The sequence below is a fragment of the Anser anser genome (genome assembly GCF_964211835.1).
Source record: "Anser anser genome assembly, chromosome: 4".
NCBI classification, from domain to species: Eukaryota; Metazoa; Chordata; class Aves; order Anseriformes; family Anatidae; genus Anser; species Anser anser.
This window is the reverse complement of record NC_139724.1, coordinates 49,214,984-49,662,140: the sequence shown is the minus strand read 5'-3', so window position 1 is coordinate 49,662,140 and position 447,157 is coordinate 49,214,984. Positions and strand designations below refer to the sequence as shown.

The window sequence follows — 447,157 nt, the reverse complement described above, 5'->3', positions numbered from 1 at the left end:
CTGCTTAAGGACCCTAGATTAGATCATGTCCTAATTAGCAGTTACCTGCTGAACTGCGGAAGTTCTTAGAAGATATTGGCAAGCAGCTGTTTGGAATTAACACAAGGAAGTACTCAGGGCAGGACTCATTTTACATCCTAGACTGCTTCAAGTATGGGTAAATGGAAGCTGATGTTCAGCCTTTAATAAGTTCTCTTCAGTCAAGAAAAAAAGCCAAACTCCATTCTGTGAAAACTCAAGTCACTGCTTCCATTGATATCCTCCATCTTTAACTCAAGATTTTAAAAAACATTCCCCAAGACTCTGAAGGTAACAGTTAGTATCCTCAGCATGCAGAGTTGTAAAAAGTGAATTGAAGTCCTAGGAGCAATGATCTTACTTTTATGGGGATGATAGCATAAAGGTACTGTTTCTGATGCTTTTTTTAAAAGCTGCTGAAATAATTCATACCCAAAGAAAAAGCATATCTGTATGCTCACAAGAGAAAGCACAGAGAGTTGATTAAAAAAAAAAAACCACAAACCAGCAGAAACCCCACACCTGAAGTTCCCGCAGAGCTTAAGTACTTCTACAGTTGGGTTGCAGTCCCAATCCCTATTTCAGATCTAAGTATGTGCATTTGAAACAAAATCTTCAGAACTGTGCAACTGCTCGCTGCAGGATCAGAGAGACCTGATGCCTCTAGTTTCATTTTCTGTAATTACATTTCCCTACCCCTTAAGCATCTGCTGTTGTCCTTTTGCAGAAGCATCTTAGGTCTTGACAGGACACAACAGCTAAGCCTCTTACTCATCTAAATCTCATCAGGATACACAAAATCAGTATTACAGCCAGAATCACAAAGCTTACCCCCTCAAACAAAACATGAGACGCCTTCCAAGTTAGAACAGTCACCCAGGTTATAAGCAAATTAATCCCTTCTCTACTGGGAAAAAGGGACAAAACTCAAGTTTTCCCTTAGAAGGGTGCTTTAACTACCATGGGCATTTAGAAGGTCTATAGGAGGGGAAAATCCTTCCCTTTTAGGGCTATTTCAATTTGTTTCCTTAAATGACTGCAACAGGGGTTAGATCATCACAAGGCTGCAGCTGATTATGACTTCGAAATATCAGTTCAATTGTAGTGTGAATTCTCAAGGATTTAACTCTGGAAGAGTATGCCCCGAGTGTAAAGATCTTAAAACTTGAAGACAGAAGACTTCTCATTCCCTATGGAAGGTAAAATTCAGAAGTTCCTGAAGAAGGAATTAAGATACATTTGCATGGAACTCAGTAGAAGAACCAACAATAACAGCTTCTCTCTCCCCCTCCCTCTTTCTGATGACAGATGTCATCACAAGTAGGATGATATCTTCATAGAAAAACAGCAAACATGTTGCCAAACCACAACAGATACTTGAGAATATCAAGTCTGAGTCTTTTCAAGGACTGAGTTTTTCATGGAAAGGATTAAGTTGTCACTTACGGGAACTCAGAGCTTCTACAAAATGCCAGAATTCCACCCAGCAGAGGACAGTAGGTTGAAGCATCTGCTGAACAGATGTTGACCAACATATGGAAGAAGATGGACTGGTAGCCCCAACAAGTAGTCATAATGAAGTATGGTCTGATGCAAGGAGGAGGAGGATGAAAAAGAGGGGGGGGGAAAAGGGATAATGAAACCAAATAAAACTTAGTGGTGTCAGGGAAAAGCTAGCCCACTTTGCCAAGCACATTGTATAGCTCCATGCTGATAAAAAGAAGTTTTCCTAGCTGACAGATTAGGAAGCTCTTGATACGTGGAACCAACACTCACACAAACAGATTTAATTAAGAAATTTTTCAAGATGCCAAGTTCCAGAGAAGTTCTATTTTGATTGGACAGTGACTATATTTGTCTTAATACAGCACAGCTCCACGGCCCTGATTTCCCATTATATCAATTTCTAATTATCTAAACATCTAGTACATGGTTGCTTCCTAGCTACAAGTTCATACTCAGCCTGTTTTAAAAACTGTTTCCAATACAAGACATTCTTTCACCAAACCATTCTTTACCAAAACATAAGTCTTCAACTGGAAGTATAAAGGCTTCACCTACTTCTTCCTGTCTTTCTCCTGCCTGGTGAGCTTGCCACAACCTCACAGGCGTGTCTGACTACACTTGAACTACACTCATAGTATCACTAATGCAATTATACTTTCAAATTCATGGTGAAATACTTTTTATAGACCTTTATTGACTGCAACCGCTTTCATGAATAGCAGCCACAAAAGTGTATCTTCAATAAGAATCAAGGCTCAAATCTCACGGGACATTTTATTTTACTTTCTTTTGGGTAAAGGCCTTCAAAAAGTGTTAGCGTTAAACATTTTGCAGCTTTTTTAATTGTAGAAAAGCACTAAATGACAAGGTTATGGAGAGATTTCAGTAACATAATCAAGTGGTATGGGTACAGTTATCCTTACAATTATCCTTTAAAAGATACCTCATGTCTACTCACTAACTGGAACAACCTTTTTCCCATGCTTCCAGTGCAGAGTGGCAAACAATACCAGAAGAATAAAGAAGGACTTCCAGAATTCAAAACATTATGTACCAAGTATAGCATGGTATATGTCTTCAAGATATAGACTAAAAGACCTGTGCCAACATTCATAGAATATCCCGAGTTGGAAGGGACCCATACGGATCATCAAGTCCAACTCCTGGCACCGCACAGGTCTGCCCAAAAGTTTAGACCATGTGACTAAGTGCACAGTCCAGTCTCTTCTTAAATTCAGACAGGCTTGGTGCAGTGACTACTTCACTGGGGAGCCTGCTCCAGTGTGCGACCACCCTCTCGGTGAAGAACCTCTTCCTGATGTCCAGCCTAAACTTCCCCTGCCTCAGCTTCACACCGTTCCCACGGGTCCTGTCACTGGTGATAACGGAGAATAGGTCACCTGCCCCTCCACTCCCCCTCACAAGGAAGTTGTAGACTGCGATGAGGCCTCCTCTTCTCCAGGCTGAACAGGCCCAGTGACCTCAGCCACTCCTCCTGTGTCTTCCCCTCTAGGCCCTTCACCATCTTCGTCGCCCTCCTCTGGACACTCTCCAACAGTTTAATGTCCTTGTTGTACTGTGGTGCCCAGAACTGCACACAGGACTCGAGGTGAGGCCGCACCAGCGCAGAGTAGAGCGGGACAATCACTTCCCTCGACCGACTAGCAATGCTCTGCTTGATGCACCCCAGGACACGGTTGCCCCTCCTGGCTGCCAGGGCACACTGCTGGCTCAGATTCAACTTGCTGTCAACTACAACCCCCAAATCCCTCTCTGCAGGGCTGCTCTCCAGTATCTCGTCCCATCCCAACTGCATGAAGTGACAAAGTCTGATCCACAACCTAACACCTGAGAAAATCCCAACTTATGAGGCCTCTTAAAAATTTTTCCTCCTCATTCTCAATTTTATATCATTCCCAATGGCACCTTCTATCATCAGGTTTGTGGAATAGCTATTAGTCAGTAGTACTTACTCTTAATGCAGCATGTATTAATCACAGTAACTTTGCTTTTTTGTTGCTGTTCTTTGAAGTTCTTACATTTTTTCCCCAATTCCAGAGGTAGAGCTTACACGAGCACAGGACAGTGCCAGCCATCTGACACTTCCTCATCTGTTCTCATCGCATTTTTTATTTTGTTAAAAATTCATGGGAATATAGAACAGCTAGAAGCCACATCTTCCAGCATACTACGGAATACTCATTTCAAAATTAAAGGTCCCTGCAAGGGAAAAAAATCTTCCACTAGATTGGTCATTTTCCTGTAAAAAAAAAAAAATCCTGTCATCTGCATTCCTAAGATCACAGTAATACAAAGATTAAGCTTTTAAGGTTGTTAACATACTGCAGCAGAGAAAGGGAGGATCCTCTTTCTTCTATTACACAAATGAAGTAGTATTCCCAAATACCAACCCAGAACTTTACTCACACAATAAAGACAAAATTTATCCTGGATAGAAGCCCACATTAAAACTGATCCAGCAGATTCTGGTTTGCCTGTAATATCTCAAGCCTTGTGTGTCAGAAGAGACAGAGTCAGAGGACCTGACTAGCAAGCTTGTGAAATACCCATCTGTTTAACTGTAATTTCAGCTTTCAAATTTCGTGAAATGAAGAATTCCTATTTCAAGCCACCTTAATTAAGCACAGTAGCTACAAAAGCAGGACACCAGCAACAAACTTTTCTGACTGATAATCAGTCTGCAAGAGGTACTACAAGCAGAAAGAGATTACGTACGTACCACTTAACATCACAAAGTGCCTACAACCTTGATCTAGGTTAAACAACTGCCCCGATAGAAGCTTCCCAGAATAGAAGCACATGGAAAATTAAAGTGATTTTTAGTTTCTGATAAAGTTAAAATATTACAAACTTTTAGCTTTTATTGAAAATTAAATATATTAGCAAAAGCAAGATTTAAGAAATATTTTACAAATCATTTACATACAAGAAAGCCAGTATCAGACATATTCACAAATATGCAAACCTTTAATTACAAAAAGTACCTATTGGCAGCATGATGCTTACCTTGCCACTGCAGTGTGCTCTACTGTTGATATAAGGCATAGAACTCACATTTGCACCAACTAAAAAAGTTCAAATAAAACTTTAAGCTTTTAAATCCTGGATGCACAATCCCCAATACACACACGCGCACACTCTAAGATTTCTTCTTGTAAGCTCTATAAACTAAGTGTGTGCTCTGGAAGAACAGCCAGCCTGAAAAGCCCAGTAGAAATGTAACTGGTACTAGCATTTAATTTTCAGTTCTTCTTTAACATGTACAGGCCTAGGTATGTAAACCATATTCACAGTTTAAGTATTTTTAGACAGAAGTACCTTTTTTTTTTTTTGCATTTGTTCCTTAAAATTGGCTCTCAGTTCAGCATACAGTTCATAATGTCACTTGTTTTGTGATGCTTACATTTACAAGATAACTTAAAAGTCTGTGCCATGTTCATAGTCAAGATAAATCATCAAGAGTAGTAATATCCAACAGTGACATTCAATACTATATTTCAAATATTTGTGCAAACAGCAAAAGAACAGTTCTATGAGGCAAACTTATTTGCAAAACCTTTAATACCTCTTCAATGTTGTAAACTTGGACTGTCAGCCTTAAGTCCTGCACTTACCACAGCTTTAAAAAGTCAGTGGCTAAAATTATCAAGTCTCAAAAATGTTCTCCTCTACATAGTGCAAATTGTAACATAGATAATGTGAAAAACATATCTAGCTGGATTGACTTTGTGCAATCATGAGTGGTCTTCTCTCATAGTTGAAGAAAGTGTGCATTCAAAGAACCACGTGGGTTCAGGAAGCTGGGAGGGCAGGAAGGAGAGAGAAAAAGCAGTTCCGTTACACTTCTCAAACCAGTGCTAGATGTGCAAAGGCAGCAAAAATTCCAGCTGCAACTACAACCAGAATGGAGTATCTTTTCAGGAAGACCCAGGCGGTTAGTCACTTGGACTGGTCTCTAGAAAAATAGGTGAGTATATGCTGGATTTTTATCAGACGGTCTTTTAAAGACATCATAGAGAGAACTGACAGCTGATATCTGGGGTCTACTGGGAGAACAGCTAGAAGCCACCAACACCAAGCAGGGCCATTGGGCATTGCCTATAAAAAAAAAAAATTAGTTACTGAGGAACAATGTAGTATAGATGACTAATATGACAAGGAGACATAAAAGAAAGTTGTCAGTCTTGTTTAAAGTTCGATACCAACTAGAGAATTACAAATGCGTAAGATCAAGAGGGTTCTGAATGGATCTCTTCTGATCTATCCTCAACTTGGAAGTCAAACAAAGTACACTTAAGCTAAGGTTCATAAAGCAATGGGTTATTTTTAAGACAAAGGAAGCTCAGAGATTCCTCAGGAAAAGATAGCTAAATATAGGACAGTCACATAATAACAAACCTCTGTAACGCAAACTAAATCCATTACTTGCCGTGCTATTCTTGAAGATTGAGTATTCTTGATGCCTAGCACATTCATTGTACTTATCTTTACTGTATTTAAAGGACTCTTCTATCACTGCCCCATTCCACTCTCATCTCATTACCTCCTAAACAGAGCAGGACAACTTCATCTGTTTCTTCTAAGTTTATAAAACGTATTTTGTAACTTTTCCCTGTACTTCATTCAATTTCCTACATCAAACCTGAGCTGTCATGCCCAGGACACAACACTCCTCTCAATAGAGGCCATGTCACACTGCATAGCAGATTTATCTCAATAGACTTGCAAAAACAGTCTTTGTAGTGGTACACTCCAGAATGACATACGACATTCCTCCCTTTCTTCTCTATCACACAGTTGACACTTAAGTCTCAAGTACGTACCCTCAGCCTTGCTGTCCAGATAGTTATCCTAGTGCACTTAGTCTTCTTTCTTACACAATGTTTTAAACCTTTTTCTAAAAAAAAGGTGTTCTAAAGTAACTTTTGAATTAATACACTGGCCTCCGAAGCATCTACAGTCCTCCCAGATCAGTCAGTATGGTCTCAAAGATACGTAGCAGATAGGTGATGGCTTTCTCCAGCCTCCACTCTTTCAGGATCTCTCTGCCCTTCACCAATTGCTTACAATAACCAACCAGATGGCTGCAGCTAGTTTCTTAGACTTAAAGTAAGCATTTGTCAAGTCATCAGAGCTGCAGCAGTGTACAGCACTAGTTCAGAAAGGAAGAAAGTGTTATTTATGATTACCTTTTTATCACAGATTACTGCCTACACACATCACAGGAAAGGAAATACTGAACGATTTACCATTTTTTTTCATTTGAATTCTAACTGCTTTATACAAACCAACAGTTTAAAGTGTTACTGGAACTTAGTGTTCTCAGGTTAGTAGTTTTATCTACAGAGCAGCATATCATCCTTTCTTGAAAAAAAAGGTTTATTAGTGACAGAATTGCCTTCTGTTGCTCTTCGTAAGAGAAACAAGACGTAGCCCAACTTCCTTTCAAATTGAGAAAAAAAAGTCTTTTCCTTTTCATATTTAGCAGTTGATAATTTTAATGTTGTTCCCCTACCCCCTGCTATAGTAAAGACTTAATTGATATTAAATGTCTCACCTGTATATTTTCCTCCCGGTCAGGCATTGGCCCAAAGTGCTGAAGAATTTGAGTGCGGAATTTGTTTCTTAAGTTTTGGAACCAATTACAGGCCTGATTGTAAACAAAATTATGAAGTTCTCTCAGTTTCTTTAGTTCCTTTTCATCAACAACCTAGTGGAGGAACATTAACATTATTACATATAAAGAATCACTACAGTTCTTAAACTAGCATAAACAAACTTATTTGATTTCAACTCTATTTAAGTCATTAGTTACATTTCTTGCATTCTCCTAAGCCTTGATTCCTAATGGCTGAATAGTAAAAAAAAAAAAAGTCCTGTGATATTTAAAAAGAGTTACAGCTTCATGAACTGTTGTTCTAATAGAAAGCACAGTATTTATTATTTCATAATAATGAAGGACTAAGCTGGCTTCCATTTCTTCTACATGCTGGCACTGTATCCTCCAGGCAATCTATGGACCTAAAAAATTGACAGAGCCCTCAAAACAAATGAAGTAAAATTAAGATACTAGCTAATAGTAGAAATATTTGGACAGCGTTCTGGATACCTTAACATCTTCCAAATACTCAATGTCTGCAGTACAATAACCATCTTTCATCCCTCTCCGTAAAACTCGAAATCTCTTTCCACCAACAGTATCGACAACAGACCGTCCATCAGGTAGAAAGTGAACATTCCTAATTTGCAGCATGCATCCATAATCTGCAAAACTAGAAAACAGACCTCGTCAGTAAGTTAACTACACACTTTTACGAGGACACTTGATTAGAAAAAGACAGAAGAAGCTTGGTATCAGAACGCAGACCTACCCATTTTGAGAATCACTTATACACATCCCAAACTGTTTAGTCCCAGTTTCCATACTTCTGCGAATCATTAGTCGATATCTTGGCTCAAACACATGTAGAGGGCAAGGCACAGTAGGATATGCCATAGTGCAAACAAACATTGGAACATTCTTGGTCAAGCTTCAAAAGAATAACAAGAAATACGTGGCTTAAAATCTAATCAATGAACTGTTCCATGACAATACTTTTTTTTTGCAGTATGTATTTGAGGTCATAAAGCACTTATTACAAACTTTAATAATAACCACATAACAATTTTCATAAGCAGTAAGAACAGTGACTGAACATCTACACACTGATTTGAATACGTAATGGACAGTAAGCCTCACAGTAGTCTAGTTAGTGAGCTAAGTTATTTAAGTCAGTGAATATAGGGCTTCTCTTTGAGGACAGGGTGGGGTTTTTTTTTTGTTTCCCTTTTTGGTTTAGTTTGAGCCCTATAAACCATGACAGAAAGCCATTATGCCCTTAGATGCACTGTTTTCCTTATGCTAAAAAGATGCGGCAGTATCTACATAGTAACTAGGTCACCATTTAGACCATGTTCGATGATACAACCTGGCATATGATTTTTACCCTTGCAATGTCTCAGCAAGGCCTGGCTGAAAAAAATCCATTTTCTTCAAGCTGTTTTGTGAAGTATACACAGTTGATACAAATAAGGTAACATTAGCAGGTTTTCAATTTCACTACCTTTCAGACTATAAAAATGTAATTCTGTAATTTGTATAAACCAGTTTTGGTTTTCCAACACACATATCTACAATACATGATTCTTTATATATCTAAAGAACTCTACTACAGATAAACAGCAAGATAAAAAAGACTTATTTTCATCATACCTTTCTTTATACTATTAATCTCTATCGTGAACTGCTTTGAAAGAAATTCACGTATCTGAGACTCTGGAGGCAACTCAAGAGGACAGTTCCATTAACAGCAGCAAAGCTAAAACTGAAGTTCCACAAAAGTGCACTCAGAAACAGGCAAACATTTTGTAGAGGGCTTAAGAGCCTCAAGTTACTACTAAGAGTGAATTTATACATTGCTACTCTCAAAGCATGAATTTATTTCCACAGTATTAAAACAATGCTTATTTGCTGAAATACTTAAGATGTCTTTATATTCCTTCATATATCCATAACATGCCATTATTAATATCCACAAATAAGATGTTTCTAAAATGGATTTCAATACTAATCTCTCAAGTTTTCTAGATAGGAGACAGAAAGCTTACTTTGAGTGTTCAGCAGTTTCTTCAGCATGAATTCTTTTTCTCTCATATAATTCATCAGACAAATATTTCATTATTAATTCCTCAAGCAGTTCTGTGATGCAGTATTTTCTGCTTGCCAGGTACTGTAAGGAAAGAAATAATCATATGTATTAGGAGAAGAGTTGAGAAAATTCAGCTTTTATTTAACACCAAGATACAAGAGATGTGTCACAAATGACATCTTAGAGCTCAAGTTCTTATTTCTTAGCATCTAAAATTACTCTATTTGAAAATTCTCTTTTAGTTCTCACAACTTTAGTATCTGATTCTGTTTATACTTCTATACTTAACACATACAGAATTGACTGTCTAGATTATACTGCCATATAAATAAGGAAAGTGTACAGAAATCACAGGCAAGCCTTACTGAATAGTTACCCAAGTTTACAAACACTCAGGATGTAATTATACCAATAAAGTAGGTGATCATAGAAACATAAAACCTTTTAGGTCCTGAGACAAACCTAGTCAACTTGTATTATGTTTGCATGAAGTTTTTTTCTTTGCAGCAGCAAGTCATAACCCAAATGAATCCAAGTTGTTGTATTTAAGCAGCCTTTAAAATGATCAAGTGTTTGTCTATAGGAGCTCTACTGAGAAACAGTACCTCTTTCAAACTCTCCTTACAGAGCGGACACTGAGGAGCATGGTCCAAGCACCGTTGCAAGCAACCTTTGCAAAAAGTGTGCCCACAAGGGGTTGTCACTGGCTCAAAGAACAGCCTGAAAAAAAGTTATTAAAAGTTAGATACCATGCCAAGTTTTTGTCTTGCTACAAAAAAGAGTCAGTGATCAACTTCTAATTTTTAAAACTAATACTAAAGCAGAGAAAATTAATCCTACGGCTCCTTGCATTTTTTTCCCCTATAATGCAGTTTGTTTACCTCTACCACCACACCCCCAGTGTCTTTGTACATTCTGATCAATCTGAGCAGATTTCAGCTCTAAATATTTAAACATTTATTCTAATACAAAGATTTTGATCTTACTACTGAGGTTCAGAATACACAAATTAAGTGATACTTTAAAGAGCTAAGTTGCTTTAAAAGCAGTTTCTATTCTATTTCCATTCTATTAACATAGCCATGGACAATTTACTACATACAACATGCTTTAAGATTCTTATTCTGAAAACCAGGACAACTCAATAAGAACTCTCAAATACATCAACTACAACTACATCTACATTCTACAGTCATTTCCTAGACAAATCTGAGACACACAGGCAATATTCCTAAGCCTTAGTTTTCCCACAGCAAAACAAACTAGCTTTATTGTTTAAAAAACAACAAAAAAACAACACCCTAATATTTAGCTACAAAAGATCCTCTCCTGTTTGAGTTACCAGTTAACACCACCAAATCTAATTTAAAAGACAATCTGATAAATTGATGATGTACTATACAATGCTACAGCAAGTAACAGATTAAAATAAGTATTTAACTGCTGGGATATAGGAAGGCTGAAAATTACTTTTAACTAGCATTAGAACTCATTACAACCTATAAATACCTCAGTTTTACACATGTGCAAAAGTTACGTGGCCAAACACCTATAATAGAAATAATGAACCAGAGAGATAAATCTTACCTCATACATAGAGAACACTCAAAATCCGATACATCAATCAAATTCCCTGGAATTGTTCCATAAGCCAGTGTCGTATCCCTTTTTGTACTTTCTAAGGAACAGCAAGACAAAAATACTCCTTTCAAAGAAAGGCACAGGAGAGCAAATACTTAAAAAGTTTAAAACTAAATGATTGTTTACCTCCTTGCTTTTTGTGCTTGTTTCTTCCATCTTCACATACAACCGTATCCTGTTCTGAAAAGGAAAGCTTCCTTTTCAACAAAGCACCTTTTTCTTGGCCAGAGAGAAGGGGTTCAGAAGATACTCTCTTTAAGACATCTTCCTTGGTGAGGTCTTTTGGTGAGTTAAGAGCATGGGCAGATTGTGCCCGATTTAGGCTTCCACTGACAGGCTCCAGTACTTCTGACCCTCCTAAACTCTACAAAAGACAAATGAACTGTACTTAAAGCAAAACACAAATCCAGGTACACAAGATGTGAACATGCAAAGGTTCCCACAGTTAGTTCATCAGTTAGCTAGAGGAATTTGGTAAGCCAAGAGAGTACACAAATTTGCTTAGCATGAACAACTTAGTCTTGATTTGCTTCAAAGAGAACAATTGTATTTTTTATGTTTTTAAATTTATTTTATTATTTAAGTTACTAATATCAATTCTCAGTACTTTCTAATTGGTAGTTCACCGTAATGAGATGTCTAACATTCAAAATGAAAACACATTAGTCCCAAATCACAATTCTTCAAATTTAGCCAGTTACAGAAAGGCAGCATTTAGACTGGAGGAGAAGTATGCCAAATAGGATATGAGAATGTCAGATGTTTGTGTATTAGCCAAAGAAGAAAAACTATCCCACAGTTTTTGTTACCTGCTCAGGACAAAGTTGCAAATTGCAGTGAGACTCAGCCACCTCAGAACCAAGTATAAAAGGTTTATTTCGAATATGTGGTGAATTCCAAGCAGACTCCTTCAGACTCTCCCCTAACTTCTCAGGTGACAGCACATCACACAGTGTCTAGAAAACAAACAGCCGAGTGTTCATAACACTGTAAAAAGAATCTGGGTATAGTTTTATTATAAGCCTAAATACCAAAACCAAGAATTCAATCTATATGAAGTTATCCCCACAAATAGGGCTTTATTTAAGCAATAATTGAGAAAGAACAATTGAGAATAAGCAGAAACCTACAAATCTGTATAACTGAGCAGAATTTATCTAGAAATCATTTCTGCTAGAAGTGATCTCTTCAAACAGTTAGACATTACACTGAAAAAGCTGTATGATGAAGATAATTTTTTATTACTGAAAATTTACCTAGAATTTTTTCCACTAGAAGTGACTTCTTCAGAGTTAGCCGTTATCAATTCAGCATCACATAGCTTTTTCAATGTGTTTTTTTTATTATTGAAGAAAAACTGTTGTGATAGGGATGTGAAAGAGTTCAATTTACAATATTCATGTTGCTGTTTGCTTTCCAGTCATCTAGGTTTTCATTTAGCATCTACTTCAGAAGCATAAATACTTTGAGACATGTTCTTTTTAAAACCTGTAGATTAGCACTCTCTGGGACAGCATGATACGTCTTGACAGGAAGCAATCAAAGTATCTGTCACTTGAACCATCTCTGTATGCGTTAAAGATTTTTAGGTGGTCAATGTCTAACATAATGGGAACTTTATGAAGTAATCAAGACAGAGGTAGTAATCCAATTTGATAGATCAAGTTACCCTTTCTACTTCGAGCTTGGCTGGAAGAAAATCCTCATCAAGGGCTAAGCACTGTAGAAACAGTTGTAAGGCATCACCTACAAAGCCAGAGTCATGCAGCACTTTTCCTTTCCGGAAGTAGACCTGAGAAACAGATAACATGAAAACACCTCTAGTGAGTATGTAGAACCGTAGTATTCATCTTACAGACATTACAACCAAGTTAGAGTTAGAGCCCTCCATGATAAAAGAATGCACCTCTTCAGCAAACTTGAGCTGTGCACAGCATGTATGATCTATACACCTTGTTTAACCTAATTCCCTATGCTGAAAATAACCATGAGGTAAGTTGGTGTTAGTCTCCTTCCAGTTATTTTCTTTTGGCTTACACGAAAGGTTAAAATCCAGACCAGTACTGAAATTACACAATGCCTTAATTTCACCCTTCTGTGAGGGTGAAGAGGGGCACACGTATCATGGTAAAGCAGTTTTCAGAGGACACCCTTTTCGCCCTCAGTTTCATTAAAAGTCTTATGGTTCTAGCCCGTGGGAAAAAACTACAAACAAAACAATCCACACAACCATGCATCCCTTACACGCATTTTAATATATTCTTGATTGAAAACAATGCACTTTTGGAATTGTTTCCTCCAACTTTAATTTATTCTTGAACACTAGATAGCAGCCAGGAAAAATATATATTTTTTTTTTTAACTGGGGTGGGAGGAGGAAAAAAAGAAAGACTACAGAATTTTGATGAATCTATAACAATATGGTGTTGGAACTTAGAAGTCCCTTATACAACACATCTCAATTTAAAGAAGCTGTGTTTGCAGTAATATAAACACAAGTTCAGTAAAACAGCAAAATCTAGTTTATACGCTAGATTTTAAATAATGGACCAGAAGATTGAACTGGAAAAATACACCACCACCACAAAAAACACTGAATACATTTTCTGTGTATTGATTGCCAGTATTAAGGAGTAGTCTGTTAAACAAGGCTGTCAGATGGGGTGTGCATCTTTTTTGATAGATTTGGTCAGATTCATTAAAATAGATCCTGAAGACAGAAAGTATGCTAATCCTCCTCTTACAGATAAATTCATCATCCTACAGAGACGAGAGTTGTTGGAACAGCTATCAAAACAAGCTCAGTTAAGCAAAGTTTCTTTCCAAACATATATAAAGAGAACTACCAGCAACATTGAGAAACAAAGACAAAAGTGCTCTCTGAATTTGCAGCAGCCACACCATTGCTGAACATAGGAGAGATCAAGACAGAAGCAGTTATCTGTCCTCCCAGGTGCAGGAAGATCTTGCTGCCCTGCTGTGCTCAAAGTTCAGACGGTGTTGCAGTAATGTTACTGCAATAAGCTGTAACAGTTCTGAAAGCCAGTGACCCCTCAGCTGCCTGCAGTGTTTGCAAAGCTCAGTTTCCACTGAGTTTCTCTGAGCTTTTCCAAAAAAACTTTCCCAGCTAAAAGAGCAAATTATTCTTCTAAAAAAAAAAAAAGGCAGCCGTTAAAGATTACATCACCACAAACTATTCCAATTCCAAGTACTGGAGCCAGTAAAAAATGGCCTCAAATGCTTATTTATTTTTTTTACTATTACAAATACTATTGCAAAAGGATTTATTGCTCACACTTTTTTTTTTTTGATTCTTTGGCAGCATTTGGGAAAGAAAGCTGTGCTGCCCTATTCACACAGCAAAATGTTTTACCAATGAAACTCAAAAAAAAAGTCGACTTAACAGAGCCAAAGATCCTAGTCCTGACTGGCAACAATGCTCACTCAGCTCACTCACATGATGTTCAAGTAACAGATAACGCTTAAAATGCTCTCAATTTGGACAATGGTCAAAGTATAAACACTTCGGGGGAGCTTTAAGAGGACTAGCCTTCACATAGTATAAGAAATTTCAAATGCCAATTACATCAGTGAACCAAATGTATAGGCATTAGTTCTGGTTTTAAGCAATTAAATCTGACAGCACAATTTCAGCCAGCCACGCAGTCACATGATATTCAGCTAAAGTTTGTAAAAAATTTTAAAGATTTTCTTAAGAGAACACACAGAAGTGTTGTTCTAACAAGTAACTGTAAACAGCACAGAAGTTCTTCACAATACATGCCAAGAAGTCAGTTCCGCTCCGTTTAACCCTGCATCCAGAATCACTATCTCATGTTGTGAGAGGAAATAAAAATACCCAAAGATTTTGATGAAGGCTAAATTAACTGTTCTAATTGGATTCTTCAGCCTACTCTAACCTGCAGTGCTCACCCATAGCCAGTCTCATATAAATAACTTCTTAAAGATACCTTTTAGCACTTTGCATGTCCAATGAGGTAAGACAAGGAAATCAAGTGTTTAAGGCATCTGATCTCAGTTCTTAATTTGATGCAAGTATAATGCAGAACACATTGATTTTATAGATAAACAGATTTTGAAAAATAAGTTTATATCAACATACCTCTGGCCAACTTGGCATTTTAGAAATAACAAAATTTAGATCTTCTATGGCTGTTTTATACTCTTGGAGGCCAGCATATGACTCAGCTCTATAAATTCTTAGCATCAGGTTACTGGAATCTGAAAACAAAATTAAGTAGCATTTTTATTAATTTGTATTTTTTTAATTAGATGTTCTTATAGCGGTATGTCTAAACCACACTACTTGAAAATAATACACTTCTGTAAATTTTAAAATACCTGGAGTAGATTTCCTCCCACCTTCCTCCCAGTATTCGGTTAAAAAAGATAAAAGCAGCAATAATTCCAAGCTTACACCTTTCAAGATAAAGATTAACTTTTGAACCCTCTAATGCATCATGCAGCAACAAGAAAATACGTTTTAAAGAGACCTACCACTGATACTGAAAACAAAATATTGCTCAGTACTGCTGTGACAACAGAAGTAGAGGACTACGTAGATTTTAGTTTCACAGTACACCCATTCAAAAACACCAAATCTGAGATTTTTACAAGTGCAGTAAATTCCAAGGATTAAAAAGTCTAAGTAATATGAAGTTTGCTTTCAAATGTTCAAGTGTTTATTTAGCCTGTCCTTTGTTTTTGTAGCATCCACCCACTACCAGCTACAGCTAGAGAGAGTCCTAGCACATCCACGATGGTACCATCTAGTACCAGAAGTACTCTTTATCCCCTCGTGGAATGCAGAGATGGCTGCTACCAGAAAGCCAGTAGCACCAGCTGGCAGCCCTGTTGTAAGAAGCTGTACTAGAAAAACCTCTACAAAGGGAAAACATTAGCGCATTCAGTAAAAACAAGTTCTTGTCTCCAAAATACAGCACTTTGGACTCCCAGTAGAGCAACCTCTGAATCAGAAGCATACCCATCTCAGTGCCATTTAACCTGTGATTTTCATAATGCAACTAATTGCAGTCATTACTTGGAAAAGTGCCAGTACATCACTTTGTTGTTGACTTTTTTAAATACACCTGTGCTTTTCACTGAAAGAAATAAACAAGTTAAACATTGGTCTATTGTAAACAACTCTCAAATTAAGTTCTCTAAGCTTGCTTCAACAAGATCTTGGAGGGATGTGGAGGAATCATTTCAATTCAATATTCTACCTCGGTCTACTCTAAATGCCTTGTTTACATTTGCATAATTTCCAGCATTAGCTTGTTTTACATTCAAATCTGCTTCAGCAGAAAGCCAGACCTCTCAAAGTACCAACTGCTTTGTGTTTAGGCAATACTACAGGTAGAAGACCTTAACAGAAAATAAAAGGTTAGGGAAATCAAAACTGACAAGGGCTTTCATGGCTGTAACTGAAGCTCTTTCTGATTTGGTTACATTTTGAGTTGACAGTTTCCCTTCAAAAGCAAATATTCCCACATCTCCTTTTCTATTTTAGACATTTAACAGAAGTCTGTGAAACTGTCTTTATCTAACTTAAATGTGGAATTCTGCAAGTGTAAGACCTCTAACATCTGCTTTCCTGGGGCTTTGAGTTTTGTCACTACTACAGCCCAGTAAGGCAGGAGCTCAGATCACTTCAGACAGTTCTTTGCTGTATTTCACTCTTCGGTGTCCAGCAGAATCAATATCAATCCAAATTCTTTTCCTTGTGGGCAGCAGCGAGTGTGGGTCTTTGTCCTCTAATAAGCCACCTGTATGCACATGATCAGAGGGAGCTCATCTTTTTCAGACTTTCAAATGTAAAACAATGACCTGAGGAACTCCAAGCTTCTTTTCTAGGGTTGGTGGTGACAGGTAGTTTGGAGACAAAGATGTGTGTTCAAGTCTAGAGCAGGTGGTCAGTTTGTTTGTTTTTCAAAGAGGAAAGTATGGTTTCAATGGAACTGGTACAAAACAAAGAGCTAAACCAAGCAGCTTAATTAGGACCCCAACTTCTGACTGCATTGTGCTGCTACACCAAAACTGCCAATGAATCACAAAATCATTGAATATCCCGAGCAGGAAGGAGGACTCAAGGACCATCGAGTCCAACTCCTGGCTCCACACAGGACCACCCAAAAATCAGACCATGTGTCTGAGAGCATTGTCCAAACACTTCTTGAATTCTGGCAGGCTCGGTGCTCTGACCACTGCTCTGGGGAGCCTGACCCAGTGCCTGAATGATCAATACAGATTACAAACTGTCTCTATTTTCAAGACAGGAAGACCTAAATTTACATATTTAATTTAGTAGCATGAATTTAATTCCTGGGTTTTGTAATTATGCTAACTCTGTTTTGCAATGTTTCAGAACACATTTTGATGTTTGCCACCTAGCAGGAGGATGTAAAACTGTTTCAATTCCTTAGACCCGAGGCTAAACAAAGCAGAAGTAATTTGTGCTTGAATTTTCAATTTTAACAACCTGTTACATTATAAATACTGAAATCACTCACTTCTAGCACATTCAAAGAGAAATGATTTTAATAAAAAAAGATACTGAATACTTTCAGTGCAGAACCGTGTGTACCAGATATCATTAACTGGAAACTGTACAAAGATTTATACAAAAAGCACTTAGTATGCTTTTATTTTTTTTAATGTACTTTCAAAGCATCTGCTCCTGGCTACTGTCAGCATGAGCATACCAACAAATGAAGCATCCCTGGTATGGTCCTGCATGCTTTTTACCTGGTGCTTAAAAATACAAAGTTTTATAAAAAACACCCATGTAGTCCACACATCTCTTCTGTACCAGTGTGCAGAAAAACTGTATGGCACAATATTTATGAAGGCAGTAATACAGGGTCATTCTGATCATCAGGGGTTGGAACATAAGAGAAGAGGCTGAGATAACTGCTCTCATTTAACGAGAAAACACCAAGAGCATCAGGAGAACCTTACGGCCTTCCAGAATCCAAGAAGAAGCTACCCAGAAGACAGACACAGACTCCTTCCTGAAGTGCTCAGGGAACCAAGAGACAGTGGTTATAAACTGAAACAAGCGTAGTTCTGCCTTTAAATAAGTAGAAAATTAATCACTATGAGGGCAATTAACCTTTGAACAGGTTGCCCTGAAAAGCAGCAGAATCTTCATCCTTGTAGGTTTTTATTACCCAGCTGGACAAAAACCTTAAGCAAACTGCTCTGAGCTCATTGTTTATTCTGCTTTGAACAGAAGACTGGTCAGCAGACTTCCTCAGGCCCCCTCCAGCAAGGGGGGGGGGGGGGGGGTCTGATTGCACCCAACCATCTATCAACCATCTATCAGCCGCGTGTTTCCGGATTAAAGACATGCTGTACTTGGATTTTAATTCAACAGACTTCCTTTAAATAAGCTATTTCATTCCAACCCCTGTGAGGTACGTATTGTCCATGTGAATGTTAACATTCCTCGCGTCTTTCAAAATTAACTTCTACACCATGACAAACAGCAGTAATTTCTTTCACATTTCTCAAGAAGTGTGAGAAAGTTATGAAGAAATGCTGTTTGAGTAAAGGTTTAGCATCAAATGCTTTATTCAGGGCATTAGGTCTATGTTTATCACAATTTTTAATTCTGTATCTGCACTAGTAAGAAAAGAAAGAGATGAACTAGCAGTGAGGAAGCTGAAACAGAGCGATAACGATTTTGAATAAGAGTACATTTCTTACGCTGTGTCTTCTTCACCTCTTGAGTGCTTGCAAAATCTCTCATTCTGGAGGAAAGCAGAAACTGTACCAGCAGCTATTAACCACTTCTCTACCGGCCTGAAACCACCTCCAATCTGTAGCTGCGAGTCAGCCCTCTAAATTCACATTTCATGTGTCTCTGCCCTCTGATTCATGAAGCTCTTTACTAACGTTACCAGAATGCTTTGGATATAGTTGGAATGTCGCTCGTTCTCAGGACTGGAAGGACAGGAAATAGTTACATAAAAGAGCTTAAATAGAGCTTCTAGCACACGCACTGGATTTAAGTAATAGTTATGGATAAGCATCACAGCTCGTAACTATCCTCAGATCTTAGAGCCATTCTGAAAACCAGACTTTAAGATGTATCTTCACAATAAAAAAGTAATCAAAATTCTTTTATCGTAGCTATACAAAGTCCTATGGTGTTGCTAAATGCACAAAAGATTAACTAGAGCCTAGAGAATCAGTGTTAGTTATTAATGTTGTCTTTTATTTTTTCAAAAACGGGTCTCGAACCATTAATGAGGGATCGCTGTAAGCATTTGTGACTAATACTGGAGTCCTTGGTTTGTATTCTGAGCTCTATTTCTTTATGTCCTGCACGAGTCAGTGCTGTTCTTCAGAATACACAGAGGAAACACAAGTCCTCCTCTGACAGTTCTGATATTTAAAACAGATGGGACTCTGTTTGGTCACATCTATCCCCACACCCTACGCTTTGCCAGCACTCTGGCCACTAACGCGAGACCGAAGATCATAGCTGAGCGCACCCAAGTGAACAGAGGAGGCTCCCAAAAGGCAGAACGGCCCGGAGATGTCACCCTACCGCGCGCAAACAGCTTATTCAGGAGCTAGACCCGAGAGCCGGATCGGAAGGATTAGACTTACACAAGCTTTCTCGCCCCGTCCCCCCACCCGGCAGCCGACCGGGGCACCACCACCACCACCCCGCGTCCCGCTGCGGGCACCGGGGCGGGCGGCGGGGGGGGGCCGGTGCCGCCGATCTCCGCTCCCGCAGGTGGTGCCGAGCCGCGCCCGCGTGATGTCAGCCCGTTACACAACGCGGCCCCTCCGCGCCCGCCCGTTATGCAACCGGCCCCCGGCACGCCTCGCCGAGCCCGGGGGGGCTCCGTTCGCCGAGGTGGGCCCCGGCCTTACCTGCCCGCAGCGCCTGCCCGGCGGCGCCCAGCGCCTCTCGGAAGCGGCCCTGCGCCAGCAGCTCCTCCAGGCGGCTGCCGGCCCTAGCCCTCTCGCACTCGGCCGGGAACCACTTCTCGGCCAGCTGGCTCAGCACCACGCTGGGCCGCGGCGGGGCACCGCCGCCCCCCGGCGCCAGCCGAGCCCGGCAGCGGCGGCAGCGCGCCCGCAGCTCCCTGCGCAGGCAGCGGCGGCAGTAGGTGTGCCCGCACGGCACCGTCACCGGCTCGCCCAGGAAGCGGCGGCAGCCGCAGCACCGCAGCGGCCCCTCGGCTGCCCCCGAGCCCTCCGGAGCGGCGGCGGCGCGGCCGCGGGCGAGCCCCAGGCGCAGGTGGTAGTTGAGCAGCAGGCACTCCAGCAGGCGGCCGCCCGGCGGGCCGAAGCACAGCGACGCCAAAGAGGCGCCCGCCGCCTCCTTCGGCCGGGTCGGCACCGCCTCGTCCTCCCCAGCCGGCCGCCCGCTGCCTCCCGGCTCCGGCGGCAGCGCCCCGGAGGAGCCCGCGGGAGCGGAGGTCGCCATGGGCTGCCCGGCTGCGCCGAGGGGGTGTGACTGTGGCGGCGCCCGGCCGGGCTCTGCGCACGGCGCCCGGCGGGGCGGGGCGGGGCGCTCACGTGCCCCACCTTCCTTTACATAAAGCGCCGCCGTCATGTGACCCTACCGACGCTTCCCTATTGGTGGAAAAGGGGGAGGGAGGGGTTAAAAGCGCCCCGCGCGCGCCCGCCCGCTTTGTGCTCGCTGTGAGGGCGGGGCTGGTGCCGCGCGGCCAGGGCGTGAGTCACGCGGGGGCGGGCTCGCGCGGGAAGGGCCCGGCCGGCGGTTGGGGAGCGCGCGCGCGGCCGTTAGCGCCCCTCAGCGCCCCGCCCCCCCCCCGCCTGCCCTGAGGGGAGCCCCGGGCTGAGGGAGGGAGCGGGAGCGCCGCGGGCTGGGCTCCTGCGGCGGTGCTGGAGGGGCACGGAGGGAGCTGAGCCGGGCAGGAAGGACCCGTGGGGACCGGGGACAGGGGGTTGGGGGGTCCTGGGGGCTCTGCCCGCAGCCCCCCGGCGGCTGCTGCTCGCGGTGGTCCCTTCTGGGCACGGGTGTTAGGTCTTGTTGTCAGGATAAAAGCCGCAGGGTTAAGAAAAAGTTATTTGCGCTTGGGGTTTGTGTGTTTCCGTCTTTAATTGAGTGTCGCTGCCTTATCGTGTAACGCCCCGGCGGGATGGGCGCTGATGCTCTCGTTTGCACCGCCGTGCTGTAACAGCCTGGCGGGGCAGCAAATGCCAGGCTTGCCAGGAGCAGAAAATAGTAAGTCCGGGGCTTTTGGGCATCTTCTTGGCCTAAACTAAGTCATCACTGCACTTTCGTGGGGAAATGATTAGCTTTTTCAATTATACATCTTTCTCTAAAGAAAGCTTGAAGTCCGTTGCATAACTGCTATGCATTTGCAGTAGCTATGATGGTTTCTTCTTTCTCTCCTCAATTTATGACAATCCTGTAATTAAAAAAAAATCTCAGACAGATGTTAACAGTTCCTCTAAAACCTCCCAGGCAAGACTTCCATATCAGGAGAAGGAATTGCGAAAGGAACAAAGCTATGTTTGTCTTCAGCTGTATTTCATGTGTTACAGGCTGGAGGAGGACACTGAGGGCTGTTAAGTCTAGTGGCAAAGATGCCACGACCACAAACAACCAAATGCATCTGGAATTACAGCCAGGCTTTTGTCTGAACTCATCCCCTCTAAAACCCATCCTTTGCATTTATAGTGCCTTTCAACTTCCTAAAGCCAAATGAAAAAGATGGTATTTGAACTATCGGGGGGAGCATGCAGACATGTTAAATGTGAAGAGATGAGTCTGAGTAATTATTCATTAAAAACAACATCAGTTAGGAAGTGACAGCTAAGGAAAGAGCAAAGTAAAAGAGGCTTGTAGCATGAGCTTGAACAGTGGTGGAATACGGTAAAATGGTTTGATTTGTTATGAATGGTTTCAGTAGGTTATAGATTCTATTTTAGGCATGACAAGTATGAGCTGACAAAGTACCAGGGAGACAAGCAGAGATTTTGGACAGAAGTAAAACTCAAATTATTGTGAGCCATCACCAAAAAGAGCAGTAGTTTGTTTTTCCTTTCAGATTAGATTACCCACAGAAAAGGAAATAAAAGCAGGATAATGTTCAGGGGGGTTGTGGAACTTCCTTGAAAAACTGGAGTTAGGATGATGAGATTGTCCTCTGCAGGAACAATTAAAAAGTAGAAACAAAACTCCTTTCCACCATTGCCATGTCCAATGAATCTCTTAAAAGCTCATGCTGAAGTTAACATTCATACTGATGATTCAAACAATATTGTCAGATGCAACCAGCTATTTCTTTCAGAATTCCAAGTGTACAGGAATAAAGTACTCATGGCTTTGCCAGCTGGGGTGTCTTGGAGCAGAAGAGTTGAGGTTTTTCCCATCATCCTTCATTTCAAAACAAAAACAGTGAAAGAAGAGAACTTTGATAGGGTGGATGACTGGTTGGATAGGGAGTCTGACATTTTATACTGTTCCCACCAGTTCTAGACATCTATCTTTAATTAGTACCTTTCTTCAGAGCTTGCTCTTTGTGTGAGCAGTGCTTACTGTCAATGTAAGCACCTACTGTCTGCTAATGCTTGTGACACGTGCTGTTCTCCACGTTCATAGCTGTCCTTGTTTCTCTTAGAAACTCAGGACTTCAAGCATCCAAAATACTGTAGGTTTAGACAATGTGTTTTTTTTGCTTATGTATGTTCTGTGTTGTTGTAGAAAGACACTGAAGCATTTCATTAGATTAAAGATAAAGACTTCAAATATGTTCTTAAATATGTCAGTGGTGTGCTGCAGGCATATGCAGGTAGGGAAACCTCTGGGTATCGAGTAATTTCAGAGCATGGCATGCTAGGGCTGGGCTCAAGATGTGTTAGGAGAAGTTCATAAGAAAGAATCCCGTATGTAAAATTAATCACTTTTGTAGCAGGAAATCCTTGAGACACGAGGCTCTGGAACCTGACAGATTGAGGACAAATTTGACTGTATGTTCACCTTGTCCTAATTTTTCAGACATTCATTTTTGATCACGGTTGGAAGCAGGATACTGGGCCTAGTTGGACCTTGGTATTGCCCAGTGTGGTCATTCTTTCATCTTTAAGCTATAGTTGTTTCATCAATCGTGGGTTTTGGTGCAGCACTTGACCCCAGCATATTTAACTAAACAAGAAAAAAATCAATTTTCTAATATTTCACTGTGTTACCATCGGGATATGATAGTTATGTAAGAGATTAGATAACACACACAGCTCCACCACTGCTTGATTATAAATAACACACACAGAAAAGTTTTTTACTGTTGTAGGGTCAGATAAACACTACATTAAAACACCACCACCACCAATCCCTGCAGTTGCACAGTTTGCCTGGGCCTTTCTAAGTAAGACTCCAGGGATCGTCCTTCCCCTTCTGTCTTTAGAGCAGTATTTTACAACTGCTTGGGCAAGTCTTGGGGGTCCTCATTCAGACAAAGCATCGTGACCTCTGTACGGTGAGGTATAAGTTCCTCATGCTTTTTAAGTTGGTGATCTGATGATTCTGTAAGCAATTCCTTGTACAAACAGTGTGCGCAACCCAATTAAACACAAATTGACAAGGAAATAGTGTTTCAAATTGTATTTGACCATGCTTCAGATAAATTATACAAAATTATCCTGATTCAGGATCTTCAGAAATAAACAGCAGTGTAAACAAAACGAAGCAAAAGCAATCCAGGCTGAGGGAACAGGGAGTGGCAGGCAGTGAACCTAAAAACTAATACCTGCATACTGGAAATCTGGAGCTAAGCCCCATTTTTATAGCCTCTCTTGGCACGCATCCCAAGGAAAAGCAGCTAACCCAAAGAAAGCAGTTATATTCTTTGAGAAATGCGTAATGGCTTTCTGGCTGTTTTCCCCTCTCTTTCTTTAAAGGTAGCTAGCAAGCTGTCCAGCTGTTGTTGCTTTTTTGCCAAGATACATGCAGCAAAGGGAAAATAAAATACGTTGGAGAAATATTAGATTAGGCAAATAATATTCGTACTTTATTTTTAAAACTTACTGTTCCTAAGAACTAAATGTTCTAAGAAACTATTAATGCCTTTTCTTAAGAAAAAGAAAAAAAAAGGTAAAGGGTATCTCAAACTATCTTTATAAAAACAAAAATCTTGAATGGCATGGCTTTTGAAGACCTTAGCCAGTGATGTTTGAGTCACTTCACTGTGGCTAAGGGGTAATGAAGCCTCAGAATCCACTTGGTTTTGTTTTGTTTCAGTTTATTCTTTGTGCTTGGTAGACTTTTGTGGGCTTTAGTGAGGTAGCTCCAGCAGGCAGACTTCCATTGGAAAAATGTTCAGCATCACTGCAGGAAAACAAATACACAAGCCTTTGTTTGGGTGATAGTGTTGGGCAGAAGTTGGTTTCGAACACTTTTTTAGGTATGAGGTGACACAAAGACTCGCAGCTTGGTCTCAAAAGTTAGCTAAGGTGAGCTGCACGGGGCTCGGCTGCTGCCGCTGTCTCTGGCATTTTTGTACAGTACTGCAGTGTGGGTTTGTCAAGGAACCTTAACTCCCTCTGAGGAAAGGAGCTGGGGGCTCTCAGTACAGCTGCAATAGGTCCCTTACTAAATTATTTAATCACATATGCGATTGTGAATATAGAAAAGCAACTACACGTAGGATGAGTGGTTAACTACATGTTAGAGAGATAAGGATCTCTATTTTATTTTATTCAAAATAAAAGGGAGTTAAAACATTAAAGGATCTAAAATACTTAACAGATAAAGACAAAGAGAGAAAGCTTGTTTCTTGGCAAAAGCCAAGAAAATACTTGCATACCCAAAGCGAGATGTAGGAAGAATTCAGGTGCCAAAGTCCAAAAAGGTGATATAAGAACTCTCCCACAGCTCCTGCCTAATTCAGAAGATGCTTAAAATCAGAAGACTCGAATTTACATCCCTGCAGTGTAAGGATTTTACTTCTGTGCACAGTGTGTGGCAGCTCGAGTAGTGTAGCACCTTTTTACCATCCAGCCCATTACAGGCTTCCAGTTGTGTCCAAGTGGCTCTGCTCTGTCAGTATTTTCAGGCCATGCCGAGCACACAATCGTACGCAGAGATCCTTAGTTTGGTGTACCTGAATGATGAGGAGGTCGAATAACCTTTACGTTAGCCAACCTTTTAGATTACTGACATGAATTGGAAGATTCAGTTTGATTCTGCCTAAGAATATTAAAAACCATCTCTCCAAGTAATTTCTCTTAAAGGGTGACTGCATGAGTTTAAATTGTCTTGGGAGCATGAATTAGAGATGAGGATGTCAGTCCTTGCTGAATGCCATATTCCTTGGGATAAATCGTGCACATCATTTCTGTCCCTACATATACTGAGTTCTTTCCTACACAGTAGCAACAGCTTTAACAGGAATGGAACAGTCATCTTTGTTTGCAGTAGCCCTGTCTCTTGTTGGGTAGGATCGCTTTTCTGCCACATACTGATCTGAATCTTTTTGGTTTAATGGGGGGCACAGAGCAACAATAGGTTGCTCTATGAGGTGTTTGTTTTCTCGCTTCCTTCTGTTACCCTGGCTATGATTTAACAGGATACAGCAAAACATTTCTTAGGCTGGTAGTTGGATCGTACTGTTGAGAGAGGACTCTGGGCTGTGAATTACAAGCACTCTGAGGCATCAGTGTCTTGGCCTAAGTTTCTAAGGATTTGTAACAATACTGCTGCATTTCCTGCAGACTAGCATTAGATGCTGTGATGCCTCAGGGTGGTACCAAACCTCATCATACATAACCGTGTAGCATAGCTGGGTGTTTCATGTGGCGTTCTAGATCCTTTGTTGGGAAGGGGAAACGGAAAAACAGTTTGCAGTCACATACTTTTTGTGTGCCAAGGTAACTCATTCCTTTGCTTGTACCAGCATTTAATGTATCCCCTTTGAAAATGATACGCAGTTGTCACACTTCATATAGCTGAACACATCAGTATTTAGATACGCTTATATATATATATTGATATCAACTGCTGTTAATGAGTGGGGTTCAGTAATCTGATGAATATACTTTGGAATTGTGAAAATACATTGTCCTGAAGACACCAATTTGAGTCACTCACTGCCCTGTTCTCCCATTTGTTGTTTTTTCCCATGTTTGATTATGTAAGGTAGCACATTCCAAAAGATAGCTGAATGTGCAGGACAAGACACTTCTAAATGTGATCAATAAGGTTTTTATTTTAAGCTTCTCCAGTTTAAAGAACTAATTTAGCTCCAGATGTGATATGAGTCATGTTTGTCTTCTCTTTAGGAAGAGAATCCTTGGACTGATGGGACTTCTTCCTTCTGCCATTGTTGCCCGGTAGGAGAGTCGCACAAAATCAACAGATTTACAAAATAGCTAAATATTCAGTGGAAAAGCTTATTTTTGTTCCTATTAATATACGTTGCAACGATTCAAATATCAATGCACTTATAACTTTAAATACTAAATTTAGAGAGATGCAGAGCATTGAATAATCAGTTATATTGATTCCTGAAGTTAAAGTGCTCTAACGAAGGACTGTAACTAAAGAATGAACAAAAGGCAGAGTAGTTAAAGTAGTACTAAAAATGGTTTTACATTAACAAAGGAATGCATTTAATAAAAATTGCTCACTAAGAGTTCAAGAAAAGCAAGTCAGACAGCATTTATTTTCAGTTTATCAGGGTGCTTCCTTTTAGGTGAAAGTTGCTGGCTAATGATTGTATTGCATATACTAAAGATTTTTTGTTTTCTGGATGTGAGGAGTTCACATCAAAGAAAAAGGACCAGAAGGTTATTTGCAAAAAGAATGTAGAGCAAAGCTGTAGATAATGATTAGGGTTTGTGTTCTGTGCTACAATTTGATACTTAAACAACAGTTTATTCTGGTATCTGTTTAAATACTCTCTAATATGTTCCTTGTTCTTTCTCTCTAATATCCTTTGGTATCAAGATGGATGTTTTGCATCCACTTATGATCATCGTCTGAGATAAATTATATTGCATATATTTATTTTTGAATATATTTTGTCAAATAGGAGAGTACTGTTTTAATTTCTAATGATTATTGCTGTTCATTCTTACACAATTAAAGAAAAAACAACTTATTCATTATATCATATTTGCATTAAAAATAAGCTAATATGGTAAAAAAATCTTAAAACAAAGGAAAAGGACAGAAGAAAGCTTGACATACTTGATATCCAGCCTCTAGAAAATAATCTTTCATTTTTGAGTAGTCAGTAATAAATATGGAATTAAACTCAGAGTTTGTCAGTTAAAACTGCTTCTAGGAAATTTTTAGATTATTGTATACTACTATATAAATCAGAAAATACTTTGCAATCTACTCACAGTTGTAAGTGGTGAAAAAACACATTTTTGATTTGTTACTACTGTACTCAGGCTGGAATGAGGTGTAATACTATCGACTTGGACTGTCAATACCTTTGCCTACAACCGGACAGTGTACATCGGTGCTGCTAGTACTGCATAAGTTATTGAGTTTCCAGGTGTTTAATGATAAAGCTACTGGTCTGAAAATTGAAAAGGAGTTGACACAGTTACAAAACTTGGATTTACTTATTCTTCTTAGATTAACTCTTTAGGATCAGAGGAGCAACTGCTCCTTACTAGATATTTGTCAAGCATAGAGATTTATAGAATTTGCATGTATATCTGCTTTTCCTTTATCTAATGAGTGCCCCTACTTCAGAGGTTTTGTAACACTGGGCAACTATTTCCAGTCAATGAGAACAGACAATATGTGAATCCTCTTCAAAGTCTATGAGCAGTGCTTGTTACTAAATGTAGTGTTATGTGAAGAAAATGAACTGGATGAAAAGGGATTACTTTGACCTTTATTATGGTGGCAGAAAACATTTATTCAATTAAATGGCCTAATTGGCAGCAATTTACCTCTTAACAGCAAGACGAATTTTGTAGTTTTTGGCTGTTTAATGTCCCCTTTCTACTTTGGCTTGTAGCCCTTTGCTATTACTTATGTCCTCCTTGCTTCTCGAAGATGAGTAGCATCACACAGCACATTGTGCACTGTAAGCTGGGTTATCACACCCACATCTTTTCAGCCTTTTCCTACAAGCACAATGCAGGGAAAGTGCACTTTTATATCACTTCTGCCAAAGACAGCTGGTGGCAGGTTTGAATTCAGAGATCATTAGTTTTTTTTCAGCAGAGTACTAGATCATAAAGGAGAGAAGTGCAGCAGTAAAAAGAATGAAGAGGTATATTACAGGTTTTCAAATGCCTAAAATTGAACAGGACTGGGATTTTTTTCCCTGCTCCCCTGCAGAAGTAAATTTCTGTTTTCTTTGACTGTGCACTTTTGCAATGTTTCTTTTGGATGGTTGATTTTATTTCCCATATATGAATGGAGAAAATGAGAGAAAGCAAGCAAGTTTTTTTTTTTAATAGGAATTTTAAAAGTTATATTCTTATTCTTCTAAAGTTTTGAGAGTCCAGTCATGAAAACTTGGATCATTTAAGTACTTCTAGTTGACACGTGGGAAGTTCAGATCAGTTTACACAGATAAGTACTGCCTGAATGAAAAATGATTTTCAGAATCATAAATTTTTCATCCTTGTGTATACAGATTTCAGAGGAGGTCCCACACTCTATCCAGGCAACAGTAATTAGCAGTAATGTGTCTATGCAAATGGTAATTAAGAAGGATCCTCAAATCCTTTTGAAAATGTTTGAATGCCAGTTAGTTACTTGGCTTAATATTTCATGGAATTAATTGTGTGTTAAAGTAACTGAATTAAAACAGTATCCCCAAGATGTGGATAGCTCTGTAATTTTGAATGAGTGATGAGATACACACTTGTTTTTCCTCTTGAAGCAATTTAAAACCAAATAGTACGTTATCTCTATGCAGCTCTTCCATCACTCAGTATTTCTAATGTACCTCTCCTAATATGGCATGCAAACAGGTTATCTTTGCTGTGGGTCATAAGAAGGGTAATATCTGGCTAATAGTATTTAATGTCTCTAACCCACGTAAATATTGTCATTCTGGTTTCATTAAATTAACTACATGTTTAATAGCAAATATATTCAGGTTTCAGTTATCTGAAAATAGCAAGGAAATTATCTGGAAAGAGCAAGGGCTTAGTTGGCCAAGTGGCATAGATATATCTCAGATAGTGATGGTTTAAACAAGTCAGTCTTCATAAGACTTAATCGTAGCACACTGGTGTTCTCTCTATTCCTTCAGAGGACCAGGATACACAGAGAATAAAAGAATTTTCCATCTCATTTAAAATGTACTATGGCTGATGCCTAGACAACAAGGAATCGACAATACATAAATATAGTACCGTAGCGATGAATGTAGGAACAGGATTGAGGTTTCAATCCTCCTGTAAAAACTGTTTTCAGTTAAAGCAGCTAAATACAGCCAAGTTCTCGCATTTGATCATCGTATTTGTTCCCTGTTCTACATTAGATTCTTTATTAGCGTATCAAAAAGCATGTTAAAATAGTTGTCTGAGCACTTAGGTAAATTATCATTGTTGTGTGTTTCATAAATGGATAAACTGAAGCTTGTAGAGATCAGCTGATTTTTATTTTTGATGCTACGCAGCAAATTTAGCAATAACACTTGATTCGAACTGCTGGCATATGCATTAAAAGGTAGAATCTCATGTCTGGCAGTGGAACTGTGCTGACACAGGACCTTACTGCATGCTCTGATTCCTCAGCTGAGGGAGAAAGTAAGCCAGCTGGGGCGGGTGTTGTTAGATCGCCTGAGTGCACTACCTCACGTCCAGTTCGTTCCTGTTCTTCACTGAAGAGGTGAAAACCTGACAGGCTGTTGTCATCATTTTCATTTGTGACACATTGCAGTGTCATCTCATTATGAAGTACTGGGTTGTGTTTTGCAGCTCTCAGTTGTGAAGATTTGATGTAGGGTTCATTCACTGTCAACTTTCATCATTCTTGTAGTATTTCTTCGTGCCACTGGTACTGCTTTAACACACCGATTCCCTGTCACAAATCTAAGCCAAAAGTCAACTATGTAGACTAGATGTAAGTACTAATTCTTAATTGTATAAATAAAAAGTGCAACATTTTCTTTATTTAAATATTTATTTTAAAATATTTTCTGAGGTGATGCCCTTATTACCTTCATAAAAATTGTGAGCAGAATACTCTGATATACACATACAGTACTGATGCCTAGGGCCTAACAGACTTTCAGAATTTGTAAGTTCTGCAGTATTAACAAAATTAATAGTCAGGTCACTAATTGATTCCAGGCGCAAAAGCAGCTTACACTGATTCTAGGGCTGATTATTATCTTAGGCAATATACCTAAATTAAGTAGACCATTCTGGTTATGTAAACCATAACACATCAGAATGAAAGGTTTCTGAAGAAGCTGTATGCTGATGTATAACAGTATATCAGAGTTGGCATGTCAAGGATAGTAAAATGTGAGCAAAGAAGAAGGCAGCCTGCTGTCTTTTATCTGGATGGCTTTCTCACTGAGAAAAAGCTTATGTTGTGAGAGAAATATCAGACATTTTAAGAGTGAAGTTTAGGTAGAATAAATCTTACTGGGAAGAGGGTGGAAACAAAAGGGAAGGATAGCTGTGTTTTATATTACATGATAAAAGGGATTCCTAAATATACTAGTGGGCCTGAGGCGTCCCTCTTCTCACTGAAATCACCTCTTTCCAGATGACAGAAAGCTGGCAAGTCACAGACATGGCTACTTTTCTGCTTGCTGGTGTCACCTGAAGCAAAATACAGGCTGTATTCAGATTGTACCAAAGCTCAGATTTCCCTGTGTCCACAGAGTTTTGGGAGCACAGTGGTACGTGGAAGGAATTTCTGATCCTTCCTCTCTTGCCTCAGAGGAATATGAATGATAACGTGCTGTAGTAAATCTGAAATAAGTCTCCAGTCTTTATAATGCTTCATTTTAAGCTGATGATAGATTTCCACAGATCTCAGTAGAAAGTCACAATGCTTTCATCAGTTCTTACTGCAAATCACAGTTTCTACCCAGAATGACTATTTTAAAAAATCTCGCTTCATGTAATAAATAATGACTACAGAATGATTGGTCATTGTTTTTAATAAGCATTTGTACAATGTCATTGTCTAGATTTAGTCAGTTGATTTGTTTGAAAATTTTGTTTTTCTGAACACTGGGTTTTACCATAGGTTCCACTGTTGTTTCTACTGCATGCTTCGTTCCTACAATTCCTATATAATTATAATAACTACTAAAATTAAAAAATTGTGAATTGTGAATATGTATATACACACCTGTGAACAAAGTATTTACAGCCCTTCTAAAAACAGTTTTGCATTAGCTTTTGTAAGGCTTGGTGTTTTCTGAAACAAGTAGAGATAGTTTTAAATAAAGAGTAATGCATATTACTGAATGAAAAAAAAAAAATACTACTTTTGTCTGTGTTCCTAATTGTCTGTAAAAGTGGTAGTGTGCTTTTCCGCATTCCAAAAAATTTCAATAGTTTATCTTCCCTGTGATCAACGTGCTGCGCGGGTCCTGTCTCAGAAAAAGTTAGCTCATTTTGGTCATTTGAGCTATTATGGGCTTTTCTTACATGTAAACAGCTCAATTAATCATTTCTACTGTCAAGCAGGAAGGATGTTCGCATGAGAGTGCCTTGCTGCACTTTTAGATAAAGGCAAGGCCACACAGGTGGTGTAATCGCTGGTACCAGTGGGAGCTGCCTGTTGCAGTGAGCTGGCTAAGCTTGTCCCGCAGCCAAGGCATACGTGCAGCACAGCACAGGCCTAAAGGCCAGGCTGCAGCACAGGGTAACTGCTCTGTGGATCGCCAACTCCTCACTGCACAATGGACGTCTGGTCAGGATCACTGCAGCTTAATACATGTTAAAGGAAATAAATAGATGTTTAAAACTGTTTATAACATGTTTGAGCTTCCCTCCAAAGAAATCAGCATTAGTTTCATTTGTAAGCCTTACTGTGCATGCCTGCATTTCTGCTTTACTCCATATTGCAAACTGCCAGCACCGCTCTATCAAATCATATGTATTACTTTGAGAAGCTGCTGTTATTTCTTCTATAGTAGAGACACTATGCTGTAGTGGAAATACAAAATTCTGCTTACACCTTGGAGTTAGGAGCAGGCCTTATGAAAAAGTCTCTGAAGATGTTCAAGAGCAGTTAAAATTGTGAAGCAAGTTTGTGATAGAAGTAAAATGATGGAAGGTGGCAGGTAGTGCTAAATGAAAATAGGAGGCTTTTTTTTTTCTTAAAGCAATATTCAAAGTCTTGATTTTTTTTGTTGTTGTGCTTTCATCCCAAATAGAATAAAAGGGTTTTTTTTTACTTTTGAAGTTTAATTTTTCCCCACTCAGTGGAGATGGATACAAATGGACACACACATGTATCCGTAAAATTAGATTTATTTTCTTTTTTTTTTTTAAACAATCATAGTTTGTTTTCATGTAAATTCATCTCTCAGCATTTTCCATTTTGGGTCAGTACCACATGGGAATTTTACAGGGGCTCTATGTGCCCATTCTGCTATACAGGCTGCATTCTCTGGCCAGAAATTACTTCCCACGATGCTGAGAAAAATTCACAGATCTCCAGGCAGATGTTTTCCTGCAGACTTGGCTCTTAGAAGGAATGGAGGTTTGAATTCCAATTTAAATTGGTAAATGTGCTGACATGGAGATACATTCAGTGTTTAATAAATTAGTTTGAAACAACGTTTCAGTTGAGATGAAGAAAACAAATTATAGTTTAAAATTGTTTAGTTTTCCCATTAGGAAACTGACATTTAACAAACTGCATTGTATGTCAAAAACTCTTTCAAGCAAGGAACTGAAGTCAGCTCTATTTTCATGAAACTGATGGTCTAAGATTTTAAGCAGTTTTCTAATTACTTCCTATCATACTTAATGCATCCCATAAGCAATATATGTTTGGATGTAAAAGAACTGCACTTTTAGGAAAATGAAGATAAAGACAAATACGGAGACTACTGCCAACGATTCAAATAATTTACTGTAAGTTCGATAGTAATGTTTTTAAAAACTGCATTTTTTTACTGATGGGATTTGGTTTTCAGTGGAATAGTGTCATTATTGAAAATTACAAAAAATAACTTAATAACAGGGAAAATCATTTTAGACCTTTCATTCCATCATGAATTTTAATAAGTAACTGCAGCTATACATTTCATTCCTTTTGGTCTGTTGTCAGAGTTTGAATTTCATGTGTACCACAGGATCGTTCCCCTTAAGTTGCATAATCCCCTTGGAAGGCAGCTGAGCTCTGGGTCACCAAAGCTTTGTTGGTGTGGACACGTCAGCCGTTAGGCACGAGTATAGAAACTTCTATAATCATGCAGAGGAGTGTACCTGTGGTTGTACTTGCTTTTAAGTGTTTGACTTTTGTCCTTACATGTTCCATCCTTTGGGAGCCTACAGTAGTGTTGTGTCGGGATCAAATGGAATGAGGTAGCAATTTTTGCTTTGTTTAGATCTTTTTGCTCTCCTCTTACCTCAGCTGGTATATCTGCACCAGTGCTAGAACAATGCAATGCCTGGTATAGCCACAAACTTCCAGTAGGTTTTAGACTAGAGAAATTGCCACTGAAGACTGTCTTTGGGCATAGGCAAAGTAAGCAGATGCCAAGGATATGTGTGAGCCTGCTAGGAGCAGTTGCTGTCACTTGGGTCATAACAACCCCATGCAGCAGTATAGGCTTGGGGAAAAGTGGCTGGAAAGCTGCCCAGCAGAAAAGGACCTTGGGGCTCTGGTCAGCAGGTGGCTGAACATGAGCCAGCAGTGGCCCAGGTGGTCAGGAAGGCCGACAGCATCCTGGCCTGCATCAGCAGTAGTGTGGCCAGCAGGACTGGGGAAGGGATTGTCCCCTTGTTCATGCACTGGTGAGACCGCACCTTGACTGCTGTGTTCAGTTTGGGGCCCATCACTACAAGAAAGATACTGAGTTGCTCGATTGTGTGCGGAGAAGAGCAATGAAGCTGGTGAAGGGAATAGAGGATGAATTATGAGGAGTGACTGAGGGAACTGGGGTTGTTCAGTCTGGAGAAGAGGAGGCTGAGGGGAGACGACCTTGCTCTCTACAGGTACCTGAAAGGAGGTTGCAGCAAAGTGAGTGTCAGTTTCTTTCCTCAGGTGACAAGTGATAGGACACAAGGAAACAACCCCAAGTTGTGCCAGCGGAGGTTTAGATTGGACATTAGGAAGAATTTCTTCATGGAGAGGGTCATCAAGCATTGAAACGGGCTGCCCAGGGCAGTGATGGAGTCCCCATCCCTGCAGGTATTTAAGAGAGCTGTGGACATTGCACTAAAGGACACGGTTTAGTGATGGGACTTGGTAGGTGAGGTTGGACTTGGTGATCTTGAAGGACTTTTCCAACCTAGACGATTCTGTGATCTGTGTTGGAGCTGCACGACTGTGTGCACCGTGCTGCCCCCTCCTCTTGCTGCTTTGCTAATGATAAGACAGGAAAGTGTTGGAGAGCACAAAACAATAGTTGCTAGAAGATTCGTCAGTGACTTCCCAGCCACTAATTTCATGCCCTCCTCTGTTTTCATCCTACTTAATGGATCATGCTGCTACACAAATAAAACTTTTTCTAAAAAATTTTCTCTTGCTTTCTGTGCATAGCTCACTTCCTCACCCAGCCTCCATCCCTTCTGTATGACAAGCCCTTTCTGGAACCTCAAAAGATATAGAGACAATCATGGTGTTTTTGAGAGAAAAAAAAAACTGCTTGCAGGATTAGTAGTAGGAAGTGCTTATGTAGGAGTATAGTAGGAATTTAAATTTGCTTTGACATGCTAGTGATTGATAGTGAATGATGTTTTGAATGATCTTCTGTACAGCTGAAGTAGAGTTACACTGGTGGGTTTGCAGCAGTGGAGATCTCCAGATATTCCCACAATGTATGTAACATCACTGCAAAAAAAGTGACAGGACAAGAGGCACAAACTGAAATACTTAAACATAAGAAAAATCTTTCACTTGCAAGGGTGGTCATACCCTGGGACAGGTTGCCCAGAGTGGTTGTGTAGTCTCCATCCTTGAAAATAATAAAAACCTGAGAGGGCATGGCCTTGAGCAACCTGATGTAGTTGACACTCCTTTGAGCAGGGGGAGGACCAAATACCTCCAGTGGTACCTTCCAATCTCAACAATTCTGTTGTTGTAAGAGGAGCATGCAGTAATCCTTTTTAAAGTGGAAGACTGCACACAAAGTAGTAATTCTGTAGTGTATTGTTCTGGCCTCCTGCAGTTTGTGGTTCAGAGCCTTCTTAATATAATCTGTTGTCACATTAGTGACCGTTAATTATTACAAAGGTTGTAAGTGTAAACTACACATGCAAAAAAACAGACACCAAAAATCATTACTAATAAATAGCTCCAGTTGTGTAGTCAGTAGATAGAACAATTTTGAGTACCGATGAGACAGATTTTGATTTCTTTGAAGTCTGTAGTTAAAACTTCCATTGACTTCAGGAGGGTACGGATTTGAACCATTTAATTTTATATCTGCTACAAAATATGAACTAAAGCAAATTGAATAGGCTAGTTGTATATTAAAGCATGTTATAAAAGCAAAATCTATGACAGTGGGAAGTTCATGTTACCGCTGCCTCCAAACATCAAGTATCTATCTCTGATCTGCTTTTTGCATGGTGTAGTAATTGCTGTGCACCAACTATGTGCATTACTCGCTGGCATGATGATCCATCTGTTTGGCAGGAAGGAAGAACTGTGAAGCTTCATTATTATTCTGTAGAAAGGCTTTTAAATGCGTAGAAGCAGCCTGGGAGTGCTCAGTTGAGGAATGGGCCCTCTTATATGACAAGCTGCACTTTGTACTTTGCTGTACAAATAAATTTCTTTTGATTTCTGATGTTTGGGAGTGGAAAATATTTTCTTGTTTGATAAATCAAACTTTTTGTTTCCAAAACAACCATTCAAATAATAGACTAAATATATTCGCTCACTAAAGGGATAGTTTCAAGAAAAGAAGATTAAAATTCTTGGAAAATCGGCAAGGCAGCTACAAGTGTCAGGTGATTGTATGGCCTTATGTAAGTGCAGTGTTTGGTGTCTAGCCAAATATTTCTAAAACTTATAGGGAACTTCTGTTCACATTCAGGCCAGCATAAATATTGAAAGCACTTCAAAAAATCAGAGAGCAGTGTTGGTCTCACTTTAGAGCTTCTTTTGGAAAAGAAAAAAGATCTGTATCAAAATAAATTTATTTACTGCAGGGAATTCTTATGTGGGATGATATGGTTAAAACAGGGGCTTGCGAGAAATGAGTTTTATTCCTGCCTTTCCTGTAGGCCTTTTATATCGTAAGGGACAAGCCGGTTTTGTGGCTCAGTTTGTCTTAACCATAACAAGTATATTGTGGTTATGTATGTTTGATATACAATACAGAATTGGAAGGGTGGTTAGTAGGTACATCTTGTATTTGCTGCACAGCTTGGAGATGTAGTGTATTAAAATAATTTTGTTTGCAAGTATCTCTGTTTTATGGAGAAAATCTCTTGGTGGAACTAACTGGGAAAAAGTCTCTGTAAATGTTTCTTTGTTTTTTTTTTTTTTTTTAATTTCTCCAGTGCCACTTTTTAAGTGAATTTATCTTAAATAGGACATTTATTTGTATGGTGTGGTAGATTTTTTTTTTAATGAGTAATAATCTCTCAAAGACTGTTTTTCTTCCAAGGTAGTATCTGAAATGAAAACTACATTCCATAATATTATTCTTGCTCATCCATTCTTTCTTACCTCCTGCATGTTGTTGTTTTTTTCCAGTTTATATCACATTTCTTTTTCATTTCAGGTTTGAAACTTTAAACTTGGTGAGATACATAACACTATTGAATTAATCTCTTTGACTCATGCAAATCTTCAGGTATTTAGAATTAGAAAAGCAAGATAATACGTTAGTAGAACATTGCTTGAAGTGCTGAAGAAACTTGGCTAAATGTGGTGAGTACTAATTAGGTGGAATTTTTCAGTCTGTCAGTCTTACAGATTATTCTGATCACATACTGAACATACACAAAATAAGAGACTGGATATAGTGAATTCAAGAATTGCTTTCAGAATGATCCTTGTTTCAAAAGAAATTCGTGAACTGATGTTCAAACAGAAGCATAAGATGTTTCCAGATGACAGTAGATTGAAAGATGTCACAGAGGTCTCAGGAAAGGAAGTCAGAGTAGGTGAGAATAGATTTGGAAATGTGTTAGCCTTAACTCAAAGTAAAAATTTGGACATCAGAGAAGTACTGGAATGCCTGCTAAGCTTCATTCACTGTCCTCACTAGGCTTTTAGCACTGTAGTTGCCCACTAGGCAGCATCAGGTGAATCACCATGAAAAACAAGCAAGACAGCTCTTCTTGAAGGAAAGAATACAGAATATGAACCCTTGCCGAGACAATCCAAAGCCATCTGTACATTTTTCTGATGAATGGTGTTATCATATTTTTTTTATGCCAAATGAGTAAGCTATTTTCACCACATGTCTACTCATGTCTACTCCAGCACATATTATATGGAAACTACTAAGCACAAATTTCAGGGTGATCTCTGCAATGTTAATTCATTCTGCCTGTTGGAAACCTATCCAGCAAGTTATGATTAGAGAGCTGATGCTGAAAGAAGTATAGGTCTTTGATGAAAGTCTGGGTCATCAAAACCCCACAGCTTTCCAGGAGCTTATAAAATGCAACTCTGTCCATCCCTGCCAAATTAGTAAGTATGTATTAGCAACCAGTATATCAATTACACGGAGATGTACAAGCTGAAAATGTATAAAAAAAAAAAAAAAAAAGAATGATGGCAAGTAGAAGAATGTTATGCAGGAGCATTTCAGAGAAGAATTTGAAGAGAATAAAGAGAAGAATTAAGATGTTGAGGTATATCCCTAGTGTTTTATGAAAACCTTACAGTACATCTAACCTGCTTTCAGTAAGGGAAATAACCTTATTTGTGTTGTGTTTAAATAATATGAATATGTATTCTATACTTGTAAGAAATCTTATATAATCTATAAAACATAAACATACTTTATCATAATAAAATAGTTATCATAGTTAAGCTATCCCTCAAAGAAGGCAAAGTAAATTAGCAAAGCTATTTTATCTAATTTAATATTAGCTTTGCTCATATGGGTAAAGCCTAGAGCTAGGTATTCTCAAAAAGCATTTGCTACCTCAGATGTAGCAGCTTGTAAGTTTTGGCTCACTGAGTGAGCTCCTTTGTGCAATGGCTTCCCATATAAAAAAGCCTATTCACAAATTTCCCTAAGGGCTGTAGAAAGCTAGAATGCATTATCCAGAAGTCCAAAGCCTCTGTGCAAAGGTACACTTTCTGGCCATTCTTGCTTATGCCTTGATAATGTGGTTTCAGTGGAATAATTTTAGTACTAGACCAATGGCTGTCAGAGAAGCTCTGTGGGAAGAGAATAATCACAGAAAAACTTCAGTTTTTCATGTCAAATAAATGAAAGCTGTTTATGGCAACAAAATATATATACAGTCACAGTTCACATTATAAGATGAGTACATGGTGGAAACAAAGTGAGATGTTTGGAAAGAGTCCTTCCTGATTTTTGTGCTGTTTAGCTGTTTCTTGCTGCTTTAGCACGTACTAAATGCTTTCAAAACCAGAAGATATCAAATGGCATTAGCATATTCCCTCTTCATAACACTGGTAAGAGCAACATTAAACAATTCTGCCTTTACAAAGTAATAAAAGTAAGATTTACCATGAAGAATACCTGTGTTTCAAAATGTATTTAAATTATATCACATATTACATAGAATGGTCCTGATAAAAAAGACCGATGAGTACCAGAGTTATTTCTGGCTTTAATAATTTTTGGATCATAAATCTCCCTATCTCAAAATATCTGAGGCACATTCCTTCAAATAAGAAATCTCCCTGTTCAACTCATACATTATTTGCTGTGAAGACTCCCATCGTACAGCTTTCAGCAATAGTGCAAAAGGACTTTCTGGAATTGTGTTGGTGTGACCTCAGTCTTTGAAGACATAGCTAGGACTTTGGTTATGCTTGTATCATATCAGTACATACTGGAAATTCTTGACTAAATTTTACACTTCATATTCATCTTGCATTTTGTATGTACCTTTCATCTCAAAATATAATTAGTAAATAATTTTTGAAGCACAGGAGGTTTTTTGCCCCCGTTCTTGGGTGGAAAACCTGCTCTATGGCCACAGTGTGACTTGTTAGGACAGGAAGAGCAATGTCTAATTGATATTCCAGTGCAATGCCTTGAGAGGCAAAAAATAAATCTTTACATGAGATTCAATTCTTCGCATTGCAATGGACATCTCTTCCAAAAACTCATTAAAACTTACGGAAATTGTTAGAGCAAGATTTTTTCATATGAAGAATGCTGCTTTCTGAAATAGTATTCTAATAGAAATATCACTCTGACGCTAATTGAGTAGAGGATCAGAGATTACCTCATGAATTACTTATGTCCCTTCCTGCCACACCTTTCTTCACATGCTTGGTCCTTTAGTTGGGTACACAGTCAACTAATGAAGTCTGGGAAAAATAAGTAAGAAAATAAGGAGATTACAAGTTGTAAAGTTAAAATGTATAAAAAGTTTGAACAATTTGAAATTTAATCACATTTACAACAAATAAAGCTAGCAGACTTTTATTATTTCAGACTCATAATGCAGTGATTTGTGTCTTGGGGTGGAGGAACTTTTTACAAATATTTCCTGATACTATCTGTCAAACTGTTGAATGATTTACTGAGTGGTTTCAGGGCTTGACTTTTGTACAGTTATTTAGTATTATTATGTCACTTTTTCAGCTGGAATTACCAAGAAAATTATTTCTCTTGGTATTTTTTTTGGAATCAGTAATCTTTTTATTTTTCTTTTCTTTTCTTTCTTTCTTTTTCTTTCTTTTTCTCTGTCTTTTTCTCTTTCTTTTTCTCTTTCTGTCTTTTTCTTTTCCTGATAACATTTGAATTCCATCCTGGTTATATAAATGCTTTATTTATTTATTTATTTAAGATCTTTAATCATTTTGACATCATCACAGTCTTTCACAGGAACAGCTATATTGTCAGTAGCAGTACTGTCTCAGTGTCATTCTTTGCCCTGTTAATGACAATGGCTCTGCCTTGCCAAAGGGGAACTACCTTTTTCTTTCAAATTGCCTAATTAAAAAATAATAATAAAATGAAATAAAATAAAATCAAAAAGTAAGATAAACTGGGAACAATTTGTTCAAATCCTGAAGTTTCTGTTTCCATTCCAAAGCTGAACAAATAATTGTGTGCTCTTTTCTTCCAGCTACATCAGGTGGTCTTGCAGAAATAGTACTTGTCCAACAAACCGTACCTTATTTACCTGTCAAGTGATTTGTGTTCACCAATGCTGTGGCATAACTAAAATATGGCTGAAAAAACGTGACTAAAAGAGCTAGTGGTTGCATAAGAGCTGGTTAGAATTCTCTGTTAAACTTGGAAGATGAGTGGGAGTTAGTATCTAGTAACTCTCTGCTATACAGTCATGGGGGACAGATGCCCCTTTTCAGGCCCAGCATCTCTACCAGTGCAAGGCACTGAGTTGGAGTTCAGCTTTTGAGTTTTAAATGTACCAGGATGAGGGTTGCAGTTTCCTTGAGAAACATCCCTTAGCCAAAGTCCAAAAACATATGAAAATAAATGTTTTTTCAGACTAAGAATTATTAATCTTATTTTTACTGAATTCTTCTTGTTATTTTCCTGCCTACAATTCTAAATGTTTTCTCTGCAAACATTTATGACCCTGCTAGTTGCTCAGACAGTTGAGTTCTGACAGCATATTTGATGTCCAAAAAGGTCAAAGGAAAAAGCATATTTCATTAGTATTCTGGTTTCACAAGTCATTTTCTGAAGTAATTTTGGTGAAAAAAATTTCAAACCAGAACCTTCTTGTGAGGCATCAAAAGCATCAATAAGAATTTATATTTGTAGTTTGTAACTTCTCCTGTCTACTGCTTTGTTGACTCAGAGTAGCTTTCAGAATTGGAGAACTGGATCTCAGCCATCATACTTACGTAAGAAAATAAAAAAAAAAAAAGCAATTTGTTGATTTTCATTCCTCTGACAGCCTAGATTATTCTAACGATAACCTTTGTAACCTTTTATTGAAAAGTGCTACACCGAAGAAAGTCTACTTGTTAATGAAGCTTAGTTTACTTGTACTGGAAATTTAAAAAGCAGCTGACTGCTTCTCAAGCCTGAATTGTGTTACAACACTGACAAAATTGATATACAGAAGTAAAAGAAAACAGAACAAATACATAAATAAGAAATCCTGAAACTCAGATTAATTAAATCGTGATACATGGTAACTTTGTTAATTCATCAGGAAAGAATGTTATTCTTTTTTAACTTCATGAGCACATGAGCCTGTTTCTCACATGCCTCTATAAATAAGTGTCTTTCCAGATGTTTTCTCTTTGTTGAAAATACTTTCGCTCCCCTCAGGGCATGCTACCCTACTAAATTAAACTGAATTTCCCTGCTTATTACAGAAAACACTTAGACTGCTGTGGGAGGCATACCGCATAGCAGGCATAACTTTTTAATATCAATTTTAAGAACTATTCACTTTTTATTTCAGTAGATCAGTGATGCTCTGTCTGATTAATCAAAAATGATCAGATAATTTAATTGGTAGTGATGTCTCTGTTAGTACCATAAGTTCCACTGACAGCTAAATGGTCTGGGTCTCTGAGGACAATTTCATTATTATTCTATTTAATTATTAATTATTTGCCCAGCTTATCCATACTTCCTATATCTGCAACTCCCATTTCTTTCATCTTGTGGTTCAGATTTACAATTCTTTGCTAATTTCAGATGTCATGTTGTCAACATTATCTCAGTCCATCTGTTAAAAACTGGACAATGTCTTCAACAGACAGAACAAATACAATCACAAAACTATTTCTGAAGAGGCTCTGTAAAGCTCTAAAGAGAGAACGGTGTATGAAATATAAGGAGTTACTGTGTAATTTAGAAAAAATCTAAATGACAATAAACTCTGATATACTTCCACATATAAAGCATATTTTAACCTGAGAGAATTCATTATTACTGTTTTTTATGGTGAAATACTGTGGTCACTTGGAAACTTAATAATTAGCAAAGAGTAATAACAGTTTTCATTTGGATGACCTGTTTGGTATGTGTGGAATTATTAGTAGTAAAATTTAGCTATGTTTAAGTTTAAATGTTCAAATCTGGGTCTGCTGACTACATTCATACCTGGAGAGTTAAATACTACAAACTTAAAATGTCTTTGCTATCCAGTTGGCCTGTACTGATGCTTGTGAAGTTAAGTAACTGTCACATCCTTTAAGTACAACTATCTTGCCTTGGCATAAGAAACATTCAACACATTTTGCATACACTATAAATTACTTTGGGCTCTTTCTAAAGAAATATGCTTTGGCAGAGTTTCCAAGATACACGCTTCCCTTATTAGTAGAACAGCTGAGGGAAATTAGGTACAAAACCACAAGATGTTATAAAGAGCTGTAAATACAGCTCTATATTTTATGATAGTGCCTGTGAAATCCTTTCTCAGGTGATACAGAGTGGACATGATGTAAGAACACATTAAAAAGCGGCAAAGGTCCTATAGAACCATAACAGGAGTCCTTTCCGGGCATTCCCTTGTGTAGCGGCCAAGGATGTAGCTGCCTTTTGCAAAGAACTGACCTAAAGTGCTGTGTTGTCATAGGGCATTCAGCTCCAGTATATGGTCTTAGTTTGAATCAGTCACCAACCGAGGGAAAGGAAGGGATGTTGGGCATATATTTAGTTGTGATAAATTATTAGTGTTCATGTGACACTGACATCCATCAGATACTTTGAAGGAATGCAATGCAGTGGTTCTGCTGTGAGGATATGTTTTGGTCAGCAAGTTTGCAGATGACACCAAGCTGAATGGTGCACAAGGAAGGGAAGCCATCCAAAGGGACCTGGCCAAGCTTGAGAAGTGGGCCCATGTGAACCTAATGAGGTTCAACAAGTCTAAGTGCAAGGTGCTGCACCTGGGTCGGGGCAACCCTGGACATGAGTATGATTCTATGTTAGATGAACCTGTGCTAATGCTGAGCGTGATTTGCACCATTTTAATCACGCCACTGAAGTATCCTGTAGGTAAGCCACATTACAACCTTACTGCTGTGGGCTGTGACTTGAACATTTTTCACATGTGAAAGAGTTTGCTTTCTGTTTCTATAGTAACTAACTGCTGACATTTTCACTAAGTGCTGTGCATAGGCTGAGGGTGTATGACTGTTATTATTATCTGCTTTATAAATTATGCCAGAAGGCAATGTAGTGTATAGTACCTAAATTAGCTTGAAATAAAACAGTTCATGATCTGGAGTGCTCCAGCTGTGGCAGCAGAGATGCTCAAGAGGTTTAATTCACCCCGTCAGAAATAAACTTTAGTATATGTAGAGAGATCATTGTGCGTTATAATTTAACTTTCTTGATCTGTTTACAGATAAACTAGAGTGGCTAAGTGGGCTATAATGCCCCCAGATCCCACCACTTCCCTGCATAGTAGACATGCCTTTTAGTTGGTGATCTAGTAACGGCAAGGAGAATTTGTATTCTCTTCAAAACTCGACTTCTAATTAAATTCTACCTTTGATGAACTGTTTCTGTTCAACTCATAAACATTCCTTTGCACATTACATATGTAGCACTAAATGTAATGACAGTTACATACAGTGAAGAATTACTCCATGACAGCATCTTATCTTACCTGTATTTGGAAGGCCAGAGGGCTTATGATTTAAATTCTGTGTCGCACAGAGTTTCTTAATAATGAATCTACAGAAATTGGTTTGGAAGAAAAGCTAAGTGTAAAAAGAAAATCAGAAAGTAAAATGATATTATATTTCCAAATATCATATTTAAAATCTTGCTGTCACTGTCTAGCTTGTGCCACTATGCCCCTTCCGTACCACCCAGCTGTGTGGGCTTAGGGGCTGTTGCAGCTGTTGATTTCCTTTTCATGATTTCTTTACTACCTCTTCCTTTGGGTCGGGACTAAAACATGAATGAACTCAGAGTAAAAAACGTGGGGGAATGACTGGTACTGTAATCAGTATTTCTCTGATGATATCTTTGCACCTTTTCAAGCGAAAGTAATTATGAAAAAAAATCTGTCTCTCCGTGTTTCTTGTCACCTTCTTGGTCACTATTTTACAACATGTGTTTTGCCATGATAACAGATTTCTTAACAGGCGATATTATGGATTGTGGCATAGCATGTTGTTGTAGAGCACTTTGTGCCTAAGTTAGGTTCCATACAGTTCCTTCTAGCATGTGCTGTGTATGTAGAGAAATGTCATGACCTAAACTATTCTGTTGCCTTGTAAGGAGGAAATAAGACTTCTTGTATTTTGCAATTCTGAAGTCAAAGTGGAATTCATGTTACATGACTTTTTAAATACAGTGGTTTTACAACTGTGGTTGACAGCTTGTTCTGATATTGGCGCTCCATAACACAAGTTAAATGGGTGTTTCAGAACCAGGGCAGTGTGTTCTATGTCACGCTGAAAGTGAAAAATGGAGCTCCAGACACTGGAAGTTCCCGCCAGACTGTACAGCTTGTATTAAATCATCCATCCCTTATCTTGATACTTTGCTGTAGTGGTGCTTTGCTCTGTTCTGCCCTGTGTAGGGACAGTTAACAAAGATTTGTCCTTGCAAGAGAAGGTAATTAGGCTAAACAGAATCATTCTGATTTATTACTGTAACATAAAGGCACTGTAGAATCTGCTAACAAAGCAGATGGGAGAAGAATCTACAGTTTCTCTAATCCGTTTATGTAATCTTCAGTTTTTCAGCTCTATTTTTATGTAAAAAGAGAGCACCTCATCGCCTGTGCATACAATGTGCATGCACGCAACTTTTCCTATGTGCATCATTTAGAATTTTTGAAGTGTCAGGATTCATTTACATCTCTAAATACATTAATTGTGAAATCCCTTCTGACTGTTTGAAATTGACCTACTCCTAAACACCCTCAATTAATGATGGTTGTTGGATAACTTTGTCATCATCATTGGTAAAACAGCAGATGACAAATGATCAGACAGGTATTGCAATATTCTGGCAGCAATTATTTGTTTAATTATTAAGTGAGAATCTAGGGTATGGGCTTGTAGTACATCAGCTGCTTAGCTGTAAAGCCTACTTGTACAGGTAAGCCTCGGTTAGTTTGTACCTCCTTACTGCCTGCAACTTCCTTAAATTCTGTTAAGTATAGGGTGAGAGTTGCATAACATATAACAGCTAGCCTTTTATAAAGTCATACTCTAGATTATGCAGAGATAACATTTTGGAGTTAAGATATCAAGCATTTGTCAAGCATTTTGTCTGTTTTTCAGTCTTGCCAAAACCCAGAGTATCAAAGTCACAGTTCTGGAAGGCTTGGAAAAGAAGCTGGATATGATTTTAAACCCTGCTGCCTTGCTGACAAGGCATAAGCATAAAGCAAATTGGCAAGATAACACATCTGCAAATTAGTGGGTTCTGGCTCCTCCCAAGTTTCAGCACCGTTCCTATCAGACCTGTAAAGCAAGCTGAAAGAATTACCTTCCTCTAGGCACTAGGCAGCAGTTTCCAAGTCGGATTGCTCCACAATGCCTGCAGAAACCTGGTGGGAACAGCAGATTGTATCTTGCCTGGGGATTGTAATCTGCTGCCTAAAAAGATGGTGGTGACAGTCTGTTCCCTATTAAAAATGCAGTAGTGCAGTATACAACTTATATAATTATCCACTGTGAGGACTGTAATACAGCTCTACAAAGTGTGTCCTTACTGATCTCTTTTTCATATAAGCAGGGACAATAGCTCTAGGGTTTATCTGAATACATCTGAAGAATAAACATTCTTTGGCTCATCAAGCTCACTTTTTCATTTACATTTGTACGTCAAATATGCAGGTTGAAAAGTGTCTGTTCTGGCAACTGATCTCCCTTGTACTAGGGATTGTACTGCCTTTCACTTGCAAAATCTATTCCTAGTCTTAATGGATATCAAGATATCCTTCATATTTGTTCCCTCTCATCAGGTATTTGTAAATCCATTGATGAGATCCCTCTGAGTCTTCTCCAGGCTGAACAGTCCCAGCTCTCCCAGCCTCTCCTCATACGAGAGATGCTCCAGTCCCCTAATCACCCTCGTTGCCCTGTGCTGGGCTCACTGCATTACACTGATGTCTGCCTTGTACTGGGGAGCCCAGAACTGGATACAGTACTGCAGGTGTGACCTCACTAGTGATGAGAGGAGGGGAAGGATTGCTTCTCTTGACCTGTGGACAATGCTCCTCATAATGCAGCCCAGTATGAAGCTGACCTTCTTTGCCACAAGAGTGCATTGCTGGTTGATGGTCAGCTTCTTGACCACTTGGACCCCAGGGGTCTTCTCTGCAGAACCACTTTCCACCTGGTTGGCCCCCAGTGTATACTGGTGTATGGGGTTATTCCTCTCCAGGTTCAGGGCTTTGCATTTCCCCTTGTTAAGGTCCCTCTGAAGGGCAGCACAACCACGAAGTGTATCAGCCACTCCTTCCAGTTTGATTTATCTGTGAGCTTGCTGGGCTGCACTCTATCACATCATCTAGGTCATTAATGAAGATGTTAAACAGAATTAGCCCCAGTATCAACCCGTGGGTTACACCACTAGTGACTTGCCTCCAATTGGACTTAGTACTGCTGATCACACCTCCACGCCTGGCCATTCCATCAATTTTCAGTCCATCTCACTGTGTAATTATGTAATCTTTACTTTGTCATCTCGTCTATGAGGATGTTACAGGGTGAGCTGTACTAAAGTCGAGGTAAACAGCATCAACTGCTCTCCCCTCATCCAGCAAGTTAGTCACCTCATTGTAGAAGTGTATCAGATTGGTTAAGCATCACTTCCCCTTCATAAATCCATGCTGATGTTACACATTCCTGGTTAATGCCTATTTATTTATTGTTTTGATGAAAAAATAATGAAATGCTGAAGATTGACACAAAACCAATGGCCTTCAAAAACTTTGTGTAGACTGCATAAAACTTTGTCCATCAAAATCATCTACTTTTCAGGATTGTGGATAGACCAACAAGAATGTGGGAGGCCATTTCTCTTTAGCAGGATATCTGCTTACCAGGAGTGGGTCTGGAGGACATGCTGGTGGTTATGTGTGGGCAGGTAAGATGTTGCCTACCAACCTAATCATGGGAGAGAGAGGAACTGAAAATCTGTCTGAGGATACCTCAAAGCAATGCCTGTTCTAATAGATAATTCTCATTTGCTTGTTAATCAAGGATGACAAAGTCATTACTGCTACTCTGTATTTTTTTCTGTCTTTCCCTCAAATGTCCATCTTCCTTCTCTTTTTAGGAGTGAGGAAGTCAGTACCTAGGTAGAAAGGCAACAGGGCAAAATGGGAATATGAGAATTTATAGATAATCCTGTTGCCTTTCATTGTCTTTATCTACTGAATGTACTCAGAGAAGTTGATTAGATGTGGCATATGTAAAATCAGAGGTCTAAGAGGAAAATTAAAGAACACTCTCAAAACCTTAGTGCTCTTGAGACCTAAGACTAGAAAAAAAAAAAAGACATTCATTATTAATACCGCACTATCAACAGTGTTGAACAGCCTGATTGCTGCACCTTTCAATTTTTGTTTATTTTTAGTCTTAAAATATTAATTATGATCAAAATTCAGTGTGATAGCCAAGATAGACAGAAAATCAATCTTCGCTTCTTGCCATGGCCTGAGAGAATGCTGGTAACAATTCCATTACACTGACTCTTCTGAGAACAAAGTCATCAAACTTCCTAATTCTTTCTTACTGTTCTTGGTTTAGCCTAGGCCACTGACAGTGTTTAAGTCCCTCCTTGCAGTTTATAGTTTGGCCAGTGAATTGGCCCATGTATTTTCAGAACTGGTTCTGAAAGTCCTTTATTGTTGTCATTATCTTTGTCCTGCCTTTTTTTTAAGTTGTTTAAGACTTGGCTCAATACTGCATTGACCCTCGTCCCCACCCCCCCCCCCCCAACTTTCTTTTTTCTTTTCTTTTTTTAAATTGTAAGCATTTTCCTGTTGTGTGAGGTTAATGTAAGTAATGCATATCATGTCTTCCACGAACAATTATTTCTTACTCTATTTCTTGCAAAGTGTCTACAGTTGGAGGTGGAGAGTTTATCAGCTGTGGTGAGGTTCTTTTTAGACAAATAAATAACTGAGAGCTGAAACCTCATCTGCTGTGAATATGGGTTTTCTCATGTCATGAGTTGCCTACGATTTTGAATGTGGGAGAGTGACTGGTAGTCTGAGGTCAGTCTCTGTGAAATTCAGTGCCTACCAGAAACTGCCTGAAACACGGAGTGTAATTTAACTGCTTTTTCTATTTGTGCTCAGTGCTGCTGTCTTTTAAGAGCGTTGGTGAGGAATATGCTACTGTCCAGCTAGACAATACCCAAAGTTTGTAGTGTGAAGGATCAGCACAAATTGTACTTTTTTTTTTCTTTTAATAAGTTTAATAAGTTCAGAACTAGCATAATATGCAGGCATTGCTTGCTGTTTCAGAAAGCCTAGCTAACTTTGCTTCAACACAGTCCTGAATGTTACAATTTACTGTTGTGACTACTACCATGCTTGCATACAAAATTTAATTTCCCTCTTAAGGAAACTTAGTATGTTTGGTTCACATGGGTAGTTTTTATTCTAGCAGTAGTGGACAGAGTCATTGCTTCATGATGATTGCACAAAAGGTGTTGCTTTAATTTTTCCTCTAGTGCCCACAAACGTAAGAGTAATTTTGGAAACCTCATCCTGGTTTAAAAGCAATCTCTGCTGATACTCACCTTGTACTAGTGCTTAGCATTTTGATTGTTCAACATCCTGCTAAAGCACCCACAGTATGTATGAATCTTTTAGGATATATTGTAGTCTTCCAACTGTAGAACATCCAGATTTCTAATCTCAGATTTGATGGATAGTTTCATTATCTGCTTTGGCTTGGTAGTGTTGGCACTTTTGTTTTTCTTTGGAAAGATTCTTCTCTCACAGCTCTATAATCGATTTTGATTTGTCATCTAAGTTATATTTTCCAAAGTGACATAGTTCTTACAGAACACCCTTCATGACTGAAGTAAAATGCAATGTAAATTTTGAGCTTCTGTTGGGTGCTTACACAAGCAGACTGCAATGTACCTGTTTTTTTACCTGTGTTTCTGGTATGGCAGGTCACTTGCTAAACAAAACCTTTAGCTGTAACTGTCTGTAATACTACGGGGATTATCTTGTTCTTCTATTTCTTTTGTTCGTTAAATGTTATAGCTTCCTTTCTGGATCCGTTTGTGCTTGTGCTCATTAAGGGAGGTGCTGTTTCTAGACATTCGATAATATTTTTCCTCTTGTATCTGAGCATCTTCAGAAGAAGGTGTTTCTTTATACAGTGACTTTGGAGAATCATGTTCCTATCTGTCTCTGGAGTACTAGATCATTTGGGAATTTTCTAATTGCTTATCCCTCAGCCCAATGTGCTGTCTTGTTTGTGTGAATACTTCTTTTCATCATCCCTTAATCACAGTGCAGGATTAGACTGTACAGGGCTGCTCAGGAACTATTTGCTGATTCACCTTTATTTTGCTTTGTGAGTAAGATTATGCCTTCTCAAAAATCACACTGCGGTGTGGCGTGACACTTACTTTTTTATTGAAAAGTAAGGCTTCTGGAATGGATTATGCCCTCTCATGCACATCCCATTAGATACACCAGGGTATTCCTTTGTTTCTTACTGTTGATCTAAACCAGGTGTAATCACTAGGATTTGCTTAACCAGCGTGATTGTCATTCAAGAAAGAGGTTAGCTAATGTGGCCATTTCTGTTGTTGCTGCCTTCAGCCAAAATGGCCACACTCTTTAAGGAACCAGGCTGATGCCTACTGCTGAGTCTGGCTTAACAGCATACCCCTGGTTACTGCTTGTTCTGTCCTTGACTCACTGTGGTGCTTTCCTTTCAGCATTCTGTGCTTTTAGCCTTGCTTTTCTTCTAGCACTGTTTAAATTGTTTGGCTGTTGGGGCTAAGTTGGAGCTCTGGTTTGCCTGTTTTTTTTCTCCGATTCCCTTTTGCCAGAAAGTTTCGTGGACCTCAGATCCTTATTTGATCTAATTTATAACACCAAATGAAGATGAGAGGCACAAGTCCCTGTAGTTAGAATGAATACAAGAGCATTTTTCCACCATTAATCAACTCTAATGTTCACTCTGAGCAGTGCACTATTAACAATTAATGTTTTTAATTTTTCATTTGGAAGCCTGATTGGTAAATTTCTTGGATTAAAATCACACATGATGAAAGAAAGAAAGGCAAAAGTAAGCCCAGTTACCATTCCTGCTCCCATCTGGGAGTTTTGGTCTCCCTCAAAGTGTGATTACCCAATTTATTCAGAATAACTCCAAAGGAACTAGGACTTTGCAAAGACAATATACAGATGGTGGAAAATGTATCTTTTTCACTGATATCACGACAAAGTTAGGAGGCTGTTTGCTCTCCTTTCTTGGAATCTGCCAATCTGCCATGGTCCCTGCTATTTTTATTATTATTTTTTGTCAAGGCAGCCCTGCCTTTGACACTGATAGAGTTAGGATTTTATCCCACATATTTCAGAAAAACATACTCTGCAAGTGCAGGTTGCCTTACTATTTGATTTTTTTCTTTGAAAACCTTTTCATTTAAATGAAAAAACAGATGCATAATTTGTTCAGCTGCTCAACCTTGTCATCAGGAACATGCTCCAGGGATAAGCAGGGCTTAGGAAAGGTCAAGGGGGAGCGTTTGTGCAAGAGCTACTTTTTAATATACTGGTGACGTTATCACAGCAAGATTCATTTCAGGCAGGAGCTAAGTGGGAGCTTGATACATCAGCTAATCTTTGACAGTAAGCTCCAATCTAAACTAAGTTGCTCAATCTTTTGAGGTTCAGTAATTTCTAGAACAGTATTTATTGCTTTTTGCAACGTTTGAGTAAATACACTAATAAAGATTTAGTAGAGGAAGTCCGGTATTCATAGTCTTTTTTTAAACCTCATGCAAATTGTAGTTGAACTACAATGTTAACTCTTAGTACCTTGACAGCTGCTTTATAAATATGCTTTCCTTGGCATAAGAACTTAAAATATAACATGTGTCAGTTATGCCTTGCATATTAACTGCTAACAAAGGATGTGACAGAATGGAACCTAGAGCATATCTGAATTAAATTTGGCATTGCTGCAGGAAGAAACCAGTTAATGTCCTTGCATAATGCTTATGTAATAGATTAAATTCTCTGCCTGATGATTCTGGTTGTCTCTGGTGGTATATAAAAAGCTTGCCACCTTGCTAGTACTCAATTAGCTCATTCACCACTAGTAAACTAGTTTTCCAGCTTATAGAAAGAAAGCACTTCCAATCTTCTAATTGGTTTATGCATATAATCTTTTCCACACCCTAACAAGTGCAAAAGTTGACTGGCTAACAGGATCAGAGAATAAAGTGAGGAGGGAAAACAACAACAACAACAAAAAACAACAAACAAACAAAAAAAAAACACAAGAAGAAACATCTAAAGTCAAGCTATATGAACAGCTCGTGTATTAATAGTACCATGTGTTATCCCTTCAGTTCTCTTTGTTCACTTGAGACGTCAGGTAAATCTTAATATAGATGAAAAGGGATCATAGTCACCTAATAAAAAAACCTGCTTGATCTTTTTGAGATGTACAGTTGCTTTCAAACTCTCAAACTAGTTTGGTGATGTATATTACATTAACATTCTATGTATGTTCTTTACAATGTTTTTAAGGGATGTAAATAGGCTTTAGTTATTACTTTTTATCAGTTTTTAATAGGAAGCTGAAAAATTTATAAAACGTAAATTAGAAATTTTGTTAAAGATGAAATTCTATCTTCAGAAAGCACATTTAGTGATACCATTGCAAAGTTCAGTTCAGGGTCAGTGAGCAATTATGCTCTGTAGCCTCTTTTATGTCATAGTTGATAGCCCTTTAGGATATTTATCTGTAAAACACACACACACAAAAACAAAACTCAAAAACCGCAAAATGATATTTTTCATAGACCTATTAAGCAGGGTTTCTTGAAACAGACATTCTTCAAGCCTTTAGCTGTGGTCATTGTCAGGACAGGGACAAAGGCAGTGCTGTGACTGTCTTAGTTGTGTGGGTCCTCTCAGGGTGCAAGCTGTGAATGTCAGAGGCAGAAGCAGTGTATCTGAGAAGAAATATCATCCTGAGATTGGATGTACAACGTTCCAGGCCTCAGCTGCTTCTCCAGCCTTACTTACTAGTTTTATGACAACAACAACAAAAATAGCAATGCCTCTTCTAGGGTTAACAAGGACTATGGTGATTCTCCGCTATAAATTTTGTTACGCAGCCCCTTCCCTGACTTCCCACCCATTAAGTGTCCTACCATTAATAAAGTTTGGCATCCTGAGTAACCTTGTGACTCGTCAATTTGGCATACTCTCTCAATTAATGAGTGTGTCAGACCAGGGCTGGCTGGCTTCTCCATGGTGGAAGGTGAGCCAGAAGCTGAGCATGGCCAGGTAGGTCCACAGTGATGAGGCAGGGCTGCGTGTCAGCGTCAGGACGTGACTCTACAGGGCTGATGGCCAGGCGCAGGCATGGCTATGATGCGGCAGGATCCATGGCTCATCTGGGAGACATATGCTTGTGACTCAGCTTAAAAGCATCTTTCATGGGAAAGGGCAGTCAGCCCTGGTGGAGGCCTCCCCACAGTGTGGTCTGGAGGGCCCTGTCCACCATTATGTGGTCATTTATATCCAATATTATGGAAAGGTTAAATATTCTCCTGCAGTGCAAAATGAATCATGAAGATTTCTTTAAGGTCACACACAACTCCATCTGATGCTTCTGCACAAAATATTGCAAACAGGATCGATCCTAAAACACATTCATCTTCCATAATGCTTGTCATAAGGAAGAGGTCAGATGGGATTTTACAAGCCTGTGTTCTGCCAAGCATTGTGAAGATCCCTCTAAACTGACAGAAAATTTGTCAGACTGCCAAATCCTCTTGTATTGTCATAGTTTCCTCTTGTACTGTCATACTTAATCTCTATTTATCATAGTTTAGCAGATATTCTGCTTTCATGAATATGTGGTGTAGTTTTTAATTTGAAAAAATGTTAAAATTGTACATTAAATTATATTTAAAGATTAATTGAAATCATTACTAGAAAAAGCAAAGTAAATTTCCAAGTTCATATGATGCAGACAATTCTGCGATGCTGTCATATGGTACAGTAAAGTATGACAAAAACTTTCTGTTTTTTAATTCTACATTATCATATCATTGTCATTTTCAGGCATTTGTTTGGATGGAAGTCAAAATAAAAAGACTGGACTTTCCTTCTTCTAGTGTCTATGCCCTGAAGAAAGGGATTGGCACCCCTGAAAATTTTTTTGACACTCCTGAGAAGGAAAGACTTAGAGAGTGCCATATTTATTGTTTGTGACAGACAGAGATTTGTTTGAAATTCTTTGTGGAATTGCAATGAGAAACTTCAAGGGAAGTCCAACATACTGCAGATAGAAACCAATAGAAAATTACGGTTTATTGGATCTTATGACAAGGTGGTTTTCTTCTTAAAAAGTACATATTTTAAAATTTAACTGCTTTCTTAATATTAACCAAGCTAAATAAAATATTTTCTTTGACTGAAGATTTCCTTGTAGCTGTAACAAGCTGCCATCAAACAGGCAAAGAAATCCATGAAATCTTTGCTTGATACTCAGTCTTTTAAATTGCCCCATGATAAAAAGGAGGCTTAGCAGTGAAACATTTCCTTCTGATCCTGTGCTTCCTCCATATCCTCCCCTCCTTGTTCTACCATACACAAATTCTAGAAAATGTGGTTCAAAACCACTGGATGGGGATGCAAAAGGGTCTATGGCACAGTCCCATGGAGATTTAAAAATCTAATCTCAAATTTCTGTAGGGCTAGCCATTATTAGATTTGTGGAGAGTAAGATAGGAAAGACCACAGTGAGGATTTTATCTATATGTCCTTCAGTATCGTGTAATTATACAGCTGTGTCCTTTTTTCCCACATTGCTGATAATTCCTTTAAGAAGATAATGCATCTGCCAGTACCAGCATGTACAGCGATTTGTGGATTAACATTTTTGTAGTCATGTTTTTTATCCATAGAAACACATGGATAAAAAAACATAGCTATAGAAACATATTCAAAAATACTTCTTAACCAATATAGTCTGCATTGTCCACACACAAAGCTGTAGCTCACCCAAATAGTTTTGTCGTTTTGATTCCTTTTGATTCCTGAATTTGAACTTCAACGATTTATTTCACATAGATTGTCACATTTCTCTGGCATTTGTGGAAGAATAGTAAAAAATGGTTACCGACACCTATGCCTTGCTCAAGAGCAGAATATTTGGACCAGCAGTGTCTGCTCCATTGCGCATACATTTCCATTTCTTTGTGTATCAGAAACTTAAGGATGAAAGATACCAACTTCCATCCAGATCGTTTTTACCACACCTAAACTTAAGAGGAACTCATTACTGTCTGTCATGAATTTTTGGTTCTTTCCCTCCTTCTCTTTCAGCTGCTAGTGTTAATTAGTTAACTGTCGTCTTAATGAGGTATTTGGAGACCTGTAAGGCCCTGTGCAGACTTGGTGTACTACAGCTAGAGAATCAGATCAAATGGATTACTTTTCCAAAGTAAATAGTTAAACCAATTTTCAGTTTAGCGCATATTTATGGCTTATCTTAGTTAACAGTAATTCTGTAGAGTTGACAGTGGATTAGTTTTCTACTATAACTATGGCAACAAGAATGGAGAAGATGAAAATTTCTTTTTAAGGTGTAATAGGCAAGAGTCTTTTTTTTTTTTTTTCCCCCTACTACTAATAACTCTTCAAAAGTCAGAACTATTAGCAATGTGTGATATCTGGAACATTTGGCAGTTTCATTACTATGAAATGTGTACTAGGGGAATCAGAAGATGATTAACAGGGGATGTTAAATGAGTTCGTGATTTGGAGAAATAGTCTACAAAACATTTGGTGAAACTGGTGTAGTGTAATCATAGAGGATGGCTCCTTGTTTTGTATGTGGTTGGAAAACAATGAAAACAATTAAATCAGTGCCAGCTTAAGCTTTTACAGCATGGAAGTAATTATGTTTTGATAGTAATTAGGAATGAAACATTCACAAATTCCATGTTATTTTAATAATAATTACAACAATGTGTATACAGTTCCCACCACATACAATTGAAAGGTCCATCTTCAAAAATAAAATTAGATTCCCACTGAATTGCTTCACTGAGGCTGATGAAACTTGAAGTGCTTTCCTTTATTTTTTCTCAAAATTAAAAGCTGTGTCATTTATCATGGTTCTGACCTCCTCTTTTAGCAACAGTTTTTCTCCTCTGAAATGTACATTCTGTATGAGCTGGGTCTCCTTCCCTGTGTGCTCTTCTGCCCCATGCACAGATACTCTGGAAGCTCTGGATCTGTTCTCCACCATGGCTGCAGGGGTCTTTTGGCCATCCAGTGATGCCTTGTTCACAGGTGACTCTGTTCAACTAACTGGCATGGAGGAGAAAGCCCAATGCCTAAAGTCAAGGGATCCCACTGTCTTGTAACAGCTATCTTTGAGGATTCCCTGTGCAGTCAGCCTTTGACATCTCATAGCATGAGTGTGACCTTTCCCAGAGCTCAGGGAAAAAGAGGACCCCTGAAGGTTTATCACTCATATCTGGTGCTATGGTGAAACTACTCCTTCTCACCAGGAAATTTTGCCAGAGAGATGATATTGCCACCAGGGCACCATTGCCACCAGGTCCCCAAAACTTCTGCTTTACTGCAGGAATTACAGAAGGGCTAACCAGTGATTAATCTGCTGAGCAGTATCAAGAGTCAAACAATATGGTTCTTTATCCTTATTCAGCGGAAGACGATCAGGGAAGTCCTGTGGGAAACTAACCTTCTGGAGAGAGCAAACTACCTCTTTTTGGCAGCTGAGCTTCTGTTCAGACTGTTTATGGTGTTGAAGGCTAGACAAGTCATCTGTGAGCACCCAACAGTGGGACAGAAGGACATTGTCATCTCCACAGTTTGGTGGAGCAGAGATGAGGGAGGCAAGGGGAGGCTTGCAGGCAGGCTTAGAGGCAGAAGCTAATTTAGCATCCCTGCAGAACTGGTAGTTGAGAAGAAGGTGGGGGATGCAGGTCTCTCACAGAAGATCCCACAGTCACAAGCAGAAGCAATTCTTGTGCCAAAAGTTTCTAGCCTCTTTGCAGTCTCTGGTTTTAGGATTCCTGGAATGAAAGTGTGCAATCTCAGCATGGGATCCTAGGGAACTGAACCTACTTGCTTCAGGATGTACAGTCAGGTGGAGGGCTGGGTCTCCAAACACAGTGTCCAAAGCCTAGCCAAAGCAGGTAGACCTCACTTCCTTTCTTCTCACAGTGTTCCTCCAAATAATGAGTGCAATAAAGCCCAGAACATGCTGCGCTCAACTTGTCTATGCTCTGTACTCCTGTCTTACCTCACTGCATTCACCTAGGTCTGCTGGGGATGGTTAGGTAGTCCTTTTTCAGTGTACCATGCAGGGGGATAGACTAAATAATTTTTTGAAGTCCATGCAAGGGCTACGTGTCTGTTGGCTTGCAGGCCTGGACCATAAAACAGCTGGGACTCTCATCTCTGACAGCCATTCTCTTTTGATGGCTGAATCCTTCCCTTGCTGCAAAATGGAACACATTTTTGTTAGCACTCTGACGTTTTCAAAATCAAAAGTCTGCACCTAACTAATTATTTTCCCTGTCTGTTAGCCTTGTAGCCAATGGTAAATCTGGAAAGGCTCACAGGTTATGCTTGTGGCTAAGCCACATTTCTGTTTTGAGGATTTTCCTTAAGATCTGGAGTAGCCTCTTTTGACTGGGAAGGCTTGAATAAGAATTAGGGGAATTATTCAAAATGGCGTTTGAGAAGAGGATCGATAGCTAAGACAGAGGGGGGATAACCATGCCATGTGTGAGGGAGGGAGCTTGGTCCTTGGGCTTTTTTGTTTTGCTGAACTTATCAGTAGGGTGCCTAGCAGTGACTACAGCATATGTTCAGGTAAGTAGCTTACAAATTAAGTTTTTGATATAATTGCTTGATTTTTAGTGTGTTGCAATTAATTTGTATTGCATATATAAGAAAATAGCTTTAATCACATTTGAAAATAAGTTAGTTTTAGATTCAGCAATTCAGATACTTATAGAAAGGCCAGGGCAGGTTTACAGTGCAAAGAAAATGTTCCTCTTAAACTTGCTAGTGATTAAAGGATTACAAATGCCTAGAAATGTATATAAATGACACACATTTCATGTCTGTTTCAGGCTTGTTCTAAATTAAAAGTGTATGTATATACATGTGTATGCATATAAGCGTTTCCTGGGTTTGAACAAGGAAATGCTTCATTTTGTGCTTTTTATGTACATATACTGAAACTATATATGCTATGTATGTATTTATGTATTTCACTAACACCATTAAATTTCAAATAATGGCTGCTGAATCTACTGAAGCAATAGAAATACTAGAAATTTGTTTGTTGCTCCAATTTCTCTGGAGCCTGCTGTCTCAGAAGGTCTCTCTCCATCTCTTATGGAGTAGTATTGAGTTGTGTATTTTGTTTGCAAGGTAAATAGCAACAGGATCGCTTCCATGCAATTAAAATACCTGTTGTGGAGGTGTGTCTGTTTTTTCTTGTGAGATGTTGCCTTGTAACTGAAAACATGCCTTTGGTGGTGTTACCCAGATTACTGGTGTTATGTGTTGGTTCCTGTTCATTGCGAGGTTAGTTTTCTTAGTGGAGGAAAAAAATATTGAAGCTTTCAGTTAATCAGCATGCACGATTACGCATCTTACGCGTTTCCTGCTGGAACCGCAGCAAGAGGATAGAATCATAGAGAAGGAGGGAACTTCATAACGAACCTTGGCACGTTTTAATTAAGCCAGCCACTCGGCAGCGGGAGTGATTGCTCACCGCCCCGAAGGTAGCCGGCCGGTTGCCGTGTAGGTGCTGCCGCCCGCTGGCGCTGTGAGGTGAGCGGCCATTTTCCCCGGGCCTCCTCACGCCGCCATGGGGCTGGGATCGGGGCCCAGGCGGCGCTGGGTGCCAGGGAGGCTGGGGATGTTTTCTGAAACTGTGCAGGAGCCAGGTGCAACTCGTCTGACAACAGCCGTGGGCTTGTCTGACAAGTGCTACGTTAACGATTATGGAGCTTTATTAAGTGTTTAGATCGATGCTTTCTCTTTTGTTGTTGTTGCAGTAGCAGCGTTTTTTGAGAGTGGTGTATATTTGGGCTGGTGATATTTCATTTGCAAAAGGCTTCTTATTCAAATCTGTCCACTTTAGCCATGTATAAATACAAAATGCCACTCCTCTGTATGAAAAGTCTATCAGTTAATGTATGCTTTGACGGTAGCAACGAGTCCACCCTATGGCACGACAATGCCAGGCAGATCTGAGATGGTTACCTCAGCATTTAGAGACCTTCTGCTGCCCTCCTATTTACCCAGCTGCCTCGGTCTCTCTCAACTCCAGAGCAAACAGATGAGCTTGAAAGCATGCGCTGAAGGTCAACGTGTTTTGAAACTGCAGTGAAAGTATTGCAAAATCCAGGCACATTGGTATGGAGCATTCTGCTGGAAGCTCCCATTGCTTGTAGACTAAGATTTGACTGGGCACTGGCCTCATTGCAGCACAGTGGCTCTTAGAAATGTTTTAGGCTTTAATTACTCTTTAGATTGTTTTATTAGGATGCAAGTGATTTAATACAAAGAAGCACATCTTTTTAATGCCAGCATGTATGCAAGCTTTGTGGCTTTTTACTGTTTATTATCAAACACATTTTAAATGTTTGTTTACTTTAAAAAGAAGTTATCTAGGCTAAGATACAGGCTATATACAAATACAAAGTATTAGATACTGTAATTATTAACAGCCAGGCTTTAATTAGCAGCCTTTAGCAATCTTCTAGTTATTGCTTTCAATGTTTCAGCTGTTGTGTCTTTATCAAATTTCACAGTCATATCCTCTACCTCAGATATGGGCTTCTGTTACAGGCATCCAGGACTCCCTCTTGTTATGTGAATTGTTATGGGAAGAGACAGATACGAAGATGAACGGTAGATTTTTCTGGAAACTAAGAAGGAATATTTCTATACAAGTAAAGCCTGGGAAATCTAATTCCCTGCAGGATGAGTCTGTTTTCTCTGAAGCTGTGATCTAATAAAGAGTAAAATGACAATAGAATACAATCCAGCATAGCTATCTGGGTGAGTGAATCCTTTTTTCTTGAAGGAGCTTGCTGTAAAAAGTAAGTTACTGTCCTTTATCTCCATTTCTGGAGGCTAACTAAAGCAGAGGTGAAGGCTAGCAGGTAAATTATTGAATTTTTCATTTAATGGAAATAACATTTTCAGTTTCTACTGAAATGAGCTTTTTGGCCTCATTTCAGTCTGTCAGGCAGAGTTTAAAATTTTCTCAGCATATGAGTAGGAGAGTCCAAGATGGAGCTGGGTGGGTGCTGACTTACTGCTCTCCACAATAAATGCTTCAGGTGCTGGGTGTAGTAATCCATTACATCTCGGTGCAAGAGATCAGAACTTTAGTACTCACACAGAGCGCCGCTGACACTGCTAGGACTTCTTGCACAGTTTTGGTGTGTCCTGACTCACGGGTGCAGAGTGGGGACAAGAGGGCTCTGCAGCCCCCAGCCCGAAGCACAGACATACAGGTGTGCACGCCTCAGCAGGCTGTTCTTCTTGGGCGGGGGGAAGGCGATCAGGAGCATCCTGTGTGTCGGGGGGGCCTTTCTGGGTATGGTGCTTTTGCAGATCGCACGGTGCAGGTAACAGATGCTGTGGTTGGAAGACAGAGGTTGAAACAACGCGTTTTGAATAAATGTAGTTGCTGCTGTTATTTAAAAAGCAGTGGAAGAAGCCGCTCACAAGGAGATAAGAGGCGGAAAACGAGCGAAAGAAATCCAAGCGCACAGACGCCAGCTGTGCCTAGTTCGCCGTGGGAAGCTGCGCTACTGCAATCCTGCCACGGCGTGGTGCTCAGGAAAGCTGCGAGCCGTGGGGTGGCTGCAGGGGGCTGCCGGGGACCGATAGCAGGCTGTGGACCGATTAAAAAAGCAAATGATTTGCTAGAAATAGAAGGAAAGGCTTCACTTTTCAATCATTCTGTCGCATGAGCTTTTTCCTACTCAGCAATAGATTATTCCATTACTTTACGTATCCTTGGGAAAAGGACACCCAGTGGCTACAGCACTAGCATGTTGTTTTTTCTCATGTTAATTCAATATAAACAGCAAATCAATAAATCTCGAGTCACAAGAGTGACTTTTAAAACGTATGGGATACAGGCTTGAGTGTTTCTGACATCTTTGTCACTTTATGATCTTATTTTTCTGTTTCTGCTTTCTCTTCTGCCTTTTGATAACCGTGACTTTTTCTGGATGTTGTTGTTTGCTTTCTGTCAGCCTAAGGATGTGGCTTTATGCCTGATTTTACTAGTGGCTGATCCAGATACTAGCCCTGGCCCCCTCCCAGCTGCACATTGCCACCTCCTTGCTGGCAATTACCACCCCAACGGCTTATTCTTAGCAGTTTTCTTGATTGCTCTACATTCTAAAATTTTGTACTTAAAAAAATCTATTTTATGATGGTGATTTTACCCTAAAAACTTTATGCTATTCATCTACTTTTAAATTTAGGGTAGTTGGACAGGTCTATTTTAGAGAGTGGTGAAATAAATAGTCATCCTGAGCAGAACTAAGATAATGGTAACTACAGCAGCAGCAGCTTCAAGGATTGCTTACATAATAATTGATAATTGGAGACATGGACATCTCTATTCCCTATATATGGCCCTATATGTTTCCTACATATGACATTTTTTTTGACCCATAACAATATTATATTCTAGCTCAAGGCTAAATTTTGGCAAAGGAACCTTCTAACTCTTTACAGGAGTTTGTTCACTCTCAGAAACGACATTTTTTCACTTGCCAGAAGCTGCCAACCATGCAGGACATTTAGTGGTGTCCCCCTCTCTGCACCTTGTGGGCTGGGTATTTGAATCATTTCTGTGTTTGCAGAAATGAGAGAGGCTTTCGAAGCACATCACAGTGCTGATGCACTGATACTGTCTTTCAGGAACAATGAGATATCTGTAGAACTTTTGCTGTTAGAAATCATAAAATCAAATTAATGATCCATATTACTAAATGATAAATAGATAGATATATTAGTGTCAGGATTAAGTACTTGTGAGCAGCGAATAACAAGGTACTCTTCAGTTTTGACTCAGATAATATTGACTGTGGTTAGTACAAAGTTTGGTTGAACCAATAGTTTAAATTACACCTTTTCTGGATATCTAGGTTGTCACTTTTGATATTATATGTACACCTGTGACACTTGAAGATGAGGATTTGTTGATAAGTAATTTTTCATAAAACTGGGGCTTTTCTTCAACTCCAACTTCAACCCCAAATTAAGAAGACCATGCAATGTTTCCTAAAACAAACATGTGCGTAAAGATTATGTACATTTTTTTTTTCTGAATTGTTCATTACAGAAACTAATTACATAATTTATTTTGTATTGCTCTCATAAAATAATAAAGAATTTTCTGAAACACTGAATATGATGGATTTTTTTTCTTTTTTCCCATTGTCTCCGAAATGAATTTATTACTTTTCTAAATATTTTTTTTTTAGCATGACTGAGCTCCTTTCCAGATAGCATAAAACATGCAGTCATTTAATATTTTTACTAAGGCTTTCCTTTTTCCTTGAGATGTATAAGCTTTAAATTTTTTCATTTAATGAAATCTTAGTTTTTTTGGATTGTCCAGTGTTATACAAGAGTTGATTTGGTGAGAGAACTGAGTAAGATGGAAATTGTCCTAGTATTTTAAATATAAAGGAAATAATTTGAATTCTCAACAGAAAGAATTAGTAAGAGTGTGCATGAATTTATCTTGGTTAATTAAAGTGTCAGACAAAAGTGCTGAAAATAACACATCTTTATGTTAAAAGCATGGTTTTTAACTATGGCTTCCTTTTTTTTTTTGGGGGGGGGGGGGGGAGGGTGGCGGGGCAGATAGGGGTGGAGAAGAAGAGCTGAAATTAGCCTAAAGTTGAAATTTCATAGAATTGTAGAATGGCTTGGGTTGGAAGGGACCTTAAAGATCACCTGGGACCTTAAAAATCATCTAACTCCAACCTCCCTGCCATGGGCAGGGATACTACCCGGTAGATCAGGTTGGCCAAGGCCCCATCCAGCCTAGCCTTGAACATCTCCAGGGATGGGGCATCCACAACTCTATTTCAGATAGCTGTGATTTCTGAAATTTGAATCTTAGCACAAGCTGCATGTTTCCCTGAATGTAACAAACATAATGGACCAGTGTGTTGCAACTGGGGAATAGGCAGTTCCCTCATTCTAAGATTCATCCATTTTATGATTTACATTTTTTCTCTTAATTGTATAACACAGGCAGAGACTATTTACAGCTTTGTAAAAAATGATTATTTTTTCCTTCTATGCATGCAACAAGTAGAATTTGAATATGGGCTGCTGGCATTCCATAATCAAAATTATCTGCTTTAGTTGGGGAAAATAAGCTTACCAGAAGACAGAAAAATAGGATATATCAAGAGCAGTTACGTGAGGTAGCGTTATATTCTTTCCATTCCTTGCCCTGTGCTTCTCTCTTAATATCCTTTATCCAACCTCATAAATTTTCTCAGAAAGAATAGTAGCAAAATTAGTCCACACAACAATTTATAACTTGTTTGTAGTTCTTACTTACTTTCCAGATCTTGACTGATGGATAACCAGAATGTTTGCTCGTTTGCATTAAATTCCCTCTGTCATTAAATTTCCCATTAAATTACACCACTATTCTGAACAAATTCTAGAAACCTGTATAGATTTCCAGAATTATTTCGTTCTTTTGAAAGCATGCTTACTGTAGGGTTGGAATATTGGGTCTGGGAATCCAAAAGGATATTACTGAGAAAATGAGAAGTCATTTAGAGGTCAGTCCAAGTATGGTTACTGGATCCTGTAAAACAGAAGGGCCTTTCTGGTAAAACTTGAGTTATGTATGAGATATATCTCATTGATTATCTTTCAGCCAGTAGACATTTCAATTTTATTGGTAGCATTACAGAGTAGTCTAACTACATTGTAAATTGCAAATGTAGTTTATCCACAGTTTTGTCTAAAGTTATTTGGCAGCTTTGTCTAAGCCAGAAATGCTACTGTGTTACCTATTTTCCAAGTATTTTATTTTTAATTTGTTCTTCTGACTTACTTTCTGTTTGATTTATACCAATTATTTAGCTACGAGAACGTGCAGGACCTTAAGATAGCTAAATAAAGCATGAAAATACTGAGTCATCTTTATCCAATCACTCACAAACGTATTACTGCCCAAAATAGCATGCGCTCATAGCTGCATTTGGTATTCAGCATGAAAGTCAGAAGAATTCAACTATCAGAACACCCGATAACAATTGATGCTAATTTTTATTGATTTCCAGACTTTTTTTCTTAAATATCGTTTGTGCTCTCCGTTTCAGAGCTCAGTAACATTGCTGTAACAGGACCAGGTTAGATTCTCGTCTGGTTGCCACTACAATATTCTGCAGTTGCTTAAGCACTAAAGCAGTTTCAGAATTTTCAGGCTTCTTTGATTGCCACAGAGAATAATATTTTGCTTCATGCTTTGCCATTTGGCAGCTTTTTCATATTAAATCCAAAATGGATCTAACCTGCTATGGGCTTTTGCCTTTCTCTTTTTTATTAAAAAAAATATATTTTTTGGTTGCTTTTTTTGTTTGTTTTTGTTGTTCTTTTAAGTGAATGAATTACTTATTCTATTCTATTCTATTTTCAGCCAATTATGTCACATATTGCGTAAGATCTATGCTCTCAGTTGTTTTATTATCAAGAGAAGCAAAATTGCTGTTGATCAAGCAATGGGAATTCTGTAAATGCTTTCTGAGTTTAATAATGATCCAAAAGTAATTCCAGTTGGTCTTTTGGCACTTGCTTTGGAATCCAGCCAGTATTTCAGAGCTTCAGTGACCAGAAGCAATTCAGCGCTGCAGGCCATTTTTAGGATTTAAAAATTGCTGTGGGTGGCTTGCTCATCTCTCTCTCAATATTCAGGGGATATACCATGTCCTGAACATTTTCCTACAATATCATAAAAACTAGAAACATCAATAGCAGCTTTTTAGCATTGATTAAAATTCATGTTGGTGGGCAGAGCAAAGGAAGGCTTTCTCTGCTAGATTAGAACTTCTACCAAAACATTTCTGGGACGTTCTGTCTTTCTGCAAATATACTTCCTATTAAAAATGATATTTCATCAGTAATTGCCTTGTCTACCCACTACTTGCGCTGCCCCCCAGGTAATTTGGCACTAGTAAGCTCTCCATCTTGAAGGCTACTGGAAGGAAGTACACATTGGATCGGGGCATGGTGCGTTTAAACCAATGAAATAAGCTAATGAAATATATCCGATGGGAAATGGCATGTGATAAAGCAAACATGTTTGTTGGAGATTATATTGGTCTTCCACTGAAATATAAACAAAATCTTGTCACAGGAATACTGATGTTATTGGTGCATCTTTATTTCCTGTTTCAATTAAATACAATTTCTGATAGTGACAGGAGCAATCCTTTTAGTTGAACACCTTTCTTGATGTACTGCTGTATTCATTTCCATTCAGCTCTTTCTAGGGAATGTATACAAATGCTGGCATAGTTAGGAGTAAAATCCTTATTATATTTACCCAGTCCTTTCAGGAGTCTGCGCCAAGGGACACTAAAAGAGGGGAGGAGCCTTTAGCAGTTCATTTACCTTCTCCAGGTTAGACACTTGGCTGCTTCTGGTGTTTTAAGAAAGGCAATCTTCATGGGCAACAGCTGAGATTTTTTTGAAGTTTGAAATGCAATATACATTGAAGTTGTTGTATTTTCTTTCTATAGTTCAGAGAGTATTTACTAGATCTAGAGCATAAGACGCCGGTTTTGGGTTCTACAGGTTGCAAATTTTGACACCATACCTGAGAGAATCAGAGCCATCAGCAATAAAAGGCAGGAGAGCACAGGGATGTGCCATTGTCTCCTGATTGCTTCCACTTCCTCCCAGGTTGGTCTTTTTTCACAGGAGACTTTGGGTTAGGCTGCACCAGAAGTGTGGGCTTGCGAAGAAAACCCAATAAGGAAAAAAAAAAAAGAAATATGTCTGGGATTCTCTTTTTAAGTTAAGCATTCCAGTAGGTCCATAGGCCCCAAGTTAACAGTGATGCACTGATTCAATTATCTGTAGTCACTAGTTGTCAGTTTCTTATTGAAGAGTCTTTCTGAGCAGACCAAGTGAAAATATTTATGATTCATACCTACCCTTTGTAATTACCGCTTGCAGCAATAGCAATCAATTGTTTTCTGTAGGCTTGGTACAGGAATTTGAAGACACCCATTTTGTCTTTTCTATCTCGCAGACTATACATGCATTTTGCCCCATATATATCTGAATGGAAAAGCTGTTTCATTTTTTCATATAGGTGGTAGTACAGCCCTTTGGTGAACATGCTGGTCATACACTTCAGTAAAATCATGGAGTGGTGTTCCTGTTGTTGCTCCGGCTACCGCTGGATTCATTACTCAGTGAGAATTAATCCACATTTATTCTCCAAATTGCTCTGTTGTTAAAAGCTGGAATCTTTCTATGCATAAAATTTCTATTTCCCCTTTCTATTTCCCAGCAAATTGGCTGAAGCAAGTAAATGGAATAAAAGGAGATGAAGGAAAAAATGTAGAAGTAATAAGAGGTTGTGTGTGAAATTGTAGATCCTCAAATTCATCATCTGTGCTTGACTTTTTTTTAGCTCAAGCCCAAGCATTAGATTGCATGGAACATTAGAAGGACAGTAATTATGGATATGGTATGAAGAAACCCAAAACTGAAATATCAGTAAGTGATTTGTAAACAGGGATGGAAGTTGTCCTCAGCTCTGCTATAACCAGCCTTGCTCTGTAAGAAAAAAACTTCAGAAAAAAGCTAATGAAGATGAATAGTAGTTAATGCTTTATTTATTTATTAATTTGTCTTTCATTTAAGGACATCCCAGTATTCCTGATAACTACAGACAGTAATCATTTTGTCAGCAAAACTGTCATAATGGTTTTAGAAACATGGAAGTGAACATTGTCGGGATTAAAAACATTAAAAGCATTCTGAAAAAAAGGATGTAATTAATAGTGAATTATTTTGATCATGAAAATATTTAGATGTAAATTGTGTTACAAGTAGATACCTGAGTCAATATATGTATTTGCTGTCTTGTACAGAACATCTGCAAACAAGCTGGCTTTCGGCCTCTTCGTGTGGAAAGCTGTGGCTCATTTCTTTCTGTTGAGTCTTTGTGCCTCTGACTGGTTTTGGTCATCTTATTTTCTGTTAGCATAGTTAAAATTAATTGATAGACTTGTTGCTTTACTAAGCTGCTATGCATATCGGTATCTTATACCTAAGTCTATTAAAGGAGTTAACATTGAGGGGCAACATTTACAAATTCCACATCAAACCAGTAGCAAGAAAGGTGAGGCTGAGTCAACTGACACAGAAATAGTTAAAATTTTCTAGCACGTTCATTCACGGTGAAGTTGATTTTGTTGCACTTAGAAATGACTTATATCATTTTTTCAGTTTTGGAATTGCAAATGTAGCCTCAATTCAGGTTTCTGCACTATCCTTCTATTGTTGACATGTTTACATAAAACTGAGCTAGCTCAGGAGCATATACAAAATATAGACATACCCAGAAAAGCAGAGCTGCTTCTGTTATTCTTGTTGAAATTATCCATAAAAGAAGCTTTTGTATTTTTATATATATATTATGTATTATGTTTTGCATTATTTTATAGAATATACTGAAAATAGCAATCAACAAAGCTATTCATTAAAGATGTTACAGAACTGCTTTTGCATTAATGAAAAGTTGAAGATAATCTCTTATAGCCAAAGTACATTTAAATATAGGTTCTCATTCACAAAATACACTATTCTCTGGTGAAAATAAGGTTCCTCTATATATTATATGCTTAACCTGGATGCAAAAAGCAAGAAAATAAAAGGCTGATGCATCAAACAGTATTAGCTATCCCTTATTTTAAGCAAAATTCTGGTCCATGCGGGTTGTCTCTGTCAGGAAAAACATGAAATCATGTTTGTTAAAGGCAATCCCCCCATTTATTGGCAAAGAATTAAGGGGGAAAAAAAAAAGCATACCTGTTTCCTTACTCACAAGAAGAAAAACTCATTCTTAAGCATACCAAGAATTTCAGTCAACACTTAAGTTAAAAAATGTCATTTCTTATGATAATTCTATGACAGCACAGTTTTAACAGAAATCTTTTTTTTTTTTTTTTGTGGGAAAACCCCCCAAAGGGTTCTTGCCCTTCTGTACAATTCCCCACCCTCTTTTTTTTTTTTTTAAGCTGTGTACATGGCTTGCAACGAAGATGCAGATAGGAATAAGCAGCTGGGGGCAGCAGAAACAAGGCAGGAATGGAATTGCAACCTGAATGCTTTTTATAAATGCATTGTGATGTTACTTTCCCCTTATACTTCTAAAGCTGCGTTCTTTTTTAATACCTTCCTCTCACTGAAGCAATATCCAGAAAAGGTCCCCTTAATTTAATGAGATTTTACATAACCTTCCTGTAATCTAAATTCCTCTTTTATTCAAGACCTATTCCTCTCTGCAAGAATTACCATTGCCTTTCACAGAAAATGCTGTTTCCCAGTAGAGATGACAGTCTTCCAGTACCTACTGTTCAGACTCATTGATCTGCCAGAACAGAGCATCTTTCATATCTCACTGTACCTGCAAAATCAAACTCATTCGTATTAGAGCAGGAAAAATCAGGCTTTGAATAGGTAACATGATGACAGATGTATAAAGATTAATATCTCTGGAAGAAAGCCTGTGTCCTCTAAGCCAAAAATAGTGAATATGGGGCTAATGGTGATTTCCATTAGACAGGACTGTTCACATCCATGTCAAAAAAAGTTCATCCTGGATCTGACTGGCTACATGTGGAGTACCTCTAGGCACATTTTTTTAATTTTTTTAATTTGTGCTTTTTCTACTGAAAATGTGTGCTGTCATGTAAGGGTTATGTTGTGGCTGCTAGTGTGACATTCGTAAGATGATACCAGGGTTATGTACTGCATGCAAGGAGTACGGAGTTTGAGGGTAGTAATGTTTGAGGTCTACTGAGGATGAGTCTGTTGGGATACTGTTGGAGGACTGTGAATGGAAGAAAGAGGCAGCCCTGGTGTCATCTTGTCCATAAAACATTTAGGTTAAAGTCCTTGGAAAAATATATCTCTGGACTGCATGCAGTCATTACCTTAGAGGAACTAGTTAATTTGCTCCAAATGAGACCCTAGGCAAAAGTCAGATGCATGCAGTATGAGTAATCAAGGGACAAGCTGAGAGCTTGTATCATTTGATGATTTAAATGAACCCCATGTATTGCTCTGATTATCTGGTATGCATGTATTTCAACTGTGAGAAATACCTCTAATCTTTTCTTAATCTGCGGGTGCAAGGGCTGATTAATAAAGAACACCTGACAAAATAACAGATAACTTCATGAAGACTAGGATATTAAAAATATGCTAAGGGAATATTCAGAAAAATCAAAAGCTTGTTTTCTTCATAATGCTGTTAGGCACTGAAAGTGAAACAATACATATTGCATTAAAGTATCTTACTGGCTTATTGCAGCATGAATAAAAAACAATCTGATTTGCAGCAAAGTTACTGAACTGCTGGCCTGTGAACTGTCCAACCTGAACAATGAATTTGTCTCAGGCCTGTATAACTTGGTATATCATGATACAGTATGGCAACTTGACATACTCATAATTATAGCCGAATCATATTAAGCTATGACAACATTCACTACCATATATAGTATGTATCTGTAGTAGAGTAGGAGAAAAATATTAAGTATAAGCATGAAAAAATCAGTTTTAACACAGCATTTTATTTCATAGGAAACATTGAGAGTACTCAGATTTGTTCTGAAATGGAATGAGGTCTGATTTTTGATGTGCCTTTGTTTCCTGTGAAGTGGAAATTTGAAGTGCTGATCAGCTCTATTTTTAGGGGAACTTTGTAACTGATTAGATCCCAGACTAATTACTGGATCTTGTTTTCAAAAATCCAGGAAAGGAAGCTGTCAATTTGAGTTCCTGAAATCAGTTTCTGTATGTGTAATGCTGTTTGTACATCTTTGTAGTCAATCTACTCTTAAGTCAATCATCTTAATGTATATGTAAATTTGTTTTTGTTGATTTTTGTTGATTTTTTCCCCAATCATAAATGTTCCATACATTGCTTTCTTCATTACTTTTCCACTTAGCATAATCTGTACGTGAGAAACCATGCTAAAACTGAAGTTCTTTTTGGAGTCAGAATCATGAGCTATTGGTTGGGTGTAGTGTTTTTAGATATCTGTGTAATGTACAAGCATATACACAACTAGCTGAAAATTATTCTGCTAAAACCTTCTGTCCTGAATGATTTACGTGATTAGCCTGCAATTTTCAAGGTTTGACCTTTCAGCTGCAGCTTAGATACTTATATTGACAAAGATTGTTAAAGATGTGACTGTGCAGTTTCCTTATTCTAGACAATGTCAGAAAGAGTTAGGAGATTCATGCTTACCTGCTTTCAAATTCGTATTAAATGAAATGTAAATCTAACAAATTTTCCAACTAGGATTTCAAATTATAATTTAACTTTTCTTCTAACATAAAATGATAACAGCACCTCAGTCTAGTAAAGTACAGGCATGAACATTTTTGCATTAGTTATAGGCTTACCTCTGCTAATTTTGTTATTGCTTGAAGGAGTAATAAGACACCCTCTCCCCCCTCCCCACCCCCCCAACAAAAAAAAAAAAGCTCTGTGTGAAATACATCCAATGGAAATGGAACTTGGAAATATTTACACAGTATTTTTTTTTTTTTATATATATGTATATAAAGCCAGTGTGCTGAGAATTTATTAGCTGTCACTTGTTGCCAGCAGAGGACACTTTTTTATCTCCCCCAAGCCAAATAGGCCAACTCTATGTCTTCATCCGACAAGCAAGCGATATGCCCAGACTCTAGAATTATCTATGGTAAAATGTTTTACTCAACAAAGACAGCCTAGTCAAAAAATCTGCTGGTTATTTGATCTCAAGATCCATGCTCTATATTTGTCCTCTGAAACCTTTTAGAGAACGTGTCAGTTGGTTAAAGACTTGGAAGTGCATCAAGTACATCCATTTTTCATACATAGTAAACTCTTGCCAGGAAAATTTAATAAAGTAATTTGGCTACTGCTGAAGCAGAAGAATGTTGGTTATGTTGGATGCACTCTGCATATCTAGCCAACATACAATGCTGGCAGCTGGTTCTTTTTCGAGATAAACGGATGATTTAGACTTAAATGTTTAAATGATCTATATGTGCATACATTTATGCAAAAAAAATAAAAAAATAACATGAGCAGCAGGGTGACATTCTAATTTTCTTGTTTATCTGCTTATCAATTTTAAGATATCATCACCCATTGATTAAAAAGAAACTGATCCCCATAATAACTTACAAGGTGTCTTAGAAGTTTTTTTATTTGCATTCCAATCATTCCAGATTTTCATCTGCAATGGCAGAACTGCATTATAGAAAATTCCTGTCACACAGAATTCTGTGGCAAATACTTTTCCACTAGATAATATTAACTCATAAGAACAAAAGCTTGTTCTGAAAGAGGATGGTTCTGCTGAATTGTTTTTGCTTTAGACCTCTTTAATTTTCAGTTTCTTTACAATATTACTGCTTTGAAAAGTGTTTTAATGTTAATTATAATGAAAAATGGTCAAGACTCAGAAGTACTGACAAAATTCTCAGTTTAAAATTTGGATTGACCTAATCTAATTGCCTATTATGGAGACTGGTAAAAAGAGGAAAGAGGGAGGGATTTTTTAATTTGACTTTTTTTTTTTTCCATTTTAGTTTGAAGATTTATTTTGGCGTCAAAAATACCTTAAGTATTGGCTTGAGGTTTCCAAGTGATCCAACAGAACTAACTATATACCTTGCTGGCCACTGAAACTGTCAATGAAAGTATTGCCATAGCCATTTTTCTCTTTTGGCCATTATTCTTGCATCTCCACAGTGGTAATTTGATTGAGGAATGCCATATGTGAATGTTTTCTATGAAGCCTTGTCATGATGGTCCAGTAGAATCATGGCACTTAGTACATGTAAGGGCCATGAACAATGTAGAGGTGAGGTATATGTTTAGACCTACAAAATTTTCATAGTTGTTGTAAGGGTTAGTCAGATCTTTAGGTGATATTAATGAACAGCTGCGTTGACTTCCTGGGAACATATTGGCTCTAAGTGAATATCTCAGAGGATAACAGTATTTTGAAATTCCATTGACCATTTTCATAAATAACTTATAAACAGCTTTTTCTGATCTAGCATAACTTTATTAAGGAAGCTGCATCAAAACTGAGATCAGATTTCAAATAATTTCTGGAATATATCAGCATGGGTATTTGTAGAATGGGAAATGAGGATTAGGAAATTGTATAGATATATGTGCATTGTCATTACAAGATAGGAATGTGCAAAGGTAGAAGGGTATTGTGATTTTCAAGTTTTTCTATGCTATGTCTATTATCGATAGCTATGAAAAAAAAAACACCACACAAATGGTGGTTTTGTATTTTTCCTTTTCCCTCTAGTGCAGGGATGAAAAGAGCCCAGATTAGAAGTCAAATGTTGTAAATTACATTTAGCTGATACAATAAATGGCAAATTAATGTCAGATGTCCAGAATTCACTAACATGTAATAATCTATGTATTTGTAATTCTCATATAGCAGTTTGTTTTTAAAAGTTGTGACAATGAAACTATTTTATCAAATCTAAGTGTGGTCTTTCAGGTAATTTGATGCATTTTTATGACCCTCTTTTTTCTTATTTGTGGTTCTCTATAAAAAGAATTTTGATATTATTACTGGAACTTCTAATCCATTCAAGTACATTTGATTTTTATTGTGTAATTTATTGATACAATCTTGAGATGCTTTAGATTGTAATCCTTGACATGCTAGAAAAGCAGGTCAACAAATATAAATCTTTTTTAAGGCAGGAAGATGAAAAAGATACCCAATCAAGGAAAAAACAAGTGAAATGGCCTTAGAGAAAGCTCCCTGGGAGAAGCTGCTGAGTCTCTGCTTTGTTAGGCTTTGTTTTCTTCTGTGTTTTTTGTTTTTTTCTTTCAATTAAATTTTGGCATACTAATAAGATAAAAGCCTTATTTAACATTTTACACCTGCAATCTTCACCAATTTTTGGTCAGATGATAACATTCATTTAGTGAAACGCCCAGTAGATTGTCAGGTTAGTTATTTAAGTGCTAACTTGGTAATATACAGATTATTAAAATATTTTCTTTCCAACGATCAAATAACCATGATATATTTAAGTAACCTTTAAACAGTTTGTCAAGCTGGCATTTTTAATTGCTCAGTGAGCAGCTGGATTGATATGGAAGCACACTGTGCAAGTTTTCAGAAAAGACTGATGTCATTGACATAATTTCTCACTCCTTCAATTGCTGGGATATGGTGAGCACAGTGAGGTGAGTACTTGTTTGAGCAGCTGCTGCCAATAACGTGCTTGTCTGAATGCTGTGCTAGCTGCTGGAAGTTCCGTAATCATATTACCACAGTATGTGCTTTTCTTTGGACAGAAGGAAGCTGGAAAGCCTTAAGCTGAGATCCACTAGTGTTCTATTTGCTCTTATGAACAGACTGTCTCTGGTTGGGCTACATTCAGTGTAGGAGCTATTCAGAAAGCAAAACCTGGCATGATATTTTCACCACATCCTTTCCAATCCAGGTTCAGAAATGGGTCTCGTTAATGTAGGAATTGTCCGTACAAGAGAAGTTCAGAGTTGCCTGTCCATGCTCTTTTTTTGTATGGAGGGAGAGCTTCCCTTTATGTGAAAGAGTAGCTGGAATGCATGGAGCTCTGCTTTGGGGTGAATGATGAGCCAGATGAGAGTTTATGGGTAAGGATTAAGGACAGAGCAACACGGGTGACAGTGTGGTGACTGGCTGCTAGAGAACACCTGATCAGGAAGAAGTAGATGAGGACCTTCTTTAGACAACTGGAAGGAGCTTCATGTTTGCAGGCCCTCTGATATCTACTGGAATTTTGTGATTCTGTAATAGTTTTGCTACTGAAGATGAGTAGCATACCAGTGTACAGTCACATGAGCTGTAAATGACTCTTATACACAGTAAGGTGTTTAAATATGGCTATTGTCTGCTTCACTGTTCTGGAACTATAACGCATTTTCTGACTCAGGCCTTTTGTCTAACACTCTCTGTTGGGAGACAAATTGTAACCAACTTCAAATGCAAAGTCTTCCAGAGCAGAGTTTGAATCCTTAGCTGCCTCAGGAGCCCCAGTCTCACCCATGATATTTCCAAGTTCTTGTTTAATTCTTAGAAGGGCAGTGTAGTAGTACATAAATTAATTTCTCAGCTACAACTGCTTTCCTCTCTAAGAACTGGAAAATATCAGAGAAAAAAAATCGAGTCTGATAACGCTCCTTTTGGATCTGTATGCAAATTTTTATTGGCAGGATTATTTCTTAATGGCAATTCTATAAAGTTTGATCAATGGAAAAAATACACTGCAAATACATATTCTCCCTTTCTTACAGAGGTAATGATAGTTCATGTGAGAGCTTAGTCCTCTTGTATGGTCCAGTCAAGAAAATCCAACAGGGATAGAAAGAAGCAAAATTAGAGGTGAAATTACTTGCCCTAATTTGTAGATCCAGATTCTCCCACTGAATGAAACTTTTCTTTCAAGTCAGTAGCTGTATCTGTTTTCATCTTTTTTTTTTTCTTTTTTTTTTTTTTCCAGCCATATCTTATGTGGGTAATTAAAACCAAGTGAAGTTTGTGGGTGAAGCTTTTAGGTATCTTTGGGAAAGGCATTGTTATAGAGGCCTGACTCTGCAAAACAGAAAAGATTTTCTGCAAAAAACAGGTATTACGTTCTAGAAATTATTGTCTTCCCTGCACAGCTTTCAGTTAACAGAGCATATCATTAACAATGTTATACAAATGTTTCATTAAAGAAAATAGAACTGCAAATGCAACCTTATTTTTTCTCTTTCGGAGAACTTGCTCATATTTCAGTTTTATTTTGATTTAAATGCTTTTCTTCAGAAGCATGTCAGATGGAATTAAACTAGTCACCAGCTCTATACACTTCACTTTGTGTTCGTAACACCTCAAGTTAAGCCAGCCTAGCATTTTTTTTTCATTCTATTCATTCGCAAAAACTGCTACATTCATAATTTATGGGAGAAGGCTGTTTCTCAAAGCGCAGCCAGTGAGAGGAAGTTTTACAGTGCGAAATGCTTCTGTAGTGATGTCAAAACATGAAATAACCTCAGAACTTCTGGCATAGATTAAATTTAAATATAACTCAGCATGACTGAAAATCTTCTCAGTGTCCTAGATTTGCACTTTAGGTTTCAATTTATACTAGGCGTGAGTAAGTGTTGTTAGCTGCATGAATAATGTATAATTTTTCTTCAGCTCAGCTCATTCCCTTCACATGTTTATTCATTTATGCTGTTTAAATGAACAGAAATACTCATATCAGTATTCAGTGGTATTCTGACAAGCTGCGGGATAGATCAGTTTCCTCAGGCTTAAAAAAAAACAAAAACAGAAATACTTACCCGGAGACCACCTTTTCAAATGATCTTTATATTTTTGTTGTCATCCACATTCAATGACAGAAGCCATCTTTCATACTGCTATATCATTAAAATAATTTTATTCAAGATAAACTTAGATATATATGTGTGTGTGTATTTATATAAAAATATATTTCTGGTGTCTTTACAACAGAACCCAGACATCCAGAGTTTGAGACCTAAGGGTGCATTTTTCCCTAAGGTACATAATCAGTTCACACCTTTTCAGAGCTCAGTGAGTCCATAAATAACCAACAGAAGGAGTAAACAAGGCTGGATTTTTCTAGTTTAAATGTTAAACAAGCTGCACAGCTCAGTTTGTGTTAGTTCTCAAAAATGAATTTGGGCAGAAAAACAGCTCTGTAAGTAAGTAGGTGGAGACTAATTTTATCGCTTCATGGGCTATTTATGTTTTAACATGTTTAAGTGTCACAAGCTTAGTTTTTATGTCAGTCATTCAGACTTGTACATAGGGTATTGCTGTCTGTATGTAGATAATCAGTATGTTTCTTTTATATGTTAAGGCTTAGTAATATTTAAGGTAACACATTTCTATTGTGCTGAAAGCATGAATTTCATCAGAAAAAGCTTCTTAAAGATATTTGTAGTAAGTATGTGCCACACAGCCATCAATTTCTGTATGGATTTTTCCCCAATTTCTCACAGTCATTAGTGTATTTCCCTCATCCCATCCCTCGTTGTGTTGTATGTTACACTTTTGGTACTTAGAACTGAGAAATGTCAATAACTTGCACACAGTCACACAAGAAAACCTGTGATAGAAAGGTGACTGAATTTGTACTACCTGAATTCAGGTTATCGCCTGGGGTCTATTGCCTGGATACCATAGTACTACCCACCAGTCTTATACCATGGTTGTGTCTTTGAAAATGATCTCTAAATTATGGCTTACTAGCCATTGGAGGCATTCAAATGAAAAAGAAGAGAAGAATCTGCTTCCTAGTTAAACTCATTCTCAGTTCCCACTTTCTATAACTGATATCCTACAACTACCTCACTGGTCAAGAATGCTGTGTTTTGTTTGTTTGTGTTTTAAAAAGTTTTAAAACTGAAAAGTTTTTAACTGGAAAGTTTTAAAATTTAACCCAGAATGAAAGTACAAAGAATTCTTTTATTTTCTGAAGGAAAATTTCTTTGAAATGACACAATTAACTTTTAATGGAACAACCCGGAACAATTTTTCTAAAGATAATTTCCTGATTAGCTTTATGTTCTCTCTCCATCTTCCTGAGACCCATGTAACTTTCTTTAATCAGTAATAGAAACAAACAGCCATTCCATATTTAAGAAATAGTAAGGCAACATGAACTAGAAAGGCAATGAGAACCCCAAGCTATTGGGAACTGTCAGTGTCTACCAGTGTAATAAGACTTCCCCAGAAATGAATAGATTTTCTATCAGTACTCAGGTTTTCCATTAACACAGGACAAGTAAAAATACTGGGAATTTTCACAGAAAAATGTATTTAACAGACAAAATGACATAATACAAAGCTATTTAAGGCTTATGTACAATTCAGAGAAATTACGCTAAAGAATAATAGATTCTGGAGCTAGAATCCCACTCAAAATTTTCCCTCTTTTCCCTATACTTTGGAAATAACTCATCAGAAGTCAATATTTTGCCACATGTGGATTACAGCAGAGCCATTGGGTGGCAGTAACTTCTAGTTACTCTTAGCCAGGGTTGGATCCAAAACAAATGTTCTTAGAAAAATCAGCTTCACTAAGCTGCCTACGTAAACTGCTCTATTTTCTGTTCTCGTTAGCAGATGCCAGAAGTATTTCGTTGCTCCTTCATCCACACACGTGCTGCCTTTCTATCAATGTTGGCTCATACTGCACAGAGTGTGGTGAAAAACAGCTGTGTGGGATAACTGACTGTATAATAAATGGAAATTAACTGATACTAAAACAGGAATGTTGGACAAGCAGATTCATGAAAACAAAGGAAGACTGGCTTTCATGAAATAGTAACTGAGTGAAAATACATCTATTTAGAAAAATGGTTCTCTTGAATATTTGATGTAAACTTACTGGAATGGAATTTCTTTATGCTAAATGAGGTGTGCAGCTATCCTCTTCTGTAGGGCTATAGCCTTATCTGTACTTTTAAGGCCAAGTTCCTTGACTCTCCAAATGTTTTAGTCACAAGAACATCTTTTTTTTTTTTTTTTTTTCATGAGAGCACCCACCTGATATTCTTTCAAGTATATTTAGTCCTTAATATGCCTTCCAGGGCTCATATATGTGTGGTGCTCATGATCTGCATTCATAAATGCTTTCACCTCGAATGTCCATTCTTCTAGCACCTACCTACCTCAGCTGTCCACACAGCATAGCTGAGAACACCTTTACATGCACCAGCACCCACATTCTTTTGTGTGTTGGTGCTTCCTTGTTACTGGGGAAGAACAGGAGCATGCAGCAGTGATATCCAGAGAGGAAAGAGACTGTGTCTGTATTCTATATGTATGATTTTTAACAGCTTTTGTAGACTGTAATGTATAAGGATGGTAACTCAAGCATGGCAGGAGCAGATGCAATTATGTCTTAGCAGTATTTAACTATGTGATACTTAAGAGAGAACAAATGAGATAACTGTGAGAAAACAATGATAATGACATTGAATAACTATAGCAATTTATGAAATGACTATGATAATGGCAGTGGATAGCTATAACAAACATTAGCAGCATTAGTAACGGAGCCATTAGCAGCGTAGTGTTGTGGTTATGGCAGCAAATCCACGAGTTTTCCCAATCCACTAAGGTCCGCAGTACCCCTCTCTTGGCCCTTAGAGCCCACACTCCTGGAACAAGGTTCCCAGGGATGCCCCACTTGGTAAGTTGAGAGGCCTGGGTGGCTGTTCCTCTCTGTAATAGCTGATTTTTAGATTCTGGGATCTTCAGATCCTTTTTTGCTCATCCCACCATGGTAGTCTTTAAGTTGTCTTTTTATCCCCCCTAGATGCTGTGGCATCAAAGAACATTCTGTTCTTTGCATTCTCAGAGGGTTTATTCATTATTTCTGTTGAGTCAATTCAATTTAAGAGAACTGGTCACTGTTTCCTTTGGTCAGCGTGTCCTCGTCCTGCAGCTGGTTCCCTGCAGTGCTGATTCCATAAAACCACTCCTTTGCCCTCATTCTACAGCTGTCTTAACTGCACTGTTATTCCAGTATTTTCCTCTATTTTATTAATGGTGTTAGATCAGTAATTTGTTAAATTGATTTATTTTAGTTCAGCAGTTCCTCTGTGGTTTTGCAGAAACACTAAGGTCTTGCAGTTGTGACCAACCATTTGGTTAGTTGTTGTCTTGCCTCAAGTGATGCCAAATATATTCATGTAGGGTTAGCAAAGTTACACCGAAGCCCATCTTAACTTTTAAGTTCACCATACTTTGCTGTGATCATTAGCGAAGTTGTACTGAGCCCTGTCTTGTTTCAGGGAAACCTGTCTCAGCTTGATTGTTCCCTGTTACCTGATATGTGTCCAAGAACCTCTCGTTGTTTCAAAGTTTTTCTGTTACATTCCTCAAAAATTTTGGGTAGGTAACAAGCTTGGACTCAGCATGGTGCAGAGGTCTTGCCAGAAACCCAGTAGCCTGGAACTTGCCACTCGTGGCATAAGTGGGTGTGATGGGTTGGCCCCAGCTTGCAGCCAGGCACCCACGTAGCCCCTCACTGCTCTCCCCCACCCCTAGCAGGGTGGGCTGAGAAAATAGAAAAAACAGGGACAAGAAAACTTGTTGATCCAAATAGAGACAGGGAAATCACTTATCAACTGCTGTCATGGGCAAAGCAGACTTGACATCAGGAATTTAACTTAATTTATTGCCAATTAAAACAGTCAGCATGAATTCTTTTCTCTGTGTGTCTAACCAGTATTTTCCTTACTGAGACGTGGCTTCTGCCTTTTGTTGTTTCACTGTGCATCTCTGAGAAAAGTCTGTCTGTCTTCACTGAAACACCCTAAAACACCTTCACTAAAACTACCTAATGGTAGTTGAGGACAGCGATGAGATCCCCCCTAACCTTCTTTTCTTGAAGCTGAACAGGCGCTGCTCTCTCTGCCTCTCCCTGTACGTCAAGCACTGCTGCCTGTACCTATTTTTGCTGGGCCTGTTGCCAGCGTTGCCAATGTCTTAACAACCAGGGATCCCCACTTGGGTGCATTACTTCAGGTGCTATCTCACAAGTGACAAATAGCAGAGGCTAATTAGTTCCCTCACTTGTTGGCTACACTATTAAGGCATAGTTATTTTATTACCGTTTATTGCTACAAGGGCACACTGCTCATTTCGATTCAACTTCTTGTCCACCAGGATCCCAAGTCTTTTACTGCAGAGCTGCTTTCTAGCCAGCTGACCCCCAGGCTGTACTACTGCATGAGATATTCCTCTCCAGGTGAGGAACTTCCCATTTTTCATTGTTCAGGCCCACGAGGTCCTGCCAGGCCATTTCTTCAGCCTGTCAAGATCCCTCTAAATAGCAGCCATAACTTTCAGCATATTGACTGCTCTCCTCACTTTCTCTTTCCAAACTGCTGCTTTTCTTTTTTTTTCTTTTTTTCTTTTTTTTTTTTTTCCTCCTTTGCCCATTTTCTACATTTTTGGAGAGGATGAGACATTAGCAACAGAGGGTCATTCAGTGTCAGCTGGACATTTTTCAGGGAACAGTCAAGGGTACTTCTAATTGACTGGTATAGACATAACCCCCAGTTGTGCAGTGAAGGAGAAGCAGACCTAGATAGCGCTCAGAGCTGCAATGCCAAACTGTAATTTAACTCTGAAAAAGCACATACATGTGGTGTTGCACATCACCTTCCATCCTCAGAGCTGCAATAGCTGAGGCTGTGCTCCATGTCAGGTATTGGGCTGTGGGCAAGCCTATAAGCTTCCAAGCCCCAGGAAGATGGCCCTTGTACTGTATTTACAGTGGTCATCGATGCTGTGGAAAATAAGGGAGCATTACTTTGATTGGCTGTGGTAAGTGAAGCCCCCTTCCAGGGAAAACTGGCTTGGGAGTGGGTCTTCTTGATGATCTTGGCGTATTTAGGCATATGAATTGGCCTGAAGGCTCTGATGTTTAAGACCCCAGACAAGATGTACCCAGATGGTATACTGCTTCACACAGCTCCACAGTGATGATCCTGGCAGTGCATTTACTGACACAAAGCTGTTTCTGCCATGGGTTCAGGTGAGTGGTATAAAAAGGTTTCAAGACATCCATCTGACCCACTTATGGGACAGGGCGGATATGTAAAAGTGAGTGTGCTGCAGCACAAGATGTACTGCCACCTCATCCCTCAGGACCATGCGATTGGCCGTATGCATTCAGATATTAATGGCCCAGTAGTGGTTATTCCTCAGCTGCAGAATGATAACGGACCCGCCAGTGAGTGCTGGTGATTAGGCCTCACAAGCACTACACCATGGCATTGGCCTGTACTGTGCTGGAGCTGGAGCCTGCCGTAAGAGGCTCGACAGTCCAGCCACCAGAGCATCCTCCAGAGCCCTGCAGAGGCACCACCACACCACCACCAGCCCAGATAAAGGAGCCTCATGTTCACACAGAAAATTAATAATGTAGTGAGATCACCACATATTATGTTATTAATTAATATAAACTTGTAAAGTATAAAATATCGTTATTGCAGTAATTATTATCATATAATCATAACTGACATATGTAAACAAACAGCATATTAATTATTTTAAGTTTATAAAATCTTTTAAATCTTATTATTTTTAAATCCAAACATTGCAGGTTTGCTAATCAGGGATAAGTGCAAGTTTCTGTTTTACTCCAATGAGGAAAAACATCTCAAAAATAATTTAGAAATGACACTACACTCTTCGGAGAATTACTTATTCATCAACCAATAATAAAAACTGCATTTCATCTTCTGAATGCCTAAAAAAGTGAAAGTGGTGTTTGCATAATATAGGAACTGGAAATCTATTGTGGAAATCAACTCGTAGTTTTGCAGCCACCAGTAGCGGTTATGTACTGCATTTGGTATACAGAAAATACTATAGATTCATAGATCTGTTGAGGAATGCAATTGATCGTATCATTCCTCTTAAAGACAAGAAGTGAGCTGACCAAAGTGAAAAATAACCTTACAAATAATAATAATAATGAAAAAACACCTTAAAGTTCAATGATCTGATTTGTCATATCAGTCCCAGAACAATTGTTCTGGTATAGAGATTTGGGCAATGTGAGGGGACCTTACGTTTGCATTGATAGAAAGAAAAAGGAATATGGATCCAGCTGGCATTTGTGGATTAATTTGTTAATTTATAATTGTGTAATGTTAAGGTTCTAATTCAGCCAAATACTCAAATGTTTTACTTTTTGCTAAAGTCAAATAGCAGTCACTTTGGGTTCATTTCACTGTTATGTATATAAATATCTTCCAAGTGTGCTCTTTATGTTTTGATGAAAATATTTTTAATGAACTGATTTTTATGCTGTCGTGCATTAGACAGAAAGACGGAACAGCATTGTGCCAAAGCAAAAATATGATTGAGCAGTTAATCTTTTTTAATCAAATTGAAGAATACCAAATGAACCAATATCACATAGGACAAAAAGAAAAAAAAAAGAAAAAGAAAAACAACAACAAAAGCAGCAAAAAAAACCGACAAGCTGTTTTACAAATGTTTCTGTTTTAATGAATGGTAGACTCTAGAGGAGTCTAGAGGAGCAGATGTTAATATTTTGCAGCTGTTTAATGTACCAGTAATAATTTGTAAACATTAGGTTATACCTTTCTTTCATCGACACTCATGAAGCATCTCTCATTTTTTAGCTTATACATTCTTCAGAAGAGGATGTGTTTGGTCCGTGCCTAGCACAAAAGGGCTCTTGATCTTAATTAGGCCCTTTGGCTTCTATGGCAATCTGATTTATTAGGGAACAATAGCCTACAAGGCTGTTAGGAATATCAGCACGGACATTTAAAAATGTCATTGATGTCAGTTAATGTTCAGTGTGGAAGACTATTATTAGTATGAAGTTAGAAACAAAAGTAGCAAGATGATATTAAGCTTATAAATTGCACTTTGCTTTGGTGGGCAAAGATTTGAATAACATCAAATTACAGCCTGGATTGTCCTGATAATGTATTTGTTAGCAACTAAGTAGAAGAGTGTGTGTGTCTAATGTCACTTCTGTTTATCCTTTTCATCACCAGTGACCTGCAAACTCCAAACATATAATCCTTTAGGGCATTCACATTTCAGAATGAAATAATTCTTGATGTACGGAGTCACAGTGATCTTCCTGAGATTTTTCAGCATTCTTTCACTGTCATAGTGGTAAAATTTCTTCTGGGGTTGAGAACGGTAATAATCTGCCTGGTAGTTATTATTAAAAGCAGAAAGCAAACTTTTGTACTTACTACCCCCTCTTCCAGTTTAGAGATTTAATGTGTCACTGTATAAAAATCATTTTCACTATAAAGTACATAATCACAATTTTTCTATGAAGAATTCTATGCTCAGGATGGCCAGGGTGATACATGTAGCAGGAAACTGAACAATGATATTGCTTATGCTTTTTTAGCATCTTCTGTATCACATACTTTCTTCTTTTGTGTCCAGAGTAAAGTGGAAGGAAATAAGATATTTTTGCAATTGCCAGATTGCTAATCGGGACTGACCTACATAGGTTGTGTAAGGTCCCCCATGAGCTCCCTGCTTGTTTACCACAGCTATTGCCCAGCATTCAGCTTTCAGCCAAGGATGGAGTCAACTGACCCAAGAAATTTTGATAGCAGGTATACTCAGGGTTGTTGTCATCTACTCTCCACTCTTTGAGGCTGCGTCTAGTGTTTTAGAAACTATTATTAAGACAAAGGCAAAATGTTGTCCTTCCACTGATGTGAGCAGCCAAATGCAGTGCTGTTAGGGTCTCATCCTGTGTGCTTTGTTTCTTGTTCTTTAGTAACAGGAAATCTCTAAGATCATTGGCACTGCAGCAGAAAATTCAATTTGAGATGGGCAGCACGGCACTCATAAAGATCAGAAAAAGGAAGCAGCTATATATTAATTAAAGGGTAATGATAATATGTAAGCAATAATGGTAAAAATATTGTTTTTAAATAACAGTTAATCAAATATTTTTTGTTTATGCATATGTCATGCTGCGTCCTTACTTGTCACACACAAGCTGTTGATTCTAAAACTGTGTCCCTTTTTTAAGGTCTTATCTACATTGAAATACTGTCAGTATTGTTTAAATTACTCCAGTGGGGCTATACAATGCTGTTTGTTAAATCAGGCTAAAAGATTACCTTACATAAAAATCTGCAAATCCTCCAACAACCTTCCCACCATTTTTCCAGATGGACAAAAAAAATCTCATATTGCTGACTTAACTTGCCAGGTAAGATACTTGAACATAACAGTGCAAAACACCATGGGATGTCCCCATAGGACAGAAATAACTGAACCTAAAATTATTTGTGCAAGACCTTAAAACAGGAAATCTGTTAACAGACTAGGCATATCTTAGGACTCAGGTGAAGGCATGCTCTGCAGTGTTGACATAACCACTATTCAAATCAGGGTAAACACATCGGGCTGAATTTCCTCATAGTTGGAGGAGTTTCTTTCATCTGCTTTTTTAGTGATCTTGATTTTGTGTCTCCTGGTGTGCTGTCCTTAATCCTTTTTTTTTTTTTCTTCTCCAATTTCCTTTCCAAGTTTTACTCACATCTCTTCTCCCTCAAATCTGCCCTGAAATACACTTGTCCAGGGATCAGTTCTTTTTGGGAGAACTCTTTCTGAGTGCTCTTTTTCAATAACTAATATTGTGTTTCATTTTGAAAACGTTCTTTTTCTTCCTTTTTTTTTTTTTTCCCAGCCTTTGACTATTCTCTTTTGTAAGGTGACATTGTATCATTTTAAGAGAATATGATGTAAATATATTGTACTACATGAAATAAGTGAGAAAGATCAGTTAATTGGCTGCACTTGTGGGTGAAGTGACAACACATCATTGTGCAGCCCTCTTTTCCTCCCCTCTGGCCCCTCTTTTACTTTCAAAAGTATGTGATATTGCCCCATGCCAGCGTAAATGCTATTCTGTGATAGGTGTAGCTTGTAAAGGTAGTGTACCTATTCAATAGGAACGTACTTCCATACTTAGACCTCTTCAGTGACAGCAAGCCAATACAATGAAGACTTAAATTTATGGCTAGGCATCTGCTTCCTGGTTTTAAAGCAGCACTGGGTTGTGCCATGTGGATCTCAGTACTTGATTTATTTGAACTAGCTTAATGAGGAATGCCCTGTGAAGGATAATTCCATACGTCTTGTCCTTGTTTTGTTAAATGCATCACCCAGGGGCATATTCAGAAGTCATGTCAATTTGATGATAAGGGATTGGATTTTTTTTCCTTAGTGCTCCAGATAAAACAGCTGTGAACATAGAGATGTTATTTCTAATGCAGGAAATAAAGAGGAATTTTGATGCTTATAATAAACTAACATAAAAGGAGTAAAATTTTGCTTAACTAGAGGTTTAGGTAGAATTTGTAACTGCAGGATTTGTATATCTGTTTAACATCGAAGGCTGTCTTGAAAATGGAAGATCTTATAATGACTTTCAACATAGTAAATGAGTTGTTTCTTGCTAAAATCAGAGCCCAACACCAATGGTATTAGCCTAGCACACACCTCAGCACAGCAGGCTAGCTTGGATGTTGTAGTGCTCACATACTCATGTGTTATGTTCCCGTTGGAACAATAGTAACTCTGAGAGTAAGTAACTTAAAGTGTTAACTCCGAGAATAAATCACTAAAAGTGCTATTTCATGCAGTCGTTTTTTCAGTGCACTCCAAGGTAATCTACACGGAAGAGTTACAACAGAAAGGTAAACTAAGCTGTGAAGGTTAACTTCCCAAGCAGATTGACATTTGGGACAGCTAAAACATAGCCTAAAACATTTCCCGTCTTTTCCCCATTGTGGAATTCATCCAGTGAGTTTTCTGATCTAATTAGCTTCCACAATACTTGTTCTTTAACATCAAATTTTAAGAAAAGTGAAAGAGGGGATTATTAATTATATTATTTCAAGTAGTTCTAACCATTATAAGTATTGATGTCATATCCTCAAATTTAATTCATAATAATTAGGCATGCTTTTCAGAATGTTGTCAGTATGTCACCAAGATTTACTTACCATTGTTTACAAACTAGTTTTATATCCTGAGAGATAAGCATAGTCCTTTCAAGGTGTTGTTTGAGACATCACATTAATATGATTAATGATAAAAGAGCTAATTAATTTTATGCATATTAGGGACATTGTAATTGTTGCCATCTCTTACATAAATTTATGTCAACATGATGGTTACAAAGGCGGTGTAGCAGGAAAGAGAAATGAGCTCTGTCCAAACTACTAGAGCTCATCTGAGCAATTAGATTAAAAAATAATGTATTCTTGCAGGTTCAGCTTTTCTTTTCATTCACGAGGAGAAGGAAAAGAGAAGACGCTTTAAGAGCAATGCTTTGTGTCTGAAGGATACCCGTGACATCCCGGCTTTTGCTAAGATCATTTAGGGGGATTACATGAGATATTTCCAGTGGAGCATTCAGTGGAGACCTGTCATTAGTCATTGACTTTTTGACTCTGAAACAGTAACTGCCAGGTGAATGCAATATTTCAGCTTACACAGAATGGTCCGAGTGTGGAATGATGAGACTAAATGCCAGGATCTCCTGAACACATACTTTTCTCAGCTGGGTGTTGAAAGGAACAATTAATGCGTGATACTTGCCTGGAAGAGGAAAAAATGCCTTCTGTGCCAAGTCTGATGTTTCCCATGACTGGAATGTTCTTGTTAAATACATTCCTTTAGCACCTCTTATTTTGGCTTTAAGAAGTTAATGTCTTTCTCCTGCCTGTATACTTAGAAAAAAAAAGGTGGTGATCCATTACTTGAAGAGTGATATCGGATGATAGTGTCTATAGATCAAGTCTAGTGAGTTCTTTTGAGGCTGTGTAGCAAGAATCAAGGTCACAGAAACACCGAGTTGCATCATTGGTTAACACTGACAATTTTTATGGCACAAAATGACAGTGCTGTTCAAGACTAATAGAGTCCCTTACAGGAGAGAAATAAAGAGAAGAAAAATAGTATATTTTTCAAATGCCTAAAACAAATGCACCGAAGTCCCTAGAAACTGCCTTTTTTGTCAGCAGAGTTTCCACCAACTGCCAATGTGTCTAATGAATGATTTTCTATTATGCACACCAAAGACTATGCTCCAGAGGTGTCCTTTTAATATTTATACAGAAATGAGTTCATTGTTTCCAAGGCAATTTCCTCTAAATCTCTGTTCAGTCTTCAGGGCCATGCCCTGTAGAATGCTTGGAAAACCTAGCAGCAAGTCTAAGTTCTCAGTGCCAGGAATCCTTTCTTGGGGAAAATCTGTCCTGCTTTAGGGAAAGATATAGTGCTCTCTTTTAGGGGTATAAAATGAGAAGAAAAAACAAGCAAACAAACAAACAAAAAGACACCAGATGTTGTAGGAATACAGAAAAAGTTCATTAAAATTTCTCAAGATAGAGAGAAACAATGTATTTTCACAGAATTGAATTTGAGAGGTGATACATTTATCTGTGAAGAGAAACAAACCATTCTGGATGAGGAAATTGAGATGTGAACTGAATTGGCAATTATTCCATGTCTGCTCAAGAATAAATAAATAAATAATGTATAAACATGCAATTAAAAAACTCCCTCCTGATTTGGGGCCAGTACTATGCTGCTCTCCAAAAGCTAATAGAATAACTGTTGTGGGAAGAGCACCAAGAAAGAAAGGACTGGCAAGTAGCCAGCTAACACATGTAGCATTTGTAGTGTTTGTGATGAAAGACTAAAACTGTCTTGTGGGCATTAATCCTAAAGCAGCTGTTACCTTGACAACTGCAGGTAATGGAAGGTTGTAGCGTTCATCTCTCCAAATTCACTTTTAACTACTAATAAAAAAATAGAACATCTTGTCTTTTAAATGGCTTAATGTAGCTTCCCAAAGATTTGCTCTTCAAGTGATTAATCTGTTTCTGTGAGTGACAGTTTTGCAAATACACTTCAGTTTGGGACACCTGACACGTAACAAGCTTGTAGGTTTTTCTCTGTGTTATGGACACATTCTGGCCATGCCTGCCTGGTCAGGTGTTTCATGGCATCTCCCATGCTGCATGGCAGTAATGTGACATGGCCATGCTGCCTGGGGTCCCGCTGGTAGAAGGCAACCTCAGCTAGCAGTGCAGTATTTGACAATGGCATAGTCATGTGAACAGTGCACCAAAAAGGATGTCACATTTTAAATTGCTCCTGTCTTGTACTCAGCAGTGGCTATTTCAATAACCTTTTTTACTGGCTATTGTAGGTCAGCATAGTCTGGCTGGTGAGCTGTTGCCTTTCCCTCAGAGGAGACAGCGAATAGCCATTTTGGCATTTCATGCTACCCTAAAAACTGACTGCTTCCTCCCATTCCTGCTGATCGCCCAGCCTGTGCAGGTTTCTGGCACTACTTGTGCAGGTGTGCAGCCTAACACAGGCTTGGATAACACCTTCATGCACCGTGAAAGAAGTCCCCAAATTGTAATTTGGGCCATGCCAATTGAGTAAATGTTTGTGCCTTACAAATGTTCTTGGTTGTTCTTAATGATGACAGGGCTTAAGTAAATATAATAGTAGAAGCTGATCCTTGAAGTAGTCTTCAATACTCCATGTTGGATTCCTGGGGAATTGAAGGTTAGCTATAATTTCCTACTGACATTGCAAACAAATATTTTCAGATATGTGGAAGTTTATAGTCAGTATATAGGCCCCTGAAAATGAACTGGACTTTCAAAGATCCTTAGGATTTCCGTGTGTTTTTTCAGTTCATTTGTTTACTGCAAAAGCAAAGGAAGCTTGGCAATAGACATTGGGTTTTGATAATGAACTCATAAAGGCAAGTTATACAAATAACCTTCTGGGCCTTTTAGTAGATGTTCCTTTGTGGAAAATATTTGTTAAATCATATATTTATTTCTATCACACTCTAATATATATTCTGATGTTTATCTTTTGTAGCAGAGGCGTTATGTTTTCATCAGATGTACATCCAGTTACTTAGCAATAGAATTCAATGTTTTCCATATTAATAGCATTGTTGGAAAGTGAGAACAGTCCTTTGACAGAGCTATTAAGGCAGCCCTGGAAGCTGCTGCTATTTTTATATATGAGAGATAAACAGAGAAAAGTTTAATATTGATACTGAGAGTTTTATTCTGATCCGTAGCACCTTATCTCTGGCTGCCGTGATATCTGGCATAGCCTCAGGGTATGAGCTCTACAGAGCTGTTCTCAGAATATTATGCAACCACTTGCTCAGTTCCGGTAATTCTGGCTTTTGTCCAGGATATATTAGCTTCTTAGGTTTTGTTGTATTTTGTGTGTGTATGTGCATGTATATTTAAATTTTTGTTGTAGAAAAACTTTGGCAATTCCCCTCTTTTTACCAACGTGAGAAAAATATTCAGGGTGTAGGCCTGTGAGATTAATAAAAAGCTCAAGTCTAATTCTTGGCAATGAAATGAAATTGTATAACTAAACACTACTGACATATTCACCAGTTTGCTTTGTTCCTCTAAGACTTTGTACAGCAGCAGAAAGGCTCTGATATCCTTTGTATATTTAATACCACAGCTGTTAATAGAAGAACACAATGCAGGGGGGTAGAGGGGGGGTATCCAAAATGACCAACCAAAAATCCAGCAATGTTTCAGGATGACCCTCAGAAGAATCAGCAGGGAAGCTGCTTCTCTCTGCCCTCCTCCTTCACTCAAGGGAGCATCTGCCTGCCACTCAGTAACTTTTACCTGGTCTTCCAGGTCTACTAGTGATCTGATTTGCTTTCTTTCCAGTAGATAGGATATTCTCACTAGATGGGTGATGCCAGCGTCTGTGGGGAGGAATAGAGAACCTGCACATATGCTGAATGTCAGCTTGAAGGCAAGTAGGACAGAAAACAGCAAGCTTTATCCTGTGTCATAGCAGGTGCTGACAAGGTTAATGCGTTACACACTGAGTTACACACAGTTATACACAATTAGTGATATTACATCACATCTTTAGATACAGAGCAACAGGGGTAAGATCTCTTCCTCTGCATTACAATCCAGTAGAATCTGTGTAACACTTAACAATTTCTTTTATAAGCAAAAGAATTGGGGAAGTAGTTACAGTATTCCCACTGGCCTTATTTCAAGATGGAAATAAAGAGAATTAGCATCACCTACTCTGTCAGGTCACTGCAGAAGGCTCTTTGGCACTCTAGCGAGAGCAGTTTGGTTGCCAGGAGACGATAAGTTAATTTTGGAAGGTAATGCCCTCTGAGCAAGTAATGCCATCGTTCTAGATCAGAGCAAAATCTAATGCTCTGTAGTCACAAGCTTGCCTTCTAAAAGGATTTGCCCCTCTGTCTTACTGGGAATAAGCAAAGTGTGCTGCTGAATTGTCTATTGCTAGCAAAATAAAATCCTGAACAGTAAAATCTTAGGGCATTGTTAAATACTCAGCATAAAATTAATGCTCCAGCAGGCTCATTGAGGTTAGGCCATCTGTTAACTATGCAGGTACATATGTCAAAAGACAGATTGCCAAAACTATGTCCCATGACCTTAAAATAAGAGGGAGACCAACAAAATGTTACAAGGACAAATTCAAGACAAGTCTTCAACTATGTGTGTAGCATTAATTTCACAATATGGGACATGGTAGCTAAAAGCTTTTGGGACACTAAATATTTACTGGTGCTGTTAAAATGACAGGCACATGGACTGCAATGGTCAACACATGATCAGCTCTGATGTTGAATGTTTTTGACTTACGTTTAAAAATTGCATAGAAAACATTTTGTAGGATGTATGTACTTCTTAGTTTGTCTGTAGACAAATTCTGTACCTTCTTACATGTTTTTAAGTATGAGTGGGAAAATTACATGATTTTATGATAGTCCTGAAAAGGAACAAAGTTGTTTGCCTGTGTGCATGTATTTCTTTTCCTTAATCACCTCTTATTACATTCTGTGCTATGATATGCAAAGTGGTAATAGAGGGAGATCTAGAGAAGATGTAAGTGATCACTTTTTTATAAGTACAGTGCTTTTCATCTGAAAGTTCACTGTAGACAGGAAGTACTCTTATGCAGATTTTACAGATGGGGAAACTGAGGCACAGACCAATTATCATGAGTTGACAAGTTACCTATCTCACAAGTGGCCTACTAATACAGCTCCCCTCCAGAGTATCAATCCACTGTTTCTACTGGCATTTTCTCCAGATGCTGGTGCATATATCAAATCCGAGATGTGGAAGGATTTCTGAAGTAAAAAGCCTTGCCACTTTCATGAGATGTAGAGAAGGGGAAGGATGAGGTTCAGTACCTCCTTGCTCTGCTCTGTTGAGCTATGCAATGTAGGAGAAGGAGACAGAAGAAGGAAAGAGCATGAGGATAATGGGAGAAAAGAATGGCAGGAAAAAAAAAAGGCAAAACAAAGATAAATAGAAACAGGAGAAGGGTTTTAAAAGGTAGAGAGGAAGAGACTATGAATTTGGGGGGTATTGGAACAAGCAAAAATTATCTTTTGAAATGGAACAGTAAGTCCAAAAACATTCTTTTTCTTGATTACCTGCAAGTGTTGCAGGAGAACAGAGACTAACTTCCTCCTCCTGCTTATCTGCATTCCATTTTTTTCCGTTTTATATATTGATGCTCTTAGCAAAAAACAATACCTTGTATTTCAGCCTTACTTTTAAGTTACCCCATTTTCTTAAAGTTTGCTAAAAGCCTAAGGCAACAAAATCTAAACCACAGTCTGCTTTTCATGTTATTCCTGCTTTTCTACAGTGTGACAAAGCTGCATATTTAAAAATACCTCTCAGAATATGTCTCTTCACCCAGCTACTTCACCCTTCTTTGTTAGTCTGCCCTGATACAATTTTTGTTCAAAATAAAATGGTTAGGGATTTCATTGGCAGTCTATAATTTCATATAATTTCATACTGTCTTTTCAGTCTGAAATGTGGGACAGAAATGGATCCATTGTTACTTGTAAATCAAAACATTATTAGCTGTGACAAGTTCATAAAGCAGTAGAAAAGCCTGAAATAAAATCCATAAGACTAAAAATCATCTTATCTATCTATTTATCTCTTTATTTATTTATTTAAATTCCAGCTATTGCTATTCTCTTCCAATGGGAAATCTTATAGAGTTTCTAGGGAAAACAAAACAAAACAAAACACACAAAACACACACACATACAGAAAAGAGTAGAATCAATAAGCCAATTTGGCAGAAAATCAGTGACCTTGGAGGTCACTGGACTAAATGGGAGTAAATTGGAAAAGTATTTTCATAACATAAAACTCAAAACGTAGTAGTAATTGTGGCAGTGATCATCTACAAATAAGAGTTTTCAGGTTGTCTGACTAAAGCCTAATAACATTGAATAGGAAAATGCAGGAAGGATGAGAGAAACAATGATGGCTGAAGGAGTCCTAATGTGCAGATCAGTGGAAACAGCATCCTGCATCAGCTACTATCTAAAGACCGTCAAAGGAGATGGTCTTCTAGGAAGAAAATCTCCTCCTCAAAAGCCATGCAAAGTGAACAATTGCCTAAAACAGACTATGGGACTTGCTGTGGGATGTAGGGGGAGAGAATGTATGGGTGACATGAAACATATGTTTTATGGCAATTGTAGGAATGTGTGAAACATCTTTGGGGTTGTTTAGGGTAAAGATTGAACGCGTGGGAAGGGAGTGCTCAAGGTGGGCTGCAGAAGAACAAATGTAGTAAATGGGAGGGAAAATGACATCTAATGGGACAGTCAAGTGGGCAGGTGCTCCGTAGGCATGTCTGACTGAGCCCTGGACTTGACCACCTCAGTCTGACCTAACTTCTCATCGATCTTACTGCGGACTGTCTCTTGTATGTGTGCGCTCTCTGTCCTGAGCCTGTGTGCACACACTAGGGAGCTGCATGCTGGACCAGCCAGCAAGTAGAAGGGGCCTGACTGCCAGCTGCTGGGGTGGCACCAGGACCAGCAGCTGGGGGAGACTGGGATCTGGGCCTCAGGAGATGCAGTCTGAGTGCCTCCAGCAGCAACCTCACATCTGGTGGGCTGGGATAGGAGACATCCCCTGCATCACGAAGCTTACTGGCTTCAGCTGCCTCTAGCAGCAACCACTACTGAATTGTTTTTGTTCCTACTGTGTTTCCTTAAGGGTAATAGACCACTCAATATTATCATCAGTGATACGCAAATCAATACTCATGAAACTAGCAGATATCACAATAATTAGTGTAAAACAGTATTAATTATTTTCTCAAGAGGGCTCTTCAAGAAAAATAAACATTTAATGCAACAAAACGCAAGATCATATAACTAGGCACAAACACTACTGACCTTCTCTAGACGATGACAGTGTGAAAAATAATAACACTTAAAAAGATGTAGTAGAAAAGCAATACAATGAATACTTCAATTCTGATGCTGTGGAAAAAAGACTACTAGTAGTTTTAGAGTAGTAAACTAGTGAGTAGGAATAGAGAGGTGATATGACTTCTGTGTGTGACATTTGTTACTTCCCACAAAGGAAAGAGGGATTTGAATTCTATGTAATGAGTCTTAGTCATGAACGCTTCTTCCTGAAGAGTAGTCATACTGGAGCACTTACATTCAGCCTTTCTTCTACCTACTTAATGTTGCTGAGTTATGTTATCTTAATATCCCGTTTCATCTGATCTACTGCACATACATTATTTTGTTTCTTTGCCACACATTTTTGCACATTTTCAAGTAGGTAAAGTCAACAACTCTGTCTGACAAGCAGGTAAAGCAATTGTAAACTGATAACAGAATTACAGTGTTTACACAGGGAAAAAGTAGTGAGGCCCCAGGGAAGAATTGCCAAAATTATTTGAAAATTAGAGAAAATGTCTTATAATAGAGTAATTAAGGAACTTAAAGTAACTGAAAGGTGACTTGATTATGGCACATAACTGCCAGGAAAATATCATCAGGTAGTAATACACTCTTCCAATCTAAAAAAAATAGCATCATAAAAGCCATGATCTATGAATGCAAACTAAGCAAAGCTGTAATCAGATGCACAATCACATTTCTACTAGCGTTGATGATAAACTGTTGGAACAATCTGGATGCTTCGTGAAGTATGAGACTTGTGAAACATGAGTAACTGGTCTTCCTAGAAAAGTAGAGACAGAATTATTTAGGTTGTGATTTACACAAAGGCAAGATCAGATTACTCCTTGTGGTGTCTTAAGACTATGTCAAAAAAGATTTCTAAGGGTGTTTTAAAGGTGAACTTACTTAGGAAAGCTGATAGAAGCTAAGCTTACATGAACCTCCAACAAGAGTTGATGACGGACTTAAAGGTAACTTACAAAGGATTTTGTTTTGAAATAGAGCTTGTCTCTTTTTTCTTTTTTTTTTTTTTTGGGTGGGGGGAGCTTTTAAATTGAGAATAGGGAATCACATGATAAGTGGTGTTACAAATTGTGCTCTGTATGAAACAATCTAATCCTAGGTTTCTGATACAGTCTCTTGGCTAGCACAGCTGTCATCAACTCTCACATTTGAACAGAAGCCCAGGGCTTGTGATACTATAACAAAATACTCATGATGTTCTGATGTTAAAGGGATATTAGCTAAACCGCTTCTTTCAGTTTTTCAGCTCTTTCCTTTCGACTCTAGTATCTCCATTATTTCTCCAACTGTTATGGACAAATCCAGCTGTCCGTGCCGTTCACAGAAAGCCAGTTTCTGAACCTCAAGTGCTGTAGATTTGCATTGCAGATGCAGTTTGCTTCTGCCAGATAATGACCCTTCCGAGCTAAAATAATTTTCAATCCTTACTTATATTTGATACAATTTCTACTACTGTTATTCAAAACATGTTTAGAAATATTGTTGATCTCAGTGTAAGGGTTGTGCAGTCTGAGAGAATTTTACCAAAATGTATCTTATTCTAATATACATTCTGTATATTAATCTATTTTAGAGAAATGTTGTAAACCTGACAAGTGTCAGGGAAGTCTCCAAATTCCAATCTGGTCATGGAACCATTAGTTTTATGCCAGCCAAGGACCTACGGTAGGGTAGGACTGAGTGATACCTCAGTTTAAATTGGCATTTGTCACCAACGCTTGCGGTGTCCGGAAGCATTCTATTCATTAAATTTCTCCTTGGAAGTCTGCTGAAAGTGAGCTCATTCGTTAAGCTGTTCACAAAAATCAAACATTATTCTGGGTTCTACTTGATGATTTTTGTATTTACAGGTATCATCAATATTATCACACATGAAAATTACAAACTTTCAGAGAAGCCTTGAGGATTTCAAGGATTTATGATGATTATCAAAGATTCTTAGGTACATCAATGAAAATAACTGAATCATTTTGCCAGTAAAGGAGCTGAAGACAATTAACTTTCTGTCAGCTGCAGTACAGAGAAACTGCTGTGCACTGGGTGTCTCTTGATAGTTTTTGTTATGGAATTCAGGGGCTTTTAAAGTGACAGCAGCTCAGCAATGTTTATTCATCTACAGTTCAGAACATGCATTTGTGTAAATTGTATTGGGTATTAAGGCAAAGGAAAAATACCTGTGGATCACACATAGAGACTTTTTCCCTCAGAAGGTAAATTCTTAATTAACCTCACAGATGGAATAGAAGCAGTGGAAGGTCTGACTCTAGCCCACTGGTCTCAGTGCAGTTCCTCCTGCTTTACAGTGGGATAGGTAGAGATTCAGGTGCTGTACGCACAGGAGCAATTCAAAGAAATCGAGACATTAGGCTTCATTTCTTCTCAGTACTTGGGGGCCTAAGGGAACCATGTGAGTATAACGAGAAGAAAGACCCTAGATAATTCTGAGGTGCTTGGATATCTCCATTCCAGAAGGTTTATTTGTTTTATTAAAGTAGATACAATATGTAATTTAGTTGATAATAGCGGCACTGAGCCCTGAAATTAAGCAGCAGGGCTAAGGGAGGGCTTTGAGGCAAAACATTTTTCACGCTTGTAAGTAGACATCAGAAACACCCTCTTCCTTTGAAATCTTTTAAGGATTGCCATCTAAAAGGGAATTTTATATAACTGTCTAGAATATTGGGTATTTTCAAAGCTCATGTGGGAGAATTGCAGTAATGTAAGAACCAGTAACTTTAAGATTCTTGTATTTGTAATTATTGTACAAGAATCACCTTTTCCCCTGAGCAGGCAGCAGTAATCATGATGCACCCTTTAGAAATAAATCAAAAGGTTTCTTAGTGAATATCACCTGCAGCAGTAGGTCTAATGATTCATTTTCACAATATTCTTACTGTCTTCTTGTAATATCATTTCTATTTTCCAGAACAGTGAAGATAAGTCATGGAGGAATTGTCCTCTAATCATGTGAACAGCCACTCACACAGCTGCTTAACAAGGATTTTAGCAGGAGGTGCTTATTCACTGTGACGTCTCACTCAATAAACAGGGATTCTGCAAAATGCACACACGTGAAAATCTTCGTGCACGTGGGTTGCTTCACTTGAACAGTGACTGTTATTCAACAGTTAGAGAGCCAAGATCACGACTGAAACTTTTTATTTCTTTAAAGTTGGTAGTTTTTTCCTCAGGGTGGGTAGTGGTGACTTCAGGAGTTTTGAACAGAGAGTACATCTAAACTTTCAAAGTTTAATTCTACTCCTTAATACCTCCAAGTACAAAAAGCAGCAAAGTACCTGTTGATCTATTTTGACTTTGGAATACAGTGTTTTTCGCTTTTCTCTGAGTGTGACCTTGTGTCCATATAGTAGGACTGCAATACGTTTATCAGGAGCGTAGAGTGATGTCTCAGAGAAGCAGTGGAAAGGAATTTGATGCTTCCTACCCACTTCTTGAATGAAGGCGTTCTGAAACCTACTATAGTGTTTCGTTTCAATCTGTGAGTTCCCTCCCTTTGACTGGGAGGCTTTTCTTGGATCAGTGGGAGGAAACACAGTACTGTGTGACATATACATTTCTGAGAGAGGTCGTGAGAGCCTACTATCTGTGTATGAATGTGTCTAGACAGAAGCTGAAATGGGACCTGAATCGCATAAGGTAGCCTGAGGCCTTTTTTTTTTTTTAAATCTATACATAAGAAACGTGTCAGTGACAGTAGGGAGTTGGGATGACATGATGCATTATAACTGACTGTTATTCATTGGCAGATTGGCTTGCTGTGTATCTGTGCAAGCACTTAAGCTGAGATAATTATCACAGGAATACAGCTGTTCTGCTTCGAGGTACAGCTCATCTGGAGCAGAGCAGATGCTTTCAGCTGGAGCAGAGCTTGAGCTGTGAGGTACAGCTGGATGCTAGCTGGCTCCATGCTAGTCAAACATCTTCTCAAAGCCAGGTATACTGGGAGGTGCAGCACAGAGACACAAAGATGTTTTTGAATGAGCTCAGCTTGGCTCCAGTGGAGACCCTGTTGCCCCTGGGTTTCTTTAAATTTTTAGAGACTGGAGAAAGTGCAGGTAAGGGACTAGGTGAGCACTGAGGCTCTAATACACAGCTGTTATATGTTTTCCTTGCTGCTTGTCTTGAGCATTGCCAAGTTTTCTTCAGGACTTTCACTAAACCTCTAGGGTATGTTATTAAAAACAAAAACAAACAAACAAAAAAACAAACAAAAAAAAACAACTGATAATAACCTGTTAGTAACTCCCAGCCAAATTCCAAAGGGAGAGAACCATAGGATTTCTTAAAATCAAAATAGTGCACAGAGAACAGGATGAAATATTGTAAAAAGCCTTTTGAATACTATAAAGAACTTTCAGATATAATCCACAGCCAGACTGGCATCTTTCCTGCTATGACATATTTTCATAAAAGAATTGAATTGTAGTCTTCATTGCTAGCAAGATTCCAGCAGATCATCAGTTGCCAGGAAACAGGAATGTATAGCTCATACCTGAGGTATGGTATAGATATTGAGACCTAGCTCCTCATAACCTTCTGTATTTATAGCTTTCTTTACCTCATCATTCTCTGAGTTTCAGAGGATTTGGGGGTACAGCCTGTTGAGACCCTTCCCCTCAGTTTCAGAAACAGTTGCTGTATTTATTTAGTAATTGAAGAGTTATATCAAGAAGAATTCATTCATGAAGAATTATATCAAGAAATTTTGGGTGTCCCTAAATAAGGCCATCCTGCTTGATGCTGGTATGCAAAGACATGAAATATTGCAATTAAAATCTTCCTCATTGCTTCACTCCTGTGAAAATATAGGCTATCAAGGAAAATTAGTCAGATTAGGAATTCTAACTGTTTTGGTTGAGACAAGGCAAGGAAAATATTGGCTTGAATGGCAGATGATAAATAAGTTACGATTTTCTCTTCTGTTTAAGGAAAAATAAAACATTACTCCCATTAGCCTGTCAGTTCCAGGTTAGTCTCATAGAAAGATTCAAGGACTTCCATTTCTTCTGCAGTTAATTACATATTTATGTTCAAATCTGTTGGAAATTAAGAAAAAAACTAAAAAGCAAAAGGATTTATCAGAAATGTCAGTTTCTGCTCAGAGCAGCTTCATCACAGTTCTTAGAATTAGATTACTCTCTTGCATGCCAAATCAATCAGGAAAGCTTGAACAAAAATTCAAAATGATTTTGAAAAGATTTTTCATTTGAATTAGCCAGCAAGATTCTTTAAATAGCAAACCCCACTCTATGGTTTTTCTGAACTTCTTTTCATGGAACCCAATTATGTTAGATTTAAATAGGCTTCATACAATAGCTTTCTACTTTTTGAAGTACTACCAGACCAGTCAGAAACAGACAGTATAATTAGCATTTCTTATTCCCTGGACACTTAGTAAGGCTGTTACTAACTTTGATAACATCATGGAGAATGACTCAGGTACAATGTTAGATAATTTTCCATTGTAATTATATGCATAATTTGTAGCATAAAATAAGGTAGATAATTAATGCTTTCTATTTGATTTAAATATTTTAATATTATTAACCCTTTCAAATACTGTTACAGAAATTACAAAAATTAGACTAAATTGTAGAACTCAAATGGCTGGATATCAATTGTAAAAAGGTGTATCTTTAGCTAAGAAGCTCTGGTCAACTTTAAGGAAGGGGAATTTTATGTAACAGGGCAAGACAAGAAATTTAGACTAATCCACTGGCAGAGAGTGGTGTGAAATCAAGACAATGTCAAATCAAGGCAATGTCCCTTAACAAATTGACTGGCTAAGAATACAGAGGGGTTGCTTCCTTGAAACAGATGTAGATGTCACAGTGCTCAGCATTGAAAGTCCCACTCTTTCAGACATTCATCTATCTGATGGCATTAATAGTCCAGCCTCTGCCAAAGCTCATACATATGGTGAGATTTAAGCACATGAGAATGGCATTTGTAGAAGATAGCACACATTAATTGTCTTCAGCTAGCCACTGGAGGATTTGAATTAAGGGTTGTGTGGTTTCAGAAAAAGATTCTACCTTTCCCCAGGAGTTAGTTCTCCAAATATGAACTATTTGGCACTTTATCTGCATGCAACTCCTGGAAAAGCCTAATTCCTTTAAAAAAATCAGAAATTTGGGGATTCAATAAAACTGATTTTCAGTGCTCTTCTTGGCCTAGGGAGCTGTAAAGAAAGTGTTGTGGATGTCTGTAGAGCCTTCTGAGACTCAGCACAAAGTTACCTAAATGAGGATTTAAGTGAGCTAACTCGTGTTGCATGTGGTATACCTCTAAATGTAGATCTCTTTGGTAAGTCAGTTAAGACCCCTGTATTGAAATTCCACTCAAGACGGTGAGCAAAGAGGTTAGATACTGATGTCAGAGCCATTATGGACTTGCAAATATATCAACAGGCAGGCAAGGCAAAAACAAATGACTTGGATCCCAACGGCAGTGACCGTTCCTGAAATTGCAGCTTTGTGCATTTGGGGTAGGAGGCAGAGGCTGAAAAAGCATCCTGAAACTGTAGAACAAGAGGTTATCCCTCGGAAACCATGAGAAGGAGGGGAAGTTAGAACAGTCAGAGCCTGAAACCAGGCATTTTTACTAACAACTGCAACTGAAATTTCTTCTGTTTCCAGAAATGTTTCTGAAAACTCCTAAAGAAGTGTGGGAACTTGCTAAAAGTTGCGAAAACTCACACACTGTTTTCTTGTTTTTCACTGATGCCTTTATATTTAATGAACATAGCTGCCTACGTTGAAATTACTCTTGCATTTTCAGATAGCTTTATAGGTGCTTTTTTTAGGTGCTTTTTTTTTTTATAGGTGCTTTTTTTAATCTTTCTCATTAAACTGCTTTGAACAATAATGACCAAAGAATGTGATATTTCCCCAGATACCTCTTCTTCATAAACAGAAAAATCTGTTGGTCACATTTTTTCCGTTCCAAAAAAAAAATGGGGTAAACTTGCTACACAAACAGTAATGACAGCAAAGACTGTCAGGTCAGGCAGAAGCATCCTTCTTATGGACTAGAAAAATAACCTCCTATGTCTAGCCGTTATGGTTGTTAGATCTTCTTATTTCAGATGGTCCTTGATAAGAAGTATATATGTACTGCCATAAGTTTTTCTTAAGGAGCAGAGCCAGCTCTTCTGGATCTTTAAGAAGGCATATTTTACAAAGGCATATATTTTATTTTATCTTAAGGTTCTAAAAGGATTTCTGTTGATCTGAGGGACGAATCAGTCAGAGATAACAAGGAGCGCCTTCATGTGTTACTATAAATGGTTTATGAACCTCAGGTTTTCATGGCACATTAAAAATTCATATGAACATTAAATTTAAAATGTAAGTATCTGAACTAGCTAAAAACACTTCTTAAAGCTTGTAAACAGGCAGATATATATCTCTATACCCAGCAAGGGAGACTTGGGACTTGTGTCCAGATCATCAGGTGTATTATATAGTCAACTCGGAGTCTAAATTTGGTCCTTGGATAAATACCTTGATCTCTCCTTTTAATCATCCAAAGACAGAACATGCCAGCAATTTATGTTCACTCTCAAATAGCTTGCTTTTGCCCAACTTACTTACACTAAATTTCTTCAGGCAGGTTTGGACTGGTAGCCAGTAACAAGTTACGTCAACTAGAAAGCACTACTCAATATTAGTGGTAGTGAAATTGGACTTTGCATTTCCTCTTTGCTATCTTCCAGGTTTTGAAAGAAGTATCACACAGTTGTCTTGCCCTTGATCATCTCTTTTAGTCAAATAACATTATTTTGGTGGGGCTATATTCCTCTTACCTGACCAGGCTGCTGAGTGTTATGCACGTGCTCCAGTTTAGTCCGGTAAATTAGCCTTTTAGCAGACAGCATTAGGTGATCCTGGAAGGCAAGTCGTCCCAACTTTTTTAGAACGGAACTAACTGCCTTGTGGAGCTGTCTGTCTGTCTGTTTCTTTATCTCTTTTCTGTCTATAAGACAACCATAAGTTGCTTTAGGTACCAAGTGAAGAGAGACGAATCCATGAGAGATATCTTTTTTTTTTTTTCACTGAGAAATAGAATGAGAATTTATAAAGTCCTTCTTTTGTATATTAACAAAATGTTGGTAATTAAACTGCTAGGGAAAGAATCTGCGAGTATTCTCTTAAAATTTCAGTAAGTTAAAGTTATTGACAATAGAACTAGACAGAGGGCTCCATTCATCGTTTAAAACTTCTATCAAGATGGCAAATCAAATATCTTTTGATATGTGCTTATTGGATTTAGTTTGCTGAAGTCACTTCTCTGAAGTTCCTGGAATGAGAAGGCTAATAAACTGAAATGCTTTGATGTTGCCAAAAGGAACAGCTCTTTAAGCATTAGCCTTGAGAATTTGTGTGGGATGGAATAAAAGACAAAGGGTTATATTTTCTTCATTGTATTTAAATTAGGAATTCTAGGGAGAGAGTCTTCCAATAAAGAGGTGTTACAGTTTTGAAAAGCTGAGAGAAAGAAAAATGAAAATATTTACAAACAAGGCTTTCTTACAAAAAAGAGAAAGCAGTAATTGATATATGTGTAATATAAATATATATGTTTCAAATGCTCTCTGACAGACTTTGTACAAAATGTCAAATATTCAAAGATTTTTAAATTATTTGTTTGCCTGATTCCAGGTGGTAAGGAGTTGCTCCTTGTTGCAGAATTTAGCATGATCATCACAAGTATGTGCATAGGTAGAAACGAATGCACCCAGTTCTGTAATATAATTTTATACTTCATGGCTTGTCCTTGGCTGCCTGCTGATTTAAGGCATCCTCTGCTGTGAAGGTACGACTTGTGTAAGAAGATGCAGACAGATGGCGGTGTCAGATATTGTGCCTTGGAGAAGGTGCTGTGGGTGTTACAGGACTGGTAGTTCTCCTCCTAGCTGATGAACTTGTGCTTTTCCTCTGTCGTCTTCCTCTCCATGGAGCCCTGTTATCTCTGGCAGGAGGCTTGGTTAGATATGAGCACTTTCACTTACTTTTCCTTTATGGAAGCAAGGGTAATCAGTGAAGCAACACAACAGTGGCATATTACTGGCCAAACAGTGACCAGGTGGATAAAACTTCCCAGCAGCTGAAATCAAAATTTGCTGGCTGTATCTTCCATTATGAAAATGTTATAAAGGCTACAGTGTTGATTAGAAGGGCATCTCCATGAGTGAAAATCTCGTCCCTATCTCTCCTTATCTTTCATATCCTACAAAATTGGCAGTCTTGATCTGAGAATGGCACTGCTCTCTGGCAATCAGTAATCACCTATCAGGATAATGGTCACTAAGAGCAGAAAATGTTGCATGAAGAATATGCCCACCATCCTCAAACAAGCATTTGTGTTTCAGACCAATAATATTCTCCCTGAGTGAAGCAATTACTTTCAAAACTTGCTACATCTTCTACTCAGAGCCCTGAAAATCCTCAGAAGTAAAACAGAAAACAGAAAACTCCTGGGGCGTGGAGGTGTAGTGAAGAAACCTGTTTCCATTTCCTTGTGACTATTCACCTCAGAAATAAGCTGCCTTCATTCAGACCAACCCATCAGTCATTTTTGATCATAGGATGATCCTATGATCTTGACAACTAGTCTCCTGAAAGGTTCGTTTGCACGCTCTTCCTCCACAAGAGACCCACTTTGTTGCAAGACTCCTGAATAAGGTCACCCAGGCTCGTGGAAAGGCTTTAGAATCTTTAGGATATGTTTAAGAGGGGTGACACACCAAACTTTCCAGTCGTAGTGTTGAATCCAGCTGCTACATCAAGTGGACAATTGGGCTGGGGTGTCCACTAAACTCATCTCCAGCATCAGTTATGAGATTGGGGTGCAAGGGCACAGCAAAATAGGCAAGGCAGAATCATGGGACTTTGACAGATGCTATACCCCTCCTACTAATCATGTGCTTCAGAGGTGGTTCAGATGCTTAGATGATGAGTACAGGTTGAGAATCTGTTTAGAACAGGAAAACAGTGAAATGAACAAGCAAGGCAGGTATAAAAAACAGAAACATTTTATTTCCAACAATACCAAACAGAAACTAGGCAAAATATCATGTCTCTGGGAGAAGAGCACTGATAATTTCTGATGAATATTTCCACTATTATAAATGAACAAAGGCTTTAAAGAAAACTGTGCAGTAATACAAGTGAACTAATAATGCTGCAGTAGAGATGGCTACAATTGTGTTAAAACCCAACAAAAAACACGCTTCCACAAGTATTTAAATTTATATGTATATATGTATATATATATGTTCAGTATATGTAGTATACTGAACAAAGCAAGTCAAGTTTCTAGTTGGGTGTAAGCATTTATTAAGGCAGTGGAAAAATCTCAATGGGCACCTTACATTAGTAGCATGTGCAAACTTGGGGATGGAGTCTGTTCTTGCAATTCTTACCCTGAATCAACAACAACAACAAAAAAAAAACACTTTTTTTTTTTTTCTGGAAAGGATAGGGCTCATAAATCTAAGCATTCCTATATTTTGTCATCTGATCTGTTTTCTGAACTCTAGCTGAATGAATCTGAGTAGATCTCATATTCACTAAAGAGATCTTAGACACTCAACTGAAGATAGTAAGGCTCAGTCCGGTGGTTTAGTCCGGTCTAAGTTTAGTGGTCTAACTTTAATGCCATTTGTGATGACCTTGTGGATCCTGCCAGGCACCCACGGGCTGCTGCTGTACAGTTCCTGCATTGTATTTTCCAGGCTTGTGGGGATATTTCAGGTACACAGGTCCCACTGTGTAGCCACCTACACAGAGATTTCTTAATCTGTGAGGAAATACTTGTAATGCAATTTGTGTAACTAAACATATCGTCAAACAGATGGCTTGGCATCATCAATATGTCTGATTTAGGGGGAACGGTATAGTTGTCCAAGTGTTAGAGCAGGGATGTGCTTATCAGGTTCTAAAAAACTTCACTGTGGGTGCAGAACTAGTGCACAGCCACACGGCAGGTATGACTGCCAGTAGTTAAACTGGTAGAAGCAAACCAAACACTTTTTGTGTAAGCATATCCGGAGGAGGTAAGTGTTGCATTCCGCTAGTAAGACAGTGATGAAATAGCTGTGAGGATAGTGAATGATACATGATCATAATGGTATACAAACAGAAACACACTTTCTATCTGTAGAAAAAAGGAAACTGGAATGTTCTTCTTGCTATGCTGTTCTTCTATGCACAAAGCAATGTCTTTAATCCACCTCCATTTTCTCCACCTGGCTTTCAGCTAACTCATTGCTTTCCGTAAGTGAGCAGCTTTCAGAGCTTTTCACCTCTCTTTAAGGCCATTAGCAATTGCCTCAGTAGTATCTGCTGCATCTGGAAAGAAAATTCTATTTTATAACAAGACTTACACGGCTTTAGTTTGTGTGGGGTGGGCATGCCTAAGCTCAAACTGAATCAGAGAAGTTACTGCTACTGGAAACAGGGCATAGGAATCTTTTCGAGTAAATGGGACCTAGCTCTACATCTACACTGGCAATGAAGAAAATAAATAAAATCAGGGACCTGGGCTCAACTACTATGCTCCAATTGTACAAACTGTTTAGCTGTTAGCATACTTTCTGCAATATTTTGGTGCATACTGGTTAGGATTTCATAGAATCATCATAGGATCGTTAGGGTTGGAATGTAGCATAGCAGACCACAGTCCTCTAACTTCTGTCCCTCCTGGTTACAGATCAGTCATTTCCCTTCAGATCTTTCTCACAATTCCTGTCAAAATATAGAGGTGCTAACCTAAAGCGTCCTAGTGCCCAAGAAAAATATTTTAAACATCGGTTTGGTTCAAAGATTTTTGGGGGACTACATTTTAACCACATCTTTCTTTTCCTCATGCCAGGTGCCTTTCTTGTCAATGGTCATTCTCTCCAGGCCTAGAAGCTCCAAGTGAGATCCACAGAGAATCATGTTAACTTCCCCTCCTGTCCGGTGGCATTGAGTGTGACAACATTTTGCTTCCAAAAGAGACATCTGAAAGTCCTTAGAAAGTGAGCTGTATGGGTAAGTATAAAATGGCTGACAATTTGAAAGCCTGTTAAAATTCTATTATGCATTTTGGGGGATCTTGCTGGTATTATGAACTAACAGAGACACGGGAAAGTGAACTTATAACTTTAGTAAAATAAAGAAGGTAAATTTTCAAGGTCCCTATCTAGATATAGACTGGGGTGTGTTATCATGGTGCTTACACATGGAATATACACACAGGAAGTTAACACAATACTTCTTTCCTAGCTGTCATGCAGTTTGGACAGAAGGGTCTAACTGGGGTGTGTTGTGTATATTTTCTGCTTCTTGATGATCAGAAGGAATTCAGTGAGACTAACCCCCCTACCACCACTGAAATACATTGATGTATGGGAAAACAGAGCCTAATGCACTGGGCTGAGATGAGCATTTTGGTTTCTTTGTTCCTGACAGTGATAGGATGGGAAGGATAGGAGTCCCAGTGAGTAAGAAGAAAAGAAAGAGGACTCGACACTTCCAGGAAAGTAGTTCTGCTGGGAGCTAAGGGCAGCAGAAGTAGCTAAGGTGTCTGTCATATTTGTAGTACTTCTGGTAGAGAGTTCAGTAGTGAAAGACAGTATTTAAGGCCCAGCGTATTATGAACACTGAAAAAGATGCACATGGTCTTTGTGTAATGGATCTTGGTGTACTGTGAACATTGGGATGCTGTGAAGATGACATCTTTCAGTAGCGTCCACTGTGTAGCTGCATGTTGCTACTACCAGCATGACATATTTGCTCTGGCTCTTCGTGGTGCATGATCCATTGCATGGAGGGGCTGATGGGATGTGCGCTCGTTCCTTGTTCTAAGAACACCTGAAGCTTTTGCACAGCTGTACAGATATTTGTAATGCTTTCATTGAGGTCTTCCCATTTCAGCATGTAAGCAGTGCCATAATCATGGGAGGAAAGCAGTACTTCCAGAAGTCTCTGCATAAGCACCAGTTCTGGGTTCTGGATGATACCTGGCTAGGCAGGCACAAACTGCTGCGGGCACTCCTCAACTCCAAAATTACATGAACCCAAAACAAATACTGTATGTCATCTCTGCTGGCAATAGATGTGCAGCTCTAGAAAACTAAATCAAGCCCTAAATGACTGTGGAACTGCACTGGAGATCAGGTCTGTTGTTATTGTAGACTTAAAATGACCAGTTTCAAAAGATAGATGCAGCACAATACAGTCAGCAATATCTACTGAGTGCACAGTGTAATCCTGCTAGAGTTAATTATGGTGTCTCCTTAAAACCTCAGTGATTTTAATACGTATTGGCTAAAATAATTCTGTAGAACAATTTCCAAATCCATCATGGATGAACTAGCATTTGTTAGTCATACGTGATATTTTCTTAAGGAGGAGAAAATCTGCTTTTCAAAACAATAGAACTATTCTTGAGTGCTTGTAAAAAAGCTATTTGCTTTTTGCAGACAGAATTTTCTTAAAATTGGCCCAGACAGAAGGTCTGTCTATCCCACAAAAATTTTCATAGTCTATGTAAAATCCTTCCAAATTTAGGAAAAGTCTTATATTCATATATGGATATCCAACCTTAAAGTTTATGTACAGTAAAAGAAAAGACAAATGAGTTCTGAGAAAAAAAAAGTGTAAGTCCTTCTTATATTGTTGCCTTGAATCTTGTTGCCATTGCATTAACATTAAGAGGCATGTTTGCAGCTTTTATCCATAAGATTCAAATGGTTGATAATGTAAGTTATTTAATTTCTATCAAAAAATTCTTATATTTTCCTGTTGGAGTGGCACCATGAAGACTGAAGAATTACATCCTAGGCAGTAAGGAGGCAAGTTCTTTTGCACACAGCAGCAGGGGATTACTTCATGTACCAGGCTGGAGTGGTGATCCATTGTGGCTAATATCATTCTCATAATCACCGCAATTTTCTAAATGAAGCAGAAGTAGTAATACAGCTACAGTTAGTGTGATGTCACAGACAACACAGAAAACCTGCTTTAGTTTAATCTTAGGAATTTGTTTGCCTTGTCTGGTCAGTTTTACCAAAGATTGTTTCATAATTTACACTAAACAACTCCAGTGTTTGCTACCAAATAATTTTTAAGACAAGCATCCACTGTTTGCTTTTTGCTTGGTGGATAGTAAAACAAGAACAGACAAATTAGGTAACTGATAAAACACCTTCTTTGTTCCCAGTGGTGTATTTGAACAATAACATTCCTCATAAATGCCATAGTGACAGCTTACCAGAAAAGACTTTATTTCTGTCCTGTATAATAGATGCTGGTTTTAAGCAACATTCAAAAACACTTGTTGATGGTTCTGTTTCTGCAGTGTTTCAATCTTCCTCAATATACTAAAACCACACGGCAGCTGAGCCACATACACGTATTTCCAAAATGCGAGCATCATGGGCCACACTGTATGTGAAATTGATAGCAGTCATTGTATCTTTCAAACCCAGTAACTCAGTTGTCAAAAGACCCAGATGTATTTTGTTCAAATTCTAACTAGATTTGTAATGCACCTGGTAACCTTTCAGAAACACAGAAATTTTACTTCTGCCAAAATGAGCATTAAGAATACTAATATAGGTCAAGCAGTTTGCTGTTGGTATGAGCAACAGCATAAGTAACCCATAATTTGCATCCAAAATGAAAAATGAGTAGCTGCCGTTGTATGATTTAAGACTCTCTAAATAAAAAAGAAAGTAATAAGGAAATACAAAAAAAAAAGGTTATTGAAAAGACAAAAAAAAGGAACATTACAGCTGAGTTGCTTTTCTTGCTTAGCTGTGATACTGAGACAAGAGAGCAACTGCGGAGGTGAGTGGAGTCTTACATAAAGCACTGGAAAACCTGCAAGTCCTGAGCAGAACAAAGATCCCCTAAATCTCTCTGTAAGCTTAATCAGCAGAGAATACAAAATCTGGTTTCCCGCATCTACTGGGATATCCAGTCAAAAGATTGGCAAGACCCTGTTAATTAAGGTTGTAGAGTAAAATTTGCCACCATACGTACCGTTTTTTTTCTCTGAATGGTGTTTACCCTTTGTTCTAGTCTGCTTAAGTTGTTTCTAGGCTGAAAAGCTAAAACAGTCTGGGATGGAGGTCAGCATCTAGAACATTAAGTTGAGTTCTGGGGCTTTTTCATGAACTTTTTCTGTGTTTGGGGACAAATAATTTGATCTCCTGTGACATGATGATTGTTAATATATTAATGCAGGAAGCAGAGTTTGTTTTCCAAAGAATAGTAGGAGCATTAGAGGCCTGCAACTTCCCTGACCCAGGAAAGGACAAGGATCTGCATCTACTACAGAAGTGCACTTTTCGCTCTCTGTTTGCCTTCTTTTACCTTTATTTTTCTCTGGAACTGAATTTCAGTTCATACTTGAACATTCAGTGAAGTGCATTTTTATTATATGCTTCAATTCAGATCAAAATGTCAAAACACTACAGGAAAGTAATCTTTATTCTTAGCCACACAAATGCAAATGCTTGAAAAGGCTGTCCTTGTGAAATGTCACTTTTTGCAGAGGCAAGGAATTTAAGCAGAGTGTTTTGTCTTGTAAAGAGACTGCCATTGAATAGTAATTAGTCCTTATAAGGTAAATAAATCCAACTCTTCTTCCCTGCCTGCCAAGTAGGATTTTATTGCTTCAGGATATTGGAATGCAGCTCAGTGTCTGACAACATGCCACCCCAACATCTATGGTGTGGGGACGTCAGCAGTCCTGAAACACTTGTGTTCATCTGTGTCCAGCATAGTTAGGCACAAAATTATTTCATGTTGTTTCTGATTGGCGTTGTTATTTTATTAACAAATTCTCTGTCCCTTTGATACCACACACACACATATATATACACAAAACAAAAACAAAGAGACAAAAAAACACCAGAAAACCCACCCAAACTTCTCAAACTTCTGCTGCTGAAAACTGACATTACAAAACAAGGGAGAGGAAGGATGATACCAAAACAAAATTCAACAAAAAACATGCATCGAAGCAGATGTTCTCAATATGATTGATAAAAAAATTTATTTTCTGTGTTCATTGTTCTTCCAAAATTTTGACTTAACTAGTTCTATAATTGGTTTAAGTCAAAGCTACAATATGTATGCAGTACAACTTATCGGTGCGTAGATTTTGCACATCCTTACTGTCACTTGGCAATGTTTTCAGCTGATATCAGCGTATTTGATCTATTTATGGATTTGAGGTCTGGAACTGTGCTTCCTGGAAAATACTTAGTAGGTCTTCTTGGGTAAGATAGGACACAGGAAGTGAGGAACTGGCACCTTAAGGAACACTGCATTGTTATGTGTATTTCTTGGATCTACTGTTGCCTTTCATATTAATTTTTTGATTAGTCTCTCTGTAACACCTTTGCAGTTGTATCTTACATCAGTCTCTGAATGTGAAACAAGAAAGGAAATTCTCTTGTGGTCAGTTCTGCTTGCTTTACCTCTTGCAACATCTATATTGAAATCACAAAGACTCGTGCTAGTAAGGTGAACATGAGCTGGCCTGTAAAGCTTGGTTATAATACTTAAGTATTAAATAATGGTACTTAGCACTTATGCAACTTAATGCTTGATAATCTTCAAAGCACTTTACAAATCTTAACTAGTTAATACCCACAGCAACTCTGTGTGGTACGTTATGAAGGCCACACATTGAAAATCTCCCACAATATGAGCTTGCCTGCATACTAAGTATATGTGAAAAAATATCTGCATAGTTATGTCCCTGAAGTCATGAGTGTTTAATTTTACTGGGCTGTAACACAGTTACATGCTCTGCTTTCAATAAATTAGTTCTGCTTTCTTATACTCTGCATTGTGACCCAGCACACAGTATTGCCACAAATTTAATGATATTATTATTATTAAAACTCCTGGAAGCAAACAAGCAGAGAGTCATAATTTTTATCCAAGATATCAAGTTTCTAGTGCTAATGATTGCAAAGAAAACTCACGGGAAAGGGCCAGGAAGCCTCTAAATACTGATGCTCTCAGGACAGTAAGTACCATTTCTGAAAATGTGAGTCTTGTGTTATCGGGATTGACTGGCAAACTTATGCTTATTTTAAAGCTTAAGGGAACTTAAGGCTTCAGAGACTCCTCTTCATTTAGGAAACAGTATACTTTACTAGAACAAATTTTCTTTTAATTTTCGTATGCAAGATAAAGAATATTGGATCGTTATTGCTTTAGTTTCTTTCAGGCCAAAAATTTCCAGTGAAGTGGAAATACTGCTTTTACTCCGCAGCAATAATGCTAACTTACTACATCTGATAATATCACAAATGCCATTGGTTCCAGTCTTCGTTAGATCTACTGGAAAACTCTTTTAAACAACATTACGATTTGAAGATAACATTATAATTTTGTGTGAAGGCCAAATACACCTGCCAAAGGTGTAAGTTATTAGCTTGTGGCTGCATGTCAAGTATCTCAATTAAAAGTAAGCCTCTGAAAAGTGAAAAGCCTTTGTAATGCCTAGCACAGAAAGGAAACAATGGCTTTCATTGTCAAGGCCTAATGGCAAGAGAGCCAGATATCAACTGATTATCAATATAGCTGTCAACTGACTATTTGTTGATATCAACATCTTGTCACAAATTAAAACAAAAGTTCAGCAATTTGTCAGGATGTCTACTGAGTCAATGTGACATTATTTATAAATACAGTGTGATCCTTCCCCTCAAAGACAGCAGGGAGCTGAATGCCTTCCTTTTGCTTTCATCTACAACTGTCTCTGTCTGTAAAGCTGGTAATTTGAGAGCTGGTACCTTGGAAGAAAGCAGTTCTATGATAATGTGTAGACTGACCTCAATTCCTTATTTTCCTTCTGCTCCAGCCTGTAAACTTTTATTTGTTTTCCACTCTGTTTCTTCCTCCCTCTGTTCTCCTTCCTTTTGTCTTCATTTCTTTTTCTGCCTTTGGAGAAAAATGACAAGTAACCTTTGAAGGAATAATTAGCAATCTCTGAGACCCCAAGTAAAAATTGTTGCCTGATTCTCTAGTAAAGTGCTTAACTAAGGGTAAGACTTTCAGGCAGATGAGGCAAAGAGACATTTCCACATGAGAGATGACAAGGGATGAGCAGAAAAGAGACCCTAGAAAGCAAAGGAATAAATGGATGGAACACAGGAGGAGGCCTAATTAGCCAGTCTCACATGCTTGCCACTACATATTTTCAAATGCTCCAAATGGAGCCTGGTGTTCTGCAGACAAGCTCATAATTAAGTACAGAGTTGCAATGCACATGCACAAGAGGTCTGAATTAAGGTTTTGTGGGTAGCCTTCTGGCTTTCCTGACCTTTGGCCACTTAATTTAGTGACCTAAATCTTTTTTAATATAGAAAAAAATGATTTTGATGAGATCTTGTAACTGTTTAGGGAGGAGGGGTTGTTAAGGAGTACAATTTCTTGTACAATTATAGATGCCTACTACTTCGAAGGAAAAAGTATTCTATTTTTATTCCGCATATATTTGTGTACTATGCTGAGTCCATAATACCTGTGTGCTTCTTTTTCTTTTTTTTTTTTCTTTTTTTTTTCCTAAAGTGCATTAAGCTACATGACTAACATCTAATTCAAATGCATCAGAAGCAGGAAGTCTGCCAGAGAGTCTATAGGACCAGCAGATAATCATGGTTTTAAAGAGTGCCCAGAAAAGATAAGATCCTGAGGGGAAAGGATGCATGAATTCACTATGGAGGAGTTTTAGGAAAGTCTACATCAGAATCTTTTTCTAAGAGGCAGTTTTTTTCAGACCGAAGAGGTTTTAAAACCAGTAAATAATTATGTCAATATATTACATGGACCAAATTGTATTCACACTTGAGGAATTTTTAGGAAACTTGGGCATGAATTTACTGGAGGTACTGAACTATGTGGCCTTTTCCTGAAATCAGCTGTGGTACCTGAAAGCAGAAATACAACAAATATGATGGCATCTTGCAAAAAGGGCCTCTGAGGGAACTGGGGAATGGCAGACCCTAATTTGTCCATACCAGTCAGTTTAGCTGACACTGCATTACAGGATAACATTAGCAGGCATGGAACAACAGGGTGCAAGTCAACACAATCTTTGTAAAGGACAGTCATGCCTTATAAATCAGTCAAAGCTCTTTGGAGGAGTTAAGTAGGTTAACTGTGATTTAGCTGATTGCCCTGACTGTTGAATATCTTAATAACAGAGACCATGAACTTAAAGGTTTCTCTGTGGCTTTGGTATATTGAATAGAATATTAGCTTCATATGTCTTCAGTGTAGTTTTTCTCAGCTTTTTCTTATACTCTTCAACTGCTAGTGTTGTTTTCTGGTTCAGGTGGGCTTGTCAAAATAAAATAATACTTCAGTGCCTTCGGTACTTGGTGTGGTGCTGCGCCATGTACCCTGCCTGTAAGAGTGGCTCATATTATTTTTGTGCTCCTCTCTCTATATTCATCCGTAACCTCTTATACAGAAATGATAAGTTCCCGGGACAGGTCTAGCTGTTTGCCTTGTAGTATTAAAACTATTGGGATGCTGGGCACGGGGCTGGATGTGGCTAAATATCTGAAAGTATGGAACCAACCTGCCATTTTTCAACTCCTGGAACAGGCGTCGGTGCCGGGAGAGACTCTCGGGATGGGAAAACCTTGAGGGCACTCGGAAAGGTTACCCCGAGCTTAACCTTTACCCCAGCAAGGGCTGATGGCTGTTATCCCCGGGCGGCTTCCCCCCGTCCCCACCTCCCTCTCCATCAGCACCACCCTCCTCTGTGCCTCTGCAGGAAGGCGCCTGGGAGATGAGACCGTAAAGAGAAGAGTTAATATCTGTTATGCCGGGGGAGGGCGGGGAAGGGGGAGCGGGGCCGTGCCGGGGGAGAGAACCGGGGCTCCCCCAAACCCCCCCGGCCCGGCCCGGCTCGGCCCGGCCCGGCCAAGCGCCGCCTCCGCGGCGGGATGCAGCCGCCGCCGCCCCGCGGGTGCAGGTAAGGAGCCGGTGTGTGTGGGGGGGATGCTCGGAGCACGGAGGGCAGCCCCCCCCCCTCCATCCCCACAGAGGCTGGCCTCGGGGTAGGAGAAAAGGGAGGATGAGGGGACCAAATAATAATAATAATAAAAAAAATATTAAAAAATAAATAAGAAAATAGCGCCCCGATTGCTGGCATCTCAGGTTTGGGGCGTTGAGGTGGTCCTCTTAAAACGCTGCCTGCCGAGCAGCTGGCCCACCCCGGGACGGAAGGGTTTCGAGATTTAACTTACCCCCCCTCATCCTCCATCCTCCCCATTTTAATTGAGTGGGGCCGTGGCTTGCAGTCAGTGCTAGGATCTAGCACGGCTGCTGGCGCTGAATTTGGCAGCAGCAGTTGGGAAGGGTAGTTTTCAGGAGACGTGCAGGGAATTTGCAACAGAAATAATAAGTTTCTCTGTGGTTGCCTGGTTAATTAAAAATGAAGTATGCACTGCGAATTGGCAAACAGTCCTAAGCAATGATCTCGAGCAATCCTGAGTCTTAATAGTTTATCGTATTCTCTTCTCCCATAATATTGGAAATACCTAAGCATTGCCTTTGTAAACCCACGAAGAGCCCTTAGTGTTGTTCACCGTTTAAAGAATGTTTGTAAAGGGATTTTCATCTGCACCGAATGCCAGTGGGAGCAGCCAGTGCTCCGGGAGTCAGGTCATCCGCTCCTTTTCTTGTGCAAAGAAAGCAGGAGCAGAATTATTCCAACAATACTGCTGCGTTGTTGTACAGCACGGCATGCCGTTCCCTGCTGGTACAGTTGTTCGGGTGATGTGTGCTTCTGGAGTTGATGATTTTGAGCAGAAACTTGAGAAAGAGAGAGGAAAAACATGGAGCAGTCTCTGCATCATCAACCAAAAAGGTCCTCTTGGGACTTTTTAATGCCCCGTAATGGAGCCCATGGGGGGATCGGGTTTCATTTTTGTAATTTATTTTCAGTCTAGTATATCGATATATTTATTTCAGTCATATATGCTATTTACAGAGCGCCTCTTTGAAGCAGTGCAATTTTATTTACTGTCTCCTTTCTCACATCATGATTTTGCAATGGATTGCACACAGATATTTCAGTGGTGCTGCTGCTGTGTAATTTATGGAGATGTGCATTTTGGGCAAATTAGATACATGTAGGTAGCTGCGGCTGTGCAGTTTATTGCCTCTGGCAAGGAGACCTTCAAAAGGATAAAATATTTTTGGATATATATATAATGCTAAACTGAACTGGTTGAGAAGAAAAAAATACAAATAACTCTTCCTCATTTTCAACATTTTTCTGAGATAAAACAAACATAAATCCACAAATGAGGTTATAAAGTCAGTTCGGAGTTTGAAATCAGCCCTGTGTGAAGGGACAGATGACAAACACTTCCCATGCAAACATTCTGGTTTGCAGGTATTCTGCCATCCGTTCTGGATGGATGAACCAGAAGAATATGGGACGGCACAAACAGCATAAGGCTCAGTCCTGCAAAAAGTTGCGTGCACATTCCTACCTTTAGCTATTATTAACAGGCTACCTGAGGTCAGTGAGATGATTTACAGTGCATGAGGTTAAGCAGATATCCGTGTCTGCAGTACCAGGACCTACATGGACACGTTTATAAGTAATGATAGATACAGAATAACCCAGTGTGGCTGAAAACCATGGCTGGAGGTCTGTATGGTTCTTTAATTTGTAAAGATTTAAGACACTGAAAAAGTCCTTCTGACTTTTATATGCTTATGGAATAATTTTCAATCATTTTTAAAATGAAAAATGAACTCCTTTTGTTTAGAAGTGCTTAACAGTGGAGACACTGGTTCTTCATAAAACTTAATGTATGTTCCTTCATAAAAGGAGATGGAAATATAAAATGAATTACTGGGGAAAAAAAAAAAAGAAGTCTAACTATTGAAAAAGAAAATTAATATTTGCACCATAACTTTATGTCATTGACTAAAATTCATGGACACAGAGTCCTGCCTGTTTTTTTTTTTCCGTTAAAGTTTCGACATAATACAATTGGGCTAAAGGCACTGTATATTTTGGTTTCTGTTTAGCTATTGAAAAATATTTCATTTTGAAGAAAACTTTGCATTCAGATCTGCATGTAATCATTTCAGAAAAATAAATTATTTATGGACCAAAGTTCTTGTAAGAAAATATTTCTAGTGGTGTTCTAGATGATGATTTTTGTAGATATTAACTCTTCTTCTCTGTCATAAAATAATTTCAAAAAAAATATGTTTTTAAGAAAAATAGGATCATTTGCATCTAGAAAGACAAATGATATTCAAATATTTTCCTAATGGAGAATTTTAGTATTGTGTATATGAAATTTCAGCACCCTCAGGGATCACCACAGTTTTTCCTTTCCATGCTGAATGGGAAAAAATTGCTTTGTGTAAATGCATTTTTTTACATTAGAATAGAAGGCTTAGAAATACCAAGCTCTGTAAAAAGGTATCACTCATACTGTAAGGCATTTAAAATGGAACAATCTTCCACAAAAACTCTGGTGATTTATGGAAATGAAGGATCTCATCTAAGGATTTTGCATGCTGGGATGTTAAGCCTTCACACTTCCCAGTCTCCTACAGCTTCTACTAGAAGAACCTGTGTCTGTGACACTGGCCAGACACCTTACGGGGGGTTACACCTTGACCTTACAGTAACAACAGAACACAAATTTTCTTCCTATGGGCCTACCTCTGAGTCCTGATAGGATTACTGTTCTATCTTCAGATGTCTTTGTCCACTACATAAGCACCCAAATACTATTAGATTGTGCTTAAGGTACTCTTTTATCTTGGAGCACTAGCCTTAAACTCATAAATGACACTTTTTCTTTTTCAAGAAAGCAAATATAAGCACATGACTTCCTAACAGTTAGAAAGAAAGAAAGAAAAAAAGCTAATCAGTCAGATTTTTGAGCACTGTAGAATAACAAAAGTGTGATGCTGTCTTTGCTCTCATTCTGATGGTCATCAATTAAAGCTAACTTAATACCTAAAGCTTTTTCTGCTATAAGAAACTATATATAGACAATGTAATGAATACTGAATACATTTGTTTACTGAATACAAATATGGATATTTTAAGATACGAAATCATATAGTCAGTTATAATTAGCGAGCAATAATCAGGAGTAATTTATTTAAAAAAAAATCAAGAGAATCCACTTAGTAGTTCTGTAATTACTGTAATTAATTAGGCAATATTTTATATTTAATTTTAGGATCAAAGGTAACCAACCATTGATGGCCTTAATTTGAGATCCTAGCTGGTAATGTGCTGCTTATCTTTCTGTCTCTAAGATACTAGGTTTCAGCAGAACAAGTATCTCCAAGTAATTGAATGTCTTAAATCAGTTTGTAAATTGTTTTAATTTGGGAGGCTTTGTGTGTAGCACCAAGTACAGTTTAAATACCAACAGTGATGAACATTATGGACAGGAAGAAATGGAGAATTATGCTGCATAAATTAAAACTAATCCATCTGGAAATACTACTCTAAATGCAAACCCAGAGTGTGCAGAAACAGAAGGAATTTAGAAGGCTATAATTCCAGAATTGTGGGATGACATTAGGAAATCAAATCTTTCTGTGAATGCAGTTTAGCATGAAGAATGGAAACATATGGATAGGATACAGAGAATGACAACAATACTCAGAAATGACCACCTAGATTGATTCATCAGGAAGAGTGAAAAGTATTAAATATTTAATGCCTGGTTAACTCCTGGTAAATAAGGGAGAGAAGACAAGATAACTGTTTACAAGTATTTGAGAGATACAGTGACCAGGAAGAGAAAATAGTTATATTTAAAGCTTAGAAGTAGTGTAGCATGACCGGGGGAGTGAGATACTGATGCAGAGCTCTTAGGAAACAAACAAACCAACTGTAACTCAAGAGGAAATTAGTTTAATATCTTTACTAATTTAGTTGGAAAAACAACCCCTGTGTTAAAGAGTAATAAACATTGTGAAGCATCCTTTCAGCCTTTCATTTTTGTTCTTCTACAGCAGTTAACTGAAATCTTGCTTATAACTTGAAAAATTCAAGTTTTATACTTGCAAATATCAGAAATTATAGACACACGGAGTCACAGAGCTAGATGTTGGGGCATTGTGTCTCTCCCCCAAAGCTGCATCTATTATATCAATGTATTTCCTGACAGGTCCTTAACTAACTTATGTTTTTAAGACCTCATTGATGGAGGCACCATGGCCCACCCAATTCAGAATCATTTCCAGTGAGTTTCAATCCTTTTATCTTATTTGTATTTTCCTTGCTGTAGTTTAAGCGCACTATATTTCATCTACCCTTTGTTGTGAAGAACAGATTATTCCCTTCCCTCTTTGAAATAGTCCTTCTTGTATGAGAAGATGGTTTTATGTTCTCCTTTGTTCTCTTTTGTTCTGAACAAACAATTTAAAGCGACTGTCTTCCCCAGAGGTTTAATTGATTTCTGATCTCTTAGGGATTTACAATGATCTCTGATCCTTGTTCTCTTCTGCAGTATTTCCGATGATTCCACATTGTTCTTGCTCAAAATTGGACATAATACTCAAAGTGATACATCAGCAGTGCTAAATGTAGTAGAAGGGTTATTTTATGTAACTTGCAAGTATCTGCCCTCTTTCTGTGTGTTCTGCGTGCTAGTATTTTTTTTCTTTTTCTTTTTTTTTTCTTTTTGCAACAGTATGTTGCAGAAAACACCATAACACTATTGCATGCATGGTGCTAAATCTGTGAAATGTCATAGTGCCTAGATCCACTTCTGTAGATCTGCTGCCAGTCTTTCCTTCCTGCCTCCCTTAGCCTTCGTTTTTGCAGTTGATTATTCTTATCTAAATGGAATACTTTGCTTTCATCTTTCTCAGTCTGTCAAAACACTTGAATTCTATCTAGTACTGTCACCCAATCCATTTGAACCCCCATCAGTTTGGTCCATCTGCAGATGGGATGCTACTCTAATCCACCATGCAAAGAAATTACTGAGCAGTATTCAAAACACACTCCTGAACAGATTTGCTCAGGGTATCCTTCCAGTGTAATATTGAATTGTTGGTAACTACACTCCAAATACTCTCTTCCAACCAGTATCAAAGTATACCGCAATTTAATCTAAACCAACTGTGCCTAATTTTTTTATGAGAATGTCATGAAACCAGGGACTTGCACCCATTGCTCACAGTCTCTCAAAACTAATTTCTGGTGGCTCCAAGACTGGCTAATCTGAGGTTGGTGCAATCAATTCCCTAGGTACTGTTTATTACGCTAGTTGTTTTCAAAACCCAGTTTTCAAAACCCCAAACTTGTTTTAGAAGCTCAAACCTATTCTTTTCCCATTCAAACCTAAGTTCTTTTCCCTTTGTCACTGTTGTTAACAGTATTAATTTATTGTCAATAATTGACCTGGAAAATGAAGATGAAGAATAAAGGATACTAAATACTTTGGCCTTCTTGGCATCCCTTATTATTAGATTTTTCATCCTGCTAAGTAGTAGACCAAATCTTTCCAGGTCCTCCTTTCTTTTCTAATGTCTGTACAGAGAACTTCTCATTACTCTTTGTCTTCTGTGACAGTTAGTTTCTCATTCTAGGCCTTAGCTTTTTCATTTTTTTCATATGTATGTTATTCAATACTCATTAATTTTCATTAATTTCCACATTTTGTATGATTTTGCTTGTATCTTTCATTATACTCATAAGACTAATGGACTCTTATTTCATGATCTTCATTCAAGTTGCCTTCTACCTCCACATTCACAATATTCCTTCCCATGTTTCAGACAATTCTGGGAGAAAAAATCCTTTTTATTGCTTCTTCATTTCGTGTAAGACAAAGTTACATAATTTGTCTTCAAGAACTGGTTGGATGTTAGGCTTTGTGGCTTTATGTTGGTCTTTTACAGTATTGGTCTTTTACTGTATTTTACAGTTTACAATATATACATTGATTAATAGACTTAAAAGTGTGCATTATACAAGTTACTTTATTGGTTGTTTGCAAAAATACTCTTCAGTCCAGTGTTTATTATCACAGGAGAGAGAACTGGTGTACTTCTGTTTCATAGACAGCCCTGGGCTGAGATATATCCACAAAGAAAGAAAGATTACAAGGCAATTTGCATTTACCTTCAAAATCAGTAAAAAAAAATACAAGCTCAGAACATCATACACTCTCCTGCAAAATTACAGTGAAGTGAAAATGCTTCCAAGTTTTGCTTTCCAAGCTGTAATTCTATTACCTCTCTTACCTCTGCTTTAACCTTCTACATGCTGTTCCCCTTACTGTGGTCTGTGCCTGCGGAAAAGCTGGAAGCAGTGCTTGGATTGTCCTAGGCAAGAGGGACTGTGTTCTCTCCAGCTGGGGAGTGGGTTGTGTGCTGATGTGCCCTGGAAGGTCTGAAGATACACATCAGTGCAAATATAGCAAAAGGGATTTGGGATCCCAGTAGGAATGCACCCCCCTGGCTGGAAGCTGGGGTATGCATTTTCCTGTGGTAGTAAAGATGAACAGACACTTAATGGGATTTTTGCATGAGTCTGCTCCTTCTTTCAGTGTTTTTAAATGGCAAAAGGTTCATGTTTGTGCATTGTCATCTCCACTGAATGTTACCTATCTACAGAATAGTTTATACTTAGTGAAATGAATCTGCTTATGATGCAACCTTTCAGCTATGTACATTATGACCCTAAATGCAAAAGTGCAAGGGGAATATTAAATGAATAACTGATCTAAGAATAAGATGTGCAGTGAACAGTGCTAAGTCTTGACTGGAGAATAAACTGTCAGAAAATAAATGTGATACTGAAAGGTTGTCATTTTCAGTAACCTGAGCTTGAACCATAAACTTTTCTTTAGTCCAAGATCCTGAAAGAACAGCCTGTATGCTTTCAATCTTTCATTAAGGCAAGATTCTGCCTATTTTTCAGTAAAAGAAAGTATAATGATAGTAACTTTATTTCAAATAATGATGTTATTTAAAATTCTAGGTTCACATTGAGCATTTTGAATAACAGTGACTCTTGGTAAGCTTGGCTCTTTGTTTTTCACTTCAGAGTTTGCCATATTTTACTGGAGCAATGCTTCTGAATTAGAGCTTTAGTTCAGCAAGGTTTTAGATATATTGTATGGACTTCCCCTTGCTCTCATTTCAGGTTGTGTATTTTTGTGGGATTGTTACAGTTCATGCATGGGTGAAATTAATTGCCAGATTTGTTATCCTTATGTAAGAAAACTCCTACTGTATCCTTTTGCTTAACTTGAATTGCAGCTAGTTTAACTATTCACAGCAGGATTCCTAATACTCTGTTTCATTATCCTTTATTTACTGGTAAAGTTTTTTTACATAATGATTCGCATCTGGAATCATACCCCTATTTGTTGCTTTTATTAATGAAATAGAGCACTGTCAACCAGAACAGATATTGTCAGTGTGATTTATAAATTTGTATTTGCTTGGAAAAAAAGCTATAGTTTATAGGTGACCATTACAGCTGTACACATAGCTACTTATTTTTAAGTGAAAAGACTGGTAGGTCTTAAGCAAACTGTAAGTAAACTAGAAGTATTGCTCACTGTATAGACTTTACATTGCTCCCTGTATGTTATCCCCATTCCATAGGTGAAGGTAGAGAAAGCAATAGGACTACCTCACTTTTTACCTAGCTGTTAGTATTGGCTATACTGGTTTTGGAAAGGGGTCTGAGGGTTTTGGTCAACAGCAGTTGAACACGAGCCAGCAGTGTGTCCCGGCATCCAGGAGGGCCAACCTACCCTGGGGTGCATCAGGCCCAGCACTGGCAGTCAGGAAAGGGAAGGGATTGTCCTGCTCTGCTCTGTGCTGGTGTGGCCTCTCCTTGAGCACTGTGTGCAGTTTGGGGCGCCACAGTATGAGGATATAAAACCATTAGAGAGTGTCCAAAGGAGGACTACAAAGATGCTGAAGGGTCTAGAGGGCAAGAAGTATGAGGAGCGGCTGAGGTCCCTTGGTTTGTTCAGCCCTGAGCAGAGGAGGCTGAGGGGAGGCCTCATGGCGGCCTCACGAGGGGAGCAGAGGGGCAGGCGCTGAGCTCTGCTCTCTGGGGACAGCAACAGGACCCGAGGGAACGGCATGGAGCTGGGACAGGGGAGGGTCAGGCTGGGTGTTAGGGAAAGGTTCTGCACCCGGAGGGTGGTTGGGCACTGGGACTGGCTGCCAAGGGCAGTGGTCATGACACTGAGCCTGCTGGAGTTCAAGAAGCATTTGGGCAGTGCTGTCAGACACATGGTCTGGTTTTTGTGTGGTCCTGTGTAGAACCAGGAGTTGGACTCAATGGTCCTTGTTGGTCCCTTCCACCTCATGATAATTTATGATTCTATGTTTCTATAGCTGCTGTTGTTATAGCTGGAGAGCAGGGTATTGTGGGACATAGACCTGGCCCTTGCGGTTATACTGTTCAATTCAAGACCAGTGATTAGATTATTACATCCATAGCTGAAGATGCATGTGTAACCAAGATTTATGTTGCTGTAGCAACATGAAGAGACACAACTGTGCTGAATTTCATAGATCTTTGAAGTAGGAAGTCTTCTAATTCAAAATGGGATTGAGAATTCCTGTTGGCATGTGAAGAATTTAACTAAGAGGAGCCCTCATTAAGAGACTGAAATCTTGCCTATCTGACTCTCAAGCTGAGTTGAGTAAGTTCCTGCTGCTCATCAAAGGGTTAGCGAAAACAGGCAGTTGCAAGAGAGAAGAGAAAAGGAAAGCCAATGGCTCAAATTAATCAAGGGCAATTGATTTGAAGAGAAATAGAAGTGATGCAGGGTTTGATGACTACTGTGAAAATCACAGGGTGCTTCCAAGAGGCTATTGACAAAAAGTTTGGAACATGTTCTGGGTATTGTAACTGGCCTGGCAGTAGAGGCAGTCGCAGGAGGAACTGAGCTTAGCCAGTTCAAGACTTCACAGTATTATGAATCAAACTAAAATAGTGGTGGTGACATGGTATGTGCTAAGGTACACAGAGGAAGATGTGAAAATCTTTGGTTTAAGTGGAACTTGAAGTGGATGAGGAGGGCTACAAGGGATTCAGAAGAAAGTAAGGTATAGAAAACTTAGGGTAGGCTGTGGTAGAGGCGGAGTTTTTGGACTGAACACTATCTCCTGCTTTTCAGCATTAGGGCACCCCTTGAATCTGGTAGCCAGCAACTGTTTTGACCTCTTTAGGCAAAGGTATTTAGTGCAGTCGGCCAAATCATGTCCAAAACTGGCAAAAAAATATGGCATGGAGGGGTGAGGGATGGGTGTACAGGGTGAGAATCCTGACTTTTTAACATTTTGGAAACTAGGATTATTAATTTTTGGCTGTTGTCATTTCAAGGTCACACAGTTAAATGCATTTCTTACTTCAGCCACAACAGGAAAAGTCCAAGCAACTCTTTTTTTTTTTTTTTTTTTAAAAAGCAGTACCCTTGAAAAGTTAATTATCTAAAAGGTTTCAAAATGTTAATGGCAAAAGATTAAATTAGATTCCCTTGGACTCAGGGAACTTTTAGTGAGATGTGTAGCTATAAAAATATATGGTAATAGAATCATAGAATCATAGAATGCTCTGGGTTGGAAGGGACCTTAAAGACAATCTAATTCCACCCCCCTGCCATGGGCAGGGATATCTTCCCCTAGACCAGGTTGCTCAAAGCCCCATCCAACCTGGCCTTGAGCACTTCCAGGAATGGAGCATCCACAGCTTCTCTGGGCAACCTGTGCCAGTGCCTCAACACCCTCTGAGTGAAGAATTTCTTCCTTATATCTAATGTAAACTTACCCTCTTTTAGTTTAAAGCCATTACCCCTTGCCCTGTCACTACTTGGCCTTGTAAAAAGTCCTTCAGCTTTCCTGCAGGCCCCCTTTAAGTACTGGAAGGCTGCTATAAGGTCTCCCCGGAGCCTTCTCTTTTCCAGTCTGAACAACCCCAAGCCCCTCAGCCTGACTTTATAGGAGAGGTGCTTTAGCCCTTTCATCATCTTCATGGACCTCTTCTGGACTTGCACCCAACAGGTCCACACCCTTCTTGTGCTGGGAGCCCCAGAACTGAATGCATCACTGCAGGAGGGGCCACACAAAAGCAGAGTAGAGAGGGACAATCCCCTCCCTCGCCCTACTGGCCACGCTTCTTTTGATGCAGCCCAGGATACAGCTGGCTTTCTGGGCTGCAAGCACACATGGCCGGCTCATTTTGAGCTTCTCATCAACCAGCACCCGCAGGTCTTTCTCCTCACGGTTGCTCTCAATCCATTCTCCTCCCAGCCTGTATTTGTGCTTGGGATTGCCCTGGCCCAAGTGCAGGACCTGGCACTTGGCCTTTATGTACCTCATGAGGTTCGCACAGGCCCACATCTCCAGCCTGTTCAGGTCCCCCTGGATGGCATCCCTTCCCTCCTGCATGTCAACTGCACCACACAGCTTGGTGTCATCAGCAAACTTGCTGAGTACTAACATGATGATACTAACATGAATTCATTTTACCTCCTGGGAAGCTGTAATTCTTTCTTTTCCAGTTTATTTTTTATTTTGCTTTTTTTTTTTTTTTAATGAGAAAGCAAAACAGTGATGGTTTGCTCCAAGAGTCAATGGACTGTAACCTATTTACTTTCAAACATTATTGTTAATATGCCACAGTTTCATGTGATGGAGTGGTGATCCATTTCCCTGCAAGATCAGCAATAATAACACTACAACTTTCATCCCATTATCTCACTTCATAGATCATCCACAACAAAGGCTTTTTGTTGTCTCATGAACGAACATAGGTGAACCAGGAAGCATTAAGAGGGAAGCGAATCCTGCTCTTCACTTGTTATCCAAACAGCTTGTTTGCAGGAGTCTCATGTTTCTTAAGCTGCTTCCCCATTTTAGGGACTTGTCAAGACTTGGTACAGTCACTGAACAGCAGGCTACCAATTCATGGTGCGCTCACTGCTCTGAGCCCTTGGATGGGAGCATAAGCTACCACACACACACACACAGAAAGAGAGGGAGAGAGAACTGAGCATGGGGAAAGTATGCCCTTCTTCTGCTCTTCTTCTCTTCTCTAGCTAATTGGACAGCTTCCAGGTAACGTAAGCAAGAACTGGAGCAGATGCTGAAGCAGTGGGATTTCTGGGCATCTTACATTTTCCTTACCTCCTTTGCAAAACAGACTTTCCCATTATCCTGGAAGTCACAATCCAGAATTTGGATGAACTGAATATTTTCTACAACTTATGTGCAACAGAGATTCTGTCTGATATTTTGTAAGGCAAAAGAGTTATAATTGCGGTTGAAAAATAGAGGTATTTTGTTTGGCTTACAAAGTTTCTGTTCAGTTCTAAGTTTCTGATGTTTTCAGTGACATCAGGCTTGTGTGAAACTTGTACAACTGCAGGCCAAGTCAGACTCCACAGATTTCTTGCCTTCTGTAAACGTTAAAATGAAGAGGTTTATTGCTAGGCCCTTTCCCTGCTGTGCTGCAAAGTAAGTCATGTCAATGTTATGGTTTTTGACTGGAAAGTCAAACTGGCAAGTCTAATTTTATCATGTGACTTAATTACTTGCAAAATACACATTCTCATGGGGAATGGAAATTGTAATAAAAGGGTAAATGAAAAATGAAATAATGTTCGGTTTTGTATACTACTATTACCCTAAGATTATAACTAGATTATTATCTTGATAATGTTTCTTGGTAATGTTATCTTGATAATGTTATTTTTGATAATGTCAATATATCAATTTCTTGATAATGTTGTCTTAATAGTGATTGTGTAGCTAAAAATAATAACCTCTAATGCAGTGTTGTGGATCTCTCACCTGTCCAGTATATAGCAGGAGACTCAGTACCAATCCCAGTGAATGAGAAAGTTAAAGGCAAAAACTTAATGGGTTTGTGATTCAGTAGAAAACAAAGCAAAAGTTCAGACTACATTGGAATTTAATAAAGACATTTTAGGAAAAGCGTAATACAATATTGTATCAATGGGAAACTTACCATTTTCTGTCAAGTCCAAATTGGCTTTTGTGTGTATGTAACATATCTAAATTAAGCTGCAGTTCAGACAGCTACTTCTGTAGCTGGCATAAACTGAAATTTCTGTAGCATTTGGAATTCAGTATGAATGGCTGAAAACATTCTCCATCACTTTGTTTTTGTTGTTGTTTTTGTTTTTGTTTTTTAACTGCAAAGTCTAAACAAACAACTTCAAGTGGAAGGATAAAAACACTTGGAAACACTAAACCACATAGTAATCAGTTGTGAAATATAAAATAGAGCAAGGAGCATACTGGATGACAAAGGAAAACAAATCATTTTTAGTCTTTGGAATTTCTACTTGCAAATAGAGAATTTCTGGGCAACAAATAGAGTATGTTTTGAGGTAGAGAAGAAATATAGCTGCAGGCATGAAACACCCAATCTGTTTTAAGGGTCAAATAAGAAAAAAAAACTGGGTTTTAGACTCTAAGAAATAGTTACCTGAAACTACTGCAAATAACCCATGCTATTTGACAACATAACTTGAAACGGCATTCTGAGAAAAGCTCTGATTGAGTAATTTATGGCATGTGATATCATTTCGAGTCTATATTTCAATAATATCTACTTCTCTTGTTCAGGCTGTCAGAGGTTTCCACCCCTCAGGATGACGCTGATAATGTCAGTGGGAATTTACTATTCTGTTACTGAATTTCATACACACACACACATATATATACACATATATATTGAGCTAGTAAAAGCTGAACTAATTATTCATAAAAGAAGACTGAATTGTGCCAGAAAAAAAAAATGAAAGTAGGGATTATGAAAAGGTTGAATATAAATGCTTTGAAGAGAGATATTCAAAGATGCTACAGCCAGAATGGACCATTGGGACTAATTCCCATTTTATAAATTAAAAAGATTGTGTTTGTTGGACAGGTGTTTAGAATGAAATGAAGATGGTGAAATCCTGATCTTTATTTTTATTTATTTTTTGTTGTTGTTATTGAAAAATGCAACCACCTCATTACATCTAGAGGGTAGATAAACCAAAAATAATTTAGTCTTGATGTAGGGACTTTGGTTTCAGGGTACAGGCTTTATTTCAAATAACATAATACTATTTTGTCTACCTATTCACCTTAGCCATAACTGAAAATTCTATTCTTAACTTCCTTTTCTTAATCATTCTCTTTTCCTGATGCATTCATGCTCTTTCTTGCACCAGATAAGCTCTTACTATGCTGGTGAAATTCCGTAGGAATATGCATGTTACTGAATAGTACATGCAGTCATGTAATGCTCTTCAAGACAGGAGATACATACAATTTTTTTTTTGACTTTCATGAAATAAAAACAGATTCTTTGATTAAAAAGCATTTTATAAATATGATGCCTATTAGATGGGTGTAATGATTTTATAAAAGTAAGCTTACAAGGTCATGAATTATGCATGTCTATAAAATGTAGTCTACAACAGTTTCTGTTTGGCTATATATAATATCTTTCTTCATTATGTTTTCAGGATGGAACATGAGGCTACCCAGCTAGAAAAGCAGCATGTGCACAGGGTGTATGAAAATACAGCTGCCTACTTTAATGATCTGCAGAGCAAAGCATGGCCTCGTGTTAGAAACTTTCTGTTGGAGCAAAAGCCTGGCAGTCTCATTGCTGACATAGGTAAGCCTCTCCCTGGGGTAGCATGAAATATTGTCTATAAACCTTATTAGTTTATACATTAATCATATGTATCCTCTAGAGCAAAAAATCTTCTAAATTTGTTTAGAGATTGTTTGAAAACTGTTTTTAAACAGTATTAGATGTCATATGTAATTTATTTTATTTCTTTGACAGTGTATTGGGCAGCGGTCTGTCATTCCCCTGGTGCACTTTTTTGAAAAGAATGCTGTTAATAGCTCAGTTATTTTATATTTCAGTTTCTTTAGATCTCTCAGTACTGCTGGTCTGCACAATTTGTTGCTTTTCATTTGTTCTAAAACTCTTACTATTAAGGCTTTAACTTCAGAGAAATATTCTGACATATTGGGTGTTAAAAAATTATATATATATATATACATATATGTTATATGAGAATCTCCCCATTATCCTAAGTGAGGTTTGGACACCAAAACCTCATTTTTCTGCTATGGCCTTGTCTTCTCTGCATGTTCAATTTATACCTTGATTTTCTGTTGCACTTGCAGGCATTGTAGGGGTTTCCAGGTCCTGGTGTGTTTGCTTTGTGTTTGTATTATGCATTCAGCCCTAAGCAGTGCATCATTGCAAACTGGGTGCTCCTTTGCATCATTGCATTTTCCCCACTGTTTAGACTAGTAAAATGTGTTTACACAGCATGGTGTACAGATGTACAAAATAAATTATGTTCCTGCCTTATCCTATCAGAGAAAAGCATCTCTGAAGATCTTATAGACCAAAATCAAAAGATAATATACAGTTTTGCTGTTGTCAAGTAGTTCTCAGAAAAACACTGGACTCCTATTATTTTGGATATGCATCTTTTATATTTCTGCACCATTTTCACAAATAATCCGAGGAAATATCCTGTGGCATCTACTCATTCAATAGTCATCTTAACATGGTATTTCTCAGCCAACATTTTTTGTCACCTCAATAAAAGTCATCTGGAGCTTTTCTGAAGTTCTTTGAGGCTTTAAAAGCAGATATCACAGTGGTTGCTGAAAGATCACTCCATTACTGTTTCAGATGAAATAATTTAAACACACGTGATGCATCTGGACAGAAGGTAAATGCTTACAGTTGCCAATAAAAATATTCCCATCAAGGCACACGAGGTACCTCCTTTTATGGGGTTTAATAAGACCTACAGGAATCTGACCGCAGTGTTTATTTTCAGTAGGCATTTTGGTGGGAGGGTTGCCTAGTGGCACCATATTTTTCAAAATGAGATGTTCAATTGATAATCTCTTTTTCTGTTTAATACCACCTTTTATTAAAATATTTTTGTTTGCTAGCTTTACATGAAGCATGATAATAGTAGCAGAAGAAAATAGCATTTTGTCTAATTGTCTTATTATTGTTCATTCATGAGAATAAATGGCAATGGTGTGGCGGTTGTTAACAGCTTCATGAAGGAATCCACCCTCCTGATGACTCATTTAAAAGTGAATCTCCTGCAAATGTAGATTTTTAGAGTACCAAGAGTGTTATCATTATTTGGCTTCATTCCAGAGAAGACCATGTACTTCAGAAAACTCACTGTGATTACAAAGCACTCCACCAAAAAACATGTATTAAGCAACTGAATCTTCTAAATTAATATACATTTGACTAAATGTGTTCCTTCTACGAACACAGTAACCGATAATACTTTATCCTAATTTTAAAGCTTACACTTTCTACCCAACATGAAGAGCTTCATGTTTTATTGCATATATTCCTTGATCTGTATTAATAATATTCATCTTTTCCATTTCTCTTAAGTGTCATTTCAAAGGGTAATGCTTGAGTTTTGCTTTAGAAAGATGCTCTTTTTTCAGCATGGAAGTGTTGTGCTGTTCTCCAGCAGTTCCTGTGCTGTCTCTCTAGATAATGGTGCACATTAACATCAACAACAGCAGCAGCGCTGCAAGAAGCAGTGATGTTTCTAAAGATAACTCCAGGCCTTTAAATTGAATTACCAATACTGAGATGGCTCTCTTTGCCAAGCTGCTACCCAGTTGCTTGGCTGTCAACTTTCAGAAATTATTCTTCACTACTGACCCATAACTGCAGTGAATGTTTCCTAATCTAATTTTGAAAAGTGCCTGTTATGCATACAGTATTGAAGAACACTCTGAAAGATTTCAATTTAGTATAGCACAGGCCCTTAGTAGACATACTTTTACGTAGAATACATTCTGTGACTGTTCATTACATTTACATGTGTTACAATGTGTCAGAACAAAGATAGAAAGAGAAAGTGCCTGCAACATGGCAGGAATTTTATGAATCAGTTATTTTCAAATCTGTATCTCAAGTTAAAATTTTCCTCCCTGCCTTGTGTCAGTGACAGCTGTGGTTTAGGATTTCTTGGAGAGAGATCCTTTCCTCTGCTATGCAGTCACAGAGACCTTGCTGGCTGTAGATCTTGGTGGGGTGGTTAACATGGCTTACGATGGCTTCAGAGTGAAGATCTGGGTCTGGGCCAATGCATCCTCTTCTCTAGTATTTCTCCCTGGAAGTGGGGACGTTCTGGAGAGGTACTGTGTGGGATTTAGCAGAGACTGGGGAGGAACTTGAAAGAGAGATCTATTGTAAGTCACTAAAAAGACAAAGCACCCTATCTTCAGGAAATCCTCTGAGCAGAAAGTAGTTGGAAGCTGGAAGGGTATTGAGGAAAAGGGTCATCAGACTTACCCCATCCTTACTCTTTATCAGGTACCCATTTTTACTCATTGTTTGAAACAGGTTACCAGGCTATATAAAGGCTCAGTATGCTGCTTGATACTGAGCATTGCTCTGAGATGTGCAATAATGGCTACAGAGGACCACTCCTTCCTCCTCCCGCCTGCACTTACCCTTCTTCCCCAAAGAACATAACCTGGTGTTGCACAGGGCTGTGCAATGAGTATTTTTACTGGTGATATTGGTACTGTTACGTTCCTAATAGTGTGAACATATAATAACAGTCCAAATGAGTCCTGCAGGAGATAGGCTAGTAGGAGCAAACACACATTTTGTTTTCCAGGAAGTCTTAGAACTAGGAAAGACAACCCACCCCCTGAACCATTTCCCATTGTTTTCAGTACTTTGAGAGGAATAGCTAGTGTACAGAACATACGACTTCTAATCTAGTAAAGAATATTCTTTTCTTTAGGTTGTGGAACCGGAAAGTATCTCAGTGTCAACAGTCAGGTGTATACTCTTGGCTGTGATTACTGTGGACCGTTGGTAGAAATTGCAAGGAAGAGAGGCGATGAAGTTCTGGTATGTGACAACCTTAACCTTCCCTTTAGGGACCAGTGCTTCAATGCAGTCATTTCCATTGGAGGTAAGACAACAAACATACATTCTGTCCCACAGCATATCCAAATTGTTTTTTTTTTCCATGGATCTTCATTTCAATTAAATTTGTTTTGAAAAAATTATCTGAGAAACGCAGCACATATTGCTGAAATGAATGTAGTAAAATTAAAAAAAAAATAGGTCCATTGCACAGATATGCTGTTGACCAGGGAAGTATGTGGATCATTTGTTTGTTTATATGTGGTCTTGTGCACCCTGTGGATAAAAGATTTCCTTCCAGTATGCATTTTAAACAAGTAACAACTAGTATAAACATGGCTGCTGGTAGTTTAAACACATTGCATGGTCAAGATAAACTTTGGGTTCCTCCTTAGGATCTGTTTTGACCAGCAAAAGCATTGAAAGGGAGAAAACTTGCTTTCTCTACAGAAGAGCTCAAAACTTATGTCAACTATTATGTATTAAGAACACAAATTTCTCTTAGACTAGACATGCAATAAGAATTTAGAAGTGTTCAAGTGCCTGTTTTCTGAGTGAAGAATCTCAGCATCTTGACTCCTCTGACCTATCTTGTTGAAAAAAATTGCTCATAATTTGAGAAGTAAAAACTGGAAAAGAATAGATGAAGAAGAATAGTTAGACTACTCAGTTACGGTCTACATTTTAAATTCAGTTCTTAACTTAAACTCCTTTCAGGCTGTTTGACTGTATCAGCAAAAATATAAAACATGAAAATTATTACTGGTAGCAATCAACGAACTACTCAATCTATGACCAAAATGTATCTTAAAATCTTTTTTTCACTGGTGAACAAAATTTTAAAGGGAGAAAAGGGTGGGTAATATGCAAGTGGTATTTATATAAAATTGCTTTCGTATTAACTAGTTAACCAGTGAACTCTATCCATATATTAGGTCCTGTAGCATAATTTCAGTTCTATTAGATCAGCTGACTTTCAAGGATAGCCTACCTATCTAATATTTAAATTAAATAAAAGGCCTGACACGAGCCAGCAGTGCACACTTGCAGTCTAGAAGGCCAACTGCATCCTGGGCTGCATCAACAGAGGAGTGGCCAGCAGGTCGAGGGAGGTGATGTCCCCCTCTGTTCTGCCCTTCTGAGGCCCCACCTGGTGTCCTCCATTCAGCTCTGGGGCTCCCAGCAAAAGAAAGATGTGGATCTGTTAGAGCGGGTCCAGAGGAGAGCTACAAGGATGATCAGAGGGCTGGAGCACCTCTACTATGAAGAAAGGCTGGGAGAGGTGGGGATGTTCAGCCTGGAGAAGAGAAGGCTCTGGGGAGATGTAATTTCAGCTTGCAGCTTTTCGGTACTTAAAGGGGACTTATAAAAAAGATGGAAAGCAACTTTTTGCTCGGTCAAATAATTCTTCACTCAGAGGGTGATGAGGAACTGGCACATGTTGCCAAGGGAAGCTGTGGATGCCCCATCCCTGGCAGTGTTCAAGGCCAGGTTAGATGAGGCCCTGGGCAACTTGATCTAGTGGGTGGCATCCCTTCCCATGGCAGGGGGGTTGGAACTGGATGATCTTTAAGGTCCCTTCCAACCCAAGCCATTCTATGATTCTATGATAAGATCAAAAGTTTGGCTGGTATTTTTGTACATTTAACAATAGTGGATTTTAATCCCTCTTGAACAGAGACATGGTATGTCTGTCTCCATCTAATTCTAAATGAAGTGGTTTTCATTCCATTCCAGAGCATGGCAAATATTTGTGTGCAGAATCAAATGCTCTTCTTGGCTTTGCTGGTATATTCCTGTTTATAGGATTTATATTTCTGTAGAAACACCAGAATGACTAAGTAATTTTAACCATGAAGAATATTTCACCCATTGAATTGTTTAGAGTTTGTACAGATTTTCTTGGTTGGTTAGCACTTCTTTCTGGTGAACTAAGCTCACATGCTTATGCTGTCAGTTTTGACACCAGTTTACAGGAGGTTCAGTGGTGTCATACAGCCTGCCTCCATTATGAGAGAAAATATCTGTTCCTTTCGCCCCATCTTGTTTAAGAAATGGAAATAGTTTTTGTTTTGTTTTGTGGTGGGTTTATTTTGGTTTGTTGGTTGGTTGTTTTTTCCAAAGTTCAAGAAAATATTGACAAGAATTAGGAGGAGCTGGAAAGAAACATTGACCATACAGACAGGGAAACTCTTCCCAGAGTTTTCTGTCTTGTGTTCTCAGATGCTTCTGAGGACCTAGTTAATATCAATTGCCAAGAAAGTTTTTTCCTGTCCTGTGGTAAAAACACTACATTTTTTTCCCCTTGGTAGCTTATCATTGTTTAGAATAAAGTCAAGGCTTGCTGGACAGTCTTTCATAACTGCTATGTTGAAATAACAATCTTTCAACAAGTAGAATTGGCTGCTGTCAAGCAGCACATATAAAAATAATTATTTTTCTTAATAAATTGAGAAGTCTTCAGCTAACAACATATACGATTATTATATGTTGCTATTTGGTTACATGGAATGTTCTGTGTGTAGAATGGGCTGGTTTCAAGTCCATCTGGATCAAATTATGGAATCAGTCCATCATTGATTCAAATCAAATTTAGTACTGATGATAGAGAGACCAACATGACCGACATGACCAATCTCAGTCCAAGTTAACATTTTTCAGAGTTCAGAGAGAAAGCAGCTGACTTAGCTATTCTTTGGTTTTTAAAATTGTTTCCTTCAGGTGAGTAGGAATCTGTAAATAGACTGGAAATCTTGAAACATAGCTTCATTCCACATCACAGTGAAATTTAAAAATGTGGAAATTATCTTGGAAAAAAAATTCAACTATAGTGATCAATGGTTTTATTTTGACTGACTTTTTTTTTTTTAATACCATAACATAACGTAAAGAAAAAATGCAAATCATGATTCTCAGATATGAAAATGTAGGCCAAGTCACTTTCTTCTCATTTTTTTCCTCCACAGTAAACATTCTATAAAGGCAACACCTTTCTAGAGAATTAATACACTGGAAAATATTTCTGTCTAATTTTTCTCACTAGTTCTTTTGAAAACTGACTGAAAGCTAGTTATTATTTTCTTTTATGGGTTATGAAGAAAACCAGTAACCTCCAGTTTATGTGCCTGACTTTCTCAAATCCGTACCTCGTGATGAGATGAATTTCCTCCTTTGGGATTTGCCTGTTTTTATCCGTTGAATGTAAATGTAAAAGAGAACATTCTGGGGTAAACTTGCACTGTGGTACCGATAAATTCTGCATTGTTGCTGACTTCAGTGGGTGAGAATCGTGATATGACTACTAAAGTGGTTAAACACATAGAGCAGGTTGAAGAAGAAAATGCTATTCCCATACTAATATTCAATACATGATGCCTTTCCTTTTTCATAGTGATCCATCATTTCTCAACTAAACAAAGAAGAATCAAAGCAATAAAGGAAATGGCAAGGGTATTGATGCCTGGAGGCCAGATGATGGTTTATGTTTGGGCTATGGAACAAAAGAATCGTCGCTTTGAGAAACAAGATGTATTTGTTCCCTGGAACAAGGCCTTGTGCTCACGGCATTTTTCAGAATCAAATCAATCTGGAGATAAGGGTGAGTTTGTGCATGCTGTGAAAAGCCAAGATATACACCCTGCAGAGCTAGTCATCTCTGATTGCAGCTACCAAACAACTCTGCAGCCAGAAACTAATTCAAAACATTCCCAAAATACGGACCATTGCTTATCCAGAGCCTGCTGCATGAAAATTTCGGAAGAAGAAAATAGATTTTACAGTGCTCTAGGAAGATCTTTCCGGTCATGGTTTTTCTCCAGATCTCTTGATGAATCAGCCATGAGGAAGCAAACTGAAAAACTGAAGCCTCCGAAGAATGAAGGAGAATGGACAAACAGTACCATGCCCATTCAGCATTCACGGCACTGCAGTTTGGACTTAGGTCACCATGGGGCACTGTTGAAAGAACAAAGTTTAGATGATGATGATGTGTTTGTAGAAAGCTCGCCTATCAAAAAGCCACCGTGGTCACCAGCCACAGATGCACTGAAGGATTTGAGTTTAAATGGAGGACACCAAAGCGTAGCTCAAAGCAAGAGTGAAGAAGCTGCTTTTATAAATGGTTCAGTGGAAGACAGGGACTTCAGCTGCATTTGTAATAAAGATGATACTGTTAAGACTACCACCAGCAAGTTTTTCAAAAGAACTTCAACAACTGATTCCACTGATTCTGCTTTGGATTCTGCAGTATCTGTTGGGGACCAAACTGTTGACGCATTGGATACAAAAGCCTTCATGCGTTATTATCATGTTTTCCGGGAAGGGGAGCTGTGCTCTCTGATAGAAGAGAATGTGCCTGAGCTTCTGATACTTTCTTCCTGCTATGACCATGGAAACTGGTGCATTATTGCAGAGAAAAGAGGAAAATAACTATAAACAGAACAAAACAGAATTCAATGACTGAGGATTTTAAGCTGCTCCTTGTGTTCCTGTGATTGTGCAATTTGATGTGGAATTTGAATCCCTTGTAGTCACGTGCCATCCGTTTCCTATCTATGTAACTATCTGATGCAAGGCTTGTATATAGGAATGTAAGTGGCAAATGATATTTATGTTTTGTTAAACTTTTATGAAGTTAAAAATGGAGAGTTTTATATTGCTTTTAGCAAATAATTGTGTTTTTAAATATACTTTTATATTGAAAAATAAAACTTTTTATAAGACAAGGAAAGGATCAGGGCATCTTTTATGAGAAATAGCCTCTTCGTAGGACATTTATGCTTTGTTCTTGGAATGCTTAAAACATGTCACATTACTCCCTGTTCTTAAAGTCCTATAAATAGAGACATAGGCACATTTTAAAACACACTTGACTGTATACTGCTTGAGTGCATGCTGCATAACTGGGAGCAAACATAGTCCCAGTGCTACTTAGTTTGGAGTAGAGTTGTTAATGGGCAAAAGCCATGTACAAATAAGCTCTTATTGCATGTTCTCTTATTTGTGGTTTGTATTTTGGAGCAGATGACAGAATGGATTTTGAACAATAATTTGGACTTTTGTTTTGAAAACAATTTAATTTGCGTATCAGATGCAGGTTAAGTTTTGCACGTTAGCTCTCACAAATACTTTATCTTAATTTCCTTTGCTGCAGGTCTTTGCTGGTTATTCATATATAGGAGTCAGAGGGATTAGTGAGAGTAGCAGTATTATGTAAAGGTTACAAAATATCAAATATTTGAGATACATATATCTTTTTGATAAGCCTGGGTAGCTAAGATAAATAGTACTTGATAAGATTAATAAAATCCCAGTGCACATCTGGTCAACTGTCATATTTGCTCTGCTCATTCACTGACATGAGAATACATACTCAATGGCATGTCAAATAATGTAGATAGGAAGAGGATACAAGTCAAGTTTGTATCTAAAATATAACATTTCCAGGCTATGTTGTGTAAGTAGATGGGTTTTGGATGGAATTTTGGATTGGATGGATTTTGGTAGATGGATTTATTTTTTTTTCAGTAGAAAATCCTAATGATACTGACTATTTTTAGATGTAGCTGCCGAGGAGTAATTACTGCATGGTAATGTATTATAGATTTATTTACTGGATTGTTGCCTGTAGAACAATCATTTTCGTCTTCCTCATAGCTTGGGATCCTTGTGCTTTATCCTTCCCAGGTCTCTACCAAGTGCCAGGGGCAAATCCTTGCATTCCCCACTGTCTTTTGACCACAAAAATGTGGTCAAAGAACTGTGTATTGGACACTTCTGAAATATTATTCCACTGTGTCTGAGCCTTACTTCAGAGCAGTGGCAATATTCCCTGCATCGCTGGGTCCAGCTGCTCCCTGTGCACAGCTCAGGGGCTGGTCCTGCTGCATCTTCAAGCTCCCGTTTTAGAAGCACAGTGTGAAAATGCCCATGCAGGCATATTGCAGAGTCAGTATGGGTTGTGCTCAGCTCCACACCTCATCTGCAACGTCCTCATGTCTGAACAGTGAGGTTTACCTCATTTGCTGGATATTTTTGGAGGAGATTGAGGATTTAGAAGCAAACTCAGTTGCCTCCAGATTAGATGTGGTAGGGGATATTCAGCACCCCTGGAATCTGGGCCATATGTAGGAAGGAGGTAGTTGCTGATCATCCTGCATCCAATTCTGAAAGTTTGTTCTTAAACTCCAACATGCAGAATCTCCATTCCAAGCATATATGAAAATTTCTATTGAAAATTATTAATCTAAACTGACAGGTTTATTTAACTGGGAGAACCAACATTAAATTTTGTTATCTGTACATCTACATTCTACCTGTATAGTATTGAGTATGTAAATAAGCAGGCTGATAAAATTTGGGGTAAATTAAGAAAAAAAAGGCTTCCATTCTCTTTATAACAGAGACGTTCTGTCCCTGTAAAAGGCTGACTCTATGTTTCAGGCTCTACTAAAAACTTCATGCTGTATCAGCTGTATGAATAAGACCTGTCACCTCAAAGCCACTAAGGTACTTTAAAATGCTTTTGTGTTTGTAGACTTTCCCTGCATAGTTTGGTTTGAGATTCTTGACTGGGGATAGTTTTCACAGTTATTTGTTTCTATATTTCCACTTCTCCTGTTCTGAGCTGATGTCACCAAATCATATTACATGAAAGTTTGGACTGTGTTGTCATAAATTCCTGGGTGGGGTGGGTGTAAACTGCTTTCTTTTTCTTTTTGCTGTTGGACTGGGTGATCTTTCTAAGTCCTTCTAACTGAACCGTTCTGTTCTGCTCTATTTGTAAATTTCCCGTTTTCCTCTGAGAATATATAGTCACCAAGTACCACAGTTTTTGAAGATAGGGAACAGGCAGCTGAGGTCATGAACCTCAGGTCTGCCCAGCAAGCACGTCAGGCCTTTATTCACATGTTCAGTCTCCCATCTACCCACAGAAGCCACCTGGCTCTGTAACAGCTTCATCATCTCATAAGAAACCAGAGTACATCACTCAGAGCATGGTGACTGTCTCTTCTGATGGGTTTCCCTTTTGATGAGACCCATCTTAAGCAAAATGTAATTCCCAGAAGAATCCATGCAATGCCAATCTTCAATAGCTTGCATACATCCTTAATGTCTTCAGAGAGGTGTGTATGCAATTGAAAAGTCTATAACAAATGAATGAATATATAAATAAAATCCAGCTGTCCCTACATGCTCAGCGGTGCCCAAACTACAGGATCTTACTGCTGTAAGGTAATGGGCAAACGTATTCTTGTATTTCTTGTCTGACTTATAGTCAAAATTCTCACCCTGTTTATGGCAATATCAAGCCCGATACTGACTTTAGTGGGCTAGGATTGCTCCTAAGCTGCTCATCTGCCCTTAAGTGGCACACGGAGATGTCTCGATTACATGAGAAGAGATGCCCTGTGTTTTGTTTTTTTTTACAATTTAATTTACCAATATTGCCATCAGTCTGAACTGGCTGAACAAAAGCTGCTACTATGTTAACTCTTATGCACTGTAATCCAAATGCGCAATTGCAATCAAAAGGGTGCAGTTGAACAGAGCTATTTCTGAAGGACTAATACAATTGCAACTTTTGATAAATGACATTTCACTTTTTTTTTTTTAATACATAAAATATTTATATTAGAAGTGCAGATGCTTTTTTTTTCCTCCTAATGGCAACTGATTTACTTTCTTCCCAGCTTGTGGTGTAGGAACTCGTAAAGCACAGGTGAGGTATGAAAGCTGTAAATATTCTAGCAGATTTTTTTTCTGGTACATATCGGTATACAAGTTACTTATGTGCACACTTTAAAATCATACCCAGTGAAGAGCTGTGTATGTTACACCAGCAGAACAGTTGTAGTGAACCACCTGGGTGGATTCTGAATAGGAATAATGGCTCTGACCCTGGGCCTCTCCCGAGTTGTGTCTCCGTCAAGACGCATTCGTGTCACCATTGGGCTGTATTAGTATCGACATTGTGTTGAACCTAGTGGTCTAGCCATTTTCTTGCTCAGCACTTTGACAGGATTTGTGGCTGTTTTAGTATTCCGGGAAAATGAAGTATGTCAGTGTTAAATATATGCAGTCGTATATCTATTTTGTGAGATCAGCATTTCTTATTCTTGAAGTATATTAATTCTGGCAGCTACCCGTGATTTTATCTTCTGACCTCCTTGTCAAAATCATGCATAGATACTGCTCTGTAATCAGCTCTTTGTCCGTACATGGAACCTATTATCTATTATTTGAAAGAAAATAAATCCTACTTGGTTAAAATGTTATTTCCTACAGAACTTCTGTGCTTTAAGATTAGTTAATAAATATATTAGCCACTGGAAACTCTGTGTCTGGGAAAGTTCTTGATGAATGTTAAATTTGAGCAGACTCTGTCAGTGCCATTTGCTCAGTAACAGGTAGACCACATGGGGCACAATGGGATTTGCTATGAAGCTAGGGACTCTGCCTTTGCTTTAGATGTTCATAGGCAGCCTAGCCGTAAATGTGCTCATTTGAACTAGGTAAATAAAGGTGATGAAATGTGATTTTCAGCCACTTCAGTACTATGCGTCATGCTGATGATAGAAAAGGGTGTACCTGATGGTCCGGCAGGGTTATCTGCTACAGAGCTGCACTTCCTGCCCTTCCGAACTATTTACTGTACTCCAGGACTGTGCTCTGGGGCATAAGATAACGCTGAAGTATTTCTTTGGGATTGTTTGCAGTCTTTTTACCCCAATTTAAATCAGAATAGAAAAATAATATAATCAAAATTATGCAATTTCCTGGTGAGGTTACAGCTATACTGAGTTAAAAGTGGTTTTACAGGTACTGTGATCATCAATTGTGCTTTTACAATTGCAGTGATCACTTATTGTACCGATATGTTTGTCATTCTAGTGACTAAGGACTTACTAGTAATTAAGCACTATCCAGGTAAGCAGTCATACACGCCTAGCAGTACAGAGCATGTAGCCTAACCGTGCTTAGCTTGTGGGAAAGTCGTGTGAGCACAGACTGGGCAATGGGATGGTAACAAATATAGTTTTAGTGGGATACAGAGTGGTGTCTTTGAAGAAAGAATGAGTGAAATCTGATGCAGTGTTGAGAAGGGCTAAGGAGAAAAAAGCAAAGATAGGAAGTAGACAGAGAAATGAAGGGGAATGGCAAAGGTGAGAGCAGTCACAGCAGAGAAGGCACAATCAGCACTGCTAGGTATTCCTCGGGTAAGCAGAGGTCGCTGTTTTGATTGATCTTACATTTCAGAGGGTCTGGTTGATATCTTCCTGCTGTCTTTACTCAAGAGCACATGCAGAAGAAGCAATGCACCAATGCACCTTTTTCCCACCACTTTGAGTTCAGTACTTGTGCACTGTCAAGGCTAGGCATTTGCAGAGGAAGATTGTTAGGGATAACAATTTTCCCTACCTTTTTATCTACATTGCAGCATGCTTTGTTTCAGTTCATTCACTATGACCTAGAGTAAACTATACCCCACAACATGGAGTTGCATTTATTTTACTCTTCTACCAATATATTTGCACTGGTACGAGCTTTTCTTTTAGAAATAAATATAAAGACAGATTAAAAAAGCATTAAGGCACAAAAAGGGACATAATTTCAGTTGTTGAGGGATACCAGCCTCTTGCTGTTATTACCTGTACAGTAACTGAAGCATATTATCCCAAGTAAAGAAAGGATTGCTCTGAGACTCCCCCTTAACAAAACAGGTATGTGTGTGCTGTAGAAGACTGACTGCTCCAGGCATCTTGGATAGTTAGATAATTTTCCAAATCTGCCACGAGTGAATCCCTAGATTCTCCGTTTGCTACTATGGTAGTAAATATACTTAGCATTCTGCATTCAGATGCATGTGATTGCACAGTTCCCCTTTGCTAAACTAGTAATCAAGGGCTCCACTATTCCTGTTTATTTCATTTCTATTTCTTTCTATCTCTAATTTCACTTACTTTCTTTGTTCTGAGCATTCCCTTCAAAGACTCTCCAGTTCAGCCTGCGTCTTTTCTATTCAGAGAGAGACAAACAAAAAACACAGCAGTAGCACCTCAGGATACCACAAATATGTATGTTTCATTTTTACCCTTAAATCTCCATTTATGATGACACTTTTAGGGTGCTCTCATACTTATGCCTCTGACAGTGGAAGACAAAAATGAGAAGATGACTCCTTAATGCCTCAAAGTGCTATAGCAAACCTTATTAACAGGGACTAATTTACAGGATTAAGGACAATTTACATCTCCAATAGTGCAACAAATGATGGTATCATCTACACATAATTCCCTCTTCCCCCTTTTCTTTTGTCAGCTGTAGTTTATCCATGATTGTCTTTGCTTGGGTACCTTCTGAGCTCTTTAGGTTATGCCTGCATCTTCAGTGTTGATTCTAGGCAAGCCTGCAGCACCTGCACCTGCTGCTTCTCCCAAAGCCACTCCTTCAGAGAAAAGTTCTCTTAAACAGAATCCAAATAATCTGTTTAAACAAGCAAACAAACAAAACATGGCAGGGGCGTTGGAACTAGATGATCTTTAAGGCCCCTTCCACCCCAAGCCATGCTATCATTTTATGATTCTATAAACCAAAAAATGAGCAGGAGGAGCTTCAGCAGTTGTGATCATGTCCTAACTGAAGCGGAAATGTGGGAGAAGGAAAGAAAATATGGATATTATGAGTGGTGCTCCTAGCTTTGAAAAGATTCTTGGATCTAAGTTCTTCACCCCATGTGTCACTGTTGACCAGGTGCAATACTCTGCTTTGAGGAGGGGTGTGTGGATGGGACCCCGACCGTGGGAGCTGTGAGATGGTATAAGGTTGCCCTCTTCTGTTGTGACAAGGTAGGTTGACTCCTGCAGAATATAAACTGCTTTCTACTCTTTGTACGGCATCTAAAATTCATTTCCCTGGAATATCAGAGTGCTCTATGACCCTCAGGCATTTTGAAGTTTTCATGAGTAAAAGAGATAAAGAAGGGGGACGTAAACAAGCAGATGATCTAGCTGAAAATATCTCTACCATATCAGTGTGCTAACAAAGACGTCTGTGTGCACAGTCAGATTGAAAACTGGTGTTTCCTCTTCCACAAGATAAAAATAAGAGTCATCCAGGGGAGTCTTTTGGGTGTTCTTTTCTGTGTCTCTTTCTGCGTCTTTATATAAGAGACTGTGTGCTACGTGTCAGAATTACTGAGAACAAATTGACCCATCACTACTTCGTTTCCTTACCATAGACTGACATTTAATTATGAACAATCTGGAGGGCAAAATAGTGTTTCCTTTGACAGGAGGAATTAACCACCTGGACAGAAGTGCTTTGTTGCAGAGAAAGCACAGCCTTTCAATACCGGGTTAAATCTCTGCTCAAAACGAGGGAAAACAGACAGTTTTGTGGATCACTGGCCAAAGCCACTTTCCAGCATACACAAGAGAATGCCAGAGGTAAGACGGTGAGAGCATTGATAGAGAGCAGGTCACCAGCATCTCCAGGCTGCTCTAAATGGATGCTTTAGTCAGTGGCATAGCCTGATGAGGGCATTGCCTATAGTGAGCAGTAGTGGCTCCCATCGGTATTAATAATGATCAAGAATGCTCACAGCCTCTTGGGATCTGGCCCTGTCTGTTTTAAGAAGATTGCGCCACCATTGGCCATTGTAACACTTTAAAGGTTACTTGAACTCCTAACGGTTTTAAATAAGAAACTGCTATTATGTTTTATTGTTTTATTGTTTATTTATTTAACTGTTTTATTCAAAAATACATGTATATGTAACATTTTGATACAACCTTTTTTCTGTTTTAATACATGCAGGGAAAAAAAAATATGTTTTACCTACTTTACAATGCAATGGAAACTAGTGCTTGGTGCAACTTTTGAAGGGCAAACTCATTTGATTATAAGGAAGAAAGGACGAAGGCATGGGTGTGAATGAACTACCAGCCAGGTCTTGTTTGGATGGGGTAGCAGGAAGGAAGGAGAGGGTCCTAGGAGAACCACATTATAACAGAAAACAAAAAAACTTTTTTTTTTTTTTGGCCAGTGTAGGGAAATGTCTGTATGCAACCTTGCATGTCCTCAGATTCACCTTTGCCTTTCAGTTCAGACAAAGAGTTTACAGGAAACATGAAGTGATTTAGTGCTGTGCAGAGAAGCCTTCCAAATATGAGCTGAATTTATAATTGACATATCTATGAAATATTAAACAAACCATTAGTGTCTCTGAGCAGGTTACTCACATGAGCACTTCAATCTGTGCCGGATCATGTCTCTGTGGTAACATATTAGGCTCTGGCTTATTGAGAGTAAAGAAGCATAAATGAGAGCTCACTGGAGACAGACCATCAAAAAACACATTTAAGTGGATAAATACCAAAAAGAGATTTAATACAGTGGTTATATAAACTGCTTTCACATTCCTACAACGAAGTTTGAAATAAAGAAAAAGTCATGTGCACGGATAGCCACTTGATAATAAATGTGAAGATTTCAGAGATGATTACAGACCGCTGTTGGATGGAGTAGTTGTATGGGGAGGTTGTGTCTCTGCGCACTTGGGTTGTTGCCTATGTAGAACAGGCTACAGGATGCCTACATGAAATCATGGGATGGAAGGAGGGTCAAGCAAGGGGGAGAGGCATGCACCTTCCCAAACACTATACAGATAGCTGACGGGGGGACATTTCAGGAGCTCTGGGACAGATGCAAAGAGTCTGCTGGTGCCCCTGCCTGGGAGCCCCAATGTGCTTGAGCTGGGCTGTCCACCAGTCCAGGATACTTAAGACTTCTTTCCAACCTGAGTGGAAAAACAAATAAACAAACAAGAAAACAATGGCATCTGTTAGCCTCAACCCACCAGGCACAGCTAGAGAGATGTCACTCTTGGTGAATGGCTCAGCTGTGAAACACTCACGGTCCCCTTCTCATTTCCTGAGGAACGAATTGGCGTGGTCCATAACTGAAACACATCCTTGCCAAGGGATATTCGATAGTCTGTGCTCCTCCGAGATGTCAGTTCACCAAAGAGCACATTGGTTAGCTTGCATTCACAGTATGAAAATCATTGCTGCAACCTCTCATCTCTACAGACCTGTTTTTTTTTTTTTTTTTTTTTTTTTCCTAAATACAAGCGGTAGAGAAAGGTAACATGCAGTGAAATACCAGCACACAGTCTGGAGTAAGTGGCAGCTGGTTTGCTCCCATCAGTTTGCATATACCAAAGCTGGCCTTCCCTGCATTGGCTGGGTGTGCACAGAGAATGTATGCCGTAACATTTTTCTGCTGAGGCCAAGGTCATTGCTAACAACATCATAGCAGTCTCCTGTGTTTGTGTGCCAGCTTCCCTTCAGAACAAGTGCAAAGGTCTGAATGAGTAAATCGGAAGGATTCAGAAATGGAATAGAGAAGATGGCAAAGCAAGAGAGAGGAATATTCCTAAGCGTGCTGGAGAATGTCACAAATGAGAAAAAAAAAAAAAAAACAACAAAAATGAAATAGAACTAGTTTTTGAAAAGTATTAAGGGAGAGGAATAAAAGTATGAATATGAAACATAAGGCAGTGTTTTTCTTGTATGAACCGGCCAAGAGTCTGTACAAGGAACCACAGGAAGTTTCTCAAGATTTTTTTATTTTTTATTTTTTAATTGAGAACTAAAAGCTCAACAAATAAATGTAGTTTCACTAAAGTCTAGACTAACGACACTACACCGCCTGAGGGGATTAAGTGGATAATCAAAAACATTTTGTGGTTTCTGCTGTTCCCAGAGACCAAAACTAGGGACAGAGGAAAATCAGAGGTCGTAAATGAGCCAAACTGAAAAAAACCTCAAAACCATGCAGAAAAAGATGACTTTCCCATATCCAGTTAGAGGCCAACTTGAAAGTAGCTAAGTATTATGAAAGACAGAATGCAAACACAGGATCTACAGCTGTGATCTGAAGTCCTTTCTTTTCCTTGTAGGAACATAAATACTCAGAAGCGTTTAATGCTCTTTTAAGCAACTATTAATTTTTTTAATATGTGACTCAATACAGCTCTTTGAATTTATTAAAATTGTACTTGGAAAACCAGAATGAGAATGTGAAGACTGATTCTATAATGTAATGTGATTATTTAACTATTTTGATAGGTAAAATTAGAAGTAAGATCTACATCACTGTGGCTGGAGAGCAGAAGCTTTTATGGGTAAATTAGTCTGGGATTTTTTGGTAGGAAAATTACCTTTTGGGTAGCACCGCCTTTAGCAGGCTTGGCTTATAAATCAGGTCTCAGGCCCTAGTTATATATTAAGATCTGACTATTCAGATCAATCGTTGTATTTTTTATATGTTGGTTTCCTCTAGATCATTGCTTCAAACCTAATATTCAGACCTTTGGGATTTAGGTGTGAACGACACTGTTGGTAGTATCAAGTTATATTCTCAATGAGTTACTGTAAAACCGAGTCTTCTCCAAAAATGACTTGTAAGATCACCTCTAAATGCACACATTGGCTGAGACAGAGGGACCAGCTCACAGGAACAGGGACTTTCTGGGTCAGGATCTGACAGTTTAGATGACATCAGAAATTGTGGGCAGAGGTGCTAGAAGAATGGATGTGCTGTTCTAAGGAAGCTCAAACCAAAGCCTCTCAGTGCCATGGAATTATATTTAGAGATTTTGTCTGCAAGAGAATCCCTACTGTTTAATTCTCCTCCAGCTGGACCTTGTAAAGTGATTTCTCAGCAAGGCCTGCGAAGCACAGCATTGCACCAATCAAATCTATTAGTCACAAGCACATATGGGTGATGGTACCTACATCAGGCTGTGGGAACTCTGCAGTCAGCTAAGCTATGTTTGGCATTTGTTTTGCGTTGCAAAATCCCTTCACAGATGCTGAACATTAGGCGACCACTGAGACAAGAGTCTAAAGCATGTACAAATCCTAACAACAAGGCAAAATTGTCTTCACATTCTTATCATTAGTTGGAGTAAATTATACCGTACAATTAACTTCTCTAAGGTCATTAAAAGTAAAAATTTAGGCAAAAAATACCTTTCATTTCTTAAATGTTTATGTATAAAACATTAATAAAGGAATCAATAATTCCAGTTTAGTAGAAAAAACAACTCCAGAAGACCGACAGTTTTGAGAATAAATTTATGTTTATTGGTTAGCACTTTAGGGGCTCTCAGAGCTATGTGTTACTGGTCTGCGCGCTCAGTACAAGGATGGGTTGTGCTGTGGTGTCATACCAGGCTCAGTCATTAATCAAAGTGCCTGTGTGTATTTTAAATGAATTGCTGTTGATTGTCCTGCCTGTGATTATACTGAATATCTGTATACGCTAATAAAATAAAGGTAAAATGCAGGTGGTAATGTTATTGTTTTCTACAATAATGGTAATATATACTGAGTCCATTTAAATACTACCTAGAATGTTCCACTCAGCAGAATACGAGAAAAGAAAGCTTCAGTTTTCCACTAGGTGTCAGTCAATCTATTTCTTTGGGTAAGTAAGGGCTGTCTGCAGACGAAAATTGAGAGCAAAATGTAGAAGTACTCCAAAAATAGTTATTTTTGTGAGCCACCAACCAGAAGTATTTTGAAAGACTGAGACTGAATAGATTATTTTTTTATTTTACTTGTGCCTCTGTGTTTTCTTATTTGCTTTACATTTTTCATTTAGCAGCAGTCAAGAGAAACCCCACAAACTCCAAGCCTGGTACAGTCCATCCATGAGCAAGCAGTTCTGGGAAACCAGAACGCAGGGAGGAAGAGCAGGAGCGGGCTGGCGTGGCCTGCAGAGTCTCCATTTTGTAATTTAATGTCAGTCCTGAGCCAGCAGCAGCAGGATCTGACCTCTTCACGGGGAGGATGCCTCAGCTACCGCTTGTTGCAATGGAAAGCCAACTCCAACAATTTTCAAGGGAGCTCAAAGCATCAAGCCTTTGAACTGCCACTGCATTAAAGAAAAGAGAGCACCCTTTAAGACAGTGCAAGGCATGGAAATGTTCTTGGGAGAGGTCTGAGAGTGCAGGAAGGGTGCAGCAGGATAAACCTAAAGCGATTGCCAAGGGGAGGAGAGACTCTGGTTCACTACCTTTCCCTCTGCCCCTCAGTTATTTAGTTACTTACCTAAGCTAAGTAGCTCTTGCCTACCCCTCCTTCAAGCCTTATGCTTTTGTTCCTTAGTCTGATGTGTTTCAAACCAAACCCTTATATTTTTTTCAGTCAAAAAGTTCTTAGAGCTTATTTACAAAGAGGTATTTTTTGTGGTACTGTGGGGCTGGAGGAAGTGGCTGATGCTCTCAAGATGAGCCAGGAGCACCCACGGGGGACATCATGCCTACGCTGCCATGTGTGGCTTCGCTTTTAAGAAAACTACAGGAACCCAAACTCAACAAAACTAGCTGATTGTGTTAAAGTTGTAAGTAAGCGATTAAAATAGTAACTCTACTAAAGAGTGATGTCTGGTGCTGGAATCTGTGCTGCTCTGAGGTTGTGCTCTCCTCCTGCTGTTCACAAACATCCACGATTTCTTCCCAGCTGACAGAAACCTTGGCTCTTATATATGGGACTAAAACTCAGGATCTCTGGCAGTCAGTTTTGTTTCACCGTTCAAATTCTCACCTCTGTGAAATCATTCCAGAAAGATATTTTTATTTATGAAGTTTTATTTATTTGCTATTTCTATGACACGTACCTCAGAGATTCGAGAACCCTCCTTTGTTTTCCTGTGTGTATCCAGCTCGTTCCCAAGAAACGGAGCAGCAACATACTTGTTTGAGAAGGAGGCATGAGGGAAGTGCTGGCTCCCACCGTTCGTCCCCGGTTCAGCAGATGGGAGCTGCACATTTCCATTTGCCTCTGTGGAGCTGTGTAAATAAAACTGTTTCCTATAGAGGTCTTCAAGGCAGCCACTTTCTCCTGTGGAGATGCTGTGATGGGAATGCTTGCTGGCTGTTCTCCTTCGATAGCTTTCTAGTAGCTTCCAGTGAGCCTCTGAAATGCCAAGTGGCTGAAAACCCATCCCATGCCTCTTCCTGTAGGGAATATTGGCCACAGGACAGAATTACCGATCCTTAATTACTGTGTCTGTACAGACAATGATCTGCCTGGAGACATAATCAGATAGAAAAAGACTCCGAAACAAATCTATAGAGTGAGTTATGTATTTATGTGAAGCCCTGGTGATGGTGCGGGCATGCCAGCACAAGTTATTAATGCTACTGTATTTTTATCATGTGAATATGACTGTGTCGTTAGTGAGCATCAGGATTTCTGGACATGGCCTCGCAGCTACACAAACAAGAAGTTATTTCAGCCAGCCGGTTGCATTTGACAGGGAATTTCATACTTGCAATTTGGTGGTGAAAGGAGCTCACTACACTTGAGGAGAAGGAGAAAGAAACAGTTTTCTCTGATTTTTTAGAACAACTGCACTGATTTGGTGTCTGTAATCCCCTGAGGAAGCCATGTCTCAGCTATAAATACCCTCTGAGCTAGTTCAGTGGGTTTATCTGGACTGGGATTAATTTATAGGTGTTGCATGTGACTCTCTCAAGGGGGTATATTTCTTATCCTCTGTGGAGCAGTGATGAGGAAAAATGACCAAGGGAGAGTTTGGGATATCTTTAATGAGCAGCTTCCTCCATCGTTATTCTGTCCTCCTCGGAGAGCCTGCAGCTGTCCCAGAGCTGACAGCCAGGGGACAGAGAGCCCCTTGGGGCAAAGTGTCACCTGGGAGCTGCGGGGAGGGCAGGAGATGAAGTAGCAGCCATGTTCCTTTGTCACTGAATGCATCCAGTTTTATATAATAAATCTTCTTAGTTAAATCCTGATAAAGCTGCCCCTGATTATCCGCAACCCCCATGCCATTGCAAAGCAGAAGGAAGGATCTGGTGATGGTAGATCGGCTTTTAGCTGAAGCCAGGCACCTGCTCAACTTGCTGATATGTCTTCTATGTTGGAAGAGAGCAGGGAAGTGGTGCAAAATGTGCAATCTGGGTGTGTACATATCCGTTCGATTAAAGAAAGTTAGAAATTGCTGTGAGGTTCTGAGAGTACAAGGTAAACTTAACATGGGGTCGGCTCTTGCAGAGTACTCAGAGGAGAGTTGCTGGTGCTAAATGTCCTATCATGTGTTTTTCCCCTCATTTTAAAGGCACTGGGACTGAATCCTAAGGTGCAGCATTATTAGTGCATACACAGGACTGTGTTAAATTTAGCTGTTGAAAAGCCTCAGAAAGGGATCAGTACTGTCACTGTTCTTCTGAAGTCACTGCAGGACCTTGATGGGTGTCTACCAAAAACACAGGATGAGCCAATTTGGACAGTCCATGCAATTGCCAAAAGAAAGATTATCTCCATCCATGAAGCTGTAGGTCCAGGCTTGTTCATGTTTACTGAGAAAGAAAGTAAATCTTTTCCCTCTGTCATAGCTGTATCATGGGAAATGTCAGACAAAAACATGTTTCTGAATGTCTAATTTATTTTTACCAGACACAGAAATGCCATGTTGAGTAGTGGCTGACTCCTCAGAGGATAAGTGGTCAAGTAAGGCTGCCTCATTTGCTTTCTCAAGCACTTCTGAAACACTTGGGCATGTGGTATCAGTGGGAAGCAGCTCTGGAGAAATGCTGTGCTGTTGTAGTTCATTCTCTGTGTACTTGCCCTCTTAAAACCTTATAAATGAATTGAGAACAATAGTTCTTTCCTGAGTGGGTCCCCGTTCACCAGGAGCAGCTGAATCATGGGATAGGGCACATCAGAAGCTAAAGGTTTTATTGCTTTTGGGCAAAAATTGTCAAATATCTTAGAACAGAAAAATACTTTCTAATGACCCTAAACTTGTGGGTGCCTTGTTTAGTAACTTAAATCTCTGTGCTTGAGAATAACTAGCAAGGCTTATATGTAATTTCTGATCAGGTTCTGATCGAGTTCTCCTCTTGTCCCAGCCAGGGAAACTTCTGGACAATTCCCCCTCTAGCAGAAACTCTTGCATTTCAGGGGAGAGGATGGCTGTGGGGAACTCGAGCTTTCCAAGAGGGTGATGACAGGCCCCTTACCTCCAAGTACTGCTAAACACAATCCAGTCTATAAGCAAATGAGGCCACCTAGACTGAGCTCTGTGAGTGTCTGTGGAAGGTTTTGCATCACACTGGGGCAGGAGAAGGGTGTGAGGTACCAAGGACTGAGCCTGGACCAGCTGCAGTGCTGGCTCTGCAAGGATCATCACAAACAGGCAAAGCACGTGAGCAGCAGGAAACTGTCCCAAAAAGAGAGCTCACAGGCTCTACAAGGACAAAAAGTGCCAAAGTAGAAAATAGCAGGGCTGTGGCAGCAAATGATTTCAGGAGCCATTGCTGTTCAGCTTTCTGCCTGCAGCTGCTATGTTTTACAGAGGTCAACTGGAGATTTTATTTTTATTTTTATTTTGTGTGTGTGTGTCATTTGAAAGCTTTGGGGGGTTGTTGGTGTTTTGTCAAGTGTACATCCCAAAATCACATAAAGCATGCTTGATCAACAGTTAAGGTAAAGAACAAAAATAGTATTTTTAGAGTGGTGAGCCCTAAGGAGCAGCACCCTAAGAAACATCTCCTTACAAAGATTGTCTTGCAGCCTATTCTGTTTAATGACTTGAAACAATTTCAGACAGTATGTACATTTTTTATCCTAGTTTACGATCCCCGGATCATGATAATAGGTATGAAATAGTAATCTGATTTTCTTAAAAATCTTATTTCCCCCCATTTTTATTTTTTTTTTTAGCAGTACAAATCTGGGCACAGCTGATAACAAAAATATACTGGGCCTTATCTCTTTAAGGAGCTAGCTGGACACGATGCCATCCATCAGCGGTGATGGGTGGTTCCTCAGGCACAGATGCGCACGTATCGCCGTCTGCGCCTGATGACGACCAGACCCAGCTCTGCTTTCTGTCTGCTCTCCTGCATGGCGCTACGACACAGAGCTACAAGCGAGGGCAGAGCAATGCTCTTGACAAATCCTCTGCAAATGCTTGGGCTGCTCTCCTGTGCAAGTTTTAAACAAAGTCGAGAAACCTGGGCTGGGCTGGCTGCAGGGCCTGAGTGGAGACTGCAAAAGACTGCAAACAGGACCGTGCTCTTACAGCCAGGCCAGGGCTTTGCTGACAGTGGGATTTCCCTTAGAATCACAGAATCATTATGGTTGGAAAAGACCTCCAGGTCATCTGGTCCCCCTCCCGCCAATGTCACCCACTAAGCCATGTCCCCAAGCACCAGGCCCAACCTTTCCTTGAACACCCCCAGGGACGGTGACTCCACCACCTCCCTGGACAACCCGTTCCAATGCCTGACTGCTCTTTCTGAGAAGAAATGTCTCCTCATTTCCAACCTAAACCTCCCCTGCTTTCTTTTGGCTGTTGGGAAGCAGCCCTGAGGGTTGGTATGCCGTGACAGGCCTGACGGGCAGAGGGCACCCACAGCGGCCCAAGGGGCTTAGCCTTGGGCCCTGCTCCTGCTGCAACCTGCTGCCTTCAGGCTCAGTAACTGCTTTGAGGTAAACATCCACCTGTGGTTTTACCAAGCTGGGAGTACTGTGAATGGAAGTTACCAAACAAACGGGGAAATACTTTAAAAATCATCCTCATAATCTTCTGAATTACCGTATTTTCTTTTTTTCCCCTGGTTCATTTAAGCATTTTTTAAACCAGGTTTGTCAGCTCTGATGTGTCACAACTTGTTCCTGTGATTAACGTGCAATATTGAGGTTGTTTTTCAAATAGCATAGTTGCATCCGTAGTTCGCAAACCTTTACCTTTATGCTCGAGCTTCCCAATGGGGTTAATAGCATATCTGTTTCATCTCGTGTCTATCAAAAGTAATTTGATTTAGAAATCTTTTGGAGTTGTGCATAGGCGAGAAGCAGCTCAAAGGAAACCTTCTTCTCAGCTTGGCCTCTAGGTATTTTTGTTCCAACTTCTTGTAAAACCTGAAGTTTTTACTCATGATTACCGAAGCAAAAAATGTATTTTTTTTTATGCCTTGAAAAGCTGGATAAGTCTAAGTAGGGAAACTGAGGCACAGCAGGACTTGAGGTCCACCTGGGAAACCAGACTGAGGGACGGGCTTAAGCCTGGAGCCTGGGCTGGGTTCCCATTTATGCTAATAAATGGGGTTATTCATTCATATTTAACTCAGAAATGTGTGGCAGAGCAGTAGGAACAGGAACTGGTGGGGAACCGAGTGCTGCAAAACCTGGGAAATACTGGAGTTTTGAGTGCCCAAACTCCTGGGAATGATTCCTGTAAGAACTGGGCAGAAGAGAAGGACAGAAGAGCAAGCCTGTTTGTTTAGCTACACAATGTTTGCCTTTATGTCCCTCCATCTTTTCTAAGGGCCGTGACGGCACTTCCTTCCTAGTACATTTGTGTTGCTGCTTGAAAGGGATGTGTCTAAATAGGGGTCAGAGCGACTGCAGGGCAGCTTGCTTGTTTGTTAAACAATATGGGAAGAAAACAGAGGCCATGAAGGATACTTCCCGCCCCCCTGTGCCCCGAGGAACATTCTTTATAAAATTTGGCAGCAGCTCTTTCACCAGAAGTCAGCAAACCACTGCATGGAGTGTCTGGCTCTGGAAAATGTTTTAGCCATTTAGCAAAGAGGAAGAGGAGGCACAGGAAAGAAGCTTAAATAAAATAGTTGCACAAAGACTAAAAAAACAACAACAACAACAACAAAACAAACTTCTAAATCAGTAAACATATGGTGTATAAATGGTAAATACATATATATATCAGTTATCAAGAAATTAAAAGGAAAAGCAGCCTTTGTGCACACTGCATTACAAGCAGGAGCACAGTATGTATCCTGTCCTGTCCCAGGCCATGCTGCCCATCGGCTCAGACCAGCCCTGTCTCTGACAGTGACCATTGCAAACCACTTCAGAACACAGCACAGGAATGCTCCTGAGGCCTCCTGTGAAGAATGTGTTCATAGGTAAGCGCAAGAAATTAGTGGTGGGTGCAGAAAATGAAGCATGAAAAAAGAAGGAGGAACTTCCTTAAACATATTTGTCTCCAAGCTCTGAAAAAAACAATCCTAAAACAAACCACCACCTCTGAAGACTTAAATAGTGAATGACAAGCGTTAATGATGTTCTGAAAATAATTACTGCTGTAGCAGAGCTGACGGCTGACCTTTCCAGAAATCAGCTTATGTTGCCTTTGTTGCTGAGATGAGTTGGTGAAGCTCTGACTGAAGCCCAGTGCTTCTGGGCTCTGCCCCTAGCACTAAATGGGGGTTGGGGTGGTTCTAAGTAAGTCTAAAACTTTAGATGCTTCAAACTCTCCTAGGCCTGCCAGTTGCTCGTGTTTTTCTCAAACAGATGCTAACAGTCTGTTAGCCATGTCTGGCCTGCTGAAATCCCTGAAGCTTTCAGTGGCGGGGCCTCTGAACTGGATCACCACCATGGATGGGCCATCCCTGCCCTCATCTGTCCTGCCTTTTTGGGGAAGGTGCCTGGGGCCCAGCCTCTCTTCTCTCCCTGTCTCAGTAAGTCTGACAATTGAACGTAGTTTGTTAACACTTCTGCCTGACGCAGTTCGTACTTAACACCGTGAGGCATGTGCTCTACCTAGAAGTTGGATGCTATTTTTATATACAACATTTATTCTTGTAGACTGGAAAGGGGAAAAGATCAAATATGATATTTTATTTTTTTTTAATTATATTTTTTTTTAGTCTATGGTTCAGGCACTAATCAAGAAAACTTCTCTACTTTTCTACTTGCTCAAGGTCATTCTTAAAAGGCCTCCAAACACAGTTTGCTGTGTTTGCTGAGGCCTCCAAAGCCAAATCAGGGAGGCTGAAGACCAAGCAGTGTGTAACATCAGTGCTGCTGAGCACTTTGTTACGGCCCTGGAATCCATGAGCAGTTATGCCCCCTTCTAAATGTGGTTTATTTGCACTTTAATTGAATACTTATACAACGCCATCAGAAATATGTGTTTCTATGCTGCATGTAGCATTTGATCCAATGAGGAGCGTGGCACAGAGGTAGGATTTCTCATTTCATTATTTGGCATATGCTCCTCCCAGGTGATAGGTATTGGCCATGTAATGGTATGTAGAGGGAGAGCAGGTGCTGTTTTCCAGACACATTACCTCAATGGACCTCCTTCTCTCTTCAAGAAAGACTAATAAGGCTTTCAAAATTGTTTTTCAATGCATCACAAAGCAATTTTCACTGATATCTGCTGGTGAACAAAATTGTTGGTGGGTTGCAAAATTTCACCATTTTCTTGCTTTTACTTAAGTACTGCTTTTAATTTAGTTCCAGCTTTGTAGGCTTTTTTGTTTTTTTGAAACAATGGTGAGTTCTGACCAGGTGACCTGTGGTTTGTTATGAATAGATATTCCAGACTGCTGTGCCACTTAATGGGATGCTAGAAATGTCAGCAATGTTTAGCCAACTGACTCCTCATCTTCCTTTTAGAAGAGCGCTTCTGCTATTGCTGACACTCTGCACACCATCTTAGTCTGGGCTGTGCTATGAACATGATCTGTTTTTGCTACTAGCTGGCTTATTTAAAAGGTATCAGTTCTCTAAAGTGACATTTAAGTGATTTAACTGAAGCCACATTTTCCTCAAATTCTCATTTCACTTGCTAGTGGTCTTCCACCTTCTCCAGTAATTGAGGCCCAAGCCCCCTCAAACCTTAACCATCTCTGCTATATCATCCTGCATTCATTCTTGCAACAGGCTTATCTCAACAACTTGTGGAGACTGGCTGTCACATCATGGAAAATATTATTTAATTGAGCTCCCTGGAACATGAGGAACATAAGTCAATTGCACTGGCACTTTTAACACTGCTTCTTTATATTTGATTTTTGGAATAGCAATATTCTTTTAATGTGGGGATGGCAGGAAGAATTCTGCTCCGAGGGGACTTCTCCCTTTTTATTATTACAAAATCTTAAGAAATGGGTCAGAAGCAACGATGGTGTTCAGACCCATCACATCACTCTTTTATTACTTGAGCTAATGAAGACGTGTGTCTGGAGAAGGGTATGCACCTACTGATAGGCTTTTTCTTCTCCTTTTAATAACAAAACCAAAGATCGAGCCTATGGAATAATGGATTTAATACCCACTGTTCTAGGGAGATTGTGCTTATTAGTTATGGGTCTTCCTGCTGACTTTCAGCTCCTGATTTTAGCTCCTTTTCCCACACCTACCCTACCTCGTTCACCTCTCCTCTCCCTCGCTGCCAGACTGCAGGAAGGAGAGCGTTATAGAGAGGGACGGACTCCCTCTTTCTAGTTGCTGTGTGCACCATCCCACTAAGCTGAGCCACAGTGGAGAGATTTCTGTTCAGCCCTGAATAAACCAGGGTGGGATGACACCTACTGCCTCCGTAGCTCAGTGTGAGCTGTCGAACAAAGATAATTGGCCTGTAGTGGGTATGAACAAAGCATGCTAGCACAGCTTCCTACCTGGGCTGGGTTTTGAGTAAATGTTAGAAAAGCAAAGACTGTCCCAGTTCTCAGGCAACGTCCCCACCGAATCACACATTTATAGAGGATGGACAAGACCTTCAAGATCATCAAGGCCAACCATCATCCAGATCTACCAAGTCCCATGCCAATCTTCACGTTCTTGACATAGCATGGAGGCATTGTATCTTCTTATTTAAACAAAGAGGCACTTCTGCAAAACATAAGCACACTGCAAGCCACAGCCTCCAATGTAACTTGTACAGAAAGACTTGCTCATTAGCAACTTCTTAAATAATTGGTTTACTTCATGGTGACTTTGTTTTTGACACCATGTTGTTTCCTGCTTGGGAGGGCAGCATTACCTGACACTTGCGGATGGAAACCAGTGGTCTGTAAATCCTGTAATAGTGTCAAATGGTGAGAAGAGGCTCTCTTTTAGGTGTTCATGATGCTTTATGGAAATTAGCACAAGAATGATTCCAGGGTATTAGCCTGTGACGCTTTAAATGACTTATGCTCTTGCTTCTCAGGGAGAAATTGTCCCACAGCCTCAAAGACCTCTTGCTGTGTGGAAAATGTCTTTTCCTTTCCTTCTGCCTCAGATTTTCCATTAAGAAATTTTTATCCCAACTTGTACACCCACTCAGCCAGTCTGAACTCTTCCTCTATGTTTTTATGACCTTCCAGTGCGAGTAGACATTTACTACATCCCTCTTGTCTAGTGGCCAGATTATGTGTATTGAATCTTTCTGTATAAATGTACCCCTTCAATGCCTTAATCTCTTTTGATGGATTTTTTTCTTCTTCTTTGAATCCTTTCCCATCCTTCACTGCTCTTTACAGTCCCTGGCCTCAGCTTGGAAATTCATTTCTTGCAAGCACTCTGGAAGCCTCAGGCAATCAGAAAAATAGAGTAGGGTGGTAGGGAGGGGAGGGGAAATTGTGCAAGCCTGAAGTGTCTGAGATAGTGCTCAATGCAAAAGAAGCACAGATGCAAAACTGCATATTATCATCAATAACAAGAACAGCACTTCATCTCTAGTGCTATGCTAGTCATCATTTTAGACATTGGTTTTATTTATTTATTTGTTTATTCATTTATAGAGAAATGAAATAGCTCTGGACTGACAGATGAGAAATACCCAAAAGTAATTTTTCAGAAATATTTAGTATTTCCTCCTATAATGGATGCAGTCAATGGCTGCATTGACGAGTAATGGTATAACATAAAGGAATTAGCATTTTGTCTTTGCAAATTTAATGCATTGGTCTATTAAACCATTATCCTGATTTCATATGATTGTAGGGCACTTCGCTTCTGGCACTTAGCAGTAAGATCTGTGTATAGCATTTAATTTTCATATGTATTAAGCAGAAGCATCTACCTTTGATTACGTAGCCTGGATTATGGAGTCATGGATTGCATGGGTTGCATACTGACTACCCCCTTGCACAGACTATTGTGGATAGATGTATAGTAGGTCCTGCTCTCTCTAAGATCTTGATGGTACTGTTTTGAATCATTTCTAAGACTCACTTTGGTCCCAGACTGTGTGTGTGTATTAGTGACATTGCCAGTGATTATTTACAGCTTTATAAATATTTAACTGTGGAGTGCAATACTTGAGGAATGACGAGGAATGAATGACAGTGAAAAGATGACTTTTCCCATTTTGTTTTTTTCAGAAAGCAGTGCTGAATATCAAAGTAAGGAAGCACGCAGCAGGCTGGATCCGTGCCACTTGTGGGACTCTGTGTGTGCCATCGGCTGCACCAGCCATCTGCCAGAAGTGAACTGGGACCCAGCCTGTGCTCACCCTGCAGCAAGTGCTGCTTCATGCAGGGGACTGTCCGAGCAAGAGCCAGTGTGAGGGACACCTGGCAAAAAACACAGCCACAGAAATTTGACTTAAGATTGTCCAACTGCAGCGTGGACATCTGCAAAAATATTCCCCCAAATACCCAAAACTTTCAGGAGCTTGAAGCTATTTAGATAAGTCAAAATTAACTTATGTTTTAGACATTTAGGTAAATGGAAATTTGAAAGTAACCTAAGCACATTTTAATCATAATGCAGAGTATTAACTTGCCTGAGGACTATGCAGTGCACTAGTGTGCTTAAAAATTTATTTTTCTGTATAATGATGACTTTGTTTGGGTATGTCCTTGCTCTTCTTGCTCCAAGGATCCAGGACTGTAAAGAAAGATGTGGCTTTAAAAAAAGTGCAGGTTGTTTTTTTTAATTTATTTTTAGTTTGGACTTGAGAAGGAAAAGAGATCCTGTAACAGCCAAACAAATTCCAGTCCCTTATCAGGAAGGCTCTCTAAAAGACTCTCTGGTGTGTGAGAAGCAGTGCCATGACAGCAAGGGGTTTATTTTTTGCCAGACTGGGAAGCAGTCTTTCACTGCTCCTGCAGCAGACGAGGGGGAACTGGCAGTGATCTGGACTTCAGGATGCTCAGGTAGAGAAAGAGTACGATGGCATTGCTGACTGAAAAGCAGCAGTCTCATTCCCGTTACTGTGTCAGACAAGCCTCACAAATCAAAATCCTCTTTCGGATGCCCAAATTATATTTCTGTTGGCTAAGACTTTAAAAACTTTCTAAAGTTGCTTGAATTAACAGCTGTCTTTGGCTCCATTTTTCACCTTAGTCAGTTGTTTGTATATCCTCCTGGCCTTCTTTTTGGCTTCATTTCACTTTCTCCAATTACTTTCACACTTGAATTTTTTTTTTTTTTTTACAAGAACCCATGACTGCAGAAATCTCCTTGCCCACTTTCTCACTGTAAGAAATAGGAGAGTGGTGAATTATTTTTCAGCATTACGTATGCTATTACTATACTAGTATTACATATACTAGTTTATCAACTAGTTTACTTCGCTTCCCGTTAAATCCAAGAGTGCCTTGCTACACAACAGCGGCAAAACAGGTTTCCTTCTGCTTTTAAATTACACACACAAATCTGTTGACCAGGGACCATTTTTGTCCAGCTGTCCACCATCATGGAGGTGTGTCTTCCGAAACTTTTAAAATTATGCAGGTAACTGCCTTTAGCAATCAAAAATAGTGGTCTGGGAGAGGGCAGAGGAGCTTGGAATTTGCCAGCAGTATCTAAAGAATCAACAGCAAGCAAAGTGCCTTTCCTAACCATGAAAAGCCAGATAAAGAACATGAACCACCCCAATAAAGAACAGACTTCTCTGAAATCAAAGATACTTTTCTCATTCATCATTCTTCTTTAAAAATATCAGTTCCTTTAAGGTTACTGATTGCTACTTTTTAAATGATTTTGATGTACTTTGCTAGCCATGTTAATGACCCACATGAAGCTGCACCCTGGTGCCTACAGCTCATTAAGTACAAAAGGCCTACTGTGGAAAGACGCAGCAGGCTAGAAGTTTGGATATAGGTGCAGGTCAGTTTTTGATATGTGAAGACAGCAAACTTTCCCAAATGGGTCTCACCGAGGAAGGTTTTCCCTTTAACCTGTCATCGTTAAAGTTTTAAGGAACTTTGTGCTTTGTCAAAACACTTAAGAGCATCTTATTATGCCATCTCAAAGTGACTCCCATTGGTGTGAACTGCCCTTTGCAGGCTTTGAGCCTAGGCTGGGGATGCAGGTAAGACTGGAGAAATCACTGAGGGTGTTGGTTCTGCTCTCAGAAACAGGCTGTAGACATGAGAGGGGACGGAAGGATGCAGAAAAAAATAAAAATATTACACTTCTCCAATTTTAAACATTTAATAGTGCACTTATTGAGTATATTCTGTACAGACATCTATAGCAAGTTAAACATTTTCCTTTCTCTCACTTAGATCATAGTCATGTAAAGCACATTTACAATAGAAAACATACTTGAGGTACAAAAACCCAAAAAGAATATCTGAGGTATAAATACAGGTATATTTTAAATAATCTTTATCATGCTTTATCTATGTTTGACAGTACACTGTGGGCAAGTATACATGTTTACAATAGAATGGTATGTACAACATACAATTTTACAAATTCAAAAGTGTTTGATGTAGAAGAATATACAAGGCTTTCCTACTCATGAGGAACATTGTTACTGGAAGTACTACATTATTTGCCATAATAAAAAAAATCTTCTTCAAAAAGCTTAAAATAATACTGACAATGGTAACAAAGTCTCAGTCAAAATTCCATCTTGCAACTCATTCATACCCTAGCCACAAAATACATTTATCACTTAATACTGCACCTCGAACGCAAATCCTTACCTTTACAGTAAAACCTACATAAAGACACCTTTCCAGAGGACCTCAAGACTTCCTACAGTTCATGTAGTTTGATTGTCGCAGAGGGGAGAACATCCCAAAGGGTTTAAAAACAAAAACAAGAAAAAAGTCCCACCTTCCTCTCTGCCCCCAAATACAACCCTCCAAATTACTAACATTCAGGTTCTGTTCACATTAACGTGCAGCTTATAGAAAAACAAGCACAGGAGAGAGAGAAAGGGAACAAACTCTTACAAATCTTCCCTTCCTGCCCACCACACTCTGCCTGCTGCTGCAGGAGTCCTGCCACATCCCAACACCAGGACTCCAGTGTTTACTTTTTCCTCTTGAGTGTTAGAAGACAGTAATATACATAAAAGCTCATTAAAACACATATAGTTAACACAGATAGGAGTAAAAGCAACAAACATTTTTTAGGCAATATAACAATTGAGATTACTGGCTCTCTTGACCATTGCATAAGCATTTCAGTTCTAAGCTGCGGTGTTGCTTGAAAGTATATTTACTTAAAATTGCTATAGAATTGCTAATCACTCCCAAAAGATCATCTGGATAAGGAGTGAACACTAACCAGAGCAAGCCTATTGTAACATCTGCGTAGGGGTTTTAACAACATTAGAGCTGAGGAAAATGCAGAACTGGCAAATGGGAAGGATGGCAACTCATGGTCCACGGAGGAGTCAAATTCTAGGTTCAACTGTATCCAGTATACTAAAATCCATCCTGGCTGCCTATCAGTGTACCAGACACATTTCAAGTTCAACTTCTGCTATCCTTTCAACCATCAACACACTCATTCACACTTTAATCTCTGTGCAAACCTTTCTCTGCTTATCTCAGTGAGAACACATTGAAGAGTACCAACTATTCCAGTGGATACACCAGTCCCTCAACGCACTACAAATAAAATGATATGGGTATGTACATAAAGCTAAGTATTTCACATGGGAATGATGAGCCTTCACCATATTTCATAATATATTTTGCATTTAAAGAATTTTGCTTCTCAGAAGCAAATCAAACCATCTAATAGTACAATACTTATTTCTTTGCACAGTCCTCCTATGTATTCCAGTCGAGGCCTACACTATAGGCCTTACACAGACAGGAAGCAGCTTTAAAGTGTATGGTATGGCCACAGTCCTATGGTAATGCTCACAGTCAAGTTCTCATGCTGTCATCCCTTCATGACATGACTTTCAGATGGTCTGCAGCAGATGAGCCTCAGTTTTGGGTAACATCTGTGTTGCTGAGGTGTGGAGCGCACGGCTGTTCCTCTTCAGTAGTCACCTGGATTTTACTTCCTTGCTCTCAAGACTCTGATGAGTGAAAGAGTCTCGTATCTTAACTACTTCAGATGCACACAAGTGTCCAAAAGACTTGGTGTACCAGTCTGGCATGTGGCCCCTGATGGGTGGTGAAAAAGTAGCAAAGAAACAAGTATCAGTAACATTGCACGCATTAGCTTAGAATCAAATAGATATATAGTTGGTTAAATGCCCAACTGGGAAATCTCTTTATTACTGCTTACTGTTCAGCTCAGCCTTAATAATACATAGACTTGCTCAAAACCAACTTTTTCCTCACTGCAGCAAATTTATTTGAAGTTTTTGAGAACTTGGTCTGCTTCATTAACCTAACATTAAACTTAGAAAGTCCTTGCATCTAATACATCTGTCAGACGAAGGGGTGGGATTACACACCAGTACCTGTGGTGGAACACGTTATCGGGGGCTTCTAATGTAACAAACCATCCTCATTGTTAGACATGCACTGAAGGCAATTTTGATCCTTGTGGGTCCCTTCCGACTCAGATATTCCATGATTCTATGATTTTATGACATCTCAGAGTCCTGTGTGTTTGCATTTGAGAACTATGTACTACTGCCTAAGCTATAGCCTTCTGAACTGTCTAAATTTTGCACTATAAAAGACAAGTTACTATCACAAAAGGACAAAATGGAAATACATACCTTAAATCAATTCTGCACATGTAGGTAAGCTTAGATTTTCCTGACCCGCAGGGCTCAATCAGGTACCTAGACAGGAGCACATTGACTCTGACACCTGCCACTGGAGCACGGTCATGATCCACTGAAGTTGCTAAAAGCACACAAGCTCCTTTGGGAAAGTTTGTTCTCCATGTTCTATGAAAAAAAGAAGAAAAAAGTCTCATCTTTGAAAAACAGGAATTCAAACATCTAATAGACTTCAAGTCATGCATAAATAGATTTTTACCTACATAACTTGCTTGCTATTCTGTAAGCAAGGCTGCTGGGGGGAGATATTAAAACTACAGCATATAAAAGTCTTACCTTAAGACTACAAAGTCCCTGGCTGGATGAGGTGCCATGCTGTTCTGGACATACTGGTAGATATCTGTCTGGCTGTCCAAAGGTTCAATTACTTTTGAATCTATAAGATCTTCATCCCAAAGATGCTGTTCCTTAAGTAAACGATTTAAAACTTCCTCTGGTGTGGCAGCAATTTCAATGGTAGTTTTCCATAACCTGAGTGGGGGACCTTCACATGCCTGGGGAAAATCAGCAGAGTCCTCAGTTCAGCATTTTCTTTGTATTTTATATTATTGGATAAACACAGCAAATTAAATACACGTACACATACACACACAAATACACACATATATTGTACTAAGGCTGTCGTAAGTTCAGACTGAGGTTGTTTTCGTAATAGCCAAAGGCATCTGCACACTGACTTCCAAATGGTTTTTACATTATAGTTACGTTCTCCAGCATGAACCGCTATTAAATTGTGATGCTGCAGAAAAATGTCCTCATTTTCCAAATTAATTTTTTAAAATATCCTAGCTCAAATTTCAATGAAACACTTCTCCCTTTGCTAGCTCTGAACTGTGAATCAAGGGAAGATTAGAGCAGAGAAACTTCATCCCTGCTGCCTGCATAACAAAAGTGCTTGGAGGCTTCAGTTAGCCTGTCAAGGCTTTGCACAAGTGAGCGAGGGCGTGTAAATGCAACGCAGTGAGCATTCCTGGGCTGGATAAACACGACAACTCAATTCAATGCATGTTTTCTGACTACTGCTGAAAGACATGTTGTTTTTAGACAGCGCCCAACTATGTCAAAAGATGATTATTTTTTCTTAAATCTATCCAGAAAATAAAGGTGTAATATCCTTCTGTAATATCGCACATCTAAAGGTGGCTTGCATTAAGGGAAGATAAGGTAAAAACCAGAGTAGTGGACAGTGTTACAGGATGCATACCTTCTTGTAGGCCAGTTCTGCTTGCTCTGAGGTGGAACAGCTGACCCAGCCTTTAAACTTCTCCTTCATTTCCTTCAGCAAGTCATCCACGCAGTCCTGGAGGTAGCAGTGGTAGTCGGAGGGCTCCGTGGTGCTGCTGTTGCCCCTGAGCTCCTCCAGGCTGAGAGGACGCAGGTCCTGCTCCGTGTACGAGTTTCGGCCCCGGCTCATTTCTTCAGGTATCTGAGGGGTGACAAGGACAAATCATCCTCTTGCAGCTCTCTCCCCAAATCCCAGAGTTAGTCTAGCAGCTTCACGGTCACTGTAAGATGGGTACACTAGTTTTGCAAGCTGTGGGGCACCTGCAGCTCTTTAACGTGCAGCTATTCTTTCTTTTTTTTTTTTTTTTAAACACCATCTTGAGACTGCAGCACTCTCCTGTTGATAAGATGCTCACTGCCTACTTCCTTCACTCTGAAGTTGGCAGTAGTCACATCCTCTGGTAGAAAATGAGATGCCTAGAGATGTTTATGTGTAGGTATGCCTGTGGAATTACATCTCTAAGTTACCTAAGCTAGTATGCAAATGGTATTCTAAAAGATATATTTGTCAGGTCAAGCACTCAATGTGAAGAAATACCAAAGTTTGTGTCTTTGGGACCTTGATTTGACACAGATTAGTCCCTCAGTTACAATGTGTCTTTTGGTTTTTAGTTTTTCTGTGGTGTATCCCTTCTTTGCTCCACAGCTCAGACTCATTCCCATAGCAAAGCTTATCCTGCAGACTGACTGAAGGAGAGGCCAGCTGTCAGCTGCAAGAAGAGAGACAGGCATGCCTTCAGTTGTGGGTGCTGAAAAGATTTGATGACAGTGAGGAAAACCAGGATGCAGACTTGTCTGGTTCTCCATGCTGGGCTCTAGAGGGAGCGTGCTTTAGTTGTTATGGAGCCTTCAGCCAACAGTCTGATAGTGTCACGTTCAGGATGCTTTTGTGGCCTAGTCTTGCTTTCCCTTGGGAATTTAAGTATAAAGCGAGCACTGAAATTCTTGGAAATAGCTTCTTGCTTTGTAATTAGAGCTGAAGCTCACAGATCCTCATGGCTGCACAACAGAAGTTTGAACACACATTTCAAATGTAGCTAGGATGTCACAAAAATGCCCCAGACCCCACAACTTCTTCATGACTTCTGAGTGGCAGTGTCAACAAAACAAATCGGGCACCACTTCAAATTCATGCATGCACTCAGATAAGGATGCAAAGTTTTTTTAAAAAGCTATTTATCATATACTACTCTTTATTAAAATGAAGAGACGTTCCTAGGTCTGCTGTATAATGGAAAGCTAAGTCATGTTGGCCAACATTGCATTCATCGGTTTTGCAGATACGTGTTTTACCTGGAAGAGCTTCTTGCATTCAGCAATCATATGGGCTAGCCCTTGGGTTGCAGCCAAATTTTCATTTAGGTCTTTCTGATCAGGTTTTCCCAGGCTTGATTTTCGTTGCATCACCCTTCACAGGGAAGAAGAGCATACACACACACAAATTCAGTTATGCAACACAGAGCAAGAGAGACATTTAGTAAGAAAACAGTAGGATTCCAGAAGCTGCTGGTGATTTAGAGCAGTGCTGCTTGGGACCAGATCTTGGCATGCTGTTACCGACTTCTTTTGCTACTCATACTAAACTTCTATGGAGTCCCCCCATTCCTCCCCTTTTGTGAGCTAACATTTTAACATATCTGTTAAAAAAGTAGGGTCACGTAACCATTCTGCACCTGGTGCCTTCTGAGTGTTCAATGGGATCAAAAGTGGCAGAGTCAACAAGACCACCAGCAATGAGCTGTGCTCTCTGTAGACGTACCTTGGGGAGGAATTCTCTCTTTTGAGAGTGTTTAAGTGGAAGAGGGAAGGTGCTAAGCACACTGCCAGGTTTGTTGGTGTCATCTGGTTCTCCTTCACTGCAGCTGTGACATCACTCAGGAAATAGAGAAGAATCTGGAGGACCTCCCTGTTCTCATCAGGTAAAAGCATAATGGCAGCCTTGATTGCCTGGAGACGCTGATCCTTTGGCACATCTGCATAATATTAGTAATACTCTCATCAGCCCATTGATTTTCCACACACACAGCATGAATACATCCCAAAGCAAACTCCAGCTTCAAATATTTGACTTGAGTTTGAAGCGATTTCCTTCAGGATGCATACCATTCGTAGGAAACATGAAGGATTTTTTTTAACCCACTAGTTTAACTGCCCTCAGTTATTTCCTGCCTCACAAGAAATGCAAGCAAGAAGAAGTTGTGCCTAGGCCAGAGTTAATTTTAGATTTAATTTCAACAGCTACTTGCACTAAAATGACAGAATCCTGGATTCAGGCAGCGAACAAGCAAACACAGTCCAGCCAATTTAGAAATTCTTTGGCTTTCAAAGAAATTGAAAACAAATGCATTTGAGAAGAGGTGAATTAATTAAATAAATTGGCTAGCAGATCTTTTTAACAATGATGTCATAAAATAGCCAGAAAGTGCTTTACCAAACACACAGGGTTGCTTTATTGAGCAGATCATTCAAAGTCATGCAGTGGAAAAAGAAAGTCAATGCTGTGAAGCCCCATACCATTAAACAGCTCCTTGGTTACTAACAACAAACATCCATTGGAAAAATTTGACGTGTGTCTTTATATAAGGCCTTCTCCTCCAAACTTGAAGGGAACAAATAGCGAAATAACCCAGACCAGATCTGCTTCTTATAAAGGGATTTCCAACAGGCCATCCCTGAATACAACATGAGAGTCTGACTCCTGGAGCATTTATATCATCATTAGCACCACACTGCCCTGGCTGCATGGCTCATAATGCTAACCAGATATTTAACTGGTATTTGCTTTGGGCTTCAGCAATTTCATAAGGCTGGCAAGTGAGTTTAGAAAGCAATTTTAAGCAGAAATCTACAGTTCTCTGCTCACTCCCCTCACTCAGCTCAAAGCACATTTAAGCCTTGTATGGGCAATTCCATGCCTGGTGCATAACTCTAAAGCAAAGAGAAATTTTGTCCTTTGCAGGGAAGCAAAATTTACAGCTGCTTTAAGGCTCTTTGCTTTGCACAGAGATAATACTTCCCGACCACCTCTGGGGATTCCTCAGACCTACCGGCTGTGAAGGGAAGGGAAAGGAAAATATACTTCTACAATACTGTGTCAAACTTTTTCTGGCACTAAATCAGAAAGAGTTGCTGTTTAATATGCAAGGAAGTGGAGAGTCTGATTCATTTTTTCCATAAACTTTCTTGGGAATTGAAACAAACAAACAAAAAAATGTGCTCTGAAATAACAGTACATATGTTCTTATTTTAAACTGTCACCTCCACCTACAGAGATCTGAAGGAATTTCCTGGATAGAGCATTTGCATCATCATAGGGAAGGCACAAAACCAGTAATGGCTCAAACAAAGTATTTTTCTATCAAACTGTGTTGTAGCTGTGCTACCATGGGAAGAATACATGGGGTGGTATTAGAGGATCAAAGTGCCCATAGTGCATGAGTTTGGACCTCCATGAATATTTCAAAAAGCTTTGGGGTTTTCTGGTCACCAAACATTAATTCATCTTTGGCAGTTTAATAAAGTGCTTTTATAAAGCATGTAGGTATTCCTAATGAAACAAAGATAAAAAACTTTTGAAGGGCAACTTGTTTGGAAAGATCCAGCACAAAATAACCATGTATACAGAACTTGATTTATCTAACTCACAATAGAGAATGTATCCCTAGCTGGAGTTGAACCTGACATCCCAGCAACATGAATTCTTTCTTTTGAGGTGTGTTGATAAATTCATGTTTTGATGTTATTTATTCTAAGCACATTCTGTTTATGGCACCTACCAGTAAAGTAGCTAAAAACTAGTAACAGAAAAGTTTTCAACTTAAAAGGTTGCTTTCAAAAGTTGTGGTGAGAGATAGAATAATATGAATCTTAAGAAAATACAATTCCTTTGGCAATCTTGCTCTTTAAACCAAAAACAAACAAAAAACCCACCTCAGTTATTCAGTGGATTTCAATCCCCTCAAAAGTCCAAAACTCTGTGAACATACTGTTTGCACAAGCCCTCTACTTAGCCACATCAGACACAGTTTATCTTCAAACCGTAGTATCAAGTATGCTCAAAGAAGAGAGGAAACTACAGCAAGTGATGGAGGATTTATTTGTTCCCAAACTTGAGGGAAAGGTGAAATTAAAAGAACTTGTCCTGTCCTATGAATTGTTATACAGTCAGAATATCAAAAATCAGTTCCTTATGTGGCAGCCTGAAATATAATGGCTGCTAGAGAAAGAGAAAGACCAACACATGCAACATGCATAGTGCCCAAAGGAGCGGTGTTAGAAACTCTCACCCTTGCTACACAAATGACAATTAGCCATTTAGCTTTAGAAATCTCAGTACTTACACTGGTATATCTGTAAGAAGGTTTCAGAGAGTTTGTTGGTCATGAGGGGCTCAGGTAGGTCACGGAAGAATTGCTTTAACATGTCTGCTACATCGTAAGCAGACTGGCCTTCGTAGTTGACGCTGTCTGCTGAACTCTCATTCATTTGACGTAAAGCCTGAATTCTTGATTTGACTCCAGATTTCCTAAACAGTCCAACCTAAGTGTAATTGTATATGGAAAAGTAAACACGTTTACATTCAGTATAGCAAAATTGAAATCTAAGTATGTTCTTTAGCCTCTTATGTATGAATTCTAATTTCATGGCTAATTTAATGGAAAGCTTTCCTTGAATTATTCATTTTGTTCTGTCTGCTTTTTCAATCTGACCCAGAAACAACAACAACAAAAAATCTTAATGGAAGGCTGGGCTTCGAGTACTGAATGAGAATGGGATCAGAATGGAGCAAAACCCACCTGATCCAGGCAGTGGTTGCGAAGGTACCGCATGGCTTGTTGAATGCTCTGTGGAAGAGGCTGCCCAGTGCGCTGAACATTGACTTGCAGTGGTACTCCAAATACGTTTCGGTCCTTATAGTCTGGCACCTTTATCCTTTTCATAAATTTTGGTACTGCCCTATTTAAGCAAAGGGAATGACAAAATTAGATTAAACCTCTGGCAACCATTTGTCTTATGGATTTCCAGTAACTCATGAAGTAAGTGAAAATAAGTGAAACATTTTAGTATGCTGAATAACATGAAAAGTAGTGAGAATATAAATAAGCTAATTCATTCAGGGATGGGAGGGGAGAGAGGACAGAAAACAGTTTCTCTAAGAGAAAGGCTTAACATTCAGAGCAGTATGCTGCCTGTAATTATTAATGTGGTGCTACTCTATCAATATTAGTAGGACAAAAGCTACAGGGAAAAACTGCAGGAGCCAGACCGAACTGCAATGGAGTCAAAATAAATCCTGTGGTCAGTGACCCCTTATAACACTGCTTCTTTAGGTTTCAGGAAAGATGGGCATTTGAACAATGAGCTTTTGTATGTCAACTACTTGTTCTGCAAAGTCCTCAAACTGGGTCCACCACCCACCAGTGTGCATAACAGCAGGAAACTGATGTAATACATTTGAGATTGTCAGCTAAAAACTTCAGCTCTATAAACAACCCCTTTGAGGGACCCCCCTCCTTGTCAGGCAGTTACTGTTGTTACCCCTACCTCCCACTCCAGTTTCAATGAGAGGCCTTTCCATTTGCTTTTGACTCCAAGGAAAAAGTTACTAAATACAAAAGAATGATTTACCCCTAGGTCCCCAAGTGTTGCTTTCATAAAGGAAAAAAAGCTATTAAAATGTGAAAATATTGAGATCATTTTCTTAAACAAGGAAAAAAGCTAATGTATGGTACAACAGCTAGTAGGACACAGTAACACTGGAGAACAGGGAGACCTATTTAGCATTTCGATATATACAGTACAGCTATACAAACAGTGCATTAGATTTACAGCTGACTAATCTGTTACATAGGAAAACAGAACCAATTTGTATTGCCATATAGTTAAGTTTAGGGCATTATTGATATATGCATGAATAATACTTGCTTTGTCAAAAAACATGCCAATGGAATGTGAAAAAACACATTGCGATCTCCACCGAGAATCTGAAGCATGCAGGGATAACTGGTCAATACTTATTTCTGTCTTTCAGAACAAACAACTTCTGTATTTAGAAAGGCTGACATAATAACAGCCTTTGAACAGGAGGTACTTTGATGCTGAAGCTAAATACTCTCTATGACTCCTGGGGAAGGGAGGAGGCTGGCCTGTGGTGGGGAGAAGAAAAATTTTATTGCGTCTTTTGCATCCTGAAGGTTACACAGGCTGTACTGCAGATACAGTAATAAAGGAGCTTTCTATTTCATTCTTCCAACAAAATCCAAACAAACAAACAAAACAACAACTTAGTTACAAACACCTGGCCAGAGCAGATATTGCTGCCTACAGAAAAAATAATGATTCTCCCAACCTCCATTCCCCCCCCCCTTTTTTTTTTCAAGTTAACTGGATTTATAGTGCTGGATTTATAGTCCTTTAAAGAGGGGAGATAGTTGTTGGATAACAAGACACTAGAACTAAAGGACATCTATGTTATTTAATGACATGATTACATAGAGAAAGCTATGCAAAAAAATTAAGAATAACTGAAGCATCTTCAGATCTACTGAGCTCTGTGCCACCAGTCACTAACTCACTCAATATACCACTTGTCCTTCTTTTGCTAGAGATAGTGGACATCTTGCCACACAGACAGCTGGCCAGCTGGCCTGTACATGATTGCTTTTACTCCCTCACATGCCTCCTTGAACATAGTCCTCAATCCTACTGAGATTACGTTTACATAAAGGGTTAGTGATGTTAGTTAGCACTGTCTTAAGAAACCACAAATCATTGTCAGCGCAGGCTGGAGGAAGAAGTGCAAATATGGAAAAAAGAGGGATGGAGGGATTTGTTGCATGTTTCCAGAAGTTACTTAGGACTAGTGAAACTGTTGTGCTTGGACAGATGGCCTGTCTACACCTGGCACTGTGCCCTTACCAGCTGAAACCATGCTTGTTGGAAGGTGTGTACTTCTCCAGCAGAGCGGTTAACTTGAGGAGCGAGTACTTCTGCAGCAGGTTCATCTGTGCCACGGACTGACAGTTGATCTGCAGAGACGCCGAGCTGAGGCTGGGCCGGTGGGAGCTCTGGAAGCTGTGCCACCTCAGCCTGTGCCTGCAGAAATGACAGGGAACAGAGCAAGGACAGGTCACTGAGACATTCGCCTCACTCCCTGCAACCTGTGTCGATGGGAACATGCACTCTAAGCTGACCTACGTGGCCTTGTGCTATCAGACATTCTCAGAGGGCTCCAACAACTTTTGTTTTTTTTTCCAGAAACCCTTCCAGTATCAAGTCAGTCAGAATCAAACAACTCCATTAAGAAAAAAAAAGGCCTCAAATTTCAAGACACATCAAACGGGAACTAAGCTTTTCTAAAAGTCCCATTAAGTTTATACAAGCAGCTGTAGGCAACTAAATGACAGCAGAAACCGGGCCCAAAATGGTTTGCACCAGTTTTAAAGGAAAACTGGAAACAAAGCTAGAAAGAGTTCAGCCCCATGCTCTACTCACAATATAAAATACATGGTGAAACTCCCAACAGAAACTGGGAAGCCTCTGGAGCTCCCCCAAGCCCCCACTGTGCTACAGTGATCAAGAAAAAGTAAACAAGCCCCATCTTCCCTGCAGAGTTAGTGACCTAGCATGCTATTAAGAAACAGCCTGCTACTGAAAGTGCAATTTTTTGAGACAGTCTAAAAGTCCAGGCTTTTACTATACACTGACACAAAACAGACCATACTTCCACTGGCTTTCCTAGCCAATCTGAAAAGTGAATAGCACTACTTGAGGTCCTTCTCCCTCCCACACACCATTTCGGTTTGAAGAATTCCCATCCCCCAAACCTGCCTTAACATTGCTCCAAACGCTGACTTGCTGAGCAGGCTGTTTTTCAGTGACGACTTGAGCTGAACATATAAACATATAGCTATGAATTGTGGGAATCACTTATCTACAAGTGTTGTACAAATACTTCCCTCGGCTATAATTGTTTTTGGAAGTGATGGGAACGGCACATGTGTGCTTCAGTGGCCCTAATTTCTATTACAGGAATGCCTTAACCAAGTGTGGTGCAGCTACTGCAGAACCAGTGGGTCTGGAGGAGGCCTTACTGGGGCTAACCCAAGTCCCAGCACTCATGAGCTCACCTGCTGGACCGTGTCAGAGACGCGCCCACCCCAGAGTCCCTTCTGTCCTGCATCCCTGAAGGCTCTTCTGTTTCATTAAGTGAATTCCCTGTGCTGTCAAGGTCACTCGGTGTTGTTCGATCGTTATCTACGTCGAGGTGGATCTGCTTTGGGGAGGAAGGACAGGGGGAGATGGAGTCGAGCGCTGAGTCAGAGTCCCCTTCGTCCGAGAACTTCTCTGACCACTGGTTTACTATTCTCTGCATCCCTTTCACATGGTACAGGATGTCGTCTAGCTCTGGGAATATGTCCTCGTTTTCAAGGTCGGCCAAGTCGCTCGTACTGGAATACAGGATCGAGCCTGGCACGTTGTCATAAATACTCAGGCGGCTGCTCAATGAGCTAGCGGAGTTGCGCCGTTTTCCCATGCTCAGCTCTTTGGAGCTGTCTCCACTGTTTTCCCTCCGGAGGGTGAGATGGCCATGGCCATGGAAACTCCCCGTCCTCCAGTTCACGGAAGCATTGCTTTCTGTTGGGGAGAAGTTGCCATTGGAGAGTGCTTTGGGAAAAGTGCCGGGCTTATGATCTTCTGGGATAAAAAACACGGTGTCTTCTGCAAAGCTTCCCCTGTTCTTGAAGTTCTGCTCCATCACATCACTGAAGGTTGACTGGTTGAAGGGGTCAAAGCCTTCCAGGTACATGCCCACCCTTTTATTGTACGCACTGAGGCTGCGCGTTCGCGTGACAGGGCTGGGTGTGCTGACGGCACTGCTCGTCTCAGACTGACTGCTGCTGCTGCTTGTCTGGGTGGAATTGGAGACGCTCCTTTTTCGTACCATGGGGAGGCTGATGTGGTTGCCATTGAGGGCAGAAATCTCCACACAGTTAAGTTGCTTCAGCTTATCTTCATCCATGCCCTCTTGCAGGATGGGCCCACTAATAATAAGGCCAAGCTTTGAAGGAGCTTTGTTCTTGCCATGGTGAGAGCTCTTGATTTTCAGGCTCTCCATTCTCTTAAGCAGGCTCTTTGTTTTAGATTTGGTGTTCTTCTCGTTTGCTTTTGTGTTGAAGCTGAAGCTATTCAGCTCCCTGGGCGAGGGCAGGCTGCTGAATGAGTCATCATTTGCTACGAAATTGCTCGATGAACAAACGCTCACAACGGAATTTGTCCTGGTGGTAGATGCCTCGCTCTGCAGGGTTGGTTGGTGGCTGCTGGTGCTGCTGATGCTGAGAATTGAAGCCACCTCCTGCCGCTCGCTGAGGTCTGTGAGCACGCTCTCACGGCTTGCCGCGTTTGTAAGGTGGGGAGCTTCTGGGGAGGAGGTATTCAAGTCTGGCTTTGGAGGGAACACATCGAACTCCTCAAGCCTCGACCACCTCTTGCTGTCCCTTTGAAAAGTCCATTTGCCACTTATTGCACATGGTTCATCTTCATCTGAATCTTCACTCTGCAAAGAAAAAGAACCCTGAAAATAATGCTTGCAAACTGCCAACATTGCAAAGGCAGTTGCGTTTAAATGCAATGCCCACCAAACTGATTTAAGCATGACCTTGTTCTCATGAATTTAAAGCAAAAACAGTCTCTTCAGGGAGAGGAAGTTTAGGCCATAAAGCCCATCTCAAGAAAAGATTACAGGGGACAGACAATACTTTTTTAACAGTTTTTAAATACAAAGGATATATGCTTCGTAAAAAGAAACAAACAATGCAATCTGCTTTAAATTGCTCTTTTCTGAAAACCTTAGTATCCATTGACTTTTAATTAATTGGTCACAGTGGATAGCCCTCAGATCAATGGAAATTCCTGGCATGCATAAAATTTTAAACTGGAGTCAGTCCGGGGTTGGGGTCCCTTTGGACTCTCTCCAAAGTTACACTCTTTTGATAGTGGCTCTGTGTTTATACTCCTCTTTGCAATTAAGAGATGTTTCTCATACGTTGTGAATTGTTGCAGCTTAATTCCTTACCCATTCTGGAAGTTTAAAAGGTCTCCTCACTGTGACTAATGAGGCAGCAAAAGAAACTCTTGCACTGCTACAGTCTGATGCCTCCAGGCTCCTACCTGGTCCACTCTTCCTCCCACAGGCTAGCAGCTAACATTTTAAGAATGTCCTGTGAAGTTTCTACTTCAGTCTTGCTCCAGGCAAACTTTAACACTCATAGATAGTGAGCAGCAAAAGCTCACTCACAGTATAGCACGTAAGTAAATTGCAAATAGCATCTTCTCTGATTATGTTTGATGCATGACGAATGCTTGAGGGCACAATTACCTGTACATCACTTACGTCTAAATCTTTTCATCTAAATCCTGAAAGGGAATGATCCTGGAAATGGCATTTTTGTTCTTCCAAGTATCTGGAAAATTTCATGTTGCACACAGTTGGAAGAATGAAGCCAATGAGAGATATTTGAGTGTGACACCATGAAACCACACAATAACCTTTGGTGTTCAGAGTAGGGAAGACTAATTGCCACACAGCTCCATGGGTGCTGAAGTTTCACTTAATTTGTTTAGATTGCTTTAATTTAAAAACAAGTACACATGCACGCCTCAAACTGTAACTATTTGTGTGCCAGGAACATAAACACTCAGTCTGAAAAATTAGTAAGTTATTCATATTTCAAGTATTTTATTTATGCTTACTTTAGCTCCTGATCCTCTCCTAGTGTGTTTTTTTTTTTTCCTCTTAGCACATTTCATCATCTCAGGAAGATATGTGAAACATCGTATTTATTTTTCATAACCAAATACACATAGGAAAAAGAGCAAGTGTCATTCTCTTTGTTTCCCAGCTACTACTACCGGTGTTTCTGCCCCTGACTCAGAAGAAAACCTAAGAGGACTGGCTTGCTTATTTAAAGTTTTCCGGAGGAAAAATGTCACCTGAAACTGTCAATAGATAATAATGATAATAAACATGGTTTGAATGGGAAAAAGGAACAGTAAAGCAATCTTAATTGGCAAAGAGACAATGCAACATAAGCAAGCATATGTTTCTGTCAGCACAATTTTTCCCCGAGTATTAAAAAACTTTAAAGGCTAAGAATTCTAATGAATTCAACAACAAACAGGAATGGTATCAAAGTCCATCCACCAGAATATGAGTGGTGAGTGAAAATCAAGAAGGACTGAAACAAAACGTAACATCCAGACTCTGGAAGACATTGGGTCTGGTCTGACATCTAGCAGCAATACTGATCATTCCAGTGTTAGCAGGATTGAAAAACAAGGAGGAGAAATCTTCTGGTGGCTGTAAACAGGCAAGCCAGGGGTCTACCCCTACTTTTAAAAAGTTCATATATATGCTGCCTCAGACTGTTATCTTCTGGAACTTGGGTGCTGTTTCCAGCATACCACAAACAGATAGGGAAAGAGGGGATTAATTCCTGGTAAACAACCTCAGAGCATTTGTATGCATTCTTCCTAAGGGCAGGGCAGCATTGTATTGCCTTAGTTCAGTCATCTTTATCTGCAGTCGTCATATCCCAGGGGACAGTATCAACTACTGATCCCTCCTAGGACACCCACATAGTTTTAAGACAGCTATCAAGTGGTACCTTACTAGCAAAATCCAGCAGCTCAGCTTTCTGTCTGTACTACCTTACTGAAGTTACAGTAGGTCCTCTCTTCTTTCTCACTACGCTCCACAGGGATCACGAATAACCAAGAAACCCTTTTAACGCCCGCTAAACACCCTGGAGATGTGTAAACTTTCTAAAAAGGTAGTCAATATATTCTTTAAATATTTTGCTTTAAATTTGAGCTGTAATTAAAAAAAAAACAACACGGAAACAACATGTCAAATCCTACAAATGGTCGTCTCTTTTGCATGGCAGGCAGAGTCACGCTGCCTATATAGTAATAAAAGAATACAATTCCAATGTGATGGCAAAGAACCAAAACTGTGAAGATTACATCAAGGACGATGTTCTAACATTCAGGTCAGCTCATTGTGGCTGGTCAGGATCCCCTCTGTCATGCCTACCAATTACAATCCTGCCTAAGAGCAAGTAATAAGCTACAACACAAACAACTCCACTGGCAGGCAGAGAATCCCAGTGTTTTTCAGGCTGAGAGCAGCATCCCATGGAAGAGTTAGCTAGACAAATAACCTTTATGCAGGGCCAAGCCCTGCAGTTTTCACTAAGTGAGAACATAAGATGAAATATAAGCAGAGTTTTGACTATGAGTCATTGGCAGGTTCAACTCAGCTGTCATCCTACACTACAGCTAAACAATCTGCTATTATTTTTTTCAGTTTTATTAACACACAATGCTGTAACAGAAGATGTTAAAGGTACTTACCCTTTTCCTGTGGGGACTGATTTCTAGCTTCATCACTGCACATTTGTTTAAAGTATTTAAGCGCCTGCAAAGCAAAGGAAACCATATTAAGAGAAAACTCCAGTGTTTTGGCACAGGCTATTTCAGTTCAAAAGCTCTTGTGAAGGCTATCCCCAAACTGCTTTGCATACAAATAGCCACAAGCAGAGTTTCAATTAGAGCCCTAATTATACTTAACCATTAACCCATTACATTTGGCAGTATTCTAACTTCAGAGGGAGGGATGGATGACTATTTGTCACTATTACCTGAATCAAAGTAAGGAAAAGTAAACAGAAACTTAGAGTAAGTTAAGAAGCGCATTGTAATCAATGAATTGTAATAATTACATTTATTTAAATATCAAACATTCAAACCCTGAAACAATCAACCTCAACAGACTAAAAATAAGAGAATAGGCTTCGTATTTGACACTGTACACATCTGTACAAAACAGCACACCACTTTAAAATTATACTTTATAAGCTGAAAGCTCAAACAGGAAAACTTATTTTCCACTTCTTAGGGGCCCATTTTGTTTGTGAGAAGTGTAATGTAATTATTCTCAATACAATCCTGGGACAACACAACTATCAGTTTTTAAAAAGCCACATACCTGATTTTTCCTTCCCAAACTAAAGTTTCTTTTATGTGTAATAATGTTGGTCTTGAGGACTAAAATTTAGACAATGAAAATAAATTGCTGCAGCAACAAGAATTAACCAGCCTCCCTAAAACATGCAAGAGCACTCTGCATGCACATCTCAAAGTACTGTATGAATGTATATAAGCATCCCTCTGTTCTCTGATGAGCTTGTGATCCAGCATCCCTAAAATAAACTAAGCTCTCTTTCTTATCCCCTGTCCCCCAGAACTGTCCATTCTGTCTGACAGTCATGGGAAGCATCACATCCAAAGAAACCTCTCTGCCCTCCTTCTGTCCCCACTCTTCCTGCCTCCCTCATGGAAAGCTTCCACTTGCGAGGCTGTACTGTGGTCTAGAGGAGCTGAAAATTCATTTTTCCATTTTTTTGGGGGTTGAATTTTGCCCATGTCAGCTCCCTGAGCCACATAAATGGTAGCATGTGAAGGGGGGAAGCAGAGGAGAAGAATTGCCCCTTTCATGCAAATTGAACAGGGGTAAGGCTGAGGTTTAAAAAGTCTGCTTCATTCTGAAGGAAGCAGTGTAATTTTCACCTACATCATTCAAGAAATGTAAAGAAGCTGTACTGGTAGCTTTGAAAAACTTGGATAAAAGAATTAAAAGAAGAAAAAAAAAATGCTGACTTGTCCTGTTGCTTCAGATGAGTCTTTTCAGATTCCTGAAACTTGTAACTCGAATCTAGAAAATGTGTGCACAGGAAGGATTACTAGTTTCCTCTCTTTCCTCTTTCCTTTCATGCACAGGATTGGTTGCAGATGGTATTTACACAGGGCTTGATCCTGAGGCCATCAAAGAAAATGGAAAAGCTCCTACTGGTGCTCTTGCTGCAGTCGTGAGGTAAAAAAGGACAGTTTGATCTATAATTAGACCCAGCCACAACACAGCAGAAAAGAAGAGAAACAGGAAGAATTGCCACGGGTCAAATGGTAGGCCAGTGGCAGAGTAGGAAAGTTAACCAGATCTCTCCATTTTCACCTCTGCTCTGACTTACTGCAGGCACAATCCTTCCCGCTGCTACTGGTGGGTGCGTGACCTTCCCAGCAGTTGTGTTTATGGCATGGGTGAGGAGTGACAACCCCATGTACATGCTACCCAAGTATTTGGTTTCTAAGAGGCCACACAGCAGCAGAAAGCTGCTTCCCTTCCCCTGCTTCACAAACATTCTCCTTCCAAACTGCCAGACCTCAATGGCAGGGAATACTGCATTGCTTTCAGTCCTTTACTGTGCAATAATTTACAAATTTCACACTGTGGCAACCTTTGACTTACGTGGGGAGAAGCTATCACTGAATCCCTGCATCAGGCTTTATCTTGCTGCAGCCTATCTAATCGCTAATAAAGGCGATCTCTGATTTCACAAAGATTACATCCACAGACTTTCCTCCTACCTAACTTAAAACCCTGAAATAGGTGAAAAATAGGGACTTTGAGAAAAAAAAAATCCCCCAGCACACACCTCACAAAAATGAGTATGAAGGCAAGATAATGTAACCCCCTATGAGCAAGGTTAAACACAAGAGCAGCAAGGCAAATAAAGGCTCCCTTACACATCTGACATGATTTCATTATAAAAGCAGTTTCCCTTTTAAAATCCAAATGCTCTGCAGTGACTGCCTCAGGTCTGTAAGTTTAATTATATACATCACACATCCTGCTTTAGCTTTTACGTGAGTTCAATGGTGCCCAGTTCCTGGAGCTATAGGACCCCGAAAGCACAGCATGGTATGCAGAGCTGCCTTCCAAACAAGCTATCGAGTCCGCAAAGCTAAGCAAGAAAGGTTCGGGCTTTGCCAAGATGAGAGTTACCCATACAACTGTCACTAACATTCACTTCACTTTGCAATACTTTTTAAGCATGCAAGCACGCGTTCATTTTCTACAGATCTCATCAAATTGGTACTTGTTAATGAACCCCAATTTTCTCTTCTGGCTCTGGACCTTCTCTCCAGATAATTCTGCTCCCAGGTACAAACTCAGCTCATCATTTCTCCGCTGACAGGCAGCAGATTCTCATTCTTTAGCTCTGTCTTATTCTGCCCAAACCTGTCTCAGTGACACCTTCATGCGGACTTCTAGAGGAGACAGGGTGACGGGGCAGGATTGCTGCAGACAGTGGTTGCAGCCACTTACACTGCCTTGCTATCTCAATCTCCATTTCTGCAATGCCTCCTACCCTGTCCACTGTCTTTCTGAATGACTGCCTGGATGACAAGATAATGTTCTTTCCCATCATTTAGGTAATTATCTTTGGGTCGGCCTTCTCTCTGTAGGTCTGCACATCCAGGGGGTATCACACTGTGGAGGAGAGCTCCTGTGTTACACCTCCACTGCATCCCTTCTCCTTGTCCTCCACACACCCAGAACCCTTACGTGGGCTCTGCAAAGCCTTTCTTCCTAGTGGTGACAAATGTGACAGAGCCTGCCTTTCGGTCCCAGTCCCCAAACTGTGACTGGCCCATAACAGCCCAGGGCTACCGTGGAAACCTGTACCAGCTGGACCCCAAACACGAGGCACCAGAGCTTCTCCAGGAAATGAGCAAACAACGTGCTCTTCCCAGTCATCTTCTCAGAAATGGCCAAACTAGTTTTACTTCAATTTTTATTTTATTTTTTAAGAAATGCAATCTGGGTAACATGCACACTACCAAAAATTTCAACTTGCATGGCTAACTTCAGTTATTTTATAAATTAAACTATGGCCTTGTAATAGGAAGTCTTTGTTAACCTAAGAACCAATACGTTCTATATCAGCTATAACCACTTGGTAATTCATTCTGTGGTCATTAACAGCAGAAAATTCTCATCCCACACACTCAAGAATAGTGGGAGCAGCACAGTGCATCAGATAAAAGCATTTTATGATTTTAAACTAGAATTTTCCATCTCAGTAAGTGTATGATCTAGCTTTGAACTTCAGTTTAAAATATTTTCCTAATGGATTTAAATTCTTCATTCCTTACTACAGGGCAAACTCCAGCTCCATTATACCTGTAACTAATTGATGACACAAGGGCTTTCGTGTCTCACCGCAGTGGACAGTCCCTGTGCTGGCTCACGGGGTTCATCTGCATGTTATAACCTGCAAGGGAGGCCAGCTCTTCACAAACCAAGCCATACGACCAGTAACTGCTGCTCGTGCTAATCCATTACAATCAGTTTCTTGGATGAGAAATCCTGATGGTACAAGATTTAAGAAATCTCTTGTGTATACAGTGTGGCAGTTTTCTAGTTATATGTAAAGAGATTAAATAGGATTTCCATCACAGCTTGCTATGTAATTCGCACTTAGCAACTACAGCCTCTAGGATAAGCATGTTTCAGTACTTAGCTTCATGAGCGCATTATGCAGGCAGCTGCCCTCTCAAGATAAATTCCCGACCATTAATCTACACAGAGGCTTACAAAACCAAGGCCAGCAGCACTTCACACACAGTCTCTACGTGAAGCATCCCAGCAAATTAAAGCAGAATCATGACTTACATTTTTAACCCTACATTTCGTGATACAATCACTAAATGACATTTCTTAACCATTTATCTTCTACTGTTACCAAGTACCATATGCTATCTCTGTAATTCAAGACTCAACTTGCTTTTTACTTAAAATTTTTCAAGAAAACCCTTAATGGGGTGGCCACTGAAACCATTTCCATTTAGAAATGAATTTTGCAAAGCATTATTATTAAACTGTTAAAGTTACATTATTATTCCTGTTTAAGTTAATAATCTTATTGAACAGTAATTGACAGTACTGTTCAGATGTTTTAAATGCTTCAAACTTAAAAAAAATCCCTGTCATTGTGATTTCTACAGTCTTTTTTAAAATTATATTTTTCCATGTGCAGTAATTAGAGCAAGGTGATTAAAACCGCTGAGAAAAGACTCCTGGTTATACTGAAAAGCAGATTCTCAGCACAGAGGGCTAACTATTTTGTTACCATCGACTGCATACAGCATTCATTTAGCTCTATGCTGAAAATGCAAATAATTCCAAAACTACTCTGATTTTTAGATAGACTTATGGTTGTGAAACAGCTCTAACTCCTTTACTGAGCAAAATCCTCTACTGTTTACACACTGACCATGGCATGAGTCAAAATAAACCTAGGTTTCAGGAAGAAACACAGCATTCCACATGACGTAGCCTCTCCATGTTTTTTAATGAGCTTTACAAAATTAAACAGGGAGATGTGAAAAAAAAAATCTAAAGGTGGAAATGTTGTGATAATGAACTGCTTTTGTTTAATACACATGACAAAAGGCCAAATTCAGACATCCAAGATGATTTTCAGTTTTATGTCAAGGTAGGATCTGAATGCTTCTGGAGAAATTTTAGCTTCAGTTTTAAAATTATTTTGTAAAAGATAAGCCACAGACTTCAGAATGATATAGTTTTGCCTTTAAAATCTGTCACAAGCTACAGGAAGATGCACACTTCTTATGCACACTACACAGAAAACAATTTGAAGATGGAAGTGAACAGGTGATTTTACAATTAGCAGACTTGTGTGTCCTAGTTTCACAAAATGTGTATATACCCACATCATTTTGGCTTGGTTACCTTTATTAGAAGGCTTAAAAAATAAGATTCCATTTTTAGGACAGATCTTTTTGCTATCCTCTAAGTTCAATAAAATTGGTAACTGTTTTTATTAGTGGCAAGTCTCAAAGATATATGGAGGACATATTCTTACTTTTACCAGTAAGAAACAGTCTGTTGTCTTTTTCCCCCATCTACCTAAATAAGCCCAGGTTAAAAAGTAGTCTTGCAAGAGAGCACTAGATCCAAAATATGCTGGCTTGACTGTATTCTGTTTTCCTGGCAAGGGAATACCGTGCTTCTGGGAACCAGCATTTATTCACATCGCTGTACTTTCTGTTCAATGGCTTCACAAGCTCCAGAGCACACAAATAAGCAGACCAATGTATCACATTTTAATGCTGACGGAGTAGGCGCCTTACTGCATCTTGATTGTGAATTTACCGTGAATAAAATTTTTCCCCTCTCAATGAGTGAGCAACAAATCTGTTTCCTTAGTTTGAAAATGCTGTAAATATTTCTGAGGAACTTCAAATTCCAGTTTCTCTCTTTCCCTTCCAAGCATGGTAGTGATGGCAAGAGGACACTATAAACTTAAAGCCTTTCTTAAAAGGGTTTTGTAATTCATTAGAGTTATTGACATTTAGAGTTGCGGCCATCAGGCATGTAGTATCCAAAGCATTCATTCAGAAGACAATTTGGAAAGTTGCCATAATGAAGGACAAAGGGAGAAAACTGCACTTATTTCTAGGTAATAGAAGATATGAAAAATTATTGCATTTTTTTTTTGCAATTTAGATTATGAACTTGCGCTAGAGGAGTACCCATCCATAATGGATGGATAAGTGTAAAATGGGGCCAAAGTAATTGCTTATATGATAGAATTGGTAATGCTGGGGCTGTAGTTCTGTAAAAACAAGCTGCCCCACACAGGCAAGTCTTGCTCTCTCTTTTTCTGCCCACCCCTTGTGTCCTGCCCTTGCAGTTAGCTCTGTGGTCATCCTCTGCACCCCCCCAGAGTCCATTACTCCTTTCCATGTGCTGATCCAATTTCCTAACCCAGCAAGGACTACTGAGGCTTTTTTAGCTGGGTAAGCAAGTTGAATCGGTTTGTTGTAGGAGCCCATAAACAATTAAGATAAGCTATGGGAGCACACAGCTGAGGGCAGGCCAGCCTTGGCAGTGGTGGTAAACCCTTTAGATTCACTCCCATTATCCTTTACAGCCATCCACATTCACTTCAGTGATCATAGTGTACACAGGGTAGTACCCTGAGGTCAGCATGACTTTTTATACACATGGCTCCTCACCATTATCAGACAGGAGGGTAAGAGAATGCAGCAGCACAGCTTTGCGAATACTGCTCCCAAAAATATAATTCCTGCATGGGAACTGATGCTATAGTTGTATGTACAGATTGCTGTCGCCTACACAGCTCTGCTTTCACACGGCTTGCTAATTTGGGAATCAATAATAAAAGCAAGTAAAGAATGAATAATAATAAAATATATAGCTATACTAAATACTTACTAAAGACTCTTGTCACAAAGACTACTGCCATTTTCCTCCCAGCTTTGATGCAAATAAGATCCCCAAACATTACTTAGCCCAATATACTGTTTTGATTAAAAATGCATACCAATAATGGATAATCAAAAGGCCTCAAAACAATGATTAAGCCTATAATACATAATTCAGTTGTGGTTATGCTTTCCTGGGTTACATTTTCCATTACACGGGAAGAGTTTTGTTACAAGATGCAGTGTGATTTTTTCCCACCTACCTGCATAGGGCCTCAATAGCATCTCTGTCCAGGAAGTCATGCTCTCGCTTGACTAGAGCAATGTCAATTGGAAAGAGGAGATCTGTAGGAACAGAGACAGGTAAAGAATCAAAAAAGCAGTTATTCCCAGCAGTGAATTGTTTCGAAACCACCAGCTGCCTTCAGATGAGCTAACCAAGATGCAAGTGATTGGCACTTCTCAGATAAACATGCATCTTACCAGCTCAAATGCCAGAGATGCTTACTGCCTGTCTATAAGCTTTTGGCGTGCAGCTTTGATAACTGAAAGCTGATATGCATAATGGGGAAAAAATGAGCAAAGCAAAGATGAAACAACAGGAGAGGAAACAAGGCAAATGTGAACTTCCTATCCAACATCAGAAGCTGAAACTAATTCAGGCTGGCTTTATTTAAAATAAATATACAATCTCCATCAAAGTACTAGTATCTCACATTAAAGAAAAAAGGTCAGTAAAACCCAAATCTCTGGAATGAAAAACAGAATCTCCTTGGCTGTTAATCAAGCAATTTAAATGCTTGACTCTGTTATAACATTAATGAGATATGGGCTGAAATGAAAGAGCGCCAAGCTGCGTGGAACGCATACTGCCTCCTTCCCTTAAAAGATTATTTAGATAAACAACTGGGAGAGTGAGGGGGAAGAAACAATGTTGGCAGAGAGCTGAAAATTTACTTCAGCTCTGAAGCAGTGACTACATATATATTATTTACTGTCCTCCACGGATTCCTGACTGTCATATAGGTCCTGATCTGGCATTCCTTGCAAAACCAAAACTCCCACCAAAGCCCCTGGGTGTTCAGGGCAATCTGCAATACAAGGACAAACTCTCAACGTACTGCTGCAGTTACATACAACTTTTCTGGTCCAAGTGATTGTCTATAAAATGTTTTAAATCTCCAGAGACAAGAGTGAGCTGAAATGATGAAAAGAATAGACCTGGTGTTAATTTACTGAAAGGTATATAATATTCTTATGATGACATAGTCTGTGAAATACAAGAAATCCTGGCTTTTCAACAGAAAATTGCAGTTTTAGAAGGCAGAGCAACTATGAAGTTTCACAGATTAATCTCCATTTTAAATGTGTACTGCCTAAAGGTGACTTCTCATATTATACTAAACTGATCCATAGTTTTCTCCTTCACGATTTTAAGTCCAAAGTGCAAGCAAAGGAAGTGAGCACATTCAGTCGGTACTTTTCAACAGTGCTGATCTAAGTTTTTCCTCTGAGAGGGCTTGTATCTTATGTTCTCCCAGATGTTTTCTTGTGGGCATGCTAAGTGAGATGGGTGACAAGATGTCGATGGTCTGCACAAATCCATTTTTTGTTATGCTTAATTTATGCTGTTTTTGTTGATGTTGCTGCTGCCAAAAGGGCCTGGAAAGGACAATGGCATATTGTTTTCATATAAGGACAGCTGGCTTTTCAATGGGAATGGCTGGCCTTGCTCTCACATCTTGCTCTCACCTCTGTGGTCCTTTTGACGTTAGGCAAGAACATGGTCCTAAATTAGAAACTTAATAAAAGTTTAGAGTTTCTAGGTAGGACAATTGCAACCACAGGTAGGGCATGTTTTTTGAATGCAAGTAATTTCTTAGGAGATTTACAGTTCAGCACAGCAGGAAACCCACAAGCCCACATATTCTGCTGGCAGTGTTGTCCCTGGTTTTAACAAAGACTTGAACCACAGTCCCTGATCTGCATCCCAAGAAAATCTTGGCATTTCCATTAGTATCACACCCCTCACTCACCCAAAAAAAAAGAAAAGAAAAAAAAAAGGAAAAAAAATCATTTCTGAACAGGCAAAGGACATTTTTGCTAAGTGCTGCTTTTGAAAGTGCTATTATCATCTCACATTGCCAATGCAGCTGCAAATCAAAGCTCAAGTAGATCATTTTTCAAGAAGGTCAGCTCAGCATTTGCTGTAATTTCCAATGGTTATTCACTGTAAATAATGGACTTTCTGTGCTCATTCTTACAAGCAGCAGCTGGAGTTTGCTTTATAAAAAAGAAGAGGCAAATAAGTAAGTACAGAATAGTTTCACCACGGTGCAAGTAATTTTAAGTAGGAGGAAAAAAACCCTCTGAAAATAACACGTATTAAAAAGGACCTCTAAGATGTCATTCTTTAAAACAAACTTATGTATGTCATTTTGCATCAGAGCTTAAGAGTAGTCTGCCAAAACTGCAAGTTCCTAGCAGGTCAGAGAGGAAGACAGGAGAAAAGTTTCCTTTTGCTTGAGGAAAACCTTTGTAAAAAAAAAAAAGGACAAAAAAAAATTAAAAGGATTACTCAGACTAAAGCAGAAACCTGAAGAAAATTTAAAACTCCAAGAGTGTTTCAATCTCATTGGTTTTGGTATGTCTATGTGCATGGAGGGTAGCAGAAAGCAACCTAGTCTCCAAAATTTATCTTATGCGCCACCATTCAGGTGTGCCCCCAAACCTCTTTTAATGGTGAATATTATGCCTTATTGTCCAAAAATGAAGCTGCACGTTTGTTTCATATTGATGCCGTGAACGATCACCTTGCAGGCTGGGGTGCTGATGGGAACAGCCCTGGTGCCTACCTTCATAGAGCTGTGCATACTGCGGGAAGCCGGCAGCCCGCAGCCAGTCACAAGCTTCCTTGGCTTCGATTTCTAGAAGAGGACAGAAACAAAACACTGTCAGATTAGTGACCTGCAAAGCAAAAGCTCCCTCCTTTCTAACAGCTCTTCTGTTATTCCTGTTACAAAAATAAAGATGCATTCAGCTACTTTGAACTGAAACTCGAATTTGCTCATCTCAGCTTGCTTCTTGTCTCATTGTCAAACATATCCTAGCATTCACCTGTGATTTATCAAGACCTCATCAGACACAGATGAAAACTATAGGATTTACATATCACTCTGCACAGGTTTTCTTAACACTAAAGAAACCGGCACTGCAATCAACATGAGGTTTTGTTCAACAAATCTTACGATCCTCGTGGCACAACTATTCTGTCTTGACAGAAATTCCTAGCAGAGCTAATAATACTGTGTGCTTTAACATCTTGTAGATTGTACTGACAGACCCAAGACCAGGAACAACTGACACACTGTATTGCAGCTCACTCAAGCAGGTATTTACTACCCAACAAGAACTCGGTTTCACTGGAGGTCGTCAAGGCATTTATGAGTTCCTTGGTATATTACAGGAAATTCAGCTAACTTTTCCTCTCACTGCCCAAAACAGCATGCCGCAAAATGAAATTATTCACTTACATATATATAACAGCAAAAGAAAGGAAACATTCTGAACATGGGCTATATTAGTCTGTGAATAAATTGTACATGAATTCATTTGTTACCTAATAGATACAGAAATAAAGAAAATGTTTTCTCATTAGCTCACAAATCAGGAAAATGTAGAGGTTATTTAGGATACTCGCCAAGTTTTCAGGAATCAGACTTGGTTAATTCTGTTCTAAGAATTCAAGAAAATGCTACTGGGAATTTAGCTCCCTGCTTAGAACTGATCAAACAGACAGTGAACAATCAGAAACTCTTTATGTTCATCTGGCTTTGATTATATTCACTCTTCTTGATGGACCAGAAAAGAAAAGCTTCATTATGTCCAACTGAGTAGACAATTTTGCCACCTACTTAGAGAGGATACTATTGCTACCTGCTGCAGAAACCATCCACAAAGAGTCCAGTACAATTGCTCAGAAAACAAGTCACTGCACATAGGTGAAGAGCCAAACATAACATAAGCAAAATATCTCAAGATTTTGGCATGTTACAAAATATTCCCTGGGAGACATAGATACACAACCAAAATCAGATGAAAGAGCAGACACCTTTTAGGGTCTCCAAAATGCCTGCAATCCCCCCTGATTTTCCAAACAGCTACAACAGGGTTAAAATATTTGTGCTTTGCCAGACTGCTTTGCTAAGACACATATCCAAATCAAGGGGTTAAGGTGAGCCAAAGCACAACATTCCAGATAAATAAACAGCTAAAAATCCACTCTCACTGAAGTCAGCACAAGCAGGCATTTGTGTAGCTTGTGTTTGCTTCACCTTTGGGTTATGGGACCACATGAGAACAAGCACGTACAGACAGATTGACTTAGCTACTCTTTACATTCTTCAAGTCCAGTTGCTAGGAATTCTTAAGTTTTGCTTAAAGCTTTATTTTAATTTTGCCACCCCCCAGGAAGTAGCTGGGAAAGGTAATAAAGGTTTTTTAAAAAAAAAGGAAACTAAAATGTATTTAAAACTTGCACTGCTAACAGTAATAACAGACAACAGAATACTATTATATCAGATGCAATGAAAATATTAAAGTAAAAAAAACGTACAGTAATTTTAAGAGTTCTTATAATAAAATACAAAATTTTACAGGTCACATCAAGCAGAAGCTGCTGGATTGAAAGAGAATTTAACTTGATTAAAAACCTGAATAAGTGATTCCTGATAATCGCATTTGCCTAAAAATGCAAGTATATGCTTGTAGTGTGACTGAAAAAAGCATCAGATTCCTTACTACTACAGGGACTCTTTAAAGTATTCAAATATTTGTTCATAGGTCCTTTACCGAGCACCCCAGGTGTATGACCTGCAGAGTATTTCTAAAGCTAGAAAATTATGAGTATGTAATTATAAGACTTTTTTTTTTTTTAATGGTTCTCTGTAGAAGCGTTGTGTATCTTTTCTCCAAATATATCTGCAAGTTACGTGGAAGTCATATTTTATGGGCACCCTGGTGTCAGTTGCCTTGGGGATGTTTCAGAACATATTTGCTTTCAAAATACCTTTGAGAATCCCCCAAGAAGTCCATGTAGGCAACGAAATACCCGAGTTCCTCCTGGCTGGCCACAAGAATTGCAGAGGAATAAAACGCCAGTGTACCTGTCCATCAGCTAGGCTAGGTAAGTGCCTAGGGTTGGGCACAGGACAGCACCCAGGGTATAAAAGCGCAATTAATTTGCCTCCTTTTGAGCTCATTTTGGGAAAGGCAGAGCTCTAGCCCCTGCTGCAAGTCCTCAGAAGCATAAGGAGTTTCAAAAGCTGTCTAGAAGAAGAGGCCAGGGCGTCCCCCATGGCCAAGGCTTCCTCCATGTCACCTCCGTCCCCACAAAGCACAGGCCAGAGAAGGGTGTGGGCGACTGTAGAGCACCGTAGCGGAGGGAAACGAGTCAGGACCTAAAAAGCAGCCCCTCTAGTCCAACGCCAGTTGGCCACACTTCCAGATATCGGCTTTTCTTCAGCTTGGCAGCATCAGCTCTACAAGTCTTGGTTGGCCAGCTGCCTTGGTTTCACACACAGGTGGACACGGGCAGTATGTGCATGTCCTTGTCATCTGGATCAACAGCGACCAGGTCAATGAGGGACAAGAGGGATGAACAGATCTTCTGAAGCTAGATTTTTCCTCTGCTTCTGCCCTGGCAAAGTTTCAGAAGTGACAGGACACCCAGCAGTATTCATTACAGATCATTACTTGAGGTACAAACTCACTGCCCAGCACAGCATGTGCTTGGCCACTGCCAGCTGAGAGCCACCAGGAGGACAGGCAACCTGTGCAGGAACCACACACCATTCCAGGGAAACCCCACTTCAGCTCTAATTAATCAACCACGATGTACAAAGCGATTTCCCACCATGTGTGTACTTTAGATGAAGACCTGGCAGTCTTCATTCAAAGCTTCACACGAGCTGATACAACTTGCTATGGGCAAGGGGCTGGTCTCACTCCCTCCTCACTGTTCCACCCCTGTGGGGCCGCTTCCTTTCTAATGCTGGCCACGACAACTGAATCAAATACCCACGTCATTTAAACCTTTACAATAAACTACAAATCAGTATACATCCTCCACAAGAAACGTATGCGCAGCTTTTCAGGCCTATGTCCTATGCTGCCTCTCTCCTCCAACAGCAGGAGGTTCTGGTACAAAGAACTGCCCGCAAGAAAGAAATTGCGCTATTATTTCTAAATGTCCTGATGCACAAGAAATTCTCTTAGAAAGTAAAATAAAACAAAAAAAGGAGTACAATGAAGTCTTTATTCTTGGTGTCGTGTAAGCAAACAGCAGGCAAACGTGTTAAAGAGGAAACAGGAAATTTTTATTGGAAACAGCTTTATTTGTTAGTCTGCTTCACAAAGCTGGACTCCATCTTCAAATCAAGGGTAGGAGTTCCTTTTGTGTATGGTTGGGAACCATTAGTCCTTATTTACCCACTTCCTGGGGGGTTAGGATGACCCAATTCTTCCTCAAACTAATGAGTGAAAATGGGAACTTCTAACTTCCTTTTTGCTTAACTTTGGTTAATCTCGGTTCCTGACACTTCAGATTTGCAGATTTAAAGCTTCATAGCAAAAATAATTCAAGCCTTGATACTGCAACTGCAGAAGGGAAAAACTGTAGGATGCGTATCATCTTCCGTTGGACACCTTCCTTCCCATAGAAAATAAAAAACAATACAATAATGTCCTTTCAGAAAAAATAAAATAAAATCATAGCAGTCTAGCTATGAGTAAGATCTACTCAAAAGCTGGATTTTTTTCCCCCTTCATTTAATGGAAGCAAAAAGCAAGGCAGAACAACACACAACTTAAACAACAGCTCCTTCAGGTTCTTCAGAAAGGTGCAAACCAGATGTATCTTTGTACAGTCATGCATTGGCTCCATTTTCACCTAAGTGCTAAACATTGTATGAACAGTTCTTCCGAGCAGATGGTTTCCTCTTGCCTCAACTCAGACACCTTTATGACCATATTAACACCTCCACACACCAGTTCTACTCATCTCACCTTTTGGCTCTCTGAAGAGAGTGGATTGTAAAATTCTGTAGCGAGACTGGTCAAATCAATGATGTTAAAATGTAATCTCAGCCAAAATGGACTTCCATTGCTGAAGGTCCCACTCCAGTGCCATACCTAACAACCAGTTTGGGGTTCTTATTGGTCTTCATATTTGACCAGGTTATTATAGTTGAAATTAACGGTTTTCCTTTTCCAGAAAAGAAAAAAATATATTTATTTGGTAAAATTTGAATACAAAATCACCTTCATGCTTTGGCTTGCAGGAGAAACTCCCTCCTATGCAATGCAGAGAATCTGATTTCTTACCATGAATGCTAGAGAAGAAACCACATGCTCCTTGCAGCAACGCATTAAACTCCATCAACTGTTTGCTTGTTTTCTAAGGCACGGATGGAACACAGAGGAGTTTGCTCATCTGGGACTAATGCTCCCATTTAATGGTTGCAAAAGGGCTTTTATCCTTAGAAGCTTGTCCTCTTTTTCTGTCTGTATCAGAAACTACATGTTCCTATATCTCCCGGCCCTCTGAAATTTCAGGTGTTTCACAAAATCTATGTTCAATTCTGAAACACGGTCCAAAGCTATTAAGAAGCCTGAGACCATTCAGGATCATATTTTTTTAAGGCCAGCTGTGGCTCAGATATGAGAAATGTTCTTCCCTGGGTAGAATTCCACTGCTGAAGCATAAGCAATCATTTTTCCAAGTGCTTGAATTACATCCCTGACATGTGAATTGTGGTCCCAACACTAGACTTGATCAAACTATTCCAACCACTCAGACCATAGCTACATGAACATGGATGTGAAATCTGAGATAAACCCAGAACAAACGGTACTATGGCAGCTGTCTAAAAATGAACAGGGTGAATCAGCTCTGTGTAATTTGTCATATGCCTGCAGCCCTTTAAAATTGGGACAGTATGATTTCCTACGACTTAGCCTGTTACGCATCCGTGGCCTCAGATGGTTTTCAGTTTGAAGATGTGCAACTGTAGCTTTGAATATAATTCAATGCTTTTTCGTAAGTCTGTTTTTACTCTAACCAATATAGCTATATATTCCTTAGGAGGTATTATTAACCTATTGCTCCACACCTTTCAGGAAACTAGCACCTAACAGGGCCTAAAGAAAGTAATTAATGAAAAACAGCATTCTACGAGGATAATGACCTTAAAACAAATACTGTAGCTTGGTAAATTTGTCAGTAAATACTCAACCGCTGAAAGCCAGAGAACTCTGAAAATCCCACTGAAGGTTCCTTGCAAATTTCTAACACATTTAGAATTTCTTCTTGTTCTATATAATTACACCACTACTCTAAAATATTAGTCAGACACATTCAATCCATGAAGGTTTCATTTCTTGAAGAACCAGTGAGTCATGGAAAATACATAATAGGCATGGCTTTTGAACTGATGACAAGCTTGCAGGTTTTGAAGTGTAAGCTAACCACCTTCCCAAGAGGGTCCCTTCTTCCTTTTTGCCTTTAAAGCTCAATTTGCACTTTGCAAGAGTGGCCACCTCTTTCTGTATGCTCCTCTACCTCTCTGTGCTTCAATTTACCTTCTACAGTCAAATGACACATGCTGTAATCTCCACTTAACCTCAATGCTCAATTCAAGCAAATATGACTGAACACAAAATATAAAGAACATATTTCTTACCAAAAAGTTTCTGGAAGGAAAAAAGCAAGTTCTTGAAAGAAACCTTATATGGCACCAAATATATATGCTGCTTTCTAGTCACAGAAACCCTTGAAAGAGGTGGTGATGGGGAATGTTACTCAAATATCTCTCAACTATGTGATGACGACCAAAGAAACACTCTCCTTGTGTTACGGCTGGCTTTGGGTTAAACATGGGAATGGCTTTTTCAAGTTACGGAGCCTTGCAGCAAAACAGTAACTATGCTGCTGATGTTATGTATAAACCACAGGACACTGGGAGAAGAAACAGAATATGTTTGGAATTTGTGTGGGAACAGATGAAGAAGGAGTAAGGAAACAGATGTTTAAGATCACATATTGATACCTTCTTTGAAAAAAAAAAATCAGAAAGCTTGAACACCATTTTTTCAGCTGAGCTTTTAGAAAGAACAAATGGCTTAACTCCACTGATGAGGTTTTAAATTTATTTATTCCCTTAATGATGAAAGCTAACTTAAAATATACATATTTTACATATATAAGTATGACGGCTTTCCAAAATATCTGCATAGGTGTATGTTGGCTAATTTAATTCTCCCCCCACCAAGTGTACCAGGTTACATAATGTAGTAGCTCCTACTGCATGCACATCAATCCTCTTGGCCAGCACAGGAAACACAAGGACTCTTTTGTGAATCAAAACCTAATTAACTTGAATCTCCTTTTCATAGTCTTCAGCATATTGAAATGAGGCTCACAGTCCTCCTTGTTATTTTTAACAGTAACAAAAATATTTAAATTTAGACTTCTGCCTTCTCCAAGTCCAGCTGTGCTGTCAGCCACATCCCCAGCCCAGGGAGCGGCCCAGGTTTTCATCAGAGCAAGAGGAATGGTAGTGCCCCATGGCAGGAGAGCAGAGAGGACACAACTGCTGCCACATAGCTCACCATCAAGTACACTCTAAACCAGGACTGTAAACTGCAAATCAGGATTGTAATTTATTTTTAAATTATTTTTGCGTTTTTAGTATATAGAGGAAGATCAAGAAAACCATATAAAAAAGTAATCTAAAATTAAAAATGGTGCTTAAACAAAACTAAAGCCTCATAAGGCAGTTTTCCTGCCATAGAACAACTCTTTTTATAGGTTAAAGATGGTCTTCTCCCATTCACTTTTAAGAAGATTCAGAGATGAAGAGGAACAAGATGTCAAGTGACTTAAAAAAAAACACACTTTAGAAATAATTGGGCATGTGGGTTATTTGTCTGGCCTGATTAACACAGGGTGGTCTTGGAGGAGGATTATTTGGGGCAGAGAAAGCATTTAGTCAAATCCTCTGAAGGAGGTCATGTTGACAGATTCCAGAGTGAGAAACGAATCCTCCTCCAAAGATTGGGAAACAGAAGATGACTTTAACCACCTCTTCTCTCAGAGATGGCTTGGTTAGAGCAACCTTTGAACAGGGACTGAGGGGCAGACATTAACCACTACGACTCCCAAAGCCAGCATTAGCACTCTCCCACGGCACCCTGCCTGCAAGCCAGTAAGCTTGCGGACTGTATGCAAAGCCCAAATCATGCGCTTGTCAAGCTCTGGAGGGAGGCAAAAGTGAGTAGGTCCAGCATGACAGACACCTCTTAAAATTCCCAAAGTTTGGGTCACTTGTTCAGATCTAGGAAATCGTAATGGTATAAGGGATGATCTGAGCTGCCCCAATGGCTCAGACAAGAAAATGGGATTTATACAGTTACTTCTAACTTGCGAAGATTCAATGTCAAAACCGTCAGCACACATCAGAAGAACCGTATGGGAGGACTACCTTCGCATCATAAGCACTTGGTGCTTACCTCACTGATGACCAGTCCCCATCCTGCACCCTGTGGGGGTGATACAACACCAGATACAACAGGTCAGAAACCCCAGTGGCAGCAAAACAGATCAGCTCAAAGCTCCAGGAGTCCCAGCTGACCGCTTATTTCCCCAAATAAGAATAAAAGGTGCAAACCTGGATTTTCCGAAAACAATTATTACTATGTACTTTCTACTTCCAGGTATTACAGAGAGCTATAGCATTCTGTTTGTGATGCAGCATACTTGAAAATGCTCTTCTCAGTATCTGGTCACACCTTGCAACTTGAACCTCAGGGGTAAGAGAATGGTCTATATACAGCAGAGCCATTGCAGCGCTGCAGAAGAAAGCAGAGAGTATGGAAAGGCAGGAAAGGAGACCTTAACACACACCATGAAGCTTTATGCTGGAAAGTTTCTTGCATCTTAAGATGCACAGGAAATCTGTTAATGAGAAATGCATGTGGAGAGCAGAGGGAAGGCTGGCCATGAGGGCATCCAGACCCATCAGGGTCATAGAAGGAACTTCCCCAAAATGCAAGGATGCGAGGAATATATTTTTCTGAATTCCAAGTCTCCAGTAGAGAACAAGACTAGGTTCGGGAAGGTCAAACTGTCCACTGCTGGCTTCGGCAAATGTCTTTTAGGCATCTTCTCAGGAAGCATTCTTTGCACAGACTGAGAAGAGCATGTGAATGGAGAGTTTTATATACATACATATATATATATATATAATACATTTAAGACCAAGTCTAAGGAATTCTGCACCATTTTGGACTTAAATAACTAATTCCCCACCAGCAATAAGAGGGTCATCATATTGTGTCTTCATTAGAAGAGAGAATGGATAACATTTTTCCTGATCCTGTCTTTAGCACAGTGCTTCCCAAGGGAAACAAATACTTGACAGTATTTGAAAGAATATTCCTCCTCAAAACCAACAGTGCTCAGCACACTCTTGTAGACACTGACATACTTCAGAAAGGTGTGTAGTATTACCAGCATCTGTCAGATAACTGACCTCAGAGAATTGCAGCCAACTAGATAAGTCGAGAATGACTTTAATGCTACTGGTTATGTCAAATGACATATTGTGATAACAAACCTACCAATTTCAAAGATGTGCTGTGTAGGACATGGTAGTGCTCAGTATAAGCAAGCACAGCAGAATAAGTGTCCAGCAAAGAGACTCCAATCACAGTTCCAGCCCTGTGCCCCTTTCATGGACTTGCTCACCACTGTTGTAACACAGACTATGTATTTTTCCTTAAAACAGGAGAAGGGGAAGCAATAGAAAAGAAAATAAAAAGGAAAAAAAATGTATCATTTCAGACACACTTTCTTTTTTTTCTTAAACCAGAGAAAAAGGTATTAATAGCAGGAAACAAGAACAAGTTAAAGGTTGTATCTGAATCCCTGTCCTCCACAATATTATACACTCCACTAATTCAGTTAGTTTCCACTGCAAAGGCAACACATTCACATTTAACTCCATTCGTCGGTTCAGAAATCAAAGCACAAAGCAAGACAACCATGATATCTTGCACCAGTCAGAATTACCTATGGCACAGGAGCAAGCAAGAAATATGCCCCTGGAACTGCTGAAATTACCAGAATTACTGTACTTCTGCGCTCACTACAGAGCTAGACAGGATACAGCATTCTGTACTTCATGAGACACCGAGAATCACACTGTATGCCAAACAATATGATAGCCAAAAATTATATGGGGACATCATCTCTTAACTTTGTGGAGATCAAACCATCAAGTCTTCTGTGAACTGCAGATCATTCAATTACAGTATTTCTACAATATGCACAGGAAGGAAGGGGAAACATCTGAAGTTATTTTTATTTCCCCAAGTCTTCTGGCTATACTGTATGAATGCTAGGGTGGGTCTGGCATTGTCTGAAATGTGTCAGGGTCCTTTTGCATAGCCTCATTTCCTTCTTCCTGTTGCTAGGAAGGATAGTTAAGCATGAAAAGCGCTTGTTTACAGTACAGGACCATCCTGTTAAGCACATGAGTTCTCTTCCTCTGTGTCCTTTTAACTAGCCAAAGGTGCAGTTGTGTTTATACTGAAACCAACAGAAAAACTCCAATCAAAGGAGAATTATGAGAGTAATCTGAATCTCTGAAGAAACCCAAACATAGCATACTGTGGTATTCAGACCAGGAAAAAAAAAAAAAGGCACTTTATCATGCAAACTGCATCTCTAAATATTTGCAGAACTCATAAATTCTCATGCCTCAAACAAACCATTGCCTAGAATGTAATGGATAAGAAGAACCAGAAAAGTAAAACCCAATCACCTCTCATCTCCTTCTTCTAGGAATCCTAATATAAACAGTTGAGATTAGCCCGTAAGGACAACTGGGGTACCTTGTTCCTCCCCCCCCAGAGGCAAAGTACACAGGGTCCTTAGGAGTTTCTGTGACCAGTAGCAGCCTTCCTCTCTGGCCCAGCAGCAGCAGAACTGGCTGGGAAGACCCCGACTCAAGAATTAAAACATCCTAGACTGAATCTATGCAACTGAGATTTAAAAAAAACAAAACAAATAATAACATGGTAGGATATCTTCTTGCTTTTAAATTCCATTTCTAAGTAATAGTTAACATCAGCTCTGTGTAGTCTAAAACAATGTATCTGCACTTCCGCTTCCTAAAAACTCAATTAACCAAGTTGTTTTAACAGAAGATAAAGAGATCAGAAGTCCTAGAGGTTACAAAGGTAGCACCAAACGCTTAGATTCCCGTGACCTTGTAGATGAAAGGAGTTTTCCCCAAACATTTTCTTTGGGCTATGCCGTGCTCCACAATCAAAGAACCTCAGCCCTAATCAGGACCTCAGAGGCAAACCGGAGCAGAAACCTGAACCCGTTTGTCAGAGAGACGGCAGCCCCGCTTCCTGGCCACCTCAGCCTCCCTCTTTTCATGCTGCTTGTGCTGGGGAGCAGATGGGGCACCTGGAAGCCGAGACAGGAGGCTGCTGGCACCTGGTACCAAACCCTGCATGCCATCGGCCAGCATGAGCCTGGCTGCCAACTGGGCACTGGATCAGGCCTGCGCTGAACCGCTGATGGATTCCTGCTCGGAGGATGAAATCTGCCTGCCTGTCCCTATAGTTCCCTACAAACAGCATTAAAATATAACCCAGTAAAGAGCTGCGCCTCTGGTTCTGGGAATGTCTCGTCAGGGTAATTCAAACCGATCACACACCTCTAAGAAATAAAAGCATCTACAACTGAGGATTAAGATAAAACTACACCCCGCACTCTTTTAATCCACACGTTTTAAGTACTGTGACACACCAGGCAAACCCTTCCGACCCAGCCCCGCGCAGGGCTCACGTGTAGTTATTAGTTCAGTACTTCGGTGCCTTGGGCAGGGGGGACCCCGACCGGAGCCGGGGGTGCGGGCTGCGGGGGCCGTCGGGATCCTTGCGCCCCGCTTCAACGCCAAGGCGGCGGCTCCCACTCCCGGGAAGGAGAAAAAATAAAATAAATAAAAAAAGAGAGGGGGAAGAAGCGTGGCCGAGGGGATGCACGGCGCTGCCCTGACAGCGGCCGCCCTCACCGCGGCTCCTCCGCGCCCCGGGGGCAGCGCCCAAAGGCGCTCGGGGCTGCGCCGTCCCACCTGGGGCTGCCGCACCGCGCCGAGCCCAGCCGGCCTCCCCCCGGTGCTGCCAGGGTCGGAGACCCCCGCAGCCTCCCCGTCCTCCCAGCCCCCCAGTCCCCAAATTCCCCAAAGCCACCCCTCGGCGGAGCCCGCGGGGCGGCCGCGCTTACGCGTGAGGATCATGGTCTCCCGCCGAGCCTCCGCGGGGCCCCGGCCTCCCTCGCTGCCTGCCTCCGCGGCGGCGGCTCGCAGCTGGCACCGCCACCGCCACCACCACACCGCCACCACCACACCGCCACCGCCACACCGCCACACCGCCACACCGCCACCGCCCCCGGCCGGCCCCCTTCGGCCGCCCCCGCCGCCGGGACCCGCCCCGAGGCCCCCGTCCCGCCCAGGCCCCGGAGTGCCAACCCCACCTGGGGTTCGAGGTCGTCGGCCACCGGGGTGGCCTTGTGGGGGGCTTTTTGGCTAGCGGGATTTTCCGACGGAAAAGCTGGAAGTGTCTTTTTTTTTTTTTTTTTTTTTCAGGAAAAAGCAGAGGGGTGCTGTTAGGGAAGGCAGGAGGTGACCAAAGCATCCCTTAGCACCACAGACGTGGAGCCTCGGGCATGGTAGGGTGGTCAAGGGATGCTGTGACGTGCCAAAAATGCCTGCACAGCACCAAAGCCTCAGTTTGGACCTGGATGGAAGCCCACAAGGGTTTTCCCTACGGGGACTGCGGCATGACGCTAGGTATGGTGTGCAGATAGGCACTGCTTGGCTGTCTTCATATCCCTGCACACACTCCCAAACCCTGTATGTCTATATTTAACCCCCCTGTATGTTTCCTCAAGATTGTTTGAACGGTTATTCCTTGACTGATGCTCAGGGCTTGAAAATGGCACCGAGTCCGCACAGCGCCTTTTGAGCAGCTGCCAAACTATCAGCGTGGAAAAGAGTACTGTGAGATTTTGGAAATAGCTGGGGCCCATCAAAGATTACGATTGGTTCGTTTTCTTCCAAGACAGCCTCATATTTTAGACGCACTGTTGTTATTCTAAGTTTCAGTTGTTGTTTCTGTGCTATGATCTGTCAGATATAGAGTATATATAGTGTGGTGCCTGAGCAGGCAATTTGCTGAAGAATAAACATCTCCCCTTCTATAGGCTGCAAACTGTGGCCAGTTGGCTATTACAGTGTTGTTTCTGGAAACCCCTACGCGACTCCAGGTCATTAATTTACTTTAATAGCCCAGAAGAGGACGGAGCTGTACTATATCTTCAAGCGTGACTGTACACGTTACCCGCTTAATCAATTACCTCTTCGTATCTCGACTCACTCCAGCTCTTTTTGGCATCATTAGGTTTACCTGCATTTTTCAGTGCTTCTTGTAAGGCAGCAGGTTAGATGTTGACAAGGTAGGTCAGACCCATAAAATGTGAATTCTTTACCCTAACACAGGAAGGCAGACACACGCTAAGTCCCATCTGTTGAACAGACAAGGTAATCCCAGCCTAATTGGCTTTATGTCTGCATTGTCTCTACTTTTAGGCACTTGGTAGACTAGGAAGTGACAGAATAGTCATGACAAGAGATGGAAAAGGCTGGTCGCGAATTGTGTGGGATTTTTCAGGGTCTGAATTCCAGCAAAAACAAAAAAAAAAGAAAGAAATTAAGCTATACCTCCAATAAGCATCCTCAAAAGGAAATAAAAAAAAAAAATAACAGAACAAAACCAAACTGTCCAAAACGTGGGAAAGCATGCTGGTGGTGCTAAGGTGTTTCCATCACAGAGATAATGCTGGAACCAGAAACCCACAGTATGTCAAGTTAATACCCTTGGTAAAAAGCAGGGTTTATTATTGTAAACACTGACTGCCTAGACTGCTTCCTGGACCGAGCCTGCATCTCTGTATAGGAAGGTTTTGTTCAGGACCCGCAGGAAGCTTTTGAAGAAGGAAGGAATGGACTTTTACTTTGTAAAATAATAATAATAATAATAAATATATATATATATACATAAAATGGGGAGGGCCTGGAGGACTAGGCAGTATGAAAGGAAACTGAAAACAGCTTGGAATGAGAGGAGGAGATGTGCATGGCAGTGAAGGAAAATATGAAGTGAGAGGGTTGTGTGATGGAGGCCAAAACAAGAATTTGAAGCTGGAGAGTTTTGTTTGATGATTCTGAATGGGGTGAGTGCAGAGATCGTGAATACAGGGCAGATGTGGCAGAGACATAGAAATTGGGAAGCTCTTAGTAGTTCAACCAAGGGTTATCAGTCTCACCTCCACAGCTTTGTAAAACAGCAAATGAATGATAATGATGATAAAATGCTTTGTGCTTTGGTTCAGCCCTCCTGTCCTGCTTGCAAAGCTAATCAGCTCCCACAGCAAAAGGGGAATCTCCATGCTCCTTTGGTCTTTGTGGATGCTCACAGTAATGTCAGAGCCAGTGACTTCTGTGATGGAGCAGTCTGTCTGCTGGGATCATCGCTAAATAGATGCCGGAGGATTATCACTGACCTGGATTAGATTCTTGCTGGTAATCTGAAGGAGAAAGGCTTTGATTCTAGGTTGTTATCAACCCTTGAAGACATGCAGTCTCTCTGGCTTGCATTTTAACTTGGAATTCTATGGGGCTGCTTAAGCAGGCGTATTTTCAGAGCTGAAAAGCAAGGCACCAGTCTGGCATTAGCTGTAAAACGTGCTCCAAGGAGCATTCCACCTGAGGCATGGGTGTTTAGCAGGCGGCAACCACCCTAATCACTCATTCGGCTTTAAAGAGCGTTGTGAAATCAGTAGAGCTTTGGCCTTTAATATTTTTATTTCTTTAACTCTCTGGCTATTCAACAAGCAGGCAGCTGCCTGACAGAGACACGGGATTTTATACGCAGCTTGCCTAAGAGGATTGTTTCTGTGGAGCACTGTTATCCTTAATGCAATCAATGAGCTCTTGCTGGATGGTAAAGTAATTGTAAAGGCTTGCCCGACAGGCACAATTATTCACTTTAAAAGGTGAATTCTCCTTCTGTTGTAACTGCATAAGGGAGCGAATCGCAGGACAGCATCTCATAATAAGGGCTTGATTGTCCTCTGTTTTCCCTCCAAGGCCCGAATGCCTTAATAGTTAACTGTACCCTTGTCATCCCTTTGCGTCTGAACAGCTCAGTACACAGAGACATCCCGCTCGCAATTAGTCAACTGACCTGCTCGTACAAACGCAGGATTGTCAGACGCATGATGGCCATTCTGAACGCTGGTATTAATATCCTCTTAGCAGCAGCATGATAGATTATAGAGCGATTTCAGCTTGAGTTTCCAGGCCTCTGGCTCTGGGCTTGGACTCACTGTTGGCTGGGGTTTTTGTGTGTAGCATTTCCCCAGTTCCAAGGACCTCCCTGTTCCAACCATTGTCAGGGAAATAATTAAGTTTGCATTTTCTAGCACTTGACTTTACTGAAAAGTAATTATTTAAAGGCATCTGTAATTGTTCGAGTCTCTTGACAAAAAGTGTTTGCACCATCACTTCTCAGAGATAAGCAGTATTATGTGCTCCTGGCTTTTAGGGGAGGAAAGCTATTGTTTTACATACAAGAGAATCACAACATAAAAGAAAGTATCTTTCCACGGCACTTTTTAACAAATTACATAGTAAAGTGCATACTACGTAAATATAGGTGCTGCTCTGCTGCCTGTAAGTGATGGGATCTCCATTTTAGAAATCTTCACCTAGAAATAACTAGTTTTAGAAATATTCCCACCTCATCATGTATGGGGAGCTGTTACTTATGTTTGATCCCAGAAAACACTTTGGGTATTTTTTTTCCTTTATTTTACCAGTAAATAATAATAATAAAAAAGTAACCTTGACTTAATCTTTCTTATGCATGTAACTGACTATTTTTAAAGGAGGGATCAGTGTGCTCTATATTTCTGTCTGCTTCTAATTCCCTCAAACACCATGAGTTCAACAGTTCAGGCTGCAAATGAAATCAGCAGGTCCACGCTGTACTTAAGAAAGGCTCTGTTGTATGGATGCAGAAAAGGATAAGAAATAAAAATTACAGTGATGATGTAGTTTGACAAAGAGACATAATTTGGTAAAGTATAAATAAAGATAAACTGAAAAATGACCAGGAAAGAAAATAAATACTTTCACTTCATTTCAAAAAGAGGGTCAGCTCCTTAGCATACATGGAATACCGCTGGTTTACAGAAATTACTAGAGATCTAGAGTGTCTTTTTCATATTGTTTTTGAGACATTGTCACTGGTGATGATTTATTTTTGAAGGTTGAAGAATTTTCTACTGTTTATGAGTCTAAAGATATATTGATTAGCTTTAAAGTACAAACCCATTAATTTACTAATAAAGACAGCATCCATAATTGATCACTGCTGAATCTGAAGTTATCAAGACTAAAACCTAAGGCCTGAAATCCCGATTTCAGGCCACTTCTGCATCTATGTGGTAGAAGTGGTCGTGTCAGCGAGACCTAATGGGTGTGCAGGTCACAGGGGACCTGCTCTGACACAACTGGTTAGAGAAAGCTGTAACAAAATTTTCCCTCTGCCAAGGCACGAGCCCTAGGCCTATGATGTGGGAGCTGCCTTGGTGGCCTAGTGGCACCAGTGCTCTGTGACACCAGGAGCCATCCGCGACCCTTCCCTCTTCATGTGTCAGTCGAATGGCAGAGACTGTGCCTGGGTCCCCACACCTGCTCCTCCTCCTCTGTGCATACAAGTCACTGTGTGCAGTCAGCTGGGAGAGGGAGACAGTGCAAAGGGATGCTTTTACTCAACATAAATATTAAAGAATGATCAAAAGATGAATGGTTTGATGATGGAGACAGGTTATATACCCGAGTTTTGTGTTGCCTGAGACATGTTTATTTCAGACCAAGGCTCTTATTTTCACTCTTTGTGTTCTTGTGACAGCAGCTATATCATTAATAAATTAACCATCTCTCCCGTCTTCATTTTTTAAGTAAACAGACTTTACCTTCCACCTTTAAAACCACTGGTGTCACAGGCTTTTCAGTGGTAAGATGTGTTTTTTTTTTCTGTCTCATTGTGTTCATGCATGACATCCAGTCTGATGAAGAAAAAAGGTCAGCTTTCACACAGACAACAATACCCTGCACTAAAACAAGATGTAAGATGCAAATTGTCCACTAAGCTAAGTGAAAATTGAAAGACTGCTGCCTTAAATATGTCAAAACAGTGGTTAAAAAACGGTCTATGAAGCAACTGTGTTGTTATAATACATATGAGATGCTAGTCTTTTCAGCAGGGTCCCCTGAACAGATCATGTCAGCCATGCAGTGCCCTGCTGGGGCTAAAAGGAGCAGAAGGGAAGGGAAAAAAAAAAAAAAAAAAAAGCTTTCTTTCTTTTTAGTTCATAGTATCTAAAAACATTATGAACAATGAAAAAATTCCTTTCAGAAACAATGTTTTTCTTACTTCCATCTACCATCTTGTGTGATCCAAGGCTTTTTAGTTAAATGAACTCTATATTCATTAAACTTATTTCCTCTGGAGGAAATAGGCACATGCAACCACCTGGACCAGTTGACCCATTATGTGAAAGACTGCTGCTGTTTTAGCCTTGGGGAATCTCCAGGACTCAGGAAATCATTTTAAACCCATGACTCAATAAAGCACGATAACTATGGCAACTGGAACACATACACTGTGATGCCTAATTGCACCTCAGCGTTCATCAGGGGAGGTACTAGCTTGATACTATAGCCTGGAGAGTAGCTATTGTTAATGTAATGTGAAGCTACAGAGAAAGGAAGAGGGAAAACACATGTTAAGATGCCCGGTGAACAAAGTCAGGCCTGGTGTAAGTCAGGACAGATCATAATCCTTCTCAGCCCTGTTTGTGACAGAACGCTAGACTGAGACTCAAAGCATCTGCAGTCTTGTCCTCTTTTAACTTATTGGGCAACCTTGGTCTATCTGTTCCCTTTCTCATACTTCATTTTTCCCACAGATAACTCAGGAGCATAATACGTGCCTCTTTTGCAAAGCCCTTAAAATGTACAATGGAAAGTGCTGTAATGAGATTATTATGCTGATACTGTGCTTAATAAAAATGCTCTTGCAGATTGCCAGTTTGACTGCTTCTTTCATTGTCCGTGCCCGTGTTCTTGCTTATTGTAACTGAAAAACAGCTTACAGCAGCAATTACTTTGCGTTGTAGTGGGAGGTGAGGTAGATGCACACATGCAGACGGTTACTTAAGGGCACCTTAAGTAACTCGCTGGAGTGTCAACACCCATAATGATGTCTGAGGAAAGACGAGAGAAGTGGAGGGGGAAGCTAGCTGTCTTGCCAGTAAGAACAAACTGAGTTGGACAAGATTTATTAGGTGTATATTACCCAGATGAATGTGATCCTGACTTGAATGAGAGCCAGCAATAGCAAGGGGAGAGGGTCAGACAGAAAGAAGTGGCTGTTTGGCCTTCGTCAACAGACTGGAGACCTGGCAGGGATTAGGAGGAGTAATAGAATTGTTGGGGTGTTCATTCTTCGCTCCAGAATTTAAGATTATGAATTCTAAATGGATGGCCAGTTCAGCTGAAAAAATGCTTATTCCTCCTTCCCCATGCTACATTTCTCTTTTCATGCCTCTGTGTTACAGAGAGTGAGAGTACGGTACCATTTGTGAACACGATACAATGCACAGAAGTGACTGACAGGTTAATAGGAGCTTGTAAGTTTTAAAAACAAAGATGCATATTCTGTTACATGACCACAAGAAAAAGAAACATGCAAAGTGGTTGGTTTGCTTTAATATTTCAGCACTGTCACCTCATGACGGGCTACCTCTTTTAGCTTGCTTTTTTTCTGAGGTTTTAGTTTGGCCTTGATATCATTTTACAAAGAGACATGGTAAATGAGTTTGTTCCTGAGAAAGCAAATCTCTTCTATCTAACCCTAGTCCAAAAAAAAAAAAAAAAACCACACCATCCTAGTTTTTAAACATCTAAATCTGAGTTAGGTGGAAAAAAATAAAAATAAAAGGGATTCTTGAGAGGGTCCTCTCATATTCTGAAATGCCACTTTTTTCATCAGACTTCAAAATGTAAACACAGGTAGTAGTGACTGGAGAATGCTTTTCTTCTTTGTCTAGTACACCTGACAAATCGAGCTCACCTGACTGTTTTTTTTAAACTTTATAATAGTTGGTTCAGTAAAGCAACAGAGCAAACCCTTCACTGACTTTCTATTATTTTAAACCCAAAATGCAAGGAAGCAGATTCTCTGGTGGTGCAGATGGTCATTTCAGAAGCCTGTATTTGGACAATAATTTGCAAGAACCAAGAATCTGACCTTGTAACTCTTTAAAAGAAAATTAATTCCAGAATAATGCAGATTTGGCTTCCAGATGACAGGCTTACTCATACTATAGACAACTGTTCACAATTTTATCTAACACTTTTAATATATCAACAAATGCACCCTGAAGGAACCCCTTCTCCCTCCACCACCACCAAGTGTCCAGCTGCCTTGCAAATGTGATGTGGTCTGTGGGGATCTGACAAATTGCATACAGAGAACAGACACACCCCTCACGTTTTTCAAACCTTTATGCCATTGGATTCTTTGAATCTTTTGCTTCTGACAGTTTTTCTGAAGAATTATTAACATATATGATACATGGCGTAAAACATAGTGGGTGCCTTCTGGTCAGCATTAAATCGATAATAAAACCTAATTATTTTTCATGGGGCCCAGCTAAATGTATGAACAGCATTATTTATAGGACGTGGTGCCAACATGGGTATGGCTGTTTTCTGGTCGCGTACTTCTAAAATGAGAAGGATCTCTTCTGAGAAAAGTAACACAGGAAAAGAAGACGTCTGATTCAGCTAACCTGCTTTTTGTTTGATCACAGCTTCAGAGAGTTCAGGGCAGCTGGGGGCATACCTATGCTAGGATCAATGGGGCAAGTGATTAACAGTGATAGGGCATTCTGCACCTTTCATGCTCAAACCAGGACCTTCTCTCCTTTGAAACAAGAGCCTTTGCATCACTCAGTAGAATTATGTTTCTTGTGAGCAGCATTAGAGTACAGAAATAGTGTCTATTTTCTTTGCTGAGGAATCTTTATTTTTTCCAGATACAGAAGGTCTATTAAACCTCGAGATTAACAGTGCTCCTGGCATCTGATTTTTAGTCAGGAAGTATAAACAATGACTTGAAAGGTGTACATGCAGAACTTTCCATCTGATTTACCCGTAGCTCGTTAGAATCTGTCATGCATGTCATATTGACCTTACAAACTTAATTACCTGAGCTTTAAGAAACCACATGCTTGCCTCTCAGCTCCATAATGTAAATCAGTGACAGCACTACGAAAAATCCCTATAAGATAACAATAAACATTCTGAAACATCCTGAAAACTTAGATTCTAACAAGTCAGAATATGGAATTTCTCAGCTGATGAATAGGATTCTTTAGAAACTGTTTGGAAATAAAAGCCATATCCCACTTGGCTTAAGGTACATGTAACATTTAGATACTGTGAATCCCATGTGTCAAAAAATTATAAGCCAGGTATCCCAAATCATAGACTATACCTTGAAAATAAGAAGTTTTAAACATACATTTTTCAAACTTTCTGTTTTTATACCAAAGACATGAATTTTAAGCTATTACCAATATGTAAAAACTGAGTCAAACCTCCAGTCTGCTGTTCAGCTCTATATTTGAGAGGTATCTGAAGAGTTCAGTTGCTTATCTGCTATTGCTATTTCTATTGCTTTTCAGGAAGTTGACTGACTTCATCATGAGATTTGAGCTACATGGGAAACTTCCTGCCTAGTGTACAGAATGAGAACAAGGATAATTCATCTGCAGCTTTGCTTCTGAAGTAGCAAGACATTGCCCACCAGGGCTGGCTTTTAGCTAACCCAGGGTCCTTGGGTACTCCATCTCTTTCCAAAGGGCAGCATGGCTTCCAGCTGTTTGTTCCGGTAAAACCTTTTTCCCCTAAGCCATGTAAAGAGCTGTGCACCTGAAACAATAAGAGTTTCTCATCTTTATGCCTGTAGCACCTGTGCTGGGTATTTCTTTCCCAGTTTCTTCATGTCTTCCATTTATTTTCCTTCTCTTTCTCTCTTTGTCGTCTTTCCCTCCTCATAACTGGCTGCTACAATAGCAATTACAGAAGGTGGAAGAGCCCTCCTTAGTTCTTTTCCTCATCTCCTCTTCCTTTTCCCAAGCAAGAGAAGAGCAGGTGAACCATTAGATCCAGGGCTGTTGAAGATGTTCCCCAAAGAAGGAAAAGGGAAAGGCACACAAGCCAAAAGAAGAATATAGGTAATGCCTAGGAGTAACTGGGAATCTAGAACTCAAAAGGGAAATGTAAGAAAAGACTGAGAGACATGAGGTCACTGGTAGATTAAGTGAACATATCTGCAATTGTACAGCTAATGCAAATCTAACAATTAATTTAATTGTTCCAGTTGATAGCCAATGCTTGGAACCTTCGGATAGGAGCAGATGTAGTAAAAGAAACAGGAAGGAGAACGGTCTCCATGCATCTTGCTGAATGTTTGCTAGAATTACTCTATAAAGCAATTAGTTTTTTTAGTGGAAATTGTGACAGAGCACATAGAGCACAATGTTAAGAAATTTGAGAGCTACCTGCCATTTTATAGCTACTCTATAACACAATCCACACCATAATGGAAAGCTCAGAAAATAAGATGGGCTGGTTTACTTGTTTTGAAATAGTATTTCTCATCTTGCATGATCTTTTTTTCTTGATTAGAAGGGCTTTGTTTGTTTTAGGATAAAAAGGAATTTAAACCTTGTTCCTACGAAATCGTGTACGCAACTCTTTTGGAGTTGAAGGGTGTATAGAAATCTGAATACAAAAATGCTACAGGATCATGGCCTTATTTTTTTCATGATGGATTTTCAAGCTCTTTCACAGACTATTTTTGTGATCTTAACCACACTTCATTTGAAATTCTTATACTCATTCCATTAACAGCAGCTTCCCAAGAATGAAAAGCTGATGCTTTATCCTCTGGCCACTTGTACCTACTATTTCTGATCTGGCTGATAATGCCAAAAATCAAAGTACAGATTCTCAGAACAGCAAGGCTTTTCATAGTGGTCTCTCTGCATGAAAAGTCCATGTGTCAGCTAAGAAAATGAATTTCTAATAATACTTGGCACTGAATGAGTGGCTTGTCTCAAATGAGTTCACCAAGCACTGTTTATCTGATCTTTGTAACACTGAAATAGGTTTAACCTATTTGAATTATCTTTGCCTTAGCCATCTTCATATCAAGAAGCTTATACTGGATATGATAACCCCAAAATCAACAGAGGAATTCTTTTTAATTAAAGAAATACAAACACACTAGTGATATTGGCACTGGTGTGCTTAATAGTGCTTCTTTGTTGGACAGTGAACAAAATTTTCTGTGCCTGTTGAAAATTCTGGAAATTTTGTGCTAGTGAAAGTATTTATTTATTTATTTATTTATTTATTAAGCCAGGCAAATATTATGCAACCTTCTCTTTGCACAAGTTTAGTGTATTTTTGTAAAGATGTTACCTATAAGTGTCCTTTCCATTCTAAACTTACTTGGTATAATTTTCAGAATATACAACTATGCAAACTCGATGTGATGCTACAAATTTGGTGTGAATGTGGCTCTGCAGTTTGCAGTATTAACAAATAAAGCCTCTCAGTCAGATTTCTTTGTAGTAGTAAGACACAGACTGTAAAGAATCAAATATAGACAAGAAAATTGATTTAGAAATGAATTCCTCTATTTTGCTTTAGATTTGAAGTAGTAATCTTAAAAAATAAATGTGTGCATTAAAAGGCTCATTAGTTTTTCTGGGTTCATACAGCAGCATTTTTAAAAGCATTCCTTCACAGGCTAAAGATGAATCAAAGTTCTCTGATTGCCATAAAATTGTGTGCCTCTACCGTCATAGTTTGTCCTGGACCAATTCCAGTGCATTGTGACTATGGGAGCTAGAAAGGAAAACTCAAGAGGGTATTTTTAATCACTTTTACCTCTATTAACAATGTGATGCTATTTCCATTGTTCCTGTTATAAAAATAAGTAGCTGACATGTTCCCCAGAATTGATTATTGTGTTTCAGTCAACAGATCAGCCAGCAAGACATTTCAGCCTATCAGGAAAGGGAGTGGAAAGGAGCAGACAGAGAAACCTCAAAGGAAAGGACAAGACACTGTGTCTTTTGTCCTTTGTTCCAAGATGGAAATAAACCGTCTCCACTTTTGATAAGCCCGTCTTTTGATCTTTGCTTGCAATAATTACCGTTAGACACTAAGTTATTTTATGAACTCTTTTAGGTTTACGTCCTTCTAATTTAATGAGTTATTTGTTTTCTACAAACAACCACATTAATTAACTTTTTTATAATTTATTTTTATTTATGGAGATTTTACCTAATATCAAAATGAACTAAATATTGGCAGACTTGGAGAAGATGAGAAGTATTTCCTGCAGATTTAATTTTGCTTCACTTTACAAATATGTGAATACATAAAAATAAAGACATATGGATACACGTAAAGATCTCTATATCTATCTATTTTCTGCCTGTCTGTCTCATACAAATATATCAAGATCTATATATCTAAAATTTGGGGGAGATGTGTCAGTTTATGTATACCAATCACACTGCCCACCTATATACTTTAGATTGCTTGAAAAATCTGTCCCCTACATAAGGCTATAGATATGTGCCCCCTCTCATGAGTATATAGGTAAGTATAATGTCAGGTACCTGTGGCTGCAGAGGGGAGCAGACTAACAAGTCTAGTTCATGCTAGAAGACAAATTAGATCCAGTCACTAAAGGAAATCGTGGGAAAAAAGAATTTGGGCTTCAGCTGGAGTATGTGAGAAGCAGAACCCACAGTGTTAACTCCTTCTGGTGCAAGCATAAGAAGGAATTCAGATATAAGCTTAAAATGGGTTTTTCATTGTTTGCAAAGCCAGATTTTGTTCTAGTCAAACAAACAAACAAACAAAAACCTCCTAGTGAAGGTAAATAAAATTAATTGCAATGATCTAAGAAGCTAAAAACATTGTAAATCTAGTCTTTTTTCACACATATGATAAAGAGCCAGGATACTACAGACTAAAACAAATGTAACGTCCAAAGAATGCAAACAATGTGTTTATGTATAAACATATAATACATATGTCATACATATATATATGTCATATATAATACACTGTACTTTCAAAACATATATCCAAAACTAAAGAGTGTATGTATAGTTTTATATCATTGTTAACTGATAGATTTTAAGGATCATTGCAATCACCTAAGCTACACATCTTTCTCAGGATTCATGCTTCAAGTTGTATCTCCGGTATTTTACAGTGCCTCCCCTAGGAACATACCTTGATTTCAAGATTTCAAATAAATTGGTTCAAAGTTTAAAATGTGAGAAATACTTCAGAGCTTAAAATGCGTGACATATTCCAAATTACAGATTTGGATCCCTAATTCAAATCAAATTCTATGATTCTCATAGAATCAGGACCTAGCCTTTTGATCCTTTCATGCCTTTGTCTTCCAGCTCAGGTTCTTTTATAGCATGCTTAAGATCATGATCAAGCTGGCATTGTAATAAGAACTACACGATGCAAAGCTACAATATACCTCCCAATGTCAAGGCCAAAAAGATTACCTATGCTTCCCTGAGACATATCTTTGTAATAGTATACGGTTTTGTGCCTGCAGATTTAAAAAACGTCAATTTTAGCAACTCCCTGCAGCACGTAGATCCATAATCTTTTATTGGAAAATACATAATTCTTCTTAAGTGATCTAAATTGCTAAATCTTTGTATCTCCAGTGGAGTATTCTCTGCCCTTATCAGCTGAATAAGTGATGCAGTCTAAACAAAGGGTAATAATGTTCAACTGGAATTCCAGGAAAGGAAGCTTAATGCGAACTTCCTGATTTAATCTTACAAAAATAGAAAGGTTGATAGGATAAATGAATCACTCAGAAGAGCAGATTTTGCTTCAGTTAATTAAAACAGACCATAAAAATGTCAAAGTAGCCCTTTGTAACATTTAACTGCAAAAGACACAAGACTACTTAGAATATCATTTTCATGCATAAGACTGAGAAGAATCTGTTCAGAGAAACAACTCAATTTTCTGAAAACTTATAAGAAGTTTCTTCTCATTTTCTACCCTGGAAATCATGTTGACAGCTACACGGACATTTCCCATGCAATTTCCTGTATCTTCTGCTTTTGGTGGACCAGGAAAAGACTCTTCAGAAGTAAATTTGGAACTTCTGCTCCTGGAAGATATCAGCAAGTTACAGATGCATGGAAATTAAAGAAAAACAAAACAAACGAACTATTTTGAGCCCTAAGAAAAGGTTTTGCTTGGTTCAATTTGAGTTCACTTTGACTTCCTAGACAGGGATAATCACTCAAACGTGGAATAAACCCACAAAGAAAGTGGAAGGACCACTTTTTGGACAAGATGCCTGGTAAGTCGCTAGGAAATGAGCAAGACAGATGGTTCTGCACCACTGGGAGAATGGAAAGGATAATGTCGTAGGTCTTTTCCATCTCTAACTTCAGCAAATTTGTCACCCATCAACACTTTTAAATACAGTCAATACGAAAAGTGTATAAATGCAAGTCATGCAAGTGACACACCTTGATTATAACCTTCTTTCCCCCTACCAAGCCAGCAGGAAAGTGTGTTAAAATGTGTGTGTAGTACCATAACCCTCATAGCAACAGCAAGCAGGATATCCTTAGGGCTGCCAGAGGCCATCCATATCAGAGGAACTGCTATGCATTTCCCAAGGGTCTGGCATAGGCTTATGCTCCACCCGTTAGCTATCGTTGCCTTGGGTGGAATATGTTTATTCCACACTTGGACATAGACATCTCATCTTGTTAGAAACAGCTTTTTTTTCTTTTTTTTTTTTTTTTACCAGTTCTTATTATCTTCCAATTTGTTACTTTTTAAATTTTGTTTGTGGGGTTTCAGGTTTTGCAGCCCTTCTTTACTAACATGAATTTGCTAGGAATGGGAGATCAGATAAAGGCTTCAGGGTAGGGCTGCTGTGTGCTTTCATGGTTGAGCCAGGTGCTAGCAGAAGAAAACAAGAGGCAGATCTGGTGAAACGTCACATCTGTGCACATATGAGCTTATGAAACTGGCTAAGGGTGGTTATAAATGACTGACAGCATTTCCAGTTGGGAGACGAACAGCTCCAAGTTAATATTGAATTCTATTTTATTAACTAGTATTGATCTCTATCTTACTCATTCCTGATCCCATGGACAACTCAAAGACAAAATTAACCCAGTTCATTATAAACCCTTTGATTTTTCAAGATGGCAAGAAGTGAAGAATAATGTGGGGAAGAAGGAAGAGGTGAAAGAGTGGTACAAAGGAATTCTAAACCACATGGACGATCTTCTCTTGTTTGGAGACTCATTCTGTACTGAAAGTAAGAGATTATCTCCCAATACAGATTTAAAAGGGGATCCTGAATAACACTGGAAATTAGGTCAGTATTTTGTGCAAGTGAAGGTAGGAAATAGATATCATCAAAAGCAAGGTCACACTGATCAGCAAACAATGCAATCTCATCACTCCCGGTTGTGCCTGAAACATCAGACAGCTGTGAGTGATGAGGCTCCCATCTGTGATGAGCTAAGGATGGGATGCAAACCTTAGAGTCAAAATGGAATTGCCTACTTTTGACCAAAATGTACTTTATGGGTGGGTGTGCTTTGGTTGCCAACTATCTGTTTTGTTTTGGCACTTGAAATTAGTCTTGGATACCTCCCTTTGGAGGTTTAGCTACAATTACAGATATGTTGCAGAAGATTCTTCCATTTCATAGAAAAAAATGATGAGAAATAGAAGGAACATGTTCATCATCTGCCAGACTTGCAAGTTATATTTTTCCTACATACTTAGTGGTTTGGGTAATTATTTTCTTAATGAGGAGACTTGTCAAAACACATTATGGTGACTGATTTCACATCACCACAGTTTTTCCCAGCAGTTTCTGATTACTGATTATATGATACAGGAAAGCATTCATTTTTAATTACTGCCAGTAATTTCTTAGAGATCATTAACCACCAAACTGCTATAATCTACCTAAGTATTTTACAGCTTTCCTAGGGAAAAGAAAAATAAAATAAAAATTTAAAATAATCTAGTTTGGTTTATAGCTATAGCTTGAAATTGGAAAATAGAGTAGTTCTGTATTTGAGTGTAAATTATGAATTTACAAAAGACAATGAAAAGCACTATTTCTATCAGCACTATTAGTGGACTACAGAGCCTACAAAATTGTACAAAGAAACACACTCGTCTGCATTACTGTGATACCTTTCAGCTGAGGTTTGCAAAGCATGCTGCAAACAATGTATTTAGTCCCCCAGTAGTTTCAATGCATAAGCTTTCACTTTACGGTTAGAGAAACTGAAACACATGGAGGGGATAGGCATTTCCACGTAGGCATTTCCACAGCTACATTCTGAACTGGCTGAGAAAACTGTGAACAAAACCTGGAAGTCTTTTCCCCTTTTTAGGGGTTTACCCTTAGGAACCACTCACAGTGCCCTATAACTCTCCAGGACACAGCTGGCTTATGCCTTGTTTTTGCTCATTTGTCACAAGAGTAAAAAGATCAAAAAGTCTTGGCACAAGACCCAAGATTGATGGAAGGTCCTGGGCAGCCATCAGACTTCTACCACACTTCCAGGGCCACACAGGCCCAGAAAAGGGAGTATATTCCTTGTCTTGGAGAGGAGAGCTCACCTGAGTCACTGCACATTGCTCCTAATACGAGTCAGTGTCTTGAGGGTGCACTTAAATGTACTGGTTATTTCTCGGATGCCATGGAAGGCTTTAAGTTCTGTGTTGTTTCGGAGAGGAAGGCGAATACAGATTGCATTTGATGTATAGACTTGCCTTTGGTGTATGGTATGTGTTCAGGTACGCATCCCATGTGGTTTACTTTTACCTTATCACTTGTCACCTTATTCATGGTCTTCTTGTCTAGGAATAACTTTTGTGATTATGTTATTTGAAGTTCTTGATGCAAGACATAATCTTGCCAGCGTAGCTATACCATTCTGTACCACTTTACCAAAGTAATTTAAAGTATCCAAGGATATGTATTTCTTTGTCATTTTAATACTACAGTTATCTGCAGCTTGCATTCACAGCTAACAGATGTTTTGTTCCTTGTGTCCAACATTATGCAATAAGACAGTGAGTCCCCAGAACTCCCTGTCAGGAACACAAAGTACTCCAAGACAGATCACTTTCATATTTTCTGGCATTAAGTGATGGGTAAACCTCCAAATGGTTTGGAGGTCCATGTAGATTAAGCTAAATATCCAGAACTCAGATTCCTGGAGCTCAGTTTTCTCAGACTACAAAACCAGGCTAGTTATCTATTTGGAGCAGTGGTACCAGCAAGAGAAATGTGAGAGAAAAAAAAACTTTTTCATATTTTTTAGAACTGTCCTGGTTCAGTTTGAAATGAACAGAAAATTTCCCTTCTTTTTCATTTTCCTTTTTCCCTTCTCTGCCTAGTTTTTCACCTTCTGTATTTGCTGCTGTTTACAAATTTGGGATGGAGTTTTGTCTCAGCAACTTCCACATAACTGCTCTGAGTGCAGCTGAAAGAGCTGCATCTTTCATTTATACCTGCATAAGTAGTCTGATGCCAAAGATTTCTTGGAAAATAAAATAAGGATTGTCTGAGACATACAGATTTCAAATTTACCCTGATGATAATATTTCTCAGGAGGACAACTGAAGAGAAGGGACTTCATTTGGGGTCTGCTTGAAGAAGTCTTTAAAGTCACAAAAAACTTCCTTTGCTGTACTATTCACTCATGCCAACTGGGAGAAACACAGGCTGCAAAAGTAGATTTATTTTTTAATAACAACATCAGAGGTATCAAATATTAGGAAAATGGGAATTGTTCCATTTTGCAAGTGTGGGACAGCCAAACAATTTCATCTGTTTTGACTGATTTTATCTCCTTCGCATGGACAGATAGTGCACCATCTTTAATGACTAAGCATAGATAAACTGGTTCTTCATCACAGGTGTATGAATGTATAATTGACATTTTGATGCTCACAAAAAAATCTTTACTGAGGCAATTACATCTGAAATGCTGCATAGCCTTTTTTTTTTTTTCTCCCAATGGAAGATAATTAAATATTATAAAATTACTATTTCCTCATAATTTTGCAATAGTAACATTTTAAAGTCTGTGTCATTTGCTTTTTGCAGCTGTTATTTTGCTCAAGGAGTTAGTGTATGACTTGATTTTTCTGTAAGGTTTCCAGGGAGAACCACTTTTACTTCCTTTAGTCCTACAATATTTGGCAGGGCCAGTCTCATGCGAATAAATCAGTGAAGAAACTGCATAAATTTAAGTGAAGTTGCAAATAATTATTTTTTTTTTTCTTGGAACTGAACTGCTAAAAAGCATCAACAGCCATGGAGTAACAAAAGAAACCACCGGTCTAATACAGTGCTGAAACATAAATGCAGCACCCAGAGCAAATACTGCAGAAACCCTATAGGGTGCTAGAAAGGGTAAAGGCGTGATGGAAGCAGCAGAAGGAATTGTAGATGAAGGCTTGAAGGACATTAGGAAGCATGCTGAAGGCATTTCCTGTAGCACAAGCAGAGGAAGAGGCTTCCTATCGCAGTTGCACTGACTGTGGGGACTGTGTACGAGGGTCATCCATGAGAACGGTCACGCACGTTGCCTGCACAACGCTTTCTGCAGGCAGGCACCTGCACTAAGCACGTGCACAAGGCACTCAGAAGAAAAAGCCACTGGGGCGGTTAAACGTGTTGTTCATTTTCCCCTGTCATTGCTAAGCGTACTGTAAACCCGTGCAGCGTAAGGGCAGGCAGACCAGAGTTTCTTTGCTAACGCTTTCACTCTTTACCTTCAAATTCCGTAGGGAATAAGCAGCTCTGCCTCCATCGCCTCTATGATCTACCATGACAGATCCTGACTTTTAATTTGCTCCAAGCTCAAACTCCCTCACCTCCAGGCCCTGCCTACCAACCAAGTTTGCTTTCTAATCCATCTCCATCAAGTTTTCTTCCGCCCCAACTGCTGGAAAAATCTCCTCTCTTTCTGGACTTCTCCCTTGCCAGAGGTAGAATGACTTATTTGCACTCTGTCTTGTTTTCCAAGCAGGTTTTGTTGAAAGCCTGCAATTCCAACTGAGCCCGTGGGGCAGCCTGTATCATTGCATGGGGTCCTCTGACCCACGCTAGGTCTGGGTACTTCAGCAGCCAGAAGACTTGCAAAGGAAGAAGGGAGAGACGGTGCACAGCCGACTGATTTACGAAGCCTGGACTTACTGATCTTGGACTCGTACCTCCCAGTCTTCGCTCTCCACCCTCCCAAAACTTGGCTTGTAGGAGGAATGCCTTTCTCCCTTACCGTGTATGTGCTCAGGGTTGTATATCTGAAGCCATGCAATTTCCATGAAGTCATTTCATGGAACCTAGCTAAATACTTCGTTCAAATGTTGCCTCTTGCTTAAGAAGAGAACAGAATTAAGAGCTCTCTCCTGGGACTGGTGCACAGCTGGGCTTGTGTGGGAGGTGATACATGAAAATCAATACAACTGTGCCTGTTCTCCAATTAGGTTTAGCAGCATTGGGCATATACATAACAGAGTGGGAAAAGGAAGAGTGAAGAAAGTACGTGCTGTGGTTATTCAGAGTAACACTCGGGGTTCTGCCCCTGAGCTCTCTATTCCACTCAACCCCTAAATTCAATCCAAATCAAAAGTATTTTTTTTTTTTTTTTTAAGCACTGGGAAAGGCCACTGAACCCTTGTCACAGGACAAGAAATGGCCAGAAATTAGGAACTGAATTGGCAACAGAGCAGGGAAAGAGAAGAAATCTCCTGCAGCCAGTTTTATTTGCTGAATCACACTGACGTGGGCTCCTGGTGGCTACAGCAAAATGCACATGGGCTTACTAACTATTGTAATTTATCCTAATAAAGTCCAGAATTAAGGGATTTAGTTTTACTCCTTTTATGTCCCACTGGTTTTGGAGAGGATCCAGCTCATACTGTTTTTACTTGTCTCCAAAAGAGAGAAATGAATGCAATTGCTAATAGAAAAGGTTGACCTTAGTATTACTCTGTAGCTTATGTTCAGTTTTACTATTTTATAAGACCAAACAGAAACATTTAGCAGGAACAGACAAACGAACAAAGAATTTATTTTTCTGGGATACAGATCCCAGAAAGCAAACAAGGAAACTGTTTTAATGAATAACTGAGATGGGAAATACTTCAGCACATATCCCTTTTCCACAGCTCTGCTTTCTTATCTTATGAAACAGACAGATGCTGGAAAAAAGTGGAATGAAAATGAGTTTCTTAAGAGCTGTGCCAGCCTCTTCCTTGCTGATATATTGGTAAATACTCCAGAGGAAGCAGAGCCCAGTTCTTGTTTTACATCCAAGGACTCTCCTTTTATGCAATGGGAAAAAGAAGTAGGCCATGAATATTTTCCTGACAAGCTTTAGCCATGAACACACATAAATTAGAGAAGCTGAAAACAGTACATTTGCAAATGCACATACAAGTTGTCAATATACCCTCTGGAAAATCTGCTGCAGCTGGCTGATAGTCTTACGATATTAATAAATGTGGGGTTATTATTTCGCTGTGTTTAGGTCACTTTTGGATGCAACATACAGAAGAGGCAAACACTGGCCATATTATATTAAGAAATGAACTTTCCATATGTTGGAAATAGCGTCATGAAAAGAAACTGCCCAGAGAAAGAAAACTTGGTATTTATGAGAGGGAGTACTTAGTACATCACCAGCGATCCCACCCAGTGCAGATTCTCAGACTCTGCCTGTTACCATGCTGCCTGATCTCAAAAAGGATGATATTTCTCTTGAAGAAATAAAAAATAAAAATAGTTAGCCCATCCATCAACTAAAACCAAGACAAGTGTTTCGTTCTCACTGTTGAAATGGGATATTATTATTCCCGTGGGGATTAATAAGCCTAGCTGGAGGAGTCTGGCCCTTCGGGAGATCAATAGAGGAATGCTTATGATTAATGTTTTGGTCCATGGTCTATCTCTATGCTAAGTTAACAAAGCTACATCGTCTTTTACTCTCCCTTATTAACACAACATTAAACTTCTACTAACATTGATGTTGGAGATTGCCCTTGGCTCCACAAAGTAAAATAATACTTTGTGGAAAAGATTTTACTGTACAAATAAGCAGATTTAACATCCCAGTTTGTTCCCAGCTCTCAGATGTCAGCATTGCCTGTAATTAGCTGTGAGCTGGAATGTGTGCTGCCATGCAATAACCACACCAAGCATCTTCCTTCACATCTTGATTTCCCATTTCAAATATCCCTGTCAAGTTTAGAAAATGAGTTGTGGAAGAAAAAGGGAGCAAAAGAGAGGAGCGTCAGAACCAGCATTTAAGGTTAACCTAATATAGAGTCAGCCTGTTAAATAAATGCATTTTTCAATTTATGTGGCTTTACAAAAAATACAAAACGTTATAGGAAAGCATTCCTTAAACAAACAGATGCCTTGAAGAAAACAATCACAGGTATTCAGCAGATAAAAATATATTTCCAAGGACAATTTCCACTATGAAATTCAAAACTCTCAAAATGAATGACAGCAGATTACAGTGATGTATTTGCAGAAGCTTTTATATTTTATAATCAAGACTAGGGATCTGTTTTCAGGACAGGAGTCCTGTTTTCTCACCTGAAGATTTGGGAGGGCTACGTAAGCCACCCCAGAAAACCCAGTCCTAACCAGTCACTATCATGAGGCTGCCAGAAATGGGTTCTGCTATTCAAAGCAAATGTAGTTCTTAGGCTGCCACCATTCTACTGACTTCCACCGAGGTGCTCCAAATTTGCAGTGATCCTTAGGAGCAAACCCAGCCTCCTTCCAACATTTTATGCCAGCAACAAAACTGCCATCTACTGCCGTCAGTAAACGTGAGAGCTGCTGGTTAAAGTCCCAATTTCATTCTGCTACTGGCCACAAAATAAATGCATTTGTTGCCTACAGAGAAACGTAAACCTTGTGTTGTGGACTTTCATTGCTATCTGACTGTATTTTCCAAGTGGCAGAAATATATTCCATGAACTTCAACTGGGCCAGGAGCGGTTGTGTGGTTTCCACATGACTTCTGTGTGCAACTGGAAGTGCTCATTTAACCTTCGAGGTTTTAATTGCTATGACACTGGACATCTCAAACACTAGCACTTCTGTTAGATGCAACTGCTATTATTTAAAATAATTAAGGCAGTGACAGTATTAAGCATTGCATTTAATCACGTGGGAGCTGTAGGAAAAGAGCTCTCCACTAAAGCATCTCCCTTTCCATGCTCTCAAGAGCTTGGATAATTTTTGAGGTATCTCTGCAAAGCCCATATTTTTTTCCAAACTTTGTTGGGAGACTTTAAGAAAGGACGAAAGGGACAGGAGGAAGGAGTAGACAGACATTTCCTCTGAGCTCACTGTCCTGCTGCACCAACCCACCCTCAGACTACTAAAACATACGTGTTTACTAAACAGAAATGCACCATAAAGTAAAATCATTATTCTCTCATCATTAATAGTCCATTTAAAATGTAATTCTATAAATGTCCAATAATGCAAATGGTTTGGGAAAAAAGGGGTAACCAGGAAGCAACCGACAGGATTACAAAAGCCATGATGCTAAATGCTAAAGCAAGCATCCACAGACTCCAGAAAAAAATTGCAACAATGTTCAAAATGTGCTGGAAAAGGCATGTGTTTTCCAAAACCAGTCAGGAGCTGCAGGCCAAGCATCCAGCAACTTTCCCAGGAAAAAGCGCCGTCAGAGGGCCTGATGTTTTTGCAATCACAACAACCCCACAAAAAGCTGCGGTAGCGGGATATATAAATGCATGGCTACCAATGGTCCCCCAGCCTTCAGATGGAGCATCACCGATCTCCCTGGCACATGATGCTAAAGCAACACTCTGCATCTCCACGCAGGTCGCTCTGCGTGGCAGTGGTGGTTAGTGCCAGGGCAGCTGTGGAGCTGGGTTCACCCCACGTTACAGGACTGGAGCAAGGCCAGCGTTTCTCCTCGTGCTTCTCAGTGAGCGAGTCAACACACCTGCTCCAAAAATCTGGAGGCAGCCAGCAGCCAGCGATGTCATTTTTGGCACAGGCGCCAGAACTCGATCTGAATTATGTTCTCTAATTCAGGTTTTAACACTTTTAATGCAAGATACTATAGGGATTTTCATGACCTAAAGCTTTCTCTTTTCCCCAAAGATATGCAGTAAGAAAATAAAACCACTTCTTGCTTTAAGTAAAACTTTAATCTTTCTTATGAGAATTATATTCAGTGTTAAAATTACAAATTAACTCTTTTATTTGGGTACGGGCAAGAAAAAGTATTTTATTTATTTTTTAATTAGTGTTATTCACTCAACAATAGAATGACCATATTTTGCAAAGATGTGTTCATATGAGTAATTTAATAAAGCTAAGGAAGGAACTTACATGAATAATGGCTTGCAGGGCTAGGCCCATGCTTTTTGTGTGATTTCTTAGTTTGCACAAAGCAGAAACAGAATTTTAACTGAGGAATTTATTTTTCCTCCACAACAAGGAAACAAAATGTCCACAAAATTGTGTAGGCTTTCTGACCTTAAAATAAAATTGCTGCCAACCTCCACAAAAGTATATCAATGCAGGCTATAGCGCAGTAGCACTAGCAATGTCAGTGTGCAGGTTATACAAACCCCTCTGAAAACATCTTTGTTGCAGTGTGGAGGGATGGGCAGCATTATTTATTTGCAAATAAGCTCAGCCTGCTCCAGAGCTACGACCTAGCTATTACCAGCAGATATTTTGCTTGTAGACTGGTTTGGAAATGCTGAGCTCTGTGTTCTTCCACAGCCAACCATTACCAGAAGCAGCCGCTAAACTTTTCTTTGTTTATTGGCACACAGTTGCCAAGTTTTTCCAACTTTCTCCTCATGCAGTAAGAGAGGTTGCCAAATAAACTCTGCCCAATGCCTGAAGGAAACTGCTCAAGTAACCTCTGTATCTTCCCACTGTTGTATCCTCCCACTTAATTGGTCACACTGGGAACTAGACCAATATGTTGATGGAGCTCTCCAAATTTCAAAGCCAATAGAGAATTGGGAGCTCTTCATGAATGTCATCTATTATTTAATGTTGCAAAACAGAATTAATTAAAAAACAGAGCAAATTGATATCACAAGTGCAGAAAGAAATCACCTACTTATCCAAAATAACACAATGCAGCTCCTTTAAAAATAAAAGTCCAACTTTGATTTAGATTTCCAGACAAACATACCACAGCTTCTATGGGGTTTCTTCAAATGCAGTATTGGCCATGCTATTTCCTAAGAAACATTTCAAACAAAGTGACAAAGACATCTAATTCTCTAAGACTGTTACTCATCTGATGTGTTGGCATACAAAAGCATTAAAAGACAGCAGTGTCCACAGAATCAGGAGGCTTGGCTTCACTTTCCATCTCACCCCTGGAATAACGCGTAACTTTGAGAAAGTCATAATATTGCACTATTTCTCTTTTCCATTGTCTTGCCCAATGTAAGCTCTTTGGAACAGGAACCATTTCTTAACGTTTGTAAATAACCTGTCAAAATGGACTATCATTTTCACTAGAGACCACAATGAGGAGTAGAAAGCTAATGCAGAGAGAGAAGGTATGTCTAAGGATGAGTCAAAACACAAAACACTGTCTTCTTAAATATAGAAAATACTGGATATACAAATGAACGTAAACTGTGAGCTTAATATCCTACCAGTTAAAACACAGCTGTATGCCTCCTAATCATTGTATCAAGATTATCTCATTGTGTCTTGCTTAAAACCTTGTTTTCCTAACACTATGGATCCTCTAAGACCTTGCCCTGTCATTGGTTTATTACTATGCACCAAATCCACAACAATCCTCGAATAATAGGTTATGTACTGTCTGGAAGTCCTTCATCCAAGTACTGACCCTAATTCTGAGGGTATGAATGAATGAATGAATGTGCGTGGCATACACAAACAGGCAACTACGAGATACCATGTGCACCTGACAGTGGAAAATCTTCGGCAACGCTGTGCCCAAACTGCCTGAGGAAGAGGTTTAGGATTCTGTACTCAGCCTAGAGTATTTATTTAGCCAAATTCCTCATTTAGCCATTCTAATCCCTTAGAGACACACCAGGGGAGAAATCGTATGCATGTAGACTACAGTAAAGAAAGGGAGAAGGAATGGATAGGACATAAAGGAGGATCAGGCTCTACAACCTCATTTTTAAAAGGGCATTTGTTTTTTTTTAATCAATCCTATCTGGTCAAACTTGGTACCAACACTGATATACCTCCACAGGAAGACCTATCCTTGATTTACAAATGCAGCTAGACTAGATTAATTGTTTGCCACAGCAATAAGCGTCTTCAGAGAACTATGTATTTCATCCACATCCCCATGACATCTATTGCTTCCTCTCCACTTCCATTTACCTCAGTTTGCTCCTAGATCTCCTCATAACCACCCAGGGAACAGACAGCACCTATTCTGGCAAGATGCTAAGCCAAGGTTGCTGCTTTACTCATACTCTTTTTCATTTGTGGGTACTTGTTTGAGTCTCCACCATATAAAAACATTTATCTTCCCCCATAAGGTTCAAGAGCCTCCTCTAGTATCTCAGAAATATCTGCCTCATAATCCAATTCAGTTAAAGATGGGAGGAAAGGGTGAAGATGGTTGAATGAAGGGGCAATATTATGTCATAAGCCTCATTCCTTTAGAAAACTGTGTTGAAAAAGTATATGCCTAATATTTCCATTGGCATCCACAGCCTTCTGTCCAAATAACAGGTTGATTAAATCTTAATGGTGCTCTTGCTGCTATGACATACGGCAGAATTCATGCTCGTTTCTGTGTTTGGCCAGACTAACTGGTTTCATTTTAATATATTTTGTATAAGTAGCATGTGGAAAAAGCTTAAAAACATTTCATGATTGCTATTATTGGTTGAAAGAAATGTATTTAGTATTAAAATCCATGTAATTGAGACAAAACCTTTAAAAATTTCATCTCAGATTTTCAAGCCACATAGTAAACTAATAAATAAATCGAACTTGAGCCCCAAGCACCTGTCTTTTCTTTATTTAATACAGATTAGCAGCTGGCTTGGGCTTTTGTCAAGACTGTGGGAATGAGTTAACATGTTTAAAACAAGCATTTCCACGGCTGACTTGCAGTGCAAGTTGTCTTCCATAATTCAACAGCCGCATCAACAAAATGAACACTAGCAAAACAGCATTAGAAAATGCATTCCTTCTGAAACTGCTGGAGCAGGGAGTCTTTGGGTCAAGGGTCCTTGGAGAAACATGGGCCAACTTAACAGCGCTTCCAAGTGAATCACAAGCCACCTGCATGTTCTTCATGGAACTGAGAATCAAGTTTTTTCTGTGGAAAAGTAAGCCTCACAGCCTCACACATTTTTTTTCTTTTTTCACAAAGAGTTATATCATTATGTAGCATTAGGAATTAAAACAGAGAAGAATGTCAAATAAAATAAACTGAGTGAGCTTGTTTAGAAATTTCAAGCTTTCCTCCACAGCTTCGAAGTTCATTTGTCTATCCAAGTATCAAAACCTCCCTTTCCTTAATTGTCTCTCAGTCAGTAACTTTAATATGTGCTGTTTTGGTTAGGACATGGCATGACTTTTGAACGTAGGAAAAGCATGGAGATGTCACAGATTATGCACTGTCCTCAGCAGGTAATGCTAACTGGGAGATTTATATAACAAGCGAGGGTTATAGGAGATTATGGATGAGTAGAAGCAGGACAGTATACTCTTAAACTGGGCCAAATGAGAGTAGAAAAGTTCATTCTGCTGCTGAGAGGCTTATGGAAATGTCAGTAGGGCTATGAAAAAGAACTGAAAGTGCCAAAAATATTCAATGCACCATTAATTTGTGGTGTGCTTATTGTATATTAAGATGAAATGGGACTGATGTCAAATTTCTGTTTTATTCTGCTTTCAATAGATTTTGCTTCCTTTAAAGAAAAAAGGAAATGCCTTCCTCCCTTTCTCAGTATATTTCTCTTACAAAGAAGCAGTCTTGCAGTCTGTACCAGCTTGTACGCCAGTGCTGAAACCCTTACTCTTTCATCCAGTTACCTAATACCTGAATACGAACTCCAATTTACTCTTTACCAAGATGACTACCATTTGCAGTTTTGGGGATTTCACCCTTCCAGTCATTGCTGGACTTTGGTAGCAAATCTACAGTGTCATGAAAAGACAACTCTGTATGGTTGAGACTGCCAGATTGGGTGCTTGGTTCTTTTCCCAATATCTGTAGCCCAATGCTCAACACAAAAAGCTCACAGGGCTAGTCAATAAATTGGTACGAGAAGCAGATGGACAACATATCTAACATTCAGACTTTGAGCAGCAAATGATTCCAGGATGTCCAAATTCTGCAGCTTTGACTCACTGTGTACATTTCCCCTCTGTTTCTTTTCTTTTCCTTTCTTTTTTTTTTTTTAATGCATAATTGTCATGAAAAATTCCCACAGAAATTAACATGATGCAGAGCTCATTGTTGAATGAGTGGTCTATTAATTAGATATCTTTAGAAAAAAAGGCTGCTCTATGCTCAACAGATTAAGCTGAGCCCTTGAGATATTTGAAGTTTGTTCTGTCACTATCAGATAAACACAACAGAACATGCCGACCTGCAGAGGTTCATGACTAAACTGTTTGCAAGGTTAAAAAGAAAGGGAGAGGAAAAGCTTTGTTAATCTTCTTCATTCCTAATTTTAATAAAAAGTAAATATTTTTGTAAAAACTTTTCAAAGGCTTCCACTTTCAGCTATGTGGCAGGTCGAGATTAGGGAAAACCCAAGCAACTCCTAAGGTTAAACACACTATTTGTCTCTGTCTTTCAAACTACATCTGAGTATATTTTGCAGATAAGTTTAGATAGGGTAGAGCTCAAACTCCTTTCTGTTGACTTTTTACCTAGAAATATACAGATAGAGATGCAGTAAGTTCAGAGCAGTATTTTCCTCTCATCATAGATACTTGAATAAGGTCTTAGAACTAATAAAACAGTTTAGTACATGAAGGATATAAAGATTTGAAGCTCTTATTCCATTATGGATAGAATACAACTAAAACAAAATTTCTGGAAAATGGGATTTTAGAAAATTTGAAAGATTTTAAAGTGCTATTAGGTATGCTTTGTGGATTCCATATTCATTAATAGCATTACGTTTATTCATCAGTCAGGAATAATCTATAACACTGCACAAGAAAATAGTATTTACAACTTTGAGAGACCGATCTGTTCTACTCAATGCAGGAAAAACTCCCTGCAACCCCTCTCTCGCACCCGATTTTTAACGTATTCAGAACTCATTTTGTGTTTTAAAATCTCAGCCTGGGAAAAGACTGTGTAAACATTTGTATCTGTCTTGAGTAGTAGGCTCAGATCTCAGCTGCTGTGAACTGGCCAGGTGCCAGCATCATAAAAGAAAACACATTTATTTATAATGATTGACTTTCTGAGCCAGGAAATCTCTTTGATTTCCTTCACCAGCAAGAGAAACCGAGTGCAGGTGAAGGTGGGCATGCAGGCAAATCTTCCCTTTAACAATACTGAGAGATTTGTTAAGATTTCTCTCCCTTGTTGGAGAGAGAAAACCCCAACAAGGCTTCTTCTTGCAAAGTTGTAAGGCTGATGCCCAGCTGTCCCTCCTTTCCCTGGGCCCCCAAGAACCACCCAGCCAGAGACACTCCTGGTGTGGTCACTCTGCAACCACATCAAAGTGGGGTTTATACCACAAAAAGGAAAACAACACCAACTACCAAAGGCAATGTTTCCCTGTGGTGGGAAGGGAAGAAATATCTCATCCAGCTCCAAGAATGCCAGCAGCAGTGGTGCTCCCCTCTCTCTGCAAGGAAAGGCAGCACAGCTGGCTGGTGGACCCCAGGAGACGATCTGGCCATACGACCCAGGAATGTGGGTAGCAGATGTTGGGGTGTCGAGTGCCCCACAGATGGTGCACACATGTTTTCTACCTCCATGCCCCAGTGCCGTGCCATAGCTGTCTCGTCACTGCATTGTCTGAGCAAGTGGGGTAAAAAAGAAGAAACGAGAAGGAAATATGGCACTCTACAGGTGCAAACCCTGTAAGATTTGAGGGGATTACTAGAGAAATCCTGTCAGTTAATCCAGGAAGGGTATATGCTGCCACAGAGACCATTCTCTGCAGGGCTTGTTGACTGGCCCTGCAATCAATCCACAGTTTGAAAAAGGGATTCCTTCCCTTGGACATGTATCCAGTTAAATGTTCCTACTGCCAGTGTCTCAGCTTGGAATTTCTTTGTCAACAAAGTGTTCGCTACTAGCTTCTTACAAAAACACCTATGTATGCTTTCCAATCTTTGCACAAATCTTTATTTCTTCCCTACTGTACCTCCATCCATCTGGGAAGTGATATCTTTCTTTTTGCTTTGTGCTCGTAGGTGGAAATCTCAGGTTCAGAAATGCGGTTTATCCCAACTATAGGAGAAAGCAGATTCCATGGCCTGTTTTTTTTTTTTTTCTTTTCTTTTTTTAAGGAAGCTGAATTTAGCAATAGCTCTTTCTACAGAAGTTGGCAAAATGTTATGTTCATTTACCTACAGACACTGTATGTGGTTCTCAACTCAGAAGATGTAGTTACATCCTGCCACAGTGTGGTCAGGAAAGATGTCTATTCCTTTCATCCAAAAGTTTAAAATTAAAAGCTATTTGTCACCAACATGACAGCTGTGTTTCTTTCTGAACGGAAAATAAAAGTTGAGTCTGCATTTTTTAAAACTTCATATAAACCTATATGAACTCCTGGCAGGGAAAATAATCCTGTGTGTATGTCAGCATTCCACAGCAGGGTTTTAACAAAGATCACATGTTGCACACTGGAAAGCCATAGCACAGAAATGCTGCAGTTAAAAACAAAAAACCTTGCATATCTGAATAACACAGCCTAAAAACTACTAATCTGAACAGCTGTCCTGTGCATGATAGGCAATAAGGGACAAGCTCACTCAAACAAAGCATAAAATAGAAAACCAGTTACAAGAATATGCTTAACTACACAGAACTTCATCTATCTCTTGCACGGCATATATTGTTATTTGATTACAGTAAATAGATTCTTCCATAAGTTTTACTTTCTTGCTCTCCTAAAGTGTTTGATTTGATTGTGCTCTCCTAGATTTATAGAATACACTTTCCAGAGTATATCATTATGTGATATGTTCCCATATCACAAGAGTAAGAAATGCCATTATTGACTGACAGAATTACAGAATGGTGATTTACAAAGCTAAGGATTTTTTTTTTTTTTTTGCAAAGATTGGATGATGGCTAGAATGATGCATGGAGAGAACAGTAATTAAAAACATTTATTTTTTCTTCAGTTGTGAAATTTATTGTGAAATTTATTGAGAGCTTTGGTATCTGAATTACTGTATTTGCTGACAGGAGAGGAAAAGCAGGGGCAATGGCAATGCATGTTTGTTCAAAATGCCCTGCAAATAGTCTTTTACTCTGTTTTGATGGGCTTTGGCAGTAACTCAATTCACCGATCCATACCTCTTCAGCCAATTAGTGCCTGTTCTTGCAGTAGGTAGATGTTGTAACGTGCATACCAAACTGTTAGGGTGGAATCTGACAGCACCGATAGTAAGAAAGAGCAAATTCACAGCCATCACCTAAATACAATTCATTCCATAGCCCAGTTTTGCATTAGTACACATTTGCCCATAAACACAAAAAAGCTGCAAATGGTCAAAATATTTATTTTGTTCCCTCTTCAGGATAAGAGAGACAAGTCCATTAATAGACTGGATGGTCTGGCAAAACAAGTGACCCACATACTGGAATCTGGCACATTTATCCCTTGCAGCAGCAAATTTCAAGTTAGTGAAAAGCTCTTGGCTTCAATTTCACTGCTTTTCGGAGATCATTTATAGTTTGTGATTTTGCTGGTGCAATGCTATATAAAAGCATAAGAATTGCACAGCCTGATTTAAAAAAAAAATACAGTTATGTAATGAAATGGTTAAATTCTGAAAGCTTTACCCATTGTTGTTTAACCTCAATTAATTAAGTGAGAGATCTGAGGGAATAAAATCTGCATAAGGATTTTGGGATTTAGGTTCTGAGTATTTTCCCCCAAATTTCTCTGAATCTTTTATTCATATTTGGATACTTAGTGAACATCTGTGTTTGGAGGTTTGTTTTGGTCAAAAGAAGAGGATTATTATTATTTTTTTAAACACAGTAAAACGTAAGTAGTGTAGAGATAAATAACATTCCTGCTCAGTGAAAATGCTCTTCTATTGCTTCTGTACGTGACTTGGCCCAGGACAGATTATTATTCTCTCTGCATCACAGAAGTGTGTAGCAGATATTTTATGGTTGCTTAGAACAGGCAAAAAAAAAAAAGGAAAAGGGTGGGGAAGGAAAGACAAAAACATCTCTTGGTGACTTGGACACTACTTGGACCTTGAGGGTTTGTCCTGAGAACCAAGTAGACTTGGACGCCCTTTGAGAGGATCCACACATTACGTTCATATGAAGAAACCTTGTGCTGGTTAATCATTTAGCAGAGTGAGAGCCACACTTCAGCCAACAATAAAAGCAATGCCACTCAAGGGAACAGGAGAGCAATGCCACTCAAGGGAGAGGCTTCATAAGGAGCTAAGTTTGGGATGAGACTTGCAACAGATTGGGAACTGGGGAATAAGCAAGTGAATAGATGACCAAACTCTGCTTAGAGCTTGATATTAGATTTGCCTGGTTTTGAGCTACAGATAAAGCCTAGAGATTGCTACTTGCCCAATACCCATCTTCAAAGGAAAAACAGCCAGCCTCAACATAAAATAGGAAAGTCACAACACAGCATTTATAGCTGCTGCAGATTCCCTGTAAACCCAAGTCATAGACCACGTGAAATTATTGATTTGAAAAAAACAATAACTAGTCCTCCACATCTCAGGAAAGAATATTTAAACAATATTCCGCACTGAGGTGCAAAAAACCCAACACAACCCAGCAGTACTTGTCTACACCCATCTCCACCATTGCAACGGATTTGGCCTGAATGTGTCTCAACTTACTCACTCATTCTCTCCATGCCACCTGAAGAGGTTAGGACCTATACCTTTCAACAGTAACACCGGTGAGCTTGAGTTTTGCCATTATCCACACAAAGACTAAACTTGCACAAAACAAGTAAAACATGTCTCTGAAATACTATCATCTATCTGTGTTCTACTCAATAGGTTGGGAGTTAATGAAGTGCAACTGGGAGGTGATGCAGAGACGTGAGCAATGCTGGCCTCAGCTACTATATGTACATGGCACAGTGGAAGGAGCTGCATGTACATCTGAATTATCTTGGATTAATACCATAACTACTGAGCTACTGACTGAAAGCACTCTGGAGTAACACCACTGCTGTCTCCTGTTCTGCTTTCTTCTTGTGATTGATGCCTAAAATGAAGCTTTTACTAGCATGGTTAAAAATGTCTACACCAGAAACAAAATTGTTTCCTGATTCTAGGTGGAAAAGGTTTTTCTGTTTTAGCATAAAACATATTTCTCCCCAGACTCTTAATTTGTTTCATTCAAAATCCATTCCCCTGCTGCTTTGCTTTGGTGGTTAAAAATCATACAAGTCTTCAGGGTTGTGGGAAACACTGGAAAAAGTGGTGTGGGATGATTTTAGGCTAGGCATGAGAAGAACAGTGTGAGGAGAAAGACTTCACAATGGTGTACGCTGCTAATGAGCAGTTATTTGGGGTAGAAGAAAATATTGCAATGGATACAGGATGAGTTCCACCCTGGTGTCACTCCCCTACTTGGAAGAAATGAATTTGAGAAATTTTGATTATCATATCTTTTCTCCCCTTTGAGTCAGAGCTTCATTTCTAGCCAAGGCATGCAGCTGACATTCCCATCTGAAATCAATTTAAACTCCTAAATGTTCGCTCGTATCCAGTGAACAAAATCAGATGCTGACATTTTATTTTGTCTAATCCTTTCAGGTAGTTTAGAATGCCATGTAGCAGCACAGCTGAAAACAGGAAAATTGTTTACTTAATTAAGTAAACTTCTCCTATTTAAAAATAAAAAATAAAAAAAGGAAGAGGTGAAACATTTTCTATTCAATTCTCTTGGAAATACATGGAAATAGATGGGAAATAGCTGAAGTTAGAATTTGCTAGTAAAAGTCATGGTTCTGTTTTATCCAAGTAAGTAAGTCTTAAAGAATAAAGACGCAAACTCTGCAAGCTAAATGCAGCCAGCTCCCCTTCTCCTGAAATCTGCAGTGCAACTGTGTGGCTTTGTTGTATCTTTTAGCCAAAAATATCTTAATACAATATCTGTCCATACTGCAACAGGGCTATGAATGCATATTCAAGATGCATACAAAAACAGAGTTGGCCATTAATGAGTATTTTATACTTCAGCCTCTGGTATAAATCCTGTTTCTGTTATTCACTCTTTTATTCACTGACCCTTAAAATGGGTTATGTTCCCTTTGAGTGAGATCCTCAGTCATCATTTCTGTAGTCATTTTCTTATTTCATGCTGGACTATTACTTCCTAGCCACAAACCTGAAGTCATTTCTTTGCAGAGAACAGAAGATCTGGAGCAAAATCCTATTCTTACTTCAAAATATTCACCTGTGGTTTTGAGGGCTAGAAACCTGGTCAGAATTCTCACTCTCTCTCTTTTTAAAACAAACAAACAAACAAAAAAACAAACAACAACAACAAATAATAAAATCTTGGAGCTTAACTATATTTGCCTAAGACCCCTTCAGAGAGGGGAAACAAAAAAGCCATTCATGCCCCAGAAAGCCTTTTGTCTGGCTAGCGGGAAGAGAGTGAGCATCCAGACAAATGATGGAGGCATGATCTGGGCATGCATGACAGCAGTAAAACTGTGAAAGCTGAGCAGGAAACCAGAAGCCTGCAGAAGGGAAATGGTTTGCACCGGTCTCACAGCCATTCGTGGAAGCCCTGTACTGCTCAGATGATCTCTCCTGGTTCTTCCACAACAGCCAGGGAGGCAGCAGTTTGTATGGAAGCTGTATCTGGCCACCAAACCTCAAAGCAGTGCTGCAAGGAGGGGAACACAAACACAGGAGTTAGGTTGTCTTTGGGCTTTCCACTCACTGTGTGGAAGAGAGCTCAGAGCTTTCTCCAGACAGGACTTACTACCGCTGCCAGAGTGATCCTTTGCTAGCTGATTCCGTCCCACAGAAAATGCCCTGGGCACATGGAGCTGCAGAAGCAGAAAAGAATAAATTGTTTCAGACAAGCCTCTGCGGTCCCGACTGATAAACAAATCCTGTTCCGTTCAGCAGCTTGGTGTGCAGACGTACTTCTTGCATGCCTTGGGCTATGGGACGCATTGTTAATAGTCACTTCAAAGTACTCTATGGCCATTTCAAGTTGCTCTCTGTTTGCAGCCATTTCTTTGGTCTTTTGGACACTTTTGAAGTCCTGGCTAGTGGTATGCCAGTACTGCCAGCAACACAAGCTACACCATTGTGTGGCACTGCCACCGTGTCTCAAATACTCCAGGCCTCCTATCCTGGTATAGCAAGTGTGTTTGTGTATGCAGATTTACTAAAGCTAAAATGCCTTGTACTACTTGTTGAGTGTTGGAAGAAGATCTTTGGCAACATTTTCAGTAATATAAGCAGAGAATGCTTGTGTACCAGACAACTGATTAATGGCCACTTTTGGGAGGTGGGGATTGCAATAATGAGTATTTCATTTTGTATCTACTTACATCATCCTTTTCGCCTGGCAAATTATCTTAAAAATGATGATGACTTCTGAGGAGTCTCAAAGGGAAACGAGCTATTTGTTTTGTTTATTTGAGAAAGAACATTTTAAAGCATAGATCATATCAAAAAAAATCCTTGGCTCATATGACAGGGCTCATAGCTGCCTGACAGCAGGTCTCATGTATTGTGTTACATTGCAAAATCCATTGTGAAGAGCTTTGCACCAGAACGGCCAACATGCACTTTGAATGCTTTAACTGCAAGGCAATGAAATTGTGGATCAGCTCGCAGTGAAGCCTTTACCTTTTGTAACGGAGGTGCTGAGTAATGCATGTATAGGGGCAACATTAATGAAGAACATGATATGGAGCACGGGAGTTCCTGCTCCTTCATTATAACAAATCCTGCTGCAGATCCTTTGGTAGCAGTGACGCCAGGGAAGGGAGGGGATACTTCATTTGTACTTCTGACCAGATGTTTTAACATCTCAATGGTGCTCATGTCCTGCACTACTTTTTTTTTTTTTTTTTTTTTTTTTTACCTGTATAAAGGCGGATGTGGCTTCATGGCCATTTAAAGCTGATATAAATGAGATCTGGGACCAAAATGTTGCCTCCTTCCTCTGCTTTCCATCCCCACCTATGCACTCCTATTCCTGCCTTTGTTCTGCCATGAAAGTTCACAAGGCCACACAATGACTTGGATCAGGAATCACCAGGGCTGAAAATTAACCTGCCAACAAACAAACAAACAAAAACCAATTCAACCCTGCCTCCAAATACACACACTGATTTTCACCTCACTCATTTTCCTGCTCCAGCTCAGCACCTGGCAGCACGATCACTATGGCAGCACAAAGGCAGGGATGGGAAGGATGCATCCCTTGATTTACCACTATTACTAATCTTCCAAGTCAATGGACTCTGAAGAAGCACAGCATGTCAAGTCAGGGGTGAGTTATAGGCCATTTCTTCACTTTCCTGCTCCTCCAGCTAACACCAGCCAAGAAAGCATGTGAATTTGCAACAGTAAAACCGCCCTGGATTATGTTTATCAGTTAAGATCTTCTTTAACCACTTCAGCATATCTGTTAGCTTGTAAAGCGATCCACTTATCCTTCCCACACTGTCTTAGATTTTAGGCTATTTTAGAAATACATCTTTCTTCTTTCTGTCATGAAAGGTTCCTTGATGGACACAGAAATATAAGATCCTCCTTCCTCTTCTCTCTTTCCCCGAGCTGTAATGGCTAGCAACTCTTCTCCTTCTATTACAAAAGCTATGCCTCCCATATCTTCTGCCATTTGTCATTAGGATATATTAGGATGTAATTCAAGAGACTGTCATGCTGCTCCCCTTTTGCTTCCTTAAACATTCTTGATTAATATTTTTAATTTATTTCCATAAATATTACTTCCTAGTTCCTTTTACGTCCTCCTACAGAAGTAGTCACTAAACTTTACAACTGTTACCTTGAAAACCTGTAATTTTGTAATCTACTAGGTTTCTCAAAAGAGCTATACTCAAATACAGCGCAGAATGCAACAACTTAGGTCTTACAAGAATGCCCACCATCATTATGGTATTTTTCAGAGGACTAACAAAATAAGTATCTGCTGATAATGTGAAAGCCAGTGAAAATGAAATACATAAACATAATGAATATGAACAAAATGAAATACATAAACATATGCCTCTTTGTTTCAGGTCAACATCTTGCAAGATTACGTATTCTGATTTCATACCAGCTGCTTCCACTATTATCTCCTCTCACCTGCAGATGGAACCAGGAAGTATCTTGGCTGCATTTCAGGCAGATGGTGGCTTCCCTCTGCAAAAGCATATGTGCACCGGTGTGCCATTTTCAGCTGCCAGTTCTGGCCTCATCATAACAGTTCATTCAGCAGAAATAACAATTTTTAATCTGTGCTGAAGTGAGGGGATATGCAGATGCCCTGACAGACTTTTAGGAAGAGGAATTTGAGGAAACATCATGCAAGACTGGTCATTCTGACTAGAGTTCTGAAACAGTTGGTATTTATTAAAGGAAATATTTTAAAGGAAAAGTCAGAATCTTGTTATGTTAAACATAACAAGAGCAGCAGGAATAATAAATAGATAGGGGAGAATGATCAGTGAGAAACTGTGTTGGCTGGATTACATTTGATTACAAATTTGACAAGCCAATGGAATTTTTTAGTAAACTTTGGTGTGAAATGTTCTCATTCTTCCTGGAATTATGAGGTACAACTCAACAGAGAATTAATAATAGCATGATAACAAATATAAAAATATATACATATATGTTAAGAAAACAGTCCTTTCTTGAGACCAGAAACTGTGCAGCACTGAGGGAAAAGTTTAAGCAAGACAGCCGTAAGTGCAATAGAAAAGGTTTTGAAAAGGAAAGTGGGAAGAGGAGGTGGTCCTCAAATGAGCATTTAGTGACTCGGAGGTGTTGAATGCAAATGGAGACAGGCACATCTCCAAGTTCTAGGGGATAAGCCTCACACAGGTGGCACAAATGAGCCTTTGGAGGAGCATCTCTGCCTCTTCGGAGTATGGGACACTGAAGGTACCAGCTGGGTAAGTTATGTGACTTGAAGTGCCTAAAGACGTGTGAGGTGAACAAGCCCCTTATGTACTAAAACCAAGACCCAAACCCTTTGTCCTCACTGACCTAGTTATTTATGTTTTATGCACATACTTTCCTCAGATGAAAACTTTAAAGACAAATAACAATACCAGGAAATACTATTATTAATAATATCAGGAAAAATACCAAGAAATATTAGACTGAAACTTGTGACCTCTTATTCCTTTTGCTTGTATCAAAATCATCAAATCTAGTCAATGTTCAGATTTGCTCCTCCAAAATCAGAAACATCTCTCAGTATTACTGCAGAGAATTTGAGGTTTCATATTTTTCATCTTTTTCTCCCCCTAATGATGGTACAGGAATGACACCCTGCATTCTTTACATAGACTAATTTATGAGTAATTCAATGAAACAATGAACATTGCATTCATGTATGAGTTTTCTGGTCAACCTCTGACTGATAAAATTACTAAATTTCTTTCTAAACTATATAAAAGCTGAAAAGAAAATAATAAAAGCACTGTCTGCTAGTACTTCACAAGCTGGTCAGCGGGGCTGGACTGTGTGAGCATGCAGCTGCTGACTGACACACAAGTGACTGCAAGGAAGGTGTGCCGGAGAGTGTCAGCAAGACCAGAAGGAAGCTGAGTGATGAAACGCAGAAACCCATGGAAAGGTGATAGCTGATTACCATGTAAGCCTAATAGAGAGCACTGTATCAGGGCAGAAATGTCACAGAAGAAAGTGCAGTGAGTTTCTTTTGGTTTTTCTGTTGCACACATGCAGAACGCTAACAGCAGAAGATATTTCAAAATAGGTTAAATGTTCATAGGCCTGACATAAAGAAGGTCCCTTAAAGCACAGATGTTTGGAAAGCCATTTATTGTTAGTATAAAGGCATTGCAAAAACAGGCATTGTGTTTCAAAATCCTGCGATAATGCAGGGAGGATCAGATTTGACCAAAATAAGAGAGTGGTGGGAAGGGAATCTGCTTCATACAGTTACATCTGAGGGATGTACGGGCACTTCTTTCAGATTAAATTAACCTCAACGTATGCTATGAAAAACAATAGAACAACAGCTAAATACATGGCCAATATGCTATCATCAGGTTCAGCCTCTGTTCAGGGAAATATATGAAAAATGGTGGAAAATAATCAGATTTTCCAAACACTAACCAGGAAAATCATACAGTAATCACCTCTTGTATCTACAATAGGACAGTGCAGTTTTCTGTGGAAAAAAAATAAATCAATAGTCTGGGATTATAAAGGAACACCTCAGACTGTGTAGTCAGATCTTTTAAAAAATGTAGACCAAAATCTTACCCGATGATTTCTCTGTCAGGCCTAACTTCCACTAACTTGTGTAGACAGAAGTTATGCTCACTCATTGAGCAAGCAGTTCATGGCTGTGGAAAGCTTAGTTGTGTTCGGCACTGGGTATTCTTCTGACCCAAGATAAAAATCTGTACTGCATCCAAAAGGAGTTCTTCAGACTAGTTTTTTCCTGAATATGTTTGTTTAACATCTGGGACATCTATGATACAGGTTTAAACCTGGTTCTCACTCTCCCAAGCAAAACTGGAGAATGTTGTACAGCCTGAATGTTGGGCTCTTAGCTGAAATACTAAGGAGGCAATGGAAGAGGCAGAGTGTGCCTTTGTGCTGTCCTTTACCTCTGCATCTCCCTCGCTGTCCTCTGGATCACGTCCTCATTTGGATCATGAGTTCATGTTTTATATTTCCTGTGATGTTCTTATGTGTGAAGGAAGAATAAAAAGTCCCCGTTATAAATCCTACTTGCTTTCAATAAAAGGATATTTTCCTTTATCTTTCAGATAATATTTTATCCTTATCCTTGTGTACTTAGCATACAGCGTTTCAAGAAGAATATCAAATGTGGTTTCTCTTTCCTGCTTTTGCGTGCCGTACCCTATCAGTTTCAAGCTATGTCTAAGCTGTTTTGTTTGTATCATTTCCTTTTCATTTCAGATATGGCCATCTGTTGGGAACATACATAATTTTGTGAGGAATGCTAGTTCAGTTTCAGATGGACTTGCGTGGGCAGACAGACCTAGGATACAGCCTTGCCAGTAGCTGAAGACTGGGTCCATGAGAAGATTCTTAATGATTTTACTTAGCCTTCGAACCAGACATTACATGATGTGTAATTAAAGCTGGGTTGTCATTGCATGACTGTTGGTGGAGGGTTTCTGAAGACATTACAAGTTTTACTGCTAAAAATCACAGCCATTTGAATATATAATAAGAAATACACTTTTGTTGAAATCCAGAATCGCCACCAAGGACTTACTGAAATATTTACATTCAGTGGTTCACTACACATAATAAAAGAAAAATCCTAAATTAGAGTTTAGTTTATATGACTCTGAACTGCAGGTCCGAACACCTACATAAACTGACACCTTGAGCACCCATTCTGACCTTTTAAAACCTTTTAAAAGTGTTTGGTAAATCACTGAATCACTGTTTAACTCTCCCCCTCCCCCCCCCCTTTTTTTTTATTCTTCAGATAAGAATCTAAATTATTGAAAATGATGCCATACACTTGATAATTTCTGTATCGAACGATGATACTGAATATTAACTGTAAATAAAAGGTTGATCCTCATTATGCAGACTGATTTTTTTAACGTTTCTAATAATTTCAGAATATTTCAGACTATGTCTGTTCTTTATTACGTAGTCAGAGCCTACTCTTTATTATATAGTACAATATAGACAGAAAACAGAAAGATTACCTATTAAAAGTTGAGACTGTCTGGAGAAATCAACCTGCTAAGAAGATGTTCTTCATGCAATATGATCAAGAAGCAATTTTTGATTGTCTGTGTTTTACCTTAGATTTCCATGATCTGATTAGGCACTTTTTTGGAAGGGCTTCAGACTGTGAGGGCTATGAGTTACTTGACACATGAAAACTACCTTATGTTACAAATATCTTGGGGACTGTGAAGTCAGACCATCCAAACAGACCACGGAAAAATTACTTTCTGGAAATTGTTTAAATCCACTAAAACACAATTCTTATATAAATATCATGTTGTTACAGAGGAGAGATTTAAAACCTAGAAAAGTTTTTGACTTAGAAGACATGAAGATAACTAAATAAATCGGTTTTCTCCCTATGTTTTGGCATTTGCACTTAGCTCTCCTCCTTGTGTTCAGAAAAAAACTGCCCATGAATCAGTCATTTACAATCCCAAGCGTATGGAATATTTTTTCTTGTTGAGGAATGTGACATTCTTTGCAAAGTAGAAACAAATGGTGCAAATTCATCTGCTTAACAAGGACTGGCAATCTGAAGAGCGTCTGAGAATGCTACAAATGCAAGTGCATTTTAGAAATATATTTTTGGTGCAAGCTGAAGCGTGCTTGACATGTGTTTTGCTGTGCAGCATTGGTAGTATGATGGCAACATGATGTGGTCTAGGTTAATGCTATACTTGGAATTTTTTTGGTTTGTTTTCCGCATTCCCTCGCTTCCTTCCTCAGTGAAGCTATTTCCTTCCAAACAGTGTTTAAATTGGTATAGGCTAGCCAGAGCACAGTCTGGGCTGGTTATCAGCAGGCCTCACAACTGGAACGACTGTCTCTAGATTTCCTTATCCACCTCCCCAGCAGTTACTGTCATCAAAGCAACTGATCCTAGGATGCAGATGAATAGCTGCTCTTAGAATAGAAATCTGCTGCAAGGTCAATGGTGTTCAAAACAATCTGACCAACAGCAGGAAATTCCCTCCAAGATTGCTAAATCTTGTTTACAAGAGATGTCTTTCTGCAGGATATACCCGACCCAACACTCTGCTAAGAATGTCATGTGACATAGCACATTTTCATGGGGAGTCTCAGAGAGCAGATAGGATGAAGTCCTGGCAAAATTCCCACTTCCTTCAATGCAACAGGGTTTCACATGAAGTGTTTCATTAGAGAAAGAGTAGAAATTTTCAGTGTGTAAAATCAGTGTTGTCAGGTGATGTCAAGGCTGGCAGATATAAAATAAATCCTGGACTAAACAATCTTTGAATAATATTTCCCAGAGAAGGATGAGCGAGCACTGGGACACTGGAACAGCCACATGCCACTACCAAATTCTCTCTTAGCAAGACCAGCACAGTGGCTAATCACTCATCTTTTGTTGGGAAAACAAACAAACAACAACATATTTTCACAAAATATGGGACCAACAAACCTAGAGGATACTTGTCATAAACCTTCAAGAAACAACTGTATTTCAGAAATCCATTACTTGGTCATAGCTATTTTACAAATAAAAACAAAGGTGCAAGTCAACAGATGATTTGTCAGTTCTACATATCCACTCTGTCCTAGATACCAGCAATTGTTTTCCCTAACTGAGAAACGTAATTATGGTTAAAGAGACAACCAAAACAACGTTTTTTGTCTACATTCAGTCTGTACAATCATATATCAGCTCTCAAAAACCCAGTCAATAGTTCTGAGTTGCCACATCTCAGGTAAGTCCCCTACACTTTTCAGTACATTGATTGGTGACATAGATTTTGTACTTTCGATATGTAGACTACCAGTTGACTTAATCTCATTTTTTCCGGTTCTGGTTTGATTATGCCAACAAATTTAATTGCACTGTTTGTGAGCAAACATTCAGGCCATTGAAACGCCGGCAGAAAGCGTTGACAGACATGCTCTCTATATAACCACCAACAGACACTTTAGCCAGTCGTGATTGCTTGTCACAATTTTCTCATTGCCTGAACTTTAAAAGGTCTGACTGTTCACATCCATTTAATGCAAGTATTAAACCTCTGAGTGTTAGTGTGACAGCATGGCAACTAAATGCCTTATTATCTCAAAGTGTGTTAAATGAAATGTAGTCAAATCCTTCTTTGCCATAACCACCACAGTATTAGGCTTATGCCCTCAGCAAAAACTTGTAAGTATTTATCTTAAAGGACACACACCTTGAGGTTCACCAAATCAAGTGGAGAGAGGAACACAGATAATGGACTTCAATACTGACACTTTTTCATGATGCTTTCTCAAAACATTCACAGAATCACCAAATGTATGTGACTTAGGATCCCCCTCAGATTTCATTCTTACTTTTCAGTTCTCTCAAGATCATAAGAAAAAAGGAAATCTCCAAGACAGAAGTTCTCAAGCTGCGGCCTAAGTACCAACGCAGGAGCACAAGCTTCTTCAGAGCAATACTCAAGCACTACCCCAAAAAGCTGCACACCTCCTTTTGCACACGTGGCTCAGCAGTATGGATTTAGGAACTTTTCCTTTAACAAGGTCAACTCAGTGACATTCATGAAGTCTTACTCTACCACGAACACAGAGCCCTCTTTCTATTTGAAATAACAAGAGACATAAGGTAGTATTTATGGATTACAGGCTGTGCCTAACAGAGGTGTCATGAGTTGCCAAAGGTCGGCCTGACTTCACCTTTTGTTTCTCATTTATGATTACGTTGCTATGCAAGGCAGACTGCTAATCTGTCATGGGGATTAGTAGCTTAAATTGCATAAAAAACAATGACATCAAAAACCTTATGACAATAATATCTTGCTATTTGTTAGTCTGTTCCAAGGACAAAATACCCATTAGTGCCATCATATAAGATTAAGTAAGAACAATCAGTTCCAAAGAGAAAACATAGGTTACAGAAATATCACAGATTTAAAGTAATACTGATGATATAGCTGAAGAGAAACAACTAATTTTATTGGGTGACATAGACTTTGTACTTTCAGTATATAGACTACCAGTTGACTTCACCTCATTTTTTCCAGTTCTGGTTTGATTACGCCAACAAATTTAATTGCACTGTTTGTGAGCAACCTTTTACATGCAGAATGTGCTCAAATTCATTTGTAGGACAAGCTTTGTAGGACAAAACACTACCCTAAATTATATATTTAGATTCATGCAACCCAACCCCTTCTGGACTAGTTAAGAGACAGACATATAAAATGAAGTACAGTTAGAATCACTGCTTGCAAAATTTAAGCTTGCATGCCTGTAGCTTCAATGCTTGGTTCATAGTGCAAAGAATACATTTTGCAAGATCTACAAAACGTTTTCCATTAGGGAGGTCTTTGGTTGTCATTTCAATCTTTGGAAGGTAAATTCAACTCTATGTATACATATTCACTCTGCTATCCAAAGTCAGCACTAAGTGAACAGTTGTATAGTTTTCTTGAATGTGTGAAACAATGAATATGTGAACAAAAGAGAGCTATATAAACAAACAAATGAGCATTCTTCATGCATCCATTTCCCCTGTACAATTTAATAGGTGTTTATGCTATTTTTAGACTGTTCACAGTTTGTACTTAGGGCATACGATATGTAACATTCGCTGTTGGTCTAAAGCCCTAGTTAACTTGTCATGTGTACTTTGTTACAAAATTGGAGACCTAACCTTCATAAATAAGAATGAAAAAGGATATCTCTCAAACAAGGATAGGGTGGAGAGCACTTTGGAGAGTGATATAGACAAGAGGAAACAAGGAGACCTATTTAAAGTTACTGCTTGTCCTCTTTAGCTGAAGAAATATATTAGGTTACAAATAGAAACACTAGAATTAAAATTATCTGTTTTCCTTCCTGATTAGATAGAAAGGTTTCTTGACATGTTTTACATAAGAGATTTATTTTTCTCAAATTATTCAGATTTCTCCCATATTCTCACAAGTAAATGCGAATCCTTTTCGTGAGTGCTGCAATTACTCAGAATAAATACACTGCGAAGCCCGATCATAAGGTCCCGGAGCAGAACTGACTGAAGGATTTGCAACATTTCACCCTCCTGTAAGTACTGCTGTACCCGTCTGCCAGAGCAGGAGGAAAGAGCTGGCCTCCAACAGGCCATACCAGCACCAGGTGCCAAGCACCGTCACTGATCGCTTTTGTGCATTACTACGCAAAGATATGTGGCATTTTTCATTTCATTTGATTAACTTCCTCAGTTCTGCATGCCAGATGGGAGGTAGGGAAAGGATTTCCCTCTTTTCCTGTTACTGTCCTCAAGCATCACTGGCATAGCCGATCTCTCATTTTCTGTCACTGTTCATCACAATTACCGTTCATCACAACCAGAAGTGATCTTACAGTTTTGATGGGCTGCTCAGCCACATGTATAAGGCCACTTTCAGTACAGATTTGCCTACAGAGTAACTTCTGGTAAATTTTCTGTTTGCCAGCCAACTACCGTGTGGCAGTCTGTGCTTATGGCATAGAGACAGCACATACTGAGGCTAAGACTCCTCCTGGGCTTGAAACATCTGCCTCCTATTGTTCCTTCTCAGTGATACCCATGACAATGTAGCATCTGTCTAGCCAGATATATGAGACTGCTGGTTTCTTAGCATTTCAAAACTCCTTTCACTATGCATCCAGGTGCACATGCCATCCTAAGGCATCTTAGCGTGTTAACACAGGAGTCTTCATAGCCAAATAAGTAAAGCCCAAACTACCACAATAAAAGGAAAAAAAAAAAAAAAGAAATCTATTGCAAAATCTTATGTGGAATAATATACATAATAGAGTAAGAAAGGTGTTAGGTAAGCAGTTCTTTAATTCAATACCATTTTTTTTTCTATTTGATAAAAACTAGAAAAAAAGCACATCTCTTAGAGGTTATTTTAAAAGAACTGTTTTCAAAACATTTCAATATTTAAATTGGTTCTCTTGATTCCAAACAATGGAAATCAATAAGACTTTTTGGCCAAGTAATACCTAGCTTTTTGAATTTGGTCCCAGCTAACGATGATCTCATAAAATGATGATTCTATTTAGGTTTTCTTAAACTGCACAAAAATTATGCCCTTCTTTAACATTTACCTCTCTTTTTCAAAAGTGAGAGCACACCTACTGTTATAATAGAAGATCCAGTCCCAGGCTTGTTCGCAGCCGGATATAGTTGCAAAAAATCTCAGCTTTTAGTGTTATTTTAAAGGAAAGTTAACTCTAGAACAGTGCTATCTGATCTTTTCATTTACATCTAGAATAGGCAGATAAGCAGTACCCCATCTCTCAACACTGTGTTTAAACTTAGACACAGCTTATATCAATCAGACCCATAACTGCATGTTAAAACCCTTGAATTGTTTTAGACAAAGATGGGTTGAAAACTGAAGTCAGTATAGCTTAGAAAAATAATAATAGCAAAAAGCTTTATTGTTGTCAACCAGCAAGCTTAATCGCACATTCGATATAAAGAAAACAGATGTGCAGACACTGCTGAAGGAAACAGGGCACCTTTGATCTACTGCTGGCTTCTGCTGCTCACTTACAAAGGACAGTTGCTTCCATTAATAAGGCTTTTCTAGTTTATTAGGTTCACTGATTTCATGTGCCCAGAGCAGGAGGGAAATTGCACTGCTCTGTAAGAAACCACTTTGATATCTTGTTAATACAGAGCCATAAAGCACTCATGTCACTTATTGCCATAAGTAGGATACATTTGTAAATAGTTGGTATGACTGCTTAATGGTATGTGAATGTGATAATAATGAGACTGTGAATGGTGGGAAGGAACAAAGGTAATACACTGTTAGATGAGCTGATACTTGCTTATCTGTAAGGAATGAACTCGGGGGAAGAAAGAAATTGTTCCTCTGAATGAGTGCAAGTTCTTCAGAATCAATTTGCAGAAAAATCTACCAAAATAATTTTGGTAAGTTGACCAAAGTGAGTATGATTTCTAGTTTACTTAAAAACACTTACAAAAGTCAGAACAGATGGCTAAATAAAATAATGATGTCTTATTTGAAGAAGTCAAGGAGTTTATATTTACTCCTATTACAAGATCAGTTATTGAATATATTGCATGTATTTAGCTCACCTGATTATGCAAATTAATGAGAACTATACTGATTGCACAGTGTCTCATATTCGTGACAGTCCTGACATGCATACAAAATGCTTTTTGAAAACAAAGTGCCTAAATCCTGCTAATTTTAAAATTCAGAATTTTAAAGATGCTTGCAGAGCTTTAAAGGCCAATCTCTCATATGTGTTATTTACTGTAGCAGCTGGTAAGTATCTGTGAACAGGTGTGCCAAAAACTGGTAAAATAAGATTAATTTACACTGTTGCTTGTCTAGTTTACTAGATGTTGCTGAAATACTGGATTATTTAGATTCTCAGTTTTATTGCTATTTCACAAGGCTTTACAGAAAGTAAAAAGTTAAATAGTGAGCTCCTTTCATTGTCCTCCAATGAATGTCACACAGCATCACTTTTTTTAAAGTACCTTGTGTTCCTGTGCATGCCATGTTGAGCTTCTCTCTTTAATTTCCCTCTATACTCTTAATTTATAAACCTGTCTACTGAATACATACGTTTCAGCACAGTTTGTACTTTTATGTGTTTATCCGTAGTGACATTTCAGTTTGCTACAATTTCTCTAATGCAGCAGTAATATTTAAAGCAAACCTCCAGTTCAAATTAAGCTACAAATAGCAAAGGATTTATATAACTCAGAAAACAGATCTTAATTCTCCTGGAAGTTTAATCATATTGCCTCATAATGGAATTCTGGCTAGCAAACTTGATTTTCAGCCCCGATCTACCTTTTTATGCAAGATTATTTCCCACCTTTAATTTCTCATATGTGCTTATACCCAGTGGAGCGTGGATACATGCACTTGGGGCTAAGAAATTCAGTGCTAACCCCTCTCTGCTCATGCTGAGTTTGTGGGGGAAAACCTGAAACCCCGCCTGCAAAATATGTAGGTCAAAAAATTAGAGCTGGGTGTGCTGCAGTGTGCTTGCTGCCAGCTGAGCACGTCTGTGAGCGGCTGGGGGGGCTTAGCAGTTGTCCTCTCTTCATGAAAGGAGCCACACTGCCCAAAATTCAGTGGTTAGTAGTGTGCCTTCAGCCACTGCCACCACTACGGCACTCATCCTCACCGTGGGCAAAGAGATGCAGGGTTGCTAAAGTTTTTTTGCTATTTATACCCTCACACTGAATTTAAAGGGACTTCAAAAAAGCTGAATCTTACCAAGGCACTGTTAAACTGTTCACACGCAAGAGAGAATACTTTTTGAAACCTTTCACTATCACAAACACAAACACACATACATATATCACATCAAAAATTTCTCTGAATTAGTTTGTGTAACTGCCAGTGACTAAGAATGGAGTTACACATAAGCAGTAAGAAAATTTCCTCTACCCCCATCTGAGACCACCAGCGCTCTGGAGCTGTGGCCATGCTCAAGCACTGCACTTCCACCAGGAGCTGATTGGAGCTGGGAGAACTCTGGAAGGACGTCACTGCACATACACGTTGCTGAAAAGCATTAAGAAATGAGATCCTGCTGTCCTAAGTGAGCACCACATGACACTTTTCCAGAAAGGGCAGTTTGATGTTAGCTTTAGGAGGTCAAAAGTGCTGGATGTGCAGATTTTTCTTCTTTTCTTTTCCATGGACAGCTGCATTTCAAAGTTGGGATTGTTTTTTTCTGTGCACGTGTAGAGTACTGGAACGGCAGCAGATACACACATGGAGCTTCAAACACGAAAGGACTTTCTATTTTGATTCTGAAAAAGAAGTAAGGAAAACTTGCTCATGTATTTTGGGCCTTTTCTAGTGTTATTAAAACTAGTGATGCTCTCTTTGATGAAGAATCCAGTTCTGCCAGTTTGGTGTATAGCATGCTCCAGACTCAGTGTGGGACAAAATGAAAAATATTTTGGAGCAGGACATTTCTGCAATATCCAGTATGATATATTAGGATGCTTGGTATTCTCATCCTCAGTTAACTTGCAAATTATAATATCATCTCCTTATTGTTGTAGAAAATTAAAATATGATTGAAATTGTTGTCTCCATTATGGAAAGGCTATTTTAAGCATATTTCCTGCATACACTAATTTACCAATTCCAGGCAATAATTGTCCTATATCCATAAAATAGGTACTTGTATATAACATATCAGGCCTTTTGATGGAACAAATGCATCCAGAAAAACAAATTTAACAAAGAGAGAGAGAGAAAAAAAGTGGAATTTATTTTTTTTCTGGTTAAAAGTTAGTTCCAGTACACTGCTTTATTTTGGTCAGAAGCACTGTTTTCAGGATGACTTCAACAAATTCCTCTACGACTGTAGTTTTTTTGAGAGGTTGCAAATGCTACATGAGAATTTTTTGGAAAAGTTTTGGGTAAATGAGAGAGTATACCTCCATCAGGCAGATGAGAGCCAGTCTCAGTGTTGGAATTTGATTTCCATTTCTTCTTTTTCTGAGAGTCATCAGTCCTCTGTTCTTCTGGCTTCCTTCACAACCCTGTGCTGAGGCACCTTCCCATTGAAGCACCATGCTTTTGCCATAGCCCAGCAGCAGACAGAGGGCTTTTAATGCACAGTAAGAGACAGCTGATGGCAATTAACAACATGAAATTTGCAAATACATTTTTATGGGATTTCCCATAAGAGCGATCATGAACCTTCTCACTTTCTTCAAGAGTAAATGTTCCAATGTGCACGTCTTCCCCTTTCCTTTAACTTAATGATATGCCAGCAGTCACACAAATAGGAAGAAGAGAATCCATGTGGAGACTATTTCTGTTGCCTAATATACAGGAGAAGCCATACACCAGCTCTGATGGTGATTTACAAATGCGGAAAGAATTGAAACGGAAGATAAAAAGCCCCCACTTGCTGGGTGTAAAATGCAGACTGTTTTTCAAGAACTGGTGTATTTTTTTTTCTGGTCCCATAAAGTGACTCTTGATTTTTTTTTCTAGTTTCCTCCTATTTTTCCTGAATAATATCTTGTTATATGTTTCATGTTTTCTACTAAGCATTTAAGATAAAATGGGCAGGTGTGTATTCAAGCCTAATCTGCTTTGAAAGCACATGAAAAATATCAATGGAAACTCTTGTGTACTCCCACAGGTAGTTAGCCAGACATACGCTCCCCTTCATTCCTACCCAAGCCCTTTTAATTCAATGAACTGTGACCAGTAAAACAAATAACAACAAAATAATAGAGACGTTTAAGATGTACAGAACAGTAGTCTTAGTCATATCTTAAATTTGATGCTTTTTTCAGAACATTAATTTTAATAGAAGTAATCAAATTTTTAAGCACTAAGAAAAAGACATCAAAATATGCTTGTGGTTATCTGTTTTTTTTTTTTCTATGCCAACTGTGCCACTGAAATTGATGTTTAACTGTACTGTACTGCACTTTTTTTTTAAAATGCAGACCCATAGACATATAATGCATATATACAATTGTTTCTAACATTTTTACTTAGCTAAATTTGCTAAATTTACTTAGTAAATTTGCTAAATTTACTTAGCTTAATTTGCTTAAATACAAGATAGATTTTCTTTCTGGTCTAGTTATGATTTCTTGTTTACAACACATTATACAGTATAAAGAATTTCTCCTATTCGGGAAAAAAAAATGCTGGCTTTGCTCATCGCTATGAACCCTCTCTCCTCAAATAAATCTTCATCTATAGCACTGTCACTATGCAGAGCTGCGTTAGTTAGAGGGTGCTCAGCACCTGTTCCAGGCTCTGCACGAACATATGGCTGTTGTCAGTCCTTGTCTCGAACAATTTTGTAGCTAATATTGTGAATTGGCCCCTGGCAGAAAACTGAAATGATGGGAATGAAATGATGTGATGCACTGAGGACAAAGGGAGCACTGGAGTGAATGATCTTAAATACAAGGGGCAGAGAAGAGTTAAATCCCTGTGGAGATTTCCCCAGGTGGTGGATACTGAAACCTCATGTTTGAAATTACATCTTGCTGTGGCAGCTCCAAAGAAATGGAACCAGATGTGATCATCATTACCCATCAGGCCACCATGGTAAGCTAATTTTGCCAAATAGCCCAAATATACACAAAGCTGTAATGACCTTTAATTCCTAACAGCTTCAGTAGATCTTATGAAAAGCAGTGGTGGGCTCAGGGATCAGAAACTACTGGTTTCAACTTTCAAATGGGCTGTCTGAGGATGCTAACCCCTGTGACATTACAATATAAGATGTCTTATAAGCAAAAGAAGTATTATAAATACCATGAATTGAAATATAGAAGAAGAATATGGACTTGTGAAAGCAGAAGTAAAACAAGTTTCTTGGTAATCATATTTGCTTTTTGCAGTCTGAGGAAAAATGATGAAAGGATATTGTTGCTATTTCTGCTCTTAAATACATAGATTTGATGGGAAGATAGTGAGAACAATACAGGAATTCAGATGATAGGATAGTGGAAATGGAATTAGATTTTATAGTCACCCATAAAGTCTACAATGACAGTTCAGTGCGAGGGTACAACTTACAAGCTTTTTTTATGTAGGCTTGCTGAACTATTTCTTCTTCTCATGGTAGTTGCAAAGATTGAGAAATGCAGACTATCTTTTTATTGATCTTTGAAATCTCATCAAAATGCCTATCTTCAACTTGTTCATGTTCTTCTGCTGGACTACATTCTTTCCTTAGCGAAGTTATTATTGCTTTCACATCAGCAAAATTCCTTGCTCCTAGTAAGACAAGCTATTTAACTTCAATGCAATGAAAAAGTATTTCCATTTGAGATCATCTAACTTTATTGCTTCCAATCCAATAGGCTATTACAAGATAATTCAAAAACTTCCCAAGCTAAGTTCAAGTCAACAATTTCAATCAACAAATCCAGATGGTTCATTTCTAATCTAATCTCTCTCTCTTTTTCAGTTTCACTGACTGTCCATCCTTTCAGCTGTTCTGTGTATCTGGCCAGTCAAAGAAAAATAAATATCCAGATAATATACCATTGATGCACACTGATCAACACTCAGTAAGGTGCAACATGATGCACACTTCAGTAAGGTTAAAATACCATGAAACAAAACCATGCATATACTTCATGACACTTCTACATTTCTTACAGGTACCAAAGAAAGTTTCTTTCATAATGAGACAAAGAGAAGATGTTTAATGTTTTACTATGCCAAGTTGCAGGCCAAACCTTTAAAGCCTACAAATGACAACATATGCCCATAAGAAATGGAACAGATTTTACCAAGTACTTTCAAAGAATTCAAATTGAAAAGTGGCTTCAAGTTCTCTTAAAACTGCCATGGCTGGGAAATAATCCAAGGAGTCTGTGTTTCCATAATACTTGTGCAGATGCCAGCGATAAATATTTGTGCAGTCATTTTCCCTCCTGCTGGAAGTATCTGAGTGCTAGCTTGAGGGTCTCAACTGACCACAGAAAATTTTATCTTCCAAAGAACAGAAGACTCAAAGAAATCAAATTATAGAAGCTATTACTAGTATATGAAGAATTAGAAGATAGATATCTGAGCTCTTTAAATCAAATACATAGGCTTCTCAAATACTGTGCAAGTTATTGTGTGAGATTTTAGGGCATTTATAACGCAGAAGGTTAGAGTTGTTGATCATGATAGTCTTTTTAGCCTTAGAAAATGAACTATGGCTGTTCCATACAATCTGAGAGGCAAAAAGATGAACTCGCAATCTACCAACAAGGAGCTCTCAGTGGATTCTAGAATATCTCTAAATTACATCTAAAGGTAAGGAAGAATCAGCAGGAGAGAACCTTAAATATTCCAACCACAGGGTTATTTTTGCTTAAGAATGCTTCTTATCTCATTCACTTCACCCTTTTATAGAAAAGCAAAAGCTGATCAACAGAGCAAGAGTCATACATGTATTTGTGTATGTGTGTATTATATACACTAATATATACTAGAACAAGAACAAATCAGACAGAAAAATCATCTTCCTTTTCTTACTTGATAAAATCATAAGAAAAATCTCTGATGCTAGCTACAAGACTAAATGTCAGGATTCTACCAATAGCGTACATCTCATTAGGTTCCTAGGTTTCTAAAATATGTGGTGTGCAGCAGAATGTAGTCAGCGCTTTCATAATAAAGAGCTAGAATTGTCAATATGTCCATTCAGCATATTCTTACAGCAGACAAACAAACAAATTCATCAACATAAATGCCTGGTTGCAGTCTGGTTTCATCTGGTTCTGCAGAGCAAGAGATTTTTAGGAACAAGATTAGAGTTCTTCTTTGAATCTGTTGCATGAATCTCTGCCGCTGCATCAATGGTTAAAAGCAGGAGGAGATAAAATCAGTGCTATGCTTGACTTCTGCAAATATTCTCAAAATGTCTGTCCAAGGCTTCTTGACTCACTTTTGAAACCAAGCGTTTGAGTTTGTCCCCTACTCCTTTCAGCGAGATCACTTTTTCGTTTTTTTTTTTTTTTTTCAAATTACTGATTACTCCTTAAAAATCTAGTTGAGAACAAAACAAACTTCTCCATGCCACACTGCTCAGGAAAGATGGTGTTTTCATTCGCACCGAAAAATGTCATGCTATGTAGCCACTTTAGTACATGGTTGTGTATGCCAGGGCTCTCTGGAGTTCAGCTCTGTGTGGGGTTCAACAAAACCCAGAAATATTTACAGAACTACTGATCAGCAGAAACATCATGGCAAATGAAGCTTTAATTTACTTGAAGCTTTAATTTACCATTTTTTAATGAAAGGTTTCAGGATGAAAAGTAGGAGGTATGGCTAGAGTTGGTATATCGAGGCAAGCACAATGTACCATAAAGCTGTGTACCTGTCTGAGGGCAAAATAAAGATCATAGAATCGTAAATATTCCAAGTGGGAAGGGACGCACAAGGACCACTGAATCCAGCTCCTGGCTCCACACAGGACCACCCAAAAAACAGACCATGTGTCTTGAGAGTGTCGTCCAAACATTGCTTGAACTCCGGCAGGCTTGATGCTGTGACCACGGCCCTGGGGAGCCTGTCCCAGTGCCCAACCACCCTCTGGGTGCAGAACCTTTCCCTAACCCCCAGCCTGACCCTGCCCTGTCCCAGCTCCATGCCGTTCCTTCGGGTCCTGTCACTGTCCCCAGAGAGCAGAGCTCAGCGCCTGCCCCTCTGCTCCCCTCGTGAGGGAGCTGCAGGCCGCCATGAGGCCTCCCCTCGGGCTGCTCTGCTCTGGGCTGAACAAGCCAAGGGACCTCAGCCGCTCCTCATGCATCTTGCCCTCTAGGCCCTTCACCATCTTCATAGCCCTCCTTTGGACACTCGTTAACAGTTTTATGACCAGATATGGAGAAAAGACAAAAACTAAGGCCAGGCTTCATTTGTACGAGCCTTCTGGGAACACTTCACACTCCTGTCTCAGTCCCTCAGCTCTGAACACTGGCAGCAAAGATGTGCAAATGGCATATGTGTGGATAAGAAGATATGTCATGTAAAAAACATCACTGTAACAGAACTGCTTAACCTAGCCTTTCAAACTGCAACTCTCTTTAATAGCTAGCAGCTGCCCTGAAGAATATCAGACTAATGAACCAAGTAAATGCCAACAGCCAATCTCATACATTTAATGTTATATGAAGTATACACCACAAAACACACATTTCCATTTTCCTCATTCTTATAGACCAGAGTCAGTTCAATGCCTGGAGATTTTCTGCCATGACTGGCAGCAACAGGCAAAGGCACGTGCCAAACCCTTCTTGTCTGTGGCTAACCAGGGCTGGCCAGTTTTACTTCAGCTCAGGTGGCAGACACTTTGCTACTGTAGGTTATCTGCTAAAATGCAGCCTCAGAGCATCAAGTAGCAAGAGTAACATGGCATAAACTCTGAAAGGATGCTGAGACGTTTTACCATGAGCTTTTCAGAATACTGATAGAGGCTGGAAGCCTTTTGGAGCATTAACAGAGAGAAAGAGACAGTTAACCAACACCAGACTCTGTATTCAGTTTAGGTTATCTCCTCTGCTAAATGCAGCTGTAATGGTACACAATACAGACCTGAAAAATAAAAAGTGAAAGCACAAGAGAAAAGCAGAATGCAGATTTTCCTTTGTCCCTATGCCTTTTCAGCAGTAGTCTTTCCATTGGGTAAGTTCCCGCAAAGGAATGTGTTAAACTCTCATCCCTGCTTGCCAGAAACTGCAAAATATAAAATGCTCTAATTTATTCTATAGTGCAATTGAAAAGCTCCAGTCATGGATGGGCTCTATTCTATTATCACACAGGAGAACATGAGAAAATAAACATGCAACTGAATTCAAATCACATGAGAGATGGGGAGTGAAGAAAAATATAATACCACAAAAATAATACCTTGCAGCCTCTATGCACATCTGGTCATGACTTTGTAATATATTACATTGAAAATACTTTCTCAGATCTTACTACCCACTTGTGCCACACTAGTATTTTTTCTGCTGACCGGCTAGCTGCTTTCCATTACTTTGTTCATTCTTCTTTGGATGTTTGATTTACCCTTTGGAAACAGAATCTGCCTAAATATTCCTCTCCCGTTATTTTTATTATATGCTTTTGTATAAGATTGACACAGATAGGTGCACATTGAGCACACTCAAACAGAGCCATACTTCAAAAATAAACTATACTGCCAGTTCACCTTCTCACTGTCTGGAAATATTGATACCAACGAACAACCTCTGGGAGGTGTTTTCTGCATTAGAAGAACTTGGCTCATTTTGTCTCTCCTCTATTCCTCCACACAGCTCCAGCCCCTTGTGCCCCTGCAAACTGGTAAACTGGGCACTGCAGGAAGAACTCAGGGGACTTGAAAATTCTCTGCCTTTGCTACTCTGAGTGACCACTGCATGTTTTGGTTACATAATAAATGCATTTGTATGGCTTCTGAATTTATCTCCTCCCACTGAGCACTGACATTGTTTTACAGATTATAATCCCATCTAAACAGGACTTTCTTGATCTCATTTTCTTACACAGTGCTAAGCACGTTGCTATATTTCGTGAATAATAATATAAATCAATCAATGTGTTGCTTTTTTCTCTTCCATCTCCTTCACCAGAATTTACTGTGTAGCTACATAAAATGCAAAATGCATGTTCAGTCTCAGTTTTTAAAAATCCGATTCTGCCTCTTAATGAGATGTGGTCTGCCAGGGAAGCTGTTCTGCCAGCACGAAGTCTGTTTTCAGTGGGAAAAAGCTGATGGGACTAACCTTTGGAAATTGCTGAAATTCTTATAAGTGGAATTCTATCATATAAAATTAGCAAACGAATAAAACATTTATTGCTACAGAGATACTATACAGATGGTTGGACTTGTATTTTTTTTCGTACTCCATTTATTGCCAACATTTCCTTAAAAGAAATATTCAGAAAGTTCCTAATGTGTAACCTGCAATACAACTGGTCTCCCCCCTGTGTCTGCTGCAATAGTGGCATTCCTTCAGAGTAATAAATATTATCTGTATGGCAATTAGGTTTAGGCATGATTGTAAATGCAAAGTTCAGGAGGTTGCCATTAATATTATCTTACGTCCTTATTTCCTGCTGTCTTCATAGCTTAACATGTTTACTGTTAAATTGGAACATAATTAGCAAATCATATAGCTCATTTTTACTGAAAATAGCAACTCGGCAAAATGTTTCCTATCATCTGGGGCTGACCTTCCCACAGGCTGCATATCCTGGAACAGCACATGGTAATAAGAGAAATCAGTTACCTTGGGTCTCTGCCAAGCACTAATTTCATTTCTCTGGCTGCCCCTCCTTTCCAGATCTTCTCCCTGCTCTCCCCCCAGTAATGCTCACATATGAGAGTTGGAGTCAAGAAGTTGCAGTTGGTAAACAAAACAAAGACAAAACTGCTAAGAAGTTAATGAAAACATCAGTAAGTCATGGCATCTGGATCTCATCATCCCCCTCTGACGTCAGGAAGATGTCCAGATGTTAGCAGAAATGTAGCAGTTGAAATATTTTTTGAGCAAGGCTCTTCCAAGCAATCAGATGCAGAGCAGTTCAGCACTTTCAGCAGTTTTTAGGGAATGTTTCAAATATATAATGGTCTTTCAGATGTGTGAAACGTCTGCTCGGTGCCGAAAGAAGATGGAGTCCAGGGAGCTGTGTCTGGGACTCAGAAGCCCTCACTTTTGGGAGGCGCACGTGTGTGTTCAAAGAGCAGGAGACCATGCGGCCTCTTGGTTGTCTGTCACAAGGAGACACTTCTAGCAGAGACATAATGCTCATCCTGCACTATCCAGCATTTAACGCTAGAGCTTAACAATATCCACAATGATGAATTACGAAACTGGTTCCAGAGAGAGCAGGCTATAATTTTCATCTTTCTCACTCATTTTTAATCCCTGTCTGACAACCTATACCTCATACAAGCCTTCCATGGTGAAAGGTATAAATGATGAGGTTAGTTTCCTAACAGGTGGCTGCCAGGTGTATTGCGTTTTTTCTTTCCCCTCATGTTCAAGTGTCCTGGCAGACCAATGACATTTTCCACATTTGGGTGCCCCTTCTCTGATTATGGAGTGACATTGCCGCTCAGTTTCTCCCAGACATGTTTTGCGGGCTGCCCTGGGCATGCTCCCTCCCTCCTTGGTCTGTGCTTATAAAGAATCCGCTTGGAGCCCCCAAGAAACCATCAAAGTAATTTTTAAAAATTCCTAATTGCTGAAGTGTCCTGGGACTGAATTCCTCCTATACACATCCCTAACATCTCAGGCGCAGGACAGGACGTGGGATTGCTGGCTGTTTGCTGCAGCCCTAGAATTGGCTAAGATGACTGTGGAAAACCAGAGTGCTGAAAAAAGGGTGTATTTCCATAATCCCCTCCAGCTGTTGCAACTTGAATGCATAAGGGTTTTGTAGCAACCCACTTTTATAATATGCTTAGCATACTGTGTACTTCTCATTGTAAACTTGGACAAAACATTTCCATTGTTGTACTTGGATTCCAGAAATGACAGTGGAACCCCATGAAATAAATATTTTAAGTTTCACTAATGGAGGAAAATGCAAAATTCATAAATAAAATTTCCTGATTGTTCAGTCCACCAACACTGTAACTGAGGGCTGCCACAAGGAAATACCCATTACAAATACCCAAGGCAAGAGACTATGCGCACTTTCTTTTCTCTCTCAGTTCTTCAACCGCCGTTGGTATCAAACTTGAAATTAGAAGCATGAGTGTGTTGGAAACAAGACATACCAAGAGCTGAAAACAAACAACACCAGAATCATGCTACAAGCAGCTACGAACTTTCTAATACTTCTCTACATATTTATATGGAGAGTAACGAATTAAAAAATAGAGCATGGAATAACAACTTGACAATGCATTTAATTCTGAATGCCATTTTGAATGAGGATTTCCACTGAAAAACTTTGCTTTAAATAAATGCCAGTCATCCCACAATAAAACACTAGTGCTAAAAGAGGCAGATAATACTATATTTTCATATATCTTATTGAAATTTAGTGTAGCAACAGACAAATGTATGCTATATCTGAAATGTATTATTTCATATTATATTTTTTATTTGAATTTTAAAGATATAAAGAATCATGAATCGCATCAATGAAATAGGTGTTTTCTCCAAGAATTGCCTTTGCTAAAAGCTTGTTTAGTAATTCCATGGATAACAACAAAGCGTTTGAGGGCTGTCAAAGGCAGGAAACTTTAACATGATAAAAAGTATTTAACCATTCAACCAAAATAAATTATTACTGTGTTTTGCACTGAATATGCTACCTCTGCTTTATTATACAAATGGCTTCTTCTGTTATCAGGCAACTCCTGCATACTGTTTTCCTGTTTGCTTTCTGTAAATTACAGTCTATTTACAAGTACATATCAAATCAATATTTAATCACTGTTTACCTCATGGTGAGTGGCTGTTTTTAATATTTACATAATAGCCCCAATGAAATATCAAACCTATAGGAAGTTGTCTCCAGATCAGGAGTCAGTCTTTTCCAAAAAATGTTCATATAGCCAAAGTGACATGTCTAAGGCTATATATCAGGTGGTCTCAGGTTCTACAAGATACCATTTTCTAAATTTTTATTTCACCTAAACACACTGTAAAGCAATCTTAGAACAAAACAAACACTTAAGGTAGTAATATGTCTTCTGCACAAGTATAAATTTTATGGATACATGAAATGTAATGCAGAAAAACTTTACGTTAACCTGGAACTTTAATAGTTTCCCAAGAATGACAATTCCCTTATTGACTTCCTTTACTTCCTATATATGCCTGTACATCTATATCTATGCCTATTTGTATATATACGTATATATATATATACACACACCTGGGAGTATAAGGAATAGCTTTAAGAATGAGGAAGTTCTATACTCACAGATTTTGCAATCTACAAAAAGGTGTGTTTTAAGACATCATAGTTAAGGGAAAAGTATAAATGAAAGCAGCAAGTAATGGAAGTACAGGAATGCTTCAAATGGAGAACAAATTAACCATCAGAAAGAGTCGATAGTCTGTCTCAGATGATATGGCCAGTAGGAAGAAAAACTATGCAATGATAACCAGTTATCAAAAATTAAAAATAAAAGGTCTACTCAAAGGAACCTGCAAGCAAAAGCTTCATAAGTAGATTCAAATTAAGCCAGCCTTCATTAAATGCATAAAACCTAGACGAAAGTTAACTGATAGTCTTCTGAAAGGAATCTAAATGGAAAGGAATCTAAACTGATAGTCTTCTGAAAGGAATCTAAATCAAAAATTAAAAATAAAAGGTCTACTCAAAGGAACCTGCAAGCAAAAGCTTCATAAGTAGATTCAAATTAAGCCAGCCTTCATTAAATGCATAAAACCTAGACAAAAGTTAACTGATAGTCTTCTGAAAGGAATCTAAATGGAGAATAATTTAATGTAATTACTTTTTCTGCAGTCCCAGATATCTTTCTGTGGCTATAACTTTAGGAAGAACTTGTGAGGTCATATAAAATCTTTCCAGATGATTCAAATTCTGTTAAAGTAGGCATAATGAGAAGTGATCTGTAACAGATCTTTGCAAATGAGTAATTTTTCATTTATTCTGCATTTAACACAAAACAAAACAATGAAAAACAAGAATGGGAAGAGCCCATTTCATCTTTAGTTTAATCTAAAATGAAAATTTTCTAGTGAATGAAAAGATACAAAAGAAAATTAATTCTGGGGTGAATGACATTGAGAGCTTTTAGAGAAGTTTAAGAAAAGAATGACGTAAATATAATAAAAGATAAGTAGCTAAGTAAATGCTAATATTATTTTGAATAGAAAAGTTGAAGGTTTACTTTTTAAAATATCAAATAAATGATTTCTTTTTCAGGACTTTGACTGACTAAGCCAACACAGCAAAACCGACAATAATTCACAAAATCCTAGACTATCTGTACATTATTTTTTATCTGTAATATCAGATGTTTCAGAGCACAATTTAGCTTTCTCATCATCAAAAGAAAAAAAAAAGGTACATGAATAGTCAGTTGTACTCAGTGTCTGACCATGACTGCTAAAAAATGCTGGTGAAAATGGAAAAAAACAGGATGATGTCATATGATGGACATATGATAAGTCCAATACAGTGCAGAAAAATGCTCCGTTGGGTCACCTACAGTCTATTACACAGATAATTCAGCCAACAGTGGCAGCACTAGGAGAAATCTGACTATGACGTTTTGAGGATATGCGTGGTTCAGAGCTGAGAGTACAGCAAACCAGCACTGGGGAAGCTCACCCTCTGCTGCTGCCCTTCTTGCACATACAGTCCTGGTCCTTACTGGGAGGTCTGTCTGCTAAATGAACCGGAGTGTGCTTCCCTTCCCTGCTGAGGATGTGGTCTGACATCAGTATGGGGAACAAACTGCATTTGGAATTCCCAAGGACATGTTTCTATTTCTCATGAATGTAGTAACATGAAAAGTTATGATTTTTGTATCACCCACTTAGAGAACCTGGCAACTTGAGTCTCATTCTGTCCTCTGATTCTTTGCTGCTCATTCCATTGCCCCAAATTATATCCCATCTCTACTGGGCATATTTGATTTCCCTGCAATTGAAAATGCTTCCATTGTGTTTAGTGATTTATTTAGTGATTCATTTTCCACATTTTAAGATCACCAGACATGACTATAAACATGTGTCTAGATTTTCTTTGTGCAAACTGCGAAGAAAAGACACCAAGTGGAAAACCATGAGCTGCCATCAAAGTCTGACCATGACGTGACCACACTGAACTGCAACTCATCTGCTGCTCAGGAAAGGTATTTTGCCACTCTACTCCAGTGCCTTATCATAATTATACAAGCATGCTTGGCCCAGGCTTGCTGAAGCAGAGGCCATTTGGCCACATGAGGAGAGGCACAGACAGGATCCCAGCCCTGGTATTAGGGTTCAAATGTGATGTGAGGGTGCTGCTCTGCATTACTCCATCATGGCCATGGTGGGACAGCATGCAGTGGTGACTTGAAAAGACAGTCCCTGTTCATTTGCATCCCTTTACCACACCAGCTTGAAACCAAGAGGTTTTTTGCTAAAATCTTTTGGTTCTGTGCAATGTTAATAGCCTCTTGCATACTTTTTGTGCAAGAATAATGCTCTTTCCTTTTTATTGTTCAGATTACATTATCTAATGGAAAAGATGTATCAGAAAATATTCCATTATATTTTCCCAGGGTATTTATAGGGCTAGATAGTACTGCCTGTTTGATGATTATATCAGATTATATTGCATGATTTGCTATTCCTGTGCACAGGCTAGCAGCTTTTTTTAAAGGCCACACATTTTTCGGATTACTTTTTCTTGAATATTCCATTAAGAATGCATATTTCACATTTTCTTCTTTCTTTTGCTCATATCAAGTTCTTTTTTGAAGGTGTGTCCTGATAACACAAATTGCTGATCTAAGTGGATTTTTTATTTCAGTGTCATGACCCTTCTTTGCCATTTTTTCGTAGTCAGCAGTTTAAACTGCTGATATCCCAGAGAGCAAACAGAACAGCAACACGGTTTGTTGCTGTTTTCTTTCTCTTCCTCAGTCTCTGTTTTTTATGAAGTACTTTCAGGAATACACCCTGCTACCTCCACTCCAGTTGCCTACTGTACTGCTTATTGGGTGTTCAGCCTGATGATTTTCTGCCCAAATATACTAGTGGCCTGACAACCCTACATCACCAGCAGAGCCTGGAAAATGAAACTGTCACTACTCTAAGGGTCCTCTAACATCTAAGCCTTGTTTTGATAAAAACTGTGATGGCTCATAACCATCTGCCAAGTAGAATAAAAACATGCCGCCCCTTATCAGCGCAGTTAAAGAGGCTGAAGGGTTCATGTTCACTCCTCATTTCTAGGAATGTGACAGAGTCTCAAGAAATATAATTAGCAGTTGTCTATCCCCCAAACATTCAAGGTTAAATATATACATTTATCAAGGTCTTTTCATATCCTGATAAAACCTACATATTTCCATATGTAGGTCATGTACAAAAGGTATAAGGTACACATCAGTTTATGCTTTCCTATGTGAACTGACAAGAGGGAAACAATTTTACAGAAGACAGTGGTTGTAGTAGCTGACTTCTGTGGACACAGGCCAGAGGTATTTGGAATCTGTTGATGTAAATGCCATCCTGAACGCAACTATAAATTAAAAAAGCTCACTTCAAAGCAGTCATATAAACATCTCAAGCAGGTGGAATGGAAGCACATGCCAGGGTAAACAAGTGTCCAGCTGACCAGGCAACATGCAGATTAAACAACAGCTCACTTGGCCCCACCAGCTTCCCTTTTATAGATTTGTGCAACATCCATGCCTTTTTATTCAGACTTTCTTTCCACTCGGTGCACCTTCCACTGGAGTTTCAGGAATGTCCCAAGCAGCAGGACCTAATTTTCTAACTCTAACCTGCCTCTGAGCCAAGAATCAGACAACCTGCCCAGTTTAGTTTGTCATGGAAGAGGTTAATGCCCAGCACTTTCACAACACTGGCATGTTGGTGACTAACTTCTGAGCACTGAAGTAAATCAGTGGTGTTCCCATCTCCTCTGACACCCGTCCACGAGGCATTACTGGAAGAGCAGTGAAGCTGAGGTCTTCTCTCCAGGAAACTCACTGTCCCTTACCATCTGTGGGACCAGGCACAGAAAGCATCCAGCCACTAACACACTGCACAGAACAAGGTTTTTACAAGTTGCACTAACTCAAAGCATGTTTCTGGCCCTGTTTCTCCTAACAGGCCATGGTCACTCCTTGCCTAATTACCTGATGTAATCAGCTTTGAGATCAGCACCCCATCGCAAGCATCTGTGACGTACTTAGCTGCTCTTATTCCTCCAAAACATAAAGTACGGGAGAATGATGTAAAAGTTCAGTTTACATTAGTGAGCCCTAACGTCTGCCTCTTGGTCATCTCATCCTCGATCTTATCGTGGCTCACATTTCTCCTCCCTCCTTCCCTCCTGTGGGACAAACCGCCCCCACTGTAAGTATACAAACAAACCTCCGGCATGTCACACCCACCGTGCAGTTCTGCTGCCTTTTTCTCAAGCCTCTAAATGCCATGATAATAAAAGTAACAGCCCCAGCAGGGTGAATGAGAAGCATTCAAGCTAGCAGACAGACAACAAAAGAGGAGGAAAATCAAATTAGTTAAATTATCTTTCTCCTCCAGCCCTCAGTTATGGTTTGCCTCAGGTTTTTGAGTCCTAGCAAGTCAAAATAAAAACACAATTTGTGACCGTATAGTTGGTGCTTAATTTACATCTCAGAAGCCCAGCTCTGGCATACCTGACACTCACTTGGAGCTTGCGGCGCTGAAGCCCTTGCCAGAGGAAATACCAGCGATGGCTCAGCGCGCAGCCCAGATATCCTGACTGACACACGCCTTGGCTACAAAACGCCCGAAAGCAGCGCACCGAAGCACATCACAGCACCGGCTCTGACCTAGCAGCAAAATAAAACACTTCAGCACGCTTCAGGGCTGAGGAGTTTGCACCACAAGAGCAGACCAAAATTGTCTGCTCCTTTTCTTTTAGCTGATGTTTATCTCATCTCGTTAGAGCAGCCCGCACATCCCGCCGTAGGCGTAGCACCCAAGTAACGTGACACAGAAACAAAACGCTGGAGAAACGCTCAGAGGCGACTGACACATTATGCAAACGATACTAATTACCATTATTGATTCCGGTCTCTTGTGAGTCTTAAAGCATGCTTATTTAATATGCCCCTCTCACCTGCCAGCCGTCTGTCTCGTGTGTTTTTCCAGATAACATCCAAGGCTCTGGCAGTGGAGTCCCTGATGTGATCACTGAATGATCTTCTCAGAGGGGCTTTCGCTACCTGATTCATAATGCAGATCGATCACACATCCATAGGCAAACGGCTGCAGCTTGGCCCCAGGAAAAAGGGCATCCTTTGCCCGGGGATCTGTCTGAATCTCCACCAGGCAGGCAGGTTGTTACTTCATATAATTTGTCGTCAGCCCCGTGCAGCTTTTCCTTGAAGAGTCAGGCATTGCAGTTCTCACTGCGGATGCAGGAAAGCTCAGACTGCAGCCAGCCTACTGGAAAGCTGCCAAAATCTTACATCTGGAACAGTTTACAAATGAGCTAACGATACAGTCATTTAGATTTGGGGCTTTATTTGTGGATATCTATAGGATTCTAGCTTCCTGTTTAATCAAATAACTTACTGGGCACATACTCACATGCTCATTTATTAGGATAATATTCCCCTGCTTAACTGATATTTCAGGTAATCTTTCATATTTTGACAAAAAAAGGTAAGAAATAGAAAAAGATCTACAGTCATTTTAAATATCTGTGGTTTGAGGTTTTTTTTTTTTTACCCCATTTTTCCTGCATATCACCCTATCTGTGGCACAGAATTGGGCCTGATTCTGAGTTCCTTGTATGTACTACTCTATGCCAATACAGTAACAAAGTGATAGAAATACAAAATCGGGAGGAAAACAGGAAAGGAGAAGAAAGGAAGGGAGAACTAGACATCCACATCTCTGTTAAAGATAAGATCCCATGTGTAAAAAGTTCATTAGGTAACTCAGATGCATAGTCACAGCAAAAGAAGCCATTTGCCCTTGCTTATTTTGACCTTTTTAATTGACTACTGCGTCCTGTGACTTCCCTGAGAGAGGAAGAAAGGAATAAAGGGGTAGCTGAAACTTTTCTTTTCCTTCTTAGTATGTATGAGATGCCTGTCCTAATGTTTGAAGAGGTGAGAGATCCCACCCTAAAAAACTAATCCCATTTGACATCAGGAAAGCAAGGACTACTGAAGAATAAAGTTGTCCTCATGTTAATTCAAGGTGGAGGCTTTTTTTTTTTTTTTTTTAAAGCAGCAACTACATTTTCAAGTCAGATACCATTACTTTCTTGTGAAGGATTATGTTATCATTAAATTGATTGATTAAGTTTCCACAAGGTTGGCACACAGAGATCAAAGTTCAGAATAGCAAGTTCCAGCCTGTGGATTTCCACTCCCTTTCCATTCACTCTTAAGAACAAAACACTTTTTTTCTTTTAATTCTATACTAGATAATTTATTTTACATTTTCTTGTTTGTTGCAACTTTTCCATTGCCTTCTAAGTTCCCTTCATTTTCCCTAGTCCTAATTTCCTCTAAGACAAATCATGATCTCATTCTGACAACACAAAGAAATTTACAGGATTTGCAATAGTGTAACTGAGGGAAGAATTGGCTCACCATCTACTTAATGCAGATCATAATTTATTCCCATCTAGGCCTTTGTCTTTTATCTTTACAGAGCATCTGCAAACACTAATGTCCTGTGTGCATCTTTGAAGAAAACCAACAGCAGCAAGGGATCTCTAAAGTTTGCAATTGCTTTCCCCATTATACCCCTCCTACTTTTGGAGGCCGGATGGAGAAAGAAGCAGCCAACTCTCTAGAGAAATCCAACATGATTACACACTCCTTAAATACTTTTTTATTTATTTTTTTTCTTTCTATTCTGGCAAAACTTCCTTGTAGATCGAGTGACAATGCGTACATCGGCAAATGCAGACATTATGACCACAGTGTAATCTGTCTACCTGGAAACTTAGAAAACACATACCCCCTGTTCAGGTGACATCTTCCATTGCTTCTGTTAGTGACTAGCTCAGAAGGTCACTGGTTCATTTTTAAATGAGGTTACAGTAAGCTGGAGGAGAAGGAGCACTATCTACATCTGGCACTCAATATGTGTACCTCTGTATTTCAGCTGAACACCACTGCCAGAGGACAACAGAAGGCAATGAGGGAGAAGGCAGTCTCAGCAGGTTTTTGGCTACCAGTGGCTATGTCTACATAACCAGCAATGTGTCCTACAAAGAGCGGATTACATAGCGAAAGAGATATTACCACAGTTCTGACACACCTTGCGTGGGTTACTTTGAACTAGGCCTACCTGGGTGTCGTGGACTGAGCGAATCCTCTCTAGGAGGTCACTGGTGCATTACCAGCATGTGTCTTCTGACCTAACTTCATCTGAAAATCTGAATTCCCATGCTCCAAGACTTCTTAGAGATATGAACCAAAGCATGGTATTGGGGAGATTCTTGTCAAAGACATGCTCCTGGTCCAGGCTAAAATGCCAATAAAAACACATCCACCGGTATTCATTTTAGCAGCTAAACCAACAGAAGAGCAATGGATATTGCTGATCAGGGTTTAATTCTTTGAGTGCTTTTGTCGGTTCTCTTACGCATGTAGGCGTGTCATAGCTCAAAACATTTAAAGCTGTGCAACCAGTTCAATTAAATGGACAGGAAAATGTCAGAATGACCCCACAAAGGACAAAGGAGGAGTAAAGATAAACTGTAACAAATAGGGAGGAAGATGGTTAAGGGAGTCTGCTTGTCTGATGTTACTTGACATGTAAATGGATAATCTAAGCAAGATTGTGTAAAGAATTTAATTCCATGTCAGAAAATTCTTAATGAGCCACGTACAGGAAAAGAATTAGGTGTAGACAGGCTAGAAATATGGATAGGAAATAAAAGTGTATTCATTTTAGAAAAGAGTAGACTGAGGGATGTAGCAGGGAAAATAGTTAAAAGAAAGTTTATACAACCAAAGAAGGAAATTTGAGATGCATGACATTCACTATGGCCATAAAACGAGCTACGAGTTTGCTGTGCAATGTGAAAGCATAAAGTGGCTTTTAAATCCTGTTGGAAGGAGGCATCAAAGCAGAGCTGTGTCTCAGCCTCTATCGCTACATTATTTAAGGAACACTCCTAGAGGAACAAGGCACTCGGTTCTGATCTGGAGCTCTCAATATTCAAAAATGCTGAACCACATCCACAAAACCAAATGTGCTGGGAAACCAGAAGTTGGTGGCAGCAGGGTCGCGATGGTGGGAGCTCTTAGATCTGCACTGCGAAACACCCATGCACATAGAGGAAAGCTGACGAGCTGCCACTGCTGCTGTGCCTTTATCTGATGGCTCCTTTCCACTTTACTGAGAGCTCTAGGCTGCGTCTCAGGCAAGCTCCTCCACACCACATTCCCAAACGTGGCTCTGTCTTTGGAGAAAAACTACTGGAACTGCACAAAGCCAGGCCCTGCCTAAATGATAACTGCCCATGTAGAGATATCCTCCTTTTCAACTTACACATATTCTTTCTCTCCTCACAAATGCAGCTGTCTGGGGGAGGCATCTGCCTGAATCACATCATGCCTGCAGTGAACTTCAGGTTGTTTGGGTGGGAAAGCTTACTCCATTACTCCAGCAAACTCATGCTCACAGTCTGAGCTGAGAGAGGATGCCGCTGGTGCCAAGTACATGCATACAGACCTCAGCTGGTGAATCTCTGGTGTAAGTCAACGTGAATGTTTTAGATTAATTTATGGGGAAAGCTGTTAAACCAAGCAGTTAAACTGGATCACTGGGAATGACATGAAAGAAAAAAGGGTTTTAATGGTGAGATTTACAGAGTAGCAAAGAAAAAGTTTTTAAAGGAAATGGCAAAACATTTGACTGTTGTATTCAAAAACGTACTGGAGAAGATCTGGAAAACAAATATCCTGCTTTAGCTAGGAAATGGCCTATGCACCCTGCTGTATGTTACATCCACAATTCAATTATCTGTACACAGGTAATACAGCCAAATGTATCCAAAAAAAAAGCAAGTTCCAAACCCCCCAGTCAAGATCTAGATAAAATGTATGATGCAGCTCTGTGTCTTTGCTTCACTGTGCCTGGAAACTTATGGAAAACCAGCAGCAGGCACTTTTCTTTTCTTTCCTTTTTTTTTCTTCTTTTTTTTCTGAATAGCACTCATGGCGATCACAGCCATAGTACAGTTAGTACTCCAGCTATCCACCAGAATTATTTTATTTTTCCTGCTTAATAAGACAAAAAGATGAATTAAGATGAAGAAAATGAAGAAATAATTATAGTCAAAAGGTAAACTGGATGCGCCAACAACATGTGTGCTCGACTAAACATAATGTGAAGGGAATCCGAAGGAAAGGGGTCTGCTGCTGACAGGAGAGGAATGCAGTAGCCAGCGTTTGGAAGAAAGGCTACAGCACACCCTGAGGAAAGAGGCTGTGGCACACACGTGCAGAGCAGCATGCATGCCCGGGAACAGCTTCTGTGGAATTCCAGAGGCAAATATTTATACGGGCCAGCTCCCTACCTGCCTGCCCAGCCCTCCAGCCAGGAACGGCCCCATGACTGCTTCTCCCAGTCTGCCGTCTCTGCTCTCACCCTGCCAGCCTGCCTCTGGGCTGTAGTCACCTGATGTCTTCCACTTTTCAGAATTTTTTTTTGAAATGCCTTTTTAATAAAGGCAACGTTGTGCTTCTCTAATCTTCCTCTGGAGGCTGGATATACTTGTAAAGCGCTGCTCGTCATTCTTAAACACATAGTTTGTAAACCATCTGGGGGCAGAAGGCAGAAGGTAATGCCTTCTAACTTTACCACTCCTCAACAGTTCAAGCTGGAGGATCTCATCTTGCCGAACATATATGTTTTCTGCTCCTTTAGTGGTTCTGTCCTTACTTCAGTCTGCAAAGATAGATAATACTAAACATACTTTTTTTCTCCTCAGGGCAAAGAGCAGACACAAATGCATCAGGTACTGGGATGGTCAGGAATGGTGATCTCATTTTTGAGTTCTGGCAGCATCCAGCTTCTAGGAAGTAAACAGTTATGCAAGCCTTGCTCTCTTCAGGCTTGCTCAAAATGCATCAACTTCCCTTCTGAGTGTTTACGAATGGGCAAATTCTTATGTTTATCTCTGGTTCATCTATGTGATTCTGGCCTCTTGAGTCTGGAAGGCTGTATGCATCCAAAATATGCACAGCCAGTCAGAAACACGTCATTTTTTAAAATGTGCTGCCAGCTTGAGCTTTTCTGTGACTTCAGTGTGGGCTGCAACAATTGATATGGCAAATTCAGACCATCTTCCTTGGGTGGTCTGTGCAGCTTCCCTGATCTAATGCATGAAACCACCTTTCCCCATGTTACAGAACCAGAAAGGTAATGCCATAACTCTCCAAAAGTATCACAAAACAAAAGAATAATTCAGAATAAATTTTAGGTCTAATAAAAAACGTCTGCTGGGCACATAGCATGTGTCATTGTTTCATCTCTCAGCAGATGTCTCTAAATGCTATCTAGGAGACCAGACTGGGAAAGGAGCCCTTTGAATTTGGGCTTTTACATATGTTGCTTTCCAAAAGAAAATCTGGCACTGCAACATATGCAGTATCTGAGAGATCTGATACATATCAGATCTTTAGACAAGCAGCAGCTACCAATCAGAGCAGACTGTAAAGATTTAGAGAAATTCCTACAGAAAGACATGCAAATAAAATGTACTTTGTTGAAACAGAAAAGTTTCTTTCAATAAAAGCTTGACAAATCTCAAAAAAATGCCCTATATGACAAAGCCACATCTTTGTTCAATTTGATTCAGTTTTAGAAAAGATCTCCGTTCTTCAGTCAGATAAGGCAAAAATAGTTAGAAATTTAATTTAGCATATAGGTACCTTTTTACAAGGGTGGAACAGCTTGGCAGCTTATCTATCCCATGGACTGCTTGCTGGTGCTCAGCTTTTCCCACACCTTTTTAGGGAGTAGTCCTGGGAGCAGGCTGCAGGTGGAAGGACTTGACCCAGCAGTGGCAGCAACTCCTGTCATCATCAGTTCCTCCCTCCCATTATAGGCAGGAGCGGGGTGGGTATGCAATGTTGTGATATTTCTAAACAGACATTTTAATGAAAAAAAGCCATGGAAAGTTTTACACTTTTTTTTTCTCCGAATTGAGAATAAAAATGTCAGAAGGACATTATTTTCTCATTTCTTGCAGTAAGAGTGAAAATTAGCATGTTATGGAAGCCCAGGCCTTGAGATCTGGGAGGAAGAATAGAAGTGTAGGGACCATAGTGACGAGCACTATTCTCTCCTCCCACGTTTCAACCTCCTACGTATATGGTACTGAGGGAGAACATTAGGATTCCTTCATGCATCAAGAGTCACTGCATGATACAGATAAAAGAAAGGAAAAATTAAGTTTATTTGTTGAAGGAAGAAAGTGTAGAAGAGGTCACCCCACACACTGGATTTTTCTGCTGATTTGAGCATGATGTTCTCTTCTTTTCAGCCTCTCCATTTCTTTTTATCCTTTCTAAGCTCCCTGCTCCTTTACAAGTTATTTCTTGCTGCTGTTTTTCTCTTCTACCTTTGAAATCCTGCTCCATCATGCTTTGGACGTTTTCCTCCCCACCCCTGCCCTGACTACCTCCTTCTCCACCATCTGACCTCTACTTCCTATTGCTGGCTGCTCTGCTCCACACTGTTCCCTTCACTCCCCCCTGGACATGACAGGCTGGAGTTGCTCTGTGTCCTGAGCTCCGTTGGAGCTGCACCTGAGATGATAAATGTTTGAGTGGTGGTTGTTGCAAAGGTGCTGAAAATGGGAGTGCACAACTCAGCCCCATATTACTGCATGTCACACAAAAAACTTTGCTCTCGGAAAAGTGTCCTGTGCCACATGTCAACACCCTATAGTTAACCTCTAAACAGTCTTGGAGCTAAATGGATGAAATCTGGAGAAGAGACAATAAACCATGCAACTGATAGAGAAAGTTTCCTGAGCTGCCTGCATGGATAGGAGCATGTTGCTTTCATGGACTTTTCAGTGTCTAAACAATTAGACTTATTTTGGTGAAACACTGAGAAGATCTTGTTGAAATATCTACCTTTGTTGCCTTCTGTTGTCTGATAAATACATGCTGGTGGGTTTACATAAACCCAGTAGAGTAGCATAGGCCTTCTATTATACTTTTACGAGTTTCAAATTAAACATGATCCCAAATAAACACTATTTAGCAAACCTCATGGTGAGATTATGGCCCTGCTTTACAAACAGTCCCATAGCTTAATTAGAGATTTTTGTGCTTCAAAGTGTAAGTTTATCTGGCTGTTTCTGGACTGCTATCTCACTATCACAGTGTGCTCCACAAATGATAAATAATCTAATGTAGGAAAGTAGAAAACATTTCTAATCACAGCCATAAATGCAAAATAATATGAAACAACTGAATAACGTGCAAGAAGATGTACTTCCAGTTTCCGTAGTACATTGGTCCATATCAACCTGCTTTTTTAATGTAACTAAACTATCCTTACGTTATCAGAAAATCCAACCTTGTCCCTGCTGTCAACTGCTTTTTGAAATACTGCATATTAATGAGGACATTTAGTGAACACTGGTGCCATAGTTTAAAATTCAGATCAGAAATGAAGTGTTAAAGCTTCACTCTGTTTAGCCATATGTGAGGCACCTGCCTAGTGAAGTTTATGGAAGCATTAACCTATAGGGGTGTCCAAACACCTCCTTTTACCTAACTTGAGGTGCTGATACTGAACAGCTGACAGCGATAGGCTGTGAACTAAGACAAGTTTTCAGCATTAGCCATCTGCTGTGCTTTACCAAAGCAAAATAGTATCAAGTAGCATTGCTTCTTCCTCCATCACAGTGACCTGTCATGGAAATGGGCCATACCAAAGTATCTTTCTGTCAGCTGAGTAATACATTACAGCTTGAGGTGTCCTATCTGTGGGATTAGGGCAGGATGAATACAGTTTTATAGATCAAGATATGTGGTCTAAGTTAGTCCTTTCTTTCCAGTGGGGGTGGAAATGTAGCTATATACAAAGCTGCAATAATAGCAAATTGCATGCTCCACAAAGGGAAAGGGAAAAGGGAAAGGGAAAAAAGAGAAAGGAAGGGAAAAAGAAAAAAGAGCCCAAGCAGCCCAGCATTTCTCAAACAAATCCTTGTTGTTACTCCCTGTTATAATCAGTCTGTATGATCTTCTTTTGCAATTAGCAGCTTTCCTTCCTTGTCTTATGTTCTCTCCTGTTCAAGTCTATCCTGTCATTCTAAGGTGGTGAGTTCCTTGGGTTAAATGTATTCCTGTTTATACAACCCTTACACAAAATGGCACAATCTAAAAATATATATAATAGCAATAAAATCTTTGAGCTCGTCTGCAATAACTAGCACAAACAGTGATGGTGAATAAAGCCATTTTTCTGTAAAACATGGTTCCATGAATTTAAAATAATGTAACAGTAGCCGGCTGGTGACTGTGTACATAGCAGTGACAAGACTGGGAGCACGGGGTGTGTTATGTGAGCCAGATTCATCTCAGCCAGAGGGTGAGCAGGGATATAATTCAGACTGCAGACAGAGATCAACCTGAACAGAGAGATCAAAGAGCAACAAGAAACTTTAAACCAAAGAAAAAGTCCTAGTGCTTGGAGGATAAGATGGAAAAGGCTCATTCCCAAGATTTAGTGAGGTTTAGGGCACTCGTGTAAGTCTGCTTCATTAGTACCGCTTTGTGTAATGTGTGTTTTATTAAACAATGTAAAGAGGCTGAGCTGTCCTCCTCCCTTCTCGTCCCTGCTGCTGCCACTGTGGCAGTCTCTGAAATGCAGTCTCTGCAGAAGGTTTGTTTGTCACGTGAAGACAAGCAGGATGTAACCCTGCCTGAACATTTGTGACTTCGCTGACAGAGAAAATGGGAGAAAATCAGATATCTTCATGAGAAGTGATGCCATTTGCATAAGGAAGTAGGATCCAAACTGAATCAAAGCTTTACAATATATGGACTCTCAGTAGGTTTTGAGATTTCACTAATTAAAGCACTGCTGAGCAGTTTGTGAATGGTAATTTTTCCTTGCTCCATATTTTAGTGCAAATATTTATTTGTATAGGTAGATTGTTGATTTGTTTTTGACACTGTCTCACTTCCTCAGACTCCTGATTTCAGATCCTGTTATCTGCCATGCTTTGTTTGTCCTGGAGCTGTCTGTGACATAACATCTTTGAGATGCTTCATTTATGTGTCTATTTTAATTCCAGTGTTTAGAGGAAAAAGAATGAAAGAATACGCTAGCTTCCCAACATTGAAAAATTCAGGCCAGCTTTTCTTAAGTGCTTGATTATGTTTTGGTACAGGAATTTGTAGAGAGAGTCTTTTTTCATCTTTCTGAAAGTCCATTTGGCATAGCCATTGACAAGTCTCTACGAAACTGTTTCACAGCAGTTCAGCAGCATTGGAGTTAGCTGCCAACAGACCATGAGATGTTTTTCTCACCTGGGGTACATGCAGCCTGGGAACTCTCTGCAAGCACAGCCCTGGGCTGCTGCCAGCCCTGCAGCAGGTGGTATGAATGAGAGAACCCTGGGTTTTTACCAACCCCACTGCTTCATCTCACAGCAGGATGGAAGATGGTCCCTCATTGTATGTAATCAGGCATGAGAGAGTTGTGCTGGGCTTGGTATATGCACAGCTTTGTGAAGCAGAGGCAGGAAGAGGGAGAGGGCAGGTGTATCTGCCATATACTGTAGTTTTACTTGCATGCCTCCATTTGACAACTAAAATTCTGCTATTACATAGCTACAGAAAACTTTTCTTATGTACTGCTCTGGTGGATTGAAAACACTTTAAACAATTGTCCTCTTTGCTCTGAATAGAAGACTACACATTCTCGGGGTCTTTTCTACCTCAGATTCTTTTGTCAAGGTATTGGCTACAATTATATTATTATTATTATGTAATAAAGGAGAAAAAAAAAACATGATACCTTATGAAGAATTGCACACTATTTTGACTTTCTTCTGGGGTTTGTTATTTCAGCTGAAGTCTTGCAGTAACTGCTGATTGCAGGTTCTAATGCCTAATCTTTCAGAGATAAAGAATCTAGTGTTTCACTTCACCTTTTGTAAGCTTAATGTATCACAGACACAAGTTAAAGCTTTATGGGGAGTGTCAAACCTAATTATCCAGAAGATTAAAGCAGTCATCAACTGGAAGATATATTCTGTTATCCATAATAAAGTTTCTGTGAGTAATGAATGTACACGCAGTATACCTTAAACAAATACAAAGGAAATCTAAAACTGAAACTAAGGTTATCATTAGATGCTAATGTTTCATATTTACTCCATGAAGTTAACAATGCTATTAAATGAGGTTTTAATGACACAGTCTGGTTTGCTATTCCAGGAATTGGATTTCTTCATATCTATCCTTAATTTACTTCACAGGCAATCAACTAAATTTGCTGCTGCATTTTGTTCCTGCTGGCATCTGGTTTCAGACAAGGCATATCTGCCCTCTGGAACATCACTACGCTCCATGGAAAATCTTCCCTTAGGTTCAAGTTACCGCAGAGGGATTGAGGGCTGCCTCAAGGATAGTGAGCTTGGACTGGTTGTTTGGAGACCAGAACGGTGACAGGACACAGCAGTACTTTGCCTAACCTCTGGGTCTTGAGACTAGCTACTGGCTGGCAAGTTCCCTTAATTTATCTTAGGAGGACATTTTGTTATTAGGTGCTCAGCTAATTGTGCACTCTAGAGGCTGAAGAGCAAGGTAAAAATATGTAACTTACGTTATGTTTGTAGGAATGACACCCTGACCTTTGTTTTGCTATGGCTCTGCACCTGACCTAATAATGTTTTACGGTCATTTCAAGTAAGTTTTTCCAAAGGTAAAAAGAGATATATGGTGGCTTTTGCACATTAACTGGTTTTGAAATGAGGATTATCTGCTCAGATCTTCTTCAATCTAAAAAATACTGTAGTCATTTGCTGCTAAAAAGATGTCTAGATGATGTGGTGGGTTACACAGGAGAGAATTAAAATTCTGTTTATGAGTGACATTATTTTCTATGAACTTAAACATTCAGTTTTCAGAGCTGCCATTGAACTACTGAACTGATCAAGTAATTAAAGAAAAAAAAAAGAAATGCAAGTCTTGCCCTCAGTTTCAATGCAAAACAGTAATGTCTCTCTACTAATCAAAATTAAGCCTTGAAAAACAAACAAATAAACAAACCCTGAATATCTAAAATAGCATCAGCAAAACATACATGGAAAAACTACCTACGAATCTTTATGTACATTAGAAGCAAGGTAAGTACAAATGTCTTTCTAAATACTTCATAACAGAAGGGGTGAGGGAAACAATTAAAGAGATAGTGAAATAATGGAGAAAGTATTTCGTATTTATTAATAGATGATGTAGAAATTCCTAGGAAAAATACAGTAATTGGACAAATGGAATAAAACACTCCCCAAAGAAGACAAGGAAGCTAACAAAGAAGAAGACAAATATCACATCTCAGATTGATAGGTTAAAGTAATGTTTTTAAGGAATATTTATTACAAATAAAGTATTAAATTAATGATGAAAGGTGTATTCCTCAAGTACTTTTCTGGAAAAAGAAACGTGGTAGAAATGTAAGGTATTTCTTTTTTTTTTTTTTTTTTTTACTATTCCTGATGTTTTAATCATAATACTAAATTTTTTGTTCACCTAAATAATAGAAAGAACAACAATTTACATTCTCAGCATGTCCATAAAGAACAAGCAGATATACTCTATTTGGCACAAATGAATCTTTTCACAAACGCAGCATGTAGTTTTAGCCTTTCCAGTACCACAAAGATGTCAACACGTTTTGAAGGAATTCAGATAACAGCAACATAAATGATTAAGGAGCTGAAGAGTTTGATTTACAAGAAAAGATTAAAACATGTTCTTCTTAGCCAAGTGACAGCTAATAATGCAAAGGGAGAGTAATGATAACACCTTACAAGTATTTAAAGCGTAAGCACACCAAAAAAAGGGTGGAAGCGTTTTAAGGTGGTACAAAGGTTTCAAAATACTGAACTGACATTGAAGAGATTGTTGTTTGTGTGTTTTTCCTCCAAAACAGGACTAATTCACTTGTGGAGCTTACATAAGGACAAGATAAAATACATGAGTACAAAATCAAGGAATCAAGGCAAATGTGAAACTGAAGGATTCATATATCAGCTATGGCATAAGTCCTCAGCATAGCAGAAATTGAAACATGCAAGTTAGCAAGATCAGAATTGAAATAACAAGATCTAATATTTTACACAAGCAGAATGTAATACTGTAGAAAGTATATATCAGTATTCATACTATCTTTAGAAAGAACCGACCCTGAAAGTAAGTTTTCTTTGCTCAGTAAGTTGCACAACTGCTTAATGACCTTGTACCCCTTAAAACCCTAATATCCCCCCCTGTGGAAAAGGAGCTGGTACTCAGATGAAAAATTTGTCATATCAAATATGGTATTTGATACATCAAATATTGACACAGTATAACTGAAATAGGGTTAGATAGGTTACCTGCTGTACTAAGTCTTGGTACTCACATACCAATCAATGTCTTATGGTTAAACACGGGTATCATTGCCTCTACAAAACAAACCACAGAAAGAGAGACAGCAGACACCCATTGGATGCTTTTTCACAGTCTGCATCAGCTCAGCCCTGTTCGCTCATGTTGGCAGCTTTCTGAAGGCACTGCTATAGAATGAGTGTGTTTAGGTGACAGCTGAAGGAAAACCAGATTTTTTTCATAAGTCAGGGACACCACAACACTTTATGCATATGGAACCAAATTAAAGAGAAACTTTAAAGTTCTTCAGAAAGGATAAAAAAGGTGGCATTTTTACAAGGATGCTGATAAGTGTTTTTTTAGTGAAATACTAGAAAAGATTACCTATACAAGTCAAAATAAAATACTTAATATCAATGAAGACTTCCACCATAGGTTATAGGAGAAAATGTTGTACTCTCATACAATAAGTACTCTTGCATGCTTCTTAAAAGATGATTGATCCTAGACTGTTTGATTGAAGTTTGGAGTTTATTGTGGAATACAGCTGTCAGCATACAGCTAACAAATCTGAACTTGGCTAACTGGTCATAAAAATCAGAAATGAAGTACAGGTACATTTTGAATGGTCAAAACTTAAGTCTATATTGTATGCGAAAATACATAATGAAGACCAAATGGGAAATTAAAAAACAGGCTTTAACATAAGCCCTTTGATATTAAAAAAGCTTTGAAAGTCTCTGTCTTTACAAAGTCTTGGCATCTCTGACTTTCAATTAATGGGATTAGATTCAATTACCTAATTAACCTCATTTCAGCCAGAATGACCTAGTTATTTGATGTTGAAAACTTAAAATAATAATAATAATAAAAAAAATAGCAAAACGTCTCCCCTCCCCTGGAAGGTTTCAGTACTTGGATGGTAAAATTACTAAAGAATAAATTTTGGCAGATAGATTTATAATGATGTAGAATTTAAATAAACTTTAAAATACATGTTATTGACAGATATTGAAAATTAATTTAGATAAAATTACCTTAGCTAGATCCTGGATGTGCAAGATTAAAGATTTTGTATTAATCTTCACCTGGGGAAAACATACCCTTTTCAAACCTTACCATGCCTTGCAGGTGAGAAGACTAATGAAGAAGTATTTTCATTCTACTTTCAAGTCAAGATCTTTATAGGCATCTATGCACAAGCTCTTGCTACACTGTCTTCAGTAAAGCACTACTGATCACCAACCAAAACATGGTGTATACATATAGTTTTCTTATCTAACTGTGAAATACTAAACATATACTTCACCCAAATCTCCTCTCTATATTGAATCCTCAGCATTCATGTTTGTGGTTTTTTTTTTTTTTTTTTTTTTTTGCTATGCCGCAGTGCAAAGTAAGGTCAAATATATCCCAACTGAAATCTTTGCTATTTTACCAAGAAAGTCTAGGTTATCTTCAGTTTTCGACATATCATGACTTCTTAAAATCCTTCCCTACAAAGCCCTGCTAATTTGTCATGTTTAATTTCATACTTGTTGCAAAGTTTCATATCATGGAGAAGGTTAGATGTTTCTGCATCATTTTATGGAAAAAAGTGACTTTTTCTCTTTGTGACTTTCACATTTTTGTGCATGGTGTGTAAAGGCAAGAACGGATGCGTGGAATGCAGTGAGAGTCACGCACACATTTCGAATTTTTGTATTTAGATTATCAGTGACAACCACCCTATGAAAGGAGCTCTCAGAAAAATAATGGGAGACCAGCTGTTAACTCCTAATATCTACCAAGCAAGGAAATTCAAAAAAGGCTAGGCAAGTATGAGGCTAAAGCTTGAAACAAAGAACTGAGCTTTGAATGGATTTAAATAGAAAGGCTGCTCTCAGACGAGTACGTGTAGGGGTCAGCTGGAATTGTGTATGCTCACAAAATCCATCGCGCTAACAGCAAGCACATGTTGACCTCAGGTCCATTCTGCTTGTCCTTGCCTGAGAACCAACATGCTGGACACCTCTCGGGCAAAAAACGATGGCTTATTCTGAAATTACTGTAAACATATGCTGCTTTTACAATTCCCAGCAGAGCTCTATCTTCACTGAGGTGACACGATCCTTATATTCCTGGCAGGAAATAAAAGATGGTAATGGTGGGGCCTCTGTTACGAACAGTGGCGCTTAGGAAGAAGACAAAGGACTAGAGCATGGTAATGTGTCAACAATCTATGCACAAAGACATATGTGACATATTTTTGGAACTGATAAGGGATCCACAGAAAATTCAGTCTACCCAGAAAAGTTTAGGGGACTAATGCAATGGAAATTGTACAGGTGGGACAGACCCAAATGGAGGCAGAATTGAAGCGAGTTATGTGCCTCGTACCAGGGACGTCCAGATGGGGATGGCTACGTAGAGGGTATCTCCTGAAGATGCTACCACAGCAAACAAAAAGGTGGAAAGGGAGATGTTTAATCTGTAAATAGATAGTCTGTAACAGTCTCAAATCTCTGAAGGGAGTCCATAGGTGCTCTTAAATACCAGAGACTGTCGTAGTAGTCTTGAATGGCTATGTGGCCACTTTAAGACCTAATTCTAGGTCCGTTAGAATTACACCTTCTTAGCATTTAAATAAATCTGCTATGCCAAATTCTCTATGCCTGTCTTCATGTTGCGCTGTCTCTGTAAGGCATTTCCTAAGACACTAGCAGGACAAAGCTGCTACAGGAAATGTCCCGTTTCTTTCTTCAGAGCTTATTTGGCCGTGTCCACTTCACTGTTCTCTCATTTTGTTCCAGGGCAACTGTCTGTACAGCTTGCTGAAAGCCAGCTAAGACAGCAGAGGTTAAAAAATAGATAGGCTTGATGTGAATCATTTCAGTGATCTAGTTTACAGCAAATGCTGGGATTCCTGAACTTGGAAGGCAGCGAACTACAGCTTGGTGCAACAAGAGAGTGACTCACCTTCGACACAAAGTTCTCTCAGGCAATTCCAGCTTTCAATCTATCTGTGCAAAGGTGAATCACTGGCTGGCCCACAGAATACATGAAGAAGGATATATATTTTGCAAGCATAGCAGATTCGTTCAGAATGAAAACCAGGAATTATTGCCTGTAAGCCAGGCTATAAATCACTTTTAAAAATTGACAGCATGCGTTTGAGCACAAATCCGTGTTGAGGTCCACAGCTAGATAATTTCTACAATTTTTAGGGGATTCACATCCCTCTCTCAACAATTCAGGTAGGCAGATTTCATACAGGTGGCTGAGCATACTACAGCTCACTGCTGTAATGCCAAGAAATGAAAAATGAAGTATAGACACAATAAGAATGTGGTGAAAGTACTCCATTCCCACTGAAGGCCTGCTTTGTTCTGCAATTGGGGAGCTTTTCCTTATGAAATATGAGATAGTTAATCATGTCCCCCTGGCTACATATTGAATGAGTACATTAAAAGAACAATGAAAAAATATATTCGCATACAAGAGAGAAAGACAAGGGACACAATTATACTGAGCTAAGATATACAGTTCACAAGAAACAGTAGAACGTATTAGTTGGTATATATGCTAACAGAGGAATGTGCACATTGCTTGTGGGTCCTCGTAGGTGCTACTGAATAATCCTGCTTCATTCCAGGCTTTGACTCAGACTGTCACTTTGCTTTTTGGTCAGCTCTTGTGGTGTGGATAGTTTGTGACAAACAGCACTGGGAAAACTAGAGTTCCTTCCTATTCGTGAGGAAAAAGCTTCAAGAAGTGGAAATTTATCAAAGAGGAACAATGAAGGAAATTAATTATTGAATAGGTGTCAAGGAAGTTTTAGCAGAAGGTGATAGCGATGAACTTAGTTTCACAGTTTGTTGCGGACTGAGTCATCATTTTCTGCTGATTATGCTGTTGAATAGGAAAATGCTCTGGAAAATGAGCTGGAAAGACTCTCCTAGTGAGAGGACATGACATGACCTATGATAAGAGCCTAAGTTATCCGAGATCAAGATGACCAAACGCTGTGTACCAGTACAGTGAGGAAACACACAGGAAAAATAATTTTGTATTTGTTATTTTTGTGTTTGTTAAGTAATTATGCTAAAAGAAACATTATCAAAACAAACAAAAAACACTGTGCAAAACTACTCAGATTACAAAAAAAAAAAAAAAAGTGCCGTAGAAGAATTAAATGGTGGATCAAAATGAAGCCATGAGCTGATGACCAGTGGTATGGGAAGCTAGTTGGGGTCCAGTCTGGACCTGGAAGCTTAAAGCTATACAGGTCTTCATTGGAAGAGCCCAGAAAATACATGCAGAAAATTTTGGGGGCAGGGCAATGAAAGTAGAAGGGCTTAGAGGGAAGTTGAAGGGCACAGTAGGGTAGAATCCATGTCAACCCTCATAAGTGCTGTTGAAACAGGGGATGGAGTCCCTACTTTTAATGAAACTAACGAAACTCATATGGTTATTAAATCTGGGAAGCTCCATAATATCCAGTAAAAGAAGAGTGCACGGGAAACTTAACTGAGTCTCATTAAAAATGAATCTGTGACCTATAAGGTTTGGCACATTTCTTCATTAGTTTATACTACTCTCAACAGGAAGCATTACTGTCTCAGCTACAGAGCAGCATATGGTCCCTAGGGCTAGATGTAGAAGCAATGTATTCACTTGGGTCTGCAAGTTAGCAATGTGTTTCTCTCCAGAGAGCCAGAGCTCGCAATTAAAGAAAGAATAAAATTTGCATTGCCTTTCCAAATCAGTTAACTATAATCAGGTATTACAGATGTGATGATAGTTTAATCATAACACTGTATCTATTTTATTTATTTTATTAACAACACTGCAGATCAGAATTACGAAAATTCTTACCTTAATCTACTTGGATGCTACTTAAGAGTAACCCTTAATTTAAATTTTGGCAGCTTAAATTTTTTTTTGGTGTGATAACTGCTCTTATGGAATGTGTTTTATCCCTTAGTTACAGATATGTAGCATCAGTTGGTACATTTTCTCCACATAAATGTAGGGATTTTGTTTGGCAATATGAATTACCCTTTTCTTGATGAGGGAACTTAGTCGTTCATTTAATAAAAGATGAAGGCCATTAGCACTTCATGAATTAACCTACAGTCCACCTCAATTCCTACTATGATTCACAACTCCAATTTTTGCTCCAAAAAATAAAAATTACTCAGTAACAAAGACCGATATTTAATGATTTTTTTTTTTTTAAGCACAATGACCAGAACATTCTTGCTACAGGCTATGTAATTCCTTAAACCTCCTGAAAACGGAAATGCTTTAAAAATTGTAAGAGAGGAAAAAGAACATCCTGATTCTATGATAAAAGTGTACTCTGAAATTTGTGCTATTTAGAGCATGAACCAGAGTTGCTTAGAACACACCACGGTTTCCTTGTTTCTTTAAGGGCTGTTTTATTAATGGGTAAGTGTCTAATTGCTGCAGGCTCAGTAAAGTATCGGGTCTTTGAGTTCACTTGACTGAATCAATGAAATCTGCTGTTCCTTATCAGCCCAATCTGCTGTTCAAAGGTCCATCAGGAATAAAAGCAAATCCTGACTCCTGCTGTGTGAGGACACTGGTAGGGCAATCCTTGCTCAGTGCGGATAGGTTTGGGATGTTAAACAGGGCTGGTTTTCTCCCAGATTAACTTGGAGCCCAGTTCCTGAGGTTCTTTATTCTTTGTCGCACTGATGCGAGGTTTTCTTTAGCTTCATCAATTTGTAGTTAGGTTGCTTGTAGAGTGAGTGCTCACGGAGATAATAACTTGGTGTTCAGGCTATAATTATGGCTACAGTGACTTCCATTTACCGCTACTAACAACTTGACACACCACCCAAAATACGCTTGGTATTGGTACATGAGCAGCAAAGTGCTAGAAGCAGCTTGGCATAGCTCTGTCCACACCGAAGGCTTGTCCCAGGGAAGGGGGAGTGCTGGGACAGCATTGTCTGGTGCAAGGAGCTGCCCTCCAGCGGGCATGAGATGGGCTAGCCTATGTTTCCTGCCAGATCACAGTCTGCCACCCCCCTTCTCTACAGCCATGCCAGGGAGTACCTGACACTGGAATTGAAGGAAGCAGCTGAAAGTCATTTGTGTCCCACACCCCAGCTATGCATAATACAGCAGCTGGACAGCGAGTTTTCTGGCTGTTTTTCCTTTCTCCCTCCTGCATTAGTTACTGTTGGGTGATAGCTAGACTATTAAAAGGCAAAAGCGCAGAATCGCTGGACCCATTCATGTATAACCAAAATTATTAATTTCCAGAATCTCCTTATTAGTAAAAATACAAATTACAACCTGGAAGAGAATCTGTCAGAAAGAGGGGAAGTGGAGGGATAAGTTAGTGGTTAGAAAGCAGTGGCTTAAATCTCTATGCTAGAATACACACTGGGGCAATTTTTCCATGTATTACAAGATATATGGCCCTTCCCAAACCTTAGCTGAGAGACGCAAGGCTAAAGGTGTTTCCACTGAGGAAGTGACTTGCTCATAAATTCATGCTTGAATCCTTCAAGCAAGGACTAAACTTGGAGAAACCAGTGATAGACAAAGGATATCAAAATGAATTAATGTGATTGATCTTTTTGAAGAAAATCATGCCATGAGAGCAGCTCATTACAACTCCTACCACTGTTGGTATCAAACAGTCCCTGGTCCCAATGCGTTCAGGGGTCTTGTCTAGAAAAGTGCCAGATGTCCTGGGACAAAACTACAACAGCAAGCATGATAGAAGTAAACAAGCTGGATAACTGCATGCCAGGGCTTGAGCCCGCGTCCTGTCTAGTTTTCTTGTTCAGATGCTGCTGTACGACTAACTGCTGGATATATGGACTCCAAGTTTGACCATTACTTAACCTACATTCCTATATGACTCAGCCTAGCACTCTCCCCCCCCCCCCCCCAAGGGGTGGACACTCCCAATATTGGGAAGAACTTTGTCCATCCATCTCCTTGATTTCTAAATGGAGATGGAAAGAGCACTTGTAAGCAATTGCATAGTGCTATGTAGAAAACAACTATAAAGGAATATTGGAGACAACCCTCTTCTCTTTGTCTTCACTGCTCTGTTTGTCTATGCTGTATTGGTTTGGCCAATACAGTTAAGATTTTAAGCAGTGCTGCTCCTGCATAGCACATGGCAGAGAGGGAGTTTTTGTGCTGGAGTTTCTCTCTCACCTAGTAGTGTTGTGCTTGCTGCTGCTGGAAGTTTACAATGACAACACATTTGTCAAAGATAACAGAAAAGCAATTACAGTTCTCCATCGCACTTCAATCTATTAAAACTTTTGTCCATAATGCAGAACATTACAAGATAACTTATTTTGTCTTATTTTATGTTGCTTTATTTTTAAGCATTTATTTTGCTTTGTTTATGGAAAACAGGTAAGGAAGCTTAAATAACATCTCAGGAAATGAAGTGATCACTACGTCTTTAGTTGAACAAGAATGTACTTAAATAATACAGTTTGCTGCAAAGAAAATAAGACAGGTTTAAGCTTGAGTCATGAAAACTGGTGGACAAAGCACCAAGAAGCATGAAACCCCAACACAGATGTAGCAAAGACTTTCCAGATGTGGAACTCTTTCTATGGATCAGTAGAGTTAGCTCAACTTACTTAGGCTATAATGATTATACTAGGAGGAAAAAAAAAAAAAAAAAAGAAAGGCTCATTTCTTATCTCTCACTCTTTTAATTTAATTAAATGCAGTTTACTTTGCTGAAGATTTTATCTAGATTTGCTTTATGAGATGTCTGTTTCTTATTCCTCTTAGTTTGTCTAGTGTGGCATACATTGCCTCTCTGGAAACACCTTAGAAATGTACTGCAAAAGTTAATATATGCAGCAGCTTCTGAGATTAGAACTTTTTTTTTTGGCTAGTTTTTCCACCAGCTATACTTAGTCATTAAAAACAAAACAATGCTTAATATATACATTTTTACAGTTGTTAGTACAACTTTTGGTTATACTTGTGTTTTTATATTCATAGATCTTCATGCATTTTTTTCCCTTTGCTGTTTATTCTGCTGATGAATTGCCTCCACTTCCTGTATTCTGGCCACTGATCAATGTTTGCAAAGTCTGAGATACCTGTAACTACTGCTAAAAACTTCCCTAACATGTAGAGGACTTCTGCCGTATAAGTTACATAGTATTCTAGATTTGATGATAGATAGTTGATATTGTTTTCTGGAAGAAAATACATGTTTTACAAAACTTAAGAATCACTCATAAAATAAAATTACATTCAGTAATTACATTCAACTTGGGCTGAACATTCAACACTTTTTTTTTTTAAACTACAATATACCACTGATATTTTAAAAAAATATTTCGGATTTGGATAGTGACTCACCTACTGCAATCCCGATTTGACATGTTGTGCAAGTTTTGAACTGGTACATTAGAGGGTTACAATTTGGGTAAATCTTGTGAAATCAGTGGTAGGACTATCGTTAATTTCAGTGAGGAATGGATTATACCTGTCAGTCTTTGTCATTAGTTTGTCTAGACTTCTGAACACACATAAACCTTTAGCATCCACAATATATTCAGGCAAGGAACCCTGTAGTTTAGTTTTAGAATGTGTGGAGAAATGCCTCACCCTGCTTGTTTTGCACCTGTTACCTTCATTTGATGTCCCCTCATTCTTTTACAGGAAGAGAAAAGTAATTGTATCTAAACAACAAGTGGTTATCAACACAGAGTAATCAAACATGGATACTGTGCTGAGAGATGACCAAAAAATTTGCAAAAACCTTTACTACTCTAACCCATGTGCCAAAAACACTGTTCTTCTTGACCCACTGCTATAGTCTGATCTTGCCACAGTTATTTGAATAGCTGCTAAAAGACATTTTTCCTACCAATGCTTGCCTGACCCATTATTCAAAACATGGCATCAGCCTCATAGTGAAGTTGTAAGGCTGATATAGAAGCCTGAGGTCTTCCTCTAAACAGCTGAAAGAAGTTTTAGGAAAATGTAGAGGTTTTTTCCCCATGAGTTTCTTTCAACTTTCCAATCAGTTTCCAGCCACACATGACCTTATAATGACAAAATTATAGCTGATAAAAATAATTTGATATACCCTTTAAAGTTTTTGCCAGATCAGGTATGAATGTGAAATAGAGCCCTGCTGAAGACACACTCATGCTGTCACAAAAAAGTTTTTTTTGGATGATACGTCTTACTCCACTCAAAGAAATAGTATGAGCTGTAGTGCCAAAATAAGTCCTTGGCACTCTGAATGTTTTGGATTTTCATCTCTATTTTGAGAGCTTCCCATGGCAAATACAAGAGCAAAATGGTTTTAATAGTAGACATTGGATTTTTTCTATAACCAGTGCTCAACTGACAGACAGAAAGTCTTGACAGAAGTCTATCTTTTTCTTCTTTGTAACATGAAGAAACACTCATTCCAGAATGAAATTGTAAATTAGGCAGTCTGCCTGGAGGCGTGTTTATTTATTTATTTTCTTGCCTTTTAACAGATGTTTTGACTACTGTTCTTCTCTAATTTCAGACCTGTAGTTTCGTGTACATTAAAATCCCTGGTTATTTTCCTCTTTGTCTTTCAATTCTGCTTACATATGATTACAGAGGGATGACATACCTCAATTAATTTTATTTCTTTTCTTTAAAATAAATATATCTACTCTTGTCTTAGTCCTAAGTGCAGCAGCAGGTGCAATTGAATCCAACTGAAATTAATACCGAGTAATTGAACTAGAAGAGGCTATTCACTCAACAGACTTTTGTAGAAATCCTTTTAGACTTGGATTTAACAAACTTCAACTTACAAAGTTAGTCCAAACTCATGTGACTAAAATGATTACCTGCCGATTTATAGTTTATAGCACATTTGGCAGTTGTGTCCATCACTAAAGTTGGTTTTCCGTTTTTTCTTTAATTATAATACATACAAATTAAGCAAAAATTTTATGCAGTTTGGAAACTTAAAAATTGCTAGAACGATATGGTAAACTGTTGAAAGATTCCTGAAGCTAACAATTATTTCATGGTAATGTTGTGAAATTATTTAAGATGCATTCAATATTGTGTTTTATTATTCTTATCATGCAATTTCAATTAAATTCAAGAGGTAAAACAAAGAAAAGACTTCAGGTGTATTAATCCTTTTATTGACATTACCTGATTTTTTCCTAAATCATCATGGAAAAGAGATTCACTAATAGCCAAAAATCAACAGAAATTTAGACTGAAGATGGTAATACAGCAATCTCATAAGACAACTAACTGCATATTAGAATCGTACACTGATTCTATGGTATCTACCCTATGCCAGAGAATAAGCTCTTGATTTGATTGTTTTATTGCAAATATCAGGAAGTGGCAATCTAATTTTACACAAGCAATGGCAAAGGAGGTGAGGCAATACTTACGGATGATAGCTAGATGCTATAAGGTATTTCAATATCTACAAAATAACGGAAGCATCTTTTCTGAGATGTGTAGTATCTTTGAGTTCACAGACAATAAGAGATCTAGTCACTTAAGCTGAACATACCACATCTGCATAAAGCAATTCTGACAAGCATCACTTACTATACCAGAAGCCATTCAGAGCACAAGTCAACAACTCTAACGAGTCTCAGCAACCTGTGCTGCTGCAATTACATAAAGCCATATCATTGCACTGCTGAGGATGGATCCACAACAGAAAAACACTTTGCCTCCAGGCATGCCTAATCCAAAGTGTGCTTTTTGGTGTCTCTCACCTGAGTTTTCAGCATGTCCTTAGAGGAATGTAAATAAGCATGACTTCTCATCAAACATCGAAGAGCTCTTTCTTTTCCCTAAGGACTTGTGAAATGGAGCTTTTTATTCTAATAAGAGAGGAGTTTAAAGTGTGCATGTAAACACCTAATTTATAAACAACAAAACCCTATGCTGGTTTTGTGGAGTAAAACCCATGTCCTAGGTGATCTGGGATTGATTGAAACTTCCTTATCCTTCAGCTTTAACAGACACTGAAAAGTTGCTGAACTTCCTTAAATGTTCACATAACACAGCTCAGCCATTCAAGTCCCATTTTCAAATCTGATAACAGGAGCATAACATGATTTTACAGATATTTTAAATGTTATCTAGAAACCTGGAGTGGTAAATAGGAACTTATTTTTATTTTTTTCCCCCAGAACTGACTAGGTATCTTCATAGTTCTGTGCTGTGTACTGATTCATTTTAAAAGTTCATTTTAAAATTTGGTTCTGGACACCTGTGCTTTTCAGAAGTTGAGTCTATTTTTGGACACTGAGAAAGCAAGCTGATCATGTGATTCCCAAACCACCAGTCACATCACTATTTTGGAAACCATGGCCTAATGATTATTGGTCAGTATCCGTTAGTCCAAGTGAACTAGTTTATATTTAATCTGAATCAACACTAGTCTTTACCAAGAACCTAGTCTGAACAAAACTAAGCTGGAAATAACTTGATTAACTAGGTATAACCATTCTCTGTTATTCTTGCTCCAGCCAAAAAAAAGGAAAGGAAGAACAACTTGTTCAAGTTCACTTTAATTTAAGCATTATTTTTGGCCAGGGACTCTTAGTGTCCAGTACAAGAAGAGACCACAAATTGGGCTGAGTAGTATAAAAACTAATGGACCACTGTGCAAAGGATAACTAATTTTATACAGAAAAGCAACTTGATTAGAATTAAACATACTATACTAGCCAGAGTACAGTGAATGCCAGTTTGCAGTCTGCATGGTGGTGCACATTAATTTTATACTAAAACTAATTGTAAAGAGAATTTGCTGAAAGTAACAAATTCATAATTCTTCTGCTGTATTTTCTGCTGTGACAACAAAGAGATCAATCATAAAACACTGTTTCCCACAATATTTTTGTTTGCAAGTTGGGATTTTATAGTCTGAAAGGGTGGATAAGCATGTGATAAAAATCTGACTGGAGAGCAGCTCTGTGGAAAAGGCCCTGGGGGCCTTGGCAGACTGCGAGCTGAACATGAGCCAGTGGTGTGCCCTGGCAGCAAAGAGGCCTGGCAACATCCTGGACTGTATCAATAGGAACATGGGCTGTGGAGGGAGGGAAGGGACTATCCTCCTCATTGCTTGTTAGACCAGGTCTGCAATCCTGCATCCAGTTTGGGGATTCCCTCCAACAGAAGAATGGCATCAATAAAAGGGAAAAAGACCAGGAGAGGGCCACCAAGCTGGTCAAGGGCTGGGTCGCTTAGCTGGTGAGCTGAGGCTGCAGGAGTTGTTCAGTCTGAAGAGATGGCTTCAGGGGAGCTAGCAGCAGCCCCCAGGACCTCACAAGTGGGTACCAAGAAGATGAAGACAGCACATTGTGCATGTAAAGAAGACAAGCGACAACAGGCGGAAAATGAAACCAAAGAGGGTCAGATTGGATAGAAGGAAAACCTTTCCCTCCATGTGGACAGTCTAGCAGTAGAACAAGTTGCCTACAGAACACGCAGGCTCCATCCTCGGAGGTTTTCAAGAACAGATGGGGTAAAGTCCTGAGCAGCCTCGTCCAACCTAAGAGCTCACCCTGCTCGAGCAGGAGGTTGGATGAGGTACTTCTGAAGATCCCTTCCAAAAGGGCTGTCCTGAGTTATCCCTTGTTTACCTGTATTTAACTAATAGGTGATGAAGTCTTATGAGAGACAGACTTACAGATTGTCAATCTGTGATGAAACTTATATTGTTACTTTCAAAATATGTTTAAGAAACTTCAATGCTAATGCCTTTTTTTTTTTCCTCTAATCAAATAGTTTCTGGGACAAAAATGACTTGCCATAACAAGGAAAGTATGCATAGCCTTAGAAACACATTGAATTGGACAGCAAAAGGACAGCTGAAAGATTTAGCACAATGACCGGCAGCAGTGATCACTCAGCTAGAGCTACATACATCTTTATTTCTATCAGGGAAATATCTACATTTGAGTATTTGTAGATAGGTATTTAACGTAATTGAACACAATCAAACAACCTAGAAAAATAGTCTAGCTACAAAAGCATTAAAATGCTCGATATGTAACAACATGATGTAGAAATAATGGCCTATCCATTTCATAGGCCTAAAATAATTTACTTAAGCTTTTCTAAGTTTTTTTTTCCCCTTCCCAGGTTTAAATAGATGAGACCGTGTTAAAGAAATTAACAAAATTAAACATCTTTAATGATAATAACAGTATATTTTGATTTTAAAAGTTTTTCCAAAGAAATATAAAAACATGCCCAAACTGAAGGTCCATACTAATACAAGCGGAATAAGAAAACAGAAGCTGGTTAAATTTATTATTATTTTCCTGAGTATCTAATATATGACACATTCTGCTAGTTTTCAGATACTGCAAGTGTACATTATTATTAATGCAGTGCTTTGGTGGAATTCATTTTAAGGTCTTACAGGAACCACTGTTTTTCTGATCCCTATTTACTATTGTTATTTTGCACTGTAAGAGGTTGCAGATGCAGAAAAAAAAACAAATTTCCAATAATTATCACTTGGGAAATTCCAGTACAATAAAAACCACTAATGTGGATTTTTAAAATTCATTTCAGTGCTTGAAAAGAGGCGAAAGATCAAAATTAACCTAACTGGTCTGATAACTGACAGTCATACTATCAACACTGATCTCCTTTTCCTTTCCCCATTGCCCATTCAGGATCAGGCCTTGAAGGTGTGAGCTGCCCTTTTTCAACGGTACACAGCCTTCTTGACTGCTGGCTCCCCCTTAAAGCACATTCATGCCACGTGACATTACACCACTTCTTCTTAAGTCTCAAGAAAGTAATACGCAACAGACAACCATGAGGAGCTTCAGGGACCATGCTGCTTCCATTACCTTTAGCATGGCTTTAAATGGACTTTCAGAGGAAAGATTTAGTCCCAGGATCTACCATCCCCTCTGAAGCCTAAGGGAAATTGCCATGGAACCTTAAGATTAATGAGTCTTTGGCTCCGCTACAGTATATTTTAAAAGTTTATGTGCTTATATGCACATGCATGCAGTGAATATGGCATGCATGACTTAAAATGAAGTAATTTATTCAGAATAAAAACTATGGTAGCGTGCAGTTAATAAGCTGCTAAAAATCAGCTTCCAAAGATCATAACATCACCTATTTTGCTGTCTTTAGGAAAAAAAAAATAAAAATCCAGCAACTAATTATCAGGGATCTGAGAATGAAATGTCAGCTTTCAGTATCCATTGGTATCACAAACTTTTTTTTTTTCTAGTAATGAAATAAATGACGGTGAAATAGAAATATATCTATTAGCATCTATTAGTGCTTGGCAGACATCCACGCATACTCTGGCAGTATTTCTGAATCTGTTTTTTAGTATGACAGATTGAAGTGCAAGTGCTCACCTGACGTTTTTATTTAGAAAGCAAGCACTCAGCTAAAACAAATTATAACTGTTGCAATATCAACAGTAAGAGAGGGATTACCTAGCTGAGAACTGGTACTTCATATTAAGGTCTCACAAAAACAGTAAATAATATAAGACTGCTGTACTAAAACCAGATACAATACTTATGAGAAGGAAAAACTAATAGTTCATTTTCCAGTTTATTCTACAATACTGGCTAGAGATATGATAAAGCAACCAGAAAACTAGTAACTGTGCCAACTGACTTGTATTTCTGTCCAGTGTAAATGGAAACTGATATCTCATGGCCAGTAAGATTCATTTAAAAACAAAAAAAAATTTCACACCTAAGTTTGATCTAGTTTTGAAATAAGTTAGGTACGAATGAACCTTTAATGACTTTATGAAAACAGAGCATCCAGTAGGTACTGCTGATAGAGAGAATTGATTTAATGCAGCTTAGAAGAAAACAGTAGTGTTAAAACCTGAATCCATGGATAGGAGGAAACAAAAACCAAAAACCACTACACCAAAAATCATACTCTCACTCACGACGAGCTGCAGGTGGGTAATACCAGTCTATAAATCTAGAGCATGCTTGTAAGAGCCAGTGGAGATCTTTTATTTCCTTTTAGATTAGAGCTGCAGCTAAATTTAATTAAAAAAGCTCTATCTAGAGTGCCAAGCAGTTGGTCTTTTAAGTCCTTTGCTTCCTGACAGTGAACCTGTCACTACCGAATGTTCAATGTCCTCCTGCTGCAGACCCGACTCGCCTTGTCATTGCTCCATCACGCCATGTCCTGCCGCTCACCTCATTGTGGGGCTGAGCACCACATGTCCGCAGCTGCCTGACTCCAGTAATTAGAGTCTGCTAGAGGAAATGCCCTGCAGTTAAGGACTCTTTTATCATCTGTGTATTTTTTTTCCTTGCGAATCAAAGGAAACCAGGGGAATTAATACCAAAAAACATTGGGTCTGTACTTTATTAAATAGTATCTTTACTACAAATCTAAAGGAGATGTAGAAAAAACTTGTTCACTGCTAGGCCCATATTGTAATACTAATATCAAGAAACTTTCTAACACCTCATATCAACCAGAGATTTGATGTGGCTACTATCTTTGAGCATGGTTAATACCTTACCCTCTTGCTTGCTGGTCACAGAAACAGGGGCAAGAAATGGGCCATCCAATCTGTTCTACTCCATATCAAAGACTGGCACTTATTTATGCAAAAGTAGACCTCTCTAAATGAGTAGTGCATTGGTGAAAGGGTATGTGATGAGATTCACCCAAAGAGGTTGTGTACTTTTTCCATAGTACCTCTTAAAAGCAGGAGGGAATATACACTGGCAGAATCAGTTAGACTCTTAATAATCTCTTTCACTTGCTATTCTGCTATGGACTTCACTGTTATAGATGAGTAGTGCCACTTGCACTTTTATGAGTTCTGTTCTGTGTTTTTGAATTGATCCTAGTGTGTATTTAATAGCTAAAACTTAGTACTTTTATTTTTAGAGCAGCAACTCTTCTAAAAGTCTGTTCAACCAGAATACCACAGGGCAGTTTTCTTATGCACAGGAAAAAATATTATAATACTGAACATAATGGAGCAATGGTGTTAATATTTATTTAGGGCTAGACTAAACTCTCTGCCCTGTTTATGTGATAGCACATAGTTTCATCACCTGAAGAGAAATAAGCTGTGTCAGTCCCTGACCAGATGTGGATATTCGCTCTGCCCCTCCTGCTGGCTCTGTTGGAGCAGTAATATTTGTAAGTCACAGACAGAGTTCACTGTTCCCTACAAATATTTGAGGATAAATTGGGAAATCATGAAGTAGGTTCACGAAGAGAAATAGACCTGGCAATACTTAGAGTTACTTCACTTTTGTTTGTGAATATGGCTCCAGAAGTTAAGTTAGCTCTGACTTTGGGGCCTCACAGTTCATTCACTGTAATGAATATTGGTATCTGTCAAAGGACCCATCCTGACTCTACAGTTAGTTAGTGGAGAGCTAACAAATAACATGCATAAAGTCTGAAGTGTCAGCATTTGATTCACTGATGTGAATCACATTTAGACAGGGGAACCAAGGGTTTCTATGTTGATTATTTTTAAAGTCTAAAAATCGAACTAGGACCACTACTTCTGACACAGACCCCTTTATTATGGACAGGTGAAATGAAACCTCTATCTCTTAAATTTCATTCTCAAATTCCGGCCATGAGCTGTGATAAAAACTACAACAGTCAGCAAGACAAGTAAAGATATGGGAATACATAAATTACCCAAAAGAAAGAAATCTGCATCTGAGAAGTGTTTTGAACCTGGTTGCTGGCCTGCATCCTTGATTTAGGTGCTAATAATCCCAGCCCAGAGTGGTCTTTGGCTTGAACCACCACTTTCCCCAACTGTGCATGTTGCTTGATCTTCTACCTTAAAAGAGCTCTCTGAAAGATTATTTTTTCCCACCATTACCGGAAGTGTCAACAACACTGAGACTTCTTTAAAAAAAAAAAAAAAGCATTAAAAGGCATTTCTGACTAATAACTGATGACCAGTACGTCATTTGCAATGCCCTAATTCACACAACTTGAAGCAATAGTATACATGGTCAGGCATGACTGATGTTCTGCTCAATACATGGGTCATTTATAGATTTTTGCCAAGGGGACTCTGCAATTGCAGGTTTTACTGCACTTTCCATGGGAGGAAAAAAAAACCCACAAAAACAATAACCTCATTATGCAACTCTTGAGTTATTAATTGACAAAGAAGCAATGTTTTTGGATAAATTTAGAGCAAAGCCAAATATAAATGTTAGGTTTTTGTCTTAAAAAAAAGTACACCACCTTAAAACTTGCATCTAACATACCCTAAATATACTTCGGGATGGAAAATATATAAGGTTGATTAATTTTGAGCATTAAGAACTGCTATTAACAGTCAGCAATGTGTGAACTTCTAAGCTGCTTAAGCAGCTTGGTCTATATAAGGTCTAAATATTTGGTTGTCTATTGGAAAATCATTGAAAATTTCTGGAATCTACAGAATACTAAGTCTTGTAAAAACAGTTTTTTTTTTTTTAATATCTAGAATTTCTCAACCAGAAACATTGAAATAAACAGCCTATTTTCTTGTACTTCTCATTCCAGTCCTAGATGAAGCTAAATAGTATTACATAGGAAGGAGGGAACTATTGCTTTAAATTCTCAAAATAAGAAAAGATGTTTGACCAGGCATTTTGAGTGAATTTTAAAAAACAATTTTAATATGTCACAATCCAAACTTTTTATCCTTGTGCTCTTAGCAGTGTTAGAAGTAAAACAGAACAGCCCTTTCTTTTTGTTCTGTAATGCACTTTATTCTGTTTGTAATAATATAAACTAAAAAGAGTTTGATTGCTAGTGTTTTCAAACAAATAACAAGATTAGTATTTGTTTTGTTCTCTTAGAGATACAAATACTTAATTATTTTGTGAAGGCCTTCACACCATACTTAATGGCTTTGTCTTTCATTCGTTTTGCGTAATGTCATTTATTTGGTGAACTGTAAGCAGCAGCAATCAAACAAACACTGTTTAGATCACAGAACATGAGACCTGAATGTCTGAGTCAAGATACATTTACATTCGACAAAAACAGCACGAGCTACAATCGGACATGTGATTTCAGTCAATGGATCTGATCTAAACAATCACCTCCCTAATGCATGCTCAGTATTTCCAAAAAACATCATAACCTCATGAGCTCCTGAGCTGCAAAAGAGTAAAACAAAAGCTAAAACTGATAAAAAAGGCAACCACATTACCATTCAAAATCCAGTTTGTGCTCAAGTACAGGGAAATGTAAGCAAACTAATTCCACATGGCATGAAGTTCTACTTAATGTTTGTAGACATTGAAAAATTAAGCATAGAGCTATGAATTTTATTTTTGATTCTGCAAGATATTAGCTATGACAATGGCAAACATTCATTCTGGCTTTATTCCTGCAATATGAAATTGAAGTTGTTACACCTTTACGCCCTGGAGATTTTTTTAAATGACTTTCAGATATGTTATCTTGAATGGTAAATATTGCTAAAGATGTACAAAAACAGAGTGCTGGATGCCTGCTGGACAACAAATTTGAAATTAGCTACACATAGTAGTGCCATATACTGCCATTGTCACTTACAAAGTATGCCAGTTTGCATGCATGGACATAATTTAAAGGACATAGCTAAATGAGACCCACCTCAGAAGAAATACAAAAATAATACCACCTATGAAATCTATAAAGAAAATGCTTCTTAAACATGGGCCTTGGTTTGGGAATTATTTAACCTCATCCTCTCACTTAACAAGCAAAAGAAAAGAAATAAGCCGAACCAGGATAATACAATAAATAAAAATAACTAAGTATATACTCAGACATAGGTCAGAATGCTGAGTGGTATATGGATATTTTGAGGCAATTGTGAAGGTCTAGCAGCAAGCTATCAATTAAAATACATGACTAAGAAACCAACCAAAACACTAGAGAGCTATAGAACTAAGAGTTGGAGTGTTCTCAAGCATTCATCACAACACCATATCCATTCAACAATGTTTGCTTATGTTTTTCACTAAGCTCACTAATATATTTCACGTACCAACACCAAGGTACACATAGTATTCATAGACCACATATAACAGACAAGAATAGAAAAACCACCTTTTAATTTTGTGGGAGAATTTTCTCAAAAAAAAAATAATAAATTCTCATCTACAGCAAAATACTCTAGAAAAACCAAAGCTTCCTGTCATACTTATAGCCAGCAAAGTTCACAAGAAATCATCAAATCTCACTGACCTGAACAAACCCATTGGCATCTGTGTTTTTAAATCAAGACACCAAATAAGTCACAATAGGTTTTAACACCAAGGAAGAAGTTATCATCTAGAAGACAACTAACATGTTAGGTACAGCTGCAGTTCAACCAGGTGCTTTGTAGGATAACATCAAACAGCTTTATTAGCATCTCACAGAAAGGTGGACATCTTCTCAGAAAGAGAGAATATCCTATTCAGGAAGCAATGAATAACATTTACAGACATTTCTCGGGTCTGTAAATGTATACCTTCAAAACCCCAAGGACAAAGAGACTTTTACCACTTAGTTAAGTAATGCTGTATTCCAGGAAACAAATACAAGGAAACAAGAAAAAAGTAAATATTTACTCACCAGCCTTCTCCTTCTCTGAAATAACTGGCATAGCCTGAAGGGGGGAAAAAAATAAAAAAGAATTAGGAAAGAAGGTAAGAGATGTAGTTAAGATGATATTCCAATGATTGCATTTTGAATAATCATCCCAGAAAACATGCCCACAAAATTCCATTGGGAAATTACTGAGTAATTCTGAAGGAGTGAAAAAAGAAGATGAAATAAAACACAAAAATCTTTCTCCTGAGGAAGTCAAGAATAATTCTGCCATTGAGTTCATGAAATCAGGACTTGCGCTAGAACAGGAAAGACAACCAAACAGAGGAAGTAAAGAATGAGTGAATTAAGTATAAACAGAACAGAGCAGTCAGGACAAGAGAAGGAAAGATGGGAACAGGCTACGATCACTTTTTAATTTTAAGCTTTCTTAGCCAAAACAAAACAAGATATGAAGGCATTCTTTAAGATAAGCTTAGAAGACAAAATTCAGATAACCAGTCATTGACCGTTGAGGTGTGGCATCAAACAGTGTCAGCACTGAAATCATAATCTGTGGAAAGAGACAATGGTTTGATGGGGAAGGCCTTTGTAGGGTTGAAAATGCAAGCCCAAGATGAACTGCCGTGATTCAGTGGACTGGCAGAAAGCAATTATAGAACTCAATGGGGATATGACAGAGTGGTGAGTACAGAAGATAATTTCTCTGGTGGTTTTATGACAAACTTAAATGGACTTTAATAATGTTGTCTATAACTGCAGTGTGAGTCACCAGTAGTGGCTTTGACCTGAATGATTACTTCTGTAGTGCCTTTGGCCTGAATGATTACTTCTGAATTTCTATAGCCATAAAAGAGAAAGTGATAATCAGCTCTACTGTTATTCATATTAGCAGGCAGCAAACTTTGTTTTTAAAACATTGTTGACCTTGTCATTTGTTTCTTCCAGTTATTTCCCCCAAATATTAGTTTTTTAATTGATGATCACCAAAACACATTAATTTACAACCAGACATAATTTTTTGTAAGTTTTTTAGATGTTAGGTCTAAATGTTGTTAAAGACTTTAAGTGGGTTTAGTTCAGGTAAGAAGTAGCTGGAAATACACAGAATCATAATGCCTCAGGACAGACGTGTAAGTCACAAAGTTAGTACTTCTGTTACTTAGGATGAAGAAGCATAAAATATCAGCATGAAAAAAAATGAAAATAAAATATATTCTTTAGAACAGAACAGGAATCATTTTTTTCCTAAGGAATATTGATTCTTTTAGTTGCAAGCAAGCAAATAACATGAATGTTTGACTTAGAACATGTTATTGTAGCACACTTATAAATTCCAAATCCATTAAAACAGTGAGATAAAATGATGTTTTTCCTAAAGTCATGTATATAAACAAGCCTTACTCATTAATTAAGAATTTGTGTCATTTTTAGTCAAAGGTTTAGATTTGCTTAGTTTACAGAAAATTGTAAGTTTTCCTATTTTATTAAAATATTGTAAATGTAAAGGCCCTGATTTTTAATATCTTTTTTTTTCTCTAATCTTTTTCCACAAAGATACATACTTGAAAGCATTGTCCGAAATGTATATTTTCTAAACAGAGTGTAATTCTACTGAATCAAGATGCTTTTTTTTTTTTAATTATTATTATTCTGTTCTTGGCAAAGAAGTAGAATGAGCTAAAAATTCTGACAGAATGTTCTATTGCCACTTAAAAGCTGAGAACAAAATCCTAAATGAACATAACATTTCTTGAAACTTTTAACTAATGTAAACAGTGAGTGGATCTCATCCAACACCATCTCAGACCCTATTATTGGTTTAGTTTTTTGTTAATACAGCTACATATGCTGCTTACATGCTGCCCAGTGGGAGAACGTGGTTGTTACTTATGAGAAACGCTCTCATCTCCAGTACAGTTTTGAATTCTCTTGGGACCTTCCTCCAATGAGTTCCATATGGTCCAAATGAACTGCATTCCCAGGAAGTGATTTAACATTTCTGGCAATGGAGCAATTAGGCCAGATTTTCCTGCTTGGCCAGATGGGTTCACTGTAACTTCACATTATTTTTCACTGCTCAGAGAGCTGAAGAACTTCACTAACAATTTCCACGTGATTAGGGAACCTTTTTTTTTTTTTTTTTTTAAATAAAACTGCCCCCCCCCCCCCACAACAACCCCAAAAGCCAGCTATATGCTCTTTTTATATTCCCTCAGATATCAACACCCCCCAGAGTCAGACTTCTTTCTATATTTTTAATAGCATGTGCCCTTAGCAGCACCAAGCCAAGGTTGGGGGGAAGGAGGGGAAGGAAATCCCTCTAGAGGACTAACCAGGTATGACTTGCTTATCAGATCATTGTTGAAATATACCTAAGACTTTGTTTTACACTAAATAGTGGGATTTTACCCTAGTTAAAACTTACTTCAAATGCCATATTTAATATTTCTGTATGCATCCTTGCTCTACTGCAACTGATTCCCTGTAAATGCATTGTCTGCAAATACGACTGTAAAGAGAGTAAACTATATTGATGGGACATTTTAATCTAAAATTGCAGTTGCTTTGCTCAGATATAAATGAACATGTGCAACACTGGGTTGAACAACCATTTCCTTTGAATTTTATTAGAAGTTTGGTAGAAGACTGTCATCTGGTTACAAACAAAATGGTGGAAAATTCTAGTAGATTTAAACTTAAAATCAAGATTTTGCTCACATGAAAAGCTTTGTTTGACCAAAGCTCTGGAATATCTGGTTTTTGAGCTCTTAAGAGTATTTTAAACAGGAAATAGAAATAAATATGTAAAAAAACCTGTCATTGCAAATGGTGACCATGAGAGATTCATCATGGACAGGTTGACACAAAATACTTTTTTTGTCTGTTTTCAGACAAAGTGGAGGAAAGACCAGGGATACTGGATGTTTGAACAAGCAATTCTGTACAGCAATATGAACTGCACCCAACATTGTCTACAGTTTTTGACTACTGAAAGAGGAAAAAAAATAAAAAAATCCCCCGACCCTGTTAGCTTCCTTCTATAACAGAGGCTGAATTTTGACTGAATTCAGCAAAAATACTTAGCACTGTAGGTTTCTATAACAGAAGCAGTACAGTCAGTAGATTCATGCAGTGCCTCAGTTTTAAAAGGGGAAGGTGTTATCTGCAGAGAAGAGCGAGTGTATTTGGGAACAGCAGGAACCTGAATGCAACTTGACTGTCCCATAACTATAGTGCAAAACCATACTTTTTTTTTTTAAATACTGATCCAAAATCTGCAGACAAAACCATTATGAATTAAGGTAACTATCTTTTTGTTTCCTTGTATTCACTAAACATAAACAGCTGTATCATGACTGAATCATCTGCAAAAGGCTACAGTAGATAGGAAAGTTTTTATATAACCTAGCAATAAACTTCAATTTTCCAAATGAGATTCTTTATTTTAAAAAGTGACTTAAGTCACACTCCCTACTCCCTGAATAATAGGTCTAAATTTATGTTCTGTTACAACAATAATAGAGAAAGTACATTTGGCACTACATGAATCACATTTTCAGTACTGCCAAACATCCACGATGAATATTTGACAAGGCCCTTCCATCACTAAAAACTGTCAGCTATCCAATCTTTTTTCATGCATGTATTTGAATAGACAATTAGGTAGAAGTTAATAGAATGCTTCCTGCCAGTTATCAATGGCTCATGGAAAGGTTAGGTTCAAAAGTGATCTCAAAGATTTCCCTCATCTAAAACACGGTTAGACCAGAGAGTTTTGCCTGTGGGGGTAATATCTTCTACTGCCCAGAGTGAAAGGAAGACTCCAGGATATCCATTACTACACTGGGATTCGACTAGAAAGAGAAAAATCCATTACTACACTGGGATTCCACTAGAAAGAGAAAAATCCATTACTACACTGGGATTCGACTAGAAAGAGAAAAATCCAACCTTTATATAATTGTGGGCAGGTGCCTCCGTTGCTGAGCTTAGGCTCTTGCAAATCCACCACCTTATCTTTTGGAAGCACTTCTATGGTGATCACCCGTTATTGCTGCAATTAAAAATCATGGTCTAAATTTTCACCTTACTGGATGCTAACATGCAAAAGTAGCAGTAAGACCTATGTTAAATGATTTGCTTTAAAAACAAATCATCGTGTTCTTTTTCTAGAAATCTGGAAATCGAATATTGCATTAAGAGCAAAGAAAGACCAGCTTCTAACATTTTTTTTTTTTAAGTGAACTGATTTTGAGACCAGCAACAATTATGTAGGTTGAAATACATCTGTTGTCTTCCTTATGCTCAAATGATCAAAACACTCAAAAAAATCAAAATTCTCTAAAGAATTTTAAAAAAGAATCTGCTTAGTGTCTCACAAGACAGTTAGTTAGGTGACATCAACACAATATACTATTACCAAGGAAGGACTGGGGAACCAAATGACAGACAATTCTCTCTTCCAGAGAAAATGGACAATCTTGTACTAGAAAGTTGATGTCATCAATACTCAGATAGAAAGCAAATTTTAAGCATTATATAACTTCTCAAATATTGTACGTTCTGTATCACCTGGAGCCCTTAAATAGTTGTTTTATTTTATTTAGAAGGTATACTCTAGTTTTCTTAATTCAAATAACTAGTAGTTAATTTTAACTGGGTTATTTTATGGAAGAAAAATCCATGATCACTCAGATGGCTTAAAATTAGGGAAATACTGCAGTTCATAACCTGGAGTTTCCTCAGTTATATCTTCATTACAAAGTATTGAATTAATATCTCCACTGGAAAAGCGTAAGCCAAATCCTTTAGTGTTAATGAACTCGATTTGGAAAGCAAACATGTTAAAAAACCTAAACACTAGCATTTAACTGAAGTCATAGCAATAATGTTGGAGAAAAGAAATATTGGCTTATAATTCAGAATTATTAATTTTCCACAAGTTTCACAAAAATTATTTTAAGCAAGTTTTCAGCTCTCTGCAGTTTTTACCCTTTGGTTATTATTTTCATCTGGATACAGAAAGAGAAAAGAGAAAAAACACCACCAACTTTCAGGACAGACCAGCTTTAGAAGTGGAATTCTGCTTAGGTCTTTCTTCTTTGTGGTCTTTCATCTTACTGAAGATTGCAATTACTAAAAGTAGAGCAGAAGGCAATTAAAATCCACCCAATAATAAAGCTGCATGAATTAATTAACTGAATTTTAAAACGGAACTAACATCACATTCAGAAGTCTGGCTAAATTTATGACAAGTCTATGAATTTTGTTCTAGTAGAAGTACAAAGCCGTATGCTTGCCTGCATATGTTCTCCTTCAGCCAGTTGCATGCCTCTCCCCAGCCACTTTTTTGCTGCCTAGGTATTTCTGTTTGTTTGAGCCTCTTTATGCCACTGAGGTCATACACAGAGACCCCTTCTAGTTAGTGCTGGATGGTTGGCAGTTCTCCCTCCCTGAGCCACTTGCCAAGAGCACGCGCTTGGGGTGGTCTGGTAGCTTCCTACATCTTCGTCATTCAGCTGGCATAGCGTGACTCTTGCTGGATTGCAAGTGCAAAAACAAAGATGCAGGATCACTGTCTTGCACTGTGTTTGGTGTTACGATGGGCTTGCCATAGATCACGGTAAGCTTCCAGCACTCTGAAGTCTGTCAGGATCACATACAGCTGGTTTATATGACAGATAACAGCAACAGCCTGTCCGCAGCTTGTCCTCCATTAAGTAGAATTTGGCCATAGTATAGAATAAAGTCCTGTCTCTTTAGGGGTGCTTCTGAAGACTTTAGCCTTCAGAGCAGCAGCTGGGAATTTCTCAGTACCCTGAGAGTCTTCACCACACATTTGTGGGGAAAAAACTAAGAAAACCAACACACCCACACACCCTAACAATCACTAATTAAGTAGCAGTTGTCAGATCTCACATCATTTGCATATCAGGTCTTGAAATAAAAACAAATGCGTAAAATAAACTTGGTTTTGATACTTCCCAGAACTTCTCTAGATGAGGAACTCTGTTTCCACTTGAGCTGCTCTTTAAATCCTGAGCTGGACATACAGCCCTTAAACGAGGGGTCAGTTAAATTTTAGTTTAATGTTAAGGAACTTTTATATAGCTTCTGATAGTAACACTGTGTGCTTCCCTCCAGTTCCACCAAACATACACATCTCTTCCCTAAAGGAAATATAACTTGAATGTTAACACCAAAGCTGAGATGTGACACACTACCTCTAGAACTGGAGCAGCCCCAAGAGTACTCATGCCTTTCATCAATCAACAGAGGTTCTATTAGGGTTCATTTACACATACAGAGCTTTTTCCCAAGCTCAGAAGTCATTTGTTTAGCTAATGTTTATCTTATAAAACCTTTTACAATAACAAACACATCAATAAACCCTGAAACATTGGCAAAGCTGAACTACTTGAGAACCAAAGGGCACCCAGCTCTAAGGCAGCAGTAAGAGATTATTAAAATCTCATGTTTCCCATTTGTTTCAACATCGTATAACGTCTACAAATGTGATTTTGCCTTAAAGCCCTTAAATCTGGAAAATGCTTCCGCATGGCTGACAAAAATCCCAGGTGATTTTACTCTTTTCTCATCTCTTTATGTATGAGACTTACAACCTTAGAATAATTCCATGCTTCATGTAAATAAAAAAATCTTTCAGTCATGCCATGATAGAAAGTGAAATGTTACACGATGACTAAGTTACGTAATACTTTGAGTACCTACTTCCAGAGTAAGAGAGGAAATTAAAAACATCATTTTACCATTCCAAGAATGCTCAGAGAAAATAAAGGAGCAACTCCTACCCTTCATCCCAAGAAAAGAAAGTCATTCTTACTAATTTTGAAGGCTGTAGATGTGAAAATCAGTAAGCTTGTCCCATTCCAGCAAGTGTCAGTCTACAGAAATTCGGAAGCTGTATGTTCATGAGGTAACTGAGAGCAGATTAGCAATATAAATCATCAGATATGTAAATGAGCAATCTGATTCTAGTGCTCTTTCCATGAGGTCAGCCCAAATCTACTAATTGATTGCTATCTACGTTTTTAAAATTCGCTAAAATTAGTCTCCTGGATCTCTCTGGGGTTAGCAGGAATATCTTCTTATTCGAGTTTCTTGAAATATGACGGATTGGTATTTATGCTACTCAGGGAAGATCTTACTATGTTAACCTTTATATTCTGAAAAAGAAAATCAGATGTAGAGCATTGTAGCAACTGATTGATAATTACTGGGAGGGAAGCAAACTGTTGACACTTAGTCACACTCTGATCCTGTTTGAGTTTGCTCTTGAATCTCTGCAGGTAACCCCAGCTGGCTACTCTTCTCATTGTCAGCAGCTGCAGGCTGCCTTTTTTTTTTCCCTCCTCCTTTCTCTCAAAATAAAAAAGCAATCCCCAAGAAACTAATTTTTAAAACCTGCTATGTATGCTTTGGCACAAATCTTTATGTTAATAATCTCATGTGAATTCAGTGACTATGATAGTACATTTGTTCAACCAGGTGGGAAAGGAACAAAAGCAGATCCCTACAGAGGCTCTTGATCTTGAACTTCATTCAGGCATAGAAGAATAAATTCCTACAAAAGCTGTATCTCTTCTATCATGATGAAACCCTTACTTTCTACAGAAGATCACAGCTCTTTGCACAGGAGCTGAAGGGTCACATAATAGCAATGCTAATCATAAGGTGATGGAGAGAGGAGGTGGGTAGCATGCCAGACAGAATCAGCAATAGTTTTGGGAGAGCCACTGGGAGATTTTATTCTGGAATAAAGAGCATCAGACTTTGGCAGGTATTAGAGGTGATCATAAGAGCATAAGTGCAAAGTTAATGTATTTCCTTAAGTTATTATTGAGACAGCTAGGTGTGATAATTGCCACATCTTCTTGGTTTACTAAAATGTGAAGCAAAATCGATTAAAATAAATGACCCTGTTTGCTTTTACAAGTAGAAAGGAAATGACAAGAAGTAGAAGCACATAACCACAGTAGCTTTGTCTTGGGGAAGAGGGGGAAGTTGAAGGAAAGGGAATAAATTCTCAGATATGCTATCTGGATCTTGTTTGTCTATTTGATCATATTCTTGGTATCTCATTTTGTTCATGCTCCAACTCATAGTGAGTGTGAGTTTAAAAATCACCAAACGCTACTGTGGCCTTACACTATTTCTCTAAGTCATAGAAGAGAAGGATAGCTGAAAGGAAATAGAGGTTCTTGGGGTATTCTGCATATGCAGTGTGCTAGCCTTTAAGCGCTTTTCAAGGTTGGGGGTGACAGATACAGTAAAACAAAAAGACATCTTGTGAGTGAAAAAGTAAGAAAACCGCTTTCCAGTTCATTCAAGAACTTCCGTTTCTTTCAAGATTTTTTTTTTTGAGTAGGAAATGTATTGTTTATATGAAAATAACTCCCCTTTTTCCATTAGGGAAAGGAGAGGGGAAAAAAAAAGCAAAAATATGTAACAAGGAAAGATGAGAAGTTCTTTATCACTGAGAAAAGAAACAGGAGCGATGTCTCCTAAAAGGGCCTAAGGAGATGACGCACAGTAGTTTTTTTAATCCAAATATAACAATGAAACTTCTAAAAAATACTCCAATCCCATGAAAACTCTCTTTGGAAAACAAAACATTCATCTGCACAGCTGTTTTATGCTAAAATGCTTGTAACCAAATCCTTGTTCTTTTGTTTGAGGAAAGAAATATATAACCATTTCTGCTTTAATACCAAAACTCTGCTCAAACTGAGTATCAAGTTTCCTTTGCTCGTATAGCCAAAAGCTTGGTTCCCCTGGTATGGTTAATAAACCAGACAAATACATATTTCATCTTCCATATAGTTTCCTCAGCTGGAATTATTACCAGCATAAGCAGTGCTCCAGGTCTGGTGTACATTTCTTCTCCTATTACATTTCTTTAGGATCTTGCAGCTCCTTGCTTAACTCAGTAATGCCTGAGCAAACTTTTCGTAGTCCATACCTACATGAACAGACACAGGCACAGAGAACACACATGCTACATATCTTCCATCTCTGTGCAGTAATGCCATTTTATTCCCAGGTACTATCTGTCAAGCTAGAATCTTTGATGTCATAAAAATCCAGAAACCAATAGAAGTGCTCATGTCTATAAAACTTCTCATGCTGCTGACATTTTCCATGTCTGGGAGGAAGGAAGACATATTTTACACCTGGGAGTTGTTTTGCAGTCAACTGTAGTGAACTCTAGATTCCATTCACCACCTTAAGGTTCAACCATAGAAATGGCACTATATTTTTTCTTAATTAACAGGTATGATCTTTTTATATTCAAACAACAGCTAACAACAGCTTGTGAAGAATACGTTCTGTCTGCAAATCCTTTATCTTATAAACTCCTTTTATGGGATACTTAAAAGTTGGGTATATTCAACATTGGCATTCATTTACCTAATACAAGTTTCAAGCAATATTATTTTCTATAAAAGAATTTCCATTTTGATGATATCTTTCTAATTAGTGGGGAAAAAAAGAAAAAAGACAAATTAGTACAGATACAGAACAGATTTCTGCTAAAGTCAGTCAGATATTTGCCAATTACACCAGTAAGCGAAGCCTCAAGTTGACACTGCCTGACTCAAAACCTTCTCATTTATGTTGTCTCCATTCCCTTTTGAAAGACACAGTTGTGTGTGTGCATATCTGCACAGAAATTTATATCCACCACTAAAAGTAAGGATTTGTATCAAGCCTTTTACTAATCACTACATTTACTATGAAGACAGTCTTTCTAAGATCCTTCCTTTTCCAGAAGTTTCAAAATTGGTCTTCTTTCAAGGTCATTTTATTTATTTATTTTGTTTTGAATTTTATTTTTGGTTTCTGCAGGCACTAAGCAAAGAAGTATCTCATCAACATTTGTGTTCCCACGCTATTCCCATGAAAATCTCACTCGGGCTTGCAAACAGATGCACTGCAGATCCTGAGAGTAATAAGTGGGTCCAATTCTGTGAAGTGCTGGGCATTTTTTTGTGTTTCCCCAGGATCATACCCTAACAGAACAGTTTCTTTCTGAATTGTTTCAACTTTCCCAAACTTTGTGTGGCATAGTACAAAAATGTAGTTCACAGTTTCTAAGCTTTCAAAACTTTCCAGCGGGAAACAGCACACAAGAGTCCAAGCACACTCTTGGCTTTCATACTAATACCAGTCCCCTGAGGAGAGTTTGACTTATTCCATATTTTAGTTAAGAGGGACTATTACAAGTATGAAACATTTTCTGCAAAAACACTTCTGACTGAATCTCATGTTCACACTCAACTCTCCTAGAACCAATATTTCACAAGCATTTAAAAATATTCCTGGCCATTAACAATGGTGCAAAGAACACCAGAAAGCCACAAATCCTGTTTCACCACATGAAAAGAGTAGGTGTTTTTTGCAAGCAGATAGTCTGCAGACTGGCAAAGTAGATTTCTGGCAAAATAGATGTATTTCATATGAAAAAAAGAATTTGTGAAATGAATTAATGAATTATACAGGTAGAATAAATGTAAAGTTTAAATCCAGCCACGTTACTTCCTAGTTTTGTATGTAAATTTAAATTACGAATCTGCCACAGAAAGGGTAGTTTTTTGTTGTTGTTGTTTTCTTTTAAGGATTCGTTGTTTGTGTCTTGGCAGCTAAGTAAACAAAAACATGTCTTAGTGAAAACCCAACAAACAAAACAACACTATACAAGTCCTTCTACCAGGAAACTGGTGCCTGTTTTTCATTGGAAAGAACACAACAATGCATTACCCTTGACCACCCATGTACTTAAGACCTTCTAAACTCAATATTTGCATGCTGAACTCAATGAGGAAAGAATATAGTGTGTTTGCAGCAAGTTATAAAATGTCTCTCAAGACAGAAGTTTAGAATGAAAGTTCTATTTTATATTTTACTGTGTTTTGATTTGAAAATAAAAGTGGTGATAGGAGTTGGGGGGTACTCATCACCTTGAGGTCACTGAAAAAAAACCTCAGCCTTTAGTAGTTGGTGCCAAGGAGAGTGAAAGAAAGAAATAAGCCAACCTACATTAGATCAAGACTTTTATAGTCTGCCTCTTTATACTCATCTCTATTTTGTACTTCTAATCTTGTGAAAAATAGACCATCCTGATTCACTTCTGTTAGGCAAATCCTACTCCCAAATCCTACTCCCTGCCATCTGGGTTTAGGATGATTTAGAGAGAGAAAGGAGAAGTAAGGACCCAACAGGTTAGGTACTATTTATAGAAGCTGCATGTATTCCAACCTGTGAGGCTAAATAAAATCTACCCAAGCATGCTGAAACAGATGACTGATGTGGTTGCAGGCCCACTAACATCTGTGAAAAATTATGACTGTGATGGCCGGAAAAAGACTTACACACCCATGTTCAAAAGAGGCAAAGAGGAAATGATCTCCACACTTGCCAGCTCGCCTCAGTCCAGGGAAAGATCATGGAGTACACTATTCCAAACACATGAGTAAAAAGAAGGCAATCAGGAGCAGCCAACACTAATTTACTAGGAGCAAGTCATCAACCTGATTTGCTTTCCACAATGAAATCACTGGCTACATGGACAAGAAGAGAGCAGTAGATGTAATGTACCTTGACTTTAGTAAGACTTTGTGCATTGTCTTCCAAAGCAGTCTCATTTATAAGCTGAGAAAGCACGGACTGGAAATGCAGACAGTAACACAGGTTTAAAATTGACTGGCTAACATAATTCAAAACTGTCAAACCATTCAAACAGAACTTCAGTTAGCATATCCAGATCAAAACTGGCGTATTTTTCAGAGTTTTTAGCACGAGGACAGAACTTTGCAACTAAGCTCCTATTGGCATCTCTTTTAAAGGCAGGACAATATCGTTGAGAAGATAATGACAAACATTCCTGAACACAGAAGAGCACCTCAGCACTTAGTCTGAGGAACAGATGAACTTCTGTGAAGGGAGAATCAGGGACTTTTCACAGAGTCCACGAAATAATGAGGATGGAGATGGTGAAACATAGGCACTTGTGGAAGCTGAATTAAACTCCCTGCTGTGTGTGCTGAGCTTGGCTTATATGACAACGAAGTGTATGAATGTCTTGTGAAAACATCATAAAAAGGCATCATTTCAAAAATTGAAATCCAAGCAGGAAAAAGATGTTGGCTTAAAGCATACCCTTACAGATATATGACAGCTTGTCTTGGAGAACTTCTCTCAGTGGATGTCAGGAAGGCAAGTAATGGCAGTAACAGGAGATGGTGATGCTGTAAGCATTAATAACAAACTTTCATGTGTTTCCAAGAGGTCTGAACAAACTCAGTCTGTGATTGTGAGAATGTGACAGCATTTACAAGTGCATGTAACTTCAAAGCTGCATTTGAACAGGAGTAAATAACCTAAACTTTCAGCTTAATAAACACCACACAAAGTACCACAGATTTCAGAACTTGCTCTCCTCATTGCTCTATGTCTTATGAAACCTGTAAGTCCCTAACTGACTCACAGTAACCTTGTGCAGTCCTGAACACAGAGATACTGATACACAAACAAGTTATGATGAAGGTGAGGCTAAGGTAAATAAGTCACAAGAGAATGCTTTAGTATTTTGTTACTATAAAGTGTATTTGCAGACAGCCTCTATCCTTTAGAACCCTCAAGAAGGTATATAAAATCTTTTTCAGCTACAATTTCTGTCTGCTGTTGAAAATCTCAATGTTCTGATAGCAATTAAAATCTGTTAAGACCATCAGTAATTACAAAGTAGTGAAAAGTATGACGATGTTATTCCTATTTCTATTGCAAGTTGCTTAATGTAAGTCTTCTAAGTAAAAGAATTTCAATAATGTAGTTATCTTTTCTCCTAAATTGTCTTTTTTGGTCTTGTCTGGTCTTGCTCAAAATTTCCACCTGAGTATTTTCAGCTTTTATATGCCTGGACCCAATATTACAGAAGTTTCATGACACAAATCAGGAACAGAGTATGCTATCAGTATTTCTGCCAGTTGTGTCCAGAGATTCCTCCTGAAAATTGGCTTAGTACAGGAGTATATGGTAAACAGGAGAGGAGAAGAGTTCCTGGCCATCACTGGCCATCTCTGCCCTGTATGCTATCTCCATTTCTGATGAGTGCTTCAGAGAAAAGTACAGCTGGTCCTTTGTTCTCTGAATATCCCTTACAAGTCAGGGGAAATCACTCTGTTCTGATGCCTAGGGGTGATCAAATCAAGTGCAAGGTTTTATTTTATTTCCTACTTTGCTGAAGAACTAAAACAAGAAATTTTCAGGCACACTGCTTGAAGGTAAATAATTTTGATCTTCTCATAACCTAGTGAAAAAATGATTGTGCATGGAAACTATTGGAACAAGACAGACCTCTGCAACCATGTCACACCTTACGTAGGCATTAAGCTAGTTTGTTTTAAAGATTTAATTTAAATCTGCAACCTCCTCTAGTAAGCCATATCAACTATTAACTATCTTTTTGCTATGAAAGTGAATGTTATTGCAAGGTTGAACTTCAATTGCATTCTGTAGAAAATGAATCTTCTTATGCCTTTGCTGGCAAGACTTAAAAGCCATCCACTCTTTGATATCTTTTCCACATTCCTACATAGAGTTATCAAACCACTCATTATCCTTTGGGCTGATTCCTAAGTGCTTACCAGGAACTGAAGATATGATATGCTATCAAAGTACTCACTTCTGAAGTGTCAGACTTGGCTAGAAGTGACAATATTAACCCCAGTTCTACATATGTGTGTTTATTTAATTTGAATTACCTGTGGATAAATTATGTTTTCCAGAAGTAAGCACTGGGCATGATCCCTGAACACTGTTACAGCCCTGCCACAAGAAATTTGGTAAGAATAAACACCAATTAAATTTAAAAGAAATCAATGGCAAGCCTTCCTCAACTTCGGCAAACACTGAACTGGATCCTACATCAACAAAGACTAGCTTTTCACCTGATCTCTTCTGACTTCAAACACAAAGGCACTTGATGTTCCTTTGGGCAATTCAATTTCACCTTCAGGAGGTGCTTCAGTGGCCCGATCAGCTTTACAGTCTGCAACTGAGATAAAACTTGCAAGAGTTGGTACCTGTGAACCGAGCGTACATTTTTAAGAAAGTCCCACCAGGGCATGTTGTACCTCCCAGAGGAAGGAGGTGAGCTGTAGAGCTGCCTCATGCTCAGAGGGCCTTCTGTCACCTCATTCACAAATCCACTGATAACACAAAGCCCGCATCCTGCTGCCAACTATAGAAAGAAGTCTGAAAGCGATTACCCTCCACTACTCCCCAGGTATTAAGAGTAGAATAGAAGGGGACAAGACTTTTGCTTTCTCCTCTAGTGTTTGGTTAGAGGAGCCATATAAACAAGAATCTTGAAAGTTTGTTCAAGTATCTTCTAATATGATGTAGCCTATAATAACTAAATTATTTGTTATTTAACTCAGTACTGTAATGCTTGAAAATAATTTTCTCAAAGTAACATAAGTCCTTATTTCATGGAAATATTCTGGGTTATACAGACTGTGATGAACAACTTTATTATTACCTATGTATGAAACCTCTTTTTTTTTTTTTTTTAGTTACTTAGATAGGCAGTAGAGCATGGATACTCTAACAAAATGCTCTGTTAGTCTCTCTCAACTGGATGAGTTCGTCTTCCAGGTGAAGAGCAGCTCTTTAATGCAGTGGGAACAGTTTTAATGAGCAGCTGATTGTGCCAAGACTTGGAAGAGTCACAGAAGGAACTGATACAATTTTCCTCAAGTACTGCCTTTTAATGGAAGGATAACTACTATCTGGGAACACATTTGCTCAGCTGAGTGAGAATCAGTTCCAGAGTATCCAGAATCTGACAGTCAGAGCATATCTGTTTGAAGCAGTGATGGAAATACAAATGCTTTTTTAAACACCGGAGCTGCCAGTGCTAAACTTTATGTTTGAACTGCACCGATGCTTGCAACAGTGGAAACTTCATACATGCCCATACAAAGCCCATGAGACAAAAACATGGAAACAGCATAATTACTAGTTTGAGGAGCTGAGCTACTAGAACTTCAGTGAAAACAATAAGGAGAGATTGAATAGCTAGAATTGCTTCTGTGGGAACTTCAGATAACCACACGGAACTCAACAGGAATTAGGAAAGAATTTCCCATGCATTTTATGGAACAAGTTACATATGCCACGTGGATTCATGCAGTATGGTGATCAACTGGTTGGAAGAACTGAGTTCATTTCTCATTTTGGAAGGTGATACTGATTGCGTTTTTTTGGGTAGAATTGGCTAATAATACCGTCAGACCACAAAACAGCAGGGAATGCAAAAACATGCCATTTTTTTTGCAGTAAATCTTAAAAATTATCTGTTAGCTGATAACAATGATGTGTGGGTTTTTGAAACATAAGTATAACATAAAAGTAACAAACATAAAAGTATAATTTATTCATGCAGAACAACAACAAAAGGCCAGTATTTAGTAGTTAGGAAAGAGAGAATCTTTACAAAGAAAGATCAAACTAGGCAAAAAATACATGCAGACATTTTTTAAAATTCCTGTCTGTTTTGTATCAATAATATCAGCCTTTTATTTAAATTTCCTAGTTGATTCCTCATTGATGCTTTCCTTTCTATAGTGATGTACTTTATATGTTCCTGGCCTAGAGTAATACTTTTGTCATGCAATTTCCATATTTCAAAATACAAACTATTTGCTGTATTTGCTGTCTGAAACTGTTTTCATCTTCATTTGTACAGATGGTCAAGACTCACCAATTTCAAATAGAAATTCTCATTCATCATCATCAGATTTTACCTAACACTGTCCAAAGCAGTATCTTTCCTACATCTTTTGTTCCTTGCTTCTGATCTTTACTCTGAGGCTGATTTTGATCCCACTGATTTGTTTGGTTGTTTCTTTCTTTCTTTCTCCCAGTGTGCCTTCTTTCCAGGAAGACAAAGATGATCATAGTACCCGGTCCACTAGCTTTTTCATGTTTTTCTCTATTTGTATAGAGTGAATTACAAATGCCGGTTTGCCAATCATTCAATATTTCAGATTTCCCTGAACTGCTCTGTTTTCCCCCCAACACTTCTAAGCTTCCCTTCCCTCATCAAATGCTGTCCCTAGTCCATTGTTATTTGAAGACAAGTAAGTCAATAAGAAAATGTTTTAGAAAAGGTTTTACTTGCTGATCATTCTGTAAATTTTTTTTTAGCTGTTTCCTAGTGTGCACTGTCTTACCTTGGTCATTAAACTGAAAACTGCTTCAGACAGGACTGTTACTGAAATTTCAGAGCATACTTGCAGTAATTAAAAAAAAAATAATGATGATAGTGGTAGTTTGTTAATATGTTTCCTTTCATTCTCATAAGATCAGCCATGCTTACACTTCACAAACCTATTTTTAAGTGGTGACAACATTATTTGTATTACTGAAGCACTCAAAACCCACAGACTTGGACCACAACCTCATTGTGCAAGATCCTGTACAAACAGGGCAAAAGAATTACCCATACACCAAAAAGAATGCAATTAGTATAAAGCAAGAATCCTCATGCAGACTGATGTGGGAGTATGTGTGTTTTGAGTAGTCTGAGAACACGGTGATTGTGACTGATTTCAAACTGTTTCAGATACCCCAGAAAAATCGTACACTAAAGAAGGCATGGGGAACAGTCAATGAGATAACTTTGCTGGTGTATGTGAGGAGGCTCCTAAGGAGGAAAAATGTGAAGGTATGTAGTCTCTAGTATTCCACGTTTACCTGAAATTGTGAATGTTACCCTATGAGTGTTTTTCTGAAGTATTAGAATTTCATAATCCTAAAAATACATGGAATCTAGAATACTTCTAAAATCTAGAATATATGTTCTTAAAAAAAAAAAGCGCACAGTAATACATACAGATTCTTTCCAAAGGTATGTTCATTTCCTTTCTTGAAATCTCTAAAAGTCACAGCAACAACCAGATTATATTCTTTGTAAACTGTTTCCTCCTTCCATCTGCTGTGAAACACGAACTGTCATTATCCTTTCCTCCCACTTCTAGTTTCCTCTCAAAGAGGATCATCCAGTTCTGAAGATTCCCAACCCTCAGCCCCTGCGGCACACAGTTGCTCCAGAGGCCAATACACCCTTATGGCTCCTGTTTCCTTTGCCTCCTTCATATCTAAGAAGATTACGAGAAACAGTGACAATTCTGGAGCTTTTGAAGACTGTTCAGGAATTTACAAAACATGTTAATGTACTTCATGTGCTGGAAGGGCTGTACTAAAATCCCTCTTTGAGTGTGTACGAATGAGATATTTTCTAAAGCTCTATCATTGCCATAAGATGACACATAAAAATTTGTGAGCTGCCCAAATCTATGACAGAGCCCATAAAAATATGCATTAAAGATTTTATTATGCCACGAATGATATCATCATTAAATAAGTTAATATTCCTTAATAGCTATTACTCTTTACAAGCCATGGATCACAGGACTGAAGCATGTTTATGTCACTGCATGCTTACACGCTGAATTTGTTGCAAGATTAGAGTCCAAAACACTATTTATTTCCCCACACCAATCTTTCACACTACAGCTTTACAGCAGTCCAGCATACTCATAGCAACTAGGTCATTAAAAGTAATACCAATAGTCAAAGGAGACTTAACAGGAAAAAGGCATTTCTTACACTAATTTCTATACACTATTCTATTCTATTTCTTTACACTAATTGCTATTAGTGTAAGCAACTGCTTACACTAAATCAATTAATGACAAAACACAACACTGAAAGTGTAAAAGGTATGCTAACTTGAAGGAATCTTCTTTGCATATTTTGATAAACTCCACCTACCCCATTTGCAAGAGATTGAGGAAGTTCAGAATTAGAAAATACATGTGTTATACAACTATGGCAGTCCGAAAGAGCAGGCTGACAGGCAGACACCCGTGAAATGCCCCTTTGGAATTCATGCATCCTGGCTTTCCCCGCTGCTGGCAGCCTGGGCAGCAGCAGCAGGCGATCTGAGCAGACTCACGTTCTGCAGGGCCCTGCAGCAGAACCACCGATGACCCCGAGCGATTAAAGGTCAACAAACTTCAGCCTGAAGCAACTGTGCTATGAACTTTGGCACATTCTGAGTCGGCTCCTGCTGGTTTGTTGCCTTTGGCCCTTATCTTGCAGTTTAGCAAGGATTGTGAAATTCTGACTAAAGTTACAAGACAGATCGGTTCTGACTCAAGGTCTTGCTCTTCAAATGTCCTCGGTCTTCAGAATTCCTTTGGCAAATAATCTCATCTATCAGCTAACATTTTCCAATAGGTGTGTCAAAGGGACCAATGACAACAAAAAAGTCTATAAATATCAAGAGCTGTACGGAAACATGGATCAGAGTCTCTAAGGTAGCACTTTGGCAAAACTACCTGCATGTGTACAAACTTTAACCTGCAACTGAGAAAACACTCCCTCTTTGAACCTAGTACTACGTACTGCTTTGAGGTGGGAAGAAGAAGGGAAGAACTACTTCAGAAAAGTTCAAATAACTTTGGAATATGGGAAGAAATATAAGAAAAGAAGAGGAGCTACCCACTTGCAAAAGTGCTTATAAGCCTAACATCACTGACTCCCAAATGTCCAAGCTGCCTATGAAACAGAACTTTCAACATAAAGTCACTTAGATTCCTGTTTTGTTTTCCTTCAAATTTTATTTTCATGCATGGCACAACTTAGGCATTTGGCAGGAGTCGTAACTTCTTCCTCCTCAAAAGTACAAGGAGGAGAACATATAACTCCTTGTACTCCTTTTTTCTTGGAAATGTTTCTTTCTGTCATTGAGGTGGCCTCAGTGCTGCAAAAGAATACTTGAATTAAGGCCTTCAGCGAAAGGTGGACATAGGAAGATATACAAATAAAAAAGGCGTAGAAAAATATTAAGAATGTCCCCTGTTTCTTGGAAAGAGGCACCTCATTTCAAATAACAAAAGCTCTCCATAGTCAAGTACTTGCTATGAGACCTGATACATCTTTCAGCATACTTCGAGATGTAAACCTAATCAGACTCAGCTAAATAGTCCTAGTGCTTCTGCCCTGGTCTTTACCTGCAAGCAGGTAGTTCCTACTTGTAGTGTGTATTTTAACAGCTGTTCTCCCTTCCCTCTCTCCCTGCCCTTTCTCTGAGCTCTCAGGACCAAGTAAGAAAATGATTATAGAAATAATTTCATTCTTTTGCCTTGAAGGACAATCTCTTCCCTCGCCCAGCTGGTAGTGCAGTGCTTCATGCACCCCAGGGTACATCTGCCCCTCCTGGCTGCCAGGGCACACTGCTGGCTCATGTTCAACTTGCTGTTCACCAGAAACCCCCAGATGCCTTTCTGTGGGGCTGCTCTCCAGCCTCTTGTCACCCAGTCTGCACATATAATGATGGATAACCAATCTCAGGTTCAGAATCTGGCACATGCTGTTGTTAAAATTCATGTACTTCTGCCCTTCTAATAGTTTTCAGAAACTGTAAAATAGTGTCTCAATTAAGAAAAAAAAATAAAAATCTGAACAATTACAGGACCTCCTGAAGGTCTTCTTCAACATGAAGGAAGAAGAATGCCTTCTGCGTACCCAGAATTTCTGAATTTTAAAAACATTTCTTAAATCTCTTTTTTTTTTTTTTTTAAATATTGAGTCTAACTTTTCATGTGCTCTGATTTTACCCACTTACAACTTCTGTAATTCCAAAAGATTATTCACAGGATATTCTAAACAATATGAGAAACTCATTAAAGATATTTTTCCCCTCTCATAAGAATACAGAGCACAATACAGAGTCCCAAAGCACTCTGAAATCCCTAGGCATGTTGAAACCTCACTCAGTGTGTTGGCAACTGCAAAACTGGATCTTTCTTGAACTACTTTTGTATTGGCAAAGGAGCAAAAGAAGAATTAGAAAGAAAAATTGCATGTGACTGTGTAGCAAAGCTCCACAATGAGCCAGCACAGTTCAATTTTAACAGTTTGGAAGCTGGATATAAAACTAGCTGTGGTACATTGTTACATTTTTGCTATCTGCTTTATCCCTACCACACCACTAATTCTCCAATGACATACTGAATTCCGGAACTTTTTGTTCATTCATCATATCAACCATATAAGTTTGTGAAAATAAACTCATCTCTCCTGTTCAGCTGAAAGGTCTATACATAATTTTACTTTTTCTAGACAAACCTCTCTGCCATTTTGCAGAGAATACAGAATTTCAAATATTGTTAGCTTGTATTAAAGTTCCTTCAGGTTTTTAAGGAGACATAACTTTGCCAATCATTTGAGGTGCTTTGAAACTCATCACATTTTAAAGAAACAGTATATTTAATCTCGCATTTATCTAATCTTGTGTCTACTCATCAGTACTCAAAAGGTGCCTTGAGCATTCCTAAGACCGTACTATTGCAATATGAAATATTCTGGTCTGAGAGTTACATCTTTTTGAATACAGTGCTAGCACGCTACAGGATCATGGGTTATTGAGAGATTAAATGTCATCTACTTCTCTCCCTTCTCTGAGATGAAATCCTATTTGGTTACATTTCAGTCTTTAGACTTAGTGGCCTGAAATTCGTCAGTGACTGCTTCTCATGTGTTTGGTTTTTTTTGTTTGTTTGTTTGTTTTTTACCTAATAGATTACTAAGGAACAATAAACTTCTTAGACCAGTGCTAAACATAGTTTTCTCAGAGCAGGAACCTCAGACTTCAGAATGAAGACTGGACAATCTTCCTACTTTCACTCCTGAGCAGTACCTGCCATTCTGTATTGCAATGCATTAACCATTAATCTCTACATAATCCATGCAGTATTATTTCAGTATTTATTGTGAGGTAGCATATAGGGAATACCTGAAGAACCAATTTTGGTTACTTGCATTTTATTTCTCTTTTAAAATAATGCTAGTACCAAAACACCACATAGATGGCTTGGTAAAAGAAGGTAAATAGAACAAAAGTTCAGAGCATACTCTATGCTTTAGGGGAAAAACAAAACAAAACAAAAAACTAAAAACTTTGCTATTCTCTGTATTAGAACACAAAAAGGTTCAAAGTGCGGTAGTTAATCTGAAGAAAATAAAAAGTGGCAACATGCTGGAATGTACAGTTTCTATGTATAGAAAGCCCAACAAACTAGAAGCTCATGCAATTCAATTAACAATTTACAACACCTTCCTTGTATAGTACACTGCAGAAAATGGCAGGCTGTTTCATTTCTGTATTTCCAGACGCGTGTCATTTCCAACCCCATATTTAATAGTGTGTAACTGCCTGAAGGGGAGAGATCAGAATGTGTGGCATGTCTCACTGAGAGGAATTTTGTGCATTAAAAAACCCCAAACCAAACTCTTTCAACTTTCAAACAGAGACGCTAACCAACTCCCTTGCTTCCACCCTGACTTTGAAGGCAAAAATAAATAAATAAATAATAAAGAGAAAAAAGAAAGGAAAAAGAGACAGAAAATATAAAGTGAGACAGAGAGTGAGACACACAGAAGGCAAGGGAGAGGGAGAAAGAGAGCGCAGGAGCAAGCAAATTCCTTATGAGAGAGGCATATGTAAAGGACAAGAAGAAATGGTTTTCCATGATGTCACTCACAGCATGTCTGTGTCTGGAAAAGTGTTTGAAAAGGCAGACATGGATTTCTTCCATTCCAGTAATGCAAACTATTCCTGCCACGTTTTCAAACCATGTTCCAGGAGTAAAGAATACCGTATGCAAGGCATGAAAGAAAATAATATAGATATTTATTAACTACAACCAAGCCGATTTGAGTGAGCTGATAATTTAGGTACTATCATTTCCTCTTTACCTTTTAAAATCCAGTTTTTCCAATTTCCTCCCATGCTGTAATCCACCCCCCCCCTTGCTTTTTTCTTCTTACATTTCTCACCCCCTTCGAGATGCTAATGCAAAGATCTTTTCCTACTTCTTCATGTGCATGCTTCTACTTTTCCTGTGCTCTCCATCTACTTGTAGAGAGATTAAGCTATTGCTGCTACTGTTTCAGCTCACATTCTGTGTCTTTGTCCCCTTGTTCTGTGCTCCCTTACTTGTCTTGGACCCAAGCCTGAAATTCTTTCTTAGATAAAACTCACAGGAAATTCTCACCAAAAGGCTTATTTACATATGACATTGTTTCTTTCCCCTTTAGGACTGCTTTTCTTTCTTGGGGCTTTGCATATTCTCTCTTCAGCTCAATGCATATTATTTCAGACATCACCCTCCCGCCCCCAAAACAACAGCCACCAAGCAAAAAAACAAAACAAAAACCCAACACTAAGCTGACAGCACACTTAAAATAACCATAGCTGCAAGTGGAGGCATGGATTCATGGGGGCTGAATTCAGTACTAACAAGACTGACAATATAAACAACAATTATTAGTGATGTACTTTTCCCCCAAAGGCACTGGTCTTCACTCCATGGCCTGGAAAACATCTAATACCTATCTTTGCTATAAATGCTGACAGTTCTTCCACCTTGCTCTAGTCACAGTCAAACACACTATCCAGTTGCATATAAAAGGAAGAGAAGTAATTTGAAAGCTCAGAGGGATAGGCAAAACTGTGTACGCACAACCACTGCCAGGACTGGTGAAAGCCACAGACCATGGGGAAGACAGTGTGTACTGTAGAACAGGGTAGAAAATTGTATTAATTAATTAACTTTAATGCAAGACACAAATCCAGAATAGAAGTTAAGAGGATGGAAAAGTCAAAGAAAAGAAGAGAAAAAAAAAAGGAGAACAAAAAAGAAGACACAAACAGATGAAAAATTGGAACAAAAAAGAAACAAAAGACAAAATAAAAGGAAGAAAAAATAGACAAAAAAGAGGCAAAAAAAAGAGGAAAAGAGAAAAACAACACAAAAACAGAAAAAAGACCACTTCAAAGATTCATAGCTAACCTAAAGTAAAGCATCATTTTAAAAATCATCCTCATCAAGAACACACACACTTGCCAGAGGCATTCCATTTTCATAACATCCCAACAGGGGTCAAAGTCTCAAGCACTAAACGTTTGCATATGTATATGAGGAGATTAGTTGAAAACACTGTACAATAAATAGAACAATTCTAATCATGTCAAGACAACAATATCAATTTAAATGGGCACTAATAGTTATTTTTACTTTGGATGTTAGCAGGGTTGATGCTTAAGGCAATAGGTTTCTTGGTAGTATCTAAGTAGCTCAAGTGTGATTGCTGTACCTGCAACCAGAGTGCATCCCATGTGCTCCACTTGACAGGACTAGCATGGGAAAACTGGATAATCTGAATTGCCTCCTTGTAGGAACTTCACATGAGGACAAGAAAGGATGTGGTACTGCCTGGGACACAACTGCACCTCTGAACCAGCAGTCTTACAAATGAACTCCTGAGATCACACAGTTTTTTCCATCTTTAAACCACTTGGTGCTCTCTCTTCTTTTGAATTGCTGAGGGGCAGGTTAAGGGGCTGTTGGCTCTCAGTCCACAGGATGATCTTCAGTTTGTGCTATTTAGTTTGACTGCTGCTGTCCCATGACACTAATTCCTAGCAAGATGTAATAATCACTCATAAAGTCTGATAGAGAAACAGTGGATTTCTTCATAGAGCTATCCAAAACCAAAATGGGAGTTGCCCTTGGCAAATTACAAGTTAACCAACAATTCAGTATCTAACAACAGTTTATCCTAGCTGACAGTCTTGTGCAACACTGTTGGACTGAATAAAGTTGCAGCTTTTTGTCACCTATTGGTCTTCTACTGGCAAAAAGCTCAAGTTCTTTCACAGTATTGAAGCCCCTTAGCCCCAGTTCCCAGAAAAACTGCAAGCCAGCTTTCTGCAGCAAGGCTCTAAGTAGCTCTTCCTTTTCACTCCATATTAACCAGCAAGGGGACCTGCTGATCTTTTCTGGTACCCTTTTTCTTTTGTTCTGGACATTTTGAGATATGTTGTTGTTACTGAACAGGATGGAAACAGTTATACATCTATGAATATTTCTATTTTCATGCTGTTTATTAGTCTTTAATGGAGAATATAGTCTGCTCAACTTGATGTAGGAAGTTTTTGTTCAGAGATATCCTATGGACTTACATCATTAAAAATCCTTATGTATGTACTCTGCATGTGGTGAAATTTATTCTCTGACATATCTTCCAATTATTTTCTTTCAATGACAAAATTCCAAAAATGGTGAGATGTATAGATGTAAAAACTGATGCAATACATCCTTCATTTTAATAGGAGATTTCAGATTCCACCTTTTCAACAGACTTTCCCAGTAATGTTTGGAATTTATTACTTGCTCTGAAATCAGACATTAAACAGAGATGGCATGTTTCACTAGAACAAGTTATATTGAGATAAAGTGCTATGCAAGAGAAATAGCATCCACATAAGAGAAACAGCCCTTGTAAGGGGTTCCATGCCCAGCTGTCTACGGTTAAGAGAACATCTGTGATTGTACTAGATCAGTCTAGCCTAGTTTTCTCTCCCTGACTGAGACTTGCAGTAGATTACAGAATGTGTATATAAGCATGGCAGCTGTAGAGCATGCATGTACTGCAAACACTACGCCCAGCAGATGAGGTTGGCAACCTGCGGCTCTTGAGTAAAATGCAACTCCTGCAGTAGGATTTCATCACATGTAAGACTGTAATGGTAACATGCAGAAGATATCTTCATTTGAACACCTTTTTATGGGTTGTATTTTTTTTTCTCCATAAGAATGTCTAAGCAATTTTGAGACAATTTATTTTTACCTTCAAAAATATCAGCAAGTTCCACAAAATTAACCCTTAATAAATATTATTGCCCTTTGTTTTAATAAGTAATTATTCCCTATGTACCTCACCTATACCATTCACCTCCTTCAGTTATCTCTTTTGCAAGTGTTGGGTCATGCCAAAATCCATGCAACAACATTCAGATGTATAAACCTCTCCATTATAGCAATTTAAGCAAACAAACAAACAAAATGTAATTAATTGAATAAGAGTGCACTTCCATACATAGTAGACTTTTGCTTTTTTCCAGGGAAAATAAATTTTTTACACTGTAGACATTACAAATGATTTCACATCTTTTCAGCAGTTTTCCACACATAGGCTTCTAACTTAGAATGATTTAAAATTATTTCCCATATTTTCTTATGCATGCAACGGCAATTCAGAGGTGGATTATGGGATTCAAGTTCTTTGATGCAAAGATGCACTATATGAATTACATGCTGACAGAGAAAGTTGTTTTTTTTTTTTAAACAATGACATAAATGTCACGTAAGATTTTCTTAGTGCTGAAGAAGAGTTAAAATTTCATACTAACATACAGCTAAACATATTCAAGTAACTTCAAGAAAAAAAGGGGAAACTTGGTATTGATTCAACTGAGTCCATATGGAAGAGCACAGAAGAGAGACTCACAATAAACTTATGAGGCTATAAAAATGGAGAACAAATGGTAACATTTCACATAGTGTCTGACATTCAGAACATATTGCCATGGAAAGAAAAGCCCAACAAGTTCTGAAAAGTTCAAACTAAACCAGCTTCATAGCAAAACTGTTTAAGTTAAAAAAGACATTAATATCCTGTCATTCTATTAAACTACCATTTCTGAATGGTTAGAGAAAGTGAGACTGTTCCTACTGATTTCATCTGAAAGAAAGATATACTTCTGAAGAATAACATTTTTAGATAAGCTTTAACAGGACTTTCTTTCCTCATTTCTTCATGTAAATCAATGAATTTTACAGAAAGTATACTTTTGCTTGCTTCCTTCACAGGTTTATATCTAATAAAGCAGGCTGAATCCTTACTAGTCCTCAACATTGCTAGTCTGCAAAACCTGCCTATTCCTGATAAAACTAAATATTCAACACAGTGTCAGTACAAGCCTCTCTAAAATTTGATTGAAAGGAGTGTGAATAACTAAACAGGTTGATCTGTGAATAATGGATAGACCAACTATATTTTCTCAATGATAATTGCTTGCAAATTGATATCTTCATATTTCTTTCCTTTCACAATATAAAAAAAATTTGGGAAAACATGCTAGTCAGCAAGTCACTTATAAATATTCACTTACACTTAATTTTTGGTTAAAACATCCAGCTATCAAAGTCCCACTGTGTCACTTCTAAATATTGACTGAGAAATAGACTAACAACTAATTAAAAGCTGATTTATTTATGCATACCAATCTTTTTGTTTGATATAATATAGAACTGTCAGTCCCCTAAAAACTGAGTCAGTAATCTATCATGTGAATCTTCATTACTAGCAGTATTTAAATAACAAGGATTGAACTATGTTATTCAGAATACAAACCTATAGTCACAAATGCTTTTTGCAATACTTAAATCATCTAATACACTTAATTTTGCACCACAAGGTATATTTAAAAATAGTGGTAAAATTAACTAATAGTGATATTACAATTCCACATCCTCCCCCACTTCTTTTTTTTTTTTAAATAACGATGTCTAACCATTGCTGGAATGAGCCTCAGCTGTTTCCTACACACTTCTGGGATGCATAGCAGCAAGTCAGAGGCAGAAACATAAGCTGGTGGAGTGGGTTATTTGTTGGCTATCAAAATCATTAGCTTTGAAAAAGTACTGAAATCAAAAGTACTGAAATCAATTTTCTGAGCAATTTATTCTTTATTACATGTATGTTTTCCAGGACATCTCTATTCGTAAGCTAAATAGAAAATGCTCTTTCCCACTCCAGCTTCATAGTAATTTAGATTACCAGCCTGAACCCTTGTATTTCACATTCTAGCTCTCAGGGAATTCCTCTATTCCAGACACTTTCTTGACTGAAAATCAGCCTAACATTGTTTTTGTGCAGAAACTTGACACAGTTTTTGGATCATGGTCCTTGGCAGGCCTGAAGTCATAATGTTATCTTAGAGAAATGTTATGGCAGTCAGATAATTGAAGCATGGCACTGACTACTGTCTTGATTTTTATAAGATGGGATACCAACAATGCTTCTAGGCATCAGACATTCATTTGGAACTGGAGGACATACAACTCTCATTTATGTCATGAGCCTGAATGCAAATTCAGGCTGCCCTATGGTAAGTGTCTAAATAACCATATTTATTAATCAATGGGGCATGACTTAACGCTTTGAATATAGTGATAGTAGGCATGAAACAAGCTTCCTGAAGCATGGGAAAAGTGACATAAGACAGCACGTAGCATTTGAAAGGAGTATTCTGCATCCTTGTGGTAATTTATTCTGGTCAATAAATCTTTTAGCTCTGAGACAGGCCTTAATTCTGAAAAAGAAAAATACATCCGTACACTGATTCATGTGTAATTTCTGATATGCACGGCCTTGTTTATTTAAACAGACTTACTCCTGTGAGAAAATACATTTAACTGATTGCAAAATGAGGTTTAAAGACACAAACTAAATTGTGGCTGAAATTTTTAATTGTTTGACTTCTTATGACTCACATGATTAAAGTTCAGATAATTTGTTCTTGGAGAACCTGGAAAGCTCTCTTTTTCTGCATCTGCTCATGATCATCTAACAACAACACAGATGACTTCCTGCTTTTAAGCCTTGGGTACTTAAATTTGAACTACATAGAAGGATATTGGTCCTGAGAGCTACACAATAAAATGCAAAGATTTCAGTTTCCATTTGTCTACCTTAGACAGAGCAATACTCATAAACACAATGCTGGTGTGCAAGAACATAACAGATTTGATTCCAAGTGTCAGTAAGCCAAAACTGCAGTGAAGAAAAAGGAGTGCAAAGAATGAGAGATGCCCTTCCTTTCCGAGGGGTTTAGGGATTGTCTTGCCCAGACCCAAATGCAAACAGAACATCAGAGAGTCCAGACTGCAGTTTCTAGGTTCCCTACCACAGCAGCATTCCCATAAGTGACCAGAAATGGTAATACCCTCAGCCTTTTTGCTCATGCAGAAAAGATGTAAGTTGTGTTCACAGGTCTGAGCAGATTTTGAAGAATTTTGAACTTTTTGCCAATTACATTTACAGACAGACATAACCACGAAACTTTCATCTGTAAAACATGTAAACGTGATATATTTCAATGTAAATACACATGCTTTTCTACTGAGCTACTTGAATATCCACAACTTCAGGTATGATTGATTTTTAGCTTAATGTAATTTTTTCTTACAGAGAAGATGACGTTTCCCATTCTCAATCACAAAAGGCTTGGATGAAATGAGAAAAATGAAAACCCTTCTGGATTTTGCAAAACAAACAGAGACTATCTTCTTAGAAGCCTGTTCATTGCTCACTATTTTTTCCTCACAATTGGGTCTGCTTCAAGCAAAAAGCAACATGCCAAGGAACCATTGCACTTCAGTATAACAGTGCTGTCAAACCCACATGCCTCCTATGGTGATACACATGTAAATGTGATATTATATTGTGTCAGCTATCATGTAGAAGACTGAAAACAGGATATGATTTTTATGGATACTAGCACTTAATGTACAAATAAATTATTGCATGTATGAATATAAAATGTGGAATTCCTTATACGAAACTTAAAGTTCAAGGAATGCATCTAAAAACCTTCCAAACATCTTATGTCCATTAACAGATAATTTTTTCCTCCCTCATTGTAAAATCAATTCTGTTTAGGACTAAGTGGTTTTTTTTAAGCATTTCTAAAGTCTCCCCACCCACTATCATTTCCATTAAAATTTAACTCCCAAAGAAAAATATCCACCTTTAGTTTATCATATCTTATCAATATTTAGAATACTTCTGTACAAGATGAAAAGCTTTTGAAACATGATACAATCTATACGTTTGTTATAAAACGTTCTATTCAGCCTGCTTGTCTGTAACGGGTTTAGTGACCTATGTCCCCTTTTCATTGCATTTACAAGATTCAGACAGCAGATGGCAGAACACAGCGATTTTTTTAAAAAAAAAAAAACAACGCTATAAAAATACAATTAGAAAAGTTACTGCTTAAGTCGTAATTTTTTCCTTCTGTGTATAAACAACAACAACAAAAAAAGACAGTTATTGTACATAACCAGACTGACACACTGCTAAAGACAGTATCAGCAACACTCCAGAAAGTTGGAGGACATGAGAAAAAAAAACAAAAAACTAAGTAAGCATAGCTGTTATAAACAGGTTGCAAGAAGAGACAGAAATATAGACATGCATCTTGATGTCATGGAAAGCACCCAGAAGTCTTCATGCTTAGCAACATGCAAGATAAGTATTTAGATTTCTGATACTGTGTTAGGATCAAACTTGGAAACAAAAGTGGGCAGCCTAATATATATATTTCCTGGGTGATACTGCAGTTAAATAAAATGGCAAATGTTTTATTGCAGTATGAATTTTGGTTCACTTTGGTCACTGAGAAATCAATACTGATGGACTGAGAGACTGTCCCTGACCAGTGCAGCACTGTCAGTGATGTCATATCTGGAGTCAGTGTTTTTGGTTTAAATTCTATCAGCTGATAACTCTCATTGCAAAGAGTGTTCACCTTTTAGGACTTGTAGTGCTTAGAAACCTTCATAGAGCAAAAAGCACCTCTACCATTTGCATTTTGTTTTTTTGTTCATTAGAGAAAAAATAAAATACATTTGGAGTTAACATAGGAAGTTACACTCAGAATATGAATTCCTTTGGGGGCCAAGCTGGAGAAAGAAAGAGTCAAAGAAAGATTTTTAGAGGTTCATGTAACAAACATAGCATAATCCTGTGGTTATCTACTACAAGAATGGCAAATGTAGATTCATGGTGATTTATTCTTTGGATAAAAACTTTATGGGATGAAAAAACAGGCTGTTAGAATCCAAATGAAAATACGATCATTTTAAAATTCACTTTCAAAACTGCCTAACCCTGTCTTCTAAAACACTTTTTTAAACATTGAAATGAAAGCTGGCAGGCAATACTAACTTAATTAACATGGTCATATCCTGAAGCGCTTTTCCATCTTTTACTCATGAAAATTCTTAAGTTTTAAAGAAACAATACTTTGAATAATGTTGCACATTGAGTCTTTCTCTCTAATGCCTACAAGAATGACTTCCCATTTTGCCTGAAGGAATAAATGAATAACACAAGGAACACCACAGTTAATAAATAAGTAAGTATATATTAAACAAAGGTATGATTCGGGGAGACGAAAATCTATCACCTTTCATGCGGCATAACCCACTCTGCATGATTTCACTAAAATATTCTGCATGTGGTTACACAACTCATAGTTCATCGAATTTAGTATAAAACGTAATACAGTGGGAGATGTAAACGCTTCAAGCAGTGACTTCCCCGATAATTCTTCTTTAGGGATATTTAATTATGAAATCAAGGTTTCCTTGTACTTACCATAAATTTTAGTTTAATTTTGTGCAGTAAAGCAGCAAGAAACATGAACTCTATTTTTCAATCTACAAAGCTATTAATTATTATTCACGGAATGATTTGGCTTTCTCTAAACAGCTGTAGTTTTAAAATATAATATGAATCAAAAGCATATGTGAAAGGCTATTATTTTATTACATATAAATGAACAGTTTGCGAAACTGTCATCTAAATAACAGAACCTCTTTCTCAATCCAGTAACAGGATTTGTGAAAGTGGATTTACGAGCTCATCCAGGGTTTCACTGAAATCAGTAGCTGCACCTGAGTCCCATTCTAGTGCTTAGCCAGACTAGGTCATTTTGTACTTGCAGGCACAACTGTGCCTAAAATCACTTTGAGAAATGAATGCATTTTAAATGAGTCATTACAGCTAATCTGAAAAACAATCTTCTCCTAGATACCAGCTTTTCTGGCGATAATAGATTTCTGATTACTTTGCACAGCATGATTAAGGCTAGGTTGGACATTGTTGAAGCAAGTAGGATAGGACAGCCAAGAAAAGCAGTAGGAAATAATCACGGCTGTTTTTTTTCACCTGATCAGAGAATAGACAGGCTTTGCAGAGCAGATGTTCAAGGACAAGAATTTGACCACAACTTTTAGGCCTGAGTTTCTATTGTCTTTTAGACAACTTTTCTTATTCCTTAATTAGTTAACTTTTAACTGCACACTGGAGAAGGCTATTGTAACTTATCTTTTGTTATTAAAATATGCTGAAGTTCTGTAACCACATATTGTTTTTATAATAATCAAGACAAATTTAGAACTCCGTCATTTCTGATCTTTACTGTTGAACAATATTATAAGTGCCCAGATGCGCGGCATTAGTTTGCAGAAGGCAATGACATATAGGATATTTACATTCCTTGCTCTCCAAATCCAGACCAGACACTCCTATTTTTCAGTGTTTCTCATGACCACTGGGGCAAAAGCATGTTGATTTCATATTTTTTTAAGCTGATTTCAACTCCCATGTGACATATGCTTGCCAAGTGTGCAGTTAATATTAAAAAAATCATTGTCTATTTTGGAGACTGGTGCATAAAAACCCCAGAACATAGGCACGTGCTAATTATAGATGCATGAACATTCTTCACTATGTAAACATAAATAATATAAAGATGCCAGAAACATTTCTTATTATCCAGTCCTAAATGATTTGGGAAATGCACCTATTCAGTCACATGAATCCATATTTCACAAGGACTATCCACTTATGCACCCTGCTGAATATGAACATTTTAGTTGTTATATTGTGGACCAAACTCTATTGATCACATCATACTCTATTACTCTGATCATGAAATATAATAGTGGCAGATTCATCAACTTAGGGTGAAGATTATTCAACCATACACTTCTCATAAGACCCAAATCCCATGTAACGTACCAAATATATCTGCACTGTAAAGGCTTTCATGCTGCACCCTGCAGAATCATAGGAATAACTTTGCATAGAAATACATTTCTATAATGCTCTGGGGAGAATCCTGTTCTTCCTTGTCACGTCTCTGTGCAAAGAGTAAGGAGCGCTCTGTGCACACGTGTGTTCCTGCATGTCTATGTTTATGTTTGTCAGTGTGAATGTGTGTACATTACACATAAGAATGGGTTTAACTATTCATAAGTGCATTTTTAAGAAATGTTAAAGAACTTGTGCATGCATATACACACACATTTTTCTTTAAAAAGAGTATTTACTATCAATTTGCAGAGAAAGTTTTAATTGCTACTGAATTTTAAAAAACATTTTAAAATTTTAAAAACCTCTCCAACTGGAAAGGTTAAGATTTCATGAAATCTGCCCATGAAAATTTAAAATGTCCTGCTTTTTCATTAATCAATCAGTGAATCATTTCTACCAGAACTATCACACCGAATTCTGCTTCCAGATATTCCAGCACAGTGTGGCATTGTTAGAATATATATTTTTTAATTTTTAAATCCATATAAAAATTAATAATTCTGAATAAATATAGTTGGTCTTTACTCAATTTTCCTATCTGTAAGATAAGGTCTTGTGAAGTTAATATGTTTTCCGAGTTATTCAGCAAGGACTAGATTTGAACCCTTCCTGCCTTATTATTCCCACCCTCAACAACCCCAGTCTGCACAAGATGCCTTGTTTTGATTGTACATTCTGCTTTTCATGCAGTCAAGAGTTTGCTGTAGTTTGTTTAAAAATACCACATATCATTCCATAATATAACTAATTGCAGTTGCACTCCTGTTTACATATTATTAATAAACACAACAAAATAAGTTGTCCTTGGAGACTAAGCATCTGGAGTCCTTGAAGATATGCAGTTGTCTGCAGCAAAAAGGAAGTAAAACCATTGAAACAGTCCACTGGGATTAAAAAGTAGCTTGTTGAGTTTGCAGTGCAGAATAATCCTATTCCTAGACCACTTACTCTGACAAAAAAAAAAAAAAGGAAAAAAAAAGAAAGATGACAACTATGACAAGAGTCTCCATTACAGATAGAACGCAACACTTTGAGGATTTTCATGGGTGATCTCTACGTGGAAATCACTGGCACAGAGGCATCCCTAATGTCTGTTCTGGGCAGTGTTTCATGGCAATGCCATTCACCACACTCTTTTTAAAAACTCATTCTGTGTAGAGCCCAAAGCTAAACATGACCAGAAGAGTACAGGAGCTTCTTTTCTACCAGTATGGGGTGGGATCACAGTCCAGCACCAAGCAGCAGGCTATCTAGCCATGTAGACCGGATGAACAACGGGGCTAGAGACGTACAAGGGTAAGGACTGAGGATGATTTTAAAAGATATCTGAGAGGATCTTGTTTTTCCCAGTTTGTAGGAGAGTTACATTCAAGTAAGAATGATAGACATTTTTGTACTTATCAAACCCACTGTGAGAAAAATGAAAATATGGTCTTTGTCTGAAAACAGTAAAAAAAAAGAAAAGCCCACCCCCAAATCCCACTATAGCGTGTGGTAAATTGCAGCATGCAAAACTTCAGGAAAAAGAGATTGTTTGGAGGAAATTTGGATTCACTTATCATCAATGTTAATAAAAGTGGACTCTGGACTGTAGCTGCACAACCCACAAAATAGCAGAGTTTTTTTTTTTTTTGAATATTCAAAGGTGCTCTACAAAGTAAGAAAAAAAAAGGATCTCTTCAGAGTCACATACATTAAACATGCATTCAAAAGTATATCATAGAACAATATTCCCAGATGTGTTCAGCATGATATATCCAGCACAGTGAAAGTCAAAGAATAAATACTTATTAAAAGTGAATTAACACATACTGTTTAACTTCAAAGGAAGTGACCCACACCTCTACAAAGCCAGGTGATAAGAGTTCCCCAAATGTTAACAGAGAAACCCAAATTTAAAAAGGGATGTTTAATACCTTAGAGAGTGTCTTCGCCCTTCTGAGGATCTGGCAAAATGGGATATCACCTTCCAGCATAACATATGTACTTATTTGAGAATTTGTGCTTCTTTGTATGCAGTGACAGAGTGCAGAGCTCTCTATTTGCTATAGTTATGCACTGATGATAAATTACAAGTGAATTTATTTTTGTACAAGTGAACAATCCTAAATGTAAATGTTTATTAGAACTTTTGTTACTGCCTCAGTCGAAGGCATTAATTAACTTGCTATTATTGCAGTATAGTAAGTGACAGTTTGTCTCTATTTTACTTTTTATAAACTTGTTATAAACATATATATTTATGCTAACCACACTTTATATTTTAATATTTTATCCCAGATTTTCTGCTGGTCCAGTTACCAGCAGTGGTAGAATAGAACAGATGAAGCAGTCATTATGCTAAGACTTCTCAGCCAAAGTTTAGAAAAGTTTAGATTTCTCAGCTTTTTGAGGGAGCATAAAGAGCAAGTGCAAGTGGAAACAAAGTACGTCAGGAGTTTCTTCAACATCCAAGCTTTTCTGTGCACACTGATGGCTGAACTGTTATGAGAAGGATTCTTCAGTAGATGGACAATGGCAGCAAAAGGCAGGATCATGCTCCTGATAGCTATGAATGGATACAGAAGGCTGAGAGCTCCATTGTCTCCAATCTGAGGAGTAAACTATTTTTTTTTTCTCCCAAGCAAAGCAGGTTGCTTGGGAAATCTGTTTCCCAAAAGTCAGTGGTGTAACATACAAGTGCATCAACTAAGTACAGAAAAAGTATGCACAGCAGCCCCATTGGCTGCTTACAAGAATTTCACTGCAAAGGTGAAAATGACACCTGGAGGACCTGCCCGTGTACTGCATAATAAGGAATGCTTCCTTTTGAGTGCATCGCTCAAGGCTGGCACCAGTCTTTACAAAAAGGCACTTTAACTTTTTTAACAGCTTGAGGAAAGCTCTTTGACATCTCTGAGCTCTCAGGCTTGTGTCTCAGGAAATGTATCACTGCTGTGTGTACTGGCACCTGCAGGAAAGGATCTGCATGCTCAGAGGCTTCCCTTTGATGCCAAACGTGTGAAGCTGCTTGCCAAATTTGTCCTTAGAATGACATTCCCCCTTCAGCCGTGTAATACCTCTGCTTTCAGTACACAACGGTTTAGCCTTTCAAGATGACTAGGATGACCGGGTTTAGGCATCATAAATCAAGCTATGTGGTTCAACTGTCTTTTTCACTGGCTGCATCCTCCAAGAGATTTAGGAAATGTTCCAAATGACACCGTTTCAGGAAACATTATCTTCCAAAGTAAAATGGAATAGCTCCATTAATCTATTTTCCCACATAAAAACTTAGCTTATTATAATCATCACCCTATGTTTCTAAATGTCAAACTTTTACTTTGCCTAAGGATTCTTTGCCACTCAAAAAGCACCTTGACACAAGTAGCATTACTTGTCCATTTTTTTCCATGTCACACACTTACTTCTGTACAATCAAAGTAGTGATTACTATAAAATAACTATTTCATTTCCAACCAAGTATCATGACTGATGTTAAAACATAATCTTTATACTCACCCCAGCCTTTGGTTTAGCTCCAGAACTGGCTGCTGAACAGCATGGTGCTGGGTCAGGAGTCTGAATGTTAGGAGATAAGTTTGTTTGTGAGTGACTTACTGAAGCAACATCCACTCCACTTTCAGAACCAGATTCAACATCCTGTTAAAAAAAAAAAAAAAGAAAAAAAAAGTTGCAAGTCTTTTCAGTAAATATGAATATGAAACAAAAATCTACATCTTCTAAGTAACAGAAATGTTTAAATAGGACCACTCAAACTTATATGCCTAATTCTCTATATTCCCCTTATTCTTCTCTGTAATTCGCTTTATTCTTTTCCATCACCTACACATTCTCTTGCTTTCCTTTTCAATGTGGTGGTTTGCATTAGTTGCTGTTATGAAATTATAAATCACCACTAACTTCAAAGCTATAATTCCCCTAAATAGTAGAATGCAGGGTAAGAAAAATCAGTTCAGGGCTGGAGAAGTCTGACATTTTTCTCTGATGTTCAGCATTTCCTGTGGGCTCCCACCTTTTGTCTCCGGCAGCACTGCAAGCTCTGTGAACATCTGTAAACCATTACACAGCTGAAATGACATCACCACGCAGCAGTTTATACAATTCAGAGGTACAGCTCCCTCATTTTTTGGAATCAGCAAACACTTATCAGCCAAATGTTATTTCTGGTTAGAATGCCCTTACTTTTAATGACACTGGTTACATTCCTTATTTGAGAATAAAAAGAAGAAGAAATATAGGACATTTTATTTTTGAGGAAGTAAAAATATAGCATGTGGTTGATTTACTGCGTAGAGTGAGGGTAGGGGATTATATTGCTTGCAGATAAATTGTGACACATATCTGGCAAAGAGCTGGCTATGTGTAGGACCAGCCATATACTGTCAGGATTATTAGCTGAGGTGCAGCCTGCAAATACAGTGCATGCAGAAAAGCCTGAACTATTAACCCCATCCAACTCTGCAGATAAAGCCTCAGTTTCCTAATACCACCTTCCTAGAATAGCTGAAATATCGGGCAGAGATATCTCAGGGGTTTGGTCCTGAACTGCCAATTAGACAGGTGCCTCTGCACCAAGTACCTAAGCGTGCTATTTTCTGGAAAGGGTTATTAACTAGAAACAAGGCTGTGCTCTAGGTGGGACTATGCATTCAAGCCAGGCTGTTCCTGCCAGCATGTCCTCTGCAACATGAAGTGCCGGGAAATGCAGCAGAGCCACAGAAATACCTCTGCAGAAGACAGTTTGGGAACAGCTGGTCTTAGAAGCTCCTGTTCGGTGGAGCTGTACTGCCTTGGTGCAGAACCATGCTGCCTGTCCTAATACCCACATTCTTGTATCATATTCAAATGTGCATTAATATGAGACCGAACACAATGCACAAGTGTTCTGAAGACCAAACCTTTTAATCTTCTGATTCATACTACTCAAAGGCTCAAAAATTCCTAGAAAATCTGTATATATACATATATATATATATATACACACACACCATACATACCATATTTGTTGCAAGCTGTCCTTCATAGGGACTGTTTTCCAGCATGGAAACAGGTACCGGCCCTGATTATATTGCAGGCTTACTCATACAGATTGCCCCAACTCCCTATATTGCTATAAGAAATTAGCTAAAATGCTGGCACTCATTGGTGAGATATGGAGAAAAGATGTTACCATCGTATTATAGCCTTCCCCTCTCATCAGTGCCCAAGGAGATACTGTGAATACACTGAAATCCAGAAGGAAAAGGTTTAACTATTAAAGGTGTAATTATGTTGCATCCTATAAAAATGATATATTATTTAATATTCAGCTGACCAAACCCACTGAAATGTAAATACATCTTTTCTCACCTACAGACCACTTACTAGACTACATAGCAATAATGAAGTCTGGTTTTAATTGGAAAAATCCCTCATATTTTAAAACAAAATACCACCAACAAAAACAAACAACCTGAATGTTAGCCGAGACATTTTGGGGCAGTATTTCTCAGGTTTCTTAAATTGAAAAACAGCTGCAACACATATGGGTAAAATTAACAGGAAGCCTGCATGAGAACACCTTGGGTCAGTCATTTCATGTTCTTCACAGTTACACGTGTAAACATTTTTCAGAAAAAAAGAATGCATCAATCACATTTGTGACCTGTGTAATCTCCCTTCTGATTACTCTCAGCAAGGAATTCTCTCATTTAAATAAATCAAATAATTAAACTAATTAAACTAATTAAAGTGCATGACCAGAATCTTTCTTAAAATGAGAGAGGATTTCATAAGTGTATCTCTGCCAAAAATTTCCTGGACCTTCTAACTGGTGGAAAAGCAAGACCTGTAGCTCATGTTTACTTTCAGATCTAATTTAATGTCAAATTACATGTACACATATGCTCTGAGACTGGTGTGATCCTGACTCGGTGATGAGACTGTGTTTACAGTAAGTGATAGTAAGAGAGCTAGATATTTTCTGGATCTTGATGACCTCCTTTTCTTTCATCTGGGGAACCTCTGAAGTGCTCATTTACAAAAGGATGCCAAAAAGGAAATACTGGATGCCACTACCACTGCCTTCAAAACATGCACAAACAAAAACACGAGACAAATTTTTTACAAACAGAGCTTTAGTTCTGAAACCAAGGGGCTGATAAATGTGAGGAGTGAAATAATAAATAAATAAATAAAAATGTGAAGTAAAAAGAGATTTTACTTAGAACAATAAGAAAGATTAAGCTCACAGGTATATGCCTCCGTTTGTATGTTGGGGTGCTGGATGGAGAAGAGCCTGCACTGAGAGCATTTTCAATATCCTGATCCAGCTGGTCCAGTTTCATAATTAACAGCACCATTGAATCCAGTCGTGGTCGATCCCGATCTTCTGTTATTTCCTGAGGAACAAAACATACAATTGCTAAATCTCAAGTGATATTACTTGAAAAGAATAAAATGCCTATTACTTGAAAAGAATAAATAACCCTGTTTCTTAATTTGGCATGAAAATACATTAAATAATAATAAGAAAACTCTCTATTTTTTAGCCAGGGAAAGGAGTTTTGTAACATCAATTCACTAAGAATTGATTTACTGCTGGAAAACATTTTATATTAACATTTAATATACATAACAGAAATTAAAATTAAAAAAATCGCCCACTTGTTTGATACAAAGACATCATTGCCATTTCCTTAGTACACATACTCTATAAAGAGTTACAGATTCTAAACTTTCCTCCAACATTTCACCCCAAGTTAATTAAATTGTTTGTACATATTAAAATTATAATAGTTAATATATGATTGAAATGGGAGAGAAGGAAGTTCAAAGAAATCATTGTCTGGCAGAGGATAACTGCAACTACTTTTCCTTCTGGAGCACATCAGCATAACTATGCTTTGTAGTTTTTTGCTGAACTCTTTTCTGCTCAATTTTTTTTTTTGGTTGGAAATTCTCAATACACACAAGATACATTACCTCTATAGAAAACACAGCATAGTAGATACTTTGACTGGGGAGAGGGATGAGGGATGTTAAAATGACAACTTTGAACATCTAGTTTATGCAGTTTATTTTCCTGTGCTCCATTTGTAGCAAATGGAGACAAAAATGATCTTCAAAAGGGCAACTCAAAGCAAGGTCTTCAATTAGATGGAGTAAATAATGTTCCCAAGGAGCTCCTCCCTGTCTTTTTCTTTTATATAGAGTGTTATCACAAAAGTTAGCCAGCTAGCCTGCCTCAAAATTCAGGAATATGAAAACCTCCACTGGTTCCTGTATGGATTTCCACAATAGGAAATTAGAAAATGGGAAGTTCTATTAACTCACTTGAAATAATATTTTTACAAATCCTTCTTGAGAAAAGGAAACAAAGATGTTATAATTGCTTCATTGTGTCCCAGAAGTAGGGAATATAAATGCCTAAATTAGCCAGTTCTGATAGTTACTGAACTGTTTTTCCCGTTATACAGAGATTTCTCCATTTAGTTAGCAGTAATAAAACTGATAGCAGTTTTTTATAGACTGCTTCAAAGACTTTGCTAAACATGAATTAAATGTCTCCAGTTAGAATTTAAGGAACAGTATGGATAAAACAGTTTTATAAAACATGGTCTACATGGTCTATATGTGAAGACAGAGCTGACCAAATGTTACTTAACCAAATCTTAGAAAAGCAGAAATACAGATCTCTCAGTCCATAGCAGAGTTATGTGTAATGTTCATAGCAAAGGCCAAACCCAGGAAGACTGCGTTTCATTTTTCATTAGAACATGATATTTTGGATTGGGTTGCTGAAAAAGCTTACATGTTTGCAGGACATCCTGATGAACCCGAACTGAGTTTAGAATGATCCTGTAAGAATATTACCTCAAAATGACGTAGCAGTCAGTGACTGGGTTTAAATTTCACTTTCTTTCAAACTGAAAACCGTGTCCCAAATGATTCATTGAAACACCATGCATCATCATTTTAACTGATTTAAATTGATGTTCAAAGTTTATAATAGTCAGAACAGTTACTTCATCTAATCCACACAGGTGCAGAACACACAGCAGAGTCTGCTAATGAAAGAGAGAGGACCTTCCTTTGTGCTGTGGATTTATACTCCCCATGCTGGGTGATGTGGTAGCCAGTTTGCTCTTGTTGTAAGGGCAACTTGCAGGGCAACCAGGCGATCAGGCCCAGTCAGCATGGGTTTATGAAAGGCAGGTCCTGCTTGACGAACCTGATCTCCCTCTATGACCAAGTGATGTGCTTGGTGGATGAGGGGAAGGCTGTGGATGTGATCTACCTTGACTTCAGTAAGGCTTTTGACACTGTTTCCCACAACATTCTCCTCAAGAAGCTGGCTGCTCGTGGCTTGGACTGGCGTATGCTTTGTTGGGTTAAAAACTGGCTGGATGGCCGGGCCCAAAGAGTTGTGGTGAATGGAGTCAAATCCAGTTGGAGGCCGGTTACTAGTGGAGTCCCCCAGGGCTCAGAGCTGGGGCCGGTCCTCTTTAATATCTTTATCGATGACCTGGATGAGGGCGTCCAGTGCACCCTCTTTAAGTTTGCAGATGACACCAAGTTAGGTGCGTGTGTCGATCTGCTCGAGGGAAGAAAAGCTCTGCAGGAGGATCTGGATAGGCTGGACTGATGGGCTGAGGTCAACTGCATGAAGTTCAACAAGGCCAAGTGCTGGGTCCTGCATCTGGGGCGTAACAACCCCAAGCAGCGCTACAGGCTGGGAGATGAGTGGCTGGAAAGCTGCCTGGCGGAGAAGGACCTGGGAGTATTGGTTGATAGTCAGCTGAATATGAGCCAGCAGTGTGCCCAGGTGGCCAAGAAGGCCAACAGCATCCTGGCTTGCATAAGAAGCAGTGTGGCCAGCAGGTCTAAGGAGGTGATTGTCCCCCTGTACTCAGCTCTGGTGAGGCCGCACCTCGAGTACTGTGTTCAGTTTTGGGCCCCTCGCTACAGGAAGGACATGGAGGTGCTCAAGAGAGTCCAGAGAAGGGCAGCGAAGCTGGTGAGGGGTCTGGAGAACAAGTCTTACAAGGAGCGGCTGAGGGAGCTGGGCTTGTTCAGCCTGGAGAAGAGGAGGCTCAGGGGAGACCTCATCACTCTCTATAGGTACCTTAAAGGAGGCTGTAGAGAGGTGGGGGTTGGTCTATTCTCCCACGTGCCTGGTGACAGGACGAGGGGGAATGGGATAAAGTTGCGCCAGGGGAGGTTTAGGTTGGATGTTAGGAAGAACTTCTTTACTGAAAGGGTTGTTAGGCATTGGAATGGGCTGCCCAGGGAGGTGGTTGAGTCACCATCCCTGGAGGTCTTTAAAAGACGTTTAGATGTAGCCCTTAGTGATATGGTTTAGTGGAGGACTTGTTAGTGTTAGGGCAGAGGTTGGACTAGATGATCTTGGAGGTCTCTTCCAACCTAGACGATTCTGTGATTCTGTAAAGCGTGCACAGCAAAGTCACAATCTAGAGAGAACCAGTTGCTGCTTATAAGGTCTCCCCGAGCCTCCTCTTCTCCAAACTAAACAACTCCACTTCCCTCAGCCGCTCCTCATAGGACTTGTGTTCCAGGTCCTTCATCAGCTTCGTAGCCCTTCTCTGGACATGCTCCAGGGCCTCGATGTCCTTCTTGTAGTGAGGGGCCCCAAGATGAACACAGCACTTGAGGTGCAGCTTCACTAGAGAAGAGTACAAGGGGATGATCACCTCCCTGGTCCTGCTGACTACACTATTCCTGATACAAGCCAGGATGCCATTGGCCTTCTTGGCCACCTGGGCACACTGCTGCCTCATGCTCAGGGGAGCATCAATCAGCAGCCCCAGGTCCTTTTCCTCTGCACAGCTTTCAAGCCACTCTCCCCCAAGCCTGTAGCATTGCATGGCATTGTTGTAGCCAAAGTGCAGGACCCAGAACTTAGCCACATTGAAGTTCATCCCACTGGCCTCTGCCCATTGACCCATCCTGTCCAGGCCCCTCTGCAGGGCCTTCCTACTCTCTGGCAGATTGACACTTCCCCCCAGCTTGGTGTCATCTGAAATCTTACCAAGGGTGCACTCAATTCCCTCATCCAAGATATTAAAGAGGATGGGCCCCAACAGCGACCCCTGGGGAACACCACTTATGAGCGGTTGCTAGCTGGATTTCACCCCATTTAAGTCTGATTGGAAATACAACACTGGAAAGGGTAATCAACATAAAATTCATAATTGACTGATAGACAAAACTAATTGCCCTACCACAACAAAATGAGTGGTGGTGAATGGATGTTTTTGTTTTGTTGTGCTTTGTTTTGTTTTTCCAGATTGCAGAGATAGTAGGTATTTTACACAAAGAAAAATAAAATGAAAAAACACAAATGGAGTTTTCTCCAAGCAAATTGTTTGACTCTTCCTGCCAAACAACCTATAAGCTTGCTCTGCATGTAGCAGACTGAGAATGCTAGAAAAGAATCTGCTGAAATGAAGAGGTGGCAAAATATTGCTCAAAGTGATATTCAGGCTTGACACAACCGGCTGGCTTTGCAAGCAACCACCTCTTTCGGAAACAATAATATTAGTATGGTATTCAGCTATTCTGTTCAGTAGTCCTAGCAATGGTTTGTGGTTTTGACTGCTGTTGACATCAACCTTGTCATGAGAAGTTTCAACATTTTAACTATAGCTTGTTTTCACATTTTACTGAATAGCACAATAATCTCCTTCTGTTTGGCCATGTTGCTATTAAATTGTGTACATATAAGCCTAAAAATTATACCGAAAAAAACATATACAAATAAAAGAAGGCTAATCTTGAGTTGGAGATTCAATACAACAGACTAAATAAATATTATTAGGAGATTAATTTATGTTTAGACATTTTTAGCCTTGATATTATTTAATAAATTTCCAAGAGCTTTATAGCTTATTTGTCTTTTCTATATCTCCCTTGTGTGTATATTCTGAGATTTTATTACCAAAGTGTGATATGATCTAAAGCCAGCAAGACATTAGAATTCGTTTTCATTTGAAAACATCCTTTGCATCCAGTCTCTCACATTTTCCTACTCTGGCAGTTAGTTACTTTCCAAATTAGTATACAATCATATAAATGATATTTATAGAATTAAACAGAAATTCTACCTTTAGCATTATGAAATCAGAACTTAAGTATTAGAAGGTAACTGTTTGAAAATGACCCTTAAAACCTTAATTTCTGCCTTCAGGCATTTGTACTGGGCAGTTCAAGAATGTATGATGAACATACAGGGTAGGTTAAACTTGAAACTTGTCTGGAGATTTTATTTTCAACATCTGCACAAAATGAGGAATCGCTTTAGGTCACAAACTGGAAAAAGCAATAGTTCTTTCAATTTGTATACTCCCTGCTGTGAAAAAGGAGTTAGTTGAATTTGAATGTATTCATATGTTTAGAACATTGTAGAACATTGTATTGTAGTCATTCCCAGAATGAAACAAGCTAGAATTACTCCTAAATTAAGTATTTCATCCCCAAAGTTAAGTTCATATTAAAAGAAATCCAAACATTTTTACAAGGAAAACATTTCACAAGCCCTGTTACTAGCATCAGCATACAATGCTAATACAATGAAAATATTTTGGGAAATGTGGCTACAGATGAGATTCAGCCTCTTTTTAGACGCTTTTGCCATTTTGGAGTTTATATTGTCATTGAAAAGAATAACACTATTTTTTCCCCCTAAGTACTCCTATGTCTTCAAATGTTTGTTTGTCTTTTTGCTACTAAGCTCCTTTGTGCTTAAATTTGCAAACTGAGGTTGTTTAAATAGGTGTCACTACAGCAATAACACTCTGCACTAACACCTGGCAACGTCTGCATATAAAGTTCTTTGTGCAAAATGTTATATTTCTGATTTTGAATGTTTCGTGGATAGACGGCAACTGACGTAGAGTATTTCTAAAAATACAAAATACCTCTTTTTTTTTTTTAATTTAAGATTGCAACTTTTATATGCATGTTATCAGTACAATATGATGATTGTAACCTACTCAGAAACAAAAGAGACCAGCCAAGGTGTAATTTCAGTCCTTCTACACTGCAGTGTTCAGGTCACAGGCTTTGAAAACTACCTAAAAATGTTATCTTTCTCTAAATTTTACACTCATACTTTACAGTTCCATATTGGAGTCCTATTCTCCATTATATTAGGGGAGTGTTCTGAGTGGAGAATATTAAAATTCAATAAGAAAACTAAAGCACTTCACTCCTTTTTGACACAAGACACAAGTCCAAGACACCAGCAAAGATCACAGTAAGGTTACTATTGTAAATCATATTTTGAACAAATATTTAGAATAGACTGAAAATGGAACAAATAACATAAACATACACTGATGTACACATGCACAGGTGTGCTCATGCATGCAGATGTCAACACACATTCACACACATTTTTGGGAAAGTAACTTTTTTTCTGATTCTTCTCATAAGCAATTTAAATAGCTGACTAAATATTTCCAAACATAATGCATTCTGTAGCACTGGTTTACAGTTCCCTCCATAACATGCACTTTTTAATTCCCATTAAACCTATAAATGAGTTATATTTGCAGAAGTGAAGACTTCAGAGGCACTTGATTTCTATATAATGTAGAAATTGTGACTTTCACAACCATATCCTTCTGGAAAAGAAAGTTAATAAATACAATAGCATCTGAAAATCTACCTCTGAAAGACACAACCTTTTAATAAAATGCACGCTGTTTACAGTTCCAGACAAAAATAAATGGCTTCTTCCTTCAACAATAGTGCTGTATTCTCTAGAAAGAGAGGAAAAAGCACTGAAAAATGATACAGAACATAAAATCCAAATCTACCCAAGCTGGAAAATCCCAGGAACTCAAAGATTTCAGGACTAGAAGTGAGGTGAAGCTTCTCCACTTCCCCAACCTTTCCCAAGATCTTTCAAACCTGTGTGCTTTTCACAAATAAGGTCTCCTGAATTTCACCTGATTTCCACTGCATAAACTTGCCATCTTTCATGTTCTAAACTAATTTAACCTAAACAAAAGCCTAGTAACTTCCTTTCTACAGACATTTTTGCCTAAACACATGCTCAGCCTGTAGGCTGTACTCTATATTGGATGAGACAGATTTGAATGTAGTTCTCCATGTTTCATGTTGGCCAAATAAACCATCTAGCAGAGATGTTATTTTAATAGTGAAATTCAGCAATTCACTATTGATGAAATGGAAAGTCACTCAAAAATCTTGTGACAGAATAATCTGAGGAATTATTATTACTTGGCTGTGTAAACTCATCAGGGACTGCAGGCAGTAGTTATGCATGAAGTGGTTGCTCTTGAAACACAACAGCTCTGCACTGTACAACTAAGTCAAGCAGGGTCAGTCTCTAGCTAACATCATATTACCATGGGTAGATACTGGAATGGAAAACATAGACTACACAGTCTGTCATTACTGCGTTAACATTATATCTATTCTCCTGCAATAGTAATGGAAAGAATAATTGGTGGAGCTAATTCAGGTAATCAACAGAAGGTACCTAAAATTAACAACCAGTTTTAACTAACAAATAATCTAAAGTATAAGATTTATAAAATAGTGTTTAAAAAAAAAAAAAAAAACAGAGGATGAAATCCAGCTCTCTTTCTTTGCAGTTACACTTGTTTACAGTAGCTGGTCTGATGACACTGAACTCCCAGTAGTCATTCCTGATTTAGGATCATGTCAGCATTATGACTATGAAAATTTGCCAAAATCAAATCGCACAAGGGTACAGAGTACAACATGAACATTATTGGTCTTCAATGGGTGAAAAATATAGTGAAAACATAAAATCATTAATCGTGCTCTTTTCAGCATAGACAATATTCAGTTACTTTCTGATTTCCTTCTTCATATTTTGTAAATTGGCACTATATGCGTTCTAAGAGTCATGCTGGCTATGACTGACAAACTAAGCAAAAGACAAGTTTTTACCTTTACTGGACCCCACTTCTGCTTGCTACAAGGGGAAAGACTTGTGCTTTGTGGAGAATATTATGACAGTAATCTGAGCACTTATTATCAGACTGGAAAAATATTGCAGTTATATAGAACCTCACAAGTGAAAGATGACAGATGCTGCATTCTTGATATTGCAAAAAATACCTCTGGTTTGGTTATTTTGTGCAAAGTCAAAAACAAACTACTTCAGTGAACATCTTACTGCTTTCATATTATGCTGAAAATCAAGCAGGGCCATACCACAAGGCAAAATAGTGACTTCATTTTAATTGTCAGAAATTAAACCAGAGTACTGACATTATGAAATTTTGCTTGGATATATATCTGTTGTTGGTGTATGTTTTACAAATAAACAAATATGTTTGTGCATTTATATATTTGCACATTTATATATTACATGTCTATTTTGTAGGTTGATAGGAGGAGAACGGTCTTATTTTTGCAGTTAAATCAGAGGAAGGGTTTGTCCTTCAGGAAACCTGTTCTGGTCTTTGCAATTTTATTTACACTTATTTTTCTTTGACTTATCAAACTAGATAGTTCAGGTAAATCAAGAATTGATGCCAATGATCATTCACATGGGTCCTCATATCTAGTGAAATCAAATGAATTAGGAATCAGATCTACGAGACTGTGCATGGTCCAAACTCCAAATTATATCAGCTACAAGGAACAACATGTGAGAAAATTTAAGTAATCATAAATCATTGTGAATCTCTTCAAGTTTATCTATTACGATAATTTGTATTGTTTTATAATGTTTTAAAAATGTTATACCAGAATTCTACCATTTGAAATGCAAAGAGTTACCATGGAAAGACTTACACCTATTTCTAATGTTTGTTCTTTTTCTCACAAACTATGTATTAAGATTAAATAGCAATTCTAAATATTTCAAGGAAAAAGTGTGAACAATGGGGGGGGGGGGAGGAGGGGCAGGGGATGGACCAACTGAACACCCTTCTTAATGTTGTGGGAGTAAGCACAATTTAAAATAATAAAAAAAAAGTCCCACTGGTATTCAAGAAAAGTCAGTCACTTCTGAAAGAAAATAAATTCTGACATCTCTTGATACTAAGTAGAAGTTTTAATTTGTTCCTTATAATGATGAAGTGAAATTGAAGTGAATATACCTAAAGTGATTGTAAAATTTAATACAGGTGTTTCTTAGAAATGAAATACAGACTCAGCCACAACAGGTCTTGACTACTATGTGCAATAAAACTTTCTATTCATAATGAATATATTGACATTGTTAGGTTGATACTATTTTAGCTTCGCTGTAATATCTTTTAGGCATAGATGGTGCCTAAACCTGGACATAAGGAATTATTTATGAACAGAAAGTGAACCTAATGCTTTCAGTTTTACGCTGCACTGAAGACAGTTCAAAGAAACAGGGGAAGAGGTATGAATATAACACCTAGTTTGTCCTTCAATTTAACAATGAAAATATTAGAAACCAGATAATACTTATATGAAGTCTGTTAGTGATACTATACCACAATACCTGAAGATATTGCAATTATAGTACTGAGCAGTCTCCTAAAATTAATGGTACTCTTTCCACTGATTGCAATGGGCTTTGAATCAGGCTTAAGACAGAAATAAGTATTAAAAAACATAAAATCATATTACACTCTGACTTTTTCCAGGTGAGAAACAGAAGTGCCTTAGATGATTATCATGCTAACCGTGCTAAGAGTTCTGAGAATACAGGTTGCACCATCAACTCAGTCTTTTTAGGTAAGTTATCTGTTCATTAATATGAATGAGATTTCAGTAAATGAAAAAAAACAACCTATTAAAAAGAACAAACAAACACAACACAATCCACTTGCTAATAATATCTTAATCAAACTCCCTATTTTTTTTGTGTGTGGAAGGAGATGAGTTTCTATTCAGTGTATGAAGTTCTGGTAACTTAAAAGCCTGCAGTGAATATTTTCACTATATTTGCTTTTCTTTCTGAGAAAAATGCTTATGCAAAACTAGAAGGCACTATGGAAGAAATGTGCTGTTATACAAAAACTATAACAAATTATCAGATGAAGGGAGCAGGTTTATCTAGTTACTTAATCTTGTAAGTTTTGCCACATGAGGGCTTAGCTTGAAGAATTCCAAGTTATCATTCACCTTTTTTCTAATTTTGGGGGGTAAAAATATAAATATTTAACTGCTTCTACCTTTCATTTTAGTTTTATATTGCTCTTCTGAGTCCTGTGGGTCTATTTATATTTCTTTGTATACACAGTCACATAAACACACGCACACATACATGCATACACTCTGATTTGCAAAGCAAAGAGACTTTGTACATTGATGATAGGTTTAAATTTGGCATTCTTCTCTAAATATAGAAACAAATATTACAAATATTTACCTGGAGAGACTATTAAAAAAAACTAGATTGCACTAGCTCATTACCAAGATTTGCCTGAGAATTTGTATATCTTGAATGACAAAATGTAGGAACATTTTGTAATAACCTGCAGCTCCCTGAAATGAGTCCAGTGCTTATGGCTTCTGAGAATCCAGTCATGTATTTATATATCTAGATAGAGACAGAAGAATCTGCATTTATCATTCTCTTTTCTGTAATCTTGCTCAAGTTAGCAATTTACGTGGGAAATTTACTAGGTCTGTCCACCAAACACAAACAGTTTGTGATGCCTCTTGTATCTGGGGAAGGCCATTAAGAGAGAAAGGGAAACGAGGAAAACTAAGATAAGGTATATCCAGCAAAGAATACTATTCACATTATTCTGGGAGAGATCATGGAGACCTCTGTAAAGAGAGAACAAAGAAAATAAGAAACTTCAGAGCTGAGGGTATGGAAAGACTGAGTTTGGGGAATCACTGTTGACAGAAGACCTAGAGTCTTGTACAGAAATTTATATGATATCAACGGGTATGTATTGACCACAGCGGCTCTCAGGGAGTCCAGACAACTCCATGTCTAAAAAAACAGCAGGATCAAGGCACAAAAAGTATGAAACCAACTGCATGATGCCTATTTTAAATGAGTCACCAGTTAATCTGCTACAGGATGGACTTAATTTATGCAGTAAGGAAAGTATCACAGCATCACAAAAGAATCAAACTCCATAAACCACTCAACTTATTCCAGGTGAGAAATAAAAGTGCCTTAGATGGTTAAAATGCTAACCCTATTAAAACAAGAAGTTTAAGGTTACAGGTTGAAAGGGGTGATGTGATGTGGGATGTTCTACATGTGCTGTGACAAGACCTACTTACAGTCTTTTTGCCCAGTCACCAAGATAGGGAAAAGTGTATACAAGTTCATTGTACTATTCTGCACCTCTTCTTAGTTGTGTTATTCAGTAGCACTAAAGTGGAGCACTGGAGATCAACAAAAATCAAAGAAAACAACAAAAATGTTAGAGCGGAGTTATTTTGTGCAAATGTAGAAGGACAAACATCACAGAAGCTTTGCAATATACAAAACTTTTCCTACACTGTTAATATTCTGTTTTTGCACAGACCACCCTTATAAGCAAAGGGTACTGTCTGGAAATCTTTTGCAATATTTTGGTGTTACTTCTGGTTCATTTCATCAGAAAAAATACACTGACTGAAGATTTTGAAAGTCATGCAAGTGACCTGAAAGAATTGTTTAAAGATTTTCTTACACTTACTGCTATGGCAGATGTAGGGGCAAGGGAACAAAGTTCCAGAAGTTGTATCAGTCATATTTTTCTAGTGCAAGCATTTTGTGACAAATAGGGGGGGGAAGCTGAGAATTTAAACTCTTTTCTAGTAAGACTGAACTCGCTTAGATACATTGAACTTCAAAATAAAACTGTTTCTTTTTGAGTCAATTTGTTCTCTGAAATAAAAACAGTGGAACAGATTCTCAGAATGCTACCTATGATTGTATGCGACTTGCATGACACTATTGATTTAGTTATCAGCCTATCGAAAAAACATTTATAAAACTGAATGACCTTTTTCCTGCAGGGCTTAACCAGTGTGAAGTCCCATAATATCATTGTAACAATGAGAGTATTTACTATGGCACAGGCATCTCCAAAATTGGCTCTTCGTACAATTAAGGACTATGTTCAGAAATGGAAAGAGTTGTGGTCAAACACTTTGAAAGCCCCCAAACTCAAAGATCTACTTGCTTGCCTTTCAGTTTTGCCTCCCCATGCTGCTGCAAGACTGGTGCTTTTCTGTTACTCTAAGTGTTCTGCTCACCTTCTCTATATTTACTATATTTAGACTGACCCTACGTAAGACTATACAAGTGCACTTGATTTTGACTCTAGCAATGAGATGGCTGGACTGCTCCATGGATTTCAAACACTGCTCATTTCTTCTTTTCAAACATTCTTTTTAGTATGAAGACGAACTCTAATGGATGTTTACTATTATGTAGTAAATCCACTGTTAAACCTTACAGTAGTCAATAATTTAAAATATACTTTTGCCTTTTCTTTTACCTTACATGATATTAGTAAGAGTTTAGTATTTCAAGATTCATATATATCACCGTGATGAGGACTAACTTGTTTAGTAACTTTGTCCTGTTTATAGCTCTGCCCAAACTTGGTTGTATAAAATGGATATCTGAACCATGATCTGATATAGGCCATGATTGCTTCAATTTTTCCAGAATTCATAGTTTTACTATTAGTTGCAGTTCCCTTGTCTTCTCTCCCTGGCCACCCCTCACCTCCCTTTTGCCAGCACAAGTCTCCAGTAGAGAGCCAGCAGGGATTCATCTGAACACAGTCCCTGGGAAATGGGCAGTGTCGAGCAGGATCAGTTCCCCAGTGTGGAAGGATCTCTGTAACCATGCAAATATCAGTCCAGGCCAAAGAGGAGGGACAAAAAGCGGCACTGATTTTTATTTCTTCCAACAGCTTGGATTTATGTTGGTGCTAAGTGATCATATAAGTGTAACCTTATTTTTAAGGATGAGGTTACTCTAACTTTACAGGCATTGAAGAGTCTGAGGGTTTCTCCAATGTTTTTCTTCAGGACACCACCACAAAGAACTTAGGGGAATCTCAACATTCTAGAATAGCTGGGGAGAGTTTGAAAGAGAGTACTGTCAAAAAAAAAAAAAAAAGAGCAGTCAGTTTCTGTACGCTGCCCCTCAATTCACACATGCATCCTTCTTTAGCTTTGCCAGTCTATATAGCTGATGAAAACCCAGAAATACATTTTTTTTTTTTGTAACAAGCCTGTAGGAGAATATGATAGCATGAGAAAATCCATAGCTAATATTTTATATGCAGTGAAAGGATTCTAAGTGCCTTGTTTTCTTGGAAAAGAACTCATTCTTTCCCATGTGAAAATTAGATTGTCCCAGTGACAATTACTTTCTTATTAAATTACTTCTGCACAGTAAGATTTGAACTAAGGGTAGTTTTGTGTCACAACCTGCAGCACATTTTTATTTATAAGAACCATTATTGGTGACTGAGCAGCTGGAGGTAAAAATCTTGGTCTCGAAGAATGATAAAATTTCTGTTTCTGAATAAGACTGAAACAAAGTTAGAGTTCAGGTTTGGGTTAATACTCAACAACCTTAAATATTCAGATCTCACCTCAGCAAAGCCATTTCAACAAAAGGATTGCAAAATCAGATTTTCGTTTCAGCCTTGTAAACTTAACTACATGAAAGCCTAGTCATACGTAAATCAAGCCCCCCAAACTGTGACTGAGAACAAATATGTGGGGAGTGGAAACTGTCGATCAAGTGAACAGTTATTTCTTTTCAGCCACATGAGGAGATTCTAGATAGCTCTGAAAGCCTTTATAGTGCATGCTCTCTGTTCAACTCTGAATTCTTAGAAAATTGTAATAAATGGCAATCAGAGGTTTTGAGAAATTACAGAATCAAAGGAAGCTGGATCATCCTTTATATGGCCTGCTCTGTATTTTACAGCTAAGATATTTCCTGCATTAAATAGCCAAGATGCTGCAGTCAAGCCAGCTTCTTTGAAATTCAACAGCAATTACAAGATTGCTTCTGCGGGGCTGATAATGTCCCAAATTGGGTAAAAAGAACCAAAAAACTTTGTTTACCTCAGACACCACTTAATATCATCTGTCTTCTGCATATTGTTGTCTGAAATTCATCAAAGCTAAGTGTCTGATCATGTGGTAAGTGGTTGACTGGAATTTTGTAAAAGTCTGTGGTTCAGACAAGTTATTCAGCTTTCCTTTATAATATATTCAGCTATTTCATGTATGCCTTTGAAATATGTATATGCACACTGGAATTATTCTAGCTATAAAATATTTCTTAATCGGACTGATCTGTGCACAGTGCATGGCATTGAGGACTCACTCAGACACATACACTGGCCTGTAAACTAGCCCCTAGGGTGGGCTATCCACTCACATCAAAGGACATAGCCAATGTAACACACAAACAGAAGACAGTTATTTTGAAAGCCTCATTCTTCTGTAGCTACCTTTCTGAATCCTTGAATTTATTTACCACTTAAAAATTTATTTTCTTAGATTTTTCTCTGTCATCCACTTTAAATACTCATTTTCCTTTAGCATTTCTATCCAAACTCCACACCCAAAGATGCTCCCCATGATGGCCACTAAAGCAATTTCCCATAAACATTTAAATGAGTATATTTTGTTTACTTAGTTTTAAGCATTCATTGCTTTTTCAACAGCAAGTTCAGCTTCCCAAGTCTACTGATCATTTTTATCTGAAACCATCAACAAAATGGATTCCAACTGCATTACTATACAATAGCAAACATCACACATTTATATACACTATTAATGAGCTAACAATAGAAAGTCATAAATCTATTAAAAATACAACTCGAAGAGATCTTGAAATGCAATGTCATCTGTCTCCCTCTCAATGACAGCACTGTCATACTTGACAGATGGTCCTTCGGCTCCTCTTACAAACCACCACATATGCCCCAAGCAAAGGAGGTTTTATTCCAGTGCTACCTTCCTCAGCACTAAAAAAAAAAAACAGTTCTAATGTGGAATCACAATCTTTCTTTAGCTTGAACTCGTTAATTCTTATTTTTGCCAATTTTCACTCTTTGTGACAGACTTTTTTTTTTTTTTCCCCTCCCCCTTGGAGATGGTATGATAGTCCCCCTAGTCTCTCATTTAGGCCAAATCTTTCTCCACTACTCTGCAATGGCAGGAACTGCTGTTTTCCCATCTATGGCCACCCTCACAACTCTCCTCAGCTTCTCCTAGACTCTCCCGCTGATAAGCAACTTGCAAAACCCTTTACCTTCTACATAGGCTTCACCCGTAGTAAAAGTTCATCACTAGCAAGAGAAAGGCCCAGTATGCCGAAGGGCCTGGTATTTTCAGGGCATCATTCTGTTGCGAAGCAAATAAAAGTCATTTGGAAGCCATTTCACCTCCCAGCATTTGTGAGGTGAAACCTACTGGCAGCACACTGAGACCTCAAGGCAGTAAACAGTCATCAATTACCATGGTTAACAAGAGGCAGGTGAGATGAATGCTTGTCAGAAAGATGGCTAATCTTGTAGGCTGCGGGATTAGCAGGCAGCAATTGCTCCAGCCTTCTCCTGTGCTTCTGCTCCCTGCCTTCTGTGGCTACAAGATGGCATAGGCCTAAGCCTCAGCGCTGCAAGGCCTCAGGCCACCCTCCCCGCAGCCCCCAGAACCGATGAGGATGGAGCCAGAACTTTTCCAAAGGTGCACGGGGCTATGACACAAGTGCAAAGGTACAAATGTTGAAACAAGAGAGGATCAGGGTGTATATAAGTGAAAACTTTTCACCTAGGAGAGTCCAGCAGTGGAGCAGGTCACCCAGAGAGGCTGCACATCCTTAGAGGTTTTCAAGACCCAAGTGTGCAAAGTCTTGAACAACCTGGTCTGACCTCACAACTAGCCCTGTTTGAGCAGGAGGCTAGACAAAGGACCTCCCAAAGTCATTTCCAACCAATTGTTAATGTTGTCCTTAGTTTCTCCATTACTTGGTGGAAACTAAGTAAATTATTATCTCCTAAAATTACTAGTAAAGCAAGATTAGGCAGAAAGTATAGTTACTATTACTGAATGCAGCTAAGCATTTTGCTCAATGATTTACCACTCTACTGCATTTCAACTTAGTGTTAGTACTGTTGTTGGATATGTATTGCTGCTTTTGTATACAGCCTTACACAAAATACTTGTCAGTCATACCCTGGAACCAAGCCCATCCATAAACTAATTGCTATTATATGATAACTAATCTCCTTTAGGAAGTAAGAGAAATAGATTAGTAACTAAATAGCACTGTACATTCTTTTTAAAAACACCCCAAAATTATTGCAACTAAAGAGAAAGTTCAGCTCCAATAGTATTCTACTGGGATATCACTATATAGTTTTCTTTCACATCATTTCATAACAGCCATGATGGGCATTGTGTGACTTATACCAGGGCTGGCTGAGGATTTTTGCTTACTCTGTCAGCAAGAGCAAAAATACTATATCCCCAAATTGTATGCCCAGGTATTAGATGGAAAACCAGGTCTAGATTTTATCGTTCCCCCCTGCTTATTTATCTACTTCTATATTTTCTTGTACAGTAAGACACTGAAGAAATAAGCTGTTCCAATAAATAAATAAATAAATCATTAGAAATATTGACATGACAGATTACTGCACAATTGTCATACCTGAATTCTCAACACATTTATCTACAGGCTGTGTTTACACTGAAGATCAAGGCAGTAATAAGCAGTAAATGACAGCCTGAAATGAAATGTGGGCCTCCACAGCCAATGAAGAGGTAACTAGCGATGCAATAGCCGGCCTTGAGTCCGTCTGAGGCTGGGCTGCGTCTGCAGCATTTTCGTTTTTGTTTCTGTGAATTCCATTCGGGGTTTAGCAGGTAATGGCATCAGTGCTCAGCTCTGATGGTCTAGATCAGGAGGAAGGAAAAGCATTGTGCTCTGTGCTGGTGCCAGCTGAGAGATGAACTCCTGCCACCCAGTCCAGCCTGAAGTGCAATTATGTGCCTGCACATCTCTGTTTTGGGGAGCTGATGACTGATAGTTTCCCTCTGCAGCTGCTGCCTTTCAGGAACAGAAGGGGAGAAGTGCTTATCTCAGAAAAGACATGCTGCTCAATTCGAGTTCAGTCAGTCAGCCTGTGTCAGTGTGTGCATCCACAAAGGGCCCAGTAACCTCTAGTCAAGAGCTTGGAAGTTTGAGTGGTAGATGAAGTTGGCAGTAAATCCTGAGACTCAATGTATCTACATTTTAAATATGATAACAGTGATGTAGGAGATTAATATATATGTATATGAATGTATACCTGCATACATAGTATATATACACAAATATATAGGAAAAAAATGGATGCAAATTTATTATTTATTCCATCTGTGGCTCTGCCAAATTGGAGGTTTAAGTTGAAGAGCTTTCTCAAAAAGGAGGTAGGATAAAACAGACAAAAATGACAGAGCCAGCATTAAATCACATGCTTTAACTAATGTTTAACAAATTTAACTGGAGAATTCTAGTAATTGTGGCTAGAAATATTACAAAATCTCAGAACATGACACAGTCAGTTTTTAAACTAAATATAACATTTTTAAGCATTCTATAGTTGTAGTAAGATTGACATTGAAAAGACTTTTTGAATGAAAATGTAAAAAACTCTGGCCAACAATTTAGCTAGTAAGAGATGTAAAAAAGAATACAGGAAAGGAAAACTCATTATCACCATGAATAAGGAAAGAGAAGGATCTGAAAGGAAAGAATAAGAAATTCAAACTTGCTCCAGACTGGAAAAAAAAAAACAACAGTATTGTCAATCAGCACCTTGCTATGATCTCGGCAATATACTTCTGGTGGATTTTAACTGGACGAACACACCATTATAAACACTCAAGCAGGATGTTACTAACAATGAACAAGCTGCATTGTAAAAAAGCAGATGGAATAAAACTCAGGCATGCCAAGAAAATAGGGTACAAAGAGCCTTGGAAAAAGTAGTATTCAGGACAGGAAAAACAAATAACATAAAAAAGAAATAACCCTGAAGACAATATGAAATTGAGATTTTGGGGTCTTCTGTTATTCTTCACAAGCAGCCTGAAGTTTCATGTGGTCAACGTAGCGTAGAAAGTTCAGATATGAACAGCGACTAGCAAGGAATATTTTTAAAGTGTTGAATATCACCATTTTGAGAAGGTATTTGAAAAAGTTGTTAGCTTGGATATATTGCAGGGAAAACTTATTCACCTAGATTTAATTGTATATCTTTGAGAATCTCAGCATAGTGTGATTGTCATTTCCTAATGGCATGAGAGCAATATCAACAATTCAGATTCAAGAGAAATAGACACAGCAGATTACTTAATTTATTCAAGTATTTTCAGAAACGCTAGCTTGCCCTTTGCCTAACTCACCCTGCATCAGGCCACTGGAAAAATCTGAACCAACTTCTATGGCTTTGAAATGGGCTTACCTGACATGAACCAATTCTGTTAGTTCAACTGATCTGGGGCCACTAAATGGATCATCAATGATCCACACAATCTTGCAGAAGGGTCAACTGGTCTGGTAGTGATGTAGTTTCCAAAGTCTAGGGTTAAGAGGCAATGATCACAAATCATTTCAACCTTTCTACCCTCAAGTGAATTTTTAAGGAAGAGATCACAAACATAAGGATTGCAAATGGCAGAGTGAAGTTTCCTTTAAGTTCCTCAGCTTGAAATATTAAAGTTAGTTTCTCTAAAATATATGTTTGTCTTGAAGCATATCTTTATCTCTCCAAATTTGGAAAGCATTGCCTTCAGGAGTGTTGGAGGAAAATCTTGTTTCTGCTTGTTTTTTTTTTTGTCTGTCTCCCTGAGCCACAAGTACCTATTTTTTCCAGTTACATGGAGTGTTAGTCTGTATTGTGTCATTGAATATATGATTCTGACATTTGTGGTTTACTAATGGTTGAGTTAAAAAATTGGTAGCACAATCACGTTTGCAATGAACAATGAGCATATATTGAGGAAGTAGGGGAATAGCAGAGCAGCTGTGGGGCATGTTATGTCTGGCTCTGCATCTTTGATCCAAAAAAAGAGCATAAACACAGACAAAAGGAAACAAACAACATAGGCTATTAAAATTGCAAAAACTTTAATAACCAAGCAGTATAAAACACCTGGTTGTAACCACTAAGCCACAGTAAGAACAGAGAACAAAGTCAATATCCCCTATGACACATCTGTGGCTGCAGACAGAACACAGTTTATGAAATAACCAGAAATGATTGCCTAACTAGGTAAATCTATCTTTTCAGTGATGTCACCCTACCTTGATGCAGAATTTCTGTGAAAAAAATAAAATGAAAATAAACCCAAATTCCCAAGATTTGCCAGTTAGAGAGGATAAGGCGTAATTTAGTCTCTAGGTAATAGAAAACTCTTGAATTGCACTTGAACAGTAGCTTTTAGTGCTTAGTGACATGATTTAATGGTGGACTTGGTATCGTTAGGTTCAGGGTTGGACCAGATGATCTTAGAGGTCTTTCCCAACCTAAATGAAATGATTCTAAGTGATTTTCAGGTTATGCAAGTAGGGTAACATATAATTCATGCTCGGCAAGATGGACCTATTGAAGGAATCATAACACTCATGCATCTAAAAGTTAGTTTCTGAGTTAAGCCTCACCCAAGTAAAGACCGAGTGGAATATCAGTGAGTACAGCTGTGGGAATGAGTATGGTATAGCCCAATGATATTTAGTGAGTCATAGACTACTGCAGTATTACTTCAGTTTCAAATAATTCAAGTTACTGTAATCTTAACTACAAAGGGACAGGACAGATCATTAGTAGATACGACAAATTATACACTTAAAATATAACAAAAGTAATCTCTCTACTGTTAGCGAGCACCATGGGAAGGCTTCTGACAGGTCTTTGAAATCCAAATATAAGCTCCAAGAATTCATAGTGTTATTTTTGGATCAGCTAGGCACATTAGTGGGTCTATGCTGCGTTATCATTCAGTAACAATGATGGTGCTATAGAAATTCAGTGCATTTAGAGACTGGTGCTAAGTGAAAGTAGTGAAACTATTTTAATTCTTGGGTTTAACAAGATTAAGGATTGTGCCTGTTGGACACTTAATTGTTTAAGTCAAGAGTCTGATACTCTAATTGACCTTATGAGATCAGAGTGTAAAGAGAAAGCCCAGAAATTGGCCTGACCTGATTTTCACAAATCCTCAGCTTCACAAATCTCAGCTTCATTTTCAGTAGTTCCAGTTTTCAAGTTAAGAGAGTAAAATAATTAACTGGTCCTTTCTTCACAATTGGTGTTACTGAATCTCCACATAAGATTTAGTGAATCAATTTCAGGTTGGTAGAATCCATCTGTTAACAAGCCAGACAGACTTGTTAACAGCCAAACTGTTCTGCAAAAATGTAGACTCATAGAATGATTTGGGTTGGAAGGGACCTTAAAGACCATATAATTCCAACTCCTGCCATGGGCAGGGACACCTTCCACCAGGTTTTCCAAAGCCCCATCCAATCTGGCCTTGAGCACTTCCAGGGATGGGGCATCCACAGCTTCTCTGGGGAACCCGTGCCAGTGCCTCACCATCCTCTGAGTGAAGAATTTCCTCCTAACATCTCATCTAAATCTCCCCTCTTTCAGTTTAAAACCATTACCTCTTACCCTGTCGCTACACTACCTGATAAGGAGTCCCTCCCCAGCTTTCCTGTAGGCCACCCACATAGAAAACACCTATTTGTAGGGCTTGAAAAAAAAGTGGGGGAAGGAGAAATATCAAGATTCAGGGAGCGCTGGTAAACTAAATGGATAAAACCAATGGATAATAAAGAATCAGAAAGAGTTAGGAAGCAGATTGTATGCATTAATGTTTCCCATGTCCACATCTGTTTATACCAATTTAGCTGGATTCCAGAAAAGCACACTTTAAATGCTAAATCTTTTAGCCAAACTGCTATGCTCATATAAATCAATAAGTCCACAATTCTGGCTACTCTTATGTATGTACTCTTATGTACTCTTATGTATGGAAATATCTGATCAGGCTAAGTTTTTCAGTCTCTTAAGATGCATAAGCACATGCCATGTAACTGTTAGGCTTTTTTTATTAAGCAAAATAAAAATGAAATTTGCACACTTCTATTTCAGCTGGACTGGCTCCACAGTTTCCAGCTGGGCAGGCTTCTTTTCCAGGTGACTCATTCCCCTTTGCGAGTATGCAATGTGCAGCCTATGGTATGTCACTAAGACGTGTCCGCTTACATATACAGAGAAGAAGTTTAATGAATCATAAAACCATGATGTAGTAACAATAGCATGTCCTCAAGCAAAAAGTATAAAACCACCAAAGCACGGAGTAAAAATGTTTGTTTCAAAATCTGCCCTAAATGGAAGCATTAATACGTATATTTTTAACCTTAATTTGCTTCTTTCATAAATTAAAGTTCTTTTGCTAACAACAGAATGAAATGCAAATCTTCATTTTAGACTTGATCCTTTGCTTTTCAGAATTAAAGTCCAACTGGTTTTACTACGATTCACACTTCAGAAATTGTTCATCTCGGAAGACTCCCCCGGTGCAACACAAACAGCGACTTTTGGTAATGGGATATCATCTCCAGTTAACTGGCAAACGTGGCAAGCAAATAAATGAATAGACTCATGCTTCATTGAAACTTTACTATCTTCTTTAAAAATAATAGTTGATCTTCTGTATGATGAAGCATTAACATTACTCTGTCCTCTACATTTCTCTCTGTGTCCTATAATAACCATACAACCGTATCGGTATCTAAATTCATAAAGAAGGAAATAATAAGATGTTTGGCTACTCTTTTAAAAACCTTTGAGATGTAGGGTTTCCTAATATCAAAAAAAATAAACATTGCCACCGCATCTTGTGACAAAAGCCTAAAACATCTTTAAAGGCCGGCATAGCTTTTGCATGAAATATGTCTGCAGAGAAAAAAAAAAATTGCTCGAGGAGGGAGAATGAGGCTTTTGGAATAGTTAACGACAGCGCAGCTGGCACAGATTAGCCTATGTCCTCATACAATCAAAATGTTTCTATTAGAGAACTTGAGATAACTAGCTTGAGAGCATTTAAGTGTACTCCAGTATTTTTTTTTCAATTTAATCAAGCATTATCTCATGAGATATGACTACATTATCCCAGTGGAATTGAAGAATTACCAACCCTACACTATTTTATACATATATTTAATATCAGGTTATTGGGCTTGATTTTTATCTATGGTGTATGCCAACTTTTATCGGCTTAACAGAAGACGTACCATGGCAGAATCCACTCGGGAAGAAAGTAACATCGCATGAAAGCTCCAGCTACTGATTCACAGGTGAGGCCAAAAGTATGAAACCACAGCCTCAGAAATGCAGAGAAATACATGTCTGGGGAAAGATCCTGTCCCATTCCACTGCCAGTGCCAGGGAAAACTATAGTGAATTTATAGGCAGCACCAGCTGGCCTCCCAAAGGAAGGACGGCAGTAAGAACACTGCAGACTTGAGGAACATTCGGAGAAATTATAGCAACAGTCCTGGACCAGGGATTGCTGGGTTTGAAGAACAGGGCATGTGGAATCTCAAAATATTTCTTACTGTATTGCAATTTAATGTTAAAATAAACGTCATTGTTATCAAACACGTCCGTCTACGCGTTGAAGAAAGATAAATGGATAACTACAATTTTCAATAAAATATTTATAAACTTTAGTTCCACTGTTATTTGAGTTAAATCCTGCTTCCTCTGACTCATATCAACGGGACACAAATGCCAATACGTCTGTTTCACTAAGTGTGTTTATTAACACAAGCAAAATACCATTTGGCTCCTCTGCATTTTAAAAAATGAGATAATAGAGCTTATCATCAAGCTAAATTACTAGATGACTGTAGATGAAATCTGAGGCTTTTTTAAGTAACCAGGAGTTTGCTAGCAACAAAATTAGGATTTCAACTAGGTGATTTCTATCCGTCTGTTGTGTGTATCGTCCAGGACAAGCACGCACAGGAGAGGCATTTTCATTCCAAGAGTTTCTTTTTCTGTTTTCCAGGGCTTATTTTCCTGTTTTAAAGGAATGGTTCTGACTTCATGCTAGACTCTGCTGCCACTAGAGGTGTTTATGCCTAGGAGGATAAATGTCTCTAAATGTGCAATTAAGTTCAATAGTCGTATTGATATGTATATACCATCAGAAAAGGCTAGGCTTTTATTCAATTCCTGAAAATAAAAGAGATGAATAGAGAGCTGAGATGAACATTTGCTTACAGAGAAGAATTGCAGAAAAAGGCATTGGGAAAATTGCAACGTATTTTCCTCAAACTGCTGTTTGGAGACCTCAGGAAGCACGTGCAAATGTGTAAGAGCACACCTACAGGTTACTTTGTGTGGGACTGTGCAAGAATCAGAAGTTCATCTAAGTATGATTTGATGCACAGTTGCATCAAAAATACAAGACTTGTCCTCACAGGGATCAAAGTGTGAATTTTAATATGGAATGTGAGGGAGTACAACAAGCAGAAGCAATACTGCAACACTGAAAATCAGCTTTCAAAACTTCTAAGGAAATTCTACCAATGTGTCTCAGATAATTGTATGGCTCCTATTACTACAACGTTTCTGTGCGTCTTCTTAATATATTTAACCACCCAGTACTCTGTGACAAGGGAAAATGATTTTAATTCCATTTTAAGGTTGTGAAAATGAGAGCCAGGAGAAGTGCTTCTCCTAAGGCTAAACCAGGACTTGAAGCTAAGCAACAGTGCTGGCCGCTGGACTAAGTTCCCCTCTGTTTTTAATCCTGCTTCTCTGATGTATCCCTGGAGTGATAACATTTGGAAGTGTATTGAATGCTCTGGTTAGTGGGGTAAGAACTGTGTTCGCTATGACTGTGTCTGTGGGGGATGTTGTATTACTGGTTCTCATGTTTCAGGCTCCGTTCTGACAGCGTAATCAAACCGGAAAAATGTAAATGAGAGTTTTCTTTATATTTGTTGAATGCACGTACTTTCTTGATAAATTTAACAAGTGGGGTTTTTTTAAATGTTCTGCCCCCACCTCTCTTCATCTCCAGAGACTTCCAAAGCAGCTCTGTGTAGCTTTATGTTTATCAGATTTTTTTTCCCCTTTTCCTCTCTGAGACAGGAAGCTGAGGGTTTTGACCTCATCTGGATCTTTCCCAGTGTCAGGAGGTGGTCTGTTCAAAAAGATTCCATGACACTGATCTCTTCCCGATTTATCAGATAGCTAGGTCAATAAATAAGGTCTCTACTGTTTTTTTCCACAGCTGTGAAACAACCAATGGACTCCTCTGAGGGCTAATTATCAAATCTTTTGAGTTTTTCTTTCAAGGAAAAAGCATTATCTTTCCGGTTAGTAAATTCCATTGCAGCATAACTTAGCAGAGACTGTCTAATTGTAGGAGCCCTGGCTCCCATAAAGCAGTGCTTTTAAGTGAAATGTTAACATTAGAGATCTCTTTCTTGTTGGGAATTTTTCTCTGGCCTGCTAGCAGTATATTTTCACATAGTCACTAAACCCTTTCAGTGTTTTTATAAACAGGTGGTAGGGCAATTGTCATGCACGAGTGCAGCAGGTAACAAAGAATAGGATTCTTCCGTGTAACTTCCATGGATATGGATAGTGAGGGTACAGCAGTAAGTGACAGACAAATATGCAACTTTCCAGATTTGTCATTTTTCTGTCTCCTCGTAGCCAAAATACCCAGCCCTTGTGCTGCTGCTGCCTCCCCACAGGACTGGCCATATCCTGTCCCAGGTGAGGCAGTTCATTTGACAGTGGATACAGCTCAGCAAAAATATCTCCATCACTAATGAGGAAGCATCTTTTCTGACATTCTAGGAAACAAGGAAATGTGGATGGCTCTGGTGACTATCAAAACAACTTCCTTAAAATATCTGGCAGAAGTAATCAGAACACTCCTAAAAGATCACATGTCCTGATAGGAACACTACTATTTTATTCCAGAGGAAGCTTTCAATTAAAAAAAAAAAAACAATTAAATGGTTATTTATTAACAGATTTCCCTGAGAGTTCAAAATTCCTGGCTACCAAAGGTAAGTCACAGGCTTAGGTTCACAAAAATACCCATGATATTGCCAAATTCTTTCTCTATTTTTTGCCTTATTTTCCATGCATTATATTATTATGACTGGGATAATACTTTTATAAGTTATGTAATTAATAGGATTCTACCGTCATAATAAGTGAAAATACACATAAATGCCCATTTTGACTACATGGTATACCCTCAAGGTTTAAAGATGTATTGGAATTCAAAGAACTCTCCATCCCTAACACACCAGCGCCTTTGATTCAGAATAAATAACAGGACTTCCCTGTTTTGATTTGTTCATGATTGCACTGATGTTGCTATCAGTAATTCTTCTCCCAGTGTGCTAAGTTTGAGCTAGAGTCTCTCTAAACAACAAATCAACAAGGTAGGATGTTTACTGGAGATTATGTGATAAAAATGATATACAGTTTTTAACAAAAAGCTTCTATAATGAATATTTCTAGAAACTCTCATACTGCCTTTTAAAAGACAGAAGTAAGATGCAGATGGAGATCATTTCTAGAGGACAGACTGAACTAGAACAAATGAATGCTTATCTTATTTCCCTACAGAGCATGCAAAGTGATATAATCACAAAGCAACTGTTCCACACTGCCAAAAATGATCAAAACCACTGCCATGTAATACATATGCATACAACATGGAGGCTCCCAGAGAAAGAGAGAAGATTTTATGCTTTTGTCATGGTAGAGAAGACAAATCTCACTATTTGTCATGGAGTAATGGGAACCATTCAGGCACACAATGACCGACAAGGTAATGAAGTAGATGCCAGAGATTCCTCCCGACACATGGAGGATCCTTGTGCATTACTGGGTTAAGTCACAGATCACATTGCTATGCTTGCTGGCATTATGATCTGGGTGTAAATCTTTGGCAGTGTTAAATAAAAGAGCATCCTAACTAGATAAATAGCCCAAATCCAAAATATCCACTATAAACCATATTTACCATTACACAATTCTATACACAAGAGTGTTTTTTTTTTTCCCCGTCTGTACAGAATTATATTTCAAATTGAATCCAAGCACTGTATACCACTGAATCAAATGTTAGGGCTCACAATAAACATGAGTCTTAAAACAAAACTGTACACAAGTATTTCCTTTGCATATTTGATACCAAAGAAAATAAAAAAGCCTTGAGATAACCAGGAGAGAGCAATAAACTCTAGCTATTGAACTTCTCTTTTGTCTTGAAGATCCTGGGGTAATACCAGGGGTAAAACCATCCCTGTTTTCAGCTCCCTTAACACTTAGTGTTTAGTAATCCCACAAGCCATTTTTGGTGAAAAATGTGTTCCATGAGTATTAGGGAACAAATTAGCTATTTCTGTTTCAGTCTGCTCACACACTTTCTCTTTCCCTTGTACAACCAAACCACACCTTTGTAGCGCACAATTCTGTCCTTACCAAAGACTGGAGCTAATCTTTATGGCAACGGTGGGGGCTATTAACTACCTTTCCATAGAGTCCTACTATCAAGGGCCTACAGAATAGTAATAGATGAGCAAATAGCTCCCTTCTCCTACAGGCAGTAATTAAGAAAGTAAAAGAAAGCTAGTATATAAGACCTAGCCTCTCTATTTCCATTTCAGACATATTAAAATCAATTAAGCATTTACACTATGTAATGCTCGTTCCTTTCTCACTCATCACTTCTTCAGATTGAGTTTGATTATACTTGCATTATGTTCCCTGTCTAGATCATCTGCAGTATATAGTTTTGTTTTTGACAATGTTTTATGTTGAAGTGCAGTAGGACACTGACTTGTAAAACTCTGGGAAACGCACATCAGGAGGATGCATTCATGGAGAGCTGAACAGCTGGCCAACAGAATGAACAAATTACCACAAGACTACTGGGAATTAGCGAGAGAACTAGAAAGCACAAGCACAGGGGGAAAATATTCTTCTCTAGTTTTACATTGGATCTGATGCATTTCAGACAGCTGAAACAAAAACTGTAGTATAAAAACCTCAAGAGACTGACAAGTTTGCTTAGGGGCTAAATTTTAATCTTGAGTCATGAACCCATATTTTTCTACCAGGGAATATTTATCAGATGCATCTAAAAGGAAACTGCAGCATACTGACCTCTTTTAAAAATCTGTCTTGAGAAGATTTGTTGGTAGTTAACTTTGTCCAGTCATAACAGCTGCATGTTTTGCAGCCAGTTTTGCCAGGAACGGAGGACAGACTGGAAAGCTTTGCAATACCCTCATACCACAAACAGCGGGTGTATGATACTGTGACCAGTACTGAGAATGGAGCAGGGCTTTCACATTTCCTTCTTTAAACCTATACCTGCTGCAATGTGCAGACGTGCATCTGCTACCCTTTGAGGTCCTTTTTTTCTTTCTAATATCTGAAGAATTTTCCCTGGCTAATGGCCATCTTAAAATACATCTTTTTCTTTGTGGAGCACTGCATTACCATCAGTCAACTCAGCCATGAAGCTAATGCAAGATACTAAAGTGGACCACCAAAAGGAATCCAGTTTGCATGTTCTGAGCCTGCTCCACATCATCATCTATCACACTTTATATCACATCAATCAGCAAACTCACTTCAAAAACGTGCTCCTGGCCCAGTATAAAACACTACAATAGATACGTGCCCTAACCCACTAGCACAAACCTAACTGAAAACATTGAGAAAAACTGCTCCTTTAGGAACTGCAACTCACACTTTACCATTGAGGTTGTTGAATTTTACATGCCATTGCACGCTGAGAATATAAATTCTAGTTTCCTCATTTTGGGATGGTAGGTTACTTATAAGCAACAGGAAAGAACATAGAATGGCTTACAATTCAAACGTTCATTTTAACCATTATATGATAAATTTGCTTAAATATAACATAGCTTACCTAACCATGAGCAGTCAAGTAGTAATGTTATATAAAAGTCCAAAAAAGAGATTGTAGTTTAAAATACTGACTACAGTATTTTATAAAACTGTTGGATTAAAGGGTTGGGTAATAAATACTTGCAGTTAAAGCAATGTCATATCTCATACAATTTTACTAGTTCAAAGGCTCAGAATAATGAGAGCAAAAGCATCTGTGATGGGCCAATATAGGTTAAGTCCCTTCAGCCAGCCCTAGTGAATACTGAGGATGGTAAAAATAGGTAAGGCAGAAAAAAATGTGATAATAGATAACAGATATAATATAATAACAGATAGTTTATACTTGATCAAATCAACACACTGAACTTCAAAGAGGAAATTTTTACACCTGCCTTTCACATCAAGCTTGTTCCTCACACAAGTATTATTTCAGTAGATGAGATCAAAAGACATCTCAGCCTCAAATAAGAATCAGCCACTGTGGTCCTTGAGAATCCTCAGCGCGTATAAACACAGAAGTAAAACGTACCCACAGAATAACTGAAAGGAAAAAAAAAAAAAGCAGGAATTGCAAATAAAAGTTACAGTTGCCTACTCTGACATCGGCTCCTCAGTGACTTTTTTTTTCCCTCTCCCTTAGGAATTGCTTGTGATCATTTCTCGCCTGAGTATTCATGTGAGCACTCAGGAGTGATATGCAGAGGTACAAACAGACAGGTTGCTCTGCATTTTAAAGGACGAGTTACTTCAGATTCAGCAATTATTGTTTTAACCTTTTTTTTTTCCCCTCCCCCTGCAGTTGCAGAGCTCTGAAATTAAGGAAGTACATCTGTACCCAAATGAAAACAATTCGTTTCTCAAATGACTATTTTTTGATTAGAAGTCAGTACTGTAACAGTAATTAAAACAGCTGTAACAGTAATTAAAACAAGAACATATTTTCAGCTACTGGCTCTGCAAACTCCTCCTTTCCCTCCCCCAAATGATGTGCCTTAGCAACAGTAAGGTGACTTCCCTTGAGGTCACCAGCAGAACTTCAGGGTTTGACAGATTGGCTATAATTGCACTATCCCACTTCGGTCAACACAAAAATGCCTTAAGTTTTCAAAACGACACTCTCTTAAAGCAGAGGTCGGTGGAAAGCATAGGGACGGAAAATCTGTTTCTATTTCAGTTGTGTATCTGGTAAGATGGAAAATTTTTCAAGTCTACACAGATGGTAAATAAATTTCTGCTACATGAGGCAGTTCCTGGAATAAAGAAATTTTCTCAAATAACAAGTGCCAATTTTTTTTTTTTTTTAAACAGCAAGACTTATTTTTAACTTTCCCAGGGACTTGTTGAGAGAACTGCAGAAGTGTCCTTTCACCTTCAGAATCCTGGTCTAACTCCAGAAATAGCCTCTAATGCCGTTCTCAGCATAGATGAGTTTTCTTTACACTTTAAAAGATGTTTCAAAGCAAAGATCAAAGCTCCGCAATTATGCTTTGCTGCTGGTAAACACTCCTGCTGAACGCTAGGGGTAGAAAATAAAGCTTCTATTTAAACCCTAAGGCAATCATCCCTGCTGACATTTAAACCTTCATCATTATGCTCCATGAGGCAATGCTGTTGACATGGACAGGTTGTCCTCCAGGAAGTGTTTTCTCGGGGTGCAAGCATCACTAAGTGTAATGGAAAGGACTAGTCCAAAACTAGGGACCAAGACACTACAGGCTATCCCTGCTGATGAAGTCGTGAGAAGACACTTTTTTTTTTTTTTTTTGGTGTGTGTGTCAGGTCATCTTAGACAGCCTCATAGGAGGACTTGGTAGAGATTTGGCCCAAATGTTAAAGTGATGGCTGGGCAAAGGGACTACGAATCTTACTCTTAATGATGTCTGGAATAGCTCTATCCATCATACCAAGGCAGAGTACAAGTCATGGAAGTTGCTCATCTTTTCTTCCGGCAACTTTATATTCCCTTCCTAACCTGTTCACGGGACTCCACGACTCTGCGTTGCTGCTGCCTTCGGTCTGCAAAGAAACCCTATAAAATGATGATGCTCATGAGGAGAAAAATATACAGTATTCTCAAGTCACTGAGTGATCTTTCACTCACACACATGAGGAGAAACAAGCTCTATGAGGTTAATACTGCCACACAGAGATGAAGGTGTGAAATGAAGAAAAAAATTAATCGAAGAGTTTCTGAAAAGGCAGGAGTGAAAGGGAAGAATTAGTGATCTTAACATGCTGACAAGAAGAGTACAGATAAGATAAAGAATAACATTTTTGTCTGACTGAAAGTGTGGATGACCTAGAAAAAAATTAATTGACGTTCTAATCTTAGGCTTTTGTTACTGTCCCCAAGACAGCAGGATTCAGGAATATATGTTTTTCTTCTGAATCTGATTAAAGCTGAGTCCCCCACAGTCATAACTATTCATAGACTTCGGTCTGCAAAAACACTACTGATTTAAAACACACATTGCAAAAGAACCTGCAGTTGCAATATGACTTTTCTAAAGGCTTATTAGAATGTTTGTGAAATTTGCTAAATTAAAACTTCCGCAGAATATTTATCCACAAGAACCTTAATCAAGGAACAGCTATGGAGGAATTTCTCCCCAAATTGTTTGTGACTACTACTGCCAGTATTGAGGAAGGCAGATCATTCAGGAGGTACTTCTGTGAGCTGAGAAAGCTTTGTGCAGCTAAGAGTTGAACACTATGTGGGAAAATCAACTAATTTTCACCTACTCAATTTCCAGTTTTCCACCACCTATATAACAGTCTCTCCGTATTTCTGTCCTGTTTGTCCTATTTCTTCTCTTCTCCACTCCCTTGCTATTTTACCTTCTATATAAGTGTAAAGCCTGAACAGGATACTATGCTCATCTACCACAGCAGCTTGTCACCATCTATCAAGCAGTAGGGAATTTTTGTAAATAGGTGAGTTTACAGTGCTGGAATGAATTCAGTGGATGCAGTGAGGTGTGATGTACACATACAGTTACCATGAAATTTGTGTGAGATAAATACAGCTTGGCATTTACCAGAAGAAAAGTGGATGGTTTCAGAAAATCTGGGTGTAGGAAAGTAGCTTAGTTTACATTCCCAAATTTTTGCTTGTGGCCATGCTCTTTCATTTTCATCACAGTGAAAAATGTCAATTTTTATTCCAAAATATATTCAAAGTTACGTGCTGCACAAGCCATAAGCTTTAGCACTGCTGATTTTTTATGTATTTCATGCCCTCATACCATACAGCCATGAATCACACATATCAATGTGCATGATATCATCAGTGTGTGTAAACCTTTTTAAGGAGAATGATAATACCAGCCAAGAGATTAAAACTTGTAGTACAACAGAATCAGCTCCTTAAAGGTTTTGTTATTATTATTAAAGTAGATATATTAGATAATATATTTTAGGCTAAAAAAAAGCTACCCAAATGAGTAAGACACTCAGGATATCCAAATAGGAACCTTTGTTTAATTGAATCTGCTATGTGCAAAAATGTTTGGGAAGGAGGCATCCCACGGGAAAGGATAAACAAACTTCCATTTAACATAAATATTTTACGTATTGCATTTGCTATTTTAACTCTCACGTAAGGTGAGACTGCAAAAACAATGTGAAACTTAAGATATGAAAGTTATTGCTGTAACAGGGCACATTATTGAAGGACATCCTCACGTTACAGTGAGCCAATTTTTCATTAACTCTGTGTGTATAAGCCAAGTTCATTGTGTTCTACTGTTGTAAAAGCACAAGACATCAGCTAAGACAGACTTATGAAGGAGACCAAGGATCTGGTTTACATTTGTCATACATTTACCCCAGCACATGCACACAGTCATGCATACATACAGAGAGCTGTATTGCTGCTCACATTTTTTTTTCCCAGGAGAAAGAATATCCATCTGAATTTGAATTCATAACCATTTTAGGCCATATCCTTCAGAGTCTGGAATGTTTTTTGGCAGCAGAAACAGTATTGTTTCGTTTCGTAAAATGTTCAATACACCCTATCTGTGGCATAGACCCCCTCGTCTCCACAAACCTCCTACAGTGTCATTAAGAGAGAGAGAGTGCGGTAGAATGACACGAACATGAGCAACACATTTTTAGGTAGCTTTTGAGCAAAGGTACTACCAAGGTGGGAAGTAAGCATAAGAAAACCTGCAGAAAACATTTTGCAGATTGTTCCCACCCTGCTGCAGTTCAACCCGTGGGGGCTTCATTGCTTTCTTTGCTTTTAATTACTGGAATTGGTCAGATGCCTGCGGACTTACCCACCACCATACTGATGTGGCCAAATACTCCTCAACAGCAGTGGCAAAGATGCCACTGCTGCAAAGCCTCAGCTCCCAGGGCTGGCCAGGGTGGGCTGCTCTTCTCTGCCTCCTCCCCAGGCACAGCACTGCTAACAGAGGAGCTTTTGGTTTTAGCACGGGGCAAGTCTGCAACAGACAGGTGTGCTGAAAAAACTGCTGTGCTCTTGCTACAGCTTCAAAGGCTTACTAGTACAGACAGAGGGAGTGCTCTGATACTGACTTTCCAGGTTACTGCTCCACTGCCTGGGTTTTGATGGAAGCTGTATCTCCATACGCCTCTCAGATCTCTGCTCTCTCTCAGTTGTTAATTCAAAGTGAACATCGTGGTGGTGAAAAGGCAGGATGAACAGTTCCAGGAAGGAAACTCCTTTTCTTATATTTTGCTTTTACCAATGGAAAAATGTTTTGTGGACAGTGGTGATGCCCCATGTACTCCAGAAGGCTTTGCCGAAGTGTTTTAATTCTGCTTCATATTTCCAGAAGCTATACATTTATTTTTGTCTACTAAGCCCACTCCTTTCTCATTTCTTAGCTTAGTTCCCTCAAAAATGTGGTGTGCTATTCTCGTGCCATTTTAGGAAGTTGGTCATTGGTCCATTCATTTATTATGACTTCAAACTGGCAATTTATAGTCTACAAACAGCAAATAATTGCCCTTTACCGTTCACAACTTCTTAAAAATTAATTTTAAAAACAAGAAAATTTTTTTAAAAGTTTTCATTGAATTATTTTGAACCCAGACAAGATTAGAAATTTCTGAGTATTACTGCATGAAACTAAAGTTCTCTGCATTGATCCCTAGAGGTGTCTAATATCGCTTTGGTGGAGTGATCGTGTGTGACTATGAACCATATATAAATACAAATACTTTCATGACCATTTTAGGTAGCTGAAATCCAACTAATGCATAACTTGATGTGCAACAGTCTCTTGGTTTGCAGTCTAGACAACGCTGGCAGCCTCTAAAATTTATTGCTGAATACTGTCACAAAAATGTGTCAAATTAAAATTTGCATAAAGGTTATACTGTAATGGCCTGGCAATCATCCCATCCTGTACTGAGCTTGTTTTAAATACTTTTCAGATTGTTTGAAATACATCATACTTCAGTCCAAACACAAAGGAAGTCTGTGGGAAAGCATTCTTTAGCTTCCCAGATGGAGATAATATTTAAGATACATATTTTCATGAGAGGAACAGAGTAAATTCATGGTCATCTAATCACATTAACAGAAATGCTTTATGATCACCACTTTCTACTAATTACCATAGATAATATGCATAATTAAAAAAAATCAGCTGTTTTAGTCGATTTATATTTTTGTACTATATCTTCATTGTTAAATGGTAAATTTAGGAAGTAACTTCTCAATGCAGAAAAGAGAAATATTCATGACAGCCAAGATGGTTTAAGTTTGTTTTGTTTTTAAAGAAATCATACTATTCGTTTTGCTTTACTTGCAGCTCTTGCCAGATTCTTCCTGATGCCTTGAAAATTATGACCATTTAGTAGCAATGTGCAAATACAGCAAATTCTTTGTGGTGAAGCAACTGTTGATTTCAGTTGCCCACTGTACTAATACTACAGACTGTAGCTCTGAGACATGTGGCTTACAACTAGCCTTTCAAAAGCTCTTGTGGCTTCAGATCTCTCATCAGTTTTTGATAGCACTCATATTAACGTTATAGCTTTGGAAAAACATATATATATACTTTCCTAAAACTTTTAAAAAGTAGGTCTGAAAATGAAAAGAGATGTGGAAGTGGAACAATAGCAAATTTAGATTCTTTACATGAAAAAAAAAAAGATTTCCATTGTTTGAATGACCATTTTGTGAACAGAGATACCAGATTTCCACAATTTGTATTTCCCACTGTCCTTCACAAAACTCAGAAAAAAACATTCGCTAGATGCCAAGATGATATTATTCATCTCCATGTATGAAAACAAATCTATTCTGGCATAACTGCATATCTGAATTATACAGGAAATATAGTTAAAGAACAATAACTTGAAAGTAATTTTGCTGCGATAGCTGCTTCTACAGTTACTAGCTTCTGTGGTCTCTAAGGTTACAAATTACTACAACACCCAAGTTCAGCAAGGCACTTAAACACATCCAAAAAACACAGCAGTTCCATTGACATACATTAATGCTTTTTTAATGTCTGGATTTAACCTGCAGAGCCTTGGTCTCTTATGGCCATTGTTATCCAAATTTTCAGAATTTCTAATTATCATAATAACTGGAGAATGTAGGAGATCATGTTCTGCATGTTGGATTGCTCCACTAGAATATTTGCAAGAGAATTATTAAAAAAATACATACTGAGAAAAACTGTGAAAAATGAATGCATTTATACATCACTTTTTTTTTGTAAAGATGTAAATAAAAATAATTGACTTTGAAAATCACTAACCTTTACAGCTGTCATCTTGCTCTAGCTGAACCACATTTGCAGACTAAATCTCATGATAAGGTAAATTCAATTCCCTATGGCCAAATCAGGCTATAGCATATAAGTCATATTCTCATTTTTAATTGTGTTCCTGCATACTCCTTTCATTTATATTTGTACTTTTATCATCTGTGCATGTCTTTCCTAGGCTGACCTGAGTTACTGCTACAATGCAACCCTAGCAAGGGTGTATGCCGAACCAGTCCACATCTGCCATTATTACCTATGTACTAATAATTTAGTCTGGGATCCCTACTAAACCAGTTTCTATACAGAAATACACTAAGAGCTATGCTAAATTAAAAAAAAAGAAATTGAAGACTGGTATGAAAATGGAAATTTAAATCAACTTAAATTAATTCAGCTTATTATTAATAATATAGTTTTTTATTTTTTAAATTAAATTATACCAGTAAACAAAGACAGGATCATGGTAAGTGGGGATTAAGACACCAGAAAGACATACTTGTGACAGGTCTGGAAACCTAATGGCTGGTATTTTTATGGCAATAAAATAAGAAATAGATCTAAAAATGTTGGATACAATTGTTCAAAACAGGTTCACATTATTTTTTCAAGAAAAATCTAGTGCTGACAACTGACTACTCAATGGAAAAGGATCATGTGCTATGAATAGTAGAGACAGCAGTGAAAAGGTTTGTAAGGAAATCATTGAAGTAAAATAGGTACCTCTTTTATGAATTTTTTGGAAGCATTCCTACCACCTCTCCCCCAGGTACCTTACTGGGATGATGAAGCCAGCAGGCAAGGTTATGGAAGCTTCCTCTGAAGTCATTTTGCAGGGTGATACAAGCAGAAGCTTGTGGAAGAAACTAACTTTCTAACTCTCCATAAATAGCATAGTTTTAACCTTGTAATACAGAATATATTACAGATTATAACGAAAGAATCATCCTTCACATCTCATGGACAAAGACTAATACTCAAGTAGCAAATATGGATGGAAAGGACTGAATTTAGCTAAGCATTTTTTTTGTTAATGTTAATATAACAGTAAATGATGAAATAATGGAACAACCTTTATTGCATCAGTACAGAAAACGATAAATCTAACTTTAAGAACCACAAAAGTTTTAGTGTGGGGAAGAGGCACAGCTATACAGAAATGGGTTTCTACCTTTCTACCTGGGTTTCTTTCTTCATTTACTGCCATCCTTATTATCTTTTCTTTAAATTAATTTGCATCTTGTTGACACCGACTGATACTGGCTGTGTCCTTTGCAGAACACATAGCATTTAATCTAGATACGTGGCTTAAAATAGTAACAATAATAGTGAGCATTAGGGAATAGCCCTAATTGTTATACTCTCCAGTCTTTTCAGACTGACTTAGAGATAATATAAACTATTTGAAATTGGAAAGCTTCTAAGGTGGCCACCAGAAAGAGTTATGAGTAGATAACACTAAATGTAGAAGTCCCATAAAAGAGTAATGTGGGATTCATGCACTGAAAAGATTGGTTACTTTATTTTTTTTTTCAGCGTCACATAACCAAAATCTCTTCATGAACTTAATCCAGTCTGAGATTACATGTGAAGAGAAACTAACAAAAAATCAAATATACTCCAGTTATTTTGATAACCGAATTAGCTCTCCCTGAAGGAATATCCCAGGCTATATCTTTTCTTTGAAGGAATAGAGCTGACATAACTTTCAAATCAGGCACAATACATCCATAACATTTCCTGAAATCAATTACATATTGATTTCTAATTTCACTGCACTATGTGCAGTAAAGTTCAGCCAGCACTTTATCACCATTAATCTTACAAAAATTTATTACTACTCTTTACCACTTGAGTGATAAAGATGCTCAAGTATCTCCATAGTAAAACAGAAGTTTCACATTAGAAGAGAACCCCAAAAGTTTCAGAAATAATACTTAATTTAGATAAGCAACCAAAAGTTCATCCTCTGATCCAAAGTTTATCTGAACTATCTTAAACATGACTTAGAAGTCCTAGAGAGCCTATTTTTAGAAGATTTACTTGAAAGCTCTTTCTATGGAGTTCTCAAAAAATACTGTCTTTCTCTGTTTCTTCCACAGGTTTATGAAAATAACAACATTATTAAGCACTGCAAAAGAACATTGGTTTGAGATGCCTGAGGAAAAGGCTGCTTTCAAAGCAGCAAATTTATATTTTCTTATATCATTACAGTCTAGAACACAAAATATGGCAGACTGAAAAGTATTAAATTATTGCAATGAATTACAGATTTTCAGTAAACTGTTCTTAATTGTGTGCACCTCTTCAGAGGAGAGGTTCTTAACTGTGTGCCTTAACCCACTTGCTATTTTGTGTTGAAAAACTATTTTAGCTAACATTTTACAGTTCTGGTGCACTTGTGCACCTACTCAGTAGTCCCCACCAAAGATTTTGCTTCCTATCCCTAATCTTGATGAAACGAGCAGCTTGGAGAAAGTGTAAAACAGAGCACAAGCAAAAATTTGCAAAGCTCTTTACAGGGTAATAGCTATTTTTTTCCCATTTTACAATCAACCTATAGTAATTAAACTTTCTCCTTTTGGTGGTATGCCCTTGAGAATAAATAATCAATACTTTCTGGTTTTGCATAAAGTTGTTCTCTAAAACCTCCATTGCACTATACACATGAACATACATGTGAGCTATCGGTATTCCCCTGAGCTAAAAACGTTAGAGCTCATTTGTTCCAAAGATTATTCAAATCTCTGGAAAATCAGAATGTACGATTGTCATTGCTTTAAATCTAAAATTTATATAATCCGGGACAGCATGCAGTAGGGACTAGTTGGTGTAACCACATTTAATAAATCCATTTATGCTTTTGCTACTGTGTGTCATTAATAACCATCAGCTTTATGTTATAGATAAACAGAATTGACTTTTAGTCAACACATACACACACAAAAAAAGGAAAGTTTGATTACTGTGGGATTTTTCATTTAGACTTATCATCATTAATTTATCACAATTAAATTCAGGCTCTTCCTACTTCTGAAGCTTATGAAGTCTTTCTCAGAAAGCAAAGGAGAAGACAGCACTGTGCCTCAACTATCTGAACCCTGGTGACTTGAAGAAGCAAAGAATGCTGTAACAGCTGGACCTGACTGCAAAAAGCATCCGCAGTGTCAGTACATCCATCATGACTAAACCAATTTACTGAAATGGAGCTAGTGTTGGTCAAAGTTGCTAAACTTAAGCCCTTAAGCCCCCAAACCTACATTCATCTGCAGAGCAAGCACAACAGATTCACACTGTCTCACCTCAGCTTCAGTCTGAAGGCAGCAGATCACAAGATAAGAGGAGAGGTCATGCACTGTTGCCACAATTAAAAGCAGTTTAAAATATGTTAACGAGGAACAGGTTTTCAGAAGAATTTAGTACCAGCAAGAGCAAAGTGATGTTGACTCAGAGGTCCTAAGATCTTAGCTGTCATCAAAGTACCTGAGTTCAGCACTTTTCTGTGGTCCCCCAGGGTGCCACCTTGAGGTGTGGGTGCCCCGATACCTTTAGCAATTCATCTCCATTTGCCTCTTCCAGTATTCTGACCTCTACGAGCACATATTTATGTGCAACTATAATTGACACTGAGCATTAATCAGACAGTGGTGTGTTTTAGGCCTTGACTGCACTGTGTGAACTGCTGACCTTGAGAGAAAAGGTTTTATATACCATTCCCAATTCCTTAGGTCTTCCCGTCACTGCAAAGCAAATACTTGACATTTATGGATGGATTCAGTTTCAAGTCTGTTGTTTTTTTAATGTTTTGTTAAAGTTATAAAAGTGGCTTTCAGGGAAAGTTTGTAAACATAGGCACATTTTTCATTACAGATTATAACCAACACAGACAGCCTTTTGTAAAAGTGAATGATTAAATATAAGTGATAAAATCCCACAAGCAGGAACATTGTTTGTAGAAGTGTCCTGCAAACTTAGAGATAAATAATACCAGATGCAACAGATCTCTCTCCCCTTTTGCCAAGCAGTTGTTGGTTGAGTTCTTTAAACCAAAGCATTACGAAGTGACTCCTTCAGATCTGCTCCTTCCGAATTTGTCCCCCTTGACTACAAACATGGCTTCGCAGTTGCTACAGCCATGTAACTCTCAACCTTCACTGAAGCAACTTTGGTTTTTTTTTTTTTGCTTCTTTCTATGCTCACTTGCTCTCTTAGTTTTTCTCATTGTTACAGTCTCCCTGGAACCTATATATTTTGTCTATTTAAGTATTTAATGACACAAACACAAAGCACAAATATATTCTCAAATATAATTCTGAGCTTACATTTAAAATATGAGTGCACGACCTCAAAACAAGAAATAAGAAGATACATAGGAACCAGCATTATCAAAGCTAGTCAAAGTATATATTACACTGAAAGCTAATGTGGGCAGAGTCACTGCGCAGTGATTGTACATAACAAAAAGAAACTGAATCTGTATTTTTGAATGAGGTTTTGAAACTACACTATAAAAATTAATCTTGCTAACAATATGACATGTTTGTATCAATATAAGCAACTATGCTTAGTAAAAAAGGAGATGCAGAAAAAGCAGTTGAGACTATGGTTATCATAATCAATTAGTTTTCCAATACAATATCTATTAATTAAAAAAATAAAAATTGAAATTTTACCTACAGATGGGTGTTTAGCATTTCTGGTACTGCTAATCATGTGGTTAATCCTGTTTTTTTAGTTGTAACTCGGAGTCATAGCTACTGCAAGGTCAGTCAAACAGTTGGCACATTAACTGTGATTGCATGAACTACTAAGGGAAGACAGGCTTTAAGAGCTTCTGAAACCTTTTGCAAAAGTCACAAACAGTTTCCAACCATATCACTTTACTGTTAACTTTAGTAAAGGGATTATGCAAGGGAGCAAGGACCAGCTACTCAGGATGCTGTGTTGGCATACAGTACTTTAGAACATATGAGTTTGTGCTCTAGGATTTGTGGTTCAGTGAAACAACTACTGAGGCGCTACAACTGATTAAAAAAAAAAAGAAAAAAGAAAAACAGAACCAACAAACAACACCAGAATTAACAGAGAACAGATTTATAAAAAACAGACAAAAAATGGATTATGTCAAATGAAAAAAAGGCAAGGAGGAGTAAACAATTAGACACTGGTTATTAGGAAGAATTAGCAGGATAGCTCGGAAAGCCAGACTTCAGGATGAATCCTGTAGTGCCACAGCCAGCAAAACTCCTTCCATGAAAGCCAAGGGAGCTTTATTGCTGGGGAATCTGGCCATTAAAAGTTTTGGAATGATACTCTTCCTTACTTTGTGTAGAAAGGGTAACTCTCAGGTTGCTTTAAAATTACATTGTTTCAAACTCAGAAATAGTTGTTTTTGTTCATAGGGCTGACCTGAAAACTGAAGAACTACTGTAAAATTTTTCCATGTCCTTTTTTCCTCTTGCACTTTTGTTCCACTTTTTCCCCTGTTCTTTTTGAATAAGATTTCCAAACCTCTAGGCACAATCTCTTTCCTAAAACAGCTAATGATACTTGATAGCAACCGAAATAATAACAATAAACCCAAACCCACTGAAGATGCTGATCCATTTAGCCCTGAGCAACATATAAATATATATATAAACACAATGAAGTGAACATAAAGGAATTTCCAAATTCACAGCTCAACCATTCTCAAACCTTAAAAGTTTCTGAAACTCAAACCTGTAGCCACATTTTTCTCAAAACTATTTGAAGAAAAATCTGACAATAAAAAAAAAAAAGGCTGAAAAATACATTTTATTTCCAATCAGTAAGTCACAGAATCATGTTTGTAAGAAACTGGGGGAAAACATTGGAAACAACCTCTGCAGTTTACAAGCATCCTACCTTTCTTTTGCGCAGTTTCACTTGACTGTCTGAATATTCTTGTGTGGTCAAATGATTCCTTAAATGTAAACACTGAATATCTTCTGCTGAACTGACATTTGAAAGGCATTTGTTTTCAGGGGCCGCTTGAGGTTCTGTGAAACCACTTTCATCCAGACCATTTTCCACTGCTGCGATGTGAGAGCAAGGAGAAGATTGCATAAGGCAGTCGCTGGATTCCACTGATGAACATGGTTGTCTATCACTGCTGGTGCATGAATCAGAAGAAATCCCACTTTCTACCACATTACACTCAGACTTTCCAAGCCCATCTTTAAAAGCATCAGATTTCCTGCGCTGTTGTGCAATTACAGCAGTATGAAGCAGCTGTTTCCCAGGCATAATAATTTCTTTCACATTTGGAGAATTAGAAAGATTTTCTTTCTCTACACTTACTACTTCATTTAAGCCTTCATAATTACAAAGCTCCAGGCTTTTTCCAATACTGCCACAAGTGTCTTCTTCCATCTCCTCTTTAGGAACTATGTCACAACCAGGTTTCTTACTAATATCCCCAATTATACCAGATGCTTCAGTTTCCTTGTTACCCTCCATCATTGGTACCATCTGTGCCAAGGAGCCTGCTCCATTTAAATTCTTTTCTTCAGCTTCTGGTTCCCTTCCAACAGCAGTGATGTGGTAGTTAACACTATCCAGGTTGAGTGTCGAATAGTCATCATCGTCATCAGACACATGGACTAGAGTTTCTGTGCTGGCCTCCAGAAAATGCTCCTCATCTTCATGGTTATCATTTTCATCCACCTCCTTTGAAACATTTCCAAGCTGCTTTGCAGGGAAGCCAATCGGCTCTCCACTGTGACAGCATTCTGGAAACGAAGCGCATTTTTCTTTCCGGTCCACACTCAAAACCTCATCTTTTTCCATACTTGTCTGCAAGTTATCAGCTACGAGTCCGTGACGACATGCTGTATTATACTCCACAGACTCCAAAGCCAATCCCATCCACTGGGTCACATGCTCTTCCCAGCTTTTCTTTCTGATTGCTAGAGACATGTCATAACAGTTCAGCAGCAGGCTACAGCGTACCTTCCATGGAGGACCAAAGGAGATGTCATGGCTGCTGTGCGCTGCTCCAGAAGGAGAGAGGGTTTCATTGTTTTAACATCTGCAAGAAATGAAAAAATAAATAAGGAAAAAGAAAAAAAGACTAGGTTATTGAATCAACTCCAAATTTAAAAAGAAAAAGAAAAAGAGGGAAAGAACAGTTTAAACAAAAGTGTAAAAGCAAGATAAGTCTGTGGGACCAGAAGGACAGGAATTTAGAAGACCGTTTTGTTTAAAGTTTTAATACTTTTCATACAAGACTTGACAGTACTCATAATTCAGTAGAGCTTTTTTCTGATTATTCTCCATTATCAAGTAAACAAAAATGTTATAAATAGGCACATGGATATGCAAGTAGCTCAAGAGCCAAATTCTGACGACTCTCTTCACTACGTCTGTCATAAGATATTAATTTCCATGGATATAAATTGCATTATGTCTTATGATTGCTTTGCACACACAGTTACTTTGTATTTCTTCTTCATTCAGGGATACCCCTCCGGAGAAGTACTTTGGCAGTTTCACAAAGAAAAAGGGCAAAACTTGAGGGTTATTCTAAATCTTACCAAAGTTAATAACCACTCCACTTATGAGTAGCTTTGGGCCAGAATTTTTGCCATTCAGAGGCTCTCATTTTAATGATCATTTCATTCTCTTCAGGACAAGTTATAGTTACAAATGTTACATGAAACTGCAGGAAGTAGTAGTTGTTGTGTGATAGAAAAAAATACAACTCTAGGAAAACTAATTTAAGGTTTGAGCATATTCCTTACCTCAAAAACATCATAAAACCCAGAGGAAAAAAAAAAAAAAAGGAAAAACTAAAACCAAACCAAACCAAAGACAACCTTGGTGAATATATTCAGGATCTACTAATGTAAGGAAGGGATTAAACCCTTATTTAGGATGGGGGTCTCCAGAACAGTAACTTGTAAGCCAGCATGGTCAGCCACAACCATGCATCTCACCTGGACTGTCAGGGTCTGCCACAGCCCACTGTCCCCACCCAACTGTACAGGTATTTTTCATTGACTTCCAGATGATAACATTTGAGATACATTAATCTTGTCACATTGCTTGTTCAAATTAACACAAAGAAAAGACCTCATATTAATTTATGCATTATAAGATGTTCTTTGTCAAATAACAAAGCAGAACTTCCGGCCCATAAAATATCAGAGGTTCAAGGAGCAGGTGCTTCTACTTTACACTCCCTACATAAGAACTGTCAGCACTCGGATCTGCTTATTGATTTCAGCAATAAAGAAGATTAAGTACTAAGTTTGTTCTGGGTCATTTCAGTCCACTAAGACAAATTCTGATTGCCCACCAGGCTACAAAGCTGTGTTGACAAATCACACGCCCGAATGTATAAAAGTATTCATCTTCAAGGAAATGCAGAATTATGCCTGTGCAACCAAACCTCTGTAAATTATGTCTTGACAGAGTGACTTTTAGGACTGAGTTGTACACACTCTTAGATTTTTAACCTTCTCTGAGGATGGCAAGTTTTGTTTCACATTCACATTTTCCACCTCTGTGGAGACTGTGCTTAAAAAGAAAATATATTCATAGGGTAAGAGAATTCCATGCACAAGTCATTAGCGTGTGGGAGGCAGAGGAAAACGGAAAGTAACACACGCAGCCAGGCCAAAAAAAATGATCTGCTTTCAGAGGCAAAATTTGGTAGTAAGAAGTTAATTCAGCTTTAAGTTTCTCTTTTCTTTCCTGGTTGAATATGAGAGCAAGCTTAAATATTGATGTGTAAAGTCAGATTACTGCATAAATTTGCAGTGCATTTGCACTCTTATTCTGACTTCATATTTATATTTTCCTACTATTTAACTGTGCATGGTCCAAAATTACTACAGATCCATAATTAAAATTTAACTTCTCTTGCACCTTTCTCTGAGTGACCATAAAGCTCTCCAGAAACAATTTAATTGGTTTGACAACAGTGCTTTGTTTTGACCTCTGAAGGTTTACTAAAGTTTACTAAAAGGTGCTCTATGGTTTCTGCCGTCCTCCATTAGCACTGCTAAGAGTCGCACCTGGGTGCAATTCATTTGCAGCTTCCCTCTGTCTTCCGCCCCTACTAGAAGCTCTGCTTAAGCTCCAACTCCCTTAAAAAAAGTTATATAAAAAAAAAAGTTGCTACAGCGAGTTGCTACAGCCACACATGGGAATTTCTGACAAAAATACATATATATCAAGAAAAAAGACTAGTGTGAGAAGTTAAAAAAGGCAACTTCCTAATGGCATTCATGCATCCACCTCCTTCAGATTTAGGCTGCTTGTGGTGTGCAGCATGCAGGCATTCAGAGAGTTAAAGGGCGTGTGTTAATCTTGCTGCTGTTAAATGGAGTTACACGTGTACAGAAAGAGGAGAACAGATCCCTTACTGTTTTTCATTTTTTGGATGTAGAGAGTTATATTTCATGGGGGATGAAAAACAAATAAATTTTACTTGAGGAACCTTTCTGTTTTACTTGTGCTATCACTAGTTTTGGGTGCCTAGTAGACTGCAGAAAAAAAAAAATGATTAAAAAGGAGAATACCCAATTCCTTGCCTGAAATGCAAGACAAATAAATATATGACAAGGGCACTTTCATTGTTCTCTAAAAATATCAGCTTATGTTAATGCCGAGTATGAAAAAATTACCTTACACACGCCTGCTATCTGGGCAGCTCCGAGTCACCAGAGCCCCCTCATTCCCTTGGCACGTGGAGAGCCCCCAGTTTGATGGAAGCTCACTTCCCTTCAGCTCCCTCCTCCACTCCCCAAAGGCTGCATTATCTGCTACAATTCAGCTTAGAAATTCTTTCCCTGCTACAATTGTGCAATAGTTATGGGTCAACAATAAGCTTTTCTCTCTTTTCCACCTCCACACGAGGGTAACTTATTTCCTTTGCACTCACATAAGCTGTGCTTGGGAAGGTCCACCGCTCCAGACCTCTGAACAAGATTCATGACTGTGCTCCTTTCTCTGCCAGAGAGAAAAGAGTGCTGCCTCTTTGCAGAAGAAAGGGTTCCTACTTTTTTTCCTGTTATTGTTGCCTACCTTTTTATTGATGTGCAGCCCCTTTCTGTTCAATGTAAATCGTAACGGAAACGAAAAGCAGGACAACATTCTGTGCGTTCAGTTTTGGAAGCTTTGCATAAAGTCTCATGGAACTTATAGTTACTTTGCAATAGACAAAGCACGGAGTAAAAACCTGTATGAGATGAACTGGTAGGCTATCCTATAAGTAGATTGTCTAATATTTTCCTTTAAGAAGGTTTCTTATGATTTTTCTGCAGCAGCTCAAATTAAACTGTTTCAAGGAGGCTTTTGAAATTGGGACAGAGAAGTCTCCTCTCTTTATCTCATGATATTCCACACAGGGGAGGCTGGGACACACAGCCAGGACTCTCTGGTCCCTCTCTGGTCCTCCTCAGCCTCCCAGGACACAAGACAGGAGCCCACCCTGTTTTTTTTTTTTTTCCATGGTGGAGAAAGTGGTGAGGGAAGAAGTGTGGAGCCCCTCAGCAACCGCCACCCCACAGTGGCACAGGACAGGCCAGCTACGGCAAGGCAGGCACAGTGAGCCATCACCATGCAGGGGGACACCCTGAATGCATCCCTGGCAGTACAACCCCTACCACACCAAGTGAAATTCAGTTTTTGCTAGTTATCTGCACATGATGCAAATCTTTGTTGCAAAAGAGTAAGGCTAAGTGTTGGCTTAAAAACTTACACTGAGATGAAAGGCTGTTTCATTAAATTTTTTACGTAGCAGGCACATGTAAGCAACTGAGATCAAGCAGAAATATTTATTTGGTTATCATTATTTTATCTTTGTTGGTCTGTGACCCCGGTCAGCAAACTTTGTTTAAGGAAGTCTGAGTGAACAGGGTCTGTTTCCTATAAACTCATCTCACATCTTCCTGGTCTGGCTTACATTCAGCTCTTTCAGTAACTCCATACCAAGCTCTGAGACAGAATGTTGTTTACAAATAATTTGAGATAAAACATAACCCTCTAGGTCTTCGCTCAGCTAGTTATTTTAACATATCTTCTGTTTTAGAATTTACAGTCCTTCCCTCTCTTATTTCCTGGATACATACCACTCATTGGATTTCACTGAAGCGGGGGCTCACCTTGTCTGCAGTTGCTAAATAAACAGGCTTTGTGGTGTATTTGTGTAGATCATTCTAAACTGACTTCCTGGAATATAAATATAAGGAATATTTGTTGCAGGGTATCCGTCTAGTGAATACCTGATGCAATTCCCTTATTTTCTTTTAAATGTAGAAGATAATCATGTAGCTGCAAAAATTAAAATTATTGAAAGTAAATAATAGTAAAAGGCTATGGCTATTTTAACAGCTTTTTTTTCCAGAAAGTATGTGATGCATACTTGATTATATATATATATATATATATATATAAAAGCTGAAGAAGACTTACCTATACCAAGGTAAACAAGAATATTAAAACTGACTCTGGTACACTGCATATTATTTTTAAAGGACTCAATAATTAATGCAATATAAGTATAGAGAAAATATAGCTTATTAGACAGTGCCCACCTAAAACTTTCCCCTTCTGCCTCTGTTTTTTCAAAACAAAAACTATTGAAAGTGAAAGTGTCAAAAATAAAAATTCTAATCTACCTTTTTCCTTACATTTTCTTTGTCAATGTATTTTTATGCTGAAAAATTAACATTAGCAGCTATGTTGCATATATAACATTTAGGACCATAGCCTATCTCACAAACCCTAAAGAAGTTGCTGTCACCTGTGAGATAACTGATATGAATTCTGCTAAGTTTGTCTTGACAAGAATTATCCAAATGGAAAAGTTTCAGTGACTTAGTATTCTTAATACTTTTGCATACAAAGCCGGACAGACAGGGATTTTCTGATGTAGCTATAATACAATGGTAGGTGCATAAGAACTGAAGGATACATTGCATTATTTTGGATTACTACAAGCCATTGGCTAAGTTTTTAGTGATACTCATGTCCCATAACAGTTGAAGAGAGAATGAATAACAGTTATGCGCAACATACAGCCATTTTATTTTACAAAACAAACCAAAACATTCTAGCATATGAAACAAGTATTTTCTTGAATTATTCTTGTTCCTCACTTTGTGACAAAATACTTGAAAAAAAATAACATGCAATACTAAAAAAATCACACAACTCTCTCAAAGACTAATATTAGAATGATATTGAATTGTGCCTTTAATATGCACCAGATAGATGCCCTGCAGTGGACAGTGTGGCTTTAGTATTGCCATTTATTACAGAGGTATGATCTAAGTGCAATATGCAATAATTCCTACCAGCACATAATATAGGGTTTTAAAAATAGACTGTTTCAATGCACCACCAATTGCCGGCCAGCTATAAATCAAGTAGGAAAAAAAAGTCAACAGATCACAACCCTCAGATCAAAAGCTAACAACCCACAGAGATAAGTCTGAGGAACTGACTTGGGTTGAAACATCAGTCAGAAGAGTTTTCAGGACAAGAAAACAAAGAGATCAGGAACAAAATGGTTGAGCTGCGTAACAATACTCAAATAAGAAATCACTTGTAAACTTAAAAAAAAAAAAGAACAAAAAATGTCGCATAACTCTGATAGTTACCCACTACGCACATGGGAATTGGAAGGGGACAGTTATGATGATTGCAAGCCAGAGGGGGGAAAAACTGGGGAACTGCAAGACGGATATGCTTTTAAGCTAATGGAAAGCGTGTTTGTAGTCGGAGATGAGTTTTACGTGAGCAGAGGTAGAGGAGATCCTGACCAGGGCTCAGGTGTGAGAAGTAGAGCCTTTGGGGGGCAAGAAAGACTCTTGCACTCTTTTCACTGATCATGAAGAAGGAGGAGAAGCAGAGGGACTTCTGGCCCAGACATTTCCATCTTCTTACTAAGCCTCATGGATTGTATCTCCTCAAAACGAGAAAGTTGGAGGAACAGGAAGAGTTGCCCAGCAAACAGCTTTGAGGTGCTGGGAGCAATGCAGGAGTGTGCCAAAAGCTGGTTTCAAAACCAAGTCAAATCAAATCAACTTGGTCCTGAACTATATACTTACAAGTCTGATCTCTGTACACAAAATTAGCTGAAAAATCTAATGAAGAGTGAAAATTAAAAATAAAAAAAAAAAAGAAAAAAGAATATTAGATTTATTTTTTTAAAAAAAACAAAGGGAAATAATCAATAGATTTGTAATTTTCAATATTACAACTTGTGCTGTTTAGTTTATTCAGAAGGAGAAAAGAAGTGAAATGGCAAAGTTTGTTAGTGACACAGCAGCGTTTATTCAGAAAATTGACAGAAGAACTACAGAGGGACCCAACAGTGAACAGTTAGGAAATGAAGTGGTGTATGAAATTTCCTGTCAATAAATACAACAGAATGCAGATAGGAAAAAATAACTCCAACTATAAATGCATAATAATAACCTCTATGTTATCTGCTACCAATCCGAATAAAAGATCTAAGAAAGGCTGTGGCTGATAATCTGGAATGGAATCACAAAGTTTAGTCAAAATTAGAAAGTATGTAGCACAGTAGGAAAAACAGAGACTGAGCATAAAGTTACAAAATGATGTTTTCATCTCAGAGAGAAATAGAGCAGGAAAAGGTGTAGCAAAAAGCAATAAAGAGGATGAAAAGTATGGTATAGCTTCTGTTTGAGGGGCCATGAAACAGACTTAAGATTTCCTGCCTGGGAAAGAGGTAATTCAGAGCCACATAAGACATCAACAGTATAATGGAGAATATTCACCATGCCCACGCTGCAGGAATTTGCAGAAGATCAAAGTAGAAATAGCAAGCAGAAGTATCAAACCAGATTTATTTTTTTGCTTTGCCACATAAGGAAATAGAAGTTAAAATGAATAGTAAATATAAGTTATACACTGCAAAACGTTCACGATTTCTAATTGAAATAAAAACACACAAAAAAATTTAATCAAGTGATGTACCTGTACATTTGTGACTTGATAAGGATTTCCTCTCTCCAGTAGTGATCAGTTTCATTATCCTTTTAACAAATTAATTTCTGTTGTCCTTTACAGATTCTGACATGTCAGATATACTCATTACAGTTTAATGTCTATGAAAACATATAATACTTTTAAGTCTGATTAAATCCATTCCGTAAATGTCATTTAACATATTACAGAATATTGTAGTACTATCCAGCAGTATTATAAGAACTCATTATAGTAGATGCCTTAAATTACATCAGGAGGTTGGCAAGTTGTTCATTCAGACACATCTGAAGTCTCATTTGTTTAGTGCAAATATTATTGGTTCTTAAGATATGAACCCTAAGATATGAACCCAAAATTTGTCAGATGCCTTTATTTACTGTTAAAAAACAAAACAGTGTTGAGTTACTTTTCTTTTTGTTGCTCCACAAAAAGGAGCTGCATTACCAGTGCTCATTGTCATACAAAGAGGGCTTTTACTTGCAGCCAACATGTGATTACACTGGGGTTTAGCTTGGTTGCATTTGTATTTGGTACATTTCCAGCACTGAGCCTCTTCCTCAAGGATGAGAAAGGGGAAATGACAGGATCCAAGCTGATCCACAGTTATCCATGCTTACTTAAGATCTATATTATTTACACCCAATTTAATTATCAAATCAAAACCAATCTAAACAGCAATTAAAAATACCCAAATTTGTAGTTTTGTGCTATTTGACATTGATGAAAAGTCAAGACAAAAATGAAAGAATATTTTAAGTATTTATTGTGTAATTATTCTAATTCATATTAATGCTGTTTTAATATATTTCAATATATTTAATGATCAGCATTAAATTCTTATTAACTATTAATGATAATTGAATGTTCCCCATCACCTTATTTCAGAGTGAAAACAGCCATCAAATTTAAAACTGTCCACTAGAAAAAATAAGGTTTTAACATAAAAATTCCATTTTCAGAAGTGAGGTCTCCTATAAGAAAATCTTGTTTTTGTGCTTTCATGTCTGCCCTACCAATCGTCTCGCCAAATTCTTTCTGCTATCCACCCTTGGAGAGCAGAAAAAAAACCACATCATTGGCAGATTATTTAACACCTCCATTCATGCTTCTCTTGGCGAGAAGCAAATTGACAAGACAAGACAGTAAAAAAAAAAAAAAGACAGGAAGTAAATATAGCCATCTCATAGGACATGTCAAACCAGAAAGCTGTGGCTATTTTTCTGGTCCTGAATTAGGACAATTTTTTCCCACCCACCCCCACTATTTTTTTTTTTGGGTGGAAGAAATGCCATTTTCTAGCCAGCTCTCGTGAAAAAAAAATAAATAATTTTCTAGCTACAGGAGGTCCTTTGGAAAACACTACATTAACCAGATTGTATTCCTGTTGCCTTTTAAATTTAAGGTTCTAATAGAGTGCTTCCATATAAAGAAGAGTTGGTAGTGCTTGTTACAGCCTATGAATCCCAAGACACTATAGACAATGACTGTTAGAAACCATTGCCCTTACTGAATAGAATAACAGAATCACAGAATGGCTGAGGTTGGAAGGGACCTCTGAAGATCATCTAGTTCAACGCCCCTGCCAAGCAGGATTACCTAGAGCACATTGCACAGCATGGCATCCAGGTGGGTTTTGAATATCTCCAGAGAAGGAGACTCCACAACCTCTCTGGTCAACCTGTGCCAGTGCTCTGTCACACTCAGAGTAAATGCCCTCTCATACTCAGCTGGACCACTAGCATGTTTTCATCATGGCTGTGCAAAGGACTACCAAGTATTTTTGTCACTATTATACTTATCCTTCATAAATAAAACATTGAAAATGATTTTCCAGAGAGACCTCAACTCCAAACATTAGCTTGTCTCCCACTTGGATGCTGATACTCCCCTATTCAGCACCCATAGCCTGCCTGGGAAGACAAACTCAGCCCTGTAAGTTACTTCTTCCAAGTACATTACTACAGATTAATCTTGAACTCACACAGACATCCTCCCCCAGTTTGAAGATTAATTTGGATCTATTTCCTTTATCACCTACCAACCCTCACATGACATGTAAAACCTTTTCAAAAATCTTTAGTTACATACCCAAATGAGCTGAAACTGATTCCAGGTTTGGAAGTTGCCAGGAAGGCACTGACATCTCCTGCACACAAATATTTAACTGAATTGGATTTGGTGGACTTCTCTTTGTACATGGAGCCCTCCAAGCGCAGCTTCTATCATGGGGGGTGCAACTCTGAGACCATCTTTTCAGGAAATTCTTCTTATTTTAGTACATTATTGATAGTTTCTACCTCTCTGATAAAACAGTATTATCTGATGATGTCCAATCAAGCAAAATGGAAAGGGATATTTGCCATTTACCTGCAGGAGGGAAAAAAAAGTGTAATGAATCTAACACTACAACTTTCAGTGTGTCGAGCCTTTCAGAGCTGCTCAGAAGTGGAGGCTTCAATGCTCCAGACTGAATCAGAGAATCCAAAGTAAGTCTCCCATGCCTGTAAAGCTGCCTTCCATCTCTGTCCTGCAGAAGAAAATTCAGAACAGGAGAAGAAAACAACTTCAAATTTTGTGATGGTCCCAACAAAAATCGCCAAACAAACTTGAGGTTGTTGGATGCTCTTTAATAAGCTGCAGTTATACAGCTGTACCAATATAATACCAAGGGCTTTGGCTAGGCAACTTTCTTACTGGTTCATCTTGCCTATTCCATTTTTACTTAGCTCCCCCTAAGCAAAGTAACACTCTGTAGTGATCTTCCCTACTGCTATAGATTTTCAGCACTTCCCATTATAATGACATTATCTTTTTGAATCTTGACACCAACTCCCCCTTATCCAAATGAAACTTTGGATCCTGATGCAAACTTTACACAAATACAGCGATGTTCAACTTGGAAGATTTATTTATGCAGATGTGCATTAAATAGTACTTGCAGCTGATGAGGTCTAGTACAACAGACTACAATACTCTCACTGATAAGACATAGTACCTACCCTGGAAAGCCTACAGCTGATAGAGACCTAGAGGGTGGGAGAAGAATCAGATATTTAGAAGTAACAGAAGTTGTTTACAAACTTTCCTGAAGTTCAACAGCATTCAACCTAATCTTACTGGAATTTGACACAAGACATAATAAAATAAAATAGCAAACAGGAAATATCACAACTCAGAGTAAGAGAAAGGACAGCCTACAGGAAAGTGAAGACTAGAAGTAAAGAATCGATTGTATGTTAAATCAGTTTTAATGTAGATACATAGAGATTAAGGCAGATTTGTGTTCAGTGGCTGATGTACAATACGGCAGATAAAACTCCACACATTTGTAATTTCAACATAAGAGACTTTCATGAGAAACAAGAAATTATGATAATAATGGATTTGAAATTCTCCACCAAAAACTGCTCTTAAAATAAGCCATTTCTAAAAGCATTCATAAATACCAATGGTAAATGATGAAATAGAAGAAAATTTTGAAATGCAGTCAGCAGCCTAATAACATATTCAAATTCAATATTGGTAATTTTTTCCAAAATAAAATCATATAGGCAATCCTATTTTACATAGGGTTTGCACATGAAAATTTTATATACACTTGTTTTGGGACATGAATTTTATATATACATACATGCAAGTATACATGTACACACATATATATAAATGCACACACACACAAAAATGTGCATACCTTTATATACCTGTATATACAGAGAAGTTTAAAGTCCTTCATAAGTATTCACACTTATCATCTTTGGAGATATTCAAAACTCAAGTGGACAAGGCAACCTGATGTAGTTGACTCTCCTTTGAGTGAGGAGTAGGACCAGAGACCTCCAGAAGTTCCTTCCAATCTACCTGATATTAGGAAGGAGATCAAGATCTAGCTCTTCTGGCTATGCTATTTCAATTGCTCTTATTCCATTTTTGTCTTTTCCCTTTTTCTTTTGTAAAAGAACAGAACACTGACATTAAAAAAAAATATTTTTTTTTCTCCAGACAAACAAACAACAGAAAATGGAACCAGATGACTAAAAGAAAAAAGGCAAATGTTCTAAAATATATCTCCTATCTGAGAAAAGAGAAAAATGTTCCTAAGTTCTCTTCCTGCTTCTGCTACTGCCCTCCTCAGGGAAGCTTTATATTGAAGATGATACTTTTCAGCAACAAATTTCATTTTAAGTACAACAGAAAATTATGTTAGAAAATTCAGCATAACAATCAAAAAGTTAGATGAAAAAGGCAAAATGGATATTCGTTCTATTTTTCCCACCACATTAAAGTATGACTTAAAAACAGATTTTAAGCTCAGCAGTTCACAAAAATTACTTTAAGTCTTGCCTATTCAAAAATTGTCTACCAAACTAATTATGTTTTTCATTTTCTTTTGGAAGGAATTAAAATTTGTCAATCACAATGATCTTCATGGATTAGACCCAAATATCACAACTAATTTTGTTCACATGCACTGATTATAGAATTTAACTTGGAGTTCAACAGGAACCTTGGTTCAAAAGAATTTGCAGGGATATAAGTTTATAGCAAAGCAGAGCTCTTTGAATCATTTCTGTTATAAGAATGTGGTCACTTGCATTAGTTTTCTTCAAGTCTGCAGATGTTAATTCATGTGCTTAATTGTTCAAAGGAGTCATCTATAACTATTTTGTCTGTATGTGTGTTTCAAGTTAAGAATATTAACATTTCTGAAGGAAGAGTACGTCAAAAACTTTAGATGCTCAGTGTGAGATTGTATCCTATGTATCCCATGTTCATTATTGCTATATATAATGTAATATCCAGAGGTTTTTTAGACACTTTTTTTTTTTTAACAACAATATATAAGAAAATAGCATAGTGTAACACAGAATTTAGAATAAGTAGAACCAGGAATAATAGTGATTTGTCTCCAGAACTTTTCAATAAACCTTCTAAATGAAAAAGTAGGGTATCTGTTTTACATTTTCTTATGGAAAATATTCTCTGGGTTTTATTCTGTTGTCTACCTTATAGTTCAACTGTCTCAGGTGTCAGATACCTTTATTTGCAAGTGAAGTCAAACGAGGTCATTATACCCTTTAAAACCCGGAAGAAGATACTGCAGAAGGTACCCCTTGATGTGTACAGTTATTTTTATCATTTGATATTTTATCCTGTTTATCTAGAGTCCTGGCTAATATTCAGTACATATATGCAGACTTGTAGGGGCAAGTATGGAAATAGAATGCATTAAAAGGCACTAATGCCAAATCCCTTGGGACATCGAAGTTCCAACACAAATTTCTTGGGAGTGACACAGACTCAGCCGGTCAGATTCCTTTCTGAACTTCTTAGTCCCACCACCTACCTACCACAGCTCTCCCAGCCCAGGGCAAAGAACTGCAGAAGGCTGTGCATAAGCAACAGTGACTACTACTCTAAAATTCACCCCAGGATATTCCCAGGAATAACTTGCTGCCTGCCAGCTGTTCTCTATTATCTTCAGACCCATGCTCTTCACAGTCCAGAGCTTCTGACCATCATGAACAGCTTTCTTCTGTCCAAATGGGTTGGGCCGTAAAGCACACATTCTCAATCTAATGCAGAAGAGATATCGGACCTTCCCTTCTTTTCAGACCACAAAATAATTTAATTACTCACCAACTGCTTTGAAACAATATTCAGTAAAAATGCAATTAAAAATTCATGAAATTCTCTCCAATGTATGCAAACAGATGATTTCTGTTTTGTTATCAAACTAGCCAATAACTATATGGAGTCTTAATAATGCACAGAAGCAAGAAAGAACCTCTTACATTTCTTATAAATAATAGCTGTAATAGCTGTCCCTTAGATTTTCAGAATGACAAAGAACTGCCCTGAAAAATGCTTGATGTCTGTAACAATTTCATAATTAAAACACTACCTTACATAAAATAGCCACAGCTCTATTCACACAATAAAAGTGCTATCCCGAATTTTCCCCTAAACACTTCAGCAGCAGATTCTTGTAATAACTTTTAATACTTAAATGTTAACTAGGTTAAGGAAGGTTAAAGAAGACTGAGTAAATTCATACATGTTCACCAAAAGTTATGCAGTCAGCTGACGTTCAGTGAATCTTGCTTTCCCTCATCTAAATGCTAGCGCAGCACACCCCAAACTGCTTATCTAATTAAAGGTTACTAAAAATAACCTACTTTAGCAAACACCAAGAAGGTTACCTTGAAATTACACATTTAGAGTGTACATATTTAAGACCGTATTGTCAGTTATGCCACAAACTTCATCTAGGACTAAGAAAAAGCTAGAGACCAAGACCCGCAGAGGTGTAACAGATATATATCTACCTAGAACTCTTCTCAACTTCATTACTGCGGGAGGGGAGGGGAGGGGAGGCGAGGGAAGGTGGGGGAGGAGAGGGGGACACAAAACATAGCCCTAAACGCCCTCCCTGTTGGCAAATGAGGTGAAAAAAGATATCATTCACACTTCTAGCTTTCCTATTTAATGTCTATTAAAAATACGCAAGCAAGACGATGCAGCTCTATTTATATGAATGAAAATAAACAAAGTTCAGCGTATCAAGCATACTTTTAAAAGATTAAGTAAAACGCACAAGATTTTGTTATAGATCTGGCACATTTTGATAAAAAGAATTGGCACAGAGCCTACAACTAAATGTACATTTGTAACGATTATTATTTATTTACCTCTAATTTTAGTGCTGAGATCCTGAACGCTGAAAGCTCCAGTGCTGGATGCTGCTTGTTTCTCTGCTGTTTTTTCTTTTCTTTCTATTATTATTTTCTAAATGTTTGTATTTTGTGCTATTTTAAAGTATAGGAAGATTCCAAGACAGCCATACCTAGATGAAGAAAATGTGGAGCTCGGACATGAACTCCCTGAAGTCTTTGGTAAAAAAGCAAAAATAAAAATACAAAATTTTAAAAAAGGAGCAAAACCCCAACAAACAAAAGAGCACAGTCCCAGTTAGCTCCTGCTAGCATAAAAGTTCAGATTTCGCTACTGAGATCATTGCTCTATTCTAAGCAGTTTTGCTCAATGTGTGATTCTAACAAAAACACCCTCTGCAGCTGGAGGGAGCCTTAGCTAAGCATGAGCCTGTCAAGCTTTTCCCAGTGACTTCTGTCTACTAAATTCAGACTGATGTTTTGTAAAAGGGGCCTCAACAACCAGGCCCAGATTGCCTGAAAAGTATTTCCTGCCTTTGAGAGAGAGGGAGAAAGACAGAGAGAGAGAGAGCGCGCGTGTGTGTGCGTGCATGAGGCAGAGAAAGGGAGAGAGCGCGCAGAGAGGGGGGAAAGGGAAAAAGCCAGCCAGCATGAGCATTTCAAGACATTCAGCTTAACACACTGCTGAGGTATTTCTGTCAAACTGGAAGGTCTGTGCTACAGTTACATAATGCAAACATGTTTTCAAACCCCGCCCTGTTTTCTTTTCCTTAGAACAATATAAATTTCATACGTCTCCAGTGTACGTGCAAAGACAACAGTCATCCAGAGCAACAGAAGAACAGCTGCGAGACGCCTGATCTTTGGCACCAGGTAGTAGGGAGCAGGCAGAGAGCAACCCGATTTAAATTCAACTAACACATCACATTTACAAAGGGTCTAGTGCTAGTCTGACCAGCAACTACGCACAGTTAGATGATACCACATACACGTGTATGCTAAAATTATATCCCTACTCGAGAGAATTAGCAGGATCTGAGAAAATGAATGCTACAATTTAGGCGCAGGCATAGCACAGGCAATAGTATATGTTGCTTTACCTTTTCCGAGAATCCTCCAGAGTCACACAAATCCAGCTCTGTGAAAGCAAAAGGACAGACTCCATCTTGATCATATTAGTATTTTGCTGACATAAAACACTTGTAACTACTTCGTTCCAGTTTGACAGGGTGCCTGAATCACGTCTCCAGAGAAACCCACAGCATCTACATCCTTTGCTCTATACAAATTTAGTGAATATCATCTGTTTATCTTTTCTGCTTTCTTCTGCCTCCTCTGAATGACTTCCTCTTAGCTGTTCCAGCCTGAGAACTTGGATTACCATTTGGTTTTGATTAAAACCAGACGGACAGCTCTGTAGAAGTTTGAGTAAGCTAATGGAAATGACTAGTATGGCTTTAATTAGGGTATCAATTAATAATAAACGCCAGTTATTCATATAACAAAAGCTACTAATAAAAACACAAAAACTACATGTTTGGTCACAAGTCTCATATTTAGGTGAAATAATTTACTTACATTTTATTTAATTTAATTCAGCATGAATCATAATGGTAATTACCAGGTATGATTTCCAAACCACAGGGCAAAGCCAACAGTTTTTTCCCTCTTCTTGAATAAAAGAAGTGGTGTTGATAAGTTTAGTTGTCTTCCCAGGTGGGTTGGTCATGCATCATTTACCTTCTGGCAACTCCTTCAGCTGTTGCAAACCCTCTTTATTAATTATCACTCTGATTAATTGATTTTACCATTACTGATTGAATCATTGATTGGCATCTTTGGCCTTTGTTTGACCTTGAGAGGGAGCGAGAGATGCAGCAGTAAGACATCACATAACTTACACAAAATAGTGCCTCAACATATAGTGACCAGAAAGTCTCTGCTCAGGGGGCCTGTCACAACTGGGACGGGATATTTATCCTGAAAGAAGATAGGAAGCCTTCATAATTACTAACTGTGGGTATATGTTCTTTCTACCAGCAGCCTACAACTGCCTTTTAACTGTTTATATAATGCCTTCACTAGCTGAAGCAAGTCTTCTGGAGGGCATTTCTTCAGTTAAAGAAAAGCCAGCTCTGTAAGGTTGACTCTGGGTCTCGCTAATACGGCCATATCTGGAGCTAATTTGTTAAGTTTCAGTTCCTCAGCATGTGGAACTTTGTGCTAAAGTCTGCTAAATTTGCCGAATGTGGTCTTCATTGTCATCCGTGTAATTTTATATATGCATTTTTCAGCCTTAAAATTACAGTATTAACTTTAAAAGTTAGTTGCAAAATTATGCAGGCCTGAATGGAAGTGGGTTTGAATTTTTTCCCAGTAGCTTTAAATGTACGTGCGTAGTGGAGGTAGACAGCCTTAAGTGAAATGACTTACCAGCCTAACCTCTGCATCTTCAAAGACAGAAGACTTTGAAGCCCATGCAAGGAAATGGCATATGTGGTAGTAAACTTGGATGGTAAACAGTCAGAAGTGCAGCTAAAGGTAAGTAACTTTGCAGAATAATTTTTAGCTGTATTTGGTTGGGGATCCAAATGCAAAACATTTACTGCAATCTAAATTGTGATTTATACTATTTTCCTGAAAGATTTCCAGTTTGGAATTCAGTGAATAAATTACAGGCTGTGAAGGGACACATTTTGCTTGCAATTATGCAGTTGCACAAACTACACAATTATGAAATTTGTTTTTATGGGAATCAAAATAAAAACAAAAAGCTGTTAGTTTCCTTACAGTTAAAAGTTCCTAAGAATGTTTTTTTAGACAATACCAAAAAAAAAAAATGTGATGAGAAATTGTAACACAGTGTTCCAAAACAATAAACCCAGTTCAGGACAATTTTTTTTTTTAAAACTAATTATTTTTCTTCAGCTAAAGTTCACTTAACATTGATCATCAGTAAACTTTGATTTCAAAAAAGTTTTTTTTTTTTAAGAAGCTGGTCACAAGAATAAGAATAAAAAATGAGTGAGGACATATTTATAGGTTATGAAATTATTAGAACATGGTCTGCTCTGTGAAACAGTTTAACAAAGACAGCTTGATTTTATTCCAGCACCTGCTGAATAACTAAACCAAAGAAAAGAGGGACATCATAGATGATGTCTGTCCATTTCCTATCCATCTGAGAAACCTGGGGATGGACTGTCTCCTACATACCTTTTCCTGTTTTACATCTACAGAAAGGAGGAGAATAACCAGAATATGAATGCTTGATTAAAGCTGCTTTGATAGATCTTCATAATGATAACAATAAAAAGCACATAGCGATATTTTATGGTGAAAAAGTAGAAGAAAGAACATGAGAAGTCAGAACACCTAAGTTTGAACGTTTTAATAATTCTGTTGGGTCTTGGACAATCAACAGAACTAAAGAAAGTTGAAAGGAATGAGAAACAAGATAAGTCTAATGGGACACAATCTAATAGTACTTTATATGCAGTGGTAAAATGCACTTCAATTGCAGTCAGCCTAGGAACATTAAAATTCTAGAATTTAGTTCCTTGCTATGCCCAAACTTACATCAAACACAAAGGTAATTTTTTTGTTGTTGTTACCTCTGTAGCTCAGAAAAGCATATGGCTCAAAGCTAGGCTATATAAATCAGGTCTTCAGACAAGTCTAATTTCAATTTAGGTAATGTTAGATAATGAATTCTAATATTCTAACTAGGTTATATTTCTATGTATTTCTAAATTAATTATAAAATGAGAATAATGTAGAAAATCATTAACATATATGTCTATAAGGTTATTTATCCATAATATAAAATATTTTTTGTCATGCTAGTTTAAGCTGATTACGCCCCATGACTTATTATGGAAAGAGAAACCAATTTATATCATCCTGTGTTAAATGATCTACCAAAACCATTCAAAAATAAGAAAAAAATCAAAGTGCTCGAGCAACTCTGTTGTAGCTATATGCAGATATCAGTCTGAATCAAATATATATAGTTTCAGCCACACTTTGTCTGAATATGTGACTGTTCTTTCTAGACCTAAGATTAGTTACATATGGTGCTAGTGCTCTTCCATAACTTAGTTCTTGCTCAATCAACTATGCAACTTAAATTAATGAGAGTTTGTCCAAATCATGCAGATGGTTTATAGAAAATCATTAGCACTCAATATAGCTGTGGTTTATTGCATGCAAAATTCAGAGTGATTCACTGAAAGAAAATCAGTGTTTGTGGACTTACCCAATCTGTTTTCATGCTTAAAAAGCAATCCTGCTGAGGAAGTAATACATATTTTAAAAAGCGAGAGAGAAAAGAAGAGCACCTGAAATCTTAATCTTATTTTGCCTGGTAGAAAAATATAATGGCTTTTGCTGACATCTTTTTTCTTTTCTCTTTCCTTAAGAAGCACATATACAATTAAACCTGAGATATTTTCCTCAAGTAAAAAACAAGTGTTTTGTTTAAATACACTCAGCAACTGCTGAAAGTACAAGATAGACCTGTTTTTTTAACCACTTTCAGAGTTTCAATATTTGCTTTTGCTTCACAGTGGAACCACCAGATTTCATGAAATATTTCACGCTTTTGCATTTCATACTGAATGAATTATTATTTGGCTGGTGTCAAGACATTTCATCAAGAAGTTTTGGTTTTGATGAAATCACTATTTGTAAAACACAAGAAGGAGCAAGGGAGAGAAGGAAAGAGGGGCATTCACCAGGCATACAGACATGATTATAATCAGGAGGTAGGGGCAGTGGCCAGGTATGAGAGATCTCCAGAATGCAGATACTTGCTCTGTTCAGGGACATGAGCATGTCTCCTATATCCTTGCTAGGTTCCAATCCACTGGGTTACAGTGTAAACGGATTGCATGAAGAAGTCTAAAAATGGCTCTGTACAATTTCATAGTTTCAGCAAATTTACAAATGGTTATTTCAGCACAATCAAATTGATTTGAAAGTGTTCAAGCCACATCTATAGGCAGAACTCTTCACCTTCAAAACTCTTTGAATGGGGTATAACTGGAAATACTTGACAAATATCCTCATCAACCTTTAGATATTAGAACACAAATAGACGCTTCTCAGGACAGAAGCTCACCAAGTAGAGTGAGAATGTCAAAGTGTATCAGTACAAGAAATAATATATCATTTTTTTAATACCAAATCAAAATAATTGTAAATAAACTGTTCATTTGGAATTTGTTAATTACACTTCTACATTTAGAAATACTGGATTCTAACTGTTAAAGAACCTGAAGTTCTGAATAATTTATGTGGAAATATTTAGATTGTTTCTTAGATGCCTTTAGTCTTGCACTTGCTTATTTACCTTCCTTTTCTCAGTGACATGCTAAAAAGGATTATCATCAAGCCATCAAAGGGAAAGAAGAAAGTTAAAGCCTTTTTTTTTTTTTTTTTTAATTCAAAGATACGTGTTTTTCCATAGAAGATAAACTCAGAAATCTGAAGCTTCTCCTGAGGCAGGTACGAGCACCAAAATAATATGCCAAATGATGATTAACATTGAAAGAATTAAATGACTTCCAAAATGGGTAGATGAGAATCTTTATGTAGATTACCCATTTTAATAGTTTGTTCTATTTCCTGCTTACGACTCAAAACCCCAGTTTTCAATTATCAGAAGGACTTTGTTTATAATACATGTCTACTTAAAGTGCATTTGTCAGGTTTGGTTATATTTCCCCTGGCATGGATTGTTAGCCATTGATCCAAAAAAAATCTCCTTTGCAAGCTTCAAATATCAGTCGGAATTTGTCTTAGTATTTTTAAAACTTTTATTCATTAATCTTCGTATGATATCCTTTCAGGATACTCTATTTTATTACATGGAAGCATTTTTAAAACCACCAAAGATGGATGCAATTAAGTGTCCTAAGGGCAATGAAACTGTCCTCAGATTAGCTCTCCAGTGTACCTGTTACTGAACATGCTGGTTCATGATCATACTCTTCTGCTTTTGTTGGAGCACTGAAGCAAACTGATGACAAAAAGTCTAAGAGTAAAATTACTGTGGTCCTTATGGAAATAAAAAACCGTCACAATCTACAGCTTCAAGTTTCTAGATAGGCAATGCTAAAGTTCAGCAAGACATTGCAAAGCTATTTGGTTGAAACAGTTATATGATGATGTAAACTGAAGTTAAACCTCAGTTTCAAGAGCTAATCGAAGAATAAGTGGTTCCAGTCTCAGTGGAATATCCTATCCAGATTTTGGCCTTCCTTCTACCTTTTAGTAATCAATCAGTGTATCTGTCATAACTTGGCAAGAAACTCAGAATGCTGTGTATTGTTGAACTGTATCTTACACTTTCTGTTGCAAAAACTCTATTTTCTATTCTGGGGATGTCTTTCAAACAATTATGAATTTCTAAATCTAGCCACTGTGAACACAATTCTTGTTTCAAAGACTTTAAATTTCAAGCAAGATTAAAGCATAAAGATGCAAGTAACTTCACTCTGTTTTCAAGTACTACACAAAGTCACTGAGTTTGTAAGCCAAGTTAAAAGTAATTGCATGGGTGTGAGTGGCATATTTTATTTCTGTAAAGCTTAGACCCTGATAGAGCAAAATACATGCTTACATATGGTAAATATTAAGAATAGCACCATTAACTATTGCGTATGAGAAGACAATATACAGTCAGGTTTTCTCAACTGGGTGAAGACAATTCTTTCCCTGTCATTTAGCATATGAATGTTCTTGGAAGGACACTGAAGTACATTTACTTTACAAGTCACGTTTTCCTGCTGTCGTTGTTCTTGTGATATGATCAAAATAGTTGCAGTAAACTCAGGGGAGATACTTCAATTTACAGCAGTTGAGGATGTGGTCCATTTGTTCCATGCTTTTGGAAGCAATTTGAAGCCTTCCTAATTGCTTTCAGACCTGTGGAATGATGTAGCCTCCCCACTGGCTTTGTCTGTTCAGTATAACCTACATGAGACCTTTCATATCTCTACTGATTTTTTTTGTCATTTTCTCTGTGTATTTGTATTAAGTGATGGTTATTTTATTTTTGTTCACTTACTCAAAGTGGAATCTAAGAATATAAAAGCTGTTGATCCCCTTTCTAAACACTCTTTCTGTGGTTGGGATCCACAAGAGCATTCAATAACATCCAGGCAGCTTATCTTCCCTTCTCATTGTAGTAACATCTAAGTTTGCAGTGAGTGAACAGGGAAACCCAAAGACCACTGCCCTAAACTTCTTGTAGTGCTTGCAGTGAGAAATTATACCAGTGGACTTTCTCCTAAGAATTGATCTAAAAAATTACTTGAGCAACAAGTACAAGACATGCTCAATGAAAAGCCTTATGAGCTATTAGTTCAAATCCAGTTCAGACAGGTATATTCAGTGTTAGTCAGTTCCAGGATACAAAAATATACATTAGAAAAATTATTGCCACTGCTGCATTAAAGGGAATGGATAAGAAAACCAAACTCCATCAACCTGTAGACTATTTGTAAAAAAAAAAAAAAAAAAAAAAAGGATTATGAACACACAGGAAAAACACTATTCAATTGTTGTTGTTTTTGTTTTTCTAACACAATATGAAAATGTAAAACTCTTACACTACGATTGTTTATAGTATTGTCTTCTGATGATGTTAACCAATAATGTAATCAGTTGCTCTTTAGATGTTACATAAAAGTTTTCTACACGCATAAGGATAATAAAAACACACAGCTGTTTCCAGAAAGCTATTTCCAGAAAGAAACAGGATTGTAAGGACCAACACTTTTATGCATGTTTTTAGCCCTTAGCCTGATCTGTGAATGGCAGTATCTTAATATATTTATTATTTCAACACTGCTGTTATGAAGAATATTATACATATACTAACCCTACATATTCACAGGGAAACATGCATTTTACTGGAATGTCTAGAGAGTACTTTTCACTAGTTGAAGTTGTGCCAAATATCCCATTAAAACAAACGATGCTGTCATTGATAAGACATTTGACAACGATGACTGACATGTTGATGATAAGAGCTGATATTTCACTGAGCACTTTTTTATGCCTTTGATAGTGTTAATCTGCTTTCCAGATTATTTCTAAATGCAACGAAGCTCATGATTTTAAGATGCACACCTAATTTAATATGCAGTGGTATTGTCAGTTTTCATCCTGTACAGCACAAAATGACAAGGCCCTGTTTATTTTGCATTTGGATATGTACACAGTATTCGAAATTCCTACTGAACCTATGAAAGTTTGTGCAAACTCTGCCTTTATTTTCTCTTTTGCAAAACACCCTAAAGATTTGCTCTCTTAGTATCATATTTCATTTTATTTCATTTCATCTTCAGAGTCAACAAGAAAATACTTAGAGTGGTACTGTGTGTGTTCTTAAACCAAGCAAGGCTGTTTGTCTTTTTCCTGAGAAAATACTTGGGAGACATAAATATAATTATCACTGTTTTCTTGTAGAAACCAATGATTACTCAAAATAAATTCAGACTTCCAAAACAATAGGGAATTATTGGATTACCTCAGACAGATTCCTTCCTGGTGTCATTTTATTTAGCATCATTAGCTTTAGCTGTACTGGGCTGACTTAAATCAGTTTGTATAATCATCAAAGTAAATACATTATTTAATAAGTATTCATTTGCATGACAATATAAATCATCATATATGATGACTGAACAATCGATCTATACAAAACAAAAGCATTCATTCAGCTCAAAATTGTAAGACTCCTTTGAAAACAGCAAGAACTGCATGGGTGCATTCAGCAAGAGATGCAGGCTTCCAAAAGTACTAGATAAACTTACATTCCAGAAATACATTCAATTCAGGCCAAATACATTTATAGCTTTAATATATTTATAGCTTTTAACGCTGGCCTTATGGACTCAGGTTTTGGAGTTACTGCCTCAGAGATGAAGATTTCTATGTTTTTTGGAAACACACCAAAATATGTGATTCTTAATCTGGTATTTAGTTAAGATTTGAGATGAATGTTGATTTTATATAGTTGAACATACCTCAGAACGTAGAAAACATGGATGCGATTTTTATTTTAAACTAAATCTAAACTACCACTGGAGAAAGGAGTATACCAAAGACCTTCCAATGTCCGAAGCTGAGTATCAAAAAAGCAGCTCCCAAGGTATCAGAAAAAAAAGATTGGAAAAGATATCAGCATCCTAAATAAATTGTGCAATATACTCACATACCACCACCAAACTTAGGGACTGAAAAGAGCCACAGAAATTTTGTCTAGTTTTAAATTAGCTTAACAGCTAAAAGAGATGAACAAAACCACAAAATTTGAGCAAGGGTTCACAAAACCCAAGAAGTCTAAGCTAGCATTTCTTTCCATTTAAAAGAACAATATAATGTAGATGAGCCTTCAGATAGCTATGGTACCAAGCTTAAAATTTATAAAGAAAGTGGTATCTGTATGGACACAAAGAGTTTGTTTTGACAAAGCAGTAGTCATTCTAATTTCTGTGCACTAAAAGTACTTTCAGTACTTTATTTTTCTGCTATCATGTGGACAGGGTAATTCTTTATGTTAACAAAAAAAGATTTGAAAAAAGTTAAGATGTTGCATTTCCCTAACTGATAGATATTATAAAGGTATGCTTTTTTAATTTCATTCTTTTTATGAAACGTACTATTGATTAATCAAAGACAGCAACTTCTCAACAAAACATCACAATATTAAAATCCCTGTTATAACATTGCTAGACTTTAATATGAGCTTGATACAAGACAACTAGAGTCTGTGCATGACTATAAACTTTATCAGGATTTTACACAAAAAGAAGAAAATGTTCTCTGTTTTTAGTGGTTTTGTGAGTAGCCATATAGGCTCTGAAAACTGGTAAGAATGCAAAGATCCTAAATCTATTCAATCTTAAGAACTTTAAGTGACAGAGAACGTGCTGGTCTTTGTCCAAGAGGAGTAAATATTTAAATAAAATGTTTTGGGGCATTTTAGCTAAAATGGAAATTTCTCAGAAAATTAGTGGTATAACAGCAACTAAAGTAGATGTACAGCCAGCAGGCAAGTCACTTCACAACACAGTGCATTGAGACATATGTTTTTTGGCTATTTCAGTTAAAAAAACAACTCTACTAATTAAAGAAATAATTGCTAAATTACCAATTGAGAAATATAATGGCTGTAAAGAATTCATAAACAAATGTCCTTTTAATACCAAGAACATATTGATGTTAAACCATAGATCAGAATCTGCCTTGAAGCTAGGCAGATTGATGAGGCATGTGGAACATGGATGAAATTTGGCCACATTATTCCAGTGAAGTCTCAGTGTATGAGAACCCGTAGATTTGAATGGGAAGCAAGTTAATTCTGGAGGTAAGTCCAAAGCTTGTCATTGTGGTACTTCAGGTACATGCAGTGTGGGGTGTTGCCTCATACTGAGTTTTAGTTATGGAAACAAAAAGGAATTTGCTGACTGCATCCCCACACCAGGTGCGAGTCCAAAGCCCTGTCCATGTACCCTAGTGAAAGCACATTGTCTCACACTGTCCTGGCCCCCCCCTCAGGCCACAGCTTTCCAGAGCACTCAATGAAAACAGAGTTCTCCATCCTTCAGAGACTTGGTTTGGTTTTGGAAAATTTGGTGTAGATCAGAGAATAGAAGAAAATAGCAAGTGAGCTCAGATAATAGGAGCAAACAAAAGTAATTTAAGCATTTCAGACATTGATCTGGATAGCATTTTAGATTCCATAACATCTGTGTTTTCTAATCTTTAAGCTACTTTCAACTATGACTTTCTGATGAAGGATGATCCCTTCTTTGCTAACACCATTTTTTGACATTTTTTATGTACAGTTTTTACTTACATGAAGAGAGGCAGAATAAGAATTTTCCAAAATTTGCTTCAACATGAAACTCTGGTAAGCATGCAGATATAGAGATTCCAGAAGACAAATACAAGTCTCAGAAATGCCATTTAATTCCCTAATGATAATTTTAATATTTGTTTTTATAAGTATTTTTTGCAGTATTCCAAGACTTACTACTCACGGTGTCCAAGAAAGAAAATCCAAATCAACAGTCATATAAATAAGCACAGATTTGGTTCCAAGAATTGCTACTATTTATAGATGAGGGTTCCCAGCTGTGTATAAAATTGCTCTTAGCACCATGCTTAGTTTTGAGATTATACCAATTACAAAAGATGGACAAAGATTGACATTCTACAAGACATGGGCTAGATTTCACATAGGAAAGAGGAATGAGAAAGAATTACTGAAAAAATAAGTGTGGTGTAGATGCATGCTTTTTGTTTTTATTAGGAATTCCATGGGTACAAATATTAAAAATACATAGGAAAGGGTAATGATAAAGATAAATTGAATTATTTTGGAAATAAAGTAGGATTTAGGATTAAAAGATTAAAAGGATTAATGTTTTTGCATGACAATTTCGTCATACGATTCATGACACTTCCTGGGAAAGGCTTCCTCTAGTCTTGTCTCTGCTCCTCTGAGACCCCACCTAGAATAGTGCGTTCAGGTCTAGGACCCCCAGCACAAGAAGAACATGCACATGTTGGAGCAGGTCTAGAGGAGCACCTCTCCTGTGAACACAGGCTGAGGGAGTTGGGGTTGTTCAGCCTGGAGAAGAGAAGGCTCTGGGGAGACCTTATAGTAGCCTTCCTGTACCTAAAGGGGGCCTACAGGAAAGTTGGGGAGGGACTCTCTGTCAGGGAGTGGAGTGACAGGACAAGGGATAAGGGCTTTAAATTAAAAGAGGGTAGATTTAGATTAGACATAAGGAAAAAAATGTTTGCTGTGAGGGTGGTGAGGCCCTGGCACAGGTTGCCCAGAGAAGCTGTGGATGCCCCATCCCTGGCAGAAACCTGGTCAGGTGGGAGGTGTCCCTGCCCATGCCAGGGAATTGGAACTGGGTGGTCTTTAAGGTCCCTCGCAACACAAATCATTCTGTGATTCTATGACAGAATCTGATCCACAGACCGTGGAGCTAGATGATGCTAGAAGAAAAATATCTGGCTTTTTTTTCTCCTTCTCCTTCCCCTAACTCCAGCAAGTATTACAGTGCACCTAACTGAAGAAATATCTCTCATCACAACTGGTGGTTAATACTGAAACCTCAGAATGATGGGCATCAGAAACCCATCACGGGCAAACCCATTTGCTTCGTATACCCCACTACCTCCCTACAGCACTGTTTGAGGTAATTTAAGAGGTGTTTCAAAATACGAGTGTGCCAGAAGCACAGAAAGCAATGACTCAAGTGTGAAAATATTATCATAGTCCTTCTAGTTGTCAGATGGCAATTAGAAGGACACTGTGATGAAAAGAAAGAGGCCATCAATAGCTGCAGCAGTTTTTTTCTTCAAATATCTTCCATCAAGGAATGGGACAGGGCTCTACAGGGACAGTGCAATCACTTAATGAAGATTCTGTAAGAGGATCAGGACATATACTCACTATAATAGATATGAGGATAGTTATATCTGCAACATGAATGCCAAGTGGGTTGGGAGATCACAGCCATACATTGCATACCAGTGCAACCACATCTCAGCTTATGTTGAACTATGTATTTCTTAGAATAGCTTTTTTTTTTTTTTTTTTTACAAAACACACAAAAAAACATTTTAAATGAAAACTAGAGAATTTGGTGGTTTCCACATTAATCTGCTCCCAGATCTCATTATGAAAATAAAATGCAAATAATGTCTTCATGATCCAAAACAAAATATGAAATGTAACTGCTGAAAATGCTGATAACTCAGAATTTATCATTTCTGCATAGCATTTAGCTAGTTCACTAATTCTCCCAAATGGCAAGTTGCTCCATGAACAGCATGGATAATTAAGTCTGATTTCCATTTCCTTATAGTTAGACTCTCACTGTCTAAGGATTTGAGCTGCCATAGAACCATCTCTCAGCAGCATTTGCTCTCATTCAAGTTGCTTTGAGACTCGTATTCCTAAACTGTCAGCAACTAACCAGTAGATTCAAAAGTTACACAAGACAGACTTAGTCAAAGTTGCACACATCTTGCTTATTTAAGAAACTGACCTTAAATAGAAAGGAACTTGAATGAAAAGCTAGGCCTATACAAGTTGTTTTTGAAAAAAACAATGAAGATTAAACAGCAGAAATGCATTGATAGTGTCAGAAAAAAAGCTGAAAGAAAATTTCATCCATGTTTTTCTAAAATGAACATTAGGATTTTTTACTCCAATTGATCTTACTTTTAAAGCATCCTTCCTTATTATTTATCTTTAACTGGTAATAACGTAAAACACTAGAGATGTTTTGATTCCATTCATATAAAAAGTGTTACACCCATACAGGTCCTCTTTCCTTTTTCTTTTCAAAACCGCCACTGAGCTAAAACCATCAGCTATTCACAGAGCTTTCAATGCAGCACTTGCTGCACCAGTGTGTACTTGATCTTGTGGTCTATTTAGTCTGGTCTTGGACCACAGTGCTTATGTCTACATTGGTAAGTAGTGTCGACCAATAAAACGTAAACCTGTAGAGGAAAATAGCTGAGAAAGTGAGGTTTACATTACACACATTTCAGAGGTTTGTTTCTTTGAACTAGTGCTGGTCGGGTGCCCTGGGCTGAATTTATTAGGTATGCTCCATGCAGTGCAGTTTAGTATCATCTCCAAGTGTGAGATACTCCTTGAGTCTGCTCTGTAATGCAACCTAAAACGTTGTGAATAAGGATGACTGGAAGATTTGCATCAAATTATGCTCCTGATTTGCACTAACCTGCTAATGTAGATGCACCAGAAGTGGGAGGTGCTTGGAAAGAAAGAAGATCAAGAAAACTCAGTAAGGGAATTTCTGAAATAAACTGTCTCAAGGGAAGACTTGTTCTTGTTCGGGAGGAAAGAGCTTACCCTTGTTGATCTTGATTAGACACTAGGGTGATTTGCTAATCTGACTTTCAAGATGCAACTAATTGAAACCATTATAATTACCATTATAACAGTTCTTCACTAAAATTGTATTGCTGATTCTCTGTAGAAAATATCACATACTGCTTTAGTCTTGAAGAGTTTCTGCTTCCATTTTTGTGGAACAAATATTCTATTCATCCTTTGCTGATGCTTTCTTCCTCTTTCCATTCTTGATATTTTCATTGGCAATATTTGGTTCTTGCATGGTATTTTAAAATAGAGCATATTTCTCCAAATTTAGCTTAATAAGACATTTTTTCCCCCTCTCTCAGATTTCCTACTTTTCTTACTCTGGCTACCATTATTGTTCAGAGCTTCCCAGCTGCTAGTCCTTCTAGATATGGCAAAACTGACAATGATAAAGACTGTTTTCACAGCTTTTTTTTTTTTTTCCAAGACCGTATGTTTAACTTAAGCAAAACCAGGATAATCACAACAGCAGGTTTTGAGTTTCTGTAATACTTGAGGAAAAAATGACTCTTCCTCAGAGAGGATTGATCTCAAAATACGAGGGGAAAATAAATAAAACATTGGAGAAAATAATAGCATTGTCTCCAATTTAATAGCATTGTCTCCAATTTATCAATTTATTTCTCGTTAAAAGAATGAAACTATTCAGAGATTTGAAGGCAACGGAAACTTCAGATAGATAGCAGAAATATCTGTTCTACTTCTATACTCCATCATTTATAATAGCAACTCCAATTAGTTTTTCTATATAAACATTAATGTTTACATTGCAATGAACCTCCCAGCTCAGCTACTTTGATAACTGTAGAATTTGGTCTTTCAAACAGAAGTTTATATTGATAAAACAATCCAGATTCAGAACAAAATGACACTGGCACACAGTGCAACTCAGCATTGCTTGCAAAATTCTATTTTATTTTATATAGCCTATCATTAGCTTCTTTACTAATTAGATTTCTCTAAAGGACAAAACAAGCAAGGAGACTCTAGGAAAGGAAAACACATCATGCTGTGAAAGTGGGGAAAATAAAGATTGTATCATGTGGTTTGGGAGAAGATAATGAAAAGATATCTGAGAAACGGTAAAGAATTACACATCAGATATTTTGAAGGATGATCAACAACTAGCAACACATAGGGGAAAAGATTACAGTTACATGTTTTTAAAAAGAACCTAGACGTTGGTAAAACAGAAAGGAAGAGAGAAGGAGCATTCTGTGTTAAAATCTGAGGACTTCACCAGGAGTTGTGCTAACCTAAAACTGGCCTGAACGCAACCTGAAGATTCAGCTGATGACATATTCAAGGTAAAGCAATGAAACTATTTTCACCCTGCCTGCCATAGCAAACCAATGGTTAAAAGAAACATCAAAAATATGATATGCTTTACCCATAAGTTAAATTTAAACAAAAGGACAATTTTAGACAAGTTTTTGTCAACCAGGTAGTTAAAGAAGAATAAAGCAAGATTATTGGTTTGATAGGTCTACTTTCATGCCCCATACTAGATTTTTAAAATTAGTTGAAATCTTATGGCTTAGTTCCCCACTGAAGTGAACCCACACCCTCTACAAACTAAAGAAAAAATAGATTAAAAACAGTTTTCTGGGAGAGAGGCAGACATCAGGAATGTTTTCCGGACATCATAAGTTTTTCAAACAAAATTTCTATTTGCTCAAAATGATAAATATAGCAAAGACATGCATTGTATGACTTCACATGAAGCTTTTATTGCAAGTTGGGAAGTTCTTGAATTTTTAAGATGTAAATCTCTTTCCTTAAAAACTCTATGTTTCATTTAGATCAAACATAATCGCCTGAGGGAGCAGTGGGATGTTCCTTTTCTCAACACAACCACATTTCTGGGTTTGTCCTAGAACACATGCTAATGAATCATATGTCTGGGGAAAAAAAAAGGGGGAGTCATTTATGCTCCGATACTAAACTTTGCACAGGTATACAGATTAGGGCTATAACGAATGTGTTTCATCCATTCTCATGTTTATTCACATACACACATCTATCAGAGTATGAGATAACAAACACCTTCATATATGCTGAATTCTACAATGCTTTCTGTTGTTCTTAATAAATCAAATTTTGAATTAGAAAAAGCCAGCATTGCACACTGGACAGGGACACTTGTCCTTCTAACCAAGATCAATGGCTGGATTATTTGTCTTGGCTAGGCTGACAAGCACCCTGTTTTCAGAGAACTCAGCCTTCTGACATTTATCAGCATAGCTTTAAAGAAGCTGTACTTCTTTATACTATGGTAAATTCCCAGTGAGTCAGTTCCCTTTGCTTGTTAAGGAGGGATACTCTTCCTTTTCCTTCATTATCATTCAAGAAAATACACAATGATTCAGCACTACCTGCTATAATTACCTAAAAGATACCTAAAAGCAAAAGTAAAGCGCTTAGCAGGGGTTGTTGCACTAATCTAGGGGAGGCTCAAAGCAGAATGTGAGTGGAAACACTGAAGTTTGCTTTTCTGCATATCTAAGTTACCCACGAGGTTCGTTATGTATAATTCCCAAAGATCAAATCAGTTTTGATCCTCTTCCCATCTTAGAGTTATAAAGAACATCTAACTGTTACTGTCCTCCTCATAAAATTTTGTCTTTTGGAGAGGTGTTCTTGATACATTATAACCCTCATGATTAGAATAGTTTGAGAAAACTCATGAAGACAAATTCTTCACCAGTGCGCTAGCTGTTACACCACAAAACCTTCAAGCCTTAATTTTTCCTCTTCCTTTCTTCAACAAAAATGCTGAATGTATTGCCTGTATTATTGGATTACATGCAGGCTCTGTGATGAGTTAGCAATGCCAAATTTATGTTTGTATACAATGGATGTAATTCTTGCTGTGATTTATAAGGTAACGTAAACCTTGCAAGTGACATAAGCATCTTATCAACATGAAAGGTTGATAAAGAACTGTTCACTTTAGTCAGCCCTAAGCCTCCTTGGACATCCTTGCTATATTCCCATGCTTCCTAACTAAACTTCAGGGAGCAAGGGAAGAAAATCTTTATTCCAAAGGACTGAAGGGAAGATCTGCAAATCATCACAGCCAAGTCTGATACAGAGCTCTATAGCTACTAAAAGTAAGTTTCCTACTGGAGGACAACCAGAAAAAGTACTTAAGAGTGGCATATGAAGGAAAGAGAAGTTCTTCTGAAAAGAAAATGTAATGTTTCAAAAGAAGGTCCATTCCAACTAAACAGGTGAAATATTGCAGCATCTCAGTAATAGCCTTCTTGTTAAACACAACCTACATTAAATGTTTTTTTTTGTTTTTTTTTTTTTTTTTTACATTTCCCTTTGTTACCAACTCCAGTGCTAATAATCAAAGCTCAACTATTTACACCATTAGAATGTGTTTTTTATGATTTAGTAATTCATGGAAAATTGAAAAATCTGAAACTTTTTTTTTTTTAGGTAAGCATTCCAAATAACACAAATCCTGAGATTTGTCAGTCTTAGAACTTTAAGCTATGTTCTTTAGTAAGGGAGAAACAGAAAAACCTTCTTAAGAGTCAGCTCAGCAGTTGTCATCAAGTACCATAATGCTTGGAAGACTCCCCTCACACAGATGTAGCCCCTTTATCATTTCTGATAACACAATAGATAATTTTAAAATCTAGAAAGAACGCAGTCTTATACTATATTTATATCACAGTTATAAATTAATGCAGTAAAAGATTTACAGGGACTACTACTCACAAAAAATGTTTTAAAAACAAATCCAAAACATTTTTAAGTAGACTTATTCAGTTAACAACATGCTTAACTGAATTTATCCTTGTACACTTACAGTTCAGAAATTTAAACTCATAAACAGATGGAAGCAATCATCTATCATATGTGGTCTCAGACAACCTGAAAAATGAGCTGGTTTGCAGGACAAAGATTTTTGAGAACTGATTTGTTACAAGCTCAGCGATTGAGGCCAAAATTTCTCAGCTCATGAGCTTTTACTCACACTGCAGTAGAATTTCCCCATTCCAATGGGATCTGAAATGGAATTCAGCACGTATAAAGCCTGTTCATAATGGGAAACTTCTGGAAGACTTGGAGATTCATCCTGACTGATATACAGAAGTTAAAATGAACTCCCAACACTTTCTCTTGACAAATGGCAATTTCTGGGAGAGCTTCCATTCTGAAAGGTTTTTTCCACCTTGATCTCTTTTCTTTGTAGGTTCCAGATACTGCTAGTCACTGTTTGGAAGGTTAAGCCTCTGCTTCTTCTAAGAATTAAAGTTTAGTCATGAAAATACTCTGCCGTTTTCTTCCTTGCTTCTTTTATCCAGTTCAAAGAGGCCCTTACACTCTCCTCCCTCTCATTAGTCACAGCTGCTTGTCTCTCTTCTTGCACATGCAGGCCGAGACCAGAATAGATAGAGATCTTTCTCCATCGGTGACTTGACTTCTGCAGCCTGACAAATCAAGATGCTGGGTCAGCGCAGAAGTTAAGCAGAACAAGGAAACAGTATGGGAACATTAAGGAAGCACCTCCAGTCCTCAGGGTTAATTAACAATGAAGGGGCAAAGACAGAAGCTCTGCTCTTTGTGGACACTCAAGGATTAATGAGACACACTGCAGAGGATAGGGCATGGGGTCAATCACCCACATCAGATGCGTCTACAGATTATAATTTCCTCTAGTCATTATTTATACCATTTATTTTATACTGCAAACAGATGGAGGAAGGAAAGCCTAAACCCACCAAACCATAATTAGTGGAAACAGATACCAAACGTACATCCCCTCACCATAACTTTTTACCCATCTAACAGTCATGCCTTGGAATTATTGACTTGTTCCAAGATCCAAAATTCATATTGGTACAGCATGCTACATTCACACATCCTAAAGGCTGGGTGCTGTAGCCACCCAGCAAACTTAGAGGAACATAAACTATGCAGAGGTATGTTGGATTATACGCAATAATAAATGCAGATTCCTAGGGTAATTTTTTAATTTTTTTTTTAAAATCAAATGAGGTGTAAACCTGAGACTGGGCTTTCATTTGTAATTCAGGGCCTAATGTGGTGCAGAACAGCTGTGATGCTGGCCCAATTTTACTGAAGAAATTATTAAAGCACAAGTATGTAAGTAGCAGCTGTATGAGAAAGTGCATAAATTGGAGCCATGCAAGACATGAAAAACAAAACTCAGAAGCATAATTGTTTTGCTAGTTAGCAGCTTAAGGATTGAATAGGAACAATACTGACCTAAAAATGGGTAAAACTCTATACAAAACCAAGAATCTTTGATCAGGTGATCATCTCCAGAACACAAAGGATCAACCTGTTAAAGGAGCAGAGACCAATTCCCCAGTGCTGCCTGATAATTATTTTGTTTGAAAGAATCTTCTGGTTTCTTATCAGGGGCACAACCACAATACTAACAAGACTATAAGTACATACTTTGTATATTAGTGGAAAAAATCATCTCTTTTCACTTACAAATATTCTTGTTGCAGGTTCTCTTGTTACTAGAAAAAGACACTTTAGAGTGATTCAGTGACATCAGTCCCACATTTCCAGTGAGGTTTATGATTTTTTTGGTAATCAGTTGTCAGTTTGGCACATATTCAGCAAAGAGGATGCGAAGGGGTAACATTTCAAAAGGTAAACACCTTATGAAAAGAACACAATGCAACAGTGTAAGTAATTACATATTATGCACTTTAATAGATCACTGCATAGGTTGCACTTGTGTCATATCTTATATTTTCATGACATTTTCACAAAGTCTTCATTATTGTTCAAAATACAAGTTTAGGAACACAAATAAGATATCATTACCAGTTTGGGAGCTAAACAAAATCTACAGAGTTCAGTGACAGCACGACATTCAGTGTTGCGTCTAGCTGCATAGTTCGTTCTATTACTAGAGCTTTTAGAGAGGTAAGAACAATAACCAGGTAGAAGAAGATACTGTTAGCAATGATTCAGGCCTAATAAGTTAATTTCAAAAGCAAACATTTTTCTATTATAAAGTTTAATTACGCTAAAGATCTACAGTAGAAGTTTCATGCATCTTTCTTAATCAACTGAAATTGTCTGTGGAAGAGTATGCTCCTGTGCCATTCAGGAAAATGAATTAGTTATTATTGGAATCATAAAAGGACATGCATAGACAAATTAACTAAAATTGTGTCTTCACAAGCTTATCTCCATGACCTGTGCTTTTTAATCACACAAAAAACAACATATATAGCAAATGAGTACAATATATAGAATAATGTTCTGTAACTCTGCCCCTGAGTTAGAGCTTAGTATTTGATGAGTTTCCTGGTAAAGCTTTGCTGACTGAGATCTGTGACAACAGGAGTCAGTGACTCTGATCCTAAATGAAAACTTGGATAGCGTCAACTGGTATTTCTGTACGTTAAGGAAGCATAAGAGTTTGATGAGGAAAAGATTTGAGAGTAAGAGTGCCAGAAGAACGCAGCAGCCACAAAAGCAAAACCAAGTGAACTCATGCAAGAAGTGTTTGGTCTTGAGGCAAAAGTAGAAGGGTTTCAGGAAACACCTGTTTGATAAAAGGTCTCTCTCAATAGATGCTAAATCCTCTTCTTTAATAAACAGGGAAATCCAAGAGATGCTTGACTCAAGAAGCAGAAGTCAAAGATACAAATTGCAAAAAACAGCAATTAATACTTGGTTCCATTCTTCCGTTCATATTTCCTATCAAAATTTCTAGGGCAACTCCAAATACACATTACTAACATTGGTCCCAATTAGTACCAACTGTACTAATGTTGCCAACAGTAATATAGACTATACTGAATCCTGCTATTTTTTCAGATTATTCATGATGATTTCTTATGAACAATGTTCACATCCAATAGTTTTGAAAGTAATTATGGAATGGTGCATTTTTTTTTTGCATTAAACTTGCATTGTGAGACAGTTTTGATGCACTGTCAATCATTAAAATGACTATAAAAAAGATTAATATGCAGTTTTATAGTTTTGTCCGCTGTGATCGAACATCTAAATTGTGGTGCATGACTAGCGGTGAAATTTTAACATTATGATGAAGAGTAGCTACTATCAGGCATGCACACAGTTGAGAGGGAAAAAAGCACACATGCAAAAAAAAGCACACAGAAAACAACCCCTGCTCCCATCAGCACATTTATTCCAAGAAGAGCTTTAATATTAAATATCCACCCTTTAACTATGCCAGTGTGGTTTTGTGGTTTAATATACTATAGTATGTGAAAGGTGAAATAGAGCTATTGCAAATATTTGTCTGTATGCTCACAAAAAGTTAAACATACCTAAATATAACTGCTTCAGTAAATCTTCCCAAAGCCAGTCACTGAAAAATACTGGATGATGAGCTCACTCACACATGAGCTTTATATATATATATATATATATATATATATTCATCCCCCCCCAAGTCCTCCTGCAATTTGTACTACAGGAGCCCAGAAAGCTCTTGTACAAGCAAAACATGGGCAGTGCCCCTGCTCACCACAAAGCAGCACATACATCTGTGACTAATATCCAGGTCATTCTATTTGTTGGACCCAGGACAATAAAAACGGTAGATGAAGATTTTGTTGAGGATTTGTGGGTGGCCAGTCAGTATGACTAAGATACAGGCAGTTTCTAGCTCATTCAAAGAGATTTCAGTCTGACTGGTCAGAGTCCATGTGGTCAGCATAGAAAAGTGGAAACCACCAAAAAACCAAAAAAAAAATCAGACACTAAGCATGTTCCTGCATAGCTTACTCTTTCTTGATAACCCTTCTTCTCAGTCATACAATCAAAGTAGCGGAGAGTAGCACTATTTTAGTATTTTTTGTCCAAAAACTGTTTGCAAATTGAAGGGAATTCAGAGAAAAAAGGTAAAAATAGCAAAGGTAACTTGAAATATTATGAGGAAATCATAATATGTATCTTTGCTACATGACAAATGCATGAATAACGTAGATATCTATAAATACTAGCAACAAAAAGCTAAGAAAGCATAAGGGCCTATTCCACAATGATTTAATTATTTATAAGTCAATTTATTAATAAAGGTGATGACCTCAAGAAAGATGGAAGCCAGGAATAGACAGAAAGACACCTATGATTAATAAATAAAAATAGAAAAATACAAAGCTTAATTCTAAAACTAGACAGCCTACTATGACATGCCACAGTCAATGCTGTTGTAATGATGCAGTTGGCATTTGAAGCTGAATTACCCTGAGATCAGCAGAAAGCTCAAACTGATTCTCCATATGTATGCCATAATACTTCAGCTGCTCTGCAACTACATCCCACAACCAGAAATCACACAGGAAAAACAGTCTAGAATATATTTAATTATATTAAATTAACATGAATATTTAGACAGTCAGGTGTGTGCCACCCAGATTACCTTCAGTTCAGGTATCACAGTTAACATCCATTAATAAATCTGAGTATCTGAAAGTGGAGGAAACATATGAAATTGGGATGAATTGATGTTTGCACATACTGCATCTGTCTTCCAATGGTTCTTTACATCCCTGTGGAATGGATTAATCTACATACCAGTGTAGTCTCTGCTGTTTGGGAATCAATATATTTGGATGTCACCTGCTTGTCTACAGTCAGGACAAAAAAGCAATGAGGGTACCTGCTCCAAAAGCAAGCATAAGGCTTCAGATTACTCTGCAACTGCACTTTGTATACTTAACTGCAGATAAATTTCCACACAGCCTAAGAACAGTCAGATTCAGTAAGCTCCTGAAATGAAACAGAACAACCACGATAGATTGAGAGAACTGCTAAAAGGATGGAGTCACAACCAGGTTATAATTTATTGCCAAATCAAAAGCAACAATTTGAACAAGGATGAGAATCTAGCCTTAAAAACGTTCACACAATCCACCCACATTAAGATTTTGCTGTGAGACACACTGCAGGTTGAGGTTTGGGCAGATATTACCAATTTAGGCAAAGGAAGAAAAGACGAAGACAGCTTCTGCTGACTCTGAAGAGGAAAAGTTGACTAACGGCCAAGACTTCTTTGCTATGCATGAGACTGTACCATATAGCCCAAAGTGGACATGACTACCCAGTTTCCTGGATGTGTCAGCTAGTAGCTATTTATCTTTTGATTTAATAGACTTTATAATAAGTAAGTGGTATCCTCTGCTAAGGGAATGCCTCTCATTTACTTTTCCAGTTTATACTTTGAGAATTACCACATTGGATTCCACATGGTAAAAATAACAACTCGATTGCAAGATTTATATAGAATGTAGTTCTTCCTGTGTACACCAATGCCTCTGCCTGAAATAAAAGTCAGCATTATAAAGCTTGCTAATCTTTTCTTACCTGTTTTCCTGTCATTTCTACAGCAACTCTGCCGTGCTCCCACTTTCTCACTAAACAACTTCATAGTAATTATTTCTTACTGCAGTGTATATCCTATCCATCCCTTTGTTTTTATCAGCAAGCTCACAGTTACACCATCTTTTTGTTGCATCTACTCAAACTGAGGACCACAAGATATGTTTTGTGCAGAGCAAAACCCAATTTTATGTAGCGGGCTTGGGAATTAACATTTTACAATATACTAGAACCATGACAGAATCTCTCTAAGTATTTTTTCCTGCATGCTATAATTGAAACATTTCAGCTGTATGATCTCTCTCCACCCCAGTTCCAAGTACAGAACTTGCATTTACATTATATTTCTAATAAAACTCTGCTTAAGAAACCTGCTTAGAACTGTAAGATCTGGTTGCACGAAACTCCAAATGTCTGAAATAACGCAGTTCACGTATTGCTCTCAGATTTCACCAATGTATTGTGATTGTTGTAAGAGATAAATTTATGCATTACGCTCAAAAAGCACCAATGAGCATGTTAGGGATTTTTTTCATTACTTCAAATAGATTGTGATGCCTTTCTAAACATAAAAATCATCACTAGGACCCAATGTCTACTTCAATGTATTTTCTGTGAAGCTCTGTTCAGCCTTCCACATATCTCAATAAATCTTCAAGTATCTTGTCATCAACTCTTGAAAACTCCTGTTGAAGTTTAACTTCTTGGTGAAATAGTCGTTTCTTTTAACCCGAGTTTGCCAAGGACTGTACAAAATCCAGTCCCTGTTCTCCCTTCCTCAAACAAAACTCTTGCCAAGGAGCTATTAGGAGATGCAGACAAACTGACCAGCACTGTATCGATAGCTTACAAAAGACAGACAGTCAAAACTCAGACATCTAGAGGTTATATACAGAATTTACTGCACCAGAGATTGAAAGCACATGGAAAGCAACATATTGCTTTCAGTTTCTCACCATTAGGAAATTGTTATGTGACATCTTAAGGCTGAGGAGAAAACTGTTAAACAGAGTAATTCATGGTAATTATTTTTCTCACCTTACATAGGATCCACACCTAAGTAGTTCACTCTGCCATGGCTTTTATCTTATTTGGCAAAGTAGAGCATCTTTACACAGCACAGATGTTAGAGAACTATTCTATCAAGTGGTAATCATCCATCACATCTACTACTGCCTCACATATAAAGGAGCATTGAACTGCCTGTCCATTTGACATTAGGAAACCCTGTAACTCCTGTGAGCCCTCATGCTCAACAATGTTACTGCACAGTATACCAACTACTTGTATTTCTAAAAGCAAGATTTAAAACAAACAAAAAGACAAACCTAAACCTCCTGTGGTGGGTCTGGCTGGGATGGAGTTAGTTTTCTTCACAGCAGACCATATGTTGCTGTATTTTAGATTTGTGACTAGAACTGGACTGATAATACACCAGTGTTTTGGCTGTTGCTGAGCAGTGCTTTCACAGCACTGAGATTTTCTTTTTCCCCCACTTGCCTTCACAGTGAATAACTGGGGGTACACAAAAAGTTAGGAGGGGACACAGCTGGGACATCTGACCTGAATTGGCCAGAGGAATATTCCATGCCACATGACACATTCAGGAATAAAAAGTTGCAGAAAGTAGAAGGAAGGGTGGACACTTGTGATGATAGCATTTATCTTCCCTACTAACCATTAGATGTGCTGCTGTCCAGGAAGTGGCTAAACATCTCCCTGCTGATGGGAAGTAAGGAATTAATTCCTTATTTTACTTTGTGCACTCAGCTTTTATCAGTAAGTTCCCTAAACATAACATTACATTTGTCTAATTCATCAGTTTCCATGGATCAACAGCCTATTCCTATTCCTAACCCACAGCCGTTAACTTACTGCTAATTAGATCATCCCCAATTTCCCAGATATTTATCCAGCCCCACTCCATTGAGTAGCTTTTAGCAGAGCAGAGGTAGACAGTAGGAATTGGTTCCATGCTTTTTGGCAGGTCTTAAAAGTAGAGAAATTAATAATAAAAGATGCAAAAATATCTTTAAAAGAAGATTGCCTTGAATTCTCAACTTGGCCATAAGAATAAAAAGCAGTAATGGAGCAAGAAATGCATTCCTTATTTTGGTATCTAACACATGCTAATACTCAAGTGACTTGGGTCAACTGCAGCTTCCCACCCAGAATAGGTGTAGGTACATTCAGAACTGCAGCATATCAGATGTTTCACAGAATAATGCAGCCCATGCAGAGAAAGCACAGGAAAAAAAACGAACATTGTTTAAAATGCTTTGCTTTCTGCTGCATTACTTCCTCTAGCTTATTATACCAATCACCTGGAGCATAAATCTGTCATCTTCAACATCTGTTCTTTCTTCTAAAGCAGCTCCCCATTGCCCTTGACTGTTTCTCTTGTATATAATTCTTTATCAAACATAATTGGAAACAGCATTGAAACCAATGCTCATCATCTTCCCAGGCATACTGCTTAACTCTTCTGCATCCAGAACAGTGTTGAACATTGCATAGGATAGAGTAATCCACTGAAAAGCAAAGGATTTTCTCAAATGTTGAGTTAGCCTCCTCCTCACCATTGAGGCTACGGAGTAATTTAGGTGTCCCATGAAGAAAACAAGATTAGAACTTCAAAACTTCTAGGCTGCCAGCTATGAACAGAGATAGAAATATCCTATCACATGAGATATTAAAGAGATGACATGAAAAATAGCAGAATTTGGTTTCATATCACTGAATCATGATCACCTATTATGACAGATGTGAGTGTTGAGGGAATAATTAGAGACATTCCTTGGAAATAAGAAAGTTTCAGCTAATATGGCTCATACCTACAGAGTTTGATTCCAGCTCAGGTAGAGTCCTTCCTCCCCTGTTAATTCTAGCATTGTCGTTAGTTATGGCAACATTGCAAGAAAAATAAAAAAGCATTTTGTTACCGTTTGAAACATAGTAACAGGATATATTTTACATAAATTCTGAGTTCAATGCTTGGAAAGCATGACTGATTCACAGGGTGCACTGCAGGATACAGGGGAAGCACACTGCTTTTCATTTCCAGGCATCATCAGTTTGTTTTTATTTGTGCTGCCTGACGATACATCTAAAGCTTTTAAAGATTTAGATTTTGAAAAGCTGAAGCATTAAACACTGTATTTAAAGAAGCTTCACAAACCTTTAAAGCAGATGTTTCATGGTAGAAATAGAATAAGCTGTGTTTCTGCACAGAACAAAATCTTTGTAAATGAAATAACACAAACCTTCTAATTTCTTGATTGGTTTAGAGGTGCAATAGTATATTATCATTATGCCTTGCTTCATTTGTAGGGCATTGTACTGTCAGGTACACAGAAATCCAAAATAATTTTTTATAATTTCAAAACCACGTTTTGGGGCTACATATTGTATTATCAACTGTAATAGAATAGCAAATTACTGATTTGCTAAGAAAGCAATTTTTTCCCTTATAGAGAAGTCAGTCAGTAAAATTTCAATTCACTTTCATATGAATATGAAGTGCCTTAAAAATGACTCATAAAAACCAACCAGCTTTTCAAAGTCAACATTAGATGTATTCTTAAACCACAACTGCGGATAAGTCTATGACAATATCCTCCAGCAATTTATAATTTCCCTCAACTCACGCATTACATCAGCTCTAAGATATTCCTATAGGAGCTTAAAGCTTAACTAATGACCAGAAATCTATTCACTTTCTCCAAATCACATATTTCTGCTCCAAATCGTAAGTGCCAGATATTCTGAATGACAGAAATATTTTTTAAGTCAAAGCAAACATATTAGAATTAGAGCTATGGTGGGTCCAATTTCCACTGTAGCTTCAGCTCAAAACCATTCCTTTTCAATGTAAGCTACAGAAATTTGAAGACTAAGAATATATGGATGGTGGTAAAACCTTCAGTAGTGTCTCTGATCAACACAATGTACTACAAAGCTCAAAAAAATGCAGGTACCAAGGGGTACTAAGAGCTATAACTGTTGTAGATATCTAATAGCCTTCTGCTTGAAATGAGACAGAAACGAGGCAGAACACAAATATTCTACTTAATACTTTATTGCTTTAACAGGCTATTCATTATGTCCTCACCAGTTATACCTTAAGCATAGCTTTGACAGCTTCTCCTGAAGGTTTCTTCCTCAAATGTTTAAATACCACTTTTTCTAGATGTTTAACGCAACATCCTGATTTCTATTCACATACCTGCAGGTTACATCTTTTGTCTGTGCTTATATGTATATATTCATATATATATATAAAACCATATCACTCCTTTAGATATGAAAAAATTAATCAAATTCTTCTGAACTGCTTTCCCACATTCATACATCTAGCTTGCTCTTAACATAACATAACAGATACTTGATGCAACAAGACCATTGGCGATGTATTTAATGGAATTAGACACATTTAGTTGAATAATCAAATAAATATTTCACTTAAATCACATCCAAGGAATCAATTTATTTATCTTAAATTCACTTAACTGCGCCTAGTCTTCCACTGCATTTTTGAGAGGGGGCTGCCACAGAAGTCCCATGAAATACATAGAAGTAGAAGTCCAATGTTTGTTTCCCTGTGTTTTCATGACTGCTAAATTGAATTGAGTTTTAACAAGCTCCAAAACACACATTAACTGAGGCAGCTTTCACATGTTCTCATCAAAACTAGTGACTGGCCTTATCCTAATCCTTGCAAAAGTTTGTACTCCCCGGGAGAATTTTGCACACCTCTGTTCTCGCACCCAATCCAAACATTCTTCATAAACATAGAAGTTCTTATAATTTTCTGTTCTAAGCTAATTCCAGGTACATTGTCAAAACAATGAATGTAATTCAGTGAATGACAGCAAAGACCAACTGATAGATTTACATTCGTTAGCTACAGGATCTGATTGTATTTTGCACAGAAGTCTACAGAAGCGTCTATAAGGACTCCTTTAACTGTTAGTTGGTTGATTTCTCTTTTGGTAAGGAAGATTCTTCGGTAAAGTTTTGATTTTTTTTCTCCCAGTTTTCCAAATCAGGGTCAATATAAATTTTAAGAACAGAACTAAGATTAAGAAAACACCTGGCTACATGGATAGATAAAAAGTAGCAGCATGACATTGTACCTGTATACCAGTTGCACTATTTTTAATAGTATTTTTCATATTTCTTCTTGTTTAAGTTAAAAAAATGACAATATTTTTGTCTGTTTCCTAGTTAGAAGTTATAACACTTTCTAAACTTGATAAATAATGCATAGTGAAGCAAGCTTATGGTGGGTGAATATTAATGGCAGGAATTAGAGCACAGAAACTAAGCTATAGTCAAAGAACACTGAAGCACAGAGTACTAAGTGACATAAGTAGGCTAATTGGATGCTTCTTACAGGAACTGCTTTTCTGCAAGCTTGAGATTCACCTGACAGATTTACTTGATGACTCTTGGCAGGAGAAAGAAAGAAAATGCTTCTCTTTTGTGTCAGATCTGAATCTTGAAATCAAGGGGAATAGAAAAAGATCTACATAGTACCTTAACAGCATATTATTTTCCTTCATTTATTTCAAAAATCAAAATCATCATTCTTACGGTTTCACTCCCTTCACAATCCTTTTTCCCAGTCTTGACAAAGACAACTCAGGTAAATGCTCTCTTCTTACTGTGACATACGAAAATAGCTACAGAAGTTTCTCCCAACTTTTTTGCTTTACAATGTCTCCAGTTTTTGCACACACTAGGCATTCTAGTTCAAGCAGAATTTAGTTGCCAAGAACAATTCCAGACCCACAAAGGCTGGAATCTGCTTTTGATTTGTGAATTTATTAACTTTTAAAAAGTGTGATAGCCACATCTTTCAGAAAGAGGCACTATAGAACTGTAGATATGTGCTAGTTAGCAGCACTACCCACAGTTAATTTACAGTAATCCGGGTGCCTGTCTGGCCTGTGAGTCCTAACTGGGGCAGAGCCCTCGAAGCTCAGCTTGGGTGACAGAAGGAATGCTGAAGCAGCAAGGGCAGACCCAGAGTACTTCCTAACTAATGGTAGGAAATGCATTTGTAACATTTGACATTTAGCAACGTGCCCAAAGTATTGCCCACTCAGCCTGATCAAAGCTCTGTACCAAGCTGAGCCAAAAGAAAAACTCTGAGGGGAGACCTTAATACTGAAATGTCAACATAAGAAAGCGCCAGGAGTAAGCCCATGTTGTGCTACAGCTTTGTCGAGCAAAATCTGGTAATTGCATGCTTGATAAAACTCATAAATAACATGACTAGCAAATGCATAAAATCCAGTAAATTATAGCATTATATTTAATAGCCTCAAACCACCAACTTCATCTTACACATAGCTACATCTTCTGTAGCACTCAAGAGTTCTATTGTCAACAGCTATTACAGAGAGAATGGAGAGTATAAGTTATGTTTACATTACTGAAACTTTTGGAGGCTTCCAAATTAGAATAAGAAAATGAGGTTGAGGCACAGAGCCACCTCAGATTAAATTTATGAGCAAAGCAGCCATGCTGGCAAGTGTGTTCATTTACTGAAAACCTCTAGATAAAGGAACTTGAGATTCAGTTACTTACACCTAGGCATCTACTGCTCTTCTCGATGTCAAAAAGTATCAAACTTTCTAGGAAATTCACCTCCCTTCTGGTCAGGCAGGACACCCTTGGGACCACCCACCACATGCCTGAGATCAAGCACTTTCACAGGTATAAAATTCTGGCACAACATCAGTATCAGAGTTGGCTGAAAAATATTGCCCTAGTTTATTCCAGTTTCTAGTGAGATATACCTAATTACATTTTTACATTTATGTGACTTTGTTGATATCAATAGAGCTCTCAATTTACAGAATGTAAGCTCCTATAAAGGTGGATGTTTCTCAGTAGCACTAAGGGATAACTTCAAGGTGCAATGTGGAAGCCAAAATAGAATTAACAGTGTAGATACCTTATCCATAGCGATTCTGTAAAAATGACTGTTAAAACTATTAGAAGTCTTTTGAGAAGACTTTACCACAGGGAAGTTATTCATAAAGTAAATAAAAATATGGGTGAAAGGCTGCAAGTACGCTAAGTGCATTATGTACATAATGAATAGCTAGCTCATTGCTCCTGCATGCATCAATACAGATTGTGATACATTAAATATCCTTTCAAATGCACATCTTACTTAAGCAGCACTTAAGCATTGCATTTCAAGGACATCTTTGCATTTCAAAAGACTTAAGGTTTATTCTTACTTTATGTAAACACATGAAAATTATCATATATAAAATCAGAATTTTCCATAGAAACATGAATTGATACCTGAATTCATCGCTTCATACTTTCCTATGCTAATGTTTGCACTGTGAAAACAAACTAGAAATCTAAATACATTTGTATATGTTTTAAATAGCATACAACTGCTTCTAAGTTTGCCAAAGCACACCTATTTATATATTTATATTACATACAAGGATTAATAAAGCTTAGGAGACAAGTAGCTCATTAGCTTACAGACGACTAGTAAGAAAAACAAGTGCAAAATCCTGTTGTAAACTTTCCCAGTCCTTTAATTTTCAGTGAAAATAAATCACGTATAATAGAAAATTTAGCCCTTCCATCCCAAAGCAAGAAGAGATTTTCTTTGGTTGAAGTTGTTAGAACTCAAGTAACATGTTGAATCTCTTGATACATATGCACATACTTGTACTATATGAAAGTTTTTCATCACACAAGAAAACTTTCTTAAAAGGAAAATACTTCAGAATTATTGCTTCAAACTAACTGGTAGGAAGTTAGCTCATGCAAAACAAAGAAAGGAGTGGAAGTAGATACCTGAAGTAGGAGGAAGTTGGGTCAAACTCCATTTGTATTTTCCTCGCTGCTGCCTACTTATGACACTACATGCAGTAGTCATCTACAGGATTATGTCTTATTTTACTAAATATTTCCACTTTCAAAGGAGAAGGATTCCCCAAAGTGTGATTTAACTACATGCTATACTATTATAACATGCTCTTCTACATTACTAGTCTCCTTTGGCATTAGGGGATGGTTTCTATATGAGAAAACCCACTGCATTTCAAAGATAGACCCTGTTTCAAGGCAGCCAGGCATGAAAAAAATACTCCATATTTGTGCACTGAAACTTGTGCACATTTAAAATAAATATTCCACACTTGTGCAGATTTACTTGACATGGGTCTGGGAAGTGTCCAGGCATCCAGTAGCTAATCACTGCATTTACAAGTACTTTCAGCTCTATCTTTGCTTAAATAATATATAATAATGTAATTGCATTATTTTCTCTCTGAAGATGAATCAAGTGAAGGGCATATGGTAGTAAACAACAAGACAGAGCTGGAACAAGAGCAAAATGCTCCAAAAAGTTTTTTTTTTTTGAATCCCAGAGTAACTTCTATCTTAATTTCTTTACAAAAAAATGAGTTTTGGGAAAGGATTGTATAGTAATTTCAGATATATAAAATGGAATCCAGAACATTCAGCATAACAAATGGATTTTTTTCTGGTGGCCTGGAATAAACATATTTGCAAGGCCAAATACCATTATGAGAGTTCCCTCATTCACTGAGGTGCCTTTATCAATGTCAGGAAGTTAATAGCCTTGTTAGCCATCAACCAACCAGTTTGGTAGAAACTGAGATGTGTTAAGATACCACCATCAATATATTTTCTTAAAACTGCGTGCCCTCAAGGCTCTGCACATGAACTACATCAATTACTACTATAATTTCCCCCAGCATCTCCACTTTTCATGCAACAAAACTAGCAACAGGTTCTTTCTTACCGAGCATGGAAAGGGTAGAAAGATTTCTCACTCTCCATGCAAAATGTTTGCATACCCCCATGAAGTCACAGGACTTGTCTTTTCACTTTACAGTAACTGTTTTTGGCCAGAACAAAGGATAGCAAAAGATGTGGAAGCAGGTATGTAGGAACTCACATTTTAACAGCTTGGAAAAAAAAAAAAGAGTTATTCATAAACGGGATAACTTTATTTGTGGGTACGAGCCACAAGAAGCCTCTTCCTTTGACTTCTGCTGTTTCCTCCTCCCCCACCCCCCCACCCCTTCTGTTCGTTACGCTGGAAAGCCATCTCTGGTCCAAAATGTGCAAGGCACTTATGTGTTGTCTGCTTTGTTCCAGAGAGGAGAGTGGAGAAAATCTAGAGAATAAGGCAAAAAATGTATAAACTTCTCACAAATTTTGGATATGGATGGCATTGAAGTGTGAAAAGCAAAGGACAGGTTACTAATCATTGGCAAATTTCCAGGAAGAGTTTTTATTCCACAGCAGAACTGTGAGATAAACATTCCCAAAGCTTTCTTACAAGATACAGGAACGGTGGGAACCTGCCCAGTCACAGCTGTGCTAAGCACTAGAGTATACTACAATGAGCTATAGGACCCATGGGGTAAAGTCTAAGAAAAATAAAGTGATTTTGGCAACAGACAAACCACGATTGCAGGATAAAGCCTGCTAAGGCCAGCAGGCAATCCTGTTGGTGTCAAATACGTCCAAAACTCTACATAATTAAGAAACAAAGAATACCTGCTTGCATATGCTAAGGGGCAGCCCTATTAATATCAGATTCTGTATGACGCAGAAATACATACCATGCTCTCGACTGGTATCTCTCTGAAAATAAGTAGCTGAAATGTATTCCACCCATGATCAAGAGCCCAGGAGGCAGAGTTAGATCTGGCAATAGTAATATTGAGGTTTTTGTTTGTTTTTATCTAAAATACGTACAACCCCAAAACATGCTCAAAATTCCTGTGCCAATAGCCATTTTCTGAATTGAATTTTGGTGTTACAAAAGAAACAGTTACTAGGTCCTTATCAATATTGTTTCCTATGGAATATTTAAACTGATAGTGATTTTTTTTGTTTTTAATCAGAGAGCTGTAGTATACCAATGATGAACTATTTTCTGGATTTGGTATAAATTAATATCTAAAAAAACAGGCAGCAAAGCTAACCTACCAATCACAGGCTGCCTGGCACATGCTTTATGCCTCTGCACGCTCTGAACAACAACATGTTTGGATTGGTCCAGAAAAGGTGCTAGGTTTCAGGGGTGAAACTAGGGCTGCCGAACTGTTTTGTGGCTTGGATTGTCATGAAACATGTCTGCCACCAAGACAATCCCCACCATGCTTTGAAGAGACACTGAAGGAAAACTGCCACAAATCATAACAATTAACTTGCACCCCAGACTGTGTCTTCAGGAAAGAGTCGATGATATCACAGCATTAACTTTTAACACAGTAACACATCCATATTACAGCAAGCCCTAAGAATTTCTGGAGCTCTGTTGCTGTTGAGTACTAGAGACCACTTGGCTTTAGGTCCAGGCCCTTTAAGGGCCTAAAAGGCCCTTATCAGTTTAAGTCCATTTCCTTATAGTCTCATTCAGATCTCTATATTACAATTGTATCTGTTTTGGGCAGAGGTTCATACTTGCTGCTATCATGGTGTCTTCTGCTTCTTCAGTGTATCACCAACCTGAGGTAAAGGAGGTCACTGTTACCTCATGCCAAATGCCTGTTCAGATCATAACATAAGCAGCTGGACCACTGGCAGCATGCAGTTCCTTGCTATTTCTCATGGCTATCATTTTGCATTTCACTGGACATTGGTTGTGACATTTGAACATGAGTTAGTGACTCCATCTATGCTTCTGCAGCTGAACAGCAGTCTTTTCTGAATCTGTTTCTCTCCTTTCCCCACTCTGAGAAGAGGTTGCATCCAGACTTTCAGGGTGGAGGAGCAGCACTGAGAAGCCATGACATGGGCCAGAACTGAGTGACAGATACAGGCTCTCGCCAAGTGATTGTGCAAGGTTAACAGCTGAAAATGAAGGTGCTTCTAATCACTAATAAGAGACAGGGTAGCTGGAGGAAGTACAGGAAAGGCAGCTGCCTTTCCAAACTTTTTGGGGACATGGATCACATGAACATTAATTGTTAAAACATTTCTCATGTCAGAATCCTAACAAGAAAACTAATTTGTAAGTGTCTAGATCTTATTACATAGCCTTCTATACATAACTGGCAATGAAGTCATATACACTTTAGCTGATTACGTACACAAAGAAACCTGCTTCACTAATAAAACCTGTATTTTCCCCTCATACAGCAAGCAGTGTCTGAAACATGGAACATATTTAATAAATTGAGATACTTCCCAGCATCCACTCACTCAGCTTTTAGAATTTGTGAATAGGGGAACATTTCAAGCGCAGGTTAAAACGATCTTCAAGTCTCTTACAGTTATAAGTAGGTGCGCTATACATCATATTGACAACTTAAATCTCCAAAGTATAAATGTCAAAGACCCTTGCCCTGTCTAAAAGCACCGTGCTGGATAAAACCAGGGAATTTCAATTAAGGATGAATGTGCAATTACTTTAAGGAAGAATAAAACCAAACTCTCCATTAGGAATATATGAGCAGCTGTTTAAAAAAAAGTGCTGTCCGTTCATTCAATTAGCTTCCAGCCTTGAAGGCCACAGATCATTTCATTTGTCACCACATCGATTAGGCAGCTCTGCATTTTGAGAGAGCTGCTATGCCATTAGGTTATTAGATCTGGCTAATTTGTTTTCTTAGATTTACATGAATACATCCTGCACATTAGCTGATTAAGAAAGTTGAAGATTCACATCAACCTCTTTTTATACATATAACAAATTACTATTATTAAAATACTGATGTAAAAAGTACTTGCATTTTTGAGGTAACATACAATGAACAGTATTTTAAAACTGAAAATTGTCATTTTAATGCTGCTATGAAATTACAAGATAGAAATACAAACTGAGGAAGCAATGTTGAGCAACAAAAACCCCTTAAGTACACTCTCAGAATCATAAAAAATAGCTTATGAAGTACAAAAGCAATCTCCAGCATTCTTATATGTTTTTGAACATACTTCTTCTCCAAACAGTAAAACAATCTTCACATTTATTGGTTGTTTGAATTGGAAATATAATAATTCAAACAAGATTTTTTTTTTTTAAGTAAATGTAGGTTTAGAGTTTTAAAGAGGTCCTCTTTTCATAAGAACTGAACTGATAATGCAATATCTAAGGGAATATTATTTACAGAAAAATAAATGAGAAATGCTGTCTTATTTTGTTACAAGGTGTATAAAAATCATGCTCCTACCTTAGTCAAAGATGCTTGCTTCTGACCGAAACAATTTTACTTGCATCCTAGTAAACTCTTGAACAGTAATCCTGTTATGTGTCTACAGCAGTTTCATAGGGGTGGGACTTCTGTGTAATAATGAATTCACCAGGGAATCTTCCTGTTCAGAGAACACTGCTGCAGACAAGGAAACCACTCTACATTTGCTGTCATGAGCTTTTGGATGATTAGGTTAAGACACAGGGAGCAAGTACACGTACGTACATATAGTTATGCAGAATCAAGTATTTTGTATATAGTAACATTGACATGTTAAAAATGCATTATGCTTTACAGGGAAATGTGTGCATATGTGTATATACACACAAAGTAAGTTAGAAAATTGCTCATCTAGTCTGTATGGATGTCGTATACCAATATGACTGGCATGATTAGTATTTCTAACCATTTAATCTGAGAAGCAGAAACTAAAAAACATACTTTCAAATGCAAATTCATACTTTAAAACTTATTTTAATATTTCTTAATCCTAAATGATGAGCTGCATGAAAAGCAGATGCACATCCGCCCACTGGCAATCACCAATTTCCCCTGTACAGTGGCAGCACAGATCTAATGAAGAAAACCTATAATGGGTTATGGTTATTACTATTAAGATTTAAGATTAAGATCTATGAGCAAATAACCGTGGAGAGTACGTGTGGTCAATTAGAACAGACGACAAACATGTGAGAGCAGACGTATATGACTGCTGAGAGAGAGATGTATCTGGCAAGGTTACAGCAGCGAATGTGACAAAGGTCCCAGTATTCAGCCAGCCACTTTAGTGAAGCTCTAAATAAAAAGGTCATATGAACCCATTATGGACTAAATGAGCATATCTGTCTTTATTAAGTTAAAATCATCTAACATTTCTCTCATCTCATTTACGATTACAAAAGCTACAAAAGCAAAACAAAGCAAAATGTATGTCTAAAAAAAAGAAGTTAAAAATTGGACTTGCATAGATTTTAATACACCCAAATTAAAATCAATTCCCATCCACAATCTTTGCTAATGTCTAAATCAGGAAAACCTCTAAACAACATAATATAACTACATTAAAGTTGCCTATATAACTCTAGATTCATGGATGTTTGGTGGATGACAAGGTTAAGAGTTTTACCAAATAGTTCTTCCAAAATGTGGAGGTGGACCAGAAGATAGCTTTCCCTAAAACCTTCAAGTGCCCATCATAGTTTTCTTGTTTGTTACATCAAAACAGGTACTAACAATCATACCTTTCTTCTGTATCAATTCCTCCAGTACAATATTCATTCAAGGTGCAGAAAACAAATTCAGCTCCCCTGCCTTCAACTCCAACATGCACTTCCCAGCTCTGTGCAAGTGCCCTTACCATCAAGTCATGAAGAGGTCTGAGTGTCTACCACACCGTCTTTTGAAACTGCCCAAACAGAGATTCAAGTGGCTCAGATTCTCGAGTTTTAAGACAAACCAAAAGAATAAACCACATACTAGAAAGTTTGAACGTGAGCATAAGCTCAAGCAGGTAAGGACCTCACCTAGAGGTAGAGTTGAGTTTTGAGGATTTTATTTCAAGAGAAGTGGAAGGAGTTTACAGTTACTTGAATCATAGAGCAAAAATTGAAGAAGGAGCAGGGAAGGAAGAGAACATACTGAGCTATGTCAAAAGCCAGAACACAGTAAAAGGAATATTTTGTTCCCATCCTTAGAGCAGATTAGATGACAAGGAAGGGGTTTAAGTTGCAGGAAGACTTTTTTCCAATACATATTTGTGGATCCACCAGTAATGACGGACTCTGTGGTCTGTCTGTAGTTTGATGGGGAACATTTAAGAACATAGTGAACAAAATGATCACAAACAATCTGGGTGCAATTGGTTTTCCATTCTACACAGAGGTTTCAGTACAAGTTTGAGTACTTAGCATGCAACAACAAAGAATGGATAAAATTATTTTCAATAAAAATGAAGTATAAAATTTTTTAACTAGTAAAAAAAATTTCAGAAGAATCATCTGTATGAGTATCACCCTGCTGATAAGCTTAAGATAAAATGATAAACTGGTGTCATATTGCTTTTAATATGCTTGCTTCATTTATTCAAAAGCATTTACCTTCACTTTAAAATAGCTAAAAAATGAAGCTTACCTAAATTAACCTTGTTCTTTTCTCAATTGTATATAGAAACCTGGACTCTGATTCCTGGACTGATTCCCATAGCTCTGGGAAGAAAATCTTCATGTCAGGTGCAGTATTTTTATTCTGCTCTTTGTACAAAGTAATTGAACCCCGGTAGATCCTAGAACTTAATTATTCTGACTTAACAGACTGATTTTAGTTAAGACCTTCTTTTATTGATCTACTATACAGTTGAAATGCTATTTCACCTTCTGGCTTGTGCATTGCTTGTATTAAATTACTGTCCAACTGTTTTTCATCTACTTTACAGATTACTTTGTAGAAAAAGTGACCCCAGACAGCACAGGCATTGTCCTTTAAGGAAAAAAAGGAAAGGAATGCAGTCTCCTTGTTACTATTGGATATCCAAATTTTCAGTTACACTTTTGGTCTTTGTTACTAGTCAGTAAAGGATACAAGTCCCCTCTATAGCTGTTTGTTGATTGTAGCATTTTGTAAGTGGAATGTTTCCTTAGATACAGAAAATTAAACTTCATAAAACACATTTTTCTGCGAGCACAGATTTGATTTACAGGTATTATATTGGAGAAATGTAACCACTGTTGAGCAATACCTGCACAGCATCAAACCAATGAATGCTTCAGTGAATGACACAAAGCACTTCAGTTACTGGAAAGTGCATTTCATCTAGAAGCTTTAAAGAGAGACTCCTGCTGTCAGAAGCAAATTCGAATAGAGTTGTTGTTCAGTAGCATTTAACAACACCAAAGATAACACAGGAGAAGGCTTATGTGCTCTTTTCCCCTTATCAGTCAGGAGAGGAGCTGAATATGCACCTATAGAAAACATGCAAGATGTTTGACAGTTTTCTTTACTTTTCCAAGCTGACGTACAGACAATGTGAGAGACTCACACCCTAGACGAAGCTCCTGTGGACTCAATTTAAATAAAATATTGATGGTGTGTTTCTGTCACTCCACTTTGACTATGTGTAAACCCCATACAGTCTATCAGTAGGAAGACAGTAGAACTCTCTCCACTTCCCTGGGAAAGAGAGTGCTGGTATTTGTGAAGAGCCCACTTCAGATTTCCTTGTAGCAAGGGCTCTCAGAAAGTAAGTTAGAGGAGTCTGTGCAGTCACCTTGGTGTTTCTAACTAATGAGATTGCAGAACCACACTTGAGTCTTCTTGAAAAAGCTTATTCAAAAACCAAACAAACGTCTTGTTCTACAGCAGAAGTACCTTAAAAAAAAAAGATATTTTCTCTGCAGAAGTTTGGCTACATAGTATGCCTAGCCTAACTAATGAAGTCTGGAGGGGACAGAAAGAATCACGGAATCATTTAGGTTGGAAAAGACCTGAAATCATCTGGTTCAACCTTCAACCTAGCACTGCCAAGTCCACCATTAAACCACATCACTAAGCTCTATATCTTTACTTTTTTTTTCTTTGAAGACCTCCAGGGATGGTGACCTAACTACTTCCCTAGGCAGCTTGTTATACTAACAGTTACCATAAACATGTTTTCTGTTAAAACAATTTCAGAAAGTCATAACTATAGGAAGGAAAATGAAGGGACTGCAAGACAGGTGTATTCACTATATGTACACTGGAATACAAAGATTGATACCAGTATTATACAGGGAAACATTTAATACCACTGTGCATATTTACTCTGTTCAGAGAAATCTTTTTTCTTTTTCAAATTAAGAAGCCATACTCTGCTGACTTGGTCTTACTTTAAGAAAAGAGGCTGCAGAGATTTATATAAGCTGCTGCAGAGAAGGCTAGCATAGACCTCAGCGTTTTACAGATGACTTACACAACTGTGTAGGATTATTAGTTACTGCCAGTCTAAGATTCTTAGAAATTTCCTCAAGTTAAAGACATGCTTTGCTTTGTACAGCATTTTCCTGGAGATGCATCACTGCACTAGCATACTGCTGAACACAAACCACTTCCTCAACATTTATTATGCAGTTTTTAAGCCAAAATTTTGCAGTATCAATACAATCCTTAATGCATGCCTGTTGGTATGATCAGTTCGTTTACAGCTCACAGATGAGATCACTTATGCATATTTCTAAGGACACCCATTTTTCCTATTGACTAAAAAGTTACTTTAAACTTTTTGCCCTGCATGCGTTGGCAGTACTTCCTCTCTACTGATCACGTGTAGTACTTCAAAGGCAGCATCAGTTTTTGCCAGCACCAAGAACATTGCACTGGCATTCTATTTGTATTGCAAGAATAAAAATTAACACCCCTTCTGAAAGCTAGGGACTAAAATGGAAGCCACACAATACACTTTACTGACACTTCTTTCTACAGAGGAGTTTAGTCTCCAGTGTCATTAGAGGAAACTCAAAATCTTTTGTTTAATTAAAAGGCATAATGTGGTTCAATAGCCATTAAAATGAAGGACAGCTTTTCTTCTTTTAAGTGTGAATTGCCGTTGAAATCATCTTTTTCTACCAACCCAAAGAAAAGCACATTAGGTGTCAGACTAGTAGAAAAATAACAGAAAACACTGCTATGTCTTAAATAGCACACTGCAATAATATAATAGATAAAATATGGAAGAGTTAAAAATATCCTTACTTATTAAGAACTCTGAATTTGAGTGGTTAAGTTGCTTACATTATTTGCACAAAGCTGACATTTAGTTACACTGGATGTATTTTCTTTGATTATAATCACTCAACATTTCAACACGGAACTGCTTTGCTTCTCTTGGCACTAAGGAGGATCACCTTCAAAATGTTCCAAAAGTAGCTTCCAGGAAATCATCCTTACTACCACAATCTATGTAGTACATTCTGGTGAATAAGGTAGGAAAGGAAAAACAACAGGGAATGCTAAATCTCATGTTTACTTCTATTTTTTGAAGTTATTTTTTCATTAGAACAGAAACCAGAACTCAGCTGAAGATTGCCAGGTACAGGAAAAAAGCAATTTCATATATAGCAGTATTTTTTAAAGACCAATGTTAGACAAAAACTTATTTCAGAACATTTACAAGTCTAGAAATTAAAACTTTTAGTAGTGGAGACTCCAGATCAAAGGATACAGTTTAGATAGGCATCAGAACGTAGGTTTCCTGTTTTCCTTTCATCAAGGCTGAAGAGCATAGACTAAGAATTTTTTCAGGCAAGAGGCACTGAATGTAGTAAGAGGGATCTGTCACAGCCACAAATCAAGGTTTGGGAGGTTCGAACTGGAATTCAGAAAAAAGGCTTCCTCCAAGAGGGTGGTGAACACTGGAGCAGGTTACCCAAGGACACTGCATAGTTCCCATCCTTGAAGTTTTCAAGCCTTCTGGATAAAGAATTCTATTCAAGAATCATGTTCAACTAGATAACTAGATTACCTCCAGAGGGATCTTCCATTTTTTTAAAAAAAACTGTCTGATCTTATTCTTCAGGTGAGAAAAACTCCTAACTCAAATGAGTTTGAGACATACACTTTACAGACTACAGCTCTATCTGATCAGGGATAGAGTCAGCCAAGACATATCACCCTTTCCACAGAGGAAAAAAAAATTTCTCAGGCTGTTTCTTTCCCAGTTTACATTTCCTAGGTGAAAATCGCTAAAAATTTTTGCTGAGTTACACAATATCTAGATGCACATCATGATGCAGAGTGTAGACTGAAGTCCAGATCATCTAGCAAAATGAATCTTCAGACAGAAGTAGGGGAAAAACAGACCAGATATAATGTGGAGAGATAGACAAATTAAACTCAGGAGAGCCCATCTTTTTTTCTGAAGTCAAGCTCCACTTTTCATACATCTACAGGCAGTATAACTAAAGATGAAGAACTAATTATTGAATAAAATCATGACCCCATAATACTGACAAAGGCCTTGTCACTAATTTGAATAGCTCCAGGTTTTCAGCCATCATGCTACAAATTAAGTACTTATTTTTAAAGAAACAAACCCACCTCATCCTTCCCCTCCTCCAAAAAAGCAACACCACCTGAGACACAGGTAAACTGAATTTAATCTCATGGATTAAATCTAAACCCATGTGACCACTGTGGCTGAAGTAAGAGCAGACTACAATTTTTCTATCATGCTTCAAAGACAATGGAAAGTGTTCCTCACGCTTGATAGTGCAGAAGTTACTGCATTTCTTATGAATAACTAAGTAGATACTTTCACTTTGATATTCATAGACTGATATCAAAATACTGTAACATTTCTGAGTTTCCTGTTTCCCATGATTTCCATCTCAAATCTTTTCAGTGACCTTTCAGAAGGGTTTTTTTTTTTTCCACCTCTCCTGGTTTCTGTGAAAATGAACGAAGCCAAAAGCAGACTTAAGACTGGTATTTAGAGACCATTCTGTTGTTCTTCCATTCCCTTACTCCCCCTCCCCCCTTTTTCCCATGCTTATTTGGGAATTAGCTTCATCTTTTCATATTTAGATGAACTGTTTTGCCTTGCTTAGAAGTCAAGATTTAACAAATATTTGGAGAGCTTCATACAGAAATGGTAAATTACAGAGGGCTGGATTACTTGCTTTTAGTTGTCTTATTTGTCTTCAGTTGCTTTAGTTGTGTAACTGGTAAAGTAGTATTTTTCCAGTGTGCTACAGCAATCTTCCAAGTAGCAGTAAGATATCTACAGAAAATATAAAAATTCATACCATGTGCTGACAGGGAATCAGAGAATAACTAAACTTGAGTGTTCAACATGATGTAGTGACTAAAGGGTAAAGTCAATGGGGCTGAAAGAAGCCTGATCTATTTACCTAAAACAAGAAATGTCCAGGGATAGCTTCTTCATAGTTGAAGATTTCCAGGCCTGGAGCAGGGTGTAAATATTCTGTGAATGGACTGCAGATTAACTTTCCTTATATGAAAGCACAGTTGCTACTAAACATCTACATTTGTCTAGCCATTAGCTTTTGATACTCTGAAAGTAGGTAAATATGAAAGCATTTTGTTTCTGAATCGTCTATTAGATTGCACCAGTCACTTACTGAGCATATCATGGGTTAAACTGAAAAAGGATGTTCAGAGTATCCTCTTAAACCTATAGTACTCCTCCCCACCCCCACCCCAATGACCCTAGAGATCTCTTCTGAAAGACACGGGTTCTATGGTTGCTGCTTTTTGGAGGGGCTACTGATGCTTCTCCTGTAAAATTAACAGCACTTGGAAACAGCTGCCAAAATGAAAAACAGTTTGGTGGCGTGGCAGCTGGGTCCCATAGTCTCAAAAATGAAAAGATAAGCAGTCAGTCCCTTAAGCTCAAAGAGAATAGTCCCCCTGTGCCCCCTCTGAGGTCTTCATTTACCCCATAGGTGGTCTTTTCCAGGTTCCCTCTCTTGGCTTGAGGAGATTTCAGGGTGGCAGAAGCCAGGGTCAATGGTAACTGCAAGAGTAGGATAGAGGTGTTTCAGTTTTTCTTCCCCTTGTAAACATCCTTTTAGAAAAAAGATGTCAAAACAAATATAGAAGTAAAATCTTCACTCCCCTTTTAATATAAGATTGTTTGTTTAAGAAAAGCTCACTTAAAAATTTGTTGTGCATGATTTCCCATGATTTAAAGCTCCCCTTTACAACCTTCTCTTTTAAGCAGGATCTTCCTGGATTTCTCCAGCAACTTGAGGTTATTTAAATAAAACAAATCTTCCTGCACAGAGGCAGGGACAGTCTCCAAGGTATGTGTTGTGTCAAGTAAACAGATTCAAGAACATCCTTACTTCAGAGCTGCTTTTCACACTGGGTAATTCTCTCAAAGCTGAAGTTTCTAGAAGTGCATCTATTAACTTCAAGATCTACAAGCACATAAGAACTCAGTAAGATCTGGGCCATCATAGTTAGTTCCCCAACTTCTCATCTGTCCCTGGTGCAGACAACCACAATGCACATAATTGCCATTTTAGTGAAATTGTTCTCATGCTCAAGTTTAAAATTCTCAGATGCATGACTTGCTGCCATGACATTCTGCAGGAAGAAACACCTCTGGAGCAAATCTGCCTCCTTGGAACTAGCCCGAATGACTCAGTTGAGCTGTCAGCAGTTTGGTCTAACAGCTGGTTGCAAGTGGCATCTCCTTGAAGATGGTAATGAGGTTAGAACTATTTTTAAGTCATAAAACTTAAAAAGGACACTATCATGAGGTTCAGCATGGGGAAGTTGGCTGATACACTGGAGGAGAGCAGGACTGCTTCTTAGTACTCAAGTACCCTGGAGGACCAGTTCAAGAACAACCTCCTGATGTTCAAAGAAATCAGAAGTTGTGTGCCCAGGGGACAACCACAGAGCAACTGCATGCATTGCAAAGTAGAGGCCAGCTGCAGACTGATCTGGCAGCTGAGGAGAACCCAAGGGCATAACTAGAAAGCAAGTTGAGAAAGAGTCAGCCACGTACCCTTGCCCCAGCAATAGTTATGTGCCTACAAGACTGCAAAGAGTGAGAACAACCAACAGACCAAAATGGACCAAGGAAGTGACAAAGTTCTACACCAGCTGCTAATATAACCATAGAAAACAAGAGACTTCCATCAGATTTACCACTTGAACTAAACTTCATCTACTATGCTAAAGGGTAGAAAGTAAGCAAAAGTAACAGGGGTGAGTACATTGAAGTTTAAATAAAGATAACTACTATTTCTGATAAAGTTTGACATAGATTAGGGAGGGCCATAAGTAACAGAGAAAATTGCTTCTATACAACCTTCATTATTTCTTAGAAACGTGCCAAGGCAATGTTCTTAATGAAACCTGATGCCAGACAGGGAAACTCATCCAGTTTCTCATCTAGATAAGTGTCTCCTTAACATGTAGTATTTGTTTCTTCATTTCAAGTGGTGTGTGGCAGAACAAGACTTCTACTAGTTATTTAAAAAATAAAGGTAATGCTTAGTATGCAGCGTGGTTTTGGTTGACATTGGCAGGTCACTTCCACTGGCTTCCGTGGCAAAAATTGAATAATGCTCCCTTTCCACAGAGGAACAATTGTCAAGATTTCCAAACAATTTCAGTCATTCTTCAATGTTAAATACTACTTTAAGTTATTTATCACGACTAATTACAACACCAAATTTTCCCTGTAAGGTATTGACATCAAAGCAATATAGGGGATCAATGTTAGCATTGACATAACTACTTTGAAACTAACAAACATGCAATAGGTATAATTTATAATTTACCCCTGAAGTGAAGAAAATAAAAGACTAGGACCTAAGTTATTCCCTGCATAGATTATAAGACTGGAGATCAAGTCTTACAAGATCTTCATGTAACACACTCTCACCAGTCAAGACAGAAGTGTCAATGGGCTTTCACCACATTTTCTTTTAAAGTTAAAGCAAACAAATATTCCAGAAGGCAGTTACCTCAATAAGTAGTGAGAGAATATATTACTATGGCAGAGACATGTGGCAAGCTATCACCTCTCTCTCCAGTTTTAAGGGAGAGAAGGGAATGACAGTAAACGGGCAGAATTTTCATACATTTGCATCCAATTGCAGCAAGATTTTAAAAAAAAAAATATCAACATGGCATTTCTGAGAAAAACCCAAGGACAAAATTCGGGGGGGGGGGGGGGGGGGGGGTTCATTATGAAAACTTGCAACTCAAACAAGAATTATATTAAATTTATTTTTCATATATTGTTATTCTCTCCTGTTCTCTCTTCCACTCGCATTTGCTTGCGGGTATGGGAACTTTAAGTTTTAATTGTGTCCTGGACTTTTTTTTTTGTAATGGAGCTGATCTGAAATCAGTGTTATTTTTTCCCCTCAATACTAAAATAAATAAATAAATAGATAAAAAGCACTAGGGTAAAATTCAGGATCAGATCTTTTGTTCTGCTGCTTCCTACCCCTTGCTTCCCTCCCCCAGCAAAGAATCATTACGTAGCTGCTAGTGTTGAAGTTCTGAGCTTGGATAAAAAACAACAAAAAAGAAATTAGGTAGAGATGTCCTGAAGTCTCACAGTTATGAGAGCACAACATTAGCCTATGTAAGGCTATTACATAGGCTACCTATGTAGCCAAGGTAAGCCTTGAAGTTCAAACTATTGATCTATGTAAATCCACTGCCAGAGAAACCGTGCTGAAAGGCTGAACAGATGCTCTGCACTCCAGCCCCAAAGCTGCAAAGGGCGCAAGGACAGAGCATGCATGAGTGACACCTCACAGAAAGGAAACACAACAGCGTTTCTTCTTTCCATGTTTCCATATTCACAGCCCATTTTGCCTAGGGAAAGAGATAATCAGAGCTGTAACATGGTGGTAAAATATAACAACATGATCCCACATTAGTTACAGCTAATCACAAGTAGCTACCTCATAAGTATTGTACTCTGATATTATCCTTGTTATTCTCACTGTTGTTTAAATAGATGAGTAAAAGACTTTATTAAGAAGTCAAAACAAAGTTTAAATTCCTGTTATATATGCTAGGAAACCAAGCTTTGGGCTAGAAATAGGAGGTGTGGTTTTCTCATTTGTTTTTACTCCCTATTTATTTCTTGACCTCAATTCAATCATTTCACAGCACTGCTCAGAAGAATTATCTATTCATTTTTTAAAAAGTACAATTTCAGGTGCCCTATGGTGAACTCCATGGTAATTTGACATGTAACTTCAGAGCTTGCAAGACTAAGAAAATAGATGAAGCAAGCAAGATAAAGAACCTAAGTGGACACAGAAATGAAAGGAAGTGCTTTTATTTAGTGACAAGAACTGTAATAAGATTGATTCAGCATTTATTCAGCCTGCATATTCTAATTATAATTTTGTCAGAGATTTGTTGCAAACGCACATCTGGACTTTGTCCATTCGACCGCATTGTTACTTGTCCTGCTATTTATTCCAAGTTTATTTTCACATAGCTCTGTAGAGCATTTCCTCTTCCCAAGGGAGTTGTTCCTACCAGATGGTATTTACATGTACACACCATGCTTAGATTTCAGTAGTTTTTCCACAACTCTGTTTTCAAGAATTAGAAACTGAATTTAAGTATTACCACACAGTTGTGTTCCTGTTAAGGGATTCTGAAGGAAGAGATGAAACAAAGTTACTGATGTGTATTTTTCTTATTAGAACACTATGACTACATCTCAGAAAGGAAAAAGTTGTTCTAGTGTTCCACATGTCACTTGTGATGATACTTTTAGATCTTTTAAGCTTCTATCCCAGGACATCGTACCTTACCTTCTTGTCCCTAGAAAAGATCTTTCAGTTGCATGAGAATATACCTTTCAGGATCTCAAAATTAAAGGGGTCGAACTTGCATGGTATTTCTTTTGAGACTATGAACATAGATACACAGGCTGGAAGAATTTTTTTTTCTAAAGAATTAAAAAAGTCAAAATAAATTAGAATAATATCAATTAATGCTGTTAATACATCTCGAAGTTTAGCTTCATTAAAAATTAGCTACTGTAAATATGCTACCCTGGAGAAAAGGAGTTTGTTTAGAAGAGAAATGCAAGAAGTATTTTTTAGCAATAACTTGAGATGGTTCAGCTGCTGGATTTCTTATTTTATTTTTTTTAATTCATCTTAGATATGTCCTGCCAAGTATCTAAGAAGATTTATCTTGCATCACTTTCATGTAGTGATTCAGGAATATAAACTTATAGTTACATTGGTTATTAATTTAAAACTATGCATACTGGAATGTAATTTAATAGGGCCTAAGCCCTATTCAGCTCTCTTGGCTACACAGAATATTCCAAACGTATCACATTTTACACTTCATTTTAATGCTAGTATTTCTTCATCCTATCAGTTTCCTTCTTAGCTTGGAGTCACACAATGCAAGAAATATTGTTGCCTTACTTATATCTGTTGAGCCCCAGTTAGACAGCGCTATTGCCCAGTGAAGTTTATAACATCCTGGTAGACACATTTTAAGAGAAGGCAGTCAAAATGTTAACCATTGTTATTAAACGTCTTTGAAAGGCCACTCAATGAAAATAGACAAGAGCAGCCATCTACGCAGACCATAACAACAAACATCAAATACACTTGGACAGACTCCAGCAACACATAAAGGACTTAAAAAGTTACAGAGACGTTAAAACGCCCTTTTACAGTACTAAGACAAGGTTTAAGAAACAAACCATGAAAAATTTATCCTTATGCCCAGCCCTGCTATAGCCCCTTATCTTCATTTCCATAGAACAGTTTAAATCCTCAAGTCTTGTACGCAGTGGAAAACAACAGTGATACGCAGTGCTTGATCCACACTCTGTAATCAGTGATCCTTGTGTCAGGACACAAAGAGCATTTTCAAGACACCCACTGACACCTGACAGATACGCTAACTGAAATACGAGGGTAGACAGTACCTGACACTCCAGTTCCCAGAAATAGATCCCACACAGAGCAATCACACAGCTGTCATTTTCACAGCACCCCTTCTTAAAGCATTTATTTACAGCTATTGTACACAATCACCATTGCAAAAAAAAACCAAAACAATGGCACCTTAGCATCCTTCATATATTAGCATTAACAATGCAGGACATACTCTGATCCTGTTAATCTTTTGATATTGGCCAGGCAGCTTTGTTACTTGAACACCAACTTAATCATCCTTTGATGGCCAACTACCACCAGTTACATCAAACTAAACTCAACAATTCTGAGTGTTAAATAACAAATAAGCAAGCAATTGCTACTTAAAATGGACAATATTCTGCCAAATTCTTTAGAAATATATATTTGAAAAAGTATGAAGGAATATATAAACCAAGCTCACCTCAGCGTCCCACCCCTGAAAGTTTCTTGTTTCTGACCAAAAGTGTAGAACACCTAGTAGAAGTCAGGGCAGAGATGTGGTTCTTCCTCTGCAGCACCAGACAAGAAAGTCCTCTTCTATATCGTCACTTCAGTGTTCCATTACATTAGTAGTGCTTTTATAGAAAAAAGCTGATGATAAAAACAGTGTGGCCCACCTCCCTTCCCTTAAGAACTGCTACACCTGCAGTTATATCTAAGGATGAAGTTAAAGTGGGAATGGTTACAACCAACGTCAAAATATAGATTTGTATTTTCCATCCTCACCAGAAACAAGAGAAGCAACTCTTAGAAGAACAGTTTCATCGTCTTATATCTCTAAAGATGAAGTCATGAATGGCTTTAAAACAATTTTTTTCCTTCTAACAACGCAATGCTTGTTTCTTGCATTTCAATTGGCATCACTTCATTCTGTTGTGTTCTACAGAACAATAGAGCTGGTTGTAGAAATGAGATGAGTCACAAATAACACGTGACTTGGGACATGTAAGGCAGAACTGACTATATCATTTTGTTTCAGCTGCCAAAGGGGACAACAAAATCATGTTTGTTTACTACTTGCATTCAAACTTTTGCTGTTGATCTAACTATATTTTTGAGCAACATATACCTTTTCTTTTTAAAAGGGACATTATATCAACATGCAAAATTGCTTGTAACTATCAGTACTAACTCTCAGTTTTTATAGCTTTAATGCTTGCATTATACAAGACACTGGCCATGTATTGCTAGTCATCTCATAATATGGAAGTGAGAAATCCTCCTGCTAGATCACCAAGTAAAGATTAGTTCTTCCATGTAAAACCAAGCTTGCTGTTAATACAAGACAGTTTTGTGATTCTAGACATATTACTCAGATTGAAGCCACATTTCTCCTTCTGTCCTAGCAGAAAGATCAATATGTACCTACATAGATGGGCAGATGAGTGGAAAGCCTGTTTCTATTGAATTTCCTTCCTTATTGATCTTCCTATTCTTTGTCAGTAAGTCATCCAGGAAATAAGTTACAGCTAAATAATTTGAGTACTTGTCCCCATCTGTTGTGGTTAAAAGGTTAATCATCATCTTCCAAATATTTCTAGGCTCACTCCTCTGAAGTGAGAGCGCACATTCCTATTACGCAGTGGCATCCTGAGGCATTCCCACTCATTAGGTCCTTGGTTAGAAAAAAAATTTTCCTCTAACTATTACACTGTAAGCCAAGTACTCTGGTTCAAGAGAAGGGAAACAAGCCTTTCAAGCAGAACTTAAATAACCAAAGGGAAACTCATGGTGCCAGTCAGGTCATGCCCATGACTTGCTCCTGCAATTGAGATGCCAATCCCACGTTCAACGAACTGTGAGCAACAGTTCTCACAACTGTTTCTTCCATTGCTACCTGATTAGTGTATATTTTGTTAAAATCCTTCTGAAATTGAACGTTAAAAAGTGAGAAGTAGTGCAGGTATTCTTTTTACTCAGAGAATTCCAGCACAGTGTTTTTATGTCAAAGCATGGGTGAGCTCACACCAAAGCATTCACAGAACATCTCTGGCAGTTAGTTCAACTGACTTGATTGATGTTCGTACATGTCTTCACCCAATTCTAGTTAAAAAAAGGTAACTGTGCAGAGTATGCTGTACTAGAAGTCATCTAGAAATTAGATATCATCATCATCCTATCATATTGGCAATATCAGACGTGATCTTCTAACTTCATAATCTTTCTTTGGCCAAAATAAAGAAGTTTTTGAAGTTATCAAAAGTCTCAAGACTGTTTTCACTGTGGAGTAATACTGTAGAACACAATTGTCCATCATGCAGACGTGAATGCACACTTGAATGACATTCAGTACAAGCCACCCAAATAGCGGCAATGAAGAGAACTTCACACCTTCTGCTGTGAAATACAGCAGTAAGACACTAAGCTAGTGTGTCACATTTTGCAGGCTACAGTCTAGAAGCATCCAGATAGAGTTACTGCAGCTCAGCAGGTGGATGCTTACTATACTGCATTAATGCAATTCTGTAAGACTGTATGACCATTTCCAAGCTGTCATTAAGAACATACATAAACAAAAAAAAAATACTTTTTATGTTATCCACCATGCACAGTCTATACAAGTAAGTATTTGTATTTTTCATTACTACAAAGCTTAACCTCAGGAAATTTCACAAATGGCCAAGTTGAATAATCTAGGACAAAACAATTTAGTCAGATACATATGTTTGTATAGTCCAAGAGACCAATAAAAAGGATTATTTCTACTGAAGTTTGTTATTTTATCACTTTCAGCAGTTACAGGTTACATTTACAGCAGTTACAGTTTCAGCAGTTACCTATGACTTGACCATATCCTATGGAAACAAGCGTTTCCAAGATTTTCCTGCATACAGAATTTGTTGTAGGGATTCATTACAGAAAGGTTTTGAAAAACATTTTCTTACAAGACATTTTGTTCAGTAACTTAAGAAGCCTCACAAGTAAAATAACTCCATTTAGGTTGGCAAATCACATCAGACGTTATTCTGATCAAATGATATTACGTACACTTTATTCCACTAGGACCCTGGAAACTGAAAGACATCAGAAGACTTAATATTTCTTAACTGACAAAGTATAGTAGTTCATAAAATACTATTTCTTTTCTGACCATCTCAGTATTACATTAATAGTTGATACAAACATTGAAAGCTATGAAGCTCTATATTGTGATTCCTTAACGAAGGCTCAGAGCTTTTATTGAGTTACAAAAGAGCACAGAAGTATGCAAGCTTAAATCAGCTGGGAGCTATTAGGCTCCCCTCCACAGTTTCTCTAGATAGTTCTCCCGTCTAGGTAAGATTAGGTTAATTAAATAGATATAAACTGTAAGAGTATATTTGTTTACAAGCACTATTATTTAAGAGAAGAGCTAGATGCCCAAACTTCTTCAGAAGTAAAAGTGTTTTAGTTATTAATTCATATTTGTTTTAATTCTTAAGCATTTCCTGTAACAGCACTCCAGTGGAAAGGCACTTCACCTACATGTAACACCTAAGAAACAGCAGAACACATTTTCAATTCTGACCTTCTCTGGCGAACAGCAGAGTCACAGGCAAACCAGGAAGAGCCTAAATTTCCAGATACCAGGTCTCCACCATGTCAAGGGAGAAGTAGTTAGTAATGTAATTTTACGTATTATTTCTCTGTGAATATGTAAACTGTGTACCTTCTGGTTATTGTAGACTATGTAAAAACAAAAAAAACGTGATTTTGGAATGAAGACCTGTAGTTTTGCGCTGACTAGGAGCAGGGACAGAATTGTGTTGTACCAGAGGACGAATCAGAAACAGCTCCTGACTCTTCAGGTGGACAGGAAGATAAGAAAGAAAACCTCCTTTCTCCCTAATCAATAGATTTAATCGCGTCCACCTTCCCTATGTTTTGCACACCACTTGAGAGTAACTCATACTATTAGTGGCATGGGTATGTCAACGTCTGAATCAACTCTTGTGTTAAGAGCGTACCACAATAAAAGTAAAACAAACAGTGCCACCGAGTGGCAAGATTCCTACAATACACTTCTCAGAGTCCCTATTAGAAATATCTTGCAACAGCCCATTTTTAAGGGCTGTAATTATTAATATTTAAATCAGCATAAGTAAAGCAGAAGCACTACTTGTGGTCTTACTTGTGTTTGAATCTTCAGTGTTTTCATTGGAAAGTATTCTTAAGGGAGGTTAGAAGAATTAACAAGCCACAATTCAGATTAGGAACAAGCTTAAGTAGTGACTTTAAAAACACCCTAACAGAAAGCCCAGCCAGTATTTAGAACATTTATAAAAGTCTTTTCTGAACACATAACATCACTAATGTCACGGAAAAGCTATTTTCTGTGGTAAAAAAAGAATACATGTAAGCCACTTGAATGTTCCATCAAACTCTGCTTGCCCTCTTAGGAAGTTACCAGTGAGCTAAAGTTCTTGAAATTGTAATTACTTTGCTCTCTCCCTTTCAGTCCTGGAGAAAAGTCTTCTCCAAATGACACCACTATTGTGAACAATGTTTAGCACTGCTCTAAGCTTGGTCTTAAAACACGCAAAATGAGCTACCTTACAGAGACAGTCCTATTCTTCAAGCAGTTATCTATGAAATGAGATAGAAGTTTACTATTTTTAGTCTAGTTTCTTTCTAGGAAATACTCCACAGAGTTAACTGCTTTTGTTTTCTGTCAGGTACTTAGCCAGCGTGACAAGTGCCACGTGCCATATTTATAGCTTGAAATCTCCTAGAACATAATACCCAGGTGGGTAGTTAGTGACTTCAAGACAGAAGAACGACAGCTTGTACTTCCTAGGACTGCAGAATCATACTGTGCCTAAGGAATGGTAACACATAGGGGATTTTTATTAATTCACAGCACAGGAGTTAAAAAGGGTTTATTCATGCAGTCCACAGGTCTTAGACAAGATATTTTCTCGGTATTTCACAGCATGTACACAGCTGGATTTTGACAATGTTGAGAAAACTATATTTGCTAGTGATGGATCTGCTCTTCTGCCCCCAGTATCACCATATTTGCTAGCTGCAAGCTATGAATGTTTATCTGTGTTTTCTAGAGGGCATGCACACAAGCTATTTTAAGGAAAGCACAAGAACCAGGCTAGAAAGAATACTTCATCAATGCTTTTCTGAACACCAAACGGGACAAGGGAGGAAAAAGAAAGGTCAAATAGACTAACGAGAACGTGATATTAGCAGACATGTGACACAACTTCCCAGAGTGAAGCCAAAGACGATTTCATATTGCGTGATAGGATGCTATGCTTTCAGTATTTGTCAATAGAAGCCAAGACACTTAGCTTACCTTTAGAGTATTCATACACTGCATGAAACAAATAGAATATTTTAGGTCCAACCAGCTACACTGTCCATAGAGTTATTTCTCCTCTGCAGTGTTATTTTCTCCCATGGATTGGAAGGCCATATATTGTGTAGACCTGTGTTTCTCACATCCTTACAGTTTTCCATGGAAATGCTGGTTAGCGCATCCTTCCCCCAGCTCACTACTGAGTAATGTGAGCTCCTAAGACAGACAGTGACAAGCTTCATTTAATTTCCTAATTATTGTGTCAACTTAACCAGAAGTGAGACAATGAAGAGAATCTGATTTTACCCTGCTTCTTCTAGGTTTCTGTAGTTCTAGAAACACATAGAAGAAAACCTTAAATTGACCTTAAATTCATGCAGACAGTCCCCCCCCAACTTCCGTGCTTAATCCTCACTGTCATATCATCTTGTCATGCCAGGGAGTTGTCAAGCCAGATACCACTAGCAGAAGGGACAACATCGTTGTTCAGGAATGATGACATTCCCCAAGAACAAAGTGTATTCTAACAACTGCAACGAAATGTTGCTAATGAGAACTCAGTAAGAATATTGACTGCTTCTAAATTCCAGAGTTATTTTGCCTTTTACACTAATACTATGCATTGCAAATAGATCCTTTATAATTCAAATTAGCATCTACTTGAGTACAAACATTAAGATGCTTGTGTTGACAATGCTATTTTCAAAACAGCACTTGGTTTAGAGATTGGTTTGCACAGTACTTCTGAAAATATTAGAAGCCTAGCAATTCTAGAGGCTTATCTAAAATGAGCTACACATGCTCTGCATAAAAGACTTGTCAAACTTCAATTATATGTTAAGCAAACCATCTCTTCATGGAAGAGGTAAAATGACACTGAAGACTTCCTTTTTTTTTTTTTTAAACACACAGAAATTTCTCCAAATAATAAGGTTAAAGCTTCCAGGGTAACAGTTCTTCACGAAGCTGAACTATATCTTTTTCTATTTCTTCTCAGGTGTTTCAGTGCCTAAAGGTACTAATTCACTCATCTCCAAAATCCATGCCATAAAAGCTTCACATATCTTGTTATTAAGAAATAAGCACCACAAGGTCTGTGCACATGATAAGACCATCATTTTGCACTGAACTTTTAATCTCTTAGTTTTTGCAAAGCAGATACCCAAAATTAGTCATACCATATGGGCCAGCTGTTTCCTATCTTTTTTCCTATCTGTATTCTGATCTAAATTACCACGTATGCATGGAAAGACTTGTGCCTATTAGACATACAGAGTTCTATTTTGTCCCAAACTTCATCCTCCTTGGAACATTTCTCACAGCAGATCACACAGTGGGAAGCCAGCTGGAAGCAACCAGAATTAAGTTCGACCTCCCAGCCCCTTACAGATTTCCCATGACTTTTCTCCTATACTAAAGTTTGCTTCCTTTACACAAACCAGCATCAATTTTGGACAACTGTCAACACTACAGCACCAGAACATGGATCACAGACAACCATTAATAAAGAGCTGATAGAAATATATTCAATATTACACCTTCAGCTGGCTGTCAGAGGTTATCAATTCCTATCTATAAAATCTTCACTAGCAACTAAAACATTAAAAGAAATACTTATACCTACTTTTGTAACAGCACTTGTGCAATAATTTTGCTTATTTCTACAACCATCAGGAACAGCATTAAGAGATGTAATGATGCAGTTCAGTTCCGTGGCAGCTCTTTCACATGGTAAAGTCAAAAACTCGAGCATCATTCAGCTTGAAACTACAAGCTCCAAAATTCAGTTATGATTAACATAAGCATGAACACAATTCCTTTTTAGCAAAATGTTTTATGAAAGGAAATATATTATGTGCATGGAATATATTAATTTACTTATGGAATAGCGATATTCTTTTCATTCCTATTCACTTATATTAAGAGCAATACATTTTTCTCAAAAACTAGGAAGACTAATCTTGCAAGAAGGATCTCCAATTTTTTTTCCCATCCGTCTTTCTGCTAGCTTAAAAATATGAATAGACTATAGAGTACCACAACTGTATAGCATGAGTTTATGACTAGTTTTTCTGGCAACCCTGTCTACTCATTACTTGTAACCCAATGTTTTAGTAGGAGCAGAGGCTTCTTCTCAAGAAGAGCCCTTCTTGTCTGGCTTCACCTGCTTTACATCACCCAAAAAAAAGGTGCTGCTTTAGGTAAGTACTTACTGCTTGCTAACTAGCTTAGCAGCAATTTAATAGTAGAAGAGGAGGAAACCTAAATGTACATTCTCCCCCTACTCCTTTCCTCCCTCAGCATAATATTTACAAACCCTCAGTCTCCTTACAGTTTTAATCATTTCACCAGTTTTCAGGAATAAAAATTGGTATTCCCTTGCAGACAGCAGAATCCAGCGGGTGCTGCCTTACCCATAAGGATAAGGGTACAATTGTGGTTTAATTTTGGCTAAGAATTGCCTAGAAAATTGATAACTAAAGGACGCAACAAGAGGAGGCATCCACACAGCAGAGCTACTAGTCTTATTGCAGATAGTATGGGGAAATAAAATTAGGTAAATGTGCTTCTCTGAAAGTACAAGGCCATGGTTTGGGTCCATTATTTCATCATCTCTGCACACTTACAGAGTAAGTGTCTTAAGAACCTTCGATGTTACTCTTGTAACATTATAAAAGACATGAATTTTCACAGCTTTTATAGCAAATGCACCTAGGTTCATGCAAGGTAAACTTACCATATGCGTTATGATAGCTGGACATAACAAAGACAAGCTCTTCCCTTAGCAGCCACTCATCAACAACTCTTTTCTTCTCTCGTTGTCTGTGGAACCATAGCTGACTTCTGATGCAAGTTTTTTCACATGCAGGAAGTCCAAAGTCTCTCACACCAACTCTTCAACCTCAGACACAGAGTTTAGTAGCTTCATTTCACTCTCCCCAGAGTCCTCAAGAAGAACTTGAATTTTCCTAGCATCTAAAACTGGAATCCAAGTTTGGGTTCAGACTCAGAGACACCTTCACAATCAAGATGAATCCTCCCATAAGCCTTGCAGTTTCTCTGAACTATATCTAGGAAGAACACCTGCTCAGAAACACTTCTCTTTATGACCTTATCACTACCACAAACATTACCACCATTCCTCCAACCTTCTCTAACATCAATAACAAAAATAATATAACCAACCAACCACTCTCTCCACAACACTAAGACCTCCTATGGGGACTCAAAACTTCACTTCCTACAAAAGCCCTTTATTAATAACCAGTCACAGCTGAGACCAACCTTTAATTGCACCTGGCAGCTCTCCAGGTGTTAGGAGCTCATTACTTTTTAAAATTATTTTGTGTATCTGGTTAACTCTTCTAAGGTCTGGGATGTTTGTATCTTCCCCTCTCAAGACTTCATAAGCAAATTCTGTTATTTTGCTTTCAGCCTGGGTAGAGGAATAATTCTATGAAGAGGATATATTTGCAAAAAATTTGCAGCACAACTACAGAAAATTAAAGTAGAGAGTATTAAGGACCAAAAATTTTGCAGAACATAAGGAAAAAAAGCTTTTATTGTTTTAATATTAACCGTGTTGAAAAAAGAAAGATATGCCTGTAATCTACATCAATGTGTTCCAGAAATTCAGGCATGGTTTAAAATCTAAAGCAAGCAGAAAAATATCTTTATCAAACAATATGAATAATTTCTCTGTAAAATAATTTAAGTGGTGGAAATTATTCTAGAGAATAAGGCCACATTTTAAAGACACCATGAAATTACTAATTACAGGTTATTTTCATAAAATAAGTTGCCATGTTACCATTTGTTTTGCTTTGCTTTGGTTAATGGATAATAATTTCCTTATCACCTATTTTATATTGCCCACTTTTATAGATTTCAGAAAAGCTATTTTTGTTTTGCCCTATTCTAAACATGATCTGAATCCTGTTCTTTTCTTTCACTCAGTTGTACACGTTTCTTTTGCTGTTTTCTTGTTCTCAGCCCATTAGATCAGACATCTATTTTCACTCACAAAAAAAGAAAACATCCATTCAGTGTTTGATTTTCTCATTGCCAGTTTAATAAATGCTGTATCTGCATCTTTCCTGATATAAGAAATGGAATGGTTGTTCTTTACTAAATTTCTTTTGTATATCTTCTCTATTCATTGCTGAATTTTCAGTACTCCATTATTAGTGCAATACTTAATATTTGGTACAAGGCCAAGCTAAATTGTGTGCCAGTATTCTATTAGTTTTTTTTTTTACTTTTTTTTTTTTAATCTTTGGCTAATGATCTCGTTAATGGTTAATTGACTCAGAATCCCCTTCAATAGTATGGTTTATGTACAAGTAGATCCAGTAGAACAAGTAAAATGAAAGCTCTGGACACCTGCCTGTACATCCAGTGAAATAACTGAAACATTTAATTTCTTCTGCCATTCATCATCATTCACCAGCCTGCCTGGAATATAACAAATAAGGCTACTGCTTCTCGCATTGATTTTTTTTTTTCTAAAACATTTTTTCTCCTGTTGTGTGTAGCAAAACCAGACAAAAACCCTACTGCATCTGATCTGCCTAGTAATTCCCAATTGTAGTAGTTCTGATTGTAGTTCCCAATTCTCATCAAAGATACATTCAGAGCTCTGTAGTGCTTCTCTTCACTTATGTTAATGTACTATATCTACACTGTCATTATTATGGCTAGTTCCACCATCAACTGTGCTAGCTCTGCACCTTCACATGAATATGAATTTGTGCACTCCGGAGACCTTCCTTGTTCTTGTCAAGCACATTTATTACCTTCTGGCATACTGTTAGAGCTTGCAATGACAGGGACCATTAGGTCTGTACTTAAACACTGATGACATAAAGGAATGAAAACCCCAACACATTAATCTTTTTCAGCGTGCTAGCAAAGACTATGGCAATAAAATATAAAAAGGGACTGAGGAATTATCAATGAAGTCTGCACTTCACACTCAGGAATCTTGAATTTTTGTATTGTTTCAAGGAAATCTGAAGTCATCTGTTCAACCTGGAACTACATCATGTTTGGATCAGGTGACGGGATTCATCTTGGGACTGGCCGCTCTTCAGAAGATTGTGGGAACAATTTCAGCCAGCTGTCTGCACCAGCAGTTCTGTCTCATGCGGGAAAAAATACTTCCCTTTTTCTCTTTCTCCTCAGGGAATCCTAAGAATTTCCTTGGATATTTACAACAGATGTTGTAAATATTAATGACTGATATCAATGGAAAGAAAAAGAAGACTACAAATACACATGAATATCTACAGTACAGCAAACAAAAACCATTCAAGCATTCTCCTTAATTAACAAACAAACAAACAAATAAATAAATAAATAATCCTGGAATTCACTTGCTGAAATGCTTATTTCTGATAATAAACATCAAAAGAAGTTGCAAGGTCTTATCTAAACATTTTAGATTCAATTTTTGAAAAAATCCTGGAAAAGCCTAAATTGTCTTCTAAAAGAATTTGAACGCTATTGTGTCTCTCAAAAATACACAGTAAAATCATGCTACCTCAAAAAACTGTGAAAGATAAAAATGGCTATATACGTGGCTGACATCTAAGGTATGCTTCCTAATAGATTGTCTCTATATATGTCTGATTATGTGAGGAAAATTGATACTAATTGGTACTAACATCACAGGCATTACCTCTTACACTTGACTAACAGTGAATATCAAGGAGTTCAGTGGAGCTAGAGGAAACATACAAATAGTTAATAAAACATGCAGTTTGTATTTTTTACCTCCTTGTCGTTGTCTCTTGGTCTCCATCTCTTCTTCCTGTGAGGAAAAAGAAAAGATCTAAGCTGTGCAGTAAATCCTGCTGAAATAGAGTTGTTTGTGCAGGAGTACCTTTATCACTGAGCTATGTCTCAGACCCTTTTAGTCTCTCCTGGGTATACTTCATAGGTGGTTACATTAGTTTCTAGATGAAATTCTATTTTTCAGCAACTTCAATGTGAGATATCAGAAATGCAGCCCATTTTCATGCTGATCCACACTCACAGGATATTTGGTACCTATTTAGGATGTCGTCTTTAGGAAGGGTGAAGCATGCAGGCTTGCAAAGGCTTGTCTGCTCTTCCTAACCAATGGCACAGCCATTGTCACAATGATTTCTCAGAAGCCACTTATCCATCTTTACTGCCATTCTCCAGACATTTGTTTTCTATTAGCTGTCTTCTTTGATTTGATCCTGACGGTCATACTAATTTGTAGTGAACAGATAAACTGATGGGGAACATGACGTTTATAAAACTGGTATCCGTAACTACTGCATTCTTCAAACTCCCCTACAAAATCACTTTAGTAATTACAACTCAAGACTCTTTTACTTCTCCATTTCCTTTACATGGCAATATAAACAATGATCTACTTCATTTTTGTGGTTCTACCTGTTGATTATCCTTCTGCTGCCTTTATTTGTCAAATTCTTCACAATTTTGCTTTGCAGAGTTGAAAATATCTTTTTGTTTCCTGCAAATGCCTGCGTTTTCTGCAGTACTGTTTGTTATTCTACTGACTTGTTCTTTCAGGCAGTTATATAAGACTGATGAGGCATTCAGTCTCAGGCAAGAAGCTTTTAAAAAGTACACCGAGTTGTATAGATAAATTAATTGCCACAATTAAATACTTGTATATGTTTAGAAATGATTGTTGACTTTCCCCCCTAAGCACACTGATTTTAGTCAAAGACTGCAGAGGTGAAAATAATCAATTACTTGCTACCTACTTCTACTAAAAATATCCTCATTTCTCAGACAGGTTAGCTGACTGACTACAAGAAAAATTATTGTGCACACAATAGGTAAGCAGATACAAGTCACAAACTCACACTGGAAGAGGAGGTTTAAGATAATTTCAGATGTTTTCCTCAAATGTGAAAAAACACTCATAAAGTAAGAAGTTCATAGAATTAGAGTTTGTTTGCATGCCTAGATTGCTAGCTGCTTTTTAATTTGCCGCAAGCACAGCTATGTCCCTGAATGTGACTGCCATCACAACTCTAAAGGCATGTCTCTGCTACAGAGTTTTAAATAAAATTAGAATATCAGGCTATTTAAATATTAGCATGAAAAGAAGATTATTTCATGAGTTACTCTGTGTTGCTGCTGCTGGGCTGTCTGAAACTTGTTTGGGAACTTCTGCTGCAAACTGCAGTGTCAACATGCCTTTAGTATGGAAAATGCTATCTGCAAAGAATTTCAAGGAAAAAGGTATATTTAACAAAACAAAAACAAACAAAACCTCTGGGCAGCAATAAAGGATACTTGCTTAAATATTATTACAACTGTAAATTCATTGACAAGATAAGATGTGATATCTATCTCTGGACTAAAGCTGCTTAGGTACCTTCTGAGTGAAGAAGAAGTTATAAAAACATCTAGCCAAGCTGACAACATGGCTTTTCTTCTAACCCTTAGTGCTACTTTTTTTTTTTTTTGGTAAGAATTACTTGGCAGTGTAATACAACAATGTATGTGACATTGCACTGAGAGATGTAGTTAATGTATGTCATCTTTGCTTAGCAGATAAAAATATATCTCAGGATACATGACAAAAGACTATAAAGGAAGGCTGCTGAAAGGAGCTGATACGGTGTTACTGTACCCTTGGAAGAGGAGTCCTGCTAACCTGCTGCAAAGACTGAAGCCATGAATATTCACTTTGGTCCCAAGACTAGTCTTTCAGAAGTGAACGTTACAAAAGAAGATGGACGAAGGGAGAGGAGGAAAGAGAAAAGAAGGACAGGAAGAGCAGAGCTGCAGACTGGAAGTGAATATTTGCACGGCCCACCTCCTTGGCATGTGGGAGAGGGGCTCCCTCAGTGGGCCCTGCACCGTGCAGGGGAAGAGCACCACCAGTCTGGTTCCTGAGGGACAGCCTTGCCCCACAGCCCGCACCTTGACAAGACAACTGTCCTGCTCTCTGCCCGTACTGAGGTCGTGCAGTGCTGTTGTGGACATTTCTGCCTGGCAGGCCACTGCCTGCAAGCTTTTTTGCAAGATGTCTAAGCGACAGCCTCAGTGTACTGCCTCAGTTACACGTGATAATACACCATCTGCTCATAGGGTAGTACACACACTGATGTGTTCATCTGTTCACAAGGTATGTACTAGCAGCTGGACGCTTGTTAGATTTGAACCAAACAGTAGGAGGGGCAGTTAGTGGGCTCAAGTCTAGGTTTTGCTCCAAGAGGAGCTTTCCAATGTTTGCTGCCCTTTTAATTCTGAACTATTATATTTTAATGGTAGCATAAGGAAACACGATATATTTTTGTGTGTGTCTTTTTGTGGGAAAGGAATTCGCAGGGAGCTTTGTGCTGTTTCACGCATCCCTGAGTTAATGAGGAAAACAGCAGTAGAACCAAAAACTTGAGCAAGGTCAAGATAAAGTAAATTGGCTACAGTGTTAAAGATGAGCTTTGGGCAGTGGCCACTTGCTGGCTGGCTTGAGGCACGTGTCTGAGAGTCTCTAACCAATTGCAAGACAGATTCGGGTGCGTGGACAGCGCGTGGGGCTACGGGGAAACTATATGTAGTAGTGAAAAAGGGCAATAAACGTCTGCTGTTCAAGAGCCATCAGGAGTCCGTGTCATGCATCCCTTCATCTTTTTTCTTGCGTTTTTTGTTTTGCTTTGTTTTATTTATTTTAATCTCGGTAAGACTTACTGTACTAACTTACTTCAATGGATTCATAACATTTTCTTTTTCATAGTCCTTAAAAATTCTGCAGTGATGGACCAAAGATACGAAGCTGAAACACGCAGTCACTAGGAATGCATGCTCTATCTGCTCCTGATTCCCCTAAGTTATTTCACTGTTCCTGGTAATACAATTCATCTGTTTTTTGCTGAACCTTGTAACCCCTCAGGCCAAAATAATGTTTCATAATATTGTCTCATCTCACTTTTGAACCAACGCATGCAAATACCTCCTGCCCCTCAGGGACCAAAAAATCCCTCCTCACTCTGCGTAGCTCCAGTTCAAGGAGCTCTGTAACAGTCACGAGGTGTCACTAATTACAGCGTAACCATCAGCACTACTTTACAACTTCTGTATTTATAAAACCTAGCAAAAAGCGGTTCTAAACTGAAATGTTCCTCTAGATAGACCAAACGGAAATGTATCTTCCTGGCACGTTGTGATTCCCTGGCAGACTGGTGACTCTTAGAAAAGGAGGATTAGATGAGGCTCCTACACAGGGAGGTCTTTCTCTGCAGTGGAGCCCAGCTGTGGCTGGGATGAATCATAGAATCATAGAATCACTAGGGTTGGAAAAGACCTCCAAGATCATCTGGTCCAACCATCACCCTACTGCCAATGTTGCCCACTAAACCACGTCCCTAAGTGCCAGGTCCAACTTTTCCTTAAAACCCACACCTGGAAGCTGAGCTCAGGTAATCTAGGTAGAGCACCTGGATACCAGATTTTTACTTCTGTCCACTGAGAGCTGAAAGCACTCAAAATTTGTATTATGGATGAGTCTTTATTAATCAAGAGAAAGGTGTGGAACATTATTTCTTGAGTTCTGCCTCTCTCTTCATTGAGCAGATCATTAATTAGCTTAGGGAAGATTTATTTCATTTCTTAAGGGCTGTCTTTACATAGTAAGAGCATTCACTGAGCCTGCAGCTTAAGAGACCGATTCTCAGGTGAGGGCAGTGCTCTGTCATCCTGTAAAGGGTTTCTCCAACAGGCTGACTGAAACAGTTGACTGTAACTTTAACCCACAAGGTCAACTTTTCAGGCAATGACACTGACAGCACATCAGTTACACACAGATGACCAGAAGAAGGCAGTGGTGGGATAGGGTTGGTGAGCTGAGATAGCTGTGTTTACCATTAAAAGCCAGTAATTTGGAGTTTTAAACCGTGATTTAATTGTCCTCCTCCTACTTCTCAAGAATGCAAAGGGTCTGGTAGGAGAAGGACTTATAGGGTCTCACACTGGCATTGCAAACTGCAGGGATATTAGATAATTGACTTCATACAATAAAAAAGAATTTCTTGTCCATAATTATGGCCATGATTCTACAAGGTGCTGGGCATTTGATAGTTTTGCTGATGCTCTTGGTACCACTGTCCACAAGCAGGAGCACTTTATAAGATATAGTGTATCCTGTCTTCATTAACTGCTGAGATGCTCTTGGGTAAATTTCTTGCAATCTCATTGCAATGCAGAGCTTTTATAGTTGTTAAAGTAAATTGTTTTGAATTGTAGATGATTTTATATATAGCTTCCTCTTGCTGGTAAAAGGAATGGATCTTTTGGCTGTTTTGTATTGCCTTAGGGGAGGTTATTCAGTAGCTTGGACATCTTTTTTGCTGATTCAGCAAATAGTAGCCCCACATCTGACAAGCACCAGAGAGGATGATTTTTATTTCCTTTTAAACATATTTCACCAGGCATGGACATTTACTTTCTGTTTTAAAGTCATTTATTCCTAAATTCATATATTTAGGCACCCACAACTTATATTAAAGTCTTTATGAAATTAAAGTACAAAGCCCACATCCCCTTGCCCCTTCAAGACCTCCTTAAAAAAGAAACAAGGGCAGAGCCCCAGCAGGTGGCAGACAACTCTAAAGCATGTTGAAATTAGCCCTCTGAAGTGTATGAATAAAAAGTTCTAGAGCATAAATGATGTAGAAATAAGCAAGCAGTGCTTTAAGAAGCAGTTTCACATGCTTCCTGTCCCACCTTTAGGTTCTGAAACTTACAGCCTTTAGAATTTATTTATAAAAAAGACAGCAAATTCTCTTGGGTTTAGGTGACAAAATTGTGCTTCTTTGACCTATGACAGCTTAACACTCTTGTGTTATCAGAAGAGCTATCATCTGTATTCTGAGGAAAACATAACTGGTATTTTGCCTGAAAAATGTTCATGTTATAAGTTCAAAATAGTATTTCCCAACTTACTGATAATGTAGATCAGACACTAAAATAAATGCTAGTCATTTTTCTAAAAGAGA

The 447,157-nt window shown here is 38.4% G+C and overlaps 3 protein-coding genes and 4 long non-coding RNA genes across 23 annotated transcripts; 3 read left to right on the top strand and 4 right to left on the bottom strand.

Annotated features, from left to right (window-relative positions):
• Positions 1 to 4,361: 4,361 nt before the first annotated feature.
• LONRF1 (LON peptidase N-terminal domain and ring finger 1) lies at positions 4,362 to 20,487 on the bottom strand. Its single transcript, XM_083836185.1, has 12 exons — positions 19,785 to 20,487; positions 14,998 to 15,116; positions 12,544 to 12,666; positions 11,684 to 11,830; positions 11,001 to 11,238; positions 10,821 to 10,911; positions 9,839 to 9,953; positions 9,193 to 9,314; positions 7,917 to 8,075; positions 7,655 to 7,817; positions 7,103 to 7,255; positions 4,362 to 5,643 (listed from the first exon to the last, which is right to left on the bottom strand). The coding sequence occupies exons 1-12, from the start codon at positions 20,470 to 20,472 to the stop codon at positions 5,485 to 5,487; spliced, it is 2,277 nt and encodes a 758-aa protein (XP_083692311.1). The 5' UTR covers positions 20,473 to 20,487; the 3' UTR covers positions 4,362 to 5,484.
• Positions 20,488 to 20,541: 54 nt separating this feature from the next.
• Positions 20,542 to 137,898, top strand: TRMT9B (tRNA methyltransferase 9B (putative)). Of its 8 annotated transcripts, none has more exons than XM_083836193.1 (6): positions 20,577 to 20,594; positions 26,166 to 26,216; positions 104,454 to 104,614; positions 126,130 to 126,284; positions 129,442 to 129,615; positions 132,961 to 137,898. In XM_083836193.1, the coding sequence occupies exons 4-6, from the start codon at positions 126,131 to 126,133 to the stop codon at positions 133,995 to 133,997; spliced, it is 1,365 nt and encodes a 454-aa protein (XP_083692319.1). In that variant the 5' UTR covers positions 20,577 to 20,594; positions 26,166 to 26,216; positions 104,454 to 104,614; position 126,130; the 3' UTR covers positions 133,998 to 137,898. The 8 variants fall into 8 exon arrangements, with proteins under 8 accessions (XP_083692320.1, XP_083692319.1, XP_083692317.1 ...); XM_083836191.1 differs by lacking the exon at positions 20,577 to 20,594 and adding an exon at positions 20,638 to 21,108; XM_083836194.1 differs by lacking the exon at positions 26,166 to 26,216 and having other exon boundaries at positions 20,542 to 20,594.
• LOC310899610 lies at positions 36,490 to 58,031 on the bottom strand. Its single transcript, XR_014584425.1, has 2 exons — positions 57,966 to 58,031; positions 36,490 to 56,793 (listed from the first exon to the last, which is right to left on the bottom strand). It is a non-coding gene; the product is annotated as an uncharacterized lncRNA (long non-coding RNA).
• On the bottom strand, positions 104,625 to 112,302 carry LOC310899613. The gene is made up of 3 exons (XR_014584429.1): positions 112,179 to 112,302; positions 110,425 to 110,533; positions 104,625 to 106,519 (listed from the first exon to the last, which is right to left on the bottom strand). It is a non-coding gene; the product is annotated as an uncharacterized lncRNA (long non-coding RNA).
• A 19,872-nt stretch (positions 137,899 to 157,770) lies between the features above and the next one.
• On the bottom strand, positions 157,771 to 439,388 carry DLC1 (DLC1 Rho GTPase activating protein). Of its 9 annotated transcripts, XM_083836135.1 has the most exons (19): positions 384,480 to 384,617; positions 384,002 to 384,039; positions 368,128 to 369,292; positions 327,776 to 327,925; positions 325,044 to 325,184; positions 289,674 to 289,707; positions 183,638 to 183,709; positions 181,046 to 181,127; positions 174,042 to 174,105; positions 169,757 to 171,183; positions 168,546 to 168,722; positions 166,424 to 166,583; positions 165,968 to 166,166; positions 163,387 to 163,600; positions 162,921 to 163,035; positions 161,548 to 161,769; positions 160,620 to 160,837; positions 160,278 to 160,451; positions 157,771 to 159,711 (listed from the first exon to the last, which is right to left on the bottom strand). In XM_083836135.1, the coding sequence occupies exons 3-19, from the start codon at positions 369,178 to 369,180 to the stop codon at positions 159,591 to 159,593; spliced, it is 4,623 nt and encodes a 1,540-aa protein (XP_083692261.1). In that variant the 5' UTR covers positions 369,181 to 369,292; positions 384,002 to 384,039; positions 384,480 to 384,617; the 3' UTR covers positions 157,771 to 159,590. The 9 variants fall into 9 exon arrangements, with proteins under 9 accessions (XP_083692261.1, XP_083692258.1, XP_083692262.1 ...); XM_083836132.1 differs by lacking the exons at positions 384,002 to 384,039; positions 384,480 to 384,617 and adding an exon at positions 438,889 to 439,388; XM_083836136.1 differs by lacking the exons at positions 384,002 to 384,039; positions 384,480 to 384,617 and adding an exon at positions 431,283 to 431,554.
• LOC310899609 lies at positions 296,510 to 322,283 on the top strand. Its single transcript, XR_014584424.1, has 3 exons — positions 296,510 to 306,405; positions 316,658 to 316,764; positions 317,847 to 322,283. It is a non-coding gene; the product is annotated as an uncharacterized lncRNA (long non-coding RNA).
• LOC310899611 lies at positions 384,736 to 395,358 on the top strand. 2 transcript variants are annotated; one of them, XR_014584426.1, is made up of 4 exons: positions 384,736 to 384,917; positions 385,282 to 385,442; positions 388,354 to 388,409; positions 388,754 to 395,358. It is a non-coding gene; the product is annotated as an uncharacterized lncRNA (long non-coding RNA). The 2 variants fall into 2 exon arrangements; XR_014584427.1 differs by having other exon boundaries at positions 384,736 to 385,442.
• Positions 439,389 to 447,157: the final 7,769 nt, after the last annotated feature.

What these genes read in the sequence shown, in the direction of transcription:
- LONRF1 (XM_083836185.1), bottom strand. Translation starts at nt 20,472, where the DNA reads ATGACGGCGGCGCTTTATGTAAAGGAAGGTGGGGCACGTGAGCGCCCC. An exon ending in TGCAACTTTGTCCTGAGCAG is followed by an intron (nt 11,239 to 11,683) that starts GTAACAAAAACT and finishes TGTCTTTTGTAG; the next exon opens with AGTTTAGGAGGGTCAGAAGT. An exon ending in ACCGGGAGGAAAATATACAG is followed by an intron (nt 5,644 to 7,102) that starts GTGAGACATTTA and finishes TTTTTTTTATAG; the next exon opens with GCAATGCCCAATGGCCCTGC.
- DLC1 (XM_083836132.1), bottom strand. Translation starts at nt 369,180, where the DNA reads ATGTCTCTAGCAATCAGAAAGAAAAGCTGGGAAGAGCATGTGACCCAG. An exon ending in GAGCTAAACCAAAGGCTGGG is followed by an intron (nt 289,708 to 325,043) that starts GTGAGTATAAAG and finishes TCCCCCCTTCAG; the next exon opens with GCTATGCCAGTTATTTCAGA. An exon ending in GCTATTGAGGCCCTATGCAG is followed by an intron (nt 174,106 to 181,045) that starts GTAGGTGGGAAA and finishes TTTGCTTTGCAG; the next exon opens with GCGCTTAAATACTTTAAACA.
- TRMT9B (XM_083836189.1), top strand. Translation starts at nt 112,549, where the DNA reads ATGCAGCCGCCGCCGCCCCGCGGGTGCAG. An exon ending in CCGCCGCCCCGCGGGTGCAG is followed by an intron (nt 112,578 to 126,129) that starts GTAAGGAGCCGG and finishes TTATGTTTTCAG; the next exon opens with GATGGAACATGAGGCTACCC. An exon ending in CAGTCTCATTGCTGACATAG is followed by an intron (nt 126,285 to 129,441) that starts GTAAGCCTCTCC and finishes TCTTTTCTTTAG; the next exon opens with GTTGTGGAACCGGAAAGTAT.